At 42.0% G+C, this 576,716-nt stretch overlaps 1 protein-coding gene across 3 annotated transcripts; it reads right to left on the reverse strand.

The window, feature by feature from the left end:
- Nucleotides 1-74,237: 74,237 nt before the first annotated feature.
- Nucleotides 74,238-390,663, reverse strand: PRKD1 (protein kinase D1). 3 transcript variants are annotated; one of them, XM_054027842.1, is made up of 19 exons: nt 390,105-390,662; nt 212,477-212,615; nt 153,719-153,850; nt 148,273-148,433; nt 143,204-143,227; nt 113,859-114,069; nt 112,116-112,193; nt 107,977-108,181; nt 107,179-107,302; nt 106,245-106,322; nt 104,737-105,016; nt 101,901-101,953; nt 100,267-100,339; nt 98,340-98,446; nt 97,159-97,320; nt 96,008-96,106; nt 93,693-93,960; nt 77,895-77,980; nt 74,238-75,203 (listed from the first exon to the last, which is right to left on the reverse strand). In XM_054027842.1, exons 1-19 carry the CDS (start codon nt 390,294-390,296, stop codon nt 74,985-74,987), a joined length of 2,691 nt encoding a protein of 896 aa, XP_053883817.1. In that variant the 5' UTR covers nt 390,297-390,662; the 3' UTR covers nt 74,238-74,984. The 3 variants fall into 3 exon arrangements, with proteins under 3 accessions (XP_053883817.1, XP_053883819.1, XP_053883818.1); XM_054027844.1 differs by lacking the exon at nt 390,105-390,662 and adding an exon at nt 383,367-383,384; XM_054027843.1 differs by lacking the exon at nt 143,204-143,227 and having other exon boundaries at nt 390,105-390,663.
- Between the last annotated feature and the right edge of the window lie 186,053 nt (nt 390,664-576,716).

Genomic DNA, 576,716 nt, shown 5'->3' on the forward strand with positions numbered 1-576,716 from the left:
TTGGAACTATTGTGAACATTTCTTCTGAAAATAGCTAATCTTGCCATTTCTACATGTTGATACTTATTAGGTTTCTGTTCCCTTAGGACCAGTTTGTAATGTTGTGGTATGCAGGCTTGCAGGCGAAGCCAGTGTATGGTGACTGAAACTCTAACTAAAGCTCTGTTATCTTGTGGAGTTCAAATCCAGGTACAACTAGCAGCTGGATCCTCTCGAACTGTCAGTGGTGTCTGAAAAACACCCAGAGACTAAATAATTTAGATTACACCATTCTGACCTGTATAATTGTTTAAATGAGTAATGCAGCCACTGACTGAAAGAGGTCAACCATCTGTAGAGGAAACATAGAATTTGGTTTCATTTCCAAACAAACTTTTGAAGAGCAATACTGTGGGAGGTAGGAGAAAGTCTGAAGACAGATCAATGGCTTATCGGCTAAACCAAGGTTAAAACTTCTATCACTTGCAGAAAGCAACATTAATAGAAAACGTTCCTGGGAGAGTAGCTAGCACAAACATAGTTTGATCCATGCAACATGTCATTAATCTGACTTTTTATTTTCTGTAGGTTAATATGAATGAGCTTTAAACAGCATTATCAGTAGTGATGTATATTAATTCATTACTCAATAAACAAGACCACAATATTATTTAAATACTTCTGAAGAAATGAGGCTCATCATGGCATCTTCCCAAGGTATGTGCATTATCAGTTTGCTCTCTGGGAAAAAAAACACTATCAAAGTTATTGCGAAGTTACCACACATGGATTACATTCCAACTGCCAATTTTCAATGGCAGAGAGAACAGGTGCCACCTCAAAAGCGAGCATTTGCTCATATGCATCCTGCGTTTTTATGCTTTAGCCCATGTAGATATGTAATAATTGGCTCCCTAGCCATGAGTTTGTGTGCCCAAGTGCCATTTTGCATGGACAAATATGGGATTTATGAAACCACAGTCAGTGCAAGGGCACATATACAAGTGCACTAACTATTGAAAATTTAGGCTCCTCCCCTTCTCCCCCGTCCCCCGAGCCCAACTCGCTCACAGATTTGTACATGCTAACTCCACTAAAGTCCTCCTATTTAAGTCACGTTTGCAGTAATTAGGTCCCTCTCTCCCAGTAAATTCTGCAACATAGGTTGCCAAGATGAAGGGAGGTGAATGAGTAACTGGACTCTTTATCATTTTCTTTTCTTCTTGACTATTTCCCCCCTCTCCTTGCATTTTCAGGCCTTTCCATGGCAAAGCAAACTGTTGTAGAGGCTGTAAAACTCAGAACTAGGCAATACATTTTATATGCAAGTTTGCTTTTAGGAATTAATACCCTGTGACACTGCACAAGGTGCCATCTTGTTATCTGTGATGCCACCCACTGCAGAGGGCCAAACAACAGGAGACCCAAACATCAACAGACCACGAGGCTGCTGCCGAGCACACAAACAGCACTCCATTAGCTTTGCCTGGGCTGATGGGGTGGCCTCTTATTCAGGCGTGCTGTGTGGTCAGTAAATGATGAGCTGGAGAGGACTCACACAGAGCCAGCCTTTGGGGCCAGCGGAGGAGAATCTCAACTTGCATATCAAAAATAAAAAGTAATTCTTCCTTGCAAATATAGCTTTGGGAACAAACCGACGCGAACTAATTGCTAGGGTTGGAAGTAACAACTGGTGGGGGAGGGATAGCTCAGTGGTTTGAGCATTGGTTTGCTAAGCCCAGGGTTGTAAATTCAATCCTTGAGGGGGCTATTTAAGGATCTGGGGCAAAAATCTGTCAGGGGATTGGTCCTGCTTTGAGCAGGGGGTTGGACTAGATGACCTCCTGAGGGCCCTTCCAACCCTGATATTCTATGATTAAGCTACTGGGCTCCACTTTTGCAGCAGAAGCCAGGACGGAACCTAAAGTTTCCTCTCACCCACATAACCTATTCATTTTACATAAAAAATGAGGTAAGTTTGGGGCTTATCCCAAAGAATTTTCTCACTAGCCCTCCCCAGAATCCTTAAGCCGTCCCCATGCATAGTGATGCAATAATAGTGAAAAGAAAACCATTATATTTACAGGTGGGGTGGGAGTTGCAAACATTTGTTTGTTTGGCTTGCTTGAAAATGCTCAAGCCCGCTCTGCCTGTGACAATGCTCAGCCTTCTGAGGCAGTTGATATGGCAGATGTGCCTGCCATTGCAATGGTGGTGACAGCTGCTGCAAGGGGAACTCTCTTCTCCTGCATACCCCACCAGTGCGCCAAAGACACATACTTCTCCTGGCCACGACAACAGTCGCAAGGAGTTCTGGCAGGGAGACAGAGCAAAGCTACTGCTACATGAATAAAAGTATGGTCCTGTGGGTAAAGCTAATGGCGGGGTTGAGATCCCAGCTTTGCCACACACTTGCTGTTTGACTTGGGCAAATCACTTAATTGCTCTATGCCTCAGTTCTCAATTAGTCAAATGGAGATAACAGTTCTTTTCTGCAGGCTTTGTCTCTCTTTCTATTTAGATTATAAGTTCTTCAGAACAGGGACAATCTCTTACTATGTTTTTGTTATTAAAAAAAACACAATACCTAGCACAATGGCTCCCTGGTCTGGAAATTCCTAATAATAATATTAATAAAAGCAGCTATTTCTGCTCACCCCAGAGTCTGAAAACTGGTAATGGAAGGGAACCTAGAGCCCTGTTCCTCCCCAACTTGTGGAAAACCTGCTCACGCTCCTGACCTCTCCTTCTGATTCCCAATACGCATGCTGGCTAGGGAAGATGCCAGCACTACCCATCTCAAGAACCAAAGGAGATCAATCTATTGCTCATCTACCCGTAGCCTGTCAAGCAACCTGCCTGCTACCACCTTTGTTAGAGAGGCCTCCATGAGTAGTTCTGCAGAAGAAAATTCATGCTGTGCTAGGAAGATTGATAGATGAAAGGATCAGTGAGTACTGTGAAACTAGTAGATATTTGGTGAATGGGAGTGTGTGCAGCTGGTAGTTTTTTGAGGAGGAAATAATGGAATTAGTAAACATTCACAGCAAGGGAAAAATACAGGATGGAGTGATGGAGGGGAATAGAGGAGAAGCTTTACTCAGGGCATGTCACAAGGAGGTTATATGAAGGAGCCTTTGTTAAAATTTGGGCAGCACATCCCAGGGTACATATAATCCCATGTATGTACATAGAATGTTACTGTTTTAGGCTCCAATCTTTATTCATTATTTCCAGATCTAGAACTTAAATTTAATTACTAAACTTTATTTCTTCAAGGAAGGAAGGAGAATAGTTTTATTTTCTGTTTTGACTCACTTGTCATATTAGTCTTGTCATTTTGAAACCACCTCCATGTTATTTTACCATTGTTTCTTCTAAGAAAAGAATTTGCCATACCACATTGGACCACTGGTCCATCAAGTCCTGTCTCCAGCAATGAACATCTGTTGTTTCAGAGGATGGTGACCAGGGGTGGCTCTATGTATTTTGCCACCCCAAGCAGGGCAGTCAGGTGGCTTTCGGCGGCATGCCTGTGGGCAGTCCACTGGTAACACGGATTCGGCGGCATGCCTGCGGGAGGTCTGCTGGTCCCACGCCTTCGGCATCCCCACTGCCGAATTGCCGCCGAAAGTGTGGGACTGGCAGACCTCCCGCAGGCACGCTGCCAAAGGCAGCCTGACTGCTGCTCTCACAGCGACCAGCAGGCCACCCCCCGCGGCTTGCCACTCCAGGCACGTGCTTGGTGCGCTGGTGTCTGGAGCCGCCCCTGATGGTGACACCCTTCCCTCACAGCTCACAAAGTCAATTGTGAAATGCCACCCACAGAAAGAAAAAAGTCCATCTGACCCCTGCAGTAACCTCTTTATGCCCTGAAGCATGAAGTTTGTTAATAGATTCATAGATTCCAAGGCCAGAAGGGACCACTGTAATCTAGTCTCACCTCCTGTATAATTCAGGCCATAGAACTTCCCAAAAATAATTCCTAGAGCATATCTTTTAGAAAAACATCCAGTAGTTTAACCTACTTAACTAAAAATTTCCTTGGGTGAAAGCAGCAACATCTGAATCTTTGTATTTTCTACAAAGGCATTTGCTTGTCCAGTGTGTTTGAATGTTTTTAGAGATATTGAAAAGCTGGGTCCATTTCTAGATATCATTTGTTATAAAATCTTCCTGTCCTTCTTCAAAAGCAGCTACAGTATGTGACTCAACAGTCTTTTCTATAAGGAAAGTAAAATTTTATTTGCTAGGCAATTTTCATGTATACCTCATTAAACCAAGTTTAACAAGTCTTGAAGACAAAGGACCTTACCCTGAGAAGGGTGAAGTACCTGTCAAGGAAAGTTACTTCCATGGGCTTTACAACACCCCAGCACCTTTCAGGACCAGACCCTTCTATTATATTATTTTTTGAGATGGTCAAAAGATTTTAATAGGACAGTTTTCCATCAGATGATTGAGTCTCATCATAATCAAAATATTTCTTCGGAACGTGTTGATTTCAACATACTTTGTAACGGGGAAAAAGTCAAAAGGAATCATTTTGACATTCTCATTTCTTTTTGATAAGGTACAAACATTTCATATTGACTTTTGTTTTGATTTGTTTCAAATTTAATATTGCATTTAATATTATATAGCTAATATTTTATATCACATACATTGTTTTGACATTATTGAAACAAAATGTTTTGATAGTTGCAACTTGAAATTTTTTGGAATTTTCATTTTGCTGGAAATTAATATTCAGGTCATAGTGAGCAGTAATGTGTTATCACACAGATACCATGGCAATGTCCCCGTGATTCATATCACCATAAATATTTATCTAGCACATCACTGAGATTGAAAATGACAAGGCGCCAGATTCTAATGTCATTTACACCATCATAAATCTGAAGTCAATGGAGTTGTTCAGGTTTTACACTGCTATAAAGAAGAGCAGAATCTGGCCCAGAGTGATTAAGCCCTGCACTTTCAAAAACTTGGGCAGGTGCATGTGGCAGTTAAGGACTTGGGTAGATTTTCAAAGTTTGTCTGCTCCCATATAGCTTAGGCCTCCAAGCGGGCAAGGTCTGGGAAATAGTTACTCAGACAGTACTTTCAGAAGGATTCATCAGCAGCATCAGATGCTCAAAAGTTAGTCATCTCAGAGACATGCCTAAGCCAGAAGGCTCAGGCTAAGGTGCTTAAGAAGAAACCCCTCACTGGTTGCTCCACAGTCTGCTCTAAGTGGTGCTCTCCTCTGTCCTGACAGGGTCCAGAGTCCAGGATGTATAAACGTGGTTTACACAGAGGCATGGCTCAGAACTGGAATGTTTACAGTCTCTGCAGCCATTTCTTCTGCAGGTATGTGAGGTTCTTCAGAAAAAGTTTCTGAAAATAACCTTTGGTTGTAGAAGTTTGGTCTTCTCCAATGGCCAGAATAAACACCAGTATTTATTTGCTTGTTAGATGGTTTATTCAGTAAATAATATAGTGAGAACATACTAGCATAATCTCCAATCTAGTAGCCACAAAAGTTGATAAACCAAAACCCAGTCTAAGAAATTTAACAAATGGTTTGTGATCTACAGTTAAGATAGTCATAGAATTTCTTAGTTCTAAACATAACAATCAAGGCTATTTTTCTGAGTATAATTTTTCTCTGCCTTAGGTTCCTGAAAGCAAACAAGCTTGACCTTTCAGTCCCATTTGGCATTTTTGTGACAAGACTGCACCCATATTTACTGAGGAGAACTCATAAACTAAGCAGCAGTGCTAACATAGAATTTAAAAGTACTAGTAGTCAGATATCACTAACTGCGTGGTCTGTTCAGATGTCTTGTTATTTTATTCAGCTCAAACACAGGAACCAATTTTTTTGAACTGAGTCATTGGGTTATTATTATAGCTAAGTTAGGCATATTTTTCTATAATAATTAAATAAGACCAAAAATGACTTCAGTTATGTGAGTCTCTTAAAAAAATGCACCTTTTGCTTCTAATATCCTGGGATCAACGGGGCTACAACAACACTGCAGAGACAAATACATTAAGACAAGTTACATTTAATTTAATTTCTCCAGTGAACTTCCTCATTTGCATTTGGCATGAATATATCATTCAGATAACAGATCACGCCACTTACAGTCTTTAATATTTGGTCCATGATACTTACTGAGATACTGGGTGGAGCATTAGCTATGTCATAGAGAAACCTATCACACTACAACAATCCCCAATGGATGTGTGAGACTTTTGTTCTAATTCTAATTGATATAAGTTTGCAAAATATTTAATTTTATGCATTTTGTCCCATGGCTAAAGATGCAATCAGATATTGGCCCACATCCTGCCAGAGATGCACCTTATAGTCTCCCCTCAGTGTTGATGTGTCACTTTCCTGTGTCAGAACACTTAACTGATGCAGCAGCCTCTTCGACAAAGTTCACAAGGGACTGGACATTTTGGCTAATTCCTCTTACTGTTCTGCAGTAAGTGCTTAAGGACCTGGTTTGGCATTCAAAAATGACCTCTAAAGCCAGATATAATTCACTCTTCTTGCTTTTACTGAACCCACTACTGAAGCAAACACATCAGCAAATATTTCACATTATCTTTTTAGTATATGGGCTATTTCATTTGCAAGGGACCAATTTAAGCATAAGTTCTTTAACTAGTTCTAGTCCAACAATCATGGACCTACACTAACACTACACTGCACACAGTCCCCCTCTAGGAGAGGATGAAAGAACAAACCACATGTGACATCATGTAACACACTACTGCAAAGAGCTCAGATACTATGCTGATAAGTGTAATGTAAGAAACTTTGTAGAATCTGACCCTTTTCTGTTGTTACACTGAGGCCCACATAATGCTGTTTACATCCTACTTCCATTTTGATTTTTTCCTCATATTTTGTTGAATACTGATATGAGGTTCACAGTATGTATAGGCTTGAAGTGTACATTAATCTTTTACTGTATTGCCTCTGAATTAAGATTATTACAAGATGTTCATGGATTTTCCCCCACTATGGTCAGAGTTGCTGCCTTTCATTGTCTTCCTCCATAATTCCATTAACAAAATAAGTTTAAAAGCTATCAGCAGCAAAGACTTCAGCTACACCAAACAGCCATGTTAACAATGAATAATGTCTTCTCCACCTCCCCTCAGCAACTGGCTTTAGAGTGTGGTGTGGAGGGAGGAAAAACTAATACTATTCTCACAAGAGGGGAGGGGAAAGAGCTCTGCCTGAAGCCCTGATTGACTGCCTTCTCCACTTTCCCCCATCCAGGAGAAGAGCAGGCAATCAGAGGTGGGTTTTCCCCTGTGCAGGGCTGGCACCTGAAGGCTGGAGCTTCTCATGTCCTGGAGAGTCTGGCTGCCCCAGTGACTAAAAATTGCATTGCTTACAAGAGTTGGCAACCCTACTGAGTTTTAATGCTGCAAAATTGGGGCAGTCATGAGAATAGTCCAAGAGTTAGCCCATAGCAGGAGGTGCAGGGCCTCCCAGAGAGGGGGGCAAGTGGGGCAATTTGCCCCAGACCCCGGGCCCCCGCGAGCCCTGGCCGAGAATCCCTCCTCTGGCTACTCACCCAGTGATGGTCCGGGTCTTCGGTGGCACATCGGCAGCGGGAGACCCTTCAGTCGCTCCGGGTCTTCGGCGGCGGGGGACCCTTCAGTGCTGCCGAAGACGTGGAGCGACTGAAGGACCCGTTGCCACCGCAGACTCGGAGCACCGCCCAGTAAGTACAAGTGCTGCAGCAGGTGGCACCTTTTTTTAGGTCTGCTCCCCCGCTTTGCCCCAGGCCCCCTGAATCCTCTGGACGGCCCTGAGGAGGTGCTGCAGAGATAGCCTGCCACACCTGGAACCATTGTGCTCAACAATAAATAATGTCTTCAGGTGCACAGGAAAAGTACAGCTACAGCAACATTCCTAGATTGGCTAGAGCACCTGCTTACACAATGCTGGAGCTAGCTCCATTGGATAGAACCATGCTCCTCATGTCTGTGTCACCTTTAGGGGGAAAGTTTGCATTTGTGGTCAATACAGCAATCTAACCAGCCCCAACTGCTCAGTGTGGTTGCCCCAGACCAGCTCAGAGAAGTCAGCATTGAAACAGACAAGAGAGTTTTCCAGCTGGCTTACAAATACAAGAGCAGATAAACAAGTTTGCGCTATCAGTGATACCACAGTCACTGGTAGCCAATGTGAACAGCTCAGACAGAGAGGGTCTAATTAAGCCTTGTGCTGCTGACTCAACTCCTTAGCCACCACTAGACTAAGATGCAAAGCACGTGGCTAGCAAGTGTGATGTGTGTCATGTTCTGCTCATGCATCATGAAATCATGATGCATAGGCATCATGCCATGGCACAGTGTGGTCACACAATGATCATGCAATTTCTATCATGTCACTTTGCAACGTGTCAGGTTCAAAGAGACCTGGAGACATTCTTCTGGGGAACCATCAAGCAGGGGACACCTTGACCCCTGAATCTCTGTTTATTCCCTCCTCATAAAATAATTCCTGGAAGGGATAGAATATATTTCATCTACAGGTAGAGTCTTGGTAGGTGGGATTCTGCCCATCAGTCCCTGTTGCTGGTTTGATGATTCCAGCTCATATCAGACCAGTACTCCCAATACCTGTCTCCATCCAGGAAATACAAGTTTTAGCTAGGGATCATATTTCACGATCACTAACTAAACCTTTAAAACAGTGGTCCCCAAACTTTTCAAGGTCATGCCCCCCCCCACCCCTTTGTGTGTGTGTGCGTGCACACACACACAGAGCAGGGGCCAGGAGTGAGACCGTGGCTCCCGGGTGTGGGGAGGGAGCAGACAGGGGTAAGGGGACCAAGGCTGGGGCTGCAGCTGGGAGTGGGGCCAGATGCGGAGCCACTGCCGGGCTATGGTCAGGGGCCAAGGCTGGGGGCAGGGTAAGGCGTGGGGCCGGGAGCCAGGGCCGCAGCTATGGACGGGGCTGGAGCAGAGCTCAGAGCAGAGTGGGGCTGGGTGGCCTTCCCTCCCCACCGGGGGCTGGCCCACACCCTGCCGCGTCCCCCAGAATGTTCCTCTAGGGGGCGCGCCCCACAGTTTGGGGATCTCTGCTTTAAAACTTCCATCCAGGGATTTGCTATAAATGTACTCTTCAACTGACAAGAGTATTTTGAGGAAATAAATTTCTTTTAATGGCAGTTGCATAGCAAAATAAAAGGTCTAATGTTGCCAACCATCATGATTTTTTCACAAGTCTCACAATAGTTTCTGGGTTTCTTCAAGCCACATTTCCTGTGTGAATATGAGAAAATCCCAACTTTTGTTTTTTTAAAAAGGAAGGTTTTAGCCCTCTGGTTGCAGAAAAGAGATTGAAAATATGATCCCTGAACGTTCAAGCACCAGTAGGCAAATGAAAACTACACAAAACATATTATATTTACATCTCATTGTTTATGCAAATCTCATGATTTTGGGGGAAGGGGGTGATTCATGATTTTTAAACCCTGGGGATTGGTGATACTGATAATGTCTACTGATGCTGCAACATTTGTTTATTTTTCTCTGTGAGTGCCTGAAAATTGATATGGTACAACCTATTGCACAGGACATATCTGTAAGATGCATATTACTGTTATATTACCTTAATGTAAAGATAAACATGAGTAACAATAGCTATTATATACTGTGGCCCAATCAAAGCATGGCATAAGTAGGTGAAATACCACTGAAGTCAATACAGTGTAAAAATAGAAGTAATATTCAATTTCTAATAGGAAGAGATGCTGTTTTATAATTACAGAATACAAATGTAGTTATTCCAGACAACATGCCTCCTCCTTTATAGCATTTTAAGAACTGTATAAGCCACTTTTAAGTTACCAAACCTGGGACCTCTTGTACAAAACTGTGCCATCACATCAGCATGTAAGTGCACTCTGCATAAAAAGGATGGAGATTGATTTAGGCCACACTGCGGAGCCAACCCCAGGCTGAGAGTAGCTTTATTCTCTGCTTGTTTTCTCAGATTTTTATTCATTTGCAACAAAAGAGTGTGGTGCTTTTCTGAAAATGATTCTCTTGATGAGGTCCCTGATTGTAAAGTACTTTCAAACTGGGAACCTTACCACCTTTGTTGCTGAAGGAATAACTTTTCCATAACAAAAAAAAAAAAAAAAAGTCAGCCTGCCTTCCACCAAAAAAAGCCTCCTCATTATTTTTCATGTGCATCAAAAGTTATTTTCCACATCATACCATTCATAGGAATCTGGCACAAAAGTAGATCAATCCCAGTGCAACCACAGGATGGCAGCCAAAATACTACCTACTACTAGCAACAGTTTTTATAAACAGAGGTTAAGCTTTTATCTCAGCCATCCATGTCTCTGCATCTACCTATTGGCTTTTCTGTCCCATTTGCCTCTCCTCCCAGGCTCAAAATGCACAAAGGTTCACTCACACTAGATCCATAATGGTGAAAGCCATATGATAAATTGCAGAGTCATATGATAAATTAATATATTTTGCACCTTTGACTCAAGACAGTGCTAAACTATACTTTTTATTAAGAGCCTTTCCATAAGACGTTCCTCTTAAAAAGTTCTTCTCCCAAGTATCCTTGAGTATGGTCTATGTTAGTGCTTAACTAACCATATGACTTCAACCCTCTTGATTGGCTACTGCCCAACATTAGCCCACTTGACTTATTTTCACATTCTCTTTCAGGGTGAGAGCAATTTCCTGCTGTCATGAAAATTGGAATTTCTTTCTCATCACAATTTGGAATTGGTCTCTCCTGTACCCTTCTTACTCTTCCTTATATATGGTGACCTTGACAGCCAGATCTCCAAGTCAAAGGCAAATTACTAGTAAAAAAAAAAAAAACAAAAAAGAGAGAGAGAGAGAAATGCTTAACATTTTAGCAAGAGTTTTGGCAATATTTAGCCCCTGAGTGTTAGAGGAAGTGAGAATTCAAATTGTCAGCACTTAGCACTTTCATTCATATTCACTAATCTCAGGAAATTATGTCTTGAGAAACCAGCACATATTTAAAACTAAAGCAGCCAGTTTGAAAAACAATCTGCATTACATCATTTTTTTCAGTATTCAAATTAAAGATTGATTATTTTTCTTGTTTGCATTAGGCTGGGGATCATATCTCTCTAGTGCCCAGAGCAGATTGTCTAATAGCCTAATGCTGCTTCAGTTGCAGCATCCCAGGACAGAATCTCTCACAGCTTATTTGCAAAAGACATTACCAGAATCTGTCAAATCTGGATGTGAGATTATGTTGTACATTGTAAATTATAACAGCAGATGTTCTTGTAAGAAGTTGTGGTTTCTTTAAGTGATCATAGTTGATGCAACTCTGAGTCACTGTGGTCAGAGCCAAAGCTGATGACAGGCTGATTTAATGGTGCACTTTTTAACCAACAACTTGAAGAGATTAGGAGGTTGTCAGAAAGATATCAAGGAAGGTTAAGGGATTAATTTCAAAGGTCGTTTTAAATTAACAACTAATGGGTGGCTTTCTTTGATAACTCTTTTATAGCTGGGTGCAGCTGGATGGAAAAATCAACCACAAAGGGAACTTTATTTTTTGGTGTTAATATTGGCCTTTTTTGCGCAGAGGATTTCTGAGTACCTAAGGAGCCTGCTAATTTGTCTCTGTAAAGTGTGACGTGGACATTTCTTGATTAACAAATTGATTAGTTAAGTTATTTCAATTTTTTCTTCATCCCTACAAAATACATTGAAAGTTCAGACCAGTGGTTAGCAAGACCAGTGTGCATGTTTGGGGTGACAAGACTGACAATGTAAATACAAGTGCGTATCCATCATTTCAATAGTTGTATTGAGGATGGTAAGAAGTATATTGGAGCAGCTTCCTAGCAAAGATATAACATAAAATAGGTTGTTATATGTGCAAGAAATGTTCAGTGAAAAAAATATTGCTGGATGTAAGCCATGAAAAGAAAGACATTGTCTGAATGAAGCAGTCTCTGCATCATTCTTGTATTATTGATTCCATTGATGTCTGTGTGCCATGGAAATGTTGGCATTGGTTGGACATAGGTTGTTAAACCAGTTCCATTCAGAACAGTAAAGGGTCAAATGGAATTGCTACCTGCAAGATTATAGCTGTACATCAGTGTACCAATCTATTGTTATGACCTTTAATTTTGGCATTGAGGTTCACCTTGGTTTCAAGGATGTGCCTTTTGCTGTCCCTATGAAAAATTGGCCAAATTTGGCCAAGTTCATAAGTCTTTGAAAAATCTCAGTTTGCACATGTTCAGGAGAGACTTATTAAAGTTTAGCAGCTAAATTCTCTGAAGATTCCATGTATACTGAGAGCAGGTCCCACCCTGGGGATGAAGGGGCTGTGCTGGACTATCTCTGAAATTGCTCCTTCTGACTGCTGGGACACCAGGCGCTGGAACAGAGAGCAGGGAGCCTGTCGAGCCTGTGCTCTCAATGCTTCTCTTGCTAGCCACTAGGAGGCATGGAGGAGGAGGAAGAGGACATGGCTTAAATCAAATGCAGAGGGGTGAGGAATGGGAGTGGAGGAAGATGGGTTTGCAGGAGCCAGAGAATGGGGAGGAACAGAGGGGGAAGGGGACAGAAGCCAATGGTGTAAAGCCTGTGACGTGGACAGGAGCAGAGGGAGAATGAGGAAATAGAAGAAGAGGTGGAGGGTGGTAAGAGCTGGGGCATGAAAGCATATGTGGATATTTGCAGAGGTAGGGGGGCTGGAACCAGGATATTGGGTGGGGATAGGCAAAGAGGAGGGCAGGAGCCTGGGATGAGGGAGAGTTGGATAGAATAGAGGGAAGAAGTGGGGACAGGAACCAGCAGATGGTGGGAGGATAGAAGCAAATGGGGAGAGGGGAGGCAGTTGGGGAAAGGGGCAAGACTTGGGATGGGGTGGATAGGAGCTGAGGGGGACAGGACAGAATGGTGTATAACCACTAGAGAACACTCCTCTCCAGAACCTGGAATTGAGACCATGAGTCTTGAGTTTCTACATTCCTCTGCTGTCAACAAATAGGTGTTAAACCAACTCGCAAAGTGGGTGACTCATCCCCCTCTAGTGGCTGGTCCACATAGAGGATAACAGCCTCCTACTGCTGCCAGTTACTCTACTAGTTGAAGTGCTGGAAGTCAGTGCTGTGGATCTAAAGATCTGAACTCTGCTGCCAAGTCAACATGCAGTCAATATGTTTCCATGAGATAAAATTTCTGATTTTTTTAAATTTTTAAATCAACTTTGAAAATTGCATATTTTTTTCAAAATTCATCATTAGCTTGAAGAGTCAGAAGTTAGGAAATGCCAGAATTAAGAATGAAGCATGTCTAAGGTGACATGGCTTTAAGCAGGGTCCTGCTGTTTCTAATAATGTACCTAGCTACATATTTCCTTCTTGGGCTTAACTCCTGCTCATATACAGCAGTAACTAGATTTTAATGGGAGTTATGTGCCTAAATATCTTTGAGCATCTAAGAGAGGCAAAGTAGATGAAATAATATCTTTTAATGGACTAGCTTCTCTTGGTGAGAGAGACAAGCTTTCAAGCTACACAGAACTCTTCGGGTCTGGGAAAGATACTCAAAAGCATCCCAGCTAAATACAAGGTGGGACAGATTGTTTAGCATAGGTAATTAACATACATTCTAAGAGACCATTCAAGATCAAGGGGCCCGATCTGCACCTTGGTGGCAGTTCAGTGGTCTTTTCATTAATATGGGATGGGGTTTATTTGCAGTCCCTTTACTTTTCATCACTTTTTTCTTTGTATTTATACATGCAACACAGCCTTTGCACTTTGCAAGATCAAACCAATAATGCACCATGAAGAGAATTTTAACGACTGCAATATATAAAGAAAAGCTGTTGGTCCACTAATATTTAGGTTTCGGGTTTGTGCTTGACACCCACCCAATCCTGCAAACCATACTCATCTGAATATTCCTAATTCCATTGAATTCAATTGGACTACTCATTTGAATGAAGGTTTACAGGTATCAAGCCCATGGCTTGGATCAGTCTCCAGAAAATTGGCCTGCTTATTGGTGGGGACTGACTTACAGGTGACTTTTTTGAGTGAAGATGGAGGAGGCTTCCCTTCATCACATTCTACAATAATGAGACCCAGAAATGCTGTGTTGTATGAAAATCATCATGACCCTTTAAAATTTAAAGCACTCTGGAGAGGCTAGCCCTAAAGCACACAGCCAGGCTGTTATAAAATCCCTAGGCTTGAGAACTCTAAATAGTCCATGTGAAGAATGTCTTGGCTACACTGGAGAAATGTTTGTCTATTGGACCATCAAATAGTGGTTTTGTGCTAAATGTGTATCACTTACATATTGGAGAAAGTATTTCCTATAAAAGGGATGTGTTTCAACCGAAAGAGCTGCATTTAGCACACTGCATCCGTTATTGGAGATTCAGCTATCCAGCTCCTCATGGAAGTGAAAGCTAATGTGGATGAGTAACTGATATGCAGCAGCCTCTTCATATGTGGAGACGCTAAAGAGATGGATGGATACATGTATCTATGACTTAAAGAGAGATAAGGTGGGTGAGACAATATCTTTTAGTGGACCAACATCTGTGGTTGGAAGAGACAAGCATTCGAGCTGCCCAGTGCTCTTCTTCAGGTCCGACCTAACACATGCAGAGTTACATTTTTTTTAAAAAAAGCAAGGTCTGCAAGTTTGCATTTGCACACACAATTAGCATATCTGCTTACCTATCTCTGGTATTTATGGATGCAACTGTAGGTTTTGCTATCTAAAAGGCTATTGGGCGCACATAGTAATTGCATGGGCAAATATAGACATGTAGTTTCCCAAGCAGCCAGATGTAGAGGTTATACTGCAGTCAATAGCATTCAATAATATTACATGGCTTTGGGATACTATAGAGGATTTCCATTTCAAAGCAGAACAAAATACTTTTGACTTCTTCTGAAAGAGAATCCTATAAAACTACACCCATGTTCCCTTAACCAGTCCTCGGATATTTTCAAAAGAAGCCATCTGTCAACACGGATGAACAGAGAAAAATATATGAAAAATAACATTACCTTCTTGGCTTCTTAACATTTTAGTGTGGCAAGGACAAAATTGTTACTACTTTTATGTGAACTTTTTAAAATGCCGTCTATGATCAAAACAGAACCAAATGGAACTTCTTAGTGAATTTAGGTCTCCTTAACGATGCCAATTGGGCAGCTCTAGAGACTTTCTAGTCATTTAGGTTTTCTGTTTTTCCACAAAACAAATAGAGCAGAGGGAGCTGCTGCATATGCCGGTGATCATGTTCATTGTAAAGTATGTGTGGCCAGAATTTTGCATATTCTCAGATTAAACTGAGTGCTGTGCCTTCACTCCTGACAAATCTAGGGGTCTACACAGACCAAGGTGGCATAAGTAGCATATCCAAGGGGTTGCACAGGGTTGTACATGGGCTGCCACAGTCATACTGCTATTTTTAGCATGCTACTTCAAGCAGAGCTAGCGCATGTCTGTCTATCCATGCTAGGAATTATACTCCCAGCTGCTATGTAGACATACCCAGTGTCCCAAGTGGTTACATATCACAGGTTCAGCACTCTTTTCAACAACCTCTTGGAAATCATTATCCTGGAGCAATCATAGAGAGTATCTTCTATTAACCTGGGTATTTAGCTCAAAAGTAAACATACTGACGCTCATATTAATCCCATTTAGGATATTACTTGGAAGTACAATCAAGTTAGAGAATAAGGGGATTTACATTCGATAACCAAAACAAGGTACCTTATGTCAAAATCATATGTTTAAATTTGAATCAGGCCCCAAGAAATCATGACATTTAAAAAAATAAGAATACATTTTGGGTTTTTATTTGCCTTCTAGATTTTTTTATCCTAAATTGGGTCACTTTTAGCCAAGCCTAACCTCTACATCAGGGCTAGAAATTATTTTTAAAATGAAATCTGAGATTTTCACAAAAATAACCTGACTCCAGGGGCTTTAAGAAACACACCAAACATGCTGAGATTTACTATAAAATCAGGAGAGTTGGCAACAGTGGCTAGTTCTAAAGATGTGACTAGTTATTGGCTGAACAAAGAAAGACCTTGTGTTTGAGCACTGTAGTTTTGGAAACCCCAACCACAGCCAAATCCACAAGGAGATCCATGCATATCTGTCCTTATTGACATTGATATCACTGTCCTTACTGACACTACGGGCCAAATCTGAAACATGGATAGGTATGTCTACAAGCTTGAGGGTGTGGGCAGAAGTCAGATAAATGTAGTGTTTTACTAGCAATAAACTATATAGCAAGGAAGCACAACCATAAAAAGAACAGCTTTATTTGATTTACTAAGGGTTTGTCTTAACTGCAAAGTTAACTTAAGTCATAACTCGAGTGTTGCTCCTGACTTGAGTCCTGTCCACGCACCAAAAACCCTTATCTCGGGTGTGGTGGTGCTTTTTAACATGAATTGGCTAGCCCATGAGGTGGTATAGGCTACAGGTTGAGTTAGCACAACTCTAGACCAAATGAAGCCCCAGGTGAGGAACATCTTTGGTGCCTCCCCCCCTCCATTTGTTAAACTTAGGAATACCGTATTTTTTATTGAATTTGTAGCCCATTTCATGACTTGGATGCACAGTTTTCATGCACAATTTATCCCGGTCATATAAAATGGTAAATTTGCACGCTAGGCTCTGTAAATCTGTATTTATTCATGCTAATAACAAAAACAGCACCCCGAGCCCATGCTTGAGTTACCTGCCCCTAAATCCTCCCCTGAGTGGGGACACAGGATAGCTCCAAATGAGTGCCGCTAAGTCATCCAATGCCTTCCCTCATTTCTCCCCATCTGCCTGGAAAGGACAAAGAAGTTCTCCCACAATGCACTGGGAAAAAATTTGTAAAGCATCTCAGCTTAGTGCAGGGCTAAGAACCATGGAATGTGCTCCCAGAATTCCTAACGACACCTGTAAATGAGTTCAGTGGCAGTGTGGACACAACAGCTCAATTGTTTCCTGGTGCAGTCACTCTTACTTGAGCTAGGCTAACTTTGCAGTGAAGAAACATCCTAAGAGTACACTCTGACTCTACTGTTTGTCTCTATGTCACTTGCAAGAGCAACAATCTGAGCTTACATTCCTGAACTTTTAGCCTCTAGTCTCAAAATAATAGGATGCACCTTCCCTAGGAAAAAAAAGACAAGTTCTTGGCTCATGTTAGCTAACACGTGGTAAAATCCTTGTGGAGACAATACTGTACAGTTTATCATTTTCCCATGAGCTACACAGGCTGAGATAAAGGCAGTGTGGGAGCAATAGGGTTTACTTCAACCTGTTAACTCATGTTAAAATACAGTAACAAACTGTCTTGTCATCAGAGGATTTTGCCTCCTGTTAGTTACCATGTGTTAACTAACACAAGTTTTTCTCCTAGTGAAGACAGGACCCTTGTGTCCTTCATGAACCTGATCCTCTTCCTCCAGTTCCACTCATCTTATTTCAGTGCTATTACCAAATCTCAGAGATATCATCATGATTCTCACAATATTTGGTGTTTTTCTTAAAGCCACAGCTCTTGTAGTCTCTGCTTTCGTTTTTAAAAAAGCATTCATGGGTCTGGAGAAAAGCTTGAGATTGTGAACCCTAAATGCTCAAAAACCATAAAGAGAACCCAAATTTTATTTTTCAAAATCCATAAAATCATAAGATTTTTAAGCCAATCTCAAGAGTTTTAGCTTCCTGATGTATAGTGTTTGAACATTTTAGCAATACTGTTACCCAGATGAACAGTTACCCAGTTCAAGCTCACAAATGCTCCTTTTCACTTGCAAATATGGGGTTTGATGTACTCAAGAAATGCATAGGTTTTTGAAGGTGCTTCCATTTTGTGTTCATGTTAAAAATATGGCCTAGTGTGTGTCTAATCCCAGCTCCTTACCCAAGCAGACATCACCCTCCAAAAATGAGGGACCCCTGCCTCATCTGCAGAGTAATGTCTAAGGAGGCCGAAGCACAGAACTGTCAGACCATCATGAGAAAACCTGTGTTTGTTCAAGCTGTGGTTTTGTGGACTCCTCTTTTCTATTGTCTCATTACAGAATATTACATTTCTGGTGTACTTGTACAGAGTAAGAACATCCATTAGAGAGGACAGTTTTCTCTTTTACATGATATAAACCCGCATGCTTCAGACCCTAACCCAACTGGTTACTGACAAGTGTTAGGAAAAAAACTTCCCATTTGGAAACTAATCCATAATTCGTTACAGGATTTCTTGTAAACTTCCTCTGATGCATCTGGCATTGGCCACTGTCAGACAAATACTGCACCAAACACATAGTGATCTGAACCACTATGGCAACTGCTATCACTTCTAATGATTCTTATTGCCTCATACCATATAGTCCCCCACTGTGAATGTTGTCCCATAATTAACACATAAAATAACAAGAGTGTAAGATAGCAACTCGTAATGAGTTTTCCTAATCATAGATTTTTTACAAAGAAGATGTTCACTGATCATATCGAAGATTTAGAGTCCTATAGGACATGAAATGAGCAGTTGGTCAGATAGAATATAAATTTTAGCCCAGTCCTAGCAATCAGCTTCCAATACTGTTTTTTGGAATGTACTAGCACCTTGGTCAGTCTCTACTAACATGTGATGCTACAGCATATGTTTTGTTTAGAAACAGTAACTCTACTTTGATTTGGATTTAAAGCTCTGCTAGTCCTGACATAATCCTAGCTTTAGGCTTTGTTGAACCAGCTAGTGTTTATTATTAAACTGTCATCTCAATTCCAGTAATCTGATTGTTCGTTGCTGGTCATTACCTCACCACCAACACACTGACCAATATAAAGGGTGGGTGGGGAAAAACTTTAAGAAATATGTTTCTTAATGAATTTGTTTTCTTTACATCGTGCCATTATGTGGGAATGATTGTAAAGGTTGTATTTGTGTTTCTGTTTTCAATCTCTCCCATCAGTTGTTTGCAACTATGCTAGAAAGATTCTCTCATGGCTGGAGCCCAGCAGATTGGTGCTCAGCCTGAGAGGAAGAGTATTTTTTTAAAACTTTGAAAATATTTATCGATTCATGTTTTAATTAGCAGGAAAAAAACATTTTGTTTATTTTCAGAGCATTTCCCCCTCGCATTTAAAGGGCAAATTCTACCCGCTCTGTGTTCCACTTGCGTAAAGGTGACATTTTCATGGATGTTTGCTTGGCACAAGGCAGAAGAATGTACTTGGTATCCTGCCCTTGCTTTTTGGAAGATCTAGAATTGGCAGCTCTGGCTGTGCGTGGGGGGTCTCTCTCTACATTTTGCTACCCAGATCAAATATGCTAATTTTTAACCCATATTTTGTGCTCTTTTGCATCTCAGCCTTATAGGTGTTTTTCCTATGATGTGCTTTGTTCTGACTTTTAAATACAGAACAGGCCTATTTGTTATTTCGACAATTTTATTAATTTTGTACAGTGTTATCCAATGAACAGTCAACATTATGTTGCAACTTCAGGGTCCGAAAACCTAGATCTGCTGAGCATAATTTGGGGAATCTAGGGAAAATATTTGGAATAAATCAAGGTTTAAATGAAATTTCACTCTGGTCATATGGTGTTGATCCAACATTATTCAACTTGTCTCCAGAAAAAGACTCTCCTAACAATGTCACTAGTACTACAGATGCGTACATTAGATATCAAATACTAGTAGAACATACAAAATTATTACCATTGCAGTCTGAAGGTGCTGGTGGTATTTGTTGTCTGTCACTAGTGCTTCAAGCATCTAACACTAGCTGCACTAACTTTCGGGAGAACTGAGGAAAACATTAATCATAAAAGGTTTTGTTTGTTTGTTTTTGACAAAAATTGATTGTTTTCCAATTTGTGAAACTTCTGTTAATTTAGACATTTCAGAGTGGTTTGTAAAAAAATTATTTTTTGTGATCTGGATTTTTGCAGAAACTTGGGGGGAGAGGGGCAATGTACCTTCACTCCAGGATTTCCACTTGTGGTTTTGCTTCAAACTTCAGGACAAGCTACATGGGCTAGTGGAGCTAAGAGGTTGAGAATTCTGTTACCACCTCTGCCACTGGCTGCCACTTTATTCCAAGGATACATATCATTATCCACATTCTACCAGTGAGGGAACTGAGGCACACAGATCATATGTAACACAGCCATGTGCCTATCTGTTCAGAGACTGTAAGCCAGAACAATAAACCACTGTGTTACCTCTCTGCCTCAGCAAGGGAGGGCTTTTCTGGAACTTAAGACTGTGTGTCAGCTCCCTGCCACACCAATCTGTCCGCCTCACTAGCAAACTCTCGGAGACTCTGCCAGTCTAGACCTTGCCTTGCAGGTAATTAACTTGCACCACGGCTCTTCAGTCAACTCCAGTTCCTGAGTTCCCCAGAGCTGTCTCTCAGCAGTGTCCAGTCCCTTTTACTGGACACTCACAGAAATTATTAAGTTTGCTGCCTCCATAGAGAGGACTCACTCTTTACTTCAATATAATAGCACTGAGATGGTTTATAGTAAAATTAAGTTGATTAATAAAGAACAGAGATTTAAGTGATGCTAAGAAGAGAAAAAAAGAGACAGGTATCATTACAAATAAAACAAAACATGCTTTCTATGTCTAAAGCTTAATTTTAGCAAGTTATAATTGTTGTTTTCTAACTTATATCAAGTTATCAGAATTTCTAGCCCTCCACGCCAAAGGAACCAACATTCACAGAATCAGGGGGTGCTGACTCCTTTGTTCCCTAAGCGATGGATAATTAGAATGTCTTTTTCCTCCCCTTATATTTTCCGAAGTCCATTGTCTTTGCCTCAAGAGCCAGGAAGACTTCCTGGGGGTGCAGACTGTGTCCCCCCAGTGTGCTCACTAAGCTGTTTCCACTGTTGCTCGTTAGCTTGATTGCTTTGTTTACCGTAAATGTACTTTCATTGTCCTCTGCCTGTAAACAAGCTGGTCAGACAGGAAAGTCACATTCCTTTATATACACGACAGGCTTGATTTATGCATTGCCTCCCAAACACATTTTAAGAAAGTATTTCCAGCATACATACATAACTCTTTACACACAACCTGTGCATATATCACGCAGTGACATTCCTGACCAATGCATCACCAGTTTACATGTGAACCCTTACATGATACCTTTCGGATACATATTATGAGGCAGTGCTAGCCCACTGGTGACCCTAACCAGAAATATTTTGGGAGGCCCTCCCATACCCCACATAATAAAAAGTTAATAGGAGGCCCCCTTGAGCTGTTTGGGGCTCTAAGCAATTGTTTAGTTTGCTTATGCCTAGCACCCGCTCTGATTATGACAATTGTGTGTTGGGGGTAGTGAGTGTGTCAGGCCTGATGAGTAGCAGTATAGTGGTCCATCAACGGGCATTGTGGAGTTCTTAGGGTCACAAGCCAGTCAGTAACAGAATCAAAGTTAGGGTCCTAAATGCTTAAAGCTAGGCTCCAAAACAACATATTTATGCTTGTAAATAAAGGGCCAGATTTTCAACACTGCTCAGTACCCAAGCAGCACCGATTGATTTCCATGGTTGCTACATGTTGCTCAGCACTTTTGAAAATAAGGCCACTTATTTACAAGCAAAAATATAGACTTTTCAGAGCCTGTTTTTTTTAAAGTTAGACAACTAATTTTGTCTCTAATGTACTAAATTACAGTGCACCCCAGATGAGACATGCAATCACACTGTGTCTCTATTTCTCCATCTGTAAAATGGGCTAATGAGACCGACTATTGACAAAAATCTTAAAATATACATAATTTACACGGCTCACAGCCACAGATACATAACTATTATTAGATGTATTTAAAGTATTGGTGTTAAACTACAGTGTTATAACAGCCTCTATTTTATAACATAGCAGGAATTAAACTCTAAACTTTCTACAATACTGAATTTTAGCACAGACTTATATCCAAAAAGACATTAAGATTTACATCCACCTTGTTATTCTAGACTGCTATTTTTCCTCTAAATTCCTCCACTTCTCCTGCCAAATCAAGAACAAGATGTGGCCACAAAGAGGTGCTATCAAGTTCTTTCAAAAGGTGCATGTATCACCTTAATAACAGATCCATGCTACACTGATCATAGAGGTTGCTACCTCAGCAGAGGACAGCAGACCACTCATAATGTAACTTAATAAACTGACTGATATTTCTTTCTCATGTGCAGATTTCATACCTCAGACCAAATTAAAGAACTTTGTAGTTTTTCTCAGCTAGGGTTTGGTGACCTCACAACCCCTCTTGAAACCCTTCTAGGATTTCTTTTTTGGGTTTTCCTCTTCAATCCAAACTGCTTCAAACATCCTATCCTGCTTTACTGGTGTGACACTTTCAGGGTTACCCAGGGGGCAAAGCGTGAATCATACTGCCTGCTTACAGAGTGAGGGAGCCTTTTCTGAGTCCACCAGAGGAAACTCACCTGAAACTAATGGTTCCTGGCAACACAAGTGCCTGGCTCGAGGCTCCACAAGCCCCATTCCCATTTCTTTCATTCAATTTGCACACCTCAGTCTTTAGGCTCCCTAAATAGTACTTGGGGCAGAGCAGAGGGAACCTGTTGCTAAATCTATGGAGATAGCTACCCACAGTGTTTATAACATAAGAACGGCCATACTGAGTCAGACCAAAGGTCTGTTTAGCCCAGTATCCTGTCTTCCAACAGTGGCCAATGCTTCAGAAACAATGAACAGAACAGGTAATCATCAAGTGATCCATCCCGTCGTCCATTCTCAGCTTTTGGAATGCAGAACGTAAATACTGGTATTTGTCCCCCATAGCTGGAAAGATCTCAGTGCAAATTGCTGTGCCTGAGAATTTTGTATGGATTTTGACTGATCTCTGAAGGATTATAGTTCCTCACACATCCTCCTTCTTCTTCCAGTGTTTCAAGTTATTACAGGGAAACCGTAGTCAACTGTCACAGAGTAATACTCTGAAATATCAAAAGTAAATAAATAAATAAATAAATAAATAAACAAACTCCCCAAAAGATATAGTGAATCTGATTTGGGGCAAGGAAAAGTAATTCCCGCTCAAGAAAAGTGAGTTTGTTCTTACAGACTGCTAAACTTCTGAATGAAAAGTAATCAGTGATGATTAGAGTGTCCAAAGAGAGTAGGCTCTTGGGAAGGACTGGTAGTCACTGCTCTTGTCTCCTGTCATCCTTGATTTTCTTTTAGGGCTTGCCTACATGACCACCGAGTGCACAGCAAGCCTGGGTATAAATCTACAGCACTCTTGCCTGGCGCACACTCGGTGGCCATGTGCACCCTGCTGCTGCTCATGAAAAGTTCCGTAGCACTAGATCAAAGCAGGGTAACAGAACAGGAAAAAAGGAATAGAAAAGGTTTAGCTAACTTGATCTGCAATGATTGGTGAAAAATGTTTAACAAGTTAAAAATATAGTTTTGTAAAAAATATTGTAATTTAGCACAGACTTTGCAGAGAAACCTCAATTTGTCCTTACTGTGTTTCTCTTCAGTCATTATTAGTCTTTGTATCTTGTCTGGGGGGTGACTAATTTAAAGTCTCCAGGTCCCCACATGCCTTAAGGGTATTCTTGACTCCTTGGTACACAGCTACTCCAAGAGTTGAGTAGTTATGGATGATGGATCATCAAGCAGGCGATCCATTCATTTCAGCGGTAACAATTTCTTGGGGTTCCTGCAAAACCCATGAGATTCTTGTTTTCTTGTCTCCTGGGAAGTGCAGACCCTTCTCTTCACAATAAATTAATAATGTTGAAATTTAAATTGTCCTGCAGAGGCAATCTTCAGAATCGGCAGCCCACTGGGATGAATGACAGGAGAGGCTCTCTGACGGGCTCTCTGTAGTCAGCACAGCCTTGGGCTGTACTCCGTTCACATTTGGAAAGTTCTCTTTTCAACCAATGTGTCTAGAAACTGATTAACTATTTGGGTTTGTTCAATATTGTGGCCCCAAACCTTAGAATCTGCAGATGTTTATGAACCTCATGCCAGGTGGGTAGGATGTGCTCCTTTAGCCTTCTGCATTCAACACTGCTTACAAATGAATTTACATGATAGACTCCATGTGGAAAGGGAGGTGTACCATGGCATAGCTACATTGCTTATATATATATATATATATGTGTGGACTAATATATGAAGGGGGACAGGTATTCAACTTCTAAATCCAATATATAAAACATAAGCTAATAATATACTATTCTTATACACGTAGAATATTTTTCTATCCCCAATGGGAGCATAACTGCTTCAGAAGAGCATATAATCTATAGTAATAACAGCCTTTTTAACACAAAGCATTCTAGAACATATTTCCATGAAAACTCAGACTAGCTTTGAAGGGCTTGTCAATATCTGATTCACAGGGATGTATCATCACTGATGTGAGATTTTCCCACTCATCAGGAGAGGAGCATCATATGTACTTTTCAACGTACATAGCTATGACTGGAGAACCCAAAGTGTCCAAAGGTTCATAGTTTAGTTTATAAACTCTCAAATTCTGACCCTTCAATACAACCAATACCATCCACACACCCACACCCACCCTGAACCTCTTACTAAGGGCTTCCCTATATGGAGACATAATGTGTGGTAAGCAAGGGTGTATGTCTACAATCCATTATTGCTATGCACTAAGAGGCCATGTGGATCCTTGGATCTCAATCAAAGCACACTACAGAACTGTTGATGTCCTGCAGCAAAGTCCACGTGGTGCTGTAGATTTACACCCAAGCCCTGCCCTGCATTAAGTGGCCATATAGACAAGTCCTCAGTCTTCCCTCCCCTTGATTCTCCAGTAGGCCACTCCTTCCTTCCCCTATTAAATTGCTGGGGGAAAAGAATTCAAGGTCTCAGGGAAGGAAGGACAACAGTGGGGCTCTACCACTGGGGCAACTGGACACATTGCACTATTCACAAGGGAGGAAATCAAATCAGAGTAAGATGCATTTTTTTTCCATCTAATTTCTCTGCATTATCAACTCTCATCATTTTATCAGAGGTCTTGTGCTATTTTGTGTATTTCTTAAAGTTCTCTCTCCTGGAAACATTTGATTAAATAAGAATCTCAGCTTTCTGTTTTAAAAAATGTACACTTCTAGCCTTGTGGTTGTGGGGTAAAACTCGATGTAAACCTGAGTGCACTCTACAGGCTCAAAAACTAGAAGGAAAATAAAATAACCCCAAATTACATATTTTTTTAAATCTCCTGATTTTTAACCCCTGATGATTTTCGGGGGGCCTGACTCATGACTATAAATACTCGGGGTTGGCGATACTGTTTGCGCCATAGCTATGCCATGGTACATCTCCCTTTCCACAGGTGGAAAGGGCTGAGTGGTGGCGCAACGGGGGGCAGAAGGCTGTTGTGTTTAGTGGGTGCTGCTGGGAACTCAAGACAGACAGAAGCAGCTGAGCACAGATCACAGAATACCTCCTCCCAAATTCTCTAACTGCCCAAATTCCCTAGCCCAAAGCACAGGACAAGCAAGATTCACTCCTGCTCCATTGACAGATTTAAGGCCCAACATCTCATGAATCCTGAGGAATATACATTTGGATAGGGAAGATTCCCAGTTTCCAGTGGGATATACAGTCCTTGCCTCTATAGCCTTGGATGGTCCTGAAATGTCAGCCTTCAGAACTGTGATATCTTAAGCTATTTTTGTCATTTTTAGAGGCTTAGAATCTTAAAAATATTGAGTTCATCATTTTCTTCTGCCCCTCACTTGAACCCGTGGAATCTGAACAGCCTGGATTTACCAGTGAAAATTTAAAAAAAAAAAATCCTCAAAATTAAACACCAAAGACATAAAACACTTTTTAAAATACTTATTCTGCAACAACTGACAGAATACATGCTCATATGGTGGGGCACAGTGCTAAAAGCATGAGTTTGCGATGACCTGTATAACTCTCTTATTTTGGCCTGGTCTACACTATGACTTTAATTCGGATTTAGCAGCATTAAATCGAATTAACCCTGCACCCGTCCACACAACGAAGCCATTTATTTCAAAATAAAGGGCTCTTAAAATCGATTTCTGTACTCCACCCCAACGAGCGGAGTAGCGCCAAAATCGATATTGTCATTTTGAATTAGGGTTAGTGTGGCCACAATTCGATGGTATTGGCCTCCGGGAGCTGTCCCACCGTGCACCATTGTGACCGCTCTGGACAGCAATCTGAACTCGGATGCACTGGCCAGGTAGACAGGAAAAGCCCCGCGAACATTTGAATTTCGTTTCCTGTTTGCCCAGCGTGGAGAGCACAGGTGACCACAGATAGCTCAGCTCATCAGCACAGGTAACCATGCAGGCTGATAATCGAAAAAGAGCACCAGCATGGACCATACGGGAGGTACTGGATCTGATCGCTATATGGGGAGAGGATTCAGTGCTAGCAGAACTTCGTTTGAAAAGACGAAATGCCAAAACTTTTGAAAAAATCTCCAAGGGCATGATGGAGAGAGACCACAATAGGGACTCAGAGTAGTGCCGCGTGAAAGTCAAGGAGCACAGACAAGCCTATCAAAAAACAAAGAAGGCAAACAGTCGCTCTGGGTCAGAGCCGTGGACATGCCGCTTCTACGCCGAGCTGCATGCAGTTCTAGGGGGGGCCTCCACCACTACCCCACCTCTGACTGTGGATTCCAAGGTGGGGATAATCTCATCAGCTACACCTGAGGATTCTGTGGACGGGGAAGAGGAGGAGGAGGAGGACGACGAGCTTGCGGAGAGCACCCAGCACTCCGTTCTCCCCAACAGCCAGGATCTTTTTCTCAGCCTGACTGAAGTACCCTCCCAACCCTCCCAAGCCAGTATCCAAGACCATGACCCCATGGAAGGGACCTCAGGTGAGTTTACCTTTTAAAATATAAAACTTGTTTTAAAAGCAAGCGTTTTTTAATGATTACTTTGCCCTGTGGACTTGGGATGCATTCGCGGCCAGTACAGATACTGGAAAAGTCTGTTAACGTGTCTGGGGATGGAGTGGAAATCCTCCAGGGACATCTCCATGAAGCTCTCCTGGAGGTACTCCAAAAGCCTTGCCACAAGGTTTCTGGGCAGTGCAGCCTTATTCCGTCCTCCATGGTAGGACACTTGACCACGCCATGCTTGCAGCAAGTAATCTGGTATCATTGCATGACAAAGCCTGGCAGCGAATGGTCCCGGTGTTTGCTGGCATTCAAGCAACATCCATTCTTTATCTTGCTGTGTAATCCTCAGGAGAGTGATATTGCTCATGGTAACCTGGTTGAAATACGGGAATTTAATTAAGGGGACAGAGGTGGCCGTTCCTACTGGGCTGTTTGTCTGTGGCTGAAAAGAAATCCTTCCCTGCAATTAGCCAAGTGTGGGCGGGTGGGGGGAGGAATTGGCCCTGAGCTTTTCGGGTTTGGCTAGCAGGGATCTTCCCTGTTACCAGCCACGCGGTGGGGGGAGGGGTACAGCGATCATCCCAGATAATTCATGGCGGGAGAGGGGGTGTGGGGGGGGTTAGTTTGGTTTCTGCAGGGATCTTCCCTGATACCAGCCACGCGGTGGGGGGAGGGATAAAGCAATCATCCCAGATAATTGGATGGGGGGGGGTTAGTTTGTTTTCTGCTGCTGAAGGTTAACAGGAAAACCACAGCAGTCAATGGGCTTTGCTTGGTATGTGGGAAAGGAAGGTGCAGAAGCCGAAAGACAATGGCTTACCATGGCCGCATGCAAGCTGAATTCTGTTGCCCAGACCTGCATCTGTGATCTCTAACACCAAAGCCACAGGCACTCAATATTAAGATGGAAAATGCGATCTTGTACTGAAATCACGTGTGCTATGTAATGTGAATGTGTTGTTCACCATGAAAGAGTATAAGCATTGTTCTGTAAAATGTATCATTTTAAAAACTTCTCTCCTTTTTTTCCAACCCTCCCTCCAGCAGCTGCAAATTTTTCAAGCCTCCACTCTCCATCCCGAAGGCTATCTCAGATAAGGCGGCAGAGAAAGAGGACGCGAGATGAGATGTTCACGGAAATAATGGAATGCACCCGCAATGAAAGAGCTCATTTGAATGAGTGGAAGGACACGGTATCTAAATTTAGGAAAGATGCCAGTGAACGTGAGGTCATGAGGGACGCTCGAGATGAGAGGTGGCAGGCTGCAACGCTGGGGCTGCTGCGTGATCAAACGGACATGCTCCGGCATCTGGTGGAGCTTCAGGAACGGCAGCAGGATAACAGACTGCCACTGCAGCCGCTGTATAACCTCCCTCCCCCCTCACCATGTTCCATATCCTCCTCACCCAGACGTGTAAGAACACGGGGTGGGGGTAGGCTCCATGCACCCTCCCACTCCACCCCAGTGGACAGCCCAACCAAAAGGCTGTCATTATATTGAATTTTTTCAGTGGCCTTTTACTTCCCTCCTATCATCCTCCCAAACCTCACCCAGATTACCTTGTCGGTTCTCTCCCTATGTTTATAATCAATTAAGAATACATGATTTTTAAACGATAGTGACTTTATTTCCTTTGAAAGCAAGCTGGGGGAAGGGGGAGGGTGGGTTCGTTACAGAGAATGAGTCAATAAAGGGGGCGGGTTTTCATGAAGGAGAAACAAACAGATATTTCACACTGTAGCCTGGCCAGTCATGAAACTGGTTTTCAAAGCTTCTCTGATGCACAGCGCTTCCTGGTGTGCTCTTCTAATCGCCTTGGTGTCTGGCTGCGCGTAATCAGCAGCCAGGCGATTTGCCTCAGCTTCCCACCCCACCATAAAGGTCTCCCCCTTACTTTCACAGAGATTGTGGAGCACACAGCAAGCAGAAATAACAATGGGGATATTGGTTTGGCTGAGGTCTGAGCGAGTCAGTAACGATCACCAGCGACCTTTTAAACGGCCAAATGCACATTCTACCACCATTCTGCACTTGCTCAGCCTGTAGCTGAACAGCTCCTGACTCCTGTCCAGGCTGCCTGTGTATGGCTTCATGAGCCATGGCATTAAGGGGTTGGCTGGGTCCCCAAGAATAACTATTGGCATTTCAACATCCCCAACGGTTATTTTCTGGTCCAGGAAGTAAGTCCCTTGCTGCAGCCATTTAAACAGATTAGTGTTCCTGAAGACACGAGCGTCATGAACCCTTCCCGGCCAGCCCACGTTGATGTTGGTGAAACGTCCCTTGTGATCCACAAGTGCTTGCAGCACCATTGAAAAGTATCCCTTGTGGTTTATGTACTGGGTACCCTGGTGCTTTGGTGCCAAGATAGGGATATGGGTTCCATCTATCGCCCCACCACAATTAGGGAATCCCATTGCAGCAAAGCCATCCACTATGACCTGCACATTTCCCAGAGTCACTACCTTTCGTAGCAGCACCTTAGTGATTGCTTTGGCTACTTGCATCACAGCAGCCCCCACAGTAGATTTGCCCACTCCAAATTGATTCCCGACTGACCGGTAGCTGTCTGGTGTTGCAAGCTTCCACAGGGCTATCGCCACTCGCTTCTCAGCTGTGAGGGCTGCTCTCATCTTGGTATTCTGGTGCTTCAGGGCAGGGAAAAGCAAGTCACAAAGTTCCAAGAAAGTGCCCTTATGCATGCGAAAGTTTTGCAGCCACTGGGAATCGTCCCACACCTGCAACACTATGCGGTCCCACCAGTCTGTGCTTGTTTCCCAGGCCCAGAATCGGCGTTCCACGGCTATAACCTGCCCCATTAACAGCATGATCTCCAAAGCACCGGGTCCCGCGGTTTGATAGAATTCCATGTCCATATCCTCATCACTCTCGTTGCCGCGCTGCCGTAGCCTACTCCTCACCGCCTGGTTTTCCAGGTTCTGGTTCAGCATAAACTGCACGATAACGCACGAGGTGTTTACAATATTCATGACTGCTGTCTTGAGCTGAGCAGGCTCCATGCTTGCCGTGGTCTGGCGTCTGCACTGTTCACCCAGGAAAAAGGCGCGAAACGGTTGTCTGCCGTTGCTTCCCTGGAGAGGGGGGAGGATATACCCAGAACCACCCGCTACAATGTTTTTGGCCCCATCAGACATTGGGATCTCAACCCAGAATTCCAATGGGCGGAGGAGACTGCGGGAACTATGGGATAGCTATGGGATAGTGCAATGCTCCAGAAATCGACGCTAGCCCCCGTATATGGACGCACACCACCGAATTAATGTGCTTAGTGTGGCCGCATACATTCGACTTTATACAATCTGTTTCCAAAATTCGAATTATATAAATCCGGATTAATCCCATAGTGTAGACATACCCTTCGGCAAGAAGCATGGCCATGGCAATAATAATCCCCTTTTTTTCAACCAAGCCATCATGTGTTCTCTCTACATAAGTTATAGAAAATATTAGTATTAAAATCCATTCGTCAATCTCTAATAAGAATATCTGAAATACAGATCCAAATGATGACATCTTAGAGGGTCAGACTGAGCACAGATTTGCATGTAGACTTCACAAAAGGAATTATCTATACCAGTGGTTCTCAACCGGAGTTCACAGAGGTCTTCCAGGGGGTCAACTTATCTAGATCCGTGTTTCTCAACCTGGGGGTTGCAACCCCCCAGGAGGTTGTTGGACTGTTTGGGAGGGGGTGTCAGAGGTGGAGGGCTGGCATTAGGGGGAGGCAACCAGGGCAATTGTCTGGGCCCCCATACCACAGGGGGCCCCACAAAGCTAAGTTACATGCTTCAGTCCTGGGCGGCAGGGCTTGGGCTTCAGGGGTACAGTAGTGTGGAAAGGTTGAAAACCACTGATCTATACAACCAATTCCTTTCATCTTAGAAAGAAAATTTAAGTTTTAACGTGGAAAGATATGTATTGTTTATAATTCAGCTTCAGAGTAAATGTTTGATTTCATATAGTAGGTCCAAAGTGGAAAATAATATGGTATGCGTTGTTCTCTACCAGTGGTGCAATTGCACTTTCATTGAATTGGATTAACAGGTGCAATATAGCTGTTTCCTTTGTGTGTGCTATTCATGGTTCTGGGCTGAACTACAAAGCTGCGGATAGTTTGGTATGTAGCTACTTTGCAGAAAGCCTCTCCCCATGTATCTGAGACCACCTGAACCTTCAGGATTAAATGGGAGGAGCAGGGCATTCTCAATGAAGGGTCCTCAGTTCTGGAACTTATTCCACACAGCACTCTGCAAGAAGCAGATTCTGCTGATTTTCAGGACATACTGTGTATAATTATTCAGGTTTTGTCTGAGGAGATATATGGAATAGAGGCTGGTATTTGAGATGTTGGAAAGGGATTGTGTCCTTTAATTGGCATTGTATCACTTTATGAATTTGTGATGCAGTTGATGTGTTTGTTTCTGATCAGCACTGTATACAAATGAAAAATCATTCAATGGAACTAGATCTTCACATGCTTGAAGTAATATCTACATCAGTTCACAAGATATGCAAGAGCAGATTTGAAGGTTTACTGTTCACAATTCCACACTCACTGGCATTGGACTCCCGAAGAGTGACTGTATTAAACAAAACCACAAAACACTTGGGTTGTGTGTGCAAGATTTTGAACTATATCAATAGGCTTGGTTATTGTAAGCATTGGATTACAAATGCAAATGATAATTTGTTTTTGCAATAGTCAAAATATAGGTTTTTCAAAAGAAAAGAAAAGAGTAAATACAGTTTATCCTGATACCAAGGAAAAGCATGTTTTGAATGGTAGTGTGCATTATATTTATATCCAGCAAAAAAAAAAGTTCACCCTTAAATGCTTTATTACCAAAGTCAATTTCCGCACAATTTTTTTTCAGATAAAAGCTGTTACATGTATGGTAAAGCTGCACAATGGGCAATATTGAAATGAGCACCCATGTTTTCTAAAATAATATTCTTGGCCCCAATCCTGCAATCTGTTCTGCATGGGCAAACCCCACTTCTGGCACAAAGTCCCATTAACTTCAGTTGGACTCTACCTGTGTGGAACAGCAGGCAGAACCAGGGCCCCTACTTCACCTAATATTTAGATTTTTCACTCAGCTGCAAAGATGTTGCTTTTTTCCTACTTTTCCATTTTTGCCTATTGCTTTATTTAAAAAAAATACTGCAATATATTAGCATTTCTGCTCTAATTATCCAGTTTAGAATCATGTTACTATAGTAGATTTCAGCAATATGCTTTATATGAGTTCACTTTCCTAAGTATCATCCTGTTGAAATATTTGCAATCCTTGCTGCTGAACACTTTTCTGTATTTTGCACCAATGTTCTGCATACCTTCCCTCAAAAGAAATTTCACCTGATGTGCAAGACATTTCTAACTGCGGTGCTGGATTCTTACCTCATTGGGACCTCAAACAATTTTGAGCATAGTCTTTTAATAGTTATATAAATATATTTTTATGGACTTAGCCCTACTATTTTGCATCATGTCAGCTTGCACTACCTGATTCCTAATAATTTCTCCAAACTCTTTGTTGTTCTAATAAAAATATTTATGATAATATTCCTTGAGAGGCTGCTACTTAAGAATATTAATTAGCTTGTCTATCAGCACAGAAGTTGAAATCATCTCTTTTTTTTTTTTTTTTAAAGTTGTATTTTTTTTTTAAACTGCAACAGTCCTAAAAAATTTTTTTGATAAATTAATGCTGACTGAGTATGGATACAAATGTTTATTTTCTCTCAATTTGTTTTCTCTTTTCATTACCTTCTTTTCAATGTTTTTGTGACAAAGTAAATTCAAAATACCTAAAATGTACAATAGAGAGAAAATAATCATTTCAGAATAGCCAGTATAACCATTGGTCAGCATCTCTATTTTGAAATGTAGCATTAATTTAAGTCAAAACATGCTTGTGTGTCCCCTTCTCTCCTCCTTTTCTTTTTTGTAAAGCAGCATTTTAAATTTTCATATCACTATAATGCAATTTAGGATGTTTCTCAGTGTTTCTATAGAAAATGTAGAAAGAAGTCTAGAGTTAGTCCATAAATGCCCTCTCGTGACGGTCTCCAGAAATGCAAGTCTTTTTACCTTTGATTTTACATTTGCTCCATACCCAGCACAGCAGTTCAGCCAAAGGATGCTGAAATCCTTAAAGAAAATAAATAAATGGTAACGTTAAGGATCAAAGATTTATTTTAGTTGGGCTCCCTCCGAGTACTTTTTTTTGGGGGGGTGGATTGTTTAATGATATACTTACAATAACATAGTGAATTAAATCAGTGCCTGATGCATCTGTAGGGTGCTATTTCTTTCTAGACAGAGAAACGTAAATTACTGGAGTGCTATATAAGATGGGAATTCCTTGTTAAGCTCACAGAAAAAGATGAGTACACTATTCCCCTTTTGGCCAAGTTTCCAAAAAGAATTGCAAGAGGGGAAGTGTGTAAATAAATATAAAATATTTTTTTTTTTTTTAGGGCCAGAGATTTTAGGATAAGCATCCAACTCCTGGCATTACCCAACACTTACTAGCTCTCATGGCCCTAAAAAGCCTACTATGAGACACATATGTTAGGTACCTTTTTCAAAGAAAAACTTTACACCAGTATAGTACATTATAGTACATCTGGGTGTTATCCAAAAGATAGAAAACAATTAAAATAAAGATGGGGCCAATAGTTCAAAGGGCTGTTTTCTGTATTGATGATACAGAAAACTAAAAATTTGGCCAAAAAACAAGCAAGCAAAACCTCCCAGACCATATTAAATACAAAAATGGTTAGAAAAAAGGCCAAAATAGACAGATTGGACTGCAATTAACCTTGCACTGCAACTTTAAAAAAGCTACAACATGATTGTGATGGAATAGGGCCTATTTTAACATCTTCTGCGTAGATAGGAAAATGAATATGCATTTGAAAAAAGTAGTTAGTTCTTTGAGTTGTAACAGAATTTCATTTCATTATCGTCACAGAGTATATAATTGTCTAATTATATTCTATTTGTTGGGCGGTACTCTTTCCTGATCTGTTAGATTTTATTAACTGAGTGAAAGTATCTCACTATGACACATACCTCACCCATTCTTAGATTTGCTCCCTGGTTCCTGGAATTTTGAAATTGAAATTAGTGAATAATAAAACCATTTTCCCTGCCTCTGATTATAAGAGAAGTTGAAAAATCTCCACCTCAGATGCACCCTTTTCTGCTCCCTAGATTTGTTTGTGTAGTCGGGGATTTTCCTTAAAATAGTCCCTCTGGTGGACATATTCGGGGATGAATTTCCATAGGGGAGGGTCCTTAAGCAAGAACACCCTACTCCAGCCAATCCAGTGAAGCCTCAGAAAGGAGAGCAAGAACAATGCAGCCTACCTTATGGAGTGAGACATTAGCTCCACAGTACACAGGGTCTAGAAAATTAAGAGCTTTACATAACAAATTTTTTGTAATACATTGAATTGAATCTGATGGTTTACTGACAACCAGTGTAGGCTCCTGGCTCAATTCCCCCTAAAGTCAATGGGAAACTTCAGTGGGAGCTGGATTAGGCCTTAGGATCACGGAGGCATTACTGATTTCCTCAATTTTAAACTCTGGAGCAAATGTAAAGCTGCATTTTGCATCATCCAGCTCCATTTCAACCAAAGCAAATTTGCAATATTTCACTCTTAACATAGAATAGGTCATGCATATCACTCTAATATATAGAAAAAATAAATTTGGAGTTCTCCTCCTTCCACCTGACTATTTCTTTCTGAGCATATTGGACATGTATTCCAAGGCACTAAAATAACACCAACTGTATTCAGCGTAAAGTAGGGCAGTCTAAAGGTGTCCAAAACCATTTCAGACAGTCCAGTGACTGGTAATTTAGGAATTATATAGGTCCATTTATTCTGCATTCAGCAATAAACACACACAGCATTTGTGATGGACTTCACTGCACTACACCAACACAAAACACTCTGAATATTTTATATTTATTTACACACTTCCCCTCTTGCAATTCTTTTTGGAAACTTGGCCAAAAGGGGAATAGTGTACTCATCTTTTTCTGTGAGCTTAACAAGGAATTCCCATCTTATATAGCACTCCAGTAATTTACGTTTCTCTGTCTAGAAAGAAATAGCACCCTACAGATGCATCAGGCACTGATTTAATTCACTACGTTATTGTAAATATATCATTAAACAAAGAAAAGATGCATATTATGCTGTTTATGTACTGGAACATCATGTCTGGGTAAAGATCTTAACAACAAAGCTACGTCAACAATATTTATCTTATTAAAAACCGCAGTTTGATTTGCACTGCTGTATACTAATATGCCATATCCTTAAGTTACAAGAGGATTTTCTATATTGTTCTGGTGATGGTCATCATAATTTGAACACTGAGTGCAAACAGGAGTGCTGCCAGCTTTTCTGCCGCCCTAGGCAGTGGAAGGTCCCACCCCAAAATGCCGCCCTCCACAGAGGCGGTGGAAGGTCCCGCCGCCGAAATACCTTTGGTATTGGGTTGCGCCGGCCCTGAGTGCAAAGGAGACTAGTGAAACACCAGTGCTCTATTAACACACACAGTAAAAGTAGCTATAGTGTTTGCACTGCTCTGAGTACAAATGAGCCCATAGTTTGGGTCCTATCTCACCAGTTTAAAGGATGGCAAAATTACCCAGAAAGACTCAATCTGCCTTTACATTGACAGTAAAAAAAAAAAAAAAAAAAAAAAAAAAGAAAGAAAGAAAAGGAAAGAAAATATTACCATGATAAGCATGGCCCCAACTTTCTTATTCTGAGAAGTGTGAAGATGTCTGTTCTCAGCGTTGACAAAATATTATGTTCTCTTCAGGAGTTTCCACACCATCTAGTGTTGTTTACGGATATTTATTTATATATATTTTTAAATGACTCAATCTGCTAATTATGCACATAGCTGGCCTGTGTAGCCACGAGTTCCTAGAGCTGTCAACCCTTTTATTCCCTCCCCCATTCCCTCACTCAGTTTGCTACACCCACTTGTTGTGTCTTATCTTGAATTAGATTATAAATTTTTTTCCAGCCAGGGCAGTTTCTTCCTATGTCTCCTATTTCCCTGCCATTGCAGGGGCCTCAAGCACTGGTGCACCTCAGTCCCTCCTATTCTCTTCCTGTGGCACATAATAGTCTAGTCTCCTGTCAGCTGTGATTCCGTGGTCTAATTTCAGTTGTTGGGTTTAGTATGCAGGCTCTGAGTGGTGTTGACGGCCTGTGACATACAGGAGGTCAGAATAGATGATCTAGTGGTTCCTTCTGGCCTTAAATTCTAGGACTCTATATAGTGCCTACCTTGCTGGGCCCTGATCCTGACTGAGGCCTCTGGGTGCAATATATTAGAACAGTTTTGTCATAAGGGATCAAAATGCTGCATCCAAATTAGGCTTGTCCCTTTGGAAGTGGTCAGTAGATATATTTTCATTCAGAATGTACCCTCAGGGTTGCTGCTGGCATTGTTATAGACACAGGGACTTTGCTTAACATGACCACCATACTTCTATAAAGACAAAAGTTCAATGGTTCCTAGGTTATACAACTGCCTGCTCCATCTAATTTCCATATCAAAAGATACAGCTCACCAGGGGATAGGGAGAATGTATTACAAGTTGTTAGGCTACTCTTTCCACTGCAGAAGATTCATCCCCACTGCCACTTAAATCTAAATAAACTTCTGGATACGGTTGTCACATCAACGTAAAATGCTGTGTTCCAGATAGAACTAGCTCTACTGTGCTACATGCCACTGTGGACATATCTGCAAGACATGTTACAAGACAAATGTTTTACCCTGACATAGGCTGGAGAACAACATCCATTAAAAAAATTCTGCTTCACACTTAAGAAGTTTTAGGCCTTTTCAGTACGTCCTCTTATTTCTAGTTTCCAGCCATCATCCCCAATCATTCGATGACAGAGATTCAGACTGAAAACCACCCAACACTAGTTGTAACTCAAGACAGACATTTTTTCAGTTACCAAAAATGGATCATGCACTTTCCAAGGGTTGAGTCTATCTTTAGGTTAGTCCCTTCATACTAGTGCTTCCATCTAGCCTAACCTGCAGAAGCAAGTAAGTCAACGAGATACAATTATATGTGCTCCTGTCGTGATGCATGTGTGAGATGGAGGTATGTTAGCTAGGGGCCAGACTGGAGCAGAGCACCTTGACTTATAAGTTGTACATACACAATTTCCCAGGAGTAGAGAGCTTAGCTATTATGTGAAACATTTCAATTTTTCAACTACTAGAAGGGTTGAGTTATCCATTTACATTTCACCACTTGGTTGGTACCCACTGAAAAGAAGGTCAAATATTTCAATTTTTGTTCCTCTCTAAATTTCCCCAAGTGTTTTATAAGAAGGTTGTCTCTTTTCCACTGTCTCCATGTAGATGTGATGAAATATCAGTACAGTTTATTTTATACTCATGCTAGTAAATATTAACTATGAATATATAGCACTCAGGTGTCAGCAGAAGCATGTAATATGGTGTCCAGCTCTGAAATGTTTGACAAGCTGTTAACACAGAACCATTAAAAGTGAACTGTAGAGATACGGAACAGTTAATGTACTTATAAACCAGTCTGTAAAGTTCTAGGCCCACATTGCATTCTGACTCAAAAGTCACATTGATACCAATGGAAATACTAACTGAATTAGGAATGTAACATTGAGACCCACTGACCTAGATTTTCAAAAGTGACTAGTGATATTAGGTACCTATTTTGGTTACCTATCTTAAGATGGGTTTCTGAAAATCATGCCCCTTTAAAGGTGTATCAAGTTACGCACCTAAAAATGGAAGTACCCAAAATCAATAGTCACTTTTGAAAAAAATAGTAATTTTGAGCTTTCAATTTTGTAACTTTTCCTTGTAAACATATAGTACAACATAGTTATAAGGAGTGAAGAAAACCCCGAAGTTTATGGTTTCTCTTGAAACAGTGGCCAAGAAGTTATCATGATATCATTAATAAAAGCTGCATTCATATTATTTAGAATTTCACTTGTCTACACTCAATGGAATTCTCTTTCTAGTACTGAGCTGCTTATTATATTACCTGGTTTGCAATTCACAGTTAAGCCTAGCAGGATAAAATGTTTATTCTTAGTTAGAAAATGGACAAAATACTTGAATTCAATAAAAAAGAAGCTTTCTGATAGCTGAATCATTTTGATTTCACAAACCCATCATCTACTTACTCCATAAATGTCTTGAAATTGAATTGTGAGTGATTATATATATATATATATATATATATATATACACACACACACACACACGGGGAGGGGTAAGATCATTTTGATTTGAAATCATATTTTGCCCCCATGGGACCTGATTATATCTATTTTTGTTTGCTTATGCAATCCATAAGAACATAAGAATGGCGACACTGGGTCAAACCAATGGTTCAGCTATCCCGCTAGCCTGTCTTCTGACACTAATAGCTGTCAGATGCGTCAGAGGGAATGAACAGAACATGGCAATTTCAAGTGGTCCAGCCCATTGTCCAGTCCCAGCTTCCAACAGTCGGAGGTTTAGGGACACCCAGAGCATGGATTTGCATCCCTGACCATTGATGGACTTACCCAATTCTCTTTTGAACCCAGTAACGTTTTTGGCCTACATGACATCCTATGGCAATGAGTTCCACAGGCAGTCTGTTTGTTGTGTGACAATGTACTGCTTTTTTGTTTGTTTGTTTTAAACCTGCTGCCTATTAATTTCATCAGGTGACCCCTAGTTCTTGTGTTACTTGTTGGAATAAATTACAATTCCCTATTCATTTTTCTTCTTACCATGCATGATTTTATAGACTTTTATCATACCCCCCTTTAGTCATCTCTTTCATAAGATGAACAATGCCAGTCATTTTAATCTCTCCTCCTATGGAAGCTGTTCCATACTCCTAACCATTTTGTTGCCCTTCTCTGTGCCTTTTGCAATTCTAATATATCTTTTTAGAGATGGGGTGACCAGCACTGCATGCAGTACTCAAGATGTGGGCATACAGGGCCGGCTCTAGGATTTTTGCCTCCCAAAGCAAAAACAATTTTGGCCGCCCCCCCCCGCCCCGTTCTTTAATTACCCCACCCCGCCTCAACTCCGCCCCTTCCCCAAATCCCCCATACACAACTATGCCAGGAAAGCTACTAAAACATCTCAAGATATTAATGACATCAGAAAAAAACTGAGTTTTGATTACATGGTCAGCAAAGGTTATTATCAGAACTCCTTGATCAGACTATAAATCAATATTTCTCTCTTTGCTTACTCAAATTCTCTCTTCTTCACATTTATACATTTCTTCATGTTATGTGCTTGATTCTCCTTTCAATTACACAGATTTTATACTGATGTAACTCCATTTACTTCAGTTACTTGCAGTTACTTTTCATTTACACTAGTAAAAGAGGAAAATCAGGCCTTGTACATAATGTAAGGGTCAAATGTAGATGAAATGCACTATAATGTTATAGATCCCTAAATTCTACAAGCTTTTCTCTTTCTTAGTTTTCCCTGTTACATTAAAAATGGTCTTTTAAAAGCAAGTGTTCCACATAAATATGTGATCTTACCCAGTGTGACATAGGCTTCTAACGTGTGATTTTATTTAACAAGCTAACAACATAAAGACCTCAATTTCAGTAGCTAAAATATGTTTAAAATTTTAGTTTGGATTTTTTTAAAATCAAACTTTAGAAATTAGCAAAAATGGGTAACCGGCAGGGGGGATTTAAGGCCTTTCAGAAGAATATGTACCTCCCATGCAGAAACATACCTGCATTACTACATCTCACAAGAATTGCCCCCCCTTTTGTCATAATAAGGGAGATAATTTAATTGATTGCCTATAGTATTCGAGACCCATCCACTGTTATTTACTATATTCAGTCATCTTTGATTTACATACAGATACAGCTAAGGGTATTATAGTACATCAGTGGAGAAATCTGAACTCCATTTTACAATGACAAAGTAATTTTTAATTATTGGAATGCCTGCAATTGAAAGAGATCTTGTCCCCCAAGGTTTATAGCTTTATTTTTACTCATCAGTAAATGCTTCCTGGAGCAGCAATGGTTCAGATATATTAAGGACCGTCTCAATTGATATTTTAAAAAGGTCTTTTCATGTTGCATTTTTCAGAAGGTAATCTGGCTTGGTATACTGTTTGACTAAGTCATGGTGTATTGCATCTTTTGTAGAATGTCTTCAGTTGTCCAAGCATAACAACCATAAAATAAAGGGTGGGGTAGGGTGTGCATGCAAGACCAGTTATAATACTAAATGTGTAGAGATACCTGAAATACTATGCTCTTTATTTTGGTATGAGATGGTCGGTGTGCATCACACATGTAAAATGTTTGTTGCTAAGAATGTGTGTCTACAGGTGTGGAATGCCCTGAGGATGAGTAGAGCGGATACCCTCTCGTGCAGGTGCAGACTCCAAAAGGCAAGTTCCTGTTATTTCTCCTTCCCCACTCCCTTTTCCTTATCTTGCCTTTGGAGGGTCTCAATTCACAGTAAGTATCACTTGTGCATATAGTGGACTATATTTATTTAGCGAGACATGTGACTAGTTCTTTTCAGTGAATAAAACACAAAATACACTCATTTGAGGGAATGGAGTGTTTAATTTAAATATTTTAGGAGTGTTAGAATACTAAGAAACATCTGGAAGAACAGATAAAACTAGATAAATGTTTAGCCTTGTTATGAGTAACACACTAGCATACGATTAGGTTTATAATGGTTGTAATTTAACAAACTGTTGTATGAAATATTTTGTTTAACGTTCATTAAAAACTGCTAATGCACTTATGTTTTTCATGGACTACATTTTTTACATGATATTAGTAGACTACAAATATGCAAAAAAAAAAAAAACCCCAAACAGTTTGGAGTTAAAATGGGAAAAGAAATTTTACACCAATCTTGTCTTTAATTTGTATGGGGGAGATTTTTTTTAACCACAAATTCTGTATTTTAATTATATTATCCCAACTCTATTTTTTAAAACTCATTTTGTCACTGTTTTGTAACAGAAACACTGTAAATATTATAGATGTGGTAAACTATTATACTTGTTTTCTTATAAATGAAATGATCTGTGCCAACACTGACAAAATGAATTAATGTGTTACTAAGGCAACAGTCACATTATATGCTTTCTCTTTCACAGTATGCGGTAGAGCATATGGTTTACTCTTAATGGAACACTAGCTTCTCATTAACATACCAGTAGCAATGTCAGAACTTACAAACCAGCATAACAGGAAAATGGAAAAAACTTATAAATTAGACCCTTTCAGTACTATTGAGAAGGAAATGACTGATGTTCTAAGGTACAATATTTAGCTAAAGCAGTGCCCTATTCTGCACCTTCCTTTTCCAAAAAAAACTTTTTTCTCATTACAAATACAAATATAAATATTGAAGTGCAAGTATTTTTTTTACCTTGCTTAAAAATGATTGGCACTCTCAATAACTTTTTTTAAAATGGTGTTTCTGTGCCTTTTCCCCCTCACAGTATGTTTTAAATAGCTGCATTTTTTCCCTATAACAACTTCTCAATACTAAGCAAACTTCTGAATATAAAAGCCAAAAATTGCTTCTCCCATAAATGGGATATCCCTCAGGTGAATCCTTTGGAGCAATCCAGGATGTAAAATGAACCATACATTTTCATTAGTTAAGGATAACCGGGTTAAAAAAAAAAAAAAAAAAAAAACACAATACACCCCTCCCCCTCCTCCACATGCAAAGGCAAATGAAGTAGAGCCACCAAATGGCTGTGTCATCATTTGGGGGAGAGGATGAAAGACAGTATTTGTTGAACATCCAGAACTGCCTGATGGTGACTGCTATATTACACACAAGTTATTATACCTGCAATAAATATCATTTGAATTTGCATAATTAAGCATTGTATTTATTTATTTAAATATCTGCTTTAATAACAGTTTGGCTGGATCTGTGACAGAAAAGCAGCCCAGTAGCATGTTTTAAGAATGGCCATACTGGGTCCGACCTTTGTCCATCTAGCCCAACATCCTGTCTTCCAACAGTGGAAGGTGCCAGATGCTTCAGAGGGAATAAACAGAACAGGGCAATTTATCAAATGATCCATCCCTTGTTATCCACTCTAGCTTCTGACATTTGGAGGTTTAGGGCCACCCAGATCATAGGGTTGCATTCCTTACCATCTTGGCTAATAGGATATCTCCATCAATGGCTCCCTTTAAAAAAAGGAATTGTTGAAAATTTATTTATTCTCTGCTTGACTAATGGAATAGAGTTCATCTTCTGAGTATGAGTGAATATGACAACATCTCAAAAACACAAGAAACTGAAATTCTATTATTTTTCCAATTTCAATACCCATATTAATTGTATTTTCTTATAAATGATAGGGCACTACATAGTGGAAAATTACTGAAATAAATACAAATATTCTCAGCACTGCTGGGCTTGCAACATTTTCACCTTCATGCCACCACCACTGTCTTTAGGCTCCATCAACACTGCCACAATGATACAGACAGGGGATCTGGTCACAATATGGTTATCCACTGACCCAATTACAACATGGTTAAAAGTTGTTAAGCCTTGGACACTCCAGGTTTTTGACCCAGTTACAGGGGCACAGTTACTAAAGTACTAAATTTAACAGTATTGGGATTGGATTAATGGGCAAGTGTGCTCTAAACTGGTCCCAGATAGCTATAGCTGTAGTGTGGATGGTGTTTTCTTGTCACAGTGGACACGCCAAGGTATATTTGACTCTTATTTGATTTCAAAACAGGTCAGAGACCATAGCCTGTTTATATGATCAAGTGCATTTTATTTGTTTGTTTTGTATGGTATCTGAAAAAGACGACTTAAGACTGAATAAGGTGAGCACAAAAACGATTTCATCACCAAAGACTTCCACTTATAGTGCAAAAAACAAACAAACAACACACACCTTATTTCTCTCAAGTGGGGAGAAGATGGTATGTATTAATGTGTTGAGATTGTTATCATGGGCCAGACTGTAATATACTCACAGTCAGTAACGTCTTATGCCAGAAGTTGTGCTATCACACCACTGAAATTAGTTTGCAAGGCACTATTCTACATGAGTAAGGTTATCATAATCTTGATCTATGTGAGGTCTGAGCAATTCCATACATTTTTTAAGTTTATAAATTTGTGTTCAATATTATTGTTTTTAAAATTATGACATGTTTAGAACTTGTTATTGTTAAAGGTCAATAAATTTACAGTTCAGACACTTACCAACCTATAAATCAAACCAACATGCAATATATAATTAGCATAGAAACAGAGTTTGTATTTCCAGTTCAGCTTCAATAATTAGCCTACAGAGGATTACATTTTTCCTTGTTCAGTCTCTGCTGATTAAATTGAAAGGTTTACCCTTGGTCTCCCACTATTCTTCCGATTCTTGTTTATTCTGCATCAGATTCTTAGCCTGTTTCCAACAAATTGTGAGCTATTTCTGCAACCAGGAGTTAAAGAATTTGCAATCCAGCTTTAAGAAGTCAATCTGTGCCCCTGAATATTTTTAGCACAGATTGACAGTACCCTAAAGTAGCTTGAAAGATAGGATGCAAACACTGGAAGTGCTTACAATGGAGATCGCCAAAGTCAAAAAAGACAAGAGCTGTTCACACCCAGGTGTGTGCGTGTATATACAAAAGTAAATAAACACAGTAAGGCATGCTTCATTTGTGGAAACCTATTCTTTCAATTAAAGGAAAACACCATGAAAATGAGTAATCATCAGATTGGGCCATCTTTTCTCTTTTCCCAAATTTATCACAAATGTGCAATTTACAAACTGTTTCCTCACCCCAACCAACATACCTAGGCTGTCTAAACAGATATGTTCCATAAGTGTCAAGTCAGCTGTAATGATGCAAACTGTTAATGCAATCAGTTCTACACCTTAACTCAATAATGAATTCAATCCCAGGTCTTGTGCAGTTTTTCTAAGTGGAGTCAATAAACTTTCAGTAGTTAAAATTTTTTAGTTTGCAAGATATATTTATTCAGATTCCCACCTCCACTGCAAAGCCTGAAAAAAATTGCATGTTGTATCACTGGTCTTTCCGGATCAGCCTTTCTGCAATAAAATCACAAATCTTTTCTTGTCACCTCTTGCACCTACATACTATTGAAAACACATTCCGTTGAAGCCAACTCTTGCCTTTCAATAGAAGTAAAAACACAGAATGATGTCTATTATATAGATGCACACGATGGCATTGTAAAAAATGTCATTTGATCTGGTCACCACCTCACTTAACTGCACTAGATGTCTGCAGGCAGAGATCAGAATTTATAAAGAAAGCCAATTACATTACAATAGAGTAGAAGATAATAAACTTCTAATGATGTTCCTGACTCAAAAAGAGATAACTAAAATGTGAATCTATCCGACCCCAGCTTCTGTCATCTTTATGTAGCCAGCATACCGACAATATCCTTGTTTTGTTTAGGGCAAGGAACTCTATTGTGTAACAATAACATAAGAGCCATTTTTTAAAAGTAGATGTTTGGCTTAAAACTGTGAGCAAGTCGAAACACTGTTGCAACCATATTGGGGCTCATACAACCCAGGACGCTACAACAATGGTTGCTTTCCCTTGAGGCGTTATTTGTGTGTGTTTCTTTTGGTGCCCAGGCTTAAACCTTTTCATGGGCTCCATGCGATTCTAAGACACTCCTTTCAACACAGAGAGAAAAATTAATTAGAAAGCAAAGGAAGAGAGCTTGCTTATCATTTGATCAGGTCATTGACATAAGAGCTCCAAGCTTTTTTTAAAAAAAAAAAAAAAAAAAAACCAAAAGCTCTCTGGTACACCTGCTCTTCAGGTCTCATCAATTTTATCTGAGTAAAGTCAGTGCTTTTAAGCTCGTCCACTAAAGAGGTCGCAATTGCGATGGGGACAGAAAGAAGTGTTGCCAGCTCTTTATCTTGATCTGGCTGTTTGTTTTTGCACTGATGTATGTAATGAAACAAAGAGGGTTTAATCGTTTCAAACAAAAGCCTTTTGGTACCCAGAGGGATCTCATTTACTCTGCTCCAATTCTTCTTGTTTCAGGTTGCAGCCTCTTCCTCTTTGCCGATCCACCAGGCTGAGTTTCTTACCTGGGGCTTAAAATTGCGAGGTGTGAAACTCTTCTTTTGTTTTGACAGGTGCTCTTTGCTAAACATCAGCCTAGCATTGGTGGTGCTAATACACAGAAGAAAAAACTTCTGATATGCTAATGACAGTAGTTACCAAACTTCTGTCTTTAATGAGTTTTATTAGCTTACTTCACTTTTAGTTCTTAAGATAAAGTGGTGAAAACAAATTGTGCTGATAGGAAGGGAGTGTGAAAGTTTGTTGCTTGTTAGGCGTGTGCAGGAATATCTCCCAATTCTATATAAAAAAAGGGCTCTTTGTGGAATAAAGGCGCGTGCACAGCAAAGACCTTAGCCCCTTTTATAACGCTGCTTGAACGCCTTGTTTGCAAAGGTAAAAAGAATGCCTAGAACATTTCAAGTGTACCGCTAGTTTGCTTGCAAAGTCCTTGGGGCAGAGATGATCTTTTCGTTATACTACAGTGCCTCACACACTGGGGCCTTACTCCTTAATTGGTGGCCTCTAGGGACCACCGCAACACGAATAATGAATAACAGCACGCGGCATTTTTTGCCAGCAAGCAAATCAGGCAGTACATCGTTCAGCTGGAAGTCCATAGGGTAGCAAATACATTTTTTTTCCTTTGTAATTTTTGGACACACAAGAAAATAGAAACTGATCTGAGATACCCAGCCTGCTCTGAGAAGCAGTGATAATGGGCAAATGAGAGGTCACCTGCCCTCTAAAATTTACTACTGCTCTACCTTGTAAATTTGATAGGCACAGGACACAATTTGCTTTGCGGGATATCTAGGTAAGATTAGGAAAAGGTCCCGCTATACCTTAATTCAGCCCTCAAGTCTTGCTTTCATCTTCCATCCTTTCGCTTACACAGTCTTTTCCCCCTTCCTTCCTCTTATGCCTTCCTTCCTCATTCATTTATGGCGGGATCGATTCCCTACTTCACCTGAGAGGAATCTTTATTAGCACCTCCTTAACTGCACCACTGATCTGTCCCATTGACCTTCCTACAATACAGGACATTATTTCTCATAGCAAAAAAAAAAAAAAAAAAAAAAAATCCCCCCCTCTGGCTACTTGGCCACCACTACTTCAGATCTGTTTCTTTCTTTTTAACTGACACCTTTTCACTAATGAGGACTTTCCTCCTAAGACACTGATAGATATACAGTTTGACAAGTAAATCAGAAAGATCTTTTCCTTTTTTGACAGTTAAATAATGTGGAGCTGACGCAGATTTTGATCTCTTGTCGGTTTACAGGGAAGTTAAAGCGCTTCAGCTGCAATTACAAGGCTTAAAGAGAGAGAGAGAAGTTAGAGGGAGGGGGTAGGAAAAGGAACACATCGACTGCAGCAGTTAGCAAATATCTTTCACACACTCACACCCATATACACAATGTCTTTTGGCAAAGTGCAGTTACAACTTATTTCCCTATTCTGGGGAAATAAATCCAGCATCTGAAAAACAATTCTCTAATGGTTTGACTTCCGTTTTTAATGCTTTGCTCTACATTTCCACAGGAGAGAAAAAGCAGAGCTGTGGGACCCTGCAACACAGGTGGACCTAACCTTTTTTGTTTTGTTTAAAGATATCCAGAATTTGAAATCTCTGGAGTCTATGATTTCCACACTGGCAGGGAGATGAAATGGAATAGATAACTTAAAAGGTTTTTTCCATATCTAGACTGACTCTATTCTATGAGCAAGCCTTAGAGTCAACAAGCACCTCATGTGCCCCACCTGTCAAATGTTGGCTACAAAAGGTACATCCTGCCAGCCCATTCTTCTCTTTCTGCTAAGAGAGGGCATTTCCTCCTCAAGCCACGTATTTCTCATTTGTGAGGACCTACATAACCTATTCATGGCTTCACTCCCGAGTAATCCAGTCACCCCAAGAAAACCTTTATACCTCAGTCAAAAACCCTCGCAGACAAGAGGATCCCAAAGCACTTTACTGTACAGCTGTAATTTCAACTTTTTGTCAAAAAACAAACCAAAAATGTTTTGGTCAAAAAACAAAAATGTGTTGGTTTTAGAGTTTTTGATGAAAAGTCAAAGTTTTCCAGGACAGCAGCCACTGTTAATAAACAGTCTCATTTAGTTGAAGAAACAAACAAACAAAAGTTGAGAGAAAATTTTTGACCAGCCCCCACTTTACAGCTCTCTACAGCCGGCACCATTGAAATGCATATCTCCACAAAATAAGGACAACAACCAATGACTTTGTGAAATTGGGAGAGGGGAAGCGTTACCCCTTACCTCTTGCTAGAAGAGGTAGTGGGATATTTAGTGAAGGGCTAACAAGACCTTAGCTCATCCTAAAGATCCACAGCTGGTAACCACCATACTACTTGACTTACATACTTTGGAAGACTGAAGGGCCAAGTCATTCCTGCTGAGATTTTACCTCTCTGGTTCCAGAAAGAGTCTAGATTCTACAGCTTTCAACACTAAACAGCTTGTCATAATGGAGAGGGAGGGAAAGAGCACAGCAAGTCTTCCACATAGGGTGACCAGATGTCCCGATTTTGGGGGCTTTTTCTTATATAGGCTCCTATTACCCCCCCCCCCCCACCTCCTGTCCCGATTTTTTACAGTTGCTATCTGGTCACCCTACTTCCACAGCTGGCATACATTTTATTATTTATAGGTTATTATATATGATCGCCATAGGTGTTCATGAGAGAGACAAGGTGGATGAGGTAATATCTTTTAATGGACCAATTTCTGTTAGTGGAAGAGACAAACTCTCAAGCTATACAGAGTTCTTCATCTGGTCATGACACTCCACAGATGGAATAAAGGGCCCTGGATCTAGGAGTTTACAGTCTTGATTAGAGATTACATGAAACACAGCCCAGGAGAGGGATGTCATGCATATTGATTTACCTGGAGGAAGAGAGACTAAACTTACCTGGATTTAATGCATGACTTTCCAATAAGTGTCTAGAGTACAGCGAGACCTGCACTAAGGACTGCCTGCATTAAACATTTCCTGTCATAAGTGTCCTGGTTTGTTCCATCTCTATGCATCTGGCCTTTAGCATGGTCACTACATCAAGTTTCTGTCAGGTGCTGAAGTGACGTATTAAATCAGATAGGCAAGTCACAAGAGTAAGGGGCAACAGAAGAACCATCAAATGTTAAACATAATAGACATCACTAGATTCCTCTAAAGTTTAAATTGTTGGACTCATGCCCTGACAAATTGGCTAATTCTCACAGGCTGCAGCATGTGTGGGTGTATGGACGCCAGGCTAGGGGTTCCCAGAGGGAAGTAAAGAGTTAGAGCGTGATTGCCTCCTCTGCCTAGATTTTTGAAGCCACCCAATGCCAAGACAACCCCGCCTCTCCCACCAACCAGCTGTGAGACATGAAGGCATGAGCAGTGCAGTAGTGTCAGAGGGTGTTTGAAGTTTGTGGGATGGGCTGGGGGAGGTATAAGTGTATTTTGCAGGACTAGATCATAATAGTTTCTTCTGATCTAAAAAAAAAAAAAAAAAAAAAAAATCTATGAATTTATGACCCCCTACCTCACTGCTCCCTTTCCACTCCCCAACTCCTATTGTCTCTGGATGGAGATTTATTCTGAGTTCTCTTTAGCTCCAGTTCAATTGCTGCCCCCAGCTGGGAATTCCCCTGTGCTGAATCCCTGAGAAGCTGCCTAGCTAACTAGCCAGCCTCTGTCTCTTCATACCTCTTTCTTTCTCTGTCCTAAACTCACTCTCAATCCTCCATCCAATGCACCCCTGTCCCTCTCCAGCCAACCTGCCCACAACACCCCATCTAGCTAATCTTTAAATATAGAAGTTGCCATTTGTTTTGTACAATTTTAGTTATAAGCAAGTGGTTGAAAGGGCAGCAAATAAACTGGGTCCAAAACAAGCCCATTTGCATTTGAACTTGTTCTGCCAAGGGGAGCTAATCCCAAAGGCCCTGGCCTTCACCTAACAATGTCCTGCCACCCATCACAGTCTGTTCAACTGAGGCAAGTAACAGTAGGAACCTCTCTGCCAATCTTCACAGCTGAGAAGAGGTACAGTGTATGACACAGTCTGTCAAATTAGTAGATCTAAGACCATCCAGGGCTTTAAATGTAATCACCCGTACACTGAATTGCACATAGAAATGAATGAAAAGCCAGTGCAGAGGCCTGAACAGGGTGCTCTGTGCTCATAGGACACCACTCTGGAGGCAGGCAGCTGTATTCTGCACTAGCCACAGCTGTTGACAAATGGAGCCCCAAGTAGAGAAAATTACAGCACTCAAACCAGGGAAGGTGAGGCTGATAGTTGCAAGGACTATATCAGGTTAGAGAGGCTAGGACAATATCTGTCTTTTTCAGAACATGTGTAATATGGACCATGCAACTGTCAGCCTCACTTTTGTCACCTTCTGGCTTGATTGCAGTAATACACACAATCTGTGTCCTCCTCTGCCTCCCTGAGCCCATCACAAAGTCAGAATTTCAGACTACTCTTTCTTCCTTTTACTCATCAGCTGTCTAAAAGCTCAATATGAATCTAATGGGCAAGAGGAATCCTGGGCCTGGATATTTTAAGCATGCCTACAGGGGTTTGTTTGCCAGAGTTTGACTATCCTGTGAACAGCTTACTGCAGTTCTTGTAAAAACCTATTTTTAAACTGATATCTGGTTGAACTTGCAGAAGATGAAAGATTTATCTGTAGGACTGCGGCAGGTGAGAAATGTGAGTTTAACAACAGCTCACTAACACAGGTTGGGTGGTTCATTTGTTTTTTTTGGTAGGAAGGGATAGAGGGAGAGAGAGAAAGCTGTTAACACTAAATCTATATGAGTCCTCTAAACCAAAATACCTGAAATTTAGCTTCATGGAGGGTAAAGCAAAATGTGAGAGACCAGCTACCATGAATCACAAAGAAGTATCTTACAGTCCAAATATATTCCTAGCCTCAACAGCTTTTTGATTCATAATAGGCACTATAGCCAGGTTTATTTAAAAACAATAAGCGGGGTGGAGTATTCAGACATTAGATACTTCACCATAAGGATTCAAAACTGAATGGCTCTTGAACTGAAATGAAACATATGGCAAATATTTCACTTCCTCTCACACCTGGGGCCCAATCCTGCATATGTTTTGTACACAGAACTCCTGCTGACTCAGAGTCAACGCCTGAAATCCTGACCTTATTTACAGTCAGCCGGAGTTTTGATCTGTTTCATTGGTCATTTAATCTGAAAAAAAAATCCCTCTAAATAAAACTAGAATGTCTTTAATAACATTCATTGAGGTTGATTCCAGTGTCTCCAAAGAATGCAGTTCTTCCAAGCTCCTCTTCTAAACTGAATCCCTGCATTTTAGTCTTTTGCCTTTAATTGAAGTTAGTCTATTTCACATAATCAATTCTTGAGGATTTAGAAACACTTATTCTGGCAATACAGGGTCAGCCTATCCAGGTTAACATGGAACGAAAAGATAAGGAAATTAGGAAATGTATTTTCAGTCACATTTTGCGAATCAGAATTTGCTAATCTGAAATGAAAAGACCATTGAGTGATTTTTTTGGTTCTTTTCTTGCATTTTACATGCTGATTCAGGGCTTGAACTGAAAACCCGAACATAACAGTCACTAGTCACACAAGTGGTCCTTTTGGCATCACTGGGACCACTCACCTGTAAGGACTGCTTAGATGAATGATTTGCCATTTAAGGCCCAGACTGAACACCTGGGATTGCCAAAGCATTCAGACATACAGATGGCTGCAAAGAGCTTGTGTGTGGCTCTCAAATTATTTTGTTAATGGTGCCATCTCCTGGTAGCTATTTGCTTAACTCATATTTGCCCCCTGAAACCTTGTTAAATGTTTACACATTTATTTTAGAACTACAACAACATAGAAGGGAGATAAATTAAAAAAAAAAACTAATTGACATTGGTAAGGCATTTGTAAACAGAAAGGCAGTTTATTAAATAAACCCTTATTTAATAATGTTTTAGAAAATAATTGATAAGGTGTATGTTTATTTGGTTCTTTTTTGGAAAAGTAAGTTTTTTCATTGCAGATTTTTCCAGAATTTATTCACTGCTTACTTTTATATTTAATCAATATTGGAAGTAAATGTAATTGCTGTTCGCAGACAGAGATGGCTCCAGCTACAATCCCAGATTTCAAATCCCCAAATTTTGAGGAAATTAACATTTGCACCCAAATTTTGCAGCTTGGGCTCATATCTAATCACAAGCCAGAGGCAATGCTTGACACATGAACATAGGAATTGCGTATTGGAACAGATCAATGGTTCATCTAATCCAGTGGTTTTCAACCTTTTCTCATTTGCAGACCCCTACACATTTTTGAATGGATAAGTAGACCCCTTTGGAAATCATAGGCATTGTCTACGGATCTCCAGGGGTCTGTAGACCACAGGTTGGAAGCCACTATCCAAAGGGTATCCTGGCCTAAAATTTTAAAAGGGACTAGTGATTTTCCGTACCTCAAGTTTTTGGGTGCCCAATCTGAGAACCTTATCGGGGCCTGATATTCAGAAGTGCTGAGCACCAGCCCTATAAAATCAGGCCCTTAAGATGTCTTAAGTTAGGTCCCTTTAGTTGAGGCACACACTTTTGAAAATCCCTGGCTCTAACTGTAGGCAATGTCACACACTTAAAAGGAAGGAAACATCTATGTAGTACACCTAATTCAGCAGGATTAGACTATGTGAGGGAATGACTTCCTGAAAGTAACTGGTGACCTCACCCCCCAATGCATGAAGGTTAGTAGCATTGACTTGTTAGTAGCCTAATCTTGTAGTTAATGCATTGCAACATGGACTATGGAGATCTATGTTCTGATTCTACCTTAAACTTCTGTGGAAACCTTGGGCAAATCACTTAATCTGTCTGTGACTCAGTTCCTTGTACCATCCCTCATAAAATGGGGAAAAATAACATTTCCTCCTTCTTGGGGAAGTTGTGAGGATAAACATTTGCAAGGTTTTCAGGTACTACAAAACACAGAACGCCACTAAATAACATTTTAACTAGAGCTAGTTGCGATTTTTCTGACAATTTTATTTTAGATGCAGATTCATCAAAACAAACTTTTCACAAGAACACACTGTCTTCAACAAAACTTTAATCAGAAAGGTTTCTCAGGTCTATGATAGAATAACTAGTCAAAAGCAGAAAACCCCCCCACCTCTTTATCCAGGTGGTTAGAACCCTCACAGAGGATGTGAAACACCCAGATTCAAGTCCCCTTTTTTAAATCAGCCTGAGCAGGGATTTGAACCTGGATCTCATACAGATAATATGAGTGTCCTCACCACTGGCCTATTGACTATCACGGAGGTAGCTAATCTAATTTTTTTTCCTGAAAAAAAAAAAAAAAAAAAAGTCGATGTCATCCCACTTCAGAATAGGAAAAATTCCCAAAAATCACAAAATTTTTCACAGGATGGGAAAACATTTCCTTCCCAGCTCTATTTCTAACTAGTGTAAATGGGATGCTATTCCTTCATATATACTGTATGGGCTGGATTCTGCCCTTGGTTTCACAGATGAAATTCCCACTGAAGCCAGAGTCGGACCTATGTGTCTAATTCTTGATGTATTTTCACCAAGCTAATTACCACAGTTCTTTCCTGTAGCAGTACATTCCACAGGCTAATTATGCAGTGTGTAAAACGGTAATTCATTATTTTTGTGTGATTCTCTATAGTAGATTTTACCATTTGTAAAAATGATAGAAACTAATAGCACAACCTGGAATCATGTCTAGTGTAGACCAGCTTCTCAATAAAAACTGTAATATAGAGCCAAAGTCCTTTTGCCATTGCAAGCTTGGCTAATAATATTGTAATGGGCTACGACAAGTGTGTGGTTTGAGAGAGACATTGGGTGGAGGGGATAGAAATGGAAACAAAGTGATCTTTTGATAGGTGGATCTGTCTATCTCCAGCTCTAAGGAAGACTGGTACTATATAAGGGCTCTGGCTGCATTCAAGTTTGTCGGACTTTTCTGACGCTGTAATAATGCCTAAATAGCCCTGATGCTACACTCTCTTACCATAGACAGAACCTTTCACATTAAAGGTTCTCAAAGTGCTGTACAAAGATGGCTTGCATCTGAAGAAGTGAGGTTCTTACCCACGAAAGCTATTGCTCCCAGTACTTCTGTTAGTCTTAAAGGTGCCACAGGACCCTCTGTTGCTTTGTACAAAATTTTACTGGCTGATATATAACTATACACTGATCTACACATGAACTATACATTGATTGCTTCATCCACTACTGAATTGCAGCTACCCATGATGTGAGGTGTGCCAATTTAACAGTACCCTGCTTTACTACACAACCTATGCACCACTTTCAAATGAAGAACATACCTAATCCTTCATCTCTGAATCATTTGTGTGTTCCCCCAAAAAACACTTACTTAATTGTGAGCTAAGGCAGACTGAAGAATTTTCCCTCCCCATTCCCCCCCAAAAATTGAATGTATACTTCACATTAACTGTTTCACAGCTAGTCATCCACTCTGGCATCTGGGTTGCAGGGGTGCTGGAACTATGGGTGCTGGGGGTGTGGCAACATCCCCTGGTTTGAAGTGGTTTTCATCATATACAGGGTTTACAGTTTTGTTCAACAGCTTTCAGCACCCGCATTATAAAAGTTGCTCCAACACCACTGCTGAGTTGTGGTAGCACCCCCTCTTTCATTGTAGTCACGATGGTACATTAGGTAAACCCAATACAATGGGCAGCACTGAAGGTACATTTTCCCCACCCCAATATCACTAGTACTTTAAGCAATATGAAAGGAATGTAGCTCCATAAGGGAACCCCTTGGGTATTATTACATTATAGCTTTTGTTTTTAGCAACACATTTTCATGCATCCTCCTGAGGGGAAAAACATTGACTTTAAGTATGTTGTTTTTGCTAACAGTAAAAGGGATTTTTTATTTTTGTCACAAGGCCTAACTTTAGGTGCCTAGAAAAATCACAGAAACAACACTACCAAAATGCTTGAGTTAGGTGCCAGGCTCCTATACAATCAAAGGGGATAGATAGTTAGAATGCAATCTACAAAGCCAGCACACTGAGTAAGCTGCCTAAACTAGCCAATGGGAGATGCCAGTGACCTCTCACAAAGATAGACACCTAAATCCAGGTTGCAGAGAGGTGCCTATCTCTGCTAACACTGCACCAACTAGGGGAAGATAGCATTTATCCACCTAATGCAGGGCCAATCCAGTAGGAATGCTCAAGGCCATTTAACTCCACACAAACAGCAGAGGGGGTGTGCTGTGGTAACATTTAGTCCAGTGGTTAAGGTACTCACCTGGGATGTGGGCTCAAGTCCCCCCTCTGCCTGATGAAGAGAAGGGATTTGAACAGAATTGCCACCTCTCAAGTGGGCATGCTAATCACTGGTCTATAGAGTCATTCTGACATTCTCTACGGCCCAGTTGTTTCACTTTAATTATGTAATTAAAGTGAAACAACTTCTATAGGAGAGATTGAGGGAGACCCATATTAGAAAATCCCATAGTCCAGTGGTAGGGCTCTCTCAGGGGATGGGAGATCCCTGTTCATAATTCCTTCTCCTCATCAGGCGGGGGGACGGGACTTGAGCTGGTGGTCCCTTCCCATGTCCTAGGTAAGTACCCTAATTACTGGGTTAAAGTTTGTAAGAAAGCATGTCCTCCTCCACTGTTTCATGGGGAGTTAGGTGGCCTCTGAGCACATCTACCAGATTGCCCCACACAGCATTTAGGCAAAGAAATGCCTGTCTTCTGGGGCTTAGGTGGGACATAGACATCTGGCTGCCTAAGGTGAGGGAACAGGGAATATGCCCAGAAGCAGAAACATAGGTGCCTAGGGAGTTTTTACTGCACAAACTTAGATGCTAAGCGAGTTCAGGCACCCACAGGGTTTGGCAGCAGCCAAGTGGGAGTTTTGTGAATCACAGTGTTATCTATCTATGGGGGTTAGGCACTTAATTACCTTTGTGGTTTGAGACCTAAGGGAGTCTCAGTCTCACACAAAGCAAGTCAACGGTAGAGCCTGGATTAGAGGTTTTTTGTCTCCCAATCCAGTGTGTTGCCCACTCCATCACACTGCCTCACACTTCAATAGTAAGATAATGGCACAGATAACTACGTTGATAGCCTCTTTTGCTAGTTTATGTCATTCTATCCTTTAGGGATTTTGCAGAGATTGGAGATAAGCATGAAACATTTTTCTATCCCCATAAACTGCAATAATTAGCCATAAGAATTCCAAGCACACCACATACAGCATAAATGCACACTCCACAGCACCTCTCCACATGTATTGGAGGACATAGCCAGAGCCTCCACACTGGTCAAGCTTCTCATGTAGGAAGAAACAATGGACTGCGTACACTACTCCCCTTCACCTCAGCTCCTGCAGTACTGGCTGCATTTTGGGGCTGAAGAGTCCTATGGGTTTTGAATTTGTTTCCTGAGCACACAAGCATGTTTATTTGGGCTTTGCACGTCCTCCCTCCCCCCCAGTATTTGGTCCTAAGGCACAAATCCTGCTCCACAAGCAGAGCACAGATACCTGCATGAAGTAAACTGAAAATATAAAAATATAATTTCCCCCTGCTCTTTTCAGCTATAGTAACCCTCATTGCTGCTTGTAACTAGAGTAAGAATGAAATCTTCAGGCAAAACTGAGGTTTCAGTTTGACTATGCAACTTCTAGCAGGTGTAAGATTTGGGTCCAGGACTTGCCCTGGACCTGCAAATAACTCCATGCAGATAGAGTTCTTTGCACCCCACTGAAATTATGGGTCTCTGTACATCAATCTGTAGCTTTTTACAGGATCTGGGCTCTAATCACTGATATAGTATATTAAAGGATCTATTTTTAATGTACAGTTAAAAATGTCTTCAAAACTAATAAAATTTTATTTAAAACTTCTTCCTAAATTTCCTTTCCACAGCAAAAGCACCTCATTCTAATTTAAGAATATCATCTGCACTATGAGATCAGACCACTGGGCATGAATTCCAGTACCCCATTTCCAGGACTGGCCATAACTTTACACGCCATAGTGAAAAGAATATACAATTTGATGTCAGCATACTTAGGCTGAGCCAGAACAAAACCCAGACAAGTAGACAGTTCACAAATAAAACATGCATCTCAAGATTTGATACTTTTGAGTTTCTGTTGTGGCCTATTACATTTCAGAAGAGTCACCGGACATGGGACCAAATTGTACCATGAGGTCTAAACGTGCATACTGCAACAGCAAGACTTCCAGAATGAGCATCAGACACAAGAGGGATGATCTGCTACACACTACTCTCAGTTTAGCTCAGACACTGGAATTGTCATGAGTCATGGCTGGAAAAGTAGCAAATGAATTGAAAACCCAGTGGATTACCTGCTTGTTTTCATAGACTTTAAGGCCAGAAGGGACTATTCAATCATCTACGCTAACCTCCTGTATCCCACAGGCCATTAAAATTCACCCAGTTACCCCTATATTGAGTCCAATAACTTGTTTTTGATTAAAGCTTGTGTAATACATTGTAGCAGGTACATTAAAGACAGTGTCAATAGGAAATGTGCAGATAGATGAACACAACACAAGACAGACATTTGGGAAGTTTAGGGGACTCTCAGAATACAGCACAGTTAGTCTGATCATCTCTGTAACATGCCACAAAAGATACAGGTACAGTTGTCACCATTAAAAAGTCAATATTCCCAACACTGAACCACACAGTATTATCTGAGATTACCACAGTTTCCACCCTCCATTTAGGGTTGGAAATAACCAATAGTTGACAAATATTTATCTTTAATGGCACATGCTGCATGGAGGAAAACATCTCAGCTGTGGATAGGACACCATCTTGGAGGCACTAAATTTAGCTGGCATTTGAGAAGCATTCACAGCTCCTGAATGTAGATTGGTCTCACTCACAAACAAGGATGGGTGTGAATTCCACCTGCTGAAAGCTTTGCTGCTGTGAATTCCACCTCACATGCTGTACATGGTAAGCTATTTATTTTTCTGTGAAGTACAGAAGTTAATGCTGAATATATTCCTCTCTGCATTTGTGCAGAAGTGATGCCGTATAGTTTGATGGGTAGTGGCTCGCCCCACTTTTATCCTTTTCCCAGCATGTCTCTTTTTTACCTTGCGCTTGTGTCACAGGCTAATGACTGAAGCAAAGTAATCCTGCATTGTCATTTGCCTCCTTTGACCATGTGTTTGTTTCCATGCTCCCCTATTTCAGTTTAAAATATAGCTACACAGCACCTTCACACTCACAACTGTATGAATTTGCCATCACCTTAGAAACAAAGGGGAAACATAACAAGAACTTGAGAATATTTACCAGCTAGAGACAGAAAGGTGCAGCAAACATCCAGTCTCAGAATGGCCACTTTAGGGTTGCAGTTTCTTGGCTCTGCCAAATTTAAAGGGCCAGCACCAGAAAGATATTCTGGAAACTGTTCCTGTAAAAGAGCAAACCTAAACTGACAAGGGTTAGTAGGAACTAATCAATCACACAGGACGATAGTCCTGGGGAAGGGGATCTTTCTGTGTCCCATGTAGTTCTGATTTACCAGTTGAGATGGTTGTGAGAAAATCAACCACCCAGGGCAGATGCTGATCATGGTGTTTGAAGCACTACTGGAAAGTGCTCTGATACTACGGTGATGAAGTTGCTACAAGAACCTACAAGGACATTTACTTAAGTGATGGAGAAAGTTTTATGCAAGGGAATATTGCACCATAAAATCTGAAAGCATCAAAGTATCTACAGCATAGTACTAGTACCATGCAGTCTTTAAAATAGTACTAAGTAAACTTAATCTATCTAGATCAGTGGTTCTCAACCTGCAACCCACTCAGCACAGAACTTTGGCCCATGTGACATCCTCAGGTAATATTGAACGCAGCCCACATAACACATTGTGGAGTGTATGCACAGCCCACAATGGTAAATAGGTTGAGAACCACTGCTCTATATATAAAAGAAGTAAATTAGCAAAGCTTTGCAACAAACTGAAGGCTACTAATACTTAACACTTTACATATATGTGAACTTCAGAAACAACAATGTGTTCCTCTGTGGGGAACTATCCCCCATCTACAAACAGAGAAACTGAGACAGAGAGGTCAAAGAACTTTGCCAAGTTTACACAGTGAGTCAGTGACACCTCCCAGATCAGAATACAGCACAGGCTTCATTATAATTGATACTATGATTTTTCTTTCTTCCAACACCTGTTTAGAAAAGCTATCAAAGTGTTGCTGATATTCAAACTCTTTAAAGACCTTTATGCAAACTAAGTTTTTCATAAGTGCTTGGCACAGCATGTTAATTAAGCAATTACATGGTTTATCTCACAGTGTATGCATGTGAGCTATGCTGGATTGTGTGTGCTGTTATGTTTTTATTGGCAAGAAGTGTTTGTGGACAATAAAAGCATTGTTGTAAATAATGTTCTAATCTGCAACTATTTTTAAACTGGTCTGCAGCCATCTGTCTGAAGATAAAGTTTTGCAGTAAAGCAACTTGAGCTCTGCTAGCTAGAAGGCTGCTGGCTTCTAAGCTGGTAAGAGTGCTGTGTGGATCCTGGGGATCAGTTTCTATATTTAAATATGTTAGGCCTTTGTTAAAGAAATCCAAGTGGGTGCTTGTGGTTATTCAGTATACAGCAATTCTCAGTATAGCATAATATAACTAGTAGTGATAGCTGTGAAAGACACATTCTTTCCAAAATTAGTCAGGGAGAAAAGTCAGCTAAAGCTCTTTTTTCACATTACTATATTTATTAAAAATCAAAACATTGGCACAATATCTATATTTGTGTGTGTGAGGTGATAACTAAAATGCAGAGGCATTTCTGGTTAGTTCATCCGAAGACTCTTTGATTCAAGCCATAGCACATACTGTATGTCTCGGTTAACACCTTCATGCAAATATCCAAAACAGCCACAAGGTGGCAAGGTACACAAATACACCAAAGAAACATATTCCTCCTGTAACCAAAAAAGTACAAATTGTATGAGAATTTGTTAGCAATAATGATTATAAGAACGGATTCATCATCTTCAATATCCCAGAAGAAAGGTACTTTGTTGAATATAATAGTTAATACTAAAAGTGTGCTTAGGGTTGGAACCCAGTGATTACCAATGATTCTTACTGGTCATTTCCTGTGCTCAAGTAAAAGTATGAATGGGGATGGAGGATGAATAAGCTATTTGGGCCCATTGCTCAGCTAACATGAATTTGACAATATCACCTCCAGGACTGGATGGTCCAGGAGATTGGAAATCAGCTGCAGAGCTTTTTGCCTTTGATCACTGATTTGAATCCAATTCAGGGTAGTAGTTGTTAATTGTTTGGCCCAGATGAGATGGACCAAAACAGGTCCCACCAAGATGGGCTTGGTGATTTCAGCCCAGTGAACAATTGTTCACATTGTGGAATGATGACAGCTACTTGGCAAACCTGTCTGCAGTCAAAGAAAAGAGGCTAAGGCCTTTTCTGGATGCAAGTTGTATTGCTTTAGCTATACCCAGTAAACTTAAAGCAATAGAATCCCTGGATCAACACAACTATAGTGGAATAAAGGTGCTTATACATAGGCTATGTCTACACATGCCATTTAAAGCACAAAATGTCCCTTTTTTGCTCTAAAACCGTGGGAGCATCTACACTTGTTAATGACTTTTTGCACTGAAACTCAGAAGTTTCACCGCAAAAAGACAACCACGTTCACGACAGGCATACAGCTCTTACCGCCCTTTTTTTTTTTTTTTTTTGTGCTGTTGTGAAAGGAAAGACATGTTCTACCAGTGTAAACACCTTTTGGCCTCTGGAGGATATCTCACAGTTCCAAAAGTGACCACTCTGGCCAGCATCACCACTGTTCTGACGCCAGGTAAACGGACATCCATCCCTCCCCCTGTAAGCTCCGGGAAGTTTGAAACTCCCTTTCCCTTGGCTTGTAGATGTGGCAGGGAAAGCAGCCAGACAGCAGGGAGTTTCAAAAAAATATGTCACGAAAGAAACAAGGAAGTAATGGGGCTGCTGGGATGTGTAGCAGTGCAGCACGGGCATTGAGCAGGGACCTAGAATGCGTTCCGCTCACCCGCCTCTTCCCACAAGATCTATTGAGAGAGCTGCACTGTAGGATAGCTGCCTTCATCAGCGATGGAAGTGCTGTTAGTGTAAACACACTCTGATGCCTGAGGAATTAAGTGAGTACACAAACCAGCGTTTTACTTTCACTGGTTCCCTATCACCGGTGAAACTTATAGCGCAAAAACTCTGCAAGTGTAGACATACCCCTAGCTATTCCTGCATGAGAAGGGGAGTAAGCTATACTGGTGTAAGATGATGTTTATACCGGTATAACTGTATCCACAGTATCACCATAATTATATCAGTAAAAATTCACACACACTACAGCCAACATGGTGATATTGGTACAAAAACTGTGTGTAAAATGGACACAGAACAAAATGGGCATGGAGATTATCTAGGAGTAGTCCTTTTGCATGAAGACTGAAACATTTTGGTGGAGAACCTTATGTGACTGCTGCCTGGTTTGTGCCTGCTCTGTGGATTTCAGTCTTCAGATCTTATGAATCTGGCACCTTTTACCAGCACAAATCAAGAGATTTTGTGAACCCTGTGGCAGTTTTGCTGGCAAGTTCTGGAAACAAACAATCCCTGCAAGTTCTCTTAAAAGTTCATCAAATTTAAAGAAAACATTCAGCTTCTGATTATTCCCTACTTCACCCTCACAACTAATCCTGACACTTTCCAATAAGAGTTCTTCACAGGGTCCTAGTGCTTTGTGTGCGATTGGCCTGCAAGGATTAGAGAAGCTCTCCACCATTTTAACCTTTTCTTGATTCCAAGTCTGTGCTTACTCCACTAGACCACAGTGCGTCCAATCAAACCACTTAATCTATGTGTCTCTTTCCCATGTCTATAAATGGGGATAAATATATACATATAATGGGAATTTGGCTGCGAGTATTGTAAATCCTGCATAGTTTTGGATTTTGCCTATGGTAAGTATAATTATTTACACATTAGTATAAAAAGTTAAACATTTTTAAATCAGCAGATCCAGAAAAAATTGCATCCAAGAGTTTTAAAAGAGCTGGCGGATTAGTTTGCTGGACTATGAATATTGCTTTACAATAAGTCTTGGAGCACTGGGGAAATTCCAGAAGACTGGATGAAAACTAATGTTGTGCCAATTTTTTAAAAAGGGTAAATTGGATGACATGGGTAATTATAGGTCTGTCAGCCTGACATCGGTCCCAGGAAAGATAATGGAATGGCTGATAAAGAATTAAAGGAGGGTAGTATAGTTAATGCAAATCAACATGTGTTTATGGAAAATAGATCTAGTCAAAATAACTTGATATCTTTTTTTGATGAGATTACAAGTTGGTTGATAAAGGTATTAGTTTAGACTTAATATACTTAGACTTCTCTAAGGTGTTAAACTTGGTACTACATTTTTATCAAATAGGTGTGTTTTCAATGGAGTACCACAGGGATCAGTTCTTGGCTCTATGCTATTTAACATTTTTATCAATGACATGGAGGAAAATATAAAATCATCACTGATAATGTTCGCAGCTAACCCCAAAATTGGGGGAGTGGTAAATAATGAAGAGGACAGATCTCTGATTCAAAAGTAATCTGGATCACTTGGTAAACCGGGTACAAACAAACAATATACATTTTAATATGGCTAAATGTAAATGTGTACATCTAGGAACAAAGACTGTAGGCCATAATTACAGGATGGGGGACTCCATTCTGGGAAGCAGTGACTCGGAAAAAGATTTGGGGGTCTTGATGGATACTCAGCTGAACATGAGTTCCCAATATGACACTGTGGCCAAAATGGCTAACAAGATCTAGGGATACATAAACAGGGGAATCTCAAGTAGACGTAGAGAGGTTATTTTACCTCTGTATTTGGCACTGGTAGAACCACTTCTGGAATACTGTGTCCAGTTCTGGTGTCCACAATTCAGCAAAGATGTTGATAAATTGGAGAAGGTACAAAGCATAAATAAAATATTAGAAAATATGGCTTAGAGTGATAGAGGGAAGTTTCTGAATCAATTTAGTTTAACAAAGAGAAGGTTAAGGGATGCCTTGATTACAGTCTGTAATTATCTACATGGGCAGAGCCGTCCCTAGGGGACAGTGAATCGGGGTGACCGCTCCAGGCCCGTGCTTTGGGGGGCCCCCACAGGTCAGTCCGATCCCGTGCTTTGGGGGGCCCCCACAGGTCAGTCTGATTGACCAGCACCGCATGGGCAGTGGGTGCACCGCTGACTGAGGGAGGCTACCCCCAGCCGTGCCCCTTCTAGCCGAGGAAGAGCACGGTGGAAGGGAGAGCGCGCGGCACTGCTGCGGCCTTCCCTGCCCTGGGAAGGCAGGCAGCATGGCCCCAGCCCCTTGGAGCCCAGCAGCGCCACTGAAACAGAGCCCTGGGGGCGCGGAGTGTGGGCAGGGCCATGCCTGGCTGTTTGGGGAGGCACTGCCTCCCCATCCTCCCCTACCCGCCCTTAGCGTGGGTCGGTCCTGGAAGTGACGTCACTTTCGCACCAGGCCTAGCACCTCCCTAGGGATGGCCCTGTACATGGGGACCAAATATTTGATAATGGGCTCTTCAATCTAGCAGAGAAAGCTATAACAGGATCCAATGGCTGGAAGTTGAAGCTAGATAAATTCTGACTGGAAATAAGGCATACATTTTTTGACAGTGAGGGCAATTAACCATTGACACAATTTACCAATGGTCGTGGTAGATTCTCCATCACAAACAATTTTTAAATCAAGATTGGATGTCTTTCTAAAAGATGTGCTCTAGGAATTATTTGGGAAAGCTCTATGGCCTGCATTATACAGGAAGTCAGACTAGATGATCACAATGGTCCCTTCCGGCCTTGGAATCTATGAATTCCCTCCACTTTACAGATGGGAAAACTGAGATAGAGAGGTTAAGGCTCAGGTCCTCAGAAGGTATTTAGATGAGTAACGCCCATTGAAATCAATGGTGCGTAAATACCTTTGAGGATGTGAGCCTAAGTGACTTGCTTGGGGAGTACTAAATTGATCAGGCATGGGAGGCAGAACACCTGGGTGCCAATATAGTTTCTGAAGCTGATTTGCGATGTGTCCTTGAGCAAGCAGTTTAACTTCTTTCATCCTCATGTTACCCCATGTGTAAAGTGGGAATAATAATATGTACCTAATCAAGGAGACCTGACTAATATTTGTAAAGTGCTATACAAGTACATAGTTTTATAAAGGCCTGTAAGTGGCAGAGATGCGAATAGAATTCAGGAGGTCTGGTCTTCCAGCCCTGTGTTCATTCCATGTAAGTATGGAGACCTCCTCCCACAAACACATCTCTTCTTGAAAGGAAGTTTTTCTTTGATTTCGTTGAAATGTTGTAAATGGAAATTTAGCAACAGTCATCAAAACAATTTTTCCCCAATGAATATTTCCCACAGATTTTAGAACTGAATTAAAGACTTTCAGTTCAATGGGCTTAATATTTTGGGTCTGGTTCAGAATACATTTTGAATGTTAGGGAGAACTTTCTTTCTATCATCTAACTATATATATTTTGAAGTGGAGAAAAGGCTTTTTTCAGGCCTCTATGAATGAGATGAGGACACTGACAGGACTCAGAGTAGTCACTTTTGAACCCATCTCATTCCCTGAACCTTTTATTTACAAGGCTGCCCTTTAGGATTAAGTGAAAGCTTTGCTAAATCCAGGAATGTAAGACAAGTACCGAATGACCAGTCCGTCATTTCCTTATAGAAGGATTCGGTTATCATAGTTCTAATCAGTTTGCCTCATTTTGCTCATTACTATTTTTTTTCCAGTCATGCAAATACATAATGTGAACCAAAGATTTACGCTAACATTTTACACACACCCCCCATCGTCCATTTTCAGAGGGCATTTAGGCACCTAAGTCTCATGTAAAGTAAATGAGATTTAGGCTCCTAAATCTCAGATCCTCAAATGTATTTAGGCTCGTAATTCCCATTGAAATCAATGAGAATTAGGCACCTAAATACCTTAAGACCTGGCTCCACAAAGATACTGAGCTGCCTAGCCCCCCAAACTTAGGCTCCTAGTCCCAAATTTAGGTTCCACTGCAATCCACAAAACTCCCACTCAATTGCCGCCTACCCCTGTAGATGCCTAAACCCCTGGTGCCTAAATCTTTGCAGTAAAAATTCCCTTTGTGCCTGTCCCAGGCAAGTTTCTGTCCCAAGCATGCACACTGCTGCCTCACTCTAGGCACCCAGAGGCCTATCTCCCTCCAAAGCCCATGTCTATCTCAGTAGGTGTGCTTAGAGGCTTCCCACTGGATCAGGTCCTATTCAAAATCCATCCAGAAAAGAGGTACTGGCCACCTTTATAATGTTTAGTGCAGTGATTTGAGCACTTACCTGGGATGTGGGAACCCTGAGTTCAATTCCACCTTCTGCCAGAGGGGAAAGAAAAGAGGGGTCTCCTACCTCTTAGAATCATGTGCTTACTCCTGAGCTATAGGCTATGATGGTGTGACGCTTCCTCAGTCTCTCCTGTTGAAAAAGTTCCCTGGTGTTTAAATACACAGAGTCATTGGGTGAGCGAGAGAGAGCACAAGTGCTAATGATTATGCAGGCTGGTGGTTAAGGCACCCACCTGGCAGTGGGGAGACCCAGCTTCCAGTCCCCGGCTCAACAATTATTTAATGCAAAGTAGAACAGCTACAACATGGGAGACAGAGGAAGCTCAGCTCAGCTCAGCATAGCTGATAGCTCAGTAGTTAGATTGTGCTTCTAAAAGTCAGGAAACTCCTGTTCATATCTTTTCTCCCCAACTCCAGTGCTTGGGGGGAGGGATAGAACTGAATTGAAGATGAACTCATACATACCTCACTGTTGAGGAGCAGCATCCCAGCCCATGTCCCCCATCCACTCTGGGGGCCCATATCCCCTCCCCCCTCCTTGCTGACCATGTGGGCCCATCCCCACCCACTGCACAGGCCCATTACCTATCCATCCCATGAGCCCATCCCTCCCATCTGTCACTTTCTGGCCCATTCCATGGGCCCACCCCCCACCCTTCTAAACCATCAAAGAGACACATCCCCCCTCCCACCCTGTATCCCCATCAGAAGCCACTCCACACTCCCTGCAGGGTCAGTGTTGGCCCCTCTCTGCTGGGAGGAGGGAAAGAAAGGGGTCCAGGAGGCTGATGAGCACAAGTGTCTCAGCCAGATGGTACATGGCCCTGGGTCTGGGCTACTCCTTGGAGCAGGCTCCTTGCAAATAGGATCTGGCTGCTATGATCCTGCCTTCATGCATCACCTCCACCCTGCATGTAAGGCCCAGACAGGGTCCCCCAGTGGGATGTAGCTGTCTGCATAACAGCTAAGCAAGAGTCCCCATGCCTGCCCATGATTGAGCCCAGTGGGGGCCTGTGGGGCTGGATGGGTTACTGGGGAGTTTGCAAGACAGGGCCGGGACCCCTGTCCAGGCTGCCCTACCATGGTGCCAGGCTGGTGTGGGGGAGGGGTGAGCATGTGCAATGATTATATAACTGGGGGTGGGGTCAGTATTAGGGGAGGTTAATGTTGAGGTGGGCAGGGGATGGAGTGAGCGTATGGGATGGTAACGTAGCGGAGAGGGAGGGGGAACAGGGCAGTGTCACAGGTTGGCTGGCCTCTGCTGGCAGTCAGGCTCTCAGCCTACCTGTGTTGCTCTGCTGAAGAGACTGAGCCAGCCCAGACCCAGTTGGGGATAATGGATTGCCTAAGTAGCTGGCAATACTTAATTAGTTAAGGCGCACCTGGGGCTTATGAAGGGTTATGTGTGCTTAGGTAGGAGAAAACAGTGGGAGGAGGTGTCTGGAGGTAAGAACTCCTAAGGGAAGCTGCCTAGGAAGAAGCTACTCCTGGGGTACTCCAGAGTTTCCTGGGGAGAGGAACAGTCCCCAGAACACTGAGATTGAAAGCTTTTAAGGGGAGGGCTTCTTGTGGGGAGCCCAGTGAGGGAGCTAGATGGGAGAGTCTCTGTGAGGGAAGAACTAGGAATTCAAAGTCTCAGAAAAACCTGGTCCCAATGTGGGGGTGCTATACTGTTGTTGCTATGCTGTGCCTGATGTTTTGGGACTGGTGCTGGGGAGGGGCCTGAGGCCAGGAACTGGCCTTCCAGCCCCTATGTTGCCCACGCTTTTGGGATGGGTGTGGGCCCCAGCAGGGGGATGGGAGCCAAAAGCCAGGCCAGGCCTACTCTGCATAGGATGCCTGGCCTGGCATTTACAGGCTGAGCAGCCCTGCTGCCTATCAGGGGAGCCTTCTCCCCTATGCCTTGTCTGTGCTGGCTGTTGTTTACTCCTTCTCATAACACAAGAACTAGGGGTCATCAAATGAAATTAATAGGCAGCAGGTTTAGCACAAATAAAAGGAAGTATTCTTCACACAATGTAATCAGTCTGTGGAACTCTTTGACACAGGATGTTGTGAAGGCCAAGACTATAAAAGGGTTCAAAAAAGAACTAGGTAAGTTCATGGAGGATAGGTCCATCAATGGCTATTAGCCAGGATAGGCAGGGATGGTGTCCCTAGCCTCTGTTTGCCAGAAGCTGGGAATGGGCAACAGGGGATGGATCACTTCATGAATACCTGTTCTGTTCATTCCCTCTGGGGCACCTGGCATTGGCCACTGTCTGAAGACAGGATACTGGGCTAGATGGACCTTTGGTCTGACCCAGTATGGCTGTTCTGATGTTCCATGTTCTTATGACTAATCCCTCTTTGTGAGGGGGTGCACTGTAAGACATGCCTAAATATATTAATAGATTCCACAAGAGAACTTTCACTTTCTGCCTTGAAGGTCCAAAGCACAGCTATATAATGTCACTGAATGCCAAGTACCCTCTTTTGTTAATTGAATATTTCCCTAGCTTATTAACAAAGGGTAACATTTTCCAAGTCACCTAAGTGACTTACGAGCCTAAATCTCATTTTTAAAAAATACGTTGGACACTCATAAGACCCCTTCCCCACCTCCCCTTTTTAAATGAAACTTAGGCTTCTAGGACACTTTTGGAAATGGGACTCGGGCATTTGGAAAACTGACTCATACTAATTTACATTCTGTACATGTAGCTGTGTTATTCCTCTGACAAAATAGGTTTTAGTCTTAAATTATGTGATTAGGACTCAGATCTAGGTTACAGGGCTACAGCTGGAATGAGTTTTGACTGCTTTCAGGGTTACTGGCTTCAGTTCCATATCACCAATACAGTACTGACTGCAGGGCAGACAAAGTAAAGTGATGTCTCCATTGAAGGTGACCTCAGCTCAGATAGTGTAGTGATTTTCACCCTCACACAAAACCAGAATAATTAGACTGTTTTCCATGTGGGATGCAGGAAACCAGGGAGGCACCACTTGGCCAAGGTCTTAGGGATACTGGATCCATGTAACTTCAGATTCTGTGACATGTGGCCTGGTCTGCACCTATGCTACAGAAGGCTGGAATGGAGTTTCCTGCCATGGCATGTGGAGGGATATAGATCTCTGCTCTACAGCTGCTACCATGGCAATCATCTCCCCACAAACCTCACTGTAGGCCAGAAGTGATGGATGTTTCATTTAAAAAGATTGAAGCTGAATTCGGGTGAAGCTGAACAAGTGAATCTCTATTAAATCCCATGCCACTATTCTATCCATGTGGCTTAGTTGCTTCCAGTCTAACTCCCGATATTCCCTGTTTGACTGGTGACCCCTCATTACAGCATCTCCAGAGTACCTGGGTCCCTCTGTCTCTAGTTCCATTAATCATGATACAGTACAGATGGTTTGTGCTAGTGTAATGCTGATAGATCCTGGTTCTCGGTGGGTGGGGTTGAATCTGGGACCTCTGAAGGTTAGTGTATGAGCCTCTACTCCATGAGCTAAAAGCCACCTGGCTTTTAACCAAGGTTATAGCAGACTCATCAATCTCTAGATCAGGGGTCTCAAAGTCCCTGCCTGCGGGCCATCTGCAGCCCGAGAACCTCCCCACTGCGGCTCGTGGAGGAGAGACACATGCAGACACGCTGCCGGCAATGTCTATTGCAGGCACCACCATGCGCAGCTCCCATTGGCTGGGGGAGAGGGACAAAGATACCATCACTAGTCGCCGGGCAGAGTCAGCCATGGAGGCAGCATCATTAGTTGCTGGGCAGAGTCAGCCATGGAGGCAGTGTCACTTTTTTCCACAATGAATATAAACAAGTCAAAATACCAAACACAACTATCTGAGACACACCTGGCTGCAATCCTGAAGGTTTCAACTGCTCAGTCACTGAGGCCAGACATCAACAAACTGACAGAACTGAAGCGTTGCCAGGTATCTGGCAAACACTAAAACTCTCTGCAGGCGAAGAATTGTATAAAGTTGTATGACAGTTTTATTATTTCCAAGAAATTCGAAATAAAAAATACAATATAAACGTTTTCTTTTCTGAACACCATCTTCAGAGACATTATTGGCCTGCTGGGAGGATTTGAGGACAGGCACTAACCCTAAGGTAAATTGAGTTTGAGACCCCTGCTCCAGATGGTTGAGGTGCCCCTAGAGGGGGACAGAGCACTGAACCAAGTAGGTTACACCAGTCCTCTACCACTGGTTGAATTTCTACTCTAATACTTACAACAGTCTGCACTATGCTGTGTAAACAGTAGGCTTGCATGTAACTGTAGCTGAAAACCTCAGTGAACAATGGATTCCCCCCAGTACTTGTTTGTTCTGCCACTGTCAATGTTTCATATACAAAATCCAATATTTTTTCCTGTATAGAACTTAACTGTCACTCTAATATAGATTATTTAAGTCTACACAGCATGTCGCTTGTTTGTTTGTTGTTAGCACTAAATTTGCTCCTGCAGTCATCTGTGAGTATATCTTAAATACTCCCATATGAATTAGCATAAACCCAGCAGCTGACGTTTTTGTACAAAGCAAGGCTGAAATATAGAGACATTTGTACTTCCTGAATACCTGCAAGCAGTTTTGCAAATTGGCTCAGCTATGAGAGTGCTGGTGGAAGAGTAAGGGGAGGAACAGGAGAGTTAAAAGAGGCTCAGGATTTCGGGTGGCACATGGTGCTCCTGATAATCTTTAGGAAGATGGAAGTGAAGTGGAAATAGCCAGGGGTTAAAAAAGGATCAGGAATAGCTGTGGGCAGAAAAGAGTACCAGAAAGAAGAGACCAGAGGAAGAGAGACTGCAGCAAGGCAAGAGACAAAGGCCCTGACCATGAGGTGCACTTTGGATAGCTCCCTAATGGAATCTCACTTAAAGAGGCTTAGGTAGCACGTAGGGCAGGGGTGGGCAAACTACGGCCTGCGGGCCACATCCGGCCCGCAGGACCGTCCTGCCTAGTCCCCGAGCTCCTGCCCCAGGAGGCTAGCCCCGCCCCTCTCCTGCTGTTTCCCCTCAGCTCTCCTGTTGACTCCAGTACTCCACAGGAACGAGAAGCATAAGGTAAATCAATGGGAGAGTTTCTCCCGTCGACCCAGCACGGTGTAGACACCGCAATAAGTCGACCTAAGGTACGTTGACTCCAGCTACATGAATAATGTAGCTTGAGTTGCGTAATTTAGGTCGACTTAGCCCGATAGTGTAGACCTGCCCTGAGTTAGCCAACCTAATCCCTGGTGTAGACAGTGGTGGGTTGATGGAAGAATTCTTCCATTGACCTAGCTACTGCCTATCAGGGAGGTGGAGTGCCTGTAGTGATGGGAGAACCCTTCCCATTGCTGCAGTGTCTACACTGAAGCACTACAGTGGCAGCTCTCTGACACCCCATCTGTATGGCTAAAAAATGTCCTTAAAAGTGATTTTTATAACAGGAATAAAATAATCTAATCGCTCCTGTTTTATTCTCTTGACCATCCTTTTTCTTCAATAACTTTACTAAAAACTTTAACATTCAGTGTGCTTATTTTAATCTAATTTTGGCCTTCTCCTGGCAGCAGTTAGAGAACTCCTTTTACTTTTTTTCTTCCTTCTCCACCCACACTTAAGGAAAGTGGTCTGCAAAGATTCCCCCTGTCTACCAGAGTGCATATTAAGCCATGCAGTAGCTGTCCCATTTCTACTGAAGTCTGGGTGTGGCCCATCAGATGTGCAATATGTTTGGTAGCATTGTCACATTCCTCCCAATTCCTCCCTACAACAGTATTGCTAGCCCTAAACATTCAAAATCACAAGTCAGTCTCTCCAAAAATGAGATTGGCTTTAAAATCATGAAATTTAAACTAGTAAATATTGGGTTCTTTTTATTACCCCACTGCCTTGAATGTTATAGGGGGTCACATTTTTAAATTTCAAGTATGGGGGCTAGAAACTTATGGTGTTTTAAAAATGAAAGCTGAGATGATTCTCACCAAATAATCTGATTCCTGGAGCTGATGCTTTAAGAGAAACACACCAGATCTCATGCAAGCTGGCCAAACCAGAAATTTCCTCAGTTGATTAAAATGAATGCCCATAGTTGGAATGATTATGGCTTGCAAATTGCTAATCTTCCCCTGAGGGAGCAGCCTCTAGGTTTCTTTTCCACTTGTTCTTCTGTCCGGGGATGTGGGAAGGGGAAGCAAGTAGGCAGATGTGAGGGGGAGCTAGGGGAAGGAGTCAGTGGTGCCGCTGGGTCCATGAGGCAGGAAGCTGCTGACAAACAGGGGCTCTCCTCTTTTCTCCCCTCCAAGTTGTAGAGAAAAGCTATAAGGCCAGAAATGCTAGACTTATGTGGAAGGAAACAAGGAGAAGAGAATGAGGAGCATACACACCAGTCTCAGGAAACTGGAACCTCAGCTCCTGGGGTGGGTGTTCACATCTGGCTCTGTACCAGCCACTCTACGCCCAGCTGCAAGCATGCTGTATGGGTATGGCTTTAATTTGATTATATTATGCCTCTCTAAGTACACTTACACAAATGTAAATTGCATAGAAAAGAGAAATATCAAGACTGACAAAAATTTCAATAGTGCCGCTAGCAATTCTTGTGACACACAGAAAAACCACCCTTGCCGGAAAATCCTAAACAAATAGATAGACTGTGTAACATGTTCTGAAAGTCAACAAATCTGGCACAAAAGAGTCCAAATTTCTTGACTTTCAGGCCATGTTGCAAAGACTTTTTATTTACTTAAAGTTTTCTTGGGAGGTGGGGGTGGGGTGGATGAAACGGGGAGTGTACTTTGAGTTTTAGGGGGATGGTTTTTCCTTTTGGGGGCAGTAGAGGTTTTTGGGGTTTTAAAGTCAATTTTCATAAATTTTCTTTTATATTGCTAAGAGAACTGAAAATAATTTGCTCCTTTTGACAATAATCTGACTCCATTTTTCCCTTCACCCAGAGAACAGATTACAAATGTCCAAAGCAGGCCTCACACATGAACTATTCCAATGTCTGAAAATCCAAACATCTCTTGCAAATTGGTGTTTTGTACAGTTACTAAATATTGTGATTTAAATATTCATTTTTAACTTCCACCAATAAACAAGAGATATACATAAACGTTGCTCTTTTACTGCAACATGCCTAACAGGACAAATAAAACTAAATTATAATTACACAAAATATACTGAACAAAACCTACTATTTTTAAAATATATTTTTATAGCTTAAGAGTTTCTAAGTTCCTTATGTTTTAAAAACTGGATTATCCTGAAGAGTGTTATAGTAAAAGGTGATTGGATTGTCATTCATCCATTGAAGAGTTTAGAGACTAACAAATTTATTTGAGCATAAGCTTTCGTGGGCTACAGACCACTTCCACGAAAGCTTATGCTCAAATAAATGTTAGTCTCTAAGGTGCCACAAGTACTCCTGTTCTTTTTGCGGATACAGACTAACACGGCTGCTACTCTGAAACCTGTCATTGAAGAGTTTGAGATCAAAACAAGCAAAAGTAAGTTAATAAGCAGCAAATAATGTCTGTTTCTTTTTGCTTTGCACTTTGTTGAAGATTTCTGTTATCTGGCCCAATCACCCTATGTAAAAAGCTATGGATGGGGCTCTTGGCATGGACAGCTTTGCAAGGAATCCCTTGGTTGAGTAGAGACCCTATTCCTCCACATTGGCTCCTAGTGGCCTTTCCCTGGCAATACCATTGCCCATGATGGCTAGGGATGCCAACTTTCTAATCACACAAAACTGAACACCCCTGTCCTGCCCCTTCTCAGAGGCCCTGCCCATGTCCTGTCCCTTCTGAAACACCGCCCCCCAGCTCGCTCCCTCCCTCCCAGTGTCGCTCACTCTTCCGCACCCTCACTCACTTTCACTGGGCTGGGGTGCAGAAGGGGGTATGGGCTCTGGGCGCAGGCTCTGAAGTGGGGCTGGGAATGAGGGGTTTGGGGTGAAGGAGGGGGCTCCAGGATGGGGCAGTGGGTTAGGGTGCGGGGGGGGGGAGGACTCCGGCTGCAGATGGAGCCGAGGATGAGGGGTTTGGGGTACAGGAGGGAGCTTTGGGCTGGGCTGAGGGATTGGGGGTGTGGGCTCTGGAGTGGGGCCAGGGATGAGGGGTTTGGGGAGTGGGAGGGGACTCCAGGCTGGGGCAGTGGGTTAGGGTGTGGGTGATGGCTCTGGCTGGGGGTGGGGCCGAGGATGAGGGGTTTGAGGTACAGGAGGGGGCTCTGGCCTGGAGGATTGGGGTGGGGGGCGTGGGCTCTGGGGTGAGGCTGGGGATGAGGGGTTTGGGGTGTGGGAAGGGACTCCGGGCTGGGGCAGGGGGTTGGGATGAGGGGTTTGGAGTGTGGGAGGGGGCTCCGGGCTGGATGGACCGGGGGGGTGGGCGCAGGGGGAAGGGCTCTGGTTGGAGGTGAGGCCAGAAATGAGGGGTTTGAGGTGCAGGAGGGGGCTTGGCTCCAGGCTGGGCCAGAGGGTTGGTGTGTGTGTGGGGGGGGGGTGAGGGCTCCAGCCAGGGGTGGGGCAGGGATAAGGAGTTTGGGGTGCAGGAGGGGGCTCTGGATTGGACCAAGAGATTGGGATGCAGTGGGAGGTGGGGCGAGTTCCCAGTGGCGCTTACCGCGGCTCTGAGGAAGTGGCCGCCAGGTCCCTGAGGCTGCTAGGCGCATGGGCGGCCAGGTGGTTCTGCATGATGTGTGTTGCCTTTGTGCCCACAGGCACCCATTCCCGACAGCTCCCCTTGGTCGCAGTTCCCGGCCAATGGGAGCTGGGGAGCCAGTACTCGGGGTGAGGGCAGCATGCAGCACTTCCCTGGCCACCCCAGCACCTAAGGGCTGCAGGGACCTGGCAGCAGCTTCTGGAAGCAGTGCAGAGCTAGGGCAGGCAGGGAGCCTGCCTTAGCCCCGGGCCCCGCTGCGCCACTGACCGGACTTTTAACAGCTCGGTCAGCGGTGCTGACTGGAGCCACCAGGGTCCCTTTTGGACTGGGCATTCCGGTCGAAAACCGGATGCCTAGCAACCTTAACAGTGGCCTATAGGGAAGCTGCATAGAAATGAAGTGTGGCTGTATTATTTTTCTGGATAACTTCCAACAGCCATAGGGGAGAGGATACGAATTCTCAAGCTCATGTATGTTAACTACCCTGTGAGCTAATCGAAGGAGTCAAACTCAAAAGGAAAACAAACATCTCCATGGATCTAAGAGTGTTTCTTTCTCAATCTCCTGATCCTGAGAAAGACCCCATTCCTGTGCTCACTGAAGTCAAAGCTCCCACTAACTTAACTGGTGCAAAAATCAGGTTCCAAAAAGTATGTTCCAAATCAGACTGTGCTCAGTATATTAAATCTTCCTAGTGTTCATAGAGATAGCCATGTCTTAAGGGGAAAGTAATTTTTAACTATACAACTCATCCTTGCTCTGCAGATGGCACATTCCTGCTCCCACTTGGAAGGGCTCCCTCAGTGGTTCCATATAACTCACTTCCACAGGCTGAAAGAATAATCTGAAAGATGCTCCTAGTCCCAACCAAACCAGGAAAAGCAACTCAGGATAACACCATCAAACAGATTTATTTCAACAAGACTTTTTATTGAAAACATACACAAAGGCAACATGTTGTTCAGCTTCTGAATTTACATGTTAGAGCAGAATGTTTTAAGAAAAGGGGAAATACAACTGACATATACTGCAGTTTACATTACTAAGGCATTTAGGCTTTAGAGCAGTTTGCACCGTTTGTGCTTGTGTCTATATAAATACAGATACACAGACGGTGCATCTGATTTGAAACTGTACAGTATTATGTAATTTGTTATTTTCATGCTTTTTTATATCTTTATCTCAATATATTTTTTCCATAGCAAATAAACACTTTATCCAAATGGTAGAAGTTGTTCACAGAACAGCAGTAATAATCTACTCTTCAAGAGTTTGCTTACACTTACAATACTAATAGTGCACACACAACAGAGATTGGTATGGAAAGGTTCTCTCTTACCAATATGAGGCTCAAGTAAGAAAAACACTAGTTTGCAAAGGCACAGCGGAGACAGGTTTTAATGCATTTAATACATGAATTATTCACAATAACAAGTTTAGTGTGTCTGGGAACTTTTGTTAATACAACACAGTTGGTCACACAAAATAAAAATGCTTCTGTTGATTTGTCTTGGCAACTCGGATGCATCAACAGTGGTAACAGTATAACAGCTTTGTTCCCATCTGACAGAAAATAATGGCAGTTCTGCAAGGCAAATGTTAAACCTGACCGTATGTATTTATTAATTCCACAGTGTTTTGACAGATGATAGGGGATGCAACTTAAAGGATGCTGACACGCTCACTGAGGGCTTTCATCTCTGCTTCCTCTGGCTCAGTATTTTCATTGTGGTTAGCACTTGGATTGATAAGATGTGCTGGATACTGCAAATCATGCTCTCCTGCGTACTGTTCCCATCGTGAGTCATCGCTTTCATGGGTGATGTAGCGTTCTCCGATTTTACATTCAAGCTCTCTTAAATCTAACCAGGTTTGATAGTCCTGCATGAAAAACCAAAAGGGGAAGTATTAGTTTGAGTATTTGTAAAAACAAGTAATCCCTCTCCCAGTAGTGTGAGATGTACCATTCTGTTTTGCTGTCTAAATGCCTTGCTTTCCTCTTATATTGTTCCCTCTGACCGGAGTAATTACTCTAGCATGAAATTAGCCTGCATTGATGGTTATCAATTTTTTTCCATATGATTGTTTAGTAAATTCATTTGATTAGACTGTGTGATAATACACTGTACCATTGGAGTAGTACAAAGATGTCCCAGAAGGCTCTATTATGCCTTACATGGGCTGTAATGGCAGACTAGGGGCTCTTATATCATTTGAATAAAACGGCAAGGGGGGAAAAATGCACAGATAGCAAATCAGATTAATGCCCCTTCCCACCAGGTATATAATGCATGGGGGACTATACCAAGCTCTTTCCTTGCCCCATCCAGTTTATATTCTATATACCACATCAAATGTATGATAGACAAGGCAGTTTCATAATCTCAGTGTATAGTAATTGGTGACAAGATCAGGAGTCAGCTTGGACACGAGGCTCTGATTTTTCAAACCCTAAGCCAGCATCAATTTGTTTGGGTAAAAATACACGCCTCCTAGGATTCCAAAGTAGCCTTGAAATTATTTGCACAGTCAATTTTACGGGTAGAAAAGGGGTATAGGGCATTAAACTGGGACTTGAGCCCTTGCTTAATTCCAAACTCAGCCACAGATTTCTTGTGATTTGGGGAAATTTAATTAATCCTGTGCCAAGGGCCGTCCCTAGTGGGGAGTGGGGCCCAGGGCAGAAGTGATGAATGCATCACTTCCGGGACTGACCGCACCGGCCAATTGTGTGGGACTGCGGAGCCCCCCAAAGCACGGGGCTCAGAGCGGTTGCTCTGATTCGCCATACCCTAGGGACGGCTCTGCTTCTACCTCCATTCTGTAAAATGGGAATCCCTATGTCAATAGGGGGAGTATAAAGGAGAAAAATCCATTAATTACATAGATCAAATACTATGGTGAGGAGGGCAATGTAAGAACCTAGATTAACAGACATTGGGAATTTTATTAAATTTGTTAAAACAGGAAATGTAGTCAGTCTGATTTGCAGCCTAGAGAAATGGCAACAAATGCTAGTGGGCAGGAACAAACATCCCAAAATTTAAAATTTAATTCAGAAACTGAGTTTTATAGCTGGTTCCTAAAGGAGATGTTGATATTTGAGAGAGAGATGTACAAGGGTGGAAGAGGCTCTATTACCAATGTGAATATCTTTTCATAAGACAGCAAAAAGAGTAATTCATGTCCAATCAAATGGAAAATGTGGTGTGGAAAAATTACATAGCCTGTAAAACAACTGAACAATATGACAGATTCAGTAAACATTAATAGTAGTGCCTTAAAGGCTTGCTACAAACCAAGCACCTCCACATTCATTGTTGTGATTTATTTTGGTTTCTCACTCAAACAGTAGCTAAAATAGTTCATAAATACCTAGTCCCTGTCAATAGGAGAAGATAGATAGAAATATTCCTGTCAGTACACTTTGTATCTGTGGGAGGTGATTAAATATCACAATCGTGGGAGCTGTATAAGAAGCTACTTACTCCTGAGCCTTTTACAGAATGAGGGGGAAAAGTACATATCTCCAAATGGTTAGGGGCAAATGCTTCTATGACCCCCAGGATTCTCACTGCCTCATGACTACAAATGATAACTTTGAAATTAAAGCCTACATACCAGTACAGTCTAGGAGCTCCTAATATACATGCCAGTACTTCAGGCTCATCAGGAACACAACTGTCTCCCTCTCACCCCACTCTTACAGCTTGTTCCTGTGAAGTGATGAAAATTCTCAACTTCTTTTGAAGGGTGCTTTGCAGGCACCTCTCTGAATGCCTGTTGACTTCAGTGGAAGATTAAGGACTTTCAATACCTTGCGGAATCAGGTTCTGAATGGTAAACCTCTCTGATAGGGGACCCAATGCACACCCACTGCCTGCATCCATTTAGTTTTCTGTATTTTACCCTGCAACAGGTTTTGGATGCTTCCAATTTAAGTCTCAACATACAACTGACTGGAAGACAGTTCCATTGGATAGTAAAGCCTACGACTCAGTGTGAGAAACTGGTACTGTTGGACTTAAAGTTCAAGAACAGCTTTAACACTTGCAAAATTTCCTTTCATTAAAAATAATAACAATGCTGTATTCTCCTTGAAGACACAGTAGAACTTCGCTAATTCACACTGATGCATGGGAGACCTGCTACCAGTTAATTAGCTGCGTAAATAAGCAAATTAGGACCTGATCCAAAGCACACTGAAGTGAATGTCTTTCTATCAATTATAATGGATTTAAGATCAGGATTTTTTAAAAAAAAAAAAAAGATTCTACAGCACAAAGTGTATGCTGTTCAGTTAGTTTGACAAGCTTAGTTTTTTATGGTATTTCACAGTACACTAGTGTATTGTAAAGTAGCATATTTTGTAAAAGTAATGAAGTCTTAGTAATATGAAACTTTGCTATCTTAAAAATAAATAATATCCTGTGCACAGGGAAAAGGCTGCCTGGAATTGAGAAAATTATCAGGGTTTACAGCTTCTACTCTGTTTAAAGACCAAAAAATGTTCATGTTTAGAATCTAAATATGCATACAGAAGGAGGGAAAAAGCATGAAATGCAGCATTACCTGTAACCATGGGTGGCTTAGCGTCTTGTCCACACTGTAGCGCTTCCTCATTTTCACTTGCAGCAAATTATTTATGAGATCAATAGCTGAAAAAAATAATTTCAAAACATATCATGCTGAAATATAAAAATGTATGGCAGGAAGGGGTTCACAGGTCTCAGATAATGAGTTTCAGCTGGTCTGACCAATTCAGTGTGGTTATAATCTGTATCCAAAAGGTGTCATGTAATATGTCACTGGAAAACTAATAACTCATGATCATTAATCTTCTTGTGGGATGTGTGTATTAAGAGTTACGGATCTATTCTGGAATGATGACTAAAGCCAGGCATATCAAAAGGGAGTTGGTAATCAGCTCTGCCTTACACAAAAGAATTTGCTGTGTATTTACTTCTATGACCTGCCTGGTTATCAGTCAAAGACAATGAAGGTCCATTTACATATAAAGTAAACAATGCTAAAAAGCACGGGGTGGGGGTGGGCGGAAGAGGCAGAGACAGATTCCAGCAGGGAAGATAAACTTTATCTGGGCTGTAAAGACAAGGGGTCTGAACCTCTAGTAATAAGCAACTGAATCGACTGATTGTATACAATATTACTGTATTATGAATGTTTGTCAAGTGAGGTGTTTATGAAAGCCTATAATACACTAGTGATTAACAGCATTGTAAAATATATATATTAACACTATATAAGGAATTATGGATATTAGGCTTTACCGTCTGTTTCCAAACAAAGCAAAAAACAGCCAGACAGGAGTGAACATGACAGCTATTTACTTCTCTTCTATGTACATTTTAGCATGGTGTAATCAAAAACAGGAAGCCCAATTTACAGGGGGTGGGAAGCCCACAGGAAGGGAAAAACAGCATGAGGTCACTCTGCCTCTTGAAACAAGGTAATTGAACTTTGGAAGATACAAGCAAGAGCAGAAGCTATCTTTGGTATCCATTGCTATACAGACACAAGCGAACAGAGCTCTTGCAACCTTAGAAAGATGGGTCCTTCAAGCAAGGAGAGTGGGGAGCTGAAGTCTCTGAGAACTGAATATAGGTGAGAAATGTGCTCAGGAAAAGATTCTTCACATAGGAAGACATCATCTTGAACTTCTGTGAAAGGCCCTGACTACGGGAAAGTCAACCATGACTTGGAAGAATGAAGGTTTGGTGAGCAAAACCACATAGAACAAAGCCTGTATCTTGCTAGATTAAGTTTTACACTTTCGGATGCATGTCCTCACTTTTATTCCTTGTAATCTTTTCTAACTTTATTCCTTTCATTTGGATCACTTAACTTATGTCCTATTGTTAATTGTTTATTACTACAAACCAACTCAGTGTTTGAAGGGAAGAATGTATTTACCCCAGTTAAGTTAATAAGCTGCAATGTGCTTTTGTCTCTTTAAAGAAGCAACAAATCTTTTTATTTCCCTGAGCTGTCCAGGAGAGGGCTGGACACTTCAGGGCACATGGTTTTGTGGAAATTTGGTACTGGGAGTGTGTTGAGGTCACCTTGCTGGTTGTAACCAAGCCTGGTGAAAGCCAGCGTGGGGCTGTAGATCGGCTGCTAAACCAGAGCTGTTTAGCACACAGACACTCAGGGTGACCTGAATACTTGTGGGTTGGCTGTGAGTGTCCTAGGCTGAGAGCTACAGCAGCAAAGCACTGAAAGGCACCCAAGGTTGTAGGTCAAGTGGTGACACCTCCCCCCGCCACTGGTCTGAATTGAACCTTGAAGCGTGGCACCATGTTGACTATTACTTATTACCTTATTATTTTCTAGATGCTTACAAATTGATTTAGTGGTCTATAATTTCCTGGGTCCTCTTTGTTCCCTTTTTTAAAGATAGGTGCTATGTTTGCCCTTCTGCCGTTGTATGGGACCTCAGCTATGAGTTCTCAAAGATCATACATTTTTTTCAACCTCAATAGGAGTTCTTTTAAAAAAGGGCAATTCAAACAATGGAAAGAATTCTGAAAATAGACCTATAATATCTGTGTTGATTTAATTGCATTATTAAAGTATTGGAGATTCACAAAGTCACACTTCGGTTATCCCTTGATGCGAGGATGATATCTGCCAAGGGGGTTCCTTGGTGGATTTTTAAGTGTCTGAGAAGCCCAATTCATGCCCTACAGATTTTCCCACAGGAGTGACAGGTGGAATCTTGGAAGACACATAGTTGTTGGCTGGACTCTTGTGCCCTTTCTTTCCTCCTTTGTCACGTCTCTGTCTCATGAGTACATCTGCTCTCCTCAAAGTGAGCTGTGACTTGGTGAATGGTGTGGCACCACTGTGCTGTGTTCCGCACCGAGTCCTCTCAGTTTGTTGGGTTGATGCCTCCCTTTTAAAGATGTACTTTCAGTATGTCTTTGAAACGCTTCCGCTGCCCTCTGCGAGCCCTTCTTCCCTGACTTAACTGAGAGAAGAGTATTTGCTTTGGGAGGCGAGTGTCAGGCATATGTACACAGTGGCCAGACAAGCAGAGTTGGTGTTTCATGACCTGCACGTCTATACTACTGATGTTGGCTGCAGAGAGAATGCTGATGTTAGTGTGTCGGTCTTCCCAGCTGATCCTGAGAATCCTCCTGAGTCCTGAAGCAGCGCTGTTGGAACCACTCCAGCTGCCTGAGATGTTGTCCGTAGGTTACCCAGGTCTCACACCCAGAGAAGGGTGGGGATGACAACTGCCTTGTAAACCAAGATTTGGTGCCTGTTTGCAGATCCTTATAATTGAAAACTCATTTGAGTAGTTTCCAAAGGATGTGCTTGCACAGTGGATCCTGTATTCAATTTCTTTGTCAAGGCTGGCTGTTTGGGAGAGGTGGCCACCAAGGTATGGAAAATGGTCCACATTCTCCAGGGGTTCTCCACTGATGGTGATTTGTGGAGTACGAAAAGTAGTTTGTGCAGGTGAGGACTGGGTAGAGTACCTTGTTTTTCCCAATGCTGAGAGAGAGAGAGAGAGAGAGAGAGAGAGAGGCTGTGAAAGGCATCTGCAAAAAGATTTAGGGTACTTTGCAGGTTGGCGTGTGTGTGTGTGTGTGTGTGTGCGCGCGCGCATGAGAAAGAGAGAGAGAATGACAGTCATCTCCATACTGAAGGTCAGTGATGCCAATTCTTGTGATCTGAGATTTTGTTTGGAGATGTCAGAGATTGAGGATTTGGCCATCCATATGATACTCAATCCCAATTCCATCAGGAGGGTGGTCATGGATGAGAATCAGGATCACAGCACGGTAAATGTAGAAAAGTGTTGGAGCAATGACACAGCTCTGCTTGAAACCAGTGCGAATGATGAATGGTTTGGTCTCTGAGCCATTGCACAAAATGGTGGCAGTCTTTCCATTACAGAGTAGTCTGATGATGGAAATGAATTTCTGTGGACAGCCAAACCTACACAGCACCTTTCATAGGGCATCATGATTGATAGAGTCAAAGGCCTTGGTTAGATCGATGAATGCCATGAATAGTTCCTGGTGTTGCTCTCTGCACTTCTCCTGAATCTGTCATACCATGAAAATCATGTCAGTTGTGCCTCAGGATGGCCTGAAGCCTGACTGTGATTTGGGGAGGTGTTCCTTGGCAAGGGGAAGAAGGCGATTTAGTAGAATCCGGGCAGGGATCTTCCCTGCGATGGAGAGGAGAGCAATATCTCTGTAGTTCCCACACAAAGGGTACGTCTTCACTACCCGCCATATCGGCGGGTAGCAATCGATTTATCTGGGATCAATATATTGCGTCTCGTTAAGACGCGATATATCGATCCCCGAACGCACTCACCGTCGACTCCGGAACTCCACAGAGCGAGCGGCGGTAGCGCAGTCAACGGGGGAGCCGCGGCCATCGATCCCGCGCCGTCTGGACCCCAGGTAATTCGATCCAAGATACTTCGACTTCAGCTATGCTATTTGCGTAGCTGAAGTTGTGTATCTTGGATCGATTCCCACCCCCCCACAGTGTAGACCAGCCCAAAGATATGTCCCCTTTCTTGAATATTGTAACAATGTTGGCATTCTTAAAGTCAGGTAGAATTTCTTCACAGGTCCAGATTTTGTCGAAGAGTTGGCAAAGTTTGTGCTAGAGCATTGTTCCACCAGCTTTAAAAACCTCAGCTGGGATGCCGCCTGGGCCTGGTGTCTTGTGATTTTTTTCTATCTGGGTGATGGCACGCCAGACTTCCTCAAAAGATGGGGGCTCAGCAAGGTGTTCCATTGCCGAGTGTTGTGAAATAGACTCGATGGTGTCTTCAGAGACTGTGGATTCGCAGTTAAGGGCTTGGCTACACTTGCGAGTTACAGCGCAATAAAGGAGCCCCAAGCACACTAGCTCACTACCTGTCCACGCTGGCAATGCATGTAGAGCGCTCTGACTCCGTGGCTACAGCGCTGCTGGTACTCCACCTCAGCGAGAGGAATAATGTTTGCTGCGTCTTGGCTACAACGCCCAGGCATCAGTGTGAATGTTGCGTTACTGCACTCTGATCGGGTTCCGGAAACATCCCATAAGTCAAGTGGCCACTCTTGTCATTGTTTTGAACTCCTGTAGGAATGATGGAAATGCCCTTTCAAAGCTCTGTTTCTGACAGCCGGCATGCGAGCCATTACTGTGGAATGCTGTGTGAGAGACAGAGAGGGGTGGGGGTAAGGGGGAGGTCTGCTGCTGTCTGAACTTACAAGACAGCATGCTGACATGCTCTCAGCCCCACAAAAACCCACTCTATCTCCCCCCCATACACACAACACACCCCCTGTCACACTCCACCCCACCCCTCCCATAATGCACCACTCCCAATGCCGCTGCAAGTGCTGCAAATGTAGCCACGCCAGTGCGCTTGAAGCTGTCAGTGTGGACAGATTGCAGTGCTTTCCCTACTGCGCTCTAGGAAGGCTGGCTTAACGCAAAACGCTTTACATCTGCAAGTGTAGCCATGCCCTTAGTAGGCTCTCAAAGTGTTCTTTCCATCGTTGTTTAATTGCTGCATTTTCCTTGAGGAGGGTGGCACCATCCTGGGAACGTAAAGGGGTTAGGCCTTAGTAGTTTGGCCCATGTATAGCTTTTGTTACTTGAAAGAAGCTTCCCATGTCATCCTGGTCTATGAAACCCTGGATCTCAGAGGCCTTCTCTTGCCACCACTTATTTTTGATGTCATGTAGCCTCCTTCGGACTTCGTCTTTGAGCAAGTGACAAGCCTCATGTTTTCGTTGCTTAGAGGAATAATTTTGCCAGTTACAGAATGCAGTTCTTTTCCGTTGAATTAATGCTCGGATTTCCTTAGTGTTTTAGTCAAACCAGTCTTGGTGCCATTGAATGGAATATCCTATAGTTTCAGCACTGCAAATGGTATTTTTAAGTTGATTCCAATGCTCTTGAGTGTCAATGATGTTATCAGGCAAGTTATAGAGTTTCTCAGACAGGTGTTGCTGGAACATCTCACAGCTGGCTTGGTCCTGAAGTGCTTTGCTGTTGTACCGCTTTTGCTTAGTCTTGGGGTGTTTGCGGTGTGGTGGAGCTGCAGGTATATGATTGATCTTACTAATCAATGGGCTGTCCAACAGTGATCTGTACATCTCATGGCTCGTGTTATATGGACATCTGTGTAATCTTGAATTCTGATTATAACATAGTCAAGGAGGTGTCAGTGTTTGGAGTGAGGATGTATCTCCCAGGAGTCTGTCTGCCTTAGGTGTGGCTGTGAGGATTGCATGAAGAGCACTATAAAATTGCTCCTTGTTGTCTTCCTCATCAAGTGTTGGGGCGTATGCACCAATGACTGTGGCATATTGGTTGTTGCTGAGCTTGAGCGGAAGAGTCATGAGTCATGAGACGCTCATTGAGCCCACAGGAAGCTCCAAAAGCTGACTGGCGATAGTATTTTTGATGGCAAAGCCAATCCTATGAATGTCTCTCTCTTCAGATGGCTTTCCTTTCCAAAAGAAGGTGTAGCCACCTCCATTCTTTTAATTGGACCTCATTGGTTCAGCAGGTCTCACTAAGAAATGCAATGTCAATGTTGAGCCTTGCCAGTTCTTTGGCAATTATGACAGTTCGTCCTTCTGGGCATTCACTGTGCTGAGAGTCCATAAGAGCGCAGACATTCCAGGTGGCGAAATTCATTGTCTTATCTCTTGCTTTGGTCGTGGAGTTCAGTGATCCCACTGGATAGGGCCATCCAGTTGGAAGAGTGTGAGACAGCCTATGTTTGGGGCAACTTTTCTAGCCCCCTCCCCATTTGGGGTGCACGGACGGGATCCTAAAAAGACCTGCTCAGTCACAATTGCTAATGCTGAAATGCACTTCTGTCTCATCCAAGCAAAAGACAACTGTCATACGGCTGCCGCCTGTATGCAAATTTATGACTAAAGATTCCCAGAGATCACTGCTCCTGTCTTCACCGCCACTTGTCCATCGCTGCAGGGCTTTGTGCGGGTGTGAGCCCTTTGGCAGAGGCCTGCGCATGAAATCTTTTAATGTGGGGAAACTGGTGTGCAGGCATTGACCACAAGAGACTTGACAGGACGAAAACCCTGAGCCAGGGGCAAGGAGAACCAGGACAGCCACGGGCCTCCCTCCTGCTGCAACCCTGATCTGCCTTCACAGCCGCAGAGTACTAAAGGTCCTCTATATGCGCCTAATCCACTGTTGGGGTCTTGTGAAGTTTGGACCGTGATTAGTCAGGAGCCTCATCTCAGACCTGCTTGCAAAGGGGGATCCTATCAGGAATATGAAAGCTCCACACGATGTAGCTCTGAGGATCTTTAGCCCACACAAGCCTCTCCACCATGACAAGGTTGCAGTTCATCAGAGAGGATACACTTGGAGACTGATTTTTTTTTTTTTAAAACCAGGTTCTAAAATAATCAGACCTCAGACTCAAACACTATGGATTGCAAACCGCTGAAGCAGCATCACCAGTGCTAAATCTAGTATGAAAGGAAAATTCAAAAAAAAAAACAAAACAAAATAATAAATCTAAACTACTAACAGTACTAAGGATATTTTGTAAAATTTTCGGAAAGTGCATCACAAGGACGATAGGAGAGATAAGCTCTGACTCGCTCCATGCAGCAGGAGGAAGGAACTGGAGACGCCAGCAGCCCGCTGCCCCCTTTATTGCCTCGGGCAAAACCACAGGTGGCACAAGATGCATGCACAGACCGCCAAACAGTATTGCTTTCACCAGCTCTGGCTCCAGGCACATAACCCTGGTGGAATACAATAGGAACCATAACTCAAAGAAGAATTTACACTGATGGGAGGCTCTCCTTTTGGTGTAGGTAATCCACCTCCCTGACAGGCAGTAGCTAGGCTAGCAGAAGAATTCTTTTGTCAACCTGATACTGTCTATGCAAGGGGTTAGTTTGGCTTAAGTACGCTTGGATTTTTCACACACCTGAGCAATGTAGTTTACGCCCAAGATTTCCATAAGTTTTAACTATATGGGAACTTTAAAGAATCTGTCATTCTGTTAATGAGATTATTGGGGGCAAAAAACAATTCTGATATTAGGTACTAAATTTCTTGAAGGAAACATCATTAATGAATTTTACTTTCTAAACTAAGAGCTTTCCTTATAAATTCTCAAAGTTAATTCTGTACTCAAGGAGTAGGTGTTGTAATTTTGGGGACGATATATTTTTCATACATAACAAAGTGGTTGAATCCATGCTTCAACTGCAAAACTCATCTCAACCTTAATTAAGGAGCCACTACCAATACCTCCATAATATAAATGTATCTAATCCAGGATAGTTTTACTTTGTAAAGAACTGTTATTACTCATTGTGGAAGTGCACATCATCAAATGAGAGAATACCTTATTTGCCATCATTTTATTATTTTTTTCTAAAAGAGATACCAAACATAGATGGCATTATGTTACATACACCTATGGTTATAAAGTAATAACATACCAAATGGATTGAGGCATCTAACTATACTTTAGGATGCTGACAGTTCTGCAGTTCAGGAGATAAGATTTATCATAATTTTATTCAAAAAAGAATGTGAATGAGAAATAGGAACAATATACACTTAACGTTACAAGGGAAGTACTATAGTAATTCTGGGACATAATGCCACAGCAGAATCCAAGAGGGTCATCAGAGTCATAGATATTAATTAAATCCTCAGTTTAAGTCTGGTGGATTTGAAAGTACCTTGTAGTCTGAAGGAGACTTAAAATAGTTTTTCTTTCAAGAAATGCTGTATGTTTTCATCATAACAAAAAAAACCCAAGACCATAAAAACACCTCTTCATGATATGTTTCCTTTTAAGGAAAGACACTGAACTTTCAGAGATCTGATACGGTAGTGAGCCAACTGAAAGTAGGAGCCTGAATGTCAAGTCAAATTCGAGACCAAAACTTAATTATTTTGTATTAACATTTTGCAAAATAAAACACTAATACAAATATCTACATAAAATTTCTCCTTCCTGTAAAACTTTGTAGACAACCACACTCTTTCTTGCATTGTTCACAACTCAAAAGCTGAAGCATTGATCCAGTATTATGCGAGATCCTGAAAACAAAACTGACTAGTCTATTGTCATTGTTACAGATGAGAGAAGTGCTAAAGTAAACGAACAATATGTTTAGTGAAAAGGGCATTAGATCTCTTTAAACTGTGATACTGTTGGACTTTGTTAAGAAAGAGGATTCGTCCATTTCGTCAACATGTTACTACATAAACTAAATTAATGGACAGAACATGAAGAGTATTAAGTGTATTCTTCATAAATGTCCAAAAGATGTCTAAAATAATCAACTTCACTGAGAACCAGATTTTTAATAACAGCTCTGTACCCAACATTTCCCACTTTTGAAAATCTGGCCATGAGTTTACAGTTAGGAAAGTTGCTAAAAAAATTAAAAATGAAAACTACATCCATAAATCCAAGACCATGTAACCTGTCTCAGTTTTTTTGCAGGACTAAGTTTGACTATGCAGTCAGTTTAGCACCATTGTGCTACCATCTATGACAATCAATGCTACACATTACTGTGATTCATGTGCATAATATAAATGCTCAAATCCTCTGAGAATGCTTTGGGCGTCATGGCTGTATTTTCTCTTTCACCACTCAAAAGTATGTCAGCGTTGCTCATTATGATGTGGAGAACAGCCAAAGCTGAGTGAATGATTGCCAATAGAAAGTTATATATCACGTAAAGATTTTCAACATAATGAGAACATTTAAAAAAATCATTTTCCATTCAAGCAGTTCAGACCTACTGGATGTACCTAGCAAGAATATTGCTGAACAATGTTAACCTATGCACAAGCATAAAAAATTAGATGGGGCTCCATAATAGAAGAATAATTAGGATTGCCTCACCTCTGTCACCATGGTCAACACCAACTATCTTCTGTATCACTCAAGATCATAAACAAGACATAATCCTTGACTCATCCTTCCTGTAGACCCTTAGATCAGGTCATGTCTAAATCTTGCCATGTATTCCTGCAGAACATCTGGACTTTTCTCTGCATCCACACAGCTAAAATTCTCCAAGGACCTCATCTCATCTCACGGTACTGCAACCTCCTCCTCTATGACTTTGACAAATCCTGTCTTTTATATTGCCCCATTTATATCCATTGCAAACACTTCTGCAAAGATCATGGCTCATTATTTTGACCATATCCTCCTCTCGTCTCCCTTTCCTCTCCTCTCTATTTGCATTCCTCCCCCACCTCCCTCTTTCTTTTACTTCCCTTCACTTTTAAGGACTTACACAGCCTATACTCACCCTACCTTTCATCTTTCATGGGCTATGAAGATGATGCCTGCCTTCACTTTGCCAATTATGCCAGTCTTGATTGCCCTTTTCCAACAAACACTTTCATGCTTTCTCCCATGCTACCCCCCCTCCCCTGCAATGCATGGAAGGAGCTCTCTGTAAATATCCAGAAAGCCACCTTTATTGCTTCCTTCAAATCCTTACTTAAAACTCTCCTCTGCTATCATGCCTACAAAAACTCAACGATTAGGCAGCTAGTGTGCTGTAACCTCTCCTTATCATGGTAACCAGTATCATCACACTGTTTACTTGTGCTCCCTGTCTGTTGAATCCGCCTTATTGTACACTTAGGGGCTTGCCTACATTACCGCTTAAGCTAATTAACTTATGTCGCTCAGGGGTGTGAAAAAAAGCCAACATAGCTTCCACCTCTTGCGGAAGTGGAGTAATTATGCCAATGGGAGTGCTCTCTATGGTCAGGAATAATCTTTAGGTTAAGTGTTTTTGTACAATGAGTAACACAATGGGAGTTGATCCTTGATTAAAATCTCTAGTCACTACCACAATACAAGTAATAAAAGATAGTCATAAGGGGGGGAAAAACAGCAAGAAATGTAAATACACTGAAAGCAGGGAAGGTGACCTTTTTTACTTCTCCAATTTTCCTCTGGCTCTGGTCTAATACCCCATCTGTTTTGCTTTGAATCTGACCATCTAAACACAAAGAACAGTCAGAACAATAAGCAATTTTTAGTAAATCACATGTCCATTCTAGTCATTGTTCCTTGGAACAAACAAGCCTGTTATCAGTATTTTTGTAGTTTTCTGCTTTGGCTTGCTTTCTGGCCCTGGGTGACTAGTTCAGTAACCACAACAGCATTCTGAAATGTAACCGAAGGGTTACACTTTTCCATTTATTATGCACAGAGTGATGTCAAATATTTTGTGTGTGTGGTTCATCTGTGAAATGGGGATAATGATATTCCTATATTCCTCTGTAAGGCACTCTGAAATCAAGGGTCACAAATGCTATAAAATAGCAAGGTGGTATTATTATATAATGCTGGTTTATATATTTAGATTTTCAAAATCATAAATGCCCCCTTGAAAGCTCAAGTCATTTTTTCATATATAAATTAAAAGTTCAAAACAACAAAAGCAAGTATTGCTACTTTCTAAAGCCAAAAAGAAGAAAAGGAAAGTCCCAACACAGCCACACAATACTCTCCAGTACACTATATTATTATTACTGTCATGTCTGTGTCTGGTTCCGCCCTCCTTCACATATTAGTCAATAAAATGTAAATTGATTTTTTGGGAAACAAATAACCTTCAGAATTATATTTACAGCATCCTTTTGAAAATGTACACATTACAAAATTTCCTAAGAACTGCACACAGTACAATGATGACCAAAAAAATCCAATCAACATGTTTTATAGCTTTGTATCATTAGCTGTTTTATAAACCGGATGTAATTGTAATCCAGGTTATGTCTTTAGGAATATAAAATTGTTAACTAAACATAGTAACATAAGGTTGGGGCGAGGAAGAAGCTGGTAGATGATATGAAAGAACTGTTACATTCTGGGCTTCCAAAACTGAACAATTCTCTCCAGAAACTTGGTAAACAATTCTAACATAAGGTGCTTTACAACCAAGCAGCTGCATTTTCTCCACCTCTGATTTTGTGTATTGTAATAATAACCTGTCTTCATGAGAAGCATCTCTCAAAAAGCTAAGTATATATATTAGTCTTAGGGCTGGCCTACTCTTGAAATTTGTTGTGGGTGAACTCAAATTATTTCACATTAAAGTGCCTTGTGTCCACAAACAAAGGTGGTGGTTTGTTTCATTTTGGCGAATCACACATTAACTTCACTTTGGAAGCTGGATGCTGTTCAATGCCTTTAAATTCTGGCGTATAACGGAAGTAATCTGGGTTACTGTGGTGATGTAATTTCTTTGGTAATCTTGTACAAAAACAGATTTAATTATGTCGTTCAACATCTCATCTTGCTATCTACTGGCAACCTTTTGTTTATATCCTCTGTCTTCAGTTACTGTCAAGCCAGTCTCAGCTAATCTCTGAATTCCACTGAATTGCTCCAGGTTTCATCTGACGAGGTTTAATTCAGGTTTAGCTTGGGAATTTTACTAGCTACAGAATGCACTTGGTTATACCACAGAATTCTCTTCTAGCTATGGATCTCCATTGGACCTGGAAGCCATTTTCAATTATCTCCTTACTTTTAGTTCCAACTTGAACCTCTCAGACTCTGAATTCATATGACCTAAAAGGGCTTCTCACCTGACCACAGGCTACAAGAACTAACTTCTTTGGAGTCAATTAAGGGTATGTCTACAATGCAAAAAAACAACAATAAACAAACCCTGCAACAGCAAGTCTCAGGCTTGTGCACAATGTGCTCGTGCTTTGGTGCTAAAAATAGGTGTGTAGGTGTTCCTGCTCAGGCTAGAGTTTAGGCTCTGAAACCCACCTCCTCTGCCAGGCTTCAGAGCCAGCACTCCAGTCCAAGCAGGAACACCTATGTGTTTAGTTTTAGCATTGCAGTGCGAGCATGAGTCTGTAGCCCTGGGCCCTGAGATGCACTGCTGCAGCCTTTTTTTTTCACTGTACACATACCCTAAGAAAGTAAATATCCCCTGAGGTCTCTATCCCTTTGTTCAAGAAAACATTTTATCCAGCATGTCTTCATTGTCTCTGCAGTGCTTGCTCAGCTGCACAGGGGTATAGTATACCATGTCAGACGTCAGTGCATGCTTCATTAGGCTATATGATTTTCTTATGTCATTCACTTATCCCAGTCCCCAGATTTCTAATGTAAAATCCATCAGGTACCTTCAGGGCTGCTGAAACTTTTATTTTTTGAAAAATGTTCCTTAAAAATTTCCTCACAAGAATGTTCCTTTTTATATGTGTTGAAAGTTACTGAAAAAGTGAATATCAAAACCATTTTCATAACATTTTAAATAAAAATAAAATATATTAAAATAATGAAAATTTTAAAAAATTGAAAAGTTAGTCCGTTTGAACATTTCAGAATAACTGAAATCCCTCCCGATAGGTTTTTATTTTTTGTCCAGCTATAGTATGTTTCAACTATCACTGTACTATCGAGAATATAATCTAGACAAGAATTGGCCCCAAAATAGATAGCATGCATCTGTTTTTGAACATACTAAAGTTAATGGGTAGTGTTTAGATGTGAGAGTTTTATTTAGTCTATGTTAGAGATAAAATCCAGCTTGCGAAATTTGGAGTTGCATTCAGATTCCAATTTCCTGCCTGAATTCAAACAAATTCAGGTTGTTGTGACTGGGGATTTTGGTTCAATTCATCTCCAATACGGGCTAACTGATCAAACAATGAAGTAACTGTAAATATATAAAACAACCACAATGTGTAAGCAATTTTTAAAATCAATGATCTTTTGTTAAAATGTATGGTGGTTCTCTTCCCCTCCCCCCATTTTATATATGACAAGCTCAGACTCTCCATTCTGCAGAATTATACCTGATGACTCTCCTAACTGAGGATGTGACTCTGGAAAGGGTAGAGATAACACCACAGCAGGTGGGTTTTCCATAGATGCTTCTACAGAATCTTCAGCTGTGAATGTAGAGATTGATCTTCTGTCTGCCGTAGTGGGGACTTGTGGGAGACAATTTCCTGCTGCCTCTTCTGTGTTGATTGCTGTCTGCTTATCTCTCTAATGCCAGGTAAAGCATCGTGCACAACACTCAGATTCAATCAGAATGCATAATATAAAAAGTTGTGGAGGTTTTTGGTGGTTTTCTATGTGTACTTTTCTACAACATTTTAAACTCTTTTTTTCAGTTGATTTTATCAAACTTTATTCTGCCACTGTAAATGCAGCAACAGACACAATGTATTCATTTATCTAGCACCTTTCATCCAAGGGTCTCAAAGCACTCTATAAACAATTAATTAGGCCTAAAAGTAGTCCTTTGAGGGAGGTATTATTATATATATTTTAAACATGTCAGCGGTGGCACAGAGAAGATAGTTAATTTGTCCAAAGTCACATAATGAATCAGAGACAGCAATAAAAGCCAGACTCCTGCTTCCAAGTCTCTAACTTCCAAGTGTTCTAACCACTAGAGGAACATTCCCCAGGATATTTTAAATTCTACTTCTTTAACTCTCATATTGTCATATGTAGTTAAATTAGGATTCTATTATTTCTATTGATTTTTTTTTTTTTTGCTTCAACATTCACCAAGGAAGTTTAGAAAAAGAAATATTTTTGGATGTGGGGGTCGAGAGAGAAATAAGATAGAACAACTGTTTAAAAATGGAAACTCAACTTGGCTGAGGAAATCCATTACACACAAACACTTTGTGGTGAAGTCAGGCAGCCATCACCTGAAGGCAGTTAGTTTTCAGTCAGCCCTGTTTGGTTAGGCCTGGTTCAGATATTTAACTACTCTTGGTTGATGATCTCCCTAGAGACATCCAAGGTCAGTTATCCATACTGATTCTTTTATATTTAACAGCAGTCTTTGATACTATTGACTAGTGCTCTAGTTCCCAGTGTCACACTTTTACCTGCTAAGCCTTTCCCTCCACAGTCTCTCCTGTGGTGCTGTTTTCATGTTCTGCTCCTGAAAACCAATCGGTTTGTGACTCCCTCTGCTCTGTAATTGTTTAATTCCCCCTTTACCTCACCTACAGAGACAGTGGCAAGATACAGAAGCAATCTGTAGATGAGAAGTGGGTTGTAGAGATAGGTGGGGATGGAGGAAGAGGAGGTGCAGAGGCAGATAAGTGCAGCAGCAGGGAGACAGTTCAACCTCAAATCAGGGAAAGTGAGCATTTCCCACAAACAGCAGAGAGCAGCGTCCAGTTGCATTTATGCTTTGGGAGCAGTGGAAGGTGGCCCCCAGAAACTGATTTGAGTTAGGGGAGTAAGCAGTATTCAGCCCACAGAGGCATAATGCCCTGGAGGTAGGGTCACCACCTGTCCAGCTTTCCCCAGGATCATCCTTTTTTTGAGGCAATTGTCCCAGGAAATCTGTAAGTATTCCTGGGACATTAAAAATTCCAGTTTTTGTCAGTTGTGTAATAATATACCATTCACCACAATTTTGATCAAAGCTTCAGCTGTGGAGGGGAGGGTTAAGGAGCTCAACCAGAAAGGGGAAGGGTCACATTGTGCCTAGCCCTGACAGCTTCCAACAGAAACACAATTCCACTCCCCCTATCCGGGTGGCTGGTTGCTGGCTACCTTGGCTCTGACCACTCCCAGAGCATAACCACAACACCTCCAACTCGAGAACCGGGCGTGGCCAGGTTATTATTGAACTTATTGAAAAAGCAGAGACCACACAGGAAAGGCTCCGGCTCCATGATGGATGTTCTGTTTTTTTGTACCTCAGAGGTGGCAACCCTACCTGGAGGAACTATCAGTACTGAAAGCGGCAGGGTAAGGCAAGAAAAAAATGCACTCCAACTTGCTGCTCACACACCCAGCATCTCTGAAACATCCTTCCTGCCTGAACCCACGGTGTCCAAGGGTCAGAAGTCACTCCAGTTGTTACAATACAACATGTAGCTCAGAGTGCTCTTTTAATCCTTATAGTGCCTGAAGAATTAAGGAACACGAACATAACTGTGCCCCTCACTCAAGGCCCTCTTGCCCAGACTTTGTCTAACACTGCACCCCCACACTCTGAAATGCACTATTTCACCACAAGTCAGACAGTGCAGGAGGTACAGAATATTAAATCCTGTGGAGACTCAAGAAAAATTCTCATTGCATCACACTATTATTTCCATAACAAAAAGCTCCACACTGAGAACACAAAAGTTCATTGTAATTTAACAATGATCCTAATGGTAGAAGGCCTAACAAGAGTGATGTTTTAAAAAGTTAGAATGATACTTGATTTGATTTGTAATTTTAATCTCTTTTTGTCACTTGTCAAATGGAGAAAAACCCAATATAAGGCAATATAGTTATACTGTATAGGCATACAGATTCTAGAATCAAAAACAGGATGTTACCTTCATGAGAGATTTCCTTCCAGGGATTTGGTGGGTACATGAAAGCAGCATTCTGGATTTGGTCATGAATGTCTTCATCTTCATTGAATGGAAATGTACCACTAAGGCTCACATAAATAATGACACCCACAGACCACATATCCAAAGACCTATTATAGCCTTTGTTTCTCAGCACTTCTGGAGCTAGGTAAGCTGGTGTGCCCACTACTGAGCGTCTGAATGACTTCTCTCCAATGATTCGGGCAAAGCCAAAGTCACAAAGTTTTACCTGTTTGAATAAAGTGTTATAATAAAATCAATAGAAATAACATTTTAATTTTGTTTTACTGTCTGCCTACTTCAGATGCTTTTGTAATTCATTGCTGGGGCTCAGGGGTGGGCTGTGTCTTTGTCCTGTCTCTCTCGGTCTCTCCATGGGCACCTCTTTCAAGTAACAGGCCTATGCATGCACTTCTCTCAGAGGGGAATCACACAATTCAACCCACTGTTAGCCTTGATCAACAGTTTCCCATCTGTGCTTTCCTCAGCAGGTTCAAGGAACTGTGACCAGTTGGTACACACAGTGACACCAGATACTTTTTTTTTTTTTTGAACAAGCTATTTATTTATCTATAGGAACATAACAAGCAGAGAGAAAAGGATTAAAGCAACAAAAGCCTAAATACGTAAATGTTAAGCCTAACATTTCCTTCAATCAGTTAGATAGGCCAGATGTAGTCTTGGTATCTCCCTGCTCTCCTGAGGACCAAGCTACTATCTGCTCTTCTGCAGACCTACATCTCCCTGTCTCTTCAGAAGCTTAGCCTTTAATCACTTTCAAGCTCCTTGTTTAAGAGTTCCCATCTAAAAGTCCCTGCGATTTCAATATGGGATCACCCCCCAGGGGCCCAGTCAGATTCCCAATTCCAAATTACTGTAAGCAAACTTAAAAGGAATTATAACCTCCACTATCCATTTCAGTACCAGCAGCTGGGGATATCTACAGCCATTTACTTTGTTTCTTGCCAACCAAAACTAACTAAGACTGATTTCACCCTTAGATACCCTTTAGCCTGAATTGCTATGACCACCAGACCCACAGATCTCTCTCTCTCTCTCTCTAAAATGTTCATGAAATTAATACAGATATTTCCCACATTCTTCACAATCATGGACCAAATTTTCAGACAGACAGATGTGTGATTATTGTGGCTGTGTGTGCAAATGACCAATCAGCAAGGCCAAACCCATCCATTTGCATGTGTAAAACACCTGAATTGCATTTTAATATTGTACAAATTAGATGTCCAATTGTCTGCAAGTTTCTGCACACAAAGTGACATGGCTGATTTTTTGAAAATCAGGTCAAAGATTATTGCAAAAAAAAAAAAAAAAGACTAGAGTCCAAGATTTTCAAAAATAGCTTGTGATTTTGGATGTATCTAGTTGGGTACACATAAACAAATGCACACAAAATCACCAGTCACTTTTGAAAATCCTGGTCCATACAAATAACCATAGCTAAAACGACGATTGAGTAATGGGTATTTTTAGTAAAAGTCATGGACAGGTCAAGGGCAATACATAAAAATTCATGGGCTGTGACCTGGCCATGACTTATACTATAAATACCTCTGGCTAAATCTTAAGGGGGTTGCTTCTGGGGGGCACTGGGGCTGCTGCTGGAGGGTAGGGGGGGAGCGGAACATCTGGAGAAGCTGCTGCTGGGGGAAAAGCCGGGGGGGTTCTGCTGGGGTGGGGGGAGGATGTCCCGGTGAGCTGCTGCTGGGGGGTGGTCACTCTTGGGGACTGCTGTGGTGTGGGGGGGGCCAGGGCCAGCCACGGCACCAGCAGCTGGGGGCCGCTGGCAGCGACTGCACTGGCAGGCTGGGGACCGCCACTGGAGGAGCGGCTACTCCAGCTGCCCAGGGTCTGCCGCTGGCAGCGGCTGCATGGGCCACCTGGGGACCACGGCTCAGGCAGTCCCTGGGGCCAGCCACACCAGTTGCTGCTTGGGTGGTCCCCAGAACTAGCTGCCCGGGGATGCCTGAGCAGCAGCTGGTGCGGCTGGGCCTAGGGCCACTCCAGCAGCGGATGGTGCAGCTGGCTGTAGCTGTCCCAGGGGCCACCTGAGCAGCTGGCCCTAGAGCCAGCTGCTTGGGCGGCCCTAGGATCAGCCACACTGGCCCCCGCAGAAGTCACAGAAAGTCACGGAATCTGTGACTTTCCGCGACCTCCGTGACAAAAATGGAGCCCTAACCATAACTAATATTATCTAACGTCAGGACTTCTTAATGTACATCAATGTTTATATAGAGAGAATGTGTTCCACTTGCCTGTGGGAAAGGATCGGCTGATGCTAGCAGTACATTTTCTGGCTTGAGATCACAATGAACAATATTTTTAAAGTGAAGATGCCTCAAGGCAACAAGGATCTATGAAGAAATACATAATCATTAACATTCAGTTTAGAATTTCATTCTATTTATTTTTAATTTCAATTCCTGACAGTAATATCAACAACAATAAACAGAGGATCATTGATTACACTTCAGAGTTTCTTAGAGAAATACAAAATCAAATAGAAACATAAATTTTACCAAACTTCCAAAAAATGGAGTTGCTAAAAAATTCTATTATCATCACTGGCTATTATTTATAGAGTGCCTGAAAGTTTCCTAAATGCTTTACAACATGAAATAAGATAGCTTCTTGTCCCAAACAGTTTACATTCTAAATGAACACACAATTCACAAATTTTCACAAAATTCCTTTCCTTGAGTTCTGGAGTCCTACTTTTTCCCCCTGAAATTTTGGGACTCCAAAAATGCTTCATAGTTTGGCTTGCAAAGCTCTACTGTTCAAGTTCTACATTTTATCATTTTCAAAATGTGCATTCAAAGTTTTCACAGCAATTATAGCTTGTGGAAAGAAAATAGGGAGGGCCACCTGGATCCACAGAGGGATTAGGTATTACAGTGGTAAACATGCCTTTAGCCCAGTGGTTAGGGTACTCAACTGGGATGTGGGAGACACCACTTCAATTCCCCTTTTCTGTCTGATGAGTAGAAGGGATTTGAAAAGTGAGTGCCCTAATTACTGGAGTATAGAGTCCTTTTCATTCTGTCTCTGACCCACTTAATATTTAATTACAACAGAACAGCTTCAGCAAGCGAGGCAGACCCCTGCATCAGAATATACCGTAGTCCAGTTGTTAGAGTGCTCACCCGAGTAGTAGGGAACCTCTGTTCAAATCTCCCCACCACCCTAACTGTCTTGTGTGGATATTAGGCATGCTGAGAGCATGCCTACTGGATCGGGCCCTGTGGGGATGATAGGCAGGGCATACGACGGTATCAACACAGTCCTTAATAATATAATACCAGGTTTAAAAAAATTACTGGTGTAAATTATGACAAAGGAAAATGTAGCAAATAATGATGACACAATGTTAAATATCTTTCTGGCTCTATAATTAGGTTCTTACCTGGGTAATTAAAAACTTTGTTATTCGTTCTGGCAATCTGCCTTTTTCACTTGACAAGATCATCTCCAACATGTCTCCATGGAGCTTTTCCATAACAACGAACACTCTTTCCGGTGTCTCAAACATACACTCCAGATTTACTACACCAGGATGATGAAGGTTCTGTTAAAGACAAATACAGCAATGAATCAAATGAGTTTTTCCCCAATACTGTAGTGAGCTCTATTTCTATATAGCTGTTCAGACTTCAGGCCCCATACACCCCATTTTATTAAAAATAGACAGTTGAACATTTTAGGCATAATTTCAAGGTCTACAATTTTTTCTCATCCATATCTGCAAACTTTCAACTTGCATTTTACGACCATAAAATGGTAATTAGGTTTTAATTAACACCCCATCATGCACAGATTAATTTCTATGGTAGCCTGTCAGAATGTATGGTTTCTAAGCCCATTTCATATTATTTTAAAACCAATTGTGATTGAGGCCCCATTGCTCTATATAGTGAACCAACAGATAAAACAGTATTTCTGTGAAAAAGTTCTTAAGATTTTCAATGATAATTTAGGGAAGGGCCTGTTTAAAAGAAAACATATAGTGTCTTCCAGGGCATGCAATGTGCAGAAGACCAATGCTGCAACAGCTCAATCTGTCCTATGGGGAGGAGACCTCCAGTGCAGAAGGGTAAAACTAAAAACAAAACCAATAATCAAAAAGCTAGTTCTGTGCCTGGAAGTCGTGAAGCTTTTACTGATGGTGGTCTGTGAGCCAGAAAAAACACATGACTTTACGATTCCAAGTGCAGACATTTATCTATCAGGATCAAATGACACAGAGGTACAGTTACTCCTCATCAATAAAAAGCACATTGACTGGCCAGCTCACAATAATAAACATCTGTAGCATTTAATTATATCCCAGTACATTTTTTCTATGCTCTTTATATGGATGCTGATTAGCCAAGCCTGTAATATTTTGGTAAGAATTATTTAAAGCAGTTGTTTTCAAATCTTTCTCAAAAAGAAGCATCACTTAACACATTTAAGATCTTTATCAAGGACTTCACTGCACCATTCAAATGAAATTAGCTATCACCCAGATTGGATCATATGAATTTTACATCACGATAAGTGAAGTTAATACAGTAAATAAATGGTAATAAAATAAAAAAAAAATACCTGTAAAATTGCAACCTCATTACGAAGTTGGCTTTCTTGTTTAGTTGGAAATCTTAGTTTGTCGATGATTTTAATTGCAACATCTCTTCCTGTTTTGCGATGTTTTCCTGCACATTATTAAAAAATACACCAATTAGCATGATTGGAGATGATAAGCATTTGATTTTTTAGATCTCATCTTCACGGTATTTTATGAGGACAACAATCAAGCATTTTCAAGAGAAGGCTTGCGATCAGTAGAATTGTATAAGGCATTAGAGGTTTTCTTTTGTTTTTTTTTTAAGCAAATGAGCATTTCATATGTTAAATAAATCATCATTTGACAAAGCTGCTCAAACATGATATTAATTTGGGCTATACTCAAGAAAAGAAAAGAAAAGAAAAGAAAAGAAAAGAAAAGAACCTGTGTAGTCAGACCTTAATAATTCAACCATATGATTTTCAGACTATGGACTCAAAGCTGCAAGATTCTGAACACTATGACTCCAACCCAGCAAAGCATTTGAGTAGTCCCATTGAAACTACTCACAGGCTTAAGTGCTTTAATTGATCATCACCTTGCAGGATTAACTCCTATGTATTTTACACGTGATTCACAAATAGAATCTCATTATCTCAAAAATATGAACATACTTCATTGAAAATCATTCCAAATTAGCTAATGTGCTCATTGTTTATTTCTCACAGCACTAAATTCAAATGAGGTAATTTTTTGATATAGTCTGAAAGATAAAAAGGAAATACAATTTTATGAGGTTGATCCAGCTCCATTCCTAAGCATAAACCTATATCACCTCATTTCCGATTAGTTGCCCTATACTAAAAGCTCCCTTTTCTTTCTCTCCATTGACATGACATTCAGGCCATTACTAGAACCAACTTTCCAATTATGTCTTAATATCTATTTTCCAGAGGGAAAGTCATATTGTAATACGTTTGTGACACTGTGTTTCTATTTTCTTCTTGCTTGACAAAAACAATTATTTTCCCACCCTTCTGACAATAGTTTAAATGAAAATAATTTCCCATACTATGGAGTTGCAGTAGCAGCTCCTTATTTAATTGTTGTTATAGTCTAATGAAAGGATTTTTGTAAAAATAGCAATGACACGGTAAGGAACATTCACATTTTACAAGCAAAAAGCCCCCCGCCCCCAACTGACACCCCTGTGAACTCAAGTCAGAATCTTAAAGTCAAGCTGTGTTCTTTTTGGCTTATAAATTATTGCCAGAAAAAGATTCTGCAATTCAAATTCAGTGAACAATTCTGTTCATGATTTGCAAGCCAGAAAAGAATCCTATTTACTCTCCTCTAGCTACGTTCGCTCTGCAGTGCTGATGAAAGTAAAACATAATAAAAACTTACATTTGTCATTAAGGTCAGCAGATATGACTGAATAAAAACAGGGAACTTGAGTAAACAGATTCTGATTTTACATACAAAACAGTACTTTCCATCTGAAATTTGGCATGTTTTATCTCTTGCCAGGAGACTTTTTTCCCCAAAGTTGAAATGGATCAGATGAGTCATTCATGAGATATGTGACTTTTAAAACAATAGTATTTCTCTTTCGAAAAAGGTGTGACTTTTTTTTTGGCCCTCTCATTCAAGAGACTTATGTCTGTGAACTTCAGGTTTACTGTGTTCACTAAACCTTATAGAGAATTTGTGCGTAATATCTGTGCTGGGTAGAGAAATGAAGCTGCCAATTATAAACAGAATAAAAATAAAGTAACATATTGTAAACTAAAGCAAAATAAAATGTTTAGTTTCTTAGTAGGAAATATATTAAACAGACAGCTAATTTCCTGAATGGTACAGATTCATTTCAAAATCCAAATACCCTGAACGTTTAGGAAATGTTACCTGTCATTGAGACTTGTTTTTTTTTATATCAAAAACATATTAAGAAACAATTGGTCCTACCTCCATAAACAATTCCAAATTGTCCCGATCCCAACACTTCATCTGGGAAGATTTGGTATACTGTACTAATATCCTGTCGGTATAAATATAATGCATATTAAGCATTGAGATATGGAAATAAAGTCTTCTTTTGAAATATTTTTCAAATGGGAGCTAGCATATTTTTAGAATAGCACATTTTAATGAAATGTTAGAGTAACAGAGAATCTTGGGGCATCCAGATGGATTTTCTAAAGCAAACAGCTAACTGTGATCACAGCGGGGAACGCAGTAACCATCAACTAGACAATATTGGCCCCTCAATTTTTATGAGTGGGTAGAGGTGCAGAATTTAGAGACTCTTTTTTTATGTTTTCCAAGCCCACAGCCAGAGAGAATAATGTCAACAAGTTGTGAGTCTGAGAAAACCCTAATAATTTTAGGCTTCAGATTCTTTAAACTTCTTCCCCAGCTGAGAGAGGTGCAGAAAGAAAAGAGCTCCCCTCGATATTAGGGTATTCAGTGAACTCCCCCTCATCAATTCCTAGTGCCTAATTGCAGGGTAGAGTAAGAGGCTTGTGTAAGACAGTTGGCAGATTAGACAGTTGGGGCTGACCAAATAAAGGGCAAATGCCCAAGTTTAGTTCCACATCCCTATCTTCAGGGCTGTTATTTAATAAATGGAAGGTGCAGAAAGGCTCAAAATGATATACAACTCTTTTAATAGAGCGTGTTTCTGTTTTCTGCAGCTGGACAGGAGGTAGCTCTTTCCTGGCTAATATGGAGAGCTACAGTAGGGCCTCTGTGATCTTAGGTCTCTCTGGTCTGTGATCCCTGCCTATACATATGTTTACACTGCAAGCAGGAAGTATAGACATACCTGAACTAGCTTTAATCTAGGTAACTTGTGTACCAGTGCACTGAAGCCATAGTACTACAAACTTTTGTGCAGCTACCCCCAAGTTAATAACCAGGGTTCCAGGCAAGCTTGTTTAGCCTGTGCTGCTGCAACTTCACTGTTCTGGTACTCGATCTAGCTAGATTAAAGCTAGCTCGAGTATGTCTATGCAACCTCATGACTGCAGCATAGATATACCTTTAGAGTCAGGAAGCCTGCAGGTCACATAGTTGTTCCTAGTCATGTGTCCTGTTAACTACAGTTCCCAGTTTTAAAGGGATCAAGGGCTGTAACCGGTGCACTGAGATGTGCACCCATGAACCACAGATCCAGGCCCTGGCATAGCTCCATTCTTGGGAAGATGTGCAGTGCAGAATGCCTACTCTTTCTTTGGCAACAGGAGAATGTATATTTACTAAGATTTGAGACTGTCCTCTTAGGTGTATATTTTGCAGTCCTTCTACAAACAACACCTATGCAGGCCAATTTTACCTGTCTTGCCTTTAATAATCAACATACTGCAACAAAAGTTAACTAAGCTACCCATTCAACTAAGCTACCAAAATGTAATTCTTCTGTCTGACGAAAAGAGTACTGCAAGGGAGATTTCCTTAAGACCTAATTGTATTTCTGCAAAATATCACCAAGTGAAAAATGTCTGATGAGCAATTCTCTCAAACACTCCTCTTACCAAAACAGATCAATTTCTTCACAGGCTTTATCATATGTCTAACACCAACATTCAGAGAACACTCACCACATTTTCTTGAATCTGGCAGTTTGATACTGAAATACTGATGGATATATCCCCTGGGGAAAAAAGTGAAATAAATACTCTAGATCAGTGGTTCTTAACCTTTACTGCAACCTGCACCCCTTTGGTTCTCAAAAATATGTTCTCGTACCTCTTATAAAAAATCATTAAAGTAGGTCAGTTCTTTAAACCTAGATATATCATAACTATAGAATGAAAGAGATAGAATTATATATTTATTTAAATTTTGCAGTTCAAATTTAACGCAGTAATCGTTAAAAATGTATAATGTTAATAAATACATAGGTTTGATGAAACAAAGTAGTTATACGTATGTGCCTGTGCTTAATTTGTGTTTTTGATTATTTAAAAAATCATCTTCTTTGGGGTTATTCTAAAAAATAATCTAATAATCTTCTAAAAAAATCTGACATGTCTTGCACCCCCAGAAAGGGCATCTTGCACCCCAGGTTAAGAACCACTGCTCTAGATAGTTGTGCTTTTAGTTCAAACAGTTACTAAAAGTCTCTTCCTATAACATTATATTAATACCTACTGACAATCCAGAAATTGGACCAATTAGGTCATCTTGTTCAGCTCCCCGCCAAGACTGTATATAGTCCACATTTACATGATTTGAGCAATTTGGCTTCCACTTCCTTTTGGATGTGATTCCAGAGTCTGACAAAATTTCATTATTTAAATCTTTCTTTGAACAATTTCATGCTATTACTACTGCTTATCACCTCTTCATCACTTTAATCAATTCCATTCTATCCTTGGCATTTACACCTTTCAAATATAATTTTTCAGTATGTAAATGTCATTGCATGTGGGGCAATTTATTACTATTTATTACTGGTTTATGGTGTTACCCTTATTACCCATTGTGCTTTCCAGACCTTCAAGAGGGAACAGTCATACAAAGCCTATATATTGTCTTGAGGGGCCTGAGGTTGAGTTTTCCCTTTCTAAAGGTTAGATCTCAACCACCTGAAGACAAAGAACCCTATTCTATTCTATATTGGTTCTTATAACACCCTCACTACAATAGTATCTGAGGACCTTCAAATAGTCTATTAAGCAACATGACTAATCTCTGTCATGTGTGGCTCATTCTCTTTCTCATCCTCTGCAGTGTTTTGTTTTTGTAAGACAGGATTCAAAATGTACATTCTGCTCTGTGTTTACATTTGAGAAGGCAGGTCAAAGAGCCTTGCACCTTGAGCGGAAGGTGGTGAAGACTGTGACGGTCTTTAGTTGCTGTAGGAGTTCATTCCACAGTCTTGGACCAGCCCTTGAGAAAGCAATGTCTCCTGAGCACCTGAGCTTTATTTACCCTATGATAGAAAGTTCCATTACGCCTAAGGAGTGGAGTTGTGAGCAACATCTTCATCCCAGACTTTAGTCGATCTTTGAACACCTTGAAAACAAGGACTGAGACCTTCAACTTAACTAAATTGTATGGGAAGTCAATGAAGAGAGCAGAGGACAGGTTTGGTGTGCTTTTTGTAGCTGGTGTTGCTGAGGAAATGTGCTTCAGTGTTTTGTACAAGCTGGAGTTTCCTAAGGACTGGAGGTGTGATGCCCAGGTATACCGCATTAATATAATACTTCTAGTCAGTCAGAGAGCACAGAAAATGCTACTCACTGATGCTGCTAGGTGAGAGCTTAGAATGAGTGAGGAGTCTGAGAGCACTCCTAAACTCCATACTGAACTGACCAATTGTGCAAGTTTGCTTTCAACCAAAGGAGACTGCACTATAGCTGTCTTGCTTGGGTTCAGCTTCAATCTGCTGTTTTTAATCCATGAACTGATTTTGTCCCAGCACTGGGCCATCTGGGTGATAGTTGTATAAGTCATATGTGGCGAAGTGTAAGTAGAGCTTTGTGTCGTTCACAGATCAGTGATCTAGAAAGTGGAAGAAACTCTATCCGGTCCACAGGGAAACAGCAATGGGCCCCTACCAACTCAGCAGATGTTTTTGTTGGCAGGAGAGCCACTATTACCCCAAGAATAGGCAGGACTACAGGGGGCTCCATATGGAGCTGAGTGAGTGCCTTTATCTGGCTCTGCCCACCGGCAAGCCCTCCAACAGAAGATGATCAATGATCAGAGGAAAAGCCTACACTTCACTATTGCTCTAAATAACCCCAAATTGAGAGTGGAATATTTCCTAGCCTTCCTTGAAATATAGTTTTTTTCAAAAAACAAATGAAACTCCTATGACCCAGCTCTTGTCCCATCCTCTCCATCCCTTGGTTCCTACCCCCCTCACACAAACCGCTGCATAACTCCACTTGAAAGGAAAAGGAGGGTACCCACAATCAGAAAAATGGAACAAAAGGAAGTGAGAACTCAATTACAGACTCTCCAGCAACCCAAAGGTGCATAACCTTCTTTATTCTTGTTGGTCTTGCATTGGCCTCATCCCCCAAGTGCAAGCAATGTATGCAGCCTTCTGGGGCTCAGGCTCCCTCAGTACACTATGTGCCCTAGTCTGAATACGGTCAGTAGTCATGTCAGTAACTCCAGTTATGAGAAGGAGGATGCACTACTTTAGGACAAGCTCTAAAGTTTCTTGTACATTGTTTGCTTGCTAATAAACTTGTATATTGAATATGCATACACTCATGTAAAACTTAGCCCAAAATGTTCTGGTGAGAAACTGCAAACAACTTAAAATATATGGATGGCCAGCTCCTCCACAGGAGTACATGGGCACAACCTTGTTGACGTCCATGGAACTATGCTCATTTACACCAATGGAAGATCTGGTCCATATATATTTTAATCCACTGCCTTTATGTAAAGATGGAACTGGGTAAATCAACTTACTGTGCAGGCTGGGTCCTGATCCAACTGAAGCCCCTTTAGGAATGACAGGCATCAGAGCATGCTGAATTGCCATCTCCCACATTCTCGCAACATCCAGACCAATGCCACTGGTGAGAGCACTATTATTCAGTGGTACACTTGAGAGGTTTTCTAGGTTTTCTCCAACATAATAAATTATATTTGCTGTGGTTATTTCAAAGCAATGGGGATTGGCTTCTTGCGACAGTAAAGAAAAATTTTTTGCAGGTTCCAGGGACAAAATTTCAGATAATGGAATTTCCTGAGGAGAGAAGATATTTACTTTTTTTTCCAATAAGATCTATCAACATGCTGTCAAATAAGATTAAAACATGGACCACATTTAATTTCATTGTGATTGTGTAACTAAAAGCAATGTGTTTTTATAAACTAACATAGAGACTAACCTTGTAACTTGGACTTCACAATGCACAGGTCTGTTTGGGAGGCAAGTGGTCCTTTGCAGGACCAAGTAGCGCTTTTAAATGATAATTGTGAATTCAACACAGAGATGAAGTGGGCAATGTCAGGCAGGTATGAGTAGGGCTGCTCCATACATAAGCAGACCTCCATTAGAAAAATAATTGCCACATTTCTGATAGGTGCTGGAACTAGGGGTGCTGCAGCACCCCCTAGCTTGAAGTGGTTTCCATCATATACAAGGTTTACAGTTTGGTTCAATGGCTCTTAGCACCCCCATTATACAAATTGTTCCAGCACCCCTGCCCTTTCTTGCCATAAGTAAGGTATATGTGTAGGAGAATTCAGCTGCTTTGAAGTGAGAGAGAAGACACAAATTAAGGCCCCATTCACAACAACACATGATCCTGTGTTTAATGACCATTAACTTCAATGGGACCTATTTAAAGTTAAGTACATGCTTAAGTGCTTTCCTGAATCAGGGCCCAAAAGGTCAAAGCAAAAACATTAAAACATTCTTTATTATTTAACATTTTTATTGCCATGATGCCCACAGGTTTCAACTACCTTTGTAACAAGGAATACCTGAGAACAAAAGCCATACCTATTACAAGTCTAAATCAGACCACTAATTGCCCAGTGGACAAAATTAAAACATCCCCCTCCATATACATAGTCATTTAGATAGGTTTTATATTATGAATGATGGGAGTGTTAGAAAATGAACCCTCTGTTCACAGATCATTTCCTAAATAGGTTTTTCAGCAGAGTCTGAATCTCTCACCAACAGTAAAAATATTATCACTTTGACAGCATGAGTATTATGCTGGCCATCGTAACATTAAATTCTACTGTGTTTTGGTTGTGACAGGCAAGGTAAAGGTAAATGTATTCAAGTTCAACAATGAAAACAAATATTGAACAGTGTAGTTCAAAGATTTACCACTAGTGTAGTACAAATAAGTATTAACTAACTCAGCTATTCACTCCAATTCTTGATCATTATATGTCAGTACTGGAAAAGATTGAAAAGCCCTATATAAATATCAGAAGCCATAAAATATCTTTACCTTGTAATATTTGCTTCCAGTATCATTTTGAAAGAGTGTAATGCATTTGCTGTCTAGCCTCCAGTAATGTCTTTTCCTCTATAATAAAAAAATAATAAAATAATTTCTTAACAGCTTTTTTAAAGTAAATGAACAAGATATTGGTATTAAAATTCACTTTTGCAAAAGTTTTATTTAACTCTACAGTGGTTAGGTGAAGGGATCTGTATTAAATGATTTGCAGGAGGACTCTATTTGTTAGGGGAGTGGTCTTGGGTTCAGAGAGGTGCCTTTTTCTGTCCCCTTGAAAATCTGTTTAGACCCATTCAATCTGCATAATGCTCAATAGAGTTTGCTAGAGGTTTGCTGCTAAAATTACTCAACATTCCATCTGCACCTAGTGTTTCACTTTAGCAAAACGGAACTTATTATCCTTGATTCAGCAGTTACGAAGGTAAATAACTTTTTCCCCCCTCCAAGTTTTCCATGTCCCTCTTAGTAGACGTGGATATTCTTGCATCAGATAGTGTAATTTTCAGTTTTACAAAAGTCCTGACTCTCCTTTATGTCTAGCTAAGAAATGACAGTCAGAAGTTAAAGCTATTTTTTAGAACATCTCAGGTAATAGAGAGATATATTGATTTTGTTTTCTTAGTTTTTTTTTTTCAAATTTCTTCATATTCTTTTTGCTACAGTAAATCTGACACCTTTAGATTTGTTTTGTGCTCTAACTAATTCTCTCCTGGAGGAGTGAATATTTGTTACATGTGCTTCAGGCTTTGAGTATTGGACCTTAGATATAAAATAGTTACAACTTTAGGCCCCGATCCTGCAAACACTGAGTAGTTTGGTACTATTTTTGTGAACAAAGTGTGTAAGTTATTTGCAGGATCAGGTCCTTCAGTATTATAAATTATATGTAGTAAGAGATGTCTTTGTTAACATTCTTTCTTACCATTGTGTCCTTGCTGGTATAGTGCACCATCCATCCCTCTTTCATTACTGTGCTACTTTTCCTTTTTGTGTGCTTGACAGATTGCACCACTCTCATTAGTGGAATATTGTTGCTTGTTGAAGGGCTTAAAAATCAATAAAAGCTTCTTAAAAATTAGACAATTTTAGACAAAACAGAAGAAAATCCTTTCAAAGCATGACATAGTATGTCATGTGTCTACATTTATTGTTACTAGCTGATTTGCCAGTGTGTGTGTGTGTGGGGGGGGGGGGGGGGGGGATACTATCTTTGACTTTCAGTGACCACCCCAAGCTGAGGAATCCAATGAGGCCATTACTGGTCCTGATTCTGAGAAACAAGCACACAACTAAATGTGCTACATCATTTTTCATCCCCATTGGAGAGGTGTATACTTACATCTCAAGAGCAGGGTGAGAGAACCATTCAGTTGAAACCACAAATATTCTAACACTACTTTTAGAAAATAGCAGGAAAAAAGTAAAAATCAAAGTCTACTGCGTGCTAAAAAAAGAATATTCTTGTTTTACTTCATAACCAAACAGACCTAGGATGCTTGTTTTCTTTTCAATTTGCTGCTGCTTTATCTACAAGACAGTTATATATAGTCCTTTCTCAAATCCCTTATAAATTTATCCAGTGAAGCATCTACAAGAGTTATTTGAGAATCCATTCTCTTTAGGAATCAGAATATCTGCAGATTTTTCAAGCTTTTAACTCAGTTATAGACATAGTAGGTGCAATAAGATATGGCAGTAAAGGTTGTGCTATCTGGCTCACCTGATCATTCTGTTAGAATCATCATGGTCAGGATCAGGATCTTGCATTTCCCCATTGTCACTGTGGCATCCTGTCATTGACATCTCAGAATCATGAGCCATAGACTCGTCCATGTCATCCATAAGACCACTATTTCTTTCACTGTCGTTGTCATCACTTCCCTCTTCCATGACCACATCTGACTCAGCACCAGGACTAAGCAAATCTGGAATATGGTTTTCAGTATTACATAAAAATAGCAGGGATAGGTCAAATCAAAACCATGGACTTAGGGAAAGTTCAGGTCCACATCTGATCACTACAGCCTCTAGGCCCATCTCTTCCACAAAAGTAAACCTATTACACTGACCAAGTATGAAGTTTAACTAATTATTGGGAATTACTATCCAGAACCCCAAACCTGTCAAAATGCAATACTTTCAGAAAGAAAATTTGAAATATGATCTTCTGTTAAAACTGCCAAAGTCAAAGCAGGCATCTTTAATCTATGGGCCTTTGTTCAAACTCTCTGTACACATGGGCATTCAGCCTCTATAATTTTTGGCAGATTTTCTATGCAGCTAGAATGATGTGCACAATGCCTGATAGTTGTTGGCAGTCCACAGGTGCAAACTGATGTGTGGTTAGGTTGGAGAGCAGGAATTTCAAACCTAGCAATTTCCTGTTATGTGACCATAAGCTATTAAAATAAACTCCCAAGGTAATTATTTACCATAGCACTATATATATATTAACTAAAAGGAAAATATCACCCCCTTTTCACCACTTTTCCCCCCTTTGCATAGAAGTTGCAAAGAATGGCATGTTAATGCATAATATTGAACAGAAGGTGCCCATGTTTAACATGAAAATAGTAGATTGATCTCAACAGTTCTATTATAAGACAGCATTGCAAAATGGATTCATCTCAGGATGGATGTGGAGTTTGTAGAGGTGAAACAAAGACAGGGATAGGTGAAACCAAGGCCAAATTACCAGTGATTAGGTTCCCCCTCCTTCCAAGTATTAAGATGTGACACAGATTGCATCTCCTTAGTGGTTGCTAAAACTAGACTCAATCTCTAGCTGGAGCCAGTTTGATTCTGTTACGTTATGTGCTCCTTCAGCAGTAATTTAAATTTCATATTGTGTTTATGTTTGTTTCTCCTAACATGGTGTTGAACTTTCTTCTTCACTTCAAGATATGAGTTGCCTAAGTGAGATTAGAACAAGAAATAACATGTACTATATACAATATACCTATATCTCTTTAGCTCAAGCAAATTATTTTGGCCTATTTTAACCCTGATGCTACGCAGGCTATGATTCAACCACCCAAAAACTGTAGTGCTGACAGATAGGAAAGACAGCATTAGATTTTCTGGGGTATTCCCTTTCAGTTATTAACACTGTAGTTGTTCCCACTCAGCTATAGCAATCTGAGACAGGGAAATATCACCTGGAAGACTGCGCATTCTCAACGACCCACTCATTCTATCTATGGGGGAGGCTCTTCTCAAATGTCAGGTAATAAAGTCAGTCTGACAGTAAAGGATGCCCACTGAAGAAAGAGAACATGAAAGCTTTTCCTGTCAATCAACTTCACACAAATGGCAAGGGGTTGGAGGGGAAGAGAGAGGAGGAAAGATCACTGTGGCAGACGATTAGGTATGTTAGTCATTCAACTCAGAGGCAATGGTTTAATACAGTTTGGATTCTAATCATTTATATGTGGCTGTGCAAGGAACATATTGTACTCCATCTTTGGCAGATGTAATCATATGGCCATGGATGGCACATTAAGGTCTGGGGCTCTGTTTTTTCCCCAACACTTAAGCATTTTTAATCTTTATGTAAATAAACCCACAAGTGGTTAAAAATAATCTCTCACATTCAGTGTTCAATTTGTTTATTAATGAAATCATACTTTGAATTTCATAGCTCCAGCCTTCAATTGCTATTCTGGGGGAGAAGCATCACAGAGCAGATGGGCAGAGTGACATTTTTATTTTTATTTATTTATTTATATTTAAAGTATTAGAAAGATACCTATCCAAGGCTCTATTTAAACAAATACAATGAGATACAAGGATGAAACTTCCTGTTGTAGTGGGGCCCTACATTCCTGCATCTAGGATGCAGCACACAGAGTCCTAATGCTGGGTGTGGACGGGTGATGGAGAACTCACTAGGTACTGGGGGAAAGCAACATTAAGCAGATACTGTATAGGGGGACAGGAGCCGCAGATGGCTGAGCCCTGCTTCTGAAGAGCTGTACTTGGGGAAGAGAGAACTGGCTTCCTGTCAGCACCTTCTATACACTGTCTGCCTCCTTCCCCAGCAGCAGCTTCAGACAAGCTTGCTTCACTCTATCGTTTCCACAGAGATAGCACCATGTGCCTGTCATCGGCTTGGCACCAGACACACATGTAGGAGGGAAGTCAGTGAAAGCAGCATGGTACTTTTCCAAAGGGAAAGGCTGGAGTGACTGGGAAATGGACTGCAGCTGTCAGCGAGGGAAGCAGGTGGTTTCAGGCAGTGATTAAGGAGCAACTAAGGGAGTGCCTTGGTCATTCACCCCAGCTCTTGAAAAACAGCACCTGTTTCACTCTCTGCCTGTAGCTCAACTCCTTAACACCACACTTCTCCTTAGCACTGCCCTACGTACCCCCAGCCAGACAGCAGCGTGACTCATGGTCCCTCTCTGACCCCACGTAGCTCTGTGCTCATAGGTATTTGCACTGTCAAAATAGAAGTTGGATTGGAAAAGCTGCATAGATTAATTTTTTAAAAGCAACTGGAAGTTCTCTATAGAGAAGAATCAATAACATCATCAATAAAATTAACATATGAACAATTTACAGCATATTTTTGGCCCTTAGATTTGAAAATTATGCTGTGTTCTTCCTTACTTGGGCATCATCCCCAGTTACCCTGACCGAACAGAGATATATTGCAGGAGTGGTTATGGTGAATTGAAGTATACATCTTGTCCAAGATTTTAAAAAATGACCAGAGGTTTTGGGTGCCCACTTAATAGGGGCCTGACCATAGAAATTTTTGAGCGCTCACCTTCTGAAAAATCAGGCCCCTAATAAGTTGTCTCAAGTTGGGCACTCAAAATCACTAGCTATTTTTTAAAACCTTCACCATCATTTTCACCCTCTCCAACTAGCAATAAACATTGAACAGTCTCATTTTTATAGTCAGTTTTCCCTAGTTTAACGACACTTTATCCAACATTTATTTTTAAAAAATCTTTATTTTACTCTCAATATCTGTTTAGTGAAGCACAGAATTAAGAAACAAGGTTTAACAGAGGAAATTGTTTAATAAAAACCTTGTGTGTACTTTATTTAAGTTATGAAGAGTTCAAGCTGACAACTTAAAATATTGCAACATGCATTAGGAAATGTAACACTTGACCACATTTTTTCTTACCTTATCTCGTGGAAAATGACATTTTCAAAGTAATCAGCAACTAATCTAAAACCACCCTCTTTTCTCCCAGTGCCGTCTGTCAAGCCTATCCCTACATTCCTGCGCTTGACACAAAACTTACACCACATGCAGGGGAAAGTGGGCAGATTTTCAAGCTTTCATTTCTGGCAGGCAGTTGATGTACTGAGCATCATGCCAACAGGAAGGGGTAGAATTTTTTTCCTGGAGGGCCTTCCCAGTTCTTTCAGGTATACATTTCTGCTCAGGAAGATTATCCTACAGTAAACACATGTTCCTTCCCAGAGTAAAATACAATTCGTGTTTTGTCTCCGATAGGTAAGTGCCCTCTTTTATTGCCTAGGGGTTTGGAAGTTTTTTGGCAGCCACTGATACCCCGCAAAATGTATGCTGCTGATAGCCTACACTCAGTGAAACGTTTTATGGTCATAGCCTGCTGTTTGTTCTGCCAATATGGTACAGCTGTGCCTATCTACAGGTGCTAAATATCTTGGAGAACCCCTTTTGATGAACATGAAATATGAACCACCAGTGGGTTTCCTCCCACACTTCATCTTCAATACATAAACAGAAATATTATAAAGCAAAAGCCATGCTAAGGCAATGGGAAAAAACTCTTTCTCCAAATTGCTTTACAAAACTCCTCCTTCCTTTAATTGTTAGTTTAAACATAGACAGTAACAGTCATGAAGATAACGTACCTCCGTTAATGGCTACTTCACCAAGGCAGTTATTTGGCACTTTAGGTGCACAGCGCTTGTGACAATTGAACCTACAATCTGATTTAAAAAAAAAGGAGATAATTTTGTTGATTTCCCTTTTTCATTGATATAATTACAGTTCTACACATAAAAGTTACCATCTCTGTCATTTGATTAATGGGAAGTTAACCTGAGGTGGCCAGAGAATGCTATGCTGGCCACATGCCAGTTGCCAATGCAACTCACAGGATACACACACTAGAAGTTTTCCTGGCAGGTGGGTGGGGGAGGAGGAGGTGTTAGTTATGGCAATCTGGGTGGGGGCTTGTTCAGAATGGAGGTGAAGTCCTAGCCTTATCCATGCAAAGACCCGAGGGCTTGGTTTAAAGACCTTTATTCGTCCTTCCAGGGAGTGAACTGCAGATCAGGCAGTTTTTGCACTAGTTTAAGTCAGTTTACAACCACATCTTTAGTTAAACTGGTATAACTTTGACTTTAGACAAGGCCCTAGTCTGAGGGGTTGTCTACACCGGCAATTTACAGCGCTGCAACTTTCTCGCTTAGGGGTGTGAAAAAACATCCCTCTGAGCGCAGCAAGTTCCAGTGCTTTAAAGCGCCAGTATAGACAGTGCTCCCAGCACTGGGAGCTACGCCTCTCCTGGAGGTGGGTTTTTTAGAGTGCGGGGAGAGTTCTTTCCCAGCACTGCGCCGTGACCACACAAGCCATGTTAAAGGCTGCCGCGGCAGCACTTTAGCATTGTCAGTGTAAACTAGCCCTTAGGCTTTGTCTACACTGGCACTTCTGTCATTAAAACTTTTGTCGCTAAGGGGTGTGAAAAAAACCATCCCTGAACTACAAAGGTTTTAACGACAAAAAGTGTCGGTGTGGACAAAGCCTAAGAGGTAGTCTACACTGGCAACGCTAAACGAGCTCTCTCCCGGCGACAAAGAGCGGCTACACTGTACCTTACAATGGCATGGCTGCAGCGGCATAGCTGCGCCGTTGTAAGGTGCACAGTGTAGACATAGCCTTAAACAGCTGATTTCAAAGTATGCTGCTCAACATTACAAGAGGGACTTAACTGTGGATAATTTAAGGTTGTCTTCACTAAGATAAAAGCAGCCACAAGACCGCTATTTTAGTATGTGCCAGCTCATCAAGTTGAACTCCTAGCCTAAGTTTCAATTTGACCAGCTAACACGTGCTAACACGCTACTTTCCTTGTCTATGTTAGAGTTTTAAAACACATTAGTCAGAATATGCTAGCTAACATGTTCTTATAAAATCCACATCCTTTTATCATAATCAAGACAAATCCTTAGGTCCTTAACTTTAAGCAGGAGTCTTTGCAAGATTGAGGCCTTAAAGACACTTTAATGACAGCAACAGCTATCTGATCAATGAGGGATTATGATCATCACAACCAAAATATAAGTACGACTCTAACACTACATGGTACATATTTTGAACTGTTATTATTGATGTTTCATATATTCAGTTATTATGCACCTGAACGGGTTCTTCCACTTGATTCCTGTAAATTGTTAACACACATAAAAATATTAAAACAATGCAGTGAACCAAGAAAAAGATAGCTATATTGATGTTTTATATAAATTACAAATTACTGTACACACAATTATTAATAAATTCAGATTACAGCCTGAAAAAAATAGTATTATTAAAAATTCTCTGGTCTTCACTTGTAATGATGCAATTAGCATATTGTTGATCACACTTACCTTTACACTGCAAGCCCTGTCTAAAAAGCCCTTTGAGAAGCTTCTTACAGTACTGGCACACTGTTGGCCGTGTGTAGGAGTGGATGACAAAAGTGTGAGGCACTTTAACCTTGGAAAGTAAAATCTTGTCTAGTTGAATAGGTCGTCCAATGTAGGACTGCGAATTTGACCTCTTCTCTCGCCCAATGAATGATTCAGATGGTGTCTTTTGCTGTAAATACACAGAGAAGAAACATTTTAGACACATCTAGGTTAGTCACTGATTTTTAAAGAATGTAAGGTTCAAGCCCACTTGCCACAAAAATTAAAAAGTCTTTAATCTTAAAATGTAATTATAAATAGCTAAGCAAAAACCAAATCTTACCCGAAAATCCATGACTTTGGGAAAGCATCTGGATTTAAAGTAAATTATGCCAAATCTTAAATGCCAACTATAATTTTGCCAGACTCTGAGAAGTTGTTCCTACAGAAAACATTTAGGTACAAATAGGCAACGAATTGTATACGATACCTGGGAATTCAGATCTCAAACACCCTAGAAGAGCTCAATGATTTAAATGTCAAACCATTACAGCAAATGAAAATAAGATCTGGAGTGCGAAAGGGAAGTATGCAATTTCGTGGCTGGGAAGAACAGCCACAGTCAAAATGAACATTTTGCCACGGATTTCTCTCTTGTTTCAAAATCTTCCTGTCATCATCCCAGATAAAATCCTAGCAGGAATACAGAGGATGATGTTAGAATGTATATGGAAAAAGAAAAGACCAAGAGTGAGTGCAGCTATTTGCAGAGGCACATTAAACAGGGTGAGCTAGCTGTTTTGTGGTGCTACGAAGCCAGCCAGCTCAAAGCAGTAAGTGGCCTGGGAGAGAGAGAGAGAGAGAGCGAGAGAGCGCGCGTGTGTGTGTGTGCGCGCGCTCTACCAAACCAGACACTGGGTCTGTATTGAACAAGAAAACTGCAGCAGTGTTCACTTCATTAGGCTACCATGGATTATTAAAGAAAATCACATCCTCCAGAAATATATACACATCCTTTAGAAAAGGCTACTCTGTGGGTTTGGGATAGAACTAGAAATAAAATAAGTTATTTTCTCTCACCAATTACAACCATTGCAGACAATCCAGATCTTAACTCATATCACAACACAGAAAGTTTTGAAGACCAGGAAAGGCATGGAATACATATTGCAGTCCAGCTATTCAGCAAAGAAAGTTTAAAAATTTATTTAGAGAACAAAACTAACTTTAACTAGTCCACTCTCCTTTGGTACCAGTACTTAGGCATTATGGGTCTCAACTTTCTCGAAAAGCTGTTTTCTACAGAAAACTAACTCTAATAGAAGCGATGGTGGCTGACCAAAATAAAAAACACCTAATTTTTTTCTATCTTTGCCGAGAACTTTCCTAAGACATGATTAGAACAATTACCCCAGAGAATGAGGGTTTGATTTGGAAAAGAGGACCAGCAACCTCAGTGTATAGATACCGTTTCAATGGTATCTCACACCAGTCATGTTATATATACATATTTATGAGAATATATGCATATATGGTGGACATGCTCAGTCATTAAAGAGTACTGAGGTGTAATCTGTAATCAAATATCACAAATTATTGGCTATTTATTACTAGGGCTGTCGATTAATCACAGTTAAGTCACACGATTAACTCAAAAAATTAATTGCGATTAAAAAAATTAATCACGATTAATCACAGTGTTAATTGCACTGTTTAACAATAGAATCCCAATTGAAATTTATTACATTTTTTTGGATGTTTTTCTACATTTTCAAATATATTGATTTCAATTACAACACAGAATACAAAGTGTACAGTGCTCACTTTATATTATTACAAATATTTGCACTGTTAAAATGATAAACAAAAGAAATAGTATTTTTAATTCACCTCATACAAGTACTGTAGTGCAATCTCTTTATTGTGAAAGTGCAACTTACAAATGTAGATTTTGTTGTTGTTACATAACTGCACTCAAAAACAAAACAGCGTAAAACTTTAGAGCCTACAAATCCACTCAGTCCTACTTCTTGTTCAGCCAACCGCTAAGACAAACAAGTTTGTTTACATTTACTGGAGATAATGTTGCCCGCTTCTTATTTACAATGTCACCTGAAAGAGAGAACAGGCATTCATTGGTATTTTGTAGCCGTCCTTGCAAGGTATTTACGTGCCAGATATACTAAACATTCCTATGCCCCTTCATGCTTCGGCCACCATTCCGGAGGACATGCTTCCATGCTGATGACACTCGTTAAAAAATTATGCATTAATTAAATTTGTGACTGAACTCCGTGGGGGAGAATTGTATGCCTCCTGTTCTGTTTTACCTGCATTCTGCCATATATTTCATGTTATAACAGTCTCGGATGATGACCCAACACATGTTTTTCATTTTAAGCACTTTCACTGCAGATTTGACAAAACGCAAAGAAGGTACCAATGTGAGATTTCTAAGGATAGATACAGCACTCGACCCAAGGTTTAAGAATCTGAAGTGCTTTCCAAAATCTAAGAGGGACGAGATGTGGATCATACACTCAGATATCTTAAAAGAGCAACACTCCAATGGGGAACTACAGAACCCGAACCACCAAAAAAAACAAAAACAAAAACAAACAAAAAACCACCAATCTTCTGCTGGTGGCATCTGACTCAAACAATGAAAATGAACATGCATTGGTCTGCACTGTTCTGAATCATTATCGAGCAGAACCCTTCATCAGCATAGACGCATGTCCTCTGGAATGGTGGTTGAAACATGAAGGGACATATGAATCTTTAGTGCATCTGCTATGTAAATATCTTGCAACGCTGGTTACAACAGTGCCATGTGAATGCCTGTTCTCACTTTCAGGTGACATTGTAAACAAGAAGTGGGCAGCATTATCTCCTACAAATGTAACCAAACTTATTTGTCTTAGCGATTGGCTGAACAAGGAGTAAGACTGAGTGAACTTGTAGGTTCTAAAGTTTTACATTGTTTTATTTTTTAATTCAATTTTTTTTTTACACAAGTCTACATTTGTAAGTTCAACTTTCATAATAAAGAGATTGTACTATAGTACTTGTAATGTGGGAATTGAAATATACTATTTCTTTTTTATAGTGCTAGGATTTGTAATAAAAATAAAGTGAGCACTGTACATTTTCTATTCTGTGTTGTAATTGAAATCAATATATTTGAAAATGTAGAAAACATCCAAAAATATTAAAATAAATGGCATTCTATTATTGCTTAACAGTACAATTAATCGCTTTAATCGCTTGACAGCCCTATTTATTACCCACTGATCCTTTGGTAATCCCCCTAAAGCTGCCTAGCAGAAATGGTCACACAAAAGGAAATGAAGAATTAATCTTTCATCTGCCAGTAACTGCTAGGCTTCTTTAAACAAAAGCTCACTATTGCAATAATTATTGTTGTTGCCTCTGGTATTTACATGGCTACGATTTGTAAATCTGTTAAAACTTCCTAAATAAAAACATGATTAGTAAAATGTACAGTAAGCATGCTGCCTACCCAAATCTGAGTCCACTTTCCATAAATTAGAATGGTATCAAACACCATCTTTCCCAAAGCTTGGAGCATATATTTCATGGTAAGAGCTGGTTAAAAATTTGGTCAAAGCCTAATTTTTCAATTACAAATGGCTTTTTGGCCAAAATGAAAATGTTTATGGAAAATGTTCATTAAATGTTTCATCAGAAACATTTTGGCTCTTTAGCAAGAAATCATAATCCAAAAAAAATTCAGTAACATTTTCAGTGTAGAGTAATTTTTTTAAACCTAAAGCTGCTTTTGAGAATCTGTTTTAGTGAAACACTGAGAAGAAAAAAATGCAGAAAATTAAAAAGAAAAACAAGATTTTTAATTTTTTAAAATATTTTTTTAGAATGTTTCCATCGAAAACTAATTTCCATTTTTCTATTTGCTCTATTTATCAACCTTCATATAATCAAACTAGCCACCCTCAAATGATCCATGAGGGGCTGAGAACGGCAGCTGGTAGAAAAATCTGAACAAAAAGTTGTAGCCTATCTTCTCCTCTAAAAGTATTTAGATATTTATATGGTAGGATCATATTTCATAGCAAAAGGTCTGACATGGAGAATTGCTCTGGCCACTGCTTACATTAACTTCTCCCTATGACACGAAAGACAGCTGAAACATATCTACAGTTTCCAGTTAAAGCAGAGCAGTAGAAGTTGGGTCTAACTAATGAGGGCTAGGTCATTTAAGATGTAGCAGATAGTAACAAGCACTTTGATGGCACCTGGAAGTGAATGGCAGGTAATATAGAGTACAGATCACAGGTGCCATGCCCTAGCAAGCTGCCCTACCTAAAAGACAGGCAGTTGTACATTGTACTAACTGAAGCATCAGAATGGCCTTCAAAGTTACCTTCAGATTTAGCTTGCTGTAATTGTCTATCCTCAAAATAACAACAATAATATAGGCTACTATAGCAAGGTCTGTATCTGAGAGGACTCTATGCAATCTCCTGGCCAGCAAAAGGTGAAAGTATTCTTTTTTGCATCTTGCTATCTGAGAATCCAGGAGCACAGAGGATCTGCAGCACCTTGAGCTAGAAAGCTCCAATAGGAGGGGGGCAGCTGAGCAGTTGTCCATTTTGCCAATGTTTTCCTTACTGTGTGTCTTCAATACAGGTCCCCTGTGAAAAATCATCACATCCCTCCAAAAGCTGGCTAGCTTCTATCCTATGAGCAGCATTCATTTCTTTTTGCACTGTTGAGAAATCTGCTTGTTTCCCAGTTTAGAGCTGCTCATTGCTAGTGGGTCATGATCCCCAAATTCATCTAGAATCTCAACTGTACCTTGTTTGTGCGGTGCACTCTTGTAAACTCAGGGAAATATCTGCACCGTTCCCCTTCTTTTCTAATTTATGACTCAGCTACACATGGCCATCATACACTTGCTCCAATCCATGGAGTATAGCAGAAAGAAATATTTGATCCTTCCAGCACAGACAGAAATCAAGTTCTATCCTATGGGTTGGCAAAGTTTTACATGCAGTTACAAGTACATGCAAAAGGTCTAATATGGAGAATTGAGGGGTAGCTCAGTGGTTTGAGCATTGGTCTACTAACCCAGGCTTGTGAGTTCAATCCTTAAGGGGGCCATTTAGGGATCTGGGGCAAAAATCAGTACTTGGTCCTGCTAGTGAAGGCAGGGGGCTGGACTCGATTGACCTTTTGAGGTCCCTGCCAGCTCTATGAGATAGGTATATCTCAATATTAAAAAAAAAAAAAGAGCTTCTGCTAACAGGGAGTTTCGCAAGGGAGTTCTCCAGGTGAAGGAGGAGCAAATACAGGTCCCTTGGAGTAAGTGACTGTCTGTAGTTTGTGTTTGGGGGTTACTTGCTGTGTGCTGAGCTTGTTGTTTGTCAGTCTGTTTGTTTGAAGGACTGTGTGCTGTGGCTGGCAGTTGGAAGCTGTGAGCTTCAAAGGAAGGTCTGAAGGCTAGAAGCCTCTGGTAATTGGCTGAGCCTTAATCAGGGGGCGGGGCATTCACCCAGGCCAGGGCTTTATAAAACAGCACACAAGCGACCAGGGAGTTTTTGTGAACATGGGCTGCTAACAGGGAGTTTCGCAAGGGAGTTTAGAAGGGGAGCAGGAAGGGAGCACGGATCCCTTGCCGGGTCTATCTTATACCCTTTATTCCCCTTAAAACCTATAAACCAAACTACATTCAAAACTTCTTGCTTTAAACAACCCCTTCATTAACTAGGAGACAATGCAGGCAGAAGCCCAGCTTCAGAGTGGGGGCTATCCAGTTTATTGCACTGAGTGTAGCATGTATGATTACCTGTCCTGTGGGCAGGTGGCGTATGTGTGCATTCGGTGCAAGGAGCTCCTGGCCCTCAGAGACCACGTATGGACTTTGGAGGCAAGGGTGGCGGAACTGGAGGAGCTAAGGGAGTTAGAGAGGTTTGTTGATGAGGCTTCCCATGACACTGTAGAATTGTCCCACCTCCGGTCAGACAGCCCCTGCGCTGTTGAGGAGGATGAAAGGCCCAGGGAAGCAGAGCATTCAACGGGAGCAGAGGGAAACCTTCCCATAGTTGGGACCCTCCTTCCAGACGGTGCTGGGGTTGCTTCTCGCACTGAGGTTACCTCTCCAGGGGAGGGAATTCCAGTTGCTAGGAAAAGGCAGGTATTAGTATTGGGAGATTCGATCATTAGAAATGTAGATAGCTGGGTTTGTGATGACCGGGAGAACCATATGGTGACTTGCCTGCCTGGTGCGAAGGTTGCGGATCTCTTGAGGCATCTAGACAGACTTATGTGTAGTGCTGGGGAGGAGCCGGTGGTCGTGGTACATGTAGGTACCAATGACATAGGGAAGGGTAGGAGAGAGGTCCTGGAGGCCAAATTTAGGCTGCTAGGGAAGAGACTGAAATCCAGGACCTCTGTGGTGGCATTCTCAGAAATGCTCCCAGTTACACGTGCAGGGCCAGGTAGGCAGGCAGAGCTTCAGAGTCTCAATGCGTGGATGAGACGATGGTGTAGAGAGGAGGGGTTTACATTCATTAGGAACTGGGGAAACTTCTGGAATGGGGGGAGCCTATACAGGAAGGATGGGCTCCACCTAAACCAAAGTGGAACCAGACTGTTGGCACTAAACATTAAAAAAGCAGTTTTTTAGAGCAGTTTTTAAACTAGGAGATGGGGAAAGCTGCCTGCTGCAGAGGAGCATGTGGATTGGACAGAGACTTCTCTTAGGGAATATAGATAGAGATAGAGAATGTACAGGTTATAGTCAGGAGCAGAGGATGGGAGAGGATAAAGTAGGGGCCAGATCAGATGATAAACATTCACATAAAAAATAATCTGATACATCAGAAAAGGGCAGACAAATAAACAGTGACAAGTTTTTAAAGTGCTTGTACACAAATGCTAGAAGTCTAAATAATAAGCTGGGTGAACTAGAGTGCCTTGTGATAAAGGAGGATATTGATATAATAGGCATCCCAGAAACCTGGTGGACTGAGAGCAATCAATGGGACACAATCATTCCGGGGTACAAAATATATCGGAAGGACAGAACAGGTCGTGCAGGGGATGGGGGGGGGGGAGCGGCACTATATGTGAAAGAAAATGTACAATCAAATGAAGTAAAAATCTTAAGCAAATCCACATGTTCCATAGAATCTCTATGGATAGAAATGTCATGCTCTAATAAGAATATAACATTAGGGATCTATTATCGACCACTTGACCAGGACGGTGATAGTGATGATGAATTGCTAAGGGAAATTAGAGAGGCTATCAAAATTAAGAACTCAATAATAGTGGGGGGTTTCAATTATCCCCATATTGACTGGGAACATTTCACTTCAGGACGAAATGCAGAGATAAAATTTCTCGATACTTTAAATGACTGCTTCATGGAGCAGCTGGTACGGGAACCCACAAGGGGAGAGGCAACTCTAGATTTAGTCCTGAGTGGAGCGCAGGAGCTGGTCCAAGAGGTAACTATAGCAGGACTGCTTGGAAATAGTGTCCATAATACAATAGCATTCAACATCCCTGTGGTGGGAAGAATATCTCAACAGCCCAACACTGTGGCATTTAATTTCAAAAGGGGGAACTATGCAAAAATGAGGGGGTTAGTTAAACAGAAGTTAAAAGGTACAGTGACTAAAGTGAAATCCCTGACAGCTGCATGGGCGCTTTTTAAAGACACCATAATAGAGGCCCAACTTCAATGTATACCCAAATTAAGAAACACAGTAAAAGAACTAAAAGAGCCACCATGGCTTAACAACCATCTAAAAGAAGCAGCGAGAGATAAAAAAGACTTCCTTTAAAGAGTGGAAGTCAAATCCTAGTGAGGCAAATAGAAAGGAGCATAAACGCTGCCAAATTAAGTGCAAGAATGTAATAAGAAAAGCCAAAGAGGAGTCTGAAGAACGGCTAGCCAAAAACTCCAAAGATAATAACAAAATATTTTTTAAGTACATCAGAAGCAGGAAGCCTGCTAAACAACCAGTGGGGCCCCTTGATGATCGAGATACAAAAGGAGCGCTTAAAGACGATAAAGTAATTGTGGAGAAACTAAATGGATTCTTTGCTTCAGTCTTCACGGCTGAGGATGTTAGGGAGATTCCCAAACCTGAGCTGGCTTTTGTAGGTGACAAATCTGAGGAACTGTCATGGATTGAAGTGTCACGAGAGGAGGTTTTGGAGTTAATTGATAAACTTAATATTAACAAGTCACTGGGACCAGATGGCATTCACCCAAGAGTTCTGAAAGAACTCAAATGTGAAGTTGCGGAACTGTTAACTAAGGTTTGTAACCTGTCCTTTAAATCAGCTTCTGTACCCAATGACTGGAAGTTGGCTAATGTAACGCCAATATTTAAAAAGGGCTCTAGAGGTGATCCCGGCAATTACAGACTGGTAAGTCTAATAAATTAAATAAATAATAAATAAATAAATTAATGGAGATATCCCATCTCCTAGAACTGGAAGGGACCTTGAAAGGTCATCGAGTCCAGCCCCCTGCCTTCATTAGCAGGACCAAGTACTGATTTTGCCCCAGATCCCTAAGTGGCCTCCTCAAGGATTGAACTCACAACCCTGGGTTTAGTAGGCCAATACTCAAACCACTGAGCTATCCCTCCCCCCGAGCGATCAGGCAACGTCTGTACCAGGCAAATTAGTCGAAACAATAGTTAAGAATAAAATTGTCCAACACATAGAAAAACATAAACTGTTGAGCAATAGTCAACATGGTTTCTGTAAAGGGAAATCGTGTCTTACTAATCTATTAGAATTCTTTGAAGGGGTCAACAAACATGTGGACAAGGGGGATCCAGTGGACATAGTGTACTTAGATTTCCAGAAAGCCTTTGACAAGGTCCCTCACCAAAGGCTCTTATGTAAATTAAGCTGCCATGGGATAAAAGGGAAGGTCCTTTCATGGATTGAGAACTGGTTAAAAGACAGGGAACAAAGGGTAGGAATTAATGGTAAATTCTCAGAATGGAGAGGGGTAACTAGTGGTGTTCCCCAAGGGTCAGTCCTCGGGCCGATCCTATTCAACTTATTCATAAATGATCTGGAGAAAGGGGTAAACAGTGAGGTGGCAAAGTTTGCAGATGATACTAAACTGCTCAAGATAGTTAAGACCAAAGCAGACTGTGAAGAACTTCTAAAAGATCTCACAAAACTAAGTTATTGGGCAACAAAATGGCAAATGAAATTTAATGTGGATAAATGTAAAGTAATGCACACTGGTAAAAGTAACCCCAACTATACATACAATATGATGGGGGCTAATTTAGCTACAACAAGTCAGGAAAAAGATCTTGGAGTCATCGTGGATAATTCTCTGAAAATGTCCACGCAGTGTGCAGAGGCGGTCAAAAAAGCAAACAGGATGTTAGGAATCATTAAAAAGGGGATAGAGAATAAGACTGAGAATATATTATTGCTCTTATATAAATTGATGGTACGCCCTCATCTCGAATACTGCGTACAGATGTGGTCTCCTCATCTTAAAAAAGATATACTGGCACTAGAAAAGGTTCAAGGGCAACTAAAATGATTAAAGGTTTGGAACGAGTCCCATATGAGGAGAGATTAAAGAGGCTAGGACTCTTCAGCTTGGAAAAGAGGAGACTAAGGGGGGATATGATAGAGATATATAAAATCATGAGTGACGTGGAGAAAGTGGATAAGGAAAAGTTATTTACTTATTCCCATAATACAAGAACTAGGGGTCATCAAATGAAATTAATAGGCAGCAGGTTTAAAACAAATAAAAGGAAGTTCTTCTTCACGCAGCGCACAGTCAACTTGTGGAACTCCTTACCTGAGGAGGTTGTGAAGGCTAGAACTATAACAGAGTTTAAAAGAGAACTGGATAAATTCATGGTGGTTAAGTCCATTAATGGCTATTAGCCAGGATGGGTAAGGAATGGTATCCCTAGCCTCTGTCTGTCAGAGGGTGGAGATGGATGGCAGGAGAGAGATCACTTGATCATTGCCTGTTAGGTTCACTCCCTCTGGGGCACCTGGCATTGGCCACTGTCGATAGACAGGCTACTGGGCTAGATGGACCTTTGGTCTGACCCGGTACGGCCGTTCTTATGTCCTTATGTTAACCCTTTCCTTCATGAGCTTTAGGAATGCACACAAGGAAGCAGTTCTACATATAAAAAACAGGTGACAGTTTAGAGTTACATTTATTTATTCTTTTCAGTCAAAAGTGTGACTCACTTAACATTTCCCACAAAGTCTCATGTTACAAAAAAAATATATGGAGAGAACATACAAGCTGTAATTTTAGAGACCAGAGGTCAGAATTGTGACGCCCGCAGACCAGGTGACAGCTTCAGCAAAGGCCCCTAGATCTCAAATGAACACTGATAAATACATAGCTGGAAACTCCCTGGCTCATCTGTGTGTTAGTATTGTTAAAATAGGTACTAGAATTATAAGAATGTGTTTAGTGTTTAGACTTTATGAAGTGATTGTAAATTGCTGCATGCATTAATCTCACTTATTGTATTTGTACCTTATGTTACAAGGTTCTATTGAAGTGTTTGTTCTGTAACTCAAGTATCAGAGGGGTAGCCGTGTTAGTCTGAATCTGTAAAAAGCAACAGAGGGTCCTGTGGCACTTTTAAGTCTAACAGAAGTATTGGAGCATAAGCTTTCGTGGGTGAATGCCCACTTCATCAGACGCAAGTAATGGAAATTTCCAGAGTCAGGTATAAATCAGTCTGGAGATAACGAGGTTAGTTCAATCAGGGAGGGTGAGGTGCTCTGCTAGCAGTTGAGGTGTGAACACCAAGGGAGGAGAAACTGCCAACCTGCCAACCTTAAGCATATTCTCACCAGCAACCACGCACCGCACCATAACAACTCTAACTCAGGAACCAACCCATGCAACAAACCTTGATGCCAACTCTGCCCACATATCTACACCAGCAACACCATCACAAGACCTAACCAGATCAGCTACAACATCACCGGCTCATTCACCTGCACGTCCACTAATGTTATATATGCCATCATGTGCCAGCAATGCCCCTCTGCTATGTACATTGGCCAAACTGGACAGTCACTACGCAAGAGGATAAATGGACACAAGTCAGATATCAGGAATGGCAATATACAAAAACCTGTAGGAGAACACTTCAACCTCCCTGGCCACACAATAGCAGATGTAAAGGTAGCCATCTTACAGCAAAAAAACTTCAGGACCAGACTCCAAAGAGAAACTGCTGAGCTCCAGTTCATTTGCAAATTTGACACCATCAGATCAGGATTAAACAAAGACTGTGAATGGCTATCCAACTACAGAAGCAGTTTCTCCTCCCTTGGCGTTCACACCTCAACTGCTAGCAGAGCAGCTCACCCTCCCTGATTGAACTAACCTCGTTATCTCCAGACTGATTTATACCTGCCTCTGGAAATTTCCATTACTTGCGTCTGATGAAGTGGGCATTCACCCACTAAAGCTTATGCTCCAATACTTCTGTTAGTCTTAAAGGTGCCACAGGACCCTCTGTTGCTTTGTTCTGTAACTGTAAATCAATAGACAGGAGAGAAGCATTAACAAGTGTGAAATACTAGTCTCCAACAGAAGGTGTTATCTCCAACAAAGAGCCCTGCGCAGATTAAAAAAATGTGGATCTGCATCCGATTCGCATCCACCAGTATACACCCGCGATCCACTAGCTGTCTTTTACCTGTATCCGCATCCGCACCAGCAAGCTGTCACACAATGGCCAGCGATGGGGGTGGGGAGAAGGGAGCGAGTTGTGGGGTGGAGTCTTGCAGGGAGGACACAGCGCGAGGGTGTGGATTGGGGGTGAGGGACAGCATGGGGGTAGGGTATCAAGGAGACGGCGCGGGGGGGACGACTGGAAGGAAGGGGCATCACATCATGTGCTACTCACAAGGGCTCATGAGCTCCAATTCCCGTCACTGGGGGCGGGCCCTGCTGCCTAGGAGCTGGCGGGCCAAGCCTGGGACTGGGAGTGCGGCCAGCGTTGCTGTGTCATGGTGGGGATGCCTGAGGGGCGTGAGCTGCTGGACAGGAAGTGGAACGGTGAGTGGGTGCTGGAAAATCCAAATTCTGACCTGCCACCCAGTCCCAGGCACTGCTGGTGAATAGAGCCCTGCGCAGTTGTATCTACATCCGATCCACTATCCGCAAAAATGGTCTGCAGATATCCGCATCTGCATCCACGGATGCGGATATGCGCAGATCTGAAGCGGATATGCATGGATTTGCAGGGTTCTACCCATCAACATTAGACTTTGCTGATTGCTCTCCCTCCACAATGAAGAGGAGATCTGGCTGCTCAGAGAATAGGATAAAAACCTCTAACAAGAAGAAACTCTAAGCTGCTTGGACACTCAAGGGTAAGGCTTTCCAGGCATAAGCAAAAGATTCCCAATGTTAGCATGGGTTGCGCTACGGGACATATAGAGCAAGGGTGGCAAAACTGTGGCTTGTGAGCCACCTGTAGCTCTTTTACAGTTAGTGTGGCTCCTGGAGACCCCCATGTTTCTCCCCCATTCTCACCTACCAGACTGGCGGTGGCAGGGAGAGCTCGGGAACTCTGCCTTGCAGCAGGGTGGTGGAGTAGGGGCTTCTGCCCAGCGGGGTGTGCCTGCCAGGGCTTGGGGCTTCAGCAAGAGTAGGGCTGAAGCCCCGAGCCCCGCAAATGCCTCCTCTGGGGCAGAAGCCCCAAACCCCAGCAGGCACGCACTGGCTCTCAAACATCTAAAGATTGTCATATGCAACTCAGAGGGTTGTTAAGTTTGGCCACCCCGATACAGAGCTTGCTTATTATAAAAGCTTCTATTACCTTTTGAAACTTAAGACTGCAACTTATTTTTGTACATATGTTTACCTTTTTAAACCTTGTAAAATAACTCCCTTATTTTCTTTTCCTAATTGTTTTGCTATGAGATCTAAAGTGCAATTGACCTGCGGTAAGTGACTGGTCCTTTGGGACTGGGAGTAACCTGAATATTGTTGTGATTTTTGGTGTAAGAGACCATCAACCCAAGAAGACTGTCTGTGACTCCATGTTAGGCTGTTATAGTGCTTGAGGAGTTTATACTTGGTACTTGGTTGGTCAAATCAAAGCATAGATATCACAGTCAATTTGGGGTTTGTGCCCTGAGGCTGCTACTCACCATCTCGAGCCACTGTAGGACAGCTTGACAAGAATATTAAAGGGCAAATGGAGAAAATTAAAATATTTTTGGTTTCTTTACCAGAATTCACATTTCCAGTGAACAAACAAATTTTGTTCTGTCAATCAGATACTTAAAAAGCCCACAGCTTTTAAATTTTAAGAGCCTTTTTTAAATTTGTACATTTAAAAATGTGCTTTTTGTCAACCAGTCTCATCAGCTGCATTTCTGCAAGGACATTTAGTAATGTGTGGACGGTATGTGAAACTCCCTATGACTGAAACAAAGTGAAAACATTTCTTCAGCCAACACCTCCCATTTTGGTTAATAGATCCATTTTCCAAGGAATTTTGTAGGTTTCTCTTAAAATATTTGCGCTTAATGGGTCTGTAAAAAACACGGGGCTAAGCAACAGCTTACAGCTAGAACACAGAGTTAATGGGATTGTGTCAACTTAAGTGAAGTCATGATGAACTCTCACTTTTTTACAAGCCCAATTATGAAATACAGGCCCTCCCCCCTCCACCGCCACAGTGAGCCCTTTGGCAGGGGAATCAGTCTGGTTCTGCAGCACAAGCAAATGTGTGCACATGTGTGTGCACATGCTGTGAATGGCAAAGAGCCCCGCTCCACACAAGTTCTCTACGTGGCAGCATTCAGGAGGAATGGGCAAGTCAGAGGAAGGGCTAGAGATTTTGCTGCTACATGGATCCCCTTGCCTTCACCTCTCCCTTGGGTGGTATAAAGGGCAAGCAGAGGATATTTTAGCCATTATGCCTCAATAACATCCATGGGACAATGCTGTGTCCTGGAAAAGGATACATTCCTCCCAGGCATCTGCCCATTCCCAGGGCCAGATACTGAGCTCCGGATTTGCCCTTTTGCGCACACAGGACACAATCAATGATACATGTGCCACACTGCGTTTTAATCTAAGCACTTTCTACTTTTGAAGAAACTAATCCTTGAAAGGGTTGCCTTATTTCTAACTATCATCTGTGGAGCATTTTTCACAATGTCCTACTGTCTGACTTGGTCTTGAAAGGTGGACATTTTTTGGATCCTTTCACATGCAGTGACATGGTTGGGTTTTTATTAATTATTATTATTATTTAAATTGGAAGGGACAGATGGAAAGATTTAAGTGTGGTGGAAGGGGAGTAGCAACATTCAGAAACATTCAGTTTGCTTTCATTTCATTATATTATTGGCACAAACTAGAGTTTCAATTTACAAGTCTTGTCACTAGAACTACATACTGAAAGCCTTATTCTATTCTTTTGAATTTGCCTACCATATGCTTATCCTATTGTTGCCTAGCTTTGTTATGTCCCTCTGGAGTCCCTCATAACCCCGTCTAGTCTTGATTAAGCTAAATAAACTTTGTATCATCTGTACATTTTGCCATCTCAAACTTCATCTCCCTTTTTCAAAACAATTTATATAATACACAACACAGATGCCAGATGCCTTCAGACACCCAAATATTAACTAGTTTAAAAATAACCATTTATTCCTAATTCTGGTTTTCTCTACTAGAAACTTTAGAACTTCTAATCTGACACAGTTTTATCTTTTGCCCTGTGATTCAGTTTCTTGAACAGCCTCTTGTGAGGGACTATGGCAAAGGAGTTTTGAAAGTCCAAATATGTTACATCTAGTTATCTTTTTACTCAGTTTTTTAAAAACATGCTCAAAGAATTCTAGCAGATTGCGCTTGCACAGTATTCCTTTAATGGAAGCTATGCTGACTCACATTAAAGTAAAGGGGTGAACCTCCAAGAAATAGTTGAATTTTGTTGGGACTAAATTGCATAATTTTAATGAGAACAAAGAGGAAGAAATTCTACCACCAAGAGACATCCATTACATTTTTAAAAACAAAGAACTGGGTCCAATGGATCTTTCAAACAATTAAGATCCATCAACTTTTTTTTCTCCATTTTTTGATCATCTCAAATTTCTCTTTCAGCTTTGATGAGGTAGGGAAGCAGCTTTCCTTAGTATATTCCTCTAGCTGTCTAAGGGGCTGGGAATTGAGGGTGAGCCAGCACTTATGGGGATCTGACCACTTTGAAGAGTTGCTGGTAGGTGAGAGGGAGAATCAAGGTCACTTTGGGGTTTTTGAAGTGGGCCCAGGAGATATGCTGGGCTAGAAGGAAGGATCCCTTCTGAGGGGATGCGGCTACCAGTGATGCTACAAAAATACTCATGGTCTCCTCCTTTCTATCAGGGATTTTTAAATGTTTTTAAATATGCCTTCAGAAGAGCCTGTTTCTATAGCTGGAGCTGATTCTTTTCTCTAACACAATTTCAAGTCTCCTGAAGGAAAGGAAGGGGAACTACCCTGTTTCCCCAAAAATAAGACAGTGTCTTATATTAATTTTTGCTCCCAAAGATGCGCTAGGTCTTATTTTCAGGGGATGTCTTATTTTTCAGAAATGAAAAATGCCTTATTATCGGTGGATGCCTTATTATCGGGGAGGTCTTATTATCGGGGGGATGCCTTATATTACAACGAGAGGCAAAACTGTAAGTAGGCCTTATTTTCGGAGGATGTCTTATTTTCGGGGAAACAGGGTATTTTTGATAGAGTGGTAACATCTTATGTCTTCTAGAAACCATTGTCAAAGCTAGAATCCTATCCAGTGGGCACCTACTTCTTTAGTTGATGTGTTTAGTTTGGTAGAGATATAATTTTTTTCCCCCTGGTAGTCAGCCAGATTATTGACTCAGCAAGTCTGGAAGCTTCCCAGGAAATGATTGCTTAACTAGATTACATTATGGAAACTAGAACAGCCAGCACTGCTCCAAACACTAAATAGTCCAGTATAACAATTTCCCAGCAAGGTAGCATACTTTTAACAGGGCAAAATATTGTATTTCAAGTGTCTTTTGTAAATACAAAGAAGAATGTGCAGTTATTTAACTATATGGATGTTAAACTGAGACAGTGAAATTGATCCAACAAAGAGACTTGAAAAATCACGAGCCAGTTCATGACTTAAAAGTCAGGAGATTTAAAACCAACCAACCAACACAACTTGTTTACACTTTTGAAAATTCAACTCCCTAATGGTGAGAGGCAGTTCTACTCTTTCTGTCCTGAATGTAAAGAGGGACACACCATAGATCACTTATTTCTACCCTCTGCCCCAGGCATTCTGTCCCCTCACTACTCTTCCTACATGTTGAAAAGCGGGCTTGGCAGGCCTGTTTGCTCTTGCTTAGTTGCCTCCAGTCTGTGCAATTTATGAGCTTCACTAAAGTAGCTGAAATGCATCAGTTAGTTTATGTCAGACACAGGTGATGCGGCCACTACACTGAAACATGCCGATTGTGCAGGAAGGAGGCAGCTGGGCCTGTAAGAAGCTGCTAACCCAAGGGAGGAAGATCCACGAGAAGAGGGAGATAGGGTTGCCAACTGTCTAATTGCACAAACCCAAATTCCCTTGCCCTGCACGCTTCCTCGTGGCCCCGCCCCTTCTTCAAGGCCCTGTCCCCGCTCACTCCATCCCTGCTCCCTGCATCACTCATTCTCCCCCACCCTCAGTCACTTTTCCTGGGCTGGGACGGGGGTTTGGGTGCAGAAGGGGCTGCAGGCTCTGGGAGGGAGTTTAGGTGTGGGAGGAGGCTTAGGGCTGGGGCAGGCGGTTTTGTTGTGGGAGGGGGGCGAGGGGTGCAGGCTCCAGCCAGACAGCACTTACCTTGAGCAGCTCCTGGAAGCGACCGTCATGTCTGGCTCCTAGGCTCAAGGGCGGCCAGGCGGCTCTGCGCACTGCCCATGCCTGCAGGCAATGTCCCTGTCCAATGGGAGCTACAGAGTTGGCACTCGGGCAGCGTGCAGAGACCCCCTAGCGCGCTCCTGTGCCTAGGAGCCAGAGGGAGGTGCCGGTCCTTTCCAGGAGCCACGCGGAGACAGAGCAGTTAGGGAACCTGCCTTAGTGCCGCTGTGCTGCCGGACTTTTAGCAGCCTATTCAAATCTCCCAGATTTGTTTCAGTAGCCTCGGGGAGTTCGAGACCGATTCTGGGAGACTCACAGCCAATCTGGGAGGGTTGGCAATCCTAGAGGGAGATGGTATTACTCCCAAGATTCCTTTTTTGCCTGCTCTCTTCCCTGAGATTCTTATCCTGTCCGAAACCCCTTCACTGCCACATAAAACTAGCAAAGTGGAGTTGACAGTTGCTCTCTCTGGGCGAGGATGACCTCTATCCCACACTCCCCAGACACTTAAAGGAATGGAACTTTAGGAAAGGACAAAAAAGACAACTTTGGAGCAGAATAAGCTGGCTCAATGAGTGGAAAACTGGCCTCTTGGGGCCAAACACAGAAACTACACCCTAAAACAACAGATCAGACTAGCCTAAAATTTGCAAAAAGCACTAGCTGCTTGAGTAATTGTAAGAGGCTTTAAAAAAATATTCCTAAAAATATACTCTGGAATTCTTGATAAATGTCACATGAGTTGACAAGCTTCTATTAGAAGAAAAATTGTTTGATTTCAATATCTGTCTGTTTGTGCCATGTTAATAATAAATTAAACACAAAGGACCAAATTCTCCTCCTATTTACATTTATACAAGCATGGTGAAGTCAACTATGTCACCAGAAATAATTTCATGCTACACATTTACACTATTCCATTAATAAGTTTTTCAAAACCATCCACAGAGACTCCATTGCTTTGGGGCTTTTTGCTACCTTTGGAGGACAAAATTTAAGCAAATGTGTGAAATATAAAATGTATATGAAATTATTCCTGTGCACTATATTGATGTTGTGTGTCAGCAAAAAGCATCCAATAAGACCACAAAACTAAGTAAGTTCAGTTTATTACCTGTATCTCTACATTGCTCTGTACATTTTTTTTTTAAATCTGCAGTGTGTTGGTTTGTTAATTTGTGCAGTGAAGAACAACAATCTAAAAGAAAAAGAACCACCCATGTGACATTTCATTTCCAGTGTTCAGGAATACCTGTTGCAATAGTTCATATACAGAACTAATACTAGCCTTAGTATATGAGTATCTGACAGAAAGTTGGTATCAAGTGAGGTTATATATATGGCCACAGAAACTACCTGAGTTTTCATGCAATCGGTGTTGGTTTTCTTTAGTCTACATATCTCATCTGAAGGGCTGTGATTACTTTGAACTCAAGGAAACCAGTGAAAGATATTGAAATATTGTGCAGTCACCTGACTGAAAACAGAATTATTTTACACATAATTGTTACCTCTCCATGTTTTAGCACCTTTCTCTTTAAGTCTAGGGCAGGGGTCGCAAACTCAATTTACCTTAGGGCCAGTGCCAGTGCTCAAATCCTCCCAGCGGGCCAACAATGTCACTGAAGATTGTGTTCAGAAAAGAAAACATTTATATTTTTTATTTTGAACTTCTTAGAAATAATAAAACTGTCATACAACTTTATACAATTTTTCGCCTGCCAGAGAGTTTTTAGGGTTTGCCAGACACCTGGCAACGTTTCAGTTCTGTCAGTTTGTTGATGTTTGGCCTGAGTGATTGAGCAGTTCAAACCTTCAGGATTGCAGCCAGGTGTGCATCAGATAGTTGTGTTCGGTATTTTGACTTGTTTATATTCATTGTGGAAAAAAGTGATGCTGCCTCCATGGCTGACTCTGTCTGGCAACTAGCGATGGTGTCCCTGTCCCTCTCCCCCAGCCAATGGGAGCTGTGGGGGGCGGAGGCGCCTGCAGCAGACATTGCCGGCAGCATGGCTGCATGCGTCTGTCCTCCACGGGCCGCAGTGGGGAGGTTCTTGGGCCACAGATGGCCCGCGGGCTGGGACTTTGAGACCCCTGGACTAAAGTATGATTTAATCATGCAAGCACTAAAACAAGGATAGCTAATGTTTTCAAAATACTTAAATGAGCATATCAAAGAAGTTTTGTCAGTACAGTCTTTTAGCATGAAACCATCCACACATGGAAATTATGTATCCTGCACTCCCTGCTCAGACATCAATGTCAGTAAACACTGCTTTGAATGCCGTCTGTAGCCTGCCTCATTTTGTGAAGTAATAAGAAACAATTACTGGCTTTCAACAGCATTTATGAAACTTTACAAACTTTACAGGCAGAGTTGGGGATTTCCCAGCACTAAAGCAAAGAGCATGCTGGGGACTGCAGATACCAACGGGCTCATACAGACACCTATTTGTTTCTGCTCACTGCAGTCTGTGAATATTGTTGCAGGAATTTCTGGCTTGGTTTGAGTTTGTACCTCTATATTGTGCTTTGTAACTAATAAGGCCGCATTAAAAAAAACAGTGTGGTAGGTCAGTTGTGCACACTGTACTAAAATTATAAATGAACATAAAAATCATACGTCTGCTCCAAGCAGTATTAAAGGCTGACAAAGGGAAGTGATTAGCATATTGTCATATATAGGGCCTTCACTAAAAAGCAATTGTAGAGATAGGACAGGTTTTAGGGGTATTCCTTGTATTTAAAATAGGTAACACGAGTACAAGTGATAATACCTCTACCTAGAGGTAAGTGTACCCCCAACACCGTTTTTTCTTCAAAAAATTCAAACAAACCTGCCAGATACAAGAGCAATAGGTGCTATGTTTTATAAGGCAGGATTGAGCCTTATAAATGTATTCAACAGTTTAGCAAATTTAGTATGTACTTAAAAAAACCACGTGCACATTGGTGTGTGAGGAAAAACCCAGATCTGTAAGTGCTATTCTGTTTGTGAATCCAAAAGAAAACTGACAACCAGGACTCCATGGGTTCTATTTCTGGTTCTGTCACTGATGCACTGTACAGCCTTGGGTAAGTTACTTAATTCCTCTGTGCCTCAGTGGCCCCGTGTGATGAGGGCATTATGACACTTATTGCTAATAAAGTTCTTTAAGATCCTTAAATATGGATAAATAAAGTTCATAAAATATGCTATGAGGGACAATCTTGCATTAGATGACTTAATAAATCTTTTCCATCACTAACTTCTCTATGTTGATGATGCTTTAATTTGCAAAGTGTTATAATTAAATATTGGCTTGAAATCCTGGCCCCGGTAAAGTGAATGGAAAAACTCTTATTGACTTCAATGGGGCCAGGATTTCACCCTTGGTCTCCAAGTAAGGGACTGTGAAGATGTGAGTTATCATGCTCCATGCATCTACTTCAACCCCGTCTCTAAAAAGTGTCCAGCCAGATTCCCACTAAAGTCAAAAGGAATCTCTCCATTCACTTGAGTGGGAGTTGAGTCAGACCTCATAGACTCATAGACATTAAGGTCAGAAGGGACCATTATGATCATCTGGTCTGACCCCCTGCATGCTGCAGGCCGCAAGACCCTTCCCTGGACTCTACCGTTGAAGTCCCCAATCCTGTGTTTTAGTGACTTCAATCGGCTGAGACCCTCCTGCTAGTGATCCCTGCCCCATGCTGCGGAGGGGGCAAGGTTTCAGTTCCACAAGCTGGAAAGAAAGAAGCTTTAGTCAACAATTCTTTTTGACAGTTGTGGTGATGGGGAACATAAAAACCTATACAGATTGAATTAACCAAGGGAGGATCAACCCCATGCAATAGTCTATATGCTCCAGAAGAAAAGATATCCTTTCATGTTATGATTCAATTACATAACACACTTGAATTACTGACTAATATTCCTTATAGGGAATTATAGATTTTTTTTTTTAACCCAGTTTTATTTGTGATCCTCTGGAAAAGTTTTTACTTGGCACATGGCCTCTATTATCATATTTCAGCAAGTGTGGAACTTAACTTTGATACAATTTTCTCTCTTCTCTCCTATTTATTCACTTGGGCTTTTAGCAAAGGTTGACTATGGAATCAATTTAATACAGTAACTCCTCGCTTAACATTGTAGTTATGTTCCTGAAAAATGCTACTTTAAACAAAATGATGTTAAGCGAATCCAATTTCCCCATAAGAATTAATGTAAACACACACACACTATACGTTTTAAACAAACAATTTAATACTGTACACAGCAATGATGATTGTGAAGCTTGGTTGGGTGGTGAACTCAGAGGGTGGAAGAGAGAGGGATATTTCCCAGGGAATGCCTTACTGCTAAATGATGAACTAGAACTCATCTGAGCCCTCAAGGGTTCCTACATTGTTGTTAATGTAGCCTCAAACTCTACAAGGGAGCACAAATTGAGGGAGGGGAGACAGCATGGCAGAGAGAGACAGAGACACACACCGTGGGTGTGAGAGAGACCTGCGCATTGTCCCTTTACGTACACTGACCTCACTCTAAATGCACCGCCTTTTTAAGTAGATCAGCAAGTTGAGACAGCAGCTGCTGCCAGCAAGCTCCCTCCGTCCTCGGCCCTGTCGTGTCCCCCCTCCAGATGGGGTAGAAGCAGGGGGGAGGGGGACACCCTGACATTAGCACCCCCCCCCACACACACACACAGCAAGCAGGAGGCTCCTGGGAGCAGCTCCAAGGCAGAGGGCAGGAGCAGCACAGAGGAGTCGGGGGGAGGGACAGCTGAACTGCCCAGTAATTGATAGCCTGCTGGGTGGCTGCTGCACAGGGAACTTAGGGAGCTGATAGGGGGGCTGCCAGTCCACCCTGGTTCCAAGCCCCCACCAGCTAGTTCCAACGGGCTGCTCTTTCTGCAAGCAGTGAACAAAACAGGTGGCTGACAAATGATGTTATAAGAGAGCATTGCGCAACTTTAAACGAGCATTTTCTCTAATTGATCAGCAACATAACGAAACAACATTAAACAGGAGATAATGTACCTGATACATAGCGTAATATGTATCCTATACCTTAAAGGGGACAGATTTTATCATATTGGTCTTCTCTAACTTTACCTATGATGACTTTAATATAGTAACAAAAACTTTACCTATGATGACTTTAATATAGTAACAAAAACAGTCATATGAAGACATAAAATTTTAGTTTAAAAATTTTTTTGATTTAAAGTTATTTGTGATGACACCTTAAATGTTTTACAATTATTTAGTTTATATTTTAGGTGTTAGAGAATTTGTCTCATGTAGCAAATGTGAAACAGATTGAAATGAAAAATTTACCCTCTAATTCAGTTTGAATCACCATGTTTATTAAATAAAATAATGATTTAGCATTAAAGATTGTCATTCATTAATGGGTGCTTTGCTTTTCATATTTTATTCAAGAGCAATACAAATACATCCCTTTCTAAGCTAAAATGTACCATACTATAATTGATATCACTAATGCGTAGATAAAGCAGCCTTGTATTACGGTATCTTATGGTATTTTGGCTTTATGAATTAAAAGTAATTAAATGAGTCATTTTATGGGAAGGCAGACAGTAAAATATTAGTTTTTTTTTATTTTAAAACCACAAAGCTTGTTTCAATTAAAAAATGACTCAGTACAAATAAGGGAAATAACAGAACATTGTAGCATTATATTATCACAGAGCTTGTGCCAAAACAATCTGTAGAGGAACTAAATGCTAGCTTCATACCGTGTCTCAATCTATTTTAACAATGTAAATGGTCATTAAACCTGAAAAGGTTCCCATATTTACCTTAAGATACACTATATTTTTCTATATTATCCCACCTACATGTCAACATTTTGTTACTTCTTTAAAGATAACAAGAATAGCCAGAGTAGTAAAACTAAATCCAGGAAGGTTTAGCTGGAACTGCATCGAGTTATGCATAGAGTCTTTAATGCCAAATCTCCCCAAAGTTCTCTCAGCCGGAGTTGAACATTTTAATTGAGACAATATGCAAAACAAGAAAACTTCTATGTGCAATTACTTTGCTTTCCTGTATCATGTTGCTATAATATTTTACAGTCATGTTAATTGGCTGATTCTCATTTATACATAACCACTATGGAAGCATAAGTGGCTTTAAAGTGTCACCCCTACTTTGGCTATGTCTGTACTACAATTATGGGGTTTGACTGCAGCTTGACCTAGCTTTAATCTAGCTGGGTCCCAGAGCAGTGAAGCTTTGGCAGCACACACATCAGCACAGGTTGTACAAACCTGCCCAAAACCCTGGGTAATTACTTGTGGGGACAGCCTGCACTGAAGCACATGTTGCCAGAACTTCACTGCTACAATGTAGACCTTCACTGCTACATTAAAGCTAGCCTGGTTATGTCTACTCAAGCTGCCATCACACCCCATGATTGCAGCACAGAGATATCACACGAGGCCCCTTTGCACTACCAGAGCACTGTAAAATAGCCTTAGGGAAGGAGGGAGATTGCAATATTAACGCAAAAGTGATAGCAATAAAATGATTATAACTTATTTTATTAGGTTACTCGTTTGCCTCTGTGTTGAATATTAAGACATAGCTACAAGTATGTTATATCTAAAATGCTTGAAAATATAACAATACATATTATATTTAGCTAGTTATGTTACAAAATGTTAATGCTAATCAAAGAAATTCCAGAAGGTTTCTGCTTCTATCTCCTAAGAACAAGGAAATGTCAGGAAGATAAACCCTCCCTAGTCTTTTATGGCCCTTAAAAGTGACTCAGGAAAGCTGCATTTTAAACTTTACCATGCTTTAACTTTATATTATTTTCTTTGTGATATGTTTAAAAGATTAATTGGTTATTGAAATTCGAGCTTTGTGCAAAATATTTAATAGACGTTTAATTGCTATAACAAACAAACCGTAACTTTAAGGAGATTGTGTTAAGAAGACAAACCATGTAAAACATTAATGTCTTAGGAAAAGACCTAACTGTAAAAGGAAAGGTAGAATGTGTTGTCAGAACAATAAATCTAGGAGTAAAGTTAGCCCTGCCAACCCCACTTTTCAGAGAAACGCATTGCCTTGCATGTTTGAAATGTCAGGAAAAACATATGTAGTTTGAAATGTTGTAAAACTTTTGTGTACTTCTTAAATGGCACACACCTTTGTGAAATGCATACTCAAGAGGAAGCCAACCCCAGGAAAACCTCCCCAAGACTTCAACATGGATTGGTGAGACAAAATTAACTAAAACACTGCACGAAGGGATTAGATTTAAACTCTTGTAATGATTTTATTGGGATATGAAATTGCTGCTGCAACTTAAAAAACTAACAGTTTATTAATCACCAAATGGTTAGACAGGTATTCCTGGAAAGAAGACAGGGGCAAACACTAGTAAATAGAGAAATAATAGGATTTCATTGTATATAAGCTTCTTAATATTTATAATTGGCCTGTCTTAATACAACTCCTTGTATGGATTAGTCTAAGTAACTGATTTAAATATTTTCTTCAATTTCATAGGATTTAGTTAAGATAACTGACTTTGCCCAACAGTAAACTAGCTAGTTATTTATTTAAAAAAACAACAGGATCTTCCTGCCCTTAAACAAATTCTTTTGCCCAACAATAAACAGTTTTAAGTTTCTAATAAGGTACTAAGAATAGATTCACTATAATTTGGGAGAAATAATAGACCTTGGTCTCAAATTACCCAGAGACAAGTGCCTCACCAAAGGCAGGTTCACTCTCAAGGAAGTACAGTAATCTCTCTTAAAAGCTTTCCACAGAGAGACATACAAAACAGATCATAATGGAAGTAAGCAATTTATCATTTGTGTTCTGTCATTTGTGTTGTTTGTTTAATGTTTTCTTTTTCTTTCTTTAATAATAAATTAGCCATGGTTAATAATTGTAATTATTTTCCTTCGTCTCAATTATGGCATCCCCTAAGGTGTGTAAAAGAACCCCTTTGACCAAATAGTGGGAGAGACATCCCTGAGATGTCAATAAGAGAAACAATTTGTAAGAGTTGGCCTACCACTTCTTTCTATAAACACAATATTTTTAGTAATTTTAAAAATAAAATTACTTGACTTCCTACAATTTAAATATACCCCATTCTACCCAAGAGAATCAAGGCCTATTATAGGTAATGTATAGCATCTACACGGTGCACTTCCATTACTGTCTGCCCCTTACAGTAGTATGTAATAAAGAGCATGTCTTTGAAATGTGCTTTCTATATCTTAACGTATTTCAATTTCTTTTAAGTGCAACCCTAACTCTGAATTTCCTGGGTTTGTCATGCCTGTTTGGGCAACAATTAGTGTGTTTGTTTATTTATTACTCTCAAGTTACTGATATAAACTCTCAACCCTTTCTGCCAGTTTAACAGTTTTATGTCTGGGAATTGCTTTAAAAATATTAAAAAATGAAATATAAATATGAAACAAGAGACCCAAAGAGACTGATACCATGTGATATCTATAATGAGTTGAAGAGATGTAGACTCAACCTTAAATCATATTTTAATGTTTAACTGTTAGAGCCAGATTCACTTTGTGCTTTGGTTACTTTGTGCTGTTGTAGAGCAGTGCAGAGAGTACAGAAAGTACTGATGAATCTGTCTCTTACTTTGCAGTTGGCTTATTGGTTTAGTTGTTTTGGGATATAGGATATATATTTTACATTTTAATTATTATATTTTTTAAATATCTAGGCAAACTTACCAAGTAATCTTTTGGGATAAGAAACTCTGGAATTTGACTGAAATCCTCGCCCCACTGAAGTCAATAAGAGTTTTTCCATTCACTTTACCGGGGCCAGGATTTCAAGTACTGTACTGCAAATCTCTTTATCGTGAAAGTGCAACTTACAAATGTATATTTTTTGTTACATAACTGCATTCAAAAAGAAAACAAAACAATGTAAAACTTCAGAGCTTATAAATCCACTCAGACCTACTTCTAAAATTCAGCATTTTAGAAACATCTCCAAAACCAACATTCTAATATGTACACTATTATCCTCTATTTTATATAACAATATACTTGAATTTGCAAATTCAAAGCTTGTTTAAGATACTGTTTTTACGAAGGAAATGGTTAGCTTAGTTTGTCTTCCCAAAAGTGAAATCTGTTTCAAAAGTATTTTAAAATGCTAAACATGCAGTATAATTATGGTCTGTGTATAAATCATGATTTCATGGAGGGCACAGGAATCGTGAAAATGCCCCCAAAACTGTGAACTTTTAAATATTATTTTTAAAAGGAAAATGTCTACAATGCAGTCTTTAATATAAAAAATTACCTTAGCTAGTCAATTTCAAGTCAGAATGAATTTTACAAGTAAATTTAGTCAATTTTGTGACAGATATGGCAATTTCCTGTAATATCTTGGACCAACCTTACTGAATTAAACTTAATTCAGTAAGATTTAACTTAAGTATCTTAGGAGTTCGTTGTATTAAAAATGCAAATGTTTATGTATTATTGTGGGATTGTATACATCATCTTGTGGGGTGAAGGGAAGAGGCATGAGTAATGTAAACCCTGGGAAGTGTTATAAGCTTCAAAGGACTATTTGAAACAATGTGCCAGATAAGAATGAACTTTTAAAGTTAAGTGGGTTTCATAGGAAATCTCTAGGGCAAGGTGCATACAAATATATCTCCTCCAGTTATGCAAGAAATCAGCTTTCTGAAGCTCTGCCTTGAGAGGGGTCCTTGTCTGTTATCATCTGGTTCATGAAAACAAGATCAAAGGCCAAACCATATAAAGGAGTGACTGATAGATTCATAAGTGTTCTTGTGCTGAGCAAAAGCTGTTATGAACTTGTAACTACAGGAAAATCCCTGTGTGGGGCTTGAAGGACTGACTCCAACCAGAGTCTTTGCTGAAGTTGGGGGGTAAGCTTATTAGCATGAGTGTAGGTTCTTTTATTGTTTTAATGTTTTCTCTGTAATGCTTTCACCTTAAGAATAAACGTTTGGAAAGAGCTGTGTGGTAACTTATAACTGTGGGCAACTATGCTGTTTATAACCTCTGAAGAGAAAGCAAAGCAGGCCTGCTTAGGCAGTCTGACTTGCTGGGAACTCACAGTGTAGGCAGGGAACGGTCTAGCCTGGAAAAAACTCCAGTCCGGCGGGAGAGAGATGCGTGTCTCCACCCAAGAGAGGTGACAACTGAGGAGACGCAAGCCTGAGAGCAGGTGCCTTGGGTGGCGTTTACAGGAGGGAATACTGGTGCAGTTGCCCTGCAATATGACAAATTTCAAGGACTAAATGTTATTTGTAAAATTCATTCTGTCCTTGAAATTGACTAAATTTACTTGTAAAATTCTCTCCATGTGAACTCTGTGAAAGTTAATACTTTGCCATTTACACAGTCATGAATTTTCTAAATAGATAAATCGTGATTTATATAGACCACCAAGTATAATCCCTAATTGCTCGCATTTCAACTATTGCACACATCTATAATAAAGATACATTTTCCTATGTATCCATTTGCATCGTACTACTTTGTGGGTGGATACTTTTGGGGTTAATTGGTTGTAGTGCTACAGAATTTAAAAAACCCAGATTTTTTTTTCAGCCAGAGGGACATGGTTTCTAATAGACTGGACTACCAATCTTGATATAATCTTCAGCTGAGCATTTTAATACACTTCGTACACCTGTTGATCAATAATTCTTCCTTTCCTACCAACAATGAGGAAATTTTCAAAGCCTGATCTTCCTCCATGGGTGCATCTCAGACAGATGTTACAAAGGGAAAGATGCCAAATTTTCACCATTTCAAATACTTTGGCAGTGTACAACATTAAACAAACTTCAACATGGATTTTTCCTGCCTCCCAAGGTCTGTGAAGATCACTAATGAGAATGCTTGGTGAAGATCTTGTAGGTAAGCATTCTCAAAACTACGATACCCACACAAGGAAATAAGGAAACAAATCAACAGAGCCAGACTTGTACCCAGAAGCCTCCTGCTACAAGACAAGCCCAAGAAAGAAACCAACAGAACTCCACTGGCCATCACCTACAGTCCTCAGCTTAAATCTCTCCAACGCATCATCAGTGATCTACAACCCATCCTGGACAATGATCCCTCTCTTTCACAGACCTTGGGAGGCAGGCCAATCCTTGCTCACAGACAACCTGCCAACCTTAAGCATATCCTCACCAGCAACCACACACCACACCATAACAACTCTAACTCAAGAACCAATCCACGTAACAAACCTCGATGCCAACTCTGCCCACATATCTACACCAACACCACCATCACAGGACCTAAACAGATCAGCTACAACATCACCGGTTCATTCACCTGCACGTTCACCAATGTTATATATGCCATCATGTGCCAGCAATGCCCCTCTGCTATGTACATTGGCCAAACTGGACAGTCACTATGTAAAAGAATAAATGGACACAAGTCAGATATCAGGAATGGCAATATACAAAAACCTGTAGGAGAACACTTCAACCTCCCTGGCCACATAATAGCAGATGTAAAGGTAGCCATCTTATAGCAAAAAAACTTCAGGACCAGACTCCAAAGAGAAACTGCTAAGCTTCAGTTCATTTGCAAATTTGACACCATCAGATCAGGATTAAACAAAGACTGTGAATAGCTAGCCAACTACAGAAGCAGTTTCTCCTCCCTTGGTGTTCACACTTCAACTGCTAGCAGAGGACCTCACCCTCCCTGACTAAACTAACCTCATTATCTCCAGACTGACATTATCGCCAGCATATTTATACCTGTCCCTGGAAATTTCCATTATATGCATCCGACGAAGAGGGCATTCACCCACAAAAGCTTATGCTCCAATACATCTGTTAGTCTTCAAGGTGCCACAGGATTCTCTGTTGCTTTTTAAAGATATCTGAAAGTGAAGCTGGGTTTTCCTTACCGTACATCATCACTGGTAATAAAGATTCTACAGTCCAAATCATGTGTTCATTTATGGTTGAATGACCTTATAAAGAATAAAGGTGCCAATTTTACATCTCCTCTTTTCATAGCACAATCAAATTTAAGAGTTAAAGGCTTTTTAGTTGTATGTTTAATTAGTTGTATTTGTTTACTATAAATACAACAAAGAACAAGCAGTAAGCTTTGAACTTCCTAACTCTTGGTGGATGTGCATTTTGGAATCTGAATGTACTTCTTAATTGTGTGGCTGGTCATTCTCTCTCTCAAGGGCAAATCAAAACTTTGGAACTAAACACCTCTGAATTTTGAAGAACATGACATACAAATCTGAATTAACCCACGTGTGTCTTAAAACGAGTTCTAACATCAGGCTGTAAAATAAAAGATGCTGAACTTTTAACACATCTGTTCTTGATATTATGAGAGAGAATGTAGTAAATTTAGTACATACCTCATAGCCAGGGCTGAAAGGAGACTGAGACAGCAAGTTGGAAAGAGGAAAAAGCAGAACAAAGTAGGAAAAAAAAGAAAAGAAAACAATGTTACTTTTGAAGGAAGCATGAATATTTTATCATTTTACATTGAGGGGCCACTACGCAGTAGAACATAAAAATAAAAATTAATTAGGTGTTCAGATAGAATACTAGATTATGTAACCTACTCTTTGATCTTCACATTCTTAAAATGTCTGTTTGAATAAGAAGCATACTATTACTAAATTGAGAATGACAAATAAATCACTGTCAAAACTTTAGAATTCTGGAGCTAGATTTTTTAAAAGCAGCCTTTAAATGTAGACCCATTATCAATTATGAGCACAAATGAAATAATTTAGATGCTTTACTGGCTGATTTATGTATGTAGATGATATGTATGCTCATAAAGTGGGAAGTTAAAATTTTCTCAGATCAGTAAACAAATACATATACAGCACTATAAACAAGTTTCAAGTGTGGTGGGACAAGGATAATTAAAACATCCTTCTGGCATTCCATGATTATTGTCTCTCAAAGACTTCTATGTCAATTACTCATGTTGAAAGTAAAGAGATTTTTTTCCCCAACTGCCTGCCCTTCAAACCAAGGGCTTGTCTACACTGCCTTGTAGTTTGAACTACAAGGGCATGATAGCAGTGCACACCAAAGTGCTTGCTACATTGTAACTGCCCTGTGTGGACGCTGAGGGCACAACCTAAAAGATTCACAGTTTGCGTTAATGTGGTCCTCTTCAAACAGGACTATATTAATGCAAACTAGGAACCCCCATGCATGCAGTGTCCACACAGGGGAGTTACAGAGCAGCACTTTGGTGCACATTGCTATTCATGCCCCTGTCGTCCGAACAGAGGGCAATGTAGACATAGCATAGTCTTAAGTGTCTCAAACTAAAGCTGGGTTCTTTTGGGTTCACACAGAAGTCAAACTTTGTTAACAATTCTGTTGATAGTACATTTCCAGGAATAGACTCTAACTTGCTCACTTTCAGCTGTGTTGGGTCTGCAGGGTAAACAGGAGTAAAAAGTAGTTAACATTTCTTTTAGTCACTAAACCAAGCAGAATTGATTCTGAATACACCCAAATCAATCATCTCAGTAAGAAAGCTGTCACACTCTTTTATGGAGACTAACAAAAGGAGAAAGAGATGGAGGGAAGGCTTATGAGAAATGTATTTGATTGAGTGTGTCTGCCCACTCACAACTGATTGAGACAGCAGAATTAGAGGCAAGGTTGAATGTTCTGTGAAAATATGGCATCTTAATACAGCATCTTCACATTTTCTTTAAAACTGCAGTCATCATTTTGCATATACAAGTTTTATGCATGCATTTTTTATGCTTAAATCTGTGCACACAAAAATGAGGCCTTTTATATCTGTATTAGACAGATATCTAGCTACCTGGTTTTGTGTGTGTTCAAATTATTCATCGGATTATTTGTAGTGCCCCCAAATGTTCTATGCCCACAGAACAGAGCAAATAGAGAGAAAAAAAACATGGTGCTTGTCTTGCAGCATCTTACAATGACATATAAGATGCAACAAAACAAGAATAGTGAGGAAAGAAACAAGGGGGACAGAGTGGAAGGACAAAGGTTACATAGCAGTTAGAGCACATGGTTAGTGGTTCAATGGAATGTGATGATGATGATTGATGATGAATTTTAAGTTCTTTTGGAAAGGGACGATGTCTTCCTTTTGTATGTACAGCACCAAATGCAATTGGGCGCTGTCCAAATTAGGACTAGATCCTTGCAACCTGTCTCCAAACCAACGGATCTGGGTCAGGTTGGATCGGAAAACCACCTAACCCTCTCAGGCTTGGGTCAGGTGAGGTTATCTCTGATCACTTCCTCCTGTCCATAGGATTGATGTAGCAGTGGATGTGTGCGCCTCGTCCTGCCGGCCAGCACCACCTTAAAGAAATCTGTGTGCACGTGAAGTGAGTGTGCTGACAAGTTGTAGTGCCTCTCACTTGATAGCAAGCACAGTGCAGCAAGGCAATGGTGGCCAGCAGGATCAGGGCACATAGCCACTGCTGCATCAACCCCATGGGCACAAGGCAGCCAGAGATGAATCATGTGCCTAGGCTTGCAGGAAACCCTCACCAAGCCGAGTGCTAAGGACGAGAGGGCAGTGCTGACACAAGTTTGGGGGGAAGTGTCAGGTTTGGGACAGGATTGGTCTGAAAATGACTAGAACTCTCAGGTTGCGTTTAGGTTGGCCATGTTCGGTCGGACTCTGGATTGACCAAGGCAGATCTTTAGTTGGGGCATTCAACTGCTATCACAATATAAATTACAACAAAAAATTGGCTTTAAATGAACACTGCAGAAAAAGAGAGAGTCCAAAAGAGGGATTAGAATGATGAGAGCTAACAGTGTATATGTACAAAAAACAAGCATGGGGAAAACTATTCATGCAAAAACAGTGGGTACAATTTTAGAGGTCACTTTTGAGAATTTGGCCCTAAATGAGGAGCATTTTCTTCATGGAAATTTTTACCTCTGGAAGAAAAGGAAAATTAGCAAATTACCTATTTAATTTCTCAAGGTTTAAGCATTTGACCTGCTACTTGTTAAAGGTTTTTATTTTATCCATCTATATGTCATTCTGAAGCATAATTTGGTAGGAAAATGATAGCATTGTATGAGTTAATGATCTGTAAAGAAAAGAAATGTTACTAATATATATGCACTGCCACTCATTATGAACACTACTATATTTCTTCATATTGAAATCCAGAGTAACAATTTGGATTTTTTTAAAATATTTTTTTTTAAATGGCATTTAATAAAGGTGTTTAAATAATTCAAGGAACATGTGTCCAACAAGCAGACAGGCAGGCCTTTAGTCACAGAATTAGATATCTAACAAACTGAAACTTTCAACAGAGCTGTACAACTAACAGAGCATTTATATAGAGCGGCCTGGACCAAAGCCCAGAACACCCCTAAACTTTAGAAACGTGTATCAATAGGATTGTTCAGCATTTTACAGCAAAGACTATCTATTTAATGTTCCAGAAAGGTGCTTTAATGACAGTTCTGAAAGCCGAAGTCCACTATGCTCAGAACACATACAATAATGGCAGCCTTGAGACCCTCAACTAAGAAACCCAATTACTATATGTAGGCCACACCAACCAGACATTAGATGATCATCTGAATCATTACTTAACTGGGCTGGATACAGACAAATGGCCTAAATGAAAAAGGTTCCATATTCTGTCACCAATCCTCTGACACATCCTGCCTCCCAAAATTATTTGTAACAATTATTTTTTAGGAACAGCAAATTCTCAAGATGTAATCATGCATCAAGTGAAGTAAAAAATAATGTCCTGCCCTTTCTATACATGGCATTCAAAATTCAGCCTAGGGTTACATAATAATTAAATATTAATGTTTATTTATTGTTCCTGAGAAGCATCTTATGCTTTTTAATCCAATGTGTCTTTTTTGGCAGTATTAAGTCCTGCAGCAATTTTAAGCTGTTTAAAATGTACATAAAGTGGCAGTCCCCACCCCCCACACTTTTAACAACAGTTCTGGAAACAATCTAAAATAGTGTCACATTGCCTCTGAATTCTATTTTTATCAATATTGTAATGACATTAATAAGTGTGCATTTCTAAAATAAACCTTGAAAAGCACAATCTGCAACTTCTTTTGTTCTAAATATTTTAAGTAGGGTTTTATTTAAAAAAAGTATGTATTCATAATGTGCACCTGAATTTCTAAGTAGGTTAATGATAATAAATGGCATCTGTAGATAATTGGGGTTCATGGATGGTGTTGCATATAACACTAGGCCTATGTCATTTGAATAACGCTCTTGTCATATGTCAGGTTCAATAATTGTAACATTTTAATTGGAAAGAAAACAAGACAATGATTATTCTCATATGCTTATAAATTCTTTCCTCTTTTTTGAATTAAAATGTTTTTAAACTTTTATTTACTATTAGGTTCATTTCTGTGTGCACAGTGCAGCTTTTTTAGCTATTAAAATATATTAATTATGGCAATGTGTATACTATTTAGGTATCCCTCTCCATGACAAAAAATATATAGTAACCTAACTTATTCTAGTCATTAATTTTTTGTTCTTAAATGAAATACATAAATACACGTATTTTATTTTAGTGAAACTAGTTATCACCCTTATACTAAGTGCTTGTTTACAAAGCATGTGACAAAGCAGCGTGATTAGTAAAGCACTCTAATTCTCCCATGTAGACCCTGCTGGCACATTAATGTTAACGTGAACGAGAGTGTGCCAGCAGGAGCTATATGGGACAGCTAGAGTGCAGCATATTAGAGTCCTTGATAAATCACACCCCAGTAATTTGCTGGTGCCGTGTAGACAAGCCCTAAAATTTCTTCCTAATACTCTTTTCTAAAACAAGATGCACATATAAACATCACTAAATACAAAAGGATTATTTGCAGAGTAAACTATTCCGAATACTAGTTAAAGTGCTGTAGGAATCATTGTGGTTCATGCACTACACAGATGAAAAATGTCTGAACACACACAAAACCAAGAGCAGAAGTTATTCAGATATTTAATGAGCCCCCATTTCAAGTGTTCTCCTGAGGCCATTTTTCACTGTACCACAAATCAATACATATGCAGCTTTGACATGAAAGATTTTTTTTCAATTATGGAGTAAACATATTTGTCATATCAATTCTAATTTATATGGGCCAATTCTACAATCAGTTGGGACTACTCATCTACCAAGGGGTGACATCACCAGACCCTCAAATACCATAATCCTTCAAAAATGGATTATTTACTGTATTAGGGTTATGATGGAAGCAGAGCTTGACAAATATGCATTCATATGCTGAGACCGTGTCCTTCCTGTTGTGTTAAGGTGCTCTTTTTCACAACAAAGTGTGGTAAATTTACATACCCTTCTCTCGCTGTGTCTAGTAGGAAGAACAAATCCCAAAATGTTGAATTTCATTTTTTTTTGCAACAGTCTATTATTTTAATAATTAGATAATTGCATACCAGAAGGGCCTCATCTGGGGTGGTAGGTGAGAGTTCTGCAGATACTGTCCGAATAGTGTTGAGTCCCGTTAAGGAAACATTTGAGAGTCGTCTTTTACGTACACCACTGCAGTTGTTAGGGATTTTAAATGCACACCTCTTATGGTAGTTCAGACCACATCCTGAAAAGGAAAACATGAAACCTTCCTATTAAAGATTATTTCAGAATAAAGGAGAAATGTATTTTTATATTGAACAAAAATGGCACCCTAATTTTCTCTGAAGCTATTGTTATTCAGCATTGCTATTTAGCTTTAAGTTTTGCTAGTTTAAAAAGTTGTTAAGGCAAATCTCAATGGTCTATATATAATTCAATAAACTTCCAAAGGTTACCACCATGACCAAACCTCAGTCTTAGTCCCTCATTTGAAAGAATCTATGAGTGGAAGGCACTATAGTGGCTGTACACTCAGTACATGGGAGGTAGGAAAAAAAGATTTAATTTCACATCAGTCATTAGCAACATTCCAACAGGAGCTCAGTACAGATGCTCTGGGTAAAGTGAGAATCGTCACCGCAAATATCTATACTCTGATCTCTTACCAATATTGCTCAAGAGCAACTTTAATGAAGTCAATAGAGTTACACTGGTATAAAATCAGATAAAAGAATTAGGCCCAGGGTGTAAGAAATTTACATGATAGAAAGGCCTTTCCTCAGATATAGATTAGACATGGACAACCTTCTGTGACACCTCCTGGGGGTACAGAATGAGGCTTCCACCTGCCTTTAGTGTGAGAAAGCCTTGCCTGTACCTGTCGTGGGTCAGCTTCCTGACTCCACGGGCAACACAAGCACTCCCCGCTTAGCCTACGGAGGCTCTGCTGGCCCTACGCAGGTTAGCGATAGGCATACTCCAAACCCCGAGTCCTCCAAGCATCCTTCTAGAGTGCCCAGCCACTACTCCACTGGATGCTCTCAGCATTCAAAGGTTTACTGCTCACAAAGGAACAGTACACCCCAGCTTACTACATACACCTCAGATCACAGCTGCACTTAACACACGGTCCTTAGATAAGTTTATAGCGCAAATGATTAAACTTTTATTTAACCAAGTATAGAAATTTGAGAGCTGGTAAGTAGAAATATTGGAAACAAATTGTTACATACAAAATAAAATCATAACACTCATTCTATAGCCTAGACTTAACTAACGAGTTACTGTCATGTCTTATAGCTCACCCAAAATCCTTCATATTACAGGCAGGCTTGGCTGGGATCTTCTGTTCAAGAGACAAGCTAAATTGTCAGCTTTCCTCCTCAGTGGAAAAGATTCAGGATGTCTCCCTGTATCCTCAATTATACCGCCAAAACCATTATCTTTATTCATAAGCAGGACACCTCCCCGCTTGTTGTTGTTTTCCTGTGTGCCTCTTTCTTGGCAATTTTACAATCTCTTGATTAGCATATGGCTCAGACTGTAGCTAGGCCTCCATTGTGAAGCGGACAACACTCAATACATACATTACCAGTCAGAGAGAGATAAAAGTGTCTCTTCCTTCCTACCTGACAGGAGCTGATCTCCTAACTAATATACCTAAGAACATAATTTTCAGCACAGATACATAATTCCTTAGACATTATCCATACATACATTTTGCAATGCATATGATGACCAATGGACTCTTGGCTCTTGGTAGAGATCTCACATACCACCTTTTGGTACACTTAATATGCATACATCTGACCTTGGGGATGCCTGTAAAACTCTATGCACCCTTTCCCACCAAAAGGTTCCTGGGTCACACCCTCCTCTGTGCCTAAATTCTGGATTTGATAGTATGACAAGACCTCATGAGGAAGAGAGCCTAGCCTGGCATTTGGTATTGTGAGGGGAGAAGAGTTTGCAATTGGAGACAGCAGTACCAGATTATGGCTAAATAAAGACGGGGGAAAGTGAACGCTGACAAAAAGTGTTTCATGTTCTTTGTTGATTTGTATCCAATTCAATCCCAATGAACCCAGTGGCATTCCCGAGGATGCCAGTCAATATAAGATTTTGGACCCACGGGATTTTAAAAAGTTATTATTACTTACAAACAACTAATATCAAACACTAAGGGCTTGTCTATACTTACCGCGCTGGTTCGGCGGCAGGCAATCGAACTTCTGGGTTCGATTTATCGCGTCTAGTCTGGACGCGATAAATCGAACTCAGAAGTGCTCCCCGTCGACTCCGGTAATCCTGCTCGCCGCGAGGAGTACGCGGAGTCGACGGGGGAGCCTGCCTGCCGCGTCTGGACGGCGGTAAGTTCGAACTAAGGTATGTCGACTTCAGCTACGTTATTCACGTAGCTGAAGTTGCGTACCTTAGTTCGATTTGGGGGTTTAGTGTAGACCAAGCCTAAGGCTATGTCTACACTACAAATTACTTTGGTATAATTCACGTTCAAGGGTGTGAATAATCCACACCCCTGAGTGACATAAGTTATACCAACCTAAGTGCCATTGTAGATGGCGCTATGTCCGTGAGAGAGCTTTTCCCGCCAGCATAGCTACCGCCTCTTATGGAGGCAGGAGTTATTAAGCCAACAGGAAAGCTCTCTCTCATTGGCTTACAGCATCTTCACCAAATGTTCTGCAGTTATGCCTCTGTAAATTATGTAGTGTAAACACAGCCTGTAACTAAACACATAAAGGTGAACATCAATAGTAGTAAATCTAGTTATCCTTGCACTTCAAACAGTACAATATTTTGAAGCCAACAGTATTACTATTTGTCTATGGATGACATGGGGTATACATTTTTCCCCTTTAAAGAAGCCTGGATATCTTGAAGAGTAAGGATTGCAAATGTACCCATAAAATAGCTGGACTTTCCAAAGCAGCAGACATTCAGAAAGTTTACTGTGTTGCCTCAAGAAAGGTTCCCTAGATTCAGAAAAACGAGGAGTCCAGTGGCACCTTAAAGACTAACAGATTTATTTGGGCATAAGCTTTTGGGGGTAAAAAACACTCTTCTTCAGATGCACTTCTTCTTCCATGCTTCTGAAGAAGTGGGTTTTTTACCCATGAAAGTTTGTGTCCAAATAAATCTGTTAGTCTTTAAGGTACCACCAGACTCCTCGTTTTTGTGCAGACAGACTAACACGGCTACTCCTCTGATACTAGATTCAGTCATTCAACTACAATTTGTTCATTTATTCTAGGCCCGGAGGAGAAAGATCATCATCACTATCCTTGTTACGTTAGTCATACTAAGCATCTTGTTTTGAATTCCCACAATATTTTTATTCCATTATTAGCTTTACTCCAGGAACTGCTACATTTATTTTCATGTTGTCCTTTTTCTGTCATCTCAATTTATCAATGAGTTAGGTCAGACAACCATACAAAATTACTCTTTATTTAAACACAATATCTTTTTTAAAAGGGAAGAGAATAGATCCCATTTCTCCAGCAGAATAATGGCTTATGCCTCTTGAACTCCTCCGCCTAAATAATCTACTCTGGTCTGTGGCAAATTGCCGGCACTACTATGATGGGTCTCGTGTTTTCTCTTCTTGGGGGGGAGGGAGGGGTCAGGGTGCCGTTTCCTGCCCCTGAACTGGGATATTAACTGCCCCACTAGTGTCCTAGAGGAGGGGAGTGGAGAGGGAGGGACCTGGGCCCGCCCTCTACTCCAGGACCCAGCCCAGGGCCCTAAGGATAGTGGTAAACCACTTGAACTAGCGGTTCCTTCCCCTGGGATACTTCCCTCTCCTGCCCTTCAGCTTGTGGGGGCTTCCTGCCCTCCCTCTGCACAAGCCAGGTGTCCCTTTACCTTGGGTCTTTGTCTTCTTAGCCCTCCGCAGCACTTCTCCAAACTTCCCTCTGCTTCCCTCCAAACTGCTCTCTGCTCCAACACCAATCCACTGTTTCTACTCCTTCAAACTGTTCTCTGCTCCAACACCAATCCTCTCTGCTCCAACTCCTTCCCCTGTCTGATTGAAGCAGGGTTTTTTTTATCAGGTGACAGACTTCAGGTGCTCTAATTGGCTTCAGGTGCTCTAATTAATCTATAGCAAACTTTCTTCCCTCTACAGGAAATAAGGCTCTCTTCTAACCCTCTCCTGCTGCTCTCTGGCCATGCTGTATCACAGGTCATTATAAGCATTTAAATGCTTATATATAAGCAATTCAGAGGGGAGTGAGATTAACCAGTAAGGACTCTGTTCAGCAATGAATACATTTCTAGGCAAATTCACACGCCTTTCTGATTTTCTGCCAGTGTATCCATCCCAACAACACCCGGAGTACAAATCATAAGACTCCAATAAGCCTAATGGCTTTGCATCATTACTTAATGTTAGGGAAGATAATGGAGACTCCAATAACAATTTTTAAAAAAGATTCAGGGCCAAAAACTGGACAAGAAAATGAGAAAAACAAATTTATTTTTCATTTATCAAAAAATTCTCCTTGATGGCTGGAGTAACCCTGGTCAGTGTAGCCCCCGCTGAAAACAATGAGCCATGCCTCTCAACCTGCCTAGGTTCAAATATGCAGTGTGCACCAAATACCGAAAATGAAGAAAACAAACAAAAAAAATTCATAGAGGAAAATTAACATGTGGGATCCACTTTTTAGTGCAAAAAATTCTGGCTATAATCTCAGATATTCTTCATTTTTTATGTAAATAATATTCAATAGCAAAAAGGGAATGAACACCAAATTAATGTGGAATATAGGGAACTTTGAGACCACATTGTGTGATTGTCCCTTGAAATGAATGCCATCCAATAGGTATGCAATGAGTTTTGTGCTTTTTTTTCATACACACACAACTCCTAGTAATTTTAACTGAGGGTGCATTTACATATTGACTAGCGAAATAGTAGTGGATTTACTTGACATAGTAGTATAGGAGATAGCACAAACCATGAAAATATTTACCTTCAAATCTTTAATCTGGGAATATTTAAATAAGGAAGCATTCTCTGTCACATGGCAAATACAAAATCAGAATTTCTGTTTGCTTATCAAAAGCCTTGTCTATATACAAAAGTTGCATTGTTATTGCTTATACCACCATAATTAAACCAATTTAAATAAACCAACTGAGTGTTCACACTGTTTTACTTGCACCAGTACAGCCCATATTGAATTAGAAACCATGGGTGAAATCCTGGATCCATGAAAATCAAACTCCCATTGACTTCAGTGAAGTCATGATTTTATTCTATATGTCTACCCAGCACTGTGCTGCATTGATTGTACTGCTTTGCTGTCTCAATAAGTATTCTGAAGTACCTTGGATTGGCTCCAGGCTTACTATATTCTGACCAGTTTCCACAATGCATTATGGGATGCCCCTTGGAGACCAGAAGAATAGTTCTGGTGCCCACACTATTTTGAGATACTGTCAAGCACAGAAGTGGCATGCTTGACTCACTGAGATTGGAAAGCAAATGCTAATGTAACTTACCTTCACACTTAAGTCCCTGACGCACAAGACCCCACAGCATTTCTCCACAGTGGTCACAGAAGGCTGGTGCTCGGTATGAATGAACAAACAGAGCATGGGGACGAATCTGAAAGTCTTCAAATGTGGCAGAAGCTGTAAAAACAAAAACATATCAAAGATAAAGCTAATTAATACCATAACTAATCTGTGTCATTACATGATATTTTATTGTAATAGATAATTTGATAATTTTTTCAGATATGATTGAAATATAATCATTGTTATCTTGAGTTTCTCTCTTGTGATCATTATTGTATATGGAATTATTCTTTATTCATGCAGAATTTAATTTATAGAAAGAGAAGTATGGATTCGCAATTGCTTGTAAATATCCCAAGGATAAAATGCTAGTAACTATCAGCCATACCAAAATGAATGTTAGAAAAATTTAAAAGTGTGCTTCCAAGTATATTTGCCAGTCCTTCAGATATACACTAAAGTTGCAGCTAACCTTTATACTTTCGTTTCCAACTTTTGTACTGCTTAGAATAATACTGATCTCTTACCAGAGCTATCATATTGACAACTATTAAAATCTGTGTATTTATGAAATGTTTGTTCGTAATATCTATTGAACTCATGTCCAAGCCTGTCATTTACATTATTTTAAAATCCTTCATTTTTATAGTATATCATAATGTATTTACCGAGGATTTTTTTTTAATTTTTAAATTGTTTTTAATGTTGTCATCAAAATTTAAAGGTGTGATTATTTGCCATTTTTTCATAATGGTTGTATGAGGTAGTTGCTACATTCATCCAGATTTATTAAGAGTCTCTCTGAGGCAATGGGATAAACAATATAATCTAGAATGAGTATTATCTGTTTTCTAGCAAAGACAAAGAATGATCAGTGCATTAAACCTTTGCCATAAATTAGCAAAGGATTCAACCAAATTTCAAGAAATTTTTCTAACCACTATTTTATAAGATTGCATCATTATGTGAAGATAGACACAAGCTAAGATACGTTGCATGGGAGCATTGTAGCCGCAAGTCATTATCAAACACGGAAAATGAAAGTGGATCAAGAAGGGCCACTGATGCAGACCATTTCTTAACAGGAAGCATATTACCATTTGCCCAGTCGAATGCTAAAAAAACCAAAAACAGTTACTAACCTTTCCATAACTGTTGTTCTTCGAGACGTGTTGCATGTGTCCATTCCAATGTAGGTATGTGCGTGCCCTGCTCAGTTCTGATACGTCTGTCACAAGGGACAGCGATGGATGGGGCCATGAGAACGGAATGCCCACGCAAACCACCAGCGGGTCCAGCCACCAACCAAGGGAGATGAGAACCGGGGGGAGGAACCATGAGGATCGTGTTCAGATGATGGGGTTTTGGTGAATACACCAAAGCTAGCCATGCCTGGAGAGGTCTGAGTTGAAGTTTCGCATACTGAACTACATAAGTACATGAGGTCATTTAACCCAAGAGCCTCAGGCAACTCCGTGTCATTATAATCAGGAATTCCTTGAGGTGCTCTATAAGCATCATGATTGCCTGAATCTGCCCTTCTGGGAGAAAGGCTCTGGTTTGGTCAGAGTTGAGCACCACTTCAATGAACTCTATCCTCTGTACCAGGGAAAGGGTAGATTTCTTCTTATTCATTAGTAGGCCTAGGTCCCAGAAGGTTGACTGGATGAGATGAATGCTGGACTCCACCTGAGCCCTAGTCCAGCCTCTGACCAGCCAGTCATCAAGGTAAGGGTAAACTTTAACCCCTTGCCTCCTTAGGAAGACCACTACGACCACCATGCACTTTGTAAACATGCATGGTGCTGCCGGTAACTGTTGAGCTGCCACAGGTCCAGGATAGATCTGAAACCTCCCTTGGCTTTCAGGATTAGAAAATAATGGGAGTAGAACCCTCAAGTCCTTAAATTCTGTGGAACCTCTTCCAAGGCTCTGCACCTCTTGAGCTTAGGGTGACCAGATGTCCCGAATTTATAGGGACAATACCAATTTTTGGGTCTTTTTCATAAGAAAAAGGCTCTTCTATTACCCCCCACCCCCGTCCTAATTTTTCACACTTGCTGTCTGGTCACCCTACCTGGGCTAGAAGTTACTCATGAGAAAGGTTCCTGAAGAGAGACAGGGAGGGGGATGGGGTGGGTAGAAGAGAATTGAATTGGAGGGTATATCCCACTTCTATTGTGCTTAGTACCCAAGGGTCTGTAATAATACAGGACCATGACCGAAGGAAGTGGAACAAGTGGTCCGCAAACAAAGTGCAGGTTGGATCCAAAGTCTCTGTGGCTGGTACGCTGTCCCCATGAGTCCCATCAAAAGACCTGCTTAGAGTGCCTGGAATGTCTTGGGGAAGCAGCATTGATGACGAGAGGACTGGGGTGGAGGTCTCTGCCTGAAGTCTCTGCTCCTCTTCCTCTGTGAGTCCTTCTGGGACAGTGGAGGAAAGAACCAGAAGGAAGGCTGGGGTGTATAAGATCAGGGACTTCAGAGTAGTCCTGGAATCCTAGAGGCCACGGAGCTTAGAGTCCATCTGCTCTGAAAAGAGCAAAGTGCCCTTAAAGAGAAGATCCCGGAGAGTCTGTTGGACCTCCTGTGGGAGGCCTGAGGATTGGAGCCAGGAACTTCTATGCATAACCACTGCAGAGGCCATGAACCTGGTTGCTGAATCCACAGCTTCCAGGATCCCTTGTAGGGAAGCCCTTGCTACAGACTTCCCCTCCTCCACCAAAGAGGAGAACTTGTGTCTGGCCTCTTGGGGCATCAAGTCCTTAAACATTAACAAGGAGTCCCAAATATTAAAGTCATAACCTGCTTGTTAGTTTGCAAAAGTGAGCTGCAAACCCCCAGTTGAGTAGTCCTTCCTCCCAAACAGGTCTAGCTTCTTAGAGTCTTTTTCCTTAGGGGTCACCCGTGGTAACCCAAGTCACTCTCACTCATTGGCAGCTGAGACTACCAAGGATACTGGGAGAGGATGAGTATGTAAAAATTCATATCCCTTAGTCAGGACAAAGTTCTTCTTTTTGGCCCTTTTGGCTGTGGGAGTAGGGATGCTGGGGTTTGCCATAGGGCTTTCATTGGGTCCCTGATGGCCTTGTTGAGGGGAAGGGCCACTCTTGACAGGCCCACTGTGGCCAAGATGTCCAACAAAGAGTGGGAGGAGTCCTTAACCTCCTCCCTCTGGATGCCCAGGTTTTGGACAACTCTCTTAAGAAGAGCCTTATTGTTGTCATGAGATCGTGCAATGTTAGCTCCTGCCACAGGCCTCATCAGGAGAAGAGGAGGAGGAATCCTGCACCAGCAGGGAGTACTGATCTTTGCCTTCGGCACCGGCTGGGTCACATGGTGTTGGCTCCTGGTAGTCAGTACCAGTCCGGTACTGGAGCCTGGATCAGGCTCTGCTCGAAGAGGCGGCAATACTCTTCCCTCAGAGGCCACCGAGTAGGAGCATCTCGATCGAGAACCCTGTGTAGGGAGAAACGCCAATGGGTTCCAGAAGGGCCACTGTACAGGCACCTGCTATTGTCTGATGATGAGGAATCTCTGTCTGGAGAACAGAGAGGAGCAGTTCCCACTTGTGCCAGTGACCAGTGCCAAGGCAGGGAAGACCAGGACTGGGCCATCATGACCAGCTCCCCCTTAGACAGCACTGAGGGTCTCGGTACCGAGCTATAGCCAGTATTCACATGTTCTTTTCTGCCCGCTGACACCAACACTATTGGCTCTTGTACCACTGGCAATGCCAGCACCGACAGCAGGAACAGGTCTCTAGCTGCAGCAAAAGTCTCCAGCGTGGATGGTACCGCCAAAGTGCTGGAACTGTGCTGACCCTCCAGTGCTGACAGATTGATCCGTGCCAGGCTCAGTGGCACCTTCAATGTGGCTGGAGTGAATGGCACTGCCTGAGTTGCTGGAGCCACAGAATGGCCCTGTGCAGGTCGCGCTCTGCTGCAGTCTCCAAGTCTGGCCATTCTAGGAGTTGGGGAACATCTTCTTCTGTTTCTTCCTCAGCACCGGAGATGGTGAACGGTGCCAAGGTTCTCAGATGGTGAAAGGAGTGCAAGCCCTCGGCACCAGTACCAAAGGAAACTCTGTTAAAACAGAGAAAGTCTAACAACTACAAAAGAAAAGTTAGCTAACTATGACTAAAACTATGCACAATAAAGTAGGCAACAAAGTCCGCTGAAGAAGATTTGTAAGAACAAGGACAGAGAAGTTCCAACAACTGTCCTGGATGGCAAGAAGGAACTGAGGGAGCATGGAAACACCAATGCACTATACGCCATTGCTATGGACGTGCGGCACCAGCAGGCACCAGAGCCAATCCGATGGATATCACTGAGGGAAAAATTTCTGACGGAGCGCGCGCGCGCACACACACACACACACACACACACACACACACACCCCTAAATTGGAATGGAGATGTGCAATCACTCAAAAATAGGAAGTTTCACAGAAAGATCAAAAATTTTCCTGCACTCGTAATTTCAAATCCTCTTGGGAAAGGTGCAACAATTCCAACTGTTGGAACAGCTACGATAGTTAGAATAATCATTTTGGGATTGGCTTAAACTATAGAATAGGCAGCTACAGTATATAAAGACATTTTGGTTCCAGATCATCAGCGTTCAGATGTTTAATTTGAATCAAAGATTTCTTTGGCCTCATTATAAGAGTGGGAGTGAAACTAACAATCTGAAGGATTGGGAAGAGGCTGTAAAGAGTACTACAGAGAGATGAGCCAGGGCCTTAGCAAAGACGTTATATCCCTGGAGGTGTGAACAAAATGGTGTATTTATATTTTAATCATACAATTAAAGCTACAAAAATGTCTTTTAAAGCTGCATGTGAGTGCTGACCACAGCACTAATCTGTGAATAATTTAATTGATCAGATATTGCATTCATAAATACTATGGGTATGGGCATTACATAAAACAGATAGATAAGATATGACAGACCTTAAAGCCTGTTTAATACAGGACTTAAACATATGCTTAAATCAACCCTGGTTCAGAACAGCACTTAAGCATGTGCTTAAATTCCATGGATGTGAACAGGATTGAGCACATGCTTAGATACTGTCCTGAATAGGAATATTTTCAGGAACCGGGGCCTAAATAATATATCACACGATGTCACGCTAATTTTTGATGGTTCAATCCAAATAAAGTCTTGAGACCCAATCCCTGCTGGGCCCATTCCTGTTCCTTTCATATTAATGGAGAGAGGACTGAAATACCAATCAAGGGGAGGTTTTACACTAGTTATAGAGCTGATTATAATAAAGGCCAGCTGCAATGAAGTCAGTTCTGTCTCTGTTTGAGGTTGCACCACTCAGGAAAAACATTTCTAAGAATTTCTACAGAGAAAGAGTGTTAGTTCTGTCTAATCACACCAGTTTTTAGATTTGGGAATTTGTATCACAGATCTTCATCATATCAAATCAAAAATGGGATCAAATGACTCACTATTATGGAATTAAACAAATCCTTTTTTCCACTTTACTCAACCCCAAACCCTAGAAATGTATTCCAGTCAAAAAACCTTTATCAATGGCGTGTCATTTGTTTTGTAGGGAGTTTCTAATTTCAGATTTACCTAATAGACTATGTAAAAAACAATTTAATATTCCAGGTGCAATAATTCCATCCTTCCTATAGTCAATCCAATAGGTTAGGACATCCTGATTCATAATTAAAATAGTTTTGAATGATTTAACATGGGCTGCAGATAAACAATATACATTTATTCAGATGCATTTCAGCTAACCAAGGTTTAAATCACCTAAGAAAAACAACTGCGGGGAGTTATTGCTCTAGGGTTTTTCAAAATAAAGTGGTCAATTCCATTGTTAAGTCAATGTTGGCCTTGGGCTATCCATAAACAAAAATAATCAAAATAAATTTTACGTTATTTAGCAGGCTCCTTCAAGAGTTTACTTTGGCTTGGAGTCAACATGAATTGGCATCTACACATCCAAAGTAAGAAACTGATCCTGAGATACATTCCATGCTGGCAACTCCATAGACTTTAGTGTGAGTTATACACTGTGGGATCAAGCCCTGAGACTTCAAAATGTATTTAAAATGTAACATTTTTCACTTTTCTTGGACCTATTGTACACAGTATAAACATAGGCACTAATACTTAAATTCTTAATTTTATAATGTAGTCATATTTTAGAAATAGACACACTGCATACTTTAGGTTCTAAATTCAACTATTTTAGGGAAACAAATTTTGTGTTAATAGGAATAATCTTTAAATGTTTGTATTGCCTGAAACATTCAGTTAAATCTGTGCCTGGTTTGATGGCCAGTGAGATATTACATTGGTCAAAGTAAATTTGCCTTCTGTGTCATCAGCCAGAATAAATAAGTAAATCAAAACTATTTTATATTGTCTATTGGGTTTGGACCTTAAACTATTACATAATCTAGCTGCCATATTCCAGTGGTTATTTCTCTAAATGTGGTATAGGCAGTTGGAAATGCAACAGCATTGTTGTTAACATATTAATAATCAAATTATTTATTACATGGAGAATTATGAATACCAAAATTGACTTAGACTCCAGTTCAGCAAAGCATTTAAGCATGTGCTAAAGTCCATCCCTATTCATCAAAATACATAAGCTCATGCTTAATTTAAAGTCCAACTGAAATCAATGGGACTTGAGCATGTATCTAAAGTTAAACACATGCTTAAGTGCTTTGTTGAGCAGGGATGGACTGCTAAATTGCAGGGCTTAGTGAGAAATTATTGTCTAGGCTCATTTGTGAATGATATTTTAGACAACAGATACAATGCAGAAAAGGCACAGCACAGACTTTGAACAATGCAATAACTTTTATTTATCACAGAATCATAGAATATTAGGGTTGGAAAAGACCTCAGGAGGTCATCTAGTTCAATCCCCTGCTCAAAAAGCAGGACCAACACCAACGAAATCATCCCAGCCAAGGCTTTGTCAAGCTGGGCCTTAAAAATCTCTAAGGCTGGAGATTCCAGCACCTCCCTAAGTAACCCATTCTAGTGCTTCACCACCCTCCTAGTGAAATAGTGTTTCCTAATATTCAATCTAGACCTCCCGCATTGCAACTTGAGACGATTGCTCTTTGTTCTGTCAGCTGCCACCACTGAGAACTCCATCCTCTTTGGAACCCCCATTCAGGTAGTTGAAGGCTGCTATCAAATCTCCTCTCACTCTTCTCTTCCGCAGACTAAATAACCCCAGTTCCCTCAGCTGCTCCTCGTAAGTCATGTGTCCCAGCTCCCTAATAGTCCAGCAGAGGGCAATGAAAATTATCTCCAATTTGTCCACATTCCTTCTGTAGAGGGGGGACCAAAACTGGACAAATTGTGATAGACCCAGACCAGTTGGGAACAGCAGAGTAGCAGAAGGGAAATATACTGGCCACTGGATAAGTAGTTTTCTGTTCCCTGAGTGACCAGAGCAGGGGCTGCTCCAGGCTAATAGAGCACCTGACTCCAATTAACCTGCTAAAAGTCAGGTGAGGCAGTTAAGCACCTGACTCTAATTAAGGCTCCTCTGATGCTATAAAAGGGCTCATTCCAGTCAAGCCAGGGAGCCAGAGGAGAGGAAGTGTGTGTGTGTGAGGAACTGGGAGCAAGAGGTGTGCAAGAAGCTGAGAGTGAGTAGGCATACTGCTGGAGGACAGAGAAGTACAAGCATTATCAGACATCAGGAGGAAGGTCCGGTGGTGAGGACAAAGAAGGTGTTGGGAGGAGGCCATGGGGAAGTAGCCCAGAGAGTTGTAGGTGTCGTGCAACTGTACCAGGAGGCACTCTAAACAGCTGCAGTCCACAGGGCCCTGGGCTGGAACCCGGAGTAGAGGGCAGGCCTGGGTTCCCCCCATACCTCCCAACTCCTGATCAAACACAGGAGGAATTGACCTGGACTATAGCTTCTACCAGAGGGGAAGGTCTCTGGACTGTTTCCTGACCCACAGGGTGAATCTGTGAAGCGAGCAAATCCGCCAATAAGCGCAGGACCCACCAAGGTAGAGGAGGAACTTTGTCACAAAATACTCCAGATGTGGCCTCACCAGTGCCGAATAGAGGGGAATAATCACTTCCTTCGATCTGCTGGCAATGCTCCTACTAATACAGCCCAATATGCTGTTGGCCTTCTTAGTTTGATAAGTTAATGAAAGAAAAAAATCATTTTTAGTTGTACCCAAAATTAGCTATTGATTTAAAATAAAATTGAAGAGTGTGACTGAAGTGAATCTGAAATTTAATTTTTCTATAAGCAGTTTTGCTACTGCTGTATTCAGTCCCACCTGCAATGGATAAACTGATGAAAAGTTTTGGTTGCTCAGTGTCATCCTCTCATTTTGTTTTTGTTTGTCAGTATTATCCTTGCTTTCTCCCAGGCTGACTCAAGTGGTAAAGAAAGAATTGACATCCCTCTACTAAAGCTGTAATTGATCCAGCTGGGGTCCCTGCAGATTAATTGACAGGTCATCATAGCTCATGCACTCAGCATAAAAATTGAGCTTTCTACCATTTACATAGTGATGGCCTACTCTATTTGTTGGTTAATTCAGACTGCAAGCAGAATATTAAACAGAACAATTTTATCTGTAACAAAGTTAAATGCAAAACATTATGTTAATGCAACATTAAGTGTTCAGAATTCAAATAAAAATAGTCAGGAAAAACAAATGTAAGCAGCAGTGAACTTGTTCTTGCTGCATGTCTGCAGTATTTTCTAATCACCCAATTCTCTAGTGAAGACACATTTATCATTCTGCAAGCTAGTTTCAGTAGGGGTTTAATCATGATCCAAGATCATGTTTTATGATGACCTCATTTTCCAGTGAAGACAAGCCCAAAAGGAGCAGGATTTTATTAGGTTCTTCCTTAAATTATAATAACTGTTCAAAAATGATTTTTCACTTGCTTGTAACTTTTAAAATTATTATTATATATATTTGCAGACACACATACATAGCAAAGGCTTAACATGGACTATTTACGTTCAAAGTTTCAACTTTCAGATTCCTCATTGTGTGCCTGTATGTAAAAATAAAAACTGGCTGGTGGTCAGAACAGAAAAATATTTAGGCTGAATGCCTCAATGCCTAAATACCTTTAAAAATATGAATCATTAACTCATAGTTAAGGATACAATTTAGTCACAGATTTAATGGATTCCGTGACTTTACAGGATATCCATGACTTCTTTGGCTTCAGCTGTTAGAGGCTGCAGCCAGGGCTGTGTTCTTCCCTGCCACCTCCTGGGCCGTGCCCCTCCTCCCCCCCACCTACACGGCTGTGCGGGGGCTGGGCTCCCTCCCATGGTTGTGGCTGCCAGCCTCCCCCCTCCCCCCCCCCCATAGAGCTCCAGCTGTCATTCCTCCCCGTCCCCACTTATTTTTTAGTAAAAGTCACAGACAGGCAACGTGCTTCCATGAATTTTTGTTTATTGCCCACAACTTGTCCGTGACTTTTACTAAAAGTAATCATGACAAAATCTTAACCTTGCTCACAGTAGTAAATGCTATGCTTGGTAATGTTGCAGGATTCAGTTCATAATAGGCTATTATTTAACTCAGAACTCATTTGTTGCCATCTATTCAAGCATCCCTAAGAAATTCTAAGCCATACTAAAACATGGACATTATAACAAGAACTTTGGGAAGGATTCATTCATCCAGTCATAATGATTAATGAATTTACACTTTTCTTTCATTATAGCAAAGCACAGGGAGACATTTTGTTCTTCATTGATATGACTTTTTGACAACCAGTGGAAGGCAAGTCCTCAGTTTGTATAAATTGTCAAAGCTCTGTTTACACCAGCTGAGGATCTGACCTTGGATTTCTGAGCTGGATTGGGGCTTATACTAAGCTTAACTTTAATGTTTGGGGCCCAATCATCTCATTCAATGGGCCTTCCATTGACTTCCATGGAAATTAAAAGTACACAGCTGACAGAATGACTGGGCCACTGTTTTATTCTCTGAATGGAAAAAGGAGAATTGATTTATACCAATTTTGTTTCTTTAAAGTTAATTTGTCCTGGTCCCTATTTAAATTCATTTATTAGCGATATGTACCATTTCAATATAACTAAATCTATACTTAGCTACTTGGGGGGAGGGCTAGCTCAGTGGTTTGAGCATTGACCTGCTAAACCCAGGGTTGTGAGTTTAATCCTTGAGGGGGCCACTTAAGGATCTGGGGCAAAATCAGTACTTGGTCCTGCTAGTGAAGGCAGAGGGCTAGACACAAGGTCCCTTCAAGTTCTAGGAGATGGGATATCTCCAATAATTTATACTGAGATAAGGAAACTCAGATGGGGAAAACTTCTGTCTCCTATGTATTCTGGACATTTATGTAAACACCTGTGAACAATGCAAATTTTGGTTACAAGGAAATTCCATAATGAAATTAATATCCTTATTTATCCACCACAGCTTTATGCCACTGAGGAATAAGCACTAAAATCTAGGAACTTAAATAGTTCAAAAATATTTACTCAATATATACATACATTTTTAATTTCTGAGAGGGAGAAGATTAATATTAATGAGTAGCCAATATATATGACTCGTATTTAACTTCTGTATTTCTGAAGTTCAATTTTAATATTCTTCTGTTAATTTTAGAGTGATTAGACAGTTTTAAAAATACAACCTATAAAGCAGAACAGACTTTGCATTCATTTGAAATCCAAACACAACATCCTTTCATTATGAATTTACCTGTTTTATACTCAAGGGAAAAATCAGCCCTAGCTTAGTTTATACGTTCAATCTCTGCTAATCGTAAAATTGCACTTCAGAGATAATCATTTAGCACAGGAAAACAAAGTGAATACTGTAATTAAAGTTCATTTAAGTTATGGATCCAAAATGGACATTGACTAGTCATATTAAAGAATTCAAATGACTGACAGTAAAGCAATAGCTTATAATATCTTACTGTTATAATCAGTCTGATTTGGATTAAAATCATATAGTAGACAAATTCACTAAACACAATGCCTCCATTACATTTATACTTGTTTCTCTCTGATTTACTATATTCACATTGGAGAATATTGGAACAGTTGTGCCCAGGCCGAAAAGCATTTCCATTTGGCTTGATAGCAGGTTCTAGTAGACTCTTTTCTACTGTGGTTAAGGATCACCTGATGGGGGCCAAACATGAGCATTCTATTTCCAACACCCACCCAAAACCCAGACCATGAGATGAAGTGAGCCTGAACTCAGGTGCTTGGTCTTCCCTCCATCTTGGGTTAGGAGATCTGAGAACGGGTGAATCCTGACTGGTGGATGGGCATATATTATTAAAATTTCCATGAACCAGAACTGCCTGGGCCAGTAGGGAGCAAGGAGAATGATGTTGGCTCTGTTGTGACTTATCTTCCCTATGACCTGTGGAAGCAGGGAAAGGGAAGGAAAGGCATATCTGAGGACATTTGTCCAAGACATCAGCAGAGCACTGCCATGGGAGTCTCAACCCATGGCTCCTTTGAATCAATATAGGGGGAGATTTCTATTCATTAGGGATGCAAAGAGGTCCCACAACAGAGTACCCCATTGTGACAACAGTGGTGGGAACAATCACCCTGGAGTTGATATGGTCCTTGCTTGGTCAATAGATTGAGTGGAGCCAAGCCTGTAGGCACTGTAAGTGGAGACATGTAGGTGCATGTGGCCTAACAATGAAAGGTACTGTGCACTGTGGTTCATGGTCTGTAAGTGATGTGTGAAATCAAGGTGCTCAGTGCATGAAACCTTTCTGAGAGGAGGAATTCTCTTGTATAAATCTAGTCCAGCCTCGCCCCTATATAGTTGATTGACCTTGTAGGTAACAAAACAGATTTTTCTTTGTTTATGCAAAAACCTAGGGCTGTTAAAAGTTGTATGAGAATCCTCGTTGCTGACCTGACCTCTTCATGAGATCGACTTACCAGGAACCAGTTGTCCAGGTATGGGAATACCATATAGCCCTGGCATCTCATCTGGGCTACTACCTCAGAGAAAATTTTTGTAAATACTCTGGGTGCTGTAACCACCCCAAAGGGGAGGACTCAAAACTGGAAGCGTTCCTGGTCTACCACAGAATGTAGAAACTTCCTGTGTGATTGGCAAATGTCCACATGGAAATATGTGTCTTTTATGTGGAGAGCAGTGAACCCTTCCTGAAGGCAGGGGAATGCACATGCCAAAATAATCATCCAGAACTTCAGTTTTCAAATAAAGATGTTGAATTGCCAAAGGACCAAGATGAGTCTCACTCTCCATCTTTTTTTGGAAATTAGGAAATTCAAGAAGTAAAATTCTCTCCCATAGTAATGAGGTGAGATATGCTCTATGGCCCCTGGGTGTAAGAGGCAGTCCACTTTCTATTGAAGAATTACATTGTGAAAGTGTTCCCTGAAGAGGGATCAGGAAAGCAGTTTGTGAGGTGGAAATGAGAGAAACTCTATGGACTGTCCCTGGTGTATAATCTCCAGAACCCAACTGTTCATAGTGATTTTGTTCCAGTTGTGGGCAAAGAGTGCAAGATGGCCCCAAAAGTAACAGGGGATGAGGTGGTTGGGATCAGTGGTGGTACAGGGGTCTCAATCAATATGTCAAAAGTGTCTTTTTATTGGTGATTGAGAATGAGTAGAGGCTGTGGCAGCAGCTAGGGCCCAGAAGCAAGGCCTCTGAATCTTCTGACATTTGCGCGGTGGCTTGTCTTTGTGTTGGTAAAAAGGTGCATGAGAAGGGGGTGGCCTCAGTCTATAGGGTTGCCACTAGTATTTCCTCCTGAGGGGTCGAAGTATAAATCACCAGGGAACACAGAGTCAATCTTGAGGCTTTTAATGAGTATCATCAGGGAATCATCTGTTTTCTCATCAAAGAGATTTGACTCACCATAACGGAGGTCCTGGATGGTGTTCTGGACCTATTTAGGAAACTTGATGATTGCAGCCAGGAGTCCCTCCTCGTGACAAGATCAGTGGCCAAATTTCTGGATTCCATACCTGCCACATCGAGTGCATGTCTGCCACTTCTGCAGGGCTGCCTTTGCCAATAGCCTTTGCCAATCCTCTCATCTAGAAGAGAGTGAAACTGGGTCCTGTTCTCTGTGGGAAGCTTGTCTGTAAAGTCTGCAAGCCTGGAATAGGTATTAAAATCATATTTCACTAACAATGCTTGGTAGTTAGTGACACAAAATTGCAGGCCTGTGGAGGAGGAGACCTTCCTCCACAGGAAGTCCAGTCTTAGAGCCTGTCCTTATCTGCCAGGGTAGCCTTTTGATAGTGTGACCTGTGGATTGAGATCCACCTCTTCCTCCTCATACACCAACGGAACTGGTGGGTGAGAAGGAGAGGAGCAGTATAACTTTGGAGAGGGGCCAAGATGCCTGCCATAAGAATCCCATGGACTCCAATGAGGCCAAAAAGAGGGATCGACTGGTTGCAGGGGACCCCTGGAAATCGGTAAGGTGGCGGAACGGCAAGCATAACCCTTCAACTGTCTAATGGGGCTTAATTGCCTCTGCAGAGATTCTGGTTCAGCGATCTCCTCTGATTCATCTGAGTCTGAGAACTGCTCTGTTGGCAGTGGCTCAGTCATCACCAGGGCACTCCTGCTGGATGGTTGGAGGTCAGAAGGCTCCTGGAACAGTGACGTGGGCACCTCCTCTGGAATAAGGAAATCCCTTAGGAGGGATGGGCCAGAAAGAAATGGAAACTGCAGATAAGGAAGAAATATATCCTCCAGTGTTATATAAGTCTTGGTATGTCCTGGTGTCTGAGGGGTCCCGCAGTTAATTCTGATGGATCCAGTGCAACAGCAGTAACTGGACAGTCTTTAGATACGGTGGTACTGACAATGGGTCTGGATTAGCACTCAGACAGAAGTGTTGAGTATCTATCCTTATGCTTCAGTACCAAGGCGACAGAACTGGCGGATCTTTCTTTTTATGTATTCCTTGGCAGTGGGAGACTTCACTGGAGTCGGGTCCTTAGGTTCCGCTTGTAACATTTTACCCAACCTGGACCGGATTGGGGAGGAAACACGTTTTTTATGGACGGTCCTCAATGGATATCTGTTCTTGTGCTCATGAGAGTGCCCTCTACTCTCATGGAAAGCCCTGGGAGAAGAATCCTTGGGCTTAGATGTTGATGGCTCCGCTCTAAAGTAGGTGCTTGAAGGGGTACAGCTAGGCAGTTGAGGCCAATGCACAGTGGGGTCTCTCTGATCTGGATAGGAGAGGAGCCTCAAAGTCTTCTCCATCAGGTGCTTCTGTAGATGAAGAAAGGAGCAACAGATATTGCACTTTTCAGAGATATGTGCCTCATCCAGACAGTACAAGCAGCATTGATGTTTGTCACTGATGGAGAAAGGTTGAGGGCAGGAGACACAATTCTTGAATCCCAGGACTCTGGGCGTCATCTCAGAGCTGGGGGGAGGGGTTCCCCAACCAGGAAGAAATATTCTAACTCTTAAACTACTAATCTAAGAATATAACTATTTACAAATGCTTTCTATAGAGGTTATACTACAAAGTGAACAAGAACACAACTACAACTCAGGCTATGCAGCAGTAAGGAGGAACTGGTGAGGCATTGACATGTGCTGACAATTGGAACCTTGATCAGAAGCACAAGGAGAGCTACTGTGCATGTGCGTTCCAACAGACACAGCTTTGAAGAACTTCCAGATTCGGGCACATGGTGTGCACGTGTACCCAGTGGAAGGAATACACATAGGGACTGGTTTCAGAGGGGTAGCTGTGTTAGTCTGTATCAGCAAAAACAACAAGGAGTCCTTGTGTCACCTTAGAGACTAACACATTTATTTGGGCATAAGCTTTCGTGGGCTATAACCCACCTCATCAGATGCAGGGAGTGGAAAATACAGTAGGCAGGTATAAATACACAGCACATGAAAAGATGGGAGTTGCCTTACTGAGTGTGTGTGTGGGGGGGTCAGTGCTAACGAGGCCAATTCAATCATGGTAGATGTGGCCCATTCTCAACAGCTGACAAGAAGGAGTGAGTATCAACAGAGGGAAAATTATTTTTTGTAGTGACCCAGCCACTCCCAGTCTTTATTCAGGCCTAATTTGATGGTGTCAAGTTTGCAAATTAATTCCAGTTCTGCAGTTTCTTGTTGAAGTCTGTTTCTGAAGTTTTGTTGTTGTTGAAGAATTGCCACTTTTAAAGTCTATTATTGAGTGTCCAGATTGACAGAGCCAGAAGGGTACCAAGAGGTCACCTACTACAGGACAGACCTCTGATGAGGTGGGTTATAGCCCTCAAAGTACTGTACAAAGACAGAAGCCACATACGATGCAATGTAGCCACATCCATGTTTTATATAAAGTGGGGGTAGGGGGGGAGGCTAAATATCTCTTTTGAAATTCTAATAGAGGGAACAGAAAATGCATTTATCATTTCACAAAAATGTGTTTGTATTCATATGGACCTTTGTTTTCTGCGATGAATTCTTTTTGCATTATAAGATAAGCACTTGATGTGGATTCAACATGCTAATCTGATGATACTGCCATAGTTAAAGGGCAAATATGTAATGAAATATCTATTAAAAAAAATAGAGGACAGCATGTATCATGAGCTCTAAGTTTGGCTCAGGACTTCAAAGCCTTCCCCTCAAATGAGAAAGGGTCAATTAAAGAGTAGGCTGCTGAAGTACAGTACTGGAATGATCTATTCAGCTATTTCTGAAAGGGATTTATTATAGTAGATCAAAATGGTCATACACAAAACACTTCAAAACAGAGGGACTCTGATGTATATCATACTAGACAGAAGGCAAAAAAAAAACAAATGAAAAAATGAAAGATGGCATGCTTGAGCCTGGCAAAAAATAAGATGTGGTTTAAGCAAACCTTGGGTGCAGCAGACAGTTTGTCTACTGCATAATCAGAAATAAAAATATGGAGCTAATTACAGCTACTTTGGAAATAGACAGACATTATTTTAAACACTAATTGAAATGGAACTCACCCTTCAACTCTACCATCCTTTCCCAAACCTGCTGTAAAATATATTGCCAAAATCATATCATATATATATACTTGTTCTTCCTCTGTCCATATAGAAATCAAAGTTCAAAGTTATCAGTGTTACACTGATGTAACTTTAAAAATGTCTACTTTGCTGAAACTTTAATCTTAAAAATATGAATTGATTAATTTTATTATTGAGTACCCTATTAACCCCAGACCACTCAGATGCTGCTTGATACACTTTTAGAGTACAGCTAAAAAATCCAGCAACATAAAAACAGACAAAATATTTCAAAATTCTATGACTTCATTCCTAAAACATAAAAAAGATAGTCTTCCATCCTCTTCTATCTACAAAGTGATCTGTAAGTGGTTATAATTGAAAAGTAGTGTTTTAAGTTTTTTTTTTTTTTTTTTTAATGCGTGGAAATGAGCTAAAGGAGAATGAAATCTACAACATAAGGCAGTTCCAGCATCTGTCAGCTTGAAGTGCAACAACGAAACCCCCCAAAAGTGGGTAGCGCCGACACCTACCAGAATGAGGCTCAATAATTTTCAAACAAATCTACATTAATAAGGCAAATAAAAGCCTTATTTAGGTCTTATTATACTAAAAGTATACTATGCATATTTTTCAAAATATCAAAACATTAACCTCCCACCAACAGAAATACTTTACTCTCTAAGCAACCATACCATCTTCTGGTTGACTAGTCTATTCTAGAGATGGCTGCAGGCAATCACTACAGGGAGGGATCTAGACACATCTACAACTTCCTTTAGTAACGGGAGGAACAGCTCATACTGTTTTGTATCAAAATCTTAAGGTCTGGTATGACCAAGGAAGCCAGATGGCTAAATTATTAATCCATTGCATACCCCAGAGCACCATGTTTTATCAATTCCAAAAGAAGGACAAATCAATGACTACCACCTATCCTTGACGTAACTGGTGTCAAGGAACACTGAAGCTGAAAAAACAACTACTTTCTTAACTGCTTGCACTAAAAATGGAAGACTATTGACAGGGAAATAATAGACAAGCACATTTTTGAAGTGAGGAGGGAATGATCCTCTACATGTGTGAAGATGGTCTGCACCCTTTCTTAACAAAATGAATCACCAATAAATCGGTTAGCAATGGCCACACAACCACCTCACTGATTTAAAGAAGTTAGGATGAAGAGGAGATGGAGAGGATTCCAAGGCTCATACACATTCACATGCATACTCATACACATTCAGAGGAAAACTTGCCTGGAGGCAGTCTATCTTTCCTACAGATAACACAGCAAACTCCTTGTGATGATCAACTGAAAGAACTACTAATGGGGAGAAGCAGTCTGGTTAATCAGACTATGTTAGCCAAAAGAGTTTAGGTGGGTAGTTCTTGACACAGTCGTGGGTGAGGACAAATAAAGTGTCTACCTCCAACACAGCTTCTTTGTTCACGCACATGAAATCCTTGTATAAAAGACTGGAAACCAGAAATCTCCTCAACACTACTTCAATCTCCAACTAACATATTCCAATTCCTGTGTATCACCGCTAACCAACAGCTGTCTCCAGGCATAGAAGACAACCAGCATACTGCAAAGGACCAAGGAACTAAGAATCCCCTCAATGGCCAATAGCTGTTGATGAGTTGATATGGCTACCTCGCTGGTGGGGTAGTCCAAATACAGTATTAATTTTCAGTTTAAACTGATGTTTACCAAAAAAATCCCGGGTTTTACAAAAAGTATTATTCATTTTTTTCTGATTTTCACCCTATTTTTGTATCATTCAAATGTATAAAAATAACTTGTTTTATTAGTAAAATAAAATTTATTGCATGAGACATATGTATTATGATAATACATTAGTCTGTGAGTATACGTAAAGCTGCCTGTTGAAGTAAGGCTATGAATTAGTCTAGAAGATCCACACGATAAACAAACAAACACGCAAGCAAGCTCTGAAGTGCACGCACATCTGAACGTACTGATGAATCTCACACCCACCACATAAACATTTCAAGCTGTTGGCAGATAACGGTTTAAAGATTTGACACACTAAAATGGGAAGAAAACAAAAATCAGTATCAGAATATGTTTCAGAACACAAGAAAGTATTCGAAAGTTTAAAAAAAAAAAACAGGAGAAAAGGATGAAGCTGAGTGTATACACTGCAAATGATGTGGCCCAATTATTAAATGTAAATATTTACCGGTTAATAGTTCTAAGCCTACAACAATAAGCTATTTATTCAAATGAAAAGTTTTATTTGGGGATTAGAGATATATTGTTTTCTTAAACTCAGAGATGGCATTGTGTTTTGAGTTCTGTTTTAGTTCTGCAGCAAACCACACTGATGAACCAAATTAAAATCATTAATCTACTGAATACTTTTCCCCTCTGTCTTTCCATCCACCAAAATAAATCCCGATATTTACCTACAAAATTATTAATAGTTTTTTATACTGATTTTCACCTGTTTTTGCTGTGGTAATAAATACTGATAAATTCCCAGGAACAATTAAATAACATAAAAACTGAAAACGAAGGGCCCTAACTATACGTCAGGACACTGCCGAGAGCCATAGAATTCATTATTCTCCATGGGCAGCCATGGTGGCTAATTTGCAGGAGTACAGTAGAAGGCTATATAACACCCAATAGGGTGGATTCTGAGCACTCTAATCAGAGCATACCTAAAGACAAGGTAAGGAATATGGCAAGTCCTGAGGGAATTCTCCTCAATGTTCCAAGTCATCCTTGCTTCCAGAAAGACATAATGAATCAGCAGTACATTATAATTTAAACATATTTTCAGGACAAAGATAAAAGCTTTTTAAGGCAGTATTGCAAAGCCCAGGTGATTTATCAATAAGCATTGCAAATTAGGATTTTCATGTTGCAATAATCTTACAATGGTATGTAGCTCAATATATTTTAGAGTGTAATAATGAAAAGAAAGGTATAATATAATGTGCAATATATATTTATTTACATAAGATGATATATGTGCATTATTGACAAACATTCTGTATTTATTTTGGGATAGAACAAGAAACTCAGTAACATGAAAGAAAAATATCCTCAAAGTTATCAATAAATTTTGCAAGTAAATTCTTACAGTAGCTGTAGGACTTAGATGGATAAGTGATAGTTTGAGTGGGACAAGTGCTAATATAAAGCAGTGTAAAATTTATAACAAGAGAGAATTTTGCAAATGTGTGCTTAATTAGACATAGCACAGCCATCCAGGAAAAAATATTTTCTGACCAATTACATTTTCTTTTATGACCTTGTTCATTTTTTTTCCAGTTGGAATTGAACTATGACTTAGTTACTTCTCTCCCCTGTTTATCCTTGACTATAACTTGGAACTTTGATTCCCCAGTTTGTCTACAATAAACTGAATCTTTTCATTATTTTATGTGTTAATATAAATGCCCATCTTGCATTTATAAAGTTGGTGCAAACAACTGCTTTTCAAAGTAACTTAGTGCAAAGTAACTTAGTGATGCAGCTGCTTTACCACTACCTTGGATTATTTTATCTAAGTTACCGAATAATTAGTTGATTACTTCTTAGCCAATATGTTTATAGAACTCAGAACATTTCACTAACATGGTAAATATCTGAAATTTTACACAGAGGTGAATTAAGGCAACAAGAACTTTAATGATTAAGTCTGTGCATTGAACCAGGTTTCTAAGTCCCAATCTTTTGGTCAACATAGAACATTGTAATCCACACATTCATGATATCTAAACTTGATAACTGCAGCTCAGATTTAGGACTCAAACCACATACACTAAGAAAGCTCAAATTAGTACAAATCAAAGTAGCCCTTCTGCTTAGCACACAGGACACTAATACATCCTCTCTCTGTATTGGCTCCCCAATTAATAAAGTTCACAATATCTACACCTCTTTATAAGTGATCATGAACTTCCATGAATATCTATACTCCCTTAGAACTGTGGAAGAGTTGACCCAAATGGGGAGGATTGTGATTGCAGGAGACAGAACTTTCACAGGACATTGGACTAGACTATAGAGCTCATTTCTGCAAGTGATAAGACCTGACCACTATCAAAACTAAATACCTAATTCCATACTCCAATTTAGCTTTCCTCCAGTAAGTGTTTTCTACATCTAGGCATATCTCATCAGATAAGTTCTCAACCACTACAGGGGCCTAGGGCATTGGTATACCTCGGTCTCTCATATTCTTTGCCTCTGGCACATAATAGTTTAGTCTCCAGAGGGCTGTAATACTTTGGTCTAATCCAGGTTATTAGGCTCATTACAGGGGTAACTGGGTGGGGTTTAGTGGCCTATGTTGTGTAGGAGGTCAGACTAGATGTACTGGGGTCCCTTCTGGCCTTAAACTCTATGGACATGTCTACACTACAGGCAGTACAGTGGCACGGCTACTGTGCAGCAGTTATGGCACTGTAGTGCTGTAGCATAGACATTTCCTACAGAGACAGATGGGTTTTTTTGTATCTGTAAGAACTCCAATTCCCCAAGCAACAGAACCTAGTTCAACAAAAGCATTCCTCTGTCAACCAAGCTACGTCTACAGTGTGTGTTACGTCACCACAGGTACAGTGCTCAGGGATCTTTTGCATCGCTGAGTGCCGTAGCTATCTCAACCTAACTTTTAAGTGTAGACCACGCCTATGACTTATTTAAGTTATTAACACAGACACACACAACACACACACAAACAAAACCCTAATGAATTAATCAAGTTAATTCTCCTAAGGTATGCAAAGGAAAAGACAAGATATTATTATTTATATTTTAAATATTTAGAAAACATGATGGAGGGTCAGACAGACAGATAGAAACACATAAAGACCAAAATAACAAACCCTGATTTCACCAATATCTTGTGGAAGGAAGGGAGATGGTATTGGAGATGAGGGATTTTTGTAAAATTTCAAATATTGCAAATATTTGATGCAGCCTTTACTCATGAAATAGTAATGAAATAAAAATGGTAGCACCTTATCTTTTCCAGAATTAGAATGCAAGAAAAAATGTTTTTTAAAAAGGTTACATATTTGGAGTTCCCCTCAATGAAAATTCACCATCATACAATAATTTCGCCTACAAATAAAAATCTCATTTTTTTCTAAAATGTACTGCAAAGTTTCAGAATGCAAACTGACATTACCAATAATTACCTACTCTTTTAGCTTTAAACTGACTCATAAGAGTTTGATATGAGTAAGACATGATTAGAGTTCAAAAAGGCTTGTTTAAAAATGTCAAGAGAATTCTGCTCCTCATAAAGAAATATTCCACTTTCCCTCTTACAAGCTACATATGCAAATTTTTGTGCTTATTTTCACACTTCTCTGTTGCTGAAATAATCATAAGAACCAAACAATACACTAAATCATCTACACAAGAATAACTGGCACTGCCTATATTTTTGCAATAGTAGTTCAAGCAAAGTTGACAGGTTAAGTGATTCCCTATTGACATTAACCTATCAAGCATCACTTTCCAGTGTATAATGGTGATGCCAGCTAAACTTGCAGTTTTGGGGTTATGACTAGAATGATGCTGATGGTGCTGGTGGAATGCCTACTCCTCTTCTAACCTTCCTTCCTTCCCTCCTCTCCCCTACTCCCAACCACTCTTCCTGCTGTGGAAAAAGAAACACTGCTAGAAGCAGAACAAAGCAGAAGGGGGTAAAATGCACCTGGGTGCAGAGGAAGAAAGACATCTGCATCCACAAGGTAGCAACAATGGCAGCCCCTGGTAGTCATGAAAGAAACATTAAACATAACAAACAACAACAACACTGTTGAGTCCCTGATGCTCCAGACATACAGGCATCTATTTTACAAAACACAAATCTTATGAATGACCAGTTATTCATTTCACGTGACGAGGGGCGAGGGGAACACATAGCGACAAAGGAGTAGATAAAGAACAAATCAATGTAGCTTTCTGCTTCAATGCCTTCTATGTACTGAAAAATGCTTTGGAGTGATTTTAAGGACAAGAAGTGCAACTTATGCATTTTACTCACAGTAATTGTCAGATATTCAATTTTATGAACTCTTTGATTTGATGAACTTCTCCATCCGCACATCAGGGGCTCTTGGGACACAACATTGTAATACGCTATTTGGAAAGGGGGCAGAATTAACATTGGCAGCAGTGTAACACTCCCTCAAGTATTAAAATATGACATTTATGGTAACTGCACAGATTTTATACAGTTTGATATATTTTCCTGTATCAGAAAAAAGTCACATATAAAATATATTTTAAGTTTCATTTGTCTTGCACTCCAATAGAATGTCTCAAATTTAGGGGTTACATGATGGATCTTCTACATAAAGTTGACAATGAAATAAAAACAATTTCTGAACAAAAGTAATGGACCAAATCCTGCTCTGGTCAGCTCAACAAGGGAAAGCAGAGATGCTACCATGAGATTCTCCTGCTCTAGGAAGTCTGTCAACCCAGGCACGATTCCTCACAACAGACTGGCAGAGTGCAATCTGCAGATTCTGACTAGGTGGTATGATCCAGATTCTGCTTTTCATTATCAGTCAAATATCCCTTTTAATCCAAGGAGTGTAAAAAGGGCATGATTGGAGTTCTTTATAAGCAGACACATTACAATTAAACACATGCAAATTGTCTTTTCTGTTCGATATATACTTTTCTGTGAACAAAGTATAGAAACTTACAACATTTATGTGGTTTTGTGGCTTAAAAACAGTTTTAATAAAAGCCGTATTTTCCATCCTAGGTAAATAAGATAGTGCCAACTAGATGTCAGCAGAGCCATCATATTCCACCTGGCTAAGACAAAATTCTTATCAACTCTGATACACCTTATTCATCTCCTATGCCAGCAAGAAGAAAAGTGAGAAGGATTCAAAAGCAATGCCCTCTCAGTGGGTCTGGGCAGAATCGGGGTTCAGACTGAACTGGTAACATGGCAGTATGGAATGCCATCACTTCTCTGTGTGGGAATCTTGTTATGCTGAATCTCAGCTTTTATTTAAAATTAAATACGTCTAGCTGTTATGGCTGTGCAGAAAACCTCAGAAATGTGATCCAAATGTAACTGATGCAGAGATATGTATGTGAGTCTGCAGAGATCCTCGAGCAATAGCTCTGAGTGTTGTGTTCTGTTCCATTCATCTCTGTGGGTATGTCTACACTACGGGATTAATCCGAATTTAGATAATTCGGATTTGAAAAACAGGTTGTATAAAGTCGAAATGAATGCGGCCACACTAAGCACATTACTTCGGTGGTGTGCGTCCAAGTACCGGGGCTAGCGTCGATTTCTGCACCGTTGCACTGTGGGTAGCAATTCCATAGCTATCCCATAGTTCCCGCAGTCTCCCGCGCCCATTGGGATTGTGGGTTAAGATCCCAGTGCCTGATGGGACAAAAAACATCGTCGCAGGTGGTTCTGGGTACAGCCTCACCTCCTCCCTCCCTCCTCCCTCCCTCCCTGCATGAAAGCAACGGACGGCAGACAACCATTTTCGCGCCTTTTTTCCTGGGTGGGTGAACACTGCAGACTCCATACCACGGCAAGCATGGAGCCCGCTGAGCTCAAGACAGCAGTCATGAATATTGTAAACACCTCGCGCGTTCTCGTGGAGTTTATGCTCAGCCAGGACCAGAAAAACAAGGCGAGGAGGCAGCGGCGGCGGCAGCGCAGCGACAAGCATGATGAGGACATGGACACGGACACAGAATTCAGTGAAACCACAGGCCCCGGTGCTTTGGAGATCATGTTGTTAATGGGGCAGATTCTATCCATGGAACGCCGATTCTGGGCAAGGGAAACAAGCACAGACTGGTGGGACCGCATAGTGTTGCAGGTGTGGGACGATTCCCAGTGGCTGCGGAACTTTCGCATGCGTAAGGGCACTTTCATGGAACTTTGTGACTTGCTGTCCCCTGCCCTGAAACGCCAGACTACCAAGATGAGAGCAGCCCTCACAGTTGAGAAGCGCGTGGCGATAGCCCTGTGGAAGCTTGCAACGCCAGACAGCTACCGGTCAGTCGGGAATCAATTTGGAGTGGGCAAATCTACTGTGGGGGCTGCTGTGATGCAAGTAGCCAAAGCAATCACTCAGGTGCTGCTACGAAAGTTTGTGACTCTGGGAAATGTGCAGGCTATAGTGGATGGTTTTGCTGCAATGGGATTCCCTAACTGTGGTGGGGCAATAGACGGAACCCATATCCCTATCTTGGCACCGGAGCACCAAGCCACCGAGTACATAAACCGCAAGGGGTACTTTTCAATGGTGCTGCAAGCACTTGTGGATCACAAGGGACGTTTCACCAACATCAACGCGGGCTGGGCGGGAAGGGTTCATGACGCTCGCGTCTTCAGGAACACTACTTTGTTTAAAGGGCTGCAGCAAGGGACTTACTTTCCGGACCAGAAAATAACCGTTGGGGATGTTGAAATGCCCATAGTTATTCTTGGGGACCCCGCCTACCCCTTAATGCCATGGCTCATGAAGCCGTACACAGGCAGCCTGGACAGGAGTCAGGAGCTGTTTAACTACAGGCTAAGCAAGTGCAGAATGGTGGTAGAATGTGCATTTGGCCGTTTAAAAGGTCGCTGGCGTTCATTATTGACTCGCTCTGACCTCAGCCAAAGAAATCTCCCCATTGTTATTTCTGCTTGCTGTGTGCTCCACAATCTCTGTGAAAGTAAGGGGGAGACCTTTATGGCGGGGTGGGAGGCTGAGGCAAATCGCCTGGCTGCTGATTACGCGCAGCCAGACACCAGGGCGATTAGAAGATCACACCATGAAGCGCTGTGCATCAGAGAAGCTTTAAAAACCAGTTTCATGGCTGGCCAGGCTACAGTGTGAAATATCTGTTTGTTTCTCCTTCATGAAAACCCGCCCCCTTTATTGACTGATTTTCTGTAAGGAACCCACCCTGCCCCTTCCCCCAGCTTTCTTTCAAACCAAATAAAGTCACTATCATTTAAAAATCATTTATTCTTTATTAATAGATTAGAAAAAGAGGGAGGGAACCCGGGTGGTATTTGGGAGGAGGATTGCTGGGAAGGAAAAAGCCACAAAGAAAAGGTTAAAAAAATGACAGCCTTTTGCTTGGGCTGTCTACTGGGGTGGAATGGAAAGGTGTACGGAGCCTCCCCCCCCGAGTTCTTACACGTCTGGGTGAGGAGGATACGGAACATGGGGAGCGGGGAGGGTGGAACAGGGGCTGAAGCGGCAGTCTGTTTTCCAGCAGCCGTTCCTGAACCTCCACCAGACGCCGGAGCAGCCCCAGCGTTGCATCCTTCATCCTCTGGTCTTCCTGCCGCCACCTCTCATCTCGAGCGTCTCTCCTCTCCTCACGTTGGTCCCTCCTCTCCTCACGTTGGTCCCTCCTCTCCTCACGTTCACTGACTTCTTTCCTATACTTTGAAACTGTTTCCTTCCACTCATTCACATGAGCTCTGTCACTGCGGCTGGATTCCATAATTTCAGAAAACATCTCCTCTCGCGTTCTCTTCTTACGACGCCTTATCTGTGATAACCTTCGGGATGGAGGAGGGAGGCTTGAGGAATTTGCAGCTGCTGTAGGGAGGGGAAAAAAGAGAGAATTGTTTTAAAAGCTACATTTTGCAGAACAATGCTTATACTCTTTCACGGTGACCAACACTGTTCACATTACATAGCACATGTGATTTCTGTGCAAGGTCGCATTTTGCCTCTTAATGCTGAGTGCCTGTGGCTTTGCTGCTAGAGATCACAGGTCTGGGCAACAGAATTCGGCTTGCATGCGGCCATGGTAAGCTTCTGCGCCCTCCTTTCCCACATACCAAGCATAGCTTGTAGAGTGGTGCAGAAGCCTGGCCAATCTCAGCCAGTGGGGGGAGGGGGGCAGTGTGGGGGGGCTTGTCTGGGCCCCTTCAGGCAAGTAGAGTGCTGCGTTTTTTCTGTTAACATTCAGCAGCACCAGAAAACAAACTAACCACCCCCCCCCTCGCCATGAATTCTCTGGGATGATCGCTGTACCCCTCCCCTCCACCGCGTGGCTGGTATCAGGGAAGATCCCTGCAGGCACCAAACTAACCCCCCCCCCCCCCCGCCGCCGCCCCCCTCCCGCCATGAATTCTCTGGGATGATCACGGTACCCCTCCCCCCACCGCGTGGCTGGTAACAGGGAAGATCCCTGCTAGCCAAACGCGAAAAACTCAGGGCCAATTTCCCATCTGCGCTTGGCTAACTGCAGGGAAGGATTTATTTTCCGCCACAGGCAAACAGCCCAGTAGGAACGGCCACCTCTGTCCCCTTAATTAAGTTCCCGTATTTCAACCAGGTTACCAGGAGTGATATCACTCTCCTGAGGATTACACAACAAGATAAAGAACGGATGTTGCTTGAATGCCAGCAAACACCGGGACCATACGCTGCCAAGCTTTGTCAGGCAATGATACCAGATTACTTGCTGCAAGCATGGCGTGGTCAAGTGTCCTACCATGGAGGAGGGAATAAGGATGCACTGCCCAGAAACCTTCTGGCAAGGCTTTCGGAGTACCTCCAGGAGAGCTTCATGGAGATGTCCCTGGAGGATTTCCGCTCCATCCCCATACACGTTAACAGACTTTTCCAGTAGCTACAGACTTTTCCAGTAGCTGAACTGACCGTGAATGCAAAGTCAGGCAAAGTAATCATTAAAAACCGTTTGGTTTTAAAACAAGTTTTATATTTTAAAAGGTAAACTCACCTGAGGTCCCTTCCATGGGGTCAGAGTCTTGGGTACTGACTTGGGAGGCTTGGGAGGGTACTTCAGTCAGGGTGATAAAAAGATCCTGGCTGTTGGGGAGAATGGAGTGCTGTGTGCTCTCTGCAAGCTCATCCTCCTCCTCCTCCTCCTCTACCCCATCGGCAGAATCCTCAGGCGTCGCTGATGAGACTATCCCCGACCCAGAATCCACGAACACAGGTGGGGTAGTGGTGGCAGCCCCCCCTAGAATTGCATGCAGCTCGGCGTAGAAGCGGCATGTCCGCGGCTCTGACCCGGAGCGACCGTTTGCCTCCTTTGTTTTTTGATAGGCTTGTCTGAGCTCCTTGACTTTCACGCGGCACTGATCTGAGTCCCTATTGTGGCCTCTCTCCATCATGCCCTTGGAGATTTTTTCAAAAGTTTTTGCATTTCGTCTTTTAGAACGAAGTTCTGCAAGCACTGAATTCTCTCCCCATACAGCGATCAGATCCAGTACCTCCCTCACGGTCCATGCTGGTGCTCTTTTTCGATTATCAGCCTGCATGGTTACCTGTGCTGATGAGCTATCTGTGGTCACCTGTGCTCTCCACGCTGGGCAAACAGGAAATGGAATTCAAATGTTCGCGGGGCTTTTCCTGTCTACCTGGCCAGTGCATCCGAGTTTAGATTGCTGTCCAGAGTGGTCACAATGATGCACTGTGGGATAGCTCCCGGAGGCCAATACCATCGAATTGCGGCCACACTAACCCTAATTCGAATTGCTAAAATCGATTTTGGCACTACTCGGCTCGTCGGGGTGGAGTACAGAAATCGATTTAAAGGGCCCTTTACATCGAAATAAATAGCGTCGTTGTGTGGACGGTTGCAGGGTTAATTCGAATTAAAGCTGATAAATCCGAATTAAAGTCGTAGTGTAGACCAGGCCTGTGATAGGTTAAATTAGGTGCCCAATGATCATGATCATAATTGCTTACTATTTAATTCCTCATGTAAGAAATGAGAGGGAGAATCACAGATCTGCACAATTTACTGTGAGTGATGTTACCAATAGGTGGCATTTAGGAGAAATCACTTTAAGTTCGTTCAAGTCAGAGTACAGCCCATGGACATATCAAGGCCCCCACCAAGGGGAGCCAAGCTCAAGGACCCCAGTGGATCTCAGACAGCATGCACAGATGTATTTTGAACATCTGCACAATATATTGTGAGAAATCTTATTTTGACAACTCACAATTGTAGAGCTTATGTTGTGGGTGGAGCTTGGAAGAAAACCACCACCTTTTATTCCTCCCTTAGAGCAGATATTTCTGAATCATATCAGAAGCTGTCAGGACTCCTCCTCCTAGTTTGAGAGCACATTCTGTAAAATCTATTTCCACATCTTCAATAGAGAGGAAGCACAGTTATGAGATCTTCAGTGCTTTCGCTGAAGCGTTGGAAGCCTGTGTTCTGGGGCTAAAGCCTCAGTCTTTAATTATTATCCATGCTGGGGGCAGAGGGAATCAACACATATGTGTAGTTATGGGTTCACTCCTCCCAAATTAAGGTATTTTTAATCATAACCGCTATCAGCCCTCATATGTAGAATCTAGAACTAAATGAAATTTTTCGTTCAGAAATACATTTGCCAAAACATGCTATTTTGGGGCAACTGAAACTATTCACTTATTAGGTTTAAATTCAGTGAATACTTTTGGCTGATTAAAAATAAAGAAAAAAATTCCAAAAAGTCAAAACAGTTTGTTTCAACATTTTCAAATAAACCATTTTGACATTTTGTTTTGAAATGATTTTGAAACACTGTTTCAAAACAAGGTTTGAAACATTTCGTTCAACCTGAATGAAACTGTTTCAGTGATAAAAACAAAACAAAAAATTCAGTTTGGTTTTAAATGAACTGAATTTATATATAAATATGTTTGTTCACTGAACTGAAAAATCAAGTATTTGCTCAGCTCTAGTAAAATTCTTTTCTTTTCCCCTGCTCCATGCAGTAAAAAAAAAAAAACTTTTTCTTTTCTATTTTCCCAAGCTTTCAGTATTGTGGTAGTTTCATCAAGTCTTTTTGTAATGTTTTTCAGATTACTATACAGTGCTCTGAGCACATTTGTGTGGGAGGGATGAGAGAATTTCAGAAAGATATTATATATCAGGGGGTAACCGTGTTAGTCTGTATCCACAAAAACAACAAGGAGTCTGGTGGCACCTTAAAGACTTATAAATAACAGCTTTATTTGGGCATGCATCTGAAGAAGTGGGTTTTTTACCAATGAAAGCTTATGCCCAAATAAATCTGTTAGTCTTTAAGGTGCCACTGGACTCCTTGTTGTTTTAGAAATATATTATTTATCTATACTATTGAATGATAACCTATGTTGCTGACGCAGCACACTAAACGTCAGTCCATCTCATTGTCCAGTTAACATCAATAATGCCACCATATCAGAACTATCCTGTTTGCAATGTTGTTCGTTCCTTTAGCTATACATTTTCTACATATTTCTTTAAAATGACAGAAAATATTAGAAAATAGAAGAATAAAAGTCTTGTGTTGTGGTGCATGCAGGAGCAAGGAGCTAAGGGTATGTCCACACTACGAGAGTAGTTCGATTTTACTTAAAGCGAATTTGTGGAACCGATATTACAAAGTCGAACGCATGTATCCACACTAAGGACAATAATTCGACTTTGTGAGTCCACACTAACAGGGCAAGCGTCGACATTGGAAGCGGTGCACTGTGGGCAGCTATCCCACAGTTCCCGCAGTCCCCACTGCCCATTGGAATTCTGGGTCGAGCCCCCAATGCCCGCTGGGGCAAAAAATGTGTCAAGGGTGGTTTTGGGTAACTGTCGTCATTCAACCATCACTCCCGCCCTCCATCCGTGAAAGCGCTGGTGCGCAATCAGTTTGCGCACTTTTCTGGTGATTGACAGCGCAGATGCCACAGCACTGTGAGCATGGAGCCCGCTGTGATCATCGCTGCAGTTATGGCCGTTGTCAACACCTCACACCTTATCATCCACCTTTTTCAGAGGCAGATGCTGAGAAATCGGGTGAGGAGGCTACGGCAGCATGGTGAGGACATTAAGTCTGAAAGGGGCACAGACCTCTCTCAAAGCACGGGACCCCGTGCCATGGACATGATGGTGGCAATGGGTCATGTTGATGGTGTGGAATGGCGATTCTGGGCCCGGGAAACAAGCACGGACTGGTGGGACCGCATAGTGCTGCAGGTCTGGGATGAATCACAGTGGCTGCGAAACTTTCGGATGCATAAGGGAACTTTCCTGGAACTTTGTGAGTTGCTGTCCCCTGCCCTGAAGTGCAAGGACACCCGGATGCGAGCAGCCCTGACTGTCCAGAAGTGAGTGGCCATAGCCCTCTGAAAGCTTGCAATGCCAGACACCTACTGGTCAGTCGCGAATCACTTTGGAGTGGGCAAATCTACCGTGGGGGTTGCTGTGATGCAAGTAGCCAACGCAATCGTTGAGCTACTGCTGTCAAAGGTAGTGACTCTGGGAAACATGCAGGTGATCATAAATGGCTTCGCTGCAATGGGATTCCCAAACTGCAGTGGGACTATAGATGGAACTCACATCCCTATCCCGGGACCGGACCACCAGGCCAGCCAGTACATTAACCAAAAGGACTACTTTTCAATGATGTTGCAAGCACTGGTGGACCATACGGGACGTTTTACCAACATCAACGTCGGATGGTCGGGCAAGGTTCATGATGCTCGCGTTTTCAGGAACTCTGGTCTGTTTAGACGGCTGCAGGAAGGTATTTACTTCCCGGACCACAAAATAACTGTTGGGGATGTGGAGATGCCTATAGTGATCCTCGGGGACCCAGCCTACCCGCTAATGCCCTGGCTCATGAAGCCCTATACAAGCGCCCTGGACAGTGAAAAAGAACTCTTCAACTACCGGCTGAGCAAGTGCAGAATGGTGGTGGAGTGTACTTTTGGATATCTGAAGGGGAGATGGAGAAGCTTACTGACTCACTCTCATCTCAGCGAAACCAATATCCCCATTGTTATTGCAGCTTGCTGTGTGCTCCACAATCTCTGTGATAGCAAGGGGGAGACGTTTATGGTGGGGTGGGAAGTTGAGGGAAATCGCCTGGCTGTTGATTACGCCCAGCCAGACAGCCGGGCGATTAGAAGAGCCAAGCGGGACGTGCTGTGCATCCGGGAAGCTTTGAAAGCTAGGTTCCAGAGTGAGCAGGGTAACCTGTGACTATTAAGTTTGTTTAAACAGAAGCTGAACCTGCCCCCGTTTCTTTACCCAGTTAATGTTGACTATCCTCTCCAGTTACCAACTCCCTTCCCCCCCTTCCAACAAACCTTTAAAAATAAAATAAATGAAACTTTGTTCATTAACACCATTTTCTTTATTAAGGATTTCGTGGTAAAGTGTTGAAACTGGGACGCAGACTGTGGTGGGGAGCGGGTGTAGTGATGGAAAGGACGCTTCTAAACTCGAGGAATGACAGGCTCCTGCTCCTAGAGCGGTCCGCAGTGGTGGACTAGTTGTTTCAACGGAGCCTGCTACCCCTCCTTTTCGAGACTCTGTGTGTGGGGGCTATGTGACTTTGTGGCGGGGGAGGGCGGTTACAGATCCCCTGCTTCATGGCTCTGTCATCCAGGCTAAGGACCGCTGCATAAGATCTGTAACCGCCCTCCCCCGCCACAAATTCACATAGCCCCCCGACACAGAACATGAAAACCACCTCCCAGATTGACCAGGGTGCCTAGTGACTGCAATGTGTGTGTGACCTTCTGCTGAACCTGCCCCCATGTCTGTACCCTGGTAAAGGTGACTGTCCTCTCCAATTACCAACCCTCTTCCCCCCTTCAAACACACTCTCCTCTAAAAGAACACGATGGAAACAATAATTAACAGAAACGTATTTTTTATTAACAACTACACAGTTAGGGGATGAAACTGGGACGGGGGCTTGGGTGAGGTGCTTTTGGAGTGAAGGAAAGGAATTATCAAATCTTTAGGAATGAGAGCCTTCTGTTACTTGAACAGTCTGCAGGGGTGGAGTGACTGTTTTCACGGCCCCTGCCGCCCCTCCTTCTTGGGACTTTGGGTGAGGGGGGGATGGGACTTTGTGGCGGGGGAGGGCGGTTAGAGAGAGAATGCAGCGGGGCTCCGTCCTCCTGCCTCTGGTCCTGCAGAACATCTACAAGGCGCCGGAGCGTGTCCGTTTGCTCCCTCATTAGTCCAAGCCGTGTTTGAGTCGCCTGCTGGTCTTCCTGCCGCCACCTGTCCTCCCGTTCGCTGTGTGATCGCTGGTATTGTGACATGTTCTCCCTCCACTGGGTCTGCTGTGCCGCCTCGGCTTAGGAGCAGCCCATATGTTCTGAGAACATCTCGTCCCGTTTCCTTCTCTTTCGTCGCCTGATCTGCACCAGCCTCTGGGAGGAGGATGCCGGGGTAGCTCGGGAGACACTCACAGCTGTGGGATGGGAAAAAGGGAGTGAATTCCTCAGAAAGATACAGTTTTGCGAACAATGAATATAGTCTTTCTCTGTGAACAAGACCATGCACAGCACCTATCACATGCGCACTCAGGACAAGGTCAAATTTTCGGTCTTCCCATTGAGTGCCTGGGGCTTGCTGTACAGATCACACAAGCGGGGCCGGACAACGGAATTCGGCTAGCGGTCGGACATGGTAAGCCATAGACTTTTGGCTGCTTAAAACTTAATTTATAGCAGTGCCCTCCTTTCATGTTCCAAGCAATGCTCCTAGCGTTGGCCAGTTACTGCTGCCGGCAATCCGGCCAGCATGAACTCTGACCTTGTCCCACCCCCCTTGCAGCTGTCCCCGGGAAAGATCCCTCCATGCACCAGGGCCGTATGCCGCCATGCTTTGCGAGGCTATGATCCCGGAGTACTTGCTGCTAGCCTGGCACGGAAAAGTTTCCTACCATGGAGGACGCAATAAGGCCGCTCTCCCCAGGAACCTGATGCAAAGCCTTTCACAATACCTCCAGGAGACCTTCGTGGAGATGTCCCAGGAGGATTTCTGCTCTATTCCCGGACATATTGACAGAATTTTCCAGTAGCTGCACTGGAAAGGACTAAAAACTAAAGCGCCTAGGGCAAACTAATGAAAAACCCATTGTTAAGATACCATTCCTATTCTGTTCAAAATAAATGTTTTAAACACTTACCTACTGATGTTTCCCCTGATTCACGGTCTGGGTTACCACCTTGGGAGGGTTGGTAGGGGATCTCCGTGAGGGTGATGAAGAGATCCTGGCTGTCGGGGAAATCAGCATTGAAAGCGCTGTCGACTGCCTCGTCCTTCTCATCTCCTTCCTCATCTTCCCCATCCGCGAACATCTCCGAGGAAGCGGCCGTCGACAATACCCCATTGTCGGAGTCCACGGACAGTGGTGGAGTAGTGGTGGTGGCTGCACCTAGAATGAAATGCAGTGCCTCGTAGAAACGGCATGTGTGGGGCTGGGATCCTGAGCATCCATTTGACTCTTTGGTCTTCTGGTACCCTTGTCTCAGCTCCTTAATTTTCATGCGGCACTGCGCTGCATCCCGGCTGTATCCTCGCTCTGTCATGGCTTTGGAGATCTTCTCGTAGATCTTCGCATTCCGTTTTTTCGATCGCAGCTCCGAAAGCACGGACTCATCGCCCCACACAGCGATCAGATCCAAGACTTCCCGATCAGTCCATGCTGGGGCCCTCTTTCTATTCTGCGATTGCATGGTCACCTCTGCTGGAGAGCTCTGCATCGTTGCCAGTGCTGCTGAGCTCGCCACGATGTCCAAACAGGAAATGAGATTCAAACTGGCCAGACAGGAAAAGGAATTCAAATTTTCCCGGGGCTTTTCCTGTGTGGCTGGTCAGAGCATCCGAACTCGGACTGCTGTCCAGAGCGTCCACAGAGTGGTGCACTGTGGGATAGCTCCCGGAGCTATTAGCGTCGAATTACATCCACACCTACCCTAATTCAACATGACCATGTCGAATTTAGTGCTACTCCCCTCGTCGGGGAGGAATACAGAAATTGATTTAAAGAGACTTCTATGTCGAAATAAATAGCTTCGTTGTGTGGACGGGTACAGGGTTAATTAGAGTTAACGCTGCTAAATTCGACATAACCTCCTAGTGTAGACCAGGCCTAAGAGAGGTACATGTGGCCACAAAAGACTTAAGAGCCTTCTCAGGGGAAGTCCACACTATAAAATTAAATCAACTTAAGTTACGTTGACGTACAGCCACCACAATAATTTAATCAGTTTGGCACATTTACATTAGCTCCTTCTGTCAGCGGTGCATGTCCTTATCAGGTGCGCTTGCACTGATTTAATTGTCAGTGTGGGACATTGTGGAGCACAGGTAGCTAGGGCCCTGCCATCCACCTCCAGCTCTCAGCCTCGGGTGGCAGGGCTCCAGTTATCCAGGGCTCACAGCCGGAATAATCTGATGTAGCTACTGACACTGCGTCAACCTAACTACATGGACGTAAGTGCTACGGCTCTCGTAGAGGTGGAGTTATTAAGTCAGGGTAATGGGCAACTTCCATCGGTGGGAGCAACATTGTAGGGTAGACGCTTACAGAGTTAGGTCAACATAAGCTGCCTTACATCGACCTAACTCTGTAGTGTAGACCAGGCCTCAGTAGTGACCTGGATGTGCTCCAGAAGTCACCTCTAATGAGCTCACTGAGCCTGACAGTATATCATTAACTCTAAAAGTGCCTTCCACAGTGGCACAGGATTTAAGCAGAATATATTTGGTTTCAAAAAGTTTAAACCAAGCTGAAAATCTGTTTGTTTGAACTCTCATTCTACTGCTCTGGTATGAACTTCTGGGAATTAGCAAGCAGTCCAAACCCAGAGGCGAGGGAAACAGAGACAATATTAAAAGAGGGAAGTCAAAGGAGAACCTGCAGACCGCAAGACCCGTGAACCAAATACAACTGTAGAAGAGGATGTGACATTCACCTGAAATAGTGTAAGCTGAAGAAATGCAGAGACCACCAGGATGCAGTTCTGCAATCCAAAATGGATTATACTAATTCAGAATAAGGAACTTTTATTCCAGAATAAAAGCATCCACACAAGAAATTAATCAGGAACAGTTAATAAGCCATAGCTATTCTGGAATAATTCCCCATGTAGACAAGCCTAACTCTACTAGCTGGTAGCAGCAGTTGTTTGTGGACTAGCCACTAGAAAGGGACTTGACATATTTAGCAAGCGTGTTACACATTCACAACCTTTATATTCTGTCAAAATCCTTTTATGCAACATAGCAAAACAGACAGACACAGGGGTCTGAAATATACTAGTAATTACCATTACTACTTGTTAAACTCTGCAGATTATACAGCGGATGATGTGGGCACATTACATTTCTAATCACATTAAACTTTCCGTATTGCACTGTACATCTTAGATCTAGAACAAACTTGTTAAAATGATAGTATTTGAATACTTCCAATACATTTTTCCTAAAATGGAATTACACGTTTAAGAAATGATAAATAGCTTATCATAACCATAACTTTTCCTGGGTGATTTTCTAGCGCTTTTAAAATTATGTAATGTAAGCCCCAGAGTACAAAAAAAGAAAGAATCATATATTTGTATTGCCTTAAACTGTACGGTACATAAATACAATAGTAAGCACAAGGGGAAAATATGTTCAATTACTGGTTGTCAAGTCCTTAAAAAGACCTTGCAATGGAGCAAACTGCTATATACGTGGGATGATACACAGTGCTGGGATTTGACAACTAATTGCACTGACAAGTCCACTTTCTCTGCACTGACTAATATTGATGTGTATGATGATAATTAAGTGCAGTGGATCAGGATAGCTTTGGACATCAGATATCAAGGCCCCAGGGGGAGGTTAACCATAGGCCAGACTGGTGGCATACAACGAAACAATAGCGCTATGCACCATGTCTGCTCAAAAACATTTATCATGTTGTATTTTGAACCTACTGTTCTTTGGAATGCATACTTTTGTTAATATTTTTAATGTAATTTAGAAACAACTAACATTTACTTAGGAAAAACCTATGAATAGGTTATCCAAACAAGTAGCATGGTTCTTTGGCTTTTACCAGTTGGTCAAACTCTAAAGATGTATCTTTTGTTGTCACTCAAACCTGATAGTCAACATGGAGAAAATTATATGTTAAAAAAAATGAATTTGAGCCATAAATATATGTTTTCAGTACATGTCCAAAACATTATTACTTGTAAATGGAGCAAACTACACTTATGACCTTGTGTATTATCCAACCCAGTGTTCCTAAATTCTGCAACAATGCCTACACTTTGTGATGCACCAGTGATGAATTTTGGAGCGAACTGAAACTATGTCAACCATATATATGTTAGACAATTACAGCTATTGTTTTATTCTTTATTCTAAGATCAACCCATATTGTTTGAATACTCTTCTAATCATTTTATATTGCTGTAAAAAAAAATTCTCAACTGTCCTGTGTGGGCTTCTTCCTCACCCAGGATGGTTCCTCACCATGATATCTGATTATTACTCTGTGATAGCCCCCTCTGCTGGAGCTAGGAGCATGCCATTGATCAGCAGTTTTGCACCCAAGAGAACACAGATCCCAGAAGTTTTTCTCCCTCTATCAGACTGAATCCATAGTACACAGCAAATGAATCCAATGACATACTACTGGTTGTGGTCCTCCTGTCTGCTTGATGGTTAAGCTATTAAACAGTATGGCTGCTTCCTGCAGTAACTTCCTTCTATGGTCTACCGATGTTGTCAATTGCCCTATTGCTTTCTTGGAGACAGAGACATTTGCTCAAGTATATTTCCATGTGGCTGACAAGTTTGGTCACAGAAGGGAGCAAACAGTGAGCTGTTGTTGGCATGCTATGGTGCCCAGTCCCAGACTTAAGTTTGTAGTCACTACAGGAAGGTGTGTGGGGGAGTGGATTCACTTCTGAAATTCAGATCAAATCTGAGAAGTTCAATAATTAGTTGCATCAGTTGAGAAAATCATGTGATGGTGTTGTGCATGATAGCCCAATTCTTTTCTGGAAATGGGTAATTTTACAATAGACTCAACTGGCCTGTGTCTTCTCTTGGGTCCAATTGTTAGTCTTGGAGTTATTTGCTCCCATAGTGGGACTTATGGGTCTCAGTGGCTTAGAGCTATTGATCAGGTTCGTAAGGGGTATCTTTCCAAGTATATTAAGGTATGCAACAGTTATGGGTAGTAACTAGATTTAAAATAGCTGATACCAGTGCCTTATAGAAAACTAAACAAAAAGTGTGGGAGAAGGAGTTGGGGGTGTGTGTGTGTGGGAACTGGGTCTGACAGTTAGGGAGGAAACTGACTGCCTGGACAAGGAAACTGGGACTAGGAGGTGGGGATCCTAAAATTGGGCAAGGAAACCAAGACGGAAGATTGGGACTGGGATCCACTGAGGAGAGAGAACTGGGGGAGGGAAGAGAAGGAAGACTATCAGAGGAGGAGCCAAGAGTGAAGGGAACTGGGACTGGCAGGGTAAGGAGATGGGGACTGGGATGAAAAACCAGGAGTGAGAAAGAGACAGAACTAGGACAAGGACAGGTTAGAGGAAATAAGGTAGAAGGGGGAGAGGGGTCACACTTGGGGGAAATGAGCCGGAGAGTCTGTGCCCACCAGAGAACACTCCCCTCTACAGCCTGGAATGGAAACCAAGATTCCTGAGTCCTGCTATTCCTCTGTTGTCAGCAAATATCTATGAAAATTAAACCCACTGGAAAAGCATCCCATCCTCATCTTGTGCTGCTCCACATAGAGGATGACAACCTACTCCTCCTATCAGTTATTCCATTAGCTCAAGTGACAGCGGTCGGTGTGGTAGCTATAAAGATTCTAACTCTACAGGCGATCTATGTGGGTATCAATATGATACCATATGATGGAATTTTTGTTCACTTTTTAATAACCTAGGAAAATACACACAAAAATGTTAAGAGAATATTAATAATGTTGCAAAGTCAAGAACTCAGAACTTAGGACATGCCAGAACTAAGATTGCCTTTGCAACCTTAATTCAGTCCCCTGGTCCATATGCATAGCAATACAGTTGTTAATTAAATGATTGCATAGTACTTTTTCCCTAGGATCACCGCATCATTCATTGCAAACAATGGACCCACTCTGAGGATGAATCAGGGTTGTGTAGTGAAGGAGGCTGTTGTCTTTAGGACCCCTGCCTCATTTGATGCAGAAGTCGGAAGGTGTGCAGTGAATGAGGCAGGGGATTGCAGGAAGAAAAGGGATGATTTCACTCCTGGTTATGGGAGCTGGATTCAGCCCTGGAGAACTGGATTCTATCCCTGCCTCTACCACAGAGCTCCTGTGGATGTTGGGCAAGTAACTTAAACCAAACTGTTCACAAATGGTCACTAACTGTGTATTCCTCATTTTCTGTGTGTTCAAGCTTGGGTCTGATTTGCAGAACTGCTGAGCACTCAGAGCTGCAACTGAAAACAATGGGAGCTGTGCTTTGAACATATAAAGTACTATATAACATTAAGTATTCTGAAAAATCAGGTCTTAGGCATCTGAATTTGGGCACCCAAAATCAGTGGATACTTTTGACCTAAATCTCTCTCTACCTCAGCACCCCATTTGTAAAATATGAATAATACTACCCCCTTACCTCACAGAGGTGTTATGAAGATAAATTAATTTAATGTTTGTGAAGGACTTAGATATTATGGTGATGAGCATCATAGAAAAGCCCTTGAGAAAATTAATAATTCTGTCTGCAGCACAGAGTTTGAATAATGTGCAGTAAATAAGCCCTGGGGCCATGTATTAAACAATGAGGAGAAAACAAAATATTGAAAAGCTGCCCATTACGTGAGCACCATCCATTCTGTGCACTGAATGAGGCAGGGAAAACACAGTATGTGATTGTGTAATTAAAGACTGTATCATAATGCATACACACAAGGGGGCTGAATTAAGATTGCACAAGCAACCTTAATCCTGGCATTTCCTAACTTTTGAGTGTTTGACTTTGCAGCCTTAATAATTTTTTTTTTTTTAAACTTAGTTTGTGTAACGGACTCAAACTCATAGACTTTAATGCCAGACAGGACCATCATGATCTTCTAGTCTGACCTCCTACATATTGCGGGCCACAGAATCTCACCCACCCACTCCTGCAACAGGTCCATAACTTCTGGTTGAGTTACTGTAGTCCTCAAATCTTAAATTAAAGGCTTCAAATTGCAGAGAATCCACCATTTACTCTAGTTCAAACCAGCAAGTGACCTATGCCCCATCCTACATAGCAAATGGTGGCATTTTCTAGCCAGTTCAATGGAGACTATGAATTTTCACATCATATCACATTAGCTCAGCTAACTAGAAGGCATGGTGTCCATAGATGAGCAGCGTGATATTTGTCACCACTATACTGTCATTAATATTATAAGCACACTGAATATGCATTTTTTCCATTTTCAGGTTCTTGCTCTATAAATCATACTGGCACATTATGTGCATATGGCTGAGTATGATTTAATGTTTCTAACTACTGTGAAGGAGCCTGTTAGGCAGCGTTCTTTCATATGACCTAATATGACAATCAGACATAAAAATGGTACTGAAAGAAAACTCAATTACATTTGCCATCACTAAAGACAAATTCTCTTGAAGCTTTGCAAAGAATGCTTGATAGTTTCTCGTTTCTCTTTCAAATTGGCGGAGGGGGATAAGGATTTTTTTTTTAATGTCTCACATTTTACTCTCATTATATTAAGAACCCAATACACAATGGTAGCTGTATCTCTCCAAGGGCAGAATTGAGACAATCAAATTGTTTATGGTATATCAACACTGACGTAAGATTTTATATTTTAGGTAAATCACTTTCATACTTTTTTCCATTTCTTTTGATGTGATTATTCTTACAATTTGCCCAGCAGATATATTTTTAACTTTTTTTAAAAAATTAAGTTTTAATGTATTCCCTGTTTGACATAACAAAATTGTAAAACTCCTACAGCTTTCTCCTCTTTTTTGATATTATATAAGAACCCTGTAATTTTACATGCCAGAAAAGACAGAGCACCTGAGAATAAATGCCTATTCAAATTTATAGAACAGCATTCAAAGATGCATTATGTTTCTCTAGAGGAACTAAAGGTCAGAATGTATGAGAAGACAAAAATGTTTTTCAAATAAACCTACTGAAATGTTTTTCTGATTACCCATCCTACTGCAAAATTTTCTTAAAATTGTTATCGGTATTCATATGGGACATGTCAAGGTGTAGATATTTCAAACACAAAACTATCTGATAGATTTGAGTATTTGAAAATATAAAATGAGACTTTAGGCAATAAAAAAGTGATATTTTAAATACATTTTTTGTCTTCTGATTATTTGGATTCCTTTCATCTGTGCTCGGCATTTAGGATATTTAAGCGGTACATGCAAGTTCACTGAGATGTCATTTTTACATGAAGAAAGAAAAGCACAAATAAGTTAGAGAAGTTCTGTATAGCAACATTCTGAAATTCCCTGAAGGAGTGCTGACAAATGTGTCAGGCATAAAATGAAGTATAAAGACCATTTCTCGATAAGAACTAGCTTACAACACAACTGCATTTGTCAAAAATTCCCCTTCCATTTTGTTAAGAGTGGAATTCACAGATCATCAGGACCCTTTGGCCACCAATGGTTTAAAGATATCTTTTTGGTGGTTTGTTCTGGTACCTATGTAGACCAAGTATATGATAGAGAAGCTGGGGACTTGAGTAACATGGTAGTTTATGTGAAGATCCTTCTTACAAAGTAGTCTGCAGAATGAAAAAGTTGAACTATTATCCTAGAGTGTTCATCTTCCTTCCCACCTTAGAGCTCTTGGGAGAGTTGAGGAAAGGAGGAGAGTTAGACTGTCAGAATCCCAAATGTGTGCCAACCAGTGTTTTGAGTTGAAGGAGGTTTCTGGTTTTATACAGTCTGTCTTAGGCTACATCTACACTACGGGGACGGGGGGGGTCGATTTAAGATACGCAAATTCAGCTACGCGAATAGCGTAGCTGAATTCGACGTATCGCAGCCGACTTACCCCGCTGTAGGGACGGCGGCAAAATCGACCTCTGCGGCTTCCCGTCAACGGTGCTTACTCCCACCTCCGCTGGTGGAGTAAGAGCGTCGATTCGGGGATCGATTGTAGCGTCACGACGGGACGCGATAAATCGATCCGCGAGAGGTCGATTTTTACCCGCCGATTCAGGCGGGTAGTGTAGACCCAGCCTTAGTCTACCACATCAGAACAGTCAAAGAGCCCAAAGGCTATTGCATCATATCTGCCTAAGAAACATAATAAAATGAGAGAAGAGGAGTGATGAGAACAGTAAGAAATATGAGAATAGAAGCAAGGAGAGATTTTTTAAATTTGATAAATGTATGCCTCACTTAACAGGCCCATCTAGAACTTGTGAATTATGTGTTTTTGCCCTCAACTCAATCCAACCTCCCACAATGCTGTGCTATAATAAGTGCCAGAAGACCAAGAGATATCAGATTGGGCACACATTCCATTTATGCCATCTGAAGGAAAAAATTATAGTTATTCTTGCTTAGATGATTACTAGATTATTCAAAATGAAAAGCAAGTAGACAACAGCCGCAGACTAGAACCTCTTCTGCGGAACTTGAAACTGAATTACAGGCCAATCTTTCTAAAGGTCTCATTAATGGGAACATGGCAGTGGATTGGATAACTACAATTTTAGAAAGTCAAATACAGGCCAGGAATGTAAGGGTGCTGAGAATTCTGCCAGACATTCATTAGTTACATTTATGGAAGAGTTAATGAAAAATATGCTGGGCTTCATGTTCAAAACACTTTACAAACACTGAACCCTATTCTTTCCACTGGAATGCATGCTATAGCCTTTCAGAGGCAGAAAGTGTGACCAATTGTGTGTCTACAGAACTGGACAGCAGAATCCAGAAAGTGGGTGGAGTTTGCTGAGGAGAGATTCACTGATTCGGTGCTTCCCCCTGGCACCCCACATAAGTTAGGCTTCTATGGAGCCCTATCATGTACTAAAACTGCCATCCCATTACAACAGCCTTCTCCCATCCCATGAAGAATTGTTCCTCTGATATAGCCACCACTGTGGATGTAGTCACTGCAGAGCCCTATCAAGGGGTGATTCAGCTCTAATTAATTCCCATAAAATTCTTGCAAGATAGGCAGACATTAGGCCCAATTTACAGATGAGAAAACTTAGTCTGTCTCAAGGCCACAGAGTCATCGTGGGCAGAGTCAGGAATAGAAGCCAAGGTTTCCAGATTCCCAGTTCAGCTTTCAAAATACGAGACCACACCACTTTCTGAAGATGAAGAAAATTCTGATAATACATTATTTGAAAATATAGCATGCGATTTTTAAGGAGATCAATTAGTTCAATCTGTGGTCTACTGACCTTAAATGTTCAAACTTTAGGGCAGGTGCACAAGGTGGGGAAGATAACTTTTCTATACCCATATTGGCCTGCAGACCAGGTCTCCAAGGGGACATGCCCTGATAATGATGTGACACTTATCCTTCACTCTGTTCTCTAAACTGGATAGGGCCTATGTTGCATTGAGCAGGTACATGTTGCTCCTTACTAGAGCAGCAAAAGGTGGCCCAGCTACACATATCCAAGCCTGTTCTGTGGGCCTTGCCAGCAGGATTCACACAGAAGAGGACGCATGAGCCATCAAACCTGCTCCCTTTTATTTATCTGTCCATCAAGGGCAGAATTTGAAAATAGCAAATAAAACTGAAAATATTTTCAGCCTCTGAAAAACTAAAGCATTAAACATGTAAATGAAAAAAAGCCTCCTTTTTAATATCAATAGTGCCTCACAACCTGTTATGGCCCACAACCTTGTAAACTGGAGGGAAGGGGAAGGGGAAAGGAAGGGAGAGAAAGTATAGACAGTCCATCATCCTATGGAGAAGCCTATGATAGACTCCCCTCCTCCCCGATCCCTCCAAAAACACTCAGAACTGCTGAAAGCATTTTAACGCGTGTTTTCTTTACTAGTTGCATTTATCATAGAATCATAGAATCATAGAATCATAGAATATCAGAGTTGGAAGGGACCTCAAGAGGTCATCTAGTCCAACCCCCTGCTCAAAGCAGGACCAATTCCCAGCTAAATCATCCCAGCCAGGGCTTTGTCAAGCCGGGCCTTAAAAACCTCCAAGGAAGGAGACTCCACCACCTCCCTAGGTAACGCATTCCAGTGTTTCACCACCCTCCTAGTGAAATAGTTTTTCCTGATATCCAACCTGGACCTCCCCCACTGCAACTTGAGACCATTGCTCCTTGTTCTGTCATCTGCCACCACTGAGAACAGCCGAGCTCCATCCTCTTTGGAACCCCCCTTCAGGTAGTTGAAGGCTGCTATCAAATCCCCCCTCATTCTTCTCTTCTGGAGACTAAACAATCCCAGTTCTCTCAGCCTCTCCTCATAAGTCATGTGCTCCAGACCCCTAATCATTTTTGTTGCCCTCCGCTGGACTCTTTCCAATTTTTCCACATCCTTCTTGTAGTGTGGGGACCAAAACTGGACACAGTATTCCAGATGAGGCCTCACCAATGTCGAATAAAGGGGAACGATCACGTTCCTCGATCTGCTGGCAATGCCCCTACTTATACAGCCCAAAATGCCGTTAGCCTTCTTGGCAACAAGAGCACACTGTTGACTCATATCCAGCTTCTCGTCCACTGTGACCCCTAGGTCCTTTTCAGCAGAACTGCTACCTAGCCATTCGGTCCCTAGTCTGTAGCAGTGCATGGGATTCTTCCGTCCTAAGTGCAGGACTCTGCACTTGTCCTTGTTGAACCTCATCAGGTTTTTTTCTGCCCAATCCTCTAATTTGTCTAGGTCCCTCTGTATCCGATCCCTACCCTCTAGTGTATCTACCACGCCTCCTAGTTTAGTGTCATCTGCAAACTTGCTGAGAGTGCAGTCCACACCATCCTCCAGATCATTAATAAAGATATTAAACAAAACCGGCCCCAGGACCGACCCTTGGGGCACTCCACTTGAAACCGGCTGCCAACTAGACATGGAGCCATTGATCACTACCCGTTGAGCCCGACGATCTAGCCAGCTTTCTATCCACCTTACAGTCCATTCATCCAGCCCATACTTCTTTAACTTGGTGGCAAGATAAACTAATAAGATAACTTTTTACATCCATTGTTTGAAATAGTTATCCCCATCAGAGTTGTTTACATGTTTTCAAGCCAAGTCCTAATTTAAATTGTAATTATTAAGGTTGTGTGTGGAAAATACTAAACTGCCACAGAGATAAAAGCTACAAAACAAAAAGCCTGAAGCAAAATTTAATTACTAATAACCAATATGCATACCGGGTTAAGCCATTTATTGATTTTCAAATGTTGTTGCCATTTAATCTGTTCCTGATAAATCTTTAAAATACTGGTCTATATTCAGATTCAGGAGCCAATTAATGGTTGGCACCATTTGCATGTTACAATAGTTTTCCACCATCAGGTGGAAAATCAGAACCCAGCCAGTTGCGACTGAGGTCATTTTGCCATTGTTTTCAAGAAAGCAGAAACGGGCACCCTATGCTGACCGTCAGACATGAATGGTGAAAATGGGTATGAACTATACATTGGGAGAGTTAAGCATTTGCCTAACTCTGCTCTCTCTAAAGTGAGGTCAGCATTGAACTGTTAAAAATACCTCCAGGCACTACAACAACATAAATGTTTAATAATAATAATAATTAATAGAGACTGTTATATCCTTGGGGGCAACAGTTTTAGGAAGAAATCACTGGCTGGCTGTGATATCCCCTAATAATCTAACTCAGTTGCCATAGCAACACAAAGTTCTATTACCATGACAACCAAATATACAACAGAGACTTCAAACAGATTGGACCTCAGAATGCAAGGCACTGTAAAACAATATAGAAATGCAGGTGTAGTAGGAAAAGAACTGAGACATAAGCTCTTGTATTAAAGGCCTGGTATGAGGTCTGAGGCCTGAACTAAAGTAATGGTCAAGCCTTGCTAATATAAAGCAAAAGTTAGCAAGAGACAGGCTGTGAGCTCACAGAACCTGGCAAGAACAGGGCTGATACTGCAAAAACACACACATTCCTAGGCTAGGCACAGGACACTCACGCAAACACATTCCAGAAAGATGGTACCAGAACACCCCATACAAAGTATGGTACAAACACCTCTCACCCTCAAAGATAATGAGAACACATTGACCTCTCCTAAAGATAAGGTCAGGATAATCGTGTGATGGATAGAGATGTTTTGATCAAACCAACACGTACAAGGTAATGGGTGGTAACAACCCATGACAGGGGGCAATACGTAACTTGTTTGTATTGGGGTATAAAATGAAGTCTCAGAGGGAGTGTCTTTGGCGGGCCTAGGAGATAACGGAAAGTCGCGTGATTAACTAAGATAGTCCATTCCATCAGGCATACATGTGTTAGTGTACCTGTAACCATTAAACCAGGACATTAGGACCGTGCTTCATTGACAATAAACCTGACCAAATTCCTTCGGGGGTGGGGGTGAGAGAGAGAGAGAGAGAGAAGTGATTGTTGATTTATATTTTCACACGTTATGATGCCAACCTGGCTATGGAGACTGTTGGGTGTAGTGGTAATGATCCAAAAGGCAAAAGGATTGTCTGATACCAAGAAGATAAATCAGACACATCCCATGGCCAGAAACCTATGGACGCAGATTCCAAGCAACTCTACTGCGCTGGATACTGTGAACCAAACCTGTCCGGCCAGACTGGTTTTAAAATTGGTGTGTGAAACAGAAGGGAAACGAGAAGCGGAACACATCCTTAGAGAATTACCTGTGGCCATACAGATGGCCTGGGAATGAGTATTGGAGTCATAACCCAGGCACAGCATATTCCCACAAAACAATTAATTAAACCAAATGATGAATTGAAAAAGAACTGACTTTAACCAAAGAGACACAGAGACAATATAATTGTTGTTGGAAGGAGAATAAGGATGTTAACTGTGAACAATGTATTACCCTTGCTGTATCCCCTAATACCAGTTCTAGTACTATACTTGAGAGACATCCATTGACCATGAATCCACACAGATTAAGGAACAAAAAACAGAAACACCATAAAAGACACAAGTCTTATTAACCACACAACAAATAATGAATCATCACTTGGGAACATCTGGTAGGAGATAACCTGGCTCTACCATATAACATTCAATCATACCCAAAGGACAGTAGAGGTATGATTGGTTCAGAGTCGGTTACACAGTAATTGGTTATATCAAATGAATTGTTAAAACATATGGGTTACGGTCAAATAGAATCATCTTTGTTAACCTGGAGGATAGGTGGAGTGCCTCCATTTATATAAAGAACATTTAGCTAGAAGATAAGGGTATATACACAGGAACTTGGACCGTGGCCTCAGCCATTAGGAAATGCATTTATCATGTACAGGTATGTGAAGAAGCCTGTCCAACTCAGACACCCACCTTACCCCCAACCACTCACGTCACTACTGACACTATCTCGTCAATGGAATGTCCAAACCTACAACCTTGACCCGCATCAGGACTCTTCCTGAACCCTACCATAGAATATGTGGTAGAGAATGTGGGATGGATATATATGCCAATAAAACTAAATTTTGCTAATATGACCATGCCAATACAACGTCCTCAACAATACAAAATTGGTTCAATTCAGAAATTGAAATGCAATTGCTATTTTGGAAGGGTTTTCAAAATCCCTTACTAAAACAGCAAAGGAGAAAGAAGAGAGGTCTTATGGGCACCATATTGGGAGGCTCAGGTCTTGGCATGTCCATATAGAATTCAGCAGATATCAAAAATCTCAATCTAAAAATAAACAGCATTGTTAATAGGATAGATAAGGCAGTCAAAACAGGAGGAGACATTAGCAGTCTATTGCTGGATCCACATGCAATTACCATTGACAACAAACATTGAATTGCTCAAGGGTTCATTCACCTGAATTCTACTATTTTGTCAATTATTAACAGCATGGAAAAGAATGATGTTTCACTGGCAGTTGTCTGTCTGGCCTCTGTGACAGAGTAATTGAAATGATCAAACAAAGTTTATTACAATTACAAAATTGGCCATGAGTACGAGACCACACAGCCATTTTAAAACAAATACAGTAGCAAGGAATAAATAATATTGCTCCTGTATTTCTGCAATTTGGTAAATTTGATAAGGTTTCAAGTTTAGATCATGATGACTGCAAAAGTCTTCACATCATGACGGCCATCCCAAGGTGGATGCAAGATCCAGTCAAGGTGTACTATGCCAACAGCATGGGAACTTTGGTAAATAATATTTATGTACAGCATTATCCCACTGTGCTCCTAGTAACTGAAACTGGCTTAGAAATTAATCAGCCTTGTTGCACAAAACATAATGGTTGGTGGCTGTGTGAATGCTATGCTACAATTGATACCAATAACACAAAAAGAGGCTGGGCTTGTTTGGTACAAAAAGAATCAGCCAATCAGATGGTATGAATACAAGATGTGGTATGGTGCTCTGGGATATTCCAATTTTTCCATACATGGAACAATTTGTCCTGGAATCAATACTAGATTTTGTGTGTAAGTCACTAGCACAATTCAAATCGGAACCTATGCCTTTTGGCCAAGAAGTAGTGTCAGGACTGCCACTGAAATTATTACTCCTCCTAGAAACCTACAAGATTTATTAATTGAACTGTTTCCCCCAGTGGAGTAATTACAATTGGACATACATGATTTAGCAGCAAGAACCAAGGAAGCCTCAATACCCATAGCTCATCTTTCCAACAACAAATAGAAGAAGTAGAAAGTATGCAAAGAGAGGTGTAAACTCCTTGATGGGAAATTCCAAAGGATGTTATTCTACATCCAGTAGTCAGGACACTTAGAGTAATATTGATGGAAATACAAGCCATAACAGTAATTGCTCTGATGGGAATGTGTTGCTACATGCAACGTCAAACCAAAAAAGCCAAATTATAGCTACACATAGGCATTATCTACACACACACACACACACACACACACACACACACACACACACACACACACATATATATATCAACTATCCATATTATTCATATATTACCATTTATCAGAAGTTATATAGGAAATATATCTGGTATTCATCTATTCAAGGATCATGTAATCCCATATATATATATATATATATATATATATATATATATCTTATAGAGTAGTATATATATATATACACATATACTACTCTATAAGATATAAGCACAATACACTTATAATCCTGACCAAAGCCCTTCTCATTGATCACCAATTAAATAAATATAAAGGCCTCCTCGTGCCACCCAAAAGTTATCAAAGAACAAATCTAGACCACACAGATCAGTTATGGTCCCGGGCCTAACATTCCTAGGTCCACTGAAAACAATTGGAAAATGAAATCTGTCCATCAGTCATACAAGGGAATGTGCAGACTACGGGACAGATGGGGCATGAATGTATGGATGGTAAAGTAAGGTGACAACATAATAGTGTTTAGCCTACTGGGTCATCTTCAGTCAATGCATTATGCTTTTCCAGGACAATGGGTAAACACCCTCCCCATAAAAAAGACAAAAAGTGGGGGAATGTAGTAGGAAGAGAGCCTGAGACATAAGCCCTTGTACCAAAGGCCTGGTATGAGGCCTGACCTAAAGTTGTATGAGAACACACTGACCCCTCCTAAAGATAAGGTCAGGATAATCGTGTGGTGGATAGAGATGTTTTGATCAACCAACATGTACAAGGTAATAGGTGGTAACAACCCACATTAGGGGGCAATACATAACTTATTTGTAACGGGGTATAAAATGAAGTCTCAGAGGAAGTGATTTTGGCTGGCCTAGGGGGATTATGGAAAGTCCCACCATTAACTGAGCTACTCATTCCAACGGGCATATATGTGTTAGTGAATGGTTCCATTGAGCCAGGACATTGGGACCATGCTTTGTTGACAATAAACCTGTCTAAGTGCCTTCGCTACAAACCGAGTTTGTGGTTATTGGGCAGTTTGATCAAGGTGCCAACTATCTGCGCAGAGCTAGGACAGCACACAGAGAACACACACAAGCAGCCAACATATAACAACAGCAGGGTATACTAATTTACATAAATTATGTATTTAAAAAAACAAAAATCTCATCTCTCACTTCTTATGCAATATCATATTGCAGATGCCAGAGTGGCTGTGGGTTTTGCATCTGCACATTCATTTGAGATCTGGCAGTTTTCAGAGTCCAGTCTATCAGAACATAAGAATGCAAAACTTCTTCACTGGCCTACTAAGAGATTCTAAACATTCTCAATTTTCTATTTTAATTTTGTTTCCAATCAGGATACACTGTGCAGTTACACTGTTCAATGCATTCCCTGCACTTGTAAAGGGGAAAGAGGAGGTTACTCACCCTGTGCAGTAACTGACGTTCTTCGAGATGAGTGTCCCTGTGGGTGCTCCACTACAGGTGTTGGTGCGTCCCTGCGCCTTCGCCCGGAGATTTTTGCAGCAGTACTCATACCGGCCACGCATGCTCAGAATCTGCCCCCCCGCTGTGACTCTAGAGTAATAGAACGCATGCGTGGCCGGTCTCCTCAGTTCCTTCTCTACCACAGAGGCCCCCCAACTCCGAAGTAGAGGGGAGGAGGGTGGGTAGTGGAGCACCCACAGGGACACTCATCTCGAAGAACGTCAGTTACTGCACAGGGTGAGTAACCTCCTCTTCTTCTTCGAGAGATGTCCCTGTGGGTGCTCCACTACAGGTGACTTAAAAGCAGTGTATCTTAAGGAGGTAGGGACTTCGGATCTGGTAGGAACGCCGTCGAAAGTACCGCCCTGCCCAAGCGTATGTCAGATAAAGGGCCTTGAATAAGGGCATAGTGTTTAACAAAAGTATGGTCAGATGACCAGGTGGCTGCTTTACAAATGTCAGCCAAGGGGACTTTGCGTAAGAACGCGATGGAGGCAGCCAGAGATCTAGTGGAGTGTGTTCTAATGCCATCTGGAGGTGCAACCCCTTTCATCTGATAGCACAGTCGGATACACTGGGAGATCCAGTTCGAGAGCCTCTGGGTAGAAATAGGCATGCCCTTGGAGCGCTCTGCAACAGAGACAAAAAGTCTAGAGGAGGTTCTAAAGGGTTTGGTTCTATCCAAATAGAATGACAAGGCTCTGCGAACATCTAGTGTATGCATTGAGGCTTCAAAGGAGTTTGCATGTGGTTTCGGGAAAAAAGTCGGGAGGTGTATGGGTTCATTAATATGGAATGATGAGTGAACCTTTGGAAGAAATTTGGGATGCAATCTGAGGGTAACCTTGTCTTTAAAAAATATCGTATATGGTGGATGAGCCATGAGAGCTGCTATTTCTCCTGCCCGTCTGGCAGAAGTAATTGCCACTAGAAACGCTGTTTTCATGGAGAGGTGTAAAAGGGAGCACGTGGCTAGGGGTTCGAAGGGTTGCTGAGTTAGGGCAGACAGTACCAGATGAAGGTCCCAGGGGGTGGTCGGTTGTTTAATGTCTGGATATAAGGTTTGTAGGCCCTTGAGGAAACGCTTCGTAGTAGCGTGAGCAAAGACAGACGTATCATCAATTTTGTCGTGGAAAGTCGTAATAGCAGCTAAATGGACCCTGATGGAGCTGAAAGAAAGGCCGGATCGCTTAAGGCCCAAGAGATAGTCCAATATAAACGGAAGAGGTACCGAGGTAGGAGAAAGATGTTTGGCAGAACACCAATGTGTGAATCATTTCCACTTTTGAAGATAGGTCTTGCGAGTAGCTTGCGTTCTGCTATGTAGGAGCACCTCCTGAACTTGTTCGGAGCAATCTAATTCGCGTTGGGAGAACCACGTAGGAACCAGGCCTTGAGGTGAAGCATGGACAGGTTGGGGTGGAGAAAACGACCGTGCTGCTGAGATAGAAGGTTCGGAATAAGCGGCAGGGAGATTGGTGGTTGGATTGACATTCTGGTGAGGAAGGGAAACCATGGTTGTCTGGGCCACGATGGGGCAATGAGGATCACCTTGGCTCGATCCGTTCGTATTTTTATCAGAACCCTGTTGAGAACTGGTATCGGGGGAAACGCATAGAATAGGTTTCGGTGCCACGAGACCATGAATGCGTCCCCCAGGGAATGTTTGCCCAGTCCTGCTCTGGAGCAGAAATTGAGACATTTCTTGTTCTTTGCAGTTGCAAAGAGGTCTATTGTTGGGTAACCCCAGATGCTGAATACGTTGTGAATGGTTTTCTTGTCTATCTCCCACTCGTGGTCCCATGGGAAGCGTCTGCTCAGTTCGTCCGCTGTGGTGTTCATGATTCCGGGAAGATAAGCAGCTGATACCCGGATGTTGTTCACAATGCACCAATTCCAGAGCTTCATAGCCTCTGTGCACAGCGAATGGGAACGAGCTCCGCCCTGCCTGTTTACGTAAAACATGCAAGCAATGTTGTCCGTCATTATGCGTACGTGATGATGTTTGATTAGTGGCAGGAAGTGACGGCACGCGTTGCGAATGGCTCGAAGTTCTAGTACATTTATGTGCAGGGAGGTCTCGGTTGGTGACCATAGTCCCTGTACTGTGTGATGAGACATATGTGCACCCCACCCTGTCATAGATGCATCGGTGGTCAGAATGCGTGATGGAGCCTGTTGAAGAAACGGGACTCCAGAACAAAGGTTGGAGTGGACGGTCCACCAACGTAGTGAGTCTTTGACTGGAGTAGGCAGGGAGAGAGTCTTGTTTAAAGAATGCATATTCGGTTTGTAAACCGTTGCCAGCCACGCTTGGAAGCACCTCATGTGTAGGCGTGCATTCTGGACGACAAAAGTGCACGAGGCCATGTGACCTAGTAGTTGCAGGCAGTCTCGGGCAGTTACCTGAGGGCTGTTGCGAATAGTTGTGGTCAGTTGTTTTATGGAATTGTAGCGATCGGGTGGGAGCGATGCTAGCCCGGTCCGAGAGTCGAGGTCTGCGCCTATGAACTGAAGGTGCTGGGTGGGGCGTAATGTGGATTTGTCTCTGTTTATTTGTAGGCCGAGAGAAAGAAAGCACTCGACTGTGAGTCGTGTGAACCGGAGCGCCTCGTCGAATGTTGAAGCTTTGAGGAGGCAATCGTCGAGGTACGGAAATATTATTACCCTTTGTCTCCTGAGGTGAGCAGTGACTACAGCTAGAAGTTTGGAAAAAGCACGGGGGGCTGTAGATAGTCCAAAGGGGAGTACCCTGTATTGGAAATGTGTGGAACCAAGGGTAAATCGGAGGAAACGTCTGTGGGCCGGATGTATAGTGACGTGGAAATAGGCATCTTGTAAGTCGAGGGCAGAAAACCAGTCGCCCTGCTCCAGCGCTGGGATTATGGTATTGAGGGTCACCATCTTGAACTTTTGCTTTTTGATGAATCTGTTGAGCCGCCTGAGATCGAGGATTGGTCGCCATCCCCCATTTTTCTTCTCCGTTAAGAAATAATGGGAGTAAAAACCCTTCCCTCTGTGTCGCTCTGGCACGATTTCTACTGCTCCCAGATGAAGGAGATGTTGCACCTCTTGGAGGAGTAGCTGCTCGTGAGAAGGGTCCCTGAAGAGGGACGGGGAGGGTGGGTGGGTGGGAGGTAAGGAGAGGAAGGGGATGACGTATCCAATTGTAACTACCTCTAAGACCCACTTGTCGGAGGTAATCTTCCTCCATTGTTGGAAAAAAGGTCGTAGGCAGTGTCCAAAGATTGGTGTGCCGGCTGAAGTGAGGGCATTGCTTTCTAAACCCTCGACCAAGTTTTCAAATCTGCCTATTAGCTGGTGGGGGTTGAGGCGCCCCTGTAGAGTTTGGGCGACGTCGCTGGAATCTTGGTCGTGGACGTTGCGGCTGTTGCTGTTCCTGCGGTCTATGGGAAGGTTGTGTAAATGCGGGATAACGTGGCCGGTGGTATGGTTGGTATCGATATTGTCGTCTTCTTGCCGTAGGTGTCTGGAGACCTAAAGACCGGAGGGTTGTTCTGGAGTCTTTCATTGAATGAAGCACTTCATTCGTGTTAGCAGCAAAGAGTTTGTCACCGTCGAAGGGAAGATCTTCAATTGTGTTCCGAACTTCGCGAGGAAAAAAGGAAGAGGAGAGCCATGAGCCCCGTCGCATGACTATCGCTGTAGCGGTAGATCTTGCCGCTGTGTTGGCTACATCGAGGGCTGCTTGGAGAGCGGTGCGTGAAATGGCTTGGCCCTCAGAAACTATAGCTCTGAACTGTTGTTTTCTTTGTTCTGGAATGTCATCAATAAAGTCCATTAACTTATTATAGTTTTTATGGTCGTATTTTGCCAGGACTGCAGTATAATTAGCTATGCGAAATTGGAGGGTGGAGGATGCATAGACCTTGCGACCAAACAGGTCCAGTCGTTTGCTATCCTTGTTAGGTGGGGCAGAACGAGAATATTGTTGTCTGGCCCTCTGGTTCGCAGCGTCCACTACCAATGAGTTTGGTGCTGGGTGGGTAAAAAGGAATTCAGAGTCCTTTGGAGAAATAAAATACTTCTTGTCCGCTTGCTTGCAGGTAGGTAGGCTTGTCGCTGGGGTCTGCCAGATGGACTTAGCTGGAGTCTGCCAGATGGACTTAGCGGGTTCTAAAAGGGCTGCGTTAATTGGAAGTGCCACTCTGGAGGAAGAAGGGGGCTGTAGGATGTTCGTTAGCTCATGCTGTTGTTCGGGAACCACTTCCAAGTTAATGTTCAGGTCACTAGCAACTCTCTTAAAGAGGTCCTGGAATTTTGTATATTCATCAGAGGGAGTGGGAGGAAGGGGAAGTAATGCTTCCTCCGGTGCTAACTCCGGATCTGTTGGACCAGGAGAAGGGCTAGGTTTATCCTGGGAACGTGGCTGTGTTGCCAGGCGTCTCGTGTCACTAGCATATGCATTAGGAGACGGCACTGGATCAGTGTTGCGCCTGGTCGAATGGCCACGGGGCATGTGTTCCCGAGGGTATGATGTCCATGGTGTCCAGTATTGCCATGGTGGCGGGTAGGGCATAGGTGGTGCCATCCAGGGGTTCATCCCCCAAGGGGCAGGGTCCTGAGAGTGGGATGAGGTAGTATTTCCATAGCCCTTATTGCTCTGGGTCTGGGGCTGGGAGTCATGATACGGGGAAAAAACTCCCTGTGGATCTGCTTCCTCCTCACTGGAGGAAAACTGCTCAGATCCTGACTCAGGCATCGAAACAGAATATGCATTCATGAGCGGAGACTGCAAGGTAGGTGATACTAGCAGATCAGCTGTCTGGGTAAAATGAGTGAAAGCAGCTCCTGCGGGAGATGAAAGCTGAGCCGACAGAGGCTGCTGCACAAGAGCATTCCTGCGATCGGGGCTTCTGGCTGTGATCTGTGTGTCAGAATGCCCCGCAGGCGTCGGTGCCGCGGTCGGTGCCGGGCGAGAAATGTCGGGCTGCCTTGGGTGAGGCGTGCTGTAGAATGTCGGCACCATCTCATTTGCGGTGCCGAACGGTGCCGTCCCTGAGGCAGGCAACTGGAAGCCTGATGCCTCGGCACCGGAGCTTCTCGGCGGCGCTGAAGCCTCAGGCGGCTTTTGCGCTGTTCCGGAGGAGCCTGGCTCGTGAAAATTGCTGAGGCGAGGAATCACAGGCAGAGAGATCGTTGATCTGCCTGGAGAAAGTTTATGCCTCATAGTCTTGCTCGGTGAGGAAAGGTGCCCCTTTTTCGTAGACTTCTTGAGCTTTTTTGAGGGGGGGGGGGGGCTGTGTTGGGTAGCGGAGCCGGCTTCAATGCCTGGGTCTGAAACTGACCCGATAGATTTTTGAAGCAGGAGCAGTTTGAGTTTAAGCTCCCTGTCTTTCCGTGCCCTGGAGCTGAGTTTACAGCAGTGGGCACATTTTTGGGGAATGTGAGCTTCCCCCAAACATTTTATACACTTTGAGTGCCCGTCCGATGACGGGATAGCTTCCTTACAAATAGCACAGCGCTTGAAACCGGTGGAGCCCGGCATAGCCGCGGCTGACAGGAAATTTTTTTTTTTTTTTTTTTTAAGATAAACTGGGTAAGTAACTATTTTAACAGAGAAAACTGACAGAAAAAACTGGTTTCTAAAGGATAATTAAGGCAATAGTGAAGGATTCTCTAATGAGTCTGCTGAGCTCCGTCTCAGGCCGGGGACGGTTGAGAAGGAACTGAGGAGACCGGCCACGCATGCGTTCTATTACCCTAGAGTCACAGCGGGGGGGGCAGATTCTGAGCATGCGTGGCCGCTATGAGTACTGCTGCAAAAATCTCCGGGCGAAGGCGCAGGGACGCACCAACACCTGTAGTGGAGCACCCACAGGGACATCTCTCGAAGAAGAACATTCAATTATGTAAATTACCTAGAATTCGTATGAGACTAACAAATGTAATTAACTGAGATCAATCACAGTGCTAATGCTGGTCATAAGCAAAACTAGATAAAACCATAAAGCTGATCAATATAGTCAGGAACTATAGAGCAGAGTTAGGAGTGGCGCCCGGGTTTTTGGTGCCCTAGGCGGGGGTCCTTCCGTGCTCCCAGTCGTCATCGGCAATTCTGTGGCGGGTCCCGGAGCGAGTGAAGGACCCGCCGCAGAATTGCCGCCAAAGACCCAGAGCGCGGAAGGACCTCCCCGCCGCAGAATAGCCGCCCCCCCCCAAATCCTGGCATCCTAGGCGACCACCTAGGTCACCTAAATGGAAGCGCCGGCCCTGAGCAGAGTTTCTGGGGAGGGGAGGGGAGGGGGTATATAATAGGGCACTACAGGGGTTTTGCTTAACTGAAATTTTTGTTTAGTTGGACAGAGAAGAGGACATCTCTATGTGACATCAGCTGTCAGACTCAAAATCCCAGGCCTTGGACCAGAGAAATCTCAATAAATGAGGTGTGGGAGGTGTGTGGCAAGCTGGGAAACAGAAAAAGAGAATCTGACCAACCTTAGGTGCTGTTTACTTCCATACAAAAAGCCTGCTGCTGATTTAACAAATATAACTAGTGTAAATATTGTGGAGTTATTTATATTTGCACACTCTCATGGACAGACATTAGGTTTCACCAGTGAGTTAAGGGCATGAATGCCTTAGTACTTACATTTTTCCAGTAGTACAATTCTCCTTTACTGCCTTAAAGCACTATATCAGGTGTTACTTTTGAAGATTTAAACAGCTGGTTTTCTACTTTTGGCAAACTGAAAAGCATTTTATGTGGTCTGCATTTCAAAAGAGAATAAGCTACACACCAAATAAAAGACTAAGTGCTGGATTGACTGTAGCATTATTACTGATTTACTGAACTGTAGTGATTACATACTGTAGCAAATATGGCACAGAAAATAGGGATAGTTGGCATCTTTTCAAAATGAGTAATCTGCTTCCTGATATGGAAAAATATGAATGCCGTCTTGCTGACTTACAGGAATGCTCTGGATCTTGACTTCTTTACTGTATAGCCTTCATCTCTGCCTTCTTGAGCAAAGGGTATTGTAAACAGACCTTCTCTCATGCAACAGCCTTATGGGAATGCTATGGTAAAGAGAACAACTGGGTTTTGATGATTATGAACTTATCCTTTCATTCCTCTTGCCAGTATTTCCCAGGACTCAAACTCTGGCTCTCCATGTTATCCCTCAATGATTTTTGCTGTGGCTTCAGTTACTACCTGTATGTTGATGCCTCTAACTTCTCTCTCCTCACCCATGACCTTTCCCAAGCATTTAGATGGTTACTCCAGGTGTGTCTCCAGCACTCTACCTGGATGTCCCATGAAAAAGCCAAGCTCCTCATCTCCCTCCCCATCACATTTCCCTTAAAAGTTCCAGCATCCTCCTTGTTTTCCACCCTTTCAAACTTAACATATTTTTTATTTCCTTCTCTCATTTATTCCCAGATTTAGGCTGTTGCCAAATCCTATCTACATCTCTAAAATTTTCTATTTTTTCTCCATCCTCATCACCAAAATTCTGCTCATGTCTCACTTTTTCTACTGCAACTCACTATTTTCTGGCCTCCTTAACAACTGAAGATGCTTCTTAAGTCCATGCTCTCACCTCACCACTCCATTCATACTGCTCCCCTTACATCCCTACCTATGCACATTCCACCTCCATGTTAGGGCTTATGTTTTTTGTCTATTTTGACCTTCCTCTTTGCTCTGACACTACCTTGTGCCTACCTATTCCTTTAGCTTCCTTCTTTCCCTATTGCCTCCATGACTTCTTCCACACTATCCCCTTATATCTGTAACAACATCACTACCCCAGTGGAGCAAATATTCAGCATCTCCTTTTTCCACATTCCGCCTCAAAATATAATTCTATGTAGTATATATAATCCACTATAACAGACTTATTCTACCATCTGCAAAAGTGCTACTATTAATTCATTTTTAAGACACTATAATCCTGTATGTGATAATTCTATCTCTTGGTCAGCCAGAAATTTGTGTCTCTGATCTGTTCTCTTAGGTTGGAATCTCCTTGGAGAAGGGACTATGACTTCCATTATCTTCTATCTCTCCTCTGATTTGAACCCCACTCCTTACTTTACCCTGTCTTCAGTGGAATGGGAAGCGAGCTGTTGATGTGAGGAACTCTCCTTTGCCTACCTAATATTTTTGTATGTAGGAGGACAGAGAATAGACAACTGATCAAAGGCACTGAACAAGCACATCTTCCATATATCTGGTTTTGTTTATGTTTTCCTAGATATTGTTTTTCTGCTTTCCATTTAAAACCCCCTGTGGCTTTTGTTTGTAACTAACAATTACTAGACTTAATATTGATATATTCTCTGTCCATCAGCAAAGAAATGCTATCGGACTGGTTTTCTCAGTCTCATAACCTCAGGATAAGTGAGTGTTTGTGCAACACCCAATTTACAGGTTTTGAAGCATTATCTGAAAATAAAGAGGAGTAGGAATCAGGGCTTGCAGGAACAATTTCTGCGTAGCAAGCAGGAATAAGAATCCAAGAAAGCAAGTGCATATGTTGAGACAATTAGGAGATGGAACAAAGAAAGGTGCATATTTATTTATTTAAATGTATAATATCTGAAGGCATGCATGCTTGCCTTTTCTTAATAATTTAAGAATATCAGAATTTATAAAATTCACTAGCTGTACAACATGACTCATTTTTCATGATGGTTTTAAAGCTCAGCCTTCTTTTCCCTACCATTTTGTTTGCTAGTTATCTTCATTTTCTGTCCCTGCCTAATTTACATTTCAAGTTCTTAGAGGTTGGGTCTATATTGTTTTAAAATCCATATAACACCAAACAAAAGTATAGTCCTACATAAACTTGTATTACTGATAAATAATAATAATAATGGTTTGTGCCATTGGTGTATATTTGATCAACTAAAACATTAAACAATTGCTACCTGATGCATGTTATTATATAAATTTCATTTTAAGCTACTTTTAATGTAAATGCATGCTATATTTCAAGTATTTTTATCTTATTTGCTATGTTTTGGTTTTACCCTATTCCACAGAAGACATTTATCCTCCCACATCAGCATTTTTCCTTAATGTATACTGTGTATTATTACTCTTTACCTATGTTGGAGATAATTTCATCCTTTATTTTTAACATTAAGTTGCCGCTTTATTAGAAATTATGGCAAAATCAGGCTAACAGAGAACATGCAGTATGACAGGGGGAAAAGGCATACCATGAAAAATTTATTAAGGACTAATTTCTGTCTTCAGTTATATGTGCACAACTCCAAACTGTTGCACACATATATTTGAGGGCAGATTTTGGCTAAGCATTTAATCCATAAAACAATCGAAGATACCTAACCAACACCAAAATATTGTAGGTATTCGCAATTACAAAACATGATAACAATCCTCAAGAAAACATACACTTTACCTGACAAGACAACCTCGATTAGGTCTCCTTCTTGGATATCAGTAGCTGACTTCACCAGCTGGAGAATATTTTCAGAGGTAGGATCATGGCGAAAAAGTAGAATTTTATCATACATTCCATAGAAACCACATTCAGGAAACTGCAAATACACAATCATGAATATTTATTATTATAATATAAAATACAGATGTGTAAAATATAATTAACACAACTAACACTTATTTTTGATAATGGACCTGTCCTCAGATTTACATATGACAAAGCTACACATTTACGTAGATGCGTTTTTTTTAGCTGATGGACCATTTCTTATCCAACAGCTACCCAAGTATGAGGCTTATTACCCATATCAGTACTATGATGTGTGTGTTATAAATACTTCTGTAGTTAGATTATCTTCAGGCTCTGGAGCTGTCCGTCCCTCCCCCCCCACCACCCATGTAGGTTCTTTTATGCTTCCTTCCCTTGCAACGACTGCTACAGAACTTTCTTAAGATTTCCAGCCTACCCTTAATGCTATTGCTAATACCACTATTTAGATCAAGTGGAAAAAAGATGCCCCTGGAGTTCAACTCAAGTAACCTCCATGATATTTCTCACCTCAATGTAAATGGGAATCCTGAAATATTCTAAACCAGAGCCCTTTGCGTATCTGTGCCATGAGTTTCAGCATTATAGAGCCATACCTTTCTCATTCCATATATTGTTTCCTTCAGAAACCTCAAATTATCATCATCCAGTCCTGAGGCTGTCCCACAGCAAAGCTCTGGGGAGGACAACAGATGGGGGCAAACTCCATACAGTTTACCATGTGGAATTTTCTTGGAACCATCCTTTCTGATTGGAGGAGTATGAGGGTTGCACTCCATTCTGTCCATCCCACTACTTTTATTCCATTCTAGGTATGAGGGTAGGTACAATTCAGGATGGGGCTTCATTCAAATCTCATTGGAAGAGGCTACCTGGGAGAGAGGCTGAATCAGCATATCTCCAAGCCAGCCTCACCCACTTGTTCAAAAATAAGAGCTCAATTTTTCTGGCAGCAACAGCTGGCTACTCTCCTCCTGGAAAGTGAGAGTTTGCAGTGCTGTGCTACACCTCTCAGGCTAGGTCTACACTACCCGCCTGAATCGGCGGGTAGAAATCGACCTCTCGGGGATCGATTTATCGCGTCCCGTCGGGACGCGACAATCGATCCCCGAATCGGCGCTCTTACTCCACCAGCGGAGGTGGGAGTAAGCGCCGCCGACAGAAAGCCGCAGAAGTCGATTTTGCTGCCGTCCTCACAGCGGGGTAAGTCGGCTGCGATACGTCGAATTCAGCTACGCTATTCATGTAGCTGAATTTGCGTATCTTAAATCGACTCCCCCCTGTAGTGTAGATGTACCCTAAGAAGAGTTTCTGCCACTGGAGGTCTTGAGAAATTATGGCCCTTTACATTCTTAGTATAGCCTTCTGTTACTGCAAGCCATAGAGGAGTGTCAAGGTGAGTAAATCCAAGTCACACCTGGTTTCTGACATTCCTTTTTTAATACATATTTTATCTTTGGTCTGTGCATATTTGTGTCTACACCCTAGTCCAAAGTCTGCCCCTCAGTTGCACCCAAGAAAGCATATTACCTTCAAAAGGCTTAAATGAATGCAAAATTCAACTTCATGGGTTAAATTTGACACTTGGCAATGCCAGTGTAAATCTGGAGTCACTTCACTGAAATATTTGGAATGACTCAGGATCTACACATGCATAAATAATTTGGCCCCATTTTTCTATATCTGCATCTTTGACTTGTTCTGTTTCCAATGGCCTGAATAAAATAATAAAAAGGCAGGTTTTTGAGGATCACAAATAGAACAATATAAAAGCATTGCCTACAATTTTATTTTCAGGGCAGGGAGGGTGACAGGTTCTATGTCTACCTAGATATCAGAATAATCATTTCCAGGTCTTAATTTTAATATTTTAAAATAAAAACAACCTACCTGCCCAACTCTAACTCCTACTTGATTCTGGGATCCAAAGCTGCCTCCTATTACCTCATCAGAAATGTCATCTCCTGCTGGAGTAATGTCAGTGTTTCAAACACTTTACATAATTTAAGTTTTTCATTATTTGAAAGTTCTCCTAAGAAAATACTAGGCACTAGGTGTTGCTCCTACATCTTAATACGTGAATGGCAAAGTTCACAAGTTCAATAGTGCAGCATCATATCTTACGTACAAAGATAAGGACAGTAAGGAACATTTCCCGAAAAGTGCTTAACAGATCATATACATAACTAAGGACTTGTCTTCACTACTGCACTACATTGGCGCTGCTGCATCAATGCAGCTGCGCTGATTAGCGTGTCTGGTGAAGACACAGTGTGTCAATAGGAGAGCACTCTCCCATCAATGTAATTACTCTATCTCAATGAGAGGGGGAAGCTATATCAGCGGGAAAGCATCTCTTGCAGACATAGCACATTGCACTCGCTGCTTTAAGTCGATGTAAGTTACATCAGGCAGGGGGATGGTTTTTTCAAACCCCTATGCGACATAACTTACATTGATTTAGGCGGTAGTGTAGACAAACCCTAAGCCATTTTTTATTTTCCCCAACCCTATAAAATTAAATGCTGCAAATTCATGAACATCTAATTTCAACATATGGACACCTGGGTCAAAAATTTTGAAAATGACTACAGATTTTGGGTACTTCCATTTTTGGATGCCCAATTTATGGAATTTTCAGAGGGTGGGTTATCAGCACATTCTGAAAATCAGGCCTGTACCTGAGCTTCTCAGGCAGAGTCTTGGTGGGGCTCTTGTTATGTAAAGCCAGTTGTTTACCAAATAAAGCAGAGTTCGTGCAAGCAACATAAGCACTGAGTGACCACTGAACATCACATGGCCCATTTAAGTCATTTCAGGTTGGCACCCAAGAACAGAGAAACACAAAATCACCAGGCCACTATTGAAAATCTTGGCCTGAATGTTTAAATTTAGAAATATAACACACTGGAAACCAAACAGCATTGTTATGAATTCATCTCAGCTATTAAAAAGCTCTTCCTAATTTTACTGCCATCTTCAAACATTATATCTTTTTAACATATATTTTTTAAATAGTTTAAATCTGGTACCAACACAGTGTGAAAAAGAACAATGTGGGTAAAAGCCAAAAAACCTGTATAGTACTACTTCATTAGGCCAATGTTTCTAGTTTTTTTCTTCCTCCCAGACCTAACTGCATATTACATCTTGTCTAAAAACTACTGAACATAATGAGATCAATAACATACTGGTTAAATAAGGTGAAAACTTCTAACAACTCAGTTAATTTCATATTATTTGCCACAGATGATTCAAACTTGTTCAGAAATACATTACAACTAGTAGGAATAACAACATGCTCTTCAGGGCACGACCATCTTTTTGTTCTATGGACAACACCTAACACAATGAGGTTCTGCTCCTTGATTAGGCTGTCAGGTGGTGTAGTACTACAATTACTATTACTAATAATAAAATCATGCAATTATTTTCATATAATAAATTGAAGAGCAGGGCTAGTGATTCAACCTTTAAATAAGAATGTGCATCTTAACTTAAGAATAGCAACTAATCACACAGACAACATGTAACAGCTTGTATCCTTAATATTCTGTTCAATTGTTTTTCAGACAAAGCTCTTCTTGATTCACCAACAAGAATTCTTATTGAATTTGCTGGGCCCTTTAGAAAAGGCGTCAGCGTGATGCAGTGTGGGCCATGGAGGTCACCATGACAGCAGAGTTTCAGACACTGTTTAGTTGTCATGGCAGCAGAACCCAAGGCTTTTTTTTTTTTTTTTCCAGATTAAATACTTATTTATGGGACAAAACAAGTGTATGCATATCAGCTTTTGACTTAATAGGGAAAAAACAGGCTGATAATCTTTCAACTATCACACTTTTAGAACAGAAACCCTGCATATGAGATTTTCAAAAGCTGTCTTAAATAATATTTTAAAGGCAAAATGATCTACTGCACTGCAGCACTTGCAATAATTGAAAGAACACACTGAAAAAATAAACATGGGAAACAACGTTCCCTAATTTGATAATAATCATCAGTTTTTATGTAAAGGTGTTTGAGTTTTGAAATCTGAAAACCCTCATTACACTAAACAGGCCTTCAGAAAAGCTCAAAGCTTGTAAACTCAGCTTGAGCTTATTACAAGACCAGTAAGGTTTTTTCAGAGTCTTTGTTGTTGTCAGCACAAACATCTCAGATAAGTGATTTCAAATCTCTCCCAATTTTAAGGAGTCAAACTTGTAATTTTGAAAACATAGCCACCAATGTCTGAATTTAATATTAAAGGTTCAATTCAATTCTACATCAGCAAACTAACTCCAGGTTATGAGGGATTTTTGACAATCCTGTTGCATTTCATGGTAAATACATGGATATCCAAGTCAGTGGTGCTGGAAAAAAATTTATAGTAGGGGTGCTGAAGGTGGAAACCATGTATTTGGGTTGTTATTACTACTTCAAGCCAAGGGTGCAGCAGCACTCCAGCATTCCGAGTTCCAGCACCTATGTACCTGGCACTGATCTTTACAGTAGGTTAAGTGGACTAGTATCATTTAATAGTGAATTCAAAGTTTAGCATTACTCACATGTACTACAAAAAATATAAGAAGCTCATAACAAAGGACTAAGAATCAATAGAGAAGGTCCAACTAAAATTACTATGAACTATGGCTGAATTTTAGCTGAAGGTTTTCTTTTTTATGTATGTAATTTGAGTAGATCTACAATTGACATACTATTAATTTATGGCACATACCAAACTGTAATTGACATAATATATAACAATAGCATATGTGTGAACAGGCCTGTGCCTTTGCTCAGCAACCAGTTGTAAGTACTGGACAACTGGGGGGAAAGGGAGGGAAGGGGGAGTTGGCACAGAATTCATCCAGCAATCTTATTGGGCCTAAGCAATGGGAACAAAATCAACCCATTCCCAGTAAGCACAAGCTAACCAAGCTAGGTGAATGAGCAACAGGATGGACAACAAAACTCAATTTTGACAAATGCAATGCAATGCACACAGGAAGAAATAATTTAATTTAGAACCCATCTAAGCGTGTATTTAACGGTAAACACTCATGAAAAAGACTTGGGCATCAATACAAACAGCTTAACACAGTTGTCAAAAAAGCAAACCAATTGTAAGAATGTATAGAGAATGTGATGGAAAATAATACTGAAATTATTACGAATGTCATTATATAAATCAACGGTATGCATTCTCCTGGAATATTGTGTTCAGCACTGATCACCCTCTCTCAATTAAAAAATAGGAGAAATTAGAGTGAATAGAAATGCATCAGAAAAAGATCAGACACATGAAAATACTGTCATTTGAAGAGATATTTAATCGATTAGGACTATTTAATTTAGAGAGGAGATTAATAAAAGGGGACATGATTCAGGTCTATAAAATAATAAAGAAAGTAAGTCAGATGCTCTTTTTGACCTCCTCTCATACAAAAACTAGTGAAATGGCAATGAAATGTAAAGACAGCAACTTAAAACTGATAAAAGGAAATACTTTTCTGGAAAAAAATACCCACTTAGTGCCTACTTAACTTGTGGAACTCACTGCCACAAGATATTATTTGAGGACAAAACCTTAGTAGGAATAAAAAAAACACTAGATGTTTACATGGAAAAAAGAACACCACCATTTTGGTAGGTAAGGTAAATTGATAAAGTGACAAGCCTTCATACTTCAAGAATAGATAAACTACTAACTGCCTATAGTTGGGAAGAAGCTTCTATTATCAGCAGTTTATTCCATAGTTGTCCCTGATGGGAAATTTTGCACATTCAGTTATTCACCCTAGCTCTAAAAATAGTTATATAATACCACTATAACTGAAGTATCCCAATGTATAAGTATCCTCTGCTGGCTTGACATTCTCTGGGGAAAAAAGCATTTTCTCTGGAAAAAGATAAGGAACTACTCTCAGAGAAACAATGATGCCCACGCGCCAAAAATACTGTTAAGTTTAGCTCCATGTGAAAAAGGAAATAATATTAAGGAAAGAAATGTTAATTTCATGTTACTTAAAAGATAAACAATGTAGGCAGGTGGAAAACATATACTAATAACTAAAAAAATGTTTCCATTAAGCAGAAGTGTTCCATTAATCTATACTTCCCAGAGGCTTACTATTACTGTGTACTTTGGATTCAATATTAGTGTAAGGAAAGAATTTCTCCCATCTTCAGAACTGGACTAGAGAGAGGGAAGAGAGTTTAAGTTTCAAAAGTATTGAAAATCAATTTCTAAATATATTCTAACTACAGTAACTGTCGCCAAGACTTTCAATGTGGGCAACATCTGAGTAATCATCCAAGATTCCTAGGAGATCTATTTTTACACAGGGTTGTTCATAATCTTCATCAGTCAGGGAGAGAAGAATCTTGGAGGATTTATTTATTTATTTATTTAGTATGGCCCCAAATATAAATAGAAATACTTTAGGTATCTAAATATTACAGTACATTAAAATATTAAGGAACAAAACTCACAGCTAGGGTAAGCTAAAGCAAGCTTAAAGAAATGGCACCTGCTTATTTCTTAAGGTCTGATTTTGTCCCCAAATTCCTTGAAGGTGACAAATTATTCAAGCTACCTCTGACGACATTTTTCTGGTTCAGCACTGACTTATCTCAGGACTTGAAAGAAACGGTTACTTTATCTTTTTAGCAAATTTGATCTACATCAAGCTGCTGTAGGAAAGAATCAGTTTTCTAGAATAGAAGACAGTCTGAAAAGGAACTGCAAGTGGAAAGTTTAAGAGACTGGTCTTGAATTCTGCCATACTCCCCACAGTGTATTAGTTAGCTCCGGGTATTCACTTTTGGTAAACCCCAGCAACTGTACAACGATCCTTTTGGACTGTACAACTAGCCTTCTGGAAATTCCCAGACACTGTTGATAATGGGTCCCTGTCATGGGGTAGGTACACCCCCATCACGGGGTGTCATGTCAAAAGAAAGGGAAAGGCTGTACCGCAGCCAGTTAGGTTCTATGCCGGGGTAGGCAACCTATGGCACTCATGCCGAAGGCAGCACGTGAGCTGATTTTCACTGGCACTCACACTGCCCGGGTCCTGGCCACCGTTCCGGGGGGCTCTGCATTTTAATTTAATTTTAAATGAAGCTTCTTAAACATTTTAAAAACCTTATTTACTTTACATACAACAATAGTTTTAGTTATATATTATAGACTTGTAGAAAGAGGCCTAAAAACGTTAAAGTGTATTACTGGCACGCAAAACCTTACATTAGAGTGAATAAATGAAGACTTCGTACACCACTTCTGAAAGGTTGCTGACTCCTGTTCTATGCTGGTGATATAAAATGTGGTAGTACAGCCTAGTGGCCGGAGTCAATAGGTCGGCCCTTCCTCACAGTGCTGCATGGCCCAATGGCCAGAGTCAACAGAGCGGCCCTTCCACACTGCGTGGCCAAATGGCTGGAGTCAATAAAGTCACCCACATCCCTAGGGCTGTGTAGCCTACTGGCCGCAGTCAATAAAACTGCCCACCTCCGAGGAGCTATGTTGGCCTATCGACCCGCTGGGGAAGTGGGGCACCACCTAGGGGTGTGTGGTGTCCAGGGTAGGGGACTTGGGCTCTCCCTGCTTCTCTTAGTCCCAGCCCAGGGCCTCGGCAGTGGTGAGAGTGCTGAGTCAGAAAGGATCCTCCCGAAACATGGTGACCTGTTCCCTGATTCTCCAACCAGAGCAATGTCTAAATTCCCTGCACTGCTTCCTACCCTGTCTTCCTCAGTGATATTACACGGTTCCCCTGGATCTCTGGGGTCCTCAGCGGGTGAAGCTGCTGATGGCTCGGTCCCTTCTCTGGGTTCCGCAGGCAGCCTGGAATCCGTCTGGGGCTCGGCACACCTTGACTCTGTGGTCGGGGCCTGCAGCAGCTCTCAGGAGAAAGCCTGAAGTCTGTGTTCTTCCCCTTCAGCAGCCTGCCAGACTGAGCTGGGCTGCTTCCTTTCATACCTTGCCTCCAGGCTAAGCATGCCCAGTAGAGGCAGAGGGGCATGGCCTCCTCAGCCTGCAATGCACAGTTAACACTTTCTGGCCCAGTGCAGGGTAGGCACACTCTGTCACAGTCCCATATGGAGCCTGGTAGGAGTATTGTGAAAACTCCTTAGGCTCACTTTCTGACCTCTCACTTGACAGTGGAGAGGCATGGCATGATTGTGAGGATATGCCCTGTGCCCATAGGTGCCGACTCTGTGGGTGCTCCGGGGCTGGAGCACCCACAGGGAAAAATTGGTGGGTGCTTAGCACCCACCGGCAGCTCCCTGCTCCGCCCCCCCATCCCAGCTCACCTCCGCCTCCGTTCTGCCTCTGCCTCCTCCCCTGGGTGCACCACATGCCCACTTTTCCCCCTTGGCTCCCCTTGCACCGCGAAACAGCTGATTCACACGGCAAGCACTGGGAGGGAGGGGGGAGCATGGCACGCTCGTGGAAGAGTTAGGGCTGGGGCCGGGATTTGGGGAAGAGGTCCAATAGGGGCAGGGACGGGGCGGAATTGGGGTGGGGACTTTGGGGAAGGGGTTGGAATGGGGAAAGGGTGGAGTTGGAGCGAGGCCAGGGGTGGAGAGGCGTGAGCACCCACCGGCGCCGGGGAAAGTTGGCACCTATGCCCGTGCTTGGCAAAGGCTTGGTGCCTTAACCTCAGTATCAAGGGGCAAAGAGTCAGGTGCCTCTGTCATGCTCAGGGTACCATCCTGATGGAATTCTGCTGGTACCAATCACTCCAGTATTGTTGTCAGGGGAGATGAAGACCTCATCTGTGCCAGTCTCTCTGGTGCCGAGAGGGCTAATACTGCTGGCGGTACCTATGTCAATTTGCGTACCGGGAGCGTTTTCCTAGGGCATTTGCCCTTCTCTCTTGGTACCAAAGATTCAGTGCCCGTGCCCAAAAGGTCTGTGGGTCTGTCAGAGGTACCAGATACCGATGGGCGCCGTGAGGCATGGATGCTGGATTGTGGTCTTGAATAATCCAGCTGTGACGTAGAACTCCATATGCTTTATGGAAATATGCTTATGAATATGACATAATGGGAATATGCTTTATGTTAAACACCTCTTTTATGGTATCATTAGAAAGCTTGTAATCTACTGAGTGTGTTCATCCTATTTGTTTGCATGTATTATTTTTATGTCTGGAGTTAGGAGAATAAGATATAAATTTGTATTACTGTTGTAAACATATTAAGTGGAAGCCATTAAGGGTGCTTCAGAATCAATATACTGTGAATGGGTTTATTTATCTGCAAGCCTTCCGGTGTACGTGTGGGCCAGCCCCTGGGTAATGAAGAATGAGGTCTCACAGGGACATGTGACCATGTCACCTGATGCTGAAATCCACCTTAAATCAGGTACTTTTCCATTTAGAACGAGGGGTGGGGACCCAGTTTCCCGTCTTGTGCCAAAGCTATAAAGGGGTGGAACAGAACAAAGGCGGTGGCCAATCCTGAGAAAACCCTTAGTTACCACCTAAGATGTCTGCTGGAACTAACAAGGACTGAACCAGGGGAAAGGATTGGGCCCAGACTATTAAGGAAACCTGTGAAAGAAGCCTGGGAAAGAAGCTTATTGGAACATCTCTGAGGGTGAGATATTACCGTAACACTGCTCTACAGCCAAAATGCTTCTGAAATAAATGTAGTCAAACTTTACTAATTCTGGGTCACTGAGAACGAAAATGATGCGTAAAATTGTTGATTGGCTCTAGTTTTCAAGATATGCTATTGGGTCAGTATATACGACCCTTGACTTGGGAATGGAGGAGGATATGTGAGTTATAAAGGGAAGGGATCTCAATTTAAACCAGAAATGACTCAAATACATCTTTGACTGGATCTATGAATAAATCTATGACTGGGTTTGGACAGTACTTGCTTTTTAGGCAAAACAATGAATGATGCAATCTGAAGCTGGTATAGCATCATACATGATATGAATTGCATCATGTTATTCCTAGAAGTCATGGATGATGCAATCCTAACGAAGCTTACATCACTCTGCTGAACAAATTGCCCTACATCAGCTCTAGAAATCATACAGTGACATGCTCTCTTATTTGTCAGTGTTTGATTTTGCAAAGGGACACATTTCTGTTTAGCCAAAGTGAACAGAGATGCCTCGTACTTGTGTGAACAGTGCAGATAACTTCTGCTATGTTTGTGGTGAAGTGACTTTTGCATCACAAAAGCGCAGTATAACCACTATGGTTAAGAAAGCCTATCACCTTTATTTTGGCTGCAAAATTGGAGATCAGGACAAGAGGTGGGCCCCACACATATGCTGCAACACTTGTGCAACAAATCTTCGCCAGTGGTTGAACAGGAAAAGGAAATCTATGCCTTTTGCAGTGCCAATGATTTGGAGAGAGCCAACAGATCATACCAGCAATTGTTACTTCTGCATGGTGCCTCCTGTTGGGAAAGGTGTGTCAAAGAAGAAAAAGTGGACTGTGCATTATCCAAACATTCCATCAGCTATACGCCCAGTACCCCACGGAGAAGGACTGACGGTTCCTGATGCACCAGAATCATTCTTGCTTGAGTCAGACGAGGAAGAGGAAGAGGATGAAACTTCTGGTCCTGAACCATCAATGTCACAGGACCCACATTTTCTCCCATCCTCCTCCTCTGAACCACACCTCATAACACAAGGTGAACTGAATGACCTTGTCAGGGATTTGGAGCTACCCAAGAGTAAGGCAGAGCTGTTGGGCTCCAGACTACAGCAGTGGAATCTCCTGGCAGGTGATGTTAGGGTTTCCATGTTCCATGACCGTCAAAAGGATCTTGTCCCATTCTTCTTCATGGAAGGTGATCTTGTAGCCTGCAACAACATCGATGGTGTGATGGCAGCCCTCAACATTGTTCACGATCCAGATGAGTGGAGACTCTTCATTGATTCATCGAAGACGAGTCTTAAAGCTGTTTTACTGCATAATGGCAATGTTTTGCCATCAATTCCAGTTGGTCATGCAGTCCATATGAAGGAAACCTATGACAACATGAAACAACTTTTGAGGAGCATAAACGATGACCAACATCAGTGGCAGTTTTGTGGCAATTTGAAGGTTGTTGCTCTCTGGCTTGGTCTGCAGACTGGATACACAAAGTACTGCTGTTTTCTCTGCGAATGGAATAGTCGTGCAAGAAATTCCCACTACATCAAGAAAGATTGGCCACTCCGACAGTCATTGGAGCCTGGGAGGAAAAGTGTTCAGCATCCACCACTTGTTGAATCAAGGAAGATTTTGTTACCACCCTTACACATCTAGCTGGGTCTGATGAAGAACTTTGTCAAGGCCATTGACAAAACACAAACAGCTTTCAAGTACCTCTGTGGAAAATTTCCAAGGTTAAGTGAAGCTAAGATAGAGGAAGATGTCTTTGTTGGTCCTCAGATTCGTGAACTTCTTCAAGATGATGCATTTGACCATGCACTGCGTGGCAAGGAAAAGACGGCATGGAAAGCCTTCCAGTTAGTGGCAATACATTTTCTCGGAAACAACAAGGCAGACAACTACAGGTTGTTGGTGAAAAACCTCCTCAAGGCATACAAAAGCCTTGGTTGCAACATGTCACTAAAGATACATTTTTTGCACTCTCATCTAGATTTTTTTCCACCGAACTGCAGAGCAGTGAGCGACGAGCACGGCGAGCGATTTCATTAGGACATTGCAGCAATGGAGAAATGCTATCAGGGCAAATGGAGCCCATCAATGCTTGCAGACTACTGCTGGACAGTGACAAGAGATGCTCCATTTAATGAATACAAGAGACAAGCCAAGAAGCACCGAGTAGACACTGAATAGGACTAAACTATGTACATAATAGTTTTTTGCCTTTTGTTTCATAATAAATTTTATTTATATAACCCTTTTGCTGATTTTTAAAGTGTTACATAAACAGGACAGGTGAAATATTATCATGTAAAGCAACCATAAACACATGAAAAGACCTAGGTTTACAATTTATGATTAAAACTCTACTATCTACACAATATACATAGACATAAAATGTAAAAACTTAAATATCTTAGAAACAGTAGCCAATCAGTTGTTTTAATTGTCATATTTGAATTCAGCACATCAAAATACATACAAAATACAATAAATAGCACATTTTATCTCTGAAGCAGACGACTTCTCAAAAATTGTAGACCAGTGTAATCAGTTTCTTAATGTATTAGGCTTAGACTTGCATGGTTTTGCTTTATTTTGCTTGGTGACTTACTTTGTTCTGTCTGTTATTACTTGAAACCACTTAAATCCTACTTTTCACACTTAATAAAATCTCTTTTGTTTATTAATGGACACAGAGTAAGTGATTAATACCCGGTGGAGCAAACAGCTGTGTATCTCTCTCTATCAGTGTTATAGAGGGCAGACAATTTATGAGTTTACCCTGTATAAGCTTCACACAGAGTAAAAAGGATTTATTTGGGATTTGGATCCCACTGGGAACTGGGCGTGCTGGAGAGGTAACCTGCTGAGCTGTTTTTGGTTAAAGTTTGCAGCTTTGGGGGTGTGGCCCAGATCCTGAGTCTGTGTTGCAGCAGGCTACCGTGTCTGGCTCAACAAGACAGGGTTCTGGAGTCCCAAGCTGACAGGGATAATGGGCTCAGAGGTAATCTCAGCACATCAGGTGACAGTCCCAAGGGGATCTCTGTGACCGAACCCATCACACCAGCTTTTCATTAATCGATAATAGGAGGAACTATTTAATGAGAAATTAATGTGCATATAATTCTCATTAGAGACATTTAAAAGGTTTTCTTACATAGGAATTCTAATCTTTAAAATAAAATGTTCACATAAATCAACTATAGGTGGCAATAATTAATGAGAAGCCCTCTACTGTTGTGTAAAAACATATTATCCTGTATTATATCTTGACAGATTATTGCTTAGTGAAAGCTATTAGTAAATCTCAGTAGGCACGCTCAGTTTATTCACACAACAATAATTAGGTGTGTGGATTTACAACTGAAAAAGCACTTCACACTATCTGTCTCACACCGTGAACAAAACTGTCAGTATAGCAAAGAGAAAACTTCATGCTTCATAATAAATCTACGGGTTTTATTCATTACCTTAATGAACTAGAGGCAAGGGACACAAGGAAAATTTCTGACAGAAATTAGTAAAAAACTAAAGCCTTCTGTACACACAAAAGTTGTACTGCTTTAATTATACTGACAGAGTTAAAATGGCACAAACCTAATCGCGAGGATACAGCTACACCAATATATTTTATTTCTGTATGAGAAGTACAGTAGAAACTGAAAATTATGAACACCAGAGTTAAAAACTGACCAGTCAACCAATCACATACCTTATTTGGAACCGGAAGTACTCAATCAGGCAGCAGAGATTTAGAAAAAAAAAAGGGGGGGGGGGAATACTGCACAGTACTGTGTTAAACATAAACTACTAAAAAAAGGGGAAAGTTTAAAAAAACATTTGACAAGGTAAGGAAACTGTTTCTGTGCTTGTTTCGTTTAAATTAAGTTGGCCAAAAGCAGCATTTTTCTTCTGCATAATAAAGGCTCAAAGCTATATTAAGTCAATGTTCAGCTGCAAACTTTTGAAAGAACCATAACATTTTGTTTAGAGTGATGAAAATTTCAAGTAATGAACAACCTTGATTTCCAAGGTGTTTGTAACTGTAGCACCTTTATATCAGCATATCTGCATCCACTCTAGGATTGTATTGGTAAAACAATTTTGGCAAAAAAATCACAACCCTAACCAACATACCGGTAGTTATATTGATACAATAGCTAAGCATAGATCAGGCCAAAAGCCCTGATCCTGAAATTTACAGTCCATTAGAGGCACTTCCTGACGCCCCATTAACTTCACTTTCCAGTATTCCCACAGAAGTCAATGGGACCATTTAGATGAGGCACATACATAAAGGTCAGCAGGATCAGAGCTGATAGCAGATTGTACATTAATTTAAATAAATAAAACTAAGAAAGTCTTGTGTCTCTGAACAGAGGAGGAATCAAATAGCAGGAAACAGCTTCTTTTGCTCACAACACCAAGAGCACCTGTCAGCCTACACCCTGACCCAGAAACCTCCACCAGGTTTCTTCCAGGGTCAGTACTGTGCTTTCAGCTGCTCCTTTAGGCTGTCTCTCTCTTTCCCAGTTTTTCTGTTCTGCCTCCCCACTCACCCACACACAGACACACCCCTACCAAAACAATATTCTGTCAAAAGCTCCTGTGTGGGTTCACTCACTCCTCTTGTCTTAGGTGGGGGTTTTAACCCAACCCATAATAAAGTTCCACCCAGATCAGAATAATAGTTTTAATAGATCACAGCCCCATGAATATGATCACAAAAACAATGGATAAATTATTTTCATAAATGTCCATGACAGAGAGAGAGCCCTAGTTCAATTGCCATACTAAAGCAAAGTATGTTTACAGAAAGCATTTCTAATCTTTGCCTCTCAGTGAAGTGAAGCTAATGTTACGATGATAATTTCTTCCTGCAAGTATTATAATGCTATGATATTAAAAATACATATCTGGTAAGTGTTTGATAGATATTCATTCTTAAAAGCTTTTTTAAAGGTGATATAAATAATTGCTTCAAGATTTAAATAAAACAAATGTTATGTTTTTTTTACAAGTCATATTATAGTCAGTACTGTACTAGAAACTAGAGAAAAAAAACATTAGTACTTGAAATCAACTGTGAGATTGTATTTAAAATTGATAAGCTTCCTTGCATTTCCAGAAAGCAAACTTTAACTATTGTCAGACATTGTATCCTTAGAAAAGCTAAATAGCCCCTCAGAGAGAACACTACTGGATGGGTAAAGTCCTGCACATCTGTGGATATCCGCAAAAATGGTCTGCAGATTGCAGAGTGGATTCAGAATGGGACTTCAAGATGGGACTTCAAGAAATGATATGTTCGTCACTAGTCTGCAAGATGATCTGGAAAGATGCTACCTACCTTATGTTCCCACCACTCAAGGGTCTCCTTAGCATAGAACAGAGGGATAGGTGATGTTGCATGCCAGCTCCATCTCAGCAGTTTTGTAGAAACCAAAGTGACAGGGATCAGTTGAAATTTTCCCAATACCTCTAACACACTTAAAGAAATTCACCTGAAAACTTTCCTCATTGGCTGGAAGACAGGCAACTATGCAAATTATGTGTTCTCTGCCAGAGTCAGTCAAAATAACATCAAACTGTATACAGATGATTTCATGAAAGGGTTTTCATCGGATCTTTAATGACACAAAATATTTACCAGTTGGTTCATTAAGCACCTTTATGAGGACAGTCATTGAACTCAATACAATTCGTATTGAGATAGGTACAAGTGAAATTATGCTAAGCTGAGCTAACAGACTAAGTGTGAAATCCTGGCCCCACTGAAGTCAGTGACTAAACAACTATTGACTTCAATGAGGACAGGGTTTTACCCCCAAGAATACATGTCACATGCTGACCCTCTGAGGTATTCCAGGTGAAAACGCACTGGTGAGGTAATGCAAGAAATCTTGTACTGCTGCTGGCCATGCTATACCTATTCTGTAGATAAACACTTGCATGACTGTCCAGCAAATAATGGAGAGGTAGGGATCTTACTCTGAAGCATCAAGTATCGCCCTGTCCTGGACATCTGGATCAACCTACTTGACAGACCAATGATCTAATTGGGTATGGCAAATTATGTTTTCCTAAATAGAAGGCTTCAGTTTCCATTGCTGTGAGCCAGGTGAATTTGAGGAGCACCGCATTTCACTTGTTCTTTAAAACAAAAACAAACAAACAACACTTCACACCCAAGCTATCTAAAATTGTACATGATATCCTTTTAATAGTTTCTTACAGCTCAAGGATTCAAAGACAAACTATTGGGGGGAAATGGTTGATAACTATTCATATTTGGGGATTCCAACATCATTCCAATCAGCCAGTCGATTTATTTTATTACCGTACAGGCAGAACTTTTAAAATTTGGTATACCTAGTAATTAGCACTGTTGTATGATTATACCTATTTCCAACATGAATTGGAAACGTCTTTCAATGGCTTGTATTCATCACATATGAAATGATATGGATGAGTAAGAATATTCAATTTTCCCCTTTCTGCTTTATTAAAATAAAATTTTCATACAGTTTAATCAAAAGGAAAAGGAAAGATGGATTTTTTTAATGTAAACAGTAAGTACACTTTCTTTACCAGGTTGTTTTGAAATAATTAGTTGAGTGTTGTAAAAGACTTGTATTTCTCAATGAAGAACTGCTGGAGGGAAAATAATTTCCTATAACATAAAGTACTTTCCCTGACAGAACTAGAAAAGCAGCTCCTTAAGTTTTGATGTTTCTGAGGGATTATTTTCCCCCTGTACCTCTACTTTAAATATTACAATTAATTTATTTAATTTATTAAGATTTTAAACCAATAATATGGCAATATTTGTGGGTTTCTTGCTCTTTTTAAATGATTGCATTGATGCTGCAACCAAACATCCATTTGCAATATTATAGCATTTACTATAATCCTCAAGCTGTTATGAAAAGACTAAGGATAAATGTCACCTGAGTGCCCAAAGTGCAAAACAGTATCAGGAAATATGAAGGGGTATTTTCAGAAGCAAAAAAGGAACATTAGAACTACCACTAGTCTCTTTCCTTTTCGTCCTCATATCTTTCTTGTGCTTTCCCCAACGTTCATCTCACCTTATATTTTATTCTATTTAGCACCATATTTATTTCTCTCTTGTTCTCTTCTCCAACTCTCCCTGTTCAATTCTATCTGTTATGGTCTACCTTTTTTATTGCAAGAAAACAAACAGTAGAAAACACAAATGCTGAAACACTTGAGCTTTGTCCAAAGCCTATAACAAAACCAATATAAAGACTTTCACTGACCTTGATGTGCATCACATTGTCCTTTATCTGCAGAATCAGCTACAGAACAAAATGGATGAAGATTGTGTGTAGTCAGTTTCCCTCTGTAGGTGTAGTTAACATGTGAACTGTTCATATCATCTGAGTTCTGGGTTGAATATTGGCTTGTTCCTTTACTCTTGTAATGAATACTGGACAAGCCCAGGATTGTTGCTGCTGGTATGGATTGTCCCTGAACAGACAGGCTTATCTACACAATTTTACTAAATTGTTTTCCCCCCCCGCTACTGATTTAGTTAAATTGGTGCAAAATATGTGTGTAGACAAGGCCTTAGCATGGATCATATAAGCAGGAGAGACCCTAGCAGGAACTCTTTTGGAGTCCTTTTTTAGGCATGACAGAAGACTAACAATTCAGCAGGACTTGAGGGTAAGCATTGTCTTATAGCATGTGGATAAGGCCAAGCACACTGAAAGTTTGCTGATACTTTAAAAACTTAAAAAACAAACAAACGTAAAACACATCTCACTGAACCAATAACTGGCTTAAGGTAATTAAAACATCTGAATCAACTATATTTACCAAAACACAATGTTCTCCTTAAGGCTTCTTAAAATACAAATGTTCTTTATTTTTAGAACTCAGGATTTCCTTTCCCTACAGAAGTTACAACACTGAAAATTTATGACACTAAAAAATGGATAGCAGATTTGGCAAAGGGGCCTATTAACAAGCTTTTGGTTCTCGCTTATATACAACAGCCACTGTTAATGTACTACCTTCTAAACATTAAAACGTGATATACTGAAAAGGCTTATCTACAAAACCCAAGACATAATGAAAATATTTATCCTTCCTTTGTAATAATGAAATTGTTGAAAAACTTTACAGCTTTGTTATATCATGTAAGTATCTGAACCAGTATATTATTACAAAAAATTGTTTCACATACAGCAATATGCTACTGCAGAACGATGCATTCCAGCAGTTTAGACAGAGCCGGGCCTAGGGATGAGACCACTGGACTAGCTGGTAAATAGGAGGAGACAGCCTCAGGGCAGGCAGTGGCACCTACAGTTTGTGCATTTAGGAAGTCCCTTCTTGTTTTAGAATATTACAGGCATAGTAATAAACACTTCAATTTAAGGATAGGGAATTGCTCTGAAACTTATTATCTCTACAACTAAAAGGAATTTTTAAGTGTGCCCACAATATTTGCCTGACCTCAGCAGCCAAGTGGCAGAGGCAGTAGCTGCCTGTTCCTCCTCCTTCCCTGCCAGTCATATCTCACTTCAACAGGAAAGAAAAATTAGTATTTAGAAGCTTGAGGCAGCACATGCTGTCCTGCCCATCCATGATGATATTCAGGCTTGCCTAGCCCACATTGTATTAATCTCCAGGCCACTTTTAGGCCAAGCCCATCTAGCAAAGGAACAGACAAAGACTGGCAGACAAGGAAAGAACACAGGAGATTTGGAGAAGCGATGGGAAAGAGAAGCAGCAGCAGAGGAGATCTAAAGAGAATGCAAGGAAGCAGAACAGACAAAGAAGGGGAAGAGGCAGAGAAGGGAAGAGGAGGCACCGAAAATATACCTAGAAAAGAGGCAAAGTAGAGAGATCTACATGAATGAGAGAAGGAAAGGAGACTTAGAAGGGTCAGAAGAGAGTATGACAAGGGTGAGAAGGATCTGAGTTGGAGGAAAGAGATCATGAAGGATCTCACGATAGGGAAGGGGGATCAATTTATTGATCTGGGTTAGGGAGCTAGAAAGGGGAGTCATGGTGGCTGATTGAAGACAAAGATGTTAAGCATGGGAAAAGTGACAATTCTCACATACTCTGACAACTTGTAAGCTTGGTCTTGTATTAAGGTCTGGGTGATAGTTCAAGATACTTTGTAAAGTAGATACACAGGGCAATACCTGCATTGATCCCACTTTTACTGAAGCAAATTCTTCCTGTGAAAAGACAGTGAAAGTTTGATATCTAATGTAATGAGTAAGTCAAACAGAGAAGACACATGATTATATGGAGCCCTCCAAACATGGAATAAACTACCATCAGCGGCGTATTATCGCCTAGGCCGACAAGGCCTAGGCCTAGGGCGGCAAATTTGCAGCAAACTTGAGCACCCACGGAGAAGCTTCCCTCCCCGCCCCGCCCCCACCCCAGCTCACCTCCGCCTCTGCCTCCTCTGCAAGCGCACTGCCGCGTCCTGTTTCTCTCCCCTCCCTCCAAGCACTTGCGCTGCGAAAAAGCTGTTTTGTGGGGCAAGGAGGGAGAGGGAGGAGGGGGAATGCGGCGCGCTGGGGGAAGAGGTGGGGCCGGGATGGGGATTTGGGAAAGGGATCCAATAAGGGCAGGGACGGTGCGGAGCTGGGACGGGACTTTGGGGAAGGGGTTGGTATGGGGGCGGGGAAAGGTGGAGTTGGGCCAGGGCCAGGGGCGGGCGGGCAGCAATTATTTCAGGGCCTAGGGGCAGCAAAATCATTAATCCACCACTAGCTACCATACTAACTACTGTGATATAGGTGGTAGTATTACATGCTTTTTCTTTTATCATTAGGACATCTTCTATATTTCCAAATATAGACAGCCTACATATTTATTATAAAACCCACAGCTCTTCTCCTCAATCTTTTACCAAAAATCTTTATTCTACTCCCTCCCCCATCTCTACTCAACCATAATTATATATCTACACCAATAGCACATAGCTGACCATAAAGCAGGGAGACTTGAACAGTTAATACGTTTTCTCGAGTCAGCTCTCAAAAGGGGAGGAAAAAAACATTGTTACCCAGCCCAAGTGATATTCATTTAAGTCAAAAAATACAAAGGAAATATTCTACACTAGTTGCCCAAGTATTGTTTAAAGTACCCTAATTAATAAATCTGATTTCTTCATATAACATCCAATCTGAAGATGAACAAGTGAGTAGTTCACCCCTGCACAGTGACCTTACCTAGCTGCAAACTACTTCCTTTTTTTTCAGTTACCATCTATGGGATAACCAACAACTACAGAGGAAAAGTACAGTTGAGCTCCTGAACAGAAAAGTCTATTTGTCTCCATTCATTATTGTCTCTTTGACAGACTGACCTCCCTGTGACCTTCTCGTGTGCCTCACTCAGGCTCTAAGAGAACTCAAGCAGTTCCTTGTGACCAACCCTAAGCTAGACAGGGAATCACTTCCTCTCTAGTACAAACCTTAACAAACTTGGTCCTTTTGTTACTATACCTGGAACAGCTGTGTGTCTGTTTCCCTTTTAACACAATAATCATGATGCTTGCTGCCTAACATAGTAGGTGTGCATTTTCAAAAAAGGAGACAGAGCTGACTGTGGCAACTATCGAGGCATTGGCCTCCTCTCCAACACTTGGAAGATTCTTGCTAGAATCTTACTGAATTGCCTGCTCCCTCTTGCAGAGGAATTACTTCCAGAGTCCCAGTGTGGCTTCTGACCATCACAAGGCTCCACCGACATGACTTTTACATCCAAGCAGCTCCAGGAAAAAATGTCAAGACCACCACCTGGAGCTGTATATGGCCTTTATTGATCTAACTAAAGCCTATCATCTATGAGACACTGGAAAATCATGTCAAAGTTTGGCTGCCCAAGCAAATTTATCACCATTGTAAGACTCCTCCACGACCAGATGACTGCCTCCATCCTGTGCAGTGGCTCTACCTCTAAGCCCTGTGTCATCCGAACTGGTGTGAACAAGGTTGTGTACTGGCACCACCCTTTTCTCCATTTTCTTAGCAGCTAGGAAAACATTAACCCAAGACCATCTACCACAGGGCATTGGAACCCAATATCAGACTGACGGCAACCTCTTCAACTTTTCTTATCTCCATGCCAGAACTAAAGTAATATCAGCAACTATAACCAAACTCCAGTAGGAAGTTGATGTAGTTGCACACTCAAAAGAGGATCTACAAACAGCCCTTAATTGCTTCTCTGAAGCTTACAAAAGTCTAGGGCTAACTTTCAACATCGGCAAAACAAAAGTTCTCCACCAGCCAGTCCCTGGTCAATCATCAGACCCAGCAAGGAAGATCTACATTGACAAAGAAGAACTGGAAAATGTAGAATACTTTGCCTATATTGGCAGCCGTAGAGACATAGATGTCAAGATTCAGCACAAAATCCACTGTGCCAGCCTTGCCTTTGGCAGACTGTCTCACCAGATGCTCAACAATCACAACATCAGAACACGCACTAGATTTTTTAGTCTATAAAGTGGTGATAATCCCAACACCCCTGTAAACTGAAAAAAATTCAAATGCCTAGAAAGTTATTTTTTCTCAATTCCTTCCTTTCCCTTTCTTCTTCTCTTTCATATCCCCCCTTTAATTTTAAATGTGCTGCAGTATCAGTCACATCAGGACTTAAGCATCCTTCTAATTTTTCCACCAGGAAACTCAACATTAAGTATTGAATTTCAGGTCAATTTGACTCAAATCGGAATATTTGTTTTTTGAACTAATCCAAAAGGTTTAGTTTTGAATCAGTGAAAAAACATTAAACTTTATTTCCCTAAAGGCAATGCACTAATGGGAGCAGTGTTCCAGCTCCCATTCTCTCCTATGAGCTGCGGTCCCTGAAGGACTACATTTCCCATAAATCAGTGCACTCATTTCTGTCTGAGAAAGCTGCATGCTGCACAATGTGAGTTCCATGACTGAGTATATAATGGAGCTGTAGTCCAGCCACGGAGCTGGCCCATATGAGAGATTGGGGGATTGATCTACAACTGCCTCAGGCAATGTGACATAGGGAAACACAGTTTTTGAAATGACTCAAAAGGAAGTGTTTTGGGTCATTTCAAAAATCCAAAATGAAGCACTTCAATTTCCAGAATGTCAAAATGTTCTGTTTCTATAAAAAATGTTGAAACAAAACATTTTGATGTTTCCAAATTGAAATGTTTTGGAATTTCCATTTCATGGAAGATTTCAATATTTTGTCCCATTTTCGGATGAAAATAAATGTTGAAATGTTGGATCTTCCCACAGAATGGAAATTCGGAATTTCACTCAGCACAGTTTTTAAGCAGAATTTCCCACTGAAATCAATGATAAAATCAACTTAAATTTGATGGCTGGATCTGGCCTTTTCTAATTTTAGAAAACCAAATTTCAATGTGGTCAAACATAGCATATATGAAAAACAAACACAATTTAATAGCTTAATATTAACATCTGGTGGTTGTCTTCTATATATAAATATTTGTAATTATCACTAAAAGTTATAGTTAGCTACTTTTATTTATTTCTGTGATTAAATTAGCCCTGCAATGTATCATATGCATGCAACTCTATGTCACCTCAAATTGTACCAATAAAGCAAAATATTCATTATCATAATTAGCAATCCACTTTGCTTATCTTCCTTGATTATGACAATTTTATTTGTTCATTGAACATTTACACTATTTTTGAATTAGGGTATAGGTATACCAAAATGTATAGATACCCAAGGATATTTATAGTGTAGATGTTTCCTCTTCCTACTCCCTACTCCACTGGCCTACTCCCAACTCCACTGCTCCAAATCTTTATATTTTATTTATTGTTAATTTGTTAAGCTTATGACAGATGATGAATTAACAACATTGGAAAATTAAGTCCTCTGTTACTCCAAAGAGAGCCTACTGCATATGTGGGAGCAGGACACAATTCTACACACTGGCCTGACAATTTGCCTCAACAAAAAACTTGAAATGTTAGGAGAATACAAAACTATGGTCATGCAGAAATTAGCCCCTCTGTAGAGAGCGCTGAGAAAGATGATTTGGAAGTTCTGTTTTGGATTGGATGCTGATCATTTCGATGAAGATCAGTGGAATTAGACTGAAACAGATGATGAACATTACTGTGCTTTTCAATGCTAGATAAAGCTAGCCCAGGGTGATGATAACTAAATATCATCCTTAACTATTGGCAATTTGAAATCCTATGTAATATGAGCTTGTGGCATCAGTTGCAAAGTTCTATTGAACGGGTCTGCAAAATGCATGATTACATGATTTTATAGAAGCATTGAATACTGTGTGTTACAGAATGGCTTGGAAGAAGAAGATGGAGAACCATAATTATATAATTCTTTTTCAACTAACACATTACATCAGTATCTTTTTACAGAGCATGCAATTTTATTTCAAAACTCTTCAACATGTAGCTTAGGTTTCAAAAATTAGACAAACAGGCCATCACTATTTTAAATTTTTGAATTAAAATATATTTAAACAATTGTGCAAAGCTATTAATTTTTGGTTTACATTTCAACCTATGCATTTAGATTAGATACACAGCCACAAAAGACTGCAAAAACAGTGATGTCTAAAAACCAGGTCTTGTTCTGCACTGTTCTTAAGAAAAAGCTAGAAAACAAGCCTACAGCTGGTTGGTTGGAAAAACTTTCTGTTGGAAAATGTAGTTCCTTCGAAACTAGAATTGCCCATTTTGACATTTAGATTTTTTCCATCAAAACTTGTATTTCAAAATTGTTTTTATTTTAGATTAAATATTTCATTATACAATAAAAAAGTAAACGTTAATATGGAAGTTTCAATTTTGTTGAAATAAAACATTTTGCTCAATCCAAAATAAAAAAAAAATCAGAATTTTCTTTTATAAGAATTTTGAAATTTTCAGGTTTCATTCCTAATGTTGAAATCCTCTCCAAAACAGAACTTCCATTTTCCACACAGCTCTAGACAAACCATAAATAACTTATCCTCCAAAACAGATAAGCTATCTAACTATATTTTTCACAACAAAGCATGGAGAAAAAGAAGGAAGGGAAAGAAGACAGAAAGAAATGGAAAATGGATATTGGGAGATCATTATTGTAAAGTATTATTTTGCTTAATGACTCAGTTTCCTCCTTTTCTATCTTTAATTTATCATGTAGAATAATTCCCATTCCCTGTTGTCTCCTCTCCTCCTTTGTCTCTTTTTCAGTTGTCTCTTCCTCCTCCCCTTCCCTCCAGGACATGATCCTCTTCCCAAATGAATTTATGTTTTGTGCTCCTGAAAACAGCTAAAGATGGGAAGATAAATCCACTGTTTTATAAGGATTGAGCATGAAAACTAGAACTCTGCATGAATAAATGTAGTTAATTTTTTTTCTGTGTTCTGACACAAAAGGCTGTTTTGCAAAATCTATACTGACACTGAATATTCTTTTATAAAAAGAGAATTTAGAAGCCACTTTGTGATCACCATCAGGAAGGATTTAATCTATAAAATGAGAAGTGGTTTTGAAATCATGAAGTCTTTGACAACTTTCTGCTTTCATTATTCTCAGAGAATGACACAACAACAAATGCAAGGAAACAGCTCCCGGAGGAATGCATGCTATCCAACCAACAAGGGCACAGGTAAAGCTTGTCATTCTGCACTAAAATATCATTGTATTACAAGCAAAAAAAAAAAAAATGCAAATAGAATTTGAACAATCTGGAATAGACAGTTCCTAATTTAGACTTATTGATTCTAGATACCGGAGCACACATTCTTTTATTTTAGCACCTCAGAGTACTGAACAATCTTGCATGTTGCTATATTATGCATAATAAAATATTTGAGTCAAGGATGCTAGGTTGTCTATTATCACTTTATATATGTTTTCCTTCCAAAAAGATTAGAAATATTTGTCTCAATAATACTTCAAACTACTGACATAACTTTTCCAAAATGGGAGGATGGAATAATCCCTACTGGATTTTGTTTCTTCATTTTAGCAAGCTGTGTGTCCTGGATACCACTTGCCATGCAGTTGGGCCTCTTGCCACTCTGTAGGGTTTTCTTTATTCTGGGACTTCACAGCAATACAACAGAAGAAGGGTCATCCTTTTCCTTTAGCTCTTGTAGGACAATGATTCTCAGTGCCATCTTCCTAACCACTGCAGCCTGCAGCTCTCTGTGTCTTAAACTCTTTGAAGAGACAATGATGCAGCACAGGTCAGCAATTGATCTCTAAATCTCTGGATATGTTGTGTACTCCCTAGAGATTCAACTATTGTTAAGATTAATGGAGTATTGCACCAAATAATAGCAGACCCTGCACAAAATCAATGAAATCAATTAATGCAGCTCAGGAAGTACAGAGACCTTCTCTTATAGAATCATAGAACTGGAAGGGACCTCGAGAGGTCATCTGATCCAGTCCCCTGCACTCAAGGCAGGACTAAGTATTATCTAGACCATCCCTGACAGGTGTCTGTTGAACCTGCTCTTAAAAATCCCCAGTGATGGAAATTCCACAACCTCTATAGGCAATTTATTCCAGTGCTTAACCACTCTGACAGTTAGGAAGTTTTTTCCTAATGTCCAACCTAAACCGCCCTTGCTGCAATTTAAGCCCATTGCTTTTTGTTCTACCCTCAGAGGTTAAGAAGAACAATTTTTCTCCCTCCTCCTTGTAACAACCTTTTATGTACTTGAAAACTGTTATGTCCCCTCTCAGTCTTCTCTTCTCCAGACTAAATAAACCCATTTTTTTCAATCTTCCCTCATAGGTCATGTTTTCTAGACCTTTAATCATTTTTTTGCTCTTCTCTGGACTTTCTCCAGTTTGACCACATCTTTCCTGAAATGTGGCACCCAGAATTGGACACAATACTCCAGTTCAGACCTAATCAGCGCAGAGCAGAACAGAAGAATTACTTTTTGTGTCTTGCTTACAATACTCCTGCTAATAAATCCCAGAACGATGTTTGCTTTTTTTGCAACAGCATTACACTGTTGACTCATATTTAGCTTGTGATCCACTATGACCCCCAGATCCCTTTCTGCAGTACTCCTTCCAAGGCAGCCATTTCCCATTTTGTATGTGTGCATCTGATTGTTCCTTCCTAAGTGGAGTACTTTGCATTTGTCCTTATTGAATTTCATCTTATTTACTTCAGACCATTTCTCCAGTTTGTCCAAATCATTTTGAATTTTAAATCCTATCCTCCAAAGCACTTGGAACCCCTCCCAGCTTGGTATCATCCGCAAACTTTATAAGTGTACTCTCTATCATCATCATCATCATGTTCCTATTATGCCTCTGGCGTTTAGGGCAGCAATGAAGCTCCACCACTCCTGTCTATTTCTGACAAGTCTTTCTATGGTTCCCCAGCTGTGCCCCAGGTTTTTCAGCTTGGCATCCACAGCTTTTCGCCATGTTGTTTTCAAGCAGCCTCGGTTTTGCTGGTCTTCAGGTGTCCATCTTATTGTAACTCTGGTGATGGAATCAGTTTCCATCTGAAGCACATGACTGATCCATCTCCAATGCCTCCTGCCAATGATGGTGCTCAGATCGTCTTGGCTGCACTGTGTCAACAGATCTTGGTTTGAGATTGTTCTGGACCAAAAGATACAGAGGATTTTTCTGAGGCAGGTTGTATGGAATAAAGACAGTTTGGACATGTCATACTTTCTCATTCCCCAGCATTAGGGTGGTGAAGCACTGGAATGGGTTACCTAGGGAGGTGGTGGAATCTCCTTCCTTAGAGGTTTTTAAGGTCAGGCTTGACAAAACCCAGGGCTGTGAGTTCAATCCTTGAAGGGGCTGTTTGGGGATTTAGTTGGGGATTGGTCCTGCTTTGAGCAGGGGGTTGGACTAGATGACCTCCTGAGGTCCCTTCCAACCCTGATATTCTATGATTCTGCACTATAAAGTAGTGTTGAATGTACACAGCTCTCATAAATCTTGAGTTTGATGTTGTATTTTGATGATTTCCAGACTGAAGGTGTTCCTGGCTTTATTGATTTTGTTCCAGATGTCCTGGCTTGTTCCACCAACCTGGCTGATGGTGCTGCCCAAGTATGTGAATGTTTCTACATTGGTGAGAACATAATCCTCTATACTGGTGATGGTGAGGCAATATTAAAGGTAATGATATCTGTCTTATTGCGGTTGATTTTCAGTCCAATTTTCTGGCTGAATGCATTGAGTCGAGTTGTTTTTTTCTTGTATATTGTGTTAGGTATGTGATAGGAGAGTGACATCATCTGCGAAGTCCAGGTCTTCAAGGGACGAGAAGAGTGTCCATTTAATGCCTCTTGGTATGTCTTCAGTTGTACGCTGCATTACCCAATCGATGGCAATGTTGAAGATGATTGCATACATGATACACCCCTGACATACTCCTGTTTTGACTTCAAAACTGAGCGCACTGTGATCAACAGTGATGTTGATTATACAGAAAGGAATTCCATATGCCTGAAGAATATGCCATAGGTTGGTCCTGTGAATGCTATCAAAAGCCTTCTCAAAGTCTATGAAATTTATGTAGCGTTGCCATTGCCATTCTAAGCAATGTTCTATTCTGTTTCGTAGAGTGAAGATCTGGTCTGTGCATCCATGCCCTTTCCGAAAACCAGCTTGCTCTTTTCTGAGAATGCTATCAACTGCCTCTGATAATACTGGACTATGATCTTACACAATACTTTGCTTGGCACAGATAAAAGTGTGTTACCATGCCAGTTATTACAATCACTGAGAGTTCCTTTCTTTGTTATCTTCATTATAACCCCATTGGTCCACTCATCAGGCACTTTTTCCCTTTCCCAGTAAATAGAGTAGATGTAAATAAAGGAGATGTAAATAGAGGAGCCAGGATAGATGCCATGATCTAAATCAGTGTTTCCCAAACTTGGGATGCCGCTTGTGTAGGAAAAGCGCCTGGCGGGCTGGGCCAGTTTGTTTACCTGCCATGTCCGCAGGTCCGTCCGATCGTGGCTCCCACTGGCTGCGGTTCGCTGCTCCAAGCCAATGGGAGCCGCTGGATGCGGCGCGGACCGAGGGACGTACTGGCTGCCGCTTCCAGCAGCTCCCATTGACCTGGAGCAGCGAACCGCGGCCAGTGGGAGCTGCAATCGGCTGGACCTGCAGACGTGGCAGGTAAAAAAACTGGCCCGGCCTGCCAGGGGCTTTCCCTACACAAGCGGCATCCCAAGTTTGGGAAACACTGATCTAAATCATTAATGAAGATATTGAACAGAACTGGACCCAGAACTGATCCCGGTGGGACCCAGCTCGTTATGCCCTTCCAGCATGACTGTGAACCACTGATAACTACTCCCTGGGAATGATTTTCCAACCAGTTATGCACCCACCTTATAGTAGCTACATCTAGGTTGTATTTCCCTATTTTGTTTATGAGAAGGTCATGTGAGACAGTATCAAAAACCTTACTAATGAGCCCTGCATGATGATTTTGGACATTTGGAGATGGAAAGAACTCTAGAACTCATTTGAGCCAATTCTATTGTCCCCAGATAGCTGAAGATATTCTCAGGAAATGTGTTTATTGTGCTTAAAGGAAAACGTTACCTATCAGAGCTATATATCTGATAAAGATCCCCAGCAGCAAGCTTTGGAACTGGTATGCATTCATTTCCTGTCTCTAGAGGTGGACCAGAAAAATGTGGAAAACATTTAAGTGGTGACTAACAATTTAACCCAGTATGCCCAGGAATACACAACCTGAGAAACACGTTTCAGGATACAGCTTTCAGCTCAAATACAGTCAAACCAACAAAGAGACTTGAAATGTTGCCTTTTGAAAGAGGTACTCAGTATAGCAGAATTAAAAAGTCAAGGACAACCCCATAAGGTGATCCTCTGCCAGAACTATTTAATCAGATTATTTTTAATATATGGGGAACTTTACATCAAGAGAAGAAGTCAAACTGCAGCCCACATTGCATTTTTGGTGCAAGAATGCACAAGTGAACAATGCAATGGCTGTTACATCACATTTCCTAATGTTTAGGCAGGATAATCCATAGATTTATACTTTGGAGTAGAAGCTTTCACCCCCTTAACAGAAAGGTTGGGGGTGATAAAGTTTTCAACAATTTGACTATAAGGTGTACTGCTAATCAAATACTTAAATTTAACTGAAGTCCATGGGCCAGGTTTATTGAACTGAATGAAAAAAAAAAGTATGTAGTCCTTACAGAGTCTGTCCTTGAGTGCACAGTGTCAGTTTGAAGTAAAGCTGTCAAAGTGAGATGATCTATAAATTTAGTGTGATTAAAGAAGCTTCCTGAACCTCCTAATTAACCTGACTATTCAATCCATGAGCAATTAATAAAATAAACAAATGTGTGACTTGATATAGTTTGTAACATAAACAAGAAGCTCACATTCACTTCTTACTATATAACAAGTTAGCATGGAGCATCAAGAGTTTCTAGAACAAAATCTTCAACTCAAATTCTACACCCCCACACACTCAAAATTTAGAGGCAAGTTTTAAAAGCTTCACTGTAAAATATGTAACAAAAATATACATCATTTTGTTTCTTTAAACAAGCCTATTCCTTTAACCAGATTTTAAAATAACTTGTTTTAGCATTAAAATGTGTGATTTCTTTGAGAAACTGAGTAGGACCTTTTTACCTGCTGGGCTTAATTTCAGAATCTATAGAGCGATTTTAAGAATAATTTGTGCTTTCATCTCTTCAGCAGATTACAACTATTTTTATTAAAAATGGAAAATACTCTCATTGGGAAGCATGTTCTAAGAAATACCTTGAAATGTTTGACATTCTTTCAAGTGGGCTCCCCTCTGCTGCAGTGAAACAGAACTAAATGTCATTTTAACAACTATATTAAGGCAGTTGGTTCTAATTTTCATACAGATTATCAGTTTGCCTCTTTAGCTTGTCTGCCAGTAAAAGGTTTCCTTTCGTTTTTTGTAAAAGTGCATAAAGAACTAAGAGAATAGGATGACCTGTTCACTTATCTATAATGTGCAGGAAAAAAAGTTGACTTCAGTCTCAGTGACATATACTGGAAATCTCACACTGCCAGTTTTAAAAAGTCCTTGGAATTTCTAAAATTATACATGACAATTTCCTAAATCAAAAAGTATTTGCATCCAATCAAGGGAAATCTATATTAGACTTCACCTTAACAGATAAAAAAGGAATTGATGTCTGTTCTAAAAATTAGTGGTTACTTAGTTGCAAGTAATCATGAATTGATATTTATTGTGTGCAACCAGAATAAAGTCCGAACCAGTAATATATAAACTTGGTGCTTTAAAGGAGCTAATTTCATAGAGCTGTAAACAATTATGAGACAAGTTATCTGAGAGAGAGAATTTGAACAGAAAAATGTGTATGATAATTGACTCAGACTACAAGCTCAGAAAGAACCACCATGATCATCTAGTCTGAGCCCCTGCACATTGAAGGCCACAGAACCTAACCCACTCCTGAAACAGACCCTTAACCTCTGGGTGAGTTACTGAAGTCCTCAAATCATGGTTTAAAAACTTCAAGTTACAGAGAATTCATGGTTTAGAACATTTCACTAGATGCCCAAAAAAATCCACAACTAAGAAAGAAGACTCTGCTAGATAAAAAAAAAACCTTGCTGGTTCAGGGATTGGGAGTGTATTTAATAGCAATGAATATAAACTAGAAGCTAGGAATTGTGGGAAATTATTAAGGGAAACAAAAGAACACAAGAAAAAAAATCAATGGCCAACAGAATTAAGGACAATAGGAGGGAGTTTTAATAGTCTAGGAACAAAAGGAAGCCTAACAATGGAATTAGTCATTTACTTAACAGAAATGGTAAAATTGTCAACAATAATGTAGAAAAGTCAGAAGTGTTCATTAAATATTTCTGCTCTGTATTTGGGGAAAAAGTACGATGATATGACTATATCATATGATGATGAAACGCTTTCCACTCCAACAATAACTCAGGAGTATGTTAAACAGCAGCTACTAAAGTTAGACATTTTAAAATGAGGACAGCCAAATAACTAGCATTCCAGAGTTTTAAAAGAGCTGGCTGAGGAACTCAATGGACTATTGATGTTGACTTTCTGGGATGTTCCGGAAAACTGAAATAAAGCTAATGTTGTCCTAATATTTAAAAAGAGTTATGGGCCTGTCAGCCTGACATCGATCCAAGCAAAATAATGAAACAGCTGATATGGGATTCAATTAAAAAACAATTAAAGGGAGGTAATATAATTAATGACAATCAATGTGGGTTTATGGAAAACAGATCCTGCCAAACTAATGATATCTTCTTTTGATGAGATTACAAGTTGGTTGATAAAGGTAACAGCATTCATATAATATATATAGACTTCTGTGAGGTTTGGTATTGCAAGACATTTTGATTAAAAAATTAGACCAGTATAAAATTAACATTGTTGCATGCAGTGTTGTAGCCGTGTTGGTTCCAGCATATTAGAGAGACAAGATGGGTAAGGTAATATCTTTTATTGAACCAACTTCTGTTGGTAAAAGAGACATGCTTTCAAGCTACAGAGAGCACTTCTTCAGGTCTATATACCCTCCTTGTCTCCATAAAATTAACATGGCACACATTAAATGGATTAAAAGCTGGCTAACTGATAGGTCTCAAAATGTAACTGTAAATAGGGAATCCTCATCGAATCAATGGGTTTTTAGTGGGGTCCCACAGGAACTGGTGCTTGGCCCTATGCTATTTAACATTTTTAGCAATGACCTAAAGGAAAAAATAAAATCATCATTGAAAAAGTTTGAAGAGGATACAAAGACTGGAGGAGTGGTAATTAATTAAAAGGACAGTTTATTAAAACAGAAAGATTTGGATCACTTGGCAAACTGGGCATAAACAAAACAATCTTCAACTCAATACAGTCAAATGTAAGGTCATAACCTAGGATCAAAGAATGCAGGCCATACTTACATAATGGGGGGACTATATCCTGGGAATCAGTGTCTCCGAAAAAGACTTGGGGATCGTGGTAGACAACCAGCTGAACATGAGTTTCCAGGGCGATGCTGTGGCTAAAAGGGCTAATGTGGTTTGTGGATGTATAAACAGGGGAATATCAAGTATGAATAGAGATGTTATAGCATCTTTGTATTTGACATAGGCGAGACTAATACTGGAAAACTGTGTCCAGTTCTGGCAGCCACAATTAAAATATAATGTTGATAAATGGGATGGGGTTCAGAGAAGAACCGGGAGAATGATTAAAGAATTTGAAGACATGACCTACTGTCAAAGAATTGAGGTGCTCAATATATTTAACTTCTCAAGAAGATTAATGGATTACTTGATCACAGACTGCAAGTACCTACATTTCAAACAGAAATTTAATAATAGAGGGCTCTTGAATCTAGCAGACAACAGTATAACAAGATCTAATGGCTGGAAACTGAACCTAGACAAAATCAGACACAAAACAAGGCAAAAAACATTTCAGTGAGAACAATTTATCAAGGATTGTGGTGGATTCTCCATTACTGGCAATTTATAAATCCAATCTTGGAATTTTTTTTTTTCTAAAAGATGTGATCTAGTTCAAATAGGAATTAATTCAGAAAGTTCTATGGCCTGTGTTAGGCACAAAGTCTGACTAGATGATCACTACAGTTCTTTCTGGCCTTAAAATGTGTGAGCCTACAAAGATATGCACCAAAATTTGTGGTGATGGTAGTTTTGGAGACAAGGGGGAAAGGTGGGAGAATCCACTTGGGCTCAGTGAAAACTGCAGAGAATCTGCTTCTCCTCAAAGACACAAGAGAAAATTATTCTTATTATTCTGATGATGTATTCTGTTGATGCTGAAATTGTGACTTGGCATTTTACAAGAAAGCAAAGTCAATGGCTTTCCATTGATTAAACCAGGCTTATTTTCAGTTGTTTACATTCAACTCTTTGTTTTCAAAGTATTATAAGCAACAGCTCTACAGTAAGTCTTCTGGAATGTACAGACATACCTACATATCTGTATTCAATAGAAGCCATTATACTCCGTTAGAGGTCAAGAACAATAGGATACAGTGCATGTGTAAAGCACGTTTCTTCAATTCAATGTTCCCTTTAAAAGGTCACATTCCGGCTACATTCCTTTCAGCCTACCTAAAATTCCCCCTCTAGGTTCAACTGGATAAGCTTTCCCCATTTTTCTATTCTGAATTATTGTGCAGAACTGCTCTACGTTATTAATATAGTTCCCACATTTCAGAAGAGAGGTTTCTGCATCTCAGTGGTGGGTGAATACATGTCCACCCCCAATCACTCAGCACTGACAGATTATTTGACAATTTAATTTCAGTCAGGCCTAGCTGCCTCAAGAATATTTTTAAACATTTTAAAAGTCAAGATAGAAGCTGCTTTAGCTTTTAACCCATCTGTGAGGTGGTTCTCAGAAATGATTTCTTCCAGAGGTGAAAGGAACCATACCATCACCCTTGAACTTTGCACTGACTTCATGTCTCATTTGTCTTCAACTGAATTACTCTCACTTTCCAAGCTTTGAAAAACTGTTCCCAACCATATCTCATCTGCCCTCATTGTTAGACAAACCTGCAACTGGACCAGGGCTGCTCACTGAACTGCACTGACTCATCCCTTAAGCAGAACCTGTAGTGACTCATCCCTCAGGCATGCTGCAGCAGCCTAACCCTAGGCAGGGTCAGATGACCCCCAGGCACAGATATTTCACTGTAACTACCAGAGCCACAAGTTAATCTGTGCAACAGCACCACTTGTCTAGGAACCGTACTGCTGCCTTGTAGTGTTACAGATTCCCTATGCTTCCAGCTTTCAGAGTAGCAGCCGTGTTAGTCTGTATCCGCAAAAAGAACAGGAGTACTTGTGGCACCTTAGAGACTAACAAATTTATGAAAGTTTATGCTCTAATAAATTTGTTAGTCTCTAAGGTGCCACAAGTACTCCTGTTCTTTATGCTTCCAGCCTGCTCTTGATCCTGTCGCTGTTCCTGTCCCAGACTTGCCCAAGCCTTGTTCCAGCCTGCTTCCGCCTTATCCATGCCCTATTCTGAACCTGCTCCAAAGCTGTTCTTGACCTGCTCCAGCCCGCCTTCTTAACCCCAGACCCTTACTGACTCCAGCTGACGGTCAGACTGCTTCTGGTCTTGGACTCCGATCCTGATTTGGCTTGCCTATGGATTCTGATCCCAGTTCTGACACATGGCCTGTCCCCAGACCCTGGTTTCAGCACTACCTTCAGCCCAGTCCCAACTCTGCATTCAGTTTCAACCCTTAGTACAGTTCTCTACCACTGCTCCAACCACCAGGCCTGACCACCTAGATCCCAGAAGCCGACACATGTGCTCTGCCAGTTTGGTGTCCTTTTGTCACTCTCTTGCTCTCAAATCCTACAAGTGACTCTGCATCTTCTTTCATGCCATCATCTAGGGCTAGAATAATCCTCCCTAATCCTGTCCCTGATTCAGTAAAGCACGTAAGTATGAGGTTCAGCCCCAATGATTTTCAATGGGATTTTAGCAAATGCTTAAAGTTAAGAAAATATTTAAGTGCTTTGGTGAATAGGGATGGCTTCATTCAGTTCCTAAGTGTTTTGTTTCCAGTGCTGACTCCTGTTCTCTTGTCAGACATAGCTCCCTCAAATAATATATGGGGAAAAAAAATTCTGATCATTTTTCATCCACTTTACACAAGTATAAATGACACCACCACATGCAAAGCAATGAAAATGCAAACCTGACATTTCTAAAAAATCATATACACAACTTAAAATGAAATTATTCTAAAAATGTGCACACAACATAACAAAGGCCCAGCTATTCTGTTATTCTAGATCTTCAAAATTTGTCACAAAATAAATCTTACTGAAAATTTATGATCCATAATTTAAGCTTGCATTAAAAAAAAAAAAAAAAGACTGTCACTGTAAAGGTAACCTTGAAACCAAGAATAGAGTATAAACCAATGGAGCACTTTTTCCGAAATTTGCATGAAGCTTGAACAACAACTCTGAGAAATATGTACTGCCAAGCTGTCTATGATGGAAAACAAAATCTTTATGACAATATCAATACCAACAGTTATTAGCAATGCTGGTAATTTTAGCAGAAATATCAACCTAATTTTCATGTCCCAGAATCCCTAAGTAAACAAGGCACACTCCATTGTACCAACTGCATTATTCATTCCTATCTTTAATTCAGCAGAAAACATCCATTTTAATTCAATTTTTTAATTTATCAGAAGTTCCTTCAGTATTTTCCAGATTTCCACCAGAGTACTGTGCAATTTAGGTCTAGCTTCCCAATATAAATATCTCTCATGATTTTACTGTTGTAACACTTGGCTAACCCTTATGTTCCACTCCTCCATGCTCTCTGTTCATCATCTATGCTATGCTGTATCTAACAGCTCTAAGCCCCTCAAAACAAGGATTGTTCTTTATTTATATCCAAAGTGTGATGCACTTCTAGAGAGCAATAGAAGAAGGAAAAGAAAGAAACAGTACCACAAAAAAATAATCTACAGTCGTCATTTAGTATGAAGACGAAACATTTCACTTTACAAAAATCAGAAGATCAAGGAAGGGGGTGCATTTTTTTAAATGCTTCATTTCCCTTCCCCCACTTTACTTTAATCTACTTATACATGGTTTAGAGAAACAAACTAGAAAGCAAACCAAGGCAGCAAGGCATATATTCAGTTGTTAGGTTTTTCATCCAATGGGTCCGATCTGGTGAGTTGCTGAGTGATTTCTGTGGGAGTTGAGGTCAACCATCTACTAAAAGAGGAAACAGACAGATTGCTGGAACATTAATCACCAACACTATTTTCTCCAGCAGTCAACTTACTAAGGCTGGGTCTACACTACAGGGGGGGGGGAGAGGGAGGGGAGGCGGGTCGACCGAAGATACGCAACTTCAGCCACGTGAATAGCGTAACTGAAGTTGCGTATTTTAGGTCGACTTACCTGGCTGTGAGGACGGCGGCGAGTAGACTGCTGCCGCACCGCCGCCGGCAACTCTGTTTCCGCCTCTTGCCACGGTGGATTTCCGGAGTCGACGGCAGAGCCATCGGGGATCGATTTTATCGTGTCTTCACTAGACGCGATAAGTCAATCCCCAATAGATCGATTACTACCCGCCGATCCGGCGGGTAGTGAAGACGTGTCCTAAGATCATTAATAGTATCCTTTGGCAATGACTGATCTGAATGGGGCTCCTGTTGATATGAATGTGCTTCGTTCAAATATAGACCTAGATCCTGTGAGATCCTACATGCTATTTGACACTGATGAGCACCTCTTGTGAGATACTACTTACTTCCCAAGTGGCCTCACTTCTCATTAACTTCATTTATTACTCTCTTATGTAATAAAAATGAGTGATTTATAATATTAAAGAATTCCAGAAAAAGAATGCCTGATGTCTACATAACAGTAAGCCAAAGGGTGGTATGTGACGTCTTTACCAAAAGCATGTTTGGGCTTACTTCTTTGTTAGAAAAGATTCAAGTAGTTATTTGTAGGGGCTGTTATCCTAAAAGGAGTGAAAGGCATGTCTTATTTACATGAATTTGAATCTCAAAAATTTATAGTAGGGACTAGTCAGTTTCCCTGTTGTTCTAAAACATATAATTTCTTTACATCAATCACAACTCTGTATTTTCAGGGGATCAAAGTGGTGCTGCCTATTTATGAAATGCTTTGCGGGGGCAGGGGTGTCTTGGAAATAACATCAATATCACAAACTGTCAGCCACATATTTCGTTAGAAGCAAGAGGAATGCCATCACATGCAGTAAGTTCAAGGAGAAGAATGAGCTCTTTAGCTATATCTTCTTAGGTACTCTTACGCCAAATAAGAAAGCTGTGTTTGTGACAGGGGTCAATGCAGCTCACAAATCTACTACTGCCGTTACTTTTTTCCAAGTTCTGCTCAATGCATATGTCTACTGGATCTTTGAGAGCATCAGTGTAACACGGACAGATCCCGGTCGTCAGTGGGCGGGACCTCTGGAACTTAGTGCATGAGCCTCTACCGCATGAGCTAAAAGCCAACTTGCTGTAGAGCAGACTCATTTTATCTCTCTAAGTGGTCTTGGTGCCACTAGATGGGACAGAACACAACACCCAGGAGGTGTGTGGGTTACATACTTCCCCTAGCTGAGGAAGCGAATCCCGAGCTTCAGAGTCTTCCCAGTTGAAATTCCGGAGAAGCCCCCACTTGTAACACCGACAGACCCCGGTAGTTGGTGGGCAGGATCGAACTAGGGACCTCTGGAGCTTAGTGCATGAGCCTCTACCGCATGAGCTAAAAGCCAACTCACTGTTAGCTAAGGCTGTAGAGCAAACTCATTTTATCTCTCTCTCTAAGTGGTCTTGGTGCCACTATATGGGACAGAACACCACACCCAGGAAGTTGTGTGGGTTACAGCAGCACCATCCACTTTAATTGTCTCTAATAAGATATGACATGGATGTATCTGCCATAGGGGCTGAAATAAATGTATCCATGTTATTGTTTCAGATTCTATATAATTATGAATAAAATATAATTACGAATAAAAGATTGTGCTTTGTTTGTTTTTTCCAGTTGTGTTTATGATAAATCCAACTAAATAGTTCCTCACCTTTGGATTGGTGAGTGGGGTATGACAGCAAGATTTTCAATGGTAAAAAAATAAATGACTTGAGTGCAGTGTTCCAGTATACTGCCTACAAGTGCCAGAATATCCATGTGTATAATAGCAAATGTCTCATTCATATCCTAAATAACAATAACCAAGAAAAATACAGTTGGTTATAACAACGAGGAGTCTTTGTGGCACCTTAAAGACTAACAAATTTATTCGGGCATAAACTTTCATGGGCTAGAACCCACTTCATCAGATGCATGAAGTGAAAAACACAGGAGCAGGTATAAATACATGAAAGGATGGGGGTTGCTTTATCAAGTATGAGGTCAGTCTAATGAGATAAAACAATTAACAGCAGGATACCAAGGGAGGAAAAATAACTTTTGAAGAGGTAAGAGAGTGGGTTATGTTACCTTTGATTCAATTTAAGCAAATGTACTTTCACAAGCATGTGTTGATTGTTAATTGCTATGCTTCCTCAACAAGGTAAACAAGCACTTGAGAGTGCTCTAGATTGGATTTAGTGCACCGATAGGCCAAGTCAACATGCCAGCATTCTCTGCAGGGTAAAAGGAGCAAGGCCATGAGTTTCAGAAGCAGTCTGGTGAGTGTTCTTATGCAACTTGTTAAGCTATAAACACACACACACACACACAAAATCCCCACCAAAAAAACAGACTTGGCTGACTCACGTTAGTTATATTTGACTATGCTAGCTTTATGTAATATACCAGCCAGCACAAATTGCTATGAACTGAAACAGCATTTCTCAAACTGAGAGTACTCCAGGGGGTCTGTGGGCCCAGCTGATCAACTCCTCCTTGACCCTCCCTCAACTCCTCCCCCTCCCTCCCTCCCAGCACCTCCTGCACACCGGGGAACAACTCAAGGGAGGGGGTGGAATCATATCCAGGGCTACCGCCCCACTGATCAACTCCACTTCCTTCCTCCCGGTGTCTCCTGCACACCAAGGAACAGCTGTTCACTGGTGTGCAGGAAGTTCTGGGAGGGACAGGGAGGAGAGGGGACAGGGCATGCTTGGGGGAGGGCGTGGAAAGAGGTGGGGAAGGGGTGGAGTGGGGATGGGAAGAGATGGGGCAGGGTGGGGCCTTGGGAGAAAGGGTGGAGTGGGGGCAGGGCTTGGGGCTGAGCAGAGGGGTCTGGGGGTCCACGAAAATTTTTAAATCAAAATGGGGGTCCTTGGGTTGCTAAAGTTTGAGAACCGCTGCACTAAAAGCTTTTAAAAATTCAAGAATCAAAGACTTTGACTATTGCTTAACAAGGTACGTGCACACAAAAACTATTCTTTATAATCAGACTCCTTTTCTGCCTACATTTATTTATGGACATCAGAATCACATCCCCTGCCATTTATGAACAGAGGAGAAAGCTTTTATTTATTCACAAATTACCTGAAAAGCTGAAATAATGAGAAAGGAAATAAGTAAGAAGTAAAGGAAAATTTGAAATTAAATAAAATATTGAAGCTTGCAGTTTCAGTGGGTTTTGTCTCTACCAGCAGGTGCACACACAAATTGTGCATGAGCTTGCAATGATGTCTGTTGGTTTCATATAATTTTGCCCACTATGGCCACAAGTCCTTCTTTGGCACATCACTTCATGACTAGAGACTATTGCTTAACTGAACCATGACGCATACAGTATGTTACACTCAATTCTGAATTACCAGCCTCTCTGTAGAGGGCATAGATAATCTTCTCCTTCAAAAAGCTATCTTATTCAATATGATAGTCAGAATATGCTAAGATTAGAGGGACAAAAATGTGTCTCTATTTCTGATACAGCAGAGAATACAAAATTGAAAGAAAGAAAGAAAGAAAGAAAGAAAGAAAGAAAGAAAGAAAGAAAGAAAGAAAGAAAGAAAGAAAAAGATTTTAAACACTGTCCTCCTGAAAGGGTATTTACAGGAAGACTCGTCAGGCTGTTTTAGAAAGTTTCTCTGTAACTGTTCTATATATTTTAAGTTACACAAGAAAGATGAGAAAAAGTACATTGCTACTTTAGAGCCCCCAGAAGCTATGTGCTGTTCCTGCTGCCTCTGTCAAAGCCACTTCAGCAGCAGACTTGCCTGTCTTTTGTTAAATCAATCCTCTAAACTATAGGCCAACTCTTTTTTGGTCTTAAGTTGTTACAGCCAAAAAAGGGTGGGAGAGTAACCGCACTGTAGTGGCAGTTCCAGAAAAAATTATGGCTGCGAAGACACTAAGCTGTATTCCCATGGCCTGTCCAAATGTTGCAAAGACCAAAGATTCCATGCCAACCCCCCCAAAACTATCACTCAGTTCCTTGCACAAAGGCAGACAAAGGCTTGGTGAGGAGAGGAGTTAATTTCACCTCTAATGTCCGCAGAATTAAAAGCAATCTGATTTTGAACAAAACCTGATCAAACTATATTTATGAAAAAAGCTGCAAGAAAAAATAACTAAGCTATGCAGAGAGAGTTTCAAGTAGTAGCAGAAGTCATCACATCGGTATTAAAAAAAATCTGAAAATTATTGCTACTGCCAAAACTGGAAAAAAGTTCCTTTTGGCTAAACTAAAATATGCATAAATATACAGGAGTAGCAAAAGACCATTTTTCCCTGTAAGAGCACTATAATTTTATCTAAATGGTAGTTGTTCCTGCTAAACAGAATGGTACTTGTAAGGGACATCCAACTCCATGCTTCAAATACAGCAGTCATCTCTAGAATGCTGACTTTAAGAAATCTTCAAAATAAAAAGCAAATTAGCTGAAAAATCATAAACTACATTTTGTACAAAACACACTCGTCAGGAAAATAATTCACCATTAAAAAACCCCCAAAACTTCAGATCTTCTCAAAAGATAATAAAAGTCACTATTCCATACAGTCTAGTTCAGTTTAAGGGGCTAAATAACTCACTGTATGAGGTCATATTGCAGTCACTACATAAAAATGCCATTCCTAGAAGTCTGGGGAATAAATAAATAAAAATAAATGTATCACAGTGATTATTCAAATAAAGCAGTGAAATGCTTAGGATTGTATTTTACCGCTAGAACTTCTGATGATCAATAATTCATGTAAACTGAAAATGCTGATCCTTTTATTTGCATTTGCATTCTATGGAGATATGGCACAAAGTCCATATACATTAAACTGCAAAAATATTCACCCCACAAAGCCAGTATAGCTTTGATGGGGCCCCGAGCAGTGAAGATATCCTCCGGGAGGACATTCTTGGCCAGGAGCCACTGACATAGTTAATCCACGTACCGACTCCTTTATTCCCATCTTCACCTCCACTGGGCAGGGGCACCTGCTCTGCCCTTCTCCCCTCCCTTCACTGTAGTGAATCGTTGTGGGGAGAGGGAGGGAGGGAGAGAGAGAGAAGGGAGTCACTTGCTGTATCATGTCCCACCCACCAGTGCTGCCATTGGGCAGTGGGGATGGTGCAGGGTCAGGGGATTGCCTCCCATCTGATGGTGATGGTGGGGGAGGGTGATAATACAGTTTGCTTCCTGGGTGGGGTAGCAAACCTGAGGTAACTCCCTGTTTCAGTCCCTGCCTTTAACTAATAGATTCTGTATTTCCCATGCCCAAAGGGATAGGCTGATTGCCAGATTTGGAGTTTGGAAGGGATTTTTTTCCCTTATGACAACATTGGCAAACTGCTCTATTGGTTTTTCTACCTTCCCCATAGCATTCAGGAAGTCTGATTTGGGGGGATTTAAATTACAATTGTTTCAACTTTGGCAGGTTCCAGTCCAGTTGGTGCATGTGGAAGGGACCAGTTCAGGGCCCTAAAATCCTTGGGCATTGGTGCTGGACTCATAGAGCATGGTGAGGAGGTATGCTTCTATGTCTGGACAGCTCATGGTTCCCGTCATTCATCTCTCCCTACGTCCAACGAGGAGAAGAGTGAGTTGGGACGCTATCTTCCAGTCAGGTTTCCTTGGCAGACCTAACGGTGTAGAGGGTTCCTGGTCTTCACAACCACCCACAAGTTTATAGTACATCTGGAGCCCATGGCACCAGTTGAGATTCACAGTGGAGCTACCCTGCCAGGTAGTTGGAGCGGTTTATCTCAGGTGGCCATTAGATGTTAGTAAAGATTCTGCCTATGCATTTAACCATATTACAGTGCCAGTGGCTCAATGTTTCCAAATCCACATCAATTACTTCTTTTACTCATAAGAACCTGGAAAAACATATGTGTTGTTTCCCCTCAATTTCTGGAGACAAAACTAAAATATCTAACTTTGTTTATACCATGACTTGGTCATATTACACTAGAACTAGCTAGGACAAGTACCCCTGTATATTGCCATCAATGGCTACAAAGAACTGCAAACTCCAGAGAAATGAATGATCTAGAGAAACAGAAAAGTGGAAGACACTTCAGTGGTCTCACGGTGTGGCTCAACAAAAAACTAGCAAAATACCATAACTCTATAAAAAAGGCCAAACATCCACAGGGGTTGAAGTATCAAAAGACCTCCAGCAGTTGCTCTCCTATATCTGCCTCTGTGTACTATACAAACCACCTACAAACTGCCCCACTCCCCCCACTATGACCAAGATTATTTGATTAAATTATTAGATTGTTGTGGTTAAAAACACATTGGAAAGCTGGAAAATTCACTACAAGAGTTTGAAAGTCAAGAAAATAAGTTCCACAATAACCTTAATTCTGAACTGTTTGCTTTTCTTATCAACAACAGTGACCTTACTGCCATCCACCATACCTCATCCATATTTCCAATACAGACCAGAGACTGTCAATCCCCATGTGGTAAATACAGATCTATAAAATACCACATATTGGTAACCACATATGGACTGGAAACTCAAAGAAGAAACACCAACACATCATCTCTTTTTATGTCAGGGAGGCAACACACACACACACACACACCCCCCTCCCTGACCTTTGAGTTAAAATACTAGCCAGTGCCCTTCTGCATCATAAATACAGTCCTATAGCCCCTCCATTGTCCACCCCACTGTGTCCCTGCCCTCCATATTGGGGGGACTTGAATGAAGATCTTTCCTACACCTCACAGAGGCTGTGTAGGAGGCAGTCTTGTGCAATTGTTCCAATTGGCTTTTTGGGGAGGAGAGTGGAGAGTCTTGTGCAGATCCTGGACTCCAAGAGTGAATTTAAACTGCAGTGATTAATGTACTTTATTTTATATAGTGCAACAATGTATGAAAAGGTTTCCTTTCTACGGGGTTTTGCAGAATATGCCAATGGCATGAGTAACTTTCAGCCACTGATAAAAGCTGCACTTTTTATCAGTTACTAAGGTGAAAAATCCCAGCAAATAATGGGGACAAAACATCCATTAAGATCTACATCAAAATAATTTTATTCTTCCTTGAATTCCTTACTAAATAATAGAATCACTTTTTAAACGGAAAGATATTTAGCTTTATGTATAAATCCTAGCATTCTATACATAATGCACTAACATTACCATGTGCGTACTCTAAAATTGGACCATATGCAAACTGAAAAGAAGTTTAGTGGATAACCACTAATCTTACTAGTAATTCATGACTAATTTGTTAATCGGAGTTATCCTCTTACACATAGGTGCATTAGACTTACAACAGTACTGGAAAAAATCTTTTGAACCAAATCAGTATGAAAACTGAAATCAACTACCCCTTTAGGATCAATTTTCATCCATTCTATCCTATGAATGTAAAGGAAGTATCACAGTAAAGCAAACATTAATTGCTAATTTAATTGTAAATATTTTAAACAAATATGGTAAGTAATCCAGAAATGTCCAAAGACTTTTTTCCCCAACAGTTAGTATGTGTTGATAAAAAAAATAACACCAGGATCTCATCAATAATGACAGCACAGAGAATCAAATAAGAGAAGCTGAGAGTTGGAAAAGAATTATTAGGTGATTATGTTTAATACTTGTACCAGTGTAGGACTCTTTCATATCTATATTGGAGTTTTCTCTAGCACCTGTCATCATAATGTCTAAATGCTGACATAATATCCATTTCAGTAGAGCTTAATATTAGTTTTAATAGCTTAAGAGAAATAATTTTTAACTTCAGATCTACAAGTGGACATTTAGAATCAAGAAGGATCTCATTATCAAGCTTGCTTTGAACAGATTTCCCACCATGATGCATAATCCAGAGATCTACAAATAAAAATCTTGGTCTTAAAGTAGGGCTCTGACAAAAAAAGAAGAATATTCAGGAGATCTTCAATGATCTGAAACGCAAAAAAGAGTCCTACAAAAAGTGGAAACTATGTCAAATTACAAAGGATGAATATATGCAAATAACACAAGTATGTAGGGACAAAATTTAAAAGGCCACGGCACAAAATGAGATCAAACTAGTTAGTGACATAAAGGGTAACAAGGAAACATTCTACAAATACATTAGAAGCAAGAGGAAGACCAAGGACAGGGTAGGACAGAAAATGTGGATATAGCAGAAGTATTAAATGACTTTTTTGTTTCAATTTTCACCAAAAAGGTTAGTAGTGATTGAACATCTAACATAGTGAATGTCAGTGTTAATGAGGTAGGATCAGAGGCTAAACTAGGGAAATAAGTTAAAAATTACTTAGACAAGTTAAGATGTCTTCAAGTCACCAGGGTCTGATGAAATACATTCTAGAATACTCAAGGAGCTGACTGAGGAGGTATCTGAGCCATTAGCGTCCATTTTCAAAAAGTCATGGAAGATGGGAGAGATTCTAGAGGACTGGAAAAGGGCAAATATAGTGCCCATCTATAAAAAGGGAATGAGGAGAACCCGGAGAATTACAGACCAGTCAGTTTAACTTCAGTACCCAGAAAGATAATGGAGCAAATAATTTAGTAATTTGCAAACACCTAAAAGATAATAAGGTGATAAGTAACAGCATGGATTCGTCAAAAACAAAGCATGTCAAACCAACCTAATAGCTTTCTTGGACAGGGTAATAAGCCTCGTGGATGGAGGGAAGTGATAGTTGTGATATATCTTGACTTTAGTAAGGCTTTGGATACTGTCTGACATAACCTTCTCATAAACAAAACTACAAAAATACAACCTAGATGGAGCTACCATAAGGTGGGTGCATAACTGGTTGGAAAACAATTCCCCAAGAGTAGTTATCAGTGGTTCACAGTCAAGCTGGAAGGGCATCGAGTGGAGTCCCGCAGAGATCAGTTCTGGGTCCAGTTCTGTTCAATATCTTCATCAATGATTTAGATAATGACATAGAAATTATACTTATAAAGCTTGAGGACAATACCAAACTGAGAGGGGTTGCAAGTGTTTTGGAGGATATGATTAAAATTCAAAAGGATCTGGACAAACTGGAGAAATGGTCTGAAGTAAATAGGATGAAATACAATAAGGACAAATGCAAAGTACTCCACTTAGGAAGGAACAGTCTATTGCACAAAATGGGAAATGACTGCAGAAAGGGTCTGGGGATAATAGTGAAAAGCTAAATATGAGTCAACAGTGTAACACTGTTGCAAAAAAAGCAAACATCATTCCGGGATGTATTAATAGGAGTCTTGTAAGCAAGCCATGAGAAGTAATTATTTTGCTCTACTCTGCGCTGATTAGGCCTCAGCTGGAATACTGTATCCAGTTACAAGCACCATATTTCAGGAAAGATGTGGACATATTGGAGAAAGTCCAAAAAAGAGCAACGAAAATGATTAAAGGTCTCAAGACCTATGCCCTGCTCTGTCTATGTCCCCCCCACATATTGCATGCCATCTCTCCTGGCCCTACGGGCAGGGAACTGTAATGAAGGCAGCCTATGTCCCCTTCCTTTCCACGGTTGGCTGCTCTGGCACATGAGCCAGCTGCCCTCCCTTCTGGAGTCACATCAGCCCTGGTGGGTGAAAGATGTAACTGCATCTTCCCTTTGCTTCCCCGTCAGAATAAATTATTCTGCGGGGGGTGGGAGATATGCAGGGACACTCATTCTGCACTTGCACAGTAGCACAATATTTCCACAGGCATATTACCTGTTTTGCCTTCTTTATTCTCTATATTGTGGAATGAAGTTATTCAAGAAGACATTCAAGAAAATGTTATTAATACTGCACCGTAAGTGAAGAATAATTGTCCATCCCTTCTTCATATTGAACTACAGCCCAGAAATGGTGGAATTTAAATAGTATTCATTTTGCATTTATTTTTATTGCTATTCAAAAGACATTTGGCATCACCAGAAAAACAACAAACCTTGAAAGTGCTGTACAGAATCCTCCCTATTCTTACCCCCTCCTAGAAAATTCATCCTCATTCTCAGACCAAGTTACCACAGCAACAAGTGAACTTCCACAAAGCAATGAATATAATCAATGTGCGGAAAAGATAGTCTATTGGGACAAATGTCTAACAACTTAGACTATCAGCAGGTACCAGAAGAGTATTTAGGAAAGGCAAAAATGATTTGACAAGAACGTTAGCTCAATGAGTAGATATTTTTCCAAAGTGCTAAAGTTTCCAGTGGGTATACTATACTCTGTGAATCATGACATTAGTCAATAGCAATTACTTCCAGCAGAACACCAGCAATAGGTTTTAATAGGAATCTCTTCTGAAAAAAAGTATACTTACAGTAACAATCAATATATGAAGTGATGATTTTATACACTGCAGTAATATGAATCCCTATATATTTGTAAACACGCTCCAGGACAAGCAAAATGCATTAAAATATAGGACTATTGAAAACATAATCTATTTTTCATTGAGGAAATTTATCACACTAGATAAAATGTAAATTCCATCTGGGATAAATTATTAATGCAATGTAAGAAAGAAACGAGATTTGCTATCCCCATTTACAACAGGAGTTACCTGTTTTATTTCCTCAAAATGCACCTACATGCTGACTTTATTAATAGTCTGTAATCACTGTAGGATCAACTAACTCCCAGGTGAACATAATTCATTCAGAGACAGGAGTCATTTTAAGAGCCTATTAAATATGAAGTTTTACAATGTATGCTACTGATTTACTGGTAGACACTAATATTCTGTTTTAAATATTGTTTTCTTTATCATGTTTTACTGACAGTAGCAGGAACATGGAAATATAAACAATATATATTTATGTATCTCTTTACTTCGGAGGTTATGTCAGATTTCACTATTGCCAAACATGCTCATTTTTCTTAAAGAAAAAAAAGAGGGAAATTATAAACATTCATGGAAATTTTCCACAACGGACTTGTATCAGAAGGGTAGAAGTGCGTGGGGAGGGGAGGCACATTCGGTCATTTCACTCTCTAACCATCTTAATGAACATTTTCCCATTGTTTTGTTGGGGACTGAGGCATATGTAGATTATAGGAACAGCGAAGACTTTGACACAGACATAGCTCTGGTGGGCAGTAAGTATGGCTCGATATTACAAAAGATATTACTTACTAAAATTAGCTTAAACTTTAATATTAACAGCATCATTAACATAGAATTCTCCATCTGTAGATATGAAAGATCTAATCAAAGACAGCTAAGCATCATTATCCAGTTTTACAGATGAGAAAACAGACCCAAAAGGAGGAAGTTAATGGTACAGCCAGAAGGAGTACTCAGGTCTTCATTCACTGACTAGACCAGGGGTAGGCAACCTACAGTACGCATGCTAAAGACGGCACGCGAGCTGATTTTCAGTGGCACTCACATTGCCCGGGTCCTGGCCACCGGTCCGGGGGGCTCTGCATTTTAATTTAATTTTAAATGATGCTTTTTAAAGATTTTAAAATTCTTATTTACTTTACATACAACAATAGTTTAGTTATATATTATAGACTTATAGAAAGAAACCTTCTAAAAACATTACAATGTATTACTGGCACGCAAAACCTTAAATCAGAATGAATAAATGAAGACTTGGCACACCTCTTCTGAAAGGTTGCCGACCCCTGGACTAGACCATGCTGCCTCCTTATCAGTCAACTTGTGGGGAGGAAGAGGGGAGAGGGACCCCACTTGATGAGTATGGCACATCTTAAACACAGAGCTCACAGAATGGAAAGCATATTTATAACCAATGAAACCCCTTTACAAATATGCCATACAAAGAATAATCCTGGTTTTAAAGGCAGGACTACTAAAATTAGACTTGAGGAAGCTTAGAACATCTTAGTCAAACAAATCCTGTGGAAAGGGCCTTGGGAAAAGGAAAACTCAGAGAAGATACATCAGAGTTTTTCCCTGGGTCAATCTTTGGGGGTGGGACAAAGTTTGTAGCTGTTCCACTGCCCTCTTCAAAGAACATTTCCAAATACTTGGAGGGCGCCTCAAAAAATTAGGATAGCCTAATGCTGCCTTATCTTTGTGTCAAATTCCCTGTGAGCACTGAACAGAGGAGAGCACTGAACAGAGATGGCACAGCCCTTGTTTCCTATCTCTAGCCTGGCACCACCTGCTCCCAACACAGTTTCAGATCCCCAGATAAACGGATGGCTTTCTGCTAGGTCTGGGCCTCAAGGTCAGCCACCCACTACCCTCTACTATCAGTGCCTGGTAATAGGGCTGGCACATATAATTTCTTCCATAAAGCAAAGAAGGAATCAGGGACTGAATTACAACTCTGAGTCATAATTCATTCCCTAGTCTGGGCCAGAGGCAGGGCACCAACATGCTGCCCCTTAGTGAAGACTGAAAAGGCACAGTCTAGGCCTTCTTTTGTAAGTATAGTTGGTTAATACAAAAAAGCGTACAAATATTGTGTTTCTATATAATAAGTCACTAACAAGTCTATTTGAATATAGCCATTTGGGGCATACATTCCTACAAAATTTTGGCCTGTCTCAATAAAATACATCTAAGTTGCTTCTCTCAATATTAGAACACAGGTTTTTAGGATGGTGACACAGTCTACAACACAATGTAAATAAATACTTCAAAACAGAAGAGAGTTATTTATTTTTCTGGTTTCCTTCACTTTCATTAGTTCACTTTCATGCAACTGTAAACATTAGCCAAGTGTATTTTCTCTTTGATTAATCCAACAAGAATACAGTAACTCCTCACTTAACACTGAGTTATGTTCCTGAAAAATGCAACTTTAAGTGAAACAGTGTTAAATAAATCCAATTGTCCCGTAAGATTTAATGTAAATGCGGAGGGTTAGGTTCCAAGGAAATTTTGTGGGGGAGGGGAGGGGAGACAAAAGACATTATACTGTATATTGTACAGTACTGCACTGTGGTTGGAAAGTGCCCCTGGCTTACCCCACACAGACACAGCCCACTGCAGGCAAGGACGCTAGGAAGCACCTTTGCAGCAGCGGCGGCAGCTTCCCCGGAGAACAGGCTCGGATTTTGCCGGGAATGCTCCAGGCCCGCCTCTTCCTGTCCCTGCTCCACTTCAGGCCCACCTCTTCCCAGCCCCACTCTACCTCCTCTCCAGAGCATGTCACATCACATCCCTCCCCCCGCTCCCAAAAGTACTTAGGAGTAAGCGCGAAGTGCTGGGAGGGAGGGTGGAGAAGGAGCAGGGAAGCCCCACATGTCCACTCCTCCCCCTCCCACCCAGAAAATGCTAAGTGCCGCTAAACAGCTGTTTGGCGGTGCTTAGGACTTTCTGGGAGGGAGGGGCAGGAGCGGGGAAGTACCATGTCTCTGATCCTCCCCCTCCCTCCCAGAAAATCCTAAGCGCTGCCAAACCGCTGTTTAGCAGCACTTAGGATTTTCTGGGAGGGAGGGGGAGGAGTGGAGACGCGGGGCTTCTCCGCTCCTCCCTCCCAGAAAGTCCTGGGAGGGAGAGGGAGGAGGCAGAGAAGCAGAACTTGTGCAATGCTCCCTTGTAAAGTCGCTGCTCTTCCACAGAATCTTACAAGCAGGCAGCCAAATGACGTTATAAGGGAGCATTGCACAACTTTAAACGAGCATGTTTCCTAATTGAGCAAGGACGTAACATTGAAACAACGTTAAGTGGGACAATGTTAAATGAGGAGTTACTTGTATGTATTAAAACTATTTTTAATCACAATGAAAAAATGCAGTGACAAATGATATTTCATTCAAGTACAGATGTGTTCTATAGTTTAAAAATGTTAATGAAACCATCAGAATGATTCAGATTCTAAAGTGATAGTAATAAAGTAGTAAAAAGAAAAAACATCCCACTCCAGTAGTGGTCTTGAACTATCTACTCTACCTGTATATACACTGTGCTATTTAGCACATGGCTTGCACTAATTTTCAGATTATTTATGAAACATCATAGTGGTCCCTTGCTAGAGATAATTACCCACTGCCAGAAAGATCCTGCACCTGAGATACAGGTTAGTAAGGAATTTGCAATGGTCCCTTTGAACATTTCAATATGAATACCAAAAACTCTACATTTAAAAGAATGTAGACTCAGAACCCCCAGCAACAAAGTACATTTCAATCAATTCCCCTCAAAGTCAAAGAGACTGTACATTAAAAAATAACATACTGTAGAAGGGACAAAAGAGAAAACTTTTCTTGGCTAAAATACAGTAACGAAAGAATATTGTGTGAAATGTTAAGTCATTATAAATAGTTTTAATACATATTCATGTAAGCCTGTCCTCTGTAACAAACACAATGAGAAAATATATAAATATTCTTTGCATAAAACAATCATTAATTGAAGAGGTACTTAATTAGAGAGTCTGGAACAAATTTACATGAATTCTCATTATGAGTTAGATCACATTTATTTCAGCCCTCTTAACCACATATTCACTTTTGTTTAGAGCTTGATCCTGCCCTCTGCTATGCTACAGCAGGAAGATGAAGGAAAAGGTCACACAAGTACAGCAGCAAGCAGAATACCACCTTAGAGCACCAGACATTGTCAGCTGGAACACTGTTTTTTCCAACCATGAAAAAGCAAGTGCTAGCTGTCAGCACCACACAGAGAGAAGCAGAAAAATGCTTTCCAAGTTTTATGTCTATGTAGGGTTTGATTAAGCTTCTTTTCAGAATGTTCTTCAGCTACCATCTCTACTCCTCGTATTTAATAAGGAATCAATGGGCACAAATTCTGATGGGTATACCTCCATTTTCACAAATTGCTTCCTCATCCAGCTCCTTTTCCCGGATTCATGCAGTAACAATTATCTATTATCTCTCAGAATTTACTACTCACTATTAAAGGGTTCAAGTATCAGAGGGGTAGCCAAGTTAGTCTGGATCTGTAAAAAGCAACAGAGGGTCCTGTGGCATCTTTAAGACTAACAGATGTATTGGAGCATAAGCTTTCGTGGGTGAATACCCACTTCATCAGACACATTAAAGGGTTGTCATTAGAAATAGAGATATTCATCTACATAATAAAATCCCACTAATTCAATCCACTAGGCAGAAGACATTGCAAATTAATCAATAGAACAGGCAGGTAAGTGCATGTGCCACTTACCAGTTGCTGCATCACATACTTCCCCTCCCCGCAGTATAGAACCTCGCTAGTTAGCACTTTTGGAAACTGCACACACAGCCCCATAAGTATTGTGCATTTTTGGCTTTGCTGTTATCTGAAATGTGAACGAATAGGGGAAAGTTTAAGTTTCCTCTTTTCCACTGGTGTGTGTGGCTTTTTCTTTTTTTTTTAATCTCTACTCCACATACTAAAAATGGAAACCTTGCAGGATATTTACAACGGATGAAACTTCACATCTTAATTCAGGTTTAAGAGGTAGGTTGTAACTAATGACCATATGAGCCATCTACAGCCAGAATTACCTAAATGTGTTATCTCCCACAAGCAGGGCTGGCTCCAGGCACCAGCTTGCCAAGCAGGTGCTTGGGGCAGCCACTCCGGAGAGGGGCGGCACGTCCAGCTATTCGGCGGCAATTCGGCGGACGGTCCCTCACTCCCAGCTGGAGTGAAGGACCTCCCGCTGAATTGCCGCCGCAGATCACGATCGTGGCTTTTTTTTTTTTTTTTTTTGCCGCTTGGGTGGCAAAAACCCTGGAGCCGGCCCTGCCCACAAGAAAGATTTTTTACCATTCAGGTGACTGACTAATTTTTCAGCATGGTGTTTGTCATAGCATTCACTTTACCAGAACTGTGTGTTCCTCTCCAGTGGCTATTAATATAATTCAACAGGGATGATGGGTTGAATATAATACAGTATCAACACAAGGCTATTGCCATGACAATTCAACCTAGAGAAAGGAAAACAATGTCCTTGCACATCTAGGCCCACCTTGCTAACTAAGCAAAGGGAAAACAACATTCATTCAATTCTATACCTATAGTACTACACATGATTAAAACATCTCTGAGTTTCCATCCTTATGCCTTCCACATACACACATATTAACCTGAATACAAACACACTCCTTATTTATAATCTTAAACATAATATGAAACTCAATTTGCAGTTAGATGGATCTATTCATATTTTTATTAGACACTTATATTGCAACTACAGTTGGGCCTATCTTACAAAAAAGGTATATTTTTAACAGGTATTAGTGAATGCTTAACTAGTGTGTTAAATCCTAGCATGGACAAGGCAAGCTTTAAGTTTAACATGTGTTAGCTGGCCAAGGTAAATATTAGGCTTAACACTATTCAATCTACAACTGCTCTGTCTACGCTAGGAGTTTAATATGTTAGCTAACATGTTAAAATACACCTTTTTTTCCTAGTGAAGAGAAGGCTTTTATAAATGTATATAATTAACCCAGAAATTTCTTAACAATATATTTGTATTGATTGTATGAGTGGACTTTGGAAGGCCTAATATCTAGAATCCCTTAAAGCATTTATACTCAAAATTATTTTCAATTGCATTTTAAGTAACACACTGCCTGCACATATTTATGTGTATTAGTTATCAACATGGGTAAAGTCTGCAAATTTGTATTGCTTTTCATTATTCCTTTGTTAAAAACTATTTGTTCACTAAAACATACCAAGAACTCACCAGGACATAATTTTTTACTCTACTATTGATCTCGTTGCCATTACCCAAAGGCATGGTACATGGCTATGCACATAAGAATGCAAGTCATAAATTCTTTCTCTGGAGCATCCTAAATATCTTGCGGTGGGTGCAAGAGAAAATGATGAAAAAATAAGAAGTAAATAGTGTATTATGATTCAGCTACCATACATCCTCGCATGAAATGTACATGATTTGCTTCAAATAAAAAAATTCCTAGTTCTTTAAAATGTTCAGCATTAGTTAGTTTCAACAGTTGTGTCAGATTGGAATTACAACAGTGCTTGTGAACAGACAGCAATCTTTGAAATGATTTTGTTAGGAACAAGAAAGGTTCTATGAAATTAGCCTGATTTGTTTTTAATTGATCTCATTTGAGAATGATGACATGTCAAACTATTTCTAGGATGAGAAACTGTTCCTCCTGTTAGTGAAAATACCATTATCTTCTGATTCAAATGACTGCAAACAAAACAAAACATAACTGCTATTCAAAACATTACTATGAATAATGGATGTTAGTCTCCAAGGGATGATATTAAGAGACCTACAGGAGACAGGTGTTACAGTATAGAGCTCTATGCTCTACACTCTACTCAAGTTATGTGGGAGGTTTTTTTGTTTATTTTACTTAAGACACCAAAAGAAAACAGTGAGTATTTACTGCTTTTGTGTGTGTATGTACATGTACATACCCATATCCATACATACATACACACAGCCTACTTGTACGGGCTGTGACTAAAATATCTGACATTTATTGCACTGGAATACTGACCTAGGTCCCTCAAGTCCCCCACCACTGTCCAGTGGGGAGAGCGAGCAAAAGCATGGCAGTCATTTGGAACTGAGGAATGAATGAATTGAACAAAAGCAGGTATGTGGTATATTTATCCCCATCACATATCTACTGACAGTCCTCCACAGTTCCATGTTGGGGCGGGGGGGAGAGGGACATAACTAGTTTATCCAATACGTAAAATAAATACTTTGATCCCGATTAAGTGGACAGGGTTGTGGGCATGCTTTCATCACTACAGAAATCCCCTGCACTGATAGGTGGAGATTTGAGTGTCTTGCAGCATGATCTTGGGATCTGACTTAGGGCACGTCTTCACTGGCAATGTGCTTTAATGTGGCTTATGTTGTCACTGCGTAGCGCTGGGAGAGAGCTCTTCCAGCGCTCTAAAAAACCCACCTCCACGAGCACGGCTTCCAGCACTGGTGCACTCTCTAAACTAGCATGTTACAGCACTGAAACTTGCAGCGCTCAGGAGGGTGTTTTTTCTCACCTCTGAGCAAGAAAGTTGCAGCGCTGTAAAGTGCCAGTGTAGACAAGCCCCAAGTCATTTAACCATTCTTTTCTTGAGCACTTGTTAATGGCAGAAAGATAGCTGGTCACCTGGCGCCAGCTCCTCCCTCACTGTTTTCAACTGCAAAAATGTCATTAAAAGAAATTAAATATACCATAATTTCCCTAATATTTCTCCTCTCCATGTACACAATTGCTGCAATTGCCGCCTAGGACAATCGGCTGCAAGGCCATCAACCTTCTGCTCCCCCCGCCCTGCAGGTGCAGACACTTCCAGGCAATATGGCTCCACTGCAGCCAACAGCTGCCCTCAGGAAACCTCTTCAAGTAAGGAGAGCAAGGATTAATCACCATGAGGAGGCAGGTGGCAACATATAATAATGGCCAGAGCTACACACAGATATGGCTATTAATAAATATTATAACGAAAACACCCTTCCAGCCAAATAGTTATACCTGGCTCTTACCCAGCACTTCTCATCTGTAAAACTCAAAGCGCCTTAAAAAGAAGGTCAGTATCATTATCCCTATTTTACAGATGGGGAACTTGAGGCACAGGGAGGGGAAGTGACTTGCCCAAGATCACCCAGCAGGCCTACAACAGATTCAGAAACTGAACCTAGGTCTCCTGAATCTCAATCCAGTGCAACTATCATGTCCCCTAAAGACCGTGGTGGTACTGATGGTTCTGGAGGCAGAAGCAGGAAACCAATTATTAAGCTCACTCTAGTTTTTACAACATTGGGGGAGAGGAGGAGGAAAGGGGGGGGGAGAGAATAAAGTGGCACTTAGTTTTACTACTAGCCTTTTCCCACAAAAAACTATATGAAAGAACCCAGTGCTTTATATAACGGGCTGGGCCCTAGTTACCTCACAGACCTCTCTGTGTAATTATACAGCAGCTGTGCCAAAATGAATTACCCAAACTAACACAAACCCTAATCTGAAGTGGGGCCAGGTGTTAGGATGTTTTCAGTGAGGGGATTCTTAATGGTGGAACTAATTTCCCCAGCCAGTTCACTAGCTCACCGATTTGTGAACTTAAAATACATTTTGAGTTGCAGGATTTGGGAGCGTCAGTGTCAGATTAGGTCCAAGAGCACTAAAATGGTCTGATTTATAAACTGAAATAAATAATTACTCTGATTCATACTGTGTGAATTCTATACATTCTGAGCTGTACTATGGTAACCATATTATGTACTGTAAGTAAGGCCATACTTGAACTGCAGAATAAGTGTAAAATAATTGTGGCTGAGTTGCAGACAGGATAATGAAAAATCACGGAAAAGTATTAATTGCAGTAATTCGGAAAAGCCAGCGAAGACCTATTTGTGTAAGAAAAAATTGCTGGAACTATAAACACTCAAGTATTATGTTATGCCTGATAATTCTTTTGATAACCAGACATTTTGCTGTAACTATATTACAGTTATTAATGTGCAGGGCTGACAGTGGGAACCCCAGCCACTCAGGGCTGACAGCCTGAGCCCCAGCCACTATTAGCTCAGATAAATGCAGTTCTACTGTACTAATGGGGGGAAAGGGTGTGTTGCAAATCTCAAAACTGTATGCTAAATTGTGAGCTGTGCAAAGTAAGCTAATTAAAATTAGTATTGTGGGGGAAGCCTAATATTGTGGGATCCTCAATTTCTGCAATATCTCAAATTAAGTAGAGAATTAACTGAAAGGAAATTATCTTTGCCTTACTATGAAATAAACGCATTGAATACTGGCCACCCATAAACAGGATATTTTATTACTGATACTAAACTAACACTCTGAGTTGATTTGTTTTTTAAATCTTTTCCTAGCACAATAAAGTACTCAGAGAAGAGATTCACATTACCTTATGGGGTAGGGAAAGTCAATCGAGGACTATTGCAACCTTTAATCATATTCATATTTTCATATGCATAATGTAAAAATATCACAGAAGGACAAGAAAATAATGAGTCATGCTAATACAGCATTACAACTTATATGGTTGAAAAAGGAAGGTCTACATTCTGGTATTACATAAAATACTCTGTCTCTTCATCTGCTTATTGTTGATGGCCAACAGCATGAGGCGCCACAGTGGTGAGTCAAACCCTGTTACAGGTTTACTTATTTTGTTTGTGTTTTACAAAACCCTTAAAAATATGAAATTGCTGCCAGCACTCATGTACTATCTATCCTAACTTTGGTTTAGAAAACTTGGAACCACAGTTATTTACATAAAATGTTTGGTCAATTACTGGACCTGCTAATAATCTCAAAGCACATATACTGCTTTGTACTTCATCATTAATAAACCTAGCTAATAAAATACTACAAAAAAACAGAAGTACAATATTTAAATTGCATGAAAGTGTTTAATAACAACTTGCTTAATTTTACTCTTTGTCTAGCCTTCAATAAAATGTCCTAGCACACTGCTATCTGAGGGAAATTGAAGCATGGGTTGGGAGCACTGTGAAAACATATTTGGGAGACCAAGTTTTGGACTCTAATTTATATTAATTTACTGCAAATTTTGCTTTAAAAATGCATTAGTAGCTCGCATACTGCTTGCACTTTTATCCTGCAACAAACTGATGAACTGCCATATAAATTTCCCATTTCTTAACTGAACTCAAGGACATCATAGAATTTGATAAACCGTCTTGCCAGATTTTGTGTACACAAATCCATCTTCAGCCTATCCTTTAATAAACTACAGTGACTACTGTTGACTTTTCCTTTCACCTTCAGTACAGCTATGCCAATTCTACTATTGCTGCAGCTCTCGTGACATTTTTACATTTTGGAAGATTGTAAATGCTGTCATCTAAGACAGTGCCTTCAATAAACTAAATAAATTACACTAAATGACTCCATTACTATAGACAATGGAATACCCACATTAACAACTGATGCTAAAGATCTTGGCAGCCCAAAAGTTTGTCGTTAAGGTTTAGCTTTTGCTGCTGAGGATGTAAAAACTCTAAGGCTACATACAAAATAGAAATGTGCTTGCATTTTCTTTTATTCCTCATTTTTGTTGTAGACAGCTTCCAGTGTTCCTTTCCCAGTATGTACAAGAAAGCCGGATTCAGTCTAAGGCAGCAGTGGCAGAAGATGGGGTGAGGGTATCACATAGAGCCAGAAGATCCTTTTCAGCTTGTTTTGGAGTTGGCTTGCTTTTAATACAAACCCAAAATGCACAAAGTTTACTTTTCAAGTTCATCATTCATTAGCATTTTAGTGATATTTTAGATTATGCTTGAAACCAAGCAAACTTTGTACCATTTCAGATTATTGTGAAGGCTAGGCTGTGAACCGCCTCCCCTGCTCTAACAGACATTTTTAGCAAGAGGCACTGTAGCTTTTAATGCCTTCTATGATCTAGGTAGCCCCATGTTAGTTCTTCAGTGAGCAGGACCGGTGCAAGGAAGTTTCACGCCCAAGGCGAAACTTCCACCTTGTGCCCCCACCCACCCAGCCCTGCAGCAGCTCCCCCTCCCCCCAGCCCTGCGGCAGCTCCCCCCCAGCCCTGAGACACACACCCCCTCGCGGCAGCTCCCCACCCCCCGGCCCAGGGATCCGTGCGGCAGCTCTGAGCCAGGGGAACCCCTGGGCTGCCTGCCGGTGGCTCAGACTCCCTCTCCCTCCCAGCGCAACGGCCACTGTAAAAAAAAAAAAATTGGGGGCGCCACTTTTTGGCGCCCCCAAATCTTGGAGCCCTAGGCAACCGCCTGTTTGGCCTAAATGGTAGCACCAGCCCTGTCAGTGAGTAAAACATATTAGACCAGCTCCTTTCTTCCACCAAAAAGCTTCTGGCAGGCAGATAGCCTGCTTGTCCCAACCACACTACTTGGATTCACCATTCCTATGCTCTTTTAATACTGATGCTGAAAAATGCCCTAGAGTTCACTGGGATTAAGATTTCAACCTACCTAATTTGAATGTCTCACATCGCATCCATATTGGTGCACATAACAAAATTCATTCCGCACATGGGTGGGAAAAATTAGAGGGAACACTGTCCAGTAGTTAGGGCACCAGTCTAGGATTTGGGAAATCCTAGTTCAATTTCCTGCAGACTTCCTAAGTGACCTTGGGCAAGTCACTTAGTCTCTCTCTGCCTCAGCTCCCCATCTGTAAAAAAAAAAGTGATAAGAATACTTCTATATCCTAGAGGGCTGGTGCAAGGATAAATAATTTTAAAAGCATTTGAGAAGCATTTTGAGGTTTACTGATTAAAAGTGCGATATAAGGCCATATCTACACTACAAATTTTTGCCAACAAAGGTTATTGTCAGCACAAAACCACCACAGTTAGCATAGCACTTGTGCACATGCATAATTGGCTTCTTGCATCACTCACCAGGAGGGCTTGTGTCGATGCACGGTGTGGTACAACATAGGCAGGTATTCCAGTATGCAAGTCACCAGTGTCCAGCACACTGACTTTTGGCAATGCATAGTCGGGCAGAAATGAGTCACACAGAGTGACTGGGCACAAGAGGTCAACTTCCCAGCATGCATCTTTCTCCATCCATAATGTCATCTATATCCCATAATTTTCATGTTTTTCAAAGTCCCACAAACCCATGTGATCCTCCTTGCTCTCTGCCATTTCTGACCGAAGCATGAAGCCTGCACAGCTCTGTGCTATTGTCACAAGCATTGCAAGCACAGGACACATGATACTTGGGAATTTGCAGAGCCACAAGAAAAAAATGAATCAGCAGCGTACATGGCAATTTTGTAGAGGATTACTGTGGGACATAAACAACAAGGAGTCTGGTGGCACCTTAAAGACTAACAGATCTATTTGGGCATAAGCTTTCATGGGTAAAAACCTCACTTCTTGTGGGACATAGCGAGAACCGGTTCAAGATTCTAGGTGGCGTTCACAGAGCAGCTTCAGATGGTGGAGCACGCTTTTGGAGCCAAGCAATGAGCACTGACTGGTGAGATCACATTGTAATTCAGGTTTGGGATGATAAGCAGTGGCTGCAAAACTTCTGGATGTACAAGGCCATTGTAGCAGGGTGAACACCCGCTCCAGCCCTGAAGGGGTTGGAAAAGCCCTGCAGAGGGCTGGGGCTGTAAAAAGGAGTAAAACCCCGGCTGATTGGGGAAGTGGCTGCAGCTGGGGCCAAGCCCCAAACTGAGCCACTCAGCCTTATAAGAAGGATAGGGTAGCCAGAGCTGAGAAGTCTCCCTCTGACAGGAGAGAGAGACAGGCTTGGCTGCAGGGAGCTCACCTGGGGACCTAGAGTAAGGTAGGGCTGGGGAAAGGCCTTGGGGGCTGGGAAGCCTTAGGCCAGCAACTCCCCAGGCTGCAGGGCCTGGTCCTAGGCCCATATAGGTATTGGGGTTGCAGAGGGGCAACCTGAGGGTGGGTAAAAGCAGCCAGTCTAAACCCCTTGTTGCCAGTGATGATTGGCTGATATACTGCAGTCTGCCTCAGGGCGCAGGGGCTAGATGGTGACTGGCAGTAGCCATGACTGAGGTGACATTGGGATAAGGGGTGGAGGTTCCCCTGTGTGGGGAGACCCAGAGAGAGTGGGGTACTGCTGGGGGGCAGCACCTAAGCCAAGGGCACTGGGGTCTGGGAGGGACATTGGGGCCAATGATAGATGGGACACCTGGCCTGCAGAGGACGCTCTGGATGCTGGTGAGCTAATTCCCATGGATGACCAGCAGGAGGCGCCGCAGGGGTAAGTCCACGCTTGATTACAGCCACATTCCTAGATCTGTGTGCTGAGCTTGCCCTAGTGCTCCAGGACAGGGACCCCAGAATGAAAGCTGTCCTGACAATGGAGAAGTGAGTAGTGATTGCAACTGTGGAAACTTGCAACGTCAGAAATTGCTACTAGTCACTGGGAAATTATTTTGGAATTGGAAAATCCACTGTGGGGCCATTGTCATGCAAGTATGCAGGGCCATCTCCTGCTACACGGGACTTCCAGCAATGTGCAGTACGTAGTGGATGGATCTGCAGCAGTGGGGTTCCTGAACTGCAGTGGAGAGATAGAAGGAACACATATCCCTATTTTGGCACCAGACAACCTTGCCACAGAAAGGGTTACTTTTCTATGGTTATACAAGAGTTGGCTGAACACCAGGGACACTTCACTGACATCAGTGCTGGCTGCTCAGGGAAGGTGAATAACGCTCACATCTTTAAAAACACAGGACTGTTCAGAGAGCTACAAGCAAGGGCTTTCTTTCCTGACCAGTGGATTAAAATGAGCAATGTTGAAATGCCAATACTGATCCTGCAAGGACCCAGCCTTCCCTTTGTGGTGTCACAAAGCCAAACACTGGCCACCCTGACAGCACCAAGGAAAGATTCAACTACTGGCTCAGCAGATACAGAATGACAATTGAATGTGCCCATGATAGACTGAAGGGACGCTGGCATTGTTTACTCACAAGATTGGATCTCAGTGGAAAAAAACATACCAATGATAGGTGCCTGCTGTGTCCTGCATAATACCTATGAAGCAAAGGCAGAAAAGTTGTAGGCTGAATTTGAACAGCCAGACACAAGGGCTCTGAGACCTCAACACAGAGCTATACATCTCCAGGAGACCTTGAAAGAGCACTTGAACTATGAGCCACAGTAATGTGTTGAAGTGTACTGTGCTCTACCTGTCCCAGCTGTTTCGGGGCCTGTTAGGAATTGTGTGGTGCTTGATGTACATCTATGAACATAACACTGTCAATGCACCTATTAATTTTGTAGTGCTTATTGTACATTTATGATTATTACACTGTCACTGATCCTTATGAGTTGTCACACTGTACAAGTGGGTGCTTTGAGTACTGTTAGGCATTCTGCAGCACATGTGGAAACTAATAAAGATGACAAGTATCAGGGGGTAGCCATGTTAGTCTGTATCCACAAAAACAACAAGGAGTCCGGTGGCACATTAAAGACTAACAGATTTATTTGGGCAGAAGCTTTTGTGGGTAAAAAAAACCTCACTACTTCAGATGCGTGGAGTGAAAGTTACAGATGCAGGCATTATAACTGATACAGGTGCATCAGTTATAATGCCTGCATCTGTAACTTTCACTCCACGCATCTGAAGTAGTGAGGTTTTTTTACCCACGAAAGCTTCTGCCCAAATAAATCTGTTAGGCCTGATCTACACTAGGAGGTTATGTCTAATTTAGCAGCGTTACATCGAATTAACCCTGCACCCGTCTACACAACGAAGCTATTTAGGTCGACATAGAGGTCTCTTAAATTCTATTTCTGTACTCCTCCCCAACGAGGGGAGTAGCGCTAAATTCAACATGGCCATGTCGAATTAGGGTAGGTGTGGATGGAAATCGACGCTAATAGCTCGGGGAGCTATTCCACAGTGCACCATTCTGTTGACGCTCTGGACAGCAGTCCGAGCTCGGATGCTCTGACCAGCCACACAGGAAAAGCCCCAGGAAAATTTGAATTCCTTTTCCTGTCTGGCCAGTTTGAATCTCATTTCCTGTTTGGACATCGTGGCGAGCTCAGCAGCACTGGCAACAATGCAGCGTTCTCCAGCAGAGGTGACCATGCAATCTCAGACTAGAAAGAGGGCCCCAGCATGGGCCGATCGGGAAGTCTTGGATCTGATCGCTGTGTGGGGTGATGAGTCCATGCTTTTGGAGCTGCAATCGAAAAAATGGAATGCAAAAATCTACGAGAAGATCTCAAAAGCCATGACAGAGAGAGGATACAGCTGGGATGCAACGCAGTGCCGCGTGAAAATCAAAGAGCCGAGACAAGCGTACCAGAAGACCAAAGATTCAAACGGACGCTCCGGATCCCAGCCCCAGACATGCTGTTTCTACGAGGCACTGCATTCCATTCTAGGTGCGGCCGCCACCACTACCCCACCACTGACCGTGGACTCTGAGGATGGGATATTGACGGCCGCTTCCTCAGAGATATTAGCGGACAGGGAAGATGAGGAAGGTGAGGAGGAGGACGAGGCAGTCGACAGCGCTTACAACGCTGATTTCCCAGACAGCTAGGATCACTTCATCACTCTCACAGAGATCTCCTACCAACCGTCCCCAGGCGTTAACCCGGACCCTGAATCAGGGGAAGGATCAGTCGGTAAGTGTTTTAAACATGTAAACATTTATTTTGAACAGAACAGGAATATTAACAATGGGTTTTTCATGATTAGTTTGCCCTAGGCGCTCTACTTTTTAGTCCTTGCCAGTGCAGCTACTGGAAAAGAAGGTCTATATGTACGGGGATAGAGCTGAAATCCTCATGGGACATCTCCATGAAGCTCTCCTGGAAATAATTGGAAAGCCTTTGCATGAGGTTCCTGGGGAGAGCAGCCTTATTGTGTCCTCCATAGTAGGAAACTTTTCCTCGCCAGGCTATCATCAAGTACTCTGGGATCATTGCCTTGCAGAGCATGGCAGCATACGGCCCTGGTTTTTGCTGGCTTTCACGCAGCATGCGTTCTTTCTCGGTCTCAGAAATTCTCAGCAGAGTGATGTCACTCATGGTGATCTGCTTAGAATTAGGGGAATGTTACTATTGGGACTGCTTGCCTGTTCCTTTACAGAACTCCCACCGGCGGTTTACAGCCACGCGGTGGAGGCGGGAGAGGGGCAGCATACAGGGATCTTTCCCGGGGACAGCTGCGAGGGGGTGGGAAAGGGGCAGAGATCATGCTTGCTGGATTGCCAGCAGCAGGAACTGGCCAACGATAGGAGCATTGCTTTGAATGTGAAAGGAGGGCACAGCTATAATTTAAGCAGCCAAAAGTCTACGGCTTACCATGTCAGCCTGCTACCCGAATTCTGCTGTCCTGCCCCGCTTGTCTGATCTCCACTGCAAGACCCCAGACACTGAATGCGAAGGCCGAAAATGTGACCTTGTCCTGAGTGCGCATGTGATAGGTGCTGTGCATGGTCTTTTTCACAGAGAAAGATTATGTTCATTGTTCACAAAAAAATATCTTTGAGGAATTCACTCCCTTTTTCCCATCCCACAGCTGCGACTGTCTCCCAACCTACCCTGGCATCCCCCTTGCAGAGGCTGGCACAGATTAGGCGGAGAAAGAAAAGGACACGGGACGACATGTTCTCAGAACTTATGGGCTGCTCCCGAGCCGATGAGGCCCAGCAAACCCGGTGGAGGGAGAACATGTCGCAATACCAGCGAGCACACAGCGAACGGGAGGAGAGGTGGCGGCAGGAAGACCAGCAGGCAACTCAAACGCTGCTTGGACTAATGAGGGAGCAAACGGACACGCTCCGGCACCTTGTGGATGTTCTGCAGGACCGGAGGCAGGAGGACAGAGCCCCGCTGCAGTCTCTCTCTAACCGCCCTCCCCCGCCACAAAGTCCCATACCCCCCTCACCCAAAGTCCCAAGAAGGAGGGGCGGCAGGTGCCGTGAAAACTGTCACTCCACTCCTGCAGACTGTTCAAGTAACAGAAGGCTCTCATTCCCAAAGATTTGATAAGTCCTTTCCTTCCCGCTTCACCCAAGCCCCCATCCTAGTTTCATCCCCTAAGTGTGTAGTTGTTAATAAAAGATACGTTTCTGTTAACTACTGTATCCATCATGTTTTTAGGGGAGACTGTGTTTGAAGGGGGGGGAAGGGGTTTGGTAATTGGAGAGGACAGTCACCTTTACCAGGGTACAGACAGGGGGGCAGGTTCAGCAGAAGGTCACACACACATTGCAGTCACTAGGCACCCTGGTCAGTCTGGGAGGTGATTTTCATGTTCTGGGGGGGGCGGCATGTGACTTTGTGGCGGGGGAGGGTGGATAGAGATCTTATGCAGCAGTCCTTGTCCTGGATCACAGAGCCACGCAGCAGGGGATCTGTAACCGTCCTCCCCTGCCACAAAGTCACATAGCCCCCACACACAGAGTCTCGAAAAGGAGGGGTGGCAGGCTCCATTGAAACAACCAGTCCACCACTGTGGACCTCTCTAGGAGCAGGAGCCTGTCATTCCTCAAGTTTAGAAGCGTTCTTTCCATTAGTACGCCCGCTACCCACCACAGTCTGCGTCCCGCTTACAACACTTTACCGTGAAATCCGTAATAAAGAAAACAGTATTCATTAACAAAGTTCCATTTATTTTATTTTTAAACGTGTGTTGGAAGGGGGGGGACGGGGTGAAGGGGGACAGGGTGAACGAGGTATGTAGCAGAAGAGGATAGTCAACAGTAAGTGGGTAAAGAAATGGGGGCAGGTTCAGCTTCTCTTTAAACAAACTTAATAGTCACAGGTTACCCTGCTCACTGAGGAACTTTGCTTTCAAAGCCTCCCAGATGCATAGCGTGTCCCACTGGGCTCTTCTAATCTCACGGCTGTCTGGCTGGGTGTAATCAGCAGCCAGGCTATTCGCCTCAACCTCCCACCCCGTCATAAAGGTCTCCCCCTTGCTCTCACACAGATTGTGCAGCACACAGCAAGCTGCAATAACAATGGGGATATTGGTTTCACTGAGATCAGAGCGAGTCAGTAAGCTTCTCCATCTCCCCTTCAGACGTCCAAAAGCACACTCCACCACCATTCTGCACTTGCTCAGCCAGTAGTTGAAGAGTTCTTTTTCACTGTCCAGGGCGCCTGTATAGGGCTTCATGAGCCAAGGCATTAGCGGGTAGGCGGGGTCCCCGAGGATCACTATAGGCATCTCCACATCCCCAACAGTTATTTTCTGGTTCAGGAAGTAAATACCTTCCTGCAGCCGTCTAAACAGACCAGAGTTCCTGAAAACACGAGCGTCATGAACTTTGCCCGGCCATCCTACGTTGATGTTGGTAAAACGTCCCCTATGGTCCACCAGTGCTTGCAGCACCATTGAAAAGTAGCCCTTTCGGTTAATGTACTGGCTGGCCTGGTGGTCCGGTCCCAGGATAGGGATGTGAGTTCCATCTATAGCCCCACCGCAGTTTGGGAATCCCATTGCGGCGAAGCCATCTATGATGACCTGGACGTTTCCAAGGGTCACTACCTTTGACAGCAGTAGCTCAACGACTGTGTTGGCTACTTGCATCACAGCAACCCCCACGGTAGATTTCCCGACGCCAAAGTGATTCGCGACTGACCGGTAGCTGTCTGGCGTTGCAAGCTTCCAGAGGGCTATGGCCACTCGCTTCTGGACAGTCAGGGCTGCTCGCATCTGGGTCTCCTTGCACTTCAGGGCAGGGGACAGCAACTCACAAAGTTCCAGGAAAGTTCCCTTCCGCATACGAAAGTTTCGCAGCCACTGTGATTCATCCCAGACCTGCAGCATTATGGGGTCCCACCAGTCCGTGCTTGTTTCCCGGGCCCAGAATCGCCGTTCCACAGCATCAACATGACCTATTGCCACCATGATGTTCACTGCGCGAGGTCCCGTGCTTTGCGAGAGGTCTGTGCCACTCTCAGATTTCATGTCCTCACCGCGCTGCCGTAGCCTCCTCTCCCGATTTCTCAGCATCTGCCTCTGGAAAAGGTGGATGATAAGCTGCGAGGTGTTGACAACGGCCATAACTGCAGCAATGGTCGCAGCGGGCTCCATGCTCGCAGTGCTGTGGCATCCGCGCTGTCACTCACCAGAAAAGTGCGCGAACTGATTGCCCGCCGGCACTTTCAGAGAGGGAGGGCGGGAGTGACGGTTGGATGACGACAGTTACCCAAAACCACCCTCGACACATTTTTTGCCCCAGCAGGCACTGGGGGCTCGACCCAGAATTCCAATGGGCAGCGGGGACTGCGGGAACTGTGGGATAGCTGCCCACAGTGCACCGCTTCCAATGTCGACGCTTGCCCCATTAGTGTGGACTCACAAAGTCGAATTACTGTACTTAGTGTGGATACACACGTTCGACTTTGTAATATCGATTCCACATATTTGATTTAAGTACAATCGAAATACTCTCGTAGTGTAGACATACCCTTAGTCTTTAAGGTGCCACCAGACTCCTTGTTGTTTTAATAAAGATGAATTATTTTCCAAACAGAACTTTATTGAATAATGAAAACACTGCAAAAAAAATTCTGTGCAAGTTAAAAGCAAATGCATTCAAAACTTAATGTATGGAACAGAACTTAAGAAGGGGAAAGAACATTTTAGCACCCATTTTAGCAACTGTGGCTCTCATAGGTCAGTATGTGAAGCTGTGGTTGTCCACGCATTCCCTGGACGTGGTGTGGTAGGGATAGGGATGCGGCCTCTAATGTCACATGGAATGTTGAGAGGTCTGATGAAGCACTGGCTTGCAGGGTTTCATTGAACATGTCATCCCAAGTCCTCTTCTTTCTCCTCCTCATCTGGCTAAGGCATTCTGCACGTGTTGAGGGGGAACCCCCTCAAGGCCACAAAAGCAGCAGCTATACATAAAAGACACAAGTACTAGTGTCAGTATAGTCACAACGGAAAGCGAAACTTAAGATTCAGAACCACCTTCCCTTACTCCCCTGAAGTTTCAAACAAGACAGGCTTATTGACACTTCTGCGTTGGGGTGCTTGTGCATGGCACCACTCACTGCACCAGTCCTGTTGAATATGGCCTGCTAGGGAAGAGGGAAATGACAAGGGATTGCTTGGTTGCAAGAAACTAAGTATAAGGCAATGGCATTGAATACTGGCACCTTTTTCCACAGGCAGTGATGATTTTAGCTATATCTAACTCATGAGGGTGATAAAGACCAGCAGCAGCTATACTCTCTGTACATCTCAAAGTTGTCCGGCCCGTATTACACTAGCCTGTTTGTGGCAATGGTGTCTACCGAAGTTATAGCCAACTGACATGGGAAAATGTCCTACAATGGATGAAGACGTAAGACTGCCATTCCTAGATACCTTCAGGAGAGGATTGCAGAGTTACTCCATGAAAGTTTCATCAAGATCTCTAAGGAGGATTCATGGGACATCCTCATGTACATAAACAAACTGCTCTGTATCCCTCCTCTCCCCGACCTAACTCTACAGAGGAATGAAAAGCAGGTGACAACTCTACCTCTCTTTGTTGTACTGCTACCTCTTCCAGTCTGAGTAAATTAATGAAAAGTTCATAGCTATGGGCTGCTAAGTTGGGGGCACCATCAGTACAGCATTGTAATGTCAAATACATTTGCAGACTTACCTGAGGTTCCTTTTCCTGCAACAGACTCGCCTGTGCTTGACTACTGGGATTGACTGGACTATAGTGAAGCCTCAGACAGGTCCTGGTTCACAGCATAGCTGGAGCTCCTGGTTGCATGTCCCCCATCTTCCTCCTTTTCCTCATCCCTGCTGTTCACAGCAGGGGCCTGTGACTTGGGCTCCTTGAAGTGATCCACAGTGGTCTGTGGCGTAGTGATGGTGGTTCTGCCAAATATGGCATGCAGTTCTTGGTAAAAGCAGCAGGTCTGCAGCTCAGCACTGGATCAATTCTTGGCCTCCCTGACCTTCCAATATGCCTCCCACAGTTCCTTTGCTTTCACACAGCACTACTGCCGGTCCCTGACATACCCCTTCTCCTGAATCCCCTGTACAATGTGCTCGTAGATGTCCACATTTCTAAAACCGGTCTGTAGCTGTGCCTGTACAGCCTCTTCTCCCCACAGGCACGAGAGATTTAATATCTCCTGTCTGCTCCAAGCCAGAGCATGTCTGGAGCAGGTAGCCAGCCGGTCAGCTGCTCACAACAATGGAGAGCTGCTGGGTGTGCTTGCCAAGCTGGACAATCGGGAAAAGGAATATCAAAAATTCACGAAGTTTTAAAGGGGGAAGGGGCTTCCAGTCTCCATGACCTCTGGGCAGTGGAGGTCACAATTGTGACCATAGCCATCAGTGTCCAGCATTGTGGGACAGCTGATGAAGGACTGTTAGGATCTACATAGGTAAAGCAATGTCTGCGCTCACACTGTGTTGACCTCAGTACATCAACCATGGCTCAATGCCATTCAAGGAGGTGGTGTTACTGCATCGGTGTAACGGGGCACTTACATCAGTGGGAGACCAACTTAAATGTAGACACATGTACAACTAGGACAAAGCAAGGTGGCTTACATCAACCTAACTTGTAGTGTAGACTAGGTCTAAGAGACAGGTATTTACTATTATACAAAACAAAAAGGATTGAATCCCAAGGTTCAGGGAGAAACTCACCTCAACTTTAAATAATGACAATAATAGTAATGGCATTACTACATTTTTATAGTAATTCATTTTAAAACAAGGAATTTAGCAAGCAGATTTAATTTAAAAAGAAGATGGGACCAAAAGCCAACTATTTCATATAGAAAATCCTCTGCTTAAAATACATTATCTGAAACACAAATGTACACAGATAAAACCCAAAATACTAGTTTAAACAGACCAAATCCAGGAAATTATTAATTGAAAGTGAATCCCTCCACCCAGCAACAAAAAATAGAGAAACAAGGAGTTTAAACCTTAAACATTTAGATTGCCCAACCCACAGCTACTATCAATTTAATGCTATCATTTAACCTCTTTACAGAAATGATACCTGTAATCAGTAACTGAAAATAGCAACCAGTTCTTAAAACCAACTCTGTGAACCTAATTCTTTCCATATTGTAAATTCTTTTTATATCATGATTAACTCGCTGTCTGGATCTTCAGTGTTATCTGCTTCCCCAGTCACTATTGAAAGTGATCTGTTTTTCTGGCTGAATCATTTGAATAAATAATATCAAGTCATCTGACTGAAAGTATTCATTACACTCAAGCTGCAGAACGTAATCATCAGCAGCAGATCAAATTTAGTAGCTTCAGCAACAAAGATGATGGTATTATTCTCAAATCCTTTTTCTCTGAAATTGCAAGAATTTGATCCGGCATTGTTCATTGATAGATGTCTCCCCAACCTCATAACATGCTTACGTCACTCATTTAAAATATTTCCACCTTACAAAAGGGTTCAATCTACAATGGTATTTTACTATGATTTCAGCATTTTAATTATTTTTAGAAAATACTCTAGTGCTTCTCTTCAGACAATTGAGCTGGAGATAATCCTCCAGTAAAACAAATAGGACCATATTTGCAAATAAGAGCTCCATAGTATGGAAAATACTTAGGTAAAAGCTTACTTTTTAGGAAGAAAGTCATGTGGGGATGTCAGAAAACTGAGGAGAAAGATTTAGAAGCACTTGTCAGTTGCTAGATAAGAGCAGGAGACTGTCCCTTCTTATCCTGTATCAGAGGGATAGCTGTGTTAGTCTGGATCTGTAAAAAGCAACAGAGTCCTGTGGCACCTTATAGACTAAGAGACATATTGGAGCATAAGCTTTCGTGGGTGAATACCCACTTCGTCAGATGAATGTAGTGGAAATTTCCAGAGGCAGGTATAAATTTCCAGACGCAGGTATAAATTTATACCACATATATTTTTGCAACAGGACTCTTTGTCCCTTCTTATCCTGGTTCAGTAGCCTCTGATATAATGCATTTGAAAAATCAACCATTTGCATTGTTAACTATACAATAATGCCTATTTGTTCTTTTATCACAGTAGTCCATTCCTAACTGGAAACCACAAGTGTTTTTTCTCCATTGACTATTTTAGTTCTTATAGTCTAGTGGTGAGTAGTGCGATGCCATCGTTTAAAATCTTTCAGTTCCCCACAAAGTGACATCCCACCCTACTCTGCAAGCTTTCTGTGTAATCAGAACATGCACAGTTGGAAGTCAGTGCTCAAGGCACTTCAGTACTTTAATCAATCTATGTGCATTTTAAGTGAGTTATTTGCAGCAAGCAAACTCCCAGATGGTGGTCAAGTCCCAGACTTAACAGGTTTCTAACGTTATCCTAAGCACACAATACAAAACAAAAATGTTTTTTCAATATTAGAGAAACAAGTGATTTAGAAAATATAACAAAATTAACACTTCTAAAAATAGTACTCATATATGTGTAGAGGTCTATTATAGTGGTCTTCTCTGGGTCTTCTGTGCATCTGGCTGGTGCATTACAATGGATGTGCATTGTCAGCCAAAAGAACCTCCCCTAGGATTGCTAGGCTTCCAGTTTTCGACGGGAGCACCTGGTTTAGACCGGGCCGCTAAAAGTTTGGTTGGCCACAGTGGCCGGCTCCGCGCAGCTCCCAGAAGTGGCTGGCATGTCCCTCTGGTTCATTGGCGCAGGGGCAGCCAGGGGAGTTCAAAGCATGCTTCCCCTGCCTGCGGCGTGGGCACTGCCCCAAGCGCTAGCTCTGAAGCTTCCATTGGCTTGGAACCGCAGGCAATGGTATCTGCAGGACCAGCACCTGCGGACAGAGCCCCCTGGCTACCCCTGCGCCTAGAAGCCAGAGGAACATGCCAATCGCTTCCGATAGCCGCCTGAGGTAAGCACTGCCTGGAGCCCACGCCCCAACCCCCTGCCCCAACCCTGAGCACCCTCCTGCACCCTGAACACCTCAGCCCCACTCCCCAGTCAGGAACACCCTCCTGCACCACAAACCCTGCATCCCTGGCCCCACCCCAGAGCCTACACCCCCAGCTAGAGCCCTCACCCCCTCCCACGCCCCAACCCACAGCCCCCTCACACATCCTGAACCCCTCATTTCTGGCCCCATCCTGGAGCCTGTACTCCCAGCCTAGAGTCCATACCTCCTCCCACACTCCAACCCCTGTCCCAGTCCGGAGCCCCCTCCCACACTCCAAACCCCTCAGCCCCACTCCCCAGTCCAGAACACCCTCCTACACCCCAACCCCTTCATGCCCAGCCCCACGCCAGAGCCCTCACCCCAACCGCCTGCCTCGGCCCAGTGAAAAGAAGGGAGAGTAAGCGACCGGGGGAAGGGGGGAGGGATGGAGTGAGGGGAAGGGATGTTCATTTTTCTGCAGTCAGAAAGTTGGCAACCCTAATCTTTCCTCAAGAAAGTAAAGCTTGACTATAATGTAGTGAGCACAAAACTAGCATTATCTATATGGCCAGCTTCACTGTGCACTGCTGAGAGAATGCTAGATGGATCAAGCAATAGTGAGCCTTCGCTTCTAGGCCACTGGTTTGAAGTAACCCTGGTTGGGAGTGGTGGAAAATGTTTCCTTATCTGTTAATTTTTATCACTGAAGTCTAGAGCACCAGATCAATACTTGGATAACAGTTTCTTCCAAGCAGCAGACAAAAACAGAATACTAGCATTTTCAATGATCCATATAGGGGTCTAGCCTTCTCTTAGCCTTCTGCTCAATATTTAGAAAGCAGTACCAAACAAAAAATAAATTGACATTATTATTCAGCAACCATTAATTCTGAACAACTCAGTGACATTGTCTCACTGCTGTGAATGTCAAACCAGATACCCATACCCTACAGGACAGAAGGTCTGGACTGGACCCTTCTCTCTTCCATATGAAAGCAGTTAAACATTTTACTATAAGAGGGAGCATCATTTGACTACTGCTTGTAATGCATTTTTTTAACAGGTAGCACCTGTGATGCTTGAAAGTCTGATCTATAATATTTGGCAAAGATGTAAACAGAGCTCAGGTAGCACCCAAAAACACATGCCCTTGGAGACACTTAATAGAAACTGATTAATGTAAGACAAGGAGCTTAAAATGCTGTGGGTAGGGCTTTGATTGGCGGAACTGGTGTGCACATCTGTGTCCGAGGGAGAGAGACATGTCCAAGTGGAAAAAGGAAGACTGGGGCTGCCTGAACAAGTACACTGTGCTGCTTGTTGTTGACTGTACATCACAGAAGCTAGAGATAGTGCTTCTGGGTCTGGTGCTGGCTAAAGGGATTTGGGACGATAGGCCAAAAAGCTAACCCCCTGTTTTTGATTCCTCCTGTGTTTGGAGAAGCAGGATTTTGCACATTCCTTGTAAATTAACAAACTGCATAAAAAATAGCAGACTCATTGTCAATTTCTTCTCCAAACTGAAACATCCTTGGAGCCCTGAACTTTGACTAGCCAGTCAGACTGAAAAGGAGTAAAATATCTTTAAATTCTGGTGAATGATGAAAGTATTAGACTGATATCCCTTCTATGCATGTCTGTAGGGAACTAAGGACAACAAAGCAGCCTTCTCTAGGATTCTCAGATTTGGTGCAGAAAGTCCATAATGTCTTAGATTCAAGTGAAAGGCTGATGATACCTCGGACCTAAATTCTGGGACAGTTGTCAAAAAGATCTTATCCTAACAGGAGAAATAAAAAATCATATGGCCACTTGCAGGAAAGGCCTTGTAATTCCCTTACTTTTCTGACAAAAAGCACCTCTACTAGGAAGCGACTTAAAGGATAAAAGTTCCAGGGAAGTATTATTCAACCTTTCAAAAAGGAGGAAACATGAGACCATTCAGCACCAGTTTCAAGTTCTATGCAGGAACCAGGGGGAAAGGGGCTAGTCTTTGTTCATTAAGTGCTTTCAGGAATCTAGAAACTTCATGGTTGAAGTCCACCCTCCATATCCACTATTTCCACCCCCCATACCTATGCCCACCTTCAACTCCATCCCTCTTGTGCTACCATTCCCAATTTCACACCCATCCCCATCCTTCCTCCATCTCCCTTCTCTTGCAGTCTCTTAAACACCCACTCCATCTCTAAAAAGATGTCAGTCAGCCACAACCTCTTCATATCTCCCTCCCTCCCGTAAAGACCTGGATTTCTTCCCCTGACACCGCCTCTCCAGGATGCTTCTCCTCTCACATACTATGCGCTAGATCAGACTACAGTGAGCATGCTGGGCTTCTCCTCTGCTCCCGCAACTTCCAACCCCTTTCTCTTCTCCCTTCCCACTCTTTCTCCTCTTTTGAACACCAGTGCATCTGACCCTTCTCTCCTCTCTCCTTCCATGTTTGCGGTCATATACCATCCATCCAATCAGCTTCCCATCAGCTTTCCTTTCTGATTTGGACCCTTGGATCTCTCTTGTTCTCTCACAATCTCCCACACCCATCCTCTGTGATTTTGACTTCTGCATGGATGACCCATCTGACCCCTGAGCTGCAGGTTTCCTTGCCCTCACCTCTAAATTTGACCTGCAGTCTCAGTTCAACTCTCCTATTTCTCCTAAAGAGACATTTATTTGACTTCACCAAGCACTGCCCTCTCTGCTCTCCTCCTCTAACTTCTCCACTGGCCCTGAAAAACACATCCCATCCTGATCTCCCTCATGCCTACTTTTATCCCCTCCTTGCACTTCTCCTTAACATCTCACTCATCTCTGGCTCTTTCCCTCAAAATACAAGTGCGGTTTGGTCTTTCCCATCTTAGGAAAAAAACCATTCTTGACCCCCACTTGCCCCTCCAATTACCTCCCCATCTTCCTTTCATCTCTAAGCTCACTGAACACACTGTTAATTGCTATCTGGAGCTCCTTCTCCTCCAATTCCATTCTAGATCCTCTCCAATGCAGCTTCCATTTCTTGCACTCCACTGAAACTACTCCTGTCAAAATCTCTGTCATCCTAGCTAAAGCTCAGAACGGATAATCCACTCTCCTCCTCCTTGATCTGTCAGCCACCTTTGACACAGTCACCATGCTCTTGTGCTTCCCGTGGCTTCACTCTGTCCTTTCCTGGGTCTCTTCCTACTTCTGTTTCTTCAAGTGTGTCCTTTGGAGGACCCTTTCTCATACCTGCCCTTCAACTTTCTGTGAAGGTTCCACAGGGCTCTGTTCTTGGTCCCCTTCTCTTCTGACCCTACACCTTATCTCTGAGCAATCTCATCTGCAAACACAAATTCAACTACTATCTTTATACTGATGACTCATAGACCTGCCTCCTTCTATCCAAACTAAAATCTCAGCCTGTCTTTCTGACATTTCGTCATGGATGTCTAACCATCAGCTGAAGCTCAACATGAAGCTTCATAAAACAGAGTTCATCTTTCCCCGATCCCCAAACCCTCTCCACTAACTCTGTTCTCCATCATTGGACACCACCACCATATTGCCTGTCACACAAGCCTGTTACCTGGGTGGATGCCATCTAAAACTGAAACGTCTCTCTAGGTCCTCACATCCAGGCTATGTCTAAATCTTGATGATGATTTCTGCATAAGATCTTAAGATACAGCCTTTCCCATCCATCCACACAGCAAAACCTCTTGTCCAGGCTTTTATCACCTCACATCTCAATTACTGCAAATACCCTTCTCTCTGGCCTTCACAAATACAATCTTGCCCCATTAATACCCATTCAGAATGCTGCTGCAAAGATCATTTTGCTAGGACATTATTTCAACCATGTCGCCCCTCAGTGATGGGAAAGCTCATTGGTGGTGTCACCTAGTAGTTAGGTCACTGTGTCTCTATTCACCCTGCTTCTGATGTCTCTCGTTGGCAATGATCACCCCTGTGGCATCCAGCTTTTGGTGGGTGTCAACTCGGACATCAGGTCGAGTCACCAATTTATTCTGCCCCCTCTCCAGGGTAACAGAGTCCCAAGGACTATATAGGGTCTCATGCCTTTACAACAGAAAGAGACTTCCTTCCATCTGTCTACTGACCCCAGTGGAAGCCAGACATTGGGTTTTCAGAGTCTCTACCCTCTCCTTATTTCTGAGGGAGGCAAGTGTATGTAAGTGAAGGTATGTCCTCTTACAGGTATTGTCCTCAGAGGTATTGTCCTCTCTGTAACAAGGCTGGATGGTAGGAAAACCAGGGCCTTCCACTCCATTGGTGCCTGGCCTAAGGCCCTGTAAGAGGCACCAATGTCAAGCACCCAGAAGTACTTCGATGCTACCTCTGGGCCATTTCCTACCATCCACCTCCCTCACAAAGTCTTAAAGTGGCTCACAACTGAGAATACCAAATTTAGGACAAGCTGCTGGGGGTGGAAAGGGCAGACACACCCCAAAGCTGGTGGTTATTCTTCTATGAGATATACTAAACCAGCAACAACAGTAAATCTCTGTCTCACCACACTGGTTAACAAGAAGTCAGAAATGCAGCCTCCTTACGTATTCCAGTCCTGGATTCAATACCCAGACACTAGACTTAATTATGAGTGGTTATTTAAAACCAATTTCATCAAACAAAAGATTCTTCTGATCCCAAAGGATCAGCCACACACCCAAGTCAATATTCAACTCAGATCTTACCAAACAATCACTCTGCCAATCCTTTATCTAAAATCTAAAGGTTTGTTTATAAAAAGAAATAAAGATGAGTTAAAATTGGTTAAAGGAATCAAATACATACAACAATTGCAAAGTTCTTGGATCAGGCTTGTAGCAGTGATGAAATAAACTGCTGGCTTGTTAAGTCTCTGGTTGCTTCCAAATCATTGGAAGATCCTCAGTCCCTTTGTACTAACGGAAGCATTCTAACCAGTTCATAGTCCAGAGGCTTGAACAGGAAAGAGGCAAAATGGAGATGCTTCCAGAGCCTTTTATAGTTTCTGCCATGTGGAAGGAAACCCATTGTTTCAAACAAAGCCCTCCGCACAGCTTGTGGAAAAATACAGGTAACCAGATGGAGTTTGGAGTCACATGGGCAAGTCACATGTCTATGCCTGCTTCGCTTAGTCATAGCAGAGACCATTACCCATACTCTAGTTCAGCGGTTGCCAACCTTTTTATGCACAAGATCACTTTTTGAACTTAAGATCAATCCAGGATCTACCTCGCCCCTTCCCCAAGGCCCCACCCTGATCACTCCATTCCCCCCTCCTTCCATCGCTTGCTCTCCCCCACCCTCACTCACTTTCACTGGGCAGGGGGTTGGAGTGCGGGAGAAGGTGCAGGCTCTGGGCTGGGGCTGAGGGGTTTGGAGCATGGGAGGGGCTCCGGGCTGAAGCTGGGGCAGAGGGTTGGGGGTGCAGGAGTGAGGGGTGCAAGCTCTGGGAGGGAGTTTGGGTGCAGGAGGGGGCTCCAGGCTGGGGCAGACAGTTGGGGTGCAGGGTCTGGGAGGGAGCTTGGGTGTGGGAGTGCAGGAGGGGGTGCAAGATGCAGCCTCCAGCTGGGAGGCGCGGACCACAGGCAGCTCCCACTCGGCGATGCAGCAGGACTCAAGCAGGCTGCCTGACTGCCATGGTCCCACGCCGCTCCCAGAAGCAGCTGGCTGGGGCCTCTGCAGTGGAGGGGGGCAGTGGGTCTCTGTGAGCTGCCAGCGCCACCCCCGCAGTGCCCATTGGCTGGAAACCTGCCAATGGAAGCTAAGGGGACAGTGCTGGGGTGGGGGCAGCGTGCGGAGCTGCCTCACCCCCCACCCCCAGGGGCCGCAGAGACCAGCCAGCAGCTTCTGGGAGTGGCGTGGGGCCACTGCAGGTAGGCAGCCTGCCTGAGTCCATGCGCCACAGGACTTTTAGCAGCCCAGAAATTGCGATCAACTGGCCGAGGCTTCAGGATCAACCAATCGATCACGATCGACAGGTTGGTGACCACTGCTCTAGCTAGAATGGCCTCAGGAAAGTCCATTAAGTGTAGATAGGAATCTTCCATGGTCCAGTATGAGTTAAGTGTTCTTTGATGGGCCATTCAACTTGAATAGTTCTTTCACAGTGTGCTGGATAAATACCTTGTGGATGTTACCCAGAAGGAAACACATTTGAAATACAGGTATAGAGCCAATACTCATAACTTCAAATACAAAAATTATGAATGAATACAAATAGGATAATCAGATTTAGCAAATCATCTCTTTTTCTGAGACACCTTACTTGACATACTTTGTATAAGATTTGTTGTGATTATATAATAGTGGTAGCAACAATGATCTACCTGGTCATGTTTTAATCCATATAATGACACACAGCCCCATAAGGCTCTGTAGGCAGCCTCTTCCTCCCAGTGAAAAGCTCCTGTAATGTCCTTCTTCAGGAGCTCTCAGGGTAGGTCACACTTCCTCACCTGTCTGCCCTCTTCTGAGCTATCTGGCTCCCTTTTAAGCTCCACCTCCAGCTGGAGCAGGCTATGGAGCTGCGAAGGGGCAAAATTGCTCCTTAACCTCTTCAGTTCTAATCTGGGGTTTATATACTCCATCACACACCCCCTTCTGGGAGATGCTCCCCGTAAACATATGCAAAGCTACCTCCTTATGAACCTCAAAACTCTCTTACTGTGATGTCTACCAAAAACATGACAATAGTTAGTCAGCTGGTGTGCTGATACCACAGCCTGTCAAGTTGACCAATGCTGTCTCACTGTTTCTTTATACTCCTCCATCTGTTTGTACCCAACAACTGTCTCTTATCTTATCTTTAGATTATAAACCCTGTTGGGTAGGGACAGTCTCCCCCTTCCCCCCCCCCTCCGCCCGGCCCTAAGTGTTTGTACAGCACCTAGCACAATGGGTTCTTGATCTGAGGTGCTATGGTAATGACAGTCACGGACTCTATAAACTTTAAACAAATTAAAGAAAACATGCCATCTCAAGCCACAGAATGACTTTTTTTTCAGCTTATTTAGTATTTTACTGGCCATGCTCTAAAGTATGACTTTCAAATGTGAACAGAGGAAAACCATTTTCATTGAATACTTTCTAAGGCAGCTGCACAAACCTTACTTCAGGCTGAATATTTTATTACATGCTGAGTAAAATGGGACACCTTGCACCAGCTTGGAATGAACAGCAATCATTTGGCTCCATGGTGCCACATAGGAACACACTCAATACAGTCTACTTTTATGCAGCTATCTTATAATAACCTAACAACAAATGCATAACACACTTTATGATGTGTTCATTTGTAAGGACAGGTAGCCCCTATAATAAAGGCAAGGTCAATATCTCCTTGGCTTATGAGGCACCCAATGCCACCCATAAAAACTGCCTTCAGTCAGCTTTAACCTGTTTACTGAACCTGTTAAAATTAGTTTTTGGTTTCTCATTAAAGAATCAGTGCAACTTACTCATTTGGCGGGAGGCAAATATGACTTACCTGAGAGTGGATAGAGCATTTAAGAAATACAAATACTTCTTCAATCTGAAGAAAGTCCTTCATGAAGGAGTAATGTATGCATATATATAGCTATCAGTTCAGCTTTCTTTAAGATGATTAAAGAAGCCAACCCAAGAAGATCTAGATCCTAGTTAATATTTGAAGTAGAAAAGCATTTTAAATAACAGTTTGAAATTAGAAATAAAAAGAAGATATTTTGAACAACAACTACATTGCTGACAGTGCAATACAGGGAATAGCCAGTACGGTATCTGCATTGTAATGACACACAATTCTTAAATTAAAGCAAAATAAGATCAGTGTTCTACCTGCCAGTCGGATAATCTGACATCTAAAAACCGGAAAAGTTCTTCTTAAAACTTGATTACGTTAATTATTCTTCAAGATGTTCTAACCAGCCCTTGGTGATAAAAAATTGTTTCCATCCCAATGAGAATAAACACACATACAAGAAAGGTAGACGAACTATATCTTCTCTGACAGAATTCACAAAAAGCTTTTTTTGTTATTTCATTAATATTTTTATAACAGTTTTGTGCAGACATTTGCTACTCTGTCTACTTCACTTGTAAATACATTTTAAATGAGCTAATTGAGACTACATAAATTTGCAAGTGTTGTTGCTTTTCCTCCAGCATTTATTCACAATTCAAATCTTAAAATAGCTAATCTACTGCATTCTGGGGCGAGTCTGTGAATACAGTATTTAAAGCACATTGTTTGAGCATCTGGAAAGCTAAAAATCTTCTAACAGCCCAGCCTCCTAAACATATTATTAGAGAATAAGATTAATCTGAGATTTGTTTAAAGCCATAGCTATGAATTATGTATAGTATATTACAAACTATCTTTTTTTTTTTTTGCAGTTTTTTTATAACAATTTTATTTTACTAAATCTGTCAAACTGACCTGGAAAAGAAAATTTGCACCAATAAATTAAATCTAGTGAAATTGTCCAATCTTTTAATCGATAAATTATTTTGCCTCCAAGAGACTGAATTATGGCAAAAGTTATTAATGTTCTTTGAGGTTTTTTGATTAGATGCTGTTTTCCAAGTGTTGAAATCACTCATTCGTAGTTATTAGCCCTATAACAAATACCAACCAGTTTGTGGCACTACAGTTACTATACGAAGACATTACACTGGTCTACAATTTTTGAGAAGTCGTCTGCTTCAGAGATAAAATGTGCTATTTATTATGTATTTTGATGTGTTGAATTCAAATATGACAATTAAAACAACTGATTAGCTACTGTTTCTAAGATATTTAAGTTTTTACATTTTATGTCTATGTATATTGTGTAGATAGTAGAGTTTTAATCATAAATTGTAAACCTAGGTCTTTTCATGTGTTAATGGTTGCTTTACATGATAATATTTCACCTGTCCTGTTTATGTAACATTTTAAAAATCAGCAAAAGGGTTATATAAATAAAATTTATTATGAAACAAAAGACAAAAAACTATTATGTACATAGTTTAGTCCTATTCAGTGTCTACTTGGCGCTTCTTGGCTTGTCTCTTGTATTCATTAAATGGAGCATCTCTTGTCACTGTCCAGCAATAGTCTGCATGCATTGATGGGCTCCATTTGCCCTGATAGCGTTTCTCCATTGTTCGCTATGTCCTGGTGAAATCGCTCCACGTGCTCGTTGCTCACTGCTCCGCAGTTTGGTGGAAAAAAATCTAGATGAGAGTGCAAAAAATGTATCTTTAGTGACATGTTGCAACCAAGGCTTTTGTATGCCTTGAGGAAGTTTTCCACCAACAACCTGTAGTTGGCTGCCTTGTTGTTTCTGAGAAAATGTATTGCCACTAACTAGAAGGCTTTCCATGCCGTCTTTTCCTTGCCACGCAGTGCATGGTCAAATGCATCATCTCGAAGAAGTTCACGAATCTGAGGACCAACAAAGACACCTTCCTTTATCTTAGCTTCACTTAACCTTGGAAATTTTCCATGGAGGTACTTGAAAGCCGCTTGTGTTTTGTCAATGGCCTTGACAAAGTTCTTCATCAGACCCAGCTTGATATGTAAGGGTGGTAACAAAATCTTCCTTGATTCAACAAGTGGTGGATGCTGAACACTTTTCCTCCCGGGCTCCAATGACTGTCGGAGTGGCCAGTCTTTCTTGATGTAGTGGGAATCTCTTGCACGACTATCCCATTCGCAGAGAAAACAGCAGTACTTTGTGTATCCAGTCTGCAGACCAAGCCAGAGAGCAACAACCTTCAAATCGCCACAAAACTGCCACTGATGTTGGTCATAGTTTATGCACCTCAAAAGTTGTTTCATGTTGTCATAGGTTTCCTTCATATGGACTGCATGACCAACTGGAATTGATGGCAAAACATTGCCATTATGCAGTAAAACAGCTTTAAGACTCGTCTTCGATGAATCAATGAACAGTCTCCACTCATCTGGATCGTGAACGATGTTGAGGGCTGCCATCACACCATCGATGTTGTTGCAGGCTTCCATGAAGAATGGGACAAGATCCTTTTGATGGTCACGGAATATGGAAACCCTAACATCACCTGCCAGGAGATTCCACTGCTGTAGTCTGGAGCTCAACAGCTCTGCCTTACTCTTGGGTAGTTCCAAATCCCTGACAAGGTCATTCAGTTCACCTTGTGTTATGAGGTGTGGTTCAGAGGAGGAGGATGGGAGAAAATGTGGGTCCTGTGACATTGATGGTTCAGGAACAGAAGTTTCATCCTCTTCCGCTTCCTTGTCTGACTCAAGTGAGAATGATTCTGGTGCATCAGGAACCGGGAGTCCTTCTCCGTGGGGTACTGGGCGTATAGCTGATGGAATGTTTGGATAATGCACAGTCCACTTTTTCTTCTTTGACACACCTTTCCCAACAGGAGGCACCATGCAGAAGTAACAATTGCTGGTATGATCTGTTGGCTCTCTCCAAATCATTGGCACTGCAAAAGGCATAGATTTCCTTTTTCTGTTCAACCACTGGTGAAGATTTGTTGCACAAGTGTTGCAGCATATGTGTGGGGCCCACCTCTTGTCCTGATCTCCAATTTTGCAGCCAAAATAAAGGTGATAGGCTTTCTTAACCATAGTGGTTATACTGTGCTTTTGTGATGCAAAAGTCACTTCACCACAAACATAGCAGAAGTTATCTGCACTGTTCATACAAGTACGAGGCATCTCTGCTCACTTTGGCTAAACAGAAATGTGTCCCTTTGCAAAATCAAACTGACAAATAAGAGAGCATGACACTGTATGATTTCTAGAGCTGATATAGGGCAATTTGTTCAGCAGAGTGATGTAAGCTTCGTTAGGATTGCATCATCCATGACTTCTAGGAATAACATGATGCAATTCATATCATGTATGACGCAATACCAGTTTCAGATTGCATCATTCATTGTTTTGCCTAAAAAGCAAGTACTGTCCAAACCCAGTCATAGATTTATTCATAGATCCAGTCAAAGATGTATTTGAGTCATTTCTGGTTTAAATTGAGATCCCTTCCCTTTATAACTCACTTATCCTCCGCCATTCCCAAATCAAGGGTCGTATATACTGACCCAATAGCATATCTTGAAAACTAGAGCCAATCAACAATTTTAAGCATCATTTTCATTCTCAGTGACCCAGAATTAGTAAAGTTTGACTACATTTATTTCAGAAGCATTTTTGCTGTACAGCAGTGTTATGAGGGAAAAAATTAATGGAAAAGTTTTATAATTGAATGCTTTATTAATTTTTAACACAAAAAATGGCATTTAAATTGCTGTAAAAAGCTAGGATAGCCCACTGAAATACAGCTGAACAGGAAAACATTTTCTGGGAGTTCAGAGACAATAAAACCATAATTAAGTTTATTTAAATTTTGCTCACTGGGATAGCCTCTTGAGATGCATAACTAATTTTCATGAGGACATCAGGACCACAACGATCATCAAACATAACTCCAACAGGAGTTAATGAGCAAGCCCTAAATTGCATGAATTTCCAGAATTTTAATAATTTAATGTATACTATATAGAATAAGGAAATGAGGTGAGAGAACAAACTATCATATGTGAAATTGATTAGTGTGGTTGAAAAGGCATCCAGCCAGTTCTACAAATTATATTCTAGGAAATCAGTGCCCAGTGTATCAAAACCTGCTGTGTGACCTAATAGGTAGGGGAAAATGACTCTCTAAATATTAGGAAGAGCTCATAATCATTCTATTTCCCACTTCCTCAAAACTCCATCAACAAATTACCACAAAACCTTTCAAGAGCGTTCCTTTTTAAACACTACTTCATAACTAAATTGTACACTTCTTAGATAAGTATAAGGAAAGATTTATAGTAATGAGAAAAGCAATATTAAAAACACACTCATCTGTAGATTTCAGTCATGATACTGTTTAAAGATTAGTAAGTTACAGACCCTCTCTCTAACTTTTACACCTTGGATTTTATCTTTTATCATTTGTTCTCCATGTGTGAAGATTTAAGTCTTCAATACCCCATTTGCTCACATAAGAACTGAAGTCCTAGAAGTATATTTTTAACCTCTTAGAGTTCTCTGGTAATTGCAAAAATGCAAGACAACAATAACATGTTATGATTAAGTGTTAATACTTCAGACAAAAGCAAAACTTCCTTTTACATAGCTCAATGTTTGGTGAATTATATTTTTTAAAGAATATCAATGTAACTTTCTTCTCAGTATTCTAAAGCTATTCAAGCTAAGAACACAAAACATTGCTTAAGTGATTATTACAGTAAACATATCTTGTGTACCTGTGGAAGGATTTGGGGAAGGGGAAAAAAAGGAGTTTTCTCACATTAGTTTGAAAACCTATTCTTGGATGGTTCCTTATCCTTCGGATAGTGGACTGGGGAGGGGAGGGAAGGGCTTGACTAGAGCTGGGTGAAGTTTTTTGCACAAAACTTTTTTTTCCACTGGAAAACGTCTACCAAATCATGTTGCAAAGTGTTTTGGTCTTATAAATAAAAATTTCATTTTGACATTTTCAAAACAAAAGCTTTTGATTTTTTCAATGCAAATTTTACTTCAATTTAATTTAAAAGGTTTTTAAAACAAAAAAAAATCCTTATTTATTTTTGTTTTGGTGAACCAAAACAAATTAAACATTTTATGTTTCTGGATAACCCAAAACAATGGAAAAAAGTTTGGTTCAGCCATCAAACTGAAAAATCAGTCAGTTGGACTGCTCTAAGCTTGACTCTTGGATATTTTTTTTCTTCTCAGCCTTCCATTGAGAAATGAATACTTAATAAAATATTATACAGTAAACTATTTCTTTTAAATGTCACACTATATAACTTATTGACCATACTGAAATAAGCAGAACAACTTTGTTAAATGTAATTTAAACCTTAAACACAATACATGACCCATCTATGCTTATTTTGGACCTGATCCAACAATCTTTGACTTCAGTGGCAGATCCCTGAAACCTTGGCTTGCTTCTCAACAACTACACTTCTATTATAGAGGGGGAAAGACTGCTAATAGTTCTAAGATACTCTAGTGCATACTACAATAATTAAACTGAAATATTTGCTTCAGCCTAAATGCATGACCCTAGTCATTTTCACTAAGCTCTTTCCAGAACTACTAGAAACATGCTACTGCACATGAACAAAAGCATGATCCAACTCTTTAGATTCTCTTTCTTATGTTACTTCAGAAATACAATCAGGATAAAGAAAAATGTAGGTTTTCTGCAATCCAACCTTCTATTTAAACTCTTAAGACTATGTACTGAAGTATGTAAGCAAAATGAGAATACATATTCCATCTGTGACAGCCATAGGGACTCAATTCCCTAGCTCTTCTGCATTAACTCTAACATAGAGAGGCTATTTTGGCAGATTTTAGAGTACAATTTCTATTGCATTGGGGTGGGAAAGGTGTTAATGGCAATATAACTTACATGATATCTTAACATTATAATGTGATCCCTCAGCATGTGAAATGACTTAATATAGTTTCATTTTCTCTTGATACAATCTCCATGAACCCACAGTTACAGTCTTAAAACTTCTGTGAAAACCTTAGCACAAATTAAAATAAACAGAAAAAATATATAATCTAATGTAAGTGTCACATTTCAAACTTTTTTCCTCAAACATAAAAGGCTGGACTCCAGAATACAAACTAAGGTCCCATTCCTGCCGTCAGACCTATGCAATAAGACCCCTGGGACCTGCATGTATGCAAGCTTCAGGGTCTAATGATAAATTATATTTTTCTGGGTTCTCTGTTTTGATGCTCTCCAACAGAAGTTCACAATCTTTTACATATTGTAACCCTATGTTGCAAGAGGAAAAATTTCAGACCGTACTCCCATCTAGCCATAAAGAAAGCTAGGGTGGCTATCATTGCGAATCCCCTCATGCTCCAGAATTAAAATTGAAAAATATATGTATAAACCACCTTTTAAATAAAAGGAAAAAAGAAATGTGTAGCTGGCTTGAGAACTTGTACAGTATCTCAACGTCAATGATACTGACTATCTTCCAACCAGGATCTTTACATCTTCAACTCTGATTTTTATTGTACTCTACGAAAGCTGATTAAAGTCTTTCACTGAATCCAATGAGCATTTTATCAGAAGCTATGAAAGCAAATCTACACACACACACACACACACACACACACACACACACACACACACTGCAGCCTATTAAAAATCCCATTATGTCAACACATTGGTGTGATTATACCTAATTTACATATATATAAAACCTTATCTCACATTGGACTAAATGTATGCAGTGTTGTAGCCATGTTGGTCCCAGGATATTAGAGAGAGACAAGTTGGGTGAGGTAATATCTTTTATTGGACCAACTTCTGTTGGTGAGAGAGACAAGCTTTTGAGCTTACACAGAGCTTACACAGAGCTCATCTTCAGGTCTGGGAGAACATTTCCAACAGAAGTTGGTACAATAAAAGATACTACACCTCATCAGATTAAATTGGCTGTTTCTAGAAAGTTGCAGTGTACATCAGGCCCTGGTTTTCATCTGATCCCTATGCACAGGTCAACATGAAATGAGCTGGTCTCAGTATAGTGAGCTGGTAAAAGTGTCTAAATCACAAAAGCACCATGAAAACTGGAACAAGTTGTTACTCTTGTAGGCAGTGTCAGCAGAGGCTGATCTGCCTTAGGAATGCGCTACTCTCTTACCCTTATCTATTTTTACTTCTAAGGACTTACACTTCCCATTATTGTAGTATCTGAAAGTCTCCAAAATATTTATCTACTTTATTCTCACAATGTATCTAAGAGATATAGAAGTATCATCCCTATTTTACACAGAACGAAATATCTCTGAGAGATTATGACTTGCCCAAGGTCGTCACGCAAGTCCATGGAAGAGATGAGAACTGAACCTGGATCCCATGAGACCTAGTCTAATGCCTTAGTCAACAGGTGGTTCCTAGAGAATAGTTTAGACACACATTGGTGAGACAGTATTAGGAAGCTTGCACAACCCATGCTGTACCTGTTCCATAGAGGGTCCACTCTCCAGAGCTGTCAGCACCTATCCTGACCACTAAAATCACTTAAAAATAAAAGTCAAGTGCACCAAGGCAAATATGTGTGTTATTAGTGATTAACAAAGACTTTACAAATATACTTAAGTATGCAGACTTTGGAGTAAAATAACGTACTATGCTTTGATGCTAGACAAAAAGCACTAATATTTCTGACAGAAAACTGAATGAAAAAGATTCAGATACAACTTCATTTGAAGTGGTCATTAACAACAGAATGAACAGGACATACTGTACAATTTTGATTATATTGAGTCCCTGATTCTGCAACACAATAAACTGATAGTATAATGCAAATGGAGAAAAATCCGAGTTGCTAATGATTCTGGTAAGGACAATAATTTACACACTGCCAAGGAAGCCTAGTGGTTATATGTATACTTTATTTTCTGGTTGGTCTGTTGTATAATTATGTGAAACAGTGCTGCATCGTTTACCTCATTTTTATTAAAACATACAAATGTCCTCATGATTAAGGAATCTGTTAAGAAGCTGTGAAATTAACATTTACTTTCCACTGAGAATATTAACATGCAAATTAATGGATATCAAAGAAAGAATAATGGATTTCACCTTTCTGTAATCAAACATTCTGGGAAAGACATTTTCCTTTAAAAGGAAAACCACACACACACGGATAAGGTTACCAACAGCTCAGCAATGTAAGTGAAATAAATAAAACAACAAAGGAACAAAAACATGGCATTAAATACAAGTTTTTAGCTAAACTCAAACCCTCTTCGGTTGCAAGTGACTAAATGTAAATGAACAGAATTTGGATTTTGTAAAGTGCCTTTAATTCTTAGGTTAGCCCCCAAAGCATTTAACAAAATAATTAAGATTTAGATACTGGTACAATAATGAACTAGATGACTTTATAGGGAAACATTAGCATTTATGCATTCACCCAGCCTTATTTTACTGGCAATAGGAATGCTGACTTAGATTCTGGAGTTATCCCCATTCCATCTGAGATCTTTAACTTCCACCTCAACAGCTACCAGACAAAGAAAAGCAAAAGAATGCTGGGGGACAGCGTCTAGATCATATGCACATACTCCCCAGCACAACTTTGAATTCCTAATGGGTCAATAATGAGTATGAGACCAAGTCCTTTCTGGGGGCAGGAAATGAATCTGCTACTAACAACCATACTGATACTGGAACTCTTTGGGAGTTATTGAAAATCCCTTGTAAGAGGGGGAGGAACACTTGACTGTACAAGTAAATAAATACTCAAGCACAATTAACATCTAATGAGTGGCAACAGTGTTTGAAGAATAAAAATCAAAGTTTAAAAAGGTGATTCAGAAAATCATAGGACTAGATAGGACCTCGAGAGGTCTTCTAGTCCAGGTCCCTACACCCAAGGCAGGACTAAGTATTATAGACCAGTAGTTCTCAACCAGGGTTACAGGGCCCCCTGAGGGACCATGAGCAGGTTTCAGGGGGCTGCCAAGCAGGGCCAGCATTAGACTTGCTGGGGCCCAGGGCAGAAAGCTGAAGCCCCACCATATGGGGCTGAAGTCCGGGGGCTGAGCCCTGCCACTTGGGACAGAAGCTGAAGCCTGGGCAATGTAGCTTTGTGGGCCCCAGGCTATTGCCCTGCTTGCTACACCCTAATACCAGCCCTGGCTTTTATATGCAGAAAACCAGTTACTGTGGCACAGGTAGGCTGTGGAGTTTTTATAGCATGTTGGGGCCTCCAAAAGAAAAAGGTTGAGAACCCCTGTTATAGACCATCTCAGCCTGCTTTGAAGAGAGTCTACACACATCATATACACTTCAAATTTACCCCCTTCCTGAGGTTTGGCATTGCTGGTAACTCAGACAACAAATACACCTCTGCCTATATTGTCTACCTAAACCTAGCGACTACAAAGGTTTCTCTCCAGGGTTTCCTTTTCCCAATACCTGGTTATCTCTGCCTCAAACAGGCAATTCAGCCACTCTCATCCTTGTTGAAGTTAGCAAGATCCACATGGATGAGTTTGAATAATTACCCTGCATACGTGTGCAAGTTCCTAGCACTGAGGTTAGGGAACCTCAGAAAAGTCTTGCATTAATATAAGAACTGTGTGACACTCTGACCTCCAAGTAGCACTCTGGGCTGGAACCCCCCATATTACCCACCATGATATTATGTGTTTTGTACAAAGAATGCCTTGCAAGGGATCATTTTGTAAGTTTTGATCTGTTGAACATTAATATCCTGTTGGATTGTATGTGTTGTTATATGTGAAGTTATGAAGTATTGCTATATGTGTCATAAGAATGGCCATATTGGGTCAGACCAAAGGCCCATCTAGCCCATTTTCCTGCTTTCCAATAGTGGCCAATGCCAGGTGCCCCAGAGGGAATGAACTGAACAGGTGAGTCATCCCCTGTCGCCCATTCCCAGCTTCTGGCAAACAGAGGCTAACCACTAGGGACACCATCCCTGCCCATCCTAGCTAATATCCATTGATGGACCTATCCTCCATGACTTTATCTAGTTCTTTTTTGAACCCTGTTATAGTCTTGGCCTTCACAACATCCTCTGGCAAAGAGTTCCGCAACCTGAATGTGCGCTGTGTGAAGAAATACTTTTTTTTGTTTTAAACCTGCTGCCTATTATTTTCATTTGGTGGCCCCTAGTTCTTCTGTTATGAGAAGGAGTAAATAACACTTCCTCCTTTACTTTCTCCACACTAGTCATGATTTTATAAACCACTATCATATCCTCCCCTTAGTCATCTCTTTTACAAGCTGAAAAGTTCCAGTCTTATTAATCTCTCCTCATACAGAGGCCATTCCATACCCCTAATCATTTTTGTTGCCCTTTTCTGAACCTTTTCCAATTCCAATATATCTTTTTTGAGATGGGGCAACCACATCTGCATGCAGTATTCAAGATGTGCTAGTATCATGGATGTATATAGAGGCAATATGATATTTTGTGTTATTATGTATCCCTTTCTTAATGATCTCCAACATTCTGTTCGCTTTTTTGACTGCCACTGCACATTGAGTGGATGTTTTCAGAGAACTATCCACAATGACTCCAAGATCTTTTTCTTGAGTGATAACAGCTAATTTAGACTCCATTTTATATCTATAGTTGGGATTATGTTTTCCAATGTGCACTACTTTGAATTTATCAACATTGAATTTCATCTGCCATTTTGTTGCCCAGTCACCCAGTTTTGAGAGATCCTTTTGTAGCTCTTTGTAGTCTGCCTGGGACTTAACTATCTTGAATAGTTTTGTATCATTTGCAAATTTTGCCATCTCATGGTTTACCCCTTTTTCCGGATCATTTATGAATGTCACTGAAATGTGTTGTGAGGCTAGGAACCCCCCACTACAATCCTTTCAGTTACAACAAAGGAGTAGCCATCAATAACCAGACAGCTTTAATGGTTCATCAACACCCATCAAGAAAAGAATCCACTATCCAAGAGAGACTCCTTAGAGAAGGCAGTAGTGTAGCCAGGTGGAGGGAGCAGGGGGAGCATCAAAAAAAAAAAAAAAGGTGCCACCTGCTGCGGCGCTTTTACTGATGGGGCGGTGCTTTTACTCACCCGGCGGCGCTCTGGGTCTTCGGCAGTACCTCGGCGGCGGGGATCTTCACTCGCTCCACAGGTCTTCAGCAGCATTTCCTTCAGTGCCGCCGAAGACACCCGGAGCGAATGAGAGCCTGCCGCCGAAGTGCCACCGAAGACCCGGAGCGCCGCCGGGTGAGTAAAAATTAAAAAGGCGCCAAGATGCTCAGTGGGAGAGCGGCCGCTGCCCCGCTCCTGCCCTAGCTACGCTACTGAGAGAAGGCACATATGCAATGGAGACTGCTTGACCAATGGGGACTGCCTGATCCCCATGTCACAGCAAGGATCTTTCCAGCAATCTTGAAGAAAGTATAAAAGAGGAGAAGTTACATCATCACATGGCCTCTCCCCGCCCCCACCCCACCCCTCAATCTCAATACCTGGAGGAAAAAGACTTTGAACTGGGGAAGAGTGGTGCCATGCTGGAAAGGGAGTCCAGTCTGTGTGTTGAGGAACTGTAACCCACTTCTACCATCTGACAGGGTGAGAAAAGCTGTTTAGACTAACATTTTAGAATTTAGAAAGCGTGTTTACTTTTTATTTTCTTAAGATAACTATCTCTGACCTATATGACGACCACTTATTATTAAGGCTAAGATTTAGCTGTGGGTATTTTTAGTAAAAGTCATGGACAGGTTGCAAGCAATAAACAAAAATTCACGGTCCGTGACCTGTCCATGACTTTTACTATAAATGCCCATGATGACTAAATCTCTGTTCCTGGGGCCCCGCTGCTCTGGGGACTCCTGCTCCAACGGTGGGAGCTGACTGCCCCCAGTGGCCTGCTGTTCCAAGGCCCTTGGGGACCACTCTTCCAACGGCCTCCGAGGCCACCCCCAGGACCATTGCTGCTCAGGCACTCCCTGGGGCCGCCACTGCTTGGGCAGTCCCCGGGGCCACCCTCAGGACTGCTGCTCAGGCGCTCCCCGGGGGCAGCTCCCTAGGGCAGCCCAAGCAGCGGCCAGTGTGGCTGGACCCAGGGCCACTCCAGCGGCGGCTGTTGTGGCTGGCCACAGGGCACCTGAGCAGCTGGCCCCAAGGCCAACTGCTTGGTGGGCCCTGGGGTCAGCCACACCAGCCACTGCAGCTGTGGAAGTCACAGAAAGTCACAGAATCCAAGACTTCTACGACCTCCATGGCAGAATCACAGTCTTACTTAAAATTAAAGCTGCGAGTTTATCACGGTAGTCACGGATTCCATGACTTTCTGTGACTTCTGCAGCGGCCAGTGCACCTGACTCAGGAGCAGCTCAGGCAGTCCCTGCATCAGTCACACGGACCGCTGCTGGGACAGTCTTGGGCCCCCATGCCCCCACCCCAGTAGCAGCACAGTTTGGGTTTGGGTGTGCGAGGGGGCAGGGGGTTGGGGCACAGGACGGGGTGAGTCAGACTCTAGGTGGCCCTTACCTGGGGGGGCTCCCCAGAAACGGCGACATCCCTCTCGCTCAGCTGCTAGGTGGAGGTGTGGCCAGGCAGCTCTGCATGCTGCCTCCGTGCCCCTGCATGTGGATGTCTGTGTAAGTGCAGTGCCTATCAGAGGTTTGTAGCTTTACATCGGCATCACACTGTGAGAGGCAACCCAGGTTGATGGGTTTGGTGGTCCCGGCAGTCCCACAGTCCAGGTTACACCCAGGGCCCCCATCACAGACTGACTCCTGTGATTTAGAGTCACTTTGAAAGACTAGGACCTGTCAATTATAAAAAGGGAAGGGAGACAGCTTTCCAGAATAGGACTCTAATTTTGTAACAATATTTATTATAGATTATTAAACGTGCTTGATTTTAACACATTGTTATCCAATTATTGTACATCCCTGCAGTGGGTATTTCATGAGTGAGATGCATGAATTATACCAGTGGTGTTCAAACTTTTCCAGTTACGCCCCCCTCCCCCTTACCTGTAACAGAATCTGTCCATGCCCCCCACTCCTACCCCATCCATTACTGCACAGTCAAGTCTTCCCCAGAAGTGGAGCTTGGGGCAGAACTGGGGAAGGGGGAGGAGCTGGGTTTAGAGGCAGAGCTGGTTGTGGGGGAGAGCAGAGGCAGAGTGGATCTGTGGCTGCGATCAGAACTGGTCTGGAAGTGGAGAGGAAGAAAGGGCAGAGCTGGGCATGGCGTCACAGAAGGACTGGGGGTGGAGAGGGAGTGAGGGTGGAGCTGGGCCTGGAGTCGGAGCAGGGCCTGCTCCAGGAACCAGCAAAACAAGCAGGTGCTTGGGGCAGCACATTTCTAGGGGCAGCATTCTGACGCCGGCCATCACAGGTGCCGACTCCGGAGCATGGGGAAAAAGTGCCCCCGCCGCCCAAGTTCAACTCCGCCCGCACCCCTGAGCGCGCCACCGCCACTCCGCTTCTCCCCCCTCCCTCCCAGGCTTGCCGGGCGAAAACAGCTGTTTCGCGCAGCAAGGCTGGGAGGGAGGAAGGGAGGAGAAGCCGAGTGGTGGGCACTTGGGGGGAGGCGGCGGTGGTGGAGCGGAGGTGAACTAGAGCGGGGAGCGGTTCCTCTACCCCCCCCCATTACTTCTGGCACCCCCCACCCTAGCTCACCTCTGCTCTGCCTACTCCCTGAACGCACCACTGCTCCACTTCTCCCCCTTCCCTTGCCTGAGAAGGAGGGAGGAGAAGCGGAGCAGTGGCGCGCCCAGGGTAGCAGGCGAAGTGGAGGTGAACTAGGGCAGGAGGTCACGGGGGGACCCGCAGGAAGCAATGGGGAGGGGAAATGCGGCACACCTGGGGGAGGAGGCGGGGCTGGGGATTTGGGGAAGGAGTTTGGAAGGGGTGGAGTTGGGGCGGGGCTGGGGGCAGGAGGGGCATGAAAAAAAAGAGGGGGGAGAGGGCGGCCAAAAATTTTTTTTCTTGGGGTGGCAAAAATCCTAGAGCCGGCCCTGAGTCGGAGCAGGACTGGGGGCTGAACAGAGTTGGACGTGTAGCTGGTCTGGAGGCGGAGCAGGGCTGTAAGCGTGGTGCTCCCCCTGGCCCCCCCACCCCCCTCCCACACACACACTTTGAGAACCACTGCATTATACTATGATCCAGAAGCAAAAGAAGCCAACACAATCTAGGATCAATGTGTGAGGAAAGCTTAGGAAGTTGCATATATGTGCAAAATCTAAGGAGCCACAAGAAACTCTCTCTCCGTTTTTTATTTTGTACTTCAACGTTTAGATACCAAAATCATAGGGATACCCATTAAAAATACCTAAAGACAGATATTCAACACCCAAATCACCATTGCCCTACATTTTGTGCAGTCATTTACATCAATGCATGAGTGTAAAGTGTTACCAAAGCAGAATGGAAGTATTTTACACCCACTTTGCAACAGTGAATGTGGCCCTGTAGATGAACAAAAATACAAAGAGAAACAACAGTTTTGTGTGCAATGAACAAGCAAATATGAGTGCCCAGGAATTCACATATATATATTTATTTCAACACCAAGCCTATTTATTTAAGTGATAAACCTAAGAACATCCTCCCCAGTCCTTAACACACATTCTATTTCCCCACCCTCTACTCGTTTTTGAGAAGCTAAAACTACTAATTCTTCTTGGATAGATTACTGAAAAAGACAGACACTGAACCCTCAAACACCAGTGTCACTAGTTTTTGAAGATAAAATAAAAAGCAAATGCTGTCTTTCAAACAGTTGTTGCTTAGCAATATGCTGCACATAGATAACAGGAATGGTGACATCAGCATAGATACAATTCACATACATATTGCAAATGCATCAATGAAAGAAGTGGGAACATAAAGATTCAGATATAGAAGCTAGACAAACCACAGACAATGTCCACAGACATGCTTTCATGTTACAAACCCAGAAAAGAAAATTCATCCCATCTTCTTAGGAGTGAAAAATGTTTAGAGATGCTACTATTCCTTGCTCTTTGGAGACTCTTATAAATTACCATCTGGGGTGTGGCTCAAACTAAAGGGCTGAGGGAGAGAATTCCATGGAAATACACAGTTCTTTTTTTCTATACAAACCCTCCTTTAAATTCTATTTTAGCCAGTTTCACATATAAGAATAATATGGTAGCTAAAACAGATTTACTATGTCTCTTTAAGGCCTACATTTATCTTTGATCTCCTATGGGGTCTCCAGTAGTAGTGTATTACTTTATTAGTCACCTATAAAGAACTTTGGCTGAACCAAAGACATATAATAAACATTTAAATGATCCAAAGGTATATCTCATCTCATAATAACAACCATACCTAGCTCTTACAGATAGATTTTTCATTCATAAATCTCAAAAGCAAATTAAAACAAAAGGTAAGGATCATTATCCCTATCATATAGGTCAGAAAACAAAGATAGAATGCTGTAATGATTTGCCCACTTACAGGTAAGTGGCGGAGCTGGGAATAAACTCAAAGACTCCCGACTCTCAGTCTAGCATCAAATGGTGTCTCCTGTATAACAATTTTGTGTAAACATCAAAGGTCCTAAGTTCATCATCAACTATGTTTTCCAAATGAAAACTGAGCACACCCTGTAAAGTTTGGATGTCAACACCACATCTCAGAGCCCTATTTATTGTCTCAGAAATTGTCTCAGTTACTACAGTATTCAGACTTGCATCTGAAGAAGTGAGGTTCTTACCCACGAAAGCTTATGCTCCCAATACTTCTGTTAGTCTTAAAGGTGCCACAAGACCCTCTGTTGCTTTTTACAGATTCAGACTAACACGGCTACCCCTCTGATACTTGATACAGTATTACTAGTTGCTACAATATTAGATTTTACTATTTATATTTACATATTACTATTACATAGTTACTACAGTATTACGTGGGTTCTTCAAGCAGCAGCAATGCCACTATAAAGTAAAAACACAGATAAAGCTATGTTCTAAGATCACAGAATAGCAACATTCATGATGGAGAGGAAAACAGCAAAAGTAATAGTATAATACTCTCCTCTGAATCCACTATCATCTGATCCATCAAGAAACACCTACAACAGCTGAGCAGTCACTCCCAGGAAGAGTGATTTGTTAAAAAGAGCATAGATCAAAGAACATAGAGGAGGAGTGGGGAATGGATTTTTTTTTAAAAGGTCATCACTGTCTATCAGCACCAATATTTCTTTTAAAAATTCTCCCAATCTCATAAAAATACATGTTGTTCTTTAGAAAACAGTGGAGAAAGAAAAATAAAGAACATACAATACATGACTTACCATATAAGCACAACTGTTTCTAAGTTGTGTTTTAACATCCACAGTATTATTGCAGCTGTGTTGGCCAAAGAACATGGTAGGTGAGGTAATATATTTTACTGGACCAAGTTCTGTTGGTGGAAGAGACAAGCTTTCAACCTTCACAAAGCTCTTTTTCTAGTCTGAAAAAGATATTCATAGTGTCACAGCTAAATACAAGGTGGGACTATTGCTAACCATAAGGAGTTAACACGTTGCAAGAAACCACTTAAAATGAGATAGGCAATTAATACTTCTGTAGTCATAGGAAAAAGGAGGATTAGCAGGTTGTTGAGAGCCATAAAACCAGTTTTTCTATTGAGACCATGATTTTTAGTGTCTATCAGAGTTTCGAATTTAAGCTCCCCAGACTCATCTTTCGATGGTGATGTGCAGGTTTCCTTTGAGCATAAGAACTGATAGGTCAGATGTGAAGTGATCACTTTGTGAAAAGTGTCCATCCACAGGTGATAGGTGTTTCTATGTTTTATCATTTTTCTGTGTGTGTTCATTTGTGAGTATAGTGAATGTCTGGTTTCACCCACATAGTTGTTGCTGGAACATTTGTTGACTGGATGAGATACACCACATGTTGTGGTATGTGTAGGACCCAGGGATCTTGAAAAGTGTGCTGTGGAGAGTATTGATCACCATAGCAGTTGAGATATGACTGCAGGCTTTGCATATGTTGTTCTGGCAGGGTTTGGTACCATTCTGAGTTGGTGTATCCTAGCCTGTGGGAAGCTTGTTTACGATGATGAGCATGGTGAGGTTCGGGGGTTGTTTGAAGGCCAGAAGAGGAGATTCAGGAAAGATTTGTTTCAGGATGTGATCCCCATCAAGTATGGGTTGTGACTGTTTGATGATACTCTAGATGGGTTCCAGTGTGGAGTGGTAGGTGACAACTAGGCGTGCCTGGTCGGTGGGGATTCATTTTTTGTATTGAAGCAAGTTTTCTTGGGGTATTTGGGTGGCCCATTCCATGATGCGATCTACGTCTGATGGAGCGTCTTTGTTTGGGTAAAGGCAGTTGTAAGTGTTTTAAGGTATGTATTCCAGATTTTCTCCTTGGAGCATATTCTGTGGTAGCTGAGTGCCTGGCAGTAGATAACAGATTTTTTGGTGTGCCTGGGGTGGCTGCTGGATATGTGGAAGTATGTGTGGTGATCAGTGCATTTCTTGTATACAGTTGTCTTTAGGTTTCCCTTGCAGAAGCTGAAGAAGAGCTCTGAGAAGCTAGGAAGCTTGTCTCTTGGAATAACATACATTTGTTTCTTTTTTAACAATAGGTAGTGATAATGCTTGATTGAAATGACACTATATGCAATGTATTATTATTCACAGTTTTGTGTTCATTTTTCAGAGGGACCTTACTTATAGCCTTTCTTCCTTCCTTGGCTCCCCCTCACCCAAAGTCCTTTGCACTTATCTTTCTTTGAATAATATATTCATTTGCTGAGCATTGACAGTATGCCTGGCATTCTATTCAACAAGTAGAAACACAGCCCTGCTCCCAAGATTCTTAAAATCTAAGGCAGCCCTGATCCTTTAAGCTGCTCAAGTTAGTGTGCCACTGCACCCACACACAGCTCCACTGGCTTGGATAAAAAGTCCACCAGCACAGATCAGATTACAGAATCAGGCCATTGGAACTGCCAAGTGGCTGCTTCCATAATATGTCTGTTTTCCTGGTACATAGTTTGTTTTAAAAGCAGGTCTCTTTCGCATTCTCTGGTTCATCCTTCACATATTAGCAACCATAAACCCAATCAATATATTTGTTTCATTTATTTTCATGGTTTGTACAGTTTATGTAATTGCAGATCTAAAATATATAAAATGGATTTTTTTCAAAGTTATTTTAGATCTCCAAATCATGCCCTCCAACCCAGCTTCTAGTACATCATGTGTAAAATTTATAAGCTTTGTCTGAAGGCAGCAAAAAAAAAAAAAAAAAAAAATCAGACATACATTTATGAATTTAAAATGTGGGATTATATAAACATGTTTGATTTAATTAATAAAGGCAGTTGAAAGAAATTCAAAACAATGTAGTCACTTGAAATTATAATACCCTCTTGCCAATCAGCCAAACTTTCTTCTCACAAAGAATTACTCAATAGGCAAACATTGAGTCTAATATCAAAGTTCACTTAAAACATTGATGAAAAATTTAATATATTTTCTAAGGGAGCATGTAAATATACACAATGGAAAAACTAATACCACTCAATTTCCAAATCTGAAGCAATTCCTTAATCATTTTCTAAAGTCTAGGCAGTGTTAGCAAAATGGTTTGTGTAATGTGGCTATCACGTTTATAATCTCTCTTTCTCTTCTCCAGCTATTATTGTTCACACACACATTTATTAAATAGCTAACAACCAAAACAACCGGCAGCCTGTCTTTTTCAATTTGAGCATAGCTCTGTTGTGGTTTGGTCAGTGTTTGGAAAGCCCATGCCACTGGACTGACCCCAATCCAACTTTTTTTTTTTTTAGTTCCCAAAAGTTTATTACCATTGCCATTCTGTACTGTGCTCAAGCTTCACATTGAAAGAGGGCACTAAACTGTGACAGATGCTCCCCATCACACGCCCCCAAAGCCTCAGCAGTGGGAGAGTTTTTGTCTGAGTCAGCAAGGAAAACACACCTTGGAGCCCCTTAAAGGATTCTCACTCCACCCCTTTTTGAGTGTGCAGCATCCTCATGGGCTTGAGAGGGCAGCAACCTTGTAGTAACTGTGCGACTGCTAGTATGGTGGTTGATTTACTGGAGTAAAGGGTGTGGTGGAATCCCATCGGCTCCTGGGCATCTGAGGCAGGGCCGGCTCCAGGCACCAGCCCACCAAGCTTGTGCTTGGGGCGGCACCTGGAGGGGGGCGGCGTGGCACTCTGGCCCCCGAGGAGAGCGGGGCCACGGCCGGGGCTCGCCATCCTCCTCCCAGGGCTCCGGCCGCCCTCCCCCCCGGCGCTCTCCCCCTGGCCACCGGGGGGAGAGCGGAGCCCCCTCCGGGGCTCGCCGCCCTCCCCCCGGAGCTCTGGCTGCCCTCCCCCCCCACGGGGGGGGGGCGGCCAGCGGCTTTTTTGCCTGGGGCGGCAAAAAACCCAGAGCCGGCCCTGATCTGAGGGGAAGGTTTATACTCCCCTTCCCAGGGTTCACCCAGGAGTAATGCATCATGCCTGCCCCCACCACCATCAGCCCACTCCCTTGGGATTAGAGTAGGGCCACGTTTCTTGGTTTTACTACAGACAAAATGCCAGTTACTTTCTGGGGCCGGCAGGGAATTTTTTCTTCACCACCAGACTGGGCTGGGTTGGAAGTTTCCCCCCTTCCTCTCAGCAGCCCAGAGACTTAATGGGTAGGTTAGAACTGTAAACATGTTCATATTGTCAGAATTAGGCAGAGGTACGTGCTTAACAAATGTCCTGATTCCTGGATGAACTGGAAGCAAGATTAAGGGAAGGGCCCCCATGAAGAAGGTAGGGAAGGGATGGGACTCTAATATCTGGTATAGTGAGGGACCACCCCTTTTCCCCAGACTCCCTACCTTCATATGAGAAAAGGGGTGTTGGGAAGCCAACAACAGTACTGGGGCAATGTTAAGGGGTTGGAAATGGGCAGGGAGGACTGAAGGCATCCCTCCTCACATGGTAGGGATTGTGGAAAGATGATCTGCACGAGTTATTGTCAGATAGCTTCCCAGGTGCATTAGTAAAGCTGCAGCCTAGTTAAACCACATTCCCAGTGTCATGTCTTTCTTTCTGTGGTGCTGGGACAATTAGGAATGACTGTGTTGAGCCATGATTGTCTGCTAAGAAATACTTCCAAAAGATGCAGTGGATCTTGGGGGGGTTCTTGTCACCGTGACTCCTGGTCAGTGTAGTTCAAAATTGTGACTGAAGCAGTCACTGTAATGGGGACAGGGGCACTTCTCTACTATTGCTAGAGGACTGTTTTAACAGACACAGGTAATGCATTGTCCACACTGGCATTGTGTCAGTGGAAGTATGTCAACTGTGGACTTGTGTCCTTTATGGAAGCAGTGTTATTTGGGCAACAGAAAGGCTGGGTTTTGCCGGCTTACCTCAAATTTAAATGTGGACATGTTTGGGGCATAAGCAGTCTTTCTATTTGTACAATTGCCTTCATTTTTCTTGGGTCCAGTTAACACAAAGTATGTGTCCTACATAATGAAATCCATTCAGCTAGATATATCATGTGCCATGTTCACTTGAAGAGGTTTTTTTGTCTTTAGCAAATGTTATAGAACATTTCACTCTCTCTCATTGCATTTTTCTTCATTTCCCCCCCCCCCCCCCCCCAACTCAACAGATCACCAGAATTGCAAGCAGCAATTTCAAAGAGCTGGTTATAAGATTACAATGTGGAGAGATGCAGCAACAACTTGTACCCCACCCAAATTCTCCAAGATCCAGAACATGGTGCTTTGGTACATCTCAGGTGCTGAGGTAATCTTTGAGGGAAGTCGCCTAGAGCTAGTCTACACTAGAAGCGCTATAGCAGCACAGCTGCACTGATGCAGATGCGCTGCTGTAGTGCATCTGGTGAAGACACTTTATGCCAACAGGACAGCACTCTCCCATCAGCATAATAAGACCACCTCTGCAAGAAGCGGTAGCTATGTCGGCAGAAGAAGCTCTCCCACCGATATAGTGCTGTCTACACTGGTGCTTAAGTCGGTATAACTTATGTCATTCCAGGGGGTGGCTTATTCACACGCCTGAGTGACATAAATTATACCTAAGTAAGTGGTAGTGTAGACCTGGTCTTAAACATATACCTGCCAAAAGAAAACTGGGAGGCGCTAAGTTTCTTTACTGAGTTTGTCCTGCCAAGACCCTTGGCTTGCATCCAAAACTAAAAATACAGTGGTGCTCAAACTTTCACACTGTGGTCCATTCCTTAAGCATTAAAAGCATCCCAGGCAAGTTACACACAGCACTGGAGCTTGAACACCAAGCCAATGACAGAGCAGGGCACAACATATAAATGTAGGTGGAGCCCCATGTCAAAGGCGCACAGTCATACAAATAACTACCATATGCAGACCATGCAACACAGACACATAGTAGGGAGTGTGCTGTCCCAGACACAAATTGTGCTGGCTGAATAGCTGGAGCAAGCTATACACAGAGAGGCACATCAGTCATCTGGCCCCAGACAACTGTTGCTGATAACTGAGCTGAGATCCATAAATAAGCAGTGCTCCCCTGGTTGAACACATGAACAGCAAGACACCCAAAGGCCCCAACAGAAGGCAACAGTGTGACTAGGGCTTTACAAGTCATGATGCCAAATGTGGCTGGGTTACTCTCTTCAGCAAGTTCAAGAAACCCCACCCTCTCTTTACACATACAGCTCTATTGCTGACCTCTGACATGGGCAGGGGCATCTGCAACTGCAAGAGCTGCCAAAATGGCTGCTGAAGCAGGGATACACAGTGACCACAATGGTGGATCACTATCTAACCCTCAATAAATTGCAGTACATTATTCTGGAGACTAACCTGTGCAGCAGCACTTGTGAGGAAGAAGAATAAAAATTAAGGGGAAACAAGAGGTTATTACACTGAAAAGAATTAAATAAAAAAAAGGTATTACTCATTTGCATCTGTTTTTTTAACACAAATTGTACACAGACTAGACAAACATCCTAAAGCTTTCTTTCATTGTAAAATATTTCTAAAATCTATATCTATTCTCTCCTCTGAGATAGCATTCAGGCCCACATTTCTTTTTTCTTCATGGTATTTCTTTGACTTAATTTTAATTGGAAAAATGCCATAAACCTGAAATACAGTTGGTTGTAAAAAGTGTGCTTCTGTTATACACTGAAACTTTCCATGCTGTACTGGTTGCTAGTCTCTACTATTTTGGAGTATTAATCAATAATTCTATCAAAGCAAGAATTTTCCACAGTTGAGGGAAAAGATGATGACTGGATATGTATCTAAGATGTTTGTTCTTCTCAGTCTGAATTATGTAGTTTCAAAGCAAACCTAATACAGCCTGCAAGCAATAGACAAAAGAAAAATATCTCAGAATGCTTTATCTACTGCCAATGCTTGTAATGAAGAAAATAGCCTCTTAAAGAGTTCCATTTAGGAAACTAATTTCTCAGGAAAAAGCCAATACAAAAAGTTTCAGAGGGTCCTGTGGCATCTTAGAGTTAGTCTTCTGTTAGTCTCTAAGGTGCCACAGGACCCTCTGTTGCTTTTTACAGATTCAGACTAACATGGCTACCCCTCTGATACAAAAAGTTTATTATTGATTAATTATTTAATGGCAGAAAATAAATGTTGCTTTATATTATGTAACACACACATGCCTTAGGAATAAAGAAGGTTAGGAAGCTTTTTAATATACATTCAGAAGCAACAGTAATAATAAATGGATGAGAGGATTTGGTCTACCATATGTACTGTAACTATAATACTGTATAGCACCTACAAAATGAATCCACTCTTTAATTTTATTTTTCTACAGTAGTAATTTTACTAGAAATTGTTTTTCATAAATTATTTGTGCATTTCTTTGTAAGTTAAGGAAACAATCTCAACCCTGTACCGAGGGGCATGCTTACAGGTTCTACTTCCTATAGCAGCAGTTCCCATATCAAGGTAAGTCAGTATCCATAAGCAAACTCTCTCCAAGTGCAGAGTTAGCACAATTGCAGATTTTAGTTCAAATCTATCACTTTAAATAAATCTGTATGGTGGGGAGGAGAGAAGAGAATATTAAATAAGGTAGTCTGAGGGATAGCTCAGTGGTTTGCGTATTGGCCTGCTAAACCCAGGGTTATGAGCTCAATCCTTAAGGGGGCCACTTAGGGATCTGGGGCAAAAATCAGTACTTGGTCCTGCTAATGAAAGCAGGGGGCTGGACTTGATGACTTTTCGGGGTCCCTTCCAGTTCTATGAGGTAGGCATATCTCCATTTATTATTATTATAACAACATTTTAAGAAGAACAGGAGTACTTGTGGCACCTTAGAGACTAATAAATTTATTAGAGCATAAGCTTTCGTGGACTACAGCCCACTTCTTCGGATGCGGAAGTGGGCTGTAGTCCACGAAAGCTTATGCTCTAATAAATTTGTTAGTCTCTAAGGTGCCACAAGTACTCCTGTTCTTCTTTTTGCGGATACAGACTAACACGGCTGTTACTCTGAAACTTAACATTTTAAGATTAGTATACTAATTATTTCAGTGTTCATCATTTGTATATATTGAAAGAATGTTTTGCTTTATGAACAAACTTTATTGTGAAATTAAGCATAAAGACGTATTAGCACAAAATACACCTCTACCCCGATATAACGCGACCTGATATAACACGAATTCGGATATAACGCGGTAAAGCAGTGCTTCCGGGGGGCGGGGCTGCACACTCCGGTGGATCAAAGCAAGTTCGATATAACGCGGTTTCACCTATAACGCCGTACGATTTTTTTGGCTCCCGAGGACGGCGTTATATCGAGGTAGAGGTGTACCATCTGCAAGTTTTGTCAGTGAGAGATCTGGCACACAAAAAATGGAACATGTAGCAGAGCAAAATTATTTTCTGTATTTTCATGAAAGCCTAATAAGAAAAACCCCTTCTGCTCACATATTATATGTATAACTAAACTGAGGATACTCAGAGATGAGTGCACAAATAAGCCTTCTATTAAATGCATTTTTCATTTTGAAATGGAAAAGATTCCTCTAGCTTTCCAAATATTTGTACAACAGATACGTGGAAGCTATTCTTAGTCAAGTTACATTTTTAACTCATGCTTCCAACTCTCTTTTAAAAAATGAGTTGATTTTGCCAGTTGTAATTGAGTTTCTCTAATCTGGTTTGTTTACTTCTGTGATGGGGTGTGCATACCACACACTGAACAAGAGAGGGCCAACCCCATGCTATGGGCAGCGGAAGTCCCGCCCCTCAGACTGTGCTGTTGCCTCAGTATAAAAGGGAGCAGCCCAGCTCATTCTAGGCTGACCGCCAGAAGGGAAGGACCTTCGGCGGAGGCTCCAGCTGAAGAGCCGTCACAGCCTTTGCCTGTGGGAGCCGGAGATCCTGATAGTTGGACTGGAGGTCTGTGGCCAACAGAGGCCCAGAGAATCATTGGAGCCTGAAGACCCCAATGTCCCAGGGACTGCAGCTTCTGGAAGTACAATAGGAAGTGACCCAGAGAAGGTGAGTGAGTGGTATCTCTCACCTGAGCGGGGCCAGTGTATTTCGGTGGGATTCCCCGCTGACCCAGTGGTGGATCACTCTGCCACTGTTAGTGCCCCAGGCCACTGTCCCACTGGTGGTGACCCCCTGGGTACTGGCCATTAGGCAGGACTGCCCTGTGTCTGTGGGCTGTGACTCCGGCCACTAGGCTGCGCTGCCGTGAATGCAAGAGCCGCTGTAATTGACTCTGGCCGCTAGGCTGTACTGACCTGTGTTGGTGGGCTGTTATATTGGCTCTGGTCACTAGGCCCGCTGCCCTGAATGCAACAGCCGCTGTCATTGACTCTGACCATTGGGCCACACTGCCCTGACCCCATATTGTCTCCATATTGTCTCTGGCCTCTGGGCCGTGCCACTTTCAGCCTAAAGACTGCCAGGAAGACTGTAACCGCAGTGGTATTACAACCCCACCACACCCCAAAGGAGGATGGGGTATGCATACCACATGACAACTTCTGTATTCAGAGGCTTTTAAAACAAAATTACCAGACTGAATATATTTGTCTTTTGAATTAGAATTTAAAAAAATAATAATAATAATAATTAATGGAGATATCCCATCTCCTAGAACTGGAAGGGAACTTGAAAGGTCATTGAGTCCAGCCCCCTGCCTTCACTAGCAGGACCAATTACTGATTTTGCCCCAGATCCCCAAGTGGCCCCCTCAAGGATTGAACTCACAACCCTGGGTTTAGCAGGCCAATGCTCAAACCACTGAGCTATCCCTCCCCCCTTTATTAGTTTTAATAAACTAAATTTATTTAGTTATAGTGTATTAACAATGAGTTTTGTTTGCTAGTGTTCAACTTGTATGATTCTTTTGCTGTTTTTCTTTAAACACACACAAATACAGCATGTGATCACTTTAAAGAAACAAGAAATTAAAGTATCAGAGGGGTAGCCGTGTTAGTCTGGATCTGTAAAAAGCAACAAAGAGTCCTGTGGCACCTTATAGACTAACAGATTTATTGGAGCATAAGCTTTCGTAGGTGAATACCCACTTCGTAGGATGCAAGAAATTAAAGGATCAGATATGACCAGCAAAAAAGGGAGCAATGGCAAATTCAAACCCTTCTGATATATTTTAATTTTAAGGAGATCATAAAAACAAATATTTTTCCTTTAGTATTATTTACAGTGCAGTCTACTTGAATGTGACTCCATAAAAATGGCATACATGGTAAGAGAGTTCACTAACAAATTTCTTCAATTTAAAAATAAGAATCTAGGGTGAAATCTGGGCTCTATTGAAGTAAATGGGAATTGTGCTATTAATATTAATGGAGCAGAATTTCTCCCATGTTTTTCTAACTGCTATTCCTGTAAAAAGACAAACTGGGTTCCTTCTGTCTCATTCAGTAACCAGAAGTAAGCAGTTGCAAGCCAAACTCTGCTTTCATTTATGCCTGTACAAGACCACTGTTGTCAAATCACACTCTCAGTAACACCTCCGCAACCCTATGTGAAACTGAGGGCAAAATCCAGCCCTGTGATTGGGACCTAGACCCTAACCTTACAAAAACCTATGCATATAGTTAATTTTCCATGTGTGTGAAGTCCCACTGATGTCAGTGTAATTACTCACACACAGAAAGTTAAGCATATATATAAATCCTTGCAGAATCGTGACCTTAGTTGTTAATTTTGTTGTGGATACAGGGAAGCAAGAGAAACTAACTCACTCTGTTGCCCCTGCTGCACTAACAAGGGGAAAACATTAAAACATAATACTAGTGTTTCTCTGAATTTACACCAATGTAACTCTGAGCAGAATTCAGCCCTTTTCTTAATTTAGCAAAGTAAACAAATACCACACAAGGACCTCCTGAATAAGGTGGTGTCACTTTTGCATTGTCACCATTCAAATGGCAAAGAAACTTTAAAAAAATGAATATTTCTAAACACTGGAGAAAGTTGCACCAGTTTAAATTGTTCTTTAAAAATCAATTTAGATAAACCAGCGCAACCCCTATGTGGACAATTATTTCTGTTTCAGAGTGACTTATTACTGTTTAGCTTAAGCATGTTACTAATTGACTTAATTAGTCAATAATTATTATTATTATTTGTACTACTGTAGCATTCAAAAATAAGCCAGTTTAAACCAAAATATGAGTGTCCATGCAGCCTTTTGCACTGGGTTTAACTAAATCAGTTTAAAAATCACACCTCTAGCTAAGCTGGTACAACTTTCTCAGGTAGATAAGGCCTTGTATAGCACTATGGCTCCACAGAGCCCTACACTGTCAAATAACAACATGAACACAAGGGTCCCAAGGGGAATGTTCCAAAATCATTTAGAAACTGACACATACCATTGAGGGAAGGGAGTTTAAGGAATAGGAGAATATAAACAAACAAGGAGGGGAAATGGTCTCAATATTTCCATTGATGACTTGTCTTGGATAATGGAGTGGAGAATACGCGTCTAAAATTTGCAGGTGACACCAAGCTGGGAGGGGTTGCCAGCACTTTGGAGGACAGCATTAGAATTCAAAATGACTTTAAGAAATTGGAGAATTGGTCTGAAATCAACAAGATTAAATTCAATAAAGGCAAACACAAAGAACACCACTTAGGAAGGAAATGCACAACTACAAAGTGGGGAATAACTGACCGGATTGTAGTACTGGTGAAAAGGATCTGGAGGCTATAGTGGATCACAAATTGAGTATGTGTCAACAATGTGATGCAGTTGCAAAAAAAAGTAAATTTTAAGATGCATTAACAGGAATGTCGTATATAAGATATACGAGGTAACTGTCCCACTCTACTCGACACTGGTGAGAACTCAGCTGGAGTACAGTGTCCAGTTCTGGGTGCCACGCTTGAGGAAAGATGTGGAGAAATTGGAGAGTGTCCTGAGAAGACAACAAAAATTATAAAACTTTTAGAAAACCTGATCTAAGAGGAAAGGTTTAAAAAACTGGGCTTGTTTAATTTTGAGAAAAAAAAGACTAGGAGGTGGGGAAGGGTCCTGATAATAGTCATCAAATATTGGGGGAGGGATAGCTCAGTGGTTTGAGCATTGGCCTGCTAAACCCAGGACTGTGAGTTCAATCCTTGAGGAGGCCATTTGGAGATTTAGTTGGGGATTGGTCCTGCTTCGAGCAGGGGGTTGGATTAGATGACCTCTTGAGGTCCCTTCCAACCCTGATATTCTATTCTATGATATTAAGTGCTGTTATAAAGAGGATTGTGATCAATTCTTCTCCATGTCCATTGGTAGAAAACAAGAAATAATGGGCTTTATCTGCAGCAAGGAAGATTTAGGTTAGTTATTAGAAAAGACTTTCTAACCATAAAGGCATTTAAGTTCTGGAATAGGTTTCCAAGAGAAGTTGTGGAATCCCCATCACTGGAGGTTTTTAAGAACAGGTAAAACAAAACACCTGTCAGGGATGGTCTAGGTTTACTTGGTCCTTCCTCAGTGCAGTGGACTGGACTTGATAATCTCTTGAGGTCCCTTCCAGTCCTACACTGCTATAATTGTATAGCGAGTCTAACATGCCTGTGTTCTTGCTGATTAAGTAGCTTATTTTAGGCAATGATGTCCCCCCCCCCCTACTTTTGACCCTCTCTTCTTGGTAGGGTGACCAGAGACCAAGTGTGAAAAATTGGGACGGGATGGGGGGGTAATAGAAGCCTATATAAGAAAAAGCCCCAAATATCAGGACTGTCCCTATAAAATCGGGACATCTGGTCACCCTACTTCTTCGTGAGAGGGATTCTGACAAGTTTGATTGCACTGTATTCAGTTAGTTAGGGCACAGCATGGAGTGCTCTCCTACCCCAAGCTACAGAACAGTGGTCAAGCCATGTTAGATATACATGGAAGCATCACTACAATAAATGCTCCAGGATACCGCAGCCATGTATTTGAAGGCAAGTGTAACCTTTAATTTAGATACAAAATTTAAAAATAACATAAGCCCAAGGTTTGGTCCTGGATTTGGTTACAGGTAACTTATTTAATTCATTCTAAGAACAATGAATGACACAATGCGTGATGAAATTCCAAATTTTATTATTTAATATTAAAGCTGGCATACATAAGAGAATTGCAGTATAACAACATAACTCTACATTTATACTCCCATTCCTAAAAATGAAATCACACCAAGGGATGATCAGTCCCCTGATGAACGAATGGGTGTAAAGTACTTCCTTTAAGCTACGTATAAATTGAGAGCCACCCTATTTATAGTAAATTATAATTAATTAACATTAAATCTACCGTTTTACCATATCTATTCTTCTGCAACCATATTTAATCTTTCATACCCCAAAACGCATATATCTTTTACTTCTGTATTGGCTATTAACATCAAAACATCAATCTAATTATCATTTGCATCATTGCAGATTCTGCAGTTACCAATATTCCAAAACATTGAAAAATTCCCCTACAACACTTGCTAAAACAAAAACACATTTACTACATGACCCAAGCTTATGCCTTGAGTCACTTCTATTAATACCTCTTATTCAGTCATGCCAACAAACTTAATTTTAGCTAATATGAAGCCTAAACTTTAGGTCTAAAGGACTGCTCCTTACTTTCATTTCAAAACATTCTTAATTAACATAAGCAAACATAACCCTCATGGACTACATAATGCAGAAAGATTTGCAGAAAGCAGGGTTTCAGTCCTTGAATTATATGATTAAACTTGTATTGCTACTTTTTCTCTCAGATGTCTACCAGTCCTTCCACATCTGGATGCCTCTCCTGAAGATTTGTTTACTGGTTTATAAATTTGCTGTGTTATGAATACAGAAATGTCTTTGACTCAGATTTGGGCCTTTGAAGGTTGAGAGGTAATGTATGTCAAGGGAACAAGCAATCAAGATTTAGAGTTATTTTGTGTGTGTTTGGAGGTGGGGGTTAAAAATCAAAATAAAAAACAATGCTGTTTTTATAAAATTATAAATGAAAAGAAATGCATTGTCCTCTATTAATGCCACTTGTGCCCTCCCTCCCTTCCCCCCCCCCCCCCCCCAAAAAAACCAGTGATTGTGGGGAACAGGGATAGCATTTATTTTAATTTTAAAAAAAAGAACATCATGATCCTTTGGTGATGTAGATTTTTTTTTAATGAAGTAGAAGAATGTCAGGAATGTCACACAGATTTTATGTGCCCCATGAGGCATGTGCTTTTTCAAACTACCTGCCCTTTACAGAAAGTACTTGCCTCAGGGGATCTAAATAATAGGAACTTCAAGCCCTGTACATGTATGCAAGAGTGACAGCAGATTTAGTTGTCTACAGGAAGTAAAGTTAATTGTGCCATTAAATTCCAACTCACTGGATTGGAAGGGTGACAAATGAACCTCCATTTGAGATTATGGGGTTGATTTCAATTTGCTGTGCATTTCATTATCATTAGTTTAACAAGTTACCATATATAAAATGCATTTGGTTAAAATATTAGTACTTTCAAATCTGAATTATACAATATTTTTAAAGCAGAGATTTGGGAGCAAATTAGAACCATTTCAGAAAATGAATCCGATTAATGCACAAAGAGTACAACTCACAAATGCCAATATGACTTAATAGCTGCAAGTCTTTTGATCTGGCAGCGATTTTCTTCTGGTATACTTTACAAAAAGTGAACAGGAAACATGGGAACAAAATTCTGTCATGAAAGCTACTACAGTCATCTTAACGACTTGTTCAAATGCAGTTTGGTAGGCATGCTCTCAGAGAGAGATTAAATTTAATATGTTTCAAAACCTGGAGTAGCAACAGTATATAAACTTCTTTTAATAACTGTATCTAATGATAGGGGAAGTTGCAGGATGAAAGTAGAAAACTGTCAGTAAAATATACTGGGGGCAATCTTATGGCAGGTCAGTGCTCTGCTGAAGCAGGCCCTTGCTGATCTCCCTAGACAGATACCACACACCACTCCAGAGTGATGTGGTTACAGCAGCCAAGTGCCCAGCATCACTTCCTAATGGCCACCCCTTGCCAGCTCCAGAGCTGGACTCCAGATGGAACAATGTCCAATATTTTCCAGCTAAAAAGCTTGATCAGCCTGTCATGAGTTTTTGACAATAAAAGGAATGCAGAAAATCCACATAACATCTTAATATACAGTATATCCTGCATACAATTATGTAGGCACAAACCACTCCAGGGCAGTTCTAGCCTATGCTCAAACCTCATGGCTTAAGGGGAGGACTTCTGAGCCAGCAATTCCCTGCTCTGCAGGGAGAGTGCATTTCCAGATGAATAGTTTGTTCCTTCAGTTGCTGGATCCTCCTTAACTATCAAACTGCTCTGTAGGTCCCCGTGGCTGCCTCTCCTCCCATCCCTGGTTCCTGCTATGCCAATGCATACTGTACATCTCACCACAGCAGGAGTAAAAGGGATGCGATGCTTCCTGGAGGGACCCAGGATTGTGAGGTACCTCACTACCACCTGCCCTTACTGTGAAGAAGCCTTATCTGTGTCTGCTGTGAGTCAACTCCCAAATACCAGCAACCGCTGGCAACACAAGCACTATCTTCCAGGCCTCCGCAGGCCCCACTTTCTCTTCACAAGTTAACGATAGACATGCTTTAGCCCCGCATTCTCCAAGTGCCTCTCTACAGTACCCAGCCCCTGCTCCACTGGACACTTACAGAATTCCCAGATCCTCTGTTCCCAAAGGAACAGCACACCACAGCTTACCAGTTACACCACAGGACACAGCTCCCCTTCTCACACAGCACTCAGATTTGTTTATAGAGAAAGCAAGTTTATGTTTATTTCACAATTAACAGAGATCCAAATGACAACAGGCAGGTTGGAAACAAAGGGTTGTATGTAAAGTAAAATCATAATACACATACTAGAGCCTAAACTTAACAAACAAGACATGGTCATGTCACACAAAGCAGAAACTCACCCCAAATGCTTCCAGGATAACCATTTGGACTGAAAATTTTCCCTGCCAGATGTCTGCCCCAAGCTGTATGTTTTGGGAAAAAAATCAGCCAACCCTGTTCAGCCATTCCTGAGAATGAGACTAGGAAAAAACGTTGTTTAGTCCATATTAAAAAGATTCAAGATTACTTCCTGTAGACAACCTTTTCTTTGAGAATCTCTAGTTCCCCATGCTTTGGAGCAGGGACTTCAAATTTGGCAGGGGAGGGAGCGTTTGTGGCAGAGATGTGCTTTTTGCTGTCCCCATGAAAATCAACCCAAATTGGTGAAATTATAAATCTGGGGGATGTGGGAGAAGGACACAGTTTGCACATACTCAGTAGAGACATTTTAGATTATAGCAGCTAAAATCTCAAAGATTCCATCCACACTGAGTATGTTCCAACTCAGGGCTGAGCAGGACTTTCCCTGTAAATGCAGCTCTGGGCTGCTACAGGCCACGACTTCACAAGACAAAGGAACTGAGAGCAGGGTACCTGTCTCTCCTCTGCTATCAATGCTCCCCCTGCTGGGCCTAGGCAGAATGGGAGGGGAAGCTGCCTAATTCATAACACTGTTGCAAAAACAAAAAAAAGAACATCATTTTGGGATGAATTACGAGGAGTTTTGTAAGCAAGACCTGTGAAGTAATTCTTCCACTCTACTATGTACTGATAAGGTCTCAGCTGGAGTATTGTGTCCAGTTCTGGGCCACACATTTCAAGAAAGGTGTGGACAATCTGGAAAAAGTCCAGAGGAGATCAACAAAAATGATTAAATGTCTAGAAAACATGACCTATGAAGAAAGGTTGAAAAAATTGGGTTTATTTAGTCTGAAGAAAAGAAGACCAGGGCGGAGGGGGGGCATGATAACAGTTTTCAAGTACATACAAGGTTGTTATAAGGAGGAGGGTGAAAAAATGTCCTCATTAACCTCTGAGGATAGGACAAGAAACAAGGGGCTTAAATTGCAGCAAGTGAGGTTTAGGTTGGACATTAGGAAAAACTTCCTGTCAGGGTAGTTAAGCTCTGGAACAAATTGTCTAGGAAGGTTGTAGAATTTCCATCGTTGGAGATTTTTAATAACAGGTTAGAAAAATACCTGTCAGGAATGGTCTAATTATTATGTAGTCCTGCCTTGAGTGCAGGAGAATGGTCTAGATGATCTCTTAAGATCCCTTCCAGTCTTACACTTCTATGATTCAATATGTAGAGGGGACAAGACATGGACCTGTGGAAAGGATGGGGAGACTGGGACTAGAGGCTGTTAAGGGGAAGCGAAACTGGGACTGTGAGTTGGCATGGGAAAGGGACTGGGAGAGTGGGAGTCAAACAAAGACTGAAACTGGGAGTGAGAGAAAGACTGGGACAGCTGGGCAAGGCAGCTGAGAAAGGGGACCTGTGGAAAGTAGAGGTACATAGGACTGGTTGGGCAAAGAGAGAAATTGTGGGAAGGGGAGGAGAGAGACTGGGAGCCAGTGGGTAGGAGAGATTGAAATCAGATGGGGAGCTGAGGTGGGAGGAGAGAAGAGGAGAAAGGGATGGTCTGGGCAAGGAGGTGGGGAGATTGAGATCTGACAAGGTGTTGGGGAGACTTAGGACCGTCTGGGTAAAGAGACTGAAATCAGGAGCTCAGAGGGGATGGGGAGACCTGAGATTGGACAAGGAGTTCAGGGACGGGGGACTGGCAATGGGAGTCAATAGGAATGAAGAATGTGATGTGTGGGTGGGTGGGTGGATACACAAACTGGACAAGGAGCTGAGGTGGGGGTGTGTGACACTAAGTATAGCTGACTGGGGCAAGGAGAAGGGGGTAGAATTTGAAATGGCTGGGCAAGGAGATGGAGACTGGGGGACAGCAGAGAAAGAACTTGGACTGAGGTAAGAAGCCTGAGGAGTGGAGACTGGGACAGGCCTAGGTGAAGAGAATGGGACTGAGAAAAAGAAGCCAGGGGTGAGAAACGGACAGTCCAGTTGGGACAAGGTCAGGTTAGAGCGGATGGGGCAGAACAGTCTGTCCGCACAGGAGCACACTCCCCTTCAGAACCTGGAATATAACCCAAGATTCTTGAGCCTCATCTGTCACAGTTCAGAGCAACTGCTTCTGTATTTCCCCCTCATGGTCTAGCAGGAGCATCCACTTTTAGGATCCCAGCTGCGCAGCTGTTACCTCTCTTGGACAAAGACCCATCTCTCTTCCTGTTGACCAAGGTTTTTTCAGGCTGCAGAGTTTTCTGCCTACACTGTGAATTCTCCAGAAAGTCAAACTATGTCAGGTGACCTGCTTTGCTTTCTCCTCAGAGCCTATAAACCAGTGCTCTTCATTATTTTTGAAGTGGGGGCCACTCTGGCAAAAAACCTTCAGTGTGAGAGCCAAATCAACTACTTAATTAACACATTGCTTACTACTCCTTAATGATGTAATGTTACAGAGCCACTTGTGTAACTAAAACAATAAAACGATACTCCTTTTATAAAATAATAACCAGGAAAATATATGGAATTAAAAAGGCATCTATGAGAATAAACTTTTTAGGAGCAGAATAATGCAAAACTTACTTTAAAAACTGGATGAGTGAAAGTGTGTTTGTTCCTCCTTGACATTGTTCATGTAGTATTTGTAATTGTCGTCGCAATCCTAGTAAGGCAGTCCAAATGTTCGTTTGTCAATTTGTTCCTCTGTTGTTGTTTTTTCCACAATATTCATTCCTGAAAATGTGGATTCGCAGGTATACATACTGACAAAAAATGACAGCATTTTTTGCATACAATGTTTCAGAGATGGGTATTGTTTATCCAGAAATGATAAACACATGTCTTAAGTTCAGACTTCATGGTGTCATTTGTCTGAAGTTCCACAATTTTACTCTCCCGTTTAGCACGGTCAGAACAAATGTTTGTGATAACTCTTCCAACACTTGTACAAATGAATTGTAATTGAAATGTTTCAGAAACTCAGAATTTTCTGAGGTGACTGCAATGAGTTTTAGAAAGTGAACGAACTCCGTGTCAGGAATGAATAATGTTGTAATCTTGTTTTGAAAAGCAGTTATGACATGCAACATTTTACTAGGAAGTTTCTGTTTCCCTTGCAACTGGAGATTTAGCGCATTCAAATGGCAAATTATGTCAGTCAAAAATGCCAGCTTAATTATCCACTCTGGATTTTCTAAGTCTTTCTCCTTCTTCCCCTGGCTTTCAAGGAATTCACAAATCTGAGGAAGGAGACCCAAAAATCTTTCAAGGACCCTGCCACAAGATAACCATCTCACTTCATTGTGCATTACTACGTCGCCATATCCTGTCTCATATTCTTCCAGTAATGCTCGAAACTGCCAGTGATTCAGCACTCTTGAAACAATAAAAATTGACCACCTTTACAACCAACTGCATGACACTTTGCATTTCACCATTTTTTAGTCTACCTGCAAGTGCTTCTTGGTGTATAATGCAATGAAACACAGCAAATTTGGGTATTTCCTTTTGTTTCCTCATCAGGCCAATCAATCCATTCTCCTTCCCTCGCATATTTGGTGCACCGTCTGTACACATGGAAGTTAGCTTTGTCCAGTCCAAGTTATTTTCAGCAAAAAAATTGAGTAGGGCAATCAAAATGTTTTCCCCTTTTGTTTGATCTTTCAAAGGTATTAAACACAGCAGTTTTTTTCAGGAATAATTCTTCTTTGGGGGAATGAACCCAGACACACAATTGTGAGACGTCACATATATCTGTACTTTCATCCACTGCTATGCTAAAACACAGTGCTGCCAAAATATCTGCAGTTAACTGTTCTCGGATTTCTTTTCCGATTTCCTCCACCATTCTCATTATGGTTGTGTCAGACATTTGCAGCCCTTTTATTTGCTTTAGGATTGCATTTTTGTTATTGAAATCAGCATACAGGATTTCCGCAGAAGCCAGAAAACACTCTTTAACAATCTCTGCATCAGTAAATGCCTTTTAATGTCTTGCTAAAATCCATGAATTTCGAAAGATGCCTCTGTCAAACATTCTGCAACGGACCTCGATCTCTGTATTATTTTTTGCTGGCCTTTTAGTGAAGCAGCAAGTTGTTCAATTTTACTTTTTCTTAAGTTACTTGCAGGTGGGTAGTTTCCACCAAAACTGGCATGCGCTCTTGTGTAATGGCATTCTAAATTGTTGCGCTTAAAAGCAGAACACGTCTGCCTACAAATTGAACAAACAGGCTTCATACATGTTTCATTAAGCACAAAGAAAAACTCACCAGTCCACTTTTCTTGAATCTTTCAGTTTTCATCTTCCAAAGGACGTACCTTTCTCTTTTTTGGGGGGGGCTGGCTCAGGGAGGGTCAGGGCTGGGGCAGGGGTTTGGGGTGCAGGAGAGGGTATGGGGGGGCTAGCCCAGGGAGGCTTCAGGTTGGGTGGTGGAGGAGAAATGCTGGTCCAGTTTAGCTGGGCCTGCTGTACTCATGCTACTCCTGGTCTTAATGCTGCACAGTTATTCAGAACCTTCCCATTGAAGGGGTGGCACTTACTTCAGGCAGCCTCGGCCCCACGCCACTCCCAGAGGGGGCCACCATGTCCCTGCGGCCCCTGGGGAGGCAAGTGGCTCTGTGTGCTGCCCCTCTCTGCAGGCACCACTCCCACAACGCCCATTGGCCACAATTCCCCATTCCTGGCCAATGGGAGCTGCAGGGGCAGTGCTTGCAGGCAGGGGCAGCATGCAGAGACCTCTGCTCCCTTCCACACACACCCCAGGGCCGTGGGAGCGTGCTGTCCAGTTCCGGGAGCAGCCTGGGGCCGGGGCAGGCAGGCAGCCTTAGCGGGCAGTCCCGTTACACTGTCAGAGATTGCCGGAGATTGCGATCAACAAGGAGCCGCACTTAGGGTCAATGGGAGCCGCCACTGGCTCGGGGGCCTTTCAATGAAGAACACTACTATAAACAGTGTAATTGCCCACAGGTATAAGGTACCACACACAGCTCTTCTTAAGTACATGTATTCTTAAGGTGAAGGCATTACAGAGAAAACATATTAAAAACAATAAAAGGCCCTAATGCATGCTAATAGGCTTATCAGATATCACCTCAACTCTAGCAAGGGCTCTGATAGAAATCAGTCCTTCAAATTCCCATACAGGGGTTTTAAATTCCTAACACCGTTTGCTCAGAACAAGAATGCCCATGAATCTGAGAGTTGTTCCTTTACGCAGTTTGAGCCTTTGATCTTGGGACCCTGGGAACAGGAAATTAGCAGACAATGGGTTTCTCCTGAGGGTGTAGCTTCAAAAGGTTGGGTCGAGAGATGGGCATATGTATTCCCCTCCTCCCACGTATTTCCTATGAAACCCAAGCAACTAAAAGTTTATTCTTGTCTGGCACATTGTTTAAAAGAGTACTTTGAAGCTCAGAACACTTCAGAGGGCTTATATTAGTCATGTCTCTCCCCCCCTCCAGAGAAATTACATAATATCCCATAATGATACATAAACATTTGCATTATTAGTACACTGAACTCATAATCAACTTAATTCAGTAAGGTTTGTTCAGTATACTACAGGAAATTGCCATACCTGTCACATTGTCATTCCTCTGCTGCCATTAAAAATATCTGTGAAACCCAGTGGGAAAGCGTCCTCACTCACTAGTGCTGTTCCACATAGAGGACAACCACCTCCTACTGCTATCAGTTATTCTGATAGCTCAAGCGGCAGAAGTCTATGCAGTCTAAAGGTTCCATACCAGACAGACAATGGCTCATGGGGATGTCACTATTATGAATTTCTCTTTTTTCAGTTTCCTTTTTTTAAAACCTATGAAATTATATGCAGAAAATTACATTTAAAAAAACATTATTAATGTTACAAAGTCAAGCATACACTAGGTAAGTAATGTCAGAATTAAAGTGGTCTGTGTAATCTTAATTTGGCCTCCTTCTGTGTATGCATTATGATATAGTCTTTACTTACATGATCACATACTATTTTTTCCAAGGGACGACTGTCTCATTCAGTGCACAGAAATGGATGGTGGTCACTTAATGAGTAGCTGTTTAATATTTTGTCTTCTCCTCGTTGTTCAAGGAGGGGCCCAAGACCATATTTATTGCACACAATTCAAACCGTGCAATGAAGGCAGAATTATTAAATTTCCTCAGGGCCTTTTCTACAGTGATTACCACTATCATATCCAAGTGCTTAAGAAATAAATTAATTTATTCTCACAAGACTTCTCTAAAATGAAGGGATATCATTCCCATTTTACAGATGGAGAACTGAGGCACAGAGAAATTAAGGCCAAATTATCCACTAATTTTGGGTGTCCAATTTGAGACACCGAGAACCTGATCTTTCAGAGTCTATTATATAATACTTCCTATGTTTTAAAGCACAGCTCTGATTGATTGTGGGTGCAGCTGTGAATACTCGGCACTTCTGCAAATCAGACTCCAGGGTCTCAAGTCAGGCACCCAGAAAATGAAGAATGCACAATTAGAGACCATGTATGAAAAGTATGGCTTCAGTGTTTTGCCTAGCATCACAAGGGAATACTATGGCAAGGCAGGGATAGAATCCAATTCCCCAGGACAGTATCCAGCTACCTAACCATGAGATCTCATCCTGCAGTCCCCTGCCTCATTCACTATGTACCTTCCAACTTTTGCCACAAATAAAGTAGGGGTCCTACAAACAAGTCTCCTTCACTATACAATCCTGATTCATCCCCCAGAGTAAGTCCATCTTGTGTACTGAATAAGATGGGGGGGAGGAGTACATAATCATGTAATTAAAGACTATCATAATGAATATGGATGAGGGGGATAAATAAAGATTACACGGGCAACCTGAATTCTGACATTTCCTAACTTTCAAGTGCTTGACTTTGCAACCTTAATAAAGTTCTTTTAACATAATTTTGTGGGTAATTATTTATATATCTCAAAATCTCAACCCTATTATCTTTGGGTACCCCTTTTCTATTCCTTTGTTTGGCTAGGTCTACATTTAAAAGTTTTACCAGTATAACTATTTAGTTTGGGGTATGATTTTTTTAAACCACAATAGTTATACTGGTTATAAATGTGCCTTATACTGGTATAAATGATTCCTCTTTCCATACAGGAATATGCAATATTGGTATAACTGCTATCACACTAGCACTGTATTATTTTAACTATGATAGCATAGTTTAAATGGTAAAACTTTCTAGTGTAGACAAGGCAATAATTTTAAAAATGTTTAAGCAGACAAATTATCTTTACCTATAAGACTACACACAAAAAAGGAAAATTGAACTGTTTACACCTTATTAGCCTACTTAACCCACGCATCTTAGGTTGACTATATTCTAGAAAATTTACTACAACCATGTTGACAACAACAATTACATTGACAAGCAACAAAATTAGTTTTCTTTTTGTACAACCCATCCCCATGAACTACATCTCCTTCTGCCAACTGATATCAAGACTATCAAAGCCCCAGTAGAAAGCAAGACTATATAGAACAAATAAAAATTATGACTTTCCTGAAATTTACAAGGAAAGGAACAACATTAGGACTAAGTAGAGACAGAACTGCTGTATTTATAAATGAGCCATTTTTTCTGTAACAAGACAACCATAAAAATGTATCAAATTAGGGAAAGGGGTTTTTTTTCCCCTCCTGTTCTTCATCTAAGAATGGCAAAACCAGTTTAAACAAAGTTTTGGTACAGGATTAATATTGTTTTGGTTCTGAGGTACATGATTCACCATTAGGTATTATTGTTCCCTAGCAAGCTTTTTTGTTCATCTTGCTGGGTTAAGGAACCAGAAATGAGTGACGCTTTGGGTGTCACTTGTGCAATTGCCCAGTTGACATGGGTCTACTGTTATCTAATCAATGAAATGCACCAGATAAAGGTAGTTATAGCATAAACAAAGATAGAGTAATGTAGGTAGCCAATAAAGGCACAAACCCTTTGGACCTTTTCTACTGAAAAAGAACAAATAAACAAATTAGTGGAATAAGCCCAAGGAGAGAAGTTGGATTACTAGGTTCTTTACAGGAAGTTTGGGAGTGGATTCCAGCACTGAGCCTTCTGAAGAATCTGCAGATAGAATGCATCCTCACAGCTGATTAATTTCTGCTACTAGAAGCTTCTACTACTAGAGAGAACAGCAGTACTGGGCTCCTTGAAGAGGATCCTAAAGGTGAAAGCACTAAATTCTCCATGAAGCAGATTAATTTTGGTGGGGGGACAATCTGAAATACTTCCTAGAAATACTTAAAGAAGCACACATGTACAAATACATCATATGCTTTAATGGAAAATGGTATAACTTTGGAAATCTGTTGTGGATTAAAAAATTCCCAGACTGGTCTTCTATGATCTGGAAGGTCAGATTTAAATTCAATAAGGATAGCTTTCTGTTCATTGTACAAGTGTTTTATTCATCTTCTATTTTTCAGGACATCCTGGAGACTGTCCATGTCTTGAAATAAATGTAGTAGACCTATTCTGGTTACAAAAAGAGTTAAGAATTCTAACTGATTTATAATCAATGAAGGAATTTATTATGTTTAATGTAATTCTGGCTGGATGCTATTGTAAAGACTTAAAGGACCAAACCACAAAAAGGATAACAATTTTTATAATTTCAACTGCCAATTAAAACAAAAATGTAGCATTTTCTAAATCAGCATGAGCTGAATTCATTCTGTTAGGAAGAATGCCTATAAAATCAAAACACAACCTATATTTTAGAAGAGGCTGGGCTGAAACTATGGGCAGTGATTTCTTGAACGTATTTTAAGCATATTACTTCTGAGTTTAACTGCATTTTTGTACATTTCATTAAACTGCATATTTAGGATAATCTAAGGGGAATAAAAAAATGGGATTTTTGTGCTACTCAGAATTGCATTCCTGAGGCCTCCTGCTAAAACTGATTAAATTATTTGCTTTGGCTTTAATAATGTTTTACCTCGGTACAGAATGTTTTTCAAGGTTGTCTTTTTTTATATAAGAATAAGACATGTTCACCCCCCCACATCTGGTTTTGAATTAGCCCCGGATGTTTCTCTAATAGAGAAATTGATCCTGTTCTCAACTGCAATAAGAAAAATTCCCATTTTCCACATCTCCCTAGTGTTTTCTACTATGTTAACTATTCTTGTGGCATTAGCTATTGCTTACATGACTGACACACACTTCAACCAGCCTCTTCTCTGCTTTCTTGGTAACGCACCTCCTTACTTCACTATTACCCAAAGAAGTTCATGGTAATTTGTAATTTTATTTTTTTTCCCCCAACAGGAGAAGGAGAGAAAATGGGTGCAATCAGAACTGATTAGAACCCTAGTTCAGATTTCCTCTGCATTTCATGCAATCCATGAAACAAATAAGGCCTGAATTAGGTTTCAATGCACAATGAGCAAAAACACTCCCCTTCAGCTGCAGTTCTTTTTCACATGCATTCATGCATACTAATATTTTAAAGTGCAATGCTAGAGTTGGAGACGATTACAACACATTCAAGTTTTGTTAATAAGTGGTCACTAATATCAAAGCAAACGGCATGACAAGCAGTGCAAAATTTACATCCTACAACAACAATTGCAGGTGTCCAAAATATTGAGATGTATGGCTTGATTTGCCTTGATAAATTGCACATTTGTATAGACATGCTAATCAATTTATCTCAAAATAGACTGAAAACCCATAACAAATTACTGCCACAATCCAACAACATTTGCCAGTCTTAGACTATAACAGCAATGCAAACACTGAAATCTCACATTAGCTTGGGATTGAAATATGTATAGTAGAACCTCACAGTTATGAACACCTCGGGAATGAAGGTTGTTCATAACTCTGCAGTGTTTGTAACTCTGAACAAAATATTACGGTTGTTCTTTTAAAAGTTTACAACTAAACATTGACTTAATACATCTTTGAAACTTTACTATGCAGAAGAAAAATATTGTTTTTAACCATCTTAATTTAAATGAAACAAATACAAAAACAGTTTCCTTACCTTGTCACATCTTTTTTTTTTTTAAACTTTCCCTTTATTTTTTTAAGTTTACTTTTAATACTGTTCTACATTTCCCTTCCCCTCCCTCCCCCCATCTCTGCTGTGCATAGTTGAACAGTCAGTTTGTAACTCTGGTGTTTGGAACTCTGGTGTTCTACTGTATCTCCTTTTCCACCGTTTTAACAACAAACTTTAGCCTACAAACCTTACTTGACTTGAAAATGTCATAAATGTTTAATCTAAAATTCATAGCTCCACTTGGTTTGTATACCTTGTCTGGCATTATGGGTAGCACTCTCAGACCCATTGAGGAGACACATTTGGCAATTTCAGGACCCAGATATCAAGCTGTCTGAGCAGGCATTGTTCTAGAATTAGCATCTTGTTTACTTAGCAATCCCTACATGGAATATTATTGATGGGTTAGAAGCTGACACTTGAGTTCTTCCTGTGGCTACGAAATTAACAAACTACAAAAACTGATTTATTCTCCGGTATTATTATTTGTCTTTTCAGCTACTATTCAGTTTAAGTATTTGGGGTTTTTTAGAGGTTTGGTAAATCCAACAATTAGTCTATAAAAATAAAAGAGCTGTAAAAATTTTTTAAAAATAAATAAAAAGATCGTAACAAAACCTCCAAAAAACATGCAAAACTGACATGCTGCCAGGTTTGGTTACACACTGGAAACTCAGCCAAGTTTACTGAAAATCTCCTTAAGGTTCACAAAACTTTCCAGGAAACCTGAATCAATTTATGGCTTCCACACAAAACTAGGTGAGACAATGACAAACCAATGATGCAAAGGTGAGTGAGCGGGGGAAAACTCATGTGACTCACTACAAAATAAAACATTCACATAATCTTTTGCAATATTAAATGGTTGCTTTTCATATAGCTTTTTAAAATAGAACTTTCATTTTAATCACTTAATTCCCCATGTTTCTTTTCAAATCAATACACTGTACCCAAGTACCAAATATTCTATCTGGAACTAAAAATATTTATACTCATAGCAAACAAATCACATAATTCAGTATTGCTAGGTGTCTTCAGAAAAAGGTTTAATAAAGCTAGGGTGAATGTTAAAAATATAAAGTAAGCTTTACTGTTAAGTAGTAAGAACAACTAACAACTTGATATTAACTTAGATCAACTGCTACATTTGTTTTCTACTAAGAGTGATCTGGAAGGTAAGTGAGCAGACTATACATCCAATTTTCACGTCTTTAAATGGAACCCTAGCACAGTGAGAAGAAAAGAAAGTTCACAATGTAAGGCCTCCATTCTGCAAACACAAATAAGCTTAACTTTCAGCTCATGAACAGGCATACGGCTAATGACATGAATGTTCATAGAACAGAGCCCTAAGATGCCTTCATGTTTTTTAAATTTATTTTGTAGTAAACTAAACTTACTCTATTTTCACAAAGACATATCAAAAATTAAAATAAAATCCAGACTAGAGAATGAGCTGTGGAAGAAAGGAGGGGAAGCCACTTTTTTAAAAGTATGGCACTTTGTGCATTTCTGAACATTATAGTGGCTTAAATCCTCTTCATTTACATGTTTGAATATTCTTCTCTTTAGATAAACAGATTACACGAAGATTTCTGTCTCCTTCCCCAGGCAAGCTGTGATTAAGTTTTTTAAAGGCGCATTTGGGCATTAATTTTGTAACTGACAGAAGCAAAGGCAGCTGAGACACATTATTTTCCATCCACTGCATTCTGAAGCTAGATTAAACAGGTTCTGGAGCTGTGACATAAGTGATGCTGCAGGTCAGGAAGCAGAAACTGGAAAATAAATACAGGTAAAGAGGAGGTAAGATAGATTTACTTTTATTTTTTTCACTGGCAGTGTGGGGAGAGACACACATCTGAAAAGGCAAATAATCCTTTACAAATGATGTTCCTGTTTTTGCAGCTTCTTGATCAAGTTACTTCTTTAACAATAATAGTGCAAGTTGGCACAAAGTTGACAATATAGAGTAAACATCATATTTCATAAAGAGCAAATATTTTTTTTTTCTAACAAAAAATCCAACCTACAAAAGCTGTTAAGGGGCTAACTACATTATACAACTTGTTTTAAATGTTTACATTAGAGAACTCATGGATGGCCCCTGGCTATTCTCGTACTTAACCAACATTAGTTGACCCAGGTTTAAAAACTTAATTCAGATAACACAGTTAACACAATGGGCTCATTTTTTTGACATTTAGCCAGTTAGGGTAGTCTCAAAAAACAATGTAAATTTTTTAGCGTGTGTTAGATTAATAGTGGGAAGAATGGCAGAAACAGGAATTTAACAACTCAGAAAGTTTCAACATTTCAAGTTTCATTCTCAGTATATTTACTGAGAATACAAAGGCATCATGAATTCTTAAGGAATGCCAGCTGAGGTACAGAACAGTGAGAACTTTTGTGCTTTGAGAATACAGCCACATAAGAAGTCTCTGTGGATATTATTTAATTTAGAAACAACTTACGCTATTTAATTTAACTTTAAAACAGCAGGTTTCTTTATACTTTGACTATAATCATAGAATATCAGGGTTGGAAGGGACCTCAGGAGGTCATCTAGTCCAACCCCCTGTTCAATGCAGGACCAATCCCCAGACAGATTTTTACCCCAGATCCCTAAATGGCCCCCTCAAGGATTGAACTCACAACCCTGGGTTTAGCAGGCCAATGCTCAAAGCACGGAGCTATCCCACCCCCCATAATTAATAAAAATATAAAATAATTTTATAATTTATAAAAATATTGTTCCTGAATGTAATTCAGAATTATATACTAGCCAAAACAGAATCCTGAATCCAAACTTCCCTTAACTTTGAGATAGGGTTAAAACCTCAGTTAAATATTTTGAGATTTGAATGTAAACTAAGATTACCTAGACTTTACTCTAGGTGTGTGTTAGTGGTTTTGTGCCTCTCAGCTTTTTCCTGAAAATATAGATCTTAAATAAATTATGAAAAATTGTTAAAACAAACACTAGTGTCACCCAAAGCACAATAAGCAGTTTTTCAACAGCAGTGGTTTCTACCTGTGTACTATAAACATGTACTGTGTTTACACTATTTCCCACAAATCAAGAAGCAGCACTGAGCCTGGATTGCCAATTTCCAGTTCTGTAAATGGAATAATTGTTTATAAGAGCTGCTGTGTTTGAAGCTCCATGTGAAACTAATGATCTTATATGTTGCATTTTTTTCTTGTTTGGCATATTCCCAGTTACCCAACCTGCCAGGGAACAAGTGTTTATAATATCTGAAATTGTTTCTGAAAGCATAAAACAAATAACCAAAAGCAATTTTCAGTCAGAAAACAGTAGTTTTCTGCTGTACGGGTTATTGGCACTTGGAGCAGTTTACAGGAGTGCAACCACGGGGGGAGAGGAGGAGAGGGGGGGGGACCTTCTTGCCACATCAGAGGGTTCCCATACAGTTGGCTTTGATAAACATTTCACTGAAAGTCAAGATTAGATGCTAAGTATTTACAATCTTGATTCTGAGGGTTTTACTATAAGATATCACACTAACTGTATGGACCTATACCAGGGGTGGGCAAACTTTTTGGGGCGAGGGTCACATCTGGGTGGGGAAATTGTATGCAGGGCTGGGACAGGGGGTTGGGGTGCAGGAGGGAGTGTGGGGTGTGGGAGGGGGTGCGGTGTGCAGGAAGGGGCTCTGGGCAAGGGATTGGGGCAGAGGAGAGGTGCGGGGTATATGAGGGCGCTCAGGGAAGGGGGTTGGGGTGCAGGAGGGGTGCAGGGATCGGCAGGGGGCTCAGGGCAGTGGGTTGGAATGCACAGGGGTACAGGGTGCAGCAGGGAGCTCAGGGAAGGGGGGTGGGGTGCAGAAGGGGTGCGGGGTATATGAGGGGGCTCAGGGAAGGGGGTTGGGGTGCAGGAGGGGTGCCGAGTGCAGGAGGGGGCTCAGGGTAGGTGGGAGGGATGTATGGGGGGCTCAGGGCAGGGGGTTGGGGTGCAGGAGGGGCGTGGGGTGCAGCAGGGGGCTGAGGGCAGGGGGTTTGGGTGCAAGGTACAGGCAGGGGGCTTAGGGCAGGGAGTTGTGGGACACGTGCAGGAGGGGTTCGAGCTCCAGCCCGGCGCCGCTTACCTAAAGCGGCCCCAGGGTGGCAGCGGCGCGCACTGGGGCCAGGGCAGGTTCCCTGTATGCCTGCCCTGGCCCCGGCCCCGCGCCACTCCAGGAAGCGCTGTGGTCCCTCGGGGACGGGGGGGCGGAGGGCTCCGCGTGCGCTGCCCTTGCCGTGCCTCCAGGTACCCCCCCCCGAAACTCCCATTGGCCAGGATTCCCCATTCCCAGCCAACGAGAGATGTGGGGGGCAATGCCTGGAGGCAAGGGCAACGCACGTGGAGCCCTCTGCTTCCTCCCCCCCCCCCCCCGCCAGAGGGCCGCTTCTGAGAGCGGCACGGGGCCCGCAGTGCCACCGGGGGCAATCCCGCGGGCCGGATCCAAAGCCCTGAAGGGCCAGATCCGGCCAGCAGGCAGTAGTTTGCCCACCCCTGACCTATACAGTTCCTCTTTTAGTATAAATTCAGGATGAGTGTCTTATCTTAAATATGGGAATGTCACCAAGAACTGCAAAAATTCCACTCTTATGTTTGCACACAAGTTCTGTGGTACTATATTCTCTATCTCTATTGAACATATCACTAAAAAAGCTATGCCCTGGGGATAAGAAAGTCTGCAGCTATAGATGCAGTCCCTACACTGGATAGTGGGGCCTAGCATCCTTATTTGGACACTTGTCCCTTAAAAACCTTTTCCAAATAGTGGAGAGACAAAGTGGGTGAGGTAATACCTTTTATTGAATCAACCTCTGTTGGTGAAAGAGAGAAGCTTTCGAGCTTACACAGAGCTCTTCTTCAGGTGTCAAATTTGCAAAGACCCCCCCCAGCACAAACAGTTGGGCAGGTGCCAAGCTGAATATCCCTGACTAGATTACATTTTAAATAAATGAGTCAGCTAAATTTGGAGATACAGTGAAACCCCACTATAACGCGATGATTGGGGTCCAAAAAATCCGATTGCGATAAATGCGGGGTTGCGGTGTAGTGGGGTTACGAAAAGTTTACCATTTAAAGCCGGTCAGTTTCAAGCCGGTCAATTTCTCTTGGGCAGAGAGCAGGGGAGATGTGCAAGGGGCAGAGGAAGTGTGAGGAGCAGCTGGGGAGGAGAATGGCTCTTCCTGCCAAAAGGAGAAGCAGGGGTAAGGGGGGAAGGCATGTTCCTTTTTTTGTTGGGTTTTTTTTGCGCGCTTGGGGGTGGCGGGAGCCAACTTATGATCGCGCTATATCCGAATTTGCATTATCGCGGGGCGCGTTATAGCGGGGTTTCCCTGTACTCCCACATTCACACACTAACTCTGAAATCTCAGAAGCAGCTCTGTGCATAGAGGTGCAATCATATTGAGTAAAAGTCCGTTATATTTGGAAGTTGGGGTTAAAAAACTGTCATGCCTGCATATCAAAAATGTTAAGGCCAGATCTAGTATCACAAATTAGAATTAGTCCCTGGGAGAGTAAGATATGTGCTGTCACTAGGGTTGCCAGGCATCCGGTTTCAACTGGAACGCCCGGTCAAAAAGGGACCTTGGTGGTGCCGGTCAGCACTGCTAAGCGGGCTATTAAAAGTCCAGTTGGTGGCAAAGCAGGGCTACGGCAGTGGCCAGCATGTCTGGCCCCTAGGCACAGCAGGGGTGAACAGGGAAGCTCCGTGTGCTGCCCCCGGCCCCGGCTCCCGTACCATAACTCCTTCTTAGACCCCGCACCTCCACCCATACCTCAACTTCCTGCCCCAGATTGGAACCCTCTCCCGCACCCTATCTGCTTCCCAGACCCTGCACCCCCACCTCAACCCCTGCCCAGCCCTGAGCTCCCTCCCGCACCTAACTCCCTCCCAGACCCCACACTCCCACCGGCACCCCAACTCTCTGCCCCAGGTCGGAACCCCCTCCTGCACCCAAACTCTGTCCCAGAGCCTGCACCCCACACCCTCTCCTGCACCCCAACCTCCTGCCCCAGGCCTGAGCCTGTTCCCGCACTCCAAACCCCTTGGCACCAGCCTGGAGATACGCCCCTCACCTCAAACCCCTCATCCCCAGCCCCACGCCAGAGCCCGCTGTGACAGGTTGGATCACAGAACCCCCCTTGGGAGCTGCCACCTGATGTGCCAAGACTACTTCTACCCCTGCTTTCCCTGCCAGCTCAGGGTCCCAGCACCCTGTCTTGCTGAGCCAGACACTCCCACCTGTCCCAACAAAGACCCAGGGTCTGAATTACTTGCCCCAAAGCTGCAGGCTTCACTGAAAGCAGCTCACAGAAGTGTTCCTTTCTTTAACACTCAGATGCCCAACTCCCAATGGGGTCTAAACCCAAATAAATCCGTTTTACCCTGTATAAAGCTTATACAGGGTAAACTCGTAAATTGTTTGCCCTCTATAACACTGATAGAGAGATATGCACAGTTGTTTGCTCCCCCAGGTATTAATACATACTCTGAGTTAATTAATAAGTAAAAAGTGATTTTATTAAATACAGAAAGTAGGATTTAAGTGGTTCCAAGTAGTAACAGACAGAACAAAGTAAGTCACCAAGCAAAATAAAACAAAATGCACAAATCTATGTCTAATCAAACTGAATACAGATAATCTCACCTTCAGAGATGCTTCAGTAAGTTTTTTCCTCAGACTGGACACCTTCCAGGCCTGGGCACAATTTTTCCCCTGGTACAGCTCTTGTTCCAGCTCAGGTGGTAGCTAGGGGATTCTTCATGATGGCTCCTCTCTCCCTTTGTTCTGTTCCAGCCCTTTATATATCTTTTGCATAAGGCAGGAATCCTTTGTCCCTCTCTGGGTTCCCACCCCCTCCTTCTCAATGGAAAGATACCAGGTTAAAGATGGATTCCAGTTCAGGTGACATGATCACATGTCACTGCAAGACTTCATTGCCCACTTGCCAGCACACACGTATACAGGAAGACTTACAGGTAAAACACAGCCATCTGACAATGATCCTGGTTAATGGGAGTCATCAAGATTCCAAACCACCATTAATGGCCCACACTTTGCATAATTACAATAGGCCCTCAGAGTTATATTTCATATTTCTAGTTTCAGATACAAGAGTGGTACATTTATACAAATAGGATGATCACACTCAATAGATTATAAGCTTTGTAATGATATCTTACAAGAGATCTTTTGCATGAAGCATATTCCAGTTATATTATATTCACTCATTAGCATATTTTTATAAAACCATATAGACTGCAACTTCACACCCACATCCCCAGCCAGAGCCCTCACTCCCCTCCCACAATCAAACCCTCTGCCCCAGCCTGGAGTCCTGTACCCTGAACCCCTCATTTCTGGCCCCACCCCACAGCCTGCACCCCCAACCGGAGCCCTCACCCCCTCCTGCACCCCAACCCCCTGCCTCAGCCCAGTGAAGGGTGGGGGACAGCGAGCAATAGAGGGAGGGAGGGCTGGAGGGAAGGGGCAGGGCTTCAGAGAAGGGGCAGGGCAAGGGTGGGGCCTCTGGGAAGGGATGTTCGGTTTTGTGCAATTAGGAAGTTGGGAACCCTAGTCACATTAGTCATGCTACTGAAGGTGAAACAAACTTATTGATATGATACTTCACAAATACATATTTAACAAAACAAAATATGTTTGGAAAGCAGAAGTAACAGTGGGAAGACTGGTACTGCTTCTCTGAGAACCACTTTCTAAAATAGGCTCCATCCCCTAGATAGCCATAAAAGAAATGGATGGAAGTTTGAGTCTGGAAAGCAACTGTAATTTATTCAGGAATCATAACAGCTTAGATATGTTTACCATGGCCTTGATCCTGTGCTTACTGAATTTAATGGCAAAACTCCCATTGCCTTCAAGGGTGTAGGATCAGGCCTAAACATAGATAAAAAGCAGCTCTCTTAAGTCTCCATATATGTCACTCAGCAGGAATTTTTAGAAATCTATTAAGTTTCCTTCAGCAAAACACAGATTGGAGAGGATCAAAAAATGTATGACAATCAACTCTACCTAAACTTCAGCCTTTGCTTCACTGGGTCACCTGCAAAGAACTAGAATTGTTTTGTTCCTTGGAACTACAGATCAAATTATTTATGAAGCTATTCGATTCGTTCAGCATATGGCCAATTACCAAATGCTTATTTGTTCAACATTTGTTGGCAAGTTAAAAAGCGGGAGTGGGGGAATATCATTCTACTCATCTGTCCATGAAAAAGCTTGTAGCTGCAATCAAAGGAATTTGCATGTTTGAGACTTTTTTTTTTGCAACTGCCAACTTCTCTATAAGCTGCAAACAAAGATTCCTGCTCCCCTGCAATTTTTTATATTTTTAAGAACCTGAAAATAACACTGTGTCATCTGTTAAGAGTCAAGAAGTGGCCTCAGAATTGCAAAGAGCAGTATAGTCATGGAGTCTTTCAGACAATGAAGCTTGCATTGATGAATTACTTGGAAAATAAGCCTGCGAAAAGCTTCCTAGTCTGAGTACTGCTGAAATTCCTGGATCTTTGCGGATGCAAGTTAAACAAATATAAGCCATTTGTAAACTGGACTAAAGTGTATCCACACAGGCATTTGCACCAGTTTAACTAAAATGTGTATTATAAAAAATTTAGTTAAACTGAATCAATTATGTTTACCAGAACATAGTCTGGGTATTACTGTATTCATTTTAAATAGCATGTTAATGTTTTGGTCCTAGATGAGCTGACTTTTCCACCAAGAAAAATAAAAGTGAATAAACATGATTCAGAAATGTTGACTTGGACTTTCATATCTAATATTTGAAACCAACCATAAAAAAAAAAAAAAAAAAAGAGTGGGTGATGTTGCTTATGCATATTTTCTTTCATGATGAAAGGTGTGAGCTTTTTCATGAAAAGAAGGCATCATTTTCTCCATGAAGTAAGAAATTTCCAGCCTCCATACTGTACCGTACATGTCTTCCTTTTCTTTCTATCCCTTTGGAAAAACATTTCTATTTGACAGTTGCTATGGAGTAAATCAGTGTATACCAAGCAGTCAAAACAAAAGCATATTCATGTGGAAACTCATGCTGTTGAGATTTACGGATATTTTTGTGAGTTCATGTCTAGCCTGTTGCAAATCAAACTCCCCTCTACCCCACATATTCATTTAGTTAATGAATGCCAACATATTATGGAGAAATTACTTCAGGAAGCAAATTAGGCCGCCCTTTTTTTTTTTTCTTTCTTTCTTTCCATTTAAGCCAATTATACAGGCTCCAAACTCAGAGTTTGTTTTAAGGTAAATGTGGCAGTGTGTACTAACATGTTCAGCCCTTAGTAATTCTGAACTTGGGAAAAGATTTTTTATCTTTCAGCTTATGATCAATTATATCGTAAGTGGTATTCTACCCCAAGGGATAGGCAGATATCATCTCTTTGGTAAGTACCTTCTACAAGCATGTCCAACAGCCCACTTTCTCACAAAATTAATCATTTCATAAGTTGTATTCTCTCCATGAGGATTTTCAAGAATTAAAAATGAAATGAAATGAAATGAAATAAAATAAAATGGTCTTTTATCTATGAAAGAAAATACAACTGTACAACCACTAAAGAAACTATAGCATGAAGACACTTCAATGACCCCTCAAAGTTGTTTTTCAGTTTTAATAGCTGGGCTAAAACTGACCTACATTCATAAGTGCTAATGGACTCTGATGTAAGCATACAGTTGTCATTGTCAGGACACAAATCTGCCCTGAGCAATGAAAACATGAACAACATGGAAATATGATCATGCCTATTTTTCTCCATCAAAAAGTTTCTAGAAAGAAGATACAAATAATTTTGCTTTAGCTATAAAATTTGGCTCTGCACCATTACAGATTTTAGAGGAAGTGCACCAATAATTCAGCAGATGAGGACAGACTGAAATCAGCCAGAAACAACTGGTTTGTTCCTGCTTTCTCATTAGAACATTCACTGGCAGAGTAAAAGCAGAATGTTCCATTAGCACTAATGGAAGGTCCTACATTTGAACTTTTGCTACTAATCATGGGGCAATAATGAGACTTTCCTACAATGTCCTCTCTACTTAGCACTGTGCAACAAAAGCTACTATTTTAATTTGTTACCGTGTTAAGAAATATCTTGACTTCCGCACAACCAGCAAATTCAGAGTTGCTAGAGATTACATTATGATGAAGGGAAGGTAAACCATTCTCTTTCTGAGTAAACTGTACAATAATACCTAGCTCTCATCAGTAGATCTCAAAACACTTTACAAAGGAGCTCAATATAATTATCCCCATTTTACAGATGGAGGCAACAAGGCACAGGGATAGGTAGTGACTTCCCAAAGGTCACCCAGTAGACTAGCTGCAGAGCCAAGAACAGAACCTAGGTCTCCTGAATGCCGGCCCAGTGCTCTATTTGCTTGCATATTGGGAGATTAAGATTCTGAAGACTACTTTAGTAAGAAAGTTGTAAAAAGAAGGCCTTGTTCATTCTATGGTTAAGTAACAGAAATTTCTAGAAGTCATCACATCTTAATTAGAAAAACAGGTCAGCCAGCAGCAAACAGAGAATACAAAGTATAAAGACATCATCTGATGTGATGATTTTTAAAAGCTCTAAAATTCCTGTAAATATCAGGAAACTAAGACTATGGCAGGGTAGATAGACAAGATGGGTGAACTAGTATATTTTATTGGCCCAACTTCTATTGGTGAAAGAGACATGCTTTCGAACTTACACTGAGCTTTCTCTCTTTCATAACAGAATTTGGTCCAATAAAAAATTATTACCTCATCCACCTCTCTAATATCATGCGACCAACAACTACACTGAAAATAAGGCAATGTATCTATTTCCCCAGTATCCAGAGATTATAGACTTGTTATGTATGTCACTGCAATCTCTTGAACGAACCTACACGTGTGCTACCTTGAGAGATATAGGGAACTGCATTTCTGTTTGTATTGTTATTGCATAATGAGAATCCCCTCATCTAGTTTTAGATCTTTGCCATAGGAAAAACCATGTTTTCAAGACATCTGATACATTAGGAACCTGGTTTTTAAACCTCTGAAAATGTTCACCAATAACTCTGTCTATGCTATGAAACTTGCTACTGACAACTGAAAAAAGTTTCAGCACTAGCATGGACAGATCAAAAACATTTTCAGAACTGTTACAAAAGTTTTCTTGAATCCTAGCTCCACCCACAATAGTGCTCAAAGTTGTTTCTGTTCAAGTCAGGTTATTATAACAGGTCTATCACTGTGAAGCCTGCATGCCCTATTTATACTGTTTAGACTCAGAGTTAAACCATTTCAGCATCACTTCACAGGAGCTCACAGCTCACAACTATTGTCTCCAATTGGTCAATTTCCTAGTGTAGACAGGCCTTATATACCCATACTTTGAGAGAAACTGAAAAATTGTGCTGAATTAAGAGGATGCTGCCTTCTAATTTAGCGCAAGGCAGCCATTCAGGCACAGAATGTGTAAAATATTGAAAGAGGAAAAAGCCACTACATTTTTTGACTTGCTGTACTAAATGGCTAAACTGACTGAATTTTTGGAACTGAAGCAGGCACAGGAAGATTACTGAATCCTGAAGGAAAGGCAGATCTACTGGTGTTTACTTCTCTTTCATGACAAAAAGACTGATTTAAAGTTTGCTAATTTATGTTTCGACATAACCTTTAAAATGGCAAATTAAGGAGAAAGTTCCCAAAGCAGATTCAGCAAGCCACCACTGCATCTACATTCTGTGCAACAACTGCTGACATAGTTCTTGCCAATTCTACTCATACAACATGAGCTTCATCAGCCAAGAAATCTAAGGTAGTGTGAAGTAATATTCTTAGCTACTTCCTCTGACTTCTTAAAGAGAATTATCTAACTATTTACATATACTAGAACAATTTATGAAGGCAAAAAAATTAAAAAGGATTATAAGAGATTCAAATTCACTATGTTTTACCTGCCACATGTTTGGAAGTATTACCTTAGGGTCTGCATTAATGTAGAAGAATAGGAGAATGTACCTGCTCTTACTTATTAAAATCAATGAACTGACACTTTTTAAGAAATGATTGGCATTAGGCATCAAGCATTTTTCTGGAAAGAAGCTTGCACACCTCCCAATGGCACATTTGGTAGCTGCAGATGGCACTTGATAGCATAATTTTCCAGTAAGTGATGTGCCAAAATTGGAGCCCACAAATAACTTAAGTCTGATATCAACTGTTTGCTGCATGCCAGTTCCATTATGCCATCTTCTTGAGATGGCTCACATGTGTACTGGCCCCTGAAATACTGCAGATTAACTACCTGCAAGTGAAAGTACATTTGTGAAACAGCAACTAAATGAAAATAAATGCAGCATTTTACAGTGTGCAAAGCCTGTTAGAGATGCTCAAATAGGTTGACAGAAGGATAGATCATATAATGATGATCTACTGGTTAGGGAGTTAACCTGGGACTCTCATACCCAGGTTCAAATCCTAGATGTGCCACAAACTACCTGCATGATCTCAGGGTGCCTCTACACAGTGGGTGATAAAACACCCACAGCACTGAGTCTCAGAGCCTGGGTCAGCTAACTTGAGCTCACAGGGCTTGGGCTGTGGGGCTAAATATTGCAATGTAGACATTCAAGCTCCAGCCCCAGCCTGAACATCGTCTACACTGCAATTTTACAGCCTGAGCCCTGAGGGCCTGAGTCAGTTGACCTGATCTTTTACTGCAATTTACACACATACTTACTCTCTTTGTCTTAATTCCCTTCTGTAAAATGGGGACAACAGAACTTCCTCACACAGGTGTTGGGAGGATAAATACATTAAAAATTGTGAAGCACACAGATACTACAGTTGGGGGCGGGAGTGTCTATAAATGCCCATGATAATCATGTTGCCTACATATGTATTTGGAGAGCTTGATCTCAGGTCTCTGAATATGGCACTCTGTGACCCTCCTTCACTTTAACGTAATGTTACACACCCGTCCCAAAAAGGATGTAGATGAAAAAAGCCCAAAGAAGGGCAATAAAAAAATGATTAAGGCATTTACAGGATTCCATTTGAGGAGAGATTGAACAGATGAGGGCTTTTTAGTTTAGAGAAGTGACAAGTAAGAGATAACATGATGAGATAACAGGAGTATAGAAATAAGGAAAATGTAGAGTAAAGATAAATTGGGCACTTTTACTTACTCTCCCTCATAACAAGAGCAAGAGGACACAGGACCTTGAAAAGGTATCAAGACTAGAGATCTATGGGCACTGGGGATTAAAACTTATCTGCTGTGGGGGGAAATCCACAAGAAGACAGTTGCTAAATGGTTTTAATATGGACAAAAATATATGAAAATATTTATTACAAACGGGTCTAAGAGAAATTCAAAACCAACAGGAAAGAATATTTAGAACAAAGCTGTTTAAGAAATCAGCTAATATGGTACATTACCCATAATGGCAATTATTTAACTTTGCTGTCTGAATGTAATATCTATAGTCTTCAGTATGAAGTTCTCTCACAAATATTGGTTACAAGTTATACATTCTGAAAATGTTTTTCACCTCCCCCATCACTGTACCTGCACATGCACATCATTCTGTTTTTCAAGAAACTCTGTAGTTAAAAGGAAAGAGCATATCTATTTTGTTTGGATAAAATAAAACAAAATTCTTTAAAATGAAAGTTGATGGAGACAGTTGGATGTTATTGTAAATTTCTTTCTTTTAGCAGATTTACATAATTTATTTGCACTTGTTTATTGAGACATTTTCTATAGATATCAATCAGAATGTGTCATCTGGTATCGGAAAAGACAGTTACCTTTTCCATAACTGGTGTTCTTCAAGATGTGTTGCTCATCTCCATTCCATATTAGGTGTATGTGCTTGCCACATGCACCAGTGCCGGAAGTTTTTCTCTTAGCAGTATCTGTAGAGGACTGGCTCTGGCACCCTCTGGACTGGTACCTGCATGGCGTGGTATAAGGGACGCCGCTGGCTCCCCCCACCCTCAGTTCTTTCTTGCCGAAAACTCCAACAGCGGGGAAGGAGGGCGGGTTGTGGAATGGACATGAGTAACACATCTCGAAGAACATCAGTTACGGAAAAGGTAACTGTCTTTTCTTCTTTGAGTGCCTGCTCATGTCCATTCCATATTAGGTGACTCCAAAGCAGTACCCTTGGAGGTGGGTAGGAGTTCATGGACATGTAGATTGCAACACAGCTTTGCCGAACCCAGCGTCGTCGCTGGCCTGCTCAGTTATGGCATAATGAGCAGTAAACGTGGGGACAGAGGATCACGTTGCGGCTCTACAGATGTCCTGGATAGGGATGTGTGCCAGGAAGGCCATCGAAGATATCAGAGCCCACTCAACGAGAGCACAGGCAACTGGCGGCAGTGGAACCCCCGCCAGGTTGTAACAGGTCCTTATGCATGAGATGATCCAATTGGAAATCCTCTGCAAGGACACCAGAAGACCCTTCATCCTATCCGTTATAACGATGAAGAGTTGAGTCAATTTACGGAAAGGCTTGGTACATTCTAAGTAAAAAGCCAAGGCTCTCTGGCAGTCCAGGGCGTGAAGACGCCTCTCCTCACTGGTCTTGGGCGGTTTGGGACAGAACACCAGGAGGAAGATGTCCTGGTTCATATGGAAGGTGGAGATCACCTTTGGCAAGAAGGCCAGATGGGGCCACAACTGAACCTTATCTTTGTAGACCATGTATGGCGGTTCTGAGGTCAAGGCTTTAATTTCTGAGACCCGTCTCACCGACGTCACCACCACCAGGAATGTGACCTTCCATGACAGATGGGAAATGGAGCAGGAACCCAGTGGTGCAAAGAGCAGGCCAGTGAGCCTAGAGAGGACCAAGTTAAGATCCCACTGCGAGATGGAACCTGCATCTGTGGGAAGAGTCTCTTCAGCCCTCTGAAGAATCTGACCATCATGGGAGAACATCGGCAGGTGAAAAGAGGAGATGGCACAAGATGCACTCTAATGGAAGATGTGCCAGGCCCTGGTTCCTCAAATGGAGCAGGTAGTCCATGACAGCCTGTGTGGAGGAACACGAGGGAGCGACACCCCATTCGGACGCCCAGCGGGAAAACCTCGTCCCCTTGGCCAGGTAAGTCAGTCTAGTTGAGGGCTTCCTACTTTCCAGGAGGACCTGCTGGACTCCTTCTGAACAGGTCCACTCCTCCAGGTTCAGCCATGCAGCATCCATGCCGAGAGGTGGAGGAACCCAAGGCTGGGGTGTAAAAGCTGACCGTGGTCTTGTGACAGCAAGTCCAGTTGGTTGGGCAGGGGCCAGAGAGTGGTCGCCAATAGGCTCATGTGCGTGCCAAACCAATGCTGGTGAGGCCACGCTGGGGCAATCATGATAACCCACACCTGGTCTCTCTTGATCTTTGCCAGAGCCCTAAGGATGAGTGGAATCGGAGGGAACACGTACATCAGGCTCTCTGACCACGACAGGAGGAAGGCATCGGAGACCCTGTCGAGAACAAAACCGATGGCATTTCCTGTTCTGTCTTGAAGTGAACAGGTCCACTTAGGGAGTCCCCCACCTTTGGAAGAGCATGAAGGCTACCTCTGTATGGAGCGACCACTCGTGGTGAGAGGAGAAGTCCCTGGTGAGCTGGTCTGCCAGCCTATTCCCAATGCCGGGAGGGTTACAAGCTTCCAGGTGGATTTTGTGGCTAATGCAGAAATCCCACAGACGGAGCTCCTCCTGACAGAGAACCGATGAGCGCGCTCCTCCTTGCTTGTTGATGGACAACATAGCCTCGATGTTCTACATCAGGACTCATACCGTTTTGCCCAACAGGTGAGGCAAGAAGACTCCGCACGCCAGCCGGACTGCTCAGAGCTCTTTGACATTTATGTGTAACCGCGCCTCCTCTGGGGACCACATCCCCTGTCTGGAGTATGCCGAGATGTGCTGCCAGCCGATGTCCGAGGCGTCCGACACCAACTCGATGGAGTAAGGAGGGTTGTCAAACAGAAACCCTTCCAGGACTGTCCTGTGGTTGGTCCACCATCTCAGCGAGGTAACTATCACGTGGGGAATGGTAATGATCTTCTCCATGGGGTCTCGGGACTGGGAATAGACCGTCACCAGCCATTGTTGCCGGGGCCACATCCAGAGCCTGGCATGGTGGATCACGTAAGTGCACGCTGCCATGTGGCCCAGCAGGCGCACAGACAGACTCTGGCTGTAGTCAGAGGGAATGCAGAGACTTCCGGAATGAGGTTTGCCACCATGTGGAACCTTTCCAGCGGCAGGAACGCCCTCGCGCAGGTAGAGTCGAGGACTGCTCCGATGAACTTTATCCTCTGCATTGGCACTAATGTAGACTTTTTGTCATTCACCAGTAGGCCAAGAGAGCGGCACGTGGCTTGAAGCCCTGCGATGTCCCTTCAGACTTGTGACCTGGAGCCACCCTTGACGAGCAAATCATCAAGGTATGGGTAGATCTGGACACCCCGGCGCCTGAAGCAAGCCAATACCACCGACATGCACTTAGTAAATACCCTCAGTGCTGTTGCCAGGCCAAATGGGAGGACCGTAAACTGTTAGTGGTGGGGCCCCACCGTAAACCAGAGGAAGCGTCTGTGTCCTTGGAAGATCGCTATGTGGAAGTATGCGTCCTTCAAGTCGAGGGCGGCATACCAGTCTCCCGGTACAAGGGAAGGGATAAGAGAAGCCAGAGAGACCATGTGGAACTTTAGCTTCTCTAGGTACTCGTTGAGGTCTCACAGGTCCAGGATGGGCCACAGACTGTCCTTGGCCTTTGGGATTAAAAAGTAGAATAGAACCCCTGGTTCCTGTACTCAAGAGGAACTTCTTCCACTGCACCCAGCTGTAGTAACCCCTTTACCTCCTGTGTGAGGAGACTCTCATGAGAGGGATCCCTGAAGAGGGACAGAGAGGTTGGTAGGAAGGGGGGTAGAAAGGAACTGGAGGGTATAACCCGGTTCCACTGTGCTGAGGACCCAGCGGTCTGAAGTTATAGCGGTCCAAGCCAGGAGGAAAGGGGAAAGGCGGTCGGAGAACACTAGTAAAGATGGATCCGGGGAATAGTCTGGTAGGTTGCCCTCAGGCGCACCCTCAAAACGACCATTTGGCCCCCTGCTTATTACGGGTCAAGACTGACTGGGCAGAGGGTGAAGGCGGGTGGGCTTGGGTGGCGCTTGTAACCCTTGGCTCGTTTATGGGGCCGGTCCTGCTGAGGCTGGCTCCCCTGGCCCTCAGGCTCCTGCGGTTTGACCTGCTTATGTGGCGGGGCTGGGACGTAAAGACCCAGGGTTTTCAGGATGGTGCGGGAGTCCTTGAGGCCATGCAATTTGCTGTTTGTTTGCTCCACAAATAGGGCCCCACCGTCGAAGGGAAGGTCCTGCAATGACTGCTGGGCCTCGGTGAACAACCCAGAGAGGAGCAGCCAAGAGACTGGCCGCATGGAGATAGCGGAAGCCATGGTGTGGGCAGCAGCAGCATCTGACGCCACCTGGAGGGCCGCCCTGGCCGCAGTTGTGCCCTGTCGAGGATCACTCTGAATTCCTTTTTGGAAGCCTCGGGGAGCAACCCTTTGAACTTGGCCATAGCTTGCCACATATTGAAGTCATATCGGCTAAGGAGGGCTTGGTGGTTGGCTACTCTCAGCTGAAGGCTGGAACACAAATAAACTTTATGTCCGAAAAGATCCAGCCTCCTTGAGTCTTTATTTTTGGGGGTGGCCCCACGTTGTCCCTGCCTCTCCTTGTGGTTAACTGCCTCGACCACAAGGGAATTAGGGGATAGGTGGGAGTATAGATACTCGTGCCCTTTGGTTGGCATGAAGTACTTACATTCGGCCGTTTTAAGTTAGGGGCCAGGGAAAAAGGGGTCTGCCACAGGGCATTAGTTATTTTGGAGACCCCTTCATGAACTGAGAACTCCTGGCAGGACCTGAGGACCAGAGGATATCAAACAGAGAGTCTGAGGGCTCTTCCAGTTCCTCTGCCTGAAGCCCCAGGTTAAAGGTGACCCTCTTCAAAAGTTCCTGGTGTGCCTCCTGAGGAACTGGGTGAGGGGGCCCCGTGATAGCCTCGTCTGGCGATGACGAGGACAATGCTGGTGCTACAGGAACCTCCACGTCCATTGGTGGTCCAGCAGCTTGCTCCCCTGGATCCTCCTGGACCTACAGGGTCTTACCCCCCGAAGCCTCCACCACCGGAGGGGGACAGGATACCAAGGCCACTGGCCTCTCCGAGGCTCCCGAGACCCATTGGGCAGCCTAGGAAGGTTGGGTGAATCCCCAGGGTGAGCCCCCAGGCCACTTCACTTGGGGCCATGAGGCAGATTTTGGTGCTGATAATGTAGTCGGCACTGCCAGTACCGAGGCTTGTCCCATCGTCAGGAGCCAGAGCTACCAGCAAAGCAGTCAGTACTGGGCGACCAGGATCGGGCTGAGCAGTGGCTCTTGTCCAACCAGTGCCGGTCGCTGCGTTCCGAAGCCGACCTGTCTGAGTGAAATTGTCTTGGTCGGGCTCTCGGGGACCGACGGCATTCGGCGGATCTGCGCCGGATACCCGGTGATTCAGACCTCATGCTACTCAACCGGTACTGGGACGTCAAATGGGACCAGGAGCTACTACAGGCCGGTTGCTGGGAAGATCATCCTGAGTAGGGCAATCTCCTTCTTGGAGATGGGCAATAATGGCCCTGCAATTGGTGGTCTTTGATGTCCGATCAGTCCGGGGATTGGTACTGGGCCCTTGGAGATGGTCGGGGCCGGTCCCGAGTTCTTGTCAGGTGGCGTGTGCCCCAGAGGGTCTGTGCCAATCCACCAGCGAGATACGCCTTGAGTCCCTCGATCGGTACACCCAGTGCGGGGATCGAAGAGGGCTCAGCTGAGCCTGCCTTTCTAGTCCTGAGGTGTGATGGCTTTGGGCGGCCATCTCTCGATGGGGAACGGTGCCGCTGAGGCAGGGACACAGGTATAGGTCCCAACATGGGTTTTCCCCAAGACCGGGGTACTGCTGGACCCGGTGTGGGCAACACCAGGAGGGTAAGGATCTCCTGAGCCGCTTGAAGGGCTTTGGGAGTCAATGGCACTGAAGCTGGCCTGGGCCTGCACTGCTATCCGAGGTCGCAGGTGAAGTATGGGATGGGCTGCACCGCTCAACCTGAGCTGGGGCTCGAGTTTCCAATGGGGCCATTGAGCTGCGCGGCACGGGTCATGGCTCACCCCCATCCCTCTCCTTTCCCTTATGGGAGGTAAGGGATCGTCCCCTCACAGTCTTTTTCGGCTTCTTCACCAGAGCTGTGGAAGGGGACCGATGCCAGTTCATGGATGGTGCCGGCAGAGCACTGTGCACAGAGGCCGCGATGCTCAGTGCAAAGTCAAACCACTGCTCCGGTGCTGGAGTGAGTACTGACTCCATCAGGAGTGTGTTCAGATGGATATCGCGCTCCTTCTTTGTCCTAGGTGTGAAGGACTTGCAGATATGGCACTTGTCACTTATGTGCCCTTTGCCTAAGCACCTTAGGCAGCTGGTATGTGGATCACTGACGGGAATAGGCCGTTTGCAGCAATCGCAGGCCTTCAAGCCTGGGGACCGGGGCATGCCCTATCCCCCGGCTCAGTCCCGTTCGGGACTAACGAAGAGTTGAGAACTACTACTAAGGGTAACTAAGAACTACTAACTATATACAAGTATATTACAGGTTTTCAAAGTTCACAAGAACTGAGAACGAAACAACGCTAGTCGAAGAAGTTCCAACACCATCACCAGTGGCAAGAAGCAACTGAGGGTGGGGGGAAAACCTTATATCATGCTATGTGGGCACCACTCCAGAAGTCGCCAGAGCTGGTCCCCTACGGATACTGCTAAGGGAAAAACTTCCAGCACTGGTGCATATGGCGAGCACACACAACTAATATGGAATGGACATGAGCAAGCACTTGAAAAAGAACTAGTTTATTTTTATTGACTACTCAAAAAAGTCACCCACAAGAACTCACTACCTTTTAAAAAAAATAAGTGACCTTTAGAAGCCCATATTTTGCAAATTCTACCTAGATTTACTCTGTGTGTAAACCATTTACTTTACATATCAGAGGAAAGGAGTCCAGTACTTCAGAAAATATACTTTGTATGTCCGATTTTTGTTATTGCAAGTACATTGAACATAGCTCCATGCACATGGAGAACTTCTTTGGCTCACTTCCATTAACTGTCCTACACTCATTGCCCCCATCCCACCACACATACAACATACTATCCTCAGTACTCACTTTTTTAGTATATTTCATTGCAGAAAACCAATTACTTGATGGCTGAAGTACTCACCTACTCAGATTATTTTACAAAACACTGGTGCTATAACAATACCTTGGTATGAAAGGGTAGGAAGCAAAATTGGACCTTTAAGACTGAATATCCACTCGCTGTCAGAAACTTTCCATAACATTTGGGATGCTCTGGTTACTGTGTTGCAGTAAAAAATCTGCCAACATTTCCACTATAAAAATCCGATTTTCCAGGAAATTATTGACAGAACACATTGTGGAAGGAAAGCCAGTATAAAATGTCTTAATAAAAAAAAACTGATTTTATTCCCAAAGTTTAAAAACAGTTCTGCTAAACTTTATGACTGAATTCAGAAATGTCCATCAACATATTGCTCACATGCCACATATTTTTTCTCTGAATTTTAATATGGATTTTTTCCTATTCACAACAAACATACTAAATGCCTGGAATAACTACATAATACTATGGCTGTCAAGCGATTAAAATAATTAATCGTGATTAATCGCGTGATTTAAAAAAGTAATCACGATTAATCATGCGATTAATCCCACAGTTAAACAATAGAATATCATTTATTTGAAAAAAATTGGATGTTTTCTACATTTTCCAATATATTGATTTCAATTACGACACAGAATACAAGTGTACAGTGCTCACTTTATATTTATTTTGATTACAAATATTTGCACTATAAAAAAACAAAAGAAACAGTATTTTTCAATTCACCTAATACAAGTACTGTAGTGCAATCGTGAAAGAAAAAGGTACAGAGAAGGGTAACAAAAATTATTAAGGGTATGGGAACAGCTTCCATATGAGAACAGATTAAAAAACTGGGACTTTTCATCTAGGAAAAGAGACGATGAGGAGGAGATTTGATAGAAGTCTATGAAATCTTGTGTGGAGAAAAAGTGTTATTTACCCCTTCACATAACAAAAGAACCAGGGATCACCCCATGAAATTAACAGGCAGCAGGTTCAAAACAAACAAAAGGAAGTACTTCTTCACACAACACACTGTCAGCATGTGGACTCATTGCCCGGGGATGTTGTGATGGCCAAAACTACAATGGATTTCAAAAAAGAACACGAAAAGTTCATGGAGGATAGGTCCATCAATGGCTATTAGCCAAGATGGTCACGGATGCAACCCCATGCTCTGAGTTTCCTTAAACTCTGATTACCAGAAGTTGGGAGTTGACGGCTGGGGATGAATCACTCGATGATTGCCTGTTCTTTTCATTCCCTCTGAAGCACCTGGCATTCACCACTGTCAGAAGACAGGATTCTGGTCTAGATGGACCACTGGTCTGACCTAGTATAGCCATTCTTATGTTTTTAGATACAGAAGATGTAAATCCATAATCAATTATATCCAACAAGTCATCCAGTATTAATCCCTCATCCTCAAAAACTCATCAGTTATTCATGTATCATAAAGGCTAAATTCAAGGAGATAGCACAAATCCACCTTAGTATGGAGCAGCTGAAGACTCACGCTGCATATGACTATCTTCCTCTAATAATAATTGTCAAACGAGCCATACAAAAACAAATATAAAGTATTCCCTTGTAGCATTATCAGCCACTAGCAAGGAACTAAGGCCCCACTCCCGTAAACACTCTCAGACATAAATTTAAGCAAGAGAGTAGTACCATTGATTACTGGCACCCTGCTGTGTTGGTATGTTTTGATTTCAATAGAGCTACTCACATACTTATAATTTAATATTTAAGATTAAGTGTTTGGGCTTAAGAGAAAATTCAGTATAATGATCTAGTAAGTCTTGCTTATTGTGATGTTTATCTATGTCTTTATATAGTCTTATCTTCATTAAATTTGCTATTATGCTTCCGTAAGGAGACATTACAAGGTTTTCTACACAGATAGTCTCCTCGAGAAAGGGAGCCTGAAGGAACAATCAGAGCTATGTCTCAAGAACTGAATACTGGAGGCAATATGTCAAGGTACCAATATAGCAGGATGCCATGGGAAAGAACAAAAAAGATTAACTTATTTACATAAGACAGTCTTTGCCTAGAGATACTAGAAGAAACAGCTCATTAGTAGGGGAAGTGGAATAGATATGTGAATGCCATGCCATGCTTCCTTAAATTACCTGTAACTACAAGCTATGGCCATTATGAAGAGACTAATGCCAAGACCTAAATTTAGGATTTCTGGAGACAGCTTTGTTACAAGAAGACAGAGGACGCCAAATGAATTAAGTCCACTCAGCTTGGTTAAAAAAAAAAAAACATGGCAACTCATCTTTTTTATCCAGGATACAGAGAAAACCTTCAACTGAGTCAAGTGACAATTTTTAATGAGCTGTTTTGAACAATATGACCCAAAATTTAAAAAACAAATAAATAAACCTATGCTTCACCCCAAGAGTTAGTATCTTGATAAATGGCTCAATAACTAAAGAAATACCCAGGAGAGAGGAAATGTAACAAGGATGTTGATTGTTACTACTTTTATTTGCTCTAGCAATAAAGCCACTTAGCTGTAAAAATTGGAGTTAATATGAATATTACATGACCCAAAGGTGAAACCACAAAACAAAAATAAATAATAATAATAATAATAATATTTCCACATCCGTAATTGTGTCTTATGCAACCCTTACTTCAACACCTGCAGTTTTTTAGGAGGTAGCTAGTTTTAGCTACACATCTTGCATTATGAAGTAAATATTAAAAAAAAAAAAATCGGTTATTGCCCATTCAGAAGAGACAGACTATGCAGAAGTTCAAAATTTCATGCAATTTTTCCTGGGCCCCCACAAAAATGTAAAACACTTACTCATATATAATCCAGACAAATAAAGCAGACTTCTCTTCTCTTCTGTAAAAATTCCAATAAGAAGCCAGATCATGGAATAAGTTCTCTGTAAGGATCTGATCTAGCAAATCACATGCCTAACTCAAATATGAGTGATTTCAACAGGCAAAACTGAACTCCCAATCTTTAAGCAATATTTTGGAACTCTATTTTAAAGATCTGCAATTTGAAATAATGAAAAATATGATTCTCTTTGATTCACATGTGAAAGAGACTGTCCAGTTTAAATATTTCCATGGTCTGAGTGTAAGAGATATGTACATTTAAACTCTGACTTACAGAACTTGAAGTTTTTTTTTTTTTCAGAAGGTTTAAATATTGGTAAAACAGCTTACTAGAAAGTGGCATAGAATATTATAATATCTTCTGGAATTAAAAAATGTCTTGTATTAAATAATATAAAAATAGGAAAGGGCTTTATAATTCCTCCCTATACTTACATTTGCAGTTATGTAACATTGTCACAGAATAAAAATAACAGAAGACAAATAACTCAGAGTATCAGAGGGGTAGCCGGCTACCCCTCTGATACTTGACACCATGCAAGGCACTGCATTTAGCCATATGGAGTGGAAATCCATCAACCTCATGAAGAAACTTGCGCAAGTACAGACAGATATCATCTTCCTTTCCAAATGCAAACAGATGGACATCATACCAAATGGACTGAAGGTGAATAATCTGCACAGACCACAGTGAGAGATTATGTCATACACTATCAAAGAAACTGAGGAACCACCTGATCAGCATCCTATACAGCAAACAGGAAAACATCAAAAAAGAGACTGGAGACTTTCATAAATAACCAACCTTCCACACAAACGGACTTTACTAAAATAAGACAGGAGATCTACATTACACACTTTACCTCCCTACAAAGGAAAAAGGACCGTAAGCTGTCTAAAATCCTACCTGCCACATGGGGCCACAACAGTGGTACCCCCTTAACTCACCCAGCAATATCGTCAATTTATCCAGCTACACACTCAACCCGGCAGAAGAGTCTGTCCTATCTCGGGGACTCTCTTTTTGCCCCACCACCCCCACAAACATGACACAGTTCTGCGGTGATCTGGAAGCCTACTTTCGCCATCTCCGAATCAAAGAATACTTTCAAGATAACACGGAACAACGCACTGATACACAGATACCCCCCCACCAACAGCACAAAAAGAACTCCACATGGACTCCTCCTGAGGGTCAAAATGACAGTCTGGACCTATATATATAGAATGTTTCCGCTGATGTGCACAGGCAGAAATCCTGGAAAAACAACATTGCTTCCCTCATAAACCTAAGTCGTGCAGAATGCAATGCCATCCACAGCCCCAGAAACAACCTTGACATTATAATCAAAGAGGCTGATAAAGGAGATGCTGTTGTCATCATGAACAGGTCTGACTACCAAAAGGAGGCTGCCAGACAACTCTCCAATACCAAATTCTATAGGCCACTTTCCTCAGATCCCACTGAGGAATATACTAAGAAACTGCACCATCTACTCAGGACACTCCCTACACTAACACAGGAACAAATCAACATACCCTTAGAGCTCCGACTGGGGTTATTCTATCTACTACCCAAGATCCACAAACCTGGAAACCCTGGATGCCCCATCATCTCTGAAATTGGCACTCTCACTGAAGGACTGTCCGGATATGTGGACTCTCTACTCAGACCCTATTCCACCAGCACTCCCAGCTATCTCCATGACACCACTGATTTCCTGAGAAAACTACAATGCATTGGTGATCTTCCAGAAAACACCATCCTAGCCACCATGGATGTGGAGGCTCTCTACACAAACATCCCACACACAGATAGAATACAAGCTGTCAGGAACAGTATCCCTGATGATGCCACAGCACAACTGGTTGCTCAGCTCTGTGACTTTATCCTCAAGCACAATTATTTCAAATTTGGTGACAATATATACCTCCAGACCAGTGGCACCTCTATGGGCACCCGCATGGCCCCCACAATATGCCAACATTTTTATGGCTGACCTGGAACACTTCCTCAGCTCTGGTCCACTCACGCCCCTTCTCTACCTATGCTACATTGATGACATCGTCATCATTTGGATGCATGGGAAAGAGACTCTGTAAGAATTCCACCATGATTTCAACAGCTTCCACCCCATCATCAACCTCAGCCTGGACCAATCTACACGGGAGGTCCTCTTCCTAGACACCACGGTACAAATAAGTGATGGTCACGTTAACACCACCCTATACCGAAAACCCACCGACCGCTATGCCTACCTTCATGCCTCCAGCTTCCATCCCAGACAGACCGCACGATCCATGGTCTACAGCCAAGCGCTAAGGTATAACCGCATTTGCTCCAACCCCTCAGACAGTGGCCAACTTCACCAAGATCTTCGCCAAGCATTCTCAAAACTACAATACCCGCACGAGTAAATAAGGAAACAAATCAACAGAGCCAGACGTGTACCCAGAAGCCTCCTGCTGCAAGACAAACCCATGAAAGAAACCAACAGAACTCCACCTACAGTCCTCAGCTAAAACCTCGCCAATGCATCATCGGTGATCTACAACCCATCTTGGACAACAATCACTTGCTTTCACAGGCCGTGGGAGGCAGGCCCACAGACAACCCGCCAACCTTAAGCATATTCTCACCAGCAACCACACACCGCACCATAGTAACTCCAACTCAGGAACCAATCCATGCAACAAACCTCGATGCCAACTCTGCCCACATATTTACACCAGCGACACCATCACAGGACCTAACCAGATCAGCCACATCATCACCGGTTCATTCACCTGCACGTTCACCAATGTAATATATGCCATCATGTGCCAGCAATGCCCCTCTGCTATGTGCATCGGCCAAACTGGACAATCCCTACGTAAAAGGATAAATGGACACAAGTCAGATATTAGGAATGGCAATATACAAAAACCTGTAGAACACTACTTCAACCTCCCTGGACATACAATAGCAGATTTAAAGGTAGCCATCCTGCAGCAAAACAACTTCAGGACCAGACTCCAAAGAGAAACTGCTGAACTTCAGTTCATTTGCAAATTTGACACCATCAGCTCAGGATTAAACAAAGACTGTTAATGACTAGCCAACTACAAAAGCAGTTTCTCCTCCCTTAGTGTTCACACCTCAACTGCTAGAAGAGGGCCTCATTCTCCCTGATTGAGCTAACCTCGTTATCTCTAGACTGATTCTTGCCTGCATATTTATACCTGCCTCTGGAAATTTCCACCACATGTGTGTGACAAAGTGGGGATTCACCCATGAAAGCTTATGCTCCAATATGTCTGTTAGTCTATAAGGTGCCACAGGACTCTTTGTAGCTTTTAACTCAGTTAGAGACAGTTTTAGTCCAAGCTTCTCAATGGAGAAGGATTAGAGGTACAATATATTAAAAAAAATAATCTTACATAGCATGAATAATATTAACAAAAATAATTATAAAGTCCCTGCCCACTGCAAAGGCCTCTTGGATGGATGGCACCACGATCCCACTGGCACCACAGTGGTGTCAGCGGATGGTCTTGCACTGGACTCAATGGCACCTGAGAGCAGGCCGGAGTTGTCGGTGCCACTTGCGGAGCCGGGCTGGAGGAGTGGCTCGATGCAGGTCGCACTCCACTGCATTCCCCTTGCTTGTCCTTCCTCTGTACCTGGAAGCATCCCCTCTCAGAATGTTGTTTTTTGTGTTTCTTTCTCATTACCAGTGAAGGGAAATGGTGCCAAGAAATCCATGCAGCCAAAGGAGCACTCCACATCAAAGCCGAGGTACCCGCTGCCAAGTCCAACCGGCTTGGCTCCAACACCAGTATGAGTGTGGCTTCCATCAGTATGGCCCTTAGTCTAGCCCCCTGTCCTTTTTCATATGAGGCTTGAACTCGCAGCATATCTGACAATGCTCTGGCCCGTTAGCTTCCCCCAGACACTTCGAACAGTTGGAGTGTGGGTCGCTCACCAGCATGGGCTTGCTGCAGAAGGCACAGGTTTTGAAGTCAGGAGAGCGGGGCATGCCCAGCCCCAGTGGCAGAGGCTACCCCTTTAAGCTAAATGAGGGGATCTACCTATATACACTACTACTATATATACTACTACTAGAGAATAAACTGACGTAACTAAACTTGCGAAAGAAAGGAGGAAATAACAGAACCAGTGATTGAACGCCTTGCTGAAGGCAGAGAAGTTGTTCTAGCAACCATCACGGGTGGTAAGAAGGAACTGAGAGGGTGCAGTATGGCTGGGCCCTTTATATCTGCACATGAGTGCACAGCACCAGGGTGCGCTAGAGCTGGCCCGATAGATACCAATGAGGAAAAAATCTCTGGTGACTGTGCCAACTGCACACACACCCCTAACATGAAATGGACATGAGCAAGCACTCAAAGAAGAAATTTTGTTACAATCACCTTTTTTTTTTAAATTGATATAGTTAGTAATAACCATGTACGTTTTCTGATATTATTAACAGTACATATTATTCTTTACATTGCAAAAATGTATCTTATGAGATGATACTTCCAAATAACTATGTGACTAAACTGTCACTAGTATAATATTTTAATTGTCAAAACGGCAGCCACCATGAATTTGAGAATGGTTAATAAGCTTTCGTGGGTGAATACCCACTTCATCAGACGTCTGACGAAGTGGGTATTCACCCATGAAAGCTTATTCTCCAATACGTCTGTTAGTCTATAACAGGGGTAGGCAAACTTTCAGAAGTGGTGTGCCGAGTCTTCATTTATTCACTTTAATTTAAGGTTTCACGTGCCGGTAATACATTTTAACATTTTTTAGAAGGTCTCTCTCTCTATACGTCTATATTATATAACTAAACTATTGTTGTATGTAAAGTAAACATGGTTTTCAAAATATTTAAGAAGCTTCATTTAAAATTAAATTAAAATGCTGATCTTACGCCACCAGCCTGCTCAGCCCACTGCCAGCCTGGGGTTCTGTTCACCTAGGCCGGCAGCGGGCTGAGCGGGGCCTGAGGCCGGGATGCTGGCTGGCAAGGGGCAGGACCCCAGACCTGGGGGGGGGGGTTTCAGGGGTCAGGGCAGAGGGCTGGGTGTGGGGGGGGTTCAGGGGTGAGGGCAGAGGGATGGGGGTGTGCAGAGCTGCAGGGCAGAAGGGTGGGGGTGGGTTCAGGGGTCAGGGCAGAGGGCTGGGGTCCTCGGCTCGTGGGGGTGCTCCCAGCCCCCTGACCTGAGCGGCTCATGGCAGGTGACTGGAAGGGATATGCCCTGTTCCACCTCCTTCCCCAAGGTCCCGTCCCTACCTCTTCTCTGCTTCCTCTACGGAGCAGTGAGCACGCTGCCACTCGTCCCCCTCCCCCTCGCAAGGGCCATCAGCTGATCGGTGGCAGGGAGAGGGAGGGAGAGGAGGAGGGGCAGGAAAGCACCACGCTGGGGGAAGAAGCGGGGGAGGAGGGAAGCTTGGCTGCCACAGAACCAAGCTTCTGCCTCCTGCCCCTGCAGGGGAGAGTGGTGGTGGGGGGGCTGAGGGCCGGGACCGTGGCAGGCAGCAGCATGCCAGTCAAAATCGGTTTGCGTGCCGTGTTTGGCACACGTGCAGTAGGTTGCCGACCCCTGGTCTATAAAGGTTCCACAGGACTCTGTCACTTTTTACAGATCCAGACTAACATGGCTACCCCTCTGATACTTGAGAATGGTTGTAGTCTATATTTCTGTGCCAGCCTTTACTGGAAATATCTAATCCATTTCGTGCCCCTTCCCCATACACTGCAGGTATGAAGTCTGACACAGATCACATTCTGCACACTGCTGCTTGACCCTCTGTCAGGCACTTTCCTAGAACAATGCCACCTCAGCACCATGTCTCTCATCTTAGCACATTCTCACCACCAAATCATAATAGCTAAGTACAGAAGATGCCAACCACATATGAAAGAATGGCTTGAGCAACAAGCAGCAGGCTCTGAACCCATTGCATTCCCCACTACACACGCACACACACACACACGCACACACAAGCAGCAATCAACTGGAAGCAGGAGAAGTGCAAAGTTGCTGCAATACGGCACAGATGGTCAATCTTTGGAACTCATCCCCCACAAGCATCTGAAGACCATCTGGGACAGAAGAAGGTACTCCAGGGTTTAGAATAACCCCAGCTTGTTAACAAATGCAGGAACCCAATGGACTCAGCCTTGAAATCAGACTGCCACCCTATGGATGAGGCGAGAACCCAAAGGGACTTTTTAAAGCCACCACCATTTTCCAAAAAGCTGCTGTATTCTGTGCACAGTTGGCAAGTCTGGGTTCCCCCTCATGCAGGTGCCCTCTCCATCCCGATGTAATTTCAGTAGGTGCAGCAACCCACAGCTCTACACATTCATCTGCAACATAGCAGACTCAGAGAGGTGTGAACTGGCCCATTCATGTCAATGAGATGCTCTTAGTTCAGTGACAACACCTCAGGAGAATTATTACAGCCTGAAGCAAACAACATTCATGTCAGTGGGTGTTCCCATCCCCCTCAGGACAAATGGCCATGTGATATGCAACAAGTTGTCCATTCTCAACTCCTCACCCAGTGTAAGCAATGCATGTCCCCAGTATAGGTGCTCTTAGCTTTACATACAGTGGTGGGGAGGGGAGGATAGGGAGATAGGCTCAGATACCGCAGAAGAGCAGGAGCAAGAGCTAGTCCCACCAAATCCCAGCTCACATGGGGGGGGGGGGGGGAGATGGGGGCAAACCCATTGGGCAGGAGAATGTGGTGCTGACAGAACTCCTGACCCTATTTTCCCCAAGTCCCCCTTCTCAGTGCCCCACCCCTCTCCCACTCCCTATCACCTGCCCCCCAATCCCTCTCCTTCCCCCCATCCATCCCCCTCCCCACAATCCCCCTTGCTACACCCCAAATCCACCTCTACCTAGTTCCATGTTCTCTTTCACCCCAATAACTCTCCCCTCTTATTTTGTTGTTAAAAAAAATAGTTCCAACACCTTCGCAATGTGCTCATATTACAATTTCCGCAAATAAAAAAAAACCTTTGATAGAGGCGGATTGGAGCAATAGGTTTTGTGCCCTGGGATGGATTCAACAGTGTCTGGTATGATGCTTGGATTCAACATTTCTTCAGAGCCACATAGGTCCTGTGATGTAAAGGTAGTTTTCCAGGTAGCCTCTTTCACTGCACATGCATAGTGTAATTCATTAGGCATGTTAATAAGCATGTGAGGCTTAGAACAGTTTGCGACACACGAAATTGGAGCAGCAAAATCTTGTTTACATAAAGCTTTAACTTGATTTCCCCCAAAGGGCTGGTGGGTGTCATGCATTCTGTTGGGATAGCCCTTCAATGTCTGAGATTCTGGTGCAATGATCTGAGGCCTGCTTTCATCTGTATCTGTGCACAAAAATTGGTTGCTTGAATTTGCCAGCTGTAAGAAAAGCTGTTTTTCCCCAGTGTTGCATCTCAGGAACCCCTTGGTCAAATGGCCCCAAGTTTAGATCAGTAACAGAACCCCGCACTCTTGGGAGAAGCACCAAAGTTCAAGACAATCCGAGTAGTTGTGCAGATTTTAGGGCACTTAGAGTCGAACTTTAAACAGAAAGCTGGTCTTAACCTTAACTATAGCAGAGCTGTTGCGCTGATATAATATCGTAGTGTTGGGAAAGAAGTATGAGTAGTTCCAAAAATATTACTGGAACAACAATTATTAACTTCTCCCCAAAGGAGATAGTCTTAGGAACAGACAGCGCCAAAATAGCAAAATCAAATAGATTATTATGAATAGAACCCATATTGGAATGACTGGTTAGGCAGTATACAACATCAGATGGAAGTAAATCATTGGACAATTTTCAAACCAAATTGAAGAAGAACTTTAAATGCTGTACATATCAACATAATCTACATTCTAATGGCTGGGGATTTGTTACTGCATTTTCCTTGTCTGTCTGTTTTTGAAATGTTGGCAATTTATTAGTGTCACATTATATATCATTTCCTCTTTTCTCCTTCCATCCTGATTGCTCAGAGGAAGAAGAAGTCCTCTGGCTGCTGGGCTGTAGCATGTGCAGGGAAAACTAACACTGTAAATTCTTTGTACCACTGTACAATAACAATCTTTGTAGAACAGGGGTTCTCAACCTGTTTCTTTCTGAGCCCCACCGTGCAACCTGTTATTAAAAACTCCACGGACCACCTGTGCCACTACAACTGTTTTTCTACATATAAAAACCAGGGCCAGCATTATGGGGTAGCAAGCAGAGCAATTGCCTGGGGCCCCACACCACAGGGGGCACTGCAAAGCTACATTGCTCAGGCTTTGGCTTCAGCCCTGGGTGGTGGGGCTCGGTGCCCCAGGCTGCAGTTCCATGTGACAGGGCTTCAGCTTTCTGCCCTGGGCTCTAGCAAGTCTAACGCTGGTCATGCTTGGAGAACCCTCTGAAAGCTGCTTGTGGCCCCCCAGGGAGCCCGGAACCCCTGGCTGAGAACCACTGCTGTAGCATACAGCCTTAAATGACACATTCCCTGCAGTCTGCTTCTGAAGCACACCTTTTTTGCACAAAATGTTCCAAAGAGGCAAAGAGTGAGTTGGGGGGGGGAAGCAGGGGGAGGGAGAGAGGATACGCATAATGACCACCTAACCTCCCTATGTTGAAGTCCCTATGTTTCCTCACTTCCAAAATTCCACTGACATCCTGCTCTAATAACATGGGGCCCATTTAATACACCCTTAAAATCAACAAACTACAGAGATCTCAAGTGACCCCATCAACTGGTGAGGACTTTGAAACAAAAATCTCTTCAGAGTATAGAAAGAAGCCTGAAGAATTAAACAATGGTTTATTATACATATGAAAATTAACTTAAGAAGAGATTTTTATGTATAAAAAGAAAGGACATTTGGATTTTTTTCATCATTTTGGTTAAAAAATACTTTCAGAACCTTCCTGGGGAAAATTGGCTTACTTGGGTCAAAGCATGATTTTTCCTACAGTATTTAAATTTGCATATTAATACAATTACATGCTTAGACAGATAACCAATGCACTACTGAGACATAAAAAAAAGAAAAGAAAAAACACCATCACAAAAGTCCAGTAATTCTGTACCCAACCCTGCATGTCAAAGATCCTCTTCTTAAATACCTGTCATCTAAAACAGTACATGGGAAGAAACACGTCATCCTTTCATTTTTTAAAGGGATAAGAAAGATTTACTTGTGTTGGCATATGCCTGTCATTATCATTTCAGCCAAAGTTATCTATATGCTTAGGACCATGAGGTATACAGGAAAAGCATATGCCTCTGCTAAATATCTCCTACACAGCAACACACACGACAAATTATCAATACTAATCAAATTACATACCACAGAAACATAACAGTTTATTGTCATCAGGGTTATTGTGTACCAAAAGAAAATTGTATAACATAACAGAGAAGGACCCAATTTTAAGACTTATTGTGCAAGATAATGTTTGAACCAAGGATGCATTCAGGGAAAGAGACCTAGACCTTCAATGCCAGAAATATATTCCCTTCACTGTAAAAATATTTCACATACTGCACCACTTTCTCAACCAGCCGAGTAAATCTAAATAACAGTACTGTGTAGTAGGTGTTTGTTAACAGACACATATATAGTGCTCTGAAATTATGAAGGAGCTCTGTATATTGATAATAGAAAATCAATAAGCACCAATATACAACATGCAAGTGCTTTTTCAAAAAAGTTTTAAGCAGACAAGATCTGAATGTTAATTTTTTTAAAAAAATCTTAGTTAGCATTTTACTTACATTCTCCAGCTTTATCCCAGAAATACTCATTTGAAGTACTAACTGTGTAATATAAGATATGTAATAAATAAATAAATAGGATCTTTATAAACATTACATAAAAATTAACAAAAAGTTAAGAATCTGTGCATACAAATCCTACTCTTCTGTCTCTAAAAGTTAATTCTTAATTTTAGTTAAGTGATCAGGGCTAACAATTCACTATTAAAAATATGTAGTTCTTACAGAGTGCTTTTCATTGGTAGAGCTCATATCCCTTTATAAAGGCAACCAGTAGCATTATCCCCATTTTACAGATGGGGAAACTGAGGCACAAGGTGGCAAAGTGACTTACCCAGGGCCACCAAGGATGTCAATTGCAGAACTGGGAATAAAACCCAGTTCTCCTGAGCCAGTTCAGTGCCCTTTGTCTTTCTGAGGCCCCCCACAACGTGCTATAAAAACTCCACAGCCCACTTGTGCCACAACAACTGTTTTTCTACATATAAAAGCCAGGACCAGCGTTAGGGGGTACAAGCAGGACAACTGCCTGGGGCCCAATGCCACAGGGGGCCCCATGAAGCTAAACTGCTCAATCTTCAGCTGGGGTGGCAGGGCTCGGGGCCCCAGGCTTCAGCCCCATAAGGCTTTCTGCCCTGGGCCCCATCAAGTCTAATGCCAGCCCTGCTTGGCGGACCTCCTGAAACCTGCTCGCGGCCCCACAGGGGACCCCAGACCTCTGGTTCAGAACCACTGCACTAGGTCACACAGCCTCCCCTAAATTACAATATCCAGAAAGCCAGGAGGCCAATATATTTCAATAGATTTTAGGATTAAAATATTAATAAAATGTAAGCATTAATTATTCCAATGCAAAGGATTATTCACTCAAACAGAACAGAAAAAATATTGCACATATAGAGAAAAATTAAATTGTTTTCATAACACTGAGTACATACAGTAAACAAAGTTTTGCTGTTTCTCAAGAAGGAAGTATAAAGATATAATTTGCTTTAACAAACTTTTACTTATTTTCAAATTGTTCCAAAACGACTAGGATTAACTCATTTACAAAGAGGAGTATAAGTGTTCTGAACACAAAGCTTGGAAACAAATAATAGGATTTATCCCTGGATTAGAAGAGATTCAGTAGGTCTTAATCTTTTCAGACATAGTTGTAATTCTCATCTACTGTAATGAATCTCATTCCTACACACTGACATGTAACAACAGTGTGACTGGTGCACTGCCGTTAGTTATGGCTGCTAATCATTAATGTTTATAGTTAGCACAACCCTCAAATGACGTTGTAATGAAAGTTTGGCATAAAATTCAGCAAGGAGATTGCTACTTCTTTTATAAATCTCCTAGTTCTGGCATTTGGTTATTACGTGAGTAAACTTAAATCTGTCTTCAACATTTTTAAAATCTCCTGTTTTATTCTATACATACATTCACCATCTAGATGAAGGTGATATGCATGTGATAAACTATACTCAGCATGCATTGTTTATCCCCTCAACTGCACCCTGGTCATTAACTCACCTCCCCAAAGACTACACCCAATGTTTCAGATCACTCAGCAGCTTCATATAGGCACTATTTATTTCCCCATAAATCAGAGTATTCACCCAAAAATTACAATGGGACAAGATGGGCAACATGAAGATATAAGAGCATTCCTTAAAAAAATATTTTTTACCAATTATTTTTCATCTTGCTTTTTGCAATTATATCCAACTATCAAGCAAGCCACTTATCTTTTTTCCCTACTTTCTCTTTCAATATTTTAAAGTTACCTTGTAAATAGTATTATAGTAACTACTATAACAGAAGAGCTGCTTGACTGCATCATTCTTAAGAATACACCCTCTCTGGATATTGCCTCTTGGAGGCATGTTATTAAAAGACAACATATACACTGAATGTAAATCCAGCTGTATCCTATCCAGAGCAGAAAGTGAGTACGACTGGAATGCAAATTCACAACACACAGCAAAACACCCTTGGATCACTGAAGCCAGGAAACTCCACACTCCACATGTGAATTGTGCCTTGAGGATCCCAGAGAGATTCCAGCTGCATCAGGTGGAGGGTGTTGCTGCATTACTTTAAACAGACCAAAGTTTCGTTAATCATTATGCTGAAATCCACAAACTCAGGAGAAATACACAAAGCCATTGAAGGGTGGAACAGAGATCAGATCAACTAAACTATTTTAACACAAAATTGGAATATAATCCCAATAATCCTTGGTGCAGATTTGAGACACCACAGCTCTGTTACCAACCTTAGCCAGGTTATTCCCCAGCAAAAATCAAGTATTTGGGGGTGGGGGAGAAGAGGAGAGGAGGGAGAGGGGAGATTAGTAAGAGTATGATTGGAACTACAGCACTTGACTATGACATTAAAAGTAAAAGCAGTAACTTTGTTTTCTGAATTCTGAAGTTTTCCATATCACAGTACTCCTCTTCTTGGAAGTCAGTTTGGGATAGCATGAAGATTAATGCATAGCTCATGTAGCTAAAATATAGAAGACGAATGGCAACATGTGTTTTCAACAGAATAGTGCAAGTGTTTTTTTCCCCCAGAACTGCTCATTTTGATAATCTTTTCTGCATTGTTGTTTCTCCAGTCATTACATACTATGTGTCATCCTCTATTATTTGCACAATTATGGTTTTAACTGCTGCAGCTAAGTTTGGATGAGGTTTGACAGTTGAAACACCGAGAAATGAGAATTTCCCAATGTGCCTTTCATAACATTTCAACCAAAAATCTGGTAGGTAGATTTAAGACAACTCTTTTTGTTACAGTGATTTACCAATTTTGCTAAGATACAGGGGCATGCAGAGATTTCTAAAGAAATCAGAGCTGATGTCCTGTTAGATAAGAGAAATATCAGTTGCATTATGAAAAAATACATATGCCAGTGTTTTTAAATCAAGAGATTTTGCCCCTTTTTAACTTCAGACTGTTCTAAGTTTCACTGCAGAGAATCTTCTTCCGCAGAAGTTGCTCTGTTCAGAATGACAATCTCCCTAGTGGAAAAGAACATTGAGAAGACTATACTAGTGACAGCTGCACTCACATCGTGCAAATGGCCACTGTGCACCTGAACATGTGATCATCCTGCTTGACACACTGGGGACTGACCGGCAACCTCCAGAGTTAAAAGCATGAGTTGTTACGCTTGAGTTAAAGAGCTATGGTCTAGGTAGGGGCCATAACAACTCAGATACTCTGTGGGTCAGCACTCCATGGGTCAGTACTCACTCACCAGCTCATTACATAAACACAAAGAAACCCAATCCTGTATGTTTAATATTTTAGCATTACAGTAACTCCTCACTTAATGTTGTACAGTAACTCCTCACTTAAGGTTGTAGTTATGTTCCTGAAAAATGCGACTTTAAGTGAAACAATGTTTAGCAAATCCAATTTCCCCATAAGAATTAATGTAAATGAGAGGGTTAGGTTCCAGAGAATTTTTTTTTTAACCAGACAAAAGACTATATTATATTATATATACACACACACAGTATATGTTTTAAACAAACAATTTAACACTGGTACACAGTGATGATGATTGTGAAGCTTGGTTGAGGTGGAGGAGTCAGAAGGTGGGATATTTCCCTTACTGCTAAATGATGAACTAGCAATTGGCTGAGCCCTCAAGGGTTAACTCTCTCTCTACACAAGGCAGCAGGAATGGAGGGAGATATGTGCATTTCCCTTAAGTACACTGCCTTGTTAATTAGATCAGCTTGCTGATAGGCAGCTGCTGCAAGCTCCCTCTGTCCTGAGTCCTGGTCTGTCCCCCTTGCTCTATGGAAGATGGGGTAAGCAGGGTGCAGGTGCAGGGAGCACCCTGACATTAGCCCCCTTCTTCCTTCCCTCCCTGCTGCACAGCAAGCAGGAGTCTCGGGGAGCAGCTCCAAGGCTGAGGACAGGAGCAGCACATGGCAGTGGGGGGAGGGACAGCTGAACTGCAGGCAGCTGCTGCACAGAGAACTTCAGGGAGTGGGAAGCTGATAAGGGGAGCTGATAGGGGAGCTGACGGTCCACCCTGGTTCTAAGCCCCCACCAGCTAGCTGCAACGGGCTGCTTTTCCTGCAAGCAGTAGACAAAGCAGGCCGCTGCCAAACGACATTAGAAGGGAGCATTACACAACTTTAAACGAGCATGTTCCCTAATTGATCAGCAACGTAACAACGAAACAACGTTGACCGGGACGACTTTCAGTGAGGAGAACAGGAGTACTTGTGGCACCTTAGAGACTAACAAATTTATTAGAGCATAATCTTTCATGGGCTACAGCCCACTTCTTCGGATGCATATAGAATGGAACATATATTGAGGAGATATATATACACACACATACAGAGAGCATGAACAGGTGGGAGTTGTCTTACCAACTCTGAGAGGCCAATTAAGTAAGAGGAAAAAAAACCTTTTGAGGTGATAATCAAGATAGCCCAGTACAGACAGTTTGATAAGAAGTGTGAGAATACTTACAAGGGGAGATAGATTCAATGTTTGTAATGGCTCAGCCATTCCCAGTCCTTATTCAATCCTAAGTTGATTGTATCTAGTTTGCATATCAATTCCAGTTCAGCAGTCTCTCGTTGGAGTCTGTTTTTGAAGTTTTTCTGTTGTAAAATAGCCACCCGCAGGTCTGTCATTGAATGACCAGACAGGTTAAAGTGTTCTCCCACTGGTTTTTGAGTATTATGATTCCTGATGTCAGATTTGTGTCCATTAATTCTTTTACGTAGAGACTGTCTCCTGCGGATACAGACTAACACAGCTGCTACTCTGAAACCTTTCAGTGAGGAGTTACTGTAGTTATGTTCCTGAAAAATGCAACTTTAAGTGAAACAATATTAAACGAATCCAATTGTCCCATAAGATTTAATATAAATGCGGGGGGGTTAGGTTCCAAGGAAATTTTGGGGGGGCAGACAAAAGGCATTATACTGTATACAGTACAGTACTGTACTGTGGTTGGGAAGTGCCCCTGGCTTACCCCACACAGGCACAGCCCGCTGCAGGCAAGGACACTAGGAAGCACCTTTGCAGCAGCAGCTTCTCCGGAGCACAGGCTTGGATTTTGCAGGGAATGTTCCACACCCGCCTCTTCCTGTCCCCGCTCCACTCCAGGCCCACCTCTTCCCACCCCCATTCCACCTCCTCTCCGGAGCACGCCACATTCCCCCCCCCTCAAATCCTAAGCACCTCCAAACAGCCATTTGGCGGCGCTTAGGACTTTCTGGGAGGGAGGGAGGGAGGGAGGGAGGGAGGGGGAGGAGCGGAGATGCAGGGCTTCCCCGCTCCTGCCCCTCCCTCCCAGAAAGTCCTAAGCGCAAAGTGCTGGATGGGAGGGGGTGCAGCAGGGAAGTCCCGCGTCTCCACTCCTCCCCTTCCTGCCCAGAAAATCCTAAGTGCCGCTAAACAGCTGTTTGGCAGTGCTTAGGACTTTCTGGGAGGGAGAGGCAGGAGCAGGGAAGCGCTATGTCTCTGATCCTCCCCCAAACTGCCAGAAAGTCCTAAGCACTGCCAAACAGCTGTTTAGCGGCACTTAGGATTTTCTGGGAGGGAGGGGGAGGAGTGGAGACGCGGGGCTTCTCCGCTCCTCCCCCTCCCTCCCAGCACTTCGCGCTTAGGACTTTCTGGGAGGGAGGGGCAGAAGCTGGGAAGCGCTGCGTCTCCGCTCCTCCCCCTCCCACCCAGAAAGTCCTAAGCACTGCCAAACAGCTGTTTGGCGGTGGGGGAAGTGCTGGGAAGGAGGAGGAGGTGGCGGAGAAGCGGAACTTGTGCAATGCTCCCTTGTAAATTCGCTGCTCTTCCACAGAATCTTACAAGCAGGCAGCCAAACGACGTTATAAGAGAGCACTGAACAACTTTAAAGGAGCATGTTCCCTAATTGAGCAGGGACATAACATTGAAACAACGTTAAGTGGGACAACGTTAAATGAGGAGTTACTGTACTTAACCAAGCAGTCTTAGTTTATATGTGTGAGGATTTCTTTAGGGTGCGGGGATGTCAAGTTTCCTAAGATCTGGTGTGCAATTTGAACATTCAGGAGACACTATTTTTTAATGTCTTTAGGACTGGACCAAGTGGCCGTCCCACTCACAGCTGCATCTTCCCTGTAATTTGGAAATTGATGTGATTATTGTGGAAATCTCTTCCTAAAGAGGAAAATAGTTTCATTTTTAAGACAAACCCATTTAAAATCTTAAAAAGAGGACAAACTGAACATATTTTAAGATTATACGCACATATTAAAGAGGGAATGTGCACTTTAAAAAGGAACAAGAGTGACGTGAATACAGGAATGGGATTTGGGAATGTTAAAATTACTGTTCCAATTTACAAATGGTAGTATATTGTATGTCATGTATTTAAAATTACACTTGCACAAGCTATAGGGAGTCAGCCACTAACAGAAAAGCCTCTAAATGCAGGCACACACAAAGGAAGGGCTCACGTCCAAGTAACATTCATGTTATTTACTTTTGTTAAGAACTATAGTTTAATACACTCAGCAGTGAACTGTCCTTAGTGATTCTTTCACAATTCCTGAGTTTCAGTGACTGCAGCACATGCACAGTCAGCAGCCCACAACCATTAACCTGTGTTACAGACAGCGGCACGTTGTCAGAAGATGATATATTTTGCTTGGTGCAAGAAGTGCAAGTTTTCCTCTCATCCAAAAGTGAGGAAGCACACAGAATTGCAAGGAACCAAACAGACGGTGCAGAGATTCAGAGAAATAGCAAGCGCAGATGAGAAATGGAAGTAAAACAACAAAGAAAAAAAAAGTACTATAAATTAAAATTCATACCTAAGTTAGTGGTATATGCATGGATCTATGCAAACTTTCAGCACCATTACTGGTAGATAGCAATTTGATACAGAACTAGAGATCATGGAAGTAATGCTTCCTAATCTTTAGGAAAGCTTCTCCAGCAGAAAAAAACAAAAGAGGAGGATTTAAAAGTAACAAACCTACTTCATGCACTGAGTGAGGAAGCTCTTGAAATGTTCAACTTATAGCAGAAAGGCAGAAGGTTTATAAATTATTTTAACCCTAAGAAGGATATTGTTTTTGGATGGCACCAAATCTATTTTCATCCTCACCTGGGAGCATGTAGATAAGAATGTAACAGAACTGAGTCAGAAAGCACAAACTTGTGAGTTTGGTAGAATTGAAAATGATATGCTAGACAAAAAGCTGAGAGAAAGGCTATGAAGGGAACCAAAGGTCCTGGACATTTGCAGGACCTGAACAATGCAAATGGATAACATGTCTTGGCAAAACACTGAAAAGTCTACATCGGCTATTCAGATCTTACCACATGAGGACCTGCATTAATCAACTGTGCATACACATCATACAAAAAACCTATTCTCACAAAGTGGTAAAGCACAGTAAACATGTCCTGTTTGTGGCCACATGTGACAATGAAATTGAGTTCACTCTGCACACATGAGCAGAGCAGCAAAGCCACCTCAAAGGAAAGGGTACAAATCTCTGGCTGAAACAGACAGTTTGTACTCCCTGGAGAGACAGTATCATGGATTGACAGTACTCATGCAGCTACCCCAACAGAAGCTTGATATTCAACTCTCTATACAAGGAATATATGTATAAAATTTAAGCTTGATGCTGAGACTGGAACAAATATTTTATCAGAACATACCTTTAAAAAAGGGAAGAAGGAGGATCCAGGGAACTACAGGCCAGTCAGCCTCACCTCACCTCAGTCCCTGGAAAAATCATGGAGCAGGTCCTCAAGTAGGGTGACCAGATCACCAAAGACAAATATCGGGACGCGGGGGGGGGGGGGGGGGGGGGTGACGTGGGGGGGGCGTGGCGGGGGGGGGCCAAAAAAAAAAAAAAAAAAACCAACCTTCCTCCGCAAGCGCTGGAGGGAGGCCCGGGAGACGCAGGGGAAGCACGGGGCCGGGGTGAGTGAGAGCCCGGCCTGGCCCCGAGCAGGCAGGACTCAGTCGGGTGGTAGGGCGAGGAGGGGGGCGGCCCGCGGGGCCAGGCGGCGGCTGTTCTCCCCCCCGGGCAGCGGGACTCGGGAGCAGCCGCTGCTGTAGCTCCCACTGCCGCGGGGGAGGAAGCGGCCATGGCGCTCCGCGGCTGCGGCTCTGGCGCCCCCGAACCCCCCGAGCCGGGGCCTGCTGCGGGAACCCAGCAGCGCGCACGCTGGGCCCAGCCCCTGGCCAGTCGCGTCTGGGCTGCCCAGCTGGTGCTATCCCGCGGCGGCCCCGGAGTGGGGGCAGCAGGCCCCAGCCCCCCCCGTCCCGCTCGGGTCCCGCAGGGGAACGAATGGGGCTGGGCTGCCGATGCCTCCACTCCGGGGCCGCCGCGGGATAGCACCAGCTGGGCAGAGCCCAGACGCAACTGGCCAGGGGTTGGGCCCAGCGTACGCGCTGCTGGGTTCCCGCATCAGGCCCCGGCTCGGGGGGTTCGGGGGCACCGCAGCCGTGGAGCGCCATGGCCGCTTCCTCCCCCGCGGCAGTGGGAGCTGCAGCAGCGGCTGCTCCCGAGTCCCGCTGCCCGGGGGGGGAGAACAGCCGCCGCCTGGCCCCGCGGGCCGCCCCCCTCCTCTCCCTACCACCCAACTGAGTCCTGCCTGCTCGGGGCCAGGCCGGGCTCTCACTCACCCCGGCCCCGCGCTTCCCCTGCGTCTCCCGGGCCTCCCTCCAGCGCTTGCGGAGGGGGGAGGAATGGTGAGCCCGGGGAAGAGGCGGGGATTCGGGGAGGGAGCCAATCGGGGGAGGAGGGGGCGGAGTCGGGGCCGGGGGGTGGTGCGAGCACTTCCGGGCTCTAGGCTCCGGGGCATTTCCTTGTTTGTCCGGTTGTCCCGACCGCATGTCGGTCGGGACGCGGGACAAACAAGGAAATATCGGGACGGTCCCGATAAAATCGGGACGTCTGGTCACCCTATCCTCAAGGAATCAATTCTGAAGCACTTAGAGGAGAGGAAGTGATCAGGAACAGTCAGCATGGATTCACCAAGGACAAGTCATGCCTGACTAACCTAATTGCCTTCTATGAGGAGATAACTGGGTCTGTGGATGAGGGGAAAGCAGTGGATGTGTTATTCCTTGACTTTAGCAAGGCTTTTGATACAGTCTCCCACAGTAGTCTTGCCAGCAAATTAAATAAGTATGGGCTGGATGAATGGACTATAAGGTGGATAGAAAGCTGGCTAGATCGTCGGTCTCAACGGGTAGTGATCAACGGCTCCATGTCTAGTTGGCAGCCGGTTTCAAGTGGAGTGCCCCAGGGGTCGGTCCTGGGGCCAGTTTTGTTCAATATCTTCATTAATGATCTGGAGGATGGCGTGGACTGCACTCTCAGCAAGTTTGCAGATGACACTAAACTGGGAGGAGTGGTAGATACACTAGACTAGAGGGTAGGGACAGGATACAGAAGGACCTAGACAAATTAGAAGATTGGGCCAAAAGAAACCCGATGAGGTTCAACAAGGACAAGTGCAGAGTCCTGCACTTAGGAAGGAAGAATCCCATGCACTGTTACAGACTAGGGACCGAATGGCTAAGAAGCAGTTCTGCAGAAAGGGACCTAGGGGTTACAGTGGACAAGCAGCTGGATTTGAGTCAACAGTGTGCCCTTGTTGCCAAGAAGGCTAACGGCATTCTGGGCTGTATAAGTAGGGGCATTGCCAGCAGATCGAGGGACGTGATCGTTCCCCTCTATTCGACATTGGTGAGGCCTCATCTGGAGTACTGTGTCCAGTTTTGGGCTCCACACTACAAGAAGGATGTGGAAAAATTGGAAAGAGTTCAGCGGAGGGCAACAAAAATGATTAGGGGTCTGGAGCACATGACTTATGAGGAGAGGCTGAGGGAACTGGGATTGTTTAGTCTGCAGAAGAGAAGAATGAGGGGGGATTTGATAACTGCTTTCAACTACCTGAAAGGGGGTTCCAAAGAGGATGTATCTAGACTGTTCTCAGTGGTACCTGATGACAGAACAAGGAGTAATGGTCTCAAGTTGCAGTTGGGGAAGTTTAGGTTGGATATTAGGAAAAACTTTTTCACTAGGAGGGTGGTGAAGCACTGGAATGGGTTACCTAGGGAGGTGGTGAAATCTCCTTCCTTAGAGGTTTTTAAGGTCAGGTTTAACAAAGCCCTGGCTGGGATGATTTAGTTGGGAATTGGTCCTGCTTTGAGCAGGGGGTTGGACTAGATGACCTCCTGAGGTCCCTTCCAACCCTGATATTCTATGATTCTATGATTCTAAGGCAGATTCTGGGTTCAGTCAAAACAAGAAGGCAGTCTTATGTTATTCTAAGAGCATATACTGAAGCTCCAGGATAGAACCTGTAGGTGAGCACAAGTCATTCTCATGGCAGTAACAGCCAAAGGGAAAAAAAAAATCAGATTCTGAATTTTCATTCTTACACTACTACTAGACAAAGAAGTTTTCACTGAGCTCAACCAAGTATGAAGAATGGGAACAACACACACTAAGACCCCATTTTCAAAGAAGGATTAGTTGTACAATACCCAAATGTCTTTCAGGGACTAGTACAGTTCCCTGGAACACAACATACAGTAGAACCTCAGAGTTACGAACACCAGAGTTACAAACTGATCAGTCAACCACACACCTCATTTGGAACAGAAGTACACAATCAGGCAGTGGCAGAGACCAAAACAAGCAACTACAGTACATTACTGTGTTAAACGTAAACTACTTAAAGAAATAAAGGGAAAGCAGCATTTTTTTTCTGCATAGTAAAGTTTCAAAGCTGTATAAAGTCAATGTTCAGTTGTAGACTTTTGTAAGAATCACCATAATGTTTTGTTCAGAGTTACGAACATTTCAGAGAGTTACGAACAACCTCCATTCCTGAGGTGTTTGTAACTCTGCGGTTCTACTGCATACACTATACCATCAGTTGCCCTGCAATACAAGGATGCAAAAATATAACATCTTCTGAGTCTGACAGACTCAAAATTGTACTAAGATGTTTGGAAATGGTGGATGTAATAGCTAAAGTAAACACACCTACACTTTGGGTTAACAACTGGGGCGGGGAGGGAAATTAACTTAAAATATACAAGCAATCTCTGAACAGTTAGCCATTATCTTCAAGAACTCAGAGGACAGATGAGTCCCAGCTGACTGAAGAAGGGCAAACAGAGTACCCATCTTTAAAAAAGGGAATAAAGAGGCCCTGGAGAATTATAGACCACTCCACCTATCTGGAAAGATACTGGAATAAATTAAACAATCAGTTTGAAGAAACACACGGTGGGTGAGGTGATATCTTTTATTGAACTAACCTCTGTTGGTGAAAGAAACAAGCTTTCCAGCTACAGAAAGCACTTCTTCAGGTCTCTCTAATTACCTTGGAACCAACACAGCTACAACAAAACTGCAATCTGTTTGTAAGCACCTAGAGGATAACAGGATACAAGTAATAGCCAACATGGATTTGTCAAGAACAAATCATGACAAACCAACCTAATTTTCTTCTTTGACCTGGTTATTGGCCTAATGAAGTGGTTCCCAAACTTGTTCTGCCGCTTGTGCAGGGAAAGCCCCAGGCAGGCCAGGCCGGTTTGTTTATCTGCCGTGTCCGCAGGTTCAGCCGATCGCGGCTCCCAGTGGCCGCAGTTCGCTGCTCTAGGCCAATGGGAGCTGCTAGAAGCAGCGGCTAGTACGTCCCTCAGCCCGCGCCGCTTCCAGCAGCTCCCATTGGCCTGGAGCAGCGAACCGCGGCCACTGGGAGCCACCATCGGCCGAACCTGCAGATGCGGCAGGTAAACAAACTGGCGGAACAAGTTTGGGAATCACTGGCCTAGTGGATAAGGGGAAGCTGTAGACATGACTTTGATTATAGTAAGGCTTTTGATACAGTCCCACATAACATTCTCATAAGCAAACTAGGGAAATGTGGTCTAGATGAAATTAATACAAGGTGGATGCAAAAATGTTGAAAGACCATACTCAAAGAGTAATCAGTGGTTCGATGTCAGACTGGGAAGGCGTATCTCATAGGATTCCACAAGGATCAATCCTATGTCTGGTACTATCCAATGTTTTCATTAATGGCTGGGGTAATGGAGTGGGGAGTATGCTTATAAAATTTGTGGATGACATCAAGCTGGGAAGGACGAGAAGCACTTTGGAGGACAGGATTAGAATTCAAAATGACCTTGACACACTGAAGAAGTGATCTGAATTCAACAAAATGAAATTCAAAAAATACAAGTGCAAAGTAGTACACTTAGGAAGGAAAATAGTGGATGATAAATTGAATATGCACCAACAATATGACGCAGTTGCAGAAAAGGCTAATATAATTCTGGGATATATTAACAGGAGTGTCAGATGTACAAAATAGGAGATAATCATCCCACTCTACTCAGATCTGATGAGGCCTCAACTGCAGTATTATGTTCATTTATGGGCCCCACACTTCAAGAAAAATGTGGGACAGCCTGTACCCTTATGTTCACCCCTTTTACAAGACTATGATAAATTTTGTACAAAGATGCCTGGTGAAGTATCATTTGAAAACTCATAATTTGCTGCTCATTATTATCCTGGCAAAATATGTGTGGCAACACCGTATGTAAAATTATAAGATTCTACTGTATAACATTACTGAGATATGTTCCAAGTTCGGAAAAGCAGACACAAACTAGTTCCTCAAAGACAAAAGGGAAACTGATGCCTCACCCAGGTGTCAACAAAATCAAATGGACTATCAACTGGTTAAGTGGCCATTCTTCAGCAGGAAAAAGGGTGTGAGAGAAATCCACACTTCGGCAAAGAAATAGCTTGAGGTTACCGTGCCCCAGGCCTTCTGTCTCCTGAACCTCAGCTGGAGATGATTCTCAAAGTATGAAAATGTGGAACAGATGCCTCAAGTTACTCTTCCCTTCCTTTCTGCTCACAGAAACACCACCACCTGAAGGGCAAGGAAATTAATACTGAACTGGGGGAGGAGTCCTGGCTGAAAGGATTCCAGTTGGTAAGCCTGCTAGAGCATGTGGTGAGCGAAGCCTTTGCTTTGAATTTATTTAGCTTGTTAAATTAGATATTATTAAGATACTAATTTTGTTTTATCTTTTGTTTTCTTGTAACTAATTCTGATTTTTATGCATCATTACTTGTAATCACTTAAAATCTATCTTTCTAGTTAATAAACTTGTTTTATCGTTTTATCTAAACCAGTGTGTATTTGGATGGAAGTGTTTGGAAAACTTCATTTGGGATAACAAGATTTGTGCATATCATTTTCTATTAATGAAATGACGGACTTTATATAAGCTTAGATTGCCCAGGAGGGTGCTGAGCAGTGTAAGATGCACATTTCTGTGGGAAAGTCTAGGACTGGGAGTTTGTTGGTGTTGCCCTGCAGTGTAATTCATGACTATAGCACTCATACAATATAGCTGGGAGAGATGTACATGCTGGAGGCTGTGTGTGAGCTGACCAGGAGTGGTTGCTCTCAGAGCAAAGCAGCGTAAAAGGCACCCCAGTTTGCAGAATTGAGGGGACACAGCCGGCCATCAGTCCTGATCATAGAATATCAGGGTTGGAAGGGACCGCAGGAGGTCATCTAGTCCAACCACCTGCTCAAAGCAGGACCAATCCCCAAATCCCTAAATGACCCCCTCAAGGATTGAACTCACAACCCTGGGTTTAGCAGGCCAATGCTCAAACCACTGAGCTATATTGTATCTTGGGGAATGTCACAATGTGGAAGAACTGGAAAGCGTCCAAAGGAGAGCTACAGAAACGATAAAAGGTTTAGAAAATATGACCCTATGAGGAAAGGTTAAAAAAATAGGTATGTTTAGTCTTGAAAAAAGAAGACTGAAAAGGGACCTGATAACAGTCTTCAAATATGTTAAGGGCTGTTATAAAGAGATCAGTTATCAATTGTTCTCCACTGAAGGTAAGACAAGAAGTAATCAGTTGAATCTGCACCAAAGATGATTTAGGTTAGATATTAGGAAAAACTTTCCAACTGTAAGGATAATTAAGCACTGGAATAGGGTTCCCAAGGAGGTTGTAGAATGCCTTTCGTTTGAGGTTTACGAAACAAGTTAGACAAACATCTGTCAGGGATGGTCTAGGTGTATTTGATCCTTCCTCAGCATGGGGGGGCAGGAATAGATGACTTCTTGAGGCTCCTTCCAGCCCTATATTTCTGTGATTCTATACCTGGATCCTCCAGATCTTAATAAGGCCAGAAAAAGGCAGCATTACATCATTCCAACACCAATATATGTCCAATGTCAACTGGGTGGCAAAAAATTGACATTAGAATTTGCTCACAATGTGTGACAACAAGTAACTTAACATTCTGTGATGAATATTCCTTCCCTCTTTACTCCATTTTTGCTAAGATTTTTCAGAATTATTATTGATTTTTCAAAGTAACACAGAAACATATTAGAACTCATGCAAGAAAAACAAATCCAGGTATCATTCACATTTTAGAGGACATTAGGTCAAATTATCATATTCTCATAAAAACCAGGAAGGATCACATAGCCTAATATTCCAGTCTTTCACTCTTAAGCTTAACTTCATCTTTCTCCTCTCCCTCCTCCCACACTTACCCCTTAATGTACTAAGTCACTTCGGCTGCCACTTTTTCAGCAAGTGCAAGCACAACACCTTTAATCTTCTTTTATAAATTAGGCTCTTCAAACATTTTTATTGATCTACAATGCACTGTCTTCAAGGAAATAACTTCCCTCATATGGTTCAATGACCACTACTGCATACAGTTCCACAGATGGGAGTCTAACCAATGTCTCATATAGTGAGAGTTTTACAATCCATCACACCACCAATAAAATCTTGTATATTGTTTGTCTTTATAGTGATTGTCCCTTAGTTCCATTATTTTTCCGAGATAATCCCCAGATCTTCTATCTGCTGGGTGATAGGTTCCTCCCTCATCCCCAGTATATAATAATAATCATAAACCTTTCTACATTTAATTGCATTTAGCATCACATGAGCAAGTCTCCTAAGTAATACCAGTCTTTTTTAATCTGATTGCATTGCCCCTCATTATATACTCTACTTCCAACTTCATCATCATATGGAAACTATAGGCAAAATTCTCTGTGAAGTTCTCCTCCATAGCTCGGATCTCTTTAATATTAAGAATGTGGAATTCCCAGCAAGGTCAATGGGATTTCATTAAAGGAAACAGTCATAGAAAAAGTAATAGAAGTCTGCATCGAGCTCTGAGATTTTGTTCTCAAATTAGCTCACAATGAAATTATTATTATTAGGGCTGTTGATTAATCACTGTTAACTCACACGATTAATGCAAAAAAATTAATCACAATTAAAAAAATAATCATGATTAATCACAGTTTTAATTGCATTGTTAAACAATAGAATACCAATTGAAATGTATTAAATATTTTGGAAGTTTTTCTACATTTTCAAATATAGTTATTTCAATTACAACACAGAATACAAAGTCTACACTGCTCACTTTGTATTAATATTTTATTACCAATATTTGCACTGTAAAATGATAAACAAAAGAAACAGTATTTTTCAATTCACCTCATACAAGTACTATAGTGCAATCTCTTTATCATGAAAGTGCAACTAACAAATGTAGATTTTTGTTACATAACTGCACTCACAAACAAAACAATGCAAAACTTTACAGCCTACAAGTCCACTCAATCCTACTTCTCGTTCAGCCAATCACTAAGACAAACACGTTTGTTTACATTTATGGAAGATAAAACTTCTTATTTACAATGTCACCAGAAAGCGAGAACAGGCGCTTGCATGGGACTTTTTATAACCTGCATTGCAAAGGATTTATGTGCCAGATATGCTAAACATTCATATGCCTCTTCATACTTCGGCCACCATTCCAGAGGACATGCTTCCTGCTGCCGACACTCATTCAAAAACTAATGCATTAATTGAATTTGTGACTGAACTCCTTGGGGGAGAATTGTATGTCTCTGGCTCTATTTTACCCGCATTCTGCCATATATTTCATGTTATAGTAGTCTCAGATAATGACTCAGCACATGTTCATTTTAAGAACACTTTCGCTGCAAATTTGACAAAACGCAAAGAAGGTACCAATGTGAGATTTCTAAAGATAGCTACAGCACTTGACCCAAGGTTTAAGAATCTGAAGTGCCTTTCAAAATCTGAGAGGGATGAGGTGTGGAGCAAGCTTTCAGAAGTCTTAGAAGAGCAACACTCCAATGCGGAAACTACAGAACCCAAACCCCAAAAAAGACAATCAATCTTCTGCTGATGGCATCTGACTCAGATAATAAAAATGAACATGTGCCGGTCCGCACTGCTTTAGGTTGTTATCATGCATCCATGCTGATGACAGGTTCTGCATGTCCTCTGAAATAGTGGTTGACGCATGAAGGGACATGTGACTCTTTAATGCATCTGGCAGGTAAATTTATTGCAACGCTGGCTAAAACAGTGCCATAACACCTGTTCTCACTTTCAGGTGACATTGTGAACTAGAAGTGGGCAGCATTATCTCCTGCAAATGTAAAACTTGTTTGAGCAATTGGCTGAACAAGAAATAGAACTGAGTGGACTTGTAGGCTTTAACGTTTTACATTGTTTTATTTTTGAATGCAGGTATTTTTTGTACATAATTCTACATTTGTAAGTTCAACTTTCATGTGCAACTATAGTACTTGCATTAGGTGAATTGAAAAATACTATTTCTTTTGTTTTTTACAGTGCAAATATTTGTAATCAAAATAAATATAGAGTAAGCACTGTACACTTTGTATTCTGTGTTATAATTGAAATCAATATATTTGAAAATGTGGAAAACATCCAAAAATATTTAAATAAAAGGTATTCTATTATTAACAGTGTGATTCATCGCGATTAATTGTTTTCATTACTTGTCAGCCCTAATTATATATAAATGTACAGAGTTCCTAAAACAACCACTTGGAATACTCCATTTGTAACCCCTTTCAAGCCTGCAAAAGTTTCAATGGTTCTGTTGATAAGCCCATTCTCACCTCATTCTACCTCTCATTCTATGTGACTCTTCTTTTTGTAGCCTTTAATCTCTAATATGGAACCATGTCAAATGCTTTCAGAAGATATAACTATGCTATACCCACCAAATTTCCCTTGCCTATAATGGCAGGGATACAACTACCCCACCACAAAAGTTACTTACTCCACTATTTCCTTTGCCTAATCAAAACTGACTCCTGTTAATCTAACTAGTCTTTTCCAGTTGTTCCCTCACCACATTCCTTAAAATAATTCCCCCAAAAAGCTACTGTTACACACATTGGCTTATAGTTTCTGGGTTTGCCTTTGGATCTTTTTTTATTAAAGCTTAATACTTTCAAATCTTTAGAAATCTCTCAAAGCTACTAAAAAAATTTTAAAGACCAATTAAAAAAGGATCATATTTATCTGCTTACTTCACAATTTATCTGGATCTTGTTCTTTGTATACTTCAAAACTATCTAATTGTTTTATAATCAGTTCTGTTATCTGTAAACTACTTGTAATGTTATTTACCTGCAATAATATTGTTATACTATAAACTGAAGCTCTGCTTATGTTGCTCTTAGAAAAATGATCCATGGCTCAGATATATCTCCACTTTCTTCCTCTGTTTCAGATAAGTATACTGTTGATTTGTCTCTAAAAAGAATATTTCCTATTTGAAATTATATATGCAGTTCAGTTTTAATTAGGTATCTCTTTTGTATGAGAGAAAAAGGGCCTATATTCATTCAGCAGGAAAAAAAAAAAAAGCTAGGTAGGTTGTTTATTCAGGAGGTACACAGAAGGGAGAGAGAGATTCTGAATGAAAGGCTCAAGTTAGATCAGAAAGTTCATTTAGGGTATCACAATTTCAGAATAACTTTACCTATATTCCCACTCCACGGTCACGTAATGGCACCCCCTTAAAGGTTTCCAGCTCCCAGCCATCACCTTGGGTGGGTGGAGATGTACATCTAATTCCCTCTGACCAGGGGTTTTAAAGCTGCAGAGCTCCCTGCCATACATTCAATATCCCCAGCAAATCAGTCTCCCTAAAAGGCGGCATGTGCTTTGCTTTCTCTCTGGGCTATGACCAGTGTATTGCTAAGGTTGCCAACTTTCTAATCGCACAAAACCGAACACCCTTCCCCCACCCTAGCCCTGAGGCCCCACCGCTTCTGCGAGGCCCTGACCCCCCGCTCACTCCATCCCCCCTTTCTCTGATGCTCGCTTTCCCGCACCCTCACTCACTTTCACCAGGCTGGGGCAGGGGGTTGGGATGCGGGAGGGGGCGAGGGCTCTGGCTGGGGGTGCAGGATCCAGATGAGACAGAAATGAGAGGTTCAGGGGGCTGGAGGGGGCTGGGGCAGAGGGCTGGGGTGTGAGTGGAGGGCTCTGGCTGGGGGCACAGACTCTGGGGTGGGGGCTGGGAATGAGGGGGTTTGGGGTGCGGGAGAGGGCTCAGGGCTGGGGCAGGGAGTTGGGGCAGCTCCTGGAAGCATCCTGGATGTTCGGCTCCTAGGCTGAGGGGCCGGAGGTTCTGAACGCTGCCAGCCAATGGAAGCTGCAAAGCTGGCGCTCGGGGTGGGAGCAGCATGCGGAGCCTCCGTGGCCGCTCCTGCGCCTAGGAGCCGGACATGTTGGCCGCTCGTGCGAGCCACATGGAGCCAGGGCAGGCAAGGAGCCCGCCTTAACCTTGCTAGGCTGCCGACTGGACTTTTAGCAGCCCCGTCAGCAATGCTGACCAGAGCTTCCAGGGTCCCTTTTCGACTGTTCCAGTCAAAAGCCAGACGCCTGGCAACCCTATGTATTACCAGCAGTTAAGTTACCATACAGCTTCTTCCAATCTAGCACCTTTATTCTTAAAATAAAAGCATTACAGAGAAAGCATATAAAAACAATATATGAACCTACACTCATGCTAAAAAGCTTACCATAGACCACCTCCAACTCCAACATAGGACTCTGGTAGATGTCAGTCTTCTAAACCCCAAAATTGTGTTTTTCCTGTGGTTAAAAGTTCAAATTAAATCTTTAGATCAGGAACCAGAATGAAGTTTGGGCAGCTCAGCCATATCTTTATACAGCCTGGGTCTTTGATCTTGCTTTCCATAATAGGGAATGAGCAGGCAGTTGGCCTCTCACCAAGCCTTTTGAAGCTATGCCTTGAGTTTTGCATAATCAGAGATGTGGAATTTGCATTTGCTACTCCCTTGGAATTCCCCAGGAAATCCACTTACTGTCCTAGAAAGTTCATACTTATCTGGCACAATTCAATATAGTCTCGAACTCCTTTACATGTCCCAGGTCTCACATCTGTCACATCTTGCCCCTAGGGAAATTACATACAATCCCGGCCCACCTTAATACAATAAGGCCTTCCAAGGATATTGCAGGAAATTGTGATACCTGTCATACTGGGGATTTAATGCTTTGTTACCTGTCTGCCTCTGTTTAAAGGTCCCAGAGAATACAGATGTGTAGGTGAGTGGAATATCCATTCCTTCTTCTATAGAACAAGATAAGGTGTGTAGGTATATCCTAATGCAGAGGTTCCCGAAGTGTAGGGCACGCTCCCCTAGGGGGGCATGGAGGACCACCTGAGGGGAGCAGGAGGCCTTGGCCAGCTCCCCGGGGGTGGGGAGGGAGCGCTACCCAGCCCCACCCCACCCCTAACTGTGCTCCGATCCACCCTCCAGCCATGTTCCCAGCTCACGGTCCCACACGCACGTGGCCCCGTCCCCAGCCTTGGCAATGGCCGTAACTCTGAGGCTGGGGACAAGGCGGGGAGGGGAGCCACACCTGGCCATGGGCCTAGCTGCTGGCCCCCACCACAGCCTGGCTGCGGCTCTGTTCCCACCCTCGCCCCGAGCAGGCCTCAGACTCACCCACAGCTGTGGCCCCAGCCTCGGCCCCCTTACCCTGTCCATATTCCCTCCCTCCCACCCCACCCCACCCCACCCCAAGCCACGCCAAGCCATGGCCCCACTCCCAGCTTGGGGGGGGGGGCTCGCAGACAGGGGTAAGGGGCTGCACAACCCTCAAAAGTTTGGGGACCACTGCCCTAATGTGTAGCAAACATAGGCATCCCTCCTGCTTGCATGCTTAGTGGAAGGCTATGAGTTTTGTTCACAGAGGGGAAAATCCTCTTGATTCTGAGTATATGTCCTTCACTGCAATTAAAAGACAAGACAAAGAAGCAATTCTCTGTCTGTCTCTTTACTAACCTCACTTACTTCATTCCCACCCCTAGGAAGGGATTTCTTTGATTACTGTCAAACTCTTGTTTACTTTAGGATGGTTTATGCAGAGTGGAACAAATAAACCCTATGTGTTTTCTGGGGCTGTTTGAAAACCCTTGCAGACAAGGGAAAGCACTTTTTAATATTAATTTTTTCCTTAGATAAAAGTCCCTTTTCCCCATTCAGGTCATTGATTAGAGAACGGTGGCTAACTATGTTAGGGCCATATTAGGTGCCCCTGACCAAAGACAGCCAGGAAGACTGTAAGCAGGTAACTTTCTGCAGCTAATTATGTTTATCATATGTCCATGAGAGGTGGGGTACCTTGGTTCAGGAATTCATGAGAAGTGTCCAGCTCCAGTCTGTTACTACTCAGATGCCTGTTGCTAACAGCAAATGTCTACATCAAAGTGTATATGGATGCATTATTCTGCCTGCAATACATCTCTACCTTTGTTTTATTTTGTTTCCATTTTTCTGTTACTAAATGGTCTGTTTGTAAAAATACAACATTCTTTATTGTGAAAATTCAGTAATACTGCAAAGTTGTAATTGGTTATATCTGAATAAAGTTTTATGGCATACAAAGGCCGAAATCTGTCTCTCTTCACTTTTTAACAACAGACACAAATTAACACTCCTGTAGCATTAGCTGTAACCATATTCTGGCCAGTTTAGGACTCACATATATCACTCACACAGATTACTCATCCCAGAAGCAGAAGTAATCCAACATGAGGCAGTGTAGTAGCCACACAAAGACCAATTTGAAACACACAAGGCACACATCATGACTGCTGAGCTCTCTGGAATATTCATCCACAGCCTATCACATGAGCTTGAGGAATGTCAACTCTGTGGGCCTGGAAAGAGACAAGACTGGGTCCCAACAGTTGCACTCATCGGTCTACTGCTGCCTATAGCATCCACAGGGAAAGAAGATGAGCCAGCCAGTGTTTGATGTTAAAATATTAATGGTTATACCTCATAAAAATCCATGTCTTCATGTCAGAGAACTAAATAACATATTCATTTGAGGATTGAAAGCTTGTAAAATGACACAAATTCTATGGCTACCCCACCAATTAGCCGCATTTTTATTAGCAATAATATATGAATTGTCTCAATCAAAGAAGCTCGGTACAACAGCACACTACAACAACACATCAGATACTAACAGAAACAAATACTTTCAGATAATTAGAAAACATGTATAAAATTCAGCTCCCCCCCCCCCCCCCCGCATTGTATTTATCAGTGTGTGGCACAAAATAAGGTATTCTTACTTTCTTAATGACTGCCAAAACAATGTGTTCCCTTAAATCTCAGCCTGAAGAAGCATTCTATTGTGTTCAGATAAACCCCAAAAGGACGATAATTCAAGTTCTGTGTCTACAGACAACAAAACTTTTATTTTGCAATATTTTCTCAGTCTTATGGAGGAAATATTCTAAAAGTCAAGTGCTGACATTTTCTGGTAATTCTCATTCCTTTTCAATTATATCACCACTTTGACAATTTTACTCCACCTCAGATGAAGAACAAATAACCCCACATGAACAATCCCGAAGAATTTTGTTTTAGCGGTTCTAGCTATGAATCACATATATTTCAAGGGGATTCAATTTAGTCAGCTTCAGAGCAGTTCTTAACAGATTCAGAGATGTTTGAGTTCATGTTGCCAATTGACATGTACCACTGCACCCTGATAAAAGGTCAACATGTTCCCCCCTCCATATAACTATCTCAGGATGATACTCATGCAATAGCACTTTTTGTGGCCAACACAGAACAATACACTTTTGACAACAATCTTTTTCCTTCCCTTCACCACCCATGTCATTCACATTATTAGTTGCTAATGTAACCATATTCGCTTACAAAATAAAAGCACCTTAATCTTTATATTTCAGATACTATCATTACTCACATATACATGCACATGATCCATAAACTACGTGGGCCTAATCCTACAAGCATGTGCTTAACTTAATGCACTGTGAGAGGTTTCATTTACTTTAATAGTGCTACTTACATTGCATAAAGTTAAACGTGCATAAATCTTTACAGGATCGGGGCAAAGGCACCAGTCTTGCAGTGAGACCCAACACAAGTGAACCTCTGCATTCATGCAATGCTGCACTGACTTCAGTGAGATTCTGTAGAGGCACAGGGTCTGTCTGCACAGACTTTCCTGCAGGATCGTGGCCTAATTTAGGGGAGACATATGTGAGCAACCCTATAGCTAGAGTGAGTTTATGATCACCATAAAAGAGGGAAAGTCTAATATGTCTAATATTACAGTCTAATATGGCAACCAAAATTGAATAATTAAATTAATTTAAATTGCATCTCCTGAATCCCAGTCTAATGCCTCATGGTACAAATTTGGAACAGATTACATAAAACATAGTACTTGCCTGGTAAGTAGTAGGTACCTACTTTACAGGCACAAAAGTACTTGAGAACAGTGTGATGTTTCAGTACAACAGTCACTTCCATGAAATTTCCTTCTTAACCTTGACAAGCAAGTTACAATTTCCTGTAATATCAAAAGTAAGCAAATGCTTAAAATTTAAACAAGTTACAGTGCTATGCTCTTGCAAAAATAACAAGCATGTGGTAAGGTAACAGGAAAACAGGCTCTTAACAACAACAATAAAAAAAACCTTCTTTCAAGCTCTTGAGCATAAAATAGTTCAGAATAAAAATATAGAGAAAATAAGCAGTTGAAGGGACACTTACTCCATAAAAGGTTAAATTGTTCTTTGCTAGATTAGCCTTTATTATCGCTTCTTCATTTCTTTCTTAATTGAAAGAATCTCAGAATTCTTGTACAATCAACTGCAAGATGTTGACACTGTACTCACTGCTACTAGTGTGCTTTCAACATGTATACAGCCATCAGCTTCATATTTTTGTACACTAACTTTATGATAACAGAAGAAGACGTATTTAATTTAGTCATACATATTGAAATATTCTACCCAGTAGCTCGAGATGCTTGTGCAATCTTTTAAAAGACAAAAACTAAGAACTCAATCCTACATATACTTACAACAAAGAGTAACTTTACTTATGCAAATAATATTGTGTATAATGAGACTACTCATGCAAATAAAGTTATGCTATGTAGGTGTTTGTAGGGTGGGGAAATTCCTCCAGTACAAATAATTTATAAATTACTCTTTACCAAAAAGATATAAGCCACCAGCAACAAATCTACCTTTCTTCAACCATTCCCCTCCCTCAAGCTCTTCTCTCCCCCCAAAGCCTGGAAAAACAGATGACCTTTGCAGCATCTCCTGAACAAAAACAAACTGGGGCTCTGATGGACCATGGGAATGAGAGAGACCCACATTTGAGGACACTACAAAGAAAAACTCCTCATTATCTATTTCTTTTTCAAGTGAAGTTATATGTTACAGTTACTAAATATAACTGTTTAAGATTTTTATGCCAGTTCTTACTAAAAACAGTATATCAGACATGAGAGCCAATTTATTTAAATTAGTAGTCCTTCTTTAGGCAACATACTAGTGTTGTGAAATAATGTTACAGACACAAAATACCGCACACTGGAATACTTCAAACAGATTAAATAAATATGCTAGTCTGGGCACAAAACTATGAACAATGGATGCAGTGATCTAGGTTCCATTATTTCCCGTACAATAAGTTATGAATGGTCGAATGGATAAAAGTACTTCATGTCTGCCTTCTATATAGAAAGCAATCTGCTTCTGTCTAGCTTTGAAAATAAACACTGTAATATTAAACAAAAGGATACGTTTTCCATATTGAATTTAATTAAATAAGTGTGCACATCAAAACAAATAACCTCTTCTTAAAATGTGTTTTAAAAGTAGATATTTTAAAATCTACGCTGACACGTTCTAACTGTTTTGAAACCACGTTTATTAAATACACTGTAATAAACAAAATGGAAAAGTTCACCACATTTAAGGAAACTTTGTCTGATTTACACCAAGACTTAAAGTGAAACCATCAACCTAAAAACACGCACATGCCCCTGCCTGAAATTCTTTTACTTATTATACCTGAGATCATTATAATGAAAAAATTAGAGAGAAATGGTTTCTTTACTCTTTCAGTTTGTTTATTTTGGATATCTGACTACACCATGTCTCATCATTTTCACTCTTTTCCCCTCTATAGTCAGAGTCACCTGTTTGTGTGGGTCTTTCCCACTCCAACAGAAGAGAGCAAAAAATATTATTTTGAAAATGTGTGATTGCCAGTTTAGGTGGGTTTACCAATGAAGGGGAGGTGGAGAGAGCTAAGGGCAGATGTGACGTTTACTAGATTTCAGGTTGACTAATAATTATACCAGAATTCCAAATGAAAAGCAAACCAAGCAAATATGTGTCATCTTTACAAAGTTTGTCACTTCATAACTTCCTGGGACAAAGATTTCTGCTCAGCATTCTACACAGGATTTCAGCTAGTCAGTGGTTCTACAACTACAAAGATCAGAAGGGCTGTTGACAGGGAGCGATTCAATTAGCCTCATTTTACACAGAGGTCACCTGCCAATTCCCAAGGCTGAAATTCAGCACCAGCTCATTCCAGCGACCTCCCTCTACCCCACATCCCTTTGTACTGCACAGACTGGCGCCTGCCACTTATCATCACTTCCGTTTTCACCCAGCTCAATTTGTCCCCAAAATGCTTTTTAAAAGCCAAGCGTTTCATAAGCGCTAAAGAGCTTGTTTAGCCTGTTGTCATCGTTTGATGGGGAACTAGGGCAATAGATCTTTGCGGTTTACCCTCCCTATCATGTTACCGCCCAGCTGCAGAAAAAATCTCCCCCTGTCCTCTGGAGACGCCAGCAGACCCGCATTAAAGTGCCACATAATACATGATAAGTGTGTCAACTTGCAAGGTTAAAGCCTGCATCAAATGGCACCGAGCGCAAGGGGACAGAGGGCGCCTGGATTGCTGGACATGGCCTGCCTGGGAAGGAGAACGCGTGAAACGCTACCTACTGGCTTGGTTCCCAGTTTGTAAAGTGGAAAGTTTCCTCTGCCACCGGGGCTGGGAGGGAGTAACACTGGAAGGAAGTTATTGTGCCACCCCTCCTCCCCCTCCCGGCCAGCTTCGTCCCCTCCCCACCCCTCCAAAGCGCACTGATGGAGGGGAGGCTTGTAAACCGGGCCCTGCCCGCATGGCGACTGAGCCATTCGAGCAGCAAGCCAGCCAGCCTGGCCGGCGTCCCGAGCGAGACTTGCACAACTAGTACACGGGGCAAGCCGTGGAGAACGGAGCCAGGCGCCAGCGGGAGCAGGAGCGAGTCTCTCCCCGCGATCGCTGCATTCATCCCGGAGCGAGACCCCCGAGCGGCGGGGGACCAGCTGGGCAACAGGGAAGTTCCGAGGGCGAGAGCTCCGCCTCTGGGTCCCCTCTTACCTTTTGGTCCACGATGGAGCAAGCCATTTCCCGGACGTGCGCCAGGCTGAATTCCCCCGAGGAGTCCTGCAGCAGCAGCACCGGCTCCCGGCTCAGCCCGATCTGGAGGTGAAAGGAGATGCCGCCGCCGGGAGCAGCCCCCGCCGCCGGCTGCAAAGGGCTGGGCGGCCGGATCACCGGAGGGGCGCTCATGGAAAACTTCCCGCAGGAGCAGCAGCAGGGGCGGCGGGAGAGGGACAGGGAGGCGGGAGGGGAGAGGCAGAGAGAGACAGCCGCGTGAAAAGTTGGTGGGAGCCCCAGGCGCGGCGCAGATCCCCCCGCCGAGTGCCCGGGAAGCCCCGGCGCCGCTCCCGGGTGAAAATGGCGGGGGGAGGGGGAGGACTCGGAATCGGATGCAGACAGGAAAAGGCGGCGAGACGCCCAGAGCGAGGGGGGAGCCCAGCCCAGCCGAGGTGCCGCCGCCGCTGCTGGCTCTGGCTGCGGACTGAAGGCGGCGGTCAGCGCGCCGCACGCTGCGAGCCCAGCAGGAGGGAGGAGGCAGCGCAGCCATGAGCCACCACACGGCGGCCGCCGGAGCAGCAGCCGGCCCAGCTCCCAAGTGCCCGGAGGGGGCTGAGGTGCCCGCCTCCCTCAAGCCCCCAGCTAGAGATCTCACCCCCGCCCCAGGCGAGGAGGGGCCCTTGGACCACGTCGTTTCTCCCTTCAAGACAGCCAAGCCCCAACCCCACCCCGCGGCGCCAAGTTCTCCGCTTCCCGCTTCTCTCCCGGGACACCTGGAGTCCGCACCTCCCGCCCCGCTCTCATCCTCCTCCCGGCGCTCCCCTCCCCGAGCCGGCTCCCTCCAGACGGGAGAGCGGCTGTCTGGTCCACGAGCATCCCCATCCCGGGCGCAGTACCTTCAAAGCCGCCTTCATCCTGGCCGCTGCCCTGCTCCCGCTGCTGCCCGGAGAGCACAGGCTACGACACCTGGAAGCAGAGCGCGAAGAAAGTCAGGGAAGCTTGGGGGTTACTCTGTGGCAGCGGAGCGAGCTCTCCCGGGCTGGGGGACCGCAAGCGTTGGCTTGCGAGGGAGGGGAGATTTGCATGAAAGTAGGAGCTCAACCCTGTCACCAGCTCCTACCGCCTGTCGCACGCGTTCCCTTCCAGCGGAGCCATTCGCCCCAGGAGCCAGTCACACACTGGCGGGGGAGGGAGGTGGTGGATGGCACCGGGGGAGGGGAGCTGGCAGTTCCCTGCTGGCTGTTGTTGTGCCACTAGCTCAGGGTGCTCCTCCTCGGTGATTTATTTGTAGGGTAGAGGGGGAATCCATCCCATCCTCGTCCCTAAAATAACTTCCCCTCTAGGGAACGCACAGTCTGCGTTTTCAGTTGCTAAGTGGGAACTCTCTGACACAAAGATCGGGCAGGTTTTTCTAACTTTAAAGCACAATGCACGTGACATCTGTTTGTATTTGCCTCCATACAGTAAGGCCAATGGCAGGTGACACTTAACCTAAGTTATCAGTATTGAACTCCCTTTGGAAATGAACTTTGGGAGTGAACTTTGAATAGCCTGAATACCAAATTAGTGTCTCTTAATTATTCGTATGGCATCTAAGCATGACGGTGATGAGTGTAAGAACAATAAGCAGAGCTCGTCAAACATTTTCAAAACTTTTTTTCTAAACAAATTGTCAACATTTATGTTCCGTTTTTAACTGGATGTGTTATTAGGACAATGTTTACCTGGGTCTGCTGTTTAAAGAACTGGATTTTATTTCCACCTAGTAATTTTTCACATACACACACAAAACACTGCTGCTTGTTGCCTGTAAATTCTTCTGAATCATTATATTCCTTGCCAGATTTTCTTCAAATGATTTCTATTTTTATTTCTGTCTTCTACATAATACTATGCATGTTCGGACTATCCATACATGACTATCTTAGCATGTTTATCAGTCACTTTACTAGGTCACAAATATTTCTTCTTGCATTTAAAGGCTAAGATTTGCATTTTAGTTTTAAATGAGCATTTCCAAATACATTCTTCCATTTTGGCTTTACTGCTGCAAAGCACACATAGTGCCTCTGCTAAGTCTACAATGTTGCCTTTTATTATATATATTACATACATATGAGTTGCTCTTCCATCTTTTTATACCAGCTATCCTGATTACATTATTATTAGAAATAGTAATAATGTTTTATAACAGTTCCTGCTGTCTTATTTTATTGTCCTCCTATCCAGTATGTGACCACTTTTGAAAAAGCAGACAGTTTATTTGCAGTCCCTTTATAGCCACCCAAAACTAGCCTCGAGTACTGGAAAATTATAGCCAAAGATCCTTTAATTTTGGGGAAGACGCTATATCAGTTGCCTAGAAACTGTCCATCCTTGAATCTTTTTGATCCATCAAGTTTTAGTGATATCACATATCCTTGATACTTGTTTTACTGTAATGCCTAGAGGCTTCAATATCATATCTGGGTTAGCTGCTTCAAACAGTATCCCGTGATTCCACTTTTAAAACCATATGTGATAGCAAACCCAACATCTTTCCTAGCAGTTTCCTGGTCCCTACTAATTCTCCCTGCTTTAGAGTTGCACTTTTATAGAAGCCATGCATTTCTGGTGCTAGCCCTCTTAATTTGGCAGAGCAAAGCACCTGTAGTCCTAGTGTGGCTATTTGGCAAATGACAGCTGTCCAGTATATCTTGCTCTCTTCTAGCTGGCAGGAACCTGTTTCTGCAGAGGTCTTAAAAACAAAAAAAAACTACTTCTGCCCCTCTGCCAATCAGTAACAGATGGCCGGGGCCTTGCAGGACAGCTTCCCATGGAGGAGAATTCAGTAATGCAAAGTGAGGTTATTTTATTTAGAAATATTTAGACATAGACATAGACACCAGTCCTAGAACAGAGATGGTCACAAACAGCAAGCAGGTAATACTTTCAGGAATCTCAGTTTAATACCTGGATCCCAAGAATCATCTCATCCTCAAGAATTTACTCCAATCATAGATCAAGGCAGAGAATAAACTGCTGCTCAAACAGACCTTGACACAACATTTAGCATAATAAAATTAACACCACCATATAGCATATCTTCCCAAAACCGAATATTTTGCCCTACACACCAGATCCCCTGGCATATGTACTGTACACAGCTCCCTACATGTTCAAGGAGTGCCTTCCATGTCCATGCTGCTATATAGCAGGGTAGTATCCTCCTGTCTCCCCACTGCCAGAGCCTTTTCTCCACCACAATGAAATGATGTGGCAGAATGGAGCTGCCAGAGCCTTTCCCTGCCATGTGTAGATATGCATCACAGTAAAAAGCATGGACACAGTTTGCCTTCCACTGCAGCATGTAGCTACACATGTAGTGCCTTTATTCCACACCCCTAAGTGTAAACAGCCTTAGAAAAAGAAATTGGACAATTATATATAACATTGCCACCTGGTGACACCTGACATATATTGTTGAAGAAATGATACATTTTCATAGGCGTATTTTGCTAAACAGCAGTGGAACACTCTCATCTGTTCAACATGTTCCCAATTATGCAAGGCTCTTTTCTTGTCCCCAGAGCAATGTATAGTGCATCAGCTGTGTTGAGGACGATTCAATGGCAGGAACATCTCATTTCTCATTGCTTAAGCCAGGGGCAGATTGTTTCTTTACCTTGTTCTTCCCCCAGGGTTTTGAATAGGATGAGATGGAAGGCTGCTAGATCATCTGTTTTTCTTCCACCCCACATATATGTGGTCAGGGAAATAGGGATTTCCTCTCTCTTCTTTCCCTGTGTGGGATTGATCTCTTATATGCATTGAGTGGCTGGGAGGGAAATGATTTAACATAATTCCTTTGCTATTCTTCCTGTCAATTCAATTTTTGCCTCTGCTGAGCTGTAAAGACTGTTCTGTACAGAATAGTAGCCCAGTGTGGAGAAGGAAACTGACAAGACAATGCTGGAGACAACAGCAGCAGCTTATCCTTGAACATTAACCTCCTCCACCTACAACAGAACAAAAGTTGGGAGTGCCAAAGATGCTGTTATCACATCCACTAAAATGACTTCCAAGCTTGCATTGCTGCTGCTGGCTTTGTTCTGTTTTTCAAGTCTCCACTCTTCTCAGTCTAGCTATTTAAAGTGTATAGCTCATGAAAAAGAAACATCTAAAATCCCTAACATCTTTGTCTATCATGACAAGATGATGTACTTTCATAGCCACTTTTCTTTGAATGATAACATAGTTCCATGCCCAAATGAGCTTAAATTACAAGGGCCTGATCCTTCCGTACTGAAATCAAAAGTAGTAATGTCTAGCCTGGGACACTGAAAAGTAGCCCCCCTTTATTCTTTTCTCCCTATTGCTCTGTGCTCCCTGCCATGCACATCTTCATGCAATGTCCTGCCTCAGTGACCAAACAGCAGGTTCGACTGCCATCTTGCAATGGTGAGGATCCCTTGTGAGCTAGTTTTTGCTTCACCACGGTTCTGTGGCCTGCTGGCAATATCAGTTGGTGGCTTCTCCGTGGAGCTGGGAGCACAGGTTATTGAATAGGTACCGACTCCATGGGTGCTCCGGGGCTGGAGCACCCATGAGGAAAAATTGGTGTGTGCTCTGCACCCACTGGCAGCTCCCTGCCCCGCCTTCCTGCCTCAGCCTTCACCTCTGCCTCCTCCCCTGAGCAAGCCACATCCCCGCTTCTCCTCCCAGCACTTGTGTAACAAGCTGGAGGGTGAGGGGGGAGTGGAACACAGCATGCTCAGGAGAAGAGGCAGGGCTGGGGCTGCGATTAGGGGAAGGGGTCCAATAGGGACAGGGAGGGGGTGGAGTTGGGGCGGGGACTTTGGGGAAGGAGTTGGAATGGGGGCAGGGTGGGGGGTGTGCGAACACCCACCAGCACCAGGAGAAGTTGGCACCTATGGTACTTGGGTGTTAGGGTTCACTGATACCATTGACATCTGCACCTTTTCTGGCAAGAGGGTGAACCTGGTTTTTACCTATGTGCAATATGCCAGCTTGCACCCCCTCTTCCACCTGCTCCAGAACTTTTTATCGAGGTTCAGACTGCATCTTTTCTTTGCACTTGTTCCTCTACTCACTTGCCATCTGTGGCCCCCACAAAGTCCAAAGACCTCCTCACTAATCTCCTCCTGGTATTAACCCAGTGGCTATTCATCAGCCCAGGAGAAAGAAGCTAGATAGGGTGGGGAGTTCTCTGCAACTCTTGGTCCTTTTTCTGGTCCTTTGTCAGTTCACACACTTGGGCAGGAGGGAGGATCTACTGCCTTCTTGCACTCCTCAGATAGTGGGCATTGTTTGGGGTTCTCTGCTCAATGTCTCCCCCTGGAACCATGTTTTGACCCTATGACCTAAAACCTCATCCCTGTTTTTTCTTTTTTTGTCCCCCCATAATTTGTTCATTTCTTGGTTCTGCAGCCCTTCCCTAATCTGAGGGCTGGTTCTGAGGGCAGAGCAACAACAGAAATGTGTTATAAAAGATTAAGTTCCATGGAGAAGTTAAGAATACAAGATGTGGAATTCCTTTTAATATGTTCCTAGTATCACACTCTCCAAGTAAATTGTAATGTGTGGAGGGGAGAGGGGTATTTAAATATCTGTATCTAGCATAAGGACAGAACAAAAACTTTGGAACAATCTGAAAACAAACAATTATGGCATAAATATTCAAAATGGATTTATAGTTTCTTGGAACTGCTGCAACTCAGAAAATGTGCTATGCCTGGCTACAGGCATCTAAATTGCTTCTTTTTCCAGGATTATTTATTTCCAGAATCATTGCAGACACTGAAAATTTTCCTGCTTCTAATCTTGTCAAAATCCCCCATTTTAATTGGAAGCAGTCATGACTTATGTAATAATATTAACCATGCAGTGTATTGTGGATTTTAACTTACAGCTATCACAGAGATGTCTGGAAATCCTCACTACTGTGTTTTTATTTGATACTTGCCAGTAATGATAAACACTAGATTTCAGATGGACTGACAACACCTCCTACTTCCCATTACAAGGCCCTATTTTCAGTTGCTTATAACTTTACCAAACTTTAATTGCACTACAGTTTTTCATGCCAGGTATCTGCCTCAGGCAGAATTAAAAAAAAAAAATTGGGCACCCAGACAGTAAGGAGGAGGCAGCTACTTGATTCAAATGCAGAGGAGACAAAAGTTGCAAGGGGGGTGAGAGAAGTAAATTGGGACAAGGAGTGAAACTGGGACGATTGGGGGAGAGACTGGCACTGGTTATGATAGAAGACTGGGGACTGGAGGAGGAAGGAGAGGGTATGGCTAGTTAGGCAGGGACTGGGATCCAGTGAGAAAAATGAGGCAGCCAGTTGTCTGGAAGAGAGGAAACACTAAGGCCTTGGCTACACTTGCGAGTTGCAGCGCTGTAAAGCTGCCCCTGGCGCTGTAACTCACTCCCTGTCCACACTGGCAAGGCATTTGCAGTGCTGTATCTCCGTGGTTGCAGCGCTGCATGTACTCCACCACTCTGAGAGGAATAGCAAGTGAAGTGCTGCCGCTGCAGCGCTGCGGCGCCAGTGTGGCCGCCCAATGCGCTGTGAATGGCCTCCAGAATTATTCGGCAGTATCCCACAATGCCTGTTCTAGCCACTCTGGTCATCAGTTCAAACTCTACTGCCCTGGCCTCAGGTAACCAACCATGTGACCAACCCTTTACATTCCCCGGGAATTTTAAAAATCCCCTTCCTGTTTGCTCAGCCTGGCGTGGTGTGCAGTCCTATCAGCGAATCTTTCCAGGTGACCATGCCTCCACGCACCAAGCGAGCCCCAGCATGGAGCAATGACGAGTTGCTGGACCTCATCAGTGTTTGGGGGGAGGAAGCTGTACAGTCCCAGTTGCACTCCAGCCGTAGGAATTACGATACCTTCGGGAAGGTATCAAAGGGTATGATGGAAAGGGGCCATGCCTGGGACGCCCTGCAGTGCAGGATTAAATTGAAGGAGCTGCAGAGTGCCTACTGCAAAGCCTGACCTGCCGATTCTACAAAGAGCTGGATGCGATACTTGGGGTTAACCCCACCTCCACTCCAAGCACCACCATGGACACTTCAGAGCCGGTGCGGGGGAGGGAGGAGGAGGAGGAGGAAAACGGGAGTGATGGTGGTGGGCCGGATGGAGACACCCTGGAATCCCTGGAGCCATGCAGCCAGGAGCTCTTCTCAAGCCAGGAGGAAGGTAGCCAGTCGCAGCGGCCGGTACTTGGTGGAGGACAAACAGAAGAGGAGGTTCCCGGTAAGTGGGGTTTTTTTTCGGGAAGGAATTTTTTCGGTGCGGGCTCTTTGGAAAAGGAGGGTTAGGCATGCATGCCTAGATGCAGAATAGTGCATTGATGTGTTTTATCACATCGCGGTAATCGGCCTCGGTAATCTCCTCGAATGTCTCCTCCAGAACGTGTGCAATGTGCTTGCACAGGTTTATTGGGAGAGCCACTGTGGTCCTTGTCCCAGCCAGGCTAACGTGTCCGCGCCACTGTGCCACGATGGGCGGGAGAACCATTGCTGCACACAGGCAAGCTGCATATGGGCCAGGGCGGAAGCCGCATTGCAGTAGAAGACCCTCCCTTGCTTCCCAGGTCACCCTCAGCAGCAAAATATCGTCCAGGACGAACTCCTGTGGAAAATGTTGGGACAGTGTTCAGTGTAGGTGCCCCCTGAAGCTGTTGGCTCTCCCCAAGGCACAGAAATCCAGAGGACAGTGCAGCCCTGAAACAATCAGTCCCCCTTATTCACCATTTTGAGGCTCCCGTGGGATATGTATGCTCTGTTTCGGACGGGAAAATTATGCTATTGTGTAGACCCTGTGTGTTTTCTACTCCTTAAGTATGGGGGGAATAATTACTCTGTCTGGTATAAACAATGCTGCCTCTGTTAAATGTTGCATTTTGCCTATACAGCTGCATCAACCTTGAGACCTCAGCTGTCCCTCTTATCGCCTGCTCAGAGACTGCAAAGACTCAGGAAGAGACCGCGAAAAAGCAAAGAAGACATGCTGCAAGAAGTGATGCAGCAATCTATTAAAGAGAATGAGAAAGCACAGGACTGGAGGGAGAGAGAAAGCAGGATCCGCCAGGAAAACGCAGCGCACCGGCGGCAAAGCACCGCGCACCGGCAGCAAAGCACTGATAGGCTCATAAGCATCCTGGAGCGCCAAGCAGACGCTATCCAGGAGCTGGTAGCCATGCAGAAAGAGGAGCAGTACCGCAAACGCAAACGCCACCCCCGCCTACAGCCCTTGTCCCAAAACTCTTTCCGTTGTGCCCCACTGTCACCTCCAACCCACTTTCCCCAACTTCCGTGTTCTTCACGCCACCTGCTGCCTCCAACACCAGTATCTTCACCACCCAGCCCTGAAAGCCACGACCCTTACCCTCTGCACTCAACCCCCATCACCATGCAATATAGCTGTCCTGAAGTGCAGCACTCACTGCACAGCACACCAGACAGGACATACACGAATCTGTGATTGTACTGTTCCTCACTCCAGCTCTTGTTTCTTTTCAATAAATAATTTTTTTTTCTTTTCAATAAATGGATTCTTTGGGTTTGAAAACACTCTTTATTATTGCATAAAGTAAAAAACTCCTTAGCCCAGGAAATAAACAGACACTGCACGTCTGCTTGTCTGCTTAGCAAACACTGATTCCTAAAGATTGGAACTACTGCACTTCACTCCCGTGCAGGGCACCAGATATCACTGCTGGTTTTCAGCCTCAAATTGCTCCCTCAAGGCATCCCTAATCCTTGCAGCCCCGCGCTGGGCCTCTGTAATAGCCCTGCTCTCTGGCTGTGCAAATTCAGCCTCCAGGTGTTGAACCTCGGAGGTCCATGCCTGAGTGAAGCTTTCACCCTTCCCCTCACAAATATTATGGAGGGCACAGCACGCGGATATAACCGCAGGGATGCTGTTTTCGGCCAAGTCTAGCTTCCCATACAGAGATCGCCAGTGGCCCTTTAAATGGCCAAAGGCACACTCCACAGTCATTCGGCACCGGCTCAGCCTGTAGTTGAACTGTTCCTTGCTGCTGTCAAGCTCCCTGTGTAGGGTTTCATGAGCCACTGCATTAACGGGTAAGCGGGATCTCCAAGGATCACAATGGGCATTTCAACTTCCCCTACTGTGATCTTCCGCTCCGAGAAAAAAGTCCCGGCCTGCATCTTCCTGAACAGCCAAGTGTTCTGAAAGATGAGTGCGTCATGCACCTTTCCGGGCCAGTCTGTGTTAATGTCAATGAAACGCCCATGGTGATCCACAAGTGCCTGGAGAACCATAGAGAAATACCTCTTCCGATTAACATACTCGGATCCTAGGTGGGGTGGTGCCAGAATAGGAATGTGCGTCCCATCTATCACCCCTCCACAGTTAGGGAACCCCATTTGTGCAAATCCATCCACTATTTCCTGCACGTTACCCAGAGTCATGGTTCTTCTGAGTAGGATGCGATTAATGGCCTTGCAAACTTGCATCAACACGATTCCAACGGTCGACTTTCCCACTCCAAACTGGTTTGTGACCGACCGGTAGCTATCTGGAGTTGCCAGCTTCCAGATTGCAATAGCCACCCACTTCTCCACTGGCAGGGCAGCTCTCAATCTCGTGTCCTTGCGCCGCAGAGTGGGGGCAAGCTCCTCACACAGTCCCATGAAAGTGGCTTTTCTCATCCGAAAGTTCTGCAGCCACTGCTCGTCATCCCAGACTTCCATGACGATGTGATCCCACCACTCGGTGCTTGTTTTCCGAGCCCAAAAGTGGCGTTCCACGGTGCTGAAAATGTCCGTGAATGCCACAAGCAATTTTGTGTCGTACGCGTTACGTGGCTCAATAGCATCGTTGGATTCCTCACCCTCACTCTCACTGTCACTTTGGATTTTAAGGAATAGTTCGATAGCCAAACATGACGTGCTGGCGAGACTCGCCAGCATACGCCTCAGCAGTTCGGACTCCATTTCCCGCAGACAGATCGTGCTGCACAGAAACCATTGAAAGATGGTGCCAAAGGTGGACGGAAACAAAGGGATTTCTGGGATGCCAAGCGATGCATCATGGGGTATTGGGACAGGACCCAGAATCCCCCGCACCCGCACCCACGCCCCCTTCCCACAACCCACGGCGCCAGAATGGGAAAAGGTGCTCTGTGGGATAGCTGCCCATAATGCACCGCTCCCAGTAGCGCTGCAATTGCCGCATATGTGGCCACGACAGTGCGCTGGGCAGCTGTCAGTGTGGACAGACTGCAGCATTTTCCCTACTCAGCTGCACGAAGTCAGGTTTAACTCACAGCGCTGTACATCTGCAAGTGTAGCCAAGGCCTAAGACTGGACAAGGAGCTAGGAGGAGGAGGAGAGACTGAGACTGGCTGCACAGGAAGACTGAAACTAGGACCCAGTGGGGAGGAAGGGTGCAGGAGGAGGAGAGACAGATCTGAAAAGGAGCTGAAGTAGAGGTTGAAGGAACAGCCCAGGAAGGGAGACTGAGCCTGGTAGCTAGTGGGATTGGGACTTGGACAGTGAGCCTGGAGAGGGAGTGGCTGGGAAAGGAGACTGTGACTGGGATGAGAAGCCCAAGAAGTGGAGGCTGGGACTAGGTAGACTATGAGAATGGGACTGTGACAAAGATTCAGGGGTTGGGTAGAGACAGGAGTGGGACTGGGACAAGCTGAAAGGAATGGGGGAGAAGAGGGCAAACTTAGGGGTGTTATGGTGCAGGTTGGGTGTCTCCCAGCAAGCGTGTCTTTGATAAATGGATTATTACAAACTTAGTTGAAGCTGATGGCATGCCAGCTGCCTTCCATTCAGGCTCACAGGCAGCTATGACCTTTGCTCTGTGAAAGACTTTTGGGGTGCTGCATTCCTGGCTACAACAATTTAGAAAGCGCAACAGTCAGTTTTGATGATTGGGCCAAAGTGAGAGATCAATTCATTGTGGAAGTTATCTAGACCAGGAGACTAAGGCCATCTCTTCCCTAGCATTTACCTCAGAAAAACTTTTGTTGCTCAGGGTGTGAAAAAGCACCCCCTTGAACGACATAAGTTTTGCCAGCATAAGCACTTGTGTACACAGCGCTATGTCAGCAGGAGATGCTTTCCTACCAACTTAGCTACCACCACGTGTTGAGCTGTTTTTATTATGTCAAGTTAGTTTTATGATGTGTTTAATCCTGCATCTTGGCAAGGGGTTAAACTAGATGACCCTTGTGGTCCCTTCTAACCCTATGTTTCTATGAATTTGTTTACTGCTGCTTTAATAAGACCTTTGCACCCTGCCACAAATATTTTTTTATTTTGTATCATCTTTGGTGTAGAAATTTGACATATTCCTCAAGACAGACAGAATACCTTCCTCCTCCTCTTGTATTTGGACATCATTCCTACTAGGGTATCCTGCTTTCCATGCTTAGATAGCTGGAAAAGCAGGCCTTGTGTGATGTTCAGAAACTATAGTAATAGGGGACATTTTAGTAATAGATAGAAGATAGATGTCTCAGATGGAGACAAAGGACCTTTATGAATGAACTCCCGCCTATTTAGAAGGGGGAAACAGAGGTTATCTGTGGACAACTTGACCCAGGGGCTTCAGGGGAGACCAACTTTAAACTAGACTGGAAGGACTGGTATTTAATGTTTGTGTTAAACTGGATGAACTTTAAAACTCCCTTATGACAACATTTTGAGAGCTCTACCACATGTGCAGTGCTTCTTGCCCTTGAGGAAAAGTTTGACAAATTCCCTATTTTCTCAAAAACAACAAGGAGTCTGAAGTGGGTTTTTTACCCACGAAAGCGTATGCCCAAATAAATCTGTTAGTCTTTAAGGTGCCACCGAACTGCTTGTTGTTTTTGTGAATTCAGACTAACACAGCTACCCCCTGATACTTGACACCTACATTTCTCAGAATTCATCCCCTCACCCATTCTGTAGTTGGACCATGAGCCTGAGAGTTTAGTAGATCCAACATCACTTTCTTTCATTTTAGGAGTAATGATTTATAAATGAAAAACAAATTAATCCTAGAGTAAGATTTGTGGTGGAGGGAGTGCGATGGCAACAAGGGGTTAAGGAGATGTTCTGGGGTCAGCCAGCCATGCCACATCACACCTGCAAGAGATGCACAAACTGTAGGAGTTGTTAAAAGGGAGCAGAACAGCTCACTTGTGGGAAGAATAGGGAAGAGAAAGGACTGCTACCTTGCAACTCCTGAGAAAAGAGCTGAGAGAAGGCAGACTCTCTTCCCCTCAACAACTGCCTGAAGGTCCCTCCATGAGGGAAGGGAGGACTTCCTTCTATTGTACCCAGAGAGGGTGGAATTTCCCCCTCTCTCCTACTAACCAGTTTATTTGTGCTGATTCCTTGTGTTTTGTTTATGGACTACTCCAGGAAGGGAGAGACTTTGAACTGACCTGGCTGAAGAGCCAAGGCAATAAAGAAATCAGTTGCTGCCCCAAGAAGGAGAGCGCTACTATGCCATACCTGGCTTTGAAGAGGTGCCAAATGGTGAGCTGACCCCCTTCACAGCTTCCTGTGACAGATTGCAAATGTTGGACCATAACAGGGTGGTAGGAAGTGGCCAAGGAAGGGCAGCCTTCAGGTGCTCCTGGGTGTCAGACCCCTGTTTTGCCCTCACAGGGCCCTCTGCCAGAGCCCAGTGGAGTGGGGGGCCTGGGCTCCCCTACCAAAAATTTATCTCTCCACGTTGAAAGGCCTAAGCCCTGACCTCTAGGCAATGTTCTCCAGGAGCGAAGGACATCACAGGGAGTAATACGCATAACGCATATTGTGATGGAGCGTCTGCCCCACACTAGCCCAAAAAGAGCTAATAGGACCGTTGGGAGGCTGCGCAGGAGGCAGCCAATCAGGGCTGGTCTGGCCCATATAAGAGCAGGGTCAGTCACTCCCTGGAGCTTGGGGAAGGAGGAGGACTGGCTGCCTTGCAAGCAGAGGGCAAGATCTGGACAGAGCAGTGCTGGGCAGGATCAGAGGAGTGAATGTGAACTCCTGACTGACTGCTGAGTGCTGACATGCTGGGGCCTTGGGACAAGGGTGGAAAAGATGCTGGGGCTATGGGGAAGTGGCCCAGGGAAGTAGACTGTGAGGTTGGAGGGGACGCAGCATGTGGCTGCCATCTACAGGGGCTCTGCGCCGGGACCTGGAGTAGTGGGTCTCCCCCTCACCCCCTGAGAAGGTGGCTGGACAGTGAACTATGGTTCCCCCGGAAGCAGCAAGAACAGTGTGACACAGCCAGAGGGCTGTGTCCTGAAGAGGACGCTGTGTTCTTTAGGACAACACACTTCCTGGAGCAGATGTGATGGCGGCGAGATGTCAACAGTCAAAGGCACATGGGTGAACTAAGCTAATTCCCAGGACAGTCAGCAGGAGGCACCACAGCGGTCAGTTGAACCCCGTCACACACATCCTTGGAACATCTTTCTCTCTGGGAAACTACTAGATTTGTAATACATTTGTTATAATATATAACTTTGTAATATATTTCTTTTATTGCTTGTATAGGCTTTCTGGGTGTATAGGGGCCAATGAAAATTAATATAAAATATCTTGCAAAGTAAGGTTAAAATATTGAAATAAATTTGGACTCATTAATCTGCTTTTTATAAAGATAAATCACGAGAACTGTGATGTGTTCACATTTGTTTGCAAATATGTATCCTTGATGTGACCCATCCAATTGAGAACACTTTGTTTGCTTATGAGCAGCTTTCTCAAAATCTACACATTATCCAGATTTGCATAAACTATTTAATGAGTTTTTATAGATGTATATATTTGGGGGGGAAAGTATGTGTTCATGGGCAATTCATGAACAGAAAGAGGAAAATTTTAATTAGTAAATTACTAATTTTAAAGTTTTATACATCCCCTTCTTTGCATGAGATAAAGATCATTGCTTCGTGTGATGCAGTGCTTCTTTAAAATAGACCAGTTATCTATGTCTGTCAAAGTAACTTTCGGGTGATATGAGATATGGGCTGAAATGAGGATAGTTGATTAGATGCACTCAAATATTAGAGGTGCCCTGACATTGTTGGGTGTACGTCATTCTCACTAGTTATATGTCACTGATGGTGTAGCACTAAACAATCAGTGTTGCCTAAAAGTGTGCTATTTCAGGCTGATACCTGCAGTACTGAAGGCACTTCTTTTTTCCTATGGCTAATACAGAGGACCAACTACAATTTCACATGAAAGGGGTCAAGTCAACCAGCTACATCACAAATAGCAGAATTTATTAGTCATGCATCCTTCATATTTATAAATCGGGCACTAGATGCTGATATGTATGATGGTCTGTCATGGGGAGCGCTACCCAGAGGATTTACGGTTAAGGATACTATGTGTAGGGCTCCCTGACCTAGGGTTAAGGTTCCTATGGCTAGGCCACTTGGATTTATGGTTAGGGTTCTTATGGATAGTGCTCCTCGCCCTAGGGTTAGGGTTGTTTTGGGTAGGCTGACTTGGATTTTAAGATAGGAAAGCCCATGGGGAGGGCTTTTTTGCCCTAGCATTAGGGTTCCTATAGGTAGGCAATTAGATTTAGGGTTAGGGTTCCTATGGGAAGGATTCTCCACCCTAGGATTTGGGTTCCTATGGGTAGACCACTTGGCGTTTGGGTTAGGGTTCCTATGGATAGGACTCCATGCTATAGAGTTAGAGTTCCTATGAGTAGGTAACTTGGCATGAGCATCGGGGTTCCTATGTGTTGGCTCCCCACCCTAGAGTTAGGGTTCCTATCGGTAGGTGATTTGGAGTTAGGAGTGGGTTCCACTGCGTGGGGCTCACCGAGTGTGGCTCCCCATCTTTGCTTTAGGATTGCTATGGGTAAGCCACTTTGATTTTGAGTCAGGGTTCCTATGGCTAGGGCTCTACACCTGAGGGTTATGGTTCCTATGCATAGGGCATTTGGAGTTATGGTTAGGGTTCCTATGGGTAGGGCTCCCTGCCGTATGGTCAGGGTTCCTATGTGTAGGACACTTGGAGTTAGGGTTAGGATTCTTATGGGTGGGCCACTTGCAGTTAGGGTTCCTATGGGAAGGACTCCCCTCCCTAGTGTTATGGTTCCTATGGGTAAGCCATTTGGAATTATTATCAAGGTTCCTATGGGTAGGCCACTTGGAATTAGCATTAGGGTTTCTATGGTTAGGGCTTGCTGCCATTCAGTTAGGGTTCATGTGGGTGGGTCACATGAAGTTAGAGTTTGGATTCCTTTGGGTAGGTCTCCCTTTGCAAAGGTTTGGGTTCCTATAGGTAGGACATTTTAAGTTAGAGTTAGGATTCTTATGTGAGGCCTCTTGGAGTTAGGATTAGGGTTCCTATGGCTAGGGTTCCACGCCCTAGGGTTAGGGGTCCCATGTTTAGGTATACACGCCCTACAGTTAGGGTTTGTATGGGTACGCCACTTCTATTTAGGTTTACAGTACACATGGTTTAGTCTCCCTAACCTAGGGTGAGGGTTGCTATGTGTAGGGCTCCCCGCTCACTTAATAGGGTTCTTCTGAATAGGCCACTTAGGGTGAGTGTTAAGGTTTCTATGAGTAGGCTCCCCACCTTAGGGTTAGGGTTCCTATTGGTAGGGCACTCTCAGTTGGAGTTAGGGTTCCTATGGATAGGGTTATCCAAGCTATGGTTAGGGTTTCTATGGGTAGGGCTCCCTAAGCTAGGGTTAGATTTCCTCCAAGTGGCCTACCTATAGGAATCCTAACCCTAACCATGGGAGCCCTACCCATAGAACCCCTAAGCCTAGGGTGGGGAACCCTACCCATAGGACCCCTAACCCTATCTCCAAGTGGCCTACCTATGGGAACCCTAACCCTAGGGTGGAGAGCCCTACCCATGGGAACCTTAACCCTATCTCCAAGTGGCTCATCCGTAGGAATCCTAACCCCAGGGCGGGGATCCCAACACATAGGAGCCTAACCTTCTACCCCTAGGTACTGTAACCCTAGCACAGGAAGCCGTATCCACAGGAACCCTAACCCTATGGCGTGGTCATCCCATAGGAATCCTCACTCTAGAGTGGGGAACTGTACATGTAGGAAACCTAACCCTAACTCCAAGTGTACTAGCCATAGAAATATTAACCCTAGGGCAGGGAGCCCTACCCACACCAACCTAAAATCTAACTCTAAATGGCCTACCCCTATGAATCCTTACCTTAAGGCGGGGATCTCTACCCAAAGGAATCCTAAACCTAACTTTACATGGCCTACCCACAGGAACCTTAAATCTAACTCCAGGTGGCCCACCCATATCAACCCTAATCCTAACTCCAAGTGGACAACACATGGGAACACTAACTCCAGTTGACCTACTCATAGGAACCCCAACCCTATGGCCGGGTCCCTTACCCACAGGAACCCTAACTCTACAGCAGGGAGCCTCTAACCATGGGAACCCTAACTCTGTGGTGAGGAGCCCTAACTACAGGAACCCTAACCCTACCTCCAAATAGCCTACTCATAGGAATCCTAACCCTAGTGCATGGAGCCCTACCCATAGGAACTGTAACCCAACCTCCAATGGCATACCCATAGAAACCCTAACTCAAGGTCTGGGAGCCCTAGGGTGTGGAGTCCTACCCAAAAGAACCCTAACCCTAACTCCAGTGCCTTTCCCCTAGCAACCCTAACCATGGGGCGCAGAATGCCACCCATAGGAACTGTCACCCTAATTCCAAATTGACTTCCCATAGAAACCTTAGCCTTAGGGCAGGAAGACCTACACGTAGGAACCCTAACCCGAGCGCAGGAAGCCCTACCTATTGGAACTTTAACCCTAACTCCAAGTGGCCCACCCATACCAACCCTAATCCTAACTCCAAGTGGCCTATGCATACAAACTCTAACCCTAATTTTAATTGGCCTATCCATAGGAATCCTAACCCTTGGTCGGGGAGCCCTATGCATAGGACCTATGGAACCTAACTCCACGTAGCCTTCCCATAGCAACCCTAACCTTTGGGAGTGCTATCCAAAGGACCTGCAACCCTATCTCCAAGCGGCCTACCCACTGAAATCTTAACCCTAGGGAGGGGAACCCTACACATCGGAACCCGAAACCTAACTCCAAATGGCCTACCTATAGGAACCCTAATCCTACCGCAAGAAGCCCTATCCATAGGAATCCTAACCCTAGAGCAGAGAGCTGTGCATATAGGAACCCTAACCCTAACTCCAAGAGTCCTAGCCTTAGAAATATTAACCCTAGGGCAGGAAGCCTTACCCACAGGAACCTTAAACCTAACTCCAAATGGCCTACCCATATGAATCCTAATCTTAGGGCAGGGATCGCTATCCAAAGGAACCCTAAACCTAATTTCATGTGACCTACCCATAGGAAACGTAACCCTAACTCCAGATGGCCCACCCATACCAAACCTAATCCTAACTCCAAGTGGCCTACACATATGAACCCTAACCCTAATTCTAATTGGTGAATCCATAGCATCCCTAGCCCTAGGTCTGGGAGCCCTACATATAGAAACCATAACTCTAGGGCAGGAAATCCTACCCATAAGAACCCTAATCCTAGGCCTGGGAGCACTACCCATTGTAACCCTAACCCTAACTCCAAGAGGCCTACCCATAGGAACTCTAGGGCGGGAAGGAATACCCATAGGAACCCTGACACCAAGTGGCGTACCCACAGGAATCTTAACCTTAGGTCAGGGAGCCCTATGCATAGAAAGCCTAATCCAACTGGCCTACCCATAGGAACCCTAATCTTAAATTGAAGAGGCCTACACATAGGAAGCTTCACTCTAACACCAAGTGGCCTAGTCCTAGGAACCCTAACCCTAGGGTGGGCAGCCCTACCCATAGGAATCCAAATCCAACTCCTATTGGCCTCCCAATAGGAACCCTAACCCTAGCGAGGGGAGCCCTATCCATAGAAATCCTATAACTAGAGCAGGAAGCACTATTCTTTGCTACCCCAACCCTAATTCCAGGTGACCTCCTGATACGAACCCTAAGCCTAGGGCAGGGAGCCATACCCATAGGAACCGTACTCCTAAATCCAACTGGCCTACCCAGAGGAACCCTAAACCTAGGCCATGTAGTCCTACCCATAGGAACCCAAACCCTAACTCCAAGTGGCCTACCCATAGGGATCCTAATCCTAACTCCAAGTATGTTAACCATAGGAACCCTAACTGTAGTGTGAGGAGGCCTACCCATAAGTACCCTAACTGTAGGGCAGGAAGCCCGACCCTTAGGATCCGTAACTCTAGGGCAGGGATTCGTACCTATGGGAACCCTACCCTAGGGTGGGAAGCCCTGCCCATCGGAACCCTAACCCTAACTCCTAATTACCTACCCACAGGACCCCTAGACTTGTGGGAGGAGGGGGAGAGCCCTATCCATAGGGAGCTTAACCCTATCTCTAAGGGGGCTACCCAAAGAAACCCTAAGCATAGGGCAGAGAGCCATACCCATAGAAACCGCAATCCTAACTCTAAGTGGTCTACCCATAGGAACCCTATGCCTAAAACAGGGAGCCATACCCATAGGAGCCCTAACCCTACTCCAAGTGGTCTATCCATAGGGAACCTAATTCTAACTCCAAGTGGCTTAACCATAGGAACCCTAACTATAGCACAGGGAGACCTACCCAGGGGTACCTGTAGCGGGATGAACACCCGCTCCAGCCTGGAAGGGGTTGGAAAAGCCCTGCAGAGAGATGGGGCTGCGAAAGGGAACAAAACCCTGGCTGATTGTCTGAAGTGGCTGCAGCTGGGGCGATGCCCCAAACTGAGCAATAGGCCTTATTAGAAGGCCAGGGAAGCCAGAGGGAGCAGTCTCACTCTGACTTGAAAGGGAGACAGGCCTGGCCGCTGGGGAACTCATCCAGGGGACCTAGAGGGAGGCAGGGCTGGGGAAAGGCCTTAGGAGCTGGGAAGCCCTAGATCAGCAACTCCCTAGGCTGCAGGGCCTAGTTCTAGGCCTCCTAGGTATTGGGCTTGCTGAGGGGCAGCCAGAGGGTGGGTAAAGGCAGCCAGTCAAAACCCCTTGTTGCCTGTGATGATTGGCTGATAGACTGCAGTCCACCCCAGGGCACAGGAGCTAAACAGAGACTGGAAGTAGCCATGACTCAGGTGATGTGGGGGTTCCCCTGGGGTGGGGAAACCCAGTAAGACTGTGGGGTACTGCAGGAGGCGGAACCCTGAGATAAGGGCACTGGGGTCCATGGCAAGCAGATCACCAGCCTGCAGAGCGTGCTCCTGGGTTGAAGAGCTAATTCCTGAGGATGACCAGCAGGAGGTGCCACAGGGGAGAGTCGGCTGTGCTATAGTACCCTTACCATAGGGCAGGGAGCCCTACCCTTTGGTACTCCCATCCCTAACTCCAAGTGGCCTACATATTAGAACCCTAAGCCTAGGGTGGGGAGCCCTGCCCTTAGGAATGTAACCCTAACTCCACGTGGTCTACCCATAGGAACCCTATGTCTAAGTCAGGGAGCCCTACTCATAAGAAACCTAACCCTAACTCCAAGTGGCCTTGGTAATCATGGAAGATGAGAATGTTGTGGTAGTTCACTCCAAGGTATGTTGGGGGTTTAATTGAATTGGAAGTGGGAGTGGAAGATGGCAGCCTTCACGCGTCCCATTCTGTTAAGTGAGAATTCTCAATGAATTCTCACAGAATGTTGCTGAGCGATCTCCCAGTCATCAGGGCAACTCCTCCTCCTACTGAAGGCACTGAAAATGAAGCACCCATTTTACTTTGGAGTAAAGAACCATATGATTTGTCCAGAACTTTCTGAACGCCATTCTCAGACCATTTTTAAATAGCCTATTCAATATCAAGTACCCATGCTGACAAATTCCCTACTTCTTATATTGTACCATATCACAATACAGACTCACGAATGTCACTGTAATCCAGTCCTAGAGAATGGTGGGCTAAAGTGACCTGCAGTTTCTAAGTATTACAGGCAGACTTAATAATAGTAGTTGTTTCTGCCTCAAAAATGATTGTTATGGGATTCTAACAATTCAGCTGCAGTACATTCTCAGCAAGCAGTTAGTATATACAGTACATTTTCAGATTTTTCTTTTTAATATGGTACATAGTGATTCAGTTAGAGTGTATATATACTTTACTGAAAACAATTAGGTTGTACCATATTTTAGTTGAAAGCAGCTTGGAACATAACAGATCTTGAAAACATTATACAGTATATTTGTATATATTTTCATATATTTATTCATTTATTAATACATATAAATACAGCCTACGTGCAAACTTTGTTCATCTACACTCTATGGTACTATTCAGACTCTCCTTTCACTCCTTCTAAGGCTACAAATCTGATTTCCAAGTAGTTAAAAAGATGTGTGCAAGTACAACTGTATTAGTATTGTAACTTGATACTGGGATGATTATATAGTTATTTGAATCAATTGTTTGGGGCATGTGTTAAGAATGAAGCCGGAGCACCTGCCATGGCAGATGTGCTGCTGGGCAGATGGAGACCATACAAAAGGGGCAGACTGAAAGAATCCCTCTGAACACTACTCACAGAGGGAAAACTTATGGGACTTAATACTGTAGAGGCTATGCAAAGAGTGGCCCACAATAAATAGCAAGGGTGGAGCTGTGTTTCTGCCGTAAGTGACATTTGATGGTGTGTGAAGGATTCAGAATCATAGATGTAAGGAAGTTATCTAAGGAAACAGTCACTGCACTGTGATTCTATCACTTAGTGCAAATATCTCTTTGGTTGGTTAGTGCCAATGAGCTCCTGTCTGTTCCACATAAAATGATGTAAAGATTCAATAAAGAACCAGAGTTCTGGTGCCAGGGATTAGAACACTGCAAGTTCAGTTCCTGGCTGACGTAGAGTTAATTTATGTATGTTTTTGACATTGGGGAGCTGGTGGAGTGTATTGTTATACTATCCCTAAATTCCCACACAGTCTGGGGGAAGAGGTGTCAGCTGCTAACTACTCATCAGCAAGAGTCATCTATTACTCTTAGGGTACGTCCAGACTATCCGCTGAATCGGTAATATATCAGGGATTGATATATCGTGTCTCATCTAGACGTGATATATCGATTCCCCGAATGCGCTCCCGTCGACTCTGGAACTCCATCAGGATGAGCGGCGGTAGCGGAGTCGACGGGGGAGCCGCGGCCGTTGGTCCCACGCTGTGAGGACCCGAAGTAAGTCGAAATAAGATATGTCGACTTCAGCTATGCTATTCCCGTAGCTGAAGTTGCATATCTTACATTGACACAGCCCCCCACCCCCACCCCCAGTGTAGACCAGCCCTTAGGCTATGTCTACACTACCACTTATGTCAGTATAACTTATGTTGCTCAGGGGTGCGAATAAACCGCCCCGCCCCACCCCCAACCAACATAAGTTACACTGACATAAGCGCTGGTGTGGAGAACATCATGGCAGCAGGAGAGCTTCTCTCACCAACATAGCTACCGCCACTTGTTAGAGGTAGATTAATTGTTGACAGGAGATATCTCTCCTGTCAATCAGTTTAGAGCAGCTACACTAGAGAGCTTACAGTGGTATCAGTGAAGTTGTGCTGCTGTAAGCTCTCTAGTGTAGACATAGCCTAACTTTACTAGTTTTAAGCACTGAAAAACTGATAATGAGCCAGATGTCTCTGGAAAGGCCATTAACCTTCTATGGTACCACACATCCGGTCATAGCAGAGTGGCAGGATTTATGACTCTGCATAAGGATGCAGGGTTCCCCTGTTGACCTGCCCTGTTATCACGTGAGCAAATTCTGCTGACCCAGTGGCTATCTATGGACAAGAAAAATGAAGTGTGTTTACCAAATGAATTTTTGATTTGGACCAACTTCTGATGGTGAGAGATTAACTTTCAATCTTACACAGAGCTCTTCGGGTCTCGGAAAACCCCAGACCTAAAGAATAGCTCCCTGTAAGATTGAAAGTCTCTCTCTCTCCAACAGAAGTTGATCCAAAATTAAATATTACTTCACCCACCTTGTCTCTATTGTCCTGAGACCAACATGGCTACAACACTACAATTACTAACTGTTAGCTAATGTACTTAATGTTTTTGAACACCACTTAGCACCTTAGACAAAGACAGGGGTGTTTGAAAAGGTATTGGTTGGTTGTGGTCAATCCTTAGTTTCAGGTAGGTGTTCAGGAATCATTTTAATTAACACTTTTTTCAACACCATTTGCACCTAGTGTAGGCTAAGATGTTGTCATAACTATAAAGGGAAGGGTGTAACAGCTGTCCTGTGTACAGTACTATAAAATCCCTCCTGGCCAGAGACTCCAAAATCCTTTTCCCTGTAAAGGGTTAAGAAGCTCAGGTAACCTTGCTGGCATCTGACCCAAAGGACCAATAAGGGGACAAAATACTTTCAAATCTTGTGTGTGGGGGGGAAGGCTATTGTTTGTGCTCTTTGTTTGGGAGTTCGTTCGCTCTTGGGACTGAGAGGGACCAGACATCAATCCAGGTTCTCCCCATCTTTCTAAACAAGTCTCTCATATTTCAAACTTGTAAGTAAAAAGCCAGGCAAGGCATCTTAGTTTTACTTTGTTTTCTCAACTTGTAAATGTACCTTTTACTAGAGTGTTTATCTTTGTTTGCTGTACTTTGAACCTGAGACTAGAGGGGGGTCCTCTGAGCTCTTCAAGTTTGATTATCCTGTAAAGTTATTTTCCATACTGATTTTAGAGATGATTTTTACCTTTTTCTTTAATTAAAAACCTTCTTTTTAAGAACCTGATTGGTCTTTCCTTGTTTTAGGGGGTTGGATCTATATTCACCAGGAAATTGGTGAAAGGTTTCTCAAGGCTTCCCAGGGAAGGGAATTAGCTTTGGGAATGGTGGCAGCGGACCAGAACTAAGCTGGTAGTTAAGCTTAGAAGTCTTCATGCAGGCCCCCACATTTGTACCCTAAAGTTCAAAGTGGGGATACAGCCTTGACAGATGTGTTTGTTTGTTTTAAACAAACAAACGAAGCTTGTCATCTGGTTCTGATCAACCCTGGGTGTTCAGGTAGGGCTGTAGGATTGACCACAACCAGCTCATCAACATTTGCTCATGGCTGCAATAGCTCCTATGCCTTCTCGTTCCCAGCCCTGTTCCTGCCTTGTATCGCTCCAGGCAACCTAGTCACGAGTGACTTTGGCTCTTACCCTGTGCTCTGCCATCTGGTCTCTGACTCAGGGGTTCTGACACTTGGCTCTTGTGTGTGCCCTCTGATTTCAGCCATGATCCCTGGCTCCAATTGCTGACTCCTGGTCTAGCCATTAGGCAGGACAGCCCATATCCTGGTGGATGTTCCTAGACCTGCAGGTAAAATCATGATACTTGGAATACTCCACCAAACGTTAACTAGAATCCTGGTGTGCTCCTCCAGCTAGCTAGCACCACATTAGGTTGCTGTTTGGAAGAACAGGACTGACTGAGCTGTGCAGAAACTGAAGCAGGCTGTGTGAGAAATGAACATTGAAATAGACTCACCCTAAGGTCAGAAGGGACTATCATAATCATCTAGTCTGACCTCCTGCATCTTGCAGACCACAGAATCTCACCCACCCATTCCTGTAATAGACCCATAATCTCTGGCTGAGTTACTGAAGTCCTCAAATCATGGTTTAAAGACTTCCACTTACAGTGAATCCATCATTTACACTACAGTAAGTCCTCGCTTAATGTTGTAGTTATGTTCCTGAAAAATGCTACTTTAAGCAAAATGATGTGAAGTGAATCCAATTTCCCCGTAAGAATTAATGTAAATGGGGGGGGGTTAGGTTCCAGGGAAATTTTTTTTTGCCAGACAAAAGAATATGTATACATAGTATACATTTTAAATAATTTAAAACTGTACACAGCAATGATGATTGTGTAGCTTGGTTGAGGTGGTGGAGTCAGAGGGTGGAAGATGGGGGGGGGTCATTTCCCAGAGAATGCCTTACTGCTAAATGATGAACTAGCACTCGGCTGAGCCCTCAAGGGTTAACACATTGTTGTTAATGTAGCCTCACACTCCACAAGGCTGCACAAATGGAGGGAGGGGAGACAGCATGGCAGAGAGAGACAGAGACGCACACAGTGTGTGGGTGAGAGAGAGAGAGACTGCATTGCCTCTTTAAGTATGCTGACCCCACTCTAAGTACACTGCCTTTTTAAGTTGATCAGCAAGTTGAGACAACAGCTGCTGCCAGCAAACTCCCTCTGTCCTGAGCCCTGTCATGTCCCCTCTCCGGATAGGGTAAAGGAGCAGGGAGCAGGAGCTGGGGGACACCCTGACATTAGCACCCCTCTTCAACCACCACCTTACACAGCAAGCAGGAGGCTCCCAGGAGCAGATGCAAGGCAGAGAGCAGGAACAGCACACGGCAGGGAAGGGACAGCTGAACTGCCTTCAATTGATAGCCTGCTGGGCAGCTGCCACACAGGGAACTTAGAGTAGCGGGGAGCTGATGCGGGGCTGCTGGTCCACCCTGGTTCCAAGCCCCCACCAGTTAGCTCCAACAGGCTGCTCTTTCTGCAAGCAGTGGACAAAGCAGGCAGCTGCCAAACAACGTTCTAAGGGAGCATTGCACAACTTTATATGAGCATGTTCCCCTAATTGATCATCAACATAACAATGAAACATTAATCAGGACGACTTTAAGGAGTTACTGTAGTTTAAACCTGCAAATGACCCATGACCCATGCTGCAGCAGAAGGTGAAAAACCCTCAGGGTCTCTGCCAATCTGAAGGTCAGGAAATTTTTTCCTGAATCTACATATGGCGATTGGTTGGACCCTGAGTATGGGGGCATGACCCACCAGCCAGACACCTGGGAAAAACGTCTCTGTAATAACTGAGTCCTCCTCATCTAGTATCCCATCACAAGCTGTTGGAGATATTTGCTGCTAGCCATCACAGACTGGCTACATGCCATTGTAGGCAGTCCTATCATACAATCTCCCCCACAAAACAAACAAAAAACACACCAAGCTCAGTCTTGAAGCCAGTTAGGGTTTTTTTGCCTTTACTACTCCCCTTGGAAGGCTGTTACAGAACTTCACTCCTCTGCCAGATAGCTTCCAGAAATACAAGGTGGGTGAGGTAATATCTTCTACTGGACCAAATAAATACAAGGTGGGACAGATTGTAAACCGCTTACGCTTAAAATGTTGCAAGAAACCACCAACAATGAAATGGGAGATTAACGTCTCTGTAGTTATAGGACAAAAGAGGGTTAATAGGTTACAAATTTTAGTTATGAGTCATAAAACTAGTCTCTGTTGAGACCATGATTTTTAGTGTCTAGCGGAGTTAGGAATTTAAGCTCCCAGGCTTGTCTTTCGAAGGTATTTTGCAGGGTTTTTTAGAGGACAAGATAGCTTCAACTACACAGAGGGCGAGTGGGAAGTGCATAGGAAGAAGGGAAGGAAGATACATGTTCAGGGAATTGTGGGACTGGCAGTGGAGCCCAGGTACCTGCACATTTGCAACTCTGCAAAGTGAGTGGGGAGGTAAGGTCACAGTTCAACACCTGCTCTGCTCCATACCCCCAGATGGGCACACCAGCTCAGGAACTGTATTTGCCTAGGAAAGCTTGAAGGCGTTGAGTGTGGATTAAAGGGATCTGGGCCGAGATGAATGGCACAGCATGCAGAAAGCCTGCAACACAGACATACATTATGAGTTCCATATACTCCATGCAAATAAGTAAAGTGTTCATTCTTACAGATTGAATTGTGTTTATTTAGGATCACCTCACTGGCTAAACACACACTGGAATCAAAGCTCCCATTCCTGTAAGCAGCAAATACAACAGCAGTACAAAATAATTTGTTACTGAATACTGCTCAAGGAAATAAAAACAAAGTGAATGAACCTTGAATAATGCTTTCATTTAATTCACGCTTCAAATTTAAGAGCAGAAAATGAGGTGGTATTTTCCTTATTCAAATATGTATAATCCCTCTGCCAGATGCCAATAGGAGCAACAAGATTCATAGATTCCAAGGCCAGAAAGGACCATTGTGATCATCTAGTCTGACTCCTGTATAACACAGGCCATAAAGAACTCCCCCAAAATAATTCCTCCAGAATTTTTTAAAATCGATATTGGATATTTTTTCTTATTGTCAATGATGGAGAATCTGCCATGACCCTTAGCAAAATTGTTCCAATAACTCATTGTTAAAAATGTACACTGTTTACAGTCTGAACTTTTCTAGCTTCATCTTCCAGTCATTAGATCATGTTCTCCCTCTCTCTGCTAGATTGCAGAGCCCATTATTAAATATGTGTTCCCCATGTAGGTACTTAGACCCAGTAATCAAATCACCTCTTAATCTTCTCTTTGTTAAGCTAAATAGATTGAACTCTTTCAGCCTATCACCATAAGACATGTTTAATCACTGTTGTGACTCTTCTCTGAACCCTCTCCAATTTCTCAATATCCTTCTTGAATTGTGGGTACCAGAACTGGATACAGTTCCCCAGCAGTAGTCACACCGGTGCCAAATATAGAGATATCATAATCTCTCTACTCCTACTCAAGATTCCCTGTTTATGTATCTCAGGATCACACTAGTTCTTTTGGTCACAGCATCACACTGTGTCCTCATGTTTAGCTACAACCCCCAAACCTTTTTCAGGAGTCACGACTTCCCAGGACAGTGTCCCCCAGACTGTAAGCATGGCGGCCTACATTCCTCAATGTATATATTTAGCCATCTTAAAGCACATATTGTTTGCTTGCACCCACTTTACTAAGCAATTCAGATCACTCTGAAACAGTGACCCGTTCTCTTCATTATTTGTCACTTCCTCCAATTTGTCTCTTCTGCAAACTTAATCAGTGATTGTAAGGGACTGGGGCATAGGCCGTCTGGCCTATCAGTCACAGCTGGGCTGGAGTTCACATATCAGGGATATCCAGCCTCACATATCCTGAGAAAACTACAATGCATTGGTGATCTCCCAGAAAACACCATCCTAGCCACCATGGATGTGGAGGCTCTCTACACAAACATCCCACACACAGATGGAATACAAGCTATCAGGAACAGTATCCCTGATGATGACACAGCACAACTTGTTGCTGAGCTCTGTGACTTTATCCTCACGCACAACTATTTCAAATTTGGTGACAATATATACCTCCAGACCAGTGGCATCGCCATGGGCACCCGCATGGCCCCACAATATGCCAACATTTTTATGGCTGACCTGGAACAACGCTTCCTCAGCTCTTGTCCACTCATGCCCCTCCTCTACCTACGCTACATTGATGACATCTTCATCATCTGGACACATGGGAAGAAGACTCTGGAAGAATTCCACCATGATTTCAACAGCTTCCACCCCACCATCAACCTCAACCTGGACCAATCTACATGGGAGGTCCACTTCCTAGACACCACAGTACAAATAAGTGATGGCCACGTTAACACCACCCTATACCGAAAACCCACCGACCACTATGCCTACCTTCATGCCTCCAGCTTCCATCCCGGACACACCACACGATCCACCGTCTGCAGCCAAGCACTGAGGTACAACCGCATCTGCTCCATGTAATGTAATTGATTCCATTTAACCAATTCTAACTCTCATCTCTATCTTTTTCCTTTTATGAATAAACCTTTAGATTTTAGATTCTGAAGGATTGGCAACAGCGTGATTTGTGGGTAAGATCTGATTTGTATATTGACCTGGGTCTGGGGCTTGGTCCTTTGGGATCAGGAGAACCTTTTTTCTTTTACTGGGGTATTGGTTTTCATAACCATTTGTCCCCATAACGAGTGGCGCTGGTGGGAATACTGGGAAACTGGAGTGTCTAAGGAGATTGCTTGTGAGACTTGCGGTTAGCCAGTGGGGTGAGACCGAAGTCCTCCTAGTCTGGCTGGTTTGGTTTGCCTTAGAGGTGGAAAAAACCCCAGCCTTGGGCTGTAACTGCCCTATTTGACCAATTTGTCCTGAGTTGGCACTCTCAGTTGGGTTCCGCCAGAACCGCATTGTCACACCTTCCAACCCTGATATTCTATGATTCTATGATTCTATGACCAGCTGAAAGTCAGTGTGGGTAGGCTGAAGCCCAGGGGGACTGAGCACAAAACCTGGCCAGGGCAGTGAGGGTACTGGATGTGCCCTGCTGGACTGATTGAAGACTAAGGCCAGCTGAAATACCACCAGCTGTGGGTACTGAGATGTGCCCCAGCTGGGTGGTTGAAGAAGGCAGTGCCACTGGGAAGAAGCCTAAGAGCTGTGGCTCCATACCAGGGCTGTGATAAGAACTTGGAACTGTATACCCTGGAAGGGGGGGACAGCATGTGTGGCTCGGCCGGAGGGCTGAGTTGCCAAAGACCAGCCAAGAGAACCAGCACCTGGGAGGAGTGCTGGTGAGAGGCAGGTGCCATCCTGATGTAAGACCAAGACAGAAAAGCAGGCTCACACCTAACTGAGAGAAAGGTAAGGGGGCCATCCACAAGAGGTGGGTGCCCTCCCCCATGAAAAGAACTGTGTTTTCAGGCCCTATTGGCCAGAGAAAAGGGGGCACACATAAGAGGTGGGGTGCTGACCCTGTTACACAGCTACAAACTAACTTTTTAGTTTAGCAGAAAAAGCATAACAAATCAGTTATGGAAGTTAAAGCCAAACAGATTCAAATTAGAAATAAAGCTCAAATCTTTAACAGTGAGTAGAGAATATCTATTCAATAAACTACCAAGGGAAATGGTGGGTTCTCCATCTTGGTTTTCAAATTAAGATTGGATGCTTTTCTGGAATATATGTTTTAGTCAATCATGAGCTGTTGGGCTCAACAGAGGTGTATACTAACTGGGTGACATTCTATAGTGCATATTGTACAGGAGGTCAGACTAGATGATCTAATGGCCTTAGACTGGTACTATAGATGTGAGAGAGAAGGCATTATAAATACATACTGTAAGTTTAATATGAAATCTGGAAGACAAAACCTATTTGACCCTCATCTAACAAGCAATGGAGTTTGGGGGGTGGGGTGGGGTGGGGAGGGAAGACAGCTGATACCTGCTAAGCGCACCCAACCCAGAGTGGGCCTACAGGCAAGATGAGGAGTAGGGGGAGGAATGTCTATCTTCTTCACCTGGTTTGAGGATTATGCTGGGGTTTAGGCATGAGATATTATGCCTGAGGCAGTGGTGCATATACTCAAAGGATGAAACGTAAGTACCTAGAGAATGTTTACAGCAGAAATGTAGGTGCTAGGTGAGTTTAGGCATGCAGGGGTTTGTGGTTCACCATAGCACATCTGGGATTTAAATGCCTAAATACATTTGTAGATCTAGGCCTAACTGACTTGCTCAACATCACACAGGAAACTGAACCCAGAGTAGCACAGTCCCAGACTAACTGCTGCACCATGCTTCCTATGTGGAGAAAAGGTGTGTACTTACAAAACAAAACAAAAAATTCCTTAAATGGTATTTGTGTGTGGGTGGATAATCCCAACTGCTTCTTCAGATTTAGACTTGAGTGCTCATACCAATGTGGAAAGGCCATTACAAATACTTAGACAGCCATGTTCTCAATCTTCAATAAATCTGCCAAGTTTGAAGAGATTTTATCTTTGAATAAATTTACAAGTATTAGAAAAGCCAGACCATGCATGTGACTTTTCTCCTCCCCTTTCTTAATGCACTGAGATGGTCACATCCCAATAGATGTAGCACAGAGCAGGCTTTTATCTGAAAATCTTCATATTAAAATCAGGGATGGTACAGTTAGGCATTTCCTGCTGGGTCCATATTAACTGTAACTGTGGTCACTGGACTCAGAGGATCATGAGAAAATTGGCCTCTATAACTTTGACCTAACTTAGGTGATTGAATCTAAGCAAAAAAGTTCATGTCTCCTGTGAACTCCTGTGTCACAACTTTTCCATTATGAATGATCTGGTTTCATCCATGCATCCTTGCTAGCTGTTTCTCAGCATAAACGTCTCATTCAATGTCAATTGGAATAGGCAAGCACATTCAGTTTGTTTCATGGACATAGAGCCCTATAGTCCAGGAACATGCTACACCTGCAGAGTGAGCAAAGATAAACTTGATAGGTCTAAAACTGGACTAAGAGGTACTTTGGGGTTACTGGGAGGAAAGAATGGAGGCAGGTGGTCAGGCAGCTTTTCTATTTTCTTCATACAGCCTTCAGATTTAAATTTGAGTATGCCACACTTTGGGGAATTTCTCTATACATAGGACATTCAACCTAGGATTTGTAAGCAATGCCTATTAACATATTTAAATAAATCCGTCAGCTCATTCAACTGAATCTGTGGTTTCTAGATCACATACATTCTTTCAAATGCAAAAGCATCTTTTTAAAACAAAAAACCCCCAAAAGCAATACAATGCAAAATGCTAAGTGTTATATGTAGTGCAAATATTTACTTTAGTGCAAGATGACAGTTGAACTGTGCAAAAGTCAGGAAATTTAAATGTATGTTTCCCACAGCAACTGTCGTTCAGCTCCATTGCACAGACCAAAGTTCTACAGTAACGAGATATTACATCTGTGTAAAGGGTCTCCGTGCCAGTTGCTATAAGAACTATAATTGTGAAGTTCCTGACTCTTGTGTATTTAAATCTTCAGATGTTACATTGGATTAAATTAAATCTTTATCTTTACTATAATGGAACAGATATAAACTATAAATCCTACAGTCAACACTCTAAGTGCCTCATGAGAAACTTAGATTACCATTCATTAAGATAGATGTTCAACACTTCTGCCAGAACTTTGTCAAGAAGTTCATTCTGTTGGAGACAGAGTTCTGCTGTTGTAAATACAGTGTTTCATGAGGAAAAAAAGCTGTGACTGCTTTTCTTATTCATTTGAAGAATAGCACACTGCATGTTTGGCAGAAAAGGAATCCCATGATATCAGTCAAGACTCCCCTACAAATTTGTCTTTAAATAATAGAGAGGAGTTCTATTAATATTTTGCAAATGATTTTTTGAAGTGTTAACTAGATATACCCTATTGCTCCTGCTTTTGACTTTACAATGGTCCTTTCACTGGTTTTAAGGTTTTTTTCATTTTATTAAGACTTGGCATTTGTTCAAAGCACTAAATTAATGTTAATTAATATAAGTTGGCAAGCAGTGCAAAAAATATTTCATAAATGTTACTTTTCTTTAGTGACTTCCCCCATATCCATGCTGATTATGTTTCCTTTTCACAAACATTCAAGTGATCTGGTTTTAGTGACACAAATACATGCTGAAAATGAATTTCAAGGTCAAATACATTTACATGACAAAATATTTGTGCCAGAAATGATGATGCATTCATACAATTAGGGAATAAAAACACCACCATGTGGCTTATTTGACCAATCACAATTAAATAAGCTTAAATTGCAAGTACAGAGAGCTATTTGTGATCAATCAATAGTTTAAAAACAATTAGCTAAAATTCACTCAGAAATTTGCAGTAAGAAATGCATATAAGGCAGTGTTTCCCAAACTTGGGACACCGCGTGTATAGGGAAAGCCCCTGGCGGGCCGGGTTGGTTTGTTTACCTGCCGCGTCTGCAGTTCTGGCCATGGTTCACTGCTCCAGGGCAATGGGAGCAGCTGGAAGCAGCGGCCAGTACGTCCCTCGGCCCGTGCCGCTTCCCGCAGCTCCCATTGGCCTGGAGCAGTGAACCACGGCCAGTGGGAGCCACGATCGGCTGGACCTGCGGAAGCGGCAGGTAAACAAACTGGCCCGGCCCGCCAGGGGCTTTCCCTACACAAGCGGCGTCCCAAGTTTGGGAAACACTGATATAAGGAAACTGTGATCTGCTTATAGATATTCCCTGGGCACAAATGGAGGCTTCCTGTAAAAAGTAGAGTTTTTGCCTCAAACTGTGCTTCTCAGCAAGTGAGTACTGATGGCTGTGATATGTTGTAACCATTCTTTATTTGAAAATAGGAGTTTTCATTTAAGTAAGTCTCTAAAATCTTCATCAGTGGCTATACAGTATGGCTGAAACTTAACATCTGTTTGTACAGTTTTAATTGTGATAAAAATTAACTCTCAGAAGCCTACTTTGTCCTTGTGAGCAGCTGGAACTTGTCTACTTTAATGTATACATTGCAAAGACAATGTGGTAGGCTGCTCAGGGATGTATTAATGCTATTGTTTGTTCTACTTTAAGTTTAATTGCTTTCAGGAAGCGGTTAATTGACAGAGATCTAACCATTGGAAGATGTACAGAATGAGTAACTACACAGTCTGCCGGGTGCCCTGATTAACAGTTGCCTGTTTGGCCTGCTTTGTCCCTACATCCTTATTGTAATACAATAGTTTTACTTTATGGGAGGTGGTGGCTAGGAATTAAGGCCTGGTCTACACAAGGAAAATAAGTCAGTATAATTACATGGCTCATGGGTGTGAAAAATCCAAACCCCCGAGCAACACCATTGAACTGAACTAGCCTAATGCCCAGTGTAGACAGTGCTAGGTCAATGGTTGAATTCTCCTGTCAACCTAGCTACCACCTCTTGGAGAGACCCTCTCCCATTGGTGTAGGTCACGTTGTCACTGAAGTGCTGCAGTGGTGCACCTGCACTGTTGCAGCATTTTAAGCATAGACAAGCCCTCAGAGAAATGAAAATAAAGGCGAGCCAGTTGCAGATCTTTATCAATGGTATGTGCCTGCTCTCATCCACAGGAAGAATTTGGGCCATAAACTGTCTTTATTCTAACTCTTTGTCATACTCTTGCCTACTCTTCTTTCCCGGGGGGTGGGGGGTGGGGAGAATCTCTTTAAACTCATACTTCTTTTCTTTCAATTACACAAGTATCATAAGACTTAAACATTACCTGTACTGGTGTTTATTTAATAATTCTCTTTTTAGTCTAATTTCCATTAACCAATAATCAAAATAATTGGTATTGGAATTATTTCCCATGGCATTAACACATTTTAAATGCATATTAAGTTCCCAATTCAAATATTAACATTTAATGCCTAGTAACACTTACAAATACACTGCTGCGGGGGAGTGGATGGGTGTGTGTGGGCCTTGTTTCTGTATTTCCCCAACCACAGCATTCAGCATTCAGCCTAATTGCAAAATTATCCTCTAGAATGTCAGCTTTCATTGGGGGGACGGGGAACATCTAGCCCTCATGGTGGCAAAAGTAGACTTGACAACATGACCTAAATGTCAACTGATGCAGTGATATCTTCCTGACTGCACTCAACTTGAAACAATAGGTCTGAAGTGTGAACTGTCCCATCACAATGGGTTATTAACACTGAAATGTAAAAACTGTTGATGTTACCTTTACTATTTGCTGATTATTTTATCAGAAACATCCCGTTGGACACATTCCCACACTATCTCCCTCCTTAGGACCCTACTGTGCACACAGGTCTGTGCTAGCAGACCTTATTACAGGATCAGGCCAGGATCTCAGTTAAGATGAGACACAACCACTGGATGTAGCAGAAGGTGGAGGGATTGAAGAGTGGAGGTGAGGTCCACCATAAGGGAAACTCAAGTTTACATAGGTTAGCTATATTCAAAACTTGCAGATCGTAATTTGTTTTTCTCTTTTAGTCAGAGCATTCCAGTGGAGATAGGATCTAAATTTCTAATGTAAAACACATTTTTTAAAAAAGCTCCCTTAAGGTAATACTATGTTACAGAAGCAAGAATTCAATGTCTCTTTTGTTACCTCCCCTCCCATGTTTTTTTTTTTTTTAAATTGGACTCTGCTGTTCCCAGACCCTTCCTATCAGGAGCATCTATTTCCTGGGGTGGTTTTTCCTTACATGGGATGGGGCAGTCAAACCAATGCATGTTCCACAAAAGGGTCAGCTACATTCCATCTCCCCATGAATGTTTTTCTAGGCTGCTTCTATGGTGATGGATTCATCCAGATGTGGTGATTCAGTCAAATGTCCTTTCCATTACCTAGTTATATCAAAATGTACTTATTCCTTTCTTCATCCTAATATCAAAAACCTCTTCCCCCACCTCAAACTACAGAATCTTTTCCATATGATTAACACTTGTTCTCAATTCTCTATGTTTCAATTTTTGTCATCCATTGCTCTCTTTCATTACAATCCCTTCTTTAACCTTAAGGAAATACCCTGCATTTACAATCTCAGGTCACTAGAATGTCAGGAAAATTATTCTCACACTTTTTCTTGAGTCTTAAGAATCTGGAGTTAATTACATGTCACTCTTTTGACTAATGATGTTAGTGTCAGATTGGTTAATTAGATTCCAGAGAACTAAGCCTATTGCTTAAACCAGGAGGTTTTTCTCTAGTCTCCATAAACTGAATTATCTTTTTTAGTGCAGTCTTAAAATTTGTCAGACTTGTTCTATCTGTACCACATGAGTTTGTGTCTTGTTTTTCATGCATCTCACAGTCAGATCTTTGGTTCCTCATGCCCTTAATAGTCAATTAATCATTTTACTAATTTGTGTTGGCTTGGTGAGAAATGCCTTCAGTGATTCATGGAGATTCCTGAAGCTTTGAAAGTCTTAGCAGTTTTTGCAAATTGTCATGCTTATTAAAATTCCTTGTTAAATCCCCAATGTTTTATTTTAGCTGTGTCTCTTGCCACAATACTTCAGTAAATTCACTTCTTTGTAAAGTGCCTTATTCTTGTCCTTCCCATTTCCAATCCAATTGTGATGCAAGTGCACTGATGAATGTGTAGCAAGTCCTTCTCTATGCCAATCTGCAGAATCATGGGACTGGAAGGGACCTCAAGAGATCATTTAGTCAAGTTTCCTGCACTCATGGTAGGACTAGGTACAGATGCTCCCCAGACACACAAACCCAACTTACGCAAATCCGCACTTATGGAAAAAGTTCTGTAAGCTAGAAAGTTGTGTGTGGGTGTTTTTTTGCATAATGATTGGGTATACATTTCACATTTTTTCCTGAGTCTGAAGAGATGAAGTGGTCTTATTGTCTAATCAGGATCCAGAGTTACTGACCTCTGGCTCTAATAATTCTCATCTTCAGTGGGGTTGTGCAGCTTGGAATGGTCCAACTCAGAATCACTCGTTCCCCTTGGTGCCTTGAACTACTTTACCAGATTAACAGTGAGCTGTCCCTGCCTACAAGATGTTCAAGTGTGCCCATGCAAGAGTCTGGAAACATCTCGCTCAAGTAAAAGTGAGGACACCTCAGGCTTTAAAGGAGGTTTTTTCAGCTGAACTTTCAAGTTGGTGTGGTTCAAGTAACAATATAACAGACTCAAAAGGCATATCTGAGGGTCCAGGATACAAACATATATGTGACACTATGCCCCATATTCTTCATAGAAATATTGTTATAATATGATTATAGCATATCTAAAATGTATTTTATGGAAGATGAGTCGTGTGAGATCATTGGAAAGGTTGATTTACTGAATATGATTATCCCATTTGTATGCATGTATCATTTCCATATCTGAAGTTAGGAATATTGATTATGTATCAGTTACAAGTGGGTTTACACCTAGGGAACATCCACCAGGCAGAATGCAATCAATTTGATGGGCCTTTAGGAAGAATAATAGGTCTTTGAAGATTCTAATCTCCCACCTTCCTGAGAAGCTTTCCTGGGATGCCACAGACAACCTCTGACTCATGGCTGCTTTGACACTGCAGGGTCATGTGATCACGCCATCTGGTACTGGACTCCATGATAGAATATCAGTATTTTCTACACTGGAAAACAAAGGACTCCTGCCATATGTAAACTCCATTGAAGACCAGGGAGTGACTTAATCAGGGGTCTGTCTTCACCGAATCCCCACCCAGGATGACTGCTGGAAATATTTAAGAAATAAAGACAAAGGGGTGGGGGGTGGGGAGAAAAGGCTGGGAAGGTGTCTGGCCTGCAAAAGAAATGCCTTGAGTTTTAAGCTGCAAGCAAGAGCAGCTTGTCTTCAAGAACATCTGCAATCTGCCATAAAGCAACATTTAGGGTGAGAAATTACTACTTGTAACCAGTTTCTTTAGTGTATTAAGCTTAGTTTGGGTGTTTGTTTCATTTGCTAGTTAATCTGCTTTGATCTGTTTGCTAACCCTTCTAATCACTTAATCTGTCTTTTGTAGCTAATAAACTTGTTTTTGTTTTCTCTAAAACTAGTTTGTGGAATTCATAACTGAGGGGCAAAAAAAGCTGTGCAGATCTTCCTCCACATGGAGGGAACAAATGTTACGAGCTTGTGCTGTACAATTCTCTGTGCAGCAGAAGACAATACAATTTTGGATTTACATTCCAGAGGGGGTGTGCACTTAAGTGCTGGGCAGTTCCTTAGCTGAGATTTCCCATGCAGAGCTGATCTTAGTATCTATCTTTCTGCAGCTGGGTGTGTCCCTACTTCTGTGTGCTGTAGGAGGCTTGAGGGCCTGGCTCAGCAGGACAGTGTAAGGGAGCCCAGGTTGGTGGAACAGGCAGCTCAATGGAGGGGTGTGTGTGTTCAGGGTAAACCTCCTCAGAATAAGTCTTATGGAGAACCAAGTGCATCCATCAGAGTAATAGGGTCATGAACAGAATGAGTGCCATCTACATCAGAAGAGAAACTCTCAAGAATCAGGACTCACCTCTGGCAAGATGATTTGGCAACAGAGTAGGCTCAGTAACCAATGGAGCATCCATTATGACATATTGTCCTAGAGGAAGTAAATGGTTTTGGAGTAAGGTCTTTAATAGGCTGCCATTCTATTCAGGCTTTAGTTGGTAGATAGGTAGCCCCGGTATTTGAATTTCTACAACATAGGGCTGTGAAACCCAGCTGTTTGAGTCCTAAAGTAGTGGCTGGGCCTGGTTTCTCCCACCAGTGAAGTGGTGTAAATACTGAGGAGGGGACGAGGCTTGTTCAGAAGCCTCAGTGAAAGGCTGAATATAAAGGGCTCAGAGCTGAGGCTGAAGGCTCTGGTGAGGGCAGATAGACAGTTCTGTTGGACTCTTGCTGGAAGGAGTTCATTTTGACTGTGACACCCAACTGGAGGGCCAAGCCACTGTGCACAGGATGGGCCTACTCTAGGGATGAATCAATGTTGAGTAGTGAAGGAGGGCTGTAGTCTCTAGGACACCAGTTTTATTTGTTGCAGATATACGGAGGTATGTCGTCAATAAGGCAGGGGGTTACTGAAAGAGAAAGGATTGTCTCATGGTTAAAGACCCTGAGTGCAGCCCTGTCTTAAAAAGTTGGGGGCAATGGCCCTTTGCCCTCTCTCCACCCATCTTGGGTGCCCATGGTCATGTCCCCCTAGAAAGTTTAACACCCCTCTGTTTGAGAACCTATACCTTAAGTAAATCACTTAAACCAACTTTTCAGAGGTGGTCACTAACTGTGTGTACCCAGACAATGAGAAAGTCAGTTTGAGACCCTGGGGCCTGACTTGCAGATATGCTGAATGTGCATAACTTCAACTGAAGTGAATGGGAGCTGTGCTTTAAACGTATAAAGTGCTCTAAAACAGCAAGGTATTATATAATGCTAAGTACTCTGAAAAGTTAGCTTGTAAGTGTGTCAGGTTGGACACCGAAAGCTTGTGGATACTCTTGATTTTACTCTCTGTGTCTCAGGTCCCCTTCTGCAATATGGGGATAATATCACCATGCCTCCCCTGTGAGGTGAGGAGATAGACTAATGCTTGTGAAGCATGCAGACACTATAGCAGGGGTAGGCAACCTTTCAGAAGTGGTGTGCCGAGTCTTCATTTATTCACTTTAATTTAAGGTTTCGCATGCTGGTAATACATTTTTAACGCTTTTTAGAAGGTCTCTCTCTATAAGTCTATATTATATAACAAAACTATTGTTGTATGTAAAGTAAACAAGGTTTTCAACATGTTTAAGAAGTTTCATTTAAAATTAAATTAAAATGCTGATCTTACGCCACCAGCCTGCTCTGTCTGCTGCCAGCCTGGGGTCTGTTCACCTAGGCCGGCAGTGGGCTGAACGGGGCCTGCGGCCAGGATGCCAGCTGGCAAGGGGCCGGCAGCCAGGACCCCAGACCTGGGAGGGGGGTTCAGGGGTGAGGGCAGAGGGATGGGGGCTGTGGGGGTGCAGGCAGAACGCTGGGTGTGCGGGGGTTCAGGGGTCAGGGCAGAGGGCTGGGTGTGTGTGGAGGTGCAGGGTAGAAGGCTGGGTGTGTGTGTGGGGGGGGGTTTAAGGGTCAGGGCAGAGGGCTGGGGTGCTTGGCTCATGGGGGTGCTCCCAGCCCCCTGTCCTCAGCGGCTCATGGCAGTGGGCTGGAAGGGATATGCCCTGTTCCACACCCTTCCCTAAGGTTCCATCCCTACCTCTTCTCTGCCTCTTCTACGGAGGCTCTGCTCCGCTTCCCCCTCCCCCTCGCAAGGGCCATCAGCTGATCGGCGCAGGGAGAGGGAGGGGGAGGGGGAGGGGCACGAAAGCACCACGTTGGGGGAAGAAGCGGGGGAGGGAAGCTTCTTCCTCCTGCCCCCGCAAGGGAGAGCGGTGGGCGGGGGGGCTGAGTGGGGCTGGGGGCCGGGATTGAGGTAGGCAGCAGCGTGCCAGTCAAAATCGGCTTGCGTGCTGTATTTGGCATGCGTGCCATAGGTTGCCGACCCCTGCACTATCGTGATGAGCACCACAGGAAAAACCTGTGAGGAAATTAATAATACTGTTTTCAGAACAGGATTTGGGTAGTGTGCAGTCAACAAGGTCTGGAGCCACACACTTAACAATGAAGATAAAATAAAATAGCTGCAGATTAACTGAGCACCATCCATCCACTGCATGATACAGGAAAAAATAGTACACCTCTACTCCGATATAACGCTGTCCTGGGGAGCCAAAAAATCTTACTGCATTATAGGTGAAACCGTGTTATATTGAACTTGCTTGATCCACTGGAGCGCGCAGCCCTGCCCCTCCCCAGAGCGCTGCTTTACCATGTTATATCTGAATTCATGTTATATCGGATCGCGTTATATCGGGGTAGAGGTATATGTGATTATGTAATTAAAGGCATTAATGTTGTACAGACAGTCTTAATTCTAGCATTCCTCACTCTTGACTGGTTGACTCTTCAACCTTAATATTTTAATGTAATTTTTGTAAATATGTGTAAATATATAATGTGGTGGTTGTGTATACCCAAACAAACCTGGTACTAAAAACTTTGGCCTTTATATGTCAGTCTGTGTTGGAGTTAGATTAGTCAGCCTTCACAGCTCCTTTCCCCAGGCCCCAGTTGCAATTATATATAAATGGCAGATTATTAAACAAAAATTGCTGCAAACTGATATAAGTTTAGGATGAGAATTTTTTTATCTTTTAAAATCAGATGTGCTTTAGGTCAATCCCATTTTGAACAAAAGCCCAGCTCCATTCATGGGAGTCTTTCTAATGACTTCAATGGGCTTTCTATTAAGCCCTCAGCATTTTAACAACTTCATCACGTCTGTTTTTCAATTTTTAATAATTACACCTCAAACTTTATTCTTTTGCTACAGCTGTCTGTATTATAACATATTAAATATAAAGCAACACCTTTTTAGAGATGGCAGAGTTATAAACAAGACTTATTCTTAGATTAAAGCATACGGTATTTACAAAATATGAGTAAATTGAAAATTTTGTTAGGTTTAAAAGTTTGAAGTACTGTACCTGCCATCTACTGGAAATATAAAGAAGGTGCATTTAGTCAGCATCATCAGTCTTTCAACCACTAGTCTGATATGGCTGGGATAATATCACTGCAGCTTGACTAATTTTTGCTTTAGGAAAACAGTTTTGAGTTGGCTTAATTTTGAGGCATGTGATGTTTTTCATTACTCTGCCAAAGAGTAATCCTACAATGTAGCTTCTAATTTCTTTCTTACCACTTTGTAACACATTAAACCTGTTTTTTTTTAACAAAACTTTCTTAGCTTTTTCAATTCAAGCCTTTGTACAATCAGAAAGTCATAATTAACAAATACAGGATAATATGTTTAAAAAAACCCTCTTACATAATCAAGGGTCTCCCAACTTTATTTATCCAAGATGCAACTCAGAGGGAGTACGAGCCATTAATAAACAGATAAGATGTGGTCTGCAGAATATAATTCATTTTCAGTCACTAATTTGTTCCTATCTGGGGGAAAAGGTACCACGTATTTTACCAAAATGGACACACTGTAGCTAAGCCAGTTGATTTTCAAGGGAAGGTGAATTACAGTATGTACATGATCTCTTCACCTCTCCTTGACCTCTCCAGTTCTGGTCACATAGACCATAGTAATTCATTTACAGCATGGCCACTAAGGCTGATAGAAAGTCTGAGACAAAGAATAGGTCACAACAAATTGTCCCAGCCCATCAATTTTAGGCAGCACCTGGATTTTGGGCAGCATGTCTTGGAGGATTTGATTTAGTTTATTAAACAATAAGACTTGGCTGCAGAGAAATGCAATTTTCTGATTCTATTAGCAATATAATGTGAGCTCCTTATGTTCCCTACAATCCAATAAAAAAATTATTTTGAGGTTTGTAAATCTAAAATGGACAAATTTTAGCTATCTATTATGTGTATGTTTTATGTGTGGAAGAAATAAATGTCCTAGGGTATGGAAGATGAAACTTTTGACTTCTATTTGAATCATATCTGTATTAATGTAGTGGTGGAAATCTAAAGGTATATCCAGATTCTGGAATGCTCAGTTTAAGACAGCATTTCACTGAATTTATTAGAAGTCTTGTTTTAGAATTTACCATCACTTTAGAAAATTCATTATTTTAAATAAAGTAGTGTCCACACTGTTACATTCTACTTACTGGTTACTTTTTTCCCATCCCTCCTAAAAACTCCTGTAATAATGTTGTTGAAGTACAGTAGTTATTCTATTTCAGTCTCAATTGATGCCTGTGTAATGGTCACAAACTATTTACACACAGAGCATCACTGCAATATACACCTCTATCCTGATATAACACAATCCGATATAACACGTATTCAGATATAACGCGGTAAAGCAAAAATGGTTTTCTGTCTCATCTACAACATACTTTTATTCTGTTTAATCCCAGTTTATACATTTAATGATTACCGCGTACATATTCAGTATGTATGTTTTTACAAGCCTGCCTTGGATCGAAAGTCGAAACACAAAGCCGAGTGCATTTACAGCATTTTTAAACTTTCACTCTGATCTTCATTGCATAAAAAACAGTCTGTCTGCAAGTCTTAATTAAAGTTATAACACTGACAGTTTAAATCCATTGATAGTTTAAAACCACTGAAAGTTTAAATTCATTTTGCAGACAACAAAACCATGTACGAGGTGGTAGCTAATTTTCAACAGACATTATAATAAAAACAGCTTTTGTATTTATAATCATGACTAATTTATCAAAAAGGAGAGTTCAGTCTAACTTCATCATTGACTAACCTGCTGCTGCCTTGCCAGTTTAAAGTTGTTACAAAACCATCCGTGGTCGGCGCCTCGGCTCTTAAAATGTGGCTTGTATCAAATTACACACATACAGTACATTGTCTGTACAAATGTGCATGTATCAAAGTGGTGGAACGAATATGCAACAATGAGAAGGCAGGGGTAAACGTATGTTGTCTGCCCATGGTCTCATTAGGCGTTCTCATCTCTCCTGCCTATTTTAATCTTGTTTCTAAATTGTGTGCAGCACAGACTAAGCAATGGTTAGTATTAATATTAAAATACCATTGACGTGATGGCAAGTAGTTCACAGCCACGGAAACGAAAGTCATGGACAGTCAAAGAAAAATTGGAAGCTTTGGACAGACTGAAATCAGGAATGAGCCAAGCAAAGGTCTCAAAAGAACTAGGAGTGGGGGAATCAATCTTAAGAGGGTGGATCAAAGATGAGGAAAAATTATGATCAATGCTAATTGAACTGGATGAAAGTGAAGGCCTGGAAAGGAAGCACCTAAAAACTGCCCAGGATAACCAACTAGATAGAGCAGTATTTACATGGTTTACACAAGAACGCTCCGACAGCACGCCAATTTCTGGTGACATTATGAGGAAACAAGCGGAGAAATTGAAGAAGGATCTCAATTTTAGACACTCAGGCGGGGACGCTTCTGCACATCAAGGTAACGAATTTAAAACTAGCAGTGGATGGCTTAATCATTTTAAAAAACATCATGGCATTTGGCAAGTCACAATTTCAGGAGAGACGCGCTCCGCAGATATAAAAGCTTGCGACGAATACCTGCTAAAGTTACAAGAAAACAACAGGAGTACTTGTGGCACCCTAGAGACTAACAAATTTATTAGAGTCTCTAAGGTGCCACAAGTACTCCTGTTCTTTTTGCGGATACAGATTAACACGGCTGCTACTCTGAAAAAAGTTACAAGAGATCATCATCGAGCGTAGCTATGCTCCGGAGCAAATCTATAATGCTGATGAAACCGGCTTATGTTACCATATGCTGCCGGATAGAGCACTTGCTTCTAGGACCGAAGAACAAAAGGCCGAAGGTTTTAAGGTGATAAAAGAGAGACTGACAATACTTTTCTGTGTGAATAAAACCGGTTCACATAAATTTAAACCTCTGTGCATAGGCAAATCCAGGTCACCTAGGGCTTTCCACCATAAGAACATGGATTCGCTTTTATTCATTTATCGCCATTCAAAAAATGTCTGGATGACACTGGATATTTTTGAGGAATGGTTTAATAAATATTTGTACCAGCTGTCCGGAGCCACCTACGCAGACAAAACCTGGAGCCAAAGGCATTGATCCTACTTGACAACTGTCCCGCCCACCCCCCAGTTGAGACCTTAACCGGCAAAGACGGGAAGATAAAAGTGAGCTACCTTCCTAAGAACACGACGTCCAAAATACAGCCCCTTCGATCAAGGCATTCTAGCCACATTTAAAATGAACTATCATAAAGCCTTAGTAAAGAAAATTGTTGAGGACAACAGTAGCATAACAGATGTAATCAAGAAATTGAATTTGCTGGATGTATTTAACTTAGGTGAGACAGCCTAGCTAGGAATCACTCTGTCAATGATACAGAAATGTTGGCATCATCGTCTCAAAAGTGCTTTTGTCACTGAAAGCGATGACAACCAAGATGAGGAAGAAGATGAATTAAATTAAATTAATGGAGATATCCTATCTCCTAGAACTGGAAAGGACCTTGAAAGGGCATCGAGTCCAGCCCCCTGCCTTCACTAGCAGGACCAAGTACTGATTTTACCCCAGATCCCTAAGTGGCCCCCTCAAGGATTGAACTCACAACCCTGGGTTTAGCAGGCCAGTGCTCAAACCACTGAGCTATCTCTTACTTCTCTCTCTCTCTCTCTCTCTCTCTGCTCCTGACTTCTGACTCCTAGCTTCTTTCTCCACCCTTTAATCACCTGCCTTTTATATTATGCTAGCTGTCAGTTCTTTTCCACTATCTATTTTTAGTTTCAGGATTTCACTGGGTATCTGCTCATTCTATTTTTATTCTCCAATCATTGTCCATCACTTCTGTGACCATTAACTTTCAATCATTGTTTACTATTTTCACAACCTTTAACCTACAGTTACCTTGTTTACACTCTATTATGTGACATTTGGCCTACTTTTGGACTGCTCATGCTCAGTACCAAACATTCCTAAACGCATGCCAACATTAACTCATTTTTGAATGCGTGCCAACATTACAAACATTTCACATGTGCTCACTGCCATTGTTTACCTCAGTTATGATTACCTCATCTGACCTTTCACCTACTTTCAGTGGTGAAATACCATGTGACCTGCAGCTTCCAGTGGTGGAGTGACTCTTGCTTCTTCAAAATGGAAGTAGGGAAACCAAATGGACTCTGGGAAATTTCTCTGGTAGCAGTCCAATAAAAGAGATTACTTCATCCACCTTATCTTTCTATTGACAGTCATGTTCATTCTGTTAACAGATCCCTCAAAGAAATTCAGCAACTTTCAGTTTTAATTTGCTTTAGAAAGATGAAGGACTGAATCAACCTCATCAGGAGTGGAATATTCCAGAGAATTTCTGCATTACAGACATAAACTTAGACCATTAAGCCTTCTACTACCCCACACTGCCCCTTTGGCTACCGTGCAATAGTTATTGGGGAAATGCTTTCCTGTTGGAAGTAAAATATTTGCATAACTCAGTAGGCTCCAGGAGAGGGTAGCTAGGACTCTTTACACATAATTATTGACTATCTGTGCTGTGAGCCATTTCTTTAACTCTGTTGTAGGAAGCCTGGCAGTGGAACTAGGTTTTAGGCAAAAACACTACAACGAAGCGTGCATTGAGAGAGCGGAGCTTCATTGGTGTACTGTTTTCCTTAAGTGTCTTCGGTGTTAGAAGAAACTATTCTATGCTTCATCATCATGACAGGTAGGATAGTAGTTATGAAAACTATTTCTAATTAAGTAGTAAAAGTTGTCTGAAGCAAACAAAAGGAAATCATGTGAGCCATCACAAATTTAGTATCAGAGGGGTAGCCGTGTTAGTCTGAATCTGTAAAAAACAACAGAGGGTCCTGTGGCACCTTTGAGACTAACAGAAGTATTGGGAGCATAAGCTTTCGTGGGTAAGAACCTCACTTCTTCAGATGCAAGTAATGGAAATCTCCAGAGGCAGGTATCTCCATACTGATTTATACCTGCCTCTGGAGATTTCCATTACTTGCATCTGAAGAAGTGAGGTTCTTACCCACGAAAGCTTATGCTCCCAATACCTCTGTTAGTCTCAAAGGTGCCACAGGACCCTCTGTTGCTTATCACAAATTTAGCTAACCAAGGTGGGATTTAGCTGTTTGAAATCTAGATCATCTTTGTGCCTAGTAGCTGGTGTGCAATTACAACTCAGCAGCCTCTTGAAAGTCTGATCAAGTAAAGCTGGTAAACTAGGTTTGCTGAATAGTCCTGAGTAATTTCCTCCCAGAAACGACAATAAACAGCCCATAAAACAATATGAGTTTCTTCTGAGTGAAAGGGTCTCTTCATAAATGAGTTTCTTTCTAGAATTCCTTTTCTTACACAGCATGTCTAAAAGCACTTTATACTTCATGTATTAACACCATTTAATTAATTCTGTAACCATCAAGTAGCTCATGCACCTGCTTTGGACACTAGAACTTTATTGTTCAGAAAGGGAATTTTGGCCAGGCTACAAGAGTGTTCTGCTCACTTCAATAAATAGAAAACAGTCTCCTTTTCTGTACACATTTGAAGTCTCTGCAAAACAAAAGGAAGGCCTTTATTCCAGTAGTTCCTTTAAAGACAGGAAATAAAAAGCCCAAATCTGACCTTTCCAATGAGGTTACAATTTGTCTACTTGGAGGCAGTATACATTTTCTGGGGAATATGGTAACACCATTTCAAGTTTTCTGGAATGTTTGGAAAGCCTCAGATCAAACTGCTCTGAGCCTGGCCTATGAGTTTAGCATAAAGGAGTTTAACTCCTTTTCTGCTTTTGCTGTGTTGAGGCATAAAAATCAGGCAGCTTGATGTCAAACAAAAAGAAAAATAAATACGGAAATACCCAAGGACTAGGGAATGCAGAGACTGAAACGGTCCTCTCTCTAAATGAGTAAGGTACTCAGCTATCACAGTGAGTGACAGATTTAAAGAATGTGCTGTAGTGTACTAAAGGCAGATTTTTGGCTTTCCTGCCATGGCCTATGGGTAAGGCCCTTTGTTTTCAGGCTTTATCTTTAAAAATCTCCAGGAATTTACCGGTTTATTACAAAATTAAAAAAAAAAAACTAGTGAAAATCAGTGCAAAAGTTAACTTAGTTTTCTGGGTAAATATCACTTTTTTTGAAAGTTAAAAAAAAACCCTTAAGTTCTGAAACATAGCTGGATACAGAAGACGTGGAGGAGGCAGTGTATTATCCTACCTGTCATGATGATGAAGCATAGAAATAGTTACTTTCTTCTAACCCCGAAGAAACTTAAGGAAAACAGTACACCCATGAAGCTCCCCTCTCATTGCATGCTTCATTTTCAGAAGAGGTAGAAGAAGCAGCGTGAGGAGATGCACATTCTAGAATTGCCAACTTTCTAATCGCACAAAACTGAACACCCCTGCCTCACCCCTTCTCTGAGGCCCACTCACTCCACCCCCCCTTCCTCCATTGCTTGCTCTCCCGCACCTTCACTCATCAGCTGGGGCAGGGGGGGTTGGGGTGTGGCAGAGAAGTGAGGGCTCCGGATGGGGATGCAGGCTCTGGGGGGGCCAGGGATGAGGGTTTGGGGGTGTGGGAGAGGGCTCTAGGCTGGGGCAGGAGGTTGGGGTGCAGGATGGGGTATGGTCTGGGGGTGTGGGCTCTGGGGTGGGGCCAGAAATGAGGTATTCAGAGTGCAGGGAAGGCTCTGGGATGGGACAGGGGGTTGGGGTGCAGGGGTGGGGGCTCTGGCTGGAGGTGTGGATTCTGGGGTGGGGCAGGAGATGAGGGGATTGGGGTGCAGGAGGGGGCTGGAGCAGGATGTTGGGGTGTTGGGGGAGGTGCAGGCTCCAGGAGGGAGTTTGGGTGCAGGAGGGGTCTCCGGACTGAGGCAGAGGGTTGGGGTGCAGGAGAGGGTTTGGGGTGTGGGGGTCCCGGCAGCGTTTACCATGGCTCCCGGGAAGTGGCAGCCAGGTCACTGCAGCCCCTAGACAAATGGGCAGCCAGGGAGGCTTGGCGCGCTGTCCCTGCCCTGAGGGCGGGCTCTGCAGCTCCCATTGGCCAGGAACTGTGACCAATGGGAGCTGCAGGGTCGGCCAAGGAGGCTCCGTGCACTGCCCCCGGCACCAGAATAGTAGCTCTCAACCTTTCCAGACTACTGTACCCCTTTCAGGAGTCTGATTTGTCTTGCATATCCCCCAAGTTTCACCTCACTTAAAAAAACTATGTTTACAAAATTAAAAATACAAAAATGTCACATGACACTATTACTGAAAATTACTTACTTTACCATATAATTATAAAATAAATAAATTGGAATATAAATATTGTACTTACATTTCAGTGTATAGTATATAAAGCAGTATAAATAAGTCATTGTCTGTATGAAATTTTAATTTGTACTGATTTCACAAGTGCTTTTTATGTAGCCTGTTGTAAAACTATGCAAATATCTACATGAGTTGACGTACCCCCTGGAAGACCTCTGTGTACCCCCAGGGGTACACATCTGTTTGAGAACCAGTGGGCTAGAACATATTGGTTTCTAAGAGTCCTGTAGATTGGCGGTTGGAGCCAGTGGCCCTGATACCACAATGCTTTATTAAGCTACCTTTAGTGGCTGGCTAGAGGGCATTTTGACCCCTTGCTATCCATGAAAGTTGAACCATTATTAAAACACATCTGACATAGCAAAAGAAAACAGAAGACTACCAGCCAGATACTCTTGCTTTGAATACATGATTTGTTTGGCTGTGGGATATTATTCAGTCCATAAATTAGTAAAAAGAAATTCTATTTAATTTCAATTAATAATTCATTTAAGTTACCTAGTAATGTAGATCACTTGCTACTTTAAGCAAATATTACAAAAAAAAAACATAATTTTCTCTCAAAGTTGCATCTGGATTACTAGAATACAATTGTTTCCTTAGAACTGCTCTCAGACAGAGATGGGAGTTTTTCAGCTTCATTTCATCTAAAATAGGTGACACTCCACCTCTACAATTTATTATATGTCTGGAGGTAATGTAGACAGTCAGCATCTGTGCTACACACAATCTCTTAGAGAATCTCCCAAACAGAATGAAAAGATCATTAATAGCCCAGATTTCAATCTTCTTTACACAGCTCAGGTAACAGTAAATGAGTAATTTGCTGTTCTAGCTTTAGGAAGCTTACATCTAATGGCTGCTAGGGACAGGATAATGGTATCTTAGTTATTACACCATGCTTTTCTAACCACTTTTAAGGCCTTTGCTTTCAGTTCTACCATAATGAAAAGACAGTCCTGAAAATGGGTCAGCTCTTTATTAAAAGTGCAGTGTACATCTAGACAAAATGAACTTGCTGCTCAGATTTATCTTTCAGCAGATTAATATGCTGTTTGTAGTACAGTAAATATGATTCAATGACTTTGATGGCTTTAGTTAATTCCATGAGTGTCTAGAAACTTTGATTTAAAGAACTTATTTTGATAAGACAATGATTCATAAATACTTTTACTGGTGGTGAAAAGTGGTGGATTAGTTTCAATCTAGCATGCCCTGCTATGCTTCAATCCTATGGCTGGAGGGACCAACTTGAGAGGGTAAAAGGATATGTTACACGCATGATCCAAAACTTGGCCTCTCTTCCATATCTAATAAGTGTTGTCAATGAGATGTGTGTGCTAAACCACACCCTTCTCTTTGAGTTTGGGACCTGTCTTTTTAATGATCCATAAACCCTGGGAAAGATAGGCATTGGGCTGCCTAATTGCAGGGCCTGATCTGAGGCTGTCTAAATCCCCACACAACTTGGGGGAGGGGGAGGAGGAGGAGGAGGAGGAGGAAGACAATGATCTCCCTTTTAATATTTAGCCCAGTGGTTAGGATACTCGCCTGGGGTTGAGACTCCCAAGTTCATAGTCTCCCCCTCCACTGCTCGATGAGAAAGATTTGAACAAGGATTTGCCACCTCTTAGGGGAAGGATAGCTCAGTGATTTGAGCATTGGCCTGCTAAACCCAGGCGTGTGAGTTCAATCCTTGAGGGGGCCATAAAGGGATCTGGGGCAAAAATCTGTCTGGGGATTGGTCCTGCTTTGAGCAGGGGGTTGGACTAGATGACCTCCTGAGGTCCCTTCCAACCCTGATATTCTATGATTAGGCTATAGTCATTTTAATTTTCTCTGGCCCAATTAAATATTATTCAGTTAAATAGGAGAGTTTGAAGGAGACTCACATCAGAAAATCCCATAATCCAGTGGTTAGGGCACTCTCCTCAGAGGTGACTAGTCCTAAATAGTTATCAAAATATGTATCCTAGTATATAATACTCCTGGGGGAATTCTGTGTCACTGCGCCTGGGCAGAATACATGTCCCCCACAGAATCTATTTTTCCTCTGCAGAAAATACATTTTTCTGGAGAGGTGCTGAAGTTACAACGTTTGCCCACTAGGGGCTGCTGTGGCATCAGAACAGAGGGCAGCTGCTCCTAGTCAGGAGCAGCCAGCCAGGGAGAAGGAAGAGGCTGCATTCCTCACAGTGCCCGATGAGGAGGCATGGGATGTGTGTGGGGGGGGGAATAGACAGCATGGGGGCACATGGGGCTGCTGGGGGCTCACAGATTGGGATTCAGAAGGGCTAGTAGGGAGACAGTCTGTGGTGGGTGCTGAATGGAAGTGGGGGTACAGGGACACATGGGGACAGTGGAGGGGTGCAGAGACACATAGGGATGGCTGAGTGGGGGTGCAGGGTCACATGGGGATGGGTGTGTGTGCAGGGCCACATGGAAGTGGGGGCAGATGTGCCTGACTGAATGATAAAGGCTAGGGGTCAGCCAGGATCTGCATGGGGGAGGATCCCCAACTCTCTAACAACCCCCCCCAAAAAACCCTGTTCCATACCTCTCCCACCCACACCCAACTACCCTCCAGGTTCACTACCAGGCTTCTCCTCTGTAATTACTTCCCTCTCCCTCAGCTCTTCCATTACCTCTCCCCCAAGCCTTTTCACTGCTCCTGTGGGGTGAGTGCAATACGTTTCTGTATTTGAGTAATAATTCATTTGAACTACAAGTTTTGTATTAATATGCCTAGTAAGGAATCTATTTGTTGAAAAACATTTCATGAATGTTTGTTGTTGTCTGTATTGTTAGACATACTTGTTGACATTTTGAAATAAATTACCAAAATAATTGAAACTGGTGTGATTATATTATATTATATTATTTTCACAAAATATGCAGAATTTTAAAATATTGTGCACAGAATTTTTAATGCTTTGGCACAGGATTCCCCTAGGAGTAATATAATGCTGTACCTTCAATCTACAGCATTTTATTTATGATCACATTCATAGTGCACTCTATTAAAATATTATTGACAAAAGGTTACCAGACTCTGGGCTCCCAACCATATAGTTAAACCCTAAAACAACTGTGCTTATCATATATGCTTAAATACCATGGTGTTAGAGTATGCAGCATACATTAAACTGAAGAGCTATTACAGCTCTATGTAAGCAATTTTTGTCCGTAAATAATTGTGTACAATACCCTGATGCAAATTGTGAAGAAGCCAAAGTGGATGCCACATAGTCGAAGAACCACAACCAATACAATTGCCTAAAATGCTGAAAAATCTCTTGAGAGAGGAAGAAATCACATCCCAAAGAAACAAGAAATGCCCTTAGATATTACTCCCCTGACATCATTATTTGAAGGGTCACTACTTTATGTTCATTCTGTAAATACTGTAAATGAAAACCTTTATTTTTGTAGCACTGAGCACAGTGTGAATGCTTAAAAACAAGATGTATTTTTCACTGTGGCATATCCAGCTATTTTATGTGATTTCTTAATCTGAGTTTGGATGTATATGTCTAGCCCCTTCCTACTATTTTCATTTTCCGTTTATGCTGAGGCAATATACCAACTCCTTCTGTTAAGCTGCATTGTTACAGTACATTTTTGATTATTATTTATTACTCTCCAAGTGTTTACAAATAAAAGTGTAAGTCCTGAATACATGCAATACCCAATCTTTTTCTATAATAGAAATAGTTGCAGCTTCTTTTAGGAAAAGTATACGTGGAAAAGCTTTGAAATTTCTTTTGTTGTAAGACAATTTCAGCACTTTAAATAACACTCTGGCAGAACTAGGCAATAGAGTGCCACTAAGGCAAAATAAACATCTCCATAATATGTTTACCCTATGACATTTGTGGAAGCAGTACTATCCTTTAACATACAATAGGAAAACAGGTTTCAGAGTAGCAGCCGTGTTAGTCTGTATCCGCAAAAAGAAGAACAGGAGTACTTGTGGCACCTTAGAGACTAACAAATTTATTAGAGCATAAGCTTTCATGGACTAGAAGTGGGCTGTAGTCCACGAAAGCTTATGCTCTAATAAATTTGTTAGTCTCTAAGGTGCCACAAGTACTCCTGTTCTTCTTTTTAATAGGAAAACAAACCTCATTCATCCCCATATATCTGTAAACAGAAACAACTCCAGATGGCTTAAGCATGGACAACAATGACTTTTTTATATTGGCTGACTGGTAAACACAATTTTTATACCAGGAATGTATGTACTGAAGGAACTGCAACACTGATCTTAGGTAAACTTTAGGACTGGTACAAATGTTCAGCTTCGTACAATAAAGGGATATGTTTGTAAAGAAAACAATGACATTTTTCACTGATGTTCAAATCTAATGTTACAACCCTATCACAGGTTCTAGACCTCCCTCTGTGCTCTCCCACAATTGTCTCTATTTTCAGACCACCCACTGTGCCTGGAATGAATCTCCCATTCTACTCTGCCAAGCCACTACCTCTCTTTTCATTCAGTGCCAGGTCACCCACTGCCGTGGAAATAGCTGTAGTACATACCCTGGTGGGCAAGCCTACAAGGGATCTGCAAGAAGCTCAGAGCCTTCAATGCAGATGTCTCAGCTTTCTCTAGGGCACTGGGAATCACTCTTCCACCACCTTCTCCAGACACACAGTCCCTTACAAGGGCTTTTTCTGGCTACGGTTGTCCCTAGAGTCTCTCTTAAATGAGGATCCCCAAACTTGAAGGGGATCAGTAGAAAAGAGTAATATAGCCTATAGTGTAATAATTTTCAATAGGCCTGGTCTACACTACGAGTTTAGGTCAAATTTAGCAGTGTTAAATCGAATTAAGCCTGGACACGTCCACACAACAAAGCCCTTTTTTTTTTACTTAAAGGGCCCTTTAAACCGATTTCTTTACTCCACCTCCAACGAGGGGATTGGCGCTGAAATTGGCCTTTCCGGGTCAGATTTGGGGGAGTGTGGATGGAATTCGACAGTATTGGCATCCGGGAGCTATCCCGGAGTGCTTCATTGTGACCGCTCTGGACAGCATTCAACTCAGATGCACTGACCAGGTAGACAGGAAAAGCCCCGCGAACTTTTGAATTTCATTTCCTGTTTGCCCAGCGTGGAGAGCACAGGTGACCACGCAGAGCTAGTCAGCACAGATAACCATGATGGATCGCAAAAGAGCTCCAGCATGGACCGAACGGGAGGTACGGGATCTGCTCGCCATATGGGGAGACGAATCAGTGCTAGCTGAACTCCGTAGCAGTAAACGCAATGCCAGAACATTAGAAAAAGTCTCAAAGGGCATGAAGGACAGAGGCCATAGCAGGGACGCATAGCAGTGCCGAGTGAAAATTAAGGAGCTAAGGCAAGCCTACCACAAAGCCAGAGAGGCAAATGGAAGGTCCGGGGTAGAGCCGCAGACATGCCGCTTCTACGTGGAGCTGCATGCCATGCTAGGGGGTGCAGCCACCACTCCCCCAACCCTGTGCTTTGACTCCATCAATGGAGAATCACGCAACACGGAAGCAGGTTTGGGGGACGAGGAAGATGATGATGATGAAGACAATGAAGATAGCTCACAGCAAGGAAGTGGAGAAACCGGTTTCCCCAACAGCCAGGATATGTTTATCATCCTGGACCTGGAACCAGTAAGCCCCAAACGCACCCAACATGTGCTCCCAGACCCTGAGGGCACACAAGGGACCTCTGGTGAGTGTACCTTTGTAAATATTACACATGGTTTAAAAGCAAGCGTGTTTAATGATTAATGATTAATTTGCCCTGGCAATTGCGGCCAGTACTGCTACTGGAAAAGTCTGTTAAAGTATATGGGGATAGAGCAGAAATCCTCCAGGGACATCTCCAGAAAGCTCTCCTTCATGTACTCCCAAAGCCTTTGCAAAAGGTTTCTGGGGAGGGCTGCCTTATCCCGTCCGCCACGGTAGGACACTTTACCACGCCAGGCCAGTACCACGCCAGGCCAGTCTGGAATCATTGCATAACAAAGCATGGCAGCGTATGGTCCCAGTGTTTGCTGGGCGCAGAGCAGGGCCGGCGGCTCCTCTGGACAGCGGGCGCAGGGCAGGGTCAGCGGCTCCTTGGGGTAGCGGGCTCAGGGCAGGGCCAGCGGCTCCTGACGGCCGTCCCGGGGCGCAGAGGTTTCCCAGCCCCGAGCTAGGCTGGAGACGTCTGGTCTCTCCATCTGCTGGGGCCTGACTGAGCTCTGAGGGCCAGGCTTTATACTTCCGGGTCGCCGCCTGACCCTCTGAGGGGTGGGCTCAGAATTCCCTAGCTCCGCCCACTCCAGCCTCCGGATGGGCTCTTCCTCCTCCGGGGTGGTGGGGAGCCACACCGACTCACTACAGGCTGGTATTTCATCCCATGTTTTGGGGACGTGCAGGTGAGTTTCTATAGAGGTGCTTCCTTAACCTAGCATAAAGAGGTACTAGGGGATGCTCATAGTATGGGCTGGAGAAGCTGAAGGGATGTAATGCCAAGGACGCAGAGTAGAACCAGTGGCTGACCACAGGCATCTGCTTCATAGTAAATCACAGCATCATGTTTAGTGATGTCAACCACAAATATGCAGAAGGTGAAATCAGATGGGGATCTGGACACAAACAGCTGCTAAACCTGGTGTGTATATTTTGAATATAAAGAATAAATACATATAGACAAGTAATTGCTCTATGACACACTGAATATCAAGCTATTTTATTGTGACCCTACGTTCTAGTATAATTTGCAACAACAAAAAATACAAAACAGCTATGTGAAAAGGTGCTCCCCATAGACTAGGAGCTACATAAAATAATGCTTGGTTTGCCATTCATATTCTGGAGTCCTGGATTACAATGGAAAGTAATTGTGTGAATATATTGTATAAAGAACCTAGAAAATTGGCCTTTTGGCTTGATTTTTTTCCAACTGCCATTATTTCATAGTAAGAAAAAATACATAAAAGCAAGAGTTTACATGACACTTTAAGGTTCTCTTAATTCAATTTTAAACCTGCTAGGAACTGTTTCACTTTTAATTATGGTTAGCACATTTCTCCACACTGTCTTTTTTCCCTTCCCAGATGACTAACTTTTCAACACTTGAGGCACCATAGGTAGATATTCATCTACTTTAAAGAGAAATCTCTCTAGTGTTAGAGTATAGAGTGTAAGAGACAACAACAAACCTACTGAACATAGCACTACTTTCAAAATTGCATTTATAGTGTTAAAGAAAATAACCACAGATTCAGTCACCGTGAGAATTTCTATTGTTAATACGTTAAATTTAGGCCATCAAAGTATGAAAATCAAATATAAACCAAATTTCCCCAACTTTGCACACTGCTTTCACTAAATATGAAATCTACTCTGGCAAATAGGGATTTTTATAGAATCACTTATTAAGGAACCACCTAGCTCCTTTCAGAGTGCTGAACAGAAACACATACAGACATTCTCTTCACTAGAGAAATAGGTGGTGGTCTTAATACATATTAACACAATGTTGCTAATGTAAAATGCTAGTGAAGACAAGGCAGTTATAGTTTTTTTTCCACAGATTCTAAGGCCAGAAGGGACCGTTATGTTACTCTAGTCAGACCCCCTCTAATACATGCCATAGAACTTCCTCAAAATAATTCCTGGAGCATATATTTTTTTAGAAAAACATCCAACCTTGATTTAAAAATTGTCAGTGATGGAGAATCCACCACAACCCTTGGTAAATTGTTCCAATAGTTAATTTTAAAATTATGCCTTCTTTCTAGTCTGAAATTATCTAGCTTCAACTTCCAGTCATTAGATCATGTCATACCTTTCTCTGCTAGACTGAAGAGCCCATTATTAAATACTTGTTCCCCATGTAGGTACTTAGGCCTTGAGAGCTTACAGCGGTACAGTGGGAGAGCTCTCTGGTTGACATAATTAAACCATTCCCAGCGAGCGGAGGTAGCTATGTCAGCAGGAGAGTGTCTCTCACCAACATAGCGCTGTCCATACTGGTTCTTCTGTTGATGTAACTTATGTCATGCCGGAGGGTGTTTTTTTCACACTCTTGAGCCATATAAGTTATACTGACAAAAATGCTAGTGTATACATAACCTTAGCCTGTACTCAAGTCACCCCTTAACCTTCTCTTTAGTTAGTTAATTAGATAGTGATTGAGCTCTGGAGTCTAAGACATATTTTCTAATTCTTTAATCATTCCTATGGCTCTTCTCTGAACTCCCTCCAATTTATCAACATCCTTCTTGAGTTGTGGGCACCAGAACTGGACACAGTATTCCAGCAGCGGTCAACCAATGCCAAATAAAGAGGTGCAATAGCCTTTCTCCTGCTACTCAAAATTGGAGATCTGGCTGTATTTTAAAGAAGCCTTACTGAGGATGCAGGAACAAACCATTCCGATGTGCAGAAAGAATAGCAAATATGGCAGGCGACCAGCGTGGCTTAGAGACATCTTCGGTCAGCTTATACACAAAAAGGAAGCTTAGAAGAAGTGGAAACTTGTACAGATGACTAGGGAGGAGTATAAAAATATTGCTCGAGCATGCAGGGGTGTAATCAGGAAGGCCAAAGCACAATTGGAGTTGCAGCTAGCAAGGGATGTGAAGGGTAACAAGAAGGGTTTCTACAAGTATGTTAGCAACAAGAAGAAGGTCAGGGAAAGTGTGGGACCCTTACTGAATGGGGGACACAACCTAGTGACAGATGATGTGGAAAAAGCTGAAGTACTCAATGCTTTTTTTTTGCCTTGGTCTTCATAGACAAGGTCAGCTCCCAGACTGTTGCACTGGGCAGCACAGTATGGGGAGGAGGTGAGCAGCCCTCAGTGGTGAAAGAACAGGTTAAGGACTATTTAGGAAAGCTGGACATGCACAAGTCCTTGGGGCCAGATCTAATGCATCCGAGGGTGCTGAGGGAGTTGGCTGATGTGATTGCAGAGCCATTGGCCATTATCTTTGAAAACTCGTGGCGAACAGGGGAGGTTCTGGACAATTGGAAAAAGGCAAAGATAGTGCCCATCTTTTAAAAAGGGAGAAGGAGTACCTGAGGAACTACAGACCGGTCAGCGTCACCTCAGTCCCTGGAAAAATCATGGAGCAGGTCCTCAAGGAATCTATTTTGAAGCACTTGGAGGAGATGAAGGTGATCAGGAACAGTCAACATGGATTCACCAAGGGGAAGTCATGCCTGACCAACCTGATTGCCTTCTATGATGAGATAACTGGCTCTGTGGATATGGGCAAAGCAGTGGACGTGATATATCTTGACTTTAGCAAAGCCCTTGATATGGTCTCCCACAGTATTCTTGCTAGCAAGTTAAAAAAGTATGGCTTGGATGAATGCACTATAAGGTGTATAGAAAGCTGGCTAGTTCATCGGGCTCAATGGGTAGTGATCAATGGCTCCATGTCTAGTTGGCAGCTGGTATCAAGCAGAGTGCCCCAGGGGTGGGGCTGGTTTGTTCAACATCTTCATTAATGATCTGGATGATGGAATGGATTGCACCCTCAGCAAGTTCGCGTATGACACTCGGGGGAGAGGTAGACATGCTGGAGGGTAGGGATAGGGTCCAGACTGACCTAGACAAATTGGAGGATTGGGGCAAAAGAAATCTGATGAGGTTCAACAAGGACAAATGCAGAGTTCTGCACTTAGGATGGAAAAATCCCATGCACTGCTACAGGCTGGGACCAACTGGCTAAGCAGCAATTCTGCAGAAAAGGATCTGAGGATTACAGTGAATGAGAAGCTGGATATGAGTCAACTGTGTGCCTTTGTTGCCAAGAAGGCGAATGGCATACTGGGCTGCATTAGTAGCAGCATTGCCAGCAGATCGAGGGAAGTGATTATTCCCCTCTATTCGGCATTGGTGAGACCACATCTTGAGTATTGCATCTAGTTTTGGGCCCCCCACTACAGAAAGAATCTGGACAAATTGAAGAGAGTCCAGCAGAGGGCAACAAAAATGATTAGGGGGCTGGAGCACATGACTTATGAGGAGAGGCTGAGGGAACAGGGCTTATTTAGTCTGCAGAAGAGAAGAGTGAGGGGGGATTTGATAGCCTTCAACTACCTGAAGGGGGATTCCAAAGAGGATGGAGCTTGGCTGTTCTCAGTGGTGGCAGATGACAGAACAAGAAGCAATGGTCTCAAGTTACAGTGGGGGAGGTCTAGGTTGGATATTAGGAAAAACTATTTCACTAGGGTGGTGATGAAGCTCTGGAATGGGTTACCTAGGGAGGTGGTGAAATCTCCATCCTTAGAGGTTTTTTAGGTCCGGCTTGACAAAGCCCTGGCTGGGAGGATTTAGTTGGGATTGGTCCTGCTTTGAGCAGGGGGTTGGACTAGATGATTTCCTGAGGTCTCTTCCAACCCTAATCTTCTATGACAGGGTAGGCAACCTATGGCATGCGTGCCAAAGGCGGCACGCGAGCTGATTTTCAGTGGCACTCACACTGCCCGGGTCCTGGCCACCAGTCTGGGGGCTCTGCATTTTAATTTAATTTTAAATGAAGCTTCTTAAAAAATGTAAAAACCTTATTTACTTTACATACAACACTAGTTTAGTTATATATTATAGATTTATAGAAAGAGATCTTCTAAAAATGTTAAAATGTATTACCGGCACGCAAAACCTTAAATTAGAGTGAATAAATGAAGACTCGGCACATCACTTCTGAAAGGTTGCCAACCCGTGTTCTATGATTCTATGCCTTGTTTAAGCATCCCAGGATTGCATTAACTCTTTCAGCTACAACATCACACAGGGAACTCATGTTCAGCTGACTATCTTGGGAAGCAGTGTCCCTGGGAAAAAAATGTAGGGATCATAGTGGATAGAGTCCCCTAGCCTGTAAGTATGGCTTACATTCTTTTTTCCCTTAACTTGAATTACTAGCTCTCCCCTAGTATTTACCTTGACCTGCTTTCACACATTTAAAAACTACAAACTGCCTTGTCATCACTAAAATGATACCCTGTGTTAGCTAACATGTAATAAGAGCTCCAGCCTAAAGGTCTAGTTTGAGAGGGTTTTGTGTGTCTGTGTTGTGTTTAAAAAAAAAAAAAAGCCTTGTACCCATCATAACAGATTCTGCTAGTTCTATCTCAGTATTAATCACTTGAGTCTCTTAGTGAAACTTGTTAATTCAGACTCTTAACAGCACAGGATTTCCTAATCTCATCTCCTTTTCTCTCACTGGGTCATCTCATGCCCTCATTACTTTCCTTTAATATCCCCACTGCTTTACTTTCTCATTTTTCATATTATGGAATGAAGAACTTTAGGCAGTAGGCCTCATTAGCACTCACACCAATACAATTTGGTTTTCTTCCACTTTTTCCATAGAGTCTTTGTATTTTACTAGTTATGTAATAGCATTGTTAAACCCCAGAGTACATTGCTGTATCTTAGCCAAAATGCTTTATTCAACTTCATGCAATAGACAAGTGTTCAAAAGTGGTATATCCTTCAATCATTGTTTTACAAAAATCAATACATCCCTCTGATCATCAAAACTGATACTTTACATGCAAAGTAGAACTTCTTGTTAGAGTTCTTTGGGCTTTTTGGTTCAAGTAATGCCAATCAGTTTTAAATATGCAAGCAATCTGGGAGCAAAGCTTTGTTATTCTAAAGTAAGGAGATAGATTTCCAATCAGTATAGACTTTTATAATGAATGGCAGGTTTCTTTTTATGACTTAACCAAGGTATGATAGCAGCCCAGGAATGAATTTACAAATCTCTTGTCTGTTAGCAAGGGCTTTTTAATTTTACACTATATCCCGACTGTGCTGAAGAGCAATGGACTAAGGACTTGCGGAAAACAAAACCCCAAACCATCAGTCAAATGTACAGAAATACAATTTCCCGTAGTGTCCCAAATTGATGGATCATAGAATCACAATATGTCAAGTAATATGATAATGTGAGATCTTTGAAGTACAACTAGACACACAGGCTGCAGAGAGACAATCTTAGTATTGGACCAACTTCTGTTGGTGAAAGGTATGAGCTTGGTGTAGCTTCAAAGCTTATCGTTAGGTCTGGGGAAGGAGAGAGAGACCTGAGATGAGCACTGCTACAACAACACTGCAAACCTAGGCTGTAAATAGATTACATATGCATAAGCCCAAAAATGAGACATATAATTCAACCATTTGCTTAACAAATGGAATGAGTGAAAGATAAGCAAATAAATAAATTAGTTTAATTTTACAGAATCATTATCCTGTTTTTGTACTGATAACATTTAATAAAAGCAACTAATGATTCTTAACACAACTGAGCAAAATTAATCAAGCTAAGTTGCTGAAAGCATCTAGTTTTACAACTTATTAGTAAATGTATAATCATATGGAAGTTCAGTTATAATCATAGTCTGCAAACACTCATGAAAACATTTTATCATACTTTCCCCCCCTGAAGTTATATGCTCTTTGTAAAGTAGCGCAGGTTGTAAATTCTTATGGCTCATCATATATGTCTAACACACCAGGAATTACAAAATGAATTTTAGGCTTGTTTGCAAGAGAATTTTCTGAGATAATCTTTTATATGTGGTGAACTAGGTCACAACCCCTGGGTCAAATGTCATTGTGAATTATAATAATTGAAATTTATGGTAAAGACTTGAAAAAGGCTTGAAACCTGTCAGTACATATCATGAGGTAGAAATAAATTACAGCTTGTCATAAACAACAGATTTCAGTCAGGTGCTTCCTTTTCACTCCGACTGCATCAGACCTTCATCCACCCAGCAATTAACTTTATTCACATTAATATTCAGCAGTGTTGACAAGACTGACACAGTAAATCTGGGTTTGTACAAAAGTAAAGACAGATTGATGTAGAGTCATTATATTGTCTGGTGATTCATCATTGAGCAGTAGATCTTGATAAATGGAGAACAAAGCTATTGACTCTGGTGTTGACTTATTGTGCCAAAAAAGGACTCTGAGTTTCTATTTTTCCTCTATACACAAATTTTTGTTTGGAAATAAACAGTAATTCTTGTTTAAAGGCTTACTAGAAGTGACACCAGTACAGTGATATAATCCTGTTCTATTATTTTAAGCACATTCATGGTTCCCTGTGGCTATTTCTTGAAAGTCTGAATAATTATTCTACAATGTAATCTTAAATAAAGTCAATCACTGCATTTTAAATGCTGTATTTACTCCCTTGTGAGGAAAAGTGTATATGCCACTATATACACTAGCTCTTGATTACGTAACGGCCACACAAAGAAAAGGAACAAATTTTCCATAATAAATGAAGGGGGGGGGAGTTTTAAAAATCAACATTTGGTCTGTTCCTTCTTTGCAATATCACCTAAGGGGGAGCAAAGTTAGCCATAAGAGAATACAGGTTTCCCAAAGTTTAAAAGATGCATCACAGAAGTTGCTGGGAGATGTAACAATTATTCTTTTTTTATGTTTATAATGGTTACTAAAACAAGCTACCACCCTCTTCTGCTTTTACAATCTTGTGGATTCATTACTGCATGTATAAACGATTGAGTTACTTTAAATAAGTGCAGCCGTGCCCTTTCCCTTAATAACATTCTGCTTTTATGTGAGGTTCAAAAAGTGCTTAATTTAATTAAAATGTATGGCAAAAGGCATTAAGCAAAAAATGCATACCTCTGAAGTAGAGAAAGGAGATGTACAGGGATCTCTCTACTAATTACTGTAATGCACCAACTTGTGTGTGATGTGGCAATTAGGTAGTGTTGCCACGATCTCTCCCAACAGTTTAAAAGAGGGGAAAAAAATATCCTATCCTATTACAACTGTAGATGAAAAGCAGGCAGACAGAGCCTGAATCTCTGTTGCATAATGTCATCTTTACATCACTTCAACACAATGGGTGGATATGGCCACTGGAGGATTTATCCAATGCAAGTGGAATTGCTCAGTGGTGTGGAGCAGTTACACTGAATCTACAACATGCCCTCCCAGCCCCCAGAGTAGTGGGCACATTTGGGGGAAGGGACCCTGGGGGAACGGATTGTGGCTGGAGCATTATTGTGCTCTAGTCGTTTCCCTGATATCAAAATGATTCCTTGGAGCCAGAGGTAGCTGAGTGCAAGTTAGAGCAGCCTCAAAGCTGTTGTACCTTATGCCTGCAAGTGGCTAGCCTGAGAATAGGGCAATGATTAAGGTTTCTTAAAGCCATATTTATCACCACTCCCTTCTGTTCCTGTGCTAAGCACAGGCTGACCAGGAGAGGGAATCAAGCTCAGGGTGTAATTATCTGAGTAAGAATTTTGGCTAATTCCTCTGAACTTGAGAAAAGTGCCATGAGATCTTTAATAATCACAAGAAGCCTTGCAGAATCATGGCTTTATCTCTTAAAGACCTGTGTGCATAGAACTAAGAGGATGGCAGGACCTTAGCCGTGAAAAAACAAAATGTTTCAGTACCACAAGGTAATAGCTGTATACTTTGTATTGGCTGTAACTCTCCAAAATGTAGATTTCTCTTGCTATGTTAGTCAGCTGACATTTATTCAGCTACTAAAATCTCCTCTTTCTCAGCTCCAAAGAAGATTGTCTAAGATTTAGACAATATGCAATAAGGCATAAGTGCCTACAAAGGATTCTGGTTTGGAAGACTTCATCACTAACAAAAGAGATCTGAAAAATCACCAACCACCAGGTAGCTTTCAGAATCAGAATGAAGCACTGGAATATATTTGGGGCATGTACTCTGGATGCCAACACAGATTCCCATATGAAACCATCAAGTGGAAATCAACTGGTATGAAGAAATAAGGGTTCAAAGAATCCTTAGCAGGAAGGGCAGAATAGTCAATCTCAACACCATAGAGCAAAGGGAAGCAGCAGCAAATGACAGAGGAATGGAAGAAATTGGATTCTACCCTGTGCACCAACCTTGGAGCTGGAACAATGTAAATGTATGTAATAGGGCATAAACAGGGGTGGAGGGAAGACAAATTAATAGAGGAGAATTGTTTCAATAGTCACAAGTAGTTGTCAGCCAAACCAGAACCACATGGTAGTGAGTGGTATGCATCAAGACAGAAAGAGAGAGAGAAAGTGGTGATTTTCTGAAGTTTAACAGGGAGCCCTTGTCATGGATGAGGCAGCATGGGAGAAAGGTGGTGCTAGACAAGAGGAGACATGGGTGATCAAGCCTGACATCATTAGTGAAGTGAATATAGGGTTGAAAACACAGAAAATTTAGATTTGAAAAGTAGGACAGACTATATGGGGAAAAGGGAGAGCCTTAAAGATGGAGAGAAACTTGTGTGTCATGCAGTGGAGAAGGAAGAAAAGATATCCAGAGAGGGGTATGTGGCAGTTAGAATAACAGTCCCAGAAGAGGAGTCTAGAAGCAGAAGCAATTTTGAATAGACATGAAAGGTGCAAGGTTGGAGGCATCAATGCCAGAGAGGAGGAGATAAGGTCCTAGACAAGAATCATTGTAGTCCATAGTGATACAAATGGACAGATCTTTGAGACGTTATAGCAGTAGAAATGGTAAGACTTATGCATGGCTTGGATGTGTAAGTCAAATCAAAGATGACACCCTAAACATAGGCCTGTGTGGCCAGAATGCTCGTGGACTATGGTGAAAGAAAGGAATACGTTAAATATTAAGGAAATTTTGCAGGAGTAGAAATTGATTTCCTCAATCCCTCACCTTCAAGCTATCATACCTGACAACCAATTTGGCTGATTACCCACAAATCTTCTGAGGAAGAACCTTCTGGCAGATGACAGCATACCTGGGGAGTTTCAGAAGCAATGATTTTAACTTTTTTTAAAATTGTTTTTAAAATCAGAATCTAGCCAAAAGCTAGTCACAACTTTTACTATCAAGAGACTACCATATCCATAACCTGTCAATAGCATAAAGTCCATTGAGGATAGGCATTAAACATTTGCAATTTACTAAGGAATGGTTAGATGTCTTAGTTGCTCATTAAAGTTCTTCCTTTCCCTTTGATGCTTCTCCCAAAACTGAGCAGAATTTTCCTCTCATAACTGTAGAGGTTTTTAAGATGTCTGCAAATATGAAACCAGGAGAGTTACTATTCAGATGTTCAATAGAAATCTCTCTCAAATTATAATTTGAAAAAGAGATACAATGCAATTATGAGGAAATTTCATATTCAGATATGTTGAATTAGCATAGTTTTCTTCTATTTATACCATCTTCTAATATTTTCTTCTTGTAGTCTTCTTATACTCTGATTTTTGCCTCCATTTCTTCCACAATTGATGTTTAGTTTCCCTCTAGTAGTTTCTCATATGCTTTCTAAATGCCATTACCCCAAGAAATCTGTCTGAGGGTGTCTCTTCACTAGAGTTAATGTGGGCTCTTATTCAGGTGTTGCTCCTAAACTCATGCCTGTCCCCACACATAACCTTCTTACCTGAGTTTGGCAGTACTTTAAACCCAGGCTAGATGGTCCAGCTGAGGATATAGGCTAGTGCTCAGATGCCACTTTCACTCAGGCTGGTAAAACACCCACTTTGTAGGAAGAATGCAGACTAGATTGCTTGAGTACAGATAATCTTCTAATGCCTTTCCCCATCTCCCCTCAGGTACCCACAAAGGCAAACAAGTTCTCCCACAACTCACTAGGAAAGAGTCAGTGACTCAGCTTACTGCACCACAAGAAACAATTGGAAATGCCCCTTGAAGTCTTAGCAACACATGTACACAGGTAAGTACAGCACTAGTGAGGATGCAGTGAATTGGGTAAGGCTTTGCAGCATGGCAGCTGTCATTTGGACTAGGTTAACTCAAGTACTGATCACCCAGGTTAATCATTTGCAGTGAAAACGATGTTTGGAGTTACTTTCTGCTACTTGCTCCTTGAGCCTCTTCACAAACTCTCCCAGCAATGGCTTATCTATTAACTCTGATCTCTTCTTGACTGAGACTTTGTAGGTTTGTCTTAATTAACTCCAAGCTATCTGTGCTTTCTCTGATTACATGGCTTTAGTTTTCTCTTTAGATCCTGAAACAAGTAGCAGTTTGAACAAGTATCTAACATATTGCACCACCTCATTCTGCATACTGATCAAAGGTGGCAGTTCTCAAACCTAGGCCCATGGTGTTGCTAAGCAAGAAACAGACCCACTGTTCCATAACATTGCAAGCTCTTGTTAGGGAACTGCAGCTAACACCTCATGGCCAGAGGTTACACCCACTGATTCAGCTGGGCCTGGTAACTAGCAGCAGACTTCTGATTCGACACCACTGGGCATAAAGTTTCCTGTCCCTGCCCACCCTTTATCTGAGCAGCTAGTTGATAGGCCTACTGCTGATTAGACTTCTGAGAGCAAGTTCCATCCTGTCCCTTCCTTGTTCCTCACCCTGATTCTAGTAACGACTCCAATCCTTGGCTTAGCTTTAGACTCTGTCCCTGGCACCTATTCTTGGTATGGCTCCTGACTCTGGCTTTGATGTGACTTCTGACTGGATGCTGATGTTGCCCACTGCCCCCCTTTAGACTTGACAAAAGCCTAGCTAAGGAGTGACTGTTTCTATCTTGCTATCTAGGAAGAGCCAAATTAAGAGTCTTCTCTTATAGGGTCAAGTTTTTAGTCCAAACTCAGGTTTGGTCAAATAAAAAGACCCCAATTTAAAAATAACACTTGTGTGTTAAATATTCTTTACCTGTATTTACTTTGTGTTTAGTAATTTTCACTACTTGTCCTGTATAGTCAGTTGTTTCATTTGGAGTGGTGGGTGCTCAGTAGTCCTAAAAGCCAGATTTAGTCACTTTCCTTTTTGCTTGTGTGGCCCTTTCACAAAGTAATAGGGGTGGCAAGGTGAGAGCAATATTAAGAAAACTTGTTAGTAAAACCACAAACCGGGAGAGGGGTTCATAGTTGTAGTGTCAAACTATTCAATGTTTTTTTTTTATTATTATTATTAAGTAGATTAGAAGTTGATCCTCTAAAGGGTCAGACTCTGGCCTATAGTTTGTAACAAATTACACATCCAGTGTATAATAGAAACAGCTGTGTCAGGGATGGCTATCTGGATGTATCTCTGCTGCTAATATTTCTAAGTTTTCATGGATGTAGTCTCCCATTCCTTCCAGTTGTTGTTTAAGTTGCCCATATGGCATAGGCATTAGAAATGTTTGACGGTATTAGCAGCATTCTGTAATAGAATACATTGTCATGTTTATCCTATGTTTTCTCTAGTGTGTCATCGATAAGCATTTAGATCCCCCACTCCTGTGGTTCCATATATTCATTAGCTTTCATCTTCTATTTAAATACTTGTTTCTGGGGGTGATGTTGATACATTGAGATTCTAACACTTCTTCCCATGGTTTCAGTGTCAATATATCATCAGCCTGAGGGGTTTTTTTTAAGATGTAAACCGGTCATACATTTCTAAAGTCACCAATTCAACTAATGGATCACCATTTTTTTAGCTTCCAGGAACATAGGCACTGTCTACCTTGGCCCTCTCTTTTCTCTTCAATGAGGTAGTTGAGTCAGAAGTGTTAGATCAACAGGACCTCTTCATTGACTTTTTATCCCTGCCAGTGAACAAACTGCATGTCTTTAGTTTACCTAATGGGGTTGCTTTTTATTGTTCCCTACAGATACTGGATACTATAGCTGAATACTCCCAGACACTAAAAGACAGACCCTATTAACCACACTCTACCCCTTCCTCAAGAGGAGGTTGATGGCTGGAGTTTGTTTCTTAGAGTCAAACTGACTAAGCTTCATCTGGGTTAAATTTCATAAACTGCAAACTGGCTGTAAACCTGGGAACAATGTAACTTTTGCCTAATTTGAATCAATTGTCACTTATATTGTATTGCAGTATTGTTGGCCCAATTTAGCTGGTGGGAAGCAAATTGTTGATGGTTTAGCTGAGCAGCTGGAATAATGAAGAAATTAAAACACTGTGAAGACAATGGGCACAGCCAGTATTACTAAAGGTGTGGACTTTATTGAAAGGTGGAGGTGACAAGCCAAGAGAAGCTGGGTTAGCCCAGATGGGCAGAGAGGAACTGAGTGGGATGGTAATATGAGCTGTAATTCATTGGAGGGGAATTTTAGCTTTATTTCTCAAAAGTAAATGTCTATGAGCAGTTTTCAAAGACTCACTGAAGATTAACATTTCTTAAAGTTATACCTATATTGGACAATGTGGCTGTGAAGATGCTTTTTTCAGGTAGTTCAAAGGGAGCGAAGACTTGCTGTATCCCACCTAGGAGACACAGACCTGGCTTAACCAACCTCTATGCCCACCTCCCTCCAGCTCCTCTGCAGGAGGAAGGATGGTAGGAGGTGCGGCAAGAGCATGTTACTGTCTGGCTGTGCTCAGCTGGAGCCTTTAAAGATCATTGTCAGATATTAAGATTTTTTATTTTTTTATTTTTAAATCTAGCCTTCATGGGTCACATTTTTGAAGATTGTCTTAACAAAATATAAACTTATGCAACATTGTCTTCCTGAGTCTGCAGACAGCCTGGATCCATTTACTGAGAGGTATGAACTTCCCATATCTATCATTAGTCTCACTGTGGTGTTTAACTCTAAAGCTCAATGATGCTACGTTAGCATTGACACTATTATATTGCTGATCATTTTAATGGATGGAGTGGGGAAGGAATGCAAGTGAAGCTCACAAGAGTAGAGATTGGGAGGTGTTGCAAGGAAGAAAATATAAAGGGAAGAACTATGTTGGCACCCAAACACAGGAAAGAGGGAGGAAAAACGGAGAAATAAAAGGCAGAAATGTAGTGATCCAACAGGGGAACCTATTTTTCCCACTGAGTGATCCTGAACACTAAGGGCTTATCTACATGGTTGGGTTAATGTGCCCTATGGGGGTGTGATTTCTAAAGTGTTAACATGTTGCACATTAGTTGGTGCATATAAACCCTGCTGGTGTGTCTCACCCCCACCCCCTTCCATATTATCACACTATGTAGACAAACCTTAAGGTACTGAGAAATAACTCAAAATGTAATAACTACATAAAGGCCATATTCTTTCTTGATCATTGTACACATGTTCCACTGATACAAGGGAGGCAAGATGGCTGAAGTAATATTTTTTTATTGGATTGAGTTCTGTTGGTGAAAGAGGCAAGCTTTGATACAAATGGGCATTCCATTACGGATTGGGAGAAGCCCTAAATGTGTACCCAGATCACAGACAATAATTAAAAATGGAATTGAACTGTCTCCTCAAAGAGTTTGACACTCCTGCCCTTGTCAGACTAAAACAATAGCATCAAGAGAGGTTTTACCTTTCCCCATTCATCTAAATGTGGTATTCTTTGAACCCTAATTGTGACTGCTTAAATGCTAACACTGTTAATTGCTTCATTGCTGAAAGATGTAGCAAATGTATTTAGCAAATGTCTTTATCCAGGGCATCTGGACAGGCCTGTCATGTCTTGAACATCCATTCAAATGAATGGAATTCCCAAAGGAAAATGCTGCCACACTATATATGCATTTAAGCAGCTGCAAAAAACATTAAACAAGCTGGGGCTGCTGGGCCCTGGTTTTTGGTTTGGTTTCAGAGGTTCCTACTGAAGAGGAAAAAAATCAGTGCTTGGTCTAATAATGCAAGTTAAAACTCCAAAATCTCTCCTTTTAGTAAACTGAATAGCTATATTACTGATGTAGATTTACAGGCCAGATCTTGAGCTGGTATAAACTGTCATAGCTCTGAAGTCAGTGGAATTATATCACTTTATACCATTTAAGGCTTTGACAAGTATTTTGACTATTCTAACTACATTAAACTTCAAATATACCATGAAATGAGAACAGAGATTCAGGGTCAGTTGTGTAGTGGTGCTGATTGATCTATTTTTTTAAGTGGATGTTTTCTGTTGGGCAAACTTTTATGCAGAGTTATGTTTCCACTTACGTTTTTAATCTTATTGTTCCATACCTACTATAGTTATTTTGTAATTAATGCTATATAAAAAAATTAAGAATGGAGAAGGGAAACAATTAAAAAAGCGTGAGCAAGAAATTGTAGTCAAACTGATATGCTCCAGCGTGTGGTTGAGCTGCAGGAAAGGCAGCAGGAGCAGAGACCGCCGCTACAGCCCCTGCGTAACCAACAGCCCTCCTCCCCAAGTTCCATTGCCTCCTCACCCAGATGCCCAAGAAGGCAGTGCGGGGGTCCTCCGGACACCCAGCCAATCCACCCCAGACTGCCTCCACAATTCTGCTGTGCTCTGTCAGGGTGGGAGGACATCTGGAGCTCTGAGAACATATCATCCCGAGTCCACTGTTTTCTCCTTCTAATCTTCACTAGCCTCTGTGAAGGAGAAACATTTGCAGCTGGTGGAGGAGAAGGGAGAGATGGTTAAAAAAGGCACATTTTAGAGAACAATGGGTACACTCTTTCACGTTAAATTTTGCTGTTCACATTACACAGCACATGTGCTTTCGTTACAAGGTCGAGCTTGTGTTTGTCAGTCTGTTTGTTTGTTTTGGTTGTTTGAAGGACCGTGTGCTGTGGCTGGCAGTTGGAAGGTTTGAAAGCTAGAAGCCTCTGGTAAGTGGCTGAGCCTTCATCAGTGGGCGGGGCATTCATACAGGCCAGGGCTTTATAAAGCAGCGCACAAGCGACCAGGGAGCTTTGCGAACAGGGAGTTTCGCAAGGGAGTTTGGAAGGGAAGCAGGAAGGGGGCGAGGGTCCCTTGCCAGTTCCATCTGTTTTCTCTTGATTCCCCTTAATACCTATAAAGCAACTACATTCATAACTTTTTGCTTAAACAACCCCTGCAGCAGACAGGGGGCTGCAGACAGGAGTTTGACAGAGGGAGGCTTACGATGGTTAGGAAGACCCGCAACACCTGTGCCAGCACTGCTACTGTCTCCTCCACCTGTGCCTGTAGCCAGACAGAGTGCCTAAGCATGGATGCCTCTACCCAGATCCTGGTGTGGTTTTGCAAAGACTGTAACTTGCAATTTCCACTTACTAATATCCAGGCTGGGGGGGACCATCCAATGTGAGAGGTGCCTGCTGGTGGAATCTCTCAGGCAGCAGGTGGGAGAGCTACAGGAGGAGGTGGCTAGGTTGAGGAGCATCCGTATCCACGAGCAATTCCTCGACAGTGTCCATGTGGAGACAGCTGAGGTAGCTGTCCCAGTACACAGGACTGCTGATACACCACTGGTGGAGGAGGAGATGGCTCAGGGTGGACACTGGCAGCTGGTTACTTCTGGCAGCAGGCAGTGCTCCACCCTTGCTCCGAACCCTCCTGCCGTGGTTATAGGTAACCGTTATGCTCTTCTTGATACAGGAAAGAAGGAATCACTCCCTACAGTAAAGGAGGAGAAGCCTCGTACCCCTAAGGCTGGAAAGTCTGCTGCCACCACTGCGAATAGGAAACGTAGGGTAGTGGTGGTCGGAGACTCTCTGCTGAGGGGGACGGAGGCGCCCATCTGTCGCCCTGACATTTCATCTCGGGAGGTATGCTGCCTGCCGGGGGCCCGTATCCGAGACGTTACGGAGGCATTGTCGAGGATTATCCAGCCCTCTGACTACTACCCCATGCTACTCATCCATGTGGGCACAAATGATACTGCGCGGTGTGACACTGAGCGGATCAAGAGTGACTACAGGGCTCTGGGAGTACGGGTGAAGGAGTTTGGAGCGCAGGTGGTATTCTCTTCAATTCTTCCTGTCAAAGGTAGGGGCCCGGGCAGAGACAGATGCATCATGGAGGTGAATGCCTGGCTGCGAAGATGGTGTCGCCAGGAGGGCTTTGGCTTCCTAGACCACGGGATGCTATTCGAGGAAGGACTGCTAGGCAGAGATGGCGTTCACCTTTCGAGGAGAGGAAAGACCCTATTCGGACACAGACTGGCTAACCTAGTGAGGAGGGCTTTAAACTAGGTTCGACGGGGACAGGTGAGCAAAGCCCACAGGTAAGTGGGGAACATGGAGACCGGGGAGATGGGTCGGAAACGAGAGGGAGTGTGGGCTATATTGGCGGAGAGAAAGGAGAGTCAGGACAAAACTGGGAGGAAAGATCAAACCAGTATCTTAGATGCCTATATACAAATGCGAGAAGTATGGGGAATAAGCAGGAAGAACTGGAAGTGCTAATAAATAAATACAACTATGACATTGTTGGCATCACTGAAACTTGGTGGGATAATACACATGATTGGAATGTTGGTGTGGATGGGTACAGCTTGCTCAGGAAGGATAGACAGGGGAAAAAGGGAGGAGGTGTTGCCTTATATATTAAAAATGTACACACTTGGACTGAGGTAGAGATGGACATAGGAGACGGAAGTGTTGAGAGTCTCTGGGTTAGGCTTAAAGGGGCAAAAAACAAGGGAGATGTCATGCTAGGCGTCTACTACAGGCCACCTAACCAGGTGGAAGAGGTGGATGAGGCTTTTTTCAAGCAACTAACAAAATCATCCAAAGCCCAAGATTTGGTGGTGATGGGGGACTTCAACTATCCGGATATATGTTGGGAAAAAAACACAGCGGGGCACAGACTATCCAACAAATTCTTGGACTGCATTGGAGACAACTTTTTATTTCAGAAGGTTGAAAAAGCTACTAGGGGGGAAGCTGTTCTAGACTTGATTTTAACAAATAGGGAGGAACTCGTTGAGAATGTGAAAGTAGAAGGCAGCCTGGGTGAAAGTGATCATGAAATCATAGAGTTTGCAATTCTAAGGAACGGTAGAAGGGAGAACAGCAAAATAGAGACAATGGATTTCAGGAAGGCAGATTTTGGGAAGCTCAGAGAGCTGATAGGTAAGGTCCCATGGGAATCAAGACTGAGGGGAAAAACAACTGAGGAGAGTTGGCAGTTTTTCAAAGGGACACTATTAAGGGCCCAAAAGCAAGCTATTCCGCTGGTTAGGAAAGATAGAAAATGTGGCAAAAGACCACCTTGGCTTAACCACGAGATCTTGCACAATCTAAAAAATAAAAAGGAGTCATATAAAAAATGGAAACTAGGACAGATTACAAAGGATGAATATAGGCAAACAACACAGGAATGCAGGGGCAAGATTAGAAAGGCAAAGGCACAAAATGAGCTCAAACTAGCTACGGGAATAAAAGGAAACAAGAAGACTTTTTATCAATACATTAGAAGCAAGAGGAAGACCAAAGACAGGGTAGGCCCACTGCTTAGTGAAGAGGGAGAAACAGTAACAGGAAACTTGGAAATGGCAGAGATGCTTAATGACTTCTTTGTTTCGGTCTTCACCGAGAAGTCTGAAGGAATGCCTAACATAGTGAATACTAATGGGAAGGGGGTAGGTTTAGCGGATAAAATAAAAAAAGAACAAGTTAAAAATCTCTTAGAAAAGTTAGATGCCTGCAAGTCACCCGGGCCTGATGAAATGCATCCTAGAATACTCAAGGAGCTAATAGAGGAGGTATCTGAGCCTCTAGCTATTATCTTTGGAAAGTCATGGGAGACGGGAAAGATTCCAGAAGACTGGAAAAGGGCAAATATAGTGCCCATCTATAAAAAGGGAAATAAAAACAACCCAGGTAACTACAGACCAGTTAGTTTAACTTCTGTGCCAGGGAAGATAATGGAGCAAGTAATTAAGGAAATCATCTGCCAACACTTGGAAGGTGGTAAGGTGATAGGGAATAGCCAGCATGGATTTGTGAAGAACAAATCATGTCAAACCAATCTGATAGCTTTCTTTGATAGGATAACGAGCCTTGTGGATAAGGGTGAAGCGGTGGATGTGGTATACCTAGACTTTAGTAAGGCATTTGATACGGTCTCGCATGATATTCTTATCGATAAACTAGGCAAATACAAATTAGATGGGGCTACTATAAGGTGGGTGCATAACTGGCTGGATAATCGTACTCAGAGAGTTGTTATTAATGGTTCCCAATCCTGCTGGAAAGGCGTAACGAGTGGGGTACCGCAGGGGTCTGTTTTGGGACCGGCTCTGTTCAATATCTTCATCAACGACTTAGATATTGGCATAGAAAGTACGCTTATTAAGTTTGCAGATGATACCAAACTGGGAGGGATTGCAACTACTTTGGAGGACAGGGTCATAATTCAAAATGATCTGGACAAATTGGAGAAATGGTCTGAGTTAAACAGGATGAAGTTTAACAAAGACAAATGCAAAGTGCTCCACTTAGGAAGGAAAAATCAATTTCACACGTACAGAATGGGAAAAGACTGTCTAGGAAGGAGTACGGCAGAAAGGGATCTAGGGGTTATAGTGGACCACAAGCTAAATATGAGTCAACAGTGTGATGCTGTTGCAAAAAAAGCAAACATGATTCTGGGATGCATTAACAGGTGTGTTGTGAGCAAGACACGAGAAGTCATTCTTCCGCTCTACTCTGCTCTGGTTAGGCCTCAGCTGGAGTATTGTGTCCAGTTCTGGGCGCCGCATTTTAAAAAAGATGTGGAGAAATTGGAAAGGGTCCAAAGAAGAGCAACAAGAATGATTAAAGGTCTTGAGAACATGACCTATGAAGGAAGGCTGAAAGAACTGGGTTTGTTTAGTTTGGAAAAGAGAAGACTGAGAGGGGACATGATAGCAGTTTTCAGGTATCTAAAAGGGTGTCATAAGGAGGAGGGAGAGAATTTGTTCACCTTAGCCTCTAAGGATAGAACCAGAAACAATGGGTTTAAACTGCAGCAAGGGAGGTCTAGGTTGGACATTAGGAAAAAGTTCCTAACTGTCAGGGTGGTTAAACACTGGAACAAATTGCCTAGGGAGGTTGTGGAATCTCCGTCTCTGGAGATATTTAAGAGTAGGTTAGATAAATGTCTATCAGGGATGGTCTAGACAGTATTTGGTCCTGCCATGCGGGCAGGGGACTGGACTCGATGACCTCTCGAGGTCCCTTCCAGTCCTATAATCTATGAATCTATGAAAAGGTCGCATTTTTCCTCTTATATTGAGGGCCTGCCGGTTTGGTGTGAGAGATCACTCACGCAGTGCCAGGCAACAGAATTTGACTTGCAGGCAGCCATGGTAAGCCACAGTCTTTTGGCTTTTTTAACCTTCATAACATGTGGGAATGGTTTTAAACAGCAGCGCCCTCATTTCCCATACCAAGGACCCGATGGGTTGGCCATTTAAAATGGGTTTGTAATGTAAAAGGCAGGGCCGCAGTTTCCAGGTTAACATGCAGCACAAACCCAACTACCCCCCACCCCCCAATTCTCTGGGATGATCACTTCACCTCTCCCCCCCACCGTGTGGCTAACAGTGGGGAACATTTCTGTTCCGCCGAGCAGGAATGGGCACCTCTGAATGTCCCCTTAATAAAATCACTCCATTTCAACCAGGTGACCGTGAATAATATCAAAAGAGAGATAAAGAATGGATGTTGTCTGCATGCCAGCAAACACCGGGACCATACGCTGCCATGCTTTGTTATGCAATGATTCCAGACTAGGTGCTACTGGCCTGGCGTGGTAAAGTGTCCTACCATGGCGGACGGGATAAGGCAGCCCTCCCCAGAAACCTTTTGCAAAGGCTTTGGGAGTACATGAAGGAGAGTTTTCTGGAGATGTCCCTGGAGGATTTCCGCTCCATCCCCATACACGTTAACAGACTTTTCCAGTAGTTGTACTGGCTGCGATTGCCAGGGCAAATTAATCATTAAACATGCTTGCTTTTAAACCATGTGCAATATTTATAAAGGTACACCCACCAGAGGTCCCTTATGTGCCCTCAGGGTCTGGGAGCACGTGTTGGGTGAGTTCGGGGTTTACTGGTTCCAGGTCCAGGGTGAAAAACATACACTGGCTGTTGGGGAAACCAGTTTCTCCGCTTCCTTGCTATCTTCATTGTCTTCATCATCATCTTCCTTGTACCCCAAACCCCCTTCCCTGTTGCATGATTCTCCATTGATGGAGTCAAAGCACAGGGTTGGGGTAGTGGTGGCTGCACCCCCTAACATGGCATGCAGCTCCGCGTAGAAGTGGCATGTCTGCGGCTCTACCCTGGACCTTCCGTTTGCCTCTCTGGCTTTGTGGTAGGCTTGCCTTAGCTCCTTAATTTTCACGCAGCACTGCTCTGCATCCCTGTTATGGCCTCTGTTCTTCATAACCTTTGAGACTTTTTCTAATATTTTGCAATTTTGTTTACTGCAACGGAGTTCAGCTAGCACTGATTCGTCTCCCCATATGGCGAGCAGATCCCGTACCTCCTGTTTGGTCCATGCTGGAGCTCTTTTGCGATCCTGGGACTCCATCATGGTTATCTGTGCTGATGAGCTCTGCATGGTCACCTGTGCTCTCCACGCTGGGCAAACAGGAAATGAAATTCAAAAGTTCGCAGGGCTTTCCTGTCTACCTGGTCAGTGCATCTGAGTTGAGAGCGCTGTCCAGAGCGGCCATAATGAAGCACTGTGGGATAGCTCCCGGAGGCCAATAATGTCGAATTCCATCCACACTACACCAAATCCGACCCGGAAAGGCCGATTTCAGCGCTAATCCCCTCGTTGGAGGTGGAGTAAAGAAACCGGTTTAAAGGACCCTTTAAGTCGAAAAAAAGGCTTAATTCGATTTAACACTGCTAAATTCGACCTAAACTCATAGTGTAGACCAGGCCTTCATTTATGCACTCTAATTTAAGGTTTCACATGCCAGCAATACATTTTAACAATTTTAGAAGGTCTCATTTTATAAGTCTATAATATATAACTAAACTATTGTTGTATGTAAAGTAAATAAGGTTTTTAAAATGTTTAAGAAGCTTCATTTAAAATTAAATTAAAATGCAGACCCTCCCGGACTGGTGGCCAGGACCCGGGCAGTATGAGTGCCACTGAAAATCAGCTCACGTGCCGCCTTTGGCACGCATGCCATAGGTTGCCCTACCCCTGATGTAAAGTATTCTTTCACCATATTAGAGAGGGTTATGCTTTATATTTTGGCAGCAGTACTTGTGCATTTTGGTATAGCTAACTGATACACATCTGATGAGGCACTGTCACACTTAATAATTTTATATAAGGAAAAATGGAAAATGTAATGACCTCTTCCTCACTTGTTTTTCTTTCATGGAAGAGTGCCCTAGAGCTCCTCTTGATAGTGCAGGGCAAAAAGTTTGTCCGTCTATTTTTCTACTATTAAGCAGGAACATTTAAGTCATGTGATTTCCCCTTATTAGGGACTCAATCACGTTGTCTTCAGGAAACGTATTTTATAGGGTCTTTTGCAAAAATAGAAGTTGTCTGTCAAAGAAGCCAAAAGGTTCTAGAGTATAGAGGAAAATATATGGGGCTATTTTTAGTGAAAATGTAATTTAATTCTTTGGTTATGTAACTCCTACTGCTATAGCAATGTGATAAATGAATAGTTCAATGTAAACAGAATGTTTGGAGGTCACATTAGACATTCCACACAAGCACTATGTCAAGATTTGTTGATTTTTTTTTGTTTCTCCTCCTAATTGTAGCACTCAAGGTACTCCACTGTGAATATGATCAGAAAGTTCTCCTTATACTTCATAAGTCTCTCTTAGCTAGGGGAGACTTGCTTATATTTGGCCAGATTCCAAGTGGGAATTAAGCCAAAGGGACTATATCAGCTGAGGAGCTACATGAGCCCAATGTGTTTTCTGCATATATATAACTTCTCCCTCAAGTGGGTTTCTCTACTGGCTGGGGTATTAAAATCATCATCATCATAATCCCCAAACTGTTACAGTGAATCATCTGGTCAGATGCAAGGCCAGTTTTCATGAATTCTGGGGCTTTACCAATATGGAAGTTATTAAATTACTTTATTGAAAGGACTCAGTGATGATCATAATATCTGATTACATTTACAGTGTAATAGAACTGATTCCAAATCTGTTGAAGTCAGTGGGGATCTTACATTTATCTCAGAAGGCTTTGGATCAGACCTAATGTTGGTACTCGGCTTTCTCCCATAAGAAGAACTTTTAAGCCTAGACAGGACAGCACTTTGTAAGTGTTCAACAATGAACATGGAATAATCAAAGAATTTTATGTGTTCTTCTTTCTGGATCCATTACTAGTTATTTCATGTAACATGTGCAATGATGATGATTTTTCTCTGAGGACAAATTGAGAATATTTACCTTTTTTTCCCCTTCAGATTCAAAGTCTAATTAAGAATCCCAGTGTATATTATTCAAGGCCACTTAATTTGTAATGGCTGAATGGCTTTTGTGCCATAGCCAGCTCCTCTCTGGGGTGGTGGAGAGGTCACTGACACAAGAGTGGTCTCTGCTGGGTTGCCATCCACTGCTTTTCCATGTGCTGGCTAAGTGCTTCCTGTATCATTGCTCCCTATTTTCAGGAGGGCTGGGTTCCATCCAGGAGGAAAGAGGACTCTGCCCACCACCCTTCTGAGCAGAGAACCAGCCACATCCAAGCAGACAACTGTGTTTGGTTCCTCCTCCGCAAAAAAGCTATAGTGAGATCCCCTTGCCCCACAGAACCCTCTGCAGGATGGGTGTTGGCAGAGACACCCACACCTATACACACACACTCTGCTCTAAGGGGTGGGAGTTCCAAAGAACGTTCCCACTAATTATTTTTGTGTGTGTGGAATGAATGGCTGCCCAAGCTCAAATTCCACTCCCATCACCTTCCTCCTTATTCCACACCATCCTTCATTCCATCTACCTCTTCAGTCACTCATTCCCACTCCTTCTTCCACTTTCATTCATTTAGCACCTCTTTTCTCTCTCTCCTGTGCTCATGTATGTTAAACTTGATTTCTTGCAGTCATATGTGTCAGGCTGTCTAGAGTAGCTCACAACTGAGTGCCAGTTTCAGGTCAGACACCCCAAACTGGTGGTATATTCTATTATCAGATTTCATCAAGCCAGTAACAAATGTGTACTCTTGGATTACTAAATTAGTTTTACCATAGATTCACAAAGAGCCTCCTTAGGCTCTCTAGTGCATCTTGCCATGCAGACAAACCATAATTTGTGATGAAAGGTTATTAAAAACAAAAATCATTTCATATCAGGTTACTTCCAATCCCAAAGGATCAGTCCCTTACAGCAGGACAATGTATACTCTCCATCTTACACCAAAAACAATCTGGTAGCCTATTTCTCTAGTGAACTAATGGTTTATTAGCCAAGAAAAAGGAATAAGAGTTAGTGAAAGGTAAAAGCAGATAAAATGCATTAACCAATTAGAGTCCAAGTTTGTAAGTGCAAAGTGATAGCAGAGATATAGTAATCTGCTAGTTTTACAAAAGTCTTTTCAGGGTTACCCAGGGTAAATCTGGTGATTTCTGTCGACTTGTTCAGTATTCCAGCCTGTTAGAATCCAAAACAGTTCAGAGATAGAGGATCAATCTTATTACTTTCTGGGGAAGACAGCTATCTGGCAAGTATTTTCATCACAGCATGGGCTCTTCCTATGCTGACTAAATGCAAACTGAACTTGTGAAATTCCATTATTGAACACAAGGACCTATGCTTTGAAGTTAGCAATCTTTTACATTCCCAAGGCTCCAGTCTTATGTGATGGGTAATCCAATTACAGAGATATACATAATGCATTTAGTTAACAATCTTTCCTTACTTTTCATGAAGTTTCCACATCAAGTAAATTCTCACTTATGCTTTTGATCTAGGGTTAATTAAGTACAGGGTACACATAATGTAATGTGAGAGTAAAATAGTAAGTGAAGACAGTATTCACACACACATGAATTGGCCTATGGCTTTGATTTGACTCAGATCTACCTATCCCATAGGCCAGGAAAAGTCATGGTACCTGGGCCAATGAGCCAAGACCCAAGAACATTGGCCCCTACTATTGTTGCCAGCCAGGAGCTGCAAAGACTGGGACTCCTTTCTCTTCTAGCTGGTGGGAAATGCCATGGTGGCTGTGGCCCCTTTCCTTTCCAGATAACCTGGAGTGCACTAGAGCAAGCAGCTGGATTATTCTCTTTGGCAAAGGGAGGCACCCCTCAAAGTGCCTCCTAGTAGCAAGGGGTATGGGGAGGGTCTACTTCTTCCCTGGATGTCATCCTCCTTTCCCTAGCTACCCAGAGGACCTGGAATAACTCCTTCTCTCCTTGATTGGTGATCCCTGTGATCTTACACCCCATATTCTTCATAGAAATATTGTTATGACATGAATATGGCATAACTAAAATATGTTTTGTGCAAGATAGGTCATGTTAGGTATCACTGGAAAGATTATGATTTACTGAATGTAATTATCCAATTTGTATCCATGTATCATTTACGTATCTGAAGTTAGGAATATTGACTAACAATTACAACTGTGTGTGTATTTGGGGAACACCCACCAGACAGTATGCATCAGCCTGGATGAGCTGTTAGGAAGGACAATAGGACTTTGAAGCAGGGCCGGCTCTAGCGTTTTTGCCGCCCCAAGCAGCGCAAAAAAAAAAAAAAAAAAGCCGTGATTGGTGGCAGCTCTACCGCCGCTTCATTCTACGAGGGTAATTCGGCGGCAGATCCTTCGCTCCGAGAGGGAGTGATGGCCCCGCCGCCGAATTGCCACTGAATGGCCGGACGTGCCGCCCCCCTCTCCATTGGCCATCCCATGCATCTGCTTGCTACGCTGGTGCCTGGAGCAGGCCCTGCTTTGAAGATACTAATCTTCCTCCTTCCTGAGAAGTTTCCTAGGATGCTGCTTTGACACCTCAAGGTCATGTGATCATGTCACCTGGTACAGGATATCATCTTGAAATGCTGGTGCTTTTTCCCGGGAAGGGGGTGTGGGTCAAACAAGGAAACAAAGGATTCCAGCCATATGCAAATCCTATTTAAGACTGGGAAGTGAGTTAATCTTGGCTCTTCTCCACTGCCTCCCCACCCCAAAAGGAAGACTGCTGAAAACACCTGAAGAAACAAAGGAACTGAACTGGGGGAGGCAGGAGCTGAGCCCAGGCAAGCAAGGTCTAGCCTGTGAAAGGAATTGCTGAAGATTTAAGCTGCAAGCAGTGCAGTTTACCTTCAAGAAACTCTGCAACCCACTTGAAACAACATTTAGGGTGAGAGATTATTATTTGTAGCCAGTATTCCTTATTTTATTAAGATTAGTTGCGTGTTTTGTTTTATTTGCTCAGTGACCTGCTTTGATCTGCCTGCTATCCCTTATAATCACTTAAAATGTATCTTTTGTAGTTTATAAACTTGTTTTTTGTTTATTCTAAAATCCAGTTTGTGCAATTCATAACTGGGAGGGGAGGGGGGCAAAAAGCTGTGCATACCTTTCTCCACATTAGGGAGGGAGCAAATTTTATGAGTTTGTGCTGTATAGATCTCTATACAGCGCAAGATAATATAATTTTGGGTTTACACTCCATAGGGTGTGTGCACCAGAGTGCTGGGCAATTCCTCAAGCTGAGTTCTCCCACAGAGAGCTGATTGCAGACTCTCTGTGATTCTACAGCTGGGTGTGTCCCTAACTTTCTGTGTGCTGGAAGGGGGCTTGAGAGCCGGTCACAGCAGCACAGAGTAGAGGAAACCCAGGCTGGTGGAACAGGCAGACTTAGTGGGACCCCAGAACATCAGGTGGCACCCTGGACAGAGGTCCAACTCATCACAGTCCCCTCTGCTGCCAAGCAGTAGCAGATTGGCCCCCAACTAAAGCAGCAGCGGGACCTAATCTGTTCTGGTGATGGCTGTGGGTGAGAGGTTGGCTGCAGGCTTAGGCACACATGTGAGGGAGTTGGAGTAACATATATAATAGGATGTATGCCCTTCTTAGCCAGTCAGTAGTACTGATCACAGCTTGTCAGCTGCCTCACTCTGTTAGCAGGTCACAGTGTCCTATAGTCATTATGTAGAAGGTGAGTTTTGAGGAGGGACTCCCTAGAGTGGTTTTGTCACCTAGTTGGTCAAATGTTCTGACTAACATGCTGGGTATGCGAACAGGAAGATCAAGGCACTAGTAAATTATGCTCTTCCCAACAGGATTCTCAGCAGTCAGTTTCTGCAGGTTTTTAGTTTACATTAATTTTTGGTTTGAGATGGTAAATTAAATCTACTGTCTAACAAAATGTTTCACTTCAGTCAGAACCTGTAGAAAGCAAACAAAATTAAATAAAAATATCTAACAAAAATCCAGAAGTGACATTCTTAAATCAAAAGAAATTTGACAATCTCAGTAAGTCTACCAGTCTGCTATAGCTGTGGCATGCAATAACAAGTTCTGTAAAATTGTATTCTGAGTGCTTTTGTACAACCACTCAGGAATGACAATAAAATTCTCTCTGGTCAAAGGCTAATCTGGTAGGGCCAAATTCAGCCTGGGTGTAAGACTGCAACTTCCGTTGGCTTCAAGATTATTTTGGGCCTGCTTCCAGAGAGGCTGAATTTTGATCATGGCATGGAAGAAATGATGAAAAGGTATTTTACAAACTTCCGTTCTTATTTTTTAAGTACTGTCTGCATTCAGATTGTCTGCCATATCCCAAAACTTGTTTCTTTTCCCTTTGTGCCATCTACTTTTTCAGCTAGTGAGGGATGTGTATAGACACATACACAAGGAAAAGAATGGCAGCAAACTTGAGCTGTGGGTTGAAACTGGGAGACAAGCATCTGTCAAAACAAAGTATTTGAGACCAAACTAAACGCATTGCAACTCAAACAATGAGTGTATTTTGCTATGACAGAAGCATTGCCCAATAAAACAGACACATTTGTAATCTACTGTCTTCTAAATGACAGGAGATATGAATCCAGCATGATCACCCATACTGTTGCACACCATGCGTGAACTCTAATTTATAGAGACCATTCTAGGACCCTTAATGTCTGCAATAATATTGCTTACTTTTGTTTGCTTTGAGTGTGTTTATGAGAATAGCTTTTCTTCCATTTACAGCGCACATGCTGACACCACATCTTTTTGTCATGTCCCCAGATTCAACCTACTTTAACCTAACTTCCAGCTCTGATGTACTCTAAGGGCTTGGCTACACTTGCAGGTGTAGAGTGCTGGGAGTTAAACCAGCCCTCGGATACCGCAGCAGGGAAAGCGCTGCTGTGTGTTTACACTCTCAGCTGCAAGAGCAGTGGCGTGGGCACATTAGCAACTCTTGCAATGCCACAGAGAGCAGTGCATTGTGGTAGCTTTCCCAGTGTGCAAGTGGCTGCAACGTGCTTTTCAAATGGAGGGGTGGGGTGGAGTCTGACAGCGAGTGTGTTGTGTATATGTGGGGGGAGGGACAGTGTGTTTTGGGGGGCAGAGAGTGTATCAACATGCTGTCTTGTAAGTTCAGACAGCAGCAGGGTTCCCCCAACATCAGCCCCACCCCGCCTCTCACTCACTCACACACACACATGCCTGCCTCGGCAGCAGCAGCATTCCACAGTAATGGTTTGCTTTGTCCCGGAGCAGATAAGCATACTGGCTGTCAGCCATGGAGCTTTAAAAGGGGATGCATTCCTGCAGCTGAGTTCGAAACAATGAGAAGAGTAGCCACTTGACTTCAGGGGATTATGGGATGTTTCCAGAGGCCAATCACAGCGCAGTAATGCAACACGTCGTCCACACTGACACCCGGGCATTTCAGCCGGGGCACAGCAAGCTATGTGCTTCTCGTGGAGGTGGATTACCAGGAGCGCTCCAGACACGGAGTCCAGGAGCTCTAAGTTCCTTGTCAGTGTGGACACCTCAAGAGTTAGGGCGCCCGGGGCTGATTTAATGTGCTCCAACTTGCAAGTGTAGCCAAGCCCTAAGACTTTTTTTTTTTGACATTACTCTAGGGCTGCTGAAAAGGAGGGCAGTTGGAGCTAGAAGTGGAAACAGATTGTGTCAGAACAGCAGTGCAGTAGATTACTACTTTGATGTGTGACACATGTGATGTAAGTTATTGTGCTAGTAGTTCCTGGGAAGAGCTTTTTTCCCCATTGTTTTCTTTTGCAGGATCTTCTGAATTCTTGGCAGATCTGACCTCCTCAGTCACTCTTATATTTCTCATTAGCTACTGGTAGGTTTCTTTCACCTATTTACTTTTTAAAAAGGGATCCAAGTTGTAAACAGTCTCCCCATTAATTTTGATTAGGTATGTGCTTGCTTTTATGCATAAGTAATCTAACATCTTGAGTTTTCACAGCTGTAATTTGCAACAAGTGCAAACAAACAATACTTTCAAGAATTCCTTCTGGGACTGATACATTGTTTAAAATATTAATATGAAAGGGGGAGGAATGGTGAGGTAGCAAAATTTGCAAATGATAAAATCTAGGTTAAGTGAAGACTAGAAAAGACAGGAATTTTCAGGGGACTTAAAGCTACATGAATGCAGAGCACAATAGCCGATGAAATTCAATGCTGACAAACATAAGGTAAACTCAGACTACTCAAGGATACCACTCAGTTATAAATTAATTATAACCACTCAGGAAAATGTGGGCAGTTTTGAAAGACTCATTGAAAGCCTCTGGTCAATATGCAATGCTGTTCAGCAAAGGAAAAACCCTAGAAACAGCCCTCTAAGCAGCTCAGGCTAAGGTTTATATTTCCTTAAGAATCAAATGAATAAAGGAAAGCCCGAGGAAGATGCAAATTGTGAATACTAGTCCAGTGTGTAAATACCTTATTTGTTACTGGGATATGGAATCTGCTTGTTCGCACTGAGGACATTTTGAGGTCTAATCTAACTTCTAGCCTTTTGCCCAGACCACATCTTTCAAGGTGTCTTGCATTTCCTTTGTTAGTAAGGAAGGGATTTGAGCAGGAAAGGAAAGTGGTCATTGGCTCTCACGGCTGCAGAAACAACTTTCTAAAGCTTATGTTTATTTGTAATTACCCTATTACTATTACTATGTTTTTTAATGAAGTCTTCGGGAGATGGTTGGTCATCACTAGCGTTGGCTGTACTAATAAACTTGTAATGTTCCTGTTACTTTAATTGATTTCAGAGCAGAAATGAGTCCACTTGCAGTAATAGCATCACTTGTTTGTTTCTGTCTAATATCAAGAAGCCTCATTTGGGCCTTATAAAGTGCCCCTCACAGTCCAGAATGGAATTGCCTTCTTTTTTCTAACAGTCCATGATTTTCAGTATCTAGCAAAGTTGCAAATCTGAAATGTTTTCATTACTTATACTAACCAATCTGTTCCACCCTGTATTTAGTGCTGATGCTGTGTGTACATTTCTCAGACCTGAAGAAGAGCTCTGAATACACTCAGAAGCTGATCCAATAAAAGATATTTCCTCACCCACCTTGTCTTTGTAAAGTCTGTTTACGGGGTTTGGATCTATAAAATCCTCGTATAGATTACAGCCAATATTACCTAAGGGGCTGTCCTATTCGATAGCAGTGATAAAATCCACCATCTACAATATTTATTTTGCTATGCATGCTTCTTTATGCCAGTTAACTGCAGCAGTTCAGTAATCATTCCGGAGACCATAGAGAGGTCCCCATGTCCATATACAAATCAAATAGCCTTTCATTCAGCATCTTTTATAGATAAGTCATAAATGATTGCTTTATATCTGGTGACATAAGCAGAGATTAATCAGTCTCAGCTTCAGGCCTGCCCCTAGCTCAGGTTACTTTCCATCTCACTTCAAACAAACCACCATGTTAATGTTTCCACACTATTCCTTCCCTGGTAGGTGTAGTTCATAACCATAAACCTTCCAGCTCTCTTTTCTGGCTCACTTAGTCTTTTCAGTTAATAGCGCTTTTCAGCATCTACATAGCTGTCCTGTGAGGCTCAGAAATCTCTTTAGTCCTTAATCAAGGTTTCTCCTTCCTTATAGCCCTCCCTCCAGGCTTGCAATCTTTTGCAGTCCTAGCTGGGGCTTCTCCTCCTATAGGCTCCAGATCGCTCAGCAGGCTCCTGCTCCACACTTTCTGCCTGTGAACTTTGGAAAGCGATCATCTGTCCTCTTCTCAACAGTGACAGGCTTCTTCCCCCAAACTACCTGAGTGAGCATCAGCTGCCCTTAGATTCCCCGCAGGCCTCGTTTCAGGTTACATGATGCCTGTACTCATTTGGTCATCAGCTGGGCAGACAGGCTATTCCTGGCACAGGTGAGATTGAGCCCCAGCTCCCTTAAAATGTCAACTCAAGCCATGATAGTACTGCATATATAAAAATGCGAAGTGTAATACATCTTTTCCCATAGTTGTGTACCTGTGAAGTCTGTTTTATGTTGACTTAAAAGAGATGTGTGTGTTACTGTTTAATCCTGTGTAAATAAAATCTGGAAAGGATTGCATAAAGATTTTTAAATCTCCTTGTGATCTTCTTTGTTAACCTTTCTTGAGTTGGTGCTACAGTCACTGTCCTGAGTAACTTTTCCTCTATTGGTTGTTTATCCTCTTTCATTGTTGTCACAGTATATGCTTTGGAACCAGTAGAGCTAATATAGGGGAAAAGTTCTGTTCTCTGTGCTTTAAGTGGATTATAAAAAGATTGAGGTGAGGTTGACATCAAATGCTGAATTACAAAATGGGGAAATACTGGCTAGGCAGTAGTACTACTGAAAAAGACCTGGGGGGATATAGTAGATCACAAACTGTTGACTCATTGAATGTGATGCAGTTGCTAATATCATTCTAGGGTATATTAATAGGTGTGTCATATACAAGACCCAAGAGGTTATTCTTCTTCTCTACTCGGCACTGGTGAGGCCTCAGCTGGAGTTCTGTGTCCAGTCTGGCTGCTGCATTTTAGGAAAGATGTGGACAAATGGGAGAACATCCAAAGGAAGGCAACAAAAATGACAAAAGGTTTAGAAAACTTGACCTATGAGGAAAGCTTTAAAAACAAGGCATGTTTAGTATTGAGAAAAGAAGACTGAAAGGAGACCTGAGGCCCTCCAAAGTCATTTATGTAATGACATCTTTTTAGAGTAGTCTTTCTGGTATTTAAAGACAAACTTGTGTACCAATCATATGAAATAACATTCAAGAGTGTTTCCAATTATGTAAAAAAACTAGGATCAAATAGGCTTTTCTACCCAACATTTATTAGATCACCCGCTGTAGTCTACCACCCTGACAATGCAGGTTTCCTCTCTACAATGCATTTTCTAATACCCCAGCAATTGTTGAATGTTTTCTTCCTAAAAGCTGCCTTTTAAAAATACATTAATGTAATTGTTATGGATGTGTTATTTCTGTGACTGCATCTTTGCTAAGGAAACTTAATGTCAGAAGAATTTAAGTAAATTTTTACAGTAGATTAATAAATTGAAAAAATGCACTGATAAAACAAAGAAAATAGTCCAAATTAACATTAATGAGTTTGGAATGTTCTAACGAAAACTGAAATGAGTTTTCTGTGACTTAGAAAAATTTATAAAACTAATTATCCTGAAGTTCAAATAATTGAATTTAATAATTAAGATCTCTTATAGATAAGAAATAAGGTGTTTTAAACTTAAAACGCAAAGAAGTAAACTTAAACTTAAACTGTTATTAACACTTTAAAATAGGATTTCAGCACATAGGTAGAATATATTTATCCACCCTTTTAGAAATTTTGTAGAAGATAGGGTTGACTCATGGATACTGTGATACTACAGAGTCAGGTGGTCTTGTCACCTGATACTAAACATTGCCTGGGACTTCTTGTAACTTTCCACTGGAAGGGGAGAGGAGTCAAGTTTGGGAAACAAAGTATCCCCACCTTATGTAAATCCTATTTAAGGGAAGGGAGGAAGGCAAACGGGACGACTCCTCTCCCTGGCCTATCTGCCCAAGAAGGAAGACTGCTAAAGCCACCTGAAGGGAAGGCGGCAGCGGGGTGGGGGGATGGGGAGTCCAGACTGAGACAGGGGTCCAGTCTGAAAAGATATATAACTAGAACGCTGAACCACAGAAACTTTGCAACCTGCCTAAAATAACATTTAGGGTAAGAAATTACATTTTGTAATCTGTTTCTTAAGTCTATTAAGCTTAGCTTGCGTATTTTGCTTTATTTGGTCAGTAATTTGCTTTGTTCTGTCTGTTATCTCTTATATTCACTTAAAATTCACCTTTTGTAGTTAATAAACTTATTTCTTGTTTATAATATAACCCAGTTTATGTAATTTGTAACGGGGGGGGGGAGGGCAAGAAGTTGTGCATATCTCCCTCTGCATTGAGGGAGGGGGCGAATTTCATAAAACCTTTGGGTTTGTACTCCTTAAAGAGAGTGGGCACCAGAGTGTTGGGGAGAGCCCCATAGCTGAATCTTTTCAGAGCAGATCACTATGTCTCTGTGCAGCTGGGAGTGGCCCTGCCTGTGTGCTTGGCTGGAAGAGGCTTGTGAGCCTAACCCAGCAAGGCCAAGTAAAGGGGACCCAGGCTGGCATAATAGACAAGCTCAGTGATATCTCAGCACATCAGGTGACACCCCAAAGGGCCCAAACCCATCACAGGTACCTTGTTTGTGTTTTGTCAAATCTGTAGTGAAAGTGTTCTTAAAACGTGCTGGATCATCATATGAGACTGCTGTAACATGAAATATATGGCAGAATGCGGAAAACAGAGCAGGAGACATGCAATTCTCCCCCAAGAAGTTCAGTTACAAATTTAATTAACACACTTTTTTTTTTTTTTTTTTTTTTAAAACAGGCATTATCAGCATGGAAGCATGTCCTCTGGAATGGTGGCCGAAGCATGAAGGGGCATGCAAATGTTTAGCATATCAGCACATAAATACCTTGCAATCCCAGCTACAAAAGTCCCCACGCAAACGCCTGTTCTCACTTTCAGGTGACATTGTAAATAATAAGCAGGCAGCATTATCTCCCATAAATGTAAACAAACTTGTTTTTCTGAGCGATTGGCTGAACAAGAAGTAGGGCTGATTGGACTTGTAGGCTCTAAAGTTTTACTTTGTTTTGTTTTTTTAGTGCAGTTATGTAACAAGAAAAATTATTTGTAAGTTGTACTTTCACGATAATAGATTGCACTACAGTACTTGTAGGTGGTGAATTGAAAAATACTATTTCTTTTGTTTGCCATTTTTACAGTGCAAATATTTGTAATAAAAAAAAGTGAGCACTGTACACTTTGTATTCTGTGTTGTAATTGAAATCAATATATCTGAAAATGTAGAAAAGCATACACAATATTTAATACATTTTAGTTGGTATTCTATTATTTAACAGTGTGATTAAAAGTGAAATTAGTCACAAATAATTTTTTTATCATTATTAATTTTTTGAGTTAATTGTGTGAGCTAACTGTGATTAATCGACAGCCCTAGTAGAAGTATTTCTTCAGTGAGAGAGTTTCAAAAATGACTGGCTTGCCAGAGTTTATGCTCCTTTTTATTTTCCTCAGTAGGATTTGACTTCCAATTTTTAAAAGATGCCTTTTTGACTCTAACCCCCTCTTTTACTTTGTTTAGCTATGGTGGCATTTTTTGGGTCCTCTTGCTGATTTTTTTTGTTTATTATTATTTAGGATATGTTTAATTTGAGTTTCCTATGGTGTTTTTGAAAAGTTTCCATGCAGCTTGCAGGCATGTCACTCTGATGACAATCCTTTTAATTTCCAATTAACTAGCTTCCTCATTTTTGTGTAGTTCCCTGTTTTGAAGTTAAATGCTATTGTGATTGGTTCCTTTAGTATTCCCCCCCCCCATAAGGATGTTAAATTTAATTACATTATGGTTGCCATTACCCAGTGGTTCAGCTAGTGGGGGAGGGATAGCTCAGTGGTTTGAGCATTAGCCTGCTAAACCCAGGGTTGTGAGTTTAATCCTTGAGGGGGCCACTTAGGGATCTGGGGCAAAATCAGTACTTGGTCCTGCTAGTGAAGGGAGGGGCCTGGGCTCGATGAACTTTCAAGGTCCCTTCCAGTTCTAGGAGATAGCCTATCTCCATTTATTTATTATTATCTCTTTGACCAGATCCTGTGTGCCATTTAGGACTAAATCAAGAATTGTCTCTCCCCTTGTGGTTTCCAGAACTAGCTGCTCCAAGAAGCAGTCATTAATGATGTCTAGAAATTTTACTTCTGCATCCTGTTCTGATGTGACATGTACCCGGTCAATATGCAGAAAGCTGAAATCCTCCATTATTATTGAGTTTTCTGTTTTTGTAGCCTCTGTAATCTCCCTGAGCATATCATAATCCCCATCAACACCTTGGTCAGGTGGTCGGTAGTATATTCCTACTGCTATATTCTTATTATTCCAAGCATGTAATTTCTATCCATAGAGAATCTCTGGTACAATATGATTCATTTAAGACTTTTACTATATTTCACTCTATGCTTTCTTTTGCATCTAGTGCCACTCCCACACCAGCATGATTTATTGTGCCATTCTTATATATTTTGTACCCCAGTATTAATGTCCCATTGATTATCATCATTCCATCAATTTTTTGTGATGCCTATTATATCAATATCCTCATTTAATATCAGGCACTCAAGTTCACCCTTGTAGCATTTGTATACAAGCACTTATAAAAGTTGTCACTATTTAGTTGTCTGCCTTCATGTGATGTAATTGAATGGAAATCTTTCATTTTACTGTTTCTCTTCAGTTCCTATCTGTACTTTACCAACTTATATCTTTTCCTCTTTACTGGGATATAGAGTATCCCCTTTAATAAATCCTCCACTAAGGGATGGGTCTCTCTGAACTGTAAGCTCCTCATCTGCACTTGTTGACTTTGCCCCCAGCCCTTAGCTTAAACTCCTCTATGACCTTTTAAATTTTACATGCCAGCAATCTGGTTCTGATTACGGTTAATTAGAGCCCATCCTTCCTGAATAAGCTCCTCCTTTCCCAAAAGTTTCCCAATAACTACTAAACCTAAATCCCGCCTCTGAGTACCATTGCCTCATGCATGCAATGAAACCCTGAAATTCTGCCTGTCTAGCTGGCCCTGTATGTATAACTAAAGCATTTCAGAGAATGCTATTATGGAGGTCCTGGACTTTAATCTATCTTACCTAGTAGCCTAAATTTGGCTTCCAGGACCTTTCTCCTACTTTTCCCTTTGTCATTGGTACCTCCATGTACCATAACCATCAGCTCTTCCACATCACATGAGATGTTTTGAGAGGTTTGTGCCCTTTGTACCTGGCAGGCGATTCACCATGTGACTGACCCAGTCATCACAAAACAAACAACTCTGTTTCTAATAATCGAATCCCCCATTACTATTATCTGTGTCTTCCTAATTAGAGTGGTCCCCGCCCATGGAGGAGTATCCTCAGTGTGAGAGGATACCATGACATCATCTGGAAGGAGGGTCCCCACTATGGGATCACTTTTCCTCCTGTCAGGCTCGATGTTCTCCTTCCTGAGACTTTCATCCTCAATAGCACAGGGGCTGTCAGGGTGTGTGTGGGGGCAGAGGGGCAGGCCCACAGTATTAAGTCCCAGAAAGTCTTGTCTATGTACCTCTCTGTATCCCTTAGCTCCTCCAGTTCGGCCACTCTGGTCTCAAGAGCCCATACTCAGTCTGAGGGCTGTGTGTTGCTTGCACCAAAAGCACGCATATGCCACCTGCTCACAAGGCAGATAATCATACATGCTTCATTTAGTGCAATACACCGGACAACCCGCACTCTTCTGCTGGACTTGATCTCTACTGTATAATAATAAACTAAGTTCATCGCAATCAACTATAGAGAGTATAAAGACCTTTAACTGAACCAGATCTAACTGTTGTTTAAGCTCAATATTACTAAGCCATGTGAGTTTATGCATATACGTGTTTTGTTTTTAAATCTTTCTAATTGGAATTTAGTTATTGCATAAAAGCAAATGTATCATTATTGCATACTACTTTGTTAATTGATATATCATCCTATCAAAAAGGTGTACAGGACCTAATAGCTGAACAAGATGACATTGCTAAACGCTTCAACCAAACACAAATAAAAATTAATGAAATGATGAGTTGATCAGAGAAAACAATGAAAAGGCAAAGGAAAATCATGAAGGTAGAGAAACTGTGTATTACCAATGGGAGTTGTGTATTAACTACTGTAACCAGTTTATTAGGGAATATAGAAAAGAGGAAATAGCTTATTATTAATAAAATCAGGCAATTAGCTAATAAAATCAGGCAATTAGCTAAATGGTATTGTCCTCCATGTATAACTGGCTGTTGTAAATTGGCAATGTGCTAAATCATGTAGGCAAATTCAATTTAGCACAATTTGTAATTTGGGATCAGTGACACCGCATCCTAATCAAGGTACATGTTGTTCAAAACAATCATGCTCAGTGTCGGGTTCCACTTATATTTCTTGTAAACTGCAATATGTAATAAGGTGGCTACTATCCACTCAGTAGGTTACCTGAAAAACAGCATCTACAAGGAACATCTGGATCTGTCTTGGCTACTGATGTGTCATTCAGCAATGCAAACTTGGAGAGCCTTGTTCTATTAAGGGCTCTCAGTAAGTGTCGATGTAGTGGTTTTTGACATTGTGTCTCCATGATGAGCTGGACTAGTACTATGAGACAGATGGTAGTGGTTCCAGTCTTTTGCACTACAAAGTTTATCATGTGGCAGTGACCAGGATGACACTAATATAATATGAATGGACAGTATTGTTTAGTAACTAAAATTTATGTATGGGAACCTCGTTTGTAATGCTGCTGCTCCAAATGTCTATTTTACTCATGTATATAATATCGTGGGTCACACTATACTAATGCCTATTCCAGTTTAAGGAGTTATAGTTGTAATTGTATTAATTATGTATTGCCACTTGGGCAGTTTGTTAAGATCATTTCTGTGAGATTTAGACTATTTTATCTCTGCTTTATATATCAATATGGCAAAGGTGCCACCCTGATTTAATAATAATTGTGGTGCCAAGTGGGAGATTGTTAGCCAATGTATATGTTATATGTATTACTTATACCACATCAATATGTGTTAAGTGTGTGGTATGAATATTTTATGTATGAATGTTGGGCAAGTTATACCAAATGAATTGTATTGTTTATTCCCCACAGTGCTGTTAATTCACTGGTATATCCTACATCCTATATCCTACATCCTATATCTCATTCACTGGTATATCCTACAATCCCTTGGAACAATACAACTCAATATTTGGCATAAGTGGATAGGAAAATGGTCAAAGACAAAATATGCTAATATTTTTACCCAGTACAAGCTGGGGTGGTACCTCCACGGACCAGTACCTGGAATGCTAGTGGCAAGTTATGGAACTGATACAAACTGGTGGGTTAGATCTTAGAAAGCACTTTATGTGTCACCTAACTTGTAAGCAACCATCCTATAAATACAAATGGTTTAAGGGGTGGACCTTTGAAGCACAGCTACAGTGTAAGATGAGCTTGCTGTGAGATAAGAATTGCTTCCCATAAGGAGGGGTATGTATGTCTCCCTTTCATATTGTATTACTTTGTCTTTGACAATAAATTGGCTCAGTTTGGTTATTTGTTTTCTTGAAAATTTTCATCATGAACCACAGGTGTAGCCAAACAACTGGCTATAAAATTTATTCAGTACTACACTATGGGGACTACAGCAGCATAGCTATGGCACTGTACTTATACAGGCCAGGGGCGGCTCCAGGCACAAGCGCAGCAAGCGCGTGCTTGGGGCGGCAAGCTGCCGGGGGCGGCCTGCTAGTTGCTGTGAGGGCGGCAGTCAGGCTGCCTTTGGCAGCATGCCTGCAGGAGGTCCGACGGTGCCGCAGTTTAGGCAGCAATTCTGCGGCAGGGACGCCGAAGGCCCGGCACTGGTGGACCTCCCGCAGGCATGCCACCGAATCTGTGTGACCAGCGGACCGCCCGCAGGTGCGCTGCCGAAAGCCGCTTGACTACCGTGCTTGGGGCAGTAAAAAACAGAGCCGCCCCTGATGCAGGCGTAACCCTGTAGTGTAAAAAGCCTACAGCGATCGAAGGGGTTTTTCCCTCACTAAAGGAACACTACAACAAAAGCATTCTTCCATCTACCTCCTGCATCTACACAGGGGCTAAGGTCAGCACAGTTTCGGTGCTGTGAAGGGTGGACGTCTCAGACCCCTGAGTGCCATAGCTATATTGTCAATCTAAGTGCCTTAACGTGTGCCTGCAACAGACCTGACGCAGTGATGGAGACCAGCTATCAAAAACTTGGCAGATCTAGAACAGCATGTTTAAACTATATAAAATAATATGTAAAATGCAGGTATAGTGTTTCCAGTGTGCACAGAGCTTCTGTTTGTTCTACACAGCTTCTTTTTGAGGGCTTAATGTAAATGAGCACTTCTTGTGTGAGCTGACTTCCCTTCCATGCCTTCCTGTAATTCCCAAAGCACCGCATCTCAGAGCATTGATGTACATCTTTCCTATAATTTATAAGCTTTATACAAGATAATTCTGCTCTAAGGAGAAAATTTTCAAACTGTACTCTGAACCTAGGCCTGCACAATTGCTTGTTTATCCTTTTTTGGGCAAACAAATCCATGGTGGTACTTGTAAATCGGAATTACTCTCACAAATCAGGTAAATAAATAATAATATATGGAGATATACCTATCTCATAGACCTGGAAGGGACCCTGATAGGTCATCAAGTCCCGCCCCCTGCCTTCACTAGCAGGACCAAGTACTGATTTTGTCCCAGACCCTTAAGCGGGCGCCTCAAAGATTGAGCTCACAACCCTAGCTTTAGCAGGCCAATGCTCAAACCACTGAGCTATTCCTCCCCCTATATAAATACATAATAGCTATCTGATTTCCATGAGTAATCATGAATTATGTATAGTACTCCTGGGGGAATTCTGCACTAAAAACTTAAAAATTATGTGTACAATATTTTGAAATTCTGCATATTTTATTTGTCAAAATAACAGTATAATCACACTAGTTTCAATTATTTTGGTAATTTATTTCAAATACCTGTCAGCAAATATGTCTGTAACAATACAGACAACAAAAAAATTTCAGGAAAAGCTTTTTGACAAACAGATTCCTTATTAGACATATTAATACAGAACTTTGAGTAATAATTACAATACAGAATCATATTTCCAGCCCCTGCCTCTACTTCCACACATTGCAGGAGGCTGACAGCTGACAATAGATATAACTGCTTTTTAAATCAAGTAAATGTTGTAAGATGGTGATGGGTGCACTTCAAAAGACTCAATGGCTCACTTCAATTTGGAAGAGCTCCCAAAAGGTTAGTACCTTTATCTTAACTACTCCAACTTTGCAAAACTGGACTGCAACTTTTTAGAGTAACTATTCCCGTACAATTTTGGCACTTACATCTCTGGTTTCAGTTGAAATGCAGGAATAAGGTACATGCAAACCAGCTTTCCATATGTCTAATATCATTCAAGGTAGATCCCAAATTGATACTACCTTGTTTATTTTTAGGGAGGGTTTTATCCAGGACTTTCACTGTTTTTCTCTACAGATCAAGAGCCTTTTATAATCTATTAAAGTATCCAGCATGTTTTACACACTTAATTGGAAATTTTGCTTTTGTATGACATCAGCACAGTATTGTATAGAGCTGTCCTATAATGCTACTGAGAGAGACAAGGTGGGGAAAGTAGTATCTTTTATTGGAGCAATGTTTGTTTGGTGAAAGAGACAAGCTTTAGAGTTACACAGAGATTTTCTTCAGAATGTTACTGTGATACACAGGAAATATTGTACAACTGTAATGCTGGCTTCCAATGGAAAGTGGCAAGTCTCTTTTGAAAATCTTGTAGTGGACTTTGCAGGCTCTTGCAGGTTTATTTATTCTAATGAGATCTAATAAAATGTGAACAAATTCTCCGAGGTCCCACTATTTCATAGTAATAGAGATATTTATGAATATTATATAGTGTGTCTGTACATTACAGGTGTTTGTAACATGGTAGTATGGGATCAGACCTTTGTCAGCATAAGGTTGTGAAAGTGACATCAATTAAGAGTTCTGAAGCCAGGAATGAGTCTAATCATTCTAGTTAAACATTCATAAAACCTTTTATTCCATGGTATGCCATTACGTTTTCTGTAATATATGTAGACATTTACAGAATACACATTTTAAGAACTTTTAGAATTTTTTGAAAAAATTGTGGGCCTGTATTTTTGTATGCCTTCACCTGTAAGGTGAGCATTTGTGTTTCCATGAAAACTACAGTATGGGGCTCAGAGGAAGCCATAGAAACCTATATTGATGTCATATATTAGCAGTTTACACATAAGAGACTTAAAAGTGATGACTTTTTAATCTCAGGATTGGACCTTGTAGAACTCAGTCCCCTTGTAGAACTCAGTCCGCTGGTTAGGAAAGATAGAAAATGTGGCAAAAGACCACCTTGGCTTAACCACGAGATCTTGCACGATCTAAAAAATAAAAAGGAGTCATATAAAAAATGGAAACTAGGACAGATTACAAAGGATGAATATAGGCAAACAACACAGGAATGCAGGGGCAAGATTAGAAAGGCAAAGGCACAAAATGAGCTCAAACTAGCTACGGGAATAAAAGGAAACAAGAAGACTTTTTATCAATACATTAGAAGCAAGAGGAAGACCAAAGACAGGGTAGGCCCACTGCTTAGTGAAGAGGGAGAAACAGTAACAGGAAACTTGGAAATGGCAGAGATGCTCAATGACTTCTTTGTTTCGGTCTTCACCGAGAAGTCTGAAGGAATGCCTAACATAGTGAATGCTAATGGGAAGGGGGTAGGTTTAGCGGATAAAATAAAAAAAGAACAAGTTAAACATCACTTAGAAAAGTTAGATGCCTGCAAGTCACCCGGGCCTGATGAAATGCATCCTAGAATACTCAAGGAGCTAATAGAGGAGGTATCTGAGCCTCTAGCTATTATCTTTGGAAAGTCATGGGAGACGGGAAAGATTCCAGAAGACTGGAAAAGGGCAAATATAGTGCCCATCTATAAAAAGGGAAATAAAAACAACCCAGGTAACTACAGACCAGTTAGTTTAACTTCTGTGCCAGGGAAGATAATGGAGCAAGTAATTAAGGAAATCGTCTGCCAACACTTGGAAGGTGGTAAGGTGATAGGGAATAGCCAGCATGGATTTGTGAAGAACAAATCATGTCAAACCAATCTGATAGCTTTCTTTGATAGGATAACGAGCCTTGTGGATAAGGGTGAAGCGGTGGATGTGGTATACCTAGACTTTAGTAAGGCATTTGATACGGTCTCGCATGATATTCTTATCGATAAACTAGGCAAATACAAATTAGATGGGGCTACTATAAGGTGGGTGCATAACTGGCTGGATAATCATACTCAGAGAGTTGTTATTAATGGTTCCCAATCCTGCTGGAAAGGCGTAACGAGTGGGGTACCGCAGGGGTCTGTTTTGGGACCGGCTCTGTTCAATATCTTCATCAACGACTTAGATATTGGCATAGAAAGTACGCTTATTAAGTTTGCGGATGATACCAAACTGGGAGGGATTGCAACTACTTTGGAGGACAGGGTCATAATTCAAAATGATCTGGACAAATTGGAGAAATGGTCTGAGTTAAACAGGATGAAGTTTAACAAAGACAAATGCAAAGTGCTCCACTTAGGAAGGAAAAATCAATTTCACACATACAGAATGGGAAAAGACTGTCTAGGAAGGAGTACGGCAGAAAGGGATCTAGGGGTTATAGTGGACCACAAGCTAAATATGAGTCAACAATGTGATGCTGTTGCAAAAAAAGCAAACATGATTCTGGGATGCATTAACAGGTGTGTTGTGAGCAAGACACGAGAAGTCATTCTTCCGCTCTACTCTGCTCTGGTTAGGCCTCAGCTGGAGTATTGTGTCCAGTTCTGGGCGCCGCATTTTAAAAAAGATGTGGAGAAACTGGAAAGGGTCCAAAGAAGAGCAACAAGAATGATTAAAGGTCTTGAGAACATGACCTATGAAGGAAGGCTGAAAGAATTGGGTTTGTTTAGTTTGGAAAAGAAAAGACTGAGAGGGGACATGATAGCAGTTTTCAGGTATCTAAAAGGGTGTCATAAGGAGGAGGGAGAGAACTTGTTCACCTTAGCCTCTAAGGATAGAACCAGAAACAATGGGTTTAAACTGCAGCAAGGGAGGTCTAGATTGGACATTAGGAAAAAGTTCCTAACTGTCAGGGTGGTTAAACACTGGAACAAATTGCCTAGGGAGGTTGTGGAATCTCCGTCTCTGGAGATATTTAAGAGTAGGTTAGATAAATGTCTATTAGGGATGGTCTAGGCAGTATTTGGTCCTGCCATGCGGGCAGGGGACTGGACTCGATGACCTCTCGAGGTCCCTTCCAGTCCTAGAATCTATGAATCTATGAATGAGAAGCTAGGCCTGTTACCTTTCCAAGTGGTATAATGGTAGAGCAATGAAATAACTAGACACACACACAAGGCATCTTCTTACGCATACATTTCTCTGGCAGACATACAGATGAAAAATACCAGCATTGTAAGGGTTAAATTATAGATCTCTCTTGTTTTCCTCTTACATGATTCATGCACGAAACATCACATGCCTCCATGTGAAATTGGTTCACAGGCATATCCTTTCAGTGCCATGTTATGATTCCCACAACACCCTGATAAGGCTTTTGGGGAGATTTGAGTTTCCTTGTTACTTAGGCAAGATAGGCTAAATTTCCATCTGGCTTTTACCCATAAGCCAAAAGGTAAAGGTAGGGAGTCTTGGCAAGCATTTTTGGAGAAAGACTGGCTTATCGGGGGTGAATCACTGATGAATAGCTCTCTGTAGCTCTTCATCCCACCTCCCATCCCCCTCTTAGTATGCTCTATGATCATCAGGAAACCTTTTGCCGGCATGCAGGCTGCTTGTGCATAAGGATATAATCTACAAGAGAGAATGAAGGGAATTTAATAAAATAAGAAAAATGTGCTTTAGTAGAGGTTTCCACCAGGATCTGCTACTTTTCTATTATTTAATGTATTTTGTTGTACACAACATAATGGCAGTTTGTCCTAAACTTAAAGCATCCAGCCCTGTTAATGAAAGCTGTAGCCTAAACTACACTGTTTTGGGGTTCTCAGGCATAAAAATGAAAACTGATTTTATTCTTCAGGAAAAAAAAAAGTTTAATTAGACCAGCAGTGAATAATAATTATAGTATCTAGCTCAAAAGAAAAGCCAACAGTTTATTAATTCAAGGAGGGCAAAGTACTGAATAAAATTGGAATGCCTTTTAATACTTATATTTATTTTATACACTGCCATCCAACTCAATCCAATCAGAAGGCAATATTTAGTACTGGAAAACACAGTACGTATTTAATTATTTCACTTCTTCCATAAACAAGTTTAATTGGAATCTAAAAACAGCAAGGGACAAAAGATCAGTTCATTAGGGACTAACTAACTGAAAAGGGCAGATAAAAACCTTTTGTCTGATACAGATGTACCTCCCGAGCACCATCGGTGAACACCAGGCAGCACACTAATCACAAAGCAAGAGGTGTTCTCATTAATAGACTTACAAAGCATCAACCAGGTCACCACAAGCTTTGAAGGTACTGATCATCAATTATTGCACTAATTGTTTGTTCTGTTTGCATGTCTCAGGCTAAAAGGCAAGAGTCACTGAAGCAAAAAAGAGACAAATAATTGCTACCTCAGTGACAGTTGGTTTTCAGTATCTCATTATTTATGATTTGTTTTGCTGTGCATGTGTGACTTTAAGTTGACTGTATTCATGCATACTCCAAGAAACATACTGTGTAACACTGTGAAAGCATCATGCACATTATTCAGCAAATCCAGGCACAAAACTGCTTCTCAAAGTTGTGCCAGTATCTTTCTTTGTCTTGTTTTTGTAAAGAATACCAAAAATGCTCACATTAGAGCTTGAAGGTCTGCCTGTTTTGTTTTGAATTTCAAGTGTTTAGTAATATTTTGCTCCTAAATATGCTTGCTATCTGAATGAGTACTTTTTTTTAAAAGTCTTAAAAAATATGGTTTTAAAGCCTCCCATGCCTTGTTTTACGTCCTTTCCAGAACAGTGTCTATCTTTATCTTTAAGTCATGAATAATAATATTGTCTTGCATCTGAAGAAGTGAGGTCCTTACCCATGAAAGCTTAGGCTCCCAATAATTCTGTTAGTCTTAAAGATGCCACAGGACCCTCTGTTGCTTTTTACAGATTCAGACTAACACGGCTACCCCTCTGTTATTGTCTTGGTGACAGAATGGAGTTCCAGGGACGGACTTTTCCCTTTCCCCATTCCAGATAATGAAGAATTGACATGGGATTTAGAATATTTACATCAACTTCCAGACCAGATGCTACATACATCGCTGAGAATATTTAGGGAAATCCTTTATTCTGTCCAGTGTTCAGATTCCTTTCCCCAAGTTAGCTATTGCCTCATAGTCAAAGCTTCAGACTTATGTGTATGTGCAACAGCAGCATCGTTGTCCTTCTGTAAAAACAATGTGTTGGCAGCAAACTTAGAGGCATGATTGGTAAAAACATGAAGACACAGACTTGAAGGCGACATGGTGACAGAACCTGCAGGCCTGATAGAAAACTTTGAAACCATAGGTATAAAAAAAGTTCCCTAGTTATAGCAATGATGCTTAATGAGTGAATTGAGAAAGGTGATAAATAATGCTGAGATGTAAGGTCATAGTCAATATGGTCATTTTTCATAAGCTTATGTAGTTCACACTCTTCTTACTCCCCCACAAAGATGTATACAAAATAATGAGCTAAAATCAGTGATATTGTGGCAGATGGATATTCATAGAAGCATTAAGGCAGATCTCAGAGTTGGAAAAAAATGAAATGTTGCAGTGAGAACAAGGAAGAGGTGATGCTTGCTCAGGCTGGCCAATGGAGAGAGAACAGAGAGCACAGGAGTGGATTGGGAAACATTGGGTTGCTGTGTAGGGAAAATCAAGGAGTCTGTCTGAGAGGAAAGTCATTTTCAGAGGGAATGGGTGAGGGTGGTGGTATGAATGGGTAAATTACTGCAGTCTTTAGTCAGAGGACTGAACAAAAACTGTCAGGCAAACTTCCACTGAAATCGTCAAGGGAGTTTGCCTGAGTAAAGACCTTAGGCTTTGGCCCATTGTCCTCTGTGGAATGGTTTAGGGACCTGTTGGTCCTTAATCAATAAAACGTGCTGTACTGTCTGTTCCCCTGTATTTTTAAAAATCCTTTAATTTGACTTTGAAAACTTATACTGGCTACTCTTACTGATTTTTTAAAAAATATAGGCCAAACAGGGTAAGCCTGGGGCAGATACCCTATGAACAAGCCTCCAAGTAAGATTTTTTTCCCCCAGTGGTAGGTTGTAAGGAATATCAAGGAATTTGAAGGAATGGGGTGGGGGAAGTATTTTCCTAAACAATTGTAAATGAGGAACACGATCATGAAAATATTGGTGAGTTTGGTTCCTGTTTAATCTTAATCTACCTGTGTAGATATTTCATGTGTTTCCTAGATCCACTCCATTTTTTCTCCCTCTCATCACCCCTACTCCTAGACACAAGATAAAATACTCATCTCTCTTAGAGGTTTGGGGTAGGGATGTTTATATATAAAAGAAGTTACTGTAATTTTCACACTGATAATCCTTGCCTAAAGAGCATCTAGGAACCAGAATTCCTATCCTGTCCTTACGGTATTTATGTCCAAGTGCCTGAAGGCAACTACTTCTGACAGTAAATGTAATTCTTACTTGTATTGCTTTTCTCTTGCAAAAGGCAATTTCTTCCTAACAGGTTTGCACTGCATTATGTATTTCTCATGGAAATGTCAAATCAATAAATGCAAAAGTGGCACCTTAAGGTTTTTCTGTTAAATAATTATATCCCAATTACAATTTTAACTCAAATCTAGGATTCAGATTCTGTAACTAGGTTCTTCACATAGAACCTGACCAAGGAAATGCTAAGTCTAGGGAGATATTGTTTATGCTAAATAAAATATTTCCAAAAACTCATTCATAAAGTGACACTCAGTTTGCACATGCGCTGTAGAGACTTGTTAGAGTTTGGCAGCTAACTGCTCAGAAGATTGTCTGCATTAATCATGCTCCAGCCCAGTGCTGCAGGGTGTGAATGGGACTTTCTCTGCTACTGCTCTGGCCAGCAGCCAGGGGCCACAGGGCTGCCACGCACTGGAACTGATGGCTGGGTGGCTGTCTCTTCTGTGCACTCAGTGGTCTCACTGTGGGTGCCCGAGTAGCAAGGAGGAAACAGCCTGAGTGGGATGGAGAGGAGTCTGGCCAGGTGGAATGACAAAGAGGGAAACTGGGATGAAGAGTCTGAGGAGTAGACTGAGACTGGAACCAAGGTGGGGAAGAATGTGATTGGTCAAGGAGATGAGGTGGTGGACTGGAGAATAGAGCAAGGGTGTGAAGATGAGTACAACACAAAGTCATGGGGGGCAGGACTGAGTCTCGGACAAGGAGCTAAGTGGGGTGGGTGGGTGGGAGACTGGATCAAGAACAGGCTGACGGAGATGGGGCCAGCAGTGATCAGGTTTGCAGGGACAAGGGCAAAAGGATCTGTAACCACTGGAGAACACAGTCCTCCCCCAGTACCTGGAATAGATCCCAGGATTCTTGAGTCTCACCATTGAATGAGCAGGATTACCAATTCTCAATCCATACAGCAGCATTGTCTTCATTGCTCTACTAGGCCAACACCATTTTGCCTTCTAATTCACTTATGTAACAATAATAGACAAAGGGGAAAAATGCCAAAATGGCAAAACAGTATTCAAATAACCTAGAATATGGGGAGAGGGAGAGCAGGCACACAGAAATTGGAGGCTTTGTATTTCCATTTGCTTTTATCTGCTTATTTTGAAGATGTTACTTAATCAATTTTAGGGGTATGCCAGGGCATGAAGCATGAAATTCCCAAGTCATTGCATGGTCACAACTTTACAGAACACAAGAGCTCTTCAGTAAATACACAGATTTTTGCAAACTGTAAATCATCTGTGAGCCACTACTGTTCTACTAATTACAGCAAGAAGCTGTGCTCATTAGCTGTTCTCATCTGGCTCACTGCACGAGCTAAATAGTCCGTAAATGAGCCAGCAATTACTGCTGTATTACCCCTACCACATCTTCTCATATCAAAATATCTGCACCAAATGTTGCTTCTGTTGGTATTATCAGGTTAGGAATTTCATAATCATATTGATGCAGGTAATTGGGAAATGATTGGGGTGGGTGGGAGATATGAAAATAGAATCTACAACTAAGAACATTTGGTTGGCTACCAGAAGTGGGTTACACATCATAATGACAATTTCTGAATACAGAGAGCCACATGGGTATACAAATACTGTTCTTAATTTAAAAAAAATCTGCCTTCCTCTCCATCTGACTTTCCTTTTTCTCATCCTTGCTATAATAGTAAGGTTCATTAATATTAGACATAGAAAAGGTGAATTGGAGGTTTTGTGAAGCTTCTGATTTAGTGGTATAGGTAGGAGATCTGAGAAGCTGGTTTTGGAGCAGTTAAGATGCTTTTGATCTTAGCTGATTGTTGGAATATGGCAGATGGAGTAAACCCCGTAGGAACTGGTGATGTTAGTGTTAGTCCAGCAGTCACTCTAGTTAAGTTTATTTTAGGGTCCATACAATTTTCTCTGTGTGTGTGTGTGGATTCTGTATCACAGACCCATCCATTTTAAGAATCTGCCTGATGACACTATCACCGTTGAGCATTTTGAAATACCAACATTTCATCCTGGCTACCAGGGTTTCATCTTATCTTTGCCACCCCTCTCTCACATAATCAGTAAGAGTTGGCATGATCTGAGGCATACTCTTCTGACTTGATTTTGTTCTAATAGATAAAGTGGCTGTATCTAATGTTTACAATATATCAATCATTAACAATACATACTCAAGTAATAGGGGTATATGACAAGGGTGTTTGGGGGTATAGCACAGACCTAAATTTTCATTTGATACAGCAGCCATTCTTTTTAATGTGAAATATTCAACACATTATAATGATCATTAAGTTATATGTGTGTGTGTGTATATATATATATATATATATATATATATATATATATATATATATATATATATATAATTTTTAACTGAATACTGCAGTAGATCAGCTGGTGGTGCATCTGGATCTAAAGCACTTTTCCACACACATGCCTGGTGATGAGCTCATTTTACATAAATGTTTCAGTTGGTAGTGGTAAGAAGCTGACCATTAGTGTTGATGTGATACTTTTGCCAATTTTCTCTTCCCACGATTTCTGCCATGCTTCCAACATGGTGGCAATATTTGGTGGCTGTACTCAGCTGACTCTCAGTCTGGGCTTGGTCATTGTCTCTTCAAGTCTCCTGCTCTTGATGTAGGGACTGGGGCATGTATGGCTATGCCTAATGGTTAGAGTCAGGAGCATAGAACCAGAGCCCGGGTCAGAGCCAAGTGCCCAGCCAAAGGTGACAGCTGGAGATAGAATCAGGACTCAAGCCAGAGTCAGTTTCTGAGGTAGGGCAGAGAAGCAGCGACCTGGAGCTAGGCAGGAACACATGGGGGTCTGGGGTAAGGAAGATGAGAACCAAGAACAGGCAGGGCTCAGGAGTCAAGCAAGTAAGTAGGATCCATAGTAGCAGCCAGCCAAGGATTCACATAATTGGTCAGACAATTTCCTGTGCCTCTTTCTGATTTAAGTAGCGCTTCCCAGCCAATTGATTGGGATGAAAGTCTCCCCCAATCAGGAGCTTCATGAATGTGGCTCTTTGCAAGCTAGAGCTTCACTAGCCCCTTTCTCCAGTGGCTCAGGTGAGTTGCGGGATAGCAGCTGTGGTCTGTGCACTACCTGGGGACCTGTGTTTAAGGCCTGCAATTCCTCATCTCATCCTTTCCCTGTCAGTACCTGGGTTGTAGTAAATCAAGTTTTCCAGGGTGGTTTTTGTGTAAGACATTTACCAGGTCAGGAGAACAGACCTTCTCTGCCAGTTTCCAAAAGTGCTCTTCAGGGCCATAGCTTCCCAATCCACAAGATACCAGAGTCTACCCTGTCTGATTCTGACATCAAGTATCTCGTGGAAAATATACTATACTCATCATGGTCTTGAACATGTATTGGTACAGGGTCAGGTGGTTGGGAGTGGTGAGGGAATGGGGTCCTGAATGTGGGGCTTCAAGAGTGATATATGGAAAATTAGGTGTATTTGGAGAGAATGGGGTAAGTTGAATTAAAAGGCAACTGGGTTATTTTACTGGCAAATTCGATAGGGGCTAAGGAACTGGTAGACCAATTTACAAAATAGGCTGTTTGTGTGTAGGGTTTTTTGTCAAGAGCCTTCTGGCCTCCTGTCATCAATGGTCCATATATTGTTTGTAACTCTTCTTGGCACAGTTTTGAGTATCTGTTGTATCCAGTCCAGGGCTGCTGGGTTGTGAGAAGCTGCAAGTAGCTCTGGGTAGAACTGAAGGTGGAAACCATAGTTCAGAAAACAAAACAAACAAAAGGGGCTTTGCACTGTAGACATGAATCCTGCGTTATTGTATGCAAACTCTGCCTGAGGTAACAGCAAGGACTAGTCATTCTGCTAGAAGTTTATGCAGCATCAAAGATATTGCTCCAGGATCTGGTTGGTTCTCTCCACATAACTGTTGGTTTGAGGGTGGATTGCTGCATCAAAGCTTGTCTTCATTTCTTCTTTGTGGATCTCTCATATTTTGTGCCTCATTGGCTACTTCACCTTGAATGGTCCCTTGAAATTTGGGTTAAGTACTTATGCTAAACAATCTGTTCTGCCTTGTATTTAGCTGTGACACTCTGTACCTTTCCCAGACCTGAAGAAGAGCTCTGCATAAGCTTGAAAGTTTGTCTCACGAACAGAAGTTGGTCAAATAAAACGTATTACCTCACCCACCTTACCTCATTGGTGTCATTTCTTTGCAAAGTCTTCCACCAGCCCATTCCAGGAGTGAAGGCTAAGAGCCCAACTCATGAGAGTTTCTGTTTTCAGGGTGATCTCAATGATGCCACCCTGGCCATGGTCATACTTCATGAAGGGGATTTCAATGTACATATCACTGCATATACCATTCAATATTCCCAGAACATAGTTTACAAAGAAAACAGTTGAGTGTGTTTAATTTATAATATCTTACTGTCTATAACTGTACAATACTTGAATATTAATTCTCATGAATGAATATTTAAGAATTTAAGTGAGCATACTCTAAGTGTACAAGAGGAATAAGCCTTGTGTCTTGATTTGGGGATAGGAGTGGAGACGGCATACTAGCAAGGTATACTGCTAATACAGACATAACATCAGTCCCTCCTAGCTAAGTATGTTCCATAACAAAATATTAGTGTGAAGTTTTCATTAAAAGTAACTGAAATTCAATTAAAGTGAAACAGTGGGAGGTGGTAATAAGTGTTCAACAGTGACAAGGTGTCATCAGGCAGTTTCTTTGAATTTAAGGTCTTGAAATTCAGAATATATATATATATATATACACACACACACACATCAAAACCTGCTCCCCAACTTGGTATGTACACTAAAACAAGGTACTGCTAAAAACTTGAATTTGGTTACCAGACTATGTGGTGTTCTCAGCTGTTGAAGATCCTCTTGGAGGAATTCTATCTGCATGTGCATAATAAAGTTCAGACACTGTTCTTTATAATGCCTGTCCCATTCAAGAGCTTTGGCCAGAACATCACTAGGACCAATTCCCATGTGAGGCACTTCCCAACGCTGCTGGAAGACAACATAATAATTAGATCAGGGTGAATAACCTATTTTTTTTTGATTCGGTGGCAGTTCCAAAAAATTGAAAATCAGTTAAAATCAAAACAAAATAAAAATTCTGAAAATCAGAATTGGCAAATTGAAAATCAGTTTCAGGTTGAACAAAACTGGTCAGTCAACCCCAAGTCCTTTGTTTCCAGGCTTTTTTTAAAAAATGGGAGGAGGTAATGGTGTCCTTTTTATAAGTTTTAGCCTAGTAGTTAGGGCACTCACGTGAGCTGTGGGAAACCCAGGTTCATATCCCAGGTGAGTAATCTAACCACTGGTTCTAAAGAATCTAAAGAGTCATTTTCTCAGTCTCTCTTTGGCCTAATGACTATTCAGATATTTTATATAAAATAGAACAGCTTCCACAGGTGAGACTGAAAGAATATCCTATTGCCCAGTGGTTAGGGCACTCTATGGCGACAGAAGAGACCCAAATTCAGATCCTTCCTCCACTTCAGACAGAGGGGGGAATTTGACACAGGTGTCCCACATCCCAGGTGAGTGCCCTAACCTTTGGGGGTACTGCTGCAGCAGCTATTCAGCAAATTTGTGACAACTTTGCAAATAGTTTCAGATTGATCAAAACTGCGGTTTTTGACAAATAAACTTTATCTGAAACATTTCTCCCCTCTATAATCGTAATTGCTTACAGACAGGAAACAAGTGGTGGATTTAAAGGTGACACCACTTCAGGCAGCGTGTTTTAGACAAATTGTGACTGGGTGCCTTGATGGGCCACACTGAGAATGCCTCACTCAGGGCAGACTGCAAGAAATAGGGCAGACAATGCACCAAACTGGTGGTTTATTCTATAATTAGATTTACCAAGCGAGTAACAAAACAGCTGCTGTAGTATCACACCGGTTAACAAGAAGCCAAACACAGTCCCCTTTAGGTAATTTATCCCTAAGCTCCTGGCTAGACAGCCAAATCTAATATAGGTAGGGGTTACTGAAAACCTGATTCACCATATGTGAGGTTCACCAATCCCAAAGGACCGGACACTTATCCCCAGGTCAGTGAGAGTCTCAGATCTTACCCAATAATCACGCCGATAGCAATCCTTTAGCAACTAAAAAACTAAAGCTTTTATACTAAAAGGGGAAAAAAGAAGAGGGTTGCAATGTTTAAAAGATCAATATACATACACATGTGTCAGTTTAATAGCAGAGATGGTGAGGCTGTTGATTTGTAAAAATGTTTGTGGAATCAGTTTGAAGGGTTATAGTCCAATAGGCAGTCCAAGTATAGAGTCTGTTCAAGTACTTCCATGCATTTTCCAGAGTATTCCAAATAATTACTTGGAAAATCTCCATTTTATAATTTATACTATCCCTGTTCAAAGTTTAAGCAGACTAAAGATGAAAGGACCAGGACCAGGGCTTTCCTTTATAGCTCTTCTAGCAGGCTAACCAGCCTCCTCACAGAAATTGTCACAGCAGGGTCTTTCCCTGAGAAAGAATAGGCAATGCACATCTTTGCTCTGAAGCTAATCATCTCTTCCCTATGCATACATAGGTGAACTAGTTACATAAAGCAATTAGCCTGTACTTCATTATAGCATAGATAGTTAAGTTGAAGACAGTGTAGATAATATTATTAGTTTCCTGCCGTATCTTACAGCTTTGATCGAAAGGTTAACTGGACACAGTCACATACATAATTAAGGCAATTAAGACATGAAAGGGAATTAGCATCTAGAAGCTAATTTGGTGTCATTATTAAACTTCTAACAGGATGTAGGTAAACACAGACAAATACACGTCCCATCTACCCTTTGATTGTTATCAATACAAAGTGAATGAGTTGGGGATTGTTAGCCTAATTAACATTTCTTTGATGCCCATACATAAGTAGATCATCTTGGTTACAATTGTAATGCCTCTTGTTAAGTTGTTATGGGTCATACACAGTTTAACTGGTCTGCCAGTGCCACACATAGGGTTGCCAATTTTGGTTGGACATATTCCTGGAGATTTAATCACATGGCATAATCTTTAATTAAAGATTAATCTTTGAGTCGTGGAGACCCCAGGCCAATCCTGGAGCGTTGGCAACCCTACAAGTGCTTCTTTCATCTGGTACACAGACCACAATCAGATGGTAAACATGTTGGTCTAAAGTATAATATCCAAATAGGAACTACCAATTAAAATTACAAAGGTGGTACATTTGAATACATTTAAATTTTATATGTGCTACACTAAGCCTTAAACCTTAAGAACTGCTGTTACAGAGCAACTAGGCCAGTGGTGAGTAACCTGTGGCCCGCAGCCCACCAGGGTAATCCGCTGGCAGGCCACAAGACAGTGTTTACATTGACCGTCCACAGGCATGGCCGCCCGCACCTTCCAGTGGCTGCAGTCCACAATTCCTGGCCAATGGGAGCTGCAGGGAGCTGCTTCCTGCAGCTCCCATTGGCCAGGAATGGCGAACCGGGCCACTGAAAGCTGTGGGTGGTCATGCCTACAGATGGTCAATGTAAACTCTATCTTGCGGCCCACCAGTGGATTACCCTAACGAGTTGCTGCAGCCCGTAGGCTGCAGGTTGCCCACCACTGAACTAGGCCCAAGGCCAGCACCTTGCTTTTCCCATTAACCCAGCTCAGTCAGGAGAACCACAATACTCTAAATTTATACTACTGAGCCCTATCTCTAACGTACCAGGGACTGGGGAGCCAGGAGCTTCAATGCAATGGAGTGGGGGAGCAGTCTCATTGCTCAGAGTAGAACAGAGGCTGCCCAGAATCCTGTATTGACTGGGACAATTCCAGGTTTTAAAACCAATTCCAGGTTACTGCTGTCCTGGCCAGTGTCCCAGGCATCAGGAGACAGCAGCTTCTATCCCATCTACAGCTCAGTGTTATTTTTCCTCTTCTAAGCCGGGCCACCAGGAAGGAGGGACCAACAGGAAAGGATTTTAGAAAAGTAGACTCGCTTCTAGAGCACCTCCTCATTTTTGAGTGTGGTGTAGCAGACTCTGTCCTCTATTGTCCCTGCCAGATGATTGCTACGGCCCTGCAGTGTTCTCTCTTCCCTTAACTCGGCCCTCCAGCCAGGTCACAATTTAGTCCACCCCTTCCAGGGCAACAAATTAAAAAATCCAAATGTCCTTACAAAATAGTTTTTGGCCCTAACTCTGGGCCCTGTAGTCCTCATACCCCTTCTCCCACACCTCTCTGTCATCCATTGCCCCTTCTCTGGCCTCCCACCTCCTCACGAGTTTCTAGTTCAGGGACCTTATAAGTAGCAGCCAAAGTCTTCTTCTCCAGACTCCTTAGTGCTATCTCACTGGACTTCTTCCTACTGTACCCTGTCAGCAAGACTTTTCTCCCCCACAACCTCTCTAGATTCACCCTACTTCCAGGACCAGGACTGTCAGGACTCCCCCTGGAACCCTCCATTAAATCCCAGACCAAAAATATAAACGTAACCCTACTTGGTCTTGATCATACATCCCTCTTGCATTTTCCTGCACAATTCCTCAGCTGAGCACCTCCCAAGGCTCTCTCCCTGGGAGGTCTGCTTCCTGCCCTTCTTTCAGGGCATGTCACCAGAGCCTGCTCCACCCTGGTGATTGCTGTGTGTGTCTCCTCACATTTTTTACTTCAGGAGAGGCTCCCAGAGCCAACTCTCCAGCTGGGATTCCTCCTCACACCCTCTCTATTCCAGTGTGTGACTGCAGAGTTCTTCCTTCTGTCTCTGCAGCCTCCTTCTTTTTCTTCTTGTTTTATGGCAAAGCAAACTCACCTGCTGAGTCTCTGAGTATCTGTGGTGTCCACCAAGCACTGGACACCACAGATAAATCAAGAATTAAAGTCTTTCATCTTTCCCAGTATTCTCAAAGAATTGCAGTATTGGTTTTTTCATAGGGCTTCATTTTTCTGATGCTCTTACTAGGTGTTACAGCAAAAAAATTGATACTTTAAAGCAGGGGTAGGCAACCTATGGCACGCGTGCCAAAGGTGGCACGCGAGCTGATTTTCAGTGGCACTCACACTGCCCGGGTCCTGGCCACCAGTCCGGGGGCTCTGCATTTTAATTTAATTTTAAATTAAGCTTCTTAAAATTTTTAAAAACCTTATTTACTTTATATACAACAATAGTTTAGTTATATATTATAGATTTATAGAAAGAGACCTTCTAAAAACATTAAGATGTATTACCGGCACGCAAAACCTTAAATTAGAGTGAATAAATGAAGACTCGGCACACCACTTCTGAAAAGTTGCCTACCCCTGCTTTAAAGCCTCTGTTTTTCACATAAATACCCCATTTTGATGGTACACTCTTTGCACTCCCAAAGGAGATGACCAGCTGTTTACTGGATCTTGCACATCCCCCATTGTCCATCTTTATGTTTGTTTATTAAAAACAGATGACTATTTAAGCCACAATGGCCAATTAAAATTCTAAATCAAGCCACTTTGCTCCTTCTCTCAGGGCCTTGGAGTATATCAGCCTTTTTGACTCTGCTCTGAACTTCCTCTGTTTATAGTCCTCTTCCTGCCCCTCCCCAGCTACATTTCATCATCAGGTAAGCCTGGCTCACCCTCCAAATGCCTCAGGCACCTGGCCTCCTTTGGCTGGGAGGAAGTTGATGGTGGAGAAGTCTGGGTTCTGCAGCCAGGCATCTGGCTGCTGGAGCTTCACCATCTTCAGGTGTTGTTAGTGCCACAGCATGGCTCAAGTGCTGCCTAGAAGGAGTTGAGAGAAAGGGGCTGGAGAAAGCCCAAGGGACCTGGAGGTGAGGTGGGGAGAATGGGGTACCTCTTATAGGGGTACGGCCATTGTTAAGAACAGGTGAGCACAGTCAGGAAACTGGAGTGATTGTTGGTTCTGTGCGGGGGAATCTTTGGGCTTCCCAAGGGGATGCAGCTGTGGGGGAGGGATCTGGGGAGCAAAGGAGAGCAGGATGCTAGCACAGCAGTTGCTGGAACTGGGGAGTGACAGGTAAAACCTTTTGCAGGGATTGAGAGTGTCCCCGGGGAGCCAAGCAGCCACAAGGAGCTCCACTAATGACTGGTAAAGAAATAGAAGTGATAGCAGCTATGGCAGGAACATTAGGAGTAGCTGAAGAGGCTGCAATTCTGCAGATAGCCACAAAGGACAATGAACTGGTCACTGCAAGTAATCCACATATGAGATTGCCAAATGGAGGACTGGGGGGAACCGTAGCATGCACTGGAGACTGTGGGAACTGCTGATGGGGAGGGGACAACTGGGAAGGCAACTGATGGCTGACACTGGGAGTGGGCAGCATCAGCGACCAGTGGACATACCCCAGGAAGAAGAAGAGGAGAGACTGGTCCCACAACTGGACTGGTGGGGATACTGGTGGTGTGTACAGATGGTGGTGTCACAGGGACTGCTGACCAGAGGAAGGTGATATGGAGTCAGCCAGTTGGAGTAGCAGAGCCAATGGGCCAAGCACTAGGTGAGGAGGGGTTGACAAGAGGGTACCATGCAGCCGTTGCTAGTATGGGGCAGGTGGGACAAGATATATTGGAGGGAAAGGGTAGGGTAGTCTCACTCTTGAGACTGCCAGTAAAGGTTCCTGAGGCTGTTATGGGGTGTGGGAAGCTCAGGAAGAGGGAAGGGAGAGGATGGTGAGGTTTTTCTCTGGAATGTTGGTGGGCCTGAGGAGCAAGGATGGGTTTCAGTGGCCTCTTCTTTGCGAGCCCAGGAGCTGGACACCAGCAGAGAGATTAGAGAAATGGAGGTGAGGAGGCAATGTGGTACCTGATCTGAGAGGGAACTGCACTTCAGGATAGTGCTGCTTTGTCTCCCACCCCTTCTCCTCTTCTTCAAGGGGAGAGGGTATGGTAGAGAGTGGAAAGTGGCCTGAGACAACCAAGGGGAGAATCAGACAAGGAGAGGAAAAGAGACATGGAGGGAGTGGTCAGATTCTGCTATCCTGCATTGCAGACCAGAAATCACAAGGGGGGAAACAGCTACGGACATTGACAGGGAGTGCAGTGCTCTGAGCTGGCCTGGGCACAGCAAAGTCTTTGCCTGAACCAAAACCCCAACAGCCATGGGAAGAGTAGAACCTGTCAGCTGCACAGCTACCAGGAAGAAGAAATCAGTGCCCTCTGGTTTACACACTGGGCCAGCGGTGGCTGGCAAACAATCTTTAGGTTCTTATGCTGCTGCTGTGGGTGGTAATGTGAGAGGAGGGCTTGGCCTAGGAAGTGTGGTGGCTGGGATTGCAGCAGACCATGGGGAGTCAGGGGTGGGACTGGGGTGAATGAAGTGGAGCCACAGGGTGGAAATGGGTGGAGAAATATGTAGGGCAATTATAGTACCCAGCTGTGGGTTACCCCCTGCCTGAGAAGGATGTATTGGTGAACACTCTGATATTGAGGGGTTTGCAGTTCTCTGCAGTAGATCTTTTAGCAGTGATCTAGCTGTCTGGGTGTGATTTGTGCTTCCGGGCAAATGAGCTAGTGGAAATGAGCTAATGGAAATGTTCTGGAGAACATATGCAAGGATGTGCAAGGAGAAGAGAAGTGGAAGCAATAGTGGTGGGAACTATGTGTGGCATAGGGAGCACAGTAGGATTCATGGAGAGTAGAACTTTAAGGGATTTTTTTCCCCTCCAATTAAACAGAGGTCTGGACTTGAGTTTGATGGAGAGTTTTATTTTACAAATTTTAGGCTATACATTCTCTGGCTATTCCTTATGAGAATAAAATAACATAAACATTACCAGAATTTTCTCCCAGTCTTCTGGGAGCTCCCAGACCCACAGTTTATCTGGACAATTGTCCATAACAAAATTACAACACCGTAACCCCCCTTTTTTTTTTAAATTGGGGATAAAGGAAATGGAAACAAAAAAACCAAAACAACATCAAGTCTTAAAAACATTAAGGTAATTGGTGTTTCCACCAATATTATTATAGTGTATTTTCAAAAGCAATATATCATTGCAATTAGGTAATCCTATATTGTGCCTGGCCATTAGGGATGGGTAGATAGGCCAGTATTTGGATTTGGTGGCATGAGGGTTCCGTTGTTTAGAATTCAGGTACTGTCCAACATCGATCAGATGATCCCAAAACATTATCAGACTCCAACACTCTCTGCCCTTATTTGCATCAAACTACAGACAGCCCTCTGCCCTGGGCACCAAGAGCTTCCATCTAGGTTTCTGTGGTTGTTGTACAATGGTGTCCAGGATGTCCTTCAGGCAGTAGCTGGGATGCTCTTTACTATTTTGAATCAGGGTTGATCAGGACTCCTTCATCCCAGAAAACTCTACTGGGACTTGGGAGGCATCAGTCCTCCTCCTGGCATAAGACTGAAGATGGGGAAGCAGATATCCAAAGCCCCAAGAATGTTCCTAGGGAGAGAACTTCCTAAGAACACCCATTACTTCAGGTAAAGAGCGTCCCAGGGCCTCTTTGTAAGAGAGAGTTACTGTGGTCCAGGAAGTTGCACAAAGACAGGATTGAAAGCATTTATCTTTCTGAACTTAATAGATTTAGTATAACCTGCAAACCCACTTGTTGACTTTTTAAATGAGTGCATTACAAAATCAAAATGAGGCTAATGTATTATGTATAATTTTAAATGCTCTTTGTTACTTGGGATTTCTGCTTTCCTGTTACGTACAGTGGGTTGTATTAAACAGCATGTTTTGCATCTGAACTAGCCTGTTGCTATCCAAATCAACAAAAAGACCAACTACAATCCAGTAAGTTGCACATTTGTCTGTTCTTCAGATGTAGCCACCTTTTTATTCCCTTACTCTTTGTTAATATAATTAATGTTCAGTTTCAATAGATACAAGGAAAAGAAACTGGTGTAGGTGGTTATCCTTTTTTGCTATAAAACATGGCAATAAATTCAAAGGAAAAGGGATAAAATAAAAAGGTCATAGCTCTATGTTTCATATAGTTTCTGATGATCTATTAGCTGCACAGTGACTGGGAGATTTAACATCACCTTTATCTCTCATTTGCCAGTAATTCTGCAATTATTCCAGGTGCTGCAGTTGAAATGACTCTCAAATGTTATAGGAGTAATCAGTGTATGAATGCTGGCAACTCTGATCCAGGCTTCAGGTGCAGCACTCCATGCAGATGGAAACACTTCATTTGCTTTTTAAAAGGGGTTTTAAAACTTGGATGTAAAAATTAGTTCTGGTTAGAACTTTATACAGGATGTTTTACCCCATATCTTCTCTTTAAAAAAGGCAGAAATAAAATGTGTTTTTTTTTCAACGTCCAAAGACATTAACAGCCAAACAAAATGTTGTTGATGCTGTTATCTAGGTTCTTTCACCACATCCACCACAGTAGTGCCTCCTATAACTTGAAGTGAGGCTTTTCACAATAGTAAAAGGTGTGGAGAAGATTAAAATTGGTTTATCCAGAGAAGTGTCCTGACTGATGTGTGTGGCATTCCCCCCCCCCCCCGCCTTCCACCTCTCCCAGTAAAAGAATGAGTAGGACTAATATGGTATGGGTTGAGAGAACAAAGAACACTCAGAGTCTCATCTAAACACGAACATTTCTTAAAAGCGTTATCACTGTTCCATGAGGCTTTTGAGTCATTTTTAAAAAGATATTAAAATAAAGTGATCACAGAAATAGTTTAAATTATAAAGGTACTTTAAAATTACAAACTTATTTTTTTAAAAAACTTCTTTATAATAACTTCAATGTAGGGCACTCTCTGGGAGCTAATAACCAAGTGGAAGGAATTGATTAGTAATGATGGTCAAAAAAATTTCTGTTTGCAACTGATTTTAGATGGAAAGTTGGATTTTTGAGTGTCTGCTTTCCACAGAATTTTTTTTTATTTTTTTTTCCCATGAAAAACTGAATGACTAGAAAAAAAAAGTGTGGTATTCAGCTAAAACCAAATATTTTGATCAAATATGCCCCTGAAGTGCCTACTGAATGTTGTAGTTTGGTTACCTCATGTCCCTGTTCTCCTCTAGGGTATGTCTACACTGCATTAAAAGATCCATGGCATGGCTGCAGCTGGCCCAGGTCAGTAACTCAGGCTTGCAGGGCTCAGGCTGCAGGACTGTAAAATTGCAGTGTAGAAGTTCAGGGCTGGGCTGGATCCAAGGCTCTGACACTTTTCCTCTTGAACAAGGGGGAAGTTCTCAGAGCCCTGGCTCCTGCCCGAGCCCGAAAGGTTTTCCAGCCAGTTATACACTCACCTTATAGTAGCTCCATCTAGGTTGTATTTCCCTAGTTTGTTTAAGAGATGTTATCAAAAAGCCTTACTGAAGTCAAGATATGCCACATCTACCATTCCCCCCCATCCACAAGGCTTGTTACTCTGTCAAAGGAAGCTATTAGGTTGGTTTGACAAGATTTATACTTCACAAATCCATGCTGACTGTTACTTATCACCTTCTAGGTGTTGGCCTAATTCTTTTTCTGGGTACTGAAGTTAAGCTAACTGATCTGTAATTCCCCAGGTTGTCCTTATTTCCCTTTTTATAGATGGGCACTATATTTGCCCTTTTCCAGTCCCCTGTAATCTCTCTTCTATAGAGTATCAGGGTTGGACAAGACCTCAGGAAGTCATCTAGTCCAACTCCCTGCTCAAAGCAGGACCAATCCCCAGACACATTTTTGCCCCAGATCCCTATATGGCCCCCTCAAGGATTGAACTCACAACTTTGGGTTTAGCCAGCCAATGTTCAAACCACTGAGCTATCCCTCCCCACCCCAGCTTCCATGACTTTTCAAAGATAATCGCTAATGGCTCAGCTATCTCCTCTGTCAGCAACTTGAGGATTCTAGGATGTAGTTCATCAGGCCCATGTGACTTGAAGACATCTAACTTATAATTTAAAACTTTTTCTTTCCCTATGTTAGCCTCTAATCCTACCTCATTTTCACTGGCATTCACTATGTTAGATGTCTAATCGCTACTAACCTTTTTGGTAAAACAAAAACGTAATTTAGCACTTCTGCCATTTCCAAATTTTCTGTTATTGTTTTCCCCCCCTCACTGAATAATGGGCCTACCCTGTCCTTGGTCTTCCGCTTGCTTCTAATATATTTGTAGAATGTTTTCTTGTCACCCTTTCTCTCTAGCTAGTATAACCTCGTTTTGTGCCTTGGTCTTTCTAATATTGTCCCTACATACTTGTGTTATTTGTTTATATTCATCCTTTGTAATTTGACCTAGTTTCCACTTTTTGTAGGACTTTTTTTTTTTAGTTTTAGATCATTGAAGGTCTCCTGGTTAAGCCAGGGTGGTCTCTTGCCATACTTCCTATCTATCCTATACAGTGGGATAGTTTACTCTTGTGCCCTTAATAATGTACCTTTGAAAAACTCCCAACTGTCTTCTATTGTTTTTCCCTTAGACTTGCTTCCCATGGGCTCTTACCTACCAACTGCCTGAGTTTGCTGACGTCAGCCTTCTTGAAATCTGTTGTCTTTATTGTGCTCTTTTCCCTCCTACCATTTCTTAAAATCATGAACTATACCATATTATGATCACTTTCACCTAAGCAGCCTTCCACTTTCAAATTCTCAACCAGTTCCTCCCTATTTGTCAAAATCAAATCTAGACCAGCCTCTCCCCCATAGCTTTCTCCACCTTCTGAAATAAAAAAAAAAGTCTCCAATAGATTGCAAGAACTTGTTGGATAAACAGACTTCAGATCTGGGGTCCTGGCCAACAGCCACCACTGTCCAGCTGCCCAGCTCTGAAGACAGTGCCGCCGCCAGTAGCAGGGCAGAAGTAAGGTTAGCAGTACAGCAACGCCCCCTACAATAACCTTGTGACACCCCTCACCCAACTCCTTTTTGGGTCAGGACCCCTACAATTACAACACCATTAAATTTTTCAGTTTTAAATAGCTGAAATAATGAAATTTATGATTTTTAAAATCCTATGACCATGAAATTGACCAAAATGGACCAACACCTTCTCCCTTTTTTCCCTGCCCATCCTTCATGAGCAAGCTATACTCTTCTATACCAATATTCCAGTCATGCATATGTTTTTTTATATGTGTGACAGTTTGGGATCTGTCTACGTGTCTTATGAATTCCAGTTTTATTTTTATGAATTATCTGAATGTTTATACCTTTATTGTTTCATTGTATCCTTCTGTACTAGGGGCAGGGGATGCTTAGGCAACATTCTGTATAAATCTATTACATTCTCCTTCTTCCTTCTTGGCTGAAATACAGGCCAGACTTCTGTCTTTTGGGGACTTTTAAGGATTATATATAATTAAACCTCAGAGTCTGTTGTATGTAAAACCCTGATAAATGGACGTTAATAGTTCCCAGTCAGTTTCACAGAGAGAGAGAGAGAGAATACCATACACATTTTTAAATAAAACAGACATTCAGTGTACACAGAAAACTTTGTAAATAATAGAAAACATTGTAAATAATATTTAGAATACTATGAATAACTTTAAACAAAAGCTTTTAGACAGTAAATCTACTGGTGTTCCTTTTACAGACTTCCCCCTTTTGTTTGTTACAAAATACTCAAATATGAGGTCTCAGCATAACATTATCTATACTTTAGCACATACATCAAAACACATTCCCCTCTGATCTTCTCTCAGAAATGATTTCTCAGTCTTTATAGTGTGACCATTGTATATACTGTGTGTCAGAGGGACTTGTCGGAGCTTGAGAAGTGCTCTCAAGGCATGTCTACACTCTATTTTGGAATGAGCCTCCTGGCCTGGGTTGACAGACTCGGTTTAGCAGTCCTTATGCTAGTATGGAGAAATGAAATGAATTCTTTGCATCAGTCTTCACGGTTGAGAATGAGAGTGAGATTTCCAAACCTGAGTCATTCTTTTTAGGTGACAAATCTGAAAAACTGTCCCAGATTTAGATGTCATTAGAGGAGGTTTTGGAACAAATTGATAAGCTAAATAGTAATAAGTCACCAGAACCAGACTGTATTCACCCAAGAGTTTTGAAGGAACTCAAATATGACATTGCTGAACTACTAACTGTAGTATGTAACCTATCATTAAAATCAGCATCTGTACCAGATTCCTGGAGGATAGCTAATGTTTTGATGCCAATTTTTAAAAAAGGCTCCATCCAGCAAGCCTAACTTCAGTACTGGGCAAACTAGTTGAATTTACAGTAAAAAACAGAATTATCAGACATATAGATGAACATGATTTGTTGGGGGAAGAGTCAAAATAGTTTTAGTAAAGAGAAATCATGCCTCACCAATCTCCTAGAATTCTTTGAGGGGGTCAAGAAGCATGTGGACAAAGGTGATCTGGTGGATATAGTGTACTTAGATTTTTAGAAAGCCTTTAACAAGGTCCCTTATCAAAGGCTCTCTTGGGATCAGAGGGAAGATCCTCTCATGGATTGGCAACTAGTTAAAAGACAGGAAACAAAGGGTAGGAATAAATGGTCAATTTTCAGAATGGAGAGGGGTATATAGTGGTGTCCCCAGGAGTCTGTACTGGGACCAATACAGTTCAACATATTAATAAATGATCTGGAAAACAGGGTAAATAGTGAGGTGGCAAAATTTGCAGATAATACAAAACTACTCAAAATAGTTAAGGCCAAAGCAGACTGTGAAGAGTTACAAAACTGGGTGACTGGATAACAAATGGCAGCTGAAATTCAGCGTTGATAAATGCAAAGTAATTCACATTGGAAAACATAATCCCAACTATACATATAAAATGATGGGGGCTAAATTAGCTCTTACTACTCAAGAAAGAGATATTGGAGTCATTGTAGATAGTTCTCTGAAAACATCCATTCAAAGTGCAGCGGCAGTGAAAAAAGCTAAGAGAATGATGGGAATCATCAAGAAATGGATAGATAATAAGACAGAGAATATCATATTGCCTCTATACAAATCCATGGTATGTCCACATCTTGAATACTGTGCGCAGATGTGGTCGCCCCGTGTCAAAAAAGATATATTGGAATTGGAAAAGCTTCAGAAAAGGGCAACAAAAATGAGTAGGGGTATGGAATGGCTGCTGTATGAGGAGAGATTAATAAGACTGGGACTTTTCAGCTTGGAAAAGAGATGACTAAAGGGGGATATGATAGAGGTCTATAAAATCATGACTGGTGTGAAGAAAGTAAATAAGGAAGTGTTATTTACTCCTTCTCATAACACAAGAACTAGGGATCATCAAATGAAATTAATAGGCAGCAGGTTTAAAACAAGCAAAAGGAAGTATTTCTTCACACAACATACAGTCAACCTGTGGAACTCCTTGGCAGAGGATGTTGTGAAGGCCAAGACTATAAAAGGGTTCAAAAAGAGCTGGATAAATTCATGGAGGATACACCCATCAATGGCTATTAGCCAGGATGGGCAAGGATGGTATCCCTCGCCTCGGTTTTGCCAGAAGCTGGGAATGGGTGACAGGGGATGGAACACTTGATGATTACCTGTTCTGTTAATTCCCTCTGATGCACCTGGCATTGGCCACTGTCAGAAAACAGGTTATTGGGCTAGATGGACCTTTGGTCTGACCTAGTATGGTCGTTCTTACATTCTTATGTTCTTATGCTCTGAAAATAGTTGTATAGACAGCAATTTAAAATTGTGGCTTGGCTCTGAAGCCCACTCGCCCCCCCTAGGCTTCAGAGCCCAAGCTCCAGCCCAATATTCAACTTCAAAGCTCTTTCTAGACCACTATTTTTAAAGTGCTAGCCCAAGTCTGCTCACCCAGGCTTTGAGGCTTGCTCCAAAATGCTTGGTCCTTTCAAACTCTTCAGGATTTCTCAACAAACAAACAGTCCGAGGATTTCAACAGCTATCAGCATTCCAGCCCTCAGGTTAATGACTGATTGTTTCTCTCAGCTGATGGAGAAACACAGCTGTAGCCTGTGTCCCAATTGGTACAGGTATTGGGGGACCCCACGGCGGCTCCCGGCACCAGCACTCCAAGCATGTGCCTGGGGCGGCAAGCCACAGCAGGTGCTCTGCTGGTCGCCATGAGGGCGGGCAGTCAGGCTGCCTTCGGCGACATGCCTGCGGGAGGTCTGCCAGTCCCGCAGATTCGGCAGCAATTCGGTGGCGAGTACGCCGAAGCCGTGGGACTAACGGACCTCCCGCAGGCATGCCGCCGAATCTTCAGAACTGGGGACCTCCCACAGGCGCGCCGCCGAAGGCAGCCTGCCTGCCATGCTTTGGGCAGCAAAAAAGCTAGAGTCACCCCTGGGGGGACCTAGCCATCACAGTAGACACAATTCTTGGTTCTCTGTCGATCAGCTGCTGCCTCCAAAGGGCTGTTAAACTCTTCTATTTATAGCCTTCCCGACAGCTGCCCCTTTACTCTCTGATTGGGTCAGCTCATAAGTACATAATAATGGCCATAAAGGATCAGACCAAATGGTCCATCTAGCCCAGGATCCTGTCTTCTGATAGTGGCTGATGCCAGATGCTTCAGAAGGCATGAACAGAACAAGACAATTTATCAAGTGATCCGTCCCCTGTCGTCCAATCTCAGCTTCCGGTGGTCAGAGGTTTAGGGACACCCAAAGCACAGGGTTGCATCCATGACCATCTTGGCTAATAGCCATTGATGGACCTATCCTACATGAATTTATTGAATTCTTTTTTGAACTTAGTTATACTTCTGGTCTTCACAAAATCCCCTGGCAATGAGTTCCACAGGTTGACTGTTCATTGTGTAAAGAAGTACTCAGAGGGCAACTAGTGTATGGCCTGGCATATGGATTGCCCAGAATGGAAACTTCCTGTAAGCCCACAGAGCAGCTACTAAGCATGTCTGGTAACTAATGCACCCTGTTCTGGAAGTTTCTGAATCTTTCTAACTGAGTTGCCCTGCTCTGCTCTCTTTGCATGTTCAGAGACTAAGATCTCATCTACACAGCTCCATAGCCTGGATTACAGGGGTGTAAACTGTAGAGCATTCTAAAGTGTTGCACTCTAACTGCCCTCTGTAGAGCCTGCTGTCACAAATAATAAAGTACCTAGTTTGTATTAACATAGTCCTCACTAGTGTGAAGTAAGTATCTTTTAGTTCCTGCCAGCAGAGTCTACACTTAACAGTCTACATGGGCAGTTAGAACACAGCACTTTAGAGTACTCTACAATTTACATTCCTGTGGTCTGCATTGTGTAGACAAGCCCTGAGATGCATGCCTCCTTCTGACTGCTTCTTTCCCCCTCCCCAGAAGAAACAAAGTGAAATGCTGCAAGTATAATATAAAGCATGTGAGTTACATTTGTATCATCCATCTTGTGTTAAGGGGAGGAGATCTGGGATCTCATAGACTCATAGACTTTAAGGTCAGAAGGGACCATTATGATCATCTAGTCTGACCTCCTGCACAACGCAGGCCACAGAATCTCACCCACCCACTCCTGTAACAAACCCCTAACCTATGCCTGAGTTATTGAAGTCCTCAAATCGTGGTTTAAAGACCTCAAGGTGCAGAGAATCCTCCAGCAAGTGACCCGTGCCCCGCGCTGCAGAGGAAGGCGAAAAACCTCCAGGGCCTCTGCCAATCTGCCCTGGAGGAAAATTCCTTCCCGACCCCAAATATGGTGATCAGTTAAATCCTGAGCATGTGGGCAAGACTCACCAGCCAGCACCCACGAAAGAATTATCTGTAATAACTCAGATCCCATCCCATCTAACATCCCATCACAGACCATTGGGCATATTTACCTGCTAATAATCAAAGATCAATTAATTGCCAAAATTAGGCTATCCCATCATACCATCCCCTCCATAAACTTATCAAGCTTAGTCTTGAAGCCAGATATGTCTTTTGCCCCCACTACTCCCCTTGGAAGGCTGTTCCAGAACTTCACTCCTCTAATGGTTAGAAACCTTCATCTAATTTCAAGTCTAAACTTCCTAATGTCCAGTTTATATCCATTTGTTCTTGTGTCCACATTGGTACTAAGCTTAAATAATTCCTCTCCCTCCCTGATATTTTTCCCTCTGAAATATTTATAAAGAGCAATCGTATCTCCCCTCAGCCTTCTTTTGGTTAGGCTAAACAAGCCAAGCTCTTTGAGTCTCCTTTCATAAGACAGGTTTTCCATTTCTTGGATCATCCTAATAGCCCTTCTCTGTACCTGTTCCAGTTTGAATTCATCCTTCCTAAACATGGGAGACCAGAACTGAACACAATATTCCAGATGAGGTCTCACCAGTGCCTTGTATAACGGTACAAACACCTCCTTATCTTTACTTGAAATACCTCGCCCGATGCATCCCAAGACCACATTAGCTTTTTTAACGGCCATATCACATTGGCGGCTCATAGTCATCCCGTGATCAACCAATACTCCGAGGTCCTTCTCCTCCTCTGTTACTTCCAACTGATGTGTCTCCAATTTATAACCAAAATTCTTGATATTAATCCCTAAATGCATGACCTTGCACTTTTCACTATTAAATTTCATCCTATTACTATTACTTCAGTTTACAAGGTCATCCAGATTTTCCTGTATGATATCTGGGCCTCCTGAATTAGTCCCATTAAGCTGTTCGAGTTTGGCTTCTACCTCGGATGTGGTAATATCTACCTCCATATCCTCATTCCCATTTGTCATCTTACCATTATCCGTAAGCTCCTCATTAGCCTCATTAAAGACTGAGGCAAAGTATTTGTTTAGATATTGGGCCATGCCTAGATTAACACTCCATCCTCAGTGTTTACCGGTCTCACTTCTTTCTTTGTTTTCTTTTTATTTATATGGCTATAGAACCTTTTACTATTGGTTTTAATTCCCTTTGCAAGGTCCAACTCTACATGGCTTTTGGCCTTTCTCACTTTATCCCTACATGTTCTGACCTCAATAAGGTAGCTTTCCTTGCTAATCCCTCCCTTCTTCCACTCCTTGTAGTTTTTCTGCTTTTTCTTAATCACCTTTCTGAGATGCTTGCTCATCCAGCTTGGTCTACAACTCCTGTCTATGAATTTTTTCCCCTTTATTGGGATGCAGGCTTCTGATAGTTTCTGCAACTTTGACTTGAAGTAATTCCAGGCCTTCTCCACCTTTAGATCCACAAGTTCTTCAATCCAATCCACTTCCCTAACTAATTTCCTTAATTCGTTGAAGTTAGCCCTATTAAAATCAAAAACCCGAGTCCCAGATCTATTTTTGTTTATCCTTCCATCTAATTTGAATTGAATTAGCTCATGATCATTCAAACCAAGGTTGTCCCCTACAACTATTTCTTCTATGAGGTCCTCACTACTCACCCAAACCAAATCTAAAATGGCATCACCTCTTGTTGGTTCTTCAACTACTTGGTGAAGGAATCCATCAGCTATCGCAGCCAGGAAAATCTGAGCCCTAGTATTATTATTACTAGCACTTGTCCTCCAGTCTATATCTGGGAAGTTAAAGTCTCCCATGATCACACAATTCCCATTAGTGTTTACTTCATGAAAAAGATTAAAGAGGTCTCCATCCATATCCAAATCGGATCCTGGCGGTCTGTAGCACACCCCAACCACTATCTCAGGGGAGGCTCTAGTAGCTTTCTTTCCCAATGTGATTTTTGCCCAGACAGACTCTGTCTTATCCATTCCATCCCTTGTTATTTCTTTACAGTCTACCTCATCATTGATATACAATGCTACTCCACCACCTTTGCCTTTATTTCTTCCTTTCCTAAACAGCACATAGCCTTCAATACCTGTACTCCAGTCATGACTACTATTCCACAATGTTTCTGTTATCCCTATAATATCTGGTTTCACTTCCTGCACCAGTAGCTCTAGTTCCTCCATTTTGTTACCTAGGCTCCTCGCATTAGTGTACAAACATCTTAATTTTTGCCATTTGGCTTCACTGACATTCTTTACCCGATTAGGCACAGACATTCTATCACCAGTATCACCTATTAGACTGGTATCTACACTACCCTTCCTTCTTACGTCCATTCTCATACCCACAGCTGTATCCTTTCTTACTTTGTTTTCTTCCTTCTCAATGTTAAATTTCGGTGTGGAGATTACCTGGACATCTCCCAACCATCTCCCCCAAATTCCTAGTTTAAAGCTCTCTTAATCAGTTGTGCCAGCCTCCATCCTAGAAGTCTATTTCCCTCCTTACTCAGGTGAAGTCCATCCTGAGAGAACAGTCCTTTGTCCATGAATGCTTCCCACTGGCCATACATCCCAAAGCCCTTCTTATAGCATCACTGCCTGAGCCATCTGTTGATCGCCATAATCTTGTATCACCTTTGTTGCCCTTCTCTAGGAACAGGCAGAATCCCACTGAAGATCACCTGAGCCTCGATTTCCTTAAGCGGCTTCCCCAGCCTGGTATAGTCTCCCTTGATACGTTCCAGTGAGAATCTAGCCATATCATTTGTTCCCACATGAAGGACAATCAGCAGATTCTTTCCCGCTCCCGTTAGGATCCTTTTCAGCCTCAGGTCCACATCCCGTATTTTAGCACACGGCAGACAGCACACCCTTCTGTTCTCCGGATCAGCTCTAGTTACAGGCCTGTCTATTCTTCTTAGTAAGGAGTCCCCAGTCATGTAGACCTGCCTTTTCCAGTTGATGGTCTGATTCTCCAGTCTATCCCCTGCTCCCTCTGGCTGCAAGTCCTCTCAATTTCTATTGTCCCTTGCAATCCTTTTCAACCCACCCCGTAACCTCCTGGGGCTCATATTTGGTGTTGTTATCTCCATTGACTCTTCCCTTCTTCCTATAGGACTAGATGCTCTTCTCTTCTTCCTTGCCCTCTCACCTTCAGCGACCACCTGGTGTGCCCCTTCTTCATTTTCCAACTCCGCAAACCTGTCCCTGAGCTCTATTTCTCCTTCACTAGTCTGTCAACAGTTTTTGGATTATATCAATTTGGCCCTTCTGGTTTAGACTAATCCAATTTTTTTTCGTCTGGTTTTCTTGCATTTGCTACAACATTCAACATCTCAAGAAAAAAAAAAGCATAGCCTACTTTCCATGGTTAGTGTAGCATTTGATGAACTTTCACATACTTTTTACATTTGAACTCACAATAGTTGTAAAATTCATTCTGTGCAAACTCTCAAATGCAACACTTTGCTATTTGCATAGAAGTGAATTTTCTAAAAAAAAAAAAAAAATTGTGATTTACACTGGGCTGTACCTATAAGCAGAGTGAAAACAGCCCACACAGTTGGGAACCTTGTGTTTACTATATTGTGTGTAGATATGAGTAGTGTGTGAAATTAACCGTGATGCAAGCTGGTTACAAAATTCATAGATAATGCCTTTGAGACCATGTATGTAGTACTTGTGTGCTCTGAAAATTTCCACAACAGTACCAAAACCAAATATTGCTGCTAGAAATCTCTACTAATAAGCACTAAGCTCTAAGAAGTTATTGACAATGACAAAAGGCTGCTAATTATTCATTCTTGCATTCATTACAGGTCCCAATGAAAGCAAAGTTCAGTGGGAGAAGTAAAAGGAACCTGAGGTGTCATTTTAAAAACGCTTGGAAAGGTTACGGAAGTAGAAAATCAAGCTAGTGTTGATGAGGAGACAGTTTAAGGCTGCTTGTTAGCATATGCTGAATGCCGCAGTGTGTGTTCAGAGGTCACATCATTAATTAATATACAGTATAAGTGCCAAAACAGATGAAACCAAGTCAGCTTCAGGTTTTCTACACTCAGAGGGATGATCGGATTACTGTTGGTTGAATTAAACATGTCAGAATAATGACATTGTTTAATGAAATGACTTTACCTTGTCAGTTTGATTTGTGAGTGCAGTGGCTAAACTCAGTCATTTGGATCAAATTCAAATGCTCTCTCTTGTTCCTCTTATGGGCAGCAGACATGGAATAGCACTGGAGTCTTTGAGTGTACTTATCTCACAGCAGCCCTGTGAAACATCAGGTGTGTTTCGTTAGTACATTTCATATCTATGTTATACTGTACATTTATTTTCTCAACTGCTCGTCTAAATATTAAATCTCTTCAATAAAATTGAAGAAAAGTACAACCCACCCCCTCTATTCATGAGCAGGCGTACAAACCTCCCCTCTTTTTCTTTCCTTTTAGCAGCAAGAGCACAAAGGGAAGGAGAATCTTTCCCCCACCCCTCCAACAGACTGGTAATCTCCTGAACAAACCCTACGGAATTAAGATGAATGTTCTGAATTAAGTTAAATTTACAGAATTAATGTTAATAACTTTGGGGTACACTGTATTAAAAATTCAGTTGTGTATGTGTTATTGTGGCACTGTATGTACCTTCTCTAGTAGGTGGCGATGATAATGTACTTTAAAGCTGCTACTCCCCTCGCAAGAGATACATATATTCTGGTTCAAACTGGATTCTTCAGAGACCAACAGACAAAGAAAAGGCTTTTGGATAAATAGCCTGTGTCTAAACAGATTCAGGGTCTTCTTCCAGATTCAGCAAAAGTCAGGAGCTCTGGTCCACAGAGGTCCCCCCCAACCCCCATCCCTAAGGAAGGATTGGAAGGACTGGGCCTACTGAGGCCCCATAAGCTGGGTGCTTATTCTGAGCTAAAGCTGTGATGAACTGGTAGTAACCCCAAGGACTCCCTTAGGATGGTGGTTAAAAGACTGCTCCTGCTGGAGCCCATGTTATGGTTGGAGTCCCTGGAAAGCTTATTAGCATGTGTGTAGGTTCTATTATAGTTTTTAAATGTGTTTTCTCTGTAGTGCTTTTTACCTGAAGAATAAAGTAAACTTGCTTAGGAAGACTGACCAATACTAAAGAAACCTTTGCTCACTGCTAGAAACCATTTAAACCATTGCCCATTGCCTAACTTCCCTTGTCTGAGGAATCAAAATGAGAAGCTATAGAAAATTTTTTTGCAAACAGTCATTTGTCAGCTGTGAGTATGATGGATCTCTCTGTCAAGAACCAGGCCAGGCCTGGTACAGAGATTGCACTTAATGCTCTTGTGAATGATCTCCTCTTGTTCATAGAGAAGGGAAGTACCTTCATAATCATTTTTCTAGACTCCTGTGTGACATTTGATACCTATGATCATCGAATGCTCCTGGTCCATCTCCAAGACCCTGCCAAGATGAGTGGGAATTGTCCCAAGGTGCTCAGTTTCTTTTTCTTAGACCAAACCCAGAGTATTGTTATGGACAACCGTTCACCCTCCTCCAAAGCTCTGACTTGCAGTGTCCCAGAGGGTTCAGTCTTCTTTCCCACGTTATTCGATGTCTTTCTGAAGTTGTTCGGGGAGCTGGAGAGAGAACGCAGGCAGACATGGCAGCAGCAGGCAGACAGTAGCCAGCCGCAGGGTTCTTTGTCAAACAAACAGTGCCAGCTCCCAGCTGAATTCAGCAACAACTGTCTGAAGAATAACTGGCTAAACCTGAACCTGTAAAGACTGAGGCCTTGTCTATGTGGGGTGTTCATCGTGATTTCAGCCACTGTGACAGCTGCACAAGTGCAAACCCCTAATGAAGACAGACAATGCTGCCATGAGCTGTGACTTGCATTGGGGCACTTGCCCTTGATTCAGCAGGGTTAAACTCCACCAGTGCAAATTATGACTTATAGCAGCTTGATTTCCTATCCTAGGGCTTTCCACTGGTGGCTGACCATTGATGTCTGAAATCCCCAGTATGTGCAGGCCCGGGATTGATGCTGGTAGGGAAATCAAAGTACTTTGAATAACTTGTATCTCTCCACTGTTGAGGGCATCTGCCCTCACTGTTAAGTTAACCCTTGACCCAGTGCCTTTGGGTCCTTGTGGACTTCTCAGTTGGACTGTATGCAGGAAAATCTCCCTACTTCAGTCTGTAATTAACTAGAAGATTGAACTCCATGCAATTAGATTGGCAGACCAGACTACTGTGATATTTGCATTCATGACCTCTAAGCTTGATTATTTCATTTTTCCTATATCTAGAAATGAAGCCAAACATCCATAAAAAGCTACAGTTGGTACAAAACATAAAAGCCCATCTGCTTAGCAATGCAGGTCAGCATGAACACATCACTGCAGTCTGCCACTCTTCCTGTGTTCTTCCTATTGATATCCAGTTCAAGCTATCTGTCCTAATATACACAGCTTTCTGAGGATGGATCCTACCTGCTTGAGGGATCACCTTTCCCTCTGTGGCTGTGACATCCCACTGGACCAATTGCATTGTTCGCGGGACCCATGAGTGGAGGAGATAGAATTTTCAAAGGAGCTAGAGCTAGACTAGGGAACTTACTCCCAAAAGAGATAATGACCATGCACCTCATTGCTTTCAGAACAAATTGCAAAATGTACTTCTCAATGTAGCTTTCCCTCAGTTAGTTTTACTTAGACAAACTCTAAACTAACCCGCCTAATTTTCAAACAGGCCAATAGGAAGAGTTAAAAAAAATAGGAAGAACTACAACAGATTACAATGCTGGAGGAGCCACAAAAGTACCTAAATCCAGAGAGATGTGTCAGGGTGCATACCTCACAGTGGTAGAGAGAGAGTTAACTGGAGCCAGAAAACAGTCAGTGCACCCAGTTGTACCTAGAGGGTGGACTGGACCCAATTTAGGATGAGTCCCACCTGAGAGGAGTGGGGTGACAATTAATAAAAGAAGGACATCAGTTTAGGAGAAGGGAGGCATAGGGGAGAGTAGGCTTGGCTTTTCTTCTGAGAAGGGAGCTCTGGTAAAGGGCTAGGAGAGACACTGAGAAGTCATAGGGGTGACTTTTGTGGTGAGCCTTGACAAAAGGGCAATGCCCCTGAGAGAGGCAGTCTGTGGGTTGGGTGTCTGCAGGAAAGAGACACAGATACACACAGAGTATTGGGAGTGGCAGACCATGGCAAGAAGAAAACCCTAGGAGGCAGTGCTCTGTACAAGAGCAGGAAAGAACTCTGCAGAGCCCAGGAAGAGGTGAAGTCTCTGGAGGAGTGAGGCCAGGAAAGGGCTGAGGGAAAGGGGCTAGACACAGGCTGAGGTAGGGAGTAGTCTGGGAAGGCATCAAGGAGATTGAGAAAGCAGATCTTAGCTTGCTATGGGATTTCTGGACTGGAACTTTGAGTCGTGGATGAACTCTGAGAAGGGCCTGGATTTCCCTACTATCTACTGAGGAAGGTGCCAGAAAGTCCCCTTATATAAAGGGTGGCAAGATCATTCAGCTCAGAGTTGGGCCAAAGACCTGGTGTCAGGTCACTGAACTACTGCTTTGTGGGCCTCTGATACACCAGAAGGAATGGGAATGACTGAATATGACCTGACCAGAGAGTTGAGTCATTAGAAGAAGCAGAATGCTGCAGAACTGGAGCAGCTGTTGGCAGGGGATGCTGCAGGAGGACAGCCTGCTACACCATATCCAACCATGAGAGAGTGCACTAGTTGGTAAGTCTCTCTTCTATAGGAGAATAAGTTTTTTGAGTATTTGGATATTTTGGCAGAAGGCATTGAATGTGCAACCCACCAAATGAAACTGATTGATTCATAACTTGAATTTAGTGGATAGTGGAAGGAGGAAAAAATCTTTGAAGTGTTTAGTGAATTCAGAATTTATTTAAAGACATTCATATCCCTTTTTATTCACTTTTCATCAATATCCGTGCAAGTAAAATTCTGTTCATACAAATATTTAAAGAAAAAACATGGGCCCATAGATGAATGAAATTCATTTTGTGAGAAACCTAAACTTCTGTTGGGCATAACTAATGTAGTAGCCATCCTAGAACTTATCCCAGTGCAGGAGATGTGTAGATGGTAGTGGAGAGAGGATGAAAGAAGAGAAGGAAAATTGCAGAAGGAGGGAAAAAAAAAAGCTGAGAGGTAGGCCCATGCATTACCTCATTGAGTCCCCTTCGGAGGTTACAGGGGACGAGATCTCTGCCACCTCTATGAAAGACAAATGCCAAATTGCTTATAAATGAGTGCTGATGAGTGGGGCACTTCAGCCCTGTGGATTCATCTGGAGGTCCCTAAGAAAGATCCTCCATAGTAACAGTGGGATCATTAAGGACTGGGAAAACTGTCTCCACTTCAGGAGAACTCAAGCATGAGGGAGGGTAGCTGGCAGTGCCCCGTATACAATCCTTTTTTTGTGTGTATGTGTATTTGTAGAATGAAGTAGTGGCTGTTCTTTCTTCCTGGCTGCCCCGTCAGATTGGCTGAAAATTTCTCATTGCAATTGGTTTTTTTATGGACAGAAAATTAGTGTTTTGATTGACAAGTATCTGTTTTCTGCAGAAGGTTTTGACTTTTCTGCAGGTTTTGACTTTTCTTAAACCAACAAAACTGACAGTTTCAGCCAAAAAAGTTCTATTCAGAAAGTTCTGTTCATGGTATTTCATGGGTGTTGCAGTTCAGCTGCCTCACTTCTCCAGTATGAGCTGGGGAACCCTGCTGAACTAAATCTTTGATGCACGACAGTCCCTTCAGCAAGAGGAGGGACTGTGGCACCTAATAGGAGATGAAGTCCAGCTGGTAAGAAGAGAATGGAGCCATGAGGCACAACAGTGACATTTCCAATTCAAACTTGACAGTTTTCTGCCAAAAATAATCAGGTTTGGCCCAAAATGGGGTGTATTTGAATATTTTTTTAGGGAAAAAAAGAAAGTTCTATGTGGGAGGTGGGGGAGTTTTCCAACTAACTCTACCTCCAGCACAGATCCTCCACCCACATCCTTGCTTTTGAAAAGGTGAGAGGGCAACATTAGTAAATAGCCGTAAAGGAAAAGATCAAGATCCTAGGGAAGGAGAGAAGAAAAATTAAGGTGAGGGAGCACTTTAGCTGAAAAACTCAGGAATAATATGAATGATGGACAAGGTGTGCAACACTGTTTTCTTCATATAATTTTAAAGAGTTAATAATTGATTCCAACATTACAGTTAAAGAAATCTGAGTTTCACCCTTTACACTTCTCCAGTCAACTTGACGAGAGTCTTGAGGTTATTCTTTCAGGGTCCTGTAAAGCAGACCTTCCAAAGAGATGCGTGAGAGATGGTTCCAGTGTCCAAAATGTCTTTGGTTTTCTACCTTGGAATAGTGAGAACTAACTTTCCCACACACATACCAGAATCCCTTCCCACTGCTGGTGTGTTGTGGATGTGTGCACGCTACTAGTGCTTTGCAAGAAAGGGAGGAGCTATCTGAGGATGAAGGGAGGCTCTGACCAGCCTAAAGACCATCAATGGAAGACCATGCGGGCATCGGGGCTGTTGGGGGAAGCTGCTAACACAATCTCAGCATCCAACAGAGGGCTCTGTGAGCATGTAGTGGTAGACTGTGTGTCCTGGAGTGTAACTGCAGATCAATTTGAAGTCAGCTGGTACGACAACTTGACCTAAAGAATATGCAACTTGATCTCCCTCAGACAGAATGAGATCACTTGCCCTGGGGCATACAAAGGTGGGTTGTTAGAACCGCTCCTACCAAGAATGATTGCCTGATTAGTGGCTATATGTATTTTTTATTTCGGAATGATGCTGCATTGAAGTGAGAAAGGCATTCTGTACTAGTCACAAAGGAGGGCAACAAGTGCAAACACTGTAACATCTAGCAGGGTTAGAGCACTAAGATAGGGTGCGTTTTGAAGAGGTGCATTAACAGAGACTTACATCTGCAATAAATGTCAGCAGACATCTGTATAATTCTTGTGCAGTGTGCTGATAGTGCACAACTACTATAATTACTATCCCTGTAACTTTAACCAAAGCTACAGAACAGAGGCCCAGCTCGTCTCTCACAGAGACAACACTATACAGCAAGTATAGTCAAACTATTTATTACAGCTGGCAAGGCCAGTGATATTGCTGGGGAATGGAAAAATGTGGATTAGCTGCAGAAGTCAGATATTTTTCTGGTCACATGAAATATGGATAGGCCAGTGCAGGGAGAAGACTCAAAGGGATTTATGAACTAACCTTCATTCTCTTTGGGCTGAGGGGGACTGGGTATGCTGTGGACTGCTGCAGTCCTGAGTGAATTAGGATCACTCACCCTATGTAGGGGCCCCTGCTGACTGAGTCCAAAGACAGCAACCAGAGTTTCTCAGTCTAGTCCTGGCTAGAGAATGCAGCTAGAATGAGGGACCTGGGTAGTGTGAGGCTTAAAAGGTGTCACAATTAAAAGAGTTCTCAGGACCCCTTTCAATCTGGCTTTCTCCCAAAGAGACCTCACTGGCAAAGAGAGCATCCCTGAGTAGATCAGTGTGACAAAGAAATAGGGCAGCACTACAGGATACTTCTGGGAGCTTTTGTGTCAGAGAAAGCAATGCTTTGGAATTCATTTTTGGCAAAGATTTTTAAGTGCTTTCCATTCCATGTCTTTCTCTAAGTACTGTTCACCTCATGCATTAAGTCAAAATGTCAAGCAAAGTTCTTATTGTGAAATGAGCAATCTGAAGATTGCCAGGGAATGCAGAGGAATGTGACCAACTGACTGAAATGTTCAGTTTACCCAACTAAGAGTATTCACTGCTAGCATCACAATTAATACCGGACATGTTGGCTCATAGTCTGGTGCCCTGACATGTCCGACAGCCGCCCCTTGCTGGAAGGACTCTGGCTAACTGTACATTGCCTTGACTTGGGAACCTAAAAGAAGACCCCTCATAGTGAGAATAATCAAATAAAAAACCAGCTAAGTCTAGGGGAGAGAGATAGCCCAGTGGTTTAAGCATTGGCCTGCTTAAACCCAGGGTTGTGAGCTCAATCCTTGAGGGGCCACTTAGGGATCTGGGGCAAAAATCAGTACTTGGGCCTGCTAGTGAAGGCAGGAGGCTGGACTTGATGACCTTTCAGGGTCCCTTCCAGTGCTATAAGATAGGTATATCTCCATATATTTAAAAAAAAATTTGGCAGGAGGGATAGCTCAGTGGTTTGAGCATTGGCTTACTAAACCCAGGCGTGTGAGTTCAATCCTTGAGGGGGCCATTTAGGGATCTGGGGCAAAAAAAGAATTGGAGGAGGATTGGCCCTGCTTTGAGCAGGGAGCTGGACTTGATAACCTTTTGACGTCCCTTCCAGTTCTATGAGATAGGAATATCTCCATATATTATTATTATTTAATGTAAAGACACTACATGCCTTGCTAGTCAACAAAGTGAACAAAAACCAAAAATACTTTGAAGTACGAAACTCAAAGAGCATTCTGGATTAGTAACAATAGTAGCACTCTGTTAGATATTGAGATTGGGAAAATGCACGGATTTTGTGCCAGAGTGATCCTAAATAAAGCAGTTATTTCTAATATATGAGTGAAGCCATAATGAGAGAGAGCTAGAACTTTGTTCATAAGCGAGTCAAATATTTACATATACCAGGGTCTAGCTTCTATCCTTTCCCCTCCGAACTTCCTCCCCACCCCAAAAAAGTTTGCACACTATCTAGAGATAGCTGCACTGAAATGCAACCCCTTCTAGGGTAGGGGGAGACAACCACCCAGCACATGGCACAATAGTGTGGGAGATAGGAGATTTTAATCCAAGACATTAGTGCAAATGAGGTCTTTAATATCTATAGAAAGCAGAGTGAATCCCAGTCGAAGTTGCATCCAAAAGACCCCCACTCAGCATAAACTGCATTTAATTCAATTTATTGGGAGAATGAAGGGCTGACTTAACTCTGCCAAAATTAACCAGATTTTTTATACTAAGTAGCCACATCTGGGAATCTTTTAATATTTTGTTCATTGCCTGGACTTTGTTCCGAGAGTAAATTCTTTTGAAGTCCATGTATGTAACTGAGACTACAACTAATGTTTAAATGTTTATATCAAGTATGTAATATAGTACTCTGTTAATTGAGAAATAATGACCAAGAGAGCATTTCCTGGCAGCTAATGATTGATTGGAGGAGTGAGGGCCCTTGAGTTCAGGTTAGGCCCTTTACCCCCTGAAGATCATTAATTTCCAGGAAACTAGAACTATTAACTATGAAAATCTTTAAAATGGTAATATGACTTTTAATGTAATACAAAGGTGAAAAGTGCATCTCAGTGGGCATGCAGTTACTAGTCTCTTCCTAGCACTTAATGATCAGAGGCCTGAGCCTAGTCCCATAGAAGTCAACCCTCATTACCTAGTGTGGGAGTAGGGTTTGACAACAGTACATAAAACATCAGGAAAACAGGCCTTTATTCACAGTATCCTTTTAGGTATAGAATAAATAACGGTGGCAGAAGACCACAATGGGGACTGATCAATCTGTTGTACTGCTATTGCTGTTCAACTAATTTAAGCTGGAGTTCTGTTTCTAAGGTAGTATCTGGAGTGAAATTTGAGGGTTGTAAATAATATAAAGTGAGCAAAGAGAAAATCCTTTGAGAGGCAAATTTGCTTGATAACCCAAGTTTGATAGCATGGGAGGTAGGATTTGCATGGAAGCCCAGGATGATAGAAATAGAACAAGAAACAAATTACACATGTCCTGAGACTTCAGTCTCCAGTTTGAGAATATGGCTTGTGTTGGTGTTCTAGCTGGCATGTAAACATATGCACTTCATGACCAGATCTGTGTCATCTTTAACCTCTTCCCACTTAACCTGCTCTGGGAGGAAAAATCACCACCACTAATCTAACGGTGAAAAAAGTGACATTGTGTAGTCTTTCCCCTTCCTTTAATTCTATTAACTAGTATTTATGTAACCATTCAGGAATGTAGTAGATCATGTAAGCAGTGTCCCGTGTTAATTTTATAGTAAGATTTTCATGTTTAATCATCCTCTTCATTGGATTTGTGACTATTTTTCACCTAAATACAGTGCACTCCCCATACAAGAAATGTTCTGATGGGTGTGGTATAAAAATGCTGATGGCTCAATATTTGTGTATGCTGTGCAAATTTATGGGTGACAATTCCATCAGGGAGTGCGGGCATGAAATGTGATAAAAATTCTTATTCCCTGTACCTACTAAAGCAGAAAAAAGTACCAGAATGTGACAAATAGGAGAAGCGGCAATAGTTAATTATCATGACACACAGCCCATCTGTAATTAATCCTTTTTCTTTAGCAGGATTCTGCAACTGTAGCATAAAAAAACAGGTCAGATGATGCTTTAATTAAGGCTGTACAGTGTTGTTGCTTCTACAGCAACAAGAACTGTTTTTGTCTGTAGGTGTGTGTGAAACACTACAAATATTTTCTTAACATCTTTACACAGTGCTGTTTAAGCATCTTTGTTAGCATTATGTCTGTTCTGTAGGCAAGCTTATTAGAATTCAGTAGTCTTTCCCATCTTTTTACACCCATCCTAGAAGCCACTAAAACAATCTCATTGTCATCACAATTATGGGATATGAGAAGGCATATCTCTAGAAATGAAGGCCACAGATATGGCAATCTGTGGTAAATGTCACATTAATATGCTTTTGACATGCTAGTAGTGCAATAAACTCTCAATGCCATTCACTAGACATGCATTCACTATGTCAAGATTACTTAATTCAGTAAAACTATGCTATGTAATCTTGTTAGGACTGATTACTAAGCACTGGTATATGTTGTGAATTTAGACAGTTATTAATAAATCTAGCTATTTTTTTTACAAAGCAATTGCACTTCAGAAAAATACAGCAAGACCCTGAAAAAGAGAGGACTGAAATTACTGCCTCTTTTACTTCTGTGTGATGGGAAGGATCTCTTTCTCCTTCCCACTAGTTACCTCAAGTCTGCTCTGCTCAGATGCTCACACCAAAAGACCAGTTCTCTCTGACCTTTGTGTACCTTTTCTCCAAGAGCAGGAGTGATCTGGAGTGGTCCAAACAGAGCAATTACTATATTTCAGGCACTCCCCTATATACAGTAAATGGGAAAATAATAAGCACATGGAACAATAAGTAGGCCAAACAGGCATACCATGTACCATACCTTGGGCCCAGCCAAAGCAGATGAGGTAAGCCTGGGGTCTTTTTGTTTCAATTTGTCACTAAATCATGACAGGCCACAATATGCATTACATGGCAGTCTAGGATTTACTACCAGCATTGGTAATGATTGCAGTGATGCCAACAATGATGATTTTAGTGTGAGTCTCATGGTATTTGGTGGTTTTTCTTAAGGTCTCAGATCCCAGAGGAATGAGGAATCTCAGCTTTCATGTTTTAAAAAAGTACATTTCTAGCCCTTATGGTTTCAGGGAAGGGCTTGAAAATGTGTCCCAAGTTCAACCTAAATGTCTCCGAAAGCTCAGAAAAAGAAACCTCAATGTAGAATGGCTTAAAATCATGAGAATGTTTAAAGAAATGTTCTACCTTCTTGTGGCCTGACACTTGATTTTTGAATGCTTGGGGTTGGCTATACTGTGACTAGCTTGGTCACTATTCTACAGAAAGTCTGCATGTTAGCGTGGAGTCTTTTCCATGATCTAAGATTACTCTGGCTAGGTAGAGTTTCCAATTCTTGTGATATTTGGTTTTTTAAGATGTCTCAAAAGCCAGATATCAAAAGTTTTTAACTCATGAAATTTCCCTTTATTTAGAATGCCACTATTGCCCATTACTGTCAATGGGGCTAAAGCTATAGTCTGCCCTCAGCAACCATGGATGCCATTTTGTAACTGTCTTAGAGGGTGAAAGTGAGACTTTAAATGCTCACCACCTTCCATTGTTTCCAATAGTGCTGAAGCTAACATGGTATCAAAGAAAATGGCCCCTCCATCATACATGGACCAGGCAGGGGACAAGGGAACACAAAGGGGCAGAAAATGAAACTGAGGTGGGGCACAGGTAGCAGGGAGGGAGGTTGGGAGGCCAAGGAACTGACATGGTGGGGGGGGCAAAGAGAATGTGAGAAGCAGGAAGGGGGAAGAGGGGAGGAGAATGGTGGGGGGGAGCAGATGGGGGATGTGAAGAGAATTTTGGAGAGCAGCGAGAAGGGTGCAGACAGCATAGGAATTTGGGGACAGTGTAGAAGACAGGTCAAAACACTGCACTTTGATTCAGATTTTTGTAAATGTTAGGGTTGGCAGTAGTTACCTGGTCATACTGAAGCCCTAAAAGTCTGATCATGAAATTCTCTTAAATATTGTCTCTTATTTCTATATCTTTTTATCTTTCAGAGACATTTGAGCCATTTTTACTCAGTTCTTTGCAAGCCTTGGGCTTAAACATATTTGACTAGTAACTAATGAACATGGGTTCTCCCATACATGCAGGACAGTTAGTTGCCTAGAGGAGTAAAGTATCCGAAGTAGCAAGACATTCAGTAACTTTGTACTGACTGAACATTACTGAGGTGGATACTTCCTAATTGGCCTAAATTGGCAAAATTCCTAAGACTGACCCTGTGTGGAAATTGCTATGCAAAATGGTGTGTAACTGAGTGACATGTTGCTACAGTGTTTTCTCTGATGCATTTTATTGGAAACCCTTAGAATGTTCTTATGCTAATTGATGTTTTAGGTGAAAGTGAATGCATGAAACATATATAAACTTTCTTCCCTTTAATTTTCAGTACTGTAAACCTCTCAGTTCTTTTTCTATGAATTGTATGTCAGGTTCTTATTTGTCTTAAATCTAAATAATATTTGAACTAGTGATCTAAATTTAAAGTTGGTTCAGGTCACCAAAGATAACTGCATTTTTAATATGATGTTTTTGACTTTAAAAAATATACTGATGGAAAAAATATAGCAACTTTATGTTTAATTTTTTGGCTGTGATTAGCAGAGCACGTTTAAAAACTTTTGTGAAGATTCTCCTTAGTTTTAACTAACAACCAAAATGTTGAGTAATACACAGTATAATTTGAGAATTAAAATTAAGCTAGACCTTCATATTAGGGTTGTGAGCAGTTTTGCACACAGTTAAATCAATTTGATTTGGTCTTGTTTAACATACATTAGGTTACCAGCATTTTGACAAGAAGTGAATCTCTGTAATATTGTGCCATATGTACACTGCCCTGTCAATGCACAGACCTCATGCTGTTGTCAAACAAAAGATGCATCACAGGTCTTTCTGTGTAACAGGGCATAGTCTGTCTCACGCCAGAGTTTACACAGCACAGACACAGAAGCTGTTGAAACGGAGATGTTGATATTATTTGCCATTCTGTTCATAATGAGAACCAACAGAATGGCAGCTGGTCAACTTATTGTCTTATGGGTTATGCCTTTGTCTAACAAGAAAAATTTATGTTATTGGCTTTGGAGTAACTTAAAGCTTTATCCTGATTTCCCCCCCCGCCCCCTTCCATTTGTTTTTTCTTAACAAGAAAACAAATAACTAAATTTGGTTTCTGTTACACACATCTTCTGTGGTGGTTTTTTTAAAGAAAATTCTTAACGGCTGTTAAAAGGACATCAAAGTGTAAGTAATATCAGGTGTACATTACTATACCCAGCAGAGCAGATGCCATACTATTATTTAAATCAATATTGTATGCTTGGCTCTTTCAAAAAACAGAAATGCGTGGAGCTATAGAGTTGGGTTAGCATTTTTAATAGAAAACACTTTTTTAAGATGGAAAAAGAGCATGGTTCAAATACAATTTAAAAATTTGGGTAGCATAGACAATTAATGTAGCACCTCTTGATAGTTAACAGATAAGGCCTTCTTTGCCAGTACATACTTCTCAGCTTTGGGAGCTGCCCCACTACTCACTCATGTAGTTGTGGCTGGATGAACTAGACTCAGAGTATCAACATTTTGTCCCTTGCTGAGCTATGTTGGCAGCTTGCCAGGAGAAGTAGAATGAATTATATTGTTAAAATAGAATGGTTTAAAGAAATGCTGTATGTTCCTTTAAGCAGGAATAAGGAATGTTGAAATATAGTTTTCAGGAAGAGAAACATTAAGGTATGAAACAATGGGTCCACTTAAGCTAATGGTGGGACATTAACAGGAGATCGTTAATAGTTAGTAAGGAAATAAGATGTATGTCTAGCCCCACATAAACTTATTGGTTCTGCTTCCTTTTGTTATCTTTTTAAGTTCGTGCCCTTTTATCTGTATAAATAAGATAGTTTGAGTCTTGCATGGTGCTCACATTATCTGGGTGTCTTAGCAGAGTGCTTTGCTAATAAACAGAGTGGTCTAACAAATTGTGAGTCCTGAGTCTGACTTTGACAAATTTGGAGGTTCCACAGAGATGGCAACCACCTTCACTGGGGCCGTGTGATTCCTGACTGTTTTTGTAGGATGACTGTGGCAGCCAGCACCTGGGCATTTGGCCCAAGCAGTCCTCCGCTGGAACAGAAGGGTGCATGACCACAGTGAAGTCTACGCCATCGAACCTGTTGGTTCCCACTCTGTTCTGGTAGGGATCCCGGGATCTGACATCAGGAATCTGGTCAGGTAATTATTTCTGTGTTTTGTCCAGACTGAGGACTGTCCTGTCTCTGTGTCTATCCGCCCTCCCTGTAGAAGTGTTTGAGTCTAGACGCCGTCTCCGTCCGGGGATCAGCCGACCAAAGGGTTCCTGTCCCTGCGGTCTGAGTGAGTGAAATCTGCACAATCGTAGCCGCACCGTGCCTTACATAAAACCCTGGGTGTGAAAGCAAGGGCGATTGAAGCAGTAGCCTGTGGGTTCCTTTTGTGTGTTGCAAATCGCATCACTCTGACGAATCAGAGTTTCCTTCTTGTGCAATTTGGGTGTGAAGTCCTCCTGTATGGGTAACCACACATCTAAGTCAGGACAGTTCTCTAAAGGAACACCGGCTCACTTTATGCATTTTAGGAAGAGTCCAGACTCCTGTAAATTTCTGGAAAAATGGTCTAGGCTAATTCAGGGGAATCCCAAAACTCAGTGGCCACTGTTAGGAGCTTGGGACAAAGACCAAGTGGACATCTTAAAAGACAAACTCGGCCAACCTAAAACTAAATTGGCTAAAGGAGAGGTTGATTGTTTCATGCAGTGGTGGGAAGAGGCAAATCGTAGGTGAACAGAATCAAAACTCGCCTCTCTCAAAGATTCAAATGATAAGTTAAAAGCTTTATTGGAAACCTCCTTTCCCACCACCAGACCGAGCCCTTTACCCCGTTCCCTTTACCCCGTTCTCCGAGAAGACTCGGATTGATCCCAACCCCCTTCATACTCCCATCTCATTGTGAAAGAGGACGAAGAAAGCCCCTTGTTAAATTCTGGGGATGACGATGAGGAAGACTCATTAATTGGCTTGGCAGACTTGCGTCGGATCAATAGACGGTCACCAACCTCCCCAGTTCAGGAACAACTCCCGGGGTCTCCAGTTCAGACCAGTCCGGATCATCCAGTACTGCCCAGACCCATTCCTCTGGTACCGCTCAGACCCATAAAGAAAAAAAAACCCGTTCCCCTGAAAACCTCCAGTCTGCCTGACTCCTCTGCTTTCTCCCATACGTACGAAGATAGCCTGGATACTGATTGGGCTCAACGCTTGCGCTCTGGCTCTAAAACTATCCAGGCTCCCCTCCAAATCCTGCATTCTGGGGGCCAACAAGAGCGTCCCACTTGGAGCTATAAACCCTGAACTCGTACAAATCTCCATTCAATTGTAAAAAGCTTTCCGAAGCCCCTGGAAAATCCTACCAAATTTGCAGAGGAATTTTTGTTAGTGTGACACCTATGAACCCACTGAGGCAGACCTCCTGCAGCTGTGCAAGCTACTTGTAACCCCTAGAGAGCATGAAAAATGGCTCACAGCAGCCAATTGGCCCATCAGTGAGTGACACTCTACTTTGCCAGAACCATTCCTGACGCTGAATACCGGAGGGGGGGAAAAAAAAAAGTAAAGACCGAGCTAAAAACCTACATGAGGCCATCCCTCGAGTATGGACTCCTAAAACCAACTGGACAGCCATACATTGCTGTAAACAGGGAGAAAGCCCAGGCGACTATCGCACCTGGCTGACTGATGTTTTTCTGCAACATTCTGGTATACAGCAGCCGGATGAAAATGGACAGGGTGCCCTGGCTCATGCGTTTGTTAATGGCCTCCTACCTGCTATTGGCAGTATGCTAAAGCAAATAAGTGTTGGGTGGGAGACCGAAACCATGGACAAATTGCAAGCAGTGGCAGAGAACTGCCACCACACTCTAAAAGGAAAGGAGGAACAGTCCTCCCAAAAGTTAATGGCCCAGGACAGGGCAAACAGTACCGTGGACAGGGACGTGGTCATGGGCGGGGCCAAAGGGGCCATGGAACTGGATTTTCACATTTTTGGGATGTTTGTAAGTACTGTAAGCAACCCGGACATTGGAAGAACGAGTGTCCGCGCCGGCCTAATAGTTCTGTAAACAACCAGCTAGACCCCCTGTTGGCACAGCGCGACAATCCCCAGCCTTACTTTGTCCCACAGCAATGATGGGATGCCGGGGAACCTCAGGAAATTTTAGCTCCTTTACTACCTCTCACTCCCATGGGTGAATGTGTTTTGACTATCAATGATCTTTCTCTCCCTTTCCTGTTGTCCCAAACCCAGCAACGATTCTGGCTTCTATCCCACCAGGTGCAACTCATTTTACTGTTGTTGATTTGTGCTTTGCTTTCTTTTCTGTCCCGGTTCACCCTGACCCCCAGTATCTTTTTGCCTTTTCTTACAAGGGGCAACAGTACACATGGACCGGGCTCCCTCAGGGGTATATTGAAAGCCCATCTTACTTTTCCCAAGCATTAGCCTGAGAACTCACTGACCTTGTTTTCCCGTCCGGGTCCACACTAGTCCAATATGCAGATGATCTACTCCTCTGTTCCCCTTCGCTGTCTGCCTCAGAAACTGATTCTTTAGTGCTCCTTACTGCCCTAGCAAACGAGGGTCACAAGGCTTCTTGCTCTAAGCTACAGCTCTGTCAAGCCTCTGTCACATACCTTGGCTTTCTCCTCTCCCAGGGTTCCCGTACACTTTCTCCTGCCCGCGTCCAAGCTATCCTTAGCATTCGAAAGTTTTTGGGCATGGCTGGATTTTGCAGGCAATGGATTCCCCAATATGCCTTTTTTGCAAAACCTCTCCAGGAACTCACTCGATTCTCTGTGCCTGACCCCATGCCGTGGCCCCCTGAGGCTGACTCTGCCTTTGTTTCCCTCAAACAGGGTTTGGCTTCTGCCCCTGCTTTAGGGCTGCCTGACTATTCTAAGCCTTTTACCCTTTTCTGCCACTTGGAGTTCTCACTCAGATGCACGGAGACAAGAACCACCCAGTGGCTCATTTCTCTGCCACTTTGAACCTGTTGCCCAAGGCTTGCCCCCCTGCCTGCGTGCTGTGGCTGCTGCGGCGTGCCTAGTCGAAATATCTGAATCCCTTGTCCTCCACTCTCCTCTTACCCTCATGGTCCCTCACTAACCTCACCCTGCTCCAAGACTCTGCCCCAGAAGCCAAAAAAGACTCTTGGGTTGCCCAAGGTTGCTCTCTACATCCTGATTCCCTTTGGCGTTCACCTACCAGCGCCTTTGTGGCCCCCTTTTCACTCTACCTGTCTCTGGCTGCCCTGCTACACAGTGTTGCATGTCGGAAAGGAGGGGATGGTCTCTGCTGTAACTAGGGCTAGGTCTACACTACCCGCCTGAATCGGCGGGTAGAAATCGACCTCTCGGGGATCGATTTATCGCGTCCTGTTGGGACGCGACAATCGATCCCCGAATCAACGCCCTTACTCCACCAGCGGAGGTGGGAGTAAGCGCCGTCGACAGAAAGCCGCAGAAGTCGATTTTGCCGCTGTCCTCACAGTGGGGTAAGTCGGCTGCGATACGTCGAATTCAGCTACGCTATTCACGTAGCTGAATTTGCGTATCTTAAATCGACTCCCCCCTGTAGTGTAGATGTACCCTAGGGCAGGATGGTGGGCCCCCATTTCAGCTCTTTTCAACTCTTTTGCAGCCCGCCACTGTGCCACCTGTACCACTTGTCAAAGCCACAATATTGGTAAACCTGTAAAAGTGGCTCAGGGGTTCCGGGACCCATCCCAAGCACCATTCTTGCATTGGCAACTTGATTTTGTACAAATGCTTAAGTGTCAACTATATGAATTTATTTTGGTTACAGTATGTTTATTTTCTGGTTGGATTGAAGCCTTTCCTTGTCACAAGGCTGACTCACTGTCTATTGCCAAATGTTTGTTAAATCATATTATGCCTGCCAAGGGAATTCCTGCCACCCTGTCCAGTGATCAGGGTACACATTTTACCGGACAACTTGTTCAACACCTGGATCGTATATTACATATCCCACACCTGTTGCACTGTCCCTTCCACCCACAGAGCACAGGTGCAGTTGAAAGACGAAATGGTGTACTTAAAAATAAGCTTGCTAAAATTTGCGACTCTACAGGGTTAAGCTGGCCAGCAGCTTTACTGTGGGCCCTTATGGAAATGCAATCCACTCCATCCCAAAGGCATAAATTGAGTCCTTTTGAAATTGTTATGGGATGCCCTAAGCGAGCTATGGCTACCATTACTCCAGTTTCAGACTTGAACTTGACTCACCGTACGCTCCTTCAACATTGCAAGGGATTAATGCAAACCGTAAGTCACTTCCATTACAGGTTCGAGCTGCCTGGCCGACGGAACCCACCTCTGATGCTTGCCATGACCTTGAGCCAGGTGATTGGGTCTACGTACAGCACCATCATCGAAAACACACCTTGGTGCCCCAGTGGAAGGGTCTTCATCAGGTACTGCTTACTACCCAGACAACTGTTAAACTATCTGGCATCGCAGCGTGAATACATGCTTCGCAGTGTAAGAAGGCACTACCCCCAGCGAACCAATCATCACCTCAGGACCACGCAGAGTTAATTTTGACTTCAGAAGATGATGTAGAGGAACAGCCTGCAATACCTTACAATCTACGCTCTCATAAGGGTTTCCAGAAGCAGACGACGACCTAAAGCAAGGCCCAAAAAGAAGCAGTAGCAAGTGTAGTGCCTGGTGACTGCAGTTCCCTCAGTTGAGGATGTCCGAACCAGAAGGGCCTTGCCTCCAACATGCGCCTCTGGTGGTGCCTGTTCGGCGGCTGCTGGAGTCTTAAGGTCTGGGGAGTCCACGATGACAATTCTTTTATCCAGCAGCAAGTGTGGATAGCTCAGACCCTTAATATTTCTAATTGCTGGATCTGCAGCCACATCCCAGCCCACTCTCAAACTGGTGTTCCTGTCCTGGCAATCCCACTCAATTCCCCAGACCTCACTGGAGGACCTCGTCCATTTAACAAAACATGGAACAGCAATGACACTTGGGAAGCGGTGGGAATAAATGTGTCTAAGTGGATAAGTATGGTGGAGGGAAAAGGTCTTTGGTGTTGGGTGTGTAATGCAATAAGGCTGGATCTGGGGAAAAGCCATTGCCTTCTGCATATTGTGGCCAATGGTGTATGGGGATATGAATTTTTTCTCAACCTGGGATCAAACAGAGAAATCAATCTCATGTTTCCCCTACAGTAACATTAGTGAAAACAATACAATCTTTCAATGCCATGCAAATAACACCACTCCTCGTAAGGATATTATCCTGTGCCCTTTTGGGGAGTAATACACCATGCAAAAAGGCTCCTGAGGTTACAAGCAGTAGTTGAAATAATGGCAAATGAAACCGGAGGAAGTTTAAGAGCCCTGGCCAAAAAAACAGGGGCGATCCGACTGATGGCCCTCCAAAACCGTCAGGCATTGGACATAGTGCTGGCGGCTAAAGGAAGGACCTGTGCTCTCATTGGAAAATAATGTTGTGTGTGTATATACCTGACAACACCAATGACGTAATAGATCGCGCTAGCCACTTAGAACAAATCGCATATCTTCCCCGTGAAGAGCAGAGTTCTTTATGGAAGTGGCTAAGTAACCTGTTCAATTTCTCTGGCATAGGAAACTGGTTGTTTCAGGGAGCCCTGACTATCTTGTTTGGAATCCTAATGATTTTTGTATGTTTTCAGTTAATCTCCTGTTACATCCAAAATTGTGTAAGACATGCCATGCAGATAGCTGCCCCAAACCAGAGTGCTAATATGATGATTTTAAATATCACTGATGAACAAAGAGATAAAGAACTATTGATATGTGGAACCGAGTAATTGTTGGTCATTGCGTAGCTTGAGAGAGCAGAACTCAAAAGTAGGGCAAAGTTCCACTTGGCTTTATATGGGTGAGAGGGGAGGTGGGACTAGTGAATTGTGCAGAAGCTAGGTAGAATCGGTCCCACCTCCCAGCGCACCTATTCCAGCCAGTTCCACAAACTAACATTCCAAGGTAACTCACCCAATTGTACTGCTCAGCCCCAGATGGGTATGGCCAGGTGGCTTGGAAGTGGGTTACTGGATTCCCACTGTCTGCAGGTATCTTCCAGCAGGCACTGTTAGTAGAGCATGTTGCCTTTTTTTTTTTTTTTGGACTAGTCATAAGCAATGCATCTCTGCCCCTCCCTCCCCCCCCAAGACATTCTGCTCTGAAAAGGTAAAATGATTTGGGAAACCTTGTCCTCACTGCTACAGGTCCACTTCCTTCACCTATTCCTCTGCCAACAAAACAAGAATTCAGGATTTAGATAAGCTCCATTTGCAGTGGCCATGTCTTCCATTAAGCACACGGATGGTACTCAAACAGATCAATCATGATGAAATAGAAAATCTCAATCTAGAATTTAACCAGTGGGGATGTAATTTATGAAAGGAAGTGCAGGCAAAGAGATCAAAAGTTAATAACCCTAAATAGGGGACAGCTAAGTAGACAGCATAGTATAACTAACTTATTTTGTAAGGAAGAGACACATCTGACAAGTTTTGAACTAAGAATGGTAGAAAGAAGAGAGAGCCCTAAAAGTATGGTGTGTGGGTTTTTCTCTCTCTCTCTCTCTACTAGCACATAAACAAAATACTGAAGATTATTATAGGAATAATTATTGTTATAAATGATTAAATCTACAGGTAATGTCATGTTACCATGTTGTACTCTGATACTCAATATGAACAGAAACTGACAGGAACCAAGAACCAATTGTCTTTACCCTCCATTCTGAAATATAGCTTTAAATGCCACCACTGCCCGTTGTTTGCAAGTCCCATCCTCCCCTAAAATAATTGAATGAAGATGCAAAATTATTAGTAAAGATGTTACAATAAGTATGACTCAAAACTGCTTTTTGCTTCATTTGGACCAGTTTTGCACGTTTTCAACTAGATTTTGTGGACTGGTTTTAGGTTCCAGTACTGTATGCTGCTGCTTAGATCTTTTTGCAGAATCTTATCAGATGTTTTTCCTTCCACCATGAGTGCCTCATACAGGTACATTTGATTTGGCTCACTTTCTGCTGGTACACTGGACCACTAACACATTGACCCTGTCCACAAGTTAAAATAGAACCGTGCTAGCGCCAGCCTTGTTTAAACATGATGGTTGCTGTCAAAGTTCTTAAACTGTTTCTTTGACCAAGGTAGCAGGGGTCGTGGTGGTTCTGAGCACTGTTCTAAATCCAGTGTTCTCTCTAGCACGGTCTGGCTAGTGTGGTTAGGATATTAAAAAAAAAAAAATCTTCTGGTCATGCAAAATGCTGGCAGTCAAGGAAACCATGCTGAACCTTGGTAGCAACAATCATGATTTTTCACCTACCTCATTCTGCTCTGTGGGTGTAACATCTTTCCAGAAGTGCAGCCAAAATGTAGTGACCTTGCAAGGAGCTGCTGCCAGAATAAAGCTCCAAGGACTGCTGTCTGCTTGGCTAGTGCATAAGGGGGAAAACAGCAAGGCTCTCTTAAGAGGAGGTCAGTGGGAAGGAAAGCTGTCAAGTTCTCACTCCTGTAGTAGGAACTTCTAGCTACCCCTGGTAATCAAGTTACTGAAGCACTCTGTAACAGGAGCAATAGGGGGAGCCAACCAATTATCTACCCAGGAAAATAGAAGATATCAGAGGCCAGCAGATGTGATAAATGACCAAAACCATAGGGATGGTGGGGGATGAGGAAAGACACTGAGTGGGAAGGAAACTTGAGGTGTAAGAGGAGGAGAGAGTCTGAGCCCCCAGGGACTTGGTGGTATAGCTGCTAAATTTTATGCACCTCCATACTTCTATAAAAATAATCTATTTTGCATTTTGAAAATTTGCATATAACTGTAAACTTTAGTACAAATGTGGTCCCTAGTCCCCAGTCTAGTTGGCATCCCCTGATTCCAAAGGATGCTTATGGTGGGGGACGGGGAAGGCTCTTTCTCAGATGCATATACCCCTGAGACGTAGACAGGACATCAGCCTGAGGGATGTTTGATACTTGGCGAGTCCCAATGTGGTGATCACTAATTAAAAGCATCTTATTTTTTAAAAAATAAAGTGTTCAAAGAAATAAAACCAACATCATCTTTTACATGTCATTGAACTGAATCTTGCTTGTCTCTCTAGGCGAGAACCTACAGTTTATAGAACGTTGCACCTACACTTTAGATAGTGTTACCTAGCCCACTGTACAACTGCATGGTGCTGAATCAGCAATTTGAACCAAACTTCTCACATTTCCATTCAAATTCATTTCCAGCGCAACCAGAGGTGGGGTGGGGAGATATTGTTTATTCAACCAACTTCTGGTGGTGAGAGAGAGAGAGATGCTTTGGAGCCTAGGGTGACCAGATGTCCCGATTTTATAGGGACAGTCCCGATATTTGGGGCTTTGTCTTATATAGGTGCCAATTACTCCCACCCCCTGTCCTGATTTTTCACCCTTGCTATCTGCTCACCCTGTTGGAGCCACACAAACCTCAAGAAGAGCTTGGAATGGCTTCTCTCTCTCCCCAACAGAAGTTGGTCAAATAAACAATATTACCTCACCCACTTGTAGCTGTGTCAATCCCAGGATATTAGAGAGATAACAACATTGCATTTCCACAATAAGACAAAATAAAGAAGTGAGGTTCCCTGTACTATGAAATAATTACCGATTAAATATTAATAGCCATGAGCACTGCCCCAACAATGTTACACCAGTAACTTGAACCAATATTGTCATAAAAAATACTATAGTTTTGGAAGACCAGTAGGGAATACAGTAATTGCACTCTTGAGAAAATTTAAAAAATGCACAAAGCAGTCCTTCCTAAAAACTAGCACTAGCTCTTACATGCTGAGGTCTTTCAGCCATAGATCTCGAAGTGCATTACCAAGGATGTAGGTATCCTCATCCCCATTAGACAGATGGGAGACACTGAAGCACAGAGATACTGTAACGTGTCCAAGATCACCCAGCAGGACAGTGGCAGAGCCAGAAATAGAACCCAGGTTTTGAAAGTCCTGGTCAGGTGCCTTTTTCACTGAGGCATTATTTCTTCTTAAATTGTCCCACTGACTCTACAGGTGTTTTTAACTTCTTTAGGAAGTGTTCCCCCACCCCGAAACACACACACTTAACCACCATAACCTCACTTTCACTGGTCTTGGAGAGTCCCTAAATTACCCTGAAACATACATGCACCATTCCCCGAACAGCTATGGCCCATTCTCTCACATAATGTACTGTAATCCCCCTTTTCTGGGGGGAAGGGAGATTGTTGGCCCCACAAACATACACTGTAGTTCCATTGGTTACATTTAATCCTTTTACATATGCTTGTTTGGATTTAGTGGCTTCTTACACTCCCTTAAGAATGCACATACTGTAATGCCACTGGTGAGCTTTGTCCCCTCACATAAATATGCCTATACATGCTGTAATGCCACTAATTCATTTTAGCTGGTCCTTCCCCTCCACCCCATCAGTATATGTGCTGTCATGCTACTGGTTAGGTTTAGCTGTCCCCATATAGAACTGTAGGATTGGAAGGGACCTCAAGAGGTCTTCTAGTCCAGTCCCCTGCACTCATGGCAGGACTCAGTATTACCTAGACCATCCCTGACAGCTGTTTGTCTAACCTGCTCTTAAAAAATATCCAATGATGGAGATTTCACAACATCCCTAGGCAATTTATTCCAGTGCTTAACCACCCTGACAGGAAAATTTTCCTAATGGCCAACCTAAGCTGCCCTTGCTGCAATTTAAGCCCATTGCTTCTTGTCCTATCCTCAGAGGTCAAGGAGAACAATTTTTCTCCTTCCTCCTGTAACAACCTTTTATGTACTTGAAAACTGTTATCATGTCCCCTCCCTGTCTTCTCTTCTCTATGCTAAACAAACCCAATTTTTTTCAATCTTCCCTCATAGATAGGGTGACCATATATCCTGATTTTATGGAGACAGTCCTGATATTTGGGACTTTTTCTTATACAGAAGCCTATTACTCCCACCCCGTTCTGACATTTCACACTTGCTGTCTGGTCACACTACTCATAGATCATGTTTTCTAGACCTTTATTCATTTATGTTACTCTTCTCTGGATTTCATGCCCATTTCCTCAAATGTGGCATCCAGAACTGGACACTATACTTCAGTGGAGGCCATATTTCTGCAGAGTAGAGCAGAATAATTACTTCTCGTGTCTTGCTTACAACACTCCTGCTAATATATCCCAGAATGATGTTTGCTTCCCGCCCCCCAAAAAAGTGTTACACCATTGACTCATTTAGCTTGTGATCCTCAGATCCCTTTCTGCAGTACTCCTTCTCAGGCAGTCATTTCCCACATTGTGTGTGTGCAACTGATTGTTCCTTCCTAAGTGGAGTACTTTGCATTTGTCTTTATTGAATTTCATCCTGTTTACTTCAGGCCATTTCTCCAGTTTGTCCAGATAATTTGAATTTTAATCCTATCCTCCAAAGCACTTACAACCCCACCAGCTTGGTATCATCTGCAAACTTTATAAGTGTACTCTCTATGCCGTTATTTAGATCAAAAAGGAAGATATTGAACAGAACTGGACCCAGAACTGATCCCTGCAGGATCACACTTGATATATCCTTCCAGCTTGACTGTGAACCCTGATAACTACTCTCTAGAAACAGTTTTCCAACCAGTTATGCATCCATCCTTTAGTAAGCTCCATCAAGGTTATATTTCCCTAGTTTGTTTATGAGAAGGTCATGTGGACAGTATCAAAATTCTTACTGAAGTCAAGATATACCGCATCTACCACTTCTCCCCTACCACAAGCCTTGTTACCCTGTCAAAGAAAGCTATTAGGTTGGCTTGATATGCTTTGTTTTTGACAAATCCATGGGGACTGGTACTTATGACCTTATCTTCTAGATGTTTGCGAATTGATTGCATAATTATTTGCTCCATTCTCTGAGTACTGAAGTTAAACTGACTGGTCTGTAATTCCCCAGGTTGTCTTTTTTTCCCCTTTTTATAGATTGGCACTATATTTGCCCTTTTCCAGTTCTCTGGAATCTCTTCTGTCTTCCATGACTTTTCAGAGATAATCGCTAATGGCTCAGATATATCCTCAGTCAGCTACTTGAGTATTCTAGGATGTATTTAATCATGCCCTGGTGACTTGAAGAGATCTAACTTTTAACTTGTTCTTTCCCTGTTTTAGCCCTAGATCTTACCTCCTTTTCACTGGCATTTGCACATATGTACCACAGGCCACTGGTTATACTGGGATGCTCCCATCCCATACATGGTCCGATTTACCTCCTCGCCACACCCACATACATTGTAAAGCCTGTGGTTAGGTACCGTATATTTTATCCCTCCCCCACCCCCCAAGTGTACCATAACTCTCTTGGGGGTGGGAAATCCAATTAAAAATAGTATGAACACCAAAACTTTCATAATTTGCCTGTTTTTATTCAAACAGTCAAATGTTGCATTTAGAACAATAGAAGTGCAGAGAGCTACTAAAATAATCAGTTAAATAACTTCTGAATGAACATTACAGCTGGTTGAACAACAAAAATACATATTCATGAACATTCATGTGAATGCAAGGCTCTGTTCTGATGGCATTTGCAAACCATTGAAGTAAACCACGTCACTTGAATAACCAGTTTGAAGCATGAGATCCGAATAGCAAAATTAAATACTTTGTGAATACTCCTTAGACTGCCAATTACTCATTTGTAATTAATTTATTTCCCAAAACTGGAATGGACTTTTAATGTTTCATGAAGGAAAAATAACTATTTAGGTTCTTGTACTCCATCATTGTGGTGCCGGGCTCTTTCTAACAATGAATAAAGCAACACGACTAATATCTGCCATGTCAAGTTCACTGAGTTAAGTACTTGCAAAATATTTATCCACCAGCTCTGAAGAAAATAACAAACAGTTTGTATAGTAAATATTGTGGTGTTCCATTAAATCCCTGAATGACAATCCATTTCCAGTGGTGTCACTGCCTGATTCAACCTTGCTTAGTTTATACTTTTCTGTTGGCAACATGAAACAATGATAATTTTAAAAATCCCAAAACCTACAGCAACCAGTTTACACGAGCCGTACAAAATCCATACTTTGCAAATAAAATTCCCCCTTGATACCAATCAGGTCTGAATGCCCATCCGCCTAAGCTGGTACTGAAAAAGCAGTCTGGCGCTGTATTTATTAGCAACCTTTTCCCCTTATGTTTAATTTATTGTTACATTTTTTTTAAATGTACAAACAGTTATGCCAGTTTTAAACACAAAACCACAGGTAGGGTTTTAGCTGTCAAAATCCAGAGGCTTGCCCTGCTGCTGAGTTGAATTTATGTCCTGTGCTGACACCTAGTGGTAATTCAACAACACAGGAATACTTGTATTTTATTCAATAAATTCAGTCAAAGGCTCCTGGCTCTAAAGCTGAAGCAGTAAACAGTACTTTAATGGATAAAGTGGTGCCAGGTAGAATATCTTCCCTAATGCCTTATATTTGTATTTTTCAAAGTTAATATCTTAGCTGCTGTATGTAAATGGACAAAATTTTGGCCTTTTACTCTTGAGGTCGTAGGTATAGTGGTAGAGAAATATTGCGGTTTAAGACCAAAAAATCTGTTTCCAGGCTTTATTTAGGCATATGTTTCACAGAGAGATTGTTGTTAAATCCTAGTCTCAGAAGCTTCCTTTCTCTGACTCTTCTCCCCATTTCTTAAAGTGAATCCCTTCCCTACACATAATCCTAAGGAACAAAATCTGCTGCCTATTGCATTTTAACAACAAAGCAAGGCAGTTCATAATACACTAGTAGAGTTTTCTTCTTTTAAATGAAGAATGATGTTTACTTGAATAATTTGGTTAGAATGAACATTTCCCCCCAATGCAACTTGTATTTAAAGCTATATAAATGTAACTAAGTTAAATGAATCAGGTAGTTTTAAGTCCATTTTCTGTTAATCTTCAGCATAAAATAATTTTGTCTGGATCTCTAATTCATTGATCATCAAGCAGGAGGGATTGATTGGCTCCCATACCCCCTCTGCACCAGAAGATGCAAAATGGAGGTCTTTTCAAAGCAGCTGAAGCTATACACAAATAGTCTTTACAAGTCACTGTTTCTAATATAGAGAAAAGATCTACCTGATTCTCCACCCTTCCCTTTTACCCACCCTCTGTTGATAATGCAGAGCTTCCACATGAAAACCAACTCTCTCAAGATGGTTTAAAACATGCATGCTACAATAACGCACACCAGGCTCAGCAGAGCATAATGATAATTTTTCCCTTTCCCCTAAGAGAGAAAAGCCCCTCCCTGTCAGGCACCATAATCTCTGGCAAGCAGCAGAATATAAGGAATATAGTGGCAACTGCAGATATATAATATATATAATAAATATCCCAGCTTTGTCTCAATGTATCCTTGAAGAGCTGTATTTCTCTAGAGATCTTTTGATATTAAGCATCCTTGAGATGCAACATATGTTAAATCTGAAGATACTCATTTTGCTTCATGAATGTTGCACTGTATAATGGCAAGTGTTTAATTTTTATAAACTGCTCCAGTAACAGACACTTTCCTATGAGAGGCATACTCTGAAACTGCAGTGCAAATAGCTGAGCACAGCTAAGTAATGTTTGTACCTTAAGAGGGCTCTATTCAGTGGTTAATCTTTCCCAACCTCTGCAGTCTGGAAAGCCTGGATACTAACTCAGCACCCACCTGGCTCACTAAGAAATTAGCTGGCCCAGAGGAGCCCCAAGTGTTTGTGATTAGCATATTCCAGTCCATGGAATATCCAAGGAACTGAGGATATTCAGTCAGATCCTCCCATAAATCAGCAACTCTACTTCCATGAGTTAATTCTTCTTTGAATGCTTAACTATGTCCATTACACGTAGATGCGTACATGTCCTAGGCACTGGTGCCAGAGAGTTTTCCACAGCGATACCCGTAGTTGTGGCCCCACCCCCAGGGAAGGTCCTCATGCTCTGATGTGAGCATGTAAAGGAAGCAGCTGCCCTGCCTCTCCTTCAGTACCATCAGTGGTTGGTGGTCAGACTGTTTGTGTTCCTGTGAACAAAACCTTAGTACTACCACCTAGTGGTACTTTTCTGCCTCATACTTTAAAATCTTAATTTTTATTTTCATTTTATTTCGGAATTTTAGTGTTAGCTGTTTTTCCTAATCAGGATGGACTCCAGGCCCTACCTAGTACCAGGGGAGCATATGCCCAGGTCTCCTGGGTTCACCATACCTAGGCTGCAGAAAACCTATGTTTATGGATGACCCTCCTTCTTACTGTCTCAAGTGCTTAGGTGATGGTCACATTAGAGATAGGCGCTCTATTTGTCATGGTTTCAAGACCAGGACAAGACACTGAAGGAGGAACATCTGTTACATCCTCATGGAGACTATCCTTAGACAAGTGTCAGAAAGCCCTTAGTCATCCAAGGAAAATTCTTCAGTGCTCCTCCAGCTTTGCCCGCTGAAGGGAGCCACAGGAGATCCCTGTCACCAGGACTATATGCATTGAGAGCTGGGACTTCAGAACAGTTCAGGCCTCAGAAACACAAAAAGTTGCTAAGAGGCTCTTTGAAGTCCAAAGTGCAGGATTCCTCTACTGAAGGTCAGTCTGGTATCAATGGTAGGGCCCGCCCTTCAGCTTGCTGCTCCACAGTACTGGCTCATACAGACAGACAAGAGCAATTGATGCTGGTGCCCTCCCTGGGATCATTAAGACTGGCTACCTCTTCAGCTACAATGCTGAAGTCATCTATGATTACTTCAGGATAGCATCCCATGTCTATTCAAACTATGCCAGATACCTACGCCATGGGCAGGTGATTGTGCCTCTCAGTATTGCCGTCAGTCTTGCTTCAGCTGAAGACTCTTGTCCAGGCCTGGTGCAGCTGCTGTGGTTGTCTGCTCCAGACCTCTGTAGTCTGGGACTACCAGGTCTGGGCTCAGAATTGCCTCTTGTCTCCTCTTCAAGGCCAGTGTCTCCACTTTGCATGTTACTGGTAGCTAGGAAGCTGACTTCCTCAAGTGCCATGTCCATGATGCAAATAGTGATCTCAGTCACTGAGGACCCCTCCTGGTACCACACTGCCCTGATTCCCAGAGTACTCAGTCTTCATTGGACTCTGAGGTGAGCTCTCAGATGTCTTGATACTGAGAGTCCAGGACTTCATTCCTGTCTCCCGTTCATAGAGGCATGAGTCTGAGTAGACTTCAGCCAGAGATTGGGATGCTTGAGCCGGACATGCCTGAGGCCTGGTACCATTCCACCTATGGCCAAATGAACAGAATGGAAGTACCAGGTTCTGTCCCAGGAGTTTAAACAGTTTTATTTACATCCAACACCTGGCTCTTTTTAGTTGTGGCTGCAGTGAATGAGAGAGGCTGGCAGGGCAGGGCTAAAGATACTCCCAAGAACAAAAGTGTCAAAAGTTTGGCTTTTTTGGTAGAAAAATGTATTCTATAGTGAGTTTACAACTTCTCATTGCCAATCACAACCCTAGTGTCAAGATTAGGGCTGTCAAGCATTTTTTTTTAATTATTGCAATGAATCGCACTGTTAAACAATAATAGAATACCATTTATTTAAATATTTTTGGATGTGTGCTACATTTTCAAATATATCAATTTCAATTACAAAACAGAATGCAAAGTGTACAGTGCTCACTTTATATTTTTCATTACAAGTATTTTCATTGTAAAAAAAAGAAATAGTATTTTTCAATTCACCTAATACAAGTGCTGTAGTGCAATCTCTTTTTCATGAAAGTTGAACTTACACATGTAGAATTATATATATATAATTCTGCATTCGAAATTAAAACAATGTAAAATTTTAGACCCTGCAAGTCCACTCCTGGAAAGGTGGTTGAAGCATGAAGGGTCATGTGAATTTTTAGCACATCTGGCATGTAAATACCATGCAATGCCAGCTACAAAAGTGCCATGCAGATGCTTGTTCGCACTTTCTGGTGACATTGTACATAAAAAGAGGGCAGCATTATCGCCTGTAAATATAAACTAACTTGTTTGTATTAGCTGTTGGCTGAACAAGAAGTAGGACTGAGTGAACTTGTAAGCTCTGAAGTCTGACATTGTTTTGTTTTTGAGTGCAGTTATTTAACAAAACATTTGTAAGTTACACTTTCACGACAAAGAGATTGCACTACAGTACTTGAATCTGGTGAATTGAAAAATACTATTTTTTTAAATCATTTTTACAATGCAAATATTTGTAAAAAAAATAATATACACTTTGATTTCAATTACAACACAGAATACAATGTATATGAAAATGTAGAAAAACATCCAAAATATTTAATACATTTCAATTGGTATTCTATTGTTTAACAGTGTGATTAAAACTGCAAGTAATCAGGATTAATTTTTTTGAGTTAACTGCGATTAATCAACAGCCCAGAAGGCACAATCTCAGTTTGCAAGCAAGTTGCTAGAGGGTTCCAAAGAGCAATTCCAGTCACTCATTGCTGCGGGCCACCTCCTCCCTGTCAGCTCTACAGGCTTCTTTGGACACAGGTGATTCTGTAGCCAGGGTTATGGAGTGACTATTCACTGTTCCTCTGGGTTGCAGTCCTCAGGGATTCCTGTGGAGGTGCAAAGAACAACTGAGGACCTCCCTTTTGAGGGAAATGCCTTTTCTAATCCAAAACAGATGAGGCTTTGCACATGCTAATGCACTTCAGAGCAGTCTTGTAGTCTTTGGGACTCCCCACTCCGAGACCAAGAGGACAAAATACCATCCTCAATTCTAGCACAGGCAGCAATTTTACTCTTCCATCAGGCGACCAACCTAAGAGAAAGCAAAGATCACACAGGAGAAGGTCAATGCCTTCTACTTCCTTGGTCTCTTAATTTTGGCATCCACAGGTTTCAAAACAGCTCATTTGACTCTTATGTCCATGACAGCATAGCACTTGACTTGGATCTCACTGGTTCTTCCCTACCTTTCCAGGACAGACTATCCTATTTCATCACCTCAGACAAGTTGGGATGAAGCATGGGTGGAATTGGGGTAATAACCTCTGTTTTCTTTCTCTTCCACCCCTTTACCCAGTCCCTCTTCAGGGACCCACCCACAAGTTTGTTCTAAGACAAGTGCAGACTGTACATTGTTTGGAAGCCATAGAAGAGTGTTCCTTCTTCTTTGGGGCAGGGGGGTTTATTCCTGATACTTTCTAATACCCAAGGCCAAAGAAGGTCTCAGACTCATCCTAAATCTTTGGAACTTGAACAAATATATCAAGAAAAAAAAGTGTGGTTTCACTGGCTAGAATTACCTCTTCCCTAGATCTGGGAGATAATGCCATCAATTTACAGGATGCCTACTTCCATGAGGCAAACCATCTTGGCCACAGGAAGTTCTTGAGGCTTTTCATAGGAGATGACCATTATCAATTCTGTCATCAGCACTGAGGATCTTTACCAATGCATGTCAGTAGTGGCCAGCTATCTCTGCAAGAGACACATCTACAGGTTCAGGGTCATTCCAGGCACCAGCCACAGGCTGCTGTTCATCAAATGCTATGTCTGTTCAACATCTTGGGCCTGAAATTAAACAAAGAGAAGTTAACATTGTCATCTTTGCAAAGAATCTAATTAGTTGAGGCTGCCTCAATTTGAGCTCTGCCAGAGAATTCCTGCCTCTTTCCAGGTTTCAGACTCTGGGGGACCTCTGTATCATCCCCAATCATCTTCAGATCACTATGAGGAATTGCCTGAGGCTCCTAGGTTATATGGCTGCATGGTAATATGTGACCCCACTTAACAGGCTGCACCTCAGGAAAGGACAGGCATGGTTCAAGTTGGTCTATTGTCATCAGTTTCACCACGTAGACAAGCTGGCATGCATCCTGGACTGGTGGATGAGGCAAGACAATGCAGGCCGGGTAATACCCTTCTTTCCCCCTTCTCCTGTCCATGATTCTGGTAACGGATGCCTCAGCCATGGATTGGGAAGTACACCTGGTGACCTTTAGGGTCAGGGTTTGTATACTGCCCAAGAGGTGAGGCTTCACATAAACATTCTTGAGTTGCACATAATATTTTGTGTGTCAGCAGTTCCTGCCTCATATTCAGGGCAAGACTGTCCAGGTTCTCACTGACAACACCACTGTGGTGTTTTATGTGAACGAATAAGGGAGCACTAGGTTAGACAGCCTGTTGGGAGGCAGTTAAGTTGTGGAACTGGTGCATTGGGGCTCATTCTCAAGGAGTCTTATTTGCCAGGATTCAAAATTGTCTGGTGGATCCTCTGAGCAGATCCTTCAACTTGGCCACCAATGGTCTTTCAACATGAACATTCTCACTTGGGTGTTCCACATGGCGGTTTGCCATTGATGGATCTGCTTATGACTTGACAGAATAGGAAGTGTCCCTAGTTTTGTTCCTGGGTGGTCACAGGTCCAGACCAACATCCTGTTTCTATGACACAAAGACCTGCTCTTTGCACACCCACCAGTACCCCCGAGTCTCAGGATCACGCTCAAGCAAGATCATGGCAGAATGATCCTTATAGCACCAGCCTGATTCAGACAGTTTTGGTATTCAGACCTCCGCACACTGTTTACTGTTTGTCATAACTATAAAGGGAAGGGTAACAGCTGTCCTGTGTACAGTACTATAAAATCCCTCCTGGCCAGAGACTCCAAAATCCTTTTCCCTGTAAAGGGTTAAGAAGCTCAGGTAACCTGGCTGGCATCTGACCAAGGACCAATAAGGGGACAAGATACTTTCAAATCTTGGGGGGGGAAGGCTTTTGTTTGTGTTCTTTGTTTGGGAAGGGTTCTCTCTCGGGACTGAGAGGGACCAGACATCAATCCAGGTTCTCCACATCTTTCTAAACAAGTCTCTCCTATTTCAAACTTGTAAGTAAATAGCCAGGCAAGGCGTGTTAGTTTTCCTTTGTTTTCTCAACTTGTAAATGTACCTTTTACTAGAGTGTTTATCTTTGTTTGCTGTACTTTGAACCTAAGACTAGAGGGGAGTCCTCTAAGCTCTTTAAGTTTGATTGCCCTGTAAGGTTAATTTCCATACTAATTTTACAGAGATGATTTTTACCTTTTTCTTTAATTAAAAGCCTTCTTTTTAAAAACCTGATTGATTTTTCCTTGTTTTTAGATCCAAGGGGGTTGGATCTGTATTCACCAGGAGTTGGTGAAAGGAAGGAGAGGGAATGGTTAATTTCTCCTTGTTTTAGATCCAAGGGGATTGGATCTGTGTTCACCAGAAGTTGGTGGGAGGAAGGAGGGGGGATGGTTAATTTCTCCTTGTTTTAAGATCCAAGGGGTTTGGATCTGTATTCACCAGGGAATTGGTGAAGGTTTTTCAAGGCTTCCCAGGGGGGGAATCCATTGGAAATGGTGGCAGCGGACCAGGGCTAAGCTGGTAGTTAAGCTTAGAAGTTTTCATGCAGGCCCCTACATTTGTACCCTAAAGTTCAAAGTGGGGATACAGCCTTGACACTGTTACAATAACCAGAGATCTTGTAACACAGAACCATGGTTGTGTGCTGCACATGGATCCTCAAAAGTTGCTTGTGATGGCATGGTTCATCAGCAGTTGAATGCAGAGAAGGCATGTTGCTCAGTGGAGTCCAGAATGTTCTCCTTAACAGCAGAAATCTTTCCACAAGAGCTACTTACCTGAGTAAATGGAAGTGTTTCTCTATCTGGATGGCCATAATGTGTCTCTAGACAATTCTGGACTATCTTTGGCACCTTAAGGAGTCAGGTCTAGCCCTCAGCTCCATTAAAGTGCATTTGATGGCCACCTTGGTGTTTTACCCTGTTAGTGAACTGAATGCATTGGTCACTGATCTGCCATACACAGTACCCTACAAGGATGTGGTTCCTCTTAGATGACATCCTAAGCCTCTCATAGAGGTAGTAGACTGATTCAAGTGGAAATCTGATATCTAACTGCCAGCCTTCTTCCCAAAGCTGCATACTCACAAGGATGAGCAAAGGCTCCAGACCCTCAGCATTCATTGAGCATTGGCTTTTTGCCTAGGTGGGACAAAGCCGTTTTGAGTTTCTTCACAGGTCTGTGCTTCTTACACAGATCATATGAGAGCTCAATGAATCACAACTCAGACTCCCAAAATGGATTACCAGCTGCAATGCAATGTGTTATACTGCCAAAAGGGTAACACCTCCTGACAAACTCTCAGCTTGCTCAACCAGACCACATATGAGCTCTGCAGTATTTGTGGCACACGTCCCCATTATGGACACTTGCAGGGCAATGACATGGTTTTCCATTCATACATTTATCAGATACTATACATTGTCTGCTGCATCAAGGGAAGATGAAATGTAGGCAAAGCAGCCCTACGGGCCATCTTCCAATGAGACTGAGCCCATCTGCCTGGCATAACCTCTTGGGAGTCACTTACAGTGTATTGGACGTATGCAAGCACTCAAAGAAGAAATGGTTACTTTCCTGCTTGTAACTATGTTCTTCGAGTTGTGTTGCATATGTCCATTACATGAGCCACCCTCCTTTCTCAACACATCAGTCTACCATCAACTTCCGGTACAAAGAAACTGAAGGAGGGGCAGGACTGGGTATCCCCCTCCCTCTTTATAGATTCACTTTGAAGCAAGGGGAGCTTGCCTGGGGACAAGGCTGCCCCTACAGGTACCTCTAGGAAAAACTCTTGAGCACTGTTGCATGGGACACGCACACCCTTATTGTTTAATGGACACATGCAACACATCTCAGACAACAATTAGGAGAAGGTGGGTAAGAGCATGCAGAGCATGGGATTGCATCCCTGACCATCTTGGCTAATAGCCATTGATGGGCCTACCCTCCATTAACTAATTCTTTTTTGAACCCAGTTATACTTTTGAACTTCACAACATCCCCTGGCAATGAGTTCCACAGGCTCTCTGTGTGTTGTGTGAAGAAGTACTTCCTTATGTTTATTTTAAACCTCTGCCTATTAATTTCCTATGTTATGTGAAGGAGTAAATAACACTTCCCTATTCACTATCCCCATAACATTCATGATTTTATAGACCTCATTCATTTACTTTCTAAGCTGAAAGTCCCTTTTTAATCTCTCTCATATGGAAGCTGTTCCATACCCCTAATAATTTGTTGCCCTTCTCTGTACCTTTTCCAATTCTAATATATATTTTTTGACGTGGGGCAACCAGAACTGCATGCAGTATTCAAGGTGCAGGTGTACCATTGATTTATATAGTGACATTATGATATTTTCTGTTTCATCTATCTCTTTCCTAATGGTACCCTAACATTCTGTTAGCTTTTTTGACTGCCACTGCATGTTGATCAGATGTTTTCAGAGATCTATCCTCAATGACTTCAAGATCTTTCTTGAGTGGTAATAGCCTGTAATTGCTAGGATCACCTCTGGAGCCTTTTTAAAAAATCAGCATTATATTAGCTGTGCTCCACTCATCTCATACAGAAGCTGATTAGAGAGTAACTATGTTTTCCTAGCTACACAAAACTTGTCGATCATAAATGAATGAGACCGTGTAAAGAAAGAAGGGGGAGGGGAAAGTGAGTGTGCTGGACTTACTGGTGCTGGTCATGAACAGCAATTTTTTTCAATGTGACTTGAAGATATCCGTGGATTTTTCTCTCTCCACTGGGAACCATAGGCCCTTTAACTTTCTTTTACTCCTGTTGAATGCCTCTTAGCTCTGAACATGTAATGTTACTAGAGAGAGAACTTCACTCTAAATAATCTCCTTATGAATCTATGATGACTATGTATGTTGTTTAGTTTAAATCATGAATATTAATTATATATTGATCAAGCATTAATTTATTTACCATTTGAAAATATGATAAAGCAAGAAGTCCCATGAGCATTGAATTCTGAATTTGGAACAGAATCCCAAATCAAATTAATTTGAAGATTTGGCATCTGTGCCAAACACACGTCTTACAGTCCCCTCAAGGGAGTATGTACAGACATATTGAACAGGTGCCTTAATGCTGTCTTTCCATTAGAGAAATTCTAGAAGGATGCTGTCCAATACCTTATTCTAGAGTAATTTTTGTTTTTAACTCTGCTTGACATAATTTGTAAGAACAATGAAAACACTGATTAGGTTTTGCATTCTTAAATTTTGCATATGTAAGCAGACTCTGAATGAACTATCCCCTGACAGCTAGTTCGGGAAGGGGGAAAGACTTCAGGAGCAAACTATATTTACATGAATACATCTACTCTGTGTAAATATCTAGTACCTAGGAGTTGTGTGGCTCCAAGTGATCAGCTTTGGGTGGTGTTGGGTTACAATCACTCTAATAATATTGAATGCAGAGGTAGTGAAATGTTATCTTCATTGTATGAATAAAAGGGAGCAGAACTGTGCTGAGCTTCTCCTTGATTAAGGGACACCCTCAGCTGAACTTGCTAAGCCAGGGGCTCAAATGCCAGGCCCCCGTAAAAGTAAGGGGTGGGGATAGGTGTCCAGGTAGGTGTGGACTCTCCCCAAGGGTCCCCAGTCTGGTTTAACCTGTTCCTTCCCACTGTTCAAAGACTGAGCTAAATAGGCTTTATTTAGGAGCCTTTTATTATCTTTAAATGCTCATATGAGAGCTGAAAGGATTTGTGGTGGGGAAGTGTTTCTGCCCAGTCTGCAAAGACCTGAAAATCACTAAGAGACTGATGTGCAGCAGTCACAGTAGAGAGGCAGGTGGCAGCAGAAGGTGACTGACAGTCAGCTGTCAAACAAGCGGCTGGTGAGGCGGCGAGCAGAATGAACTGCTGGTGGGATGGCCAGCAGAGGAGAGCCGAGGCTGGTGGGGCGGGCAGTGGAGAGGAGCAAGCAAAGTGCCTTCTTCCCCAGGTGGGAGGTCAACCCTCACAGATGCACCTCTGAACCCTTGGTCCATGAGTGGGGTATGGTGAGGGAGCAGAAAGGGGCACATAAAAGGAACTGTTGGTTGTAGAATTCAAGAACATGAGGCAGAAGGCACTGCCCCACGCACTGTGGGGTGGGGGTCCTGCTCATAGTTTTATGATTATGAATCCTGCTTATGACATTTTCCCTAATTAATGTCAGGTGACTTCCCTCCTTTCATTAAAAGTTTATTTTCTACACTCAGACTCTGTGCTTGTGAGTGGGGAAGTATTGCCTCTCAGAGGCACCTGGGGTGGTGTGTAATTTTCCCAGGTTACTGGGTGGGGGCTCGAACCAGTTCTGTGTTGTATTGTTGAAAAGGAACACGTAGATATTAAAATCGCCCCTTGTTGCTGCTGGCTCCACCTGGCTGAAGGGTTACAGTTAGATTTCAATTTTCCTTGTACATAGTGAAAACCGATACAGAATCACAGATGATTTCAAAGAGAAAGATGAGACATCCAATCTATTTCTCGGTCATGGAAGATGTGTAGGAAGGTGCAGGAGGGTGCCCAAAACTGGGAAGGAACAGAAGAAAGGTCCAAAGCACAGGAGGGAAGTTTAGGCTTGAAATTAGACAAAGGTTTCTAACCATCAGAGGGGTGAAGTTTTGGAACAGCCTTCCGAGGGAAACAGTGGGGGTGAAAGACCTCTCTGGCTTTAAGATTAAGCTTGATAAGTTTATGGAGGGGATGGTTTGATGGGATAAAGTGATTTTAGTCAATAGGTCAATAACGTGCCATTGCTGGTAATTAGTAACAATGGTCAATGATGGGATATTAAAAGTTACTACAGAGAACTTTTTCCAGAGGGTCTGGCTAGAGAATCTTGCCCGCATGCTTGGGGTTCAGCTGATCGCCATATTTGGGGTCGGGAAGGAATTTTCCTCCAGGGTAGATTGGCAGAGGCCCTGGAGGTTTTTCGCCTTCCTCCGTAGCATGGGGCAGGGGTCGCTTGCTGGAGGATTCTCAGCGATTTGAAGTCTTTAAATCATGATTTGGGGACTTCAACAACTGAGTCAAGGGAGAGAATCATTCCAGGAGTGGGTGGGTCAGGTTTTGTGGCCCGCATCATGCGGGAGGTCAGACTAGATGATCATAATGGTCCCTTCTGACCTTAGAGTCTACGAGTCTATGAGGAGGCAGAGGGAAGTATACTCTATCCACGGTTTAAAATCTTCTACATACAAACTTTAAAAACGTTTAATGTAAACTGTAAGTCTTCCTTTCTATTCTCCTATGTATACTTCCCTTATATTCGACACAGGCATAAATCCTTCATTTTCCACCGACACTTGCTATGGACTGTTCAAATCTGCAGAATGAGAGTGATGTTTTGATGGGCCTCCTCAGATCCATGTTCTGCACATTTTAAAAAATGTCAGTGTCTGGAAAGGAACATTTAATGGACCTAGCCAATTCCTCACCACCATAAAATCCTTGACCTTGCCACCTGACTTAAACCAGATGCCAAACTTTTTCTTGCAAAAACATATGCCCAGGTCAAAATGACAAATTACTAGGAGATTATAAAATCCCATTTCTTAGTCAAGAATTTCCAGTATAAAATATGACTTGCATATAAAGAAATTTTTTCAGCTTGTTGGCAATTTTGGAAACAAAAAATTGTTTCAGTTCACTTTGGAAATAAACCATTTTCATTTTTTTTTTAGTTCAAAGTGTCAAAATATTTTAACTTCTTTGGATTTTTCTTTTACATGAACAACTTGTTGAAATCAACATGAATTTGTTTGTGTTGCCAAATCTACATTGTTACCAAAAAAAGTTTCAGATGAAAAATATTGCCCATGTATTATCTTACTCACTACCCAAAAAAAAAAAAGTGAAATTCCACAAAATATAGTTAAACATCCAAACTTGAAAGGCTACATACTTGCATAAACATACATCACCATAATATGTTGAAGTGCTCAGCATCTGAAACCAATTAGTGGTTTTTCAGTTTTTAAAAATAGTGCAGTTATTCAAACTACTCCAGTTTTATATAGATGTTTGTTCACTGCTTGGGAACAAACATGTAAGAGAAATGTGTCTCAAGAATTCAGAGTTAAGGTGTTGTCCAACTTGCTGAGGTTTTGGTGGAGTTATATTTGCTTTCTTATCTTAATGGGCAGTGAGGACCACATTTTCTTAAGCTAAAACTGATTGTTCACAAAACCCATATTTGGATGCAGAAAATAGACGCATTTTTACTTGCACATGAAAAATCAGAATCTGGGCTTGAAATTTTGGCCATAACAGTCCATTAGCTAATGCTTAATTATAAAACACACAGGAGTAAATGTGCCATCCATTTGAATAGCAAATGATTTCTTTTTAATGCTATTAAACCAGTACCAAAATAAGTCAAATGAAAAGACTTTAAGTGAAGTGTTTCTCATATACTCTATGTTGAAAGAGTCTGTTGAGGTGAGTTTTGCCCATCAGTATGGGCAGATCGAGAGTAAAGAACCAAAAATTCCCAGAAGATATTCAGTGTGGGACACCAAAAAGAAATTGGCAAAGAAGCTCTGCCTCACATGTACAGTCCTATCCAGCAAAGCATTTAAACACATACTTTAAGCATGTGGGCATTCCTGTTGAAATCAATGAGACTAGTCATGTGCTTAAAGTTGAGCACATGCTTACATTCTTTGCTAGAGCTGGATCTATGGGCTCTGTGAACTACAGAAAAATTACTTTGTGATAATTATCAGAGGGGTAGCCATGTTAGTCTGAATCTGTAAAAAGCAACAGAGGGTCCTGTGGCACCTTTAAGACTAACAGAAGTATTGGGAGCATAAGCTTTCGTGGGTAAGAACCTCACTTCTTCAGATCCACAAAAGCTTATGCTCCCAATACTTCTGTTAGTCTTAAAGGAGCCACAGGACCCTCTGTTGTGTTTTGTGATAATTGTGTGCCCTTGACCTCTTCAGAGTATTCCCAATATTTGAATGCCATAACTCTTCTCCCATAAACTTGATATGGTATCCCATAGCAGATGGACATAGCAGAAACACTTCCTTATCATTTGTAATTTTTGGAGTTAGAGGAACACATCACTATATTTAGGAAAAATAATGTACAAGAGCTTGCAGTGTAATTGAAAACAATGGGAAATTCACAACACTGCTAAATGAGTTCAGTATGAAGAAATTTAGGTTTGGCTTCTCCACTTTAAGCATTATGTGCCATTTAGTCTTTTGAAACACACTTTACCAGGTGAGAGCTCTTCCAGCTGTGCCACTGGGCCTAGACAAGAGTGGAGTGCTCCAGGTCTCAGAACTCTCTTGCTTACAAACATGTTTAATGAGGTTACCTGCATTTTTTTTCTCTTCAGAGAGGGAACTGCATGAACATCCCAGCCAAAGAGCCACATTCTTTATTAAAATAAGGTATATTAAAAATCAGAGAAAAGGATTTAAATCAAAATAAACAGGGTCTTAACAAAGCTAGATGTATATTGTTCAAAATCTATCTAAATTTAAATGATAGTAAACCATTTAACAACGCATGTCTGTCTTGGAGAGCAAACTCTAGAGTCTGACTTTTCTGTCAGTAACCTAGCATCCCACCTTTCCAAAAGTGGTTCAGACAAAGTCTGTGCATATCCCTCTTGCCCCTTCTCATTGTTTAATAAACTTTGTTTTAGGATTCATCAGCATATCCTACAAGCTCAGCTTTTCCTATTTCAAGGTAGTTCACCCAGGTCTGGAGAAAAGCCTGATCCAACTGTCAGTAGAATTGTTTCATTGATGGTTGTGCTATTGTGCTTTAATAACCATATTCGTTGTCTTTGAAGACCCGTTCCATAGGCCTGAAGAAAAGTGTGACATACAGTCTCCAGCCTAAGTGAGAGGGTGTTTTCCCTTAGAGTAGATTATTACAAGGCAGTACACAATACAACAAATATTTTGACAACCATACAGATATAAATGCTACCAAATTACCACCCAGGCAAATTTGAAGTGTTTTTCAGGTTTAGAGTATGCCTAGCTCTGTATGGATGTGTAAGGGGTGGGAGAGCCTAATACCAACTTTGGCACTGGGCTCCCTAAGCAATCCTCCTCACTCTACCACATAAAGCTGGAATGAGGTAAGGAAAGTGAGTACAGTACCCTATAAAGGGGCTTGTTAAGAGGGGCTACATAGGCCCACCCTCAAATAGTGTTCTGAGAAACACTGGACCAAATTCAGATGTCACTCTAAGGGAATTTAAGCTGGAGTTATTCGCGTTTTGTTCCATCCATCTCAGCATGGAAGCCACACTCTGTTCAGATACTGTACCACAGCAATGAATGTGATATAAGAACTTGAATAGGATGGAATCCTTTAACTTAAACCTTCTTGCCATTTTTCTTAGCTGCTTTTCCTGCCATATCCCTCTTTTCACTCTACTGGTATGTAAGATATAACTGGCTTAAGACTCCCTTGGACATGTTTAGCTGTGGTCTGCACTAGAAACTTTTGCCAGTATAGTAATATTGCTTGGGGTATGATTTGTTAATTACATTTTTATACCAGCAAAAGTCCTAGCTTAGATGCAGTTATACTGGCAAAAACATGCTTTTGCCTGTATAACTTACTTTGTTCAGGGGACTGGCATAAACTATCAAAAGTGTTCTTAAAAGCTGGTATAAGCTGTGTCTACACTAGGAGGATTTGTTTGCAAACCCTTTCTAGTGTAGATGAGGCCTTAGACTCAGTAGGCCAGTCATTAATCTGTTCTGGGCAGAGCACCACCTTTGGGAGCTGCGGGGCTGGGAGCACCAGTGCCTGGGTCCAATTGCCCCAGCCCAGACGGTGCTGCGGGATGTGTCAGTCTAATGGGGTTCTAGGCTGAGGCCTCCTACTGTTTCTTTCCCTCTCAGGGTCCCAGGTGAAACAAACAAAACAGTTCAGTCAGCAAATGAGGTTAAATAAAAGCATAATGGAAAAGGAAGAAAACCTTTAGGCAGCTGCAGTCAGGGTATTGATGCCTCTTACTTCAAAGGGCCATGGAATTTTCACAGTCAACTCCTGAGTTGACTGGGTCTCTGGTACAAGCCTCAGTCTCTTTCTCTTTCTTAGCCCAGGGGATCCATGTTCTCCATTTTGCAAGGACAGAGGCTCTGTTGGCTGTCAGACCCCGCTCTGGGAGCTGGGACTACAACAGCCCTTCCCAAGGTTGCCCCACATCTGAATGGAGTTTTCTCCTTTTAACTTCTCCTCCAGTCTTGGCATGATTTGCAGAGGGTTAGGGCTGCACGAGCCCAAAGCAGCTCCTTAACTCCTTCCCCTGGGGGTGGGGTTGTATACCACCATCACAGGGCCAAAATCACAAGTGATGTGTAAGAGAGAATCTGACTCATCTATATTGGTATAACTTCCCCTAATGGGGTAAAAATAAAAGTTTGAAAGTTAGAAGTCAATCTACTGCAGCCTAATCTCATTTGACTATAAATCATTGTCCCTGCCTGATATACAATGGAGGTCTGTCAAGTCTAAGTCAGGATTAGCTATCGCGTTTCCACTAACCTTGTCCTAACTTCAACCTTTTCCCTAGTGTAGTATCGGGTTAACACCTTTTAGCTGTTCTAGGTCTACCCTGGCTGGTAAATCATGCTAAATGGTATTGACCTGCATGTAGACTAGGGGAAAGGTCAGAGGTAGGTAAAACATGTTATCTAATTCTGACCTAACCTTGAACTTTTTTCCAGTCTAGACAAATCCTAGGAAGGCTGTCTAATGTGTCTTCTTCTCCCAGTGCAAAGTGTGTAAGTAACCTGCAAAGGAAAAATATTGGATTTATGACCATATAAGGCATTTATGCATAAAGACGGCCAGAGTGGTTAGGGGTGCATGTTGGAGGGGGTTTAGAGGTTTGGGGTTTTTTTTACACATACCCCTTATATTTTTCATCTTATGAATATCACTTCTGGTCTTCCTTATTTTTGCTGGATCACTCCTTTGCAAGACCAAGTAAGTGGATTGGGAGGTCTCTCTGAGGGCTCAGTCCTACAAACTGCTGATTACTCTAGCAAAGCACTTAAGCAGATGCTTAAAAGTAAGCATGTAAGTAGTCCCAGTGAATTCAGTTGAACTATTCGTGTGCTTAAAGTTAAGCACATGCTTAAGTGTTTCATTGCATTAGGCTAGCGAGCTCACTGCCTTGCAGGATCAAGGACTCATTCTTTAGTTGAAGAGATGGGACTGTGAATCTTTAATAAAGAGAGCTTTTCTCCCAGTTGTTTACTAGGTATTTAAAATAGCGAAGTGCTAACAAAACCACACACAAAGTCAAGAGCTTTGAACAGTTTGCAAACAAATCTGCCTCCCTGCTCAGTTAATCACTCACTTGGTATCTATGATATCCTAAATCTGTCAGTAGTCTGATTGTCCATTATTTCCTGGAAAAAGAGTTAGACAAGACCTAAATTTCTAATATAAAAAATAAGCAGGGAGTTAAAAAACACAACTCAATTCCTTTTTCTTTAGCAGGGCCACCTTTAAGTTACAATCTTACTTGTTATTCCTTTTTCTCCTTAAATACAAGATCTATTTTTTTAATGTAGTACTTCTGGATGGTAATTTTTCTCCAAGTGCCTTGAATGTATTCATAATAACCGGAGCTAGTTTAGTAGTTGCTGTACTAATATGAAGTAAGTAATGAAAAGAATGATTCATTTCTTATTCTACTTCTTTAAATACAAATTAACAAAAAAGCCCCACTAATCTTTTTTATAGAGGATACATGTATAGAGTAATGTGTAGAGTACTTAAAAGCAATAAAAGAAATAACCTAAGAAAATTAAGCAAAATGAATTTGCAATTAGTTTCAGAAATTGTGAGAAAGGCATTTTGAAAGCAAAGAGTAAAATGTAACTTTGTTCAGTATAAATTGAAATTGCCTTTTGTGCTTAATATAGTTCACTTATAATTAGCCAATGATTTTGTTCTGGCTTGAAACAAAGTTCCATCTTGCGATTACTATGTACTGTGTACATAGAACTTTTATCAAGAAAGGCTAGTGCTTCAGGGTTTGCTTTGACAGCCTTTATCATAGCTTTATAGAAATGAAGAAGTGAAAGAACACAGCTGCTTTTAACAATGGAGCATGTTCAACATTAGACCAAAACCACTTTAGATATTGCAAAATATTGCACAATATATTTATAGCTCTGTGCAAGTTTTTGAAATTCATGCTGATGCTGCTCTGCTCCAGCTTCTTGGAACAATCTGTCCCTTAATGATGGAGTTAGCATTCACTCTGAGAAATTACTTCTTTTACTGGTTTTAGAACTCTTTCTAGGTCACTTTGAGATCCCAAGAAATTGCACTGCAGACCTTATGACCCATTTTGCAGTGTCTTGCTAGTCATCAGGGCTTACCACTGCAAGTGTCAGCCAGTCTTAGATTCTTTGAACTGGCCTTCTTATTGTGACAGTATAAACACTTTGCCCTTTCTTCTGGCTCATTCATCTAGTGCAGTTGTTGTCTTAGTTATCTTGAAGTGTCAGATGCTTAACTAGTTGAAAGACAAGGTGAGTGACAATTTAAAAAAAAAGTTTTAAAAGGAGAAAGGCCAAGAATTGTAGGTTGCTTTCAAGTTTTATTTGTAAAACTCTGTCTGTGGCGTGCTCTCCCATTGGCATAATTATTCCACCTCTGCAAGAAACATAAGCTATGTCGGCAGGAGAGTATCTCCTGCTGACATGGCAACAGTGTGGACAGCATGAAACTTGCATCGCTCGGGGGGGGAGGGCTTTTTCGCACATAAGTTAGATCGACTTAACCGGTAGTGTAGACCTGCCCTAAGACAAGAGCTGCACATCCTCAAATATAGGTAAAATATATTTGTGGCTATCCCTATAGTCTAAGCAAATTAATTACAGAAGGGCTTAATAGGTAGCTAATGGTATTGCTAGGAGGCCTACCTAAAGCACTGTTTTAATAAGCACTTTCCTTTCATTTACAATACTATGTGCTTTAACTCTTTATTGTATATTGCCCCATATACAATTCAGAAAAATCAGCACGGTTTCAAAAATCCTTACTAATAAAACTTTCTCACATTGAACAATAAATTTGTAACAGCACAATACTCTAAAATTTGATAACAAGCTTTCCCAAGCCTTTGGTAGGAAACAACGTTATTTTAAAGGGAAAATTATTGATGTAGAGTAACGGGTACTTCATTTTAACACGATAGTCATATCTACAATGAGCAATGTTTATTCTTAAAGGAAGACTTGCTAACAAATCTCAGCCTTCAAGTATATACTTTGGGAACATATGATGCTTATTAACTGAACAGCTTTAAAGAGCATTTATGTACTAACTGGTTTTTAAAAATACATCAATTGCTAAAGTTAGAGACTGACTCAAGCTGCAAACATTCTGATCTGGTTTATATACACTCTGGTGACATAGGTAGTTATAGGACAATAAGGCTGAGGAGTGGAATTTACACCTTTCAGAGTAATGTCCCTGATCAATCCGCAGGGCACACTCACTGTTGGTTAGTTTGAGATAGTGAGTCATATTATGATCTCTGGTGAAGATGTTATATTTTTCCTTTCTTTCTTGTTGTTTCCTTCAATCTAAGCTAAGTTGGGGGAGGGATAGGTCAGTGGTTTGAGCATTGGCCTGCTAAACCCAGGGTTGTGAGTTCAATCCTTGAGGGGGCCATTTAGGGATCCGTGGCAAAAATCTGTCTGGGGATTGGTCCTGTTTTGAGCAGAGGGTTGGACTAGATGACCTCCTGAGGTCCCTTCCAATCCTGATATTCTATGATTTATTCATTCTGAAAGTACATTTGCCTCTTGTCTATGGGAAAACATTAGAAGCCGAATGGTATTTGTATATAAGCTTTTGTTTTGTCTTTTTATTAAAGCTTGATGTCATTTACACACATAAAGCACATGAAACCCTCTAAAACCTGGGTGATATAAACATTTGAGTCTACTTCTCCTTCAGAATAATAGCCTTAGTCTATCCCAGGGGTAGGCAACCTATGGCAAGCTGATTTCCAATGGCACTCACATTGCCCAGGTCCTGGCCACCAGTCCAGGGGGCTCTGCATTTTAATTTAATTTTAATTAAGCTTCTTGAACATTTTAAAAACCTTATTTACTTTACATACAACAATCGTTTAGTTATATATTATAGACTTATAGAAAGAGACCTTCTAAAAATGTTAAAATGTATTACTGGCACGTGAAACATTATATCAGAGTGAATAAATGAAGACTAGCCACATCACTTCTGAAAGGTTGCCAACCCCGGTCTATCCTTACAAGCAGTACTTTTCTGGATCTACAAGTGAGAGCCTCCACAGCATATGCTAAAGGACTAATTCCATTCCTCTGGAGGCAGTAGTGTGCCCATGTCACTTCAGTGTGAATGGGAGAGGAGAGATGGGAGTTCCCTCTCCGTAAGAATAAAGAGGGTTTCAACGACATACAAATACTCAGAAGAAATGGTTACCAGGACTCAGGATGGAACATGAAACCAGAACAAGGGTTCTCTTACTTGGTCATTTTTGGACATATGCTTGCTGTAGATAGGGCTACCTGCACAATGCTGCTGTGATTATAGAGATATACAATACTTAAAAAAAAAAACTAAAATTAAGGAAAAGAATTTGTCATTTTTCTCTGTCTCTTCTGGATTATGGCATGGTCTGAAGGAGTAAAGGTGTTTATTTAGAAGCCATGGTTCAGTTCCTAGACTTGTTGCTTAAGTCAGAGATTATAGTTATACATACTGCTGTAGTGGAAATCTGAAGTATAGTAGGTACTTCTTGTGGTGGTTGGAAAATATAGCAAGAAACTGTATCTACAATCTACCACAAAGGTATGGCATGCCATCTTGATTAATAAACTAGATTAAGAAAAAATCAACATGGCATACATTAAAAGGACTAAAAATTGGTTAAATAATAGGTCTCAGTGTAATTATAAATGGGGACTCATCATTTAGTGCATGTGTGTCTAGTAGACGCGTTCCTGACTCTACACTATTTAAATATTTTAATCAAGACTTGGAGAAAATATAAAATCATTCTTGGTAAAGATTGCATATGAGCCAAAGATTGGTGTGCGGGAGTGTGTGTGTGTGGGGGTAAATAATTAATTAAAAGGATAGGTTATTAAAACAGGGGTCTAGGTCACTTGGTAAGCTGGGTGCAGGCAAACAATATGCATTTCCATATGGACAAATGGAAGGTCATATATGTAGGAACAAAGAATGTAGGCTATATTTTCAGGATATTCTGGCAAACAGTTATTCTGAAAGACTTGGAGTTTATGGTGGCTAAAAACCTGAATATGAGCTTCCAGTGCACCACTGTGGCCAAAAAGATATGATCCTTGGATGCATAAACAGGGGAGTATCAAGAAGGAGTAGAGAGGTTATATTACTTCTGTATCTGGCACGTGTGTGACTGCTACTGGAATACTATGTCCAGGTCTGATGTCCATGCTTCAAGGAGGATGTTGAAAAATTGAAGAGGATTCAGAGAAGAGCCACAAGAATGGTTAAACGATTAGAAAACCTGCCTTTTAGTGGTAGACTCAAGAAGCAAAATCTGAAGGTTAAAGGGTGGCTTGACCACAATCTATAAGTATCTACAAGGGGGACAGAAATTTGATTATAAAGTGTTCTTCAATCTAGCAAACAAAGTATAACAAAAACCAATGTCTGGAAGCTAAAGCTAGGCAAATTCAGACTAGAAAAAAGCAAAATTTTTAAACTCTGTGTGTGTGTGTGTGTGTGTGGTGGTGGTGGTGGTAGTGGGGAAACGAATCATTGGCACAACGTACTTAGAATGAGGTGGATTCTTCATCACTGGAAATTGTAAAATCAAGATTGGATGTTTTTGTAAAACATATGGTCTAGTTCATGCACAGCTATTGGACTTGAAGCCGGATAAATACAGGGAAATCCTATGGCTTGTGTTATACAGGAGCTCATTCAAAACAATCACAATGATTCCTGCTGGCCTTTAAAATATATGAATCTGCAGATATCAAAAATGTCTATAGTAGAGATCCATTTAGAGCTGGTCAAAAAAGTTAAATGAGAACAAAATCTTCAACGAAAACCAAAGATGGAAATTTTCAAAGTTTCTTTTCTCATTCTTCAACAAGCTCTAGATCTATTGTAGTGAACTTATGATATGTTCCGTCTGAAACATGGTTTCATCCAGCGTTTTCAACCCTTTTTCATTTGCAGACCCCTAAAAATTTTCAAATGGAGATGCAGACCCCTTTGGAAATCTTAGACATAGTTTGTGGACCCCCAGGGGTCCACAGTCCACAAGTTCGACTAAGCCAGTGGTTTTCAATGTTTATAGACACTAGCAAGTATTCTAGCTACTAGTGAATAGATAACCATAAAATTATGCAAAAAGAAGAACAGGAGTACTTGTGGCACCTTAGAGACTAACAAATTTATTAGAGCATAAGCTTTCGTGGACTACAGCCCACTTCTTCGGATACAGACTAACACGGCTGTTACTCTGAAACTTGTCATAAAATTATGGTTAATCTGAAACATTTCCCTTCTAGAAAACAGTCCCATATCTTTGAGAATAGCTAAATAATTTCATCTAGTTGACATTGTCAGACATTGAAATGTAATTTCTATAGGTTCCCTTTTTGTATAGCCCTATGGAAATGATGATATTGAGGGTGGAGACTCACACTGGTTTGCAAGTGGAGTAGTAGGTCATTGCATCTAGTCAGTTCCTTTTCCAGAATGCAAACAGGATCATCAATGTTCCACTCACATCAGTGACTGTTGTGGCAGATTTATTATAGTAATAATTATTTTTGTTGTTTAAAACTTGCATTATGGTAGTACCTAGAGGCACTATGCACATAAGAGAATAAGAATGGCCATAATGTGTCATACCAATTGTCCATCTACCCCAAAATCCTGTCTTCAGACAGTGGTCGGTGCCAGATGCTTCAGAGGGAATGAACAGAAAAGGGCAATTTAATTGAGTGATCCATCCCCTGTCATCCAGTCCCAGCTTCTAGCAGTCAGAGGTTTAGAGAGACACACACACAGCATGGAGTTGTGTTCCTGACCATCTTGGGTAATAGCCATTGTTGGTCCTATCCTGCGTGAATTTATTTTTTTGAATCCAGTTATACTTTTGGCCTTCACAACATCCACTGGTAACAAGTTCCACAGGTTGACTGTGCATCATGTGAAGAAGTGTTTCCTTATGTTTTGTTTTAAACCTGCTGCCTGTTAATTCATAGGACAACCCCCGGTTCTTGTATTATGTGAAGGGATAAATAACACTTCCTTATTTACTTTCTCCACACCATTCATGACTGTATAGATCTCTATCATATCCCCCCTTAGTTGTCTCTTTTCTAAGATGAAGAGTCCCAGTTTTTTTAATCTCTTCTCATATGGAAGCTTTTCCATACCCCTAATCATTTGTGTTGCCCTTCTCTATACTTTTTCCAATTCTAATATATCTGTTTTTGAGATGGGGTGACCAGAACTGTTAACAGTATTCAAGATGTGGGCATACCACTGATTTATATAGTGGCAGTATGATATTTTCTGTCATATTTTCTATCCCTTTCCTAATGGTTCCTAACATTCTTTAGCCTTTTGACTGCTGCTGCACATTGATCAGCTGTTTTCAGAGAACTATCAACAATGACTCCAAAATCTTTCTTGAGTGGTAACAGCTAATTTAGACCCCATCATTTTGTATGCATAGTTGGGATTATGTTTTTCAATGTGCATCACTTTGTGTTTATCAACATTGAATTTCATCTGCCGTTTTGTTGTCCATTCATCCAATTTTGTGAAATCCTTTGTAATTCTTCGGTCAGCTTTGGACTTAACTATCTTGAGTAATTTTTTGTACCATCTGAAAACTTTGCCACTGTTTACACCTTTTTTTCAGATCACTTATGAATATGTTGAACAGCACAGGTCCCAATACAGAACCCTGGGGGAAAGCACTATTTTATCTCTCTCCACTGTGAAAGCTGACCCTACACTTCCCCCCAGGCATTTTAACTAGTTATTGATCCATGAGAGGATGTTCCCTCTTACCCCTTGACTGCCTACTTTGCATAAGAGCCTTTGGTGTGGGATCTTGTCAAAGGCTTTCTGAAAGTCCAAGTACACGATATCCACTGATTTATTTGGGCATAAGCTTTCGTGGGTAAAAACCTCACTTCTTCGGATGCATCCGAAGAAGTGAGGTTTTTACCCACGAAAGCTTATGCCCAAATAAATCTGTTAGTCTTTAAGGTGCCACCAGACTCCTTGTTGTTTTTGTAGATACAGACTAACACGGCTACCCCCGATACTTGATATCCACTGAATCACCCTTGTCCACGTGTTTGTCAACACCCTCAACGAATTCTAATAGATTGGTGAGGCATGATTTTTCTTTACAAAAGCCATGTTCACTCCTCCCCAACAAATTATGTTAATCTATGTGTCTGACAATTTTGTTCTTTACTATAGTTTCAACCAATTTTCCTGGTTCTGAAGTCATGCTTACTGGCCTGTAATTTCTGGGATCACCTCTGAAGTCTTTCTTTAAAGTTGGCATTACATTAGCTTCCAGTCATCTGGTACAGAGACTGATTTAAGTGAAAGGTTACATACCACATTAGTAGTTCTGCAATTTCATATTTGAGTTCCTTCAGAAGTCTTGGGTGAATACTATCAGGTCCTGGTCATTTACTACTGTTTAATTTATCAGTTTGTTCCAAAACCTTCTCTACCGATACCTCTGTGGATATTGTTTGGCAGTCTTCCTGCTTCTGATATACTTAAAAAAAATGTTGTTAGTTTTTTTGGTCTTTTGCTTGTTGCTCTTGAAATTCTTATTGGGCCTGTCTAATTATACTTGTCTTGACAGAGTTTATGCTCCTTTTTATTTTCCTCAGTAGGCTACGACTTCCTATTTTTTAAGGATGTCTTTTTGTCTCTAACTGCCTCTTTTACTCTGTTTAGCTATGGTGGCATTTTTTTTTTTTTTTGTCCTCTTGATGATGTTTTTTTATTTGGTGTGTACAATTACTTTAAGCCTCTATTTTGGTTTTTTTAAGAAATTTCCATTCAGCTTGCAGACATTTTGCTCTTGTGACTGTTCCTTTTAATTTCTACTTAATTAGTGTTGTCATTTTTGTGCAGTTTCCCTTTTTGAAGTTAAATATTACTGTGGTGTGTTTCTTTGGTATTTTTCCCCTTACAGGGATGTTAAATTTAATTACATTATTCTATATTACCAAGCAGTTCAGCTGTTTTCACCTCTTGGGACCAGATTCTGTGCACCACTTAGGACTAGATCGAGAATTGCCTCTCTCCTTGTGGGTTTCAGAACTAGCTGCTCCAAGAAGCAGTCATTAATGATGTTTAGAAAATTTATATCTGTATCTCATCCTGATATGACATGTACTCAGTCAATATGGGGATAGTTGAAATCCCCCATTATTATTGGGTTTTCTGTTTTTGTAGCCTCTCTAATCTCCCTGAGCATTTCACAATCACCATCACAATGCTGGTCAGGTGGTTGGTAGTATATTCCTACTGCTACATTCTTATTATCCAAGCATGGAATTTCTGTCCATTCTATGGTACTATTTGATTTACTTTACTTTATTTGACTCTATGCTTTCTTTCACATAGTGCTACTCCCCCACCAGCATGACTTATTTTCTCATTCCTATATGTATTGTACCCTGGTATTACTATGTCCAATTGATTATCATCATTTCACCAAATTTCTGTGATGCCTATTATATTGATATCCTCATTTAATACCAGGCACTCGAGTTGACCTATCTTAGTATTTAGACTTCTAGCATTTGTATACAAGCATTTATACAATTTGTCACTTTTTAGTTGTCTCTGTGTGATGTAATTGAAGGGAACTCTTTTTTGTTTGACTGTTTCTTTTCAGTTCCCACCTGTTTTTTATCAACTTCTGTCCCCTCCTCTTTACTAGGATATAGAGAATCCCTGTTAATAGAGCCTCCTCTACGAGACATCTCTGTCCAAACCAGGTGCTCCTTTGCACTTGTTGGCTTTCCCCCAGCCTTTAGCTTAAAAATGCCTCTATGACATTTTTAATTTTGCATGTCAGCAATCTGGTTCCATTTTGGTGTAGGTGGAGCCCATCCTTCCTCTATAGGCTTCTCCTTTCCCAAAAGGTTCCCCAGTTCTTGATAAACCTAAATCCCTCCTCCAAACACCATCATTTCAGACATGTACGGAGACCCTGCAGTTCTGCCTGTCTAACTGACTCTGAGCATTTCAGAGAATACTACCATGGAGATCCTCAATTTTAATCTCTTCCAGAAATTTTTAATTACCATCACAAATAGTTTAATGTAGAGTCTCTAGACATACCAAATGTGAAGGGAAGAAGGAAAAATAAAGTTTGGAAACTGATCTCAGAATTATTTCTCTTTTGGTTTCAAGCAGAAGGCTGCAACAGTAAACACTAATCAGAGAATACTCTTGGTTAAACAAGTCATCAAGAGAGAACTGTATTAATCAGAATGTTACTTTTAAATATAAACATGTGACTGCAATGTTTGGTATGAAAGCCTGAAAAACTATGCTTATCTCCTTACTTTTTAATGTCTTCCATCACTATGTTATTGAGATCATTTCTTTAGAGGAAGACTACACAGTGCGGTTGCAGACTAGGGTGACCAGATGTCCCGATTTTATAGGGACAGTCCCGATTTTTGGGTCTTTTTCTTATATAGGCTCCACCCCCTGTCCCGATTTTTCACATTTGCTGTCTGGTCACCCTATTGCAGACATTTCCCAGTAAAAGAATCAACTCAGCTGTTGAGACCTGGGTGTGAGCAGTAAAAGGTATTAAATAAGAAAAGGAATGAAAAATGAATATTCTACACAGTGGGGTTCTGTTTGTGGCTTGGTTGAACATAAGACATTAATGTTCAATTCACAGCTAAAGAACATATTGCAAGAACAATCTGGTAAAAATGGAAATTTGTTTACTCTGTATACAGTGTGTGAATGGTTTGTTTACTTAGTATAATGTGTGTTGTTTTTACTTGGAATTGTACCTAGCCATATGAGTGAGTCTGATATGCATGCTTAACTGTGTTAGCTCATCATGTGTATTAAAGTTCAGAAGGAGAAAATATGCACAATGCTTCTGTTGGCTTTCATTTTTGCTTTAGCTCAGACAGTACACTGATCTGGATTTAATGACAATGTTTCAACTAGGTATAGTATTCCACATTTAGAGATTCAGAATCAGAGCCCTATACATCTTCGCGGTTGACTTGCCAGTACTAATGTTGTTGTTCTGCATAAGAATGTGCATCATTTACTCTGATTTGTAGGAATAAGTAAGATGAATTATTTTCCCTGACTGACTTTAGAAATAAAGGATTTTTTTCTTTTCTACTTCTCACTGAATAAAATACATTGTATAATAACATAGGCTGATGATAAAATTGTGAATGATTGCCTGTCTGTTCCAAAGGGTTCTCGTATGGTTATTTTCTCCATTAATCATATGCATCCTTCTCCAACTCTGGTATTCATAAAATACTGCACTGGATATTGAAATCTTAAAACTGCATTTTTTCCTGGTACCCATGGGGGCTGGAACCATTTAGTGGAGATCCAGCAAAACTGAGAAGAAGCACTTGGTGGGCACTGTGAGGAACTAGTCTGATACTAGCGGGGGGATTCATTTCATATGAGACAGGATGCACAGACTCTAAGCGCGGTTTGACATGGATAATGTTAATGGGTGAAACACTGGCTCTGTTGAAATCAATTGGAGTTGTACCACTGGCTTCAATGAGGCCAGGATTTCACCCAAAGCCCTTTCCCTGAACTGAGAGATATCAGGGGTATGCCTGAAATGTCTTCATTTTATGATTAATGAGATCATATATCCTAAATATGAAGTGAGGAATCCCCATGGGAATGTGACTGAGGTAGAAGCTAATTACTTTGATGGACTGAGGAAGTCTGCTCCTTTGCTGAGCATTAGGACCAAGAAGACAGGAGATTTATTAAATACCTGAGGAGATAGTACCTTTTATAGATTCATTGTTATTTTTTGTGTTGTTTTCTGGTCTGAAAATAGGATCAAAGAGAGATTTTAATATCAGACGGTTGTTTTTTTTCCCCTTTCTCCACTGTTATGGAACTAGCTAATCTGTAATGGTGCATTAATATAACTTTTGCTGCTTATGAAGTAAAAGTCTATCAGTACCCTTTTGGACTTGTGTGAATCCAACAGTTCTTCAATGAAGACTTTCAATTTTGTCTTGCCTAAATTCAGTTGGAAAAAATGGGAAAGAGAATTTTTGAAGTGTGACTGAGGTGAAATGCAACATTAGAGCAGCAGCAGTGATTGGTAAAGTTGACATGCAAGGAAAATTGCAGCATTCTCCATCATTCACCAGAAAGTGTTGCTACAAGTGCATATGTTAAAATATCACAAAGTAGAACAAGTATATGCATTTCCTCTGTTTTTATAATAGGTATGTCTGCCATCACAGTGTGACTTGTGATTTTGCAGGTCATGATGTACTGACCAATGATGACTGGAAGATATTGTTTCCAGATGATGGGCAATGACACGGCACTGTGATCCACAGGAACATACTCATGTTACTTCATATTGATACAAGAGAGAGAATCAAAACTGTAGTTTGAAAATAGAACAGCTGAGTATTTTCAGAATATTAGAAATCTTAAGTTATACGGTAATCAAATTGTCAGGATTGCATTAACCACTATGTAAAATTGTTTATCATATACTTTTGATATAAAGTAGTATGTGAAATATCTAATGTTTTGTTGTCCTGCCATCAGTTAGAGGAAAAGTCATTATGTTGTTAAATTCAAAACATCAGTACATCTTATTAATTACCCAATGGAATCTTAGTGGTACTCTATTTAATCCACGTACAGTGGTCAGGTATAGAACCAGAGTGATAAGTGCTTTATAAATGATGATAAATTAAATGGATTTTGAAATTGTCTCATGGAAGAGGTAGTTTTTAAGGACAGAATTAATAAAATGTCTAAAATTGTCATTTGAAAATTAGGCACAGTTCACCCTCATTGAAACAAATGGAAAAAAGAAAGGCCGATGTAACTAAATAACTAAAGCAAAAAAAAAAAAAAAAAAACTGATTTGGAAAATGGGTTTGGCCTGAACGTTTCTCTCTCTTCAAAGTTATGGAGGGAGTGTGGGCGGAGGGGGGAAGAACTATGAAGAGGCTAATGGCATGATTATCAGGAGAGACCACAGAGCCATTAATGCATATTGCCACCAGCTTTTGGAACATGAATTGTTCTGCTCTTTGTGTCCTAGCCCTTCATGTGTTCTCAATGGGAATCTGTGTGTCCATCACAAGATCAAGTGTATGACCTTGACCATTCTGTGAACGTAGTCAGTTTGATTGCTGAGATATTTGTTTGTGTATTTTGATTTCTAAAGATTCATTCATCTAAAAATCAAGATGAGCACACAAACATCACAAAAATATACTCAAATCCAATAGGACTACTGCCTATATAACTTCCCCTTCCTAATATTCTCCTTCCTCTTTATGTTCACTCACACACACCAAACTCCTGGAAAATAGGTGGACTTTGCAATATGACTTGAAGGCCAACAAATTAGGGCTCTGTTGGGGCAAGGAAGAAGAAAATTCCAGAGTTGAGAACCTCACTGAAAATTCCTTGCTGGCAGACACCTCCTGTTGGAATCTTGGATTTTTATGGTAGCTCATGCTTTTCAGCTGCGCTGAACTGCTGCTCTTTAAAATGAGGAGAGACAGTATCCTAAAATAGCTGAGGTTCAAACCTTTTATTGATTAATTCGAAACCAATGCCTTGGTTTGCACCTGGAAACAAATACAAAACCAGTGCAGACTTTGCTGGAACCCAAGTGTAATATGCTTTGGATGACCAGACAGCAAGTGTGAAAAATCAGGATGGGGGTGGGAAGTAATAGGCTTCTATATAAGAAAAAGCCTCAAATATCGGGACTGTCCCTATAAAATTGGGACATCTGGTCACCCTAAATATACTCCCACTAGGACTCACAACTAAGCAGGTGGACAGCCTCATTCTGCACTGGTTTGAGTAGTCTTGAATTGTGGCTCCTTGGAAAGCACGTTGCAGTAATCCAGTATGGAGGGGACAAATATATAGAGTTTCAAAGAGTTGTACACATATAAGAAATGGTTGAAGCCCCTCATACTCAAGCACTGAGGGGGGGCGGGAAAGCATTCTTGAATACTGCTAATACCTGGAAATCCAGAAACAGTCAATATTGTCTCTTTCTTGAGTGACTGTAATGTGTGGAAGTGAATGACTTAATGACCACTAATCATAGGAGTAATCCAGGCATAATGTGGGCAGGTAGTCAGTGTGCTGTTCACCAAAGCTGAATGCAATCTCCAATCTACCAGCAGTATCTTTGTTACTTCAGTGTCTCACTACCCATAAACAGGATTTGCATTTTTGCAAACTATGTGGTAAAACTCGGTTTCACTTTGATATGAGCTAGGTTTTAAACTATGGCCAAAAAGTTCAACAATTTCACAGCCTAAACAAAACACTAAATGATGTTACCAAGAAATACCCTGCAGTTTGCTATAAAGAAGTTCTTTGAAATATTGAACCAGTATAAATAAAAGTTTACAGAAACTGAAACCAAAGGCCGGGAAGAGTTGGACTTAGCGAGGGGAATTAAAAGTAATAGTAAGAGGTTTTACAGCCATATAAATAGGAAGAAAGCAAAGAAAGAAGAAGTGGGACCGCTGAAGACTATAGCCAGAGAGGAGATTAAAGATAATCTAGGCATGGCGCAATATCTCAATGAATATTTTGCATCGGTGTTTAATGAGGCCAATGAAGGTATTAGGGATACTAGCACCGTTACAGAGGGGCATACGGGATGGGGGATTACCGCATCCGAGGTAGAAACAAAACTAGAACGCCTTAATGGGACTAAGTCGGGTGGACCGGACGATCTTCATCCGAGAATATTGAAGGAATTGGCGCGGGAAATAGCAGGCCCATTAGCGACTATATTTAATGAATCTGTAAACTCGGGGGTAGTCCCGTTAGACTGGAGAATAGCCAATGTGGTTCCTATTTTCAAGAAAGGGAAAAAAAGTGACCCGGGTAACTATAGGCCTGTTAGTTTAACATCAGTAGTGTGCAAGGTGCTGGAGAAGATTCTGAAAGAGAAACTAGTTGAGGACCTTGAAGTTAATGGCAAATGTGATAAATTACAGCATGGTTTTACGAAGGGCAGATCGTGCCAAACGAATCTGATCTCCTTCTTTGAGAAAGTAACGGACTTATTAGATAAGGGAAATGCGGTGGACCTAATATACCTGGATTTCAGTAAAGCGTTTGATACAGTACCCCATGAGGAACTATTGGTTAAAATGAAAAACATGGGGATCGATATGAAAATCCAAAGGTGGATAGGGAATTGGTTAATGGGGAGAATGCAGAGGGTCGTATTAAAGGGTGAATTGTCGGGTTGGAGGGAGGTTACTAGTGGAGTGCCTCAAGGTTCGGTTTTGGGACCCATCTTATTTAATCTATTTATAACTGACCTCGGGACCGATTGCAAGAGTGGGCTGATAAAGTTTGTGGATGATACGAAGGTGGGAGGAGTTGCAAACTCGGAGGAGGATAGGGATACTCTGCAGGGAGACTTGAATGAGCTTGTGAATTGGAGTATCAGAAATAGGATGAAATTTAATAGTAAAAAGTGTAAGGTGATGCACTTGGGGACGAATAATAACAATTTTAGTTACAAGATGGGGACGCATTGGTTAGAAGTAACGGAAGAGGAGAAGGACCTAGGGGTCCTTGTGGACCGCAGGATGACTATGAGTCGGCAATGTGACGTGGCGGTGAAAAAAGCCAATGCGGTCTTGGGATGTATTAGGCGAGGTATATCTAGTAGAGATAGGGAGGTCCTGCTTCCGTTGTATAAGGCGCTGGTGAGACCTCATTTGGAGTACTGTGTGCAGTTCTGGTCTCCAATGTTTAAAAAAGATGAACTCAAACTGGAACGGGTGCAGAGAAGGGCGACTAAGATGATCAGAGGAATGGAAAACCTGTCGTATGAAAAGAGATTAGAGGAGCTTGGGTTGTTTAGTCTGACAAAGTGAAGGCTGAGGGGGGATATGATTGCTATCTTTAAATATATCAGAGGGGTTAATACAAGGGAGGGAGAGGAATTATTCCAGTTTAGTACTAATGTGGACACGAGAACGAATGGATACAAACTGGCCGGGGGGAAGTTTAGGCTTGAAATTAGACGAAGGTTTCTGACCATCAGAGGGGTGAAATATTGGAACGGCCTTCCGAGGGAAACGGTGGGGGCGATGGACCTGTCTGGTTTTAAGATTAAGTTGGATAAGTTTATGGAGGGAATGGTTTAATGATAAAACATAGTAGCCAAGGAAAACCAAGCAATGGTACATGAACAGCATAATGGCCAACAAGGGTCAGGCTAGAGACTCTTGCCTATATGCTCGGGGTATTACTGATCGCCATATTTGGGGTCGGGAAGGAATTTTCCTCCAGGGTAGATTGGCTGAGCCTCTGGAGGTTTTTCGCCTTCCTCCGCAGCATGGGGCAGGGATCACTAGCAGGAGGGTCTCAGCTGATTGAAGTCACTAAAACACAGGATTGGGGACTTCAACGGTAGAGTCCAGGGAAGGGTCTTGCGGCCTGCAGCATGCAGGGGGTCAGACCAGATGATCATAATGGTCCCTTCTGACCTTAATGTCTATGAGTCTATGAGTCTATGAGACTAATGTATGAAGTTAAATGTGTGCATGTTTGTGGGAATGAGGTTTTGTATTTGTTTTTCCCTTATTAAAATGACAACAGTTATGCTTTCTCCAGAATTTTGGGTCCTGAAAATAAGGGTCATACATAGTATTGTCTCCCACTGTTAAGTAGGAAGGAAGAATAGAATTGTTTCATTTCTCCAATGCATGGGAAAGGTGAATGTGGCATCTGTAATCTATAGTTCTTCAGTTTGTATACAACATCCAAATTCTGCCTCTGTGTATATGTTCTGCACCTAGGTCCTTAATATTACAGCTGATTTTCTTTTGACTTGATCATTCTACCTGCTCTGTTTTGCATGATCCCCTGAAATTATGGCTCAAATGCTAGCACCAAATATAGTTAAATATGCTCAAGCATATTAAATCAAAGACCCCTAGTTGCTGATAGCTTTAAAAAAAAATCCCTTCTAGGCTTTAATATTCCATGCTTAGTCTCTGCCCATGGGTGTATGTATTTTGGATAGTCTGAGCAAAAGAATTCAACTGTCTTTGAGGAGAAAAGAATTAAGATAATACTTTCCCCAGTGTGTGTGTGTGTGTGTGTGTGTGTATGTGTGTAATATAAAAATTCTTGTATTTTTTTTTTAATTTCAAAGTGGTTAGTAAAAAAAGTTGAAATTTGACATGGGAAGAAAAGTGGATTCTGGTGAATATTGACATTGTTTTGGCAGAATTATGAGTTGTTTGAAAACCAGGCTTCCACACATGCAATGATGATGATACATTTTAACACAGTTCCAAACAAAACTGGATTGTATTAAAATGATTGCCTGTATAGTAAGAAATGTCAGAACCTTTTTCATTGAATGAATCAGGGTTCTGTAATAGAATGAGGACCTCTTTACGAACCAATCTATAATGTCGAGGGCTTGAATTTGAGGAACATATGTTGGCGGTCTCATGCTGCCAATCCTAAAACATCCTTGGAATTTCTAAACATTATAGATGGAATTCCCTAACTCAAAAAGTGTGGCAACCAACATGGGAGAATTTTTCTTAAACTTGTCTTAAAGATAAAGAGGAACCGATCACAGAACTAAAAATTAATGGTAGCTTAGGTGCAAGCAATCATAACTTGATCATATTTATAATGTGCAAAACAGAATAAACTCCAGATCAATAATATATATACCTGGTACTTTACTAGTACCCAAGTATATATATTATTCACAAAGCTAAAAATAATTATAAGCCAAATCAGTTAGGAGGAAAAAATTACTCAGATAAATGAGAGAGAGGTAATTGGGTATAATTTAAGAATGAATTACTAGATGCCCTAAAAGCCACAGGAAGTAGGCCAAACTGGTTAAAAAATGGCCTGGTTTAGAGGAGCAGTGAAGGCATTGATATAAAAAAAAGTAACAAATAGAAGAAAGGGGAAATTGATAGTAATGAGTATAAATCAGAAGTTAGCAATTGTAGAAAATTGATAAGGAAAGCTGAGGAACACAAGGAAAAATCTTATTGTCCTTACCTCTGCTAGCAATAAGAGTTTTTTAAATAGATTAGGAATAGAAAGAATCCTGACAGTGATAATGGTCCTTTACTAGATGGAAATAATAAATTTATCAATAATGCAGAAAAGGCAGAGATGTTCAATAAATATTTGTTCTGTATTTTGCGGGAAAAGAAGATAGTCTCATCCTATGGTCATAACACTTTCCATTCCACTAGTGTCTTGGGAAGATAATGAACAGAAGCTGCTAAAATTAGAGATTTTTAAATTGACAGGTCCAGATAATTTGAATCCAAGAGTTTTAGAAGAGCTGGCTGCAGAGCTTGCTGGACCATTAATTTTGATTTTCAATAATTCTTGGAGCACTATGGAAATTTCAGAAGACAGGAAGAAAACTAATATAGACCCAATTTTTTAAAAGGGTAAATGGGATCACTCAGGTAATAATAATCTTGTCAGCCTGACATTGATCCCTAGCAAGATAATGGAGCAGCTGATATGTGACTCAGTTAATAAAGAATTAAAGGAGGGCAATGCAATTATGCCAATTAATATGGGAGTATTAAAAATTGGGTCCTGTCAAACTAACTTAATATCTTTCTTTCTTTAATGAGATTACAAGTTTTGTTGATAAAAATAATAGTGTTGATGTAATATACTTAGTCTTGTTTGAGTTAGTATTGCACAACATTTTGATTAAAAAACTAGAATCCTATAAAATTAACATGACACAGATTAAGTATATTAAAAGTTTGCTAACTGATAGGTCTCAAAATGTAGTCATGAATGGGAACTCATCACCAAGCAGCTGTGTTTTCAGCGGGGTACTCCAGGCATTGGTTCTTGGCTCTATGCTATTTAATATTTTTATCAATGACCTGGAAGAAAACATAAAATTATCACTGATAAAGTTCATAGATAACAAAAAAAAAAAAAATCAGAGTGGTAAGTAACGAAGGGGGGAGCTCACTGATTCAGAGTGATCTGGATCACTTGGTAAACTGGGCTCAGGAAAGCAATATGCATTTTAATACAGCTAAATGTATACATCTAAGAACAAAGAATGTAGGCCATACTTACAGGATGGGGGGCTCTATTCTGGGAAGCATTGACTCTGAACAAGATTTGAGGGTTGTGTTGGATAATCAGTTGAACATGAGTTCCCATTGTGATGCTGTGGCCTAAAGAGCTAATGCGATCTTGGGATGCATAAACAGGGGAATCTTGAGTAGGAGTAGAGAGGCTATATTACCTCTACGATTGACACTGGTGTGACTGCTGCTCAAATACTGTGTCCAGTTCTTGTGTCCACAGCTCAAGAAGGATGTTGATAAATTGGAGAGGGCTCAGAGAAAAACCACAAGGATGATTGAAGAGTTGGAAAACTTATAGTGATAGACTCAAAGTGTTCAATCTATTTAACTTAACAAAGAGAAGGTTAATGGTCACTTCATTAGTCTACAAGTATCTACATAGGGAACAAATAAGAACATAAGAATGGTCATACTGGGTCAGACCAAAGGTCCATCTAGCCCAGTATCCTTCCAACAGTGGCCAATCCCAGGTGCCCCAAAGGGAATGAACAGAACAGGTAATCATCAAGTGATCCATCCCCTGTCGCCCATTCCCAGCTTCTGGCAAACAGAGGCTAGGGACACCATCCCTGCCCATCCTGGTTAAAAGCCATTGATGGACCTATCCTCCATGAATTTATCTAGTTCTTTTTTGAACCCTATTATAGGCTATGTCTACACTACGGGGGGAGGGGGTGTCGATTTCAGATACGCAAATTCAGCTACGGGAATAGCGTAGCTGAATTCGACATATCTGATCCGACTTACCCCACTGTGAGGACGGTGGCAAATCGACTGCCCCGGCTCCCCCATCGACGGCGCTTACTCCTACCTGGGTTGGTGGAGTACGCGCATCGATTCGGGGATCGATTTCTACCTGCCGATCCGGGCGGGTAGTGAAAATAAGCCCTTAGTCTTGGCCTTCACAACATCCTCTGGCAAGGAGTTCCACAGGTTGATATTTAATAATGGGCTCTTCAATCTAGCAGAGAAAGGTAAAACACAATCCAATGGCTGGAAGTTGAAGCTGAACAAATTTAGACTGGAAATAAAGCATACAGTTTTATGCAAAGAGTAATTAGCCAGTAGAATAATTTACCAAGGATTCTCCATAACTGTGGTGGATTCTCCATAACTGAAAAATTTTAACTCAAGATTGGATGTTTTTCAAAAATATATGATGTATGAAATATTTTGGAGAAGTTCTATGGCCTTTGTTTTATAAGAGGTCTGACTTAATGATCACAATGCCCCCTCCTGGCCTTGGGAAGTATTTTTTCACACAACGCACAGTCAGTCTGTTCTAACAAACTTTTTATTCTCAAACCATTTATTATGCTTCCTGTAATAATTATAGACTTTATTCATGGTCTGCTCCTCTCAATGTATTTTTGAACTTTTATTAACTTTTTTCTCTGACATGGCACAATTCTGCAGTCTTTATATAGCAAAACTTTCAGTGAAATCTATATTACTTTTGCGGAGTAAGATTTGCAGAATTAGTCCCCAGATTTAAAATGGGGAAATTCTCATTTGCTTAATTCTGCAAGACCCCTTGTTTAAAAATCCCTAAATAGTGATAGTACTTCGTAAAGAATGCTTT

The sequence above is a fragment of the Malaclemys terrapin genome, chromosome 4 (assembly GCF_027887155.1).
Source record: "Malaclemys terrapin pileata isolate rMalTer1 chromosome 4, rMalTer1.hap1, whole genome shotgun sequence".
NCBI classification, from domain to species: Eukaryota; Metazoa; Chordata; order Testudines; family Emydidae; genus Malaclemys; species Malaclemys terrapin.

Excerpts from the sequence above, each read along its gene's own strand:
- PRKD1 (XM_054027842.1), bottom strand. The coding sequence starts at position 390,296 with ATGAGCGCCCCTCCGGTGATCCGGCCGCCCAGCCCTTTGCAGCCGGCG. Across the intron at positions 100,340-101,900 it reads GCCAGATTCAAGAAAATGTG|GATATTAGTACAGTATACCA; the intron begins GTGAGTGTTCTC and ends TTATACCGACAG. Across the intron at positions 93,961-96,007 it reads CAGCCGATCCTTTCCCACAG|GTAAAACTTTGTGACTTTGG; the intron begins GCAAGTGGAACA and ends TTATTCAAACAG.